The following is a 493586-nucleotide window of genomic DNA, read 5'->3' as shown; positions in this document are numbered from 1 at the left end:
CTTATCTGCATTTGGAAAACCTCCACCAGTATCAGTGAGGTGTAATATATGAGGCGTTTACCGGGGGACACAGATTAGCAAGTGGAGCATGAAGCTGTTTTCATTACCAATGACAGCAAACAATTGCAAACCACCTGCAAAATGCAATCATTTCATACATCTCTATCTGCCAAATTAGCCCTTTTAAATGGAAACGATGTCAGCATATCACACAAAGATGGTGGTACGTTCCGTAATGAGTTTTTGCTAAGATAAGCCTGCTATTCTGCTCTGTGCTAATGACCTGATGGTTCATTGAATTAGCTTTGTCCATGGAGACCGCACAGCGAGGTTCATAAAAACAAATGATGATATGTCTTCCGAACGGGTTGGTTTAACAGTACCAGGAGACTCGAGCACGTAGCGCATGTCACTGTAGTTCAATATGCTAAACAGCTTTCACAGTATAATTATTCGTGGCTAATCGTGGCAGCAAATTATTAATATGCAAACGTCGTTTTGTTGTCGCTCCAGGGCCCGTAATGTTGTTTTAAAGTGGTGTTTATTACAAATAGGCTATTCCTTTTGGCCAATTTCTGTAGCCTAATAAAAACAGATGCATCAAATTTCAATTAACTAGCTTAGACCAGTATGATTTGTTTTTTTCCATTTTTTAAACATGTCTGTAATATATATACACTGAACAAAATTATAAACGCAACACTTTTGTTTTTGCCCCCATTTTTCATGAGCTGAACTCAAAGATTTTTTCTATGTACACAAAAGGCCTATTTCTCTCAAATATTGTTCACAAATCTGTGTTAGTGAGCACTTCTCCTTTGCCGAGATAATCCATCCACCTCACAGGTGTGGCATATCAACATGCTGATTAGACAGCATGATTATTGCACAGGTGTGCCTTAGGCTGGCCACAATAAAAGGCCACATGTGCAGTTTTACTGTATCACTAATTATATCTCCGAATGTGAATGAACTGACTCTGAATTTTAGTATTGCTTCTTCTATGAGGATCCTTTTTCAAATACAAGGTCAATATTGATTTTCACTAAAGACAAAACAACGAATTATCCGTGAATTTATATGGAACTATAAGCTTTAGGAGTTTTCCATCTTTACTCTCCTCCCTGTTACGTTGCATTCGGAGATCGACTATTTTTGACTGTCAAAATGCCGGCGGACACAGTTACAGTGAGTTGTTCAAAATCTTTCTTTTTAGTAAACTCTGTGTACACAAACAATGTTCTCAATGGTCAAGTTCATGTGTAGAGCCCCTGGTGATACTTCAAGCAAAGTTTCATGTTGTGTCGAGCCTTCGTGGTGTTTTAAAAATAGCGATTTTTGATGCTATCATAGAAGTGCCCCAATCACTCCCATTCAGAAGGCAATTTGACCGAAAACAAAAGAGGTTCTTTATAATATAATTTCCTGTTTTTTGTTATCTGCATGTTGACTGGTCGCATCACATGACACTGCCTTGATGGACAAAAAACATTTCAATTAATAAGCAGTGAAACATTTTTGTTAAAAAGTTTTTTTATTTTTTTTTTTAAAGAAATTTTATAAAACACATGCCAAACTACATTTTTAACAAATTTAATTTTTTTCTTCATTGATTTTTCATCTTTCACTTTCCAAAAAAATTAAAATAAAAAATTCGGGAAATAAAAACATGCTTTTTTAATGCATTATTTGATGATAAATACCCTGGGGTCAAGAAAATATAGAAAAGAGTCAAGACTCCACATTTAGTGTCTCTTGCAGTGAAATAGCCCATGCAGTTAATCTGCATTGTTTTTCATTTTTTATTTACTTGTACTTAACTAATGTCTGTCACAGTACTCAATGAAACAGTAGGCTAGGTTGGCTGAACAAATGTCTTTGTGTTGCTTGCTGGTGTACGTGCGCACTTCTGTGGAGCGAGACTTGCGTCGAGGATCATCCTGTCTCCTTCGGTTAGTGTCTGAAGACCTCTTGGCCAGGGCAGTGGTGCAGATAAGATGCAGTTACATCATTGTCTGGTGTACAGGAAGGGCAGGGATAAGGGAACGAAATACAGGTTACAGTCAAGTGTCCCATCATGCCAAGTTTTATTTGACCATCGCTTAAGAGAGACACACAAAAAAGTACATTGCTTTTTAAAAGCTTAAGCTTAAATGTAGCAGCTATTAATTTATGTTTATTGTGCCTTGTATCCTCGGTTATCCTTTTTTTGTCTTACACCACAAAGGCACTGTACCAAAGTCTGCACCTATGAAAATTGGAAATTATTAAATATCAGCTTTGTCTTAAAATTCCCTCAGCAGAAATAGATGTAAAAACGTACAATAATAATATATATAAAATGAATGTGGATAGTATTTCTCAGATCATTTTTTCAGTTCATATTTTGACATCCTGAGCACAGTTTGAGAGACTGTCGAGAACTCTCTGAAACTGTACCGGAAACACACACATGATGTTATTGAGGGCTCCTTTAATCACATTGCTGTTTGAGAAACAGCTGAGATATTGAAATAATCTCACTTGTCATTTTTCTTTCCGCATGCTAAATACATTTTCGTTCAGCCAAGATCAAGGAGATTGCACACGTCAAAACTGATTCTCCCATCACTGTGACATTTCAGAAAGCGGCTTTAGTACACACTTGATATGAGCATCGTGGCTGCTGTCTCCAGCTGAATATTCAATTAAACTGACTGGCACTGGATCAATGTCCTCTTGATATACATTTGCTCAAGACATTGTTGTGTATTTCTGCTTCTGGCTTTTACTAGATTTCCCATGGGCACTTTATGGAAAGTGATTAAGGGAAAACATGTTACATAATGTCAGGAGCACTAATAGATTTCCACAAAAAGGAACTTTGCAATTACATACATCAATGTGCTTGCCAGACTTTACAGTTGGACACATTTTTCTAATACACAATATCTTAGTGTGAAAGTTTAAAATCCTGTGATTTGGGTTGTTGACACAACTGATGATGTCAAAAAAAACTAAACAAAAAAAAACCCTGAAGTGACCATATGCCTCTTTGTTCAGTGAAGATTTTAGAAGTATTGATCTGTGCATGATTACCCTTGTGAAAACGAAGTGTGCTTAATTGTATTGAATGTGTACTTGTGGTGCACTTCAACTCTTAAAGTCCCCCTGTAGTCAGTCATTTTATCCCTTAAAACTCATCTTTGATCACCAAAATTACATATTTAAATGTTGTTTTCCTTGAAAAAATATTCTTCATGCCTTAAAATAACTTGAATGTAACTCTACATCCTTGCCTCATTTAGTATACGCGGTTCGCATGTTGATCTGATTGGTTACAAGGTAGTTTGTGACATCAGAAAGACCAGCGATTTCAAAGTGTGTTTTTGAGACTGTCTTTGGTTCACTGCAGTTTTAAGGAGAAAATACTCAGCAATGGTGTCGACTTATGAATTTACACATGGTTTGTCTTAAAGCATGTTAAAAACACCACATAGACATATAAACAACATTAAAAACTTGATTTTCACCACAGGGGGTGCCTAATTTTATTTAAAAAATATTGAAAATTATATTTAAAAAAAAAAACTATAGGTTACTACCAGATGACATTATATTAATTAAATAAAAGGCCACTTAAGTATACTTAATGTACACTTTCATGACTGTTTCTCAACACATTTAAGTAGACTTTTTAAAAGTGCACTTTGGAATGTTGTCAGGTTAAAAGTTTTACTTTAAAGTGCATTTTAAATCATTGTTTTAATCATTTTTTGTCGTGATTTATACAAGTATATTCTTTTAATGTATGCTATTTCCGTTATAAGTGCTTTTTAAAAGTATGCTAAAGTGTACTTAAGGTTAGGCTATAATTGCCCACAAACCCTTGCGCTGTAGAAAAGAGTTTGTGATGTTTTTTTTTTTTTTTTTTTTTTACTTTGCCAATTGTACAACAATATCCAGGAATGGAACACTTCAGAGCAGAGCAGTTTTTATTAAATATAGAAAAATAATGATGATATACTTATGAAATATATCTCTCAATACTGTCATACTGTTGTACTACATACTTAAAAGCATGTATACTTTCCCACCCACCTCAAATTACATACTTTTGTAGTGTTGTAGATGTATGTGAATGGGGATGCAGCCCAGGAAAAGCTGAGCAAATAAATTCTTCTTCCCCGTCACCCATCGTGTGATAAATGTCTTTTCCAGACTGTTGTCGGTTCATTCCTCTCTGTCCCTTGAGTCTCCCGCCAGAGTAATACATTACATTGCGAGGTGTAATTTGTTTTTGATGGAGTCAGTCCATGACATAAGGCATTGTTCCAAAATACTGGAACTTTAATTGGACTTATATGGAAAGCTTGTTCTTTGCTCCAGAGAGAAGAAACAATTTGACTTTGCGCACACATTCAATGACTGCATTTACAGAGCCTCTGAGTCTCCCACTCTTGCTCTCCAGAGAGAGTTTGGAATATGTGAATATGATATATTCGCTCAGCAAACACTTGGTGCTAATAAGTTCAACAGGTGTATGGGCAGAGAATGGTGTCTTGAAATGTTCTCTGGAGCGGAAGCTTGTACCAGGGAGTGGCTGAACTGCACACAATGACTCTAATTAGTGCACAGCTGAGGTGGTTGGTTTCCATGCCGACTGGTTGGTCTGGTAGGGGTCGGTCAGCAGCTCCACTCAGGAAGGAACCGGATAATGTGTTTTCTCTGGTTGCATGCTAATTCACAAACTATCTGTACTGATTATTCCATGCCATATCACAGGGTGTTAAATATTATGCCATATAGGATCCCAGATGTTGTGTTTTTTCATGGTGGATTTCTGAATTATGTGTTAGTGCATGCATCTTTCAGTGTTTTCAGCACTAGGGAATGCAGAAGCTGCCACAGCAGTTTGTAAATGTATGTACTTAAAGCATGCAATAAAAAATAACCTATTTGCTTTCTTAAAGGAATATTCTGGCATCAATACGTAAACTCAATATGTATTGATAACTTACCAATAGTTAAACTCAGCAACATTTGTGGCATAATTCTGAATACCAGAAACATTCCGGATGCAAAACATTTGGATGCAGGATTGCCGAATGACTAAAGAAACGTTTTCAGCAAGATGGTAGAAAACTGTACATTTCTTGTCTATTACCACCCACTGCTATTTATTCCAACGACGGAAATAAGCGCAGTTATAATAGCAAAATATATGGGAGAGCATTGATATAGTGTGACGATATTGTATTGCAATGGGTAGCACATCAAATTTAATACCGAATCAAAAGCACCTCATTTGTAATTGAAAGGGTTTAATGGCAGTATATGGTCATGGTTACACTTAAAATAGTTACAAAATAGATGCATGAGATGATAAAAACGTATACCATTAATTGTACCCAGCATATATGTAGAATGTTCCCTGAGAGATAGAAAGAGAGGGAGACAGAGAGACACACACGAAAGAGACAAAGAAAAGAGGAGGCGAAGAAAGAGTGCCCCAAGAAAAGGACCCAGAGGAAAAGAAGAGACAGAGCACCTGTTACAATCTTCTTTTATCCCTTCATTGACCATGAGACTGAAACCCAAATGTGAGACATTCAAACTTCTCTCACCATACTAAAGGTGTGACAATTATACCCCTGATGTAAACACATCTTGACCTACGGGTCTCTATCACTATCAACACCTCTTTGTCTTTAGGAATTCCAAAGGGCCCTTGTGGTAAGAAAGAGGGGGTTGAAGCAAAGCAAATGTCTTTGTTCATTTTCAAATAGCTTTGATTATTTTCAATCCTTCATGGAGTTCACGTAGTAGAATGTTTGAGGCCAAATTTTGGAGGACTTTCATCTTGCCTCGCTCTATTCCTCTGTCAGGTTCAGGACCCCAAGGCCCCGTCTGCTCTTCACCGAGGGCATCCGAGCCTACAGCCCAGCCTCGGTGGAAGGACGGGTGGAGAATCCTTTGTTTCGTTTTGTTTTTGTTCCTGCACTTGCCCAAGTGGAAGTGGTACCCACATTTTCAAAGAAAGAGCAGTTTCCTCATTCTCTGGGTCCCACAGTTCGCAGTCTGGACATGATGGACAGAAACTGGCAATCTCATCATCTCCAGACACGACTCACACAAAGCCCCGCACATGTTGGTGTGTTGTGGCACGATAAGAGAATCCACAGCTTCCTCACCCGTCACAGACCAGTTTAAGTTGGGGATAACGGAGCAAGGTAAGTGTTCGCCAACATGGTGGCCAACGCTTCCCTTCGCCGCCCCACCACAGGTACGACAAAATTACTGTTCCTCTAGTACCACTCAGGATGAGTTTGGAGGCCTGGTTAGCACCTACCAAACTGTGGGTTGCGACCAATCTTAGACCTGCGACTTTTGAACCGGGCCCTGCACAAGCTCCCATTCAAGATGTTAACGCAGAAACGCATACGTTCGCCAACAGGACTGGTTCGCTACATTAGACCTGAAGGATGCGTATTTTCATGTCTCGATTTTGCCTCGACACAGACCATTTCCTCTATTTACTTTTAAGGGTCAGACATACCAGTACAAGGTCCTCCCTTTTGGGTTGTCCTGGTCACCTTGTGTCTTCACGAAAGTCGCAGAGGCTGCCCTTGTCCATTTAAGGGAAGTGGGCATTGGTATTCCTAGCTATCTCAACGACTGGCTGATCCTAGCTCACTCTCGAGACTTGTTGTGTGCACATAGGGACCTGGTGCTCAGACACCTCAGTCGTTTAGGGGCTTCAGGTCAACTGGGAAAAGAGCAAGCTCTCCCCAGTGCAGAGGATCTCTTTTCTCTGGAAGGATTTGGATTCAGTCACTTTGACAGCGCTTCTCATGAACGAGAATGATCAGTCAATGTTGAACTCACTGAAGACGTTCAGAGGAAAAACTGCAGTTCCCATAAAACATTTTCAGAGGCTCCTGGGGCATATGCCAACCTCAGTGGCGGTTACACCACTCGCGTGGCCATCACGGCAATTTTTCATTGCTTATTCAGACCTTGCATTTCTACGGGTAGGATACCCCGAAGAACAAGTGTCCAGGCATGTTGTTGTCACAAAAGACGCGTTCTAAATTTCTTGCTGGTGATATTGCTGGCTCTGTGGAGGTTTCGACTATTGATCCAGGACAAGCAGGGGCAGTAGCGTATGTAACCCGCCAAGGCGGTTTCTCACATCAGGTGAGTTTCTCACATCATCTGATGTGTTTCTCACGTCAGGTGTTGGTCCAGCTGGACAACACAGGGGCAGTAGCGTATGTAACCCGTCAAGGCGGTTTACGCTCATGCCGCATGTCCCAACTCCCCCGGCATCTTCTCCTCTGGAGTCATCCGCAACTGAAGTCACTGCCAGCCTCTCACATCAGATGAACTTAATTGCGCAATGGATGCACTCTCGCAATGTGTGCCGCTTCAGGGGAAGTGGAGACACTATCCCCAGGGGGTCTAGCTGATTTAGAGTTGATTCGGTTAGAGTTGATTCGACGCAGTGGATGGTAAGTCTTTAGGAAAACATGTCCTTATCATCAGGTACCACAGAGACCTCTTTCCAAGTGCGGCATTTCCCAGTGGGTAAATCCATGTGATGTATTCTCTGCATGTTAACCTTCCTTCGGGCATGATGTGGTCTTTGTAGTGTTCCTTTTCTGCATGGAAAAAGGAACACTTGCCTAGCACTTCCTCCACACATCTGTGTCCACGCGTGGTACAAAGGACTGGTTGTTACGAGGGGGCATTGGGTAGGTTACGATATTGCGAATGCGCTTGTTACCTAGCATGCTGGGGCTTGTTGACATCTGCACCACCGAAACCTCGTAACAAGGTTCAACTATTATGGCCTTTTCCCTGGGGGACCCCTAGTGTCAGTCATCCACACCACTTCAAAGTGACTGACAGATAGCAAGTAATTATGTCAAGGTTTACTGGGTTTTGCACGATTCTTTAGTTCTTTTGTACCGTAGGTTTGGTGAAGTGTAATAAAAACAAACAGCGTCACGTGTGTACCTTACTTCTTTTCACCACTCCTTCCTGATGTTTTAGAGGACAATTACTCTGAGTCGCCCCCTGTCGTTTCAAAGAATAGTACAACGGCAAGCACGTCAAGTATAAACGCCTCATCAATTTGGGGAGGAGCGCACGCAGTCAGTGGAGGCTCAGGGTGTGGAGCCAGGCAAAAGTATAAACAAGGCTGAAAATGCCAACAAATGACAGCCTTTCGACAACATTATCTCTGCTCATTGGCAAGGCACAGTCCACTCTTAAGACACAGCTGAAATTCTTAATGGTATTTTTTTCTTTTTTGCTGTGACCAGTTTGGTTGCATTACAAAGTAATGCAGAGTACGTATTATGTTGAGAAGAACAAGGACAGATCTAGTGAGACACCATCGTGTGATTTCCTATTCATGCAGGTGAACACGTTGTAGGTGATGTTCTTTCATCCATGCCGAGATGTCTGCCAGGTAATATGAGATCTGTGCAGATACCATGGGATTGTCTGGTTGAAATGAAAATGTTTCATCAGCATAGCAATTTTAGAAACCATATCCCTGTATAATGGGTCCCAGTGATATAGTGTTAAAGTCTGTGTGAACCGGAAGTTGCAAACGACTTTTCTCCAGTGTTGTGACGTATTTCCCAGTGAAAAGGAATATTGAACAGAGGGCAGGGTTTTACTCTAGTGCTCCTCCTCTCCATCTCTCACTCATAGCAGGCTAATGGTTTGAGGGGAGTGGTTAAGCGTTTCCCAACCCAAGCCGTCAAACCTACATCATCAGCCATTCCAGACCGGAAGTAACTTTTCAGACTTTGATTAAAGATTACGACGGCAAACAATTTTGTTCTGTGTATTAACTTGCACGGATTAATTTTTCACCACAAGACTAGTAATATGCGCTAACAAAGTAAATAGGGTCAATTTTGATTTCAGTTGGACTTTAATAGAGAAGAGGAGAGGTCCAATAACTGATCCCTGGGGTACCCCGGTGACCAGATGATGTATTCTGGAGACCTTTCCTCCCCAGGCAACCTTGAACGACCTTCCTGTGAGGTAAGATTCAAACCAGCAAAGTGGAGTTCCAGTGTCTTAAAGTGGAAGCTCACCCAAAAGGTCATGGTTTACTCCGGCCTCTGATCTCTTTGCTCCATCTCGACCTGTCGACTTCGCTGTGGCTCCTCCCACTTCCGGCTCCACTCAGTGTTTGTCCGGTCACCGTTGCATTTAGTGTGTGTTTCCCTGCCTGTCTGGCTGCTATTTGTATTATTCTCATTAAACTCGTATTGGAACTTTATTCTTCATCTTCGTCTGTTTGCCTGCAACACCACGTGACATTTGAAGAGACACAATCGCTTTATATGATGAACAGATTTAATTTAGGGTTTTATTCACATATAAACACTGATCAACGTATATACATCATGCACAATGAATATGGTAAGCTCAATTGACTTGTATGACACACAAGAACAAACCTCATTGGTACTTTCACATAAAACATTAACATAGACATTTCAAACATGTTTTATTGCGTACAATAGCCTTTTAATGCGTTAACCCTTCCCTTGACCCTTCCCTTACACCTTAACCCACCCTTAAACCTATTCATTCCAGCAAACCTGTCCTAACCTTACCCGTGTGTTCAAAATAACACTTTATTATTTTTGGAAAATAGTCTAATAAATATTTTTCTATTTTGCAGAATGAGGTATTTATTCATCTTTGGGAACATTACTAGCCTAAAGCTCTTCTAGTCCACCCACGCTTATTATCTCATTGTGTGTCATCTTAATGGAGACTCCTTACCTTATCTTCAGTTCTTAATGTGTTCAACATCGTTAACCTTTCTATTGATCTGCTTGAGTTTGCACCTCTAAGAACTGAATTAGCCTGTGCACTACAGTAGCTCGTCTGATCAAATACTTCACTGGGCGCTATGGATTGTGTTCTCACAGAAAAGCATCTAATTTAGCATGTTGTAACTGCTCAGAAATGTTGCCAGATCCAATTTACCTGTGTTTCGAATTTATCTGTAGCAGTGCAGCTTTCTAAGCACGGTTCTGGTTCTCCGGAGAGCACCCCTACGAGCCGGCTTACCCCTGGACTCTATTAATCAGGTCTGGATGGTGTCTTGACAGCTGCCTGACCCTGACAAGAGCAATTTTGTCTCTGCCTCTCACCAAGCACTGCTGCGTGATCAATTCTCAGCCACCGAGAAAAATCCTATAAGGCTACAACCAACGCTTGTCAGAGCTCAATGCTCTGTCTCCTCGGGACATTCATAGAGAGACATAACTCTCGCCCTTCACAATGATAAATCGAAGACGTAATGCTGTTTTTCTCCACCTTCCCCCGACCTTATGGATAAGTCATGAAGGGGCAGTTGTGCCGACCACAAAAACTGCTGTGATAAATTATTTTTGTCAAAGTCACTGGCTGTGTATATTACAGGACTGAATGCCATTTTCCATGTGTCTCTGCTTGCAGGAAGAGTTATAGTTATTGTAATAATATAAAACATTTTGTAATAATAATAATCATTTTATCTAAAATTACATTTTAATGTTTTAATAATCTTTTGTAATGCTTTAAAGAAGTACACTTACTTTGATGTGATGAACATACTATAGCACATGTAAAGTACTAAAAATATGTCAAATTGTATTTCTTTTTCACACAGGGAGGGCTTGATCAGTATCCTGACCGCTCACTTTTGCACTCCTGTTCTACATCTCATCTCACCAGTATGCTTTAACGTCCCTAGGTCATAATGAACAGGGAATAGGATTAAATCAAGAAATGTCCTTAAATATCTTTAAGCTCCCAGTGAGCAGTTAATGATGATTGTACGAGATGGTGAACCAATATGGCAAGGAAAATAAATGGAATAATTATAGCTGTTATAGTATAATTTTAAAATCATGAACGGGGCCATAGAAGACCCCCTGGGGCAATTGCATACCAAATGTCGTTTGATTTTTGCAGATTATGGAAAATACGTCTATAATTATTTTAAATGCCATTAAATATAAAATACAACAAAGTCAAATATTCAGTGTCCATATATGCATTTTGACAATTTAATATAAATTATTTTGAATTTAATATAATTATATAATTTATTGAATTATATATGAATTCAAGATTAAAGTATTCAATCGATTGACCTACCACACAAATCTCTTGAATCAGTCTTCAAGAATCCCCTATTTACAAATATACATAAACATTTTTAATATCCAACATATACAATGATATAGATCATTTAACTGTAATAAAACTATTCAGTTTGAATAAAATGCCGATATTGAGATCAAAATTAATAAACCCATAGCCGTGCAAATAAAAGTGTTGAGATGAGATAGTGACATCTCTGGTCTAGAAGAAAATTAAACTTCTTACCCTTTTGATTTCATGTTGAACAACAGCATCCAAACCTCAATACATGCTGATGAAGATAAGACTGATTAGAATATAAATGCTGAAATATGAACTGCTGTGTTCAACTTACCAATTCATATTTTCTTTGTAGTTATAATGCAATGAGTGCGATGTGATATAATAAGACGTGAGTATCCACCTGTCATTTTTATGCAACACAATCTTCCAGTGTTGGTGGTTTTGGCTTTGTTTTGTTGGTCAGGTCATGTCACCCAAGGTCTTTTCAGTCTCTCTCAATCTATGCCATTCCTGCTGAAAGTTTGGACTTGAGGGTAGGTGGAACATTTTGTAGTTCTTTTCCAGAAAGGCCAGGGCATTTCAGAAGCTATATTAGGAAAGACAGGGTAGGCAGAAGGGCAGGGGTAAATACCAGTCATTGTTGATTTGGCTAACAGCAAATGAAGCATCTGTTTCTCAACAGTTATATTCTTTCATAAAGTGATGTGTTGATGGAAATATTTGGTCAATAGCTCAATATCTTCTCTGGCCATTACTCAGTGCTATTCTTTGACTACCATTGTTTACTGTGTTTTGTTGTTGTGTCCCCTGCACGTTTCATCCAATGCCCTTGATGAGCTCTTGTTGGTAATTGTGTGAGTTGTTGGAGGCAGAAACAGTAATGTAGTGCAGAAGTGACCCATCCAACAGTGAGGTCAGGGGCTGTGGTAGATTTTTCTTATTTCGCAACAAGTATACCTGGGTCTCGTCTACAATCGACGTCCCCGAACGTCTACAGTCGATAGTTTTCTATAATATTTATACTCTAGCGTGTCTACACATCGACATCGGCTGAGTCCCCTAACTCTATACTCTAGCACGTCTACAGTCGACGTCGTCTGAGTCCCCTAACTCTATACTCTAGCACGTCTACACATCGACATCGTCTGAGTCCCCTAACTCTATACTCTAGCACGTCTACACATCGACATCGTCTGAGTCCCCTAACTCTATACTCTAGCGTGTCTACCCCTAACTCTATACTCTAGCGCGTCTACACATCGATGTCGGCTGAGTCCTCTAATCCTATACTCTAGCGCGTCTACAGTCGACGTCGTCTGAGTCCCCTAACTCTATACTCTAGCACGTCTACAGTCGACGTCGGCTGAGTCCTCTAATCCTATACTCTAGCGCGTCTACAGTCGACGTCGTCTGAGTCCCCTAACTCTATACTCTAGCGCGTCTACAGTCGACGTCGGCTGAGTCCTCTAATCCTATACTCTAGCGCGTCTACAGTCGACGTCGTCTGAGTCCCCTAACTCTATACTCTAGCACGTCTACAGTCGACGTCGGCTGAGTCCTCTAATCCTATACTCTAGCGCGTCTACAGTCGACGTCGTCTGAGTCCCCTAACTCTATACTCTAGCGCGTCTACAGTCGACGTCGTCTGAGTCCCCTAACTCTATACTCTAGCACGTCTACAGTCGACGTCGGCTGAGTCCTCTAATCCTATACTCTAGCGCGTCTACAGTCGACGTCGTCTGAGTCCCCTAACTCTATACTCTAGCACGTCTACAGTCGACGTCGTCTGAGTCCCCTAACTCTATACTCTAGCACGTCTACAGTCGACGTCGGCTGAGTCCTCTAATCCTATACTCTAGCACGTCTACAGTCGACGTCGTCTGAGTCCCCTAACTCTATACTCTAGCGCGTCTACAGTCGACGACGGCTGAGTCCCCTAACTCTATACTCTAGCGCGTCTACACATCGACGTCGGCTGAGTCCCCTAACTCTATACTCTAGCGCATCTACACATCGATGTCGTCTGAGTCCCCTAACTCTATACTCCAGCGCGTCTACAGTCGACGTCGTCTGAGTCCCCTAACTCTATACTCTAGCACGTCTACAGTCGACGACGGCTGAGTCCCCTAACTCTATACTCTAGCGCGTCTACACATCGACGTCGGCTGAGTCCCCTAACTCTATACTCTAGCGCATCTACACATCGATGTCGTCTGAGTCCCCTAACTCTATACTCTAGCGCGTCTACAGTCGACGTCCTCTGAGTCCCCTAACTCTATACTCCAGCGCGTCTACAGTCGACGTCGTCTGAGTCCCCTAACTCTATACTCTAGCACGTCTACAGTCTACAGTCTACAGTCTACAGTCTACAGTCGACGTCATCGCCCTAACTCTAACTTGCTGCGCAGCAATAATAACAGACAGACTTCAGACAATGTCCTTCAAATGCTTTAATCACGGCCAGGAGAGTTATTGAGCATTTCTCAGAGAATCTCACCCAAAAATATAATACATCAGGTTTTATAGGATAAAGACAGACATAACAATAAGATCAACGTGACTTAACTCACGTCACCTCCTTTCAATATGATTGGTTCAATTTGTAAAAGCAAGCCCCCCTCTTTCACCCTCTGTTACTGGCACGAGCTAAATTATCTTGAATCATCAGAAGAAATAAGAAGAGGGTTCAGACTTCAGTTGATTACTCAATATGAATAATTACTTACTTACTATGAATAAACACATTCATGTCTCCATCTATCTTTTTAACAAAAGCCAGTTCCTCACTGACATTATCCTGTAAAAAGTGATATAATTTTGGAGGAGCACACGCATCAGTAATAATTAGCAATGGATTTGATAAATACAAAGTTCTGGCATGAAACTCTAGATGGTGCAGGCTAATAGGTCCTTTTACTCACATGTTCATAATCACATCGTTATCTATAGGGCGCAGCTGATTGGTTCCTGCCGTATCAGTAGTCAATGAGCTCGCTACTCAACCTTCAAATACTTGGGTAGCATTTGCCTTGCAGTGCAGCACGCTTTCAGATACCCTCCACCTTCCCCAGCTCCACCTGTATAGATCTTACCATGCTAATCACTCTGTGAGTTGTTATGAAAGAAATACTGTGAATACTGTGACTGCCACTGGAGGATTTTGTTGAAGGCTTTCTAGAACTGTGCCTCCAGGTAAACTGGAATGAGAGCTTGTTGAAGATGTATTTTTGGAGTGGGCTGGATGACCACCTCCTCCTCCTCATGCCTGTGTGTGAGTCCACATGTTCCCTGCTCCAGTGCATCAAGTATGCATTGTGTATAACTGGTTCTCCCCTCACTGTGGAAGAAGAAAGAGAGTAAGCCTGCTCCACAATCTCCGTGCCCATTCCAGTCACCCCTGCCCCAAATCCTCCAGTGGTCATCATAGACCCCTGCCAGCCATCAGCCATGACCCCCATGGACATCATGCCTGAGCCTACCGCAGAAGTGGAGCCCGAGCCTGCCGTGATGAATGAGCCAGAAGAATGGACTGAGCCGACCATCGCCCCAGAGCCGGATCCCGACGAGTAGTCTGACCAGGTGTTATTCCACATATGGACATGATCAGAACTCCACGCAGCTCCCGTACTACTCTCCATTGAAAATGAATGACTTCCGGTCCAGAGGCTGTCGTTTGTCGTATGCAGTGATAAGGAGGCTTCCCGCCCAGCCTCCATCTCCCGCCTCCTCTTCAAAAAACTGCCAGTTCCTCAGCCCCGCCTCCGCTGGTTCCCTTCAGTCCCTCGGCTCCTCCTCTGACACCTCTCCATGGTGTGGGTTTACCTCGGGTCTTCAGGTCTCCAGCTCCGCCCAGTAAAGAGGATCTCAAGGCTTAGCCTCCAGCCACTGATCCCGTCACTCCACCTCGGCCTATCAACCTATCGGCTCAGCCTTGGCACCACCAGAATCTATTGTCCTTGCAGTGCAACCGGGCTCCTTTGTCCCTCTGGCTCCGCCTTGATCAGAGATCACCCTGCCTGCGACACGGACTTACAAGCCTTTCGCTGCACTCCATCTCTCCACCCCTTGGGCTCCGTCTTCCCTCCGGCTCCGCCTCGGCCCTCGGTCCACACGGCTCTGCCTCAGCCTCCAGGACCATCGGTGTCGCCGGTCTCGCTGGCTCTTCGTCTGCGCCCAGGGCTCCACTGCCATCGGCCACATCTCCTTCAGTCGTCCCCCAGTGTCATCAGCCAAACCTCTACCATGCCTCCTCCCTCGCTCGACCCTGCTTTCAGGTCCTCGCATTGCTCCTCCTGCTCCTGTCTCTCCCTCCGTCATCTCCTTCGATGTCCTGCCCTTTGCCAGCAACTAGATCCTGCATCAACTCATCTTTGCAGCAACCATTTGTGACACAGCCAGCACAAGAAAAAAAAAGAAAAAAAAAACAGTTACAGAATGCATGTTTAACTTAAGGCACAATTTCTACCCTTAAATATCCTTTCATTGTGGTAATCTAGTATAGTCCGGTTAATTCAGTCTTATTAAATAAAATCATTTATTGTACCACAATTTTTAACTTCCTGACATATTTTTTTTTCAGTGCAGTATGACAACCTGAAACCTACAAATGAATGATTACATGATGTGGGAGGTATTGAATTTTTCACATGTATCTATAGAATGATGGATGTGCATATAAAGGGTATTACAAAAACAGGTCTGAGTCCAATAGGCCTATATACTTGTTATGCTTATAGAGTAAATTATTTATTGTTCCATTGATTTTCATTAATTACTAAATAAACTATTTTGCAGCAAATTAATTAGGCAAGCCTTTGAGATGCACTTCTAAATGACTGCTTTTAACAATGGTCAAGAGGACATTAGTTATTAAAGTGTGCTTTAAATTAGACTATTACACTTTTCTTTTTTTCAAAGATCCATATTGAGCATTTTGTTGTGCCAGCGTAAAAGGTCCACAGTCCGATTTCTAGGTAATAAAGTATATTGATCAATTACACACAAACACACACAGACACAATTAAAGATAATATTAAACACAAAACACGCTGATAACAGAACAGCTAAGTGATTCACTATGGACTCATTCACCCTAATCTGTCCTCTCATGCCTGTTGTTATGAGAGTGAAAGCTCATTCTCAGTGCTTTATATTAAAAATCTGCAAGAAACTGAAAAAAAAAGGAAAATATCTTCAGATTTAAAGAAATAGTTTACTGTGAAATAAACGTTCTGTTACAAAAGGAGAAATTTAGCAGAATGTTCACGCTACCCTCTTACAAGTACAAAAAACCAACATGAGGCAGAATGAATAAAAACAGAATTTCCTTTTATCCCTTTAAGCTTTAAATCAAGTTATGTCTATAATGAATTTGACTCCAGCTCTGATGTGCTCAAATGGAGGTGGTCTGGGCATTAGAAATGTACGATTATGATGAAGGATGAACAAGATTTAAAATTTAGAAAACAAGTGCATGCATTACCAAGTGACTCTGACCAAAAGCAGAGAGGAATAATTAAGATTGATACAGGAGGAAAAGGAGAGAGAGAAAGGGAAACAGAGAAATAAAGAGAAAATCTAATCCTGGGAGAGTTGCATTTACTTTTCACTCTCCTAATGAAATGTAATCTTGATAAAGCATTATTCTCTCATGCAGATTTTGCGTTAATGGTTTTCAAACATATCCATTTATCAGAGTGGATGCAGTTTATTCAAGGCATACAAACCGAGGATAATACTTTTGGACAGAATTTTGTTTAAATAGCTTTTTATATTTATTAGGTAAGTAAACACTAATGATACACACACTTGATAGGTCTTACATCAGTAAATAAATGATAGGCCTAATATAAAACAATTCATATGTCATGACCATAATAGGTGAATTTGTTTTGCTTGGAAAAAGTTTCAGCCTGTTTGTTTGGTAACACCTTATAACTTCAATAAATAATTAAATTTACATTTATTTATATAATTACATTGTCATTTACATAAGATAGAATTCAAATATAGCCTAATACATATTAAAATATTGTAAAAAATGTCCCCCTAAACTCTCTGTATATCACTTTGTGTGGAAGAAAAGCATTATAAAAAATTATGTTTAAAATGCATGTACAAGTTGTAGAATGTGATATACTTTAGCTGTATTCATATTGGTTTAATGTAAAAAAATATAAAAAATACAAAATATTACTAGAAAATAATCATATAAAATATTGTCTGTGTGATTTAAAGAAAATGATTAGATCTAAGCATTATATCACCCATGTAAATTAACTAATGACCTGTCAAGTAAAATATCATATAGCATAATATGTTGTAATCTTAACATAACATTTTGCTTTTAAATCCCTACAGATAAACATTTGAAATGCATCATATACTTCAATACATTTAATCTAAGCAGTTTAACACTTAATAAACAAAGAAATGACAAAGAAAATAAAAGTGAACAAATGAACCTCAACCACATATTTTCTTATGTCTTCCAAAACAGTTTTTAATGCAATTCTCTTTGGAATGATTAGTCATTTTTGGCTCCATTTGTCACTCTGATGAGACTGAGAATCCGTCGTGCTTGAATGTGCAGTGGCCTTTCTTTCCTGCAGTGATTCAGGCTTTCAGGAACTGATGTGAGCAAGGAAAGGTCTGTTCACTCCTCAGCTCAAGCTCAAGTCACACACACTTCAGCGGAACTTTAGCTGAGGGATTTGGGAAAAGGCCCTTATTTAAATTGCGTTAGACATTCTAACCAGGTACAAAACCAACAGTGATGGCAATTATATTAACTCTACACTATGCCAGTCAAACTGACAATCTTTCGAGAAGACACATGGCTTCACAGTATGTCAATTAAAGTCAGAAAACGTCTCAGGTTACGTATGTAACCCTGGTTCCCTGAGAGGGAACGAGACGCTGCGTCGAGACGCGGTGGGAACGCCCTGCGTGATTGCGTCGTGAAGCACGTGTATAATCAGTCCAATGGAAAGACGAGATGTCATAGTGACGTCACCGACCAGGAAACTATAAGGCAGCCCCGCTGACACAGATCGCGTTAGCTTCTGAAAAAGCCTGAAGCAAGTCGGTCAGGGCATGCAGGAAGTATGGCAAGGCGACGCAGCGTCTCGTTCCCTCTCAGGGAACCAGGGTTACATACGTAACCTGAGACGTTCCCTTTCAAGGGAACTCGAGCTGCGTCGAGACGCGGTGGGAACCCCATACCCACTATGCCATAATGACGATGTGCCTGTTCTGTATGAAGTACCAAGCGCATACTAAGAAGCAAGCAATTTGACCCCAGGAGTGGAGAGGTCCAAGTCATAAAACCTCACAAATGTATGCGGAGAAGACCATCCTGCCGCATTACAAATGTCATGAAGGGAAACTCCCGAAATTAAAGCCGTAGAGGCAGCCATACTCCTCGTAGAATGGGCCCGAACAGTCAAAGGTGAAGGCTGTCCGGCCGCTTCATATGCAAGTGAGATCGCCTCAACTATCCACTTGCTCATTATCTGTTTAGATGCAGGGCACCCTCTCTTAGGTGCACCAAAGCAGACAAATAATTGTTCCGATTTACGCCACAGGGCAGCTCTGTGGACGTAAGCATCCAACGCCCGCACAGGGCACAACAGATTAAGGTCTTCCTGGTCTGGGGTATTAAATGGTGGAGGATAAAAGGCCTGCAGCACTATTGGGCCCCCAACATTAGTAGGGACCTTAGGTATGTAACCTAGTCTAGGGTGAAGAAATGCCTTCACCATACCAGGTGCAAATTCCAGACATGATGGAGCCACCGACAAAGCTTGTAAATCTCCAATTCTCTTGATAGACGAAATAGCAAGAAGAAATAAAGTTTTTAGAGTGAGGAACTTTTCTGAAACCTCTTCGATGGGTTCGAAGGGAGCCAAGGCCAGACCCTCAAGTACAATGGCCAAATCCCATGCCGGTGCTCTAGAGTGCAATGCAGGTCTCAACCTCAAAGTGCCACGGAGAAAACGAATAATTAGAGGATCTCTCCCAACTGAAGTGCCCGCCAGAGGGGTGTGATAAGCAGATATAGCAGCAACATACACCTTTAAGGTGGAAGGAGATAATCCAGCAGAGAAACGGTCTTGTAGAAATTCGAGAACTGTACCAACAGGGCAGTTAACAGGATTCAAATTACGATTCCCACACCAGGTAGAAAATAATTTCCATTTCAAAGCATAAAGTTTCCTCGTGGAGGGAGCTCTGGATTGAAGGATGGTCTCAACGACCTCAGTCGAGAGACCGGATTCTATGAGCTGGGCCCCCTCAGAGGCCAAGCCCACAACTTCCATAACTCTGGGTGAGGGTGAAATATCGTGCCCCTTGCTTGGGACAGCAAGTCCCTCCTGACGGGAATCTCCATCGGAGAGCCGTCCAGAAGAGATACTAGGTCCGAGAACCAGACTCGTGTCGGCCAGTACGGGGCTATTAACAGTAGATGAGCCCCTTCCCGGCGAACCCTCTCCAGAACTCCCGGGAGCATCGATACGGGGGGAAATCCGTACAGGTGTAGCCTCGGCCACACCTGCACCATTGCATCCAGTCCGAGAGGAGCTGGATGTGTGAGAGAGAACCAAAGCGGACAATGGGTTGAATCTGATGATGCGAAAAGGTCTACTCGAGCTCGACCATATTTCTTCCATAGGAGCTCCACCACCTCGGGGTGAAGCCTCCACTCCCCGGGCCTCAGCCCCTGCCTTGACAGGATATCTGCTCCTACATTCAGATGCCCTGGAATATATACTGCCCTCAGTGACAGTAATTTCCCCTGGGCCCATAGGAGGATCTGATGAGCCAGATTGCATAATAGTCGAGACCTCAGACCCCCCTGATGGTTGATGTACGAAACCACCGATGTGTTGTCCGTGCGGACCAACACGTGATGGCCTCTCAGGTCTGGCAGGAAGTATTTGAGAGCATGAAATACGGCCATCATTTCTAACCGATTTATGTGCCAAGACAGTTGATGGTCCTGCCAAAGACCTGACACCGAGCGACCGCTCATGACTGCGCCCCACCCCGTGAGGGAAGCGTCTGTCGAAAGCGTTACGCGTCGACAAGAAGCCCCCAACACTGGGCCCTGGGCGAGGAACCAAGGTTTCTTCCACATGACCAAAGCACGAAGGCAACGCCGCGTGACCTTGATCATGCGAAACGGATTTCCCCTCGGAGAAAACCCCTTGGTCCTGAGCCACCACTGCAGAGGTCTCATGTACAGAAGGCCAAAAGTAATTACGTTGGACGCCGCTGCCATAAGCCCCAACAGTTTCTGAAACTGTTTTACAGTGAGTGACTGGCCTAGTTTTATTCCTCTTACGGCTGTGAGAATCGCTGATATACGTGCAGGAGACAGACGTGCCTGCATTGTTGTTGAATCCCAAATTACGCCTAGAAAAGTGGTCCTCTGAGCTGGGAGGAGCACACTCTTTTTGGCGTTGAGCCGCAACCCCAACTTCTCTATATGAGACAGAACGACACCTCGATGCCGAACTGCCATCTGCTCTGACTGAGCTAGAATCAACCAATCGTCTATATAGTTTAATATGCGAATGCCCTGGAGTCTTAGAGGAGCCAAAGCTGCATCCACACATTTTGTAAAGGTGCGGGGTGATAGACCTAGGCCGAAGGGAAGAACCCGATACTGGTATGCTTCGCCCCCGAAAGCAAACCTCAGGAACTTCCTGTGATGAGGATGAATAGATACATGGAAGTATGCGTCCTTCAAGTCTATTGTGACAAACCAGTCCTCGGACTGAACCTGAGATACAATCTGTTTGAGTGTAAGCATCTTGAACTTGAGTTTCTGAACTCTGCGGTTTAACTGCCGCAGATCTAGAATAGGACGCAACCCCCCATCCTTCTTTGGAACAATGAAATAACGGCTGTAAAACCCTGACTCTCTGCTGGGAGGAGAAACCCTTTCTATAGCTCCTTTTCGAAGAAGCGTCAGTACTTCCTGCTCCATAACCAGAGCCTGCTCGGAGTCCACCACTGTGGGCAGAACTCCTTGAAATCTGGGCGGACGAGAACCGAACTGAATTCTGTAACCCTTTTCCACTATATGCAGGACCCATTGAGAAATATTTGGTAGAAGTTTCCACGCTACCAGAAATTCTGCTAAGGGAACCAGTCTCTCGAGACTGGTCTCTGGATTTAGTTGAACAGACATTTCGGTGCCCTGAAGCGGCGAACCGGCAGGGAACAACCGAACTGACCGTTTTACGACCCTCCTCGGAGGATCGTACGGGGACGCTGACACATCGGTGCCCTGAAACGGCGAACCGGCAGGGAACAACCGATGTGGCAGCGCTGCGACTCTCCTCAGAGAGCCGCCCCCCAGCGGGCGCAGAGGAGGAACGATCCCTCGAAACCGTCCCTCCCCTGAGGGGACCACCCTCAACATTTTGACACCACTGGCGTCAGGACTTCTTCTTGTCCCAAGCCTTCCTAGAGAGGACAGTCCTCAGATCTTGTCTACCTCTAACTGGCTTAAACTGCGCCCGCCCCCTGGACTCCCCAGACTGAGGAGGAACCCGAGAGGCGACGCTCTGTTTTTGTTGCACTCTGTGCTGTGCGGAGCTCGTAGACGGCCGAGACTGCTCGGATTTAACATTACGCCCAGCAGTCTCTGGGACACTGGATCGGCGAGGAAGAAACCTCTGAAATGCCGCCGCCTGTTTCTTTGACTCAGTGAATCTGTCAACAACACAATTTATAGCATCGCCGAACAGACTTGAAGGCGAAAGCGGGGCATCCAGAAGAACAGATCTATCTTTATCCTTTATATCAGATAAATTTAACCATAAATGACGCTCCGTGACCACCAGGGCTGCCATAGAACGGCCCACAGATTTTGCCGTCTCCTTGGTGGCCCGGAGAGATAGATCTGTCGCCCGACGCAATTCTCGAATTGCGTCAGCACTAACTTCCTCACAATCATCCATGTCCCTCAGCAGGTCAGCCTGATATGCTTGCAAAATCGACATAGTGTGTAAACATGCTGCTGCCTGACCTGCTGCCGAATATGCTTTACCCACCATCATTGATGTAGCTTTTAATGGCTTGGTGGGTAACGTCGGGGCTTTCAGTGATGACGATGACTCGGGGGAAAGATGGCTCGCAAGCGTCTCTTCCGCCGGAGGCATCGTCAAATAACCATAGTGTGAAATATCTTTAATATTACTATAGTTGTGTGTTTGTGGATTGTGCACTCTGAAAGACGCCGGTTTAATCCATGATCTAGACACCTCAGTGTGAAGATCAGGAAAAAACGTCAGTTCCCGACGAGGAGGTCGTGATTTTGATGGCAAAAAACGTTCATCTAAAAGACTTTTATTAGACACAGTTTCAATATCATCAGATGGCCATTCAATATTTAACTTGGCAACAGCACGAGTTAAAACCTCCATAAGCTCCTCATCCCCAGAAATACGAGCTGGCGAACACTCATCAATATTTTGCTCAACACTGACGACATCCAGTTCCTCAGAACTGGATAGTCGCAACATTGGTGCTTCAGTCTGGGAAGGAGAAGCCGCAGCGCGGGCTCCTTCCTGGGCTGAAGCACCGGATTCAGCAGGTAAGGGTTGAGAAAGGGCGGAGCCCGTCTCAAGCCCCGCTACTAAATCCATATGCGAACCCCAAGATGAAAGCCTCCGCTGTGCCTCGGCAGCAGCGGGACCCGCACCTCGGGGAACGCGAACCGAACCGTCCTCCTCAAAGAACGCCCGGCGAGAGCGGAGCGTCCGCAAGGACAGCTTTACACAATGCTCACAGTCAGATCCCTCGAAAACTGACTGGGCATGCTCCACTCCCAAACAAAAAACACAAAGCAGATGTGTGTCCCCACCCGTGATGTAACGAGGGCAGGGAACAACACAACGCCTGTATTCTTGCTTATTCGCCATAATAGATATATATATATTGAGCTTGACAGACAACAATAAATATGACAGGGACAGATATACAGAGAGCGCTTGCTGAAGGCACAGAAGCTAACGCGATCTGTGTCAGCGGGGCTGCCTTATAGTTTCCTGGTCGGTGACGTCACTATGACATCTCGTCTTTCCATTGGACTGATTATACACGTGCTTCACGACGCAATCACGCAGGGCGTTCCCACCGCGTCTCGACGCAGCTCGAGTTCCCTTGAAAGGGAACTCAATAATTATTCAGAGCTGTAACCATCATAGCCATTAAGAGGGACAAGTCCCCCCAATAATTAGAAATTGCAAAATCGTCCACCGATATTCTTGATGCTGCCCTGCTTCACTTTATTACGCATGTTTGTTGCTTGTTAGGATGACAAAATGTTTTAAAAGTTGTATTTTTAGGCTGCTCTGCCCCAGCGCTCGTCAGTGTCAAAATGATTGAGACGGCCAATCAAATAAAAGAAGCCAGGCCTGTTCACACAGAACACGTTTCCATTCCACTACTCTACTTTTCAATGTTTTATTCAAAGTAAACACGTGTTTACAGATGTGTTTGACAGTTGCGCTCCATACTCCAGTCTCCAAATTTGGATTTCTTTCTTCCTTTAAAGGTCCCATTGCATGGATTATTTTATTATTTTAGAATGTTTCCTGGGGTGCCCTTATAATGTTAGTATGTTTTTTAGATCAAAAGTTGTTATAATTTAGAAATAAAAGGCAAATTTCCTAGCCTGATTTTAACCTCTGATATTGAAAACTCTGTTTGAAGGGGCGTGTCTGCTGTGAGACTTCAGTGTAAACGCCCACTGCTGTGATTGGCTGACATGCTTGCATATGAAATATTTAGCATTACATGTGGAACTCTCTCTAATACTTTTACTATTACAGCTATTATACGTTTTCACTATTACAGCTATCGGGATTAACGAATCGTGAGAAGTATTTTAAGTATTTAGATCTAATCCCATCACATAAAAGGTTGCAGTGATGAGCACTGAGCAGATGACAGCCTGTTGATCGCGTGAATGAAGATCTTATCATTGCAATGCAGTTTCTGCACTCTCACTAATGCTTTCACCAATGCAAACATGATGTACGTACAGTAAGAGCTTCATTGTTCAGCGTAACAGCGTCATTGATTTCATAACGAGTTTTCGGCAAGTGTCCAGATAAACTCGCGCTGTGTGATTGACAGCTTGGGCGATTGGAAAGGGATTGTTCTTTGATCGCTTTCTGTATATATTTTAATCACAATTTAAGTAAGATTATTTTCATTCTACTAAGAGAAACGATGTGAAGTTGATATTTTAGTCACTGGCTTGATTTACTGATGCATAAACAGTATTGAACGACTTTGAGAGAAAGATTATCTGTCTGAACTTGAACAATTACACATCAGAAATTCACATAACCCACTGGTTCTTCAGAGGCTCGGATGAAGGAACTAAAAAAAATACTTTTGTGTTCATTTGTACATCCAAACACTGAGCAACTGCCATGCTTCGCTCGTTTGCAAGCCATGATGTCTCTCTAGAAAAACCAATATGGCGCTCGCGCAGCTCATTTTCTCATGGGCGGGCCAAATTCTCTTTGCGGGCAAAGAAGAGAAAGAGGAGGTGACCTTTCCCCTTATGACGACATAAAGGGAAGATTCTAGATTCGCCCGTCTGAGATTTCATTTTCTCAAAAATACCCAGGGCTTGGTTTACACCCATCAAAACGTCTAGCCACTGGGGGACCATAGGCAGGCTAGGGAAACTCATATTAAGGTTAAAAAACCCCATAAAGTGAAATTTTCATGTAATGGGACCTTTAACTTGAGAGCTGCGTTTTTAGAAAGCCACGTCAAGCATGAGAAGCTGCTAAAGTCAAACACGTCTGTCTAGTGTGTGTTTACATTGAAAAACAATGGAAAAGTAGTGCAGTGGAATGGGAAAACAAGTTCTGTGTTCTTAGTTTTAACACTGGAAGAGAGCGTGGTAAGACAATTATAGCTAAACATTTAATATTCAACAACTATTTCACAATACAGTAATGAAAATGTGAAATTGAAAATATGCTATCATTTAGGCCTACATAATTCATGTGATTCATAACTGAATGTGACGAGACGAGAACCATTTTTCATTTTTTGACATTAAACATACAAATTCCGAAGGCATTTTTACGGCCTTGTAATAATTGCAGATGGATGATATTATTCTCCGGCCCCTTGGGTAATGAGTTTTCTGCATCAGCATCCACCCAACATCTGCTGCCTCACAAACTCACATCTCCCTGTCTTTCACTCATCTGAACATAACTACAGGAAACCCCCAACCCCAAACCACCTGTGCATGATGAAAATGTAATCTTTAAGATGTGTGTGACAATCAAATGACAGTAAAAGAACAAACACAATCCTTATTCTAATATGGAAATGTATTGGAATGGTAAAGAGTGTTGTTACGTGATTACGTCTAAGAATGTTCCACTTTTGGTTGAAAATACCATCATTGGCCTAGAAAGATAACATTCTGGGAGTCAAGACTATAAAAGAGGAAAGATGTCCTCCCTTCACTGTCACACTGACCGCAGCCACTCTGTGTGACTGTACGACTGCTGACTTTTTCTTGCAAGAACATAAACCTCATCAAAGACAATTGGAAATGTTTGTCTCTTATTCAGTGATAGAATTGTGTGTTCACCATTTATGACTTGACTGATTATTCACAGATGCAGTAAATAACTGAAAGTAATGGAATAACATACGGAAACACTTTATTTTTGATGGTCCCTGTTGACTAAGTAACTTTGCAGCTACATGTCAATGAGTATTAGTAGACTCTCTGCTTAATATCTGCTAACACTTTATTGTGATGATCCTCCAACCGACATTCTACTGACTATAAGTAACTTTGCAACTATGTCAACTTATTCTACTAACTCTAACCCTACCAGTCTACTAATACTTTACTAACACTCTAATGAGAGTCAGTAGACATGCAACTTATAGTCAACAGAATGTTTAAAAGGGACCACTAAAATAAAGTGAAACCACATTTTATTTTAACCCTAAGTGCATTTTACATTGGTTGAATCGAAAATCCTGGTTTTGGTCAGTTTGTCTAAAAGAAAAGAACACAGAAAAAAAATAAAAATAATAATTTGGGTTTAAATAGCATTTTTTGCTTGAGGACAATACTGGATAGTTTTACTGACTGCCGAACTTATTGTGAGTTTTATTAATTGTTATTTTTTTTTGCATAACAGAAAATATGATGCATATTTTAAACATAAATACACTAAATTAAATATTGACTAATAAAATATTTTTAGATTTTTCTTAGGTAAAATTTTTACTTTCGTATTTTAGCTAACTTAGCTTATGTTTACTTATGAAATTAAGTTGTACACACTGTAAAAAAATATTGTTGGTTTAACTTAAAGTAAGTTACCTGGTTGCCTTAAAATGTTGAGTTGATTGAAATGAAAAAAATTAATTATCTAAATTGATTTGACAAAAGATAAAAAGTTGCGATGACAAATAATGAAAAAAAAAATGTTTTTTTTTACAGTGCAGCCAAATAATTATTATATACTGACCTACATTGAGTAACATTTGGCATTTAACATTGGCTTGTGCATATAATATATTTATTAAGTACGGCATTTGGTCTTAATTATAAATAATCTTTTTACTTTAAATACATGTTTTTTTTTAAACTATAAATATAATTGATGAAAAACTGCATTTGGCTGCTACAAATTACAGTATTTTATTTTAAGCTGGTTTAAGTATAATTTTTTCCCAGTGCTGAACAAGTCCTAAAAGTCCACCATTAAGTATCTATATTCTGGTTCCTCTTCCAAAGTAAGTCTACCTGTTCCAGTCAAACATATCTAAAAACAACGCTTTACGAACAAAGAACAGAAACATGTCTTTTATGGGAGTCAGATGAGACTAAAAGAACAATGAGATAAAGAATGGGAGAGAAAGCAAGTGGAAAATAAGTGGAATACTTCCCAGTTGGGCTTGTTAGGAGAAAAAAATACATTCTGTGGAAACTGACATTGTACATCACATTAGTGTCTGACTTACAGCTCCCCAGAGGGCAGAGCGAGTGATGGGCGTCCCGGGCCTGTGCAGGTTATGAGCAGAGATTGCCTTTGATTTACACTGCTGAGACAGAACAGTGTTGTTTATGTATGAGGAGTCTCCTTTGCATATCTAACGATAACTGTGAACCTGTGTGAGATTCTCTCTGCAAAAGCTTTCATGCTTTTATTTTCTCAAGCATCGTTTGAAATATTTCAACAGGACTGGTCTCAGCTCCCAGGTTTGGGATTATCTTTACTCACATCTCTATTGCTCAAAGTAATCTCTCCAATTATTTTCAGAGATGACATCCTTTCAGAATGTGTTGTTCAATTAATTTTTTTTAAGATGTTATATTTGAGGTTTGGATTTATTTGAATAACTTGGCCTTTGAACATAAAAGCTGCTAAACTTTGGCTGACTGCACTGCATGTTGTCTGTGGTAGTGATGGGGGCTTGACCAGCTCATCCTCTCGGTCTCTTTTTCTCTTGGCTGGCTCTGGCTCCTCCTCATCTTGGTCATCCACTGCTGAACTCAGCCCTGGTGTGTCCTCAGGGATGGAGGCAATGAGGACAGGGGGGTTGCTGGAAAGCTTCTGTCCCAAGCAACATCTTCATCCATGAGGACAAACCACGGCCAAGTTGCAGCAGAGGGTTTCCCACTCACTCCGACACCTGTCCCAGGACAAGTTTGCGATCCTAAAGCATAGCAAATTAACCATGACTGTTAACAACAACAGCACAATAAATTTCAGCAAAGATGTGTCAATTAACTTGCTTACTTTGTTTTTTAAAGTTCTCCCATTTTTTTTTTTTTGGCTTGCAAGGGAGTGACCTTCCCCAGCAGGCCCATTTTCTCCAGAATTGTCCTAAAACACGAGAAAAAGGAAACATTTCTGAAAAATATTAAGACATTAGTGCCATCTTAACATCAGAAAATATGACACAGCAGGACATGCATACAAAAAACTCCAGAAATCATATTTCTGGATCCTCAAGTTTGGTTAAAACATTTGTAGACATATCACAAAAAACAACAAAGTGAAAGACTGTTGCCTTATCTACTGGTTGTCTTATGGGCTTTGTTTAGGGTGAGGGCTATTTGTTATAATACACAAAAGAGCCTAGTTACAAATGGGTCTTTGCCTTATCTCCAAGCCACACTGGCTGAGTTTTTGGCCCAGGTAAATAAAGGATCATTTTCAGCCTTCTTTTAATCAATTGAGTGGTCTGCTACTTGCTCCCTACAACAAACTGAAATATTAGAACAAGTTTCCCCTCAGACCACCTAACAAATGAAGCTGCGCAGTGGTAACATTTTAATTTAAGTTAATGTTTTTAAGAAAGAAAGACCCCTGGCTTTTAACACTTGTTTCGCTAGCTATTTGAGTAAATGAAAACAGAATACTTTCATTTATATGTGAATTCCTTGGCCGCCACAGAATCACCTGCCATTTTCTTTTAATAAAAATCATTTTGGCAACGGTGTGCAATGAATTCTGGGTCTGAATATCCCTCTGAATATCTAGGATAGGCTGTGAAGGGTCCATCTGTTGTATCCTTCATTGCTTGAGAAACAAAGGGCGCATTCGAAGTCGCTTTCGAATCAGGGCAGCTTTCTTCGCAACGCGGTGATGCAATCGGCCCTTCGAAGTGTGCAGCTTTTGAATTGGGACGCAGCTTTGTTTTGGTTTGGTGCATAGATCTTCTCTTTTTCTGCTGCTCTTTTTCCTGTTGTGGCAGTTAGCAAACAGCGTTGCATTACCACACACGCCCCCTTCTGCATTGGAGTGTGGATTGCCTGTGACTGACTGTATTCATCGCCTGACTGTATGCTCCAAACCGTGACGTTCACACCGTGACGTTTGAGATGAATGCAAGTACCGTAACACCCCTAGTAACCAACGTTAGTTGCATCGCTTCACTGCCATTCAACTCCTCTCCTGTGGCCTCATGGGATAGTAAAGAATCCAATGAATGTGCACTATTAATCTCACTGGAAGTAGTAAGCATAGACTGTAAAAAAATATGGACGTAGTGTCCGTGACGTCACCCGTAGGTTTCTGAAAATCGTTTTTGAAGCCTAAAGTGGGCAGAGTTGGCCTTCGCCATCTTGGCAGCGCGTCACCACTCGTCACTGCCGGATAAACGAAAATGGGCGAAGAGGCGGGACGTGGGTGGAGGTGAGGTGCCTGGATGCTGAAACTACGCCCGCCTGGCTCGACGTGATCGAGTTTGCACAGGCTAAGGAGCTAATGCTATATGCTACTAGCCTAGTGCTAAAGTGACAGCTGACTTGAAGAAGTAAAGCCAATAGTTAGAGTTCATGTTTTTGCCCTTCGAAATACTATAATAGTTAAAAGACATAACTAAAAGTGAGACTATGTGTATCGTGATGCATTATTATTCTGCTAGTTAAAATAATGATGCAGTAACTTACAATATTGCTCTGAGCATGTGTGTGACAGTGATTCATGCGCATACATGTCAGTCAGCGCTACATTGCACGTCAAGTTCGTAGAGAGCTTTATTCAGTCCATTTTAAATTCTGATTTTGGCCGCCTCTCAAATGGGTTAAACCATAGATATTACCTCAGAAGTTCAAGTAAATGCACTAGAAATCCGCACTCATTCAAGTGTGTGCATCTATTGCACAAACACGAAAAAGCGTTCAGCAGCTGGAATTAGCTGAGGTGACATGACACTCACAGACACCAGACAAACGGTCGGCTAGTAGTGACATCAGCAGCAATCCACCTGTCACTCAAGTGGCCACACCCTTAACTATGCCGAATTTTAAGGCTTAATATAATTTAAACGGATGAGTTATAAAAAAATTCACCCCCCTCACATTTGTCATGAAGGGCAAAATTAGCTATATAGACCAAAACCACTTTTTGCACCAGGCTGTAAACATTTTTTTTTCTGCTGTAAAGTTAGGCATATTAACATGGGGGAGATACGGATTTGACTCACTTTTGCATCCAGCCTCAAGTGGCCAGTCGATGAATTGCCGTTTAATTCACTTCCATGTTGGTTTCAAGAGAGAGACAGGGAGGTTGCCATCCGGGTACTTTTCGCCTACTGTTTTATAAATACTATAAATACGGACATACTGTTTTTACATGATGTTTTCAAGCTACTAGTTGTCACAATTATGTTCTTTTTAGTTTTATTGCCATGTTCTGTTTTTCTTTTGCCTGTCAATGTTTTGCCTGAGCTCTCATTCATTCATTAGTTGTCTTGGTTCCGGATTAGTTCACACCTGTTCCCTGTTCTGTTAATGAACTTTCCTTGTGTATTTAAAGTCCTCAGTTTTCCTCAGTTCTACCAGAAAGACTCGGGAGAATAAATACTGTGACAATTATCCATTTATTAACAACCCAGCAAGCAATAAAGTTCTTTGGCATAGGCCCCGTCCGTAGCTCGCAATCTGAGAGTCCGGACTCTGCATATCCTGCCTGAAGATCAAGGCAGGGGCGCAGCCGACCCCCTGTGAGGTATGGAAGGGACCATCCTGGTGGTGGTGGTGGTGGGGAGGATGGAGGGAAGGATTCGACTTGGAGGTGGTGGGGAGGATGGTGGTGAATTGGAGCGTCAGCATCTGCGAACTCAAACATGAGTAAGTACCGATCTTTTATACCACGAGTGTTGGAATGTGATTGAATAGATTAAAAGGTAAAGTGACGTAACAATTAAGTCTTCCCGGCAGAACTTTATGCTAAAGCTTTCATTTCATTGTTTAACGTTAATGGATATAGTTGTGTTGTGTACGTTTAGCTCTTGGGGTTGATAAAGAGAATTCCTGATTGTTCATTCTGTGTCACTCATCATCTGTTGGATACTTCACAGCATCCGTTGCACTAGTAGAGAAGTATGCGATTTTTGGATGCAGCCAATGTCTTTATGAGTGAGTCATTTGAATCATACACTCAAACGATGTGTTCAATAACACTGATTCATTCAGGAACAAATCACCAGCATGTTTCTTGAGACATCATGGTAGATTCTGCTTTGACATTGTTTCAAATTATTTTTGATGCCAAAAATTGGATTTCTTTGGAAAATTGCAAGTCCACTCACTCAGAAAAGTAATGGTGCATATCTCCTGAACAAGCTGCATGATTTGATGATATTCATAGCACAAATGATGTGGGATGAATTAGACAATGAAATTTAATAGTAGGCTAATAGCGGTGCTCTGGCGAACTATTACTTTTGAAGCGTGTAGCAAACCACATTTTTTAACATAATGGTTATAGTGGTTGCTAGGCTTCTTGTTTTAACTACGTCACAGGTGTGAATACAGTGTCACCCAAGCTATCTATTTAACTCAATACAAAAGCTAAACATAGAGGTTGATTAGCTGGGCTATTGTTAAGAGTTATATCTAGACTTGTAATTATCTCACTGGTTCATCTCTTTTGTCAGCGAGCAACACTAGGTTACAATTTCACAATATAGTTTCAGTAAATAGCAAAACGTATATAAAAAACGGGCTATTCATTCATACTGTTGCCTATACTCACTATTGATCCACACCTCATTATGTGTATGCACCACAGTAATCGGATAACAGATATATTTGTACCTGCCGTTGTAGACATCAAGATGGAAAAAATAACTGGAAATGCATACTAAGCTCTGTTCCAAAACCTACTGTATTAGCTGCCTTTCTAGGCAGCATTTAATGCACCATAGCCACGCTTTTAATGCAAAAGTAGTTGAAACATGGAAGACATACTGTTTTTCCATAATCTTAAACAGCATATCAAATTACCTTTGCAAAAAGGGCAATCCCATAATGCATTGTAACAAGCTCACCCTTGTGAAAAAGTATGCTTAATTGTACTGAATGTGCACTTTTAGTGTAAAAAAGTATACTCTTAAAAGTATAATCTTAAAAAAAAAACTTTACTTGTGGATAATGAAATATTACTGAAATAATAGGCCACTTAAAAGTACTTAAAGGGAATACGTTCATGACTATGTTTTTAAACACACTTAAGTACAGTGCACTTTGTAATTAGATCGAATTAAGTTTTACCTTAAAGTAGATATTCAATCTAATCCATATACTAATCCATATAAATTGAACGGTTTAGTCCAAATTTTCTGAAGAGACTCTATCGCTTGATATGATGAACTGATTTAATTTAGGCTTTAATTCACAAATAAACATTGATCATCGAATATAAACAGAAGCTCAACTGAACATGCTTGATGCGTGGGAACAAACCCCTTGCGGAAGGTCAAACGTGCTGCGTAACACGAGAATGAACCTCATTGGTTCTTGCTGAAGCTCAAACGTGATGCGTAACACGAGAATGAACCTCATTGGTTCTTGCAGAAGCTCAAACGTGCTGCGTAACACGAGAATGAACCTCATTGGTTCTTGCTGAAGCTCAAACGTGATGCGTAACACGAGAATGAACCTCATTGGTTCTTGCTGAAGCTCAAACGTGCTGCGTAACACGAGAATGAACCTCATTGGTTCTTGCAGAAGCTCAAACGTGCTGCGTAACACGAGAATGAACCTCATTGGTTCTTGCTGAAGCTCAAACGTGCTGCGTAACACGAGAATGAACCTCATTGGTTCTTGCAGAAGCTCAAACGTGCTGCGTAACACGAGAATGAACCTCAATGGTTCTTGCTGAAGCTCAAACGTGCTGCGTAACACGAGAATGAACCTCAATGGTTCTTGCTGAAGCTCAAACGTGATGCGTAACACGAGAATGAACCTCATTGGTTCTTGCAGAAGCTCAAACGTGATGCGTAACACGAGAATGAACCTCATTGGTTCTTGCAGAAGCTCAAACGTGATGCGTAACACGAGAATGAACCTCATTGGTTCTTGCAGAAGCTCAAACGTGCTGCGTAACACGAGAATGAACCTCATTGGTTCTTGCTGAAGCTCAAACGTGCTGCGTAACACGAGAATGAACCTCATTGGTTCTTGCTGAAGCTCAAACGTGAAGCGTAACACGAGAATGAACCTCATTGGTTCTTGCTGAAGCTCAAACGTGCTGCGTAACACGAGAATGAACCTCATTGGTTCTTGCTGAAGCTCAAACGTGCTGCGTAACACGAGAATGAAGCTCATTGGTTCTTGCTGAAGCTCAAACGTGATGCGTAACACGAGAATGAACCTCATTGGTTCTTGCAGAAGCTCAAACGTGCTGCGTAACACGAGAATGAACCTCATTGGTTCTTGCAGAAGCTCAAACGTGCTGCGTAACACGAGAATGAACCTCATTGGTTCTTGCTGAAGCTCAAACGTGATGCGTAACACGAGAATGAACCTCATTGGTTCTTGCTGAAGCTCAAACGTGATGCGTAACACGAGAATGAACCTCAATGGTTCTTGCTGAAGCTCAAACGTGATGCGTAACACGAGAATGAACCTCATTGGTTCTTGCAGAAGCTCAAACGTGATGCGTAACACGAGAATGAACCTCATTGGTTCTTGCAGAAGCTCAAACGTGATGCGTAACACGAGAATGAACCTCATTGGTTCTTGCAGAAGCTCAAAGCCTTGTCTGTGAAACCAGGGGAATGTGTTTTAAATGTAATAAATTACAATTTGTATCATTACAAATGTATAATTACTGCACATATATATTTAAATACGCGACATTGACGTTTCAGTAGAAATTACATTAAAGTGTATTTTAAAATACAATAAATGCTTATTAGTACATCTGGCAGCATTTTTTAACCATATTTCAAAGACAAATAAATTACAAATTACAAGATGTGTCAAAAAGCACTCTTAAAATCAACTAATTGTATTTACTGTAATATAACTTTAAACTATAGTACATTTTCATTTAATTGTAAATAAGATGCAATTCAATGTTTAGCTTAGCAACCTGCTTATGTCAAACTATTGGAATTAATTGTGATTTAAATTTAATGTAGAACTTCATGTTTTACATAGAGAACACAAGGTTTTTAGGTTAGTATTGCCTTAGATTTGAAGGTAGCTGTGTGAGCAATTTTCCAATAAAGGGAACAGAGCTAGTGTGTTAATTTATGGCAGTCAATGCTACCAATGTCAAACTGACATATCATTCTTGTAAAGTGTGATGTACGTCTTATTAATGTGCCTGAAATCATGATTTCAGAGCTAGTTGCTACACTCTTTTATATTACAGTATTACCCCAAACCTCCTCTTCTAGGGCACAGTGACAAATCTTAATAAACCCTTCAGTTTTTTGTGACATCTTGAAATCTTGTGACCTGAAGGCTTTTAAACCAGGTAACTTGTTCTTGTCAAAATTAATTTGAGAACTGGTTGACAGTTCAACAGTCTGAATGAGCTCTAACATAGCCTATGTAAACTAGGTTTATGATGTTGCTACAAGTACAATGTAATTTGTAACCACATGTAGCATGACATTCCCCTCGTGTGCTGAAAAAAGCTTCAGGTTGCAATTCTTCTACTTTTCTATTTCATCTGTCTGGAATATTGCTCTATAGATTATCAGCTTTCTCCAAATCGGTGCATTGCTAAGAAAATGGTGTGAGGGGTGGTGACATTTGTGAATATATGTGTGTCATTACATGTATGTATGTGTGCGCAAGATGTGGAAGGTAGGTGCAGAAGTGTCCAATGATTTCTTGAGCTTTTCATTCGGGCTGTATTGATCCTTGTTTAAAGGTTGGGTTGACGGATCAGCACTTCTGTGCTCTCCTACAATCTTACTCTCACATACCTCTTCTAGTTCTTGACCCAATGTGACATTCTAATTCCTGCTGCAAAGAGTTGTACTTGCATTGACGAGATTGATTCGATAGATTTAAGATACAGAGAATTGAGTCACATATATCGTTAAGCCTCTCTTCCAGGTTTTAATTTAGTTTTATAGGCTATTTGCTCAAGGTTTTAGTTCTCTTTTAAATGGCCTAATTCCAAAAAGAAAAGAGATTTCAGTGAGATCGTTGTCATGGTAGATGACATTTAATGTGAAGCAAGTAATTTTGTCCATGTTAAAATTCTTTGTCTTATCCAAATTATTTTTAATGTACAAGTCTTCCAGTTTTATCCACTTCCAGTTATTTTAGCTGCACAAAAACTCTGTTATGCTGTTTGATGTTGCAAATATTTGTTACTTTTAATGTTGGCTACATGTTCTGTTTTTTTGCTGACAAGCTTGAGTGTTTTATTAAACTTTAGAGCAAGTCTTGTGTACAGCCATTTTGAATTTAATTCACCCAACTGGATATTCATAAAATTATCTCCCTTTGTGTTTCTGTCACGGAATAGGTGGCTGTGAAGAAGCGTATGACGGAGATATTCAAACTGACTTTTAATCTAATATTACAATACAATGCAAGACAAGCAACAGACAAAAGCTGAGGGCTTAAATACACTGGCAAACAAAGGAGCTAACAAGATAATTAACACGACACACCTGAACAGAATACTCAAATCAATCAGAAACCATGGAAACCAACAGGCAGGGAACAAGGATGACAGAACTAATTAACAACCTAGAAGATTAACAAAGAAACTCAGACATAAACAGAACAGAAAAACACATACTATATATATATATTTATATATATATATAAAAAAAAAAAAAAACATATATAAAAGAGCCGACGCTGGAGCCGACACTGGAGCGGACTCAGGGGCTGGAGCGACACTGGAGCGACACAGGAGCGGACTCAGGGGCTGGAGCGACACAGGAGCGGACTCTGGGGCTGGAGAGACACAGGAGCGGACTCTGGGGCTGGAGCCGACACTGGAGCGACACTGGAGCGGACTCAGGGGCTGGAGCGACACAGGAGCGGACTCAGGGGCTGGAGCCGACACTGGAGCGGACTCAGGGGCTGGAGCCGACACTGGAGCGACACTGGAGCGGACTCAGGGGCTGGAGCGACACAGGAGCGGACTCAGGGGCTGGAGCCGACACTGGAGCGACACTGGAGCGGACTCAGGGGCTGGAGCGACACAGGAGCGGACTCAGGGGCTGGAGCCGACACTGGAGCGACACTGGAGCGGACTCAGGGGCTGGAGCGACACAGGAGCGACACAGGAGCGGACTCAGGGGCTGGAGCTGACACTGGAGCGACACTGGAGCGGACTCAGGGGCTGGAGCGACACAGGAGTGGACTCAGGGGCTGGAGCCGACACTGGAGCGACACTGGAGCGGACTCAGGGGCTGGAGCGACACAGGAGCGGACTCAGGGGCTGGAGCCGACACTGGAGCGACACAGGAGCGGACTCAGGGGCTGGAGCGACACAGGAGCGGACTCAGGGGCTGGAGCCGACACTGGAGCGACACTGGAGCGGACTCAGGGGCTGGAGCGACACAGGAGCGGACTCAGGTGCTGGAGCCGACACAGGAGCGACACAGGAGCGGACTCAGGGGCTGGAGCTGACACTGGAGCGACACTGGAGCGGACTCAGGGGCTGGAGCGACACAGGAGTGGACTCAGGGGCTGGAGCCGACACTGGAGCGACACTGGAGCGGACTCAGGGGCTGGAGCGACACAGGAGCGGACTCAGGGGCTGGAGCCGACACTGGAGCGACACAGGAGCGGACTCAGGGGCTGGAGCGACACAGGAGCGGACTCAGGGGCTGGAGCTGACACTGGAGCGACACTGGAGCGACACAGGAGCGGACTCAGGGGCTGGAGCGACACTGGAGCAACACAGGAGCGGACTCAGGGGCTGGAGCTGACACTGGAGCAACACTGGAGTGGACTCAGGGGCTGGAGCTGACACTGGAGCGACACTGGAGCGGACTCAGGGGCTGGAGCCGACACTGGAGCGACACTGGAGCGGACTCAGGGGCTGGAGCGACACAGGAGCGGACTCAGGGGCTGGAGCTGACACTGGAGCAACACTGGAGCGGACTCAGGGGCTGGAGCGACACAGGAGCGGACTCTGGGGCTGGAGCCGACACTGGAGCGACACAGGAGCGGACTCAGGGGCTGGAGCGACACAGGAGCGGACTCAGGGGCTGGAGCCGACACTGGAGCGACACAGGAGCGGACTCAGGGGCTGGAGCGACACAGGAGCGACACAGGAGCGGACTCAGGGGCTGGAGCTGACACTGGAGCGACACTGGAGCGACACAGGAGCGGACTCAGGGGCTGGAGCTGACACTGGAGCGACACAGGAGCGGACTCAGGGGCTGGAGCTGACACTGGAGCGACACAGGAGCGGACTCTGGGGCTGGAGCTGACACTGGAGCAACACTGGAGCGGACTCAGGGGCTGGAGCAACACAGGAGCGGACTCAGGGGCTGGAGCTGACACTGGAGCGACACTGGAGCGGACTCAGGGGCTGGAGCAACACAGGAGCGGACTCAGGGGCTGGAGCTGACACTGGAGCAACACTGGATCGGGCTCAGGGGCTGGAGCGACACTGGAGCAACACTGGAGCGGACTCAGGGTCTGGAGCGACACTGGAGCGACACAGGAGCGGACTCAGGGGCTGGAGCTGACACTGGAGCAACACTGGAGCGGACTCAGTGGCTGGAGCTGACACTGGAGCGACACTGGAGCAGACTCAGGGGCTGAAGCTGACACTGGAGCGACACTGGAGCAGACTCAGGGGCTGGAGCGACACAGGAGCGGACTCAGGGGCTGGAGCTGACACTGGAGCAGAATCAGGGGCTGGAGCAACACAGGAACGGACTCAGGGGTTGGAGCTGACACTGGAGCGACACTGGAGCAGACTCAGGGGCTGGAGCAACACTTGATCGGACTCAGGGGCTGGAGCGACACTGGAGCGACACTGGAGCGGACTCAGGGGCTGGAGCGACACTGGAACAACACTGGAGCGGACTCAGGGGCTGGAGCTGACACTGGAGCGACACTGGAGTGGACTCAGGGGTTGGAGCGACACTGGAGCGACACAGGAGCGGACTCGGGCTGGAGCTGACACTGGAGCGGACTCTGGGGCTGGAGCTTACACTGGAGCGGACTCAGGGGCTGGAGCTTACACTGGAGCGGACTCAGGGGCTGGAGCTTACACTGGAGCGGACTAAGGGGCTGGAGCTTACACTGGAGCGGACTCGGGCTGGAGCTTACACTGGAGCGGACTCTGGGGCTGGAGCGGAATCTGGAAGGGTTCCGACTAGAACAGGTTCTCTTCAGGGAGAAGGTTGGATTGCCTGTCGGTGTCAACCTTGCCATGTGACGGTCCAATCCACTCCTGAAACAAGTCCATAAGGTCTCTGTCATCCCAGGATGTTAAGTGGCAGTACTCCAAGAATTCCTCCACATATTCTTCAATATTACACCCTTGCTGATAGATGGAGTACAGACTTTTTCCTTGCTGTAGCGGATGCGGAAATGTCTCTCACTGGAACAGACTCTGGAACATTACTCACTGGAACGGACTCTGGAACATTACTCACTGGAACGGACTTGAGAATTTCTCTCACTGGAAGCATTGTCACTATTTGTATTAGCAATGCTGTCATCCTTCTGAAGTGACGGTCTTGCATTCTGTCATGGAGTAGTGGCTGTGAAGAAGCGCATGATGAAGAAGATACTCAAACTGACTTTTAATCTAATATTAAACACAACACAGGAGAATAACTTGGAGAAATCACAACCACTTACACAAATATTAAACAAAGCAAGACAAGGAACAGACAGAAATTGAGGGCTTAAATACACGGGCATACAAAGTAGCTAACAAGATAATTAACAAGACACATTTGAACAGAATACTCAAATCAAACCAACAGGAAGGGAACGAGAATGACAGATCTAATTAACAACCTAGAAGATTAACAAAAAAACACAGATCAAAAACAAACTCTAAACATGATAGTTTCACCAGCCTGATCTCATGAAATGCGTCTCTATAGCACGCATTGTATATATAGTGTGCAATTTATATGCGAAAATGAGTTTTTACGTGCATATGATACGAACTTTATGCCGTGTAATACACACCACTAATCCTACCCAAGGGCTTTGCAGTGCGTATCAAATGAACGTAAAAACTAATTTTTGCGTATAAATTGCACGATAAATACAATGCGTGCTATAGAGACGCATTTCATGAGATCGGGTTGGTTTCACAGATTAAAGTCATATGGCTTTGGAATGGCATGATGGAGAGTCACTTTTTTAGCAAAAATGATTTAAGTTGGAGAGTAAAACAAGGCTTTCCTCCTTTGACCACCAGTCATTTTTACCAGGGTTGTACTAAGTAGTCTACTACACCTTATTAACATTGCATACTATGTACAGGCGAGCAGATGAAGCCAGAATATTAAAGCAGTGTGCAGATTCTCATCAAGCATTTTCTTTATAATGGTTTTCTCTGGAAAACACTTAATGCGAAACTGCGCATTGCTTTAATATTCTGGCTAACCATTTAGCACGGTGCATTCATATTGTGGGCTCATCTGCTTGCCTGTTTATAGTGTGGATCATCAATAAGGTGTATACTGAATTTGATCTTTTAATATCACTGTTTTAGTAGGCTACATTAAGGCACTTTAAGTTTTTTCATGCATTTTAAAATGTCCCACTGTTTTAAGTGACTGAATACTGCAGGAGGTGCTGGATATGGATCACAAGTCCCCAAAACGTACATTTTGCTCACGTGTTTTTTTTTTTTCCTTCTTCTTTTGAGATGGAAAAGTGACAGGCCTGTGTTGCAGTTCTGTAATTTGCCCTCCAGGGATCTGCGCCAGTCACATTACTGAAAACTATGAATAGCAAAAGCTGTAGAGAGGTTATCATTGGCATGACTTTGTGAGAAATTTTCAAATGAATGCATACATGTGATGGATACATTAGTACACACAACTCTTGTTAGGAGTCTAAATGTGCTTAAATTCACATTTTCGAAACAACCCACCTGCTTTTGTAGGTATATCTGGAAACATTCATTATTATACAGAGTTTATGTGCCAAAGGGGAGTATTACATTTTTAAGATATGTGTATCTGTGTTATGTATACAGGGCTGCAGTGAAATGTTCTTTTGTCTCTAAATATCTTATGGGATGTAGATGTGAATTAGTGCTTTTGAAAGTACGTGCATTGGTGTATATTTACTGTCACCCTGATTTGCACCCTGTACATGTTCCTGGATCAACATATTTTGTTGAACCTGGAACAACATTCCTGTCTAAAAATTTAGTTTCAACCTTATTCCTAACCCTAAACCTAACCCTACACATAAGTTATCCCTAAAATCAAAGGAAATGATAGGTGAATAAAATGTAGAAGCATGCTGTAAACTGTAAACCTCATATGTGACCCAGGAACACAAAACCAGTCACATGTTGCACGGGTATATTTGTGGCAATAGCCATCAATACATTGTGTGGGTCAAATTATAGATTTTTCTTTTATGCCAAAAATCATTAGGATATAAAGTAAAGATCATGTTCCATGAAGATATTTTGTAAATTTCCTACCATAAATATATAAAACATTTATTTTTGTGAGTGAATGCAGCACAATCGCCAACACTTTAAAGGAGATTTTCTCAATGTTTTAATTTTTTTGTACCCTCAGATTCCAGTTTTTCAAATAGTTGTATCTCAGCCAAATATTGTCCTATCCTAACAAACCATTCATCAATGAAAAGCTTATTTATTCAGCTTTCAGATGATGTATAAATCTCAATTTAAAAAAATGTACCCATGTGATTGGTTTTGTGGTCCAAGGTCACAAATCTGATTGGTTGATTGGAATGTTGTTCCAGGATAAACAAAGATGTTGATCCAGGAACATGTACTTGGTGAAATCACATTCGCCATGGAGATCTGTCTGTGAAACTGGGAGACATTGAGAATGGAAATGAGGTCATGACCAAGGTGGTGCTAAACAGAATAGTAAAAACAAGTTAAGGGTCACTAATTACCATCTGGTTTGAAGCCATGTGTGTGTCAGTATTATAGTTGCCTTAATGAACTGCTGTCAAGTCTTTCATCTTTCATTGACTTTTATTGACATGGTCAAATCTTGATTAAGGGCCTGTTTGACTCTGTGCTGCAGCACTTTCTGATGTATTCAAGCACATGTAGCTAGTCATGCAATGCATGCTTACAAAGTTTTGGGCCACTATGTAAAGTTTATATTATGCAAGCCTGTTTCCAACAAAAATAAAAAAACAAGGTAATTATAACTGTCAATTGCAAATTTATTTCTTGTGATTGCCACTGTATTTCTCAATTGCAACTGTTACGGGTGTTCAGAGTTTGACACTGATTTGGTTTTTGCACCATTTTCCCATTCTGTTTCCCTTTCTACAGTGATTCATTGTCTGATTAATTCCCTGCACCTGTGTCTCGTTTCTTTCGATTAGTTTGCCTGTGTATTTATTGGCCGGTATTTGTCTTCTCAGTTGTCAGCTGTTTTCTTTATGTAGTGGTTGTTCTGTTTGTGTTTTCTTGATATTTCTAATAAGCCTGAGTATTTTTGTTATTTTTATTTTGTTGTCAGAAAATAAACTTCCTTCTTCATCCTTGCTGCAACCCCTGCTGACAGCAACTTTCTATCTCACATTTATGACTATATTTCTTGTAATTGTGACTGTTTATCTCTGACTGTGGCTTAATATCTCAGAATATGACTTTATATGTCACTTTATTCTCTCTGGTGACGTATGCCAGACTTCTTCAACCATTTGGTCAGCTTGAACACAATCGAATACAAGCTCAAAAACACTTTTGAATGCAAAAACATCAGGTTTAAGCATAAAAGCATCATAGACATAACAGAAATACTCTATGCAAACTGCTATGAAACAATTTGCATTATAAAAGCACTATGCAAAATACTAATACATTTGACTTGACTTTAACTGTCATGTAATTCTGACTTTAAAAATCAAAATTGTGACTTCATATTTTGCGTTTGCAACTTTATTTCCAGTAATTACAACTTCATATCTCACTTTATTTTTGGGCATTTTCACATTTCTCACAATATGACTTTATATATCATGAATACAACTTCATTTATCGTAATTTCGACATTGTTTCTTTTATTTGCGACTTTTTATCTGACAACGTATATATCACAGTGTGACTATTTTCTTCATTTTACTTTACTATATTGAGGCAGAAACATATAGGGAAGTCATGGCATGGCAAGGTGACCAGTTCTAAACACACTTATCACTGTCAAATGATCATCTGGATATATTTCTTGGCTCTTCATTGAATTAGACAGGAATGATTATGTAATTTAAGTAAATGAATGCAAATATTGTTAATGCAAAATATAGTGCTGAAATGTCCCCCTCTAGTCAATAATTTTATCCCTTTCACGAGTTCACACTTACAAATAAGTCAGATAGAATAAATGCGTATTTGGCGTGCTGTCCGAGGAGAGGGCTCCGGGCTCGGTATTTGGCCCGAACCCAGAGTACTCCCCCCGTATTCCTGGCTGTGAAAGAACAAGCCAAGAGTGAGGAGTCGGGGTGGTGGAGGGATGCTGAAAACTGTCAAGGAAGTTAGGTGAGTTGACAGAGTGAATATATATATATGCTTCCTCTCATGCTGATAGGGTAGACATGGTAATTGTTTGATGAGTTGATTGATTGATTGATTGCTTGATTATTTGAACGTGCTCCTCCCGAACTTTGTTAATAAAACATCATTAAAACTCATCTTTGATCACCAAAATTACATATTTTAAAGTTTTTTCCTTGAATTTTTTTTTCGTGCCTTAAAATAGCTTGAATGTAACTTGCCTCATTTAGTATCTGTGGTTCTATGAATATGCAAATGAGCCCTGCCTCCACTCAATCACTCAGCTCAGAGATCCACTGGTTGACGATCACACGTTGATCTGATTGGTTACAAGGTAGTTTGTGACGTCAGAAACACCAGCGATTTCAAAGCGTGTTTTTGAGACTGTCTTTGGTTCACTGCAGTTTTAAGGAGAAAATACTCAGCAATGGTGTCGACTTTACACATGGTTTGTCTTAAAGCATATTAAAAACACCACATAGACATATAAACAATATTAAAAACTTGACTTTCACCACAGGGAGACTTTAGGATGTTGTTTGCATCATAGAAAGAATAATGTGTGTGCATTTATTAGCATTTTATGAACAATGGCTTGAACAGTTATCAAAACCACAATGTTGGAGACATGCTGAAGATTTTTGATGTACCATGACGCTCCTCAGCACACACACACACACACACACACACACACACACACACACACACACACACACACACACACACACACACACACACACACACACACACACACACACACACACACACACACACACACACACACATATTCTTGTACATCTATCTTTATGAGGACATTCATTGACACAATGCAATCTCTAGCTGCTTACCCTAACCTTACCCATCACAACTAAGTGCCTAACCCGAACCCTGACCCTAAACCGACCCTTAACCTCATTATAACCTTATCCCTAAAACCAAGTCTTGACCCTCCAACAGGCCTTTAAAGGCTCTCAGAAACTGAGGACCGGACAAAATGTCCTCACTTTACTCTCTTTGTCCTCACTCCAATGGTCTAAAACTCAAACTGGTCCTCACAAAGATAGTTGTACAAGTACACACACACACACACACACACACACACACACACACACACACACACACACACACACACGCACTATGAAAATACATTTTACGTATTCCTTCCTCCCGTGTTCTGATGTGATCTGATCCAGCCACCATCAAACTGTCTATCACACCTCTCACCTTCACCAGACTGTCTTCTCACCTCTAGTTCACACGTCACACACTGTGAAACACATTCTCACACTCTGTTCTTCTCATTTCGCTCTGTCTGATTATGTGCAGAATGAACAGATTGAATTGAAGCTCATAATTACGGCTCTACGAAATAACTGAAATAACTCATCCAATGATCCAATACAAGTCCCATTTCAAGCTTGGAAATTGACAGTGACAGAGACAGATAAATGCGTATAAATAAAAACTCATTGGCAATTTATACTTACACGGTTTACTCTGGGATACTTTTATGAAAATTGTGTGTGGTGCCTGTCTGTGCTAAAAGGGTTGCAATGATAGGTGTTGCATGTGTGGGTTAACGTTATTTCACCAAATAGAATATGTTCCTGGATCAACAGCGCTGTTGATCCCAGAACAACATTTCAATCAACCAATCAGATTTGAGGAATTGTTTTTTAGTTTCAGTTTTATTTTTTAAATTGCTTACACACAGCTTTTGAAACTATGGTTCCATTTCTCAAAACTCAACACACAAAACAACAAAACACACACACAAGATGCAAAATCTTCTGTCACACATCTCTTGCAAACACTTCACTCAAAACTATTTTAACTCTTCTAAAAATGTAAAAAATAGTAACTCTACACACAAACATAAAATGATTAGCCACATGCAATCCAAACTACACACAGATATGAAAGATGTAAACCAATATTCTCTTATTTTGCTTCAGTGTGCAGTGGAGTTTGTCATAGCACTCACCCGTATGTGCAGAAATACACTTTATTTACAGTATGCATGCACAACTGATGAATTTTACAGTTACTGAACTGAAGTGAATCAATACTGAAGTGGCTTGAGCTCTATAATGACAATATTGGCTTGGTAGAGCTGCTTTACTGCAAAATTTGAATTAGTACTTCACTACTGTGAAGCTGCTGTGAAACAATCTATATTGTATAAAGCGCTTTAGAAAAAAAGTTGACTTTCTGACTTTGTGTGTGTATATATATATATATATGTGTGTGTGTGTGTGTGTGTGTGTGTGTGTGTATATATATATATATATATATATACATATATATACTGTATATGTGTGTACACTGAACAAAATTATAACCGCAATACTTTTGTTTTTGCCCCCATTTTTCATGAGCTGAACTCAAAGATCTAAGACTTTTTCTATGTACACAAAAGACATATTTCTCTCAAAAGTTGTTCACAAATCTGTCTAAATCTGTGTTAATGAGCACTTCTCCTTTGCCGAGATAATCCATCCACCTCACATGTGTGGCATATCAAGATGCTGATTAGACAGCATGATTATTGCACAGGTGTGCCTTAGGCTGGCCACAATAAAAGGCCACTCTAAAATGTGCAGTTTTATCACACAGCACAATGCCACAGATGTCGCAAGTTTTGAGGGAGCGTGCAATTGGCACGCTGACTGCAGGAATGTCCACCAGAGCTGCTGCCCGTGAATTGAATGTTCATTTCTCTACCATAAGCCGTTTCCAAAGGCATTTCAGAGAATTTGGCAGTACATCCAACCGGCCTCACAACTGCAGACCACGTGTAACCACACCAGCCCAGGACCTCCACATCCAGCATCTTCACCTCCAAGATCGTCTGAGGCCAGCCACCCGGACAGCTGCTGCAACAATCGGTTTGCATAACCAAAGAATTTCTGCGCAAACTGTCAGAAACCATCTCAGGGAAGCTCATCTGCATGCTCGTCGTCCTCATCAGGGTCTCGACCTGACTGCAGTTCGTCGTCATAACCGACTTGAGTGGGCAAATGCTCACATTCGATGGCGTCTGGCACTTTGGAGAGGTGTTCTCTTCACGGATGAATCCCAGTTTTCACTGTACAGGGCAGATGGCAGACAGTGTGTATGGCGTCATGTGGGTTTGCTGAAGTCAGTGTTGTGGATCGAGTGGCCCATGGTGGCGGTGGGGTTATGGTATGGGCAGGCGTATGTTATGGACACAGGTGCATTTTATTGATGGGATTTTGAATGCACAGAGATACCGTGACGAGATCCTGAGGCCCATTGTTGTGCCATTCATCCATGACCATCACCTCATGTTGCAGCATGATAATGCCAAGCCCCATGTTGCAAGGATCTGGATCACAATTCCTGGAAGCTGAAAACATCCCAGTTCTTGCATGGCCAGCACACTCACCGGACATGTCACCCATTGAGCATGTTTGGGATGCTCTGGATCGGCGTATACGAGAGCGTGTTCCAGGTCCTGCCAATATCCAGCAACTTCGCACAGCCATTGAAGAGGAGTGGACCAACATTCCAAAATCAACAACCTGATCAACTCTATGTGAAGGAGATGTGTTACAATGCGTGAGGCAAAATGGTGGTCACACCAGATACTGATTGGTATTTGCCGTTGATTATAGCTGGTGCTGCTGGTTTTTGCTGCTGCAGAGCAAGTACGGGACTTGCCACTGCCAAAACACACACAACACGCTGCTGTGAGCAAGCAAGACATGCTGGTGCTCTACAAGCATACATAAATTACCCGTAGCAGATCTATACAGGTGGAGCTGGGGGAGGTGGAGGGTTTCTGAAAGCGTGCTGCAAACTGCTATAGACAATAGGCAAGAATTTGCAAGTTGAGCAGCGAGCTCATTGGCTACCAATACAGCGGGAACCAATCAGCGGTGAACTATAGAGAATTATGTAATTGCAAGCAGACTGAGTTAAGGACTTATGACCCTGTGCTATCAATAGAGTTTCATGACAGAACTTGGTATTTACAAGTAAATGATGTGTGAAAAGGAGTGTGATCTGGACATTGCAACTGCATACAGTTATACAATGTATATATATACATATATACAATTAAGTTTTAGATACACTTAACACAGCACATTATACAGAGGAACAATATACAATAAACTAAACAATATACACAGACAGTGCTGACAGCAAAATCAAGGAGTATACAGCGTATGTGATATATCACAATACACATTACACAAAGAGATTGATGTTCGGGCTGGAACACAGAGATATTCACCTTACGCATAGCATGTGTGAAATGGTGTTGTCTGCACTGGCTGTATTGTACTGTATTAGTTGCAGTTCAGCAGTCTGATAGCCCAAGGGAACAAGGTGTCCCGCTGCCGACTGATACGGTCATGATGCTTCGATGAGAGGAGTCCTTGGCTTGGCTGGTTGGAGTCACTAATGATCCTCTGAATGTACCTCCAATGTACTGATTGTTTAAAGTTTTACTTTAATTTGAATTTCAAGTCATTGTTTTTGTCATGCTTTAAAGTACACATATTTTGATGTGTTGACTAACAAGCTAAAGCACATTTAAAGTACTTAATTATCATTCAGACTGTAGTGTGTTATTTGATATTACATCTAAAGTTAATCTATTTTACATGTACTAAATTGCAACTTCATTATCACAAATGTGTAATTACAAATGTATTTAAATACATGACATACAAATTTCAGTAGAAGTGACATTAAAGTGTATTTTAGTTTACCGTAAATGCTTGTCAGTACATTCGGCAGTACACTTTAACCATATTTCAAAGAAGTAATTATGAAATTACACGTAAAGATGTACTTAAGTCCTTCTTAAGTGGGTCAAAAAAGCACTTTTAAGTTCAACTGATTGCATTTAATATAAATTTAAACTATAATACATTTCGGTCACACTTTATTTGACAGTGTCCTTGTTACATGTTACATTTAGTTACTGTTGTAATTTCTATAAATTGTGCGTAATTACATGCAACTAACCCTAATCCTAACCCTATACTAAATACAGGTAGTTCCTTATTATTGCTCAGTACTTAAAGGAACACGGCGACTTTTTGGGACTTTAGCTTATTCACTATATCCCCCAGAGTTAGATAAGTCCATACATACCTTTTTCATCTCCGTCCGTGCCGTAACTCTGTCTGACGCACCCACCGCTAGCCTAGCTTAGCACAAAGGCTGGAGGTAAAGGCCCGTTCACACCAAGCACGATAACTATAAAGATAACGATAAAGATAACTATATATGCGTCCACACCAACGACCGATAACGGTCTTTTTATTCTAAGCACGCGCGCGCCCGGATGATCCAGATCCATTTTAAATGCGCGAGACCTTTAAATTAGAATGGATTCTGATTGGCTGTCAGTGTTTTATCGTTCGACAGCTGGAAAAAAATCGTTCTGATAGTGATCCCAACGATATCGTTCCTCATATCTTTATCGTTATAGTTGTGGTGTGAACTCTGTTATTCTTTAATATGGAGAACGATTTTTAGAATTATATCTTTATCTTTATCTTTATTGTTATCGTCCTTGGTGTGAACGGGCCTTAAACGGCTCCAGCTAGCATACTGCTCCCAATAAGTGACAAAATAACGCCAACATTTTCCTATTTACATGTTGTGATTTGTATAGTCACAGCATGTACAAATAACAAGGTCACATGAGACGCAGCCATCTTCTAACCGTATACTGGGAACTATATTCTCAGAAGGCGAAGCACTGCTACTTCTGCGGAGTGATTTACTCCAACTCTGAGCGAACTCTCTGCTCCTCACCACGGGGTTCTCAGGTGCTGCAAGCAAATCACTCCGCCCAAGTCTGGGAATATAGTTCCCAGTATGTATACGGTTAGAAGATGGCTGTGTCTCATGTGACCTTGTTACCTCCAGTCTTTGTGCTAAGCTAGGCTAGCGGTGACAGAGTTACGGCACACACGGAGATGAGAAGGGTATGTGGACTTATCTAACTCTAGGGGATACGGTTAATAAGCTAAAGTCCCAAAAAGTCGGCGTGTTCCTTTAAATGTATAATTACACTGTAACACGGACATTAAAATAAAATGTAACCCAAATTTAATTGCAATTTTCATGCAATTAAGTGTCTAAAAACATTACATTCAGTTCACACTTGTGTATATTCTTTTAAATTACATTATATCCGTAATGAATATTCTTTATAAAACGATGCTAAATTGTACTACTTTTTCACAAGAGTTAGAAACCCCCAACAATGTAACCACATATTTAGGATTGCTAGGCCAATTGTATAGTGATTTAAGAATAATCTATTAAAAAACAACTGTCAGTCAACCATAATTCTGAATACTGATGTGTCTCTATGGTATTTAAGGCCCTGACAATCACTGCAGAGTCTGAGGTAGATTCTTCTAGCTGCTCTTTGCTGTCACTCCAGAGAGGATGGTGAGTTAGGTGTTGCACTACATTAACATCTCGTTCTCGTGGGATGAGTGTTGAGACCACGTGAACACTCCCCCACAGTGCAACACAGACGGCTCTGGATAAGCCTCATTTCCTACATAGGGCCCAATTTAGGAAGCGACAAATGTAGGCTGAATCTCTCCACAATGGGAAGATATTTTCTGGTGTATATGATGTGGAGTGGACCTATTTTTGACAAATGTGACAAGATTCAAAGTTATGCAAATGGTTAATAATTGTTCACCTTCTTAATGACGAGCTGTCAAGGAAAAGAATACAGTGTCCTTGACTGAGCAGTGAAATTTCTCATTTCTAATATCATTTCACACTGATACATTAGTTATTCACTACTTTCTAAAGACTAACTATTAGTTTCCCCATGAATGAATAGATGGTAAATGTTTTTAATATTATCATACCATTGACACTGTCTTGCCATAAAATATTCAAATAGTAATATTCTGTCTAAAGTATTCATTGCTATGATATGAAGATTATGGTAGGAACTTTTGATTTGCTTTGGATTACTGCTGCAGTCACATTTACCATTGTTCAGTGAATTTTCACATGCAAAATCCATCATTTCAACAGGAATCCACGCGATTGGGAATTTCACGTTGGGGCAAAAGATTTCAAGTTGTTCATGTGGATTCATCGTGGTGACCAACAGAATGCTTCATGCTCGTGAGGTGCATTGTCGGATTGACAACAGACTGGAGAAATTGTTGAGAGCGGCTGATAGCGTCATAAGGTTGGGTAGTTCTCTTTATGCAAATAAATAAATAAAGCGAAAAACGCAGCCAATTGCTGTCACTTTCAGGTAGTGACATCTGTCTTGTGTTTATAAATATGCAGATTTGAGTTAACGCTGGATTTAGCGCGTACATCATATTGTTTACACATTTTACCCTTTGCTGTTGTTACATACAGTGGGCCCTATTTTAACGATCTGAAACGCAAGTATCAAGTGCGAAACGCAAGTAACTTTGTGGGGGATCTCGGGCGCTGTTCCTATTATACCGGCGGGATAAATGACTCTTGTGCCCGACGCAAATCTAAAATGGGTTGGTCTGAAGTAGCTTCATTACTCATAGGTGTGGTTTGGGCGTAACGTGAAATAAACCAATCAGAGCGACATCTCACATTCCCTTTAAGAGCAGGCGCGCTTGTTCCATGGCGGATTGCTATTATAACGGCGGATTTGCCAGGCACATGCCAGGAGCGGTTCACAGCCGAGGAGACCGACGTTCTCATCAGGGCCGTAAAAGACAGAGAAGTGACATTGTATGGGGATGGAGAAACACACCCAAATTAGCTTCGGTTAAACAGGCATATACAAATTTGGGTAAATGTGTAAGCTAGATTTATGCCTATTTTTTCACATCTTCATGGACACAACAATGATTTCCCTCATGTGGTAATATTTTTAATGTATGGTTTTCTAAAAATGAGAACTGCTGAGTCTGTGTGTAGATGAGATAAGCAAAGTGCATGTGAGATGTGCACACGCTACATTACAGCATGCACCCTTAAAATAGCATATGAATAACATGCGCAACGCGCCACTGACTTTAGACTAGGGTTTTCCTGGTCAGTGGCGGAATTGTTTTCTAAAACTGCAAAATAGCACCAGGGAACGTTTGCGCCGGAACACGCCTCCTCTTTTCTCTGAACCACTCCCGGGAGCGCAAGTTCATTTCCTAATTTACCGACGTGTGTCTGTGGAGGGAAAAGTCCGCTGTGCGCGGGTGCAAAATAGGAATGATACATGCGTCGTGTACAAAGTCAATTGCGCTGGGTGCAAGATAGGGCCCAGTATGTGTTAAGTATTGCAGTTTCGATGCTTCCATTGTGATTATACTGGCTGGGTTTACAAAAGTAAAAAAAAAAAAAAATGACAGCATCTTCACCTGGGACATTGTCAAGTTGGTCATGTGGATTTGCCATGTTGCCCAACAGCAAGCTGCTTGATTTTGAAAGACTTCTTTGTGAGATGTGCTTAACACGTCACTACATTATTGACAATAGACCTTTTTTGCCCATGAAATTTCACTAATTTGACAGCACCTTTATTCATGAAATTACGAGTGCCAGAACTGTGAGCATCCTGGGATAACCATAATTTCACCAAGCAGGGTCAGCATCATTTTGATCCTAAAACAATGTTCCTGTTATACACTCAGAATGTAAAAGGTTGAGGTTATAGAGCCTTGAACATTCTTATCAGCCATCATTCCCTTTGATTTGGATAGTTCAAGTGGGGGGTTGGACAATTTTTTCTTTAACCACAAAAGATGTTCTACTTGACAAAATAAACCTTTGTCCCATGCCCCAGATGAACATTACCACCATTTAATAGCTTCTAGTGATAAATCCACACTCCTACCCCATTCTCATTTAAACCAACGTCACTATCTTTCACATATGTAGGACAAAAATCTGAATTATAAAGATGTAAAGGTACAGAGTGCAGTCCGACTGCTTAGTAGTGGTCTGTGAATGGACAAACAACATCATTTGGAAATGTCAATTACAAGTGCTCCAGGAAGCCCCAGGTAGGTCCAGATAAAACCTGCAGAACAGATTAAACATTTGAACAAGAAGAGGCTCTATATGGATTGTTCCAGAAAACACAGTGTGTGTTTAATGACACTGCTCTTATGGAAGTGTGCCTCTAATGGGAATGAGCATTACATTTCTTCGAAGTCTCAAGAATAATTGTGTCTTAATGTGGTTCTATATAGGACTTTTAATATCTTACCAGAATGTAGACTGTAATACACTGCAGTAGATGAAATATTGAGGAATATGCATTTTGTGAAATTTATAAAAAAAAAAATTGATAAGTTTTGAGTTGTGCACAATGCAAAACCTTACCAGTTATAAGTCATCCATTATTCTTAGTATAAATGACTAGCTGTCATAAAATCAACCATTTAAGTCAACCATTAAAAAAATAAATCATGTTTGCACTCATAGTTCACTGAACCCATTATTGACATCTGTTAAATAACTCTTACTTTGATTATTCCTCTCAAACAACATTTATACTTTTCAAAACATTTATTTATTTGATTTATTTGATTATTTTTTAAATATATATATATATATATATATATATATATATATATATATATATATATATATATATATATATATATATATATACCGTATATATATATTATGTTTCCTGAAACATTTGAATAGCAGATTGCAGTCTTCCAAGAAATAATAGTTTCAACTGTAAGGAATTATTATCCATTGACTTTTGACCTTTCTGTCTGAGAGACCTTTTAAAGATATAGTTCACAAATTTTTTTTTTGACTGTACTAAAGCATAAAAATACCATAATATGTTTCAGAGCAACAAGTCTCTCCAATATTTTGAATTTGGACTGCATTACCCATTTCTTCCGCTAGCTATCAATTTTATATACTGCACCTTTAAAGTCCCCATGAAATTAAAATGTAACTTTTTTGGCTTTTAGTATGAATATGTTAGCCTTACTGTTATCTATAAGCTAGTGTGCTCCAAAACAATGACAAGATATAAGCAAAACTTACAGTCTCTCACTTCCGCCAATAAGGATCAATGATTTTGATGACATCACTCTGCACTTCAGCTTCTCATCAGATTTTCTGTCCAATCAAACACTCTCTAGAATCTGAAGCTCCGCCCTCTACATTATAAATGGATGCTGAAGCTGCGGCTGAAATCCGTCATTTGTTCACACAATTGCTATTTTCTACATGGTGAATGGCACATAGTGCACTATATAGGGGATAGGGAACGATTCAGACAGTGTAAATCTGCTTTCCATCGGGGCGAATGAAGTCTGGTTTCAGACCAGAAAACGTATCAAACCCTTTTGAATTCTGAAGAATACTGTATTTTAAAGCGATATTGAGGAGGTTATGAGGAGAAACGGTTAGAGTTTAGGAGGAAACTGCGGCTTTGTTGAGCTCAACAGCTCTGCCTGAGCTGTGATATAAACTAAACGCTATTGGCTATTTTAAAAAAAGGGAGGAGCTGTTTGATATGCCCCGCCTTGTCTTCCTGTTTCAGTGGAAAATACACACTGAATAAAGCTGCGCCTTCAAGGCACCTCAGTGGGACTTTAAACCTGTATGTTTTTTTGTTTATGTTTTGTGGAACATAAAAGAAGATATTTTGAAGAATGTTGGTTATCAAAACGTATAGGTTGCCCTTGATTTCCAGTATTTGGATAAAAAATAAAAATAAAAAAAAAGTCAATGGGAACCGAAACTCTCCCTTAAAGGCTCAAAAAGCATAATGACATAATGAATAATTTTCCTAATTTTATGAGAACTGGTAGTTACATAGATATCAACTTCAACATGTCCAGCATGAAATCAGACGACCCAGGCATGAAAAATGAATATGCAAAATATTTGTTATTATTGCTTTTTGATAAAAAAAATTCCTTACTGGGGTAAAACACCTTTTGACACCCTTTTCAACAGAACACTGTGCTAAAAGAGAGGGTGTGGGTTTTAATAAGGAAAAAGATTTTGAAGGCTATATAATTGGAGCATTTTTCAGTGCCTATTACATATGGGTCTCTAGAACGGACCCCAAAAGGAAATGAAGTGAATGTCAACACACACACACACACACACACTTCTCGCGCGCTCGATATCTGAAGGCACCTCCTTCTTGCGCCTCAGGTTTGCTTGATAAACCTCAGCTCCTCAAACCACCAGTTACTCCTGCACAGCAGAGAACAGAAGCTCCTGGACATCTGAGCTCGAGCTGCAGGCACGGACACACGCCAGGCACACACGGTAAGAAGCCCGTGAGCAGAGTTTCACAAATGGGGTTTAATTAAGGGAACTTGCCGAAACATTTAGCGCATTTGTTTCATGGTAAAACGATCTTTACAGTGTGGCATTGTGGATTCAGCCTATTTCATTTATGGATGCAGAGGGTCTGAAAGATGTTGCATAGTTTCTAAGTCGTAAACGTGAAATTGGAGACTACGATGATGTTCGGTTCAGATCGGATTAATTGTTCAGTCCTGTCAGTTGGCATGATCATGGTTATGACCATCGGTCTGCATTCTATTCTATTCTATTCTATTCTATTCTATTCTATTCTATTCTATTCTATTCTATTCTATATTCTATTGCACTGTTTTATTCTGTTATTTTCTATATTGACAAATTCTGTCTTTTGTTATTTTGTTGTTCTATTCTATTCTATTCTATTCTATTCTATTCTATTCTATTCTATTCTATTCTATTGCTCTGGTCTCATCTGTTCTTATTTGTTCTATTCTACTCTGTTCTGTTGTATTCTATTGTTTTCCTGTTCCTGTTCTAATCTGATGTTATGTTTTTTTCTATTCTGCTCTGTGCTGTTATATTCAGTTTAATGTCGTGTTTGTGTGTGTGTGTGTGTGTGTGTGTGCGCACCTGGTATTCCAGCCTGATAGGCTTTAAGGCTGTTATGGTGGTTAGTTACACCCGTAAATTTTGGCTTTTTGGGGATTTTTTTTTTTTTTTTGTCTCTATGAGGAAAACAGCTTATAAATCATACTAAATGAAGTGTTTTGAAAATGTAAAAATGCAGAAAGTTTTCTGTGATGGGTAGATTTAGGAGTATAAAAATCATTACATCTATGGGCAGTCCCCATAACAATGGAAACCAGTGTTAGGTGTGTGTGTGTGTGTGTGTGTGTGTGTGTGTGTGTGTGTGTGTGTTGAAAGTAGAGATGAAGTTGTTTTAGGCTACTGATTCATTTAATCTGAACCCTCAATCAAACAACATCTTAAGAGGTCATGCATTTTTTTGTGCATGATTGATCATAGTTTAGATATGCATATTAGCGGTATTAACAAAGTATGTTGATCAAATGAATTGCTACATCATCTCATTCTCATTCAAGACAGCAAAGAAATGTTGAATCTCTGTACACCAGAATGCACTACAGTCACATAGCCATTATTTATGCTTTTGCATTTATTACTATGGAAATATGCAAATATCTTTTTCATCTCAAGCTAATAGCTCTTTCAATAAGAGCCAGCCTCTTAACACAAGTGCTTGGCTCTGAAAAAACACACCAACGAGTGAAGACTCAAAGTCATTTCCACGATGGGAATGTCATGAATGCTACAGTAGATATTTATAACTGGTTTGCTGTGCTCATTATAATTGGGCTGTGCTTCTCTTCAGAGCTGTCTGAACTTCATAAATGCCTAACAACCCAAGGTATCAAAGACAAAGGCAAACAGTGACGCATCAAAAGCCTTGATTCACACTCGCTGGTGAAATGGGCAAACGCTGCTTTTTCATTATAAATGTTATTTCACACTCAACTAAAGACACCTGTTACATAACTGTATGAAGTTATTAATAAGTGCATGAGGAACAAATGTATATCTTCTGATTTTAGCTTAAGATTGAATGCAGATCAGATCAGTTTGGGCAAGGTTTGACAAGTTTGGAGATCTTCACAGACAAACGTTTCAGTAAAACAGGTCTAGGACAAAGAAAGATATGTGACCCTGGACCACAAAACCAGTCACATGGGTCAATTTTTTTAAATCTGAAAAAAGAGATACAACTATTCGAAGATCTGGAATCTGAGGGTGCAAAAAAATCGAAACATTGAGAAAATCTCCTTTAAAGTTGTCCATTTATGTTGGCGATTGTGCTGCATTCACTCACAAAAATAAATGTTTTATATATTTACAGTAGGAAATTTACAAAATATCTTCATGGAACATGATCTTTACTTAATATCCTAATGATTTTTGGCATAAAAGAAAAATCAATAATTTTGACCCATACAATGTATTGTTGTTGCCACAAATATACCCGTGCGACATGTGACTGGTTTTGTGATCCAGGGTCACATATGTCTTCTTCTACCTATGTGATCGTGATATTATTTTGCCTCATAAAAATAAGCATTTGCAGTCAGATTCATAAGTCATCGCAGCATTGTTAAAAATAGCATGCGTGATCTCAAGAATTCTTTCTTTTTTGAATTCTGAAGCCAGTTTTATGAAACCAGTTTTTCTTTCCTGATCTCTTGTGACATGTAATGAATTATTTGAAAAATGATATTCAAATAATATTTGAGTTTTGCTTCAGAGGTCTGGAACAGTTTAACTCTTGTTCTCTGTTTCCTTATAGGTTTTTTACTGACTTGACGTGTGATAAAATTAAATCTCACTTGACGATTAAATATAATTGCTTGAACATTTTTAGCATAAGTATTGGTTATGGTCACAGAGAGGCAGTAGCTGTCGGTTTTAGGATCAAAATAAGGTCTATAAGCCTATTTGCTAGTGTTCTACCTCTGTAAAAACTAGGATGCTGTAAAAGTCTAAACGTGAGATGGCTGACAGAGTGAAGGTGCACTCGTGATACTCCTCTCATCTTCGACACGTTCAGCTGATGGCTGCCTCTCTGATCTAAAACCAGTTTGTTTCTCTCTCCCTTATCATGGTGAAAAGTACGCTCTGGAAAAAGGAAAGAGAACAGCAGCACTTAAGGACGTTTTTAGATCCTTTGTGAAATAAAGTGACTAAGCTCACGTGAGATTCTAATCATGTACAATATGTTTACATGCTTCCAAAGTCAAAAAAACTTACATTTTCCCATAATATACATTGAAGCATCAGCTCTTTTCTCACAGTGTCTGAAATGGTTCGATAAAGGTTTCAGTGTCTCTATGAGCCCCTCCTTTCCGAGAGCCAGCTCTGCTCTGATTGGTCAGATGGTCCAGCATGTTGTGATTGGTCGAACGCTTATAGCACGTTTCGGAAACCAAACGCCCATTGTCATATCTGAATTTTATCTCCAGATCTTACTCAGCACTTGATACAGTGATACAAACTTCAACAATGGCGTTAGTTTTACCGAACCAATTCCAGCGCGAGTCTCATCCTTTGGAAGTGCATCAAAGTAGATTTGCTTTCGCAGCAGAAAACAGCGTCTTCTCAACATGTCGACAACACAAAACAAACTCTTCCGGTCTCAACTACAACTACAGTTTTTGAGGGCGGGGAAAAGTAGACGTTGTTCACGAGCAGCCAATGAAGACCATAGACTGGCATTATGCAAATTTGTTACATTGTTACGTAGGTTACGTAACTAGATTCTTTCTTTTAGGAGACAATAACTACATTTTTCGTGCACTTTGATCTCCAAACAATTTAGCAGACCTTTTACATTCACAAACAGCAATATTACACTTTGCATGAAAGATAGATGCACTTTAAGAATGATCCGAAAAGCATCATATTCTTTAATGGAAGTAAAGAGTTGATCGTTGACCCAGGTTTACTAATTTAATAACCTAGAAATTGCGCAAAAATTGCTTATTAGTCACATAAATATAGTGCAGATTCTTTTATAGTTTATTTACTATTTTTTATGTATTTATAATTATTTTATATATACATTTATCATTAATTTTAAATAATATTATGTCATTTATGCATTAATTGTAGTTATTTAATATACTTTTTTATTTGAATTATTCTTTTAAAATATATATTTTTTTCATTTAAACTTTTCTTTGTTTTAAATTGCTCAAAATCCTAAAACTCTTCAGGATCTAAAGGACAAAACCCCAGCTGTTAGTGGTTTCACATTTCTGAACCCCACTGTAAAGCTCATGCTGTTCTTCTAAATAAATAAAAGCACAGCATGCGCAGAGACATGTTTAAAACTTGCTGTATTTGAATGCAAATCATGTTTTTTACCCTTCAGAATATAAAACCACTGATGAATTTGTGTCCGCACGGCACGGCACGGCACGCCACTGTTCATTAACTTTAATAAAACATGCATGTTTATGGGGTGTTTTTCATTTGACTGTAGCACTGTAGGTTGTGCCACATCTGAAAACTATCAAAGCAAATTTTGACAAAAATCAATCCGTCCTGCTATCACAGGGTGTGTTCGCCCATGGCAAGCTCTGTTATAAATTTAGGCTCTCTTTGCGTTATGCATGCTAATGCACATGTTTTTGAAGATAGAAACTGTAAGTTGTGGCATGTTTTCCATGCAGCAATTCAGACATAATAGGCAATGTCACTTCTCTCTCCAAACACACACCAGGTACTATCACGTTTCAGAAAGAAAGGCATGGCTTGTGGTAATGTATTACAAGTTTCAGCATTACTTCATTTTTCCTTTTTAGTCATGAACTCACGCAGTACCTCTTAAAAATTCATACCTGCACTTCTGGCAAAACAGAAGTCTAGCGTCAACAGGGACCTGCAGTTTTAGCTGTTCTCAGCGACTGCACCAGCAATGCCCTGGATGAGCGGACAGCCCTGCTGGAAAATTCATCTTTTGCTAGTTTTTGGGGTCATGGCAGCTGGTTTCTTACAAGGAGATCTATAATACCCAAAGAGATCCGTCACCTGAGCTCTAAATGCCACGTGACTTACATAGAGGGTAGGAAAATATGACACCCTCCGCTTGTACTTGTAAAACATCTACTATAATGTAACATTAACAATACATATTTATAAACACTATCTTTAAAAAGTTTGGGGTCGGTTATATTTTGTTATATTTTTGAAAGAAGTCTCACCAAGGCTGCTTTTATTTGATCAAAAATTCAGTATAATAGTAATATTGTGAAATATCATTACAATTTAAAATAACTGTTTTCTATATGAAAATACATTGCCCGGCCAAAAAAAAAAAAAAAGAAAGAAAGAAAAAAAAGAGGTTGCTGTTTGGATTTAAATAGGCAAATGCGTAAGAGTTTATGATTGGATCATTATTGCAGTGATTATTTCTGGCATGTTATATGTTTGGCATCAGTTCTTCTAACTCTAATTGATGGAGTGTGTAGCTTTTCATTTCTTAAACAACCATTTAGGAAGACACTTCATGTTCATATTCCAGGATGATAATGTGCAGATTCATCCGGCTCAGATTGTGAAAGAATGGTTGTGAGGAGCTTGAAGAATCATTTTCACACATGAATGAGTCCAGAGCTTAAACTCATTGAGAGTGTTTGGGATGTGCTGGAGGAGACTTTACAGAGTGCTGGACTTGTAAAATCAAGATCTTGACCAAAAATGTATGCACCTCTTGATTTAAATAACATCACAAAATGTATTTCCATCAAGAGATGCATCAATTTTTCAAATTGATTTTTCAAATAACCAGCTAGGTCCACCTAGAAACCAGCTGACATTTAAAGCTTACGGTTACCTCCACGTTACAGGTGTCTGAAACAAGTCAACAGCAGATTTGGGCTGGCCAGAACTCTCTTTCCCTCTATGTTGTCTATTTGAAGATGAAGGAGTCATGATGACTGAATTGAGAGCTCTGCGGGGAAGATGTTATTGATGTTTAAACCTTTGTGTGTGCAACCAATGGTGCATCATGTGCTCTTTGTCTCAGATATTGAACAGAGTGTCTCTGCTTCATTGCAACACACTGTCACCCAGGAGGAGATTCATTGGCAGAGTCTAAAGCCTCCTAATTGAAAACAATCAGTGTCCTTTAGAGAGGGGCAGGTTAGAGATGGGGGCAATAATGAGCTTTATTACAGCTTATCAGCCGTATATGAGGCACATCTGGGCTGAGACTCTGTGATTGATTTACTGTCACTTGTAAGTTAACTGCAAGAACCCTTTGGGATCTGTGTTAATTATACTTAAGCTAGTTATTTCTAATTAGATGGATGCTTCCATAAAGGGGCTGATGGGCCTTTTCTTAAAGGGAATGATTGCGTAATTTATTCACCCTCATGTTGTTTCAATGTTATATTTATTCCCCAAAAGGTGAATTTGTGAAGAATCTTCAAGCTGCTCATTTCCATAATACAAAACAGGGCCTAAAATTAACACTCGCGAAGCGCAAAATGGCTTTGGCGAGAGTATAAAACGGTGTCAGTTCGCTAGTAACAATTTTTTGAATTCTAACAAATGCAATGTTGGGACAACATGAACGTGAACAAATGTGAACAATGCTCTCTACAGTTGACGGGTCAGTGCTTCATCATCACAAAAGTTTCAGCCTTTCCAATGTAAATATTCAAGTGCAAAAGGGAAGTTTAACATCCGAAGCGTGACATGAAAGCTGCGTCTCTCAGACAGTGCGTGAAGTTGAGCTCTCTTTCATGCCTACTTGTGCTTCAATGGACAAATTCACTAAAAATTTGTCAAAAAACACCTGTTTTTACTCAGTATCTGAGTAAACATAGTCGTATATGTCTTTAAGTCCCCTTGCAGTCAATCATTTTATCACTTAAAACTCACCTTTGATCACCAAAATGACATATTTAAAAAAAAAAATCCATGAAAAAAATTGGTCATGCCTTAAAATATATTGAATGTAACTCGACACCCTTGCCTCATTTAGTATACGCGGTTCTATGAATATGCAAATGAGCCCCGCCTCCACTCACTCACATCAGCTCAGAGATCCACTCGCTGATGATCACACGTTGATCTGATTGGTTACAAGGTAGTTTGCGACGTCAGAAACACCAGCGATTTCAAAGCGTGTTTTTGAGACTGTCTTTGGTTCACTGCAGTTTTAAGGAGAAAATACTCAGCAATGGTGTCGACTTATGAATTTACACATGGTTTGTCTTAAAGTACATAACAACATTAAAAGCTTGATTTTTCACCACTGGGGGACTTTAAATATGCGCTTACTTATAACCAAAGCTCGCTGGATTTTGTTGTAGATCATTATAATGTTATGACATCCCTTCCTGCAAAAACTCATTTCCGTGAGATGGCACATCGGCACATCAACAGGGAAAAAAACATGAAAATGGATATAACCATCCAAACGTTAGTCAGAGGTGCGTTTCCCAAAAGCATCGTTAGCCAACTATGTTCGCGAGTTTCGTCGTCATCAGCGTAGTTCAAACAAGTTTCCCGAAACAACAGCTCTCGACCTGTGGTTAGAAGCAGAGTTTCTTGTTTGCGTGACATGTGGACCAAATAAATAGCAAAATAAGCAAGCTGACATTCAGTACAATCTGTATCTTTTATTTAGAATACATACAAATGTCATTTTCGTCTTTTAGTTTGTCAAGAGATTTAAAGCACCGTTTTTGAAGAGTGCGCATGTGCGAACGACCTCTAGTACGTAAGAACGAGCCTATGATTGAATATGAAAATAAAAAAGATAACTGAGAAAAATGAGAAATATTCCTCAGATCCCATGTCCGTAAATTATGTTTTATTAACAAAGTTCGGTAAGAGCACGTTCAGATAATCAAAGCTAATTAAACACCTGTGGAGCACATTCAATTAATCAACCCAATCAACGAATTAAGAGGTGTATATACAGCAGACTGACCTCCGTTCGTCGACAGTTTAACAGCCCCCCCCACCCCGGACAGCACGCCAAATATGCATAATCTTTACTCTGTTTAATTTGGTATAAGTGCGAACTCGTGAATTTATAGCAAAACAGCATTAATTCGATCTCAAACAGATTCATAAATAGAAGTTAATACTCCACCAGCTGCATGACACCACTAACCAACGTGGTTGAATGACCGATTTGCGACAGTTCGGTTTCGGGAAACAGTCGTGACTAGCTAGTTGATTTCTTCAACGATGCATCGCACCAGGTTAGTTAAGCAGCGAGCTACGTCATTGTACGGGAAACGCACCCCTGATTGACTTTAAAATTGCCATGCAGTGTCTTTGTCCAAGGTGCCATGATGGTCTATGAGGACATCGGCGTATCTCAAAAAACATGGCCTCCATCGGTCAATGAAGGTTGAGCACCTATTAGACCAGGTTAACAATGGCCGGTGTAACGAATCTCGGTGAATCTCGAAGCTCATATTCAGCTGTCAATATGCGGGAGACTCCCGGACTTTCCGGAGAGGTGGGATGTCTGTGTTATGCTGCCGAGTTTCAGAGGTCTGTCTGAAATCAGTTTCGTGAGACACCTTTGTGCTCAAACGCTGCCAGAGAAAGTCATTGCCTGATAGGGCAGCGATGCAACAAGTCACCAGCCTAAGCTTTCAGATGCAGTGTTACTTTCCTTCATTTGTTCCCTGTTAGTTTCCATTCTAGTTTGTCGGTTCTCGTTTATGACTATGTTTTGTCAAGTGTGGTTAGTTTATCTATTCCTGTCTCCAGCGTTCTGTTACTCCATCTTCATTGACTACCACACCGTAACAAGAATATTATTTCATTCTCGTAATAAGTACTCTTTTTAAATGTATGCTAAAGTGCACTTTAGGGACCCGAAGTCTGAAAACGCAAAGAAAGGTAAATGTTAAGGTACAACACAGTAATTCTTTAAAAATGAATTTCATGATTAAGAATAAGTACACTGATAACTGAATAAAGTATATGTAAAAAGTTGTCCAAAGGGGAAAGGACTCTGCAGATGGAGAGGATCCTGCACAACACCAATCTCACTGTGTGTGGATTAAAATGAAAAAAGAAAGACAAAAGCTGCAACATTCTCAAAAGGACAAAATCTGCAATCATAAATTAATTTAAATGCACATAGTCGAATGAATTATTCATTAATGCCAATCACAGCTATTATTGTTGTGGTGATTATGTAATTTCTCAGGCTTTATGCAATGATTGCATCTGGTGTCTGCTGTTAAATGTCATTTGGCTGTTTGTATGCAGAATTACACTCTAATTTCTCTCCCGTCCAATCAAAGTCTTGGGGCTCGTTTGGTTAAACCATTATTTTAACTTTGAAAGATTGCTAATGAGAGTGCCCTTTTTTCCCAAGTATTTTATTTCCTAAGTATTTTCTTAGCCAAATCAGAGACAGAAAGAGGCCAAACCGAAAGGATTTATTCTCATTACTCTCTGTTTTAAGTTTCTCTCTGGCTCGAGGAAATCAGATGGTCTTATCGCAGCAGGATTCTGCTCATAATTAGATTCTCACCCATTGTTAAACCTTTCTAGGTTATTCATCACCTGCCAGTGTGCTTATATGTGCAGGCTCAGTAGATATTACTGCAGAGCACTTTAAGAAATCATCAAGAAGAAATCTGTGAGACAGATGGAGAGAAGGAGTGCGTCTGCAAGTGCAGCTTTAATTATCAGGTTTTCTGCTCACATTTTCTGACAGAGTTTCCCAGTATTGGATGAATGTTTTTATGTCCAGGGGACAAGACCTTTGGAGCAACAAGTGTGTTGGTGCTGTGGGGCTTAAACTTGATGTGCTTCCATAACAGTTTCATAACCAAGTTTGATAACATCACGTACGCATATCCTATAGAGTCTGTTCTAGTTCTGTCAGTTATTGGGGATGCACCAATAAAGATCATTATTACATAGTTGGTTATTTTTAATGTTATCTAAGCAATAACCCATTTGATGGCTAATGTATACTATTAATACATATGTGGCATTTAAAAAAAAGGCATAATAACAAGCATTAAATAAGCAAATTTAACACGGACTAAACATTGATCAAAAGCTTTTTGTTTTATCTTAAGTGTAAATTCTACCTTCATATTATAGCTAATTTAGGTTTTGTTTATGATTAAATTAATTAGTAAAAAGCCCCCCAAAATTATATTGACCTACACTCACCTAAAGGATTATTAGGAACACCATACTAATACTGTGTTTGACCCCCTTTCGCCATCAGAACTGCCTTAATTCTACGTGGCATTGATTCAACAAGGTGCTGAAAGCATTCTTTAGAAATGTTGGCCCATATTGATAGGATAGCATCTTGCAGTTGATGGAGATTTGTGGGATGCACATCCAGGGCACGAAGCTCCCGTTCCACCACATCCCAAAGATGCTCTATTGGGTTGAGATCTGGTGACTGTGGGGGCCATTTTAGTACAGTGAACTCATTGTCATGTTCAAGAAACCAATTTGAAATGATTCGAGCTTTGTGACATGGTGCATTATCCTGCTGGAAGTAGCCATCAGAGGATGGGTACATGGTGGTCATAAAGGGATGGACATAGTCAGAAACAATGCTCAGGTAGGCCGTGGCATTTAAAACGATGCCCAATTGGCACTAAGGGGCCTAAAGTGTGCCAAGAAAACATCCCCCACACCATTACACCACCACCACCAGCCTGCACAGTGGTAACAAGGCATGATGGATCCATGTTCTCATTCTGTTTACGCCAAATTCTGACTCTACCATCTGAATGTCTCAACAGAAATCGAGACTCATCAGACCAGGCAACATTTTTCCAGTCTTCAACTGTCCAATTTTGGTGAGCTTGTGCAAATTGTAGCCTCTTTTTCCTATTTGTAGTGGAGATGAGTGGTACCCGGTGGGGTCTTCTGCTGTTGTAGCCCATCCGCCTCAAGGTTGTGCGTGTTGTGGCTTCACAAATGCTTTGCTGCATACCTCGGTTGTAACGAGTGGTTATTTCAGTCAAAGTTGCTCTTCTATCAGCTTGAATCAGTCGGCCCATTCTCCTCTGACCTCTAGCATCAACAAGGCATTTTCGCCCACAGGACTGCCGCATACTGAATGTTTTTCCCTTTTCACACCATTCTTTGTAAACCCTAGAAATGGTTGTGCGTGAAAATCCCAGTAACTGAGCAGATTTTGAAATACTCAGACCGGCCCGTCTGGCACCAACAACCATGCCACGCTCAAAATTGCTTAAATCCCCTTTCTTTCCCATTCTGACATTCAGTTTGGAGTTCAGGAGATTGTCTTGACCAGGACCACACCCCTAAATGCATTGAAGCAACTGCCATGTGATGGTTGATTAGATAATTGCATTAATGAGAAATTGAACAGGTGTTCCTAATAATCCTTTAGGTGAGTGTACATTTGGCTGTAAGAAATAAGACTTTTTTTAAGTTGGTCCAAAGTATAGTTTTTTTCTATATAGATAGATTTGTAAAGTCAAGCATTTCTTTAAATAATATTCATGTTGTTGTGTTTTCTGGAAGGGATTCCTCTCTAGTAGAATTACTGAGCTAAAAGTGTCTGTTATTGTTACAATGTTGATGTGTATATATTTTTTTCCACTGTTGCTCCATTAAAAATGAATGATGCAAGCTGCAATCAAAATTAAAATTTATGAGGGTTTATTTATTTTTATTTTTTTTTGCCTTTGTGATGTATTTGTCTTTTTGGGGGGTGTTAGGTAGATTGTCCAAAAAAATTGATTTACCAGAGAATGTTACATAATTCACTACTTTGGTGTTGTGCGTGTTGAATACAAAGAGGGAGATAAAGAGAATACTTTGAAGTAATGGAACGACTAGAGTCGAAAAGAGCAGAACAAAATAAATATCAAAGACAACAAGGTGCTTCAGTCTGTAACTGTCCTATTTCTCTAACAAGGATATTTTGGTTGCACTTTATTTTACAGAACGTGCACTTAAGTGTACTTACTGTGTACTTACCTAAGAAAGTACTGGGTAATATAAGGTAATATAAGGTAACCATGGGTTAAGGTTAGGTTTAGGGTTAGCAAGTTATTACCTGCTGTAATTACTATAAGCACATGCACATGCGGAACAGGACTGTAAAATAAAGTGCCACCAATATTCTTGTGAACAGAAGGCTAAGCACTTTGCTTTGCTTTTAACACAGATTACTTGGAAAGTTCTATATTTTGTTCTGGTTTAGGACAATATGTTTCTTATTTGTATGTGATTGTATGAGACAGGGACGTCATAGGTCTGTAGCGTATACGAAGACTTCAGATGCAAAAACTTCTATGTCCATCTGACATTTTTCTTTTAAAGGTTCTGGTTTTAGGTTCAGTAATTTCACTTTAATGGAAAAGTTATTAGTAAGTGATTGAAATGGCTTATTTAAAAAAATGTCACTGAAAAGAGTCAAATTAAAAGCATAAAAATGCTCATTTATATATGTGTGTGTGTAATAAAAAAATACCTTACAATTAAAATTATAATATAAATGTATGCTGTTTTGTTGTATGGAAGAGAGAAGTTTAGTCTTGGCACAAATTTATTTTGTGTGTTTGAGTAAAATGATGGGTAGGTAGATGATACATCTTGATTGGATTGGCCAAATATAGACTTTTATACTTTTAAGCAACAGCATTTTTCAGTTTTTCATTATTCAGTTTTAATAAGCGGGATGAATCTGAGTGGGGGGCTTTCATACTGTTGTCATGTTTTACAACTTTGGTTTTTCTTCTGATCTTGAGAGCCATTTTTTGTCTTTCTGTCCACAGGTTTCACAGATCATCAGTTCTGTGGGATGCAAGAAAAGAAGATGAGACAACTTGGAAACTAAAGGACAATTGTCGTTGGGAAGGAGCAGTCTTACGCTAGGACGATTACACTTCATTTTCTCACTTCCCTGGAGATTAAGCCAGACATTTCAAGAGACAGCACTGCGACCGAACGGCGATGGAGCGCTCTCATCTGAACAACAGCTCTGGCTCGTGGTTATTTGAGGATCCCGTCTGTCCAACCTCTCTCAGCAGCACCACTTTCCTCATCGTCGCGTACAGCACCATGTTAGCGGTGGGCCTGGTGGGCAACACATGCCTGGTCTTAGTGATCACTCGGCAGAAAGAGATGCGCAACGTGACTAACATCTTCATCGTCAACCTCTCATGCTCTGATATCCTCGTTTGCCTGGTGTGTTTGCCGGTCACCATTATCTACACCCTAATGGATCGGTGGATTTTGGGCGAAGCTTTGTGTAAGGTGACGCCATTCGTCCAGTGTATGTCCGTGACAGTTTCGATTTTCTCCATGGTTTTAATCGCCTTGGAAAGACACCAGCTCATCATCCATCCCACCGGTTGGAAACCAGTCGTCAGACACTCCTACCTGGCTGTAGCCGTTATCTGGATCGTAGCGTGTTTCATCTCCCTCCCGTTCCTTTCCTTCAACATCCTCACAAACTCGCCCTTCCACAACCTCAGTCTTCCCTTCAACCCCTTCAGCGATCACTTCATCTGCATCGAGCAGTGGCCGTCTGAGGGCAATCGGCTAACTTACACCACGACACTTCTGCTGTGCCAGTACTGCTTACCGTTGGCGCTCATTCTCGTCTGTTATTTCCGCATATTCCTGCGTCTCAGTCGACGTAAAGACATGGTGGAAAGGGCTCGAGGTGGGCGGCAGAAAAAGGCCAAAGGCTCAAAGCGAGTCAACGCCATGCTAGCCTCGATCGTTGCAGCGTTCGCGCTGTGTTGGCTTCCATTGAATGTCTTCAACACTATTTTCGACTGGAACCACGAGGCGATTCCCGTATGCCAGCATAATGCCATTTTCTCGGCTTGTCACCTCACCGCCATGGCGTCGACATGTGTCAATCCAGTGATCTATGGATTCCTGAACAATAACTTCCAGAAGGAGCTGAAGTTGCTGCTTTCCAGATGCCGTTGCTGGGGGCCGCCGGAGAGTTACGAGAGTTTCCCTTTGTCCACGGTCAGTACGGGCATTACTAAAGGCTCCATCCTGAGCAATGGCTCCACTAGCACCTATCAACCACAAAAGAAGAACAGTCTGGAACAGAAAGAGACCATTTAAACGTGTCTAATGTACTACAAAACACATTTTACGTTTCTTCGAGCACTCAGAGGTGGCTTGAGAATACGGCCAGCCAATCTGTGCAAGTTTCGTGGCTGAATTTGAGGTTCAGAATCCCAATTTGGACAGTGAATGTCTGTGATATTTCAAGATCTTGTTCCTTAAAGATGTCGACGTTAAATACGGAAATGGTCTGAAAAAACGTTAAGGAATGGTCTTGTAGCTGGGCTCTGAAGAGGAAGACAAAGTAAATTGCGTTGATGTTTTAACCACTGCTAAACTGACTTGTTGGTGTTGTGCGCATTATATGGTGAGTTCTCAGTGGCACAGAAAACTATTTTCCCCATTTAGAGCAAGACGTCTCTCAGAGACGTTATAATGAAATACTGAGTGAAGGCCTTTTCTTCTCACTGTCTTTGTCCAGGTTAGGCCTGCAGAAGAAGTGTAGGACTTAGTAACAGCAAAAGACATGAACTATTTAGGTTCTTGTCACTGTTAAACAGGTAATTCACCTAAACATATCTTTACTCACCCTTGTGTCATATGTGTGACTTACTTTCTTCTGTGGAACATAAAAGTAGATATTCTGAAGATCATGGTTGTCGCTCTTTTCGTGTAAGGGGACTAAAGTTGTCTGAGAAGCACCATAAAAGTATCCTAAACCCAGATCATATGACGTGTGTGCTTTATTCCAAGTCTTCCGAAATCACACGATAGCCTTGAAATCTTTCCCGCAGTGAGCTGTCAATGATTTCAGATCCAGATCATTATGTTTTTACGATCAGATCAATCAGACTGGCATTTTGAACCCGATCAACAGATTCAATGTAAACATCTGATTCAAAATAATGATTTATTCTCTCATGAACTATTTGAACATGCTTTCATGACTTAAATTTCAGTCTGTTTCTCACCCAAAGCTGTCACTGGCTTCAGAAGACCTGAAATATAGCATGTACTTATATTGTACTTGGTCGTCCTTTTTCAAGGTTCAAAGGCTTCAATCCAAATTTGTTGTAACTGCATGGAAAAGACCAACCATTCTCCTTTTTTGTTTCACAAGGAAAGAAAGTCATTTGAATTTGGAACAACATGAAGGTGAGTAAATGGTGATTTTTGGTGACTATTTCTTTAAAAGAAGGTGCAGAACTAGCAATACGTGTATAATGTGTACATTTGAAACACATAGATAATAGTTAGTTATAATACAGCAGCACCATGACTATATAAGCACATTGTGTCATTGATTAGGATTAGAATGTCTGCTATTTCAAATTGATATGTACTATAATTTACACATGTTGTTGCTCTGTGTGACAGGTGTAATTTGTTTCACTGTCAATATAAATATGCCGTGTCCTTCGCTGAGTGGCTTTATTTGCCAAAGCTATTCAAGTGAATTACAGATTCAGTTCTGTGACTTAAAACAAAGCAAAGTGCATGCAAGTAGTATTTGCAATACGTATAAGTGGCCAAAACATCATATCATTATTTATTAGAATAATACTTTTAAACACTCTGCAAATGACAGATGTCAAGTCACGTGTTTGAAATAATCAACTTTATTTGAAGTTTCTGGTCTAGTATACCTATCACTAATTTACAATTAAATTTGATTAAGATTACTAAATTGTCACTTAGCCTAATGTACCCTTGTGAAAAAGAAGTGTGCTTAACTATATTGAATGTGCACTTGTAATGTACTTCAAATATTAAAAGTTAAGATGAATTAAACTTAAGTGCTCTTAAAGTACGCTTTCATGGCTGTTTCTTAACATACGTAAATACACTTTTGAAAAGTGCACTTTGTAATGACAATTTAAAGGTTTAACTTTGTTTTAATCATTATGTTTTAATCATTTTTTGTTGGGATTTAAAGAAGTACACTTATTTTGATGTGTTGACTAACAAAGCACATGTGAAGTACTTGATTATCATTTTAACTGTAATGTGTTGATTTAAATGTGCTAAATTGCAACTTATTGAACACATATAACATATATTTGAAATACATGACATACAAATTTCAATAGAAATGAAAGTTTATTTTAGTTCACCATAAATGATTGTCAGTACATTTGGCGGTACAATTTAACCATACAGTATTTCAAAAACAGTAAGTAATTATAAAATTACATATAAAGAAGTACTACAAAAAAACACTCACCAAAATTCAGATAATTGCATTTAATTTAAATGCAAATTATAATGCATTTTAATTTAATTGCAATTAACATGCACTTAAGTGTTTGAAAACAACTTTCAAGTATATTCTTTTACTATTTCCATTTTTAAAGGTATGTAAAAGTGTACTTCTTTTTCACAAGGGTATACTTCGTTATACATATTGCTGATGTTTTTATACTTTTTCTGTTGAAATACCTTTGAAATGTCTTTTATCTGTCACTGTATTGCCAGCCATAACATGTTGCTATTGCCCTGTCGTCCCAAATGACACATCAACCCTTGCAGTCCTCCTCATAGTCAATGTTTTGGTGACATAATGCCACATAAGCTGCTAAAAAGACTTCTGCTGTGAAGTCTTCGCAAAAGGACACATAGAAGGCACATTACAAACACACGGGGCGCTCTTGAGTCATGAGTCTAAATCATGAAACATGACAAATGTTGCCACAAACTCGTGCAAGCGAAGGCCACAAGATCACAGGTCCACGTCAAGTGCATCATTTGGGACAGGGCCTGAGTTCTCACTGAAGCTTGATATTAATCAGTTATTTTCTCTCTGCTTCTGTTACAGTCCCCAGAGAAACACTGCTCTTATAATTGACTACGCAAACATAGCACTGAGAGCACACTGACTATAGCGTTTGTTCACTTTTGTCTACATGCTTACTCTTATTGATTTTATTCATTGTGTTTAGCTGAAATGGTCAATGTAGTTTGTAGGGCCTGACTGAATGGGAAGATTTATGTTTTAATATGTACTAGATTGAGTCTTTTCAAAAGCATGGCTGCAATGAGAGTTTCTGAAGAGTGAAAGGCATTAATGTGTAGCCATAAAAACATTGTAACCATTCACCTGGAAAAGTTTAAACATTCAGTTGCCATTTACAAAGATATTTATGGTGTGATACAGTATATTTCAGAAGCATCAACTCTTGGTCAGTAGTTGGTAGGTCTTGGTCACTCACTCTCTCTCTCTCTCTCTCTCTCTCTCTCTCTCTCTCTCTCTCTCTCTCTCTCTCTCTCTCTCTCTCTCTCTCTCTCTCTCTCTCTCTCTCTCTCTCTCTCTCTCTCTCTCTCTCTCTCTCTCTCTCTCTCTCTCTCTCTCTCTCTCTGCTTTTCAAATATTGCAGGGTCACTTATTGACTGGAAAGCCAGCAATGTGAGAAGCCTTTATTTCAGCAATACACCTGTAGAAAATTGCTTTGAGGTATTTATGTGAATCAGTATTTTTGTCTCATTTTCTTTTTTATTCCAGAGTTATTTCACTGGCCTCAATAGTTGAGTGTGCCTGAGGTTAGCTGGCTGTTTTGCATTAAGTTGGTATCTGAACTGCTTGCAATAAAGCATTTACAATAGACCTACCATAAATAAAAAGTCACATACGCAAAATTTCCATTCATGAGGCTGAAACAGTAGCCTATAATAACGCTGTTTACAAACCCAGTGAAGTTTTTGAAAATCACCAGGACAATGCAGCTCTTAACACTATACACACCTAATTTTATATTGTAACACAACACACATACATGTTCTTTTATATATCATTGTTCGTTCACATGTAAATCTTTATAATTTGTTGTTCAGGACAAAGGAATGTGCCATACATAGCTTACAGAAATATAATTCAGAACTGTGTAATATTATTTAACTCATTATGGCCTAATTTCATAAGGGAACCAAAGTCCTACTACGAGTATCAGTCAAGTCAAGAAAATTAAATTAACATTTTGCCAAGCATTTGCTTTGGTTTATGAAGAATGCAAATGGCCATCTCATGTTTTCTGAAGTATTCTCAACTGTGTAGTTATTTGCACATCATTCATGTCATGGGATATTTGGTAACGATGTACATATAAAAAGGACCAAAGTTTATATTGAACTTCTATTGATGTTTTTCCTCCATTCTTGAATGTATACTTTCATGTATATTAAAAATTTTAACCTCTCCATATCTTGCACTTTGTTTGTGTTTCTTAATGCATTTTACTAATTCCTAACTTTATATATGCTTTAAGTTTTGATCTGTGCAGTTAATGTTGTTTTGCACCAGACACTGCTCATAGAAAGGCACAGAAACAGACTTCTGAGAGAGAGAGAGAGAGAGAGAGAGAGAGAGAGAGAGAGAGAGAGAGAGTGAATACCCATCATATCTCACCATATGTACCCTACAGTCTTTTGTCTCTTTGGAAATTTGTGGTTGTTAATGGAGGTTGTGTTAACTGATCTTAAGCCAAATTCACTTTTATCTTTCTCGCATATAATAAATTGGATTACTGAAACTCAGGGCGGAGTCCAGAGATTATAGTCCAGAGATAATAATACATTTCTCTGACATTATGACTGAATGGTATACGTTTTGTCAGTAATGTCAGTCAACATGTAAATTAACTGCTTTTGCACGGTCAAGGAAATGATTTAATATGACTAAATCAATCCAAGTGCATTGGGTCACACCAGTCAAAGTCATTAAATGCTTTAAGAAAGCATAATAATCTAGAGGTTCTCACAAAATACTATGATTAAACGAACAGAACACTTGACTCACTGAACAAGATTATATTTTGAATAACTAAATGTTCTTAAATATTACTTGCCATGTCAAAAGCATTTGCATATGGTGACATACTTTCCATATTGTTAATATCAAGCGTTGCGTTAGTTCTGGCAGGTCACGTGAGTGAAGCTCACATCAGCTGACTCGGCTGATCCACGTCTACCTATTGGAATATGACGCCTCTCACAACATCCATATATAAGGCCCATTCAGTATTATCAGCAGCTCTACCCAGCGCCATTTGCTCAGAAGCAAATTCCCTTCCTCCATCCCCAGCTCCTCCTCTAATCCAGTCAGGACTTGGCCTTCTGGCTCATTTTTCTTGAATTATATTGTACATTAAATTACTGAACATTAATGATATCTGCAATACATTTGTTGGTTCTGTTCTGTCTACCCTAAGGGGGTTTATCGCTGCTCTCCCTGCTCTTATCAATGCTAGGCGTCATGGATGGGCATTGAGTTCTTGCCCAGAACAGAACCAGATCGCCAATCCAAACTATATGCTACTTGTCAATCATCTTTGACGATAGTGACCCTGACAGAAATATCTATATCACTAGGAGACTCCAAATCAGGGGCTCTGGCTGCATTTATAATTACATGGTTATAATTATGTAACCCTCATATTCATTAAAAAGATGAGTTTTTACATCATATATTTTGTGAGTCATTGAATTCCTATGTACATCCCATTTGTGTTGTTGGGAGTAGCTATATGGGAAATGTAGGCCTATTATTGTATAATCTTTAAATAATATACTTAAGTGCGAAGTGAATGTTATGTTTTTGGAGACTTAATTGACCTCCCCAAAGACCTGCCTCTTTTAGTTACTGTGACTACGTCCAGCAAGTTTTCAGAACCAGTCATGACGCTCTCACACCACACATCAATGAGCATCTACATTTACATGCACCCTCATAATGTGATTCCCTTTCAAGGGAACTTGTGCTGCGTTGAGAAATGACGCTGTGGGAACACTCTGCCTGAATACGCTGTAAAGCACATTTGAAATCAGTCCAATGGTGTGATGGGACGTCAGAGGCGGGTGACGTCACGAACTAGGAAACTATAAAGCATACCCAAACAGTGCAATGCTACTCTGTGAAATCGTATGTCTTATTTAGTGTTGTCTGTCCCAGTACGCAAAGCAGTTATATATTATGGCGAGCAAGCAGCATTTTAGATTGTGTGTTAATTTCTGCCCACGCTACATCACGGGTGGGGATACACATGATTTATGTGTTGTTTGTCTGGGATCGGAGCATGCACAGTCAGCTCTCGAGGGAGGGAGGAAGTTTCCATTACAGAAGCTTCGCTCCCGCCTGGCGCTCTTCAAGGAAGGGTTCTCAGTCTCACGTTCCTCATGGCTCGGCTCCCGCTGCTGCCAAGGCACATGGGGATCGCAAGTGGATCTAACAGAGGGGTAAGAGACAGGCCTGGCCTTACCCCTGCCCTCACCTGCTAGATCCTGTGCCTTCTCTCAGGGTCTTCTCTTGGAAACACGCGCTGCGGTTTCTTCCACCCCGAGTGAGGCACCAGTGCTACAATCATCTAGCTCTGAGTAGTTAGATATTGCTACAGGAGATGCTACTGATGCTACAGGAGATGATATTGCTACTCATTGATACAGGAGATGTTGAGGATACGCCACCTCACTCTCCTGTGTATGAGTTGGTGGAGTTTGTGACTTGCGCTGCCAGATTAAATGACGACTGACCGGCTGAGATTTAGGACGTTCGTCCCAAAAGCAAGCTAGGGCCTACCGTTTTTTCCCTGATCTCCTGATTCTCCTAGTCTCTTATCGTGTGTATAGTTCACGAACAAACTATTCATCGATTATGGGATATAAAGAGCACGGTTATGAGGCGATGCCTAATGTGGAAGAGACGCTAGCCAGCTATCTCTCCCCTGAGTCTGGATCGTCCCTGAAAGCCCCGATGTAACCCAAGCCGGTCAGAACAATGTCGGCTTTTGTGGGTAAGGCTTATGCAGCGTCTGGTCAGGCTGCAGCGTGTCTTCACACGATGTCACTGCTGCAAGCAGGGGGTATCAGCCTGGACGGAGTCAGCGAGCTGCGTTGGGCCATAGATCTTTCTTTGCGGGCCACCAAGGAGACAGACAAATCCATGGGCCGTGCTGTGGCAGCCCCACGGAAAGACATTTGTGGCTCAACCTTAGCGCCATTAAAGAGAAAGATAAAAACGTCCTCATGGACACCCCTCTGTCACCTCCTGGCCTCTTCAGCGACACATTCAATACAGTTGTTGAAAGGTTTCAGGAGGCTTGCAAACAGGCGGCGGCATTTCAGAAACGTCTCCCCAACCGCTCTCAGGTCTCAGAGGGAGCAGCCGAACAAACAGTCGCCACCCAAGCTCCCCCACAGAAAGAATGGGGGCCGGGGAGGCGCTCACAACCACAGCCTTCGTGGGGTAAGGCTGATCTGAGGACTGTCATTATTGTCAAGAAGGCAGTGGAAAAGAGGTCCTGACGCCAGTGGAGTAAGACCTCTGAGGACAGTCCCCTCCGGGGCTAAGTGGTCAACACCTCATTATACGGTGCCCAATTTCACCTTGGTGTCCTCAGGGGGCTGTTCTGCCAACCCCGCCCAGATTTATGGGGGTACTGCCCACAGTGGTAGGCCCGGAGCAGGCTCTGGTCATGGAACAAGAGGTAAAAACTCTGTTGGGGAAAGGGGCCATTAAACATGTACTTAAGGCTAAACGCCAAGAAGAGTGTGCTTTCTCCAGTACAGAGGATCCCTTTTCTAGGCGTGGTATGGGATTAATTTACGATGCAAGCAAGTCTTTCTAGCCACTAATGTGGCTAGATCTATTGTTCTGCAGGCCTTCTGTCCTCCTCCATTCCAGGATCCAGACCAGGAAAGAAACAATCTGCTATGTCCAGTTTGGGCTTCAGATGCTTATGTCCACAGAGCTGCCCTTTGGCGTAAATCAAAACAGCTCTTCATCTGTTTTGGGGTCCCCAGCATTGAAGCAGAGGATGAGCAAGTGGAAAGTTGCATATGAGTCGCATATGAGACAACCTTCACCTATGTCCATCCAAGCCCACTTTACTAGGAGTATGGCTGCCTCTAAGGCTCTTCTGTCAGGAGTGTCACTTCAAGAGGTTTGTGATGCGGAATGCTTGTCCTCACCGCACACATTTGTGAGGTTTTACAACCTGGACTTGGGCTCCACTCCAGGGTTCCAGGTGCTCTCGTCTTAGTGCTGTTCTTCACGATTTCACGCAAGACAGACACTAGTCATTATGGTGGCGTGGGTATAAATATTCCTACAACATAATTTCTTGACGCACCGGTTATGACTATAACCTTGGTTCCCTGAAGAGGGAACTAGATGCTGCGTCACCCTGCAATACTCCCTGCGTGCCTGTCAGAGAATTACTTTAGCCTATGAGAAGCTAGCGTTGCATTGTTTGCGCATGCTTTATACAGAATAACTTCCCAATACGTCCATAGAAATGTAATTTGCATTTGATGTATGAAGATTAAAACAGCGGCCAGTAATAACCACATTTTAAAGTGAATAATCAGAATAATGAAAATTGCATGTAAACAGGAGTGAAGAGGTTTGCTCATGTCATGTAAACATCTTACTGCAAGACCTTACTCCGATTATTTGAAATAATCGTATTATTGGTGCACATGGAAACATTCCCACGCAGTGAAAAATACATTGCGTCGCGTTCATCGCTCCGTCTGGATGAAGATATGGAGCAGAGTTGTGTTGACAGAGTTTAGTGATTTGGAGAAGAGAAAACTTTAGAATAATGTCACGACATCCGTGAAGAACTGAGCACATGTGCACTTTGGTCAGAGCAGTAATAATGAGATTAAGGTGTTTACATGCCTGTTTATTGCGATTAAAATCAGCGTACGCCAACATAGTTTAATGCGAATATGGTTACTACTACAATTATGAGCTTAATAGCATTAGTTTGATCAAAGTATTGCGTTTACATGAGGTAAAGATTAATTGCAATATTGCCAAAATTCCATTATAATCACATTATGAGGGTGCATGTAAACTGACAATGCGGCGACACACGACAGAGAGACAGAGCAGGTTACATTTGGTATGAAACAAAGTCTCAGCTTTCAAAGAAATTTAAACAATAAATACCGTTTTTTGTGGCTCTTTAATGTGTTAAATAGATTGCTGTAGGCAGTGCCTCAGTTCAAGTGGCTTGAACCGGTCATCTTTACTACTAGTTAAAGCAAAAAATAAACATGAATGAACATCAGAAGGTATATTGTTTCAACCACGGAAAGACATCAATACACACCATTTTTCAAGTTCAAGTCCACCGATGTAAATACTTACTCTACAGTCTGATTTGTTTGTCGGACAAAATGGCGGATAAACTGTCAATCAAACTCCAGGTGAAAAGTGAATTGCATGTTATTTGCAATTAAATGAAAATTAAGTATAGTTTAAATTTAAGTTTAAATTAGTTGAACTTAAGAGTGCCTTTTTGACCCATTTAGAAATATGTAACTTATTACATAAGTTTTTGACCCATTTATGTAACTTCACAATTACTTCTATTGTCTTTGAAATTTGTGGTAGCATTTGTGGTGTATAACAAGCATTTACATTTATGCATTTTGGCAGACACTTTTATCCAAAGCGACTTACATTTCAAGGATCACATTTTTACATTCTTAACAGTTCTTTCATTTATGTTCTTTCAGTTCTTTCATTCTTTCATTTATGGTAATGTAAGGCCCGCTATATTGGTCCAATTGCCGGTTCGCCAATACACGGGGAAGGTATCACGTGTTACTGTCCTTTTCTCATGCAAAGTATTGGTTGGTTAAATGCAATACATTAATCATGTATTCTCTCGTTAATTCATCTGACTCCATAAATGAGAGGTTTTAATAATATCTGTGCCTCACTAAAAGTGAGCGAATGTTTGACTATTCCTTTTAACCATTAAATGAACAATGTCAAAATCAGTTAGAATAATCCCATGTAACAATTTAATATTTCAGATATCAGAGATCAATCAATTCAAATATCTAGAACATGATTATACATTGGTTACACCAAAGAATCTTACCCAGCTTGTACCTGAGATAGAGAGAGAGAAAGGGAAAGAAAGAGAAAGAGAGAGAGAGGGAGAGAGAGAGAGAGAGGGAGAGAGAGACAGAGACCCTATTCCATTCGTGTCCAGCAAAGAAGAGCCCAGAGACCCGGAGCACACCTTCCTTTATCCCCTTGACCAGGTAACATGGAGGATGGGGGAGGCCACCCTCAAAATGGCTTCTTATTCAACAAAAGGGGGGTAGCATTATCTGGACCAGTTTTCTCTAAACTTCTATAAACCTTATTTCCTTTTATTTTATCTATCTGGATATGAGATATCTGTACCACTCATTTTGAGACATTTCAAATGACACCAAAAACATAACAGTCAATGATAAACATTCACATTAAACCATGTTCTTCTATGAGTTGTTCTAAGTAGTTTGTGAGAGGAAGTCAGGCCGTGTGGGGGAGGTCGAATGTTAATTAGCCATCAGGGCCTTTTGCCTCATGCAGGCCTCAACCAGCATTTTCAGTCTTACAGTAACTAAAATGTACTTTAATGAAATTTCTAATGAAACTTGTATGTCATGCATTATATATGTAATTACACTTTAATTTGACATGATTATGAAGTAAATTTTCTTAAAGAAACATAGTTTTAAGAAATGAAGTCATGAAGTGTCCTTTCTTTAAGTTTTACTTCTGTGACCTTTTACTTCAGTAAAATTATATATTTGCTGCAAGTACAGTTATAAAAAAATATACTTTTAAGATTTGAAGTGTACATTCAATACAATTATGCGCACTTCTTTTACACAAGGGATGTCAAACCTTTTGACTAATAATGTGTCTAATTTTATGCTACCGAACAACAGATTGGGTGTCATGTTCTGAATTGAGTGAACTGCTGAATAACTGAAAAAAAAATGAAAGGATTGCACAGAACAGCATGAGCACTCAAATGAGACATCCCAGCTGATGTATGAATGTGCTTTATGGACAGCGTCTACATCAGGTCATGCATATTTAAGGCAGGGCAGACAAAAATGAATAGAAACAACTCACACACAACATATCTTTCTCTTCCACGTGTACTAAAATGTTAATTACCTCACATAATAGGTCCTATTAGGGTTTAGCATGTCGTGCCACAGCAGTCTGACTTCACTTCTAATGAGTGTGAATGGGAGCTTGAGTAATTCCTGCAAAGACTTAGAAAAATATGACACTGGATCACAAAACCAGTCACAAGTAGCCAAAGTATGCCAAAAGTTCATGTTCCATGAAGATATTTTGTAAATATCCTACAGTAAATATATAAAACATTTATTTTTCTGAGTGAATGCAGCACAATCGCAAACATAAATGCACAACTTTAAAGGAGATTTTCTCAATATTTCGATTTTTTTGCACCCTCAGATTCCAGATGTTCAAATAGTTGTATCTCGACCAAATATTGTCCTATCCTAACAAACCATACATCACTGGAAAGCTTATTTATTCAGCTTCCAGATGATGTATACATCTCAATTTCAAAAAATTTACCCTTGTGACTGGTTTTGTGGTCCAAGGTCACAATTAATCCGACAGCCTCATGGAAAACTGCAGAAAGAGATTTGACAGGACACAGACAGCAGAATGAGCTGTATTAATGAGCGTCTGTCACTTTAATTTTCTCTCTTTCTATCCGCCAATCCATGCCTATAATAAGCTCTGTTTTTTTCCAACCTTATGCTGTGTTTCTCTCTTTCTACCTCCCATTCGTATGTTCCAATTTGCCTTATTGCCTTAGGATTCAGTTCTCAGCAACTGTGAAATTCATGCCTTATTCACAGGATGTCAAGTCTCAGAGTTTTGTATCCATATATGGAGAATTGATATTATTATATGGCACCAGAACACATGTTCTGAAGTTAACAGAGAATAAAAGAACACAGACGAGCACATCGTGTATACATTTTTATCACCAACATTAAATATTTTTTATTGCAAAAGCAAGACATGAACGTGTGGAATTCACAAGAATCCTGGATAACCTCACGTAAAGACAGCCTGAATCGTTTGGGATATTTAATCATCTTTCTGTTTAAAACACCATTTGCTGGGAGGAAGAAAACAGTACTTTATTTATTTAAACATCACCAGTCCCCACAACCACATGTGGCACTTCTCTACATGAGCCACCTGTGTAAATACATCTCATCCGTCATTTTGTGTTCACGTATCTGTTACAGAAATATTATGGCACAACATTAAATGGAATACTAAATGGATTGCCTGAAATGCACTGAAATAGTCTATTTAATTACAGCTGAGATCCAGCACCTGCTCTACACTAAAGCAATTACACTAAATGACAGTTGTAAAGCACCAAGCACAAATACAAATAAAGGCATGCGATTATGGTGTATGAACTGTGTGTGAAATGTTCTGCAAAAGCACTATATTTATAATGGGAGCTTGCACCATTCCCAAGCTTTGCCTTTTGAGTGTCTTTTTTCAAACACAAGGAAACATGGACATGCAACCTCGCCTGAAATATGTACCACGAGTACTACCAACCAAAATAGTGTCACAGCTATATCCCAGCAAGCAATAGCCGTCATTTCACCGTCTAGTTTAACTAAAGACCCGATGTAGTCCGGCTATGAGTAAAACACTTCAAGCCAAAATAACCTTGAATTTGGTTACATGTCGTTTTTGCCAAATCAACTTGCAGTATGATATTCCATCATGTAAGCAAAGTAAACAGTGATTAAGGTGTTTTTGTTTCATTTCATTTCTTTGTTATCTAATTGATGACTAGTCTATTCTTGGGCTATGGTCAGACGTCTATTACATTTTCACTGCCAGCCCAAATTTTGACTGGTTTTAGCCAGACATCTGGGCTGTGTTTGGACGGCTATTAGACATCTTTTAAACGCAAAATTGCTTGCTGGGTAGTTACTAATGTAAAAACCATAGTAGAGCATGGATAGTACTGGCATGGTAATGAAATGAGATTGATTACAATGGAATGCAGGGACGGCTAAAATGTAGATGACCCAAATGTTTTTTTGTTTTTTTTTGTTTTACGTCCCCCTGTAGTCAAACATTTTATCCCCTAAAAATCATCTTTAATCACCAAAATTACATATTGAAACGTTTTTTCTTGGAAATTTTTTTCTTAATGCCTTAAGCTTGAATCAGAGATCCACTTGTTGACTATCCAGCCTGATCTCACGGCAATTCGTACGAATTCTACAAGGTGGCTAATTCGTACGAATTCATAACCTCACTCGTACGAATTAGTGCGATTTTTGCTAACATATTTTTCATACGAATGACCTACCCCTGACTCCACCTCTAAACCTATACCCATCACGTGGGTTTAGACAAATCGTGCAAATTCGTACGAGTGAGGTCGTACGAATTCATACAAATCAGCCACCTTTTTATCACTCATACGAATTCGTACGAATTGGTCGTGAGATCATGTTGGACAATCACACGTTGATCTGATTGGTTATAAGGTATTTGTGTCGTCAGAAACACCAGCGATTTCAAAGCGTGTTTTTGAGACTGTCTTTGGTCACTGCAGTTTTAAGGAGAAAATACTCAGCAATGCTGTCGACTTATGAATTTACACATGGTTTGTCTTAAAACATATTAAAAACACCACATAGACATATTAACATCATTAAAAGCTGGAGGGACTTAAATATAAGCATTTGCCAAATGCAAAAATGTATTGTATATGTTTGTAGCTTCTTCAAAGATAGCAACTGTGGCATATTGGCAAAACTATAGTTAGTTTAAATGGCAAATGTTTGTACATTCAAATATGGATTAAAAGTGCATTAATTAGTACTTTGGCTAGCATTAGCATCACTGTTCTTCATGTACTTTAAGTACCGACGCCACAATGGTATTAGATGTCCGTAGTCTGATTTTCGCTCTTCGCATCACCAAACAGCAAAACTTTTATGATGACTATTATGAGACTTCATCTCATGCGAGTTTACACTATTCATTCGACTCTGTAAAACTTTGTAAAAACTTTTTAAATTAGCACCAAACTACTGAATACACCTTTAATATGCATTCGTGACTGGAAAAAGTAATTTGTCATTTTTGTTTATTCCCCAATCTCTTTGCTTTTGCTGGTTTATATGGTCATTTTGTGGAGGAAGGACCATTAGCAATAACAGCTGCTAAAAAAAGGCAACATAAAGCAAGTGATTTTATCCACATCCTTTCAGTATGAATAATGCAGCTTCATTCCATCAACAAGCACCTTTGACCACTGTTACTCCTCTGTAGATGTGGATAAATTGTGGAAAACATGCTCAAACTCATTATGCATCAGCTGGAAACAGATAAACATGAAAATAAGGCATGACAAATGAGGGCAGCTATTAACTTGGAAATGAGCTTCATTTATTACAGGGGTTCTGGGAGGGGAGGAGACCAACAGAAGGTCCTGATCATTTAGCTTCATTCGGCCTTGATGAATCCGTATCCTGACTGCTTACTCACTGCTGATCCGAGGCCTATAATGTGTTGACAGATGGATGAAGTCTTGTGATAAGTAAAGATGAGAAAAACTGAGCACTGGCCGATCCTTGAAAGAATCCAGCTGCAGCCCACAGTGTTCGACTGCAGTTTAGCGTGACAGAAGTGTTTTTCTGCAGGAGGACATTACTTTCATTAGCCCCAGATATTATTATTTTTTATTTTTATTATATTTAAAGACAACATTATGTCATCAAGAAAGCAGTAAGAATTCCTTGTCTCAAGAAAAGTAGAACATATCAAAGAGCTTGTCCTTTTTTGGCCTCTTTTACATTAGCCAGTATAGTCTTTAGTTTAAATCGTAGTTATGACCCATAATATGTTATTGCTTTCTTGGCTTCCTTTATTACCTTTATTTCTGCTGACATAATCAAAGCCACACAGAATAAAAATAATATTAACTAATAATATTACTCCTATATTCCATAATATCCTAAAATTACAATGACAAAATCCCAGACAAAATTTCATGCTGAAGATCCTGTTTCACTCAGAAATGTATCACTTGCTAGTGCTGATAAAAAAAAAAAAATAGAGGAACAACAAAATATGTTAAATAAATAAATAATTAAATAAATAAATAAATAAATAAATGATGACAATTTGTTTCAATGCAGATGCCCTGTCACCATAACTGCTCATGATGAAGTTAAATTGTCGACTAGTATTTCTCTTTTCAACAGAAACTTAGATTTCATATCACTTTAATGTATGAGCGTCATCATGAATATCGGGATTTGACACACAGAAGCACCATGCATCATCTAGCAACTGTGGCACTACAAGAAATAAATATGATTTATATGCTTTCTGGGATACATAAGCTTCCAAACTAGTCTTGCATCAATCACATAAAACCAGCTTGATGGATAACAACCCTCTGATTTAAAGCGAATGTTATGTGCATGTTTGAAGAAAAACAATACATCAGCACAACATTTCTGGACATTGTTCGATTGAATGTAGCAAGTAAAAAGAAGGCTTTTTTGCATGTTTTCATAAGCTTTCATCAAACTTACTATTACATAACCAGGCCCCGGAGGTTGAGAAAAAATTATATTATTTAAATACTTCATGAGATTCAATCATTAATGGATAAAATTAAGCCAACTCTACATTTAGTTCATACTGAAAATTCAGATGAACGAATTTATTTCACATTGTTAAAATGTTAATGCAGTTATTACATAGCCTACATAATATGTCCAGTGGTCACAGTCCTTTTGTATAACGTGATAGGATGTTTGAGGAAGTTTGAGTCCTGTCCTGTAGTTTATTTAACAAAGATGTCTTACTCAAAAATATCTGCTAAATAAAATAAACTTAAGCTTTACAATATACTTTGATGACAAAGTCACTTAGCTTTACATTAAACTTGAAGTTAGCTGATGGGATTTTAGAAAGACTCTCTCATACTATCATCTTTTTCTGCATGCCATTCTATTTGACAGAAAGGATGTTTCAAGAGAGCATAGGACTCTTCACAGCTGTCATGCCAAAGAAAACTAGCTGAATGATGCTCATAAAATATTCATCAAAGGCTTTCCCTTCTCACCCTACAAAACACTGCATAGTGTCTCCATGACTGCAGTCAAAACAGCTGGAGGTTGGGAAATGACACTTCTAGGCACATTTGATCTTTTAGCAAGCAGAATATTATTTGGTTTAAGGTAATAACTTTTCAAATACCCAATTAAGCATTCTTTAAGCATATAGAAACATCTGTTTAATTCAGTACAACCTCAGGAATAAAACGTGAATGTAAAGACATACTTTTTGGATATTCGTCTCTTTTATAGTACGTACACTGTTATGCCTCAAACAGAATCCACGTAGAAGAGCAGAGCTGATGTCATGGACTATGTTGCTAAACACAAAGATGAAGATAAATAAGGCAGTCTTTAATAAATCCACAGGTAAATCCACATAAAGAGAGTACTGTCATACATCAACCACAGACAAGATCGGAAAACAATGAACAAAAACAAGGGAACTAAAATATAGATATAAATGAGGTGAATACTAAAACACAGTTATTAGTGGCGGGAAATGGTGCAAACAGGAAAACACAGTCCAAACTGAGTGAAACTGTGACTCACTCAAAGAAACTTACAGAAACAGAAAGTCCTTTCCAATTAATTCCATCGCTGTAAGAAAAACTATTTACCCATGGGCAGCCCAGACAGGAGCAGAGTGAGATGTTACTTCACCATCTGAAACACCATTTCCTTGGTCTTTGATCTGATACCTCATGCTGTGCTTCAGAAGTCAAAGATAACAGATCTTCTGGTGCTCTCAGTCTCCTCCAAATGAGAACAAACTCAGTGTAGAAGGTGTAGATGACAGCTTTCCTCCATCTGTGGCCCATAATAATGACTCCATCTTCTGCAACACCTTGTGCTATTAAATGCATTTCTTGTGCAACTTTTCTTATGCGCAAAAAAAAAGAAGAAGAAAAAAAGATTGTATTACTGCAGGGGTGTCCAATTCTGTTCCTGGAGATCTACCTTCCTGCAAAGCTCAGCTCCAACATTACTGAAGCAGCTAATTAAAATCTCGATAATTACAGACAGATCTGAACTCTGCAGGTAGGTCTCTGAATTTCTCTGAAATCCTAATTACACATTTTAGTTTTGCATAATTATAAATGGGTAGAGCAGAGCAATGGGCTTTTTATTAAAACAAAAAAATATCACAAAACTACCCTGTGTAAGACATCAATGAGAGAGCAAGACTTGGCAGGAGGATACCTTAGATGACTAACTCACACAGCACTGCAAACACAAGGAGAATACATAGGGAGAGCACACAAAGCAGGTAAGAAGAGAGGACAGGTGGGGCAAATGAACCAATTATTAGTTAACAAGATGGGCGGAGTAAGACAATAGACAGGAGATCACATGGCACAAGTTTGGCTCCTCCCTGACCCCCTGAGCTACCGGCTCCTCCCTGACCCCCTGAGCTACCGGCTCCTCCTTGGCCCCCTGAGTTACCGGCGCCTCCCTGAACCCCTGAGCTACCGGCTCCTCCCTGAACCCCTGAGCTACTGGCGCCTCCCTGAACCCCTGAGTTACCGGCGCCTCCCTGAACCCCTGAGCTACCGGCTCCTCCCTGACCCCCTGAGCTACCGACTCCTCCTTGGCCCCCTGAGTTACCGGCGCCTCCCTGAACCCCTGAGCTACCGGCTCCTCCCTGAACCCCTGAGCTACCGGCTCCTCCCTGTGCCCCTGAGCTACCAGCTCCTCCCTGGCCCCCTGAGCTACCGGCTCCTCCTGAGCTACCGGCTCCTCCCTGTGCCCCTGAGCTACCGGCTCCTCCCTGGCTCCCTGAGCTACCGGCTCCTCCCTGGTCCCCTGAGCTACCGGCTCCTCCCTGGTCCCCTGAGCTACCGGCTCCTCCCTGTCCCCCTGAGCTACCGGCTCCTCCCTATCCCCCTGAGCTACCGGCTCCTCCCTGGTCCCCTGAGCTACCGGCTCCTCCCTGGTCCCCTTAGCTACCGGCTCCTCCCTGGCCTCCTGAGCTACCGGCTCCTCCCTGGTCCCCTGAGCTAACGGCTCCTCCCTGTCCTCCTGAGCTACCGGCACCTATCTGGCTCCCTGAGCTACCGGCTCCCTGTATTATGTAAGGTTAATAGGAAAACATATTTCCTTGTTTAAAACAATGGATTGTTGCATACCATAAAAGGATTTGTATAATTAATAGCCTATATATGTGAAAATGTATAATGTTATGTTATAAAAATTCAAATATAGTTATGTTATTGTTATAAATCTGTTGATACAATAAGGAAGCTACTGATAAAAGTCATGACGAGGAAGTAATTAAAGATGTTTTTAAGGTAATTTAGTGTTTGTGATTTCCTTTTCTCTTCCTTCATCTCTCCCTGTGTTTGTGTTCTGCTTTATCTTGTCTCCTCTCCGACTGTATGCATTTATTATTTATCCATCTGATTAATTTCAAAGAGTTCCTAAAAAACAAATCAGAGTTGCACGGCACCTGATGCTTTATTCATGGACTGGTGCAGCTTTCAGACGACCCACTGGTTCAAGGGTTGCTCTTACACAACTCCGGTGTTTCCTCAAAACTGAAGAAATGTTTCACTGTGACTTTCATCAGCCTCAGCAACATCTCAGCAAAACACAACCGGCAACCCTCAACTCAAAAGGCATGTTACACTAGAGGGTAAATATAAAAGTCTTCTCCTTTTCAGCAGAGATAGTTGTTTATCGTAATTTTCTGTGAACTTTACCACCCATTAGCCATTCAGAATCATATTGAGAGCCACAGTTGCTTAGAGACAATTTACACAAGTCACGCATGAAGATAGAAGCTTAGACCTAACTGCTGTTTACACTTCCCTCTTTATGCAGTACAGTACTTTTTACTCTAACTGCACTCTAACATCTATCTGGCCCCCTGAGCTACCGGCTCCTCCCTGGCCCCCTGAGCTACCGGCACCTATCGGGCTCCCTGAGCTACCAGCTCCTCCCTGACCCCCTGAGCTACCAGCACCTCCCTGGCTCCCTGAGCTACCGGCACCTATCTGGCCCCCTGAGCTGCCAGCACCTCCCTGGCCCCCTGAGCTACTGGCACCTATCTGGGTCCCTGAGCTACCGGCTCCTCCCTGGCCCCCTGAGCTACTGGCTCCTCCCTGGCCCCCTGAGCTACCGGCACCTCCCTGGTCCCCTGAGCTGCTGGCACCTATCTGGGCCCCTGAGCTACCAGCTTCTCCCTGAGCTACCGGCACCTACCTTGCCCCCTGAGCTACAGGCTCCTCCCTGGCCCCCTGAGCTACCGGCACCTATCTTGCCCCCTGAGCTACCGGCACCTATCTTGCCCCCTGAGCTACTGGCGCCTCCCTGCCCCCCTGAGCTACCGGCACCTATCTGGCCCCCTGAGCTACCGGCTCCTCCCTGGCCCCCTGAGCTACTGGCTCCTCCCTGGCCCCCTGAGCTACTGGCTCCTCCCTGGTCCCCTGAGCTACTGGCACCTATCTGGGCCCCTGAGCTACCAGCTTCTCCCTGAGCTACCGGCACCTACCTTGCCCCCTGAGCTACAGGCTCCTCCCTGGCCCCCTGAGCTACCGGCACCTATCTTGCCCCCTGAGCTACCGGCACCTATCTTGCCCCCTGAGCTACTGGCGCCTCCCTGGCCCCCTGAGCTACTGGCACCTATCTGGCCCCCTGAGCTACCGGCTCCTCTCTGGCCCCCTGAGCTACCGGCACCTATCTGGCCCCCTGAGCTACCGGCTCCTCCCTGGCCCCCTGAGCTACCGGCACCTATCTTGCCCCCTGAGCTACCGCCTCCTCTCTGGCCCCCTGAGCTACCGGCTCCTCCCTGGCCCCCTGAGCTACCGGCACCTATCTTGCCCCCTGAGCTACCGCCTCTTCTCTGGCCCCCTGAGCTACCGGCACCTATCTTGCCCCCTGAGCTACCGGCTCCTCCCTGGCCCCCTGAGCTACTGGCACCTATCTTGCCCCCTGAGCTACCGGCTCCTTCCTGGCCCCCTGAGCTACTGGCACCTATCTTGCCCCCTGAGCTACCGGCTCCTTCCTGGCCCCCTGAGCTACCGGCACCTATCTTGCCCCCTGAGCTACCGCCTCTTCTCTGGCCCCCTGAGCTACCGGCACCTATCTTGCCCCCTGAGCTACCGGCTCCTCCCTGGCCCCCTGAGCTACTGGCACCTATCTTGCCCCCTGAGCTACCGGCTCCTTCCTGGCCCCCTGAGCTACTGGCACCTATCTTGCCCCCTGAGCTACCGGCTCCTTCCTGGCCCCCTGAGCTACTGGCACCTATCTTGCCCCCTGAGCTACCGCCTCTTCTCTGGCCCCCTGAGCTACCGGCACCTATCTTGCCCCCTGAGCTACCGGCTCCTCCCTGGCCCCCTGAGCTACTGGCACCTATCTTGCCCCCTGAGCTACCGGCTCCTTCCTGGCCCCCTGAGCTACTGGCACCTATCTTGCCCCCTGAGCTACCGGCTCCTTCCTGGCCCCCTGAGCTACTGGCACCTATCTTGCCCCCTGAGCTACCGGCTCCTCCCTGGCCCCCTGAGCTACCGGCACCTATCTGGCCCCCTGAGCTACTGGCACCTCCTGATGTTTTTTTATTTACAGAAGTTTTCTTACATAGTCGTATGTTAAAATGGTTCCTATGATCTTTTTTATAAATGGCAGTTCTGTACCTCTAATGCATTTCCTCATCGGTATTGTTTTTAGATGGTGGAATCATTTATATTACTGAATTTATTTACTTAATTAGAAATGTTTATAGTAATACACTTACTATATAACATGCTTACTATAGCATAAATATGACACTATATACACAATATAATGATTTTTATGTATTAAACAAATTAAACAATTATATTCTACAGAAAGGGCAAGTAGAGGGAACTCCTAAAGGGAAGTTGAGCTCAGCTTTGGGAGCAATATTAAATTGTTAATGATAAAATTCACCCAGTTTCACCGAGTTTGTAGGTGTTCCAAGAGTTTCTTATGTGAATTGGTATATTTATACATCAACTTCTAAGAGGATTTTTTCTCTCTATTATTTTCCATTGTGGTAGAGATTTGCCATATAGCTACATTTTCCTCAAAAATGTATTTTGGTTGTATAAAATAAAAACTAAAAATTTATATTTTATGCAAATGTATATGTAAGGTTAATAGGAAAACATATTTCCTTGTTAAAAACAATGCATAGTTGCATACCATAAAATGATTTATATAATTAATAACCTATATATGTGAAAATGTATAATGTTATGTTATAAAAATTCAAATATAGTTATGTTATTGTTATAAAGCAATTATGTTGATACAATAAGGAAGCTACTGATAAAAGTCATGACGAGGAAGTAATTAAAGATGTTTTTAAGGTAATTTAGTGTTTGTGATTTCCTTTTCTCTTCCTACACCTCTCTCTGTGTTTGTGTTCTGCTTTATCTTGTCTCCTCTCCGACTGTATGCATTTATTATTTATCCATCTGATTTATTTCAAAGAGTTCCTAAAAAACAAATCAGAGTTGCACGGCACCTGATGCTTTATTCATGGACTGGTGCAGCTTTCAGACGACCCACTGGCACAAGGGTTGCTCTTACACAACTCCGGTGTTTCCTCAAAACTGAAGAAATGTTTCACTGTGACTTTCATCAGCCTCAGCAACATCTCAGCAAAACACAACCGGCAACACTCAACTCAAAAGGCATGTTACACTAGAGGGTAAATATAAAAGTCTTCTCCTTTTCAGCAGGGATAGTTGTTTATCATAATTTTCTGTGAACTTTACAACCCATTAGCCATTTCAGAACCATATTGAGAGCCACAGTTGCTTAGAGACAATTTACACAAGTCACGCATGAAGATAGAAGTAGACCTATCTGCTGTTTACTCTTCCCTCTTTATGCAGTACAGTACTTTTTACTCTAACTGCACTCTAACACTGCTATAGCTTAGTGGAGGTATGCCACCTAGAAAGTGGACCTACGGCAAACTAGTAAACCTTTACTACAAAAATGAAAAATCTGTTGACATTTACTCACCCTCATGTCATTTCAAACCCATATTCTGAAATATTACATTAGTTTGTGTGAGTGCATGTAAAAAAAATCTCTCTATATAAAAAATAATACATACAGTTATAATATATGACAATCCTGCTCTCCACTGTATATGGATGTGGTTATGAAGTATTGTTGTATGGAAAAGACCAGTGTGAAAAATTTTATTTCCACAAGATTTCTTCCACAGAGAAATACTGACAGAATTTTTATTTTGGGGTGAATTATTCTTTTTAAAGTCATCAAAATGGACAATTCTTATATTTTATAGAATATCGCAGAATAAATGATTTATTGATTTCTTCATGCATCTTTTATTTTTTTTGTTAATTCCTGCCTCTTAATCTTTAATCAAAATAACTTCCCCTCTCTCTTGCAGCAACATCTCTTCTCATGTATGTTTACTGGCACGAGGGCGGGGCAACCTGTCACTCACATGAGATCCACCAATAGCAAACCACAACCATCCAATCAAGTCCCAATGGACAAAATCAAGTCCCGCCCTACATTTTTTTTCTTGTCAAAGAAATTCCATCTAAATGTCATTGTATCTTATGAAAAAAAAGCAGAAAATGTTGAATGTAGAGGAGGTCCACCATTGTATCAACTTTAGTTTGAGTTTTTTTTTCCATATCCTTTTAAGGTTAAAGTGGCTAATTTTGTTTTGGAGTCTCCTACAATATGTTTACATGCATTCAAGGCCAAAAACACTTTAATTTTCTCATAATATACATTGAAACATCAGCTCTTTTCTCACAGTGTCTGAAACAGTTCGATAAAAGATTCGATCTCTATAAACCCCTCCTTTCCGAGAGCCTGCTCAGCTCTGATTGGTCAGATGGCCCAGTCTTGAAATTAATCTACCACTTACGAAGCGTGTCGGAAACCAAACGCCCATTAGCATTTCTAAATTTCAGATCCGAATCTTCCTCAGCACTTGATACAGTGATACAAACTTCAACAATGCCGTTAGTTTTACCATACCAATTCCAGCGCGAGTCTCATCCTTTGGAAGTGGATCAAAGTAGATTTGCTTTCGCAGCAGAAAACAGCGTCTTCTCAACATGTCGACAACACAAAACAAACTCTTCCGGTCTCAACTACAACTACAGTGTTTGAGGGCGGAGAAAAGTAGATGTTGTTCACAGGCAGCCAATGAAGACCATAGACTGCCATTATGCAAATCTATTACATTACGTATGTTTGTAACAGGAAGTAAGATGGGAATTACTGATGACTCGTTTCAGGCAGGTCAGAATTGCTTATTTCATTTAGGAGACAATACATTTATTTGTTGTGCACTTTGGTCTTTAAAACTTTGCAGACCTTTTACATTCACAAACAGCTATATTACACACTGCATGAAAGGTGATATTCGAAAAAGCATAATAGAGACACTTTAAAATTTCACTGCTACCCTGCTCCATCAGTCCAGATCAGATCATAACGTGACTTTTAATGTGTATTGTCAGAGTGACAGAGAAGGCTTAAGAATGGATTTGTTGTATTTCTAGTCTAAACTAAACCGTGGCCCAGCTGTGCTTTGGTTCCACATTTACTGATTAAATGTGTAATCAGTCAAACAAAATAAGACTAGAAGTAATCTGGGTAACATCCCAATTGATAACATAACTAATAAGTCTTACAAGGTCAGTTAAGGAGGACAACCTTACATGATTGACAGCAATTTTGAATATAAAACAGGTCATAACGTTATCTCTGTAAACCTGTGTAAAGAAAACACACTCTATATAGTGTGTGCACATATGGCTCTTATCTCATTTATTTTTCAAGAAGGCAATACCCAACCCAAATAACCTGAATGGGAAATCAAGGGACAACTGGAAACTGAAGGAAATTTTGTCAACAGCAAGAGAAGTGATAATCGGCCTTGTGTTTGCAGAGCATGTGGGCAGTCACAGACGCACAATGGGACATTCTGGAAGACAGCCTTTTTACAGAAGATAAGATTGGGGCCACCGTGTAAGAATCAGACAGCTATAAGCAGGACATTATCACTCGCTGCCTAATTGTTTAACGTCTATTATCAATGCTTCTATGTGGCCTATTTTATTTTTTCTAAATGCTCCAGATAGAAGGACAAATACATCTGTTGGCCAAGTAACAATATTAGCTTATGGGGTTTTTTAAAAATATTGTCAGTATTACAAAAGATAATACATATGCTCACTCTGCGAACAGTTGAGTTGTAAATTTGCAGCAGCTCTAATAGATTAAGAGTTTCTCATTACACTTAATATATGAACTATTAAAGTTACAATTAGTGTAATAAACAAGTGTGAACATGCAGAAATGACTACTTTTCTTGCATTAGATCTTTATATATATATTAGATCTTCTCTTGCTATATATATATTTTTGTTCACAAGAGTGAAGATTTATAATTTCTTGGAATGTCATGTTAAAATTATAGGAAAGAAAGAAGCAGATCAAAATAAATAAATAAATAAATAAAATAAAATAAAAAGATGTGTCCTACTCTGCCCCCTAGTGTATAATAAAGGCTTCTACGCTGCATAATATATAATTTTGAAACCATCGAATACTTAGCCACATAATTATTTTCTTTATTTTTTCATATTCCCCCAATTCTAATTTTTACAATTCTAAATTTTGCATTAGAATGAGAGTGAATGAGAATGAGATTTTAGATTTGTTTTTTAGATTTGACCTCAGCTTGACAGTTTGTTTACAGTCTATCGTAGGCTGGGACTTCCAGAATATACTTCCCGCAGTCCTATATACGGCCTTGTAATGAATGAGTATCTTGACTCGAGCAGCCCACAGTCACTGAGGTAATCATTTCCCTTGCGTCAAAATTCCATTCTCACCAGGCAAGTTTTTCATTAAAATGACCAACGCCACAATTGTGTCCGATTGGTCCGAACCGCAGGCCCCAGTTTATGAAACGCGTCCTGTGATTGGTCAATCGTCGAGGTCTGAAACAGTATTCGCATTTTGATTGGACATCTTCGCCGTCATCTTGATACAATGTAGCTAGGTTGGTTATTCCTACTCTCCTTACGTAGGTATTAGTTTAATACATAGATAAGTTAGCGAGATATTAATTTATTAATATTTGTACAGTTAATACTTTAAATTAGTGCACACAAAGCATGCGAAGGGTGACGCTTTTTGTCAACGGAACCTCCAAAAATGGCAAGGTGAGTGAACACACGCAGTACACGTTTAGCCTGGCCAACTCCAGTAAGTGTTGTGTGTGTGTGGACAGACAGTGATGTCCTGTCAATGGCATGAAACTATTACTGTGTTTCACTTTATTTAATAAAGAGACAGAAAACTGTTAGAACTCAAAACATTTAAGTTATTATTGTACTCCTGACGATATGGTTAAGGCCACATAAGAGCTCGCTCGACTGTTTTTTTTTTAACATTATTGTTTATTATTATACCTCACATAAATGCATTTCTGTATTTTATTGACACTACCATCATTAACTAGTTACGTCAATACATTTATATTGTTTAAATATAAATGTATTGACGTAACTTGCTAATACATTTAAATATTATTTAAATAATTTTTACTATATACATTTTTATTCATTTATATACTAAACATGCATATTTCATATGTATTCAGTAACAATACTAATATTGAATATTCTATAATAGTGAAAGATATTGCTTTATTCACTCCATATTATCCATCCAGACAACAACTTGCAATGATGATTATAATAAGGGTGGTAAGACTTTACAACAAGGTTCCAATTAGTTTATGTATTAACTAATATGAACTAACAATGAGCAATACATTAGTTTTGTTTATTAATCTTTGTTAGCATTAGTTATTAAAAATACAACTGGTCCTTTTTAGTTCATATCAGCTCAGGTCCATTAAATAATATAAACATATACAACATTTGATTGTAATAATGTATTAATAAATGTTGACATTAACATTAACTGAGATTAAAAAATGCTTTAGAAGTATGTTTTCAATATTAGTTCATGTTAAGTAGTGTAGTTAACCACTTTTTAACAAATGGATCCTTATTATAAAGTGTTTTCATAATAATTATTGGGTAACACTATATTTTACAGTGTCCTTGTTACATATGTTACATCTAGTTACCATAGTAATAACTATAAATTACGCATAATTATGTGCAACTTATACTAATACTACCAAACCCTAATCCTAACCCTATAGTAAGTGTATGTAGTTAATTAATATTACTCAGAAATGTATAATTACACTGTAACACAGACACCTTAAAATGAAGTGTAATCAATTATTGTAATAAACATTCTAACACTGTAATACAAACATTGCAATATTAATGCCTTCACGTCTTCGCTTCTTTTGCAGGTTGTAGCCGTTTATGGGACTCTGCCTGATCTTTTGACAGTCGCCAGCAATAAATTGGGAATCAGGGCTTGTAACCTATATAATGGGAAAGGTGGTCTTATAGATGACATTGCGCTCATCAGGTACAGTTGCATTGGCATTCTTCAACTATCATTCATTCATTTATGAAAGACAATGATGGGAACAATATGAAAAAAAAAATGCTATTCTCTGTTATTTAAACCTGCTTTAAATAAACAAATGGGGTAACAAAGATGGCCTGGTAACGCTTTATTCCTCTTTAGACATTCTGTTAACTATAAGTAACTTCACATCTACATGTCAACCCTAACCCCTTATTCTACCAAATTATATTCTAATCTTGAAGTGGATTTACTATGATTTTATAAAAAATACATACAATATGCATATTTACTTTCAAGTTGAAAATATAATTTATTTGTAAAACATCATTCAGTCACATGATGTAGGTACAGCATTACTTATACTCAAAATAATGTCTGAAGGGGACCATCAAAATAAAGTGTAACCGATTACACCGGAGCCTTGTACTTGTTTCTTGAGTGGGATAGGCAAATAAGAGGTAAAGTATCAGATATACTGACTGGTTATTGTATGTATTCCACAGAGATGATGATGTGCTATATGTGTCAGAAGGAGACGCTTTCATCGGTGAGCCAACATCATTTTGTTTTCCCTGTAGTTCAGCGGGTAGAATATGAAATGCCAAGGTCATGAGCTGGATTCCTAGGAGGGAACACAAATGAATAGCTTAAAGTCACTTTTCATAAAAGTGTCAAAAGTCACTTTTGCATAAAATGTATTATCATTATTCAGTGAAACTGAAGGTGTACATATAGGTCAGTGTGTTAAACTATGACTGTGTTTGTGTTTTAGATCCTCAGAGTGATGGGAAAACGTCAGATGACATCTCAGGATCGCACACTGATTGGCTGACGCTGAATATTGGTGGGCGGCATTTCACAACCACTAGGTAACCATGCAGCATGATTGTTGGCTTACTGTAACTTTTAGTGAAATATCAAGTTCTTATCTATTACTGTAACAACTCTTAATAGATATTTTTGTAAATTAATAAATAAGTGAAAGGAAACAGCGAAAGGCTGTGATTTGACAATAGTTAAAGGGGAACTATTTTTTAGCTTAATTTACCTTAACTGAACAGCTTCAGAGTTGGAATGGTTATATGTCTTTTTTCGGGTTGAATGGTGGCCGTCTCGCTTCCCCCTAGCGCCTGTGAGCGGAAAAACCACCCTTGCAACTTTGGGCCGTCAGGAAGTATTGCGTGATATCAGGTCTCGCGATGTAACAAATTGCTTTACGGCACTGCACACATACATTTATATGCTAGCCTTCTGTGTATCATACACACACCTCAGTGGACATGGCTCCGTGCGTTCCCCGGCTTCTTTGAAAACAAATGCACATGAGAAGATGGGAGGGGGGAAAGTCGGCAACGAGTTTTTATGACAGTGTTGTCAAATATCTATTCCGAAGCTGTATGCCAGACTGTCGATGTAAATGTCTGTTGAGAGAATAATGTTATTCTCAAACTACTCTTGCATCTCAATTATCGCATTACATTTACAGGAACTAGTTTCTCAGCAGCGGCGGAGTTTTACATTGCTCCGGTTAGTACTGCGCCGAAAAGTAAACACAGAACAGAAGCGCACTACAGTCGGGACGTCTAGCTAGCTAGTAGTAGTCTCGGTTGCCTAGGTAACTTAATATCACTCCGCCGCTGCTGTAGACTGTGCTAATAAATACAGGGAACAAAGTATAACTATTGCAATGCGATGAAAGGGTGGTTTGATTTCTAACATTATTCTCTCAACAGACATTTACATCGGTAGTCTGGCGTTATAATTTATTTGCTTTTGGTGTACTGTGGAGTGGGTAAAACTGTTTTAATGGCAGGCTAGCAGATACCGTTGACTCGTGCTAGCCTAGCACCGGCGAACTATGCAACTGGGAGGACTAGGTGAAAATTTTTGAAAACTGTCTCCACTGATAAATAACACCCAGGCTAACTTGGAAATGAGGTCCGATGTCCAAAATCCTGAACCACCCCTTTAATTCCAAAACGTAATTTTAGAGCTAGTAATGGAGGCTTGAGCCGTTGATAGCAGACTAATGCAGTTATGAGAGAGAGAGAGAGAGAGAGAGAGAGAGAGAGAGAGAGAGAGAGAGAGAGAGAGAGAGAGAGAGAGAGAGAGGTTAAGAATTACCTGAGTATGTGTGTCTCTCAACACTGTTTGGCAGCAGCATCTTTACTAATAGTTAAGTCAAGTCACCTTTATTTATATAGCGCTTTTTACAATACAGATTGTATCAAAGCAGCTTCACAGTGATAACATGAAAATAATACAACAAAGTTTGTTTCTAGAAGAAAACTACGTCATCGTCCACCTTAAGTAAGGCAGGGGCCTCATTTATAAAGCTTGCGTACGCACAAAACGGGACTGAAAACATGCGTACGCCAGTTCCTGCGCAAAAGGTGGGATTTATAAAGACAAACTTGACGGGAAAATTTGCGCACCTGCACGCAAACTCTGACCCATGCGTACGAACGTTTTGGAGATGGAGCACTTTGGCGACACCGATGGTGAGCTGGAGTTAAATGTATTTTTGGTCACTTTTATACAGAAAATCTAAAGAAAATTAAACATATACAGAAAGATTATACAAATACAATTTCAATCACCAAGCCTGTCACTTGAAGCAAATATCCATTCCTTCTTAAATGTCCGCGGCAGCGAGCGTGTTGAGCCGTTTAGTGAAACTGACGCAAATAACAGTTTAAATAAATAAAATACTTCTGATATAAACATTTATATTAAATATGCCATTCAAATTAATGGAGTTAAACACTTAAACATGAAATCATTACTGAAGTTACACCATTTTTTTAAATTCAATCATTAGAAATATTTGTTGTGGATGCGATTTGAACACTTTTCCTGTGGCGTGCTTTAATGTTTTAACCACAGAGATAATTGCTTATCATGATAATACCAGATTGTCTGAGAAAATAGTTTCGTGCAAATAATGCCCAAGGCCTATCTGTTTCCATTAAAAATATATATCAATTAAAAATACATTCGGCAAGTGGAAAAGATTGAGAAAAACTTTCTCTGAAATGTATTTTACACTATTTGATTTATGTAGGCTATTCAAAAACAAGGCAAGGATAGACAACTACTTGATTTGTATTAATGTAATGTTTCTTGTACCGTTTATATCATTTGCATATGATTATTCATCCACGTGATAACGTTTAAGTTATCACGTGGATGAATAATCATATGCAAATGATATGTAGATGAGGATCTGCATAGTAAAACTAGGCGTTGTAAGCTCCATATATGGTTATTTCGGGTGGAGACGCATGTACGCACAATCTTCCGCTGACTGGGATTTATAAAGTGAATTCTGCGCAGGTTCTGGCGTATGCACGGTTTTATAAGTCTGAATATTTTTTTGCGTACGCCATTTTTCGCTTTCGGGCGCACGTATACTTTTAGTAAGGTTCCTACGCACAGTTTTATAAATGAGGCCCCAGATCAGTAATATTGTTGAATATTAAATGTCCCCAACTAAGCAAGCCAAAAGCCAAGGCGACATCCAGCTGACTTCAGTAAACCTCGGAATAAACAGAAAGACTAACATTAGCGTAGATGCCATTCTTCTTATGATGTAACGAGTCCATCAGGTGTTATAGGAAAGTGTTCCCGAATACTGTACGTTTACTGTACGTAATAGTGAAAACTGTAAGTTTATCTGCTTCAAGAACAGCGCTGTTATTACCTCGCTAGTGAGAAATGTCGTGTAGCTTTTAAGTTGCTTAACTATTTTACTGATAAAACACGTTTCTGTGTGTGTGTGTGTGTGTGTGTGTGTGTGTGTCAGTACTGTATGTGTGTACTGTATTTTTTTTTTACCCAATTGTTTACTATATTTATTTGCTAGGTTAGTGTCGTTGTAGGTTTTGGTTCTTTTGCTGTTGTCGGCTTTAAGGACCTTTGAAATAACTGAAACCATTTGGCGAAGTGATATGGAACTGTGATGAGGTCAAGACCTGCCTGGAACTACTTTATCCGTGTGTTTCCCTGAAAATAATAACACTCGTTCCTCAACCAATCAGAATCAAGCATTCAACAGCTCCGTAGTATAATAGCACATAAATCAGGGGTGTCCAAACTCGGTTCTGGAGGTCCACTGACTGTCCTGCAGAGTTTGGCTCTAACTTTCCTCAACACATCTGGCTGGAAGTTTCTAGTATGCCTAGTAAGACCTTAATAAGCTGGTTCAGGTGTGTTTAATGGGGGTTTGAGTTAAATTTTACAGGACAGTGGCCCTCCAGGAGCTGGATTGGACACCACTGATATAAATAATGCTAAAACAACACTAGTCTGCACTGGTCTGTTGTCTAGGTGCCTATTTCTGATGTGTGGTCTCTGTGTTTGCTCTTGTTTAAGGAGTACTCTTGTGAGTAAGGAGCCTGACAGCATGCTGGCACACATGTTCAGAGGGAAGGGTAAGTTTAGTTCCTGTTCACTCACTGACTGATTTAAGCATTGTTTGTTTTGCTGGTTCATTAAATAGGTTGTTGCACAGTTATATCAGAGTTGTTTCCCCCGCTTTCTTGATCTGCAGATGTGTGGGGTAATAAGCAGGATGAACGAGGGGCTTACCTCATTGATCGAAGCCCAGAGTACTTTGAGCCCATCCTGAATTACCTGAGGCATGGCCAGATCATTGTCAATGAAGGAATCAACTTACTCGGTGAGTGAGGCCTGAATGTTAACTAAAGCATTCTCAGATGATAGTTCTAGGTTATTAGCTATACATTAGATGGTGCATTCAGGTTTGGGGTGTAGATTATTACAATACATTTTAATCTTGGTAAATCACTATAATTCAAGTTTTTTAATAAAGTAACAGCCATGGAAAATTTTATAAAATACACAATTGTTCAATAAATAATTGTAATTAATAACAAAAATATATTCTTGTCATAACCTAAGTCAGTTTTATTCTTTAGTTAGTTGAATGTTTTATGTTTTTTAGGAGTTCTAGAAGAAGCTCGATTCTTTGGAATAGAGCAACTGGCAGAGCAGCTAGAAGTCACCATTAAGGTATTATTATATTATATGTATTATTATTATATATATATTATACACTACCTTTCAAAAGTTTTCATCTTCATCAACTTACCAAGGCTCCATTTATTGGGGGAAAAAAATACAGTAAAAAGAGTATTATTGGAATATTATTAAAATAACCATTTTCTATTGTAATATATTGTAAAATGTAATTTGTTCCTGTGATCAAAGCTGAATTTTCAGCATCATTACTCCAGTCTTCAGTGTCACATGATCCTTCAGAAATCATTATGATATGCCTATTTGCTGCTTATTTCTAATTATTATCAGTGTTGAAAACAGTTGTGCTGCTTAATATTTGTATCAATTTAATGCATCCTTGATGAATAAAAGTACTCATTTCTTTCCAAAAATAAAACATCTTTCTGACCCCAAACTTTTTAGAGGTTGTGTATATTCATGCGTTTAATACATTTTTTTCCATGATATGCAGAATTCTCATCCACCTGAAGACCACTCTCCTCTCTCACGGAAGGAATTTGTTCGTTTTCTGCTGGCTACACCAACCAAATCAGAGCTACGCTGTCAGGTAGAAGACTTTTGTTCAGTCAGGTGTTTTAAGCCCTATTCGGACGGGATTAACTTTACAAGGGTAGATGGAGTAATGTAATTTTACCACTGGACGTCTGTAATATTAATGGCCAATTCGCACGGGATTAGATATCTCAGTAAACTAGCAGAAGTGGGAGAGTAACTCGATTTGCGCTTTGCCGTCACTCCTGTCGTCATGTGTGAATTACGCTGCTTCCTGATATCATGTGCGCAAACACACATAACCTATATTTATAAATATATAAAACAGTTAGGTCCCGTCGAACGATGTATTAATTAACTTCAGATTGTATTGTATTGGTAATAGGCACTTACCTTACGCTAAAAGAAGCTTTGTGCCTCTAACAAGTGCTTTCGATCTTCTTTCTGATCTGAATGGTATGTGGGAAATACTTGAGTTTTGCCACAGACTCGTCCCAGCGTCTAGAACGCAACTGAAAGCTTCTTCAAGCACATCCATACTTGAAAAAAAAACGTGGAAAACTACTTTTAAACAGGAAATGACGAAATATTTACGTACATATTTACAGCGGGTCTATTCGCACAGGATTAGTATCACCTGAGGTCATTTTTCCGGACATTTTTACTGAAGGTAAAAGTCGCCGTAATCTTTACTGACATTGTCCGTAATGATCACTGAGATGCACATTCGGATAGGATTAAAATCACAGAGAAGCTCTGCTAATTATTACTTTACCCTCCTCTCCATGTTAAACTAGTCCCGTCCGAACAGGGCTTTAGTTAGTCTGATGTTGGTATTGAGGTGTCTTTTCCCCTCTCAGGGTCTTAATTTCAGTGGAGCGGACCTTTCTCGGCTGGATTTGCGCTATATTAATTTTAAAATGGCAAATCTGAGTCGCTGCAATCTCACCTATGCAAACCTGTGCTGCTCAAACCTGGAGAGAGCGGACCTTTCTGGAGCCAACCTGGATGTGAGCTGATCATCTCTCGCTTTCGTTTGGTTTTAATCCTCTTGAACTGAGATGAAGTCTTGCTTGATCACTTTCTTCTGTGCTCCAGGGTGCTAATCTTCAGGGCGTGAAGATGCTCTGCTCCAACGCAGAGGGAGCATCCCTTAAAGGATGTAACTTTGAGGATCCCTCTGGGCTCAAGGCCAATCTAGAGGGTAAAACTCCTGCACACAGAATTAGTCATAGAAAATAATTGCTAATGGAAATTATGCGACATTAATGTTGCATTGTCATGTTACTCTCTGTGCGCTTTAGGGGCTAATCTGAAAGGAGTTGACATGGAGGGCAGTCAGATGACTGGTATTAATCTGCGTGTGGCTACGCTGAAGAATGCTAAGCTGAAGAACTGTAACCTGCGAGGTGCTACATTAGCCGGCACAGATCTTGAGGTGAGAGTGGCTACCGTAGCTACGTTTACATGGACACCTTTTGTTTGAATGATTTCATTCTGATTGGTGAATCCGGACATAGTGTTTACATCAGGGTTTCTCAAACTCGGTCCTGGAGGGCCACTGTCCTGCACAGTTTAGCTCCAACCCTGATCAAACACACCTGAAGCAAGCTAATCAGTGTCTTCAGGATTACTAGAAACTCACAGCTAGGTGTGTTCGGGTTAATGTGAATGTGTGTGTTGATATGTCACAGGCTTCAAATCGGATTAGATCTTTTGAAAAGCACACATGAATATACAGAGTTTCCAGCTGTTGTCTCATACTAACCATCCTCCTTTTCATTGTTTTAAAAAGCAGTCTTAAAGGGATAGTTCACCCAAAAAATGAAAATTCTGTCATCGTTTACTCGCCCTCAAGTTGTTCCAAACCTGCATGAATTTCTTTCTTTTGCTGAACACAAAAGAAAATATTTTAAAGCAGTGATCTCAAACTCAATTCCTGGAGGGCCACAGCTCTGCACAGTTTTGCTCCAACCCTAATCAAACACACCTGATCCAGCTAATCAAGGTCTTCAGGATTATTAGAAACTTCCTTGCAGGTGTGAGTTGGAGCTGGTTGGAGCTAAACTGTGCAGAGCTGTGGCCCTCCAGGAATTGAGTTTGAGATCACTGTAAAGAATATGGGTAACCAAACAGTTGATGGACCCCATTGACTTTCATAGTATGGAAAAACAATACTAAGTCAATTGGGTCCATCAACTGTTTGGTTACCGACATTTGTGTTCAGCAGAAGAAAGAAATTAATGCAGGTTTGGAACAATTTGTAAATTGTATGTAGTAAATGTATAGTAAATGATGACAAAATTTTTGGTTGAATTTTTTTAGTTTAGTTTTTTTTTTTTAGTTTAGAGCTTTATTAATCCCCGTGGGGCAATTAGTTTGAGCTTACATGGTGCACATACATTCAAATACATAAATAATTATCCCTTTAATACCTATTGCGGGTCCTAATTAGGACAAGACGAGCACATGACGCTTTGCGCCGTGCTGCTTATATTTATCAAGCAGTAAAAACAACCCTTCCTGTGCCCAAAACAAGGCGTCTGTGGAGGAGAGTCCGAAGCAAAGACTGCTGGGACGCTTCCTGCACCTTTTCACTAACGATGAGTGGAAGGAGAATTTTAGATTGACATGATTACACCATTTCTACATCATTACACCATTTCAAAGCGTTTACTTGTCCTGTCGATTCATTGGTCAATTCATTCCGAGTGACGAGTTTACATGTGACTACATTATTTCGACTGTCTACAGTCGGATTATTTAGGGTCCACGTAAACGCAGCTAGTGTCGATTGAAGGTGTGTTATTTTGGGGCATCTAGTGACACCATTATTGCACTGAAAAACATTTTCTGTAATATGTGTGTGCAGAACTGCGACCTCTCAGGCTGTGATCTACAGGAAGCGAATCTGCGTGGTTCAAATGTGAAAGGAGCCATCTTCGAGGAGATGCTGACTCCACTGCACATGTCCCAAAGTGTGAGATAACCAATTACATTGTTCCCTGCCCAGAAACCTCACCAGCCAGCTATTCCCAGCACTCCCTCACCCCGACCCCCTTTTCGTTTCACGCTCCCGTGGAACCGTATGCAATACTAGCACTTGGTTTGCCCACCTCTAATCTTTGAGCTTTACTCTCATGCACTAGTGCACACCCAGGGTCTGTAGTCATGGCCAACATAGCGAAAGCTTATCGTAGAGATTCCAGATATTTAAAAAGGTCGTTTGTCAAACCAAACTTATTGCTTTTGGTTTTGTTTTTATTTATGCTTTGTGTTGAACTGTTGTTCGATTTTACTGAATGTATGCGTTTCATGTTGTGTCTTGTCTCAAATAATGAAGTCAACATTTCAATCAATCAGTACAACCAAATATATCTATCGAATTTTAGATTTATCAATGAATTTATAGGAGGCTTATTGTTGCACAGCTTACCGCAGGCGAAACAAACTCGTATAATAGCAGCCTTTTGTATAGGCCTATATAATATATGGAATAATATACCTTAAACATCTCATATAACTGACAGTTCTGGTGTCAAATATGCAACATAAACATACAGCTCTTATATATTCTGTTTTTACATTTACTCATAAATGACATTAATTGCTTATTTTGTTTTTCGATTTGCCATTTGTTGATCTACCTCCCATACAACCCGTTCTTGTTTTTCGCCATTGAATCCATGCAGTCAGACAAAGACTTCAACCAAATGCAAACCACATTTTGCTGCATCTCGCAAAACCTATTTAATTTTTGATAACTGTGTAATAACACTTATCCATTGGTTAATATGCACAATAATTAACCAGTGGTGCCAATATGCTATTTTATCATATCATTATATAATATGTGGATATGGTGTATGCTATTCGCTTTTCAGAGTTCTTATTTTCCCAATTTTTTTATTTTTCATTGAAGTGAAATGTTGAAGTGACCAACCCACACCAAAAATTTTCATGTGATGTTTGTAGGGTCATTATCAAATCCAGTGCTTCCTTATGTAATGTTTATCATGATATAACGGTAACACTTTACAATAAGGTTTCATTAGTTAACTACATTAGTTAACATGAACTAAGAATAAACAATACTTCTACAACATTTATTAATCTTAGTTAATGTTAATTTCAACATTTACTAATCCATTATTAAAATCAAAATGTATATTTGTTAACATAAGTTAATGCACTGTGAACTAACTCCAGTATTTTTATTAACTAACATTAACAAAGATTAAAAAATACTGTAACAAATGTATTGCTCATTGTTAGTTCATGTTTGTTAATGCAATAAATCATGTTAACAAATGAAACCTTATTGTAAATGTTTCCGATATAACATATGCTCATCAATACTGTCCCACTTTTTGTTTGACTTTGTGCATTTGTGTCCAAAAATTGTGTGTAGTAAGAAGTAGCACATTTATAAAATGCTGCTCAACTATTCCTAGATTATTTGCTGCATGGTTAAATGAAAACCTAACCATCTCGGTCAGAGATTTCTGACATTTCAGAGTTTTTTGTTATAAAACATGCTGTTGATTTTCATTTACAAATTTTATTGTAGGTACTCCGTCAATCCTGTTAAATGAAGGCAATCAAAATAGACTTTTGCACTTTAAGTGTGATCTCTATGTGTATCAGACCCTTATGGAAAGGGTGCAAGCTATTTATTTATGTATCAGGCTGTATTTATGTAAGTGGTGGAGGGGAGGATCTATCGGTTCTCTCTTTACCGAACCCTGTTGCACTCTATTACGGAAGTGTTTCCATAAATAGACTGTTATAATCAAAGTCTGGTTGTCTGTCTTTATTTATGTGTGTGGAGATTTATGCACTAACATTCAAAGGTTTGGGGTCATTAAGATTATTTTTATTTTTTTCTTATGCTCACCACAGCTACATTTATTTGATCAAAAATACAGTAAATTTATAAATGTTGTGAAATATTATTACAATTTAAAGTAACCATTTTCTATTTTAATATATTTAAAAATGTAATTTATTCCTTTGATCAAACCTGAATTTTCAGCATCATTAGACTTCATTGTCACGTGATCCTCAGGAATCGTTCTAATATGCTGATTTGCTGTAGAAGAAATAATAATTTCTTATTATCAGTGTTGAAAACAGTTTATGATTAATATTTTTGTGGATATTAATAACAGTTCTTGAGCAGCAAATCAGCATATTAGAAATAACCGTATCTAAACTGTCTGTCTCTCCATGCATGGTCAAAGTAATGTGGACACTCAGACAGCACACCAATAAGTGCTCACAAAACTCATACATTTGTTGACTAAAAAAAATACCCAGGATAGTTCAAGACTAGCCCAACCAAAACGATCCAATGGTATGCCGCCTACTGCAGGACTTTTATTTTGGTATGTCAATGGTACGTCTCCTACGCAGGACTTTTATTTTGAAAGTTCGTCCTTTTGTTGAACGCAGAAGTTGCACATCTCTTCACTGGTGCTCATGTTGCAGTGTTTCCCAACTCATGTGCAGGTAATGACAGTTTTATACACCTTTTATGTGTTGGTTGGTGGTTGTTCTGAATTTGAACTGTTTCAGTTTCTTAAACAAAAGTGTCAATTGTTCGTTATAACGTGGCATATTATATCAGGCAGTTAAATGTGAACAAGAGCTGAAATGATTTAGTTATTAGTGTCCATAACAAATATGAAGTATGTGATGTTTATCTTTGATAAAAGATAGACCACGTTTATTTCACACATAGTTCTTTTAACTTACATTTACTTTACACTTAACTTTGTATATCAAAAAACTGTGTCTGTGTGCTGCTTTATATGGCATTTAGGATGGATTCCCATGGAAGTCAATGCACATGTAGTGCCCATCGCTCAACACCAAGCGTCCATCAAACCCTGGAGGAGATGGACTTTGAGAGAGGTGCATCCCCTGCTTATGTTCATATATCGTCATATCACACAATGTTGGTATTATCAAAAATATGTGAATTGCTTGTTTGTAGGTATTTGGTCAGCTGCGATGGATGGAGATGTGGAGAGAGTCAGGGCGTTTATTAAAAAAGGAATTGATCCAAATATGAGGGACCAGGCAAACTACACCGCTTTGGTTTGTTCATTTTATAATTCACCACTAATGCAAAAACATCTCATAATGCATAACCCAGATTTTCTTTTTCTTTGGAGCAGCATTATGCCAGTCGAGCAGGTCATCTGTCAGTGTGTGAGTTACTCCTGGACAGTGGCGCTTGTGTGAATGCACAGACCCGTGGCGGGGCGACCCCACTTCATAGGGCGTCTTACTGCGGACACCACAGTGTGCTCAAGCTACTGTTAGACCGTGGGGCCGATCCATGTCTGACTGATGATGATGGATCAACACCACTTCATAAGGTACTACTGCTCAACATAGCTATATTTGATGAACTAACCTCATTTTATTTCACTTGACTTAATTCTTAATAGAACTTGTTTTTAAAATGTAGGTTCCAAGGTAATAGACCTTAGTCAGGTTAGATGGCATATTGAATTTAAAGGGTTAGTTCACCCCAAAATGAAAATTCTGTCATTAATTACTCACCCTCATGACGTTCCAAACCTGTAAGACTTTCGTTCATCTTCAGAACACAGATGAAGATCTTTTTGATGAAATCTGAGAGTTTTTGGCCCTCCATTGACAGCTACGCAACTACCACTTTAACGCTTCAGAAAGTTCATAAAGAGATCGTAAAACTAATCAATATGAATTAAGTGGTTTAGTCAAAATTTTCTAAAGAGACACGATCACTTTATATGATAAACATATTTAATTTAGGCTTTAATTTAGACAAATTCCATCATGTAAATAGCGAATCCGCCATGGCGCGAGTGCAACTGGTGTTTAAAGGGAATGGGAGATGAGACTCTGATTGGTTTAACGCACGTAAATCCCAAAACACACCCATTACTCATTAAGAGAATAGGGAGGGTTGTCCCTATTTTAGACCATACGCCTGGCGCGCGACCATTTTTCCCGTCGTTAAACTAGCAAAAGTGGATTCGGACACGCCCTAAGTGAACTTGCGCCCTGCGCTTTAGACCATGAGCTTAGATCGTTAAAATAGGGACCAATATATTTTCAAAACTGTTTTATGGAGTTTTGTCTAATCTTTTTGGAAAGACGTTTCATCAGCTGAACAATGAATGTTGTTGAACAACAATACAATCCGTTGAACACCATGTAATTCTACCCTTCACAGCCTTGTTTTCATTCCTGTCAAAAGTTAAACATGTTGCTACCCTGATTAAAATTTTTGGGGTTGTGATTGTATATGCACACAGGCTGCTGAACAGAGGCATTTCACGGTTTGTGAGCTGTTGGCGAAACGCTTCCCAGCCTTGCGAGTTGTGAAGGATAAAAGATCATGCATACCTTTCGATCTCTGTCCCGAGAAGGAGCGAGTTTGGGAGTTCCTGAGACCACCACAATGACCCTATCTAACTTACAGTCTGAAATGCCTTTTCATTAAGGATTATGAAGAACATTTGCAAAAACTGTGCCTTGTAAATCAGTGTGTCTTATGGTTGAAAAGAGGCATAGTCGCTTAAGTTGGTCTTTATGGTTACACAAGCCTTTCCTCATGTTGTGAGAGCCTACAAGAGTCGATCCACTGCTACTAAATGTGACCAGATCAACAAAAAGTCTTGAATCTGTGGCACATTTTGCTGCATGCCAATTCTACATGGAGTGAGCAAGGTTTGTCTGGTTAGCATGAGCAGTTAGCCGCTGATGGTTGTAGATGCTTTAACTACAACATTTAGTGATCCAGAAATCTTCACTTGTTGATGGCCTTGCCAAAAGGATAGTTTTCTTCACAGTGAGCCAGTAGAGTGTGATAGAGTCCTGTTAATGTTCACTGAACAAAGAAACCCAGGCTTGATGCTTCTGGAGATCTTCATAAACCGCTGTTTCCAGCACCAGAAATTCTTTATAAAGATGACAAACTGCTTTAAAATGTTTTCTAGGCACACGCTAGTTACAGCTCAGATCAGTGCTGAGTTATAACTGCATAGCAAAAGGGTGATCCAGTGCAAAGCAAATTTTGTTTTATGTGGTTCTGTTGCATTAAATAACAACAGCTCAGGGATTGTTTAGCTATCCCTGAGCTATCTCGGTTGAGCTATCAATCCGAGCGCGAGTCCGAAGATGAATCATTGGAAAAACTAGCTAATCAATCCGAACCTCCATCGGAAGGGCGACTTGAGCAGGACGTTTCTCAGTGATACGTTACGCAGTTTGAGGGACATTATGAGATGTTTCAACTGTAATTCCTCACCATCAGCAATTACAAGTGTATGTCCTTCAACAAACCGATGTGTATATTTCTAATTTATTGCTGTGCACATGCGGGAACTGTATCAATAACGGTGAATATGTTTGCCCAGCACTAATGTGAATGACTGATGTAATGTTTGTAAAACTAATCTTGTTCCATACTTTATCTTTACTCAAAGTAGTGAGAATGACAGACAATCTGCATTAATAGACAGTTATAGGTAACAGTGGCCCACAACTGATTAGCAGAAGTATTTCAGTAAGACGGTAATAACGTGATTTAGCTGGTTAGCCGGAAATGTATACACAATATAAAACACAAAACTAGTATTTTGAATACCAGGTAGAAAATATATACATCAATAATTATTCATACTTCGGCCTACAGGTTGAGGTTCTGAGGAGCAAGTTAGTCCAAATAAACTGGGCACTGACCCATCTTTCAAGAGCAAGCGCTTTTCGAATCTTGCATTGAACGCAGAGATTTTTTTTAATTTAAAAAAAAAAAAATGTATTATGCAATAACAAATACAAAACAACCATGAATGAGCAATAAATGAACATATAAACAATACACAATAAAGAGGGTTACATTATATAAACGTAAAGAATATTAAGCTAGCTTAAATGATTGACACCAACTAGGAGTCTTACAAGCAGCAGAGTTTTTAGAATTCCTCAAGGAGTTCAAATATATATCAAAATCTTTCTTAAAAATGAAAAAGAAAGAGTTTTCTTTGAAAACTTACACTTGTGAATATAATATTTGGCAAGAAAAAGTAATAAGTTGAGAATAAATTTAAAATGATAAGGGTCTACTTTCAGAGAGTCACCAAAAAACATTTTTTTTTTTTTTTATTTATACAAAAGTTTAAAGACATATCTTTTAACAAAATTTGAAAAGTCAACCCAAAATATTTTGCAATACATACATTCCCAAAATAAATGAGTAATTGTCTCATCAACCTGATGACCAAAGATGCACAAGGGGGAGATACTATTATTAAATTTAGCAAAATTATAATTAACTGGATAGCAATTATGAATAATTTTAAAAGATACTTCAACAACTTTATTAGATAAAAAGAACTTTTTCTGAAGGAGCCAGAAATCTTCCCATACTATATTATTATCAAATGTGTTGTTCCAAAAGCTTACACAAGCAGGTAAAGAAATCTGATCCTTGTTAAGAATTGAGCGAATTTTCTTGTTTGACAATCTGCTGAAAAGAGTTTGATCAACAAATAAATGAGTGTTGTCAAATATAGGTAAAGAGCCTAAAGGTCCATAATAGGGGCAGTTTAAGAACAATGTTGTGTTGTGTTGTACTTGACCAGCACATTCTGCCCTTCTGTACTGTAGATTTTTGTGATATACGTGGTAGCCGACACATCTGGAAAATTACAGTGATTTCTGAAATCAACTGTTTGGACTTCTTCTGTTTTGACCCTCTTATTCTTTTTACTATTACTTTGGGCAACCTTGGTTATTAAAATGTGCTTTATAATTAAACCAACTGAAACTGAAACTACACACAGCACAGTTTCAGGAGCAGTGTTGTGGAAATGTACTTTGGAAAGTAAAACTTTACAATATTGTGTTACTCCCTTACAAAGTAACTAATTGCATTGCTTAGTTACTTTTAAGGAAAGTAATGTGTTATGTTACTTTTGTGTTACTTTTTCTCATCTGGGGTGAGCTTGATTACTTTAAACAAAACATACTATTTTTAGGCAAATGTAAAGACACTTTCACATCAAAATTTAAAGAGATAGTTCACCCAAAAATGAATATTACCCCATGATTTACTCACCATCAAGCAATCCTAGGTGTATATGACATTCTTCTTTCAGACGAATACAATCGGAGTTATATTAAAAAATGTCCTGGCTCTTCCAAGCTTTATAATTCTGTGACCAGGGGTACGCCCCTGCGTGTTAGTGATGGAGGGGGAGTCAGGTCTTTCTGCTCACTGCTTGGGTTAGTTTTGACTCCGGACTGCCGACTGAAATTGGTTGTTAGTCAGAATTAGTCATAAGTGTGACAAAATAATCTTCACGCAATATTTGATGAATACATCTATTAGAGGGAGAAATGTGGAGCATCGACCAGTGACTATTTGGGAGCCAGTTATTTTATGAACATCTGAACCTGATCTGGAATTGTCTTTTTTTCAGAAAGAAAAATGTGAGTACACAAAATGGACTCTTATGTTGGTTTGTAATAAAATACACATGCTTTTCTGTTTTATTGAATTTGAATAATAATATTTTGTACTGTCATAATGTTTTTATAAACAACACTTGCCTTTTGAGAAGAGATGGAGTATATAGTAAGAAATGTCTTAAATGTTAGGTGCTATGATTGATCACCATTAATTAAGTGTTTTGCTATTTTAATGGACCTTTCCACTTTTATCAGTCACCTAAATAGTGGCGGGACAATTGTTTTTTGAAAGTAGGCTACATACAAAATAGATATTGATATGAGGTCATAAAACCTGCTTGTGTAATAATTATTTTAAACACAGAAAGCATAAGTCCTATTTTGTGCATTTCCAACAACTTGAACACTTTGAAGGTTTGAAATCTGTGGAAAATAAAACAGTAGCCTACTCCATACTTGCGATGATATGCAACTGAATAAATTATGTAGATAACCAATTCTTCACTGTTTGCAGCAACTGTTTAAACTGTTGCTTGATTTATTGTTGCTCTAATTAATTATCCAATATATCACAAATCCATCAGATTGATCAAACTTAAAACTTTCCAGTTTACATAATTTTGATTCATTCAGCAATCCTCTTTGATTGTTCTTATACTGTTTTGGTGAAATTCTACACACACACACACACTTATGTAACATATTTTTCCAGCATGAATCAGTTTTCCCAGAAGATTGAACAGGAAACGGTATGGGCCAAGCCCCCTTAGTTCGGTATTTATGGAAGGGGCCACCGGAGGAAAATAGGGGAGGGTAATGTCTTTTTATTCTTTGTTGAGGGGAAGGTCATCCCTTGTTTGGTGCTATTTTTTTTCATTTAGCTCCATGTTGATCTCGCGTTATCAGCCCCCCTTCGATATCAGATGGGTCTGACCCAACAAAAATCCAGTTTGGCGCTGTTTGACAGTACGCGCACCACTTCAGTTCGCGCTTAGAAAAAGTGCATCATGTCAGAACAGAATGCCAAAGAAATGTTTACCCGGCAAAGCTTTAAAGCACGAGCAAATAATGAACTTTTGTGATTGCGAATAACTGCACAGTGTCCTGTGAGTGTAACTCTCATCAAGGCCTTTTGCAGCGCGAGCGCCGATCTAAACGATGTCTAGCATGCCGTCTTTCTGTGCAAAAGCTAATGTAAGCTTGGCATGACAGAGTCATGCCCTCTGTCAGCGCAGACCGCCAAGCTGCCCTGTCTACCGCAATATGATGCCATCGGTCAGGGTTGATGTTAAAGACATTCATATCCCGCTTGACGACATCCTTGAAACGGAGCTTGGGTCGGCCACGAGGGCGATGTCCAACAGCTAACTCCCCATGGAAGATGGACTTTGGGATACGTTCATCCGGCATACGACGCACATGGCCGATCCATCTAAGACGTCTCCTCCGGATTGCGGTGTACATGTCACTGCTGTTAGTGAGCTTCAGCACGGTGGTGTTCGGGACCCGATCCTACCATGACAGGCCAAGGATCTGTCGTAGACAACGGAAGTGGAAAGCATTAAGCTTGTGCTCCTCCCGCCGGTATGTAGGCCACGTTTCACTTCCATATAATAAAACAGAGAGCACACAGGATTCATATACACGCACCTTTACTTTGAGAGAAAGGTGGCTGTTGTTCCAGACACGCGACTGAAGACGCCCAAAGGTTGTTGTGGCACGACCGATCCTGGTATTCAGTTCAGCATCAAGGCTGTTGTTTGCTGTCAGAGTTGAGCCGAGATAGACAAATTTTTCGACAACCGACAGCACTGTGCCGTTGATGGTGACGTGAGGGGGAGCAGGAACGTTCTGAGCCATCACCACTGTCTTACTGAGGTTTATGGTGAGTCCGAACTCTGTGCAGGCAGCCGCAAAAGAATTGCACATCTCCTGAATTTCTTGTTCAGTGTGAGCCACGAATGCAGCGTCGTCTGCGTAGAGCAACTCGCGCACAAGGACACGCTTTACCCTGGTTCTGGCCCTTAGACGAGCCAGGCTGAAGAAGTTGCCATCACACCTGGTGTGCAGCAGAACCCCACCTGGATCCAGAAACGCCCGTCGCAGCACAGCCGAGAAATAGATGCCAAACAAGGTGGGAGCGAGGACACACCCTTCCTTTACTCCACAGCAGACATCAAACTCGTTTGAGCAGGCACCGTTGAACTGTACGGTTGCCCGCATCCCATCATGGAAACCTTGGAGTATTGCCAAAAGAGTTGCCGGACAACCGAGTCGCTGCAGAACGTGGAAGAGACCAGAGCGACTCACATAATCGAAAGCCTTAGTCAGATCGACAAACACCATGTACAATGGGCGTTGCTGTTCCACAACTTTTCCTGAAGCTGGCGTACTGAGAAAATCATGTCCAAGGTCGAGCGACCAGCACGGAAGCCGCACTGACTCTCCGGCAGAACCTGGTCAGCAACACGCTGCAGTCTTGGGAGGATTGCACGGGCAAGGCATTTTCCTGGAAGGCTAAGGAGCGAAATGCCTCGATAGTTGTTGCAGTCCTGCCTGTCACCCTTGTTTTTATAAAGAGTGATGATGTTGGCATCTCTGAGTTCGCTAGGGATGCATTTATTCTGCCAACAGTATCGAAACAAGCAGTGAAGCCGTCTGACCAACACTGCCCCGCCACACTTCAGCAGCTCCGCTGGAATTCCATCGCTGCCCGGTGACTTGTTATCCTTCATGGCTGCAATCGCACACTCGATTTCCATTGTTGAGATCTCCGCATCCAGCTCGACAGGTAGTTGTGGTACAGCAGCAGAAACAGCGTTCAAGTTGGCATCCACAGGAGTGCCATACAGCAAGCTGTAATGCTCAACCCATCTACCAAGCTGGCCTGGAAGGTCGTTGATGATGGTGCCATCATTGGCTCGCAAAGGTGCTGTTTTTTTCACTGTAGGACCCAGTGCCTCATTAATGCCGCTGTACATGCCGCTTATGTCCCCAGTACTTGCACACCGTTCTACCCTCCGACTAAGATCCTGCCAGTACTGCTCGTGGGCCTGGCGTGTGATACGCTTAACGTCATTCCTGGCCTTTCGATAGTGAGCGATAGTGGAGTCATTTCTATCTTGGAGAACACTGAGACGGGCAGCACGCTTGTCAGCAAGGGCCGGGAGCAGAGTAGCAGAGCTTGCAAGGAACCAGTCCGGCTGTTTCCTACTACAAAGGCCAAAGACCTCAGATGCAGCCTCCATCATGGAACCCTTAACTCGGCCCAGATGTTTTCAGGAGTGTCGTCAGCTCTGAAGTGAAGGCCCTCCATACGTGCACAAAATCTTGCCACGTATTCATGTTTCCGCATCAACTCAGTGTTTAACTTTAGAGTGGGCTTTGGAGTGGCACTGTGAATCTTCTTTGGAGTGAGTTTTAAAAAGCAGCGGACAAGGGCGTGGTCGGTGTCACAGTCCGCAGAGTGCATGCTCCTGTACCTCTTGACAGCGTTGAGTTGGCGCCTCCTGGCAATAATGTGATCAAGTTGGTGCCAATGTTTGGACCGGGGGTGCATCCAGGTAACCTTGGATCTAATAGGTCCAGATGAAAAGGAAGCGCACAACTCAAGGAGACGTTGGCCGTTGTCATTGATATTACCAATCCCAAAATGACCCAAGACCGGCCTCCAGGCAATGACATCCCCTCCAACTCTGGCGTTGAAGTCCCCAAGCAGAGCTAGATCATCCCCAGCCGGGACGGAATGAATGACCTCGCTAACGTGGGCATAAAAGGCATCCTTGTCCTCAGGAGATGCGTCAAGAGTGGGTGCATAGGCAGAGAGGAGAGTGAGAAAGCCAGCTGAGTGTGACATCCGCAGGGACATTAGACGTGGTGAGCAAGCAGTTAACTGCACAGTGTCCTGTGAGTGTAACTCTACCGCTGCATTAACATGTGATGTGAACGTAGGCGACGTCGAGTTTTACAGTATTGGGACTGAGGCGCCAGAACTGCTGATAGAATGTGCGCTGTAGCGCGATACTACCATATTTTAGTTTCCATTCTTATTTTGTTTCCACGATGTGTAAGATGTAGGGCTGCCACATCTTTAAATTACTATTTGTAGGCCTATTATTTAAGTCAACATAATAAAATACGTAGACCTACACCTACACCACAAAAACTAGTTGAGGATAAATTCGTTAAAATTGGGCGATTCCAGTGTTATGGACGTGACATTTGCAGTCAAAACTTGAAATATAAATTCTCAGAAAATGCATTTAATAACAATATTTTGAAACGTCTGAAAGGAGTCAAGACATTAGAAAAATATCAGTCTACACATGCGTTTTATATTTAATATGAGGGAAATACACGTGACGTGACAAAAAATCTTTAACTTTTATTTGGCAAAATATTTGCAAACCAAAATATATATACCCACCGGATGAATAAAGATCGGCCTCCATAGAACATAAAATATTATTTTTATTTTATTTTTCGTGTTCGCATTTATGTAAAAAAAACAAACAATGTTACGGGCTTGACAGTTCTCCTACTGGCAGTCTAGCACTGGGGCAGCTTTAATCGGAAATAGTTTGTGTAAAGGAAAGGAAAATCTTTTTTTTATTTTGTATTTTTTATCGAGCTTTTATATCAGCTAAATAATTTGGTCATAAACTTAGCCTTCTTTATTATGATGTTATTTCCTTCCAGTAACCATACAGTTTCTATTCCCAAATTTTCCAAAAGTTACAAAGCACAAAGTCCCTCCAAAGGTAGTTATTCTCTAAATCAATGTCACTGTTTCTGAACTCCTTGAAACACCAAGATGATTGACAGGGCAGTTTAAACCTTGACAAGATGCATGTAACTAAGCAACAGAGCTGTCCATTAAAGATGACAAAGTGGTATGTCCCATAGCCAACTCTTCTGATACTCTTCTGATACACTTCTTCACAAAAAGAGCACAGACTTTTAGGGTGTAGTATAAGTAGGTGAATTGGGATGCAGCAGCAGTTATTGCACGGGGTGGGACATTTCCCCAAACACGCTTGAATCGGTTGACCAATTGCAACACACTGGTCCAGCCAACCAATCAGAGCACATTGTGCTCTTCGGAAGTAGGGGCTTCATAGAAACAGGAACTAAACAGAGCATTGCTGACAGACTGGGAAGAGAGGAACTGCAACAATGGAGAATATGAGAAAAATAATGTTTTTTCAGAGCTGACCTGGATGCAGAGAGAATCCTTGATGATAATGATGAAGAAAACCATGCTGCTGCTGATCTTAGTACTCCTAACTCAGCCTCTTCAATCACAGGGCAGATCAGCCATCCAAGATGAGGGTAAGTTTTTTTCAACAAAATCAAGTGTGATAATTTTCACCTATCTAACCTGCAATTCATTTTTGCAATTGTAAGATTGATTTATATTTATATGATGTCTGTTGTTGTGATTGGCTATAACCTCATCACAATCATTCAAACATCATTAAGATTTCTCAATAACTTTAAGCTTAGTTTCAGTAAATTAAATAGTGTATAATTGCAGGTAAGGAGTAGTTAAGATGTGGATCTTCATACAGCAATTTATTAAACAAAAACAAGAAAATAATCCAAGATGAAGACGAAAATTCAACAGCACCAAAACAGATAATAAAACAAAGACAACAAACAAAGGAAGAGGGGCTACATATACTGAGTAAAGAAGTAACTAAACAAGAAACAGATGAACATAATGATTAACTATGGCAACCTCTTAGAACACATTCAGGCTGCATCCAAAATCGCATACTTCCCTATATAGTAGGTTAAAAACAGTATGTGACAAAAAAAGTATGTCCGAATTCATAATACTCATAAAAGAGTGGGCAAAATGTACCCAGATGATCAACTGCTTACGGAGAGATCTGAAGTGTGCATATGATGGACACTTTGCTATCCCATGAGGTCATGGGAGAGGATTTATTAAGGAGGGAGGGAAGGAAGGAAGCAAGGAAGGAGGGAAGGAAGAAGGGAGGGAGGAGAGTGTTGTGTTCAGCTTTGTGTTTTTCTGAATGTGTTTCTTCATCTATTGGCCTGCATTGTTTTAACCTATGCCGTTTAGTTGTTTTGCAGTTTGTTCATTGTCATACTCCAAAAAATTTTTTTTTTGATTTTATATGAAAAAAAAATAACAATAGTCTTTTATTGTCAATATATTTTAGTTTGGATAATTTTTTGATTAGATCAGATAACATTTTAAGCTGTCATATGGTCATGTTACAACATGCCACATCAAATGTGTGCACAGAAGTATACACTGAAACAAGACAACATACTTGTACCACACGTGTGAAATTAACTTGGAAAAAGTAAGACTGAACCCTAAGTAGATTTATTCAAATTGAGAAAGTCTAAAAGCACTAGGTTGTGCCCTGCACTCCCCCTACATCCTGTTCTTAGTGGTAGCCCTGGTCAAGCCCACAGTGTTCACTAACTAATGCTAAGTATCCATTAGGCTACTTTGTGAGTCACCCCTACTCTCTTAGTCAAACTGAACTGACTCAGAATCAGAAACCGGCAAATGTCAATAACAGTTTCCATTCCTTACAAGATTGTTAGGATTGTCCTTTAAAGCAGGGAATATAAAAGGAATTTTTTTGCCTAATAAACCTCAGCCGTTAGGTTAAATCTGCCGGACTCTTGTTCATTAAGATCATCATTTCTTTTGATGGATTAGACTTTGAGTCCCAAGGGCATAAATCCATCCTCCAACACACAAATCATGCACACTGTGATCCGCGGTAACCTTAGTACAGTCACTCTCCTGAAACATACACTTATTGTTGCTTTGGATTGCTGTTCTAAGATGGTCATGCCCATGATATTGTTCACATCATAGTTTAATTTTGTTGAAACAATAGTTTCAAATGACCCTTTCCCATATTATTTTCTGTACCTTCTATCGGTTCCTCAGCAATAGCGCCCTACTGGACTCAACCTGAGAAGATGGAGATGAAGCTACTCACGGCTCACATTAGTGGCACTGTCAAGTTCCACTGCCAGGCCAACGGTAACCCTACACCAACACTCAAGTTGCTAAAGAATGGCAAAGAGTTTAAGGGAGACCAGCGAATAGGAGGCTTCAAGGTGAGGGCAACTAAACACAGGCAACTAAAGCATGCTTCAATCAGACACCTGGCATTTTCAATTACTTAATGGCATGCTCATTTCCTTGTTTTTCAAAAACATTATAACATATTGCTTAAAGAAATTCATCACCCAAAAATTAAAACTGTGTCATTATTGACTTGGCCTCATGTTCAAACCTGTTTGCTGTTTTTTAAAATGCAACTTAAAGGTGAATCTTGAAGTCAAAGAGAAGCAATTTAGATTTTGTTCTGTGAAAAAAGCACCATGAACACTCTCCTCTGTTGGCAAATGATGACAAAACTTGGGCGAGCTATAGGTTTGTCCAATGAGAGGCAAAATTGAAAGTCACCTACAGCACGTCCTAAATCAGATGCACTTTAGAGATCCATGTATTTTAACAGACATGTTTGTTTCTGTAGTAGGTAAGTTTGCTGGCAGTTTTATCTCTTGGCTTGAGAAGAGCTCTGTGTTAGTGGAGATGGGCTGCGTTCCATTCCAAAATTGTCATGCTCTTCACTCGCTAACTTCCCTCCGTCTCGTTCACACGGATGTACGTCATTGCTTACCTTGCACGAGTGCCAACTACTGGCGGAAACTGCAATGGGCTGAATTGGAATGTCCTAGGCCCTTGATCACTTGGAATCAGCTATGGAGTTGATTAATTATTTAAAAATGTTTTCCTTTTAAGAATTTGTTTAATGCAGCATCCAAATATATATATGTGTGTTTGGGTTGTTTTAATAAATATATATATAGAGTTGTTTGTTGTGGTGGTGATTAGACAAGATCTGTGGTGACGTCACAATCGTACTGCATTGTGGGACATATAGGTGCCTGAAGTGTACATATGAAGTAGACTCGCTCCCTCGGTCTAAACAAGGGTCTGTCCATAAACATCCCTCGTCCACTTCACTAAGTGGAACGCACTTCAAAATGGCAGCAGGGATTCCCCCGAGGGGAAGTGCTTAGGGAAGTTCGCAAGTGCGTGTCGAAAAGTGGACTGGAACGCAGCCATGGAGTGTGGCCTGTTTCTCACTCGCCACCATTAAACAAGCTTTTCTTTTCACACTTGATTTGCTGCTAGGGTGACCAGACGTCCTGAAAAATTCGGGACAGTCCCGAAATCTGAGCTGTTGCCCCAAATCCCGAATCCAGCCCTAATTGTCCTGAAAATTATACTAAAGCAAAATCTTGAGTAGTTATTGTCTGATATAACATTAAAAACTGTCCGTGGCGTCTTTTTTGTTTCTTTTTTTAAAGTTCTACAAAGATACCATAGGTGCGAAATGCGAATTTAGATGCATTGATAAGCGAGCGCAAGTTGCAGCAGCCACGAGGACAGTGAATGTGCAGGCAGCCAGCCGTAAAGGAGTGATTGATTGGTCGCGGCACTGTGTGCAAAAAAATACTTCGGCCTACTATCTGATGTGGGGTTACACAAAGCAAATCATCTACACAGTTATTTAGATTTCTTATTTAATGACCGACAATTTAGTTACCATACCATCTTCTTCCGCTTATCCGGGGCCGGGTCGCAGGGGCAGCAGTCTAAGCAGAGATGCCCAGACTTCCCTCTCCCTAGACACTTCCTCTAGCTCTTCTGGGGGGACACCGAGGCATTCCTAGATCAGCCAGGAGACGTAGTCCCTCCAGCGTGTCCTAGGTCTTCCCCGGGGGTCTCCTCCCAGTGGGACGCGCCTGGAACACCTTCCCGGGAAGGCGTCCAGGAGGCATCCGTAACAGATGCCCGAGCCACCTCAGCTGACCCCTCTCGATGTGGAGGAGCAGCGGCTCTACTCTGAGCTCCTCCCGAGTGACCGAGCTTCTCACCCTATCTCTAAGGGATCGCCCAGCCACCCTGCAGAGAAAGCCTGTACCTCACTACCATAGGTTAGAGTAGGAACGTAGATTGACCAGTAAATCGAGAGCTTCGCCTTGCGGCTCAGCTCTTTCTTCACCACAACAGACCGGTACATTGACCGCATTACTGCAGAAGCTGCACCGATCCGTCTGTCAATCTCCCGTTCCATGACAATTTAGTTGTAATAATAATTTTGGCATAAGGCTTATTATTTAAAAAAAAAAAACAACAACAACAGTCGTTGCTTTTCATTTTCACAATGACATTTGAGTTCATGATTTTAATGTTTTTTTGTGGCAGATTAAAGACTAATGACAGGCTATTGATCTTTGAATAAAAATATGTTTGGTTCAGGTTTGAAATTCATTATCTTTTATTAAAGGCAATGTAGTCTAATATCATAGTAGGCCTGCCTACACACCCTATCCCCCCACCCACTCCATACAAATGCAAGTAGATTTTGTCTTAAAGGAGAAGTTCACTTTTAAAATGAAAATTCTGTCATCATATACTCACCCTCATGTTGTTTCAAACCTGTATGAATTTCTTTCTTCTGCTGAACAGAAAAGAAGATATTTAGAAGATTATCAGTAACCAGACAGTTTTTGGGTCCCATTGACTTCCATAGTAGGAAAAAAATATACTATGGAGTCAATGGGACCCAAAAACTGTCTGGTTACTGATAATCTTCTAAATATCTTCTTTTCTGTTCAGCAGAAGAAAGAAATTCATACAGGTTTGAAACAACATGAGGGTGAGTATATGATGACAGAATTTTCATTTTAAAAGTGAACTTCTCCTTTAAAATCTATAACTGAAGAGTTCTAAATCAGATTCAATTCTTCTTTCTAAATACATTGATTTAATGTTAATATTTAATTTTTTAACTCCCACTTGGAATCTGCACTGATTAGATGTCCTGATGTCATTCAAAGCTCTTATCTGATATGAGTATATCTCTGTTACTCCACAGGTTCGAGAGCGCATGTGGACCATCATAATGGAGTCGGTGGTACCGTCAGACAAAGGCAACTACACCTGCCTGGTGGAAAACAAATACGGCAGCATCAATCACACCTACCAGCTGGACGTAGTCGGTCAGTCATATTTATTTTATTTTATTTAGACATTAGAGTTAGAGATGTGGTTAGTGGCTCAAGATGAGATTAGAGTAATTGGAGTAAATTAATTCAAACACTAATTGGCTGACTTATGCCTGCTACAGACTGTGCAATTTTGGCAATCCTATAAGCTCATTATAAATCACACTGTATGAATGAATGAATATGAATGAGGTCATGGCTATGGAAAAGAGGCCAACTTGGCATGCCAAGCTATGAAAAGCTTGAGGTAAGTAGTTTTAAGTTTTAGCGCCATGTCGCATTGATCAATATTCTATTTCATGTTGCCTTTTTATTGACTAGTCAGTAGACGTAGGTCATAGCAGCAAACACACTGTGAGATGATCATGTCAAATTTCTGACATTGTCAGAAAATTATCACAGGCTATCTTTGGTCGCAAGACCGTGACAACGGCCTTCTTTGAACCTCTCTCACTGTACAACATAAGGCCATCTTTTAGGACCCATGACCACAAAAATGGGACCTTGCTCAAAGCACCTCAGTCATTTGCTATCGGTATTGAGAATCGAACCCACAACCTTCAGGTTACCCGTCTGACTCACTAACCATTAGGCCACGATCGCACTGACTCAATTATCACCAAATGACAGCAATTGTAATGAGTTTCGAGTTTGCGTTTTAAATAGGCTGCTCTAGACGGCAGGTGTCGTGGATAAGGAGATTGAGGTACTGCAGATCAGGAATGTGTCTTTAGAGGATGCTGGAGATCTATCGGCATCTCCCATCACTCTGCATGGTTGACTCTGTCTATAAAAGTATCTGTGGTTCTGCTTTTGGTTGATGGTTTCATATCCCTTTTTAACAGCGGCAGTTCACTCTAGCTATGTTTACATGCATAGAATTTGTCCTCTGCATTTAATCCATCCAAGTTAGTAGTTATGAGTAGTGAACACATACACACTGCAAATCATGGTTAGGTGCCTTGCTCAAAGCACCTCAGTCAGTTGCTATCGGTATTGAGAATCGAACCCACAACCTTCAGGTTACCAGTCTGACGCTCTAACCATTAGGCCACAGCCGCACATAGGGGTTAAATAGGCTGCTCTTCGCAGGCTCTGAGATTAGCGTTTAATGGACATCTATTGAATAACCCTATGTTCCACAATGCTGACCCAAACTTTGATTTATTTAAGAGGGAAAAAAGCTGAGCAGAGAAAGGAGTAAAAATCATTTGTTATCTGTGCTCATTTTAACCACACTGTGTATAATGTGTGTGTGTGTGTTTAAAAACAGAGCGTTCACCACAAAGGCCGATCATCCAGGCTGGTTTGCCTGCTAACCGTACCGCAGTGGAGGGAAGTGACGTGGAGTTTGTGTGTAAAGTCTTCAGTGATTCTCAACCTCACATCCAGTGGCTGAAGCACATCGAGGTGAACGGCAGCAGAGTCCGCCCTGACGGACTGCCGTACGTTCGGATCTTGAAGGTAAAACCTCTTTGCTAATCTGAGATTAGCCTATAAAGTGTGCCTATAAATTTCAATGAAAATTCTCATATGTTCCAACACAAAATAATGTAGTGACACAGTTTATGACATTAAATCATCCTACAGTGTGTAAAAATGAACAAGAAACTTTTTGAAATCTTTTTCAAAGTAACTTTCATAAGAGCATTACGGGCAGGTTATGCAAAGCATCCTCTCTCTCCTCTGGTTGGTTTTCCCGGATCTCTTCAGCTTCATCCTGTGGTTCTTTTCTCTAGACGTTAGGCGTCAACACTACGGATAAGGAGATGGAGGTACTGCAGATCAGGAATGTGTCTTTAGAGGATGCTGGAGAGTACACCTGCTTGGCTGGGAACTCTATCGGCATCTCCCATCACTCTGCATGGTTGACTGTCTATAAAGGTATCTGTGGTTCTTGTGGTGATCTTTTTGGCTGATGGTTTCATATCTATTTTTAACAGCGGCAGTTCACTCTAGCTATGTTTACATGCATTAAAATAATCTGTGAGTAATCAGACTGATGGCTCAATCAGATTGAAAGGGGTGTTTAATCAACAGAAAAGTTAAGCACGTAAACACTTGAATCAGACTATTTTTGGATTAAAAAATTCCATGCGTATAATTTTTAACTGATCATGTCAAATGAAGAACTGCTCAGTGGATGCAACTAAATATTTACTAAATATTTGCACAAAAAACACTCCTGACTTAAATGTCAGCTTTCTTTTTAGATATGTCATCAAGGCAAAAAAAGACATTTATACTCATGGGTAGCTCTGGTGAGCTTTCTCCTGTTCTGAACGCAGGAACTGTGCACTGCACATGTGCTAAAGTTTTGTTCGGAATACATGTAATGCACATATAAACAAATATGTGAATTGTATTGGAACATTTAGGGTTCAAATAAACAGAATCTGAAATCGGATTGGATTCACTCCAATTTACGAAAATTAGTGCGTGTACCTACTATGGGTTGAATTTGGTAACAGGTGAAAGATACATCCTACGGATACACTGGGTTCATTGAGTGTTTCGGGTCTTTCAACATCATACACCCTCACTCAGGTGACCCAGCCAGGGGTCATCAAGCCCTGACCTGTTTTTCCACAGTCATCTTGAAGCTATGTGTTGAATTTGGTAACACAACTATAGTGGTTTCCATAAAAATCACAAAACAGCCTACTTTGTATGATAGTTTGATTTTATGGAAGGCGCAAGCTATTATGTTTAAGGCATTGTCAATGCTAGTAAATACGGTAAAACTTTATTTGGGGCCCCTTTAGACATCTATATGTAACATTGCACCCATATGTCCACTAACTCTCATTAGAGTATTAGTAGATTGGTAGGGTTGGGGTTAGTAAAATAAGACTTACAAAGTTACTTATAGTCAGTAGGATGTCTGTTGGGGAGAATCAAAATAAAGTGTTAGCACATTTTAAGCAGACAGTAACTTTGCACCTACATGTCAACTGCATCAGCACTTGACCCAGTAACAATTCTCTTCTCTTCTCTTCTCTTCTCTTCTCTTCTCTTCTCTTCTCTTATAAAAAATAAATAAATAATAAAAAAGTTAACATGTACTGCGTTAGATTAAACTGAGAAGGGTCATAGCACTTGTATATTGTTGTCCTACTGTTAGTATAACTGCTTCTATTGTTCTCATTTGTAAGTCGCTTTGGATAAAAGCGTCTGCTAAATGAATAAATGTAAATGTAAATGTAAACTAAGTCTCAGGGTATTAGTAGACTGTCTGCTAACACTTTATTTTGATGCTCCCCAACAAGCATTCTATTGAATGTAAGTAACTTTGCACCTACATGTCAACTAAGTCTCATTATACTGTAGTCAACAGAAAGGATTTTCACACTTGAAAGAGTTAACCCTCGGTCATTCTAAACCTCAGGTAAACGGAACCCTGGGTTCCCTTTTGAGAGGTCTCTCGTATTGCGTAAGGCTAGCTTACGCTATGGGAAAACTCCTTTTCTCGGGAATATTGAAGCCAAATTTTTAAAACGCAGTGTAGCTGCACAGTAGCCACAGATGAGCGACTATTGAGGTCATTGGCTGTGCTGCGGCCTGCAACTGCACAAACCTATGGCGAGGCGGCTCAGATGTGCGAACCAATCAGGCCGCTTCACGTCCTAGCACGTCAGAGCCCGCAAGAATGGGCATGGCTTATGTCTTTATAAGCATCCATTCTTAGCCAAGGAATTCAGATTTTCGCTGACCTCCGGAACTAGAAGCTGCTTCGCCGCCATCGAAAAGCCTTCAGCAGGACAAGCCACCTGCCTTGCAGTTCTGAGGACGCTGGCATCCATTTGCACGTACCCCTGCACATAAGCGCTGTTCACACAGTATTGCAAGCACAAGACGGCTGGGCGGCCAGGTTCCTATCACAGAGCTGCCCATCCCCAGATTTCATTCAACCCCTAGCTATGCGGGCCAAGGCCTGGGAGGCCATCCCCGGTATATCAGAATGGATGTTGAACATAATAAACGAGGCAGACCTCCGCGCTTTTTAGCTGTGGTCGAGACAACAGTGAGAAGAGATGTGGCACACGTCCTTCGCACCGAAGTGTCGGAACTGTTAGAAAAGGGAGCTGTCGAACCAGTCCCTCTTTCACAAAGCGAGTCAGGCTTTTACAGTCGCAACTTCCTCGTTCCAAAAAAGGATGGTGGCTTCAGGCCCATCCTAGACCTTAGACACCTGAACAAAGCGCTTATGACTTACCTGTTCAGGATGCTGACAACCAAATAAATCCTTGCGCAAATTCGCCTAGGGGATTGTTTTTTTCTCAGTGGCTCTGAAAGATGCTTTTTATATCGCCCCATCACAGGCCATTCCTGAGATTCACCTTCGAGGGGCAGACTTACTAGTAAACAAAAACCCTGTGTACTGACTCACGCGTGGCGATCTGGCCACTTACAAATCAGAGCGAGCCACGGCTGTATCAGAGCTCTGGCTCCCTGGAAAGCATCCGACATCAGTCGGGAGTGAGTGTGGATGTGGTTTCAGAGAAAAGTGATCTCGACAGATGCATCCAATCTAGGTTGGGGGGCCCTTTACGAGGGCAGGCCCATCTCTGGCCTATGGTCAAGCCTGGAGAGGCGCCTACATAAACTCTCTAGAGATGAGAATGGTTGCTCTGTCATTGAAAGCTTTTCTCCCGTATCTGAAAGACCACCACGTCCTGGTCCAGACGGACAACATGGCAGTGGTGTCCCAGATAAATTGCCAGGGTGGTCTCAGGTCAAACAACCTGTACGCCACGGCCAAGAGTCTCATTCTATGGGCTCAGCACAGCCTGCTCTCGCTGAGGGCGCCGCATGTGCCAGGCATTCTGAACCAGGGTGAGGATATGTTATCCAGAGACAATGTTCCCCCAGGGGAATGGTCTCTTCACCCACAGACAGTTCAGCTGATATGGAGCATCTTCGGCGAGGCAGAGGTCGACCTCTTCGCCTCAGAAGACAACGCTCGTTGCCAAACATTTTTCACAAAAAGCCTGCTGTATGCATTCCCTCTGGTCACGATGCTACCACAGGTCATCGAACGGATCAGGGAGAGCAAGTGTGCAGTCCTACTAATAGCCCCTCTCTGGAAGACCCAGTTATGGTTCTCCGAAATGGCACAGCTGCTGGAAACAGCCCCATGGCCGTTACCGCTGAGGAGAGATCTCCTTGCAAAAATCTGGCATCCCCATCCCGACTTGTGGGCCCTTCACGTATGGCCCCTCAATGGGTACCCGGGTGTCCCCTGGAAAGGGTGCTAAAAACCATCACTGAAGCAAGAGCACCTTCGACTAGGTGCCTCTATGCTCAGATATGGGTGGTATTCTCTGGCTAGTGCACAGCATGGAGCCTGGACACCTACTCGTGCGAACTATCAAGTGTACTCGCCTTCTTGCAAGAGCTCTTGGATGTGGGTCACACCCCCTCCACGCTCAAAGTGTATGTGGTGGCCATAACAGCATCTCACGCTCTTGTGGTCGGACAATCACCAGGAGGAAACAACCTCGTTGTGCTCTTCCTTAAAGGGGCAAGGAGGATAAACCCTCCACGACCCCACTCTGTGCCTATCTGGGACCTCTCCACGGTCCTGGAAGCGCTGAAGGGCGCCCCATTCGAGTAGCTTCGGTCTGCGGACCTGAAGACTCTTTCGCTCAAAACCGCTCTTTTACTGGCGCTCGCTTTAGTCAAGAGAGTGGGCAATTTGCAAGCGCTATCAGTAAGCGTTTCCTGCCTTGAGTTTGGGCCTAACGACTCCAGAGTCGTCCTTAAGCCAAGGCATGGTTATGTTCCTAAAGTGCCCTTGACTCCGTTCAGAGCAGAGGTTATTTCACTTCCCTCGCCAGAGGACGAAAGAGACGCGAATTTACTCTGTCCCGTCTGGGCTCTCAGAGTTTATCTGGAGTGTTCTGCCTCATTCAGATAGTCGGAACAGCTCTTTGTATGCTTTGGCGGCCGCACCAAGAGGCTCGCCGTCATATAGCAGAGATTATCACGCTGGATAGTGGACGCTATCATGCTGGCTTATGAGTCTAAGGGCCTTCCTTGCCCCTTAGGCGTCAGAGCTCATTCCACGAGAGGTATGGCCTCGTCATGGGCTTGGTGGTCAAAGTGGAATACCTATTGAAGATATCTGTGTGGCGGCCAGCTGGGCCTCGCCGTCCACATTTATGAGGTTATATAACCTGGAAGTTCCCGCTTTGCAAGCGAGGGTTCTTTCAATATAAAAGTGTAAGCACAAACCCCCTAAGCCATAGGGCTCCATACATGTCTGGTCCTGGGTGAACTCGAACTACGGTTCTTACCTACGGGTATACATATATTATAAGGATTTGGCCCTGTTATAGGCCCATTCCTTGGTTCCCAATGCGAAGTTCGTCAGGGGACTGGCTTCAATTAGGATTCATAACTTTACTGTTCTATGGGCCTCAGGCATCTTGCCTTTGGCTACAGTATGGAGTGACGTTTAAGCACGCACAGCGTTTTGAAGGGGGTTCCCATTGCGTAAGCTAGCCTTACGCAATACAAGAGACCTCTCGAAAGGGAACATCTCAGTTACTAACGTTACCTCGGTTCCCTGAGATGAGGGAACAAGTATTGCATAATTCGCCGTGCTACTGTGCTTTGATTCAGTCGATTAAACCTGAATTCTTGGCTAAGAATGGATGCTTATAAAGAATTAAGCCACGCCTATTCTGGCGCCTTGCCATAGGTACGTGCAGTTGCCACAGCACAGCCAATGACTGCGCTAGTCCTTAACCCGAGTTAAAGTCCTTATTTGCATATTTGCAGTGTCAGTGTTACTGGCTGGACAAACGCAGCATGTGACCTGTTTACAAAAAGGCTTTAGCATTGCGTGTCCTCATTGCTGACTGTAATATCAAGTTTTTTTCTGAGTGAACTTTTCTAACTATAAAGGTAAGAACTAAACGGTCTCTTCTTCACTCCAATTGTCGTGTTTTCCATCGCTGCTTGACCTTTTTCCTATCATACACAGAAACGATTTTTTACATCATGCTGTGTAGTGTTTCCTAGACTGGCCAAAGCATGTGAATATAAGATAAGCGATTGGTTGTCGGTTTCTAAGCATCTACTTGTAACATTCTAACTCTGCATCATTTCACACTGTACAAGTTTGGCACCGTAACGCAGAGTTAACACTCCAGAGTGGGGTTTCATAATCCCGGGGTAAAAAGCGGTGCTAACCCTGCATCTTAATTACAAGTGTGAAACGTTCCTTTACCGGGGGTTAAAAGCGGTGTTTAGACTGACAATATCCCGGGGTTAAGCGCATTGTGAAAAGCTCTACTATGTCTTGGAATATCAAAATAAAGTGTTACCTTAAATTATATTATCATGACATTTTAGTTGGTCACTTTTGTAGTTTTGTGACAGGATCCTGCCACTCATGTCTTGTCCTTATTTTTTTTTTTAGAAAAGCCCAAGTTTGAGGTTTCCAAGTTTTGCCTGCTTCCTGTTGACATGTCGGTCTCATCCTCCAGTCCAGCCCGGGCGGTCCTATACCTGTCTTATGTACTAACACCTGCTCTTGACTGTGTGTTTCCCCCCCTTATGGTTGTTTTTGTTTGTTTGTTTGTATATATGGTCAAATAAAGCCCACCAATTTTCCCTGCTCTGAGTTCTCGTTCTCTTCTTCCTTAAACCATGACATGCTTATGTTAGGGGGTAACAGTCTAGGACCCAAGGACCAGATGTTTGAAAGAAGACCCGGAGTCAGAATTATAATAAATTGAAGAAAAGTTTTACTGAAGATAGTTTGCAGTTTCATCAGCAGAAGACAGCTTCAAGACTCACACGGGAGTTCGTAGGCCTCCTCCTTTACAGTTACAAAGATCACAGCAGTTATACCGTACACCAAGGTCTAAGCTACGTCCTAGATCACAGCAGTTATACCGTACACCAAGGTCTAAGCTACGTCCTAGCTTCAGGTTTCTGATTGGCAAAGAAATAGATAAACATAGTAATTTTCCACACATATACAGATAAACTGAAGCATATCTCCATCGATTATGCAGCTGACACTCGGGCCCTGAAGTTAGGCACGTCGTGACCTTCCAGGTCACAGATTTGGGTCGCTGGGCGCCAGCATGTCCCGAACAACAATTCAGTCAATCTCCAATAATGCCAGTGGTTCCTTAACCTGTAACCAAGAAGACTAACACACACACAGCTTTTCCAAGGTTGGATTTGACCAGGCTCAAAACATCTAGATAAGTTCTTTCTCTCAAGAAGAGCTACACTTTAATTAACTGGAAAGTAAGGCTTTAACAAAGAAATGGTCCCTTAAACTATTGGCTTAAATGACCCCTATATATTTTAACAAATTTAAACGTATGTTTAAACAAAACAAGTCCGTATTTCATTTCTGGTAGCCGGGCTAAATAAGCAAGCACTGTTACTGCGTTCAGATATCAAATACAGACATTAAAGAATACATGAAAAGAACATTTCAGTAATCACACAGGTAACTTCTATAACAAAGGAAAATCTCCAGAGAAGTCATTCAACTCATTTGATATTTAGAAGGAAAAATATTGATTAATACCTTGATTCTAATCACTCATTACATATACATTGAAGCAGTAGTGGATTCCAATCCACCCCCTTCACTTATAATGCAAAATGCAGCTCATTTTGATTTACAAAACATTAATGTACGATGTGATTTAAATGCTTTTAATGGAGAGAGAAATGTTTTTGTAAGCATGTAGTGAATGTTTATTTAAGATTCTTTTTTTTTTTTATTCCAAAATGGACTGCGCATTAAGTATAATAACAATGAAACAAGTCTGTAGCCTGCTATAAGTAAAGGCTCGTTCACACCAAGGATGATAATTATAACAATAACGGTAAATATATAGTTAAAAAAATCATTCTAAATATAAGACTAGCAGAGTCCACACCACAACTGTAACAATAACGGCACAGATATGTGGGATAATTATGTAGTGAAACAACATTACACTGTTACTGTTTCTGCCCATGAGGGTGCATTGTTGGTTTGTGGAATAAACACAAGGCTAGATTAACTTTTAGATTAACAATTATTTTAGTCTATGTGCCTGGACCAAACTTTGCACTTGCTGCCGAATGCATAGCTGCTAGTTACAACAGAGCGCTTTGCAATTCTGCCGATGACCCAGTGTTCTTGCTTGGAGATTTTAATAAATGCAATGTATCTACGCTGTTGCCAAATCTTGAGCAATATGTAAGCTGTCCGACAAGACTGGTTAAGACTCTGGACAAATGCTTTGGTAACGTGGAAGGTGCATATGTGCCAAAGCTATATCCACCTCTGGGACGTTCAGATCACAACGTTGAATACAATGATGGGTAGACAAAAGAAAAGAGTTCAACAACATGAAGACCCTCATTGTCTTGCAAATAATCGTAATTTTTTTTATTCACGATTTGATAATGATTTTAATGATGATTTGTCTGTTAGTATTTGTCTGTTGTCACAGTGCTTCATAAAATTAAACCGCATAAGGCATCTGGCCCAGATGGCCTGAAGGGGAAAGTCTTGAAAGAATGTGCAGCACAACTTGGACATGTGTGTACAAGGTTATTTCAAATCATCCTGGACAATGGTTTCGTACCATTAGCCTGGAAGAATTCCATTGTCATCCCGGTGCCGAAAATACCTAATGCAAAATCTCTCAAAGACTTTCGCCCAATCGCACTCACATCTATTCTGTGTAAATGTATGGAGCGCATAGTATGTAAGGAACTGTTATCCCAAATCGAGACATGCATAGACCCCCTGCAATTTGCCTATCGGGCCAATAGGAGCACTGTGGATGCCTCTCTCACTCTTTTAAATAAGGTTCAAAATCATCTAGATCAGTGGTTTTCGGTATTGCAGGGGGGCAGCCAATTATTATTAATAGAAATTGTAATATTGTTAATATAATAAAAAATGTCTAGTCAAAATCAAATAAATCATAATTGCATATATAATTAAATAATGAGAAATTAAATAATAAGCTGTTACTATGCGTTCACTATTCGAGCTCGCAGATTGGTTTAATAACAACCCGCCAACTTAGACTATCTAAAATAGTTTTGATTCATACATGCTGAAGCAGATTTAAAACTGGATAAATGGTTGACAACAGGATCGCTGAAAAGAGTTTCTTCAGCAACAAGTAAGCCTGACACTGAAAAGCCTCAAAATAAACCTAAACGAAGAAAATATAGTATCGACTACCTAGCGCTGGGTTTCACATATGTTGGAGCAGAGAACGAGCAGCTACCGCTCTGTGTTGTGTGCTCAGAAATACTGTCAAATGAAGCTTTAAAACCAATCAAACTACGCCGGCACTTGGAAACAAAGCATAGTGAATATGCATCCAAGCCTATAGAATTTTTTGAGAACAAACTTAAAGAGTACCAAAGCAGGAAAAAAACTCTTGAAACAGCGTTCTCTGGCAACGACAACAGTAAAGCAGTGGAGGCATCTTATCGTGTTGCAAAGCTCATTGCAAAGGCTGGAAAACCGCACACAATTGGTGAAACTTTGATTTTACCTGCTGCGAAAGAAATGGTTGGCGTGATGTGTGAAGAAAAGGCCCGCAAGCAGTTAAATCTGATTTCACTTTCAGATAATACAGTCGAGAGAAGAATCAATCAAATAGCAGATGATATAACTCAGAAGTTGGTCAAAAACATTCGAGAGAGTCCCTTTTATGCCCTACAGTTGGATGAATCGACCGATATAGCAAACCTTTCCAACCTCCTTGCCTTTGTACGGTATGTGCATAATGGAGAATTACAAGAAGATTTCCTTTTCTGTAAGCCGCTGCCGGCACAATCAACTGCCCAAGCCATATTTGATATTTTGAATGCGTTCATTGTTTCAAATGGAATAGACTGGTCTAAATGCGTGGGTCTGAGCACAGATGGAGCAAGAGCCATGGTGGGACATCGCAACGGAGTCGTTGCACGCGTAAAAACAGCTGCGCCGCTCATGAGCTCTGTCCACTGCAGTTTACATCGGGAGGCGCTAGCTACCAAAAAGATGCCCACAGATCTCAGATGCGTCTTGGATGAGGCTGTTAAAATCGTCAATTTCATAAAGACTAGGCCCCTTCAGTCACGTCTGTTTCGACTACTCTGTGAAGAAATGGGAAGTGACCATGTTCAGCTTCTGTTACACACTGAGGTACGATGGCTTTCACGAGGCAGGGTGCTTACTCGTCTATTTGAATTACGCAACGAAGCATGGATTTTTTATCTGACTCAAATTTTCCCCTTTCAGACCGCCTCTGTGATTTCGAGTGGCTTGCAAAATTGTCCTACCTTTCTGATATTTTCAATCACCTAAATGGTGTGAACTTGAGTCTTCAGGGCAAATCAGTGACAGCGTTTCAAGTCCAAAATAAAATGGAAGCCACAATAAAGAAACTGGACATTTGGGCCGGACGAATTCGCAAATCAAACTCTGAATCGTTTGAAAATTTGTCACATCTTTTGACAGAAGAAGCCATGAGCCTACCCACCTTGGTTAAAAAGCTGATTGAGGAGCATCTCCAAGGACTGAAGAGCCAGTTGCATGGCTACTTTCCATCTCCAGATGCTCAGGTTGCCTGGATGGAAAATCCTTTTGCAAACTTGTGTGAGGGAGCCGTCACAAGTTTAAGTGCAAAAGAGCACGACAGCCTCATTGACATGTCTTGTGACAGTGCTTTAAAATTGACGTTTTCTCAAAAAAACATTGACGGATTTCTGGATTCATACATTCTCCGAGTATCCTGATCTTTCTGACAAAGCTCTTAAGTTTTTGATGCCATTTCCGACAACATACTTATGTGAAGCAGGATTTTCTGCATTGGTGGCACTCAAGACAAAATACCGGAATAAGCTTAACGTCGAGCCTGATCTCCGCTTGCAACTTTCTTCCCTTCAGCCCGACATACAGCGCTTAGTAAATGCTAAACAACACCAACCTTCGCATTAGGTGAGTGACAAAGATTGTTGTTTATAGTTTCATGTCTAATTGTCTTGTAAACAAGTTGAGATTTTGTTTTGTGCATCTTATCCATTTAGCTAAATTTGTTTCATGGTTGTTGTTTTAAATTTATTTACATATTGCAGTTCCGTTTCCCTTTAATGTGTCTTTTTTATTTTTATTTATTTTTTCTTTTTTCTTTTTTTCTGCTCTCGATTTGCGCTTGTCACTCGAGTCTGACTCTAGTCTTGCTTTGTCCAGTGCTCCATTTCTCTGCCGGTTTTGACTGCTCGTTTCAACCCAGCTCTGCCTGTTCCCTCTGACGGCTCTTCGGCTCGCTGACGTTCTACCCGCTGCCGACCTCTGCCTGGATTTGGTTTTCCCGTTTTCGAAATGTCAACCCGAGCCTGTGGGGGCTTGCTGATCCGTTATGTATATTTTCTGTTTATTCAATACATTACCAGTTTATTCAATAAAGACAATTAACAGCCTTGCTTCCGAGTACTTAGTTAACCCGACACAAAAAGCGGGATCGTTTAAATTCTTTTGCAGTGGGCCGCGGAAACATATGTGTTTGGCTGTGTGGGCCGTGAGTTAAAAAAGGTTGGGAACCACTGATCTAGATAACTCAAATTCCTATGTTCGAATACTCTTCATGGATTTCTCATCCGCTTTTAATACTGTCCAACCTCATCTTCTTTTAAAGCGCCTCTATGAGTTAGGTGCTAGTAGTTGGATGATTTCATGGATTAAGGAGTTTTAAAAGGTCGCCCTCAGCGAGTTTGTGTTAATAATAATGTTATGTCGGATTGCTTGGTTTTAGATACTGGGGTACCGCAGGGATGTGTACTGTCTCCAATACTTTTTTCCGTATACATAAATGAACTGAAGTGCAATGACGATAACCTTCCCCTTATAAAATATGCCAATGATATGGCATTGGTCTCATGTCAGAAAGAACCTCATATTTTGAGTGCATTGACAGTATTATCTGTTGGTTTGAGTGTAGTTTTTTACATCTTAATATTGAAAAGACAAAAGAGCTATGTTCGAGAAATCAATCGAGAAGAGTAGATACCGCATCTGAATATAAACCAGTTGTCTTAAAGGAAAAAACTGTAGAGCAGGTCTTGTATTTTAAATACTTGGGTACAATTATAGATGAGAAACTTAATTTTGAAAGTAATGTGGAGTACATTCATAAAAAAGCACGACAACACCTGGGTCTCCTCAGGAAACTGAGAAGCTTCAATATTAGTCAGCAGACCCTAACTATGTTAGGAGCATGATGAGTGCCTTCATGCGGTGCTCCAAAAGATGGAAAATGCTGGTGTTACCCTCAGCTTAGACAAATGTGCCTTGTCGCAGTGTGTATCCAAGTTTCTCAGACACAGGAGTGCAACCAGGCCCAGCTAAGGCAGCAGCAGTCCAGGAGATGCCTGAGCTAACAAACATTATTGAGCTCAGGAGCTTTCTTGGCATGGTCACCAGCTGGGAAAATTCATTTTGCATTTGGCGGAAAAAGATAAACCCCTCAGAGATTTTCTGTCCAAGAAAAATTGTTGGTTTTGGGGGGGAAGAACAAGTCAAAGCTTTTAAGAACTTGAAGGAAGACTTGTCATCTGCACCATTACTGACCTTGTACGATGCAAAAGCGACTCAAAGTATCAGCGGACGCATCATCATATGGACTGGGAGCAGTCCTGCTGTAAAAAGAGGGTGGTGATTGAAGACCTGTTGCCTATGCTATCCTTTTTGAGCAAAGATACTCGCAGGTAGAAAATGAGGCTTTGGGGCTGACCTGGGCATGTGAGAGATTGGCCTACATTTTGAGATCACAAACCATTGTTGAGGCACCTAGGTGGCCAAGGACATTTCCTGATGCGTTTTCTCATGTTCCAGGGAAGAGCTTAGCCAGCAGTTGAATAAGCTGGTTCTGGAATGCCATGCTTGCATTAAAGAGTACACTAATCACACTTAACCACTAATCTCAAGAGATCTTCCTGAGAGGCCCTGGCGAAAGTTGTGGATTACTATTCACTGTATCCTGAGGTGGAAAATCTTTAAAACATAAAAATCACTACTATTACAGAAAAAAAGCTGATCAGATGAAAGTAAAGCTCAACAAGATTGAGGAGGCAGTCAATCAAAATTCTGAGAGGGCCTGCATGAAAGCCTCTCGATTTTAGAACAGTACAGTAGCGACTGGGCCTTACCAATATAAACATGGAGAAGTCAAAAATCATGATCTTTCAGAAACAGCCTTGTCTTACTGACAAGAAATATAAATTTCATATTAATAATAATAATTTGTTACATTTATATAGCGCTTTTCTAGGTACTCAAAGCGCTTTACATAAAAGGGGGAATCTGCTCAACCACCACCAATGTGCAGCAACCATGTCCACCTGGATGATGCAACAGCAGCCATATTGCGCCAGAACGCTGGTGGAGAGGAGACAGTGATGAAGCCAATCAGTATATGGGGATGATTAGGAGGCCATGATGGACAGAGGCCAAGGGGCAAATTTGGCCAGGATGCCTGGGATGACCAAAGAGAGTCAGAACCTCGGTTTAACGTCTCATCCGAAGGACGGTGCTCTTTGACAGTATAGTGTCCCCATCACTACACTGGGGTGTTAGGACCCACACAGACCACAGGGTGAGCACCCCCTGCTGGCCTCACTAACACCTCTTCCAGCAGCAACCTGGTTTTACCAGGAGTCTCCCATCCAGGTACTAACCAGGCTCAGCCCTGCTTAGCTTTAGTGAGCAACCAGTCTTGGGCTACAGGGTGATATGGTTGCTGGCAAATATTCATGACACCAGTTATAATTAGTTGGGTCTGATAATCTCAGCTTCTGGAAAATTTGACACTGCAGTAAAAGATCTGACTGATAAAGCAGGTAGGGCTAATTATAGAAAACCCCTGTTCTGTTCAAATTCAACCCACCCATTAAACTGTGGCCAAAAATCTTCAAACCTATCATTCTATATGGATGTGAAATCTGGGGCCCTAAATTTAAATGAAATTATGAATCCGGGGACAAAAACCCTGGTGAAATATTTCACCTTGAGTTCAGCAAAAACATCCTGGGAACACACAGAAATGCTCCAAGTCTGGGTTGCAGGGCATAATTGGGCAGATTCCCTCTCCTATCTGAAATCCAGAAGAGAGCCGTAAAGTTCTGGCCATCTGTCAGACGCCGACAGACAGTTACCATCACTGAGCTCTTAGGTACAGGGCAGGACACACAGAGAGTGACCCCATGCATTACTTAGTGGAAAAATATCAACTCAATTCACTAATTCAATTCAGCCTCTCAAAAGTTAAAGATATTGGTAAAATAACCCTGGAAGAATACATTCATGATTGGCAGATCAAAGTCACACAATTAAATAAATTTAAGTACTTTCACGTTTAAAAATGTGTAAATTTGCAAGACAAAACATGTCCAAATTATAAACTTTTGCTCTATGATGGTTAAATTTAGCAGTTAATCCACAAACCGCATGCGTGCCGAACCATGGGGCAGCTGGTCCGTATATATGGCATATCATGTATAGGTATTTCATCACCCCAAATTACATAGTAAAAATCTGCCCCTGTCAAAAAATCAAAAAACCGTACCAGAGTTCGATTGGAAGCGGACCTCTTCAGCTGGGTCTCGGTACGGTTGTTTGGTCCGCACCCCCGAGTGCAATTGCTGTATTCACACCTGCCCAAAAGATCCGCACCAAGAGAGGAAACGAACTTGAGTTCGATTCAATCGAACCAAACAAGACAGGTGTGAATACACCCTTAGTGATACTGAGAAAATACCCTTCATACTTGGAGAAGATGATAGCGCAGCTGCACTAGCTGCTAAATATGTGTTAGTCATTTACAATGTCAGAGGCGGTTAACTCTCTAGAAAGACCCGTTTTATTTGTTAATTTATTAAGATGTATTGTATTTATTTATTTACTATGCTGCATACAACATGATCTATACATATATGGTTTGTTTGATTTATTATTTATATATTATATGTTAATGCGTTGGCAACATTGTGATACACAGTCATGCTAATAAAGCTCATTTGAAAAATTGAAAATTGAAATTGAGTGAGTGAGTGAGTGAGTGAGTCAGAGAGTGAGTGAGTGAGTGAGTCAGTGAGTGGGTGAGTGAGTCAGTGGGTGAGTGAGTGAGTGAGTGAGTGAGTGAGTGAGTGAGTGAGTGAGTGAGTGAGTCAGTGAGTGAGTCAGTGAGTGTGCGAGTCAGTGGGTGAGTGAGTGTCAGTGAGTGAGTGAGTCAGTGAGTGAGTCAGTGAGTGAGTGAGTGAGTCAGTGGGTGAGTGAGTGTCAGTGAGTGAGTGAGTGAGTGAGTGAGTGAGAGAGTGAGTCAGTGAGTGAGTGAGTGAGTCAGTGGGTGAGTGAGTCAGTGGGTGAGTGAGTCAGTGAGTGGGTGAGTGAGTCAGTGGGTGAGTGAGTGAGTGAGTCAGTGGGTGAGTGAGTGAGTGAGTGAGTGAGTGAGTCAGTGAGTGAGTGAGTGAGTCAGTGAGTGAGTGAGTGAGTGAGTGAGTGAGTTAGTGGGTGAGTGAGTCAGTGGGTGAGTGAGACAGTGGGTGAGTGAGTCAGTGGGTGAGTGAGTCAGTGAGTGGGTGAGTGAGTGAGTGAGTGAGTGAGTGAGTGAGTTAGTGGGTGAGTGAGTGAGTGAGTGAGTGAGTGAGTGAGTCAGTGAGTGAGTCAGTGAGTGTCAGTGAGTGAGTCAGTGAGTGTCAGTGAGTGAGTCAGTGAGTGTCAGTGAGCAGGGCCGTGCAGAGACCTCTGGAGGGGCAGGTGCTCAAAGTATAAAAGGGGGCACATGGAACAAGGCTTTAAATAGGGCTGTGATCAAAATACAGTAACAGGGTTTTTCCAGCCTCAAAATGATGGTAAAAATCTTAATGTATTTTAATAATAAGATAATTCAATTATTTATTTTTTTGTAGATCATCATATAGCCTAATGTGTTTCCCACATTATTTTTGTTGGTAGAGCTAGGTACCTCTAGGGGGGTCCGGGGGAATGCCCCCCCGGAAGAAAATTTTGTACATTTTAAAGATAAATTCATTAATCTGGTGCACTTTGAGTCACCCGAATCCACTGTTAAAAATAAATAATCCACCCACAAACCGCCTATATTCTCTGATTTAGATATCTGCATCTGATCATCACATTACAATTATTCAAATTCTTAGTGTTAAGCATGATAATATGGTAACATATCTCACTGAAGTAGGCTGATTTAAAACGAACATTTATTTAAAATAAAAGTTCTTCTTTTGGCAAAATTACATTTCCTTAATAGCCTAAACAGAGGCTTTACTCCCTTCAAACTTAAATTGTCAATGTTTCATTACATCACTTTGAAAACACTAATTTTTTGTACCTTTTAAAAAGGGCATTTTCCCCCTAATTTTATTAAATGTTTGCTCCATCTTTCATTTCAAATTCTCAAATTTGATCAATATATTCAATTAAAATAATAAGACACTAGGCTGTTACCAATCAAATAAAATAATTAACATTGAAAAATCATAACTGTATTAATTTGGATTATTTTAAATATTTTTGAATATACAAATAAGGAATTTTGAAAAGCATGAGACTTTATGAAACTAAACCGCCAGTAGGAGGCGGCTGGCGACCGTCTTAATGAGCGAGTCATTGAGTCATTCATTCAAACGATTCATTCAAACGGCTGATTTATTCAGAAGGAGGCAGTTTATGAATGGGTAATTGAATCTTTGACTCAACTGATTCGTTCAAAACGCTGAATCATTCAGTAATGCAACAAGTGTTGCTGTGAGATGCGCGATGATGGTTCTGCAGTGATCTTTGTTTGGAACTATTTTCGCTGCTGAAACAGAACAAAAATAGTCATTGCGTCTAAAATGTAAGTGACTTAATTTTAACTTTGTTTATTGACCTGCTATGAAATCAGTCTCGGTTTCAATCTTGATGGCATTCAGGAAAATAGTTTCTTCTATAGCCTAACGTTACACACAGCAATATAAACAACATCTCTGCATGCTCTCTTCACGTCGTCCTTGTAAAATAATAATAAGTAAACGAACATCAAAATCACTTCGCTGAGAATGAAACGCCACTTACCAGCAGCCGCAGATTTGAAGACATCCTCTGGTAGTGCGCATAGCCGCGCGAAATTAAAAAAAAAAAAAGTGCGTGCAGCGTGAGGAATGAGTTAGTCAGGTGAAAGGTCATCATGTGGGTCATTTTATTTACGGCTAAATTATTGTTAATTAATTCAATAAATATATTTGTTTGACAGGGAAGCTGTGCGCAAACAGGAATATAGCCTATATTATTTTTCAAAAATAGAAAAAAAGCACCCCAGAAAAAAGGGCACTTTCTCTCCAGGAATAAAAAGGGCAGGTGCTCAAGCCCCCTTTGATGTCTATGTGTGCACGTGCCTGTCAGTGAGTGAGTCAGTGAGTGTCAGTGAGTGAGTCAGTGAGTGAGTGAGTCAGTGAGTGAGTGAGTCAGTGAGTGAGTGAGTGAGTTAGTGGGTGAGTGAGTCAGTGAGTGAGTGAGTCAGTGGGTGAGTGAGTCAGTGGGTGAATGAGTCAGTGAGTGGGTGAGTGAGTGAGTGAGTGAGTGAGTGAGTTAGTGGGTGAGTGAGTGAGTGAGTGAGTGAGTGAGTGAGTGAGTGAGTGAGTGAGTGAGTCAGTGAGTGAGTGAGTGAGTGTCAGTGAGTGAGTCAGTGAGTGTCAGTGAGTGAGTCGGTGAGTGAGTGGGTGAGTCAGTGGGTGAGTGAGTGAGTCAGTGAGTGAGTGAGTGAGTGAGTGAGTGAGTGAGTGAGTGAGTGGGTGAGTGAGTGAGTTAGTGGGTGAGTGAGTCAGTGAGTGAGTGAGTGAGTCAGTGAGTGAGTGAGTGAGTCAGTGAGTGAGTCAGTGAGTGTCAGTGAGTGAGTCAGTGAGTGAGTGGGTGAGTCAGTGGGTGAGTGAGTGAGTGAGTGAGTGAGTGAGTGAGTGAGTGAGTGGGTGAGTGAGTCAGTGAGTAAATGAAAACACTCCTGTCTGATATTTTAATACATTCTCATTTATACAAATAACAAGTTAGTGTGTTTTCTTGGTAAATGCTGCACAGCAAAGAGGGTGAAAACTAAAGATTTTAATGCCCACATTGTACTGGTTGACAGTGACATTTTTCTAATTTTTTTAATGAGGTGCCATAGGGTGAATCGTAGGCTTATTTAACTTTCTGAGGTCAGAGGTAAATAGGGTTGGCAACATCAGCAAAGTAAAATAAGGGACTTTTTATTTTTGGTCAAAACCTGTATTATTTGAACTGTAAAGTTTTTTTTTTACAGTCATTTAATGTTTTGGCTGTTACCATAGACATTGCTTTGCTCCACCCATATGGTATTGATTTGATCTTTATTCATAACGGCCTTACCATACTACTCTTACTTCTTATGCCATAGAAGGATATTGTAAAATTAGTAAGAGTAGTATGCTAGTATGTGGTTCTGAATACAGCAATAGTCTTCTCCACAGTGAGCCTGTGCTTAATGTTTTCTCCAGTAGAGTGTGATAGAGTCCTGTTAATGTTCACCGAATAAGGAAACCCAGGATTGATGCTTCTGGAGAACTTCATAAACAGCTGTTTCCAGCACCAGAAATCCTATATGAAGTCGAGAAACTGCTTTAAAAAGTTTTCTTTGTACACAGATACAGTACAGATTAGAGCTGTGTTATCAATGCATGGGCGATCCAGTGCAAAGCAAACTACATGTTTTATGTAATTCTGTTGTATCAACTGACAACATGGGTCTAAAAATATGGTTAAGAGCAATGCTGTGGGCCAGTAAATGTACAGACAGAATGTACAGTGCTTTGCTTCAGTCAGTGCTATGGTGGTTGTTTGGGCTGAGGTTTGTGTTTGTGGCTTGTGCTTGAGCAGCACATTTTGCACTACTGTTTACTCAAGATGTTCTCCAGTGACACACGTGGTAGCCAACACATCTGGAAAACTACAGTACTTCCTGAAACCAACTCAAACAACTGTTTGGACTTCCTCTGATCTGATGTAACTGTGTTCCAGAGACAGGTAAAAAAAAAAAAAAAAACAGCCTTAAAGGGAAAGTTAAAACTTAAAATACTGTGATCATATAACTTGCCCTCATGTCGTTCAAAACCTACACTAACGTTCAGTTTGGGGTCTTTTTTAAAGAAGTCTCTTATGCTCACCAAGACGCCATTTATTTGATTAAAAATACAGTAAAAATAGGAATATTGTTGTGAATATTGTGAATTATTATTTCAATTTAAAATAATAGTTTTCTTTGTGAATATATTGTAAAATATAATTTATTCCAGTGACCAAAGTAGAATTTTCAGCATCTTTACTCCAGTCTTCAGTGTCACATGATCCTTCAGAAATCATTCTAATATGATCAAGAAACATTTTTTACTATGAACAAATTGAAAACAATGATGCTGTTAAATATGTTTGTGGAAACCATGATGCATTTTTTTTTCAGGATTCTATCATGAATATAATGTTTAAAAACATTTATTTGAATTATATATATTTTGTAACATTATAAATTATTTTACTGTCACTTTAGATCAATTTAATGCTTCCTTGCTCAATTAAAGTATTAATTTCATTAAAAAAAATATTCCAGACATCAAACTTTAGAACGGTATTTATTCTTTACTCAAGATTGTTCCAGATATCTTTAGTGTTCTGAAACTCATACAGGTCTGGAACAACATGAGGGTGAGTACATGATGACAAAGTTTCATTTTTGGGTGAACTATCCCTTTAACAATGAAAGAATATTGCATGCATCAATATGGTTTGCATACAGACTTCTTGCATATTTTAATTTGAACAATTTTTATATAATTTAAAAATTTGGTATAAATAATTTATACATGAATAATTCTTAGAGAGTAGGCTTCACTGTGAGGATGTATTTTCACATGATTGTTGTTCTACTCATAGCATGACTCTTTATCTGTTAATAAATACAAAGCAGTACCAAAAAGCATGTTGACTATTTGAACATAAATTTTGCTCTCCTTTCCTTCTGGCCAGCAAATTTCTCAATGACTCTCTGATTAAAGCTATGGTCTACGATTTCAAAGATTGTTCATTATTAATAACCTCGTTTAGATGCTGGTTATGGTTCTACAGTACAATCCTAACAATATGAAGAGAAAAAAGAATGAAAAAAATCCATTCACTCTATTGGCTGTACAGCTGCAGAGAAGTTGACCAATGTAAGCTGTCCGGCCGGCTGACACGGCTGACTTTTTGTTGAGTAGGTAACGTTAAGCATTTATTTATACTTTTATGGTGTGAGGTGTTACATAAATAGCTTTTGATCAGTCTGACAACATGCTTATGCTGCCGGTCGGCATTGGAATGTTAGCCGTTTAGCATCGCCTATAACGGGTCAAAGTAATTATATTTCTTGAAGTGCTTGAATATATTTCAGTTGGCCTAGCGGGTTTCTGTTCGAGCCGATCGGAATTTGAACAAGATGCGCTGTGTGCTGCTATAACAGTTACTCAAAACCTTAGCAATACTAACTAATAATTATTGTGCAATTAATGTGCGCTAGGTAGCACTTTTGACCAGGGTAAACGAGGCTCAGGAGGGGAAACGTATGCCAAACGTACCATCCTAAGACAGCAGCTGTAATACAGTATTATTTCTTTTATTTATTTATTATTGTTTGTGTTTCGGGGGGTGGGGGTGGGGTTTAGAACATTGCATGTGTTGCTAATCTTGCGTGGGCGTGAACTCAAACGTGTGTTTACTACCAGTGATCACAGCTTGACTGAGTGACGTTGTTCAGGTCGTTTCCCGGTGGGAGGGATCAGGTAGCACAGAGGGGAGGGGTGTGTGTGGAGGGGCGGGATGAGTTTTTTAAAACTTACCAACCGTCTCAGGCTTTCTCGACCAATTTTCAACATCGTAGACTACAGCTTTAATAGATACACCTCTAAAAATGTATTTGTAAATGCTGAAATTAAAGCTTTGGAAGAAAAAATATTATCACATCAAAAGGAAAGGAACCTTAGGATAAAGAAACTTTATAAACTAAGAAAGGAAGTTGAGCAACTGATGCTTTCAAAAGAAAATGTGTCCGAGGTACAGATTATATATATGATACTTTTTTAAATTTGAGTGTGGAAACAACAGAATTGCATGAATCACTGAAACCTTTGCTACCAAAAGAGGAAATGTCAAAACAAAATGAATGGTTTGAATTCGAAATGAACAGTAATACAGAAATAATTAAAAGAATTAAAGAGTGGTTGCTTGACATTAAGGAGCAATGCAAGGGTGTTGATGATGATGGGGATTTTGATGATGATGATGAAGTTGACAGTGCATGGTTTCAGTGACATTGTCAGTTTTCTTGAGAGGCAAGTATCTATTGCCTCTGATCCACTCTTTGGAAACATTCAGGACACATCCATCTTACCATCAAAATATAACGTTGTACATAAAGTCTCACACGTTCGCTTCAAGGGAAGGGGAAGCAGTTTTGCTACCTCCGTGGAAGCTGTTAATACTGGAAACACACATCAAGTGCAACAAGAGAAAAATGTAACTGATAAGTCAACAAAGGTGTCGTGTCTGCTGTGTGAGGAGGGTCACAGATTGGAGATGTGCCCCAGAATGGAGAAGAAGCTGCACAGAGAGAAAATTGACTTTCTGAAGGTGAAAGGTGTTTGTTTTGGGTGTTTTGGGTGTTTTGGGTGTTTGACTGTTGGGCACATGAGCAAAGACTGTCATAGACGTCTAACTTGCAAGTTGTGTAACCTGAAACATCCTACCTGCCTCCACATCCATTCAAAGGAAAAGGAAATCAAATCAGAGGACACACACCAAGAAACAAGTCATGTAGTTTCTTCTAAGACTTGTGGCCATATAGGGGCCGGTGCACAAGATTGTGTTTTGCCAATTGTGCCTGTACAAATCAAGGCTGCGAAAGGTAGTAAGATGCTAAAAACTTATGCATTTTTAGATCCTGGTAGCACAGCCACTTTCTGCTCTGAGCGACTCATGAGGGAACTAAAGGTGAGAGGAAGAAACGGCAAGATCCTGTTGAGAACCATGAGCCAAGAAAAGTTTGTCGATAGTCATGTTATCTCAGGACTGGAAGTATCTGCACTCAATAGTAACACTTTCTTTGAATTGCCTGATGTATTTACACAATATGAGATGCCTGTGACTCGTGATAACATTCCACGACAAGAAGAGTTAAGTGCCTGGCCACATTTACACTCGGTGGAAATTCCTGTCATCAATGCTGATGTGGAGCTATTGATTGGAACCAACGTTTCAAGAGTAATGGAACCATGGCAAGTGGTAAACAGCAAGGATGGAGGACCCTATGCTGTCAGAACCCTATTGGGATGGGTTATCAATGGACCACTAAGAGGAGGCAATGAGACTGGAAGCAGCTATCCTACCATTACAGTCAACCGAATATCTATTGCTAATATAGAGGAACTGTTGGTGAACCAATATAACCACGACTTTAATGAGAAATCAACAGAGGAAAGGCCAGAAATGTCCAGAGAAGATCTCAAGTTTATGGAAATCATGAATAGTTCAGTTGAACTCAGCAATGGTCATTACTGCATGAGATTACCTTTCAGGGAGGAAAATGTTATCATGCCTAACAACCGTCATGTTGCCGAACAAAGGGCCCTCTGTTTGAAAAGGAGATTCAAGAAAAATGCTCCCTTTAAAGAAGAATACACTCACTTTCTCAGTGATGTCATAAACAAAGGATATGCAGAAAAGGTCCCAGAAAATCAAAGGAAAGGAAAAGAAGGAAAAGTCTGGTACACCCCGCATCATGGCGTGTACCATGCGAAAAAGAGAACCTTCTGGGTAGTTTTTGGCCGTGTCCACACTACTGCGTTTTAGTTTAGAAACGGAGAATTAAAACGAAAACGATCTCCGTCCACACCAGCGTTTTAGCTGCGTATTAGAATTGATCTCCGTCCACATTAAAACGACTGAAAACGCGGATCACGTGACCATTCACCAACACTGGGCATGCGCGTGCCAGTGTAAACCTAGAGACTTTCAGACATAGACTGTAAAAAAATGCTTTCAAACATCAAAATGTCATTTATTAATATGTATTTGTGTCGAAATTACATACAGATGGTGGTCAACCAGAATGAGACTTTTACCGCCGCCGTTCCCGCGGCGGCAAAATTGGGATGTGTATTTGCTGCCTTTTACCGCTGAGTGGCGCTGTAATCACAGACTTTGAAAAGTGTCAGTTTATTCTCTTTATGACGTAATCTGCCGCGGCAGTAATCTGAGCTGAGGTCACAGATAAATTCAAGATAAATATTGTGGTTAAACGAATTCAAATTCATTAAATTTAAACAAAGTAGACACACGTTAACATTGTGTGCCCAGTTTTTCCATAATTTAGAAAGGCTATGTCAATAGGTTACTTGTCATTTTCTTCGTGTTATTTTAATGTGTTTGTAGATTTATTAACGGAAACATAACAGTGAAATAAATTAAAATAATTTACCGTGAAATTAAAACATTTTCAGGACTTGCAGCTCCTAACCGATGTAGTCGGTTTAAGCATTCTTTGTTATATTCAGAACTAAATAGCCTTACATGTTACAAACTTTTAAAACAGAGAAAATAGTAGCCGTTGGCGATTCAGACGGTAGCTCTGTGGTCAAAGCATTAACAAGAGCCTCTCGGAGCTTCAAACGATCTGAGATCGAATCTCAGTGTAGCCGACAGTGTTGTTGATGCTTAAATATGTATCTGTTTATTAAAGTCAATCATCTTGTTTAATTATCAATTGTACATTACAACATAAATTTGCTACATTCCCGCTGCAAAGACGACACATCTGATGAAGAAAGACTGTCAGTCGATCGCACCAGAAAATGAAGATGATGAAGCTCGTCTTTAATCTGCTAAATTATTTTTGTGTGTGTGTGTGAATCATTCAGGAGATTGAGATGACTGACAGTGATACCCGGCCATATCAACGGAAGACATTTTTCAAAACAGATCGAACAAATCAGAAAAATACTTTCAATACAGTATTGCTTTCAATTAAAAAATAAACAATGAAAATGTAAAATAAAAATAAAATTAATTAAGTTTGAAAACCCATCGCACATTTTAAGGTATGAATAAAGTGTCGGGACAGTTTATTTATTTAAACAGGGTTGCATCGATAGAGTTTATTCCCTTTGTGATGCAAAATAAGAAACACAGAATCTTAGGCCTATTCTTGCAACATTTTAAATTTCTATTGTCAAAGAAATTGCAGCTAAATTAAAAAATTAAAACGGTACAAAACGGAAAAAGTTCAAAGCAACATAAATTAAGAACAGGCGTTTTTCTTTGCCTCTCTCGTGCTGGATATTTTTTTAGTAAGTTTGGTCTCCCTCACTGCGCGCGGCGGGTCTTTCTCGAAATTAAGCATTTCAGCGTAAAAAAACACCATACAGCTGATAATACTGTATATGTCGCTGTGTGTCATCCACACAAATCACGAAAGAAAAAACTGTAACAAATAGCTTTTGTTCCTTCAAAGATACAACATGCCTTGCTGAATTCACCTCACAATAAAACGAGGTGGGTCGCCAATAAAAGAGCTCTGTATCTGCTAAATTTAAATTGTTTGTGGAAAACCTATACAATCAATAAAACTACAATATATAATTTAATAAGATATAGGGCCTACTGTACATAGGCTATGGACTTTTGGAGATTTTGAGATTAATCCTTAAAAGAATTTTGCCTTTGCCTGCTCATCAGGCTGGCTCCGACACTCTCCATATGAAAGACGGAACATTAACACCTCTGTCCTGCACCCCCACGATAAAGCAAAGTATTGCCTTCTCCAAACCCCCCACAGGCTAGCTGAGTTTGCAAAACAAAACAAAGAGTTTGCCACTCGTCGTGCCAAACAAATTATAATTTTCAATATTTATTTCAAAACAATCTCAAAACGCTTTGTGACATTTTGAAAAGCCGTGGATGCATTACTGCCACTGGAACCATGAACGCAACATAATACTGGTTCTGATTTTATTGTTTGTCGTTTAAACGTCATATATATGAATTATTATAGGCTACAGAAGTAAAGTCATTGTATAATATTTGTTCCTTAGTGTAAAATGGAAATGCATGGCGATTTTATTTTGTAAATAGGCAAAAAAAAAAATGTTTTAGAAGACAAATCTCTCTGCATCAACAATAGACTATAAAATGCATTAATAGGCTAATATAAAAACACCAGTAGTCCAAGTTAGTTCGGGATTCGAACCCGTGTCATCTAAATGATCGTAACGTACGTTCAACCACTCGGCCACTATTCACTCGTTGCGATACGGCCTAACGTTCCAGTGTGTGTTCGCTCGCACGAGCGAGAAACGCTCTTCATTCAAATGAACGCGCCGCCGCATTTGTTGAACACTAATTCAACATGCCAGAATAAAACCTGGCTTTAGAACAATGCATAGCGCCACTCGTCGTGGTGTGCCAAAAAATTACAATAATTTAGTTTAATTTATTTCAGTGTTAATGTTTGAGTTAAAAAATCCTCTACAAATTAAATTAACCCAAAGTCGGCTATAAGAGTCCTTTAGGCTACGTAAAAAAGCAAAGGGCTTACAGTCTTAACATTTAGGCTACTTTGCTTAAATTCGATACATTTATTTTCAGTAGGGCCTAATACATTTGTAGGGATGTAATTTCAGTATGCTTTACCAACGCTATGTATTCAATTAAAGTTCCAAGAGGTCTGGTCTCTATATTTCCTTCCCAGCTGACACTTATATGCAAGTGCACAGCAAAAATCACAACTTGTGCTTGCTGGAACGCAAGTTATTTAAGGTGTCTCAACTGTACACAGTCTACAGTGTGAATTCGTTACAAGGTTTCATTTAATTACATTAACGTGCAGCAATTTGTACAAATAGAGTCTATAGGCCTACTATACTGTTGTAGACATTAAATAATCTCATTTAGTATCATATTTGTTAAAATATTATAATGTTGTTTTTTCAATCTATGTTGAATATGAAAAGTGAACAGCATGAGTAAGATAAGATGCATTATATCGAGAGATGGATATGGAGTGGGTCAGACATGATTTTGACCACTTCATTAAGTTTTGTTTAGTAGAAACCTTTTTTTAAAGTGAATTTCGTTTTCTATAAATTGTATCTTAATTTTAATCATTTTTTCATCACCCAATTGTCTGGATTCAATAAGTAAGAGAAGCAAACAGACACTAATAATAGAGGCGCCCGTGAGGTCACTTGCATTGCACGTCAGCTGGAGCGCATCTCATCCTCCTAATTTAACGAAACTCAGCGTATGCCTCACACAGACATGATAAATACATCAAATACACAAAGCTTGAAATGTCTTCAAACGAAATAATTCAAAACGAAAAAGAAAAAGGCTACTCTCTGATTATGTCTTTGTGCATTTCTCTCTAGGTGCGTTCACTACAAATATGGCGATCGTCAACTTCATCTTTGCAGTCGACACTGTCAGAAAACACTAGTTCATTGATAAAAATCATATGAAGACAAGGCATATATTAAGTTATTTTAGCTGTTATGAGAAAAATAAATCTAACAAAACCTAAAATCTAAATCTAATAAATAAAAATAAAAAATATTAACGCCAATTCAACATGCCAGAATAAAACCTGATTTTTGAACAATGCGTAAAGCCACTCGGCCTGGTGTGCCAAAACACTACATTTTAAACTTCAATGTTTAATTCAAAACAATCTCAAAACGCGTTGTGAATTTTTTTTAAAGCCTAGCCTATATACATTAAGGGCATTGAAACCAGGATCTTAACTAAAACGTGTTCCGCGTAATCTCTCAAAAATTATGCCACACTACTCCATGTATTTTTTTTATTTTTTTTTAAGGACTGCTTTTGAAATCACTATAAATTACTGTGCAATTGTATCGCTCACGAGAGCTCTTCGTTTATCTAATTCCTCAATAGAATAGTAAAAATATTCAGCGTCATTGCTCCTAACATCGTCTCTATTTTTAACTTTTGATTCTATTTTTTCAGCTGTAAAATTGATTCTATCTTTGGTTCTATTCTGTTGTAGCCTAATAGGCCTATTTATATATATATGAAAAATATGCCTATTATTTAACCCACTTACATTTTAAAATACGGCAATTGCTGCTGTTTTGCACAATGTCCCTTTGCGCCACCTGGCGGTCATTTCGGGAACGACTTTGAAATGCGGCTGGTTTATTTTCGCCGCGGTAATTTCGCCGCGGCGGCTGGCGCGGCGGTAATAGGCATTCTGGTTGACCACCATCTGTATAAACATATTTTCCTGTTCTATTTTGCCTGGAAACGCTTCCAACACGTGTCGCATGAAAAATAGGCGTCGGTTCTATTTATAGCATGCACTCGTTTACTGCGCGAGCCGCGCCTGAGACGCGGCAGTTTATTACTGTAAGAAACTGTTCCAGCGGGTGAAGTTTACTGAATATTACCTGTGTACTCCATGACTGATGACACCCAATCATAGAGCGTGAGCCTCTGCGTCATCGTTTCTAAAGTCCTCCGTTTTGACCCGTCCACACTAAAACGCCCTCCGGAGATTCAAAACGAAAAACGGGTCGGCAGCGTTTCTAAACTTCTCCGTTTTGGGTCTCCGTTTTTGCCGTTTTAGTGTGGACGGGAGGTGCAAACGTAGCAAAAGGTCTCCGTTTTCAAACGAAAACGCAGTAGTGTGGACGGGGCCTTTGACTGTGGTGCAAGAGCTTTAAGGGGATGTCGCTTAACAGTCAGCTACTTCAGGGACCTGATTTGACGAATGGAGGCAAGTTGGAGGCAAGAGACTCACGAGGACTTGTGCGGTCTGTTCAAGTCCAGACCAAATGCAACATTCTGGAGAGACTAGTCACAAAGATTTGTCTTCTGAAAGAGAAAGAGAAAAATAAAAACATACTAGAAATCCAACATTTCAATTCCACTACCACTGACATCTTTTGAGGCATTTCCATTGATTTTAATACAGGGACAGTCCAGTAATAGCAAAGAAGGCAGAGGGTGAAAGGATAGTTGGAAATGGGCAATCAAATCCATGACCCTTAAGATTCTGTGTAGGTGCTGGCTGGCAGTAGTGTTGCCCACTTAATTGTGAAACTAAACAACAACCATGTGATTTTGCTGAGAAACAGTGATGCTATTGTCTAAAGTGTTCCTATTTCTGTCATGTTGACAGGGCTTGATGCACCAAATTGTGGTAACTTTAATATTTGAGGCATGTTAGGGGACTGTGGAAAAAGCATTTAGAAAAAAAAACATTGTTAGATGACTAGTTACTAAACATAGCAAAAGTGCAGGTATAATGAGGCTTTTACGTAACTCCTTGTTTTCTTTTGAAGCATACCATATTATGAAAAGTGTTTTTAAAGTATTTTTTCTACTTACCAGGATCTTGGTAGCTAGTGCATGAAGCTGTGATGGTGGAACTAGCACATGGAGAAGTACCGGTACCAACTGTTTGGAAGTAAAAATGACAAACCACATTAGAATTCTTATTAGAGTGCAATTCTTTTAAACTCTTTGCCAGATGTACAAAAATAAAAGCTGAAACCTTTGGCAAACTTACAAACATGGAAACTATCAAACCTAAATGTATTTGCCATTATAATGTAATTTACATTATGAATGTGCAAGCATACAGATTGAGTAACAACAGCATTATCAAACCAGCACCTACTCTAAATCACACATCATCACTCTCCATTTAAAGTATTTGACATAAATTTGATAAGATGTACACTAACCAGCAGATGAACCTTTTTTCCTCCGTTTGCTGGTGGTCACACGCTGCCCATCATGGTCCCTCTTCCACCAGGTCACTTTAGATTGTCCTGTGACTTCAGCCTTCTGAGTTTGTAACTCTGTGTTACGTTTCTTTATGCACATGTAATGAAAAGTAAATGGGTGAAACATAGGCATTAACTAACTGGAGTTAATTAATTACACATTTGTGTATAACAAGAATGAAACTTGCCTGTATCTCTTCTACAAATGCATCCCCGAGCTGAAGAACAGAATAACTAGCTGAAGAACTAGTTTGTTCTTATTTCCTCTTGACATTTTACTTAAACAGAAAATAAAGGTTTCAGTTAGATCTGAGATCTGCCTGCAACTAAAACTTGCTGACTATTATAATTGAATGGAAATTTGGACCACATCAGTGATATGAGAGTAAAATTAAAAAAAAATTCCGGTAGAGGATAGTGGTGTCTGACTATTTGCAGGAAAATGCAGATTTTCATTACAACCTTTGGTTGTAACTATAATGCTATTTCTGTATTCAGTTATTTATTTGACCAAGGCTACAATTATGTCACCTAACATATTAGCTATTATTATCAACTACAGATTCATGTTTTTTTTTTTTTTAAGCGGTTACTGTTTTTCAGCTGGAGACAAAAGGATCTAGTCTAAATCTTGCTTAATTTTCCTTTACATTTAATCATTTAGCAGATGCTTTTATCCAATACCACTTACAAATGAAGAGAGCGATAGAAGCAATCAAACCAACAATGTGCAATTTAGGTATAATGCACTATATGCGATGACATTAGAAATCAAATATTTTGGGGATAGGGCGGGAGTCTAATCCAACCATAGACAGTATATAAACGAATCCAACCCCACAGTATCATGCATCTGCAAGCAACTAGTAATGTCTGCGCGTGGCTGAATTATTCCATGCGCACTGATTAGTCCACATTATTGACCCCTGGGGGGGTCCTGTAGGCTTAGGCTAACCATGCCACTTAAAGGGGTGGTTCAGGTTTTTCAACATCGGACCTCATTTTCAAGTGAGCCTGTTTGTCATTCATCAGTGGAGACAGTTTTCAAAAAAAATTCATCCAGTCCTTACTTTTGGATAGTTCGCTGGTGCTATGCTAGCGCGAGTCAACGGTAGATGCGTTAGCCTGCCATTAAAAACAGTTTTACCCACTCCACAGTACACCAAAAGCAAATCAATTATAACGCCAGACTACGGATGTAGATGTCTGTTGTATTTTACCATACATGTACTTATATTAAAATCGCATAGCCTACATTTTAAATTAAAACTTAAAATTGACAAAAACAGCAGACACATTCCCTTTCTTTTGCATAATTTAAATCTCCAATAAATCTTGCATGTCACAAAGAACTTGTTTTTCCACCTCCACGAATGAGACTAGTGTTGTTCATTATGCCTTGTTGAAGTAGGCTACATTGTATTTTCCCTTGATTTACCCCAGTCTTAACGTCTCAGCATAGCGATTCTCTTTGTACACAATACACTCTTTAATAGACGTATGCACGTTTAAACACAATTTAAACAACGTCAGCCTACGCATTACTTCTACTTTAAAGGGTTAGTTCACCCAAAAATGAAAATTCTGTCAGTAATTACTCACCCTCGTGTTGTTCCAACCGCGTACGCGTTATGGGTTTACATGGCACCAAAATGGCATATTACTTAACAATTAGTTAAAGGAGCTGTATGTAAGAAATGTATTTCAATTAATCATAAAATGGCCCTGATATGTCACAAGACATTAAGAAATTATGTTCATTTCAAATACTTATATCACTGACAACAGTAGTACGACCAGGATATTGTCATTTAAAAAGTGAAGTTGCAGCCCTCAACTGATGTTGATGTTGTCATGTTGTGTTTTGGCCTGAAGCCCCACCCTCCACCTATCTACCAATCACGAAGTCAGTAGTGTTTTGGCATCCAGGTTGCCAGCTCTGCCCTAGTTACCACTGCTATAGCAGCCTACGTTCCTGCTGGATCCTGCAACATATCTGGCAACCTCGAGTCGGGGGGGAGGGGGAGGGGATACAGTGATTGCAGTACCAGTTTTGGCCACAATCTTACATACAGCTCCTTTAATAGTCATGTGCCTCAACAAGTAAAGTCATAACATAATGATACATTTGCAAATCATTAGTTAATGATTAATTTAAGTAGAAAGCTGGAAGTTGAAGTACATTTCCTTGACCAACTGTGGTAATTAACGCATTAATTTACACTTTTAGTTAATAAAATAAGTTATTAAGGAATTAATACATTATGACACATTTAATTAATAACAATTCATATATTACTTAATCTATTAATCATTTAGAATCTTTATTAGTTGCTGATGCAGTAATCATTAATTAATGGTTTAGTTCTTCATGAGTCAGACATTAACAAATGATTATCTGTGCATTAGTTAAGCATGAATTAATGCAGATTAGTGCACCCGTATTGTAAAGTGTTACCAGATATTTTTGATGAAATCTGAGCCATGTCTGAATCCTCCATAGGCTGCTATGTGACCGAAACTTGCTGGCCCAGAAAAGTTATTAAAGAGATCGTTAATATAGTCCAAGTGACTCCAGTGGCTCAATCTTAAGTATATCAAGCGACGAGAATACTTTTTGTGCGACAAACAAAAATAACGACTTTATTCCACTATTCATTTCCTTCTCTCTGGACCTCTAGTTGGTTCGCGTAGTGTTTTTGCACAGCACGTCTGTGTTACACGTCACCACGTAGGCTCACTATTGGCCGACGCCGGTCATGTGTGTGATGCGTGATGACGTGCAACACAGACGCGCAGCGCAAAAACACTACGAGGCCCAGAGAGAAGGAAATGAAAAGTTCAAATTGCCATAATGGGCGTGCTAATGTTGTTTTCCTCAGCGTCTCAGCATAATGACAGAGAAACGGCTCCTATAATGCATTGCTAATGTTAGCATACGTCCATGTGAGCTAATGTTACGTTACTTTGCAGGAACATGCATAACTTTGTTCGACTGTCATGAATATATGAAATGTCAATTGACATCAAGTACAAGTTAGCCAAGCATAGATGAATCTTACCTGTCCAGGAGAAAATTAGCAACGTTGGCGTCTGTGTTCAAATTCTTCTCCGTTTTCAGCCGTCTCCATCTTTCAAAAGCATCTCCAATACAAATTCTGGTTTTATTTCGGACTTTGTCACGACGAATTTCTGAATTATAACGAGGTCTTTTTGATTTAGTAATGTTAGACATTTTTATGTGACTAGAGTTAGGGTAGGTTAGAGCAAAGCTGGCAACCCGGATCCCGAAACACTACTGACTTCGTGATTGGTAGATAGGTGGAGGGAGGCGCCTCAGGCCAAAACACAAAATGACAACATCAACATCATTTGAGGGCTGCAAGTCCACTTTTTAAATGACAATATCCTATCCATACTACTGTTGTCAGTGATATAAGTATTTGAAATGAACATGATTTCTTAATGTCTAGTGACACATCAGGGCCATTTTATGATTAATTGAAATAGATTTCTTACATACAGCTCCTTTAACATGGGTACGGAAAAAAATACGCACCGCATACGCACTGCAAATGGAGTATGTGTGAAACGGGCGTTAAACGGGCATCACGGTGAATGCGTGAGCAGCTCTAGTAGGCTACTATAAATATTTTTTCTAGATCTGGAAATTATCTGCACTCGATCTTCAAGACGAGCTCATATGTTGTTTTTTCCTTTACAAAAACCACTCGTGTTAATTTTAGCTGAAAAATAGACGCGCTCAAAAGGAAATTGGCTGTTAGTCAAGGCGTTAGTCATAAATGTTATCTTAACGCGATCTTCAGGACGAGCACACCTCCGGTCGTCATATTTTCACTGATTTCAACTAGACTAATAAAAAACAAATAGGTTAAACATAAGACACAGGGAGAAATGTTGAGCTTTGTCTAACTGACTATTTGGGAGCCAGCTATTTTATGATTATCTGAATTTTATGTCTGCTTCTTTTTCAGAAAGAAAAAGGTGAGTACGCAAATGGACTCTTATATCCTACATATGCTTTTATTTTAGTTTGTTTGAATTTGAATAATATTAGTAGTATTTTTCATGTAGTGTCTTAACCTTTTTATAAACGACACTATGTTATGTTATGTTATGTTGGCCTATGTTATGTAATGTTATGCTACCGTTTCTCTTCATGTCCACACTTGCACTGTGACTTGGATCATTTTCGTTCTCTCTTAAAACAATTTTCATTAGTTTTATTCTTCTACCTGGAATCTCTGTGAAACAAAATATAAAATGAAAATAATTTAGAACGTTTTCATGGAAAATCATTCTTTGTTTAAATATGTCTCTCAAAACATACTATAATAGTTATACACAGGCTCCAGCATCCGTTTCTTTTCATTACTTTAGCTACTCATTTTTGTATATAACTATATTATTTTTATTGAACAATTGCAAGTAGAAAGAATTCAAAATGAATCCAACATTATGAAAATAAGCTGGTTTCACATTAAGCACATACACTGCAAAAAAGTTGCTGCCTTAAATTTTTTAATACAATCAATTCAAACAATACAATCAAGTCATTTCAAGTTAAATTATATTAAAATGAGTTGAATCTTAACATATATCTTATATTAATTATTAGTTAACGGTTGACTTACTACCATTGCTTAATTTTAAGCAGCTGTCAATAATGAAATGTTTAATTTAGCTCCTTGCATTTTATCTCATGCATTTTATTACCATTAACAAATGATCTTGATGCAGTGTAATATCCTTGCAGCAATAAAGTCAAGTTAATACTATAATAGGCAATTATTTCACAACCTTTATTATCTCACTCACCTGTAGTAAGTCACCAAATATGGTGAATTACAGTAATATTTTTTCAAAATAACTGTTTACTGTAAATACATTAAAGGAGGTATTGGCACAATTTCACTTGTAATAAGTTAGTCTTACCAATAAGAACCTTCTACATGCATTGCAATTTTAAACTACAAAAAGTGGTTACATCATGGAATTTGTATTTGATTTTTCCCTGTTGATGTAACTTAGTGATATAATATCATGTTTTTGAAAAATAGAACAGTTACATTTTTAATATAATATAATATAATATAATATTTAAAAAAATGATGCTGCTACAGAATTGACACTATGTACAAGTCAAGTCAACCCAGGTGAAAATAAAGTGTACTTGAGTGCACTAAAAAAACACTTAAATACAAGAAAGTACATTTGTAGTACATTCCTATTTTTTGTGCTAAAGAAAAGTTTAAAAATTATACACTATAAATACACTAATTAAAAGTATATTTTTACTTAAGTAGTACTTAAGTGTAATTGCAAAAGTATACTAAATAACATTGATATTTTAAATGTATTTTTAGTGCATAAGAAAAAAGATATACTATTGAAAAAATACACAGAAGTGTTTTATTAGTGTATTTCTTACAAGTACATTTTTAACACATTAAAAATAGTTCATTGTTAGTGCACTTTTAGATAGCTATTATAAGTTTAAATTAAATTGATTTTACTTAAAATATATTCAAAATGTAATAGTCAAAAATTAAATTTTCCCAAAAGTAGTATTTAAGTACACTTTATAAAAATAAACTAAATATTACTAATTCTTTAAATTGATTTTAAGTGTATAAGGTACTCCCAGGTGAAAAAGACATAGTATTAAATGTATTAAAAATATACTTGAAATACAAATAGTATAATACATTTGTATTACCAACATGCTTATTTGAAGTGCATAAAAAATACATTGAATTGTATTTTAATATATTTCTAAAAAGTATACTAGAAATACATTGGTAATAAATATATGCTTAATTATACTTTAAATAAATATGCTAAACACAAGCATAATTTTAATATATTTCTAACAAATGCACTACAAGTACATTGGTAATAAATATAATTATACTTTAAATAAATATGCTAAACACAAGCATAATTTTAATATATTTCTAACAAATGCACTACAAGTACATTGGTAATAAATATATGATTAATTATACTTTCAATAAATATGCTAAACACAGGCATACTTTTAATATATTTCTAACAAATGCACTAAAGGTACCTTGGTAATAAATATATGCTTAATTATACTTTTAAGAAATATGCTAAACACAAGCATACTTTTAATATATTTCTAAAAAAAAAAAGCACTACAAGTACATTGTTAATAAATATGCTTAGTTAAATTTTTAAGAAATATGCTAACACAATCTACCATTTGTGTGAAGTTTTAGTGTATTTAAAGAAAACATACTTATGTTGCTCTTAATTAAAGTACATTTGTGTAACTTGTGTAAGAACATAGCTAAATCTAAAATATTAAAATGGTTAATCTAAAATATAAAAAGCTTTTAATGTGTTTAAAGTACTTTAAACACTTAGGCCTACTGCAATATATTTGTAATATTTATCATTTTACCATTTTAATATTTTAGATTTTTTTGTATAATGTACCAACTTCTAATGTATTATAAACATTTGTCAACTATCATTAAGCATTGCAATAAGCACTTAAAATGAATGTTGTTCACTTTTACTTGTTTGTAGGCTACTTGTAAAGGGCTGTTGTCCATTACATGATATGTTTTTACTACTGAAATTCCCACATGGATATCAACATCATATTATTTTAAATGCATCATAGATACATTTTCCAAATATGTTTAAATGTTGTCCAAAAATATGTTGTACTTGTTTGAATTTGAAAAACACTAATAACACACGTGACTAATCCTGATTGGTTCCAGCTGTTGAACGTCTGTGATTGGTTCTGGTGTAATTATGAGCTCACACCTCACTCAGAGCTTGCTGACGGCTGTGCGTTCATTGAATGTGATTATATTTCGGCGTCGCGTCGCGTGTAGTTAGGACACGGTGTAATAATTCAGAGATAGAAGTCTAAATTCAAACTAGAGCGATCGTGTTTCTTTTTAGAGGACTTGGAGGAAACCACGCGATTCATATGGATTAGGTGAGTTTTTTTGCGATTAACCTTTTCAAACGTGAAGGTTTCATTAGTCTACGATATTTCAGTTTTTATTTCTAAGATTAACGGAATTCTTAAATGTTTTGCAACTAATGAGTGATCATGACAGTATTTAGATTTTTTTTCTAACGTTAATAGAAAAAGTAACTGTTAGTGTTGTTTTTATTTTTTCCAAGTCGAATCTCGAAGAGATGAAGATACTGCTATCAGAAGTTACTGGTAAGTTTTAGTTGCTGTTTTGCATAAATAAATAGCTCACTGTTTAGTTTTTGTCCTAGTTTTTTTTCCAACATTTTTTCCTAGTTTCTTAGTCTAGTCTAATTTGTGTTCATTCATGTAAAAATCTATTTAATTGTTTTTTTGGGACAGCTGCAAGTCACTTGTCATGGCTTACAATATTTTGCACTACTTCTAATTTCCTTAACTCTTTGAAGAGTTTGAGAGTTTGTGTTTCTGCACATAACTTTTTTTTTTTGCTCTCAAAGTCAAAGGGGGCTGACTAAAACAAGATTAGCATTTGTTGTACATTTTAATTATTATTCTTGTTGGCTGCATATACTTTTTCAGTTAAACGGTTAGCCTAAATTGCCCTTTTTTGCTGTGATACAGTGACATATGTAGACTTCACAGTTGTTCAAGAGCTATTTTATTAACTCCTTTTCTTAATTAACATGTTATATTAAATGTCTACTGTTAAAATATATGAACTAAGCATTACATGCCATGTTAAAGAATTCCATTTTTACTAGGTGAAAAAGACTTACTATTAAATGTAATAAATATGTACTTAAGTATGTTTTTAGTACAAAACAAATATACTTTAATGCATTTATAATACATTTAACAGTATGTCTTTTTCACCTTGTATGTACAACAGAGGGAAATGTCAAAACATTATACACTGTAAAAAAAAAAAAATTACATCCCCCAAGTCAAAAATTTCTAGTGACTGATCACATCTAAATTTTTCAATTAGTCTGACGTATTATTTCTCATTGAGCCAATGTTAACAGACTATTGCAACAAGAATTGCACTTGGGCCAATTAAAAAAATTTAGATGTGACCCGTCACTAGAAAATTTTGACTTGGAGAGGTTAGAATTTTTTTACAGTGTACTGTGTTGTAATAAAAAACGTCTAGGTTACGACCTCTGTTCCCTGAGAACAGGGAATGAGACACTGCATTGATGACGATATGGGGAACACCCTCCATGTGAACCGGTGTTTGAAAAGCTGTACAATCTCGGCAATAGAATTTGACTGGCGACAGCCTATGACACGACTAGTGCGACTCAGAAGAATGAAAGAGGCGCCTAGAGAACATTGTTCCCCAATAGCATCATCGAAGCAGTGCAAGTTCCCTTTTGATAGGGAACAGTTACTTTTTTAACAGAGGTTAATTTTGCTTTAATATAAAAATAAACTCATCTTTTCCCCCTTTCATAGACACTGTGATCAAACAATTTCCAACACGTCTGAGGTGCAAGCACTGATTCGAAGGAAATGCAACAATAAGGCAAACTCAAAGACCAATCAGTAACAGTACTGTAACTGTTTGCAGCTATTAATGATTGCACTTTATTGACTAGTTGGGTTTATTGAAGTTAGTTTTTTTGTTGTTGTTTATAATACCTCTGCAGATCACTGTATTTTATGTTAATGTATTTTTTTTTACAGTTTACATATGCTGCTGTACTGATGTACACTGGGTAATACATTAAAGTTTACTAGCTTTCAAAGTGTGTGTTTTATACAAATTTTTTTTTAATGTGTGTTTTAATACACCATTAACATATTTAATTGTTTTATAAAGGTACTGTTCACAGTATTAAAACATATTTGAAATGATTTACTATATAAAAAAAAATGTGAGCAATACATAAATATGATTTGTATATATTATATATTCTTAAATTTTAAATAATTTAAGTGTATTTAAAATGCAATAAAGATGGGTTCAATTGTACTAAAAGGGGTAACAAAATAAAATAAATTAAAGCTGAAATAGTATGTTAAAAGCGTATTTTAGTTCATCTTCAGTGTGTCTCAAAATAGCACAGTTGAGTACACTAAGATGATCTTAAGTTTATATTAAGCAGTACTAAAGGTAAGCTTTTAGTATATTAAGTGCAAATTAAGTATGTTGAAAATAGAGCACTTTAAGTACATTATGGAAGTGTATTATGGAAGTGTAAAAGTATTTTAGTGCACTTTTTTTAATCTCGGAATACATTCTAAGTATAATTTGTAAATAATTTAATATTACTATTATTATAATTTAAATAGTTTATTATTGTATTTAAAGATGGTTTCAATTATACTAAAACTGGTAACGAAATACATTTGTTGAAAATATGAAATAGTATATTAAAAATACACTTCAGTTTATCTTCAGTGTGTCTCAAAAAAGCACAATTGAGTACACTAAGATGATCTTAAGTTTATATTAAGCAGTACTAAAGGTAAGCTTTTAGTATATTAAGTGCAAAATAAGTGTGTCGAAAATAGAGCACTTTAAGTACATTATGGAAGTGTATTATGGAAGTGTAATAAAATGTATTTTAGTGCACTTTTTTTAATCTAGGAATACATTCTAAGTATAATTTGTATATAATTTAATATTATTATTATTATAATTTAAATAGTTTATTATTGTATTTAAAGATGATTTCAATTATACTTAAAGTGGTAACAAAATACATTTTTTAAAAATATGAAATAGTATATTAAAAATACACTTAAATTCATCTTCAGTGTGTCTCAAAAAAGCACAATTGAGTACACTAAGATGATTTTAAGTTTATATTAAGCAGTACTAAAGATGAGCTTTTAGTATATTAAGTGCAAAATAAGTGTGTCGAAAATAGAGCACTTTAAGTACATTATGAAAGTGTATTATGGAAGTGTACTAAGTGCACTTAAATAAAATGTATTTTAGTGCACTTTTTTTTCACCTGGGAAGTCATCTTCATTTATATAGCGCTTTTAATAATGTAGATTGTTTCAAAGCAGCTTTAAAGGTAAGCAGTATAATTTAAGGTAACAGAGATTGTTTTGGCTTTACAGCGGTTCTTTAATAGTTTAAAAGTTATTTTCCAGCTAAAGTTAGTTTTGATTGATTCGCTTCCGTCGCAACAATCATTTGTTATTAAATTAGGGGCCGCTAAGACTACACCATTCTCTCTACACAGACTTTAAACGCGAACCTGTGAGAAACGCTGATGGCGTTCACATGCGCATTAAGAATTGGTTCTATTTATTTAATTGGAGCCTTTGAATATATGTGGGCAGGTTTGGAATTCCCTACAAACCAAGCCTAAACAAAGTACTGGTGTTTCCTTATAATTTTTGATACAGAATTTTATTTTATTTGATCAATTCGGGGTAGATACGCGAATTGAGTTTCCCGACGACGCTTTATCTGTAGAGTGGTAAAGGGATCCTCCATATATGATTTAAACCATGCTAGTGCAATTCCACTAATGCCAACATAATTTTCGAGTCTATTTAAAAGAATGTTGTGGTCGATAGTGTCAAATGCATCACTAAGATCGAGTAACACTAATAGAGAGACACAACCACGATCGGATGATAAGAGCAAATAATTTTGACTCTAATGAGAGCAGTCTCGGTACTATGGTAAGGTCTAAATCCAGACAGGAAATCCTCGCAGATATCATTTCTTTCAAGAAAGGAACACAGTTGTGAAGACACTGCTTTTTCTAATATCTTTGACAGAAAAGGCAGATTCGAGATCGGCCTGTAATTGACTAATTCTGTAGGATCAAGTTGCGTTTTTTTAGCAAGCGGTTTAATCATAGCCAGCTTAAAGGTTTTTGGTATGTGTCCTAGAGACAAAGATGAATTAATGATATTAAGAAGAGGATCTATGACCTCTGGGAGCATCTCTTTCAGTAGCTTAGTCGGTATACACTGTACAGGTCTGGTATAAAGAAAGTTTTTGCTTAGGTGGCCAAAATGTCAGCCCAATAGAGAAAAGTTTTGCTCAGCAAGAAAATAAAAATACATTAGAGGGAACATTGGCTGTAACCAAACCTCCATTCATCAAAGCCTGATGCAACAAGGGGCATTGGATACGAGATGCAAATTTAAGGTGAGGTGTGTGCACAGGGATGTGGTAGACTACCTGTTAGTGCCTGTCAATATTTAATTTCAGGGGGAAAAACATATAATTAAGGTGGAAATAAGCTGAACTGTAGTGGTTAATTCCCACCTTAGGCATTTGCTGATTTTGGGAATAAATTAGCCAGCATTTACACAATTATTGGGGATTTTGCATGCGGATGACTCTTGGGGGACAGGGCTAAGGACGGGAGAAACGGTGTCTCAGGCTGGGGACACTGTTTCGGGACCCTCACAAACTGACTCAGAGGAAACGAGAGTAAGAGCGGAGTTAATGCTGCCCGAGCTATATGACTTTCCTCTAGAGCAGTCTCATGATGAACCACGGAAAACTGCCTATGACAGGGTCCATCGACAGAAAACTACTTCAGCCTGATCAGCCAGTCTCCTATCCCTATTTTTTTATTATAAAAGATAGGTAGTACCAGGTGGCCAAAGATACCCAAATAAAGGAAGAAATAACCCTGTATTTAGAGCCAAAAAGCCATCGGAAAATGCTTTTTCAGGCAGCTTGTTGTAGTCCCATTAAGAAAATAATAATTTTATTGGCCGGGGCATTCATGAGAACGTCCGCCAGGGGTGTGTGGCGTGTCGTGAATGTCAGCTGGTTAATCCTCTGGCCATTTCAAAAGCACCATTGTGTCCATTACCATTAGTAGAGTTCTTGAACTTCAGTCCCCATAATCCTTTGCCCAGACTCATCATGAATTATTGCATTCACCTGTTTATCATTACATTGTTTGTCTCAGCCTACTTATACGGTGTTCTCTCTGTCATTTCTCATCGAGGTTTTGTAGTTGTCACACTGCACGTCTGAGTCTTGTTTTTTATGGATCGTTTGCAAAATGAGGCTTCCTGGCTTCCTGAACCACTGAGACCTCGCAGCCCATTGCTTCAGCCAAAGGTTCATTACTTGAAGCTTCATTCAGCATTGCTCATTAGTGACATCTAGCTACTGTGCAAAGAAATAGCATACAAATTAATTAATTCTGAACCAGTGTCGTCCGTCCGTCCATAAAAATGCCAGTGCCAGCTGGTATAAATGAGGATATTGATGCTTCTGTTGAGCCCAGACAGGGGAGGATTTCCTCTTTCTTGCTGGCTCCATTACCAGGAAAAAGGAAGAGGTCACAAAAAGCAAACAAATCCAAAAGGGCAATCCAAATCAAAAAGCAATCCAGTCCAGATCCAAAAATCAAAGCAATCCAAATAATCTTATCTAATTAATATAACAAGAATATAATATAGCTACTATAATTAATAATAACAATATACTATAACTATTCTAACCTGATAATGTAATAATATACAGCCCTAACACATATAACACAATAATGACAATGACAATGATATTTATTTAACTCTCTGACTCTCTGACACTACTACAACTGCTTTTACTACTCCTGACAACATCCACAAGGTGGTGTGAGTTTCGAACTCCCTTTTTCCGGAAGCGACACTCAGACCGAACCGATGACGTATCCACACAAAGCGAGGCCTCATTTGTCATTAGTCACGTGATCTTCACGTTAACAACACAAGCCTCGAATCGCGGCTTCATCTGGCACGCCCATTTTTTCTCGACACAAGCTCCAACGCCTCGGTTCAAATGTCACATCACTAGTTTTGACCCTTTGCCTGGTATATGACTACAATTCTGGATTTTCTAATAAAGCTGCGCTTGGATCTTACCAGAGTCTCAGAGCAATCCGTGACATCCGTAATTATATTAGCTTTTAGGTATTAAATCGAATCACCCACAAACAGCTAGCTTGGTGTAACAATTTAACTGCACTTTGAAATCCATGGTTTGTAAATTCGTAAAAGAAGACGCCAAAAATTGGGATAAATGGCTCGGGTCCCAGTTGCTCATGGTGCGGGAGGTTCCACAAGCCTCCACTGGGTTTTCCACATTTGAGCATCTCTATGGTCATCAGCCCTGTGGGGTGCTTGATGTCATTAGAGAGGCTTGGCAGGAGGGGCCTTCAAACAGTTGTAGTGAAATTCAGTATGTCATGGACCTCTGAGCAAAATTCCACACACTTGGTCGGTTCTCTATGGAGAATTTGCTCCAGGCCTGGGACAGACAAAGTTGGCTAACATAGTTAAGCGGGAGCGTCAGTTTGCACTGGGAGATAAAGTGCTTGTATTACTTCCAATATCTAGTTTTAAGTAACTCACAAAGTGGCAAGGACTTTTTGTGATCTTTTATTACTCTTCCGCTCAAGTTGCTTCTGCCACCTTTTAGAGGCTCATGGACATAATCCTCCGGCCCCATTCCATGTATGCTGCTGCCTACCTCGATGACATCATTATATACAGTAATAAATGGCAGCAGCATCTGGAACATCTGCGCGCTGTCCTAAGATCGCTGAGGGTGGCTGGACTCACGCCGAAGCCACGGAAGTGTGCAATTGGGCGTGTGGAGTTACGATATCTGGGCTTTCACTTGGGACATGGACAGGAGCATAAGACTGCTGCAATTGCAGTCTGCCCAAGTTCCAAGACTAAAAAGGAGGTGGGATATTATATTATAGAAAGGTTTTTATTTATTCGGAACTCACCAGCCCGCTGAATGATCTCACTAAAAAGGACCCGGTCCAGTGGATAGAGCTGTGACTACAGGCCCTAAAGGAGTGACTGGTCCCGCCATGTAAAAATAGCACCATGTAAAAATAGTGTTTGGCCTTTCAAGTTCAAGGTGGTCCATAGGCTGGGGGCGCAGATGGCTGTAGCTGACTTCCTCTCTAGAAATGTGTTTCCAGTGATTGGTGGAGAGATGGGACCCTGAACCACCCTGCTGAATGGTCGGGACCACGTCTAGGCTCCTCAGCAAAATCCTAAATGAGTGGATGCGAGCCACCATCTTATAAACAGGGAGTATGTATAGGGAGTGGCTTGGCATGCAAATTCCACTCACCAATTCCATTGGTTGTTTTTCTAAAACTCTGAGGTGATTGGGGCTCCCAAGCGAGTTCCCATTTGTCAGTCGACTTAACATCTCCATTCCCTCCATCAGGAACGAGGTTTATGTCAGTAATCAAGATGTTTTCTCCTAGGAACGAACAAGTCAAAATATTCCTCATTTCAATCATTTCCACCCAGGGCAAACTCAAAATAAAGGGGCGGGCCTGGTTGAGTTAGTTAGTAGTGTGTTGAAACTGGTGGTTATGGTAAGGAGCATAACCCTTGAAGCGCTTGATCAATCACAACACATTGGTCCAGCCAACCAATCAGAGCACATTGCACTCTTCGGAAGGAGGGGCTTCATATGGAAAGCAACTAAACAGGGAGAAGCCCAGTGAGAATTCAGTGCTGCAATAATGTCAAATATGAGACAAATAATGTTTTTCAACATTCAAGCATGAAACCTTTTTTTTATGAAGAGCTGTGCAGGAAGCAGAGAGAATCCTCGATGATAATGAAGATGATGACAATCATGCTGCTGCTGATCTCAGTACTCCTTACTCAGGCTCTTCAGTCCCAGGGCATATCAGCCTCCCAAGATGAGGGTAAGTTTGTTTCAACAAAAACAAATGTGATCGTTTTTACCTGTCTAACCTGAAATTAAACTTTTTTTTTTCTTTTTCTTTTTTGCAACAGTAAGATTTATTTTGCTGTATATTTATGACTATAAACTTATCACAATCATAAAAACATCATTAAGATTTCTCAATGACCTAATTTAAGCTTAGTTTCAGTAAATTAAATAGTGTATAGACTAGACACTTCAGGACTGCGTTGTTGTCGTGTCCAGGCGCAGGTCCTTCATCAGATCTGGACAGATGTTAACAGAGAGACTAATATTAGCATAGACGCCATTCTTCTTATGATGTAACAAGTACATCAGGATTTATGGGAAGTGTTCCCGGTTTACAAGCGGTTTAATCATAGCCAGCTTAAAGTTTTTGGTATGTATCCTAATGACAAAGATGAATTAATGATATTAAGAAGAGTCTCTTTCAATAGCTTAGTCAGTATAGGGTCTAACATACATCTTGTTGATTTAGAAAATTCTTCCTCTCATAGCAATGAATGAAAAATAATCAGATCTAGCAGTTTGTAAGGCCTCTCTGTACACAATCGCGCTCTCTTTCCATTAGGGCTGTTTTCGACTAAGGATTTTTATAGTCGAATCTGATTCGTTAGATTTTGCCGTAGTCGACTGATAGTCGAACCTTTTTTTTTTTTTTTTTTTTTTGATAGCAGCTAGATTTTTTCCATTTCAAACAAAAGAGCTAAAAACACATGTATATCACACATATATCATAACATTTCATAAACATGAGGAGCAATATGAGAGAGAAATTTGGTGATCGTTGTTTAGGTACATTAAACCACGTAAAGCTTTTTAACGCACATGAGAACCGTGTGGAGTCAACTCACAGCCGCTCCACAGCCCTGCTGAAAATGTGAAGCAGATTTTTGAATACATTTTTATTTATTTACATTAGTAAGCTACAGGACATCGTCTTTCAAAACATGACCTGCGCGAAAGCGAAAAAATTAATAAAATTGTACCCAGCCCTTCTGAAAATGCGAATGCGTCTCTGTCCCAGCACATTTCAAACCAAACTGACGCCCATGTATTCGACTATGAGGTTCATAGTCGAATCAGACCTCTCCGAATCGAATCGTCGAATCCTCGACTATTAGAAGTCAGCCCTACTTTCCATGAAATGCGAAAAAACTCTTGCTTTCTTCCAGTTGCGCTCCATTTTTGCGGCCCAAGTGTGCTCGCTGTACCACGGCATTGGACTATTTTCTTTAATCTTCTTTAAGTGCAAAGGAGCAACTGTCTCTAAAGTGCTGGAAAAGAGAGAGTCAAACGTTTCTGTCATAATATTGAGTTCTTCTAAGCTATCTGAGATGCTGAGGAGATGAAACTGATCAGGATTATTATTAATAAAGCAATCTTTAGTGGCAGAAGTGAAAGGCTAACATATTTGTAACAGAGTCGGCTTTGCAGCCTTGGCTAAATTAAGTATACACAAGATAATGATCTGAGATGTCATCACTCTGCCTCTTTAACATTCATTTTAGTGATCATGAAGAAGTAGTCGAACAACCGAGTCGAGAGATCATCAGTCTGTGAGTGTTTACTTTTCCCAGTAGATTTTAGCGTGGCTCTTTGTTGCTAGGAATACTTTGTTTTATTTTCTGTGTTTTTACTCTGGTAAACGTGCGCTCGTCTGGTTTTGTTTGTGTCGTGACTTTAGTTTCGCATGGCTAAATAGGAGGGTGTGGCAAAAGCCAGTTGAAGTATTTATTCTACCTAACTGCTAGTACTTATTAGAAGAAGCAGTCGAACAACAGGAGAGATCATCAGTCTGTGAGTGTTTACTTTTCCCAGTAGATTTTAGCGTGGCTCTTTGTTGCTAGGAATACTTTGTTTTATTTACTGTGTTTTTACTCTGGGAAAGGCGCGCCTGTCTGGCTTTGTTTGTGTCGTGACTTTAGTTTCGCTTTGCTAAATAGGAGGGCGTGGCCTGCTGTATTGTTAGGTTAGTGCACCGCAGCAGCCCTCATGTGAAGCCCTCATCGTGTGAAGATCGAAGAGTGTAAAGACCAACGACTCTAACTGTGCGTCACTACCGAGAAAGGACACCGACAAGGCACTTGAGTATTGATTTTCTTGTTTTTACTTTCTCTTCTATACAACTTTTCATCCTATCTTTCTAATTGTGACCCCTCTTACACTGTGTTTTCAAATCCCTACTATTACTAACATACGTAAATCAAATGTCGCATGTAAGAGGCAGTCCAATCCTAACAACCTGCGTACTTTTCCGGTTACTTCTAGTACTATATTCTCTTTTCCTATTGGTCTCTGGAATTGCCAGTCCGCTGTAAACAAAGCTGATTTCATTCCATCTATTTCTAGTCATTTGGGTGTCAGCCTACTGGCCCTGACTGAGACCTGGATCAGACCAGAGGACACTGCCACACCGGCTGCCCTCTCCACTAATTTCACTTTCTCACACACCCCTCGCCTGACTGGTAGGGGTGGGGGTACTGGTCTGCTCATCTCAAACGATTGGAAATTTGATCATTTACCACCTCTGTGAGACAACAGCTCATTTGAATCACATTCAATTACCATCACTAGCCCTATTAAAATCCATTTTGTAGTTGTATATCGTCCCCCAGGGCAGCTTGGCAGTTTCTTGGAGGAGCTTGATGTGCTACTCTCATCCTTCCCTGAGGACGGCACTCCTCTCATAGTTCTTGGAGACTTCAACATCCACCTAGAAAAACCTCAGGCCGCTGATTTCCACACTCTGCTTGCCTCAATCGACCTCAAACGAGTATCTACTATGGCTACTCACAAATCAGGTAATAAATTGGACCTTATTTACACACGCTACTGCTCCACTGATCATACACTGGTCACTCCATTGCATACCTCAGATCACTTCCTCCTCACTCTCAACCTCAACCTGCCTCAGAACACAACACACACCCCTCCACAGGTCACCTTTCGGCGAAACCTGCGCTCACTCTCACCCTCTCGCCTATCCTCTCTGGTCTCATCCACACTTCCTCCACCTGATCAGCTTTCAACACTATATACTAACAGTGTAACTGATAATCCTTTCTCCACTTTAACATCCTGCCTGGACAACTTCTGCCCCCTCTCCTCCTGGCCAGCCCGCGCCACACCCTCTGCCCCCTGGTTATCTGATGTTCTCCGTGAACATCGTTCTAAACTCAGGGGTGCAGAGAGGAAGTGGCACAAATCGAAAGATCCTACTGGCCTTGGTCTTTATCAATCCCTCCTCTCTTCCTTCTCTGCTAATATCTCTACTGCTAAAATTACTTACTATCACAACAAAATGAACAATTCTTCAGACTCTCGCATGCTTTTCAAAACCTTCTCCTCTCTTCTCAACCCTCCTCCTCCTTCATCAACACTAACAGCTGACGATTTTGCTACATTCTTTATAAATAAAACAACCACCATCAGCAGCGGCCAATTTACCAGTCCACAAACTGACACATTTTACCAGCTAACACACACTCTCTACCCTCCTTCTCTCTACTTTCAGAGGCAGAAGTCTCCAATATCCTCCTTTCCATTCGCTCTCTACCTTCTTTATTCAGAACCGCACTCCAATGATTCAAGTCTTACCTCTCAGGTAGGTCCTTTAGGGTATTGTGGAAGGGCGTGGTGTCTAAGACCCAACTTCTAGCTACTGGAGTGCCTCAGGGCTCAGTGCTTGGACTACTTCTCTTCTCCATCACTAGGATCTGTGATTCAGAAACATGGCTTTTCCTATCACTGCTACGCTGATGACACACAACTCTACCTCTCATTCCAGTCCGACAATCCAACAGTAGCTGATCATATCTCAGCCTGCCTGTCAGACATTTATGGCTGGATGAAGGACCATCACATTCAACTAAACCTGGCAAAGATAGAGCTACTCGTGGTCCCGGCCAACCCAACACTTCATCACAACTTCACCATTCAGCTAGACTCTTCATCCATAACTCCATCAAGGTCAGCCAGGAAACTTGGTGTGGTAATTGATGATCAATTGAACTTCACAGACCACATTGCTAGAACTGCCCGGTCATGTAGATTTGCCTTGTACAACATTAGGAGGATCAGGCCCTTCTTATCAGAACATGCTACACAACTCCTTGTCCAATCGCTAGTTTTATCCAGACTGGACTATTGCAACGCTCTCCTGGCTGGCCTTCCAGCTTGCACGGTCAAACCTCTGCAACTGATCCAGAATGCTGCAGTTAGAGTGGTCTTTAACGAGCCAAAAACAGCACATGTCACTCCTCTCCTCACAAAATTGCACTGGTTGCCAGTTGTCGCTCGCATCAAATTCAAGTCACTGACGTTTGCCTACGGAACAACCACTGGTTCTGCTCCCTTTTACTTTAACTCTTTATTTTGGACTTATGCGCCTTCCAGGAACTTGTGCTCTGCATGCGAACGACGTCTTGTGGTGCCACCTCAAAGAGGCACAAAATCTCTTTCTCAGACCTTCACCTGGACTGTTCCCTGCTGGTGGAATGATCTGCCTAACTCAACCAGAGCTGCTGAGTCCTTAGCCACTTTCAAGAAACGGCTGAAGATGCTTGATCCAGTAATACTAACACTTTCTCTACTATTCTATTCTATTCTGCTCAAAAAAAAAACTGCATTAGATTAAACTGTGAAGGGTCATAGCACTTGCATATCGTTTTCCTACTGTTAGTTTAACTGCTTCTATTGTTCTCATTTGTAAGTCGCTTTGGATAAAAGTGTCTGCTAAATGAATAAATGTAAATGTAAATGATCACCGACCAGCGAAGTCGAACATCATTAGTGCTGACGTGAATAATAATCTTAGAGAATTTACGATTAGCATTAGCCAGCACTTTTATATTTGCTTTGATGTCAGGCGCTCTGGCTCCCGGCAAAAATGTGACTATGGTGGCTGGTGTCTCTATTTTCACGTTCTGTGTAATAGAATTGCCAATAACTACAGTAGCACCTCATTGCAGTACACGAGATCCAGGGGGCAGAGTTGGATCCAGATCTAAGGAGTGGAGATTGGTAGGTTTAGGGGTGGGTTTAGGGATCAGGGGGTGGAGATGGGTAGGTTTAGGGGTGGGTTTAGGGATCAGGGGGTGGATATGGGTAGGTTTAGGTATATGTATGGTGGGAGGAGTCGGATCTGGATCCAACTCCTCCCCCTGGATTTCGTGTTCTACAGTGAGGACCATCTCAATAACTAGGGCACATTCAACAGGATTCTCAGTGGGTGCTTCACTGAGTGGGGAGAATCTATTTGTTATGGTAATCGGAACAGAAGACCAGTGTTTTGCCCCCCGACTACAGCGTCTCATGGTCACCCAGATGCCCAGCTGCACGGGCTCTACAACCGGAACCGAACAATGTACAGAGTTCACTAAGCTAGTCTCATCCAAAGCAGTATCTAAAGCCCTTACATTCTTACTATCCTCGATTAAAGTTTAAATGCATGTCTCTAGTTCTGAAATCTTCTCCGTCAGCCTGACTATCTCTCTGCATTTATCACATGTAAAGCCTTCAGTGCTGACAGAAAATGTTACACTATACATGTGACACAAAGTGCAAGTGCCAAAAACAGGAGAAAACGTTACTCACCGTGTACTTACCACAGTTGTTTGATAGACTCGTAAAAAAAGGCACAAGCGTGTATGAGAGAAAAGATGGCAAGCACGGATGGCAGGTTAACAGGCTAGCGAGATACTAGCATGTTGTGCTAGCGATAACGATTTAGATAAAAGCTAGCAGTGTCAGATTAATGTGACAGGCAATATTAGACAATATCTAATATATGTTGATGAGTAAGTTACTGTATATTTCGCAATATGAACAATAAGGAATGATAGTAAATAGAGATTCAACACAGAAAGCTATACAGAGCTTACAGATGCAAACCAGCAGCAAGGCAGACAGGAGCAATCGATCAAGAACCACGCATATTCTCATGCAGTGAAAAATACATTGCGGAGCAAAGAGGACACTGACAACGTGTCGACAGAAAAGACAGAACAGGTTACTTTTGATATGAAACAAAATCCGATTTTCTACCATCGGGCCGAACAGTTCATTGTGTAACCACTCCATTCAACCAACTGGTAAGGTTGCGGTTTCATTTTCCACTGTGGGGCAGATAACGGTCGTTCTTTGGAATGTAATGCAAAAGCTTCAGTCGTTGCCTTGGTAACGCAAGAGTTTACAGACGACATGAGATGTCTAGCGACCGCACTATGGGGTATGATCAGATTTTTTTAAATATTATTATAAATTTGTGTTTACATCGCTCAAATAGAGCACTTAACCAACTACAGAGAAACTGGTAGCCAGGCAACAGATAAGTGACCAATTCTGAGTTGCAACGTCACTTCATGGATTCTACCAGCACGGTAAGCTAACAGAGCTGAGAATTCTGGGCAAAAAATGTAGCTGGTTGTAATGCCATGCTGAATCAGGCTCAAGTGGAAACAAATTCAATGTCTCAAATTTTGTACTTTTTAAAGAAATTTAAGAAATAAATACTGTTTTGTTGCTCTTTAATGACTCAGAATCAAAAACTGGCAAATGTCAATAACAGTATTTGTTCATTACAAACTTGTTAGGATAGTCCTTTATAGCAGGAATTATAACAGGTTATTTTTGTCTAATAAACCGCAGCTGTCTTGCGGAATCTGCCAGACTTTTGTTCATTAAGATCTTAATTTCTTTTGATGGATTAATCTGTGAGTCCCAAGGGCACTGTAAAGACAGTCAGACAGAGTGAAACCATCATCCAACACCCAAATCATGCACACTTTGATCCGCGGTAACCTTAGTACAATCACTCTCCTGGAACCATATTATTATCTCCATATTATTTTCTGTACCTTCTATCGGTTCCTCAGCAATAGCGCCCTACTGGACTAATCCTGAGAAGATGGAGATGAAGCTACTCACGGCTCACATTAGTGGCACTGTCAAGTTCCGATGCCGGGCCAATGGTAACCCTACACCAACACTCAAGTTGCTAAAGAACGGCAAAGAGTTTAAGAGAGACCAGCGACTAGGAGGCTACAAGGTGAGGGCAATTAAACACAGGTAACTAAAGCATGCTTCATACTCTCGATCAGACACCTGGCATTTTCAATTATTTAATGGCATGCTAAATTCCTTGTTTTTCAAAAACATTATAACTTACAATATTGATTAAAGAAATTCATCACCAAAAAATTAAAACTGTGTCATTACTGACTTGGCCTCATGTAATTCAAACCTGTTTGCTGTTTTTTTAAATGCAACTTAAAGGAGAATCTTGAAGTCAAAGAGAAGCAATTTAGATTTTGTTCTGTGAAAAAAGCACCATGAACACTCTCCTCTTTTGGCAAATGATGACAAAACTTAATTTGTGGGCGAGCTATAGGTTTGTCCAATGAGAGGCAAAATTGAAAGTCACCTACAGCACGTCCTAAATCAGATGGATTTTTCACACTGGATTTGCTACTGGGGTGACCAGCAAACGTCCCGAAAAATCCAGCCCTAATTGTCCCGAAAATTACACTAAAGCAAAATCTTGAGTAGTTATTGTCTGATAAAACATTAAAAACTGTCCGTGGCGTCTTTTTTGTTTCTTTTTTTGAAGTTCTACAAAGATACCATAGGTGCGAATTTAGATGCATTTATAAGCCAGCGCAAGTTGCAGCAGCCACGAGGACAGTGAATGTGCAGGCAGCCAGCCGTAAAGGAGTGATTGGTTGGTCGCGGCATTGTGTGCAAAAAAATACTTCGGCCTAATATCTGATGTGGGGTTACACAAAGCAAATCATCTACACAGTTATTTAGTTTTCTTATTTAATGACCGACAATTTAGTTGTAATAATAATTTTGGCATAAGGCTTATTAGTGTTAGGCTATAGCCTGAAAGGTCTGATTTACGCACTGTTACAACAGTCATTGCTTCTTTTTTTTCATAATGACAAAAAATCAGTTCATGATTTTAATGTGTTTTTTTTTTTTTGTGACAGACTTGATCTTTGAATAAAAAATGTTTGGTTCAGATTTGAAATTCATTATCTTTTATTATAGGCTATGTAGTCTAATATCATAGTAGGCCTGCCTACTATTAATTCAATTTAATATTTAATTTTTTAACTCCCACTTGGAATCTGCACTGATTGGATGTCCTGATGTCATTCAAAGCTCGTATCTGATATGTGTATATCTACTGCACAGGTTCGAGAGCACCTGTGGACCATCATAATGGAGTCGGTGGTACCGTCAGACAAAGGCAACTACACCTGCCTGGTGGAAAACAAATACGGCAGCATCAATCACACCTACCAACTGGACGTAGTCGGTTAGTCATATTTATTTTCTTTTCTCTGCATATTAAAAGTTAGTTTGATGTAAATGTCATCTTCAAGGACAGGCACATATATTCCGGTGCTGGTGTGTGTTAAAATGATCTATTGTAAATATGTGGATTTAAAGGGGTCATGAACTGGATTGTTTTATTATTTTATAATGTTGCCTGGGGTGCCCTTATAATGTTAGTATGATTTTTATATCAAAAATTGTCATCATTTATAAATAAAAGCCATTTTTCCAAGCCTGATTTCAGCTTCAGATTTGAACGCTCTTGTTTTAAGGGGCGTGTCTGCTGTGAGACTGCAGTTGAAACGCCCACTGCTGTGATTGGCTGACATGCTTGCATATGAAATAGCTAGTATTATATGAACTCTCTCGACAAGTTTTACTACGTTTTTACTATTACAGCTAACGAGATTAACAAATCGTGAAAAGTATCGTTTAAAGCATTATATTTAAATCTATTCCATCAAATGAAAGGGTAACACTTTAAAATAATGGTTCATTAGTTAACATTAGATAACATATTAACTAACATGAACTAACAATGAGCAATACATTTGTAGCAGTATTTATTAATCTTTGTTAATGTTAGTTAATAGAAATACAGCTGTTCATTGTTTGTTCATGTTATTTCACAGTGCATTAACTAATGCTAACACATACAACCTTTGATTTTAATAACGTATTAGTAAATGTTGAAATTAATATTAACTAAGATTAATAAATGCTGAATAAGTATTGTTCATTCTTAGTTCATGTTAACTAAGGAAGTTAACTAATGTTAACTAATGAACCATTATTTTAAAGTGTTACCAATGAAAGGTTGCAGCATGATGAACACTGACTGAGCAGATGACAGACAGTCTGTTGATCGCGTGAATAAAGATCTTATCATTGCAACTCAATTTTTGCACTCTCACAAATGCTTACAAATCACAATGCAAACACGATGTGAATACACAGTAAGAGCTTCTTTGTGTAGTGTAACAGTGTCATTATTTCATCACGAGTTTGGTAAGTGTCCAGATAAGCTCTCGGCTCGCGCTGTGCTGTTTGATTGACAGCTTGGGCGATTGGAAAGGGATCGTTATTTGATCGCTTTCTGTATATAATTTTACAGTTTAAAAGCAGTTTGAAAAAGATTATTTTCATAATACTACGAGAAATTATGTGAAGTTCAGACAGGACCACTTGAGTCAAAAATAACAGACATTTGTCAAATATTCAAATTTTTATTGCATTATTGCACTGTAAAAAAAAATATGCCTCTCCAACATAAAAATTTCTAGTGACCCGTTGCACCTAAAATTTTTAGTTGGCCCAATTTAAGTTGCGCTGACTACCCCTGCATGTAGACTGAACTTGAAATAGAATGTTGTGTCAATTAAATATTTTCTGTTGACTAAACATAGCTTGTTGGGCCAACAAGCAGACTCAAATTGAAATAAAATGTTGTATTAATTAAATATTTCATGTTGGCCTAAAAGACTATTTTTCGTTATTTCAAATAAATTACACATTATGCTCTGATTAAGTACATTTTATGTATTTTTTTAAATCCAAATGAACTTGCCTGTCATGCTAATAAAATAGCATGGCATATCACTCTTAGTCAATAGCTGTACTGGAAAAACAAATATCTGCTTTACAAAATGAAACTCAGTCAAACATGGTCAAGAGCCCAACAAAAGCAAACACCCATCTCCATAATGGTAACTTACAATTTGTGATTTTCTCCTTCAGTGATTCTGCTTGTTAGTGTTGAATTTACCCAATACCAGTGTGTAGTGTCAAAATTTAACACCAAATGTGTGTTTTTCTTTGAACACTACCGAGTTGTTGCCATATTAACACTACATAAGATGTAAAGTTTAACATAAAATGCAACTCTTGTAGAATTGATCTGTATTGATTTGTAATACTATTGGGAATCAATTTATACATTTCAGGACTGTTAATTTTGACTCGAATTGAGTTTGTATTTATAAGAGGTGCTTTTTGACAAAAGGAATCTTTTCAGAAATAAAAGCAAAGCATTTAACCTATTGATAACATTGAATGCACATCAAAACAATCCAGAAAGTTAAAATGTAACCTTAGTCTGGGATCATAGTTGAATTCTGTTCATTATAAAGTTAAAAATAAAGGCAAAATGCAAACAGTTGTTTTAACAAACTAGTTTTTATTAACGAACAAGTCCCTTTACATCATAGGATAACTTTTAAAATAAATGAAGGCAAAGCCATTTCTGTCATCAGAATTATATGAAAGCTGCTCATCAAATGGTCTATCTAATACTTCAAGTCCTGTACATGTCAGTGAATGTAAGTCCTGTGTCAGTGAAGTTGAGTCAATACCTTCGACTTTGCAACAGTACAGCAACAACATTCAACAGATGAAAAACAGTTGCAGGATATGAGTGGATCAGTGTCCAGTTGCTAACAGTAAAGTTGTGCCTAGTTGTTTCACAGAGCAGGAAAGGCTGTGCAGATCCAACTTTCTCAAAATCCTGGACTGCTGGTTCCCTAGACAACACAAAGCCAGACCAATTACAATTAATACTATTTGTGTTTTATAAATACAGCAAGTTTATGGTGGAAAAAGTTCAATCATCTTAGACTTTCGTGACTCAAACAATAAACTATTTTGGTTAGATTAAGACTTGAATTTATTTATTTAAATTTACTGATTTACTAAGTAAATTATAGACTTAATTCATCCAAAAATGTAAATTCTGTCATTAATTATTCACCCTTATGTTGTTCCAAACCAGTAAGAGTTTTGCTCATCTTCGGAACACTTAAGATATTTTTTTTATAAAATCTAAGAAATTTCTGTCCCTTCATCGACAGCCTATTCAACTATCACCTCCAAAGCCACAGAAAGGTATAAAGGAAACCATAAGTAATCCATGTGACTCAAGTGGTTTAACCTTAATTTTTTTAGAGAGTGCTTTGTTTGCACGAAAAAACAAAAAAACTTTTTTTTTTTACAAATTATTAATCTTCGATGCACGCTCACTTAACAACGCATGTTGGAAATTAATATTTTATAAATTAAGTGGTAAATGTTTTGTTGCTGCAAACACAGCACTTGTGTAGTTTAATAAAATGTATGTTAAACCACTGGAGTCGCATGGAGTACTTTAATGATGTACCTTTACACCTTTCTGGGGCTTGAAAGTGGTATTTGCGTGGACTGTCAATGGAGGGACAGGAAGCTCTCAGATTTCATTAAAAATATCCTCATTTGTGTTGTGAAGATGAAAGAAAGTCTTACATGTTTGGAACGGGATGAGGGGAAGTAATGACATAATTTCCATTTGTAGGTGAACTAACCCTTTAGGAATACATTTAGACACGCACCTTAAGAAATCTCACTAAAAAATAGTCTGATGGAAGAATCTTGTTCCCTTTCTTGTGACTTTGTGATGTTGGAGGCAGGTGATGGGCAGAGATTTCCCAGTCAGTTGAGTCTAAAATTAAAAAGCAAGAAAACATCTAGCAGTCAGATCATGAAAACAATTGGTTTGAAAACTAATTTTATTTAAGGAAAAGGGGGGGGGGGGGGGGGATACTTTTGTAAAGTAATTTGACTGGACAAATTCAAAATGAGTGGTATGAAACACAAAAAATCTAGTTATACCAAATAGCAACAATGATTATTTTTTATGTTTATGCACATTATCTCATATATTATCTGTAAAATCTGACCCTCACTAGCAAACACAAATAGCAAAATCAATACATTTAAACATGAAAGAATCCAAACATCAACCAAAATTTAATCTGATAAATACATTTTCATAAACATTTAATCTTAATGAATTACTTAAGTTACACATTCTAAGAAAATTTGTTTTTCAGTTAACGTTAGGTTTCAGTTAAGATAGGTGTGCTGGCAAACGAGAGTAAAAGATAGTTTGAGGATGAATACATTATGATATTTGCACATCACAAATATTGTCATAAAACAAAATAACATTGTAAAATACGTATTGTAAATGAGTTAAAACACTTACTCTGTGTTGTCACCTTTAAAAGCAAACTCCGTGTCTGCACTGCGTCACGAGTCAAATATGCAGGGCAGTTAAGTTTTTCTGTGAGAAAGGTTTAGGCGCACATCACATAAATATCGTTATAAAACAATATAATGCCATGAAATACATGTTGTAAATTAGGTTAAAAACTCTTAACTTACTTTCGGTGTTTTCCCTGTTAACGTTTCAAGAAAACCTTCTCGTCGTCAGCTGCGTATTGAGTCAAAGATGTCGCCTTTGAGAAAGGTTTCGGCTCGTTTAAGCACGCAGAGCATTTAAATTTCTCTATAAATCAATATGTTATAAAATACATATTGTAAATTAGATAAAACACTTACTTTCGTCGTTTCTCTGTTTAAAAGCAACCTCATCCTGGTCTGCTCAGCATCGCGCGTCAACGAAAATGCCTCTCTGAGAACAGTTTAGCCATTCACAGCACATAAATAATGTAATAAAATGCATATATAAATGCGATAAAACACTTAACATCTGCGTTTTCCCTCCTCGTATGCCTTGCTTCGCGAATCAAAGAAAATGGCGTCAGTGAAAAAAGTTTCAGGTCGTTTCGTCGCGCCCAGCGCGTAAATGTCCCGGATGTAACTAATAACACTCTCTCAGTGTAAATTTAGTAACTCTACAAATTTACACCAGCCAGAGAGTGCGGTTTACACTAGCAGTGTTAATCCCTTGAAATTCAACACCAGAAAATTAACTCTTTACTCTAAGAGTCCTTAACACCAGAGATTTTGCTGTGTGGTAGAACTTCTTTGCGCATGCTCAGACGATTGACGCTGTTCCCTCTTGCTCGGCCAACATAATATTTTTTGTGCAACGTTAAACATTCTGTGAACACAATTATTTATTTTCTCTTGATGAATATTTTGTAGTTCAGTCATGGAAATCATGCAATCATTGGCCAAACATATTTTTCGTTTTTGTCACAACCATTATGTTGAGCCAACATGTATTTCCTCATTTGTACAACTTTTTGCATCAATCATTTTTTACAGTGTGTTAAAGTTACATTTGGCGGTATGGCTCTGTTCTGAGTTACCCATCATTTTCATGAGCTCCATGAAAGCAAGTCAGGGAACAGCAGCAGCTTCTGGGGACATATCCCATTAACTGGGAAAGCAGCAAAACAAATCCCCCATTGAGAACAGAGCATGCATCAATGACAACAGAATGACACTGATTAAGTTAAACAGAAGTTAAAGGAGGAGCTAGGGGAGGAGGTGGGTTGCAAGCATGCAGTGGAAGCAGCCAAGCAGGCACACTGAAAAATGACTTTAAATACAGCGCCCTGTTTGATAGGGACCAATTGAGTGCTTAGAAATCAGATCAGCTGTTAGGTCTGGATAGGTATCAGCTGATAGCTGAGCTTGACTACGCGGCCTGCCTGAACTGACGCTGAACGCTATATTTCAGACAGGACCACTTGAGTCAAAAATAACAGACATTTGTCAAATATTCAAATTTTTATTGCATTATTGTTAAAGTTACATTTGGCGGTATGGCTCTGTTCTGAGTTACCCATCATTTTCATGAGCTCCATGAAAGCAAGTCAGGGAACAGCAGCAGCTTCTGGGGACATATCCCATTAACTGGGAAAGCAGCAAAACAAATCCCCCCAAACAGATCATACCAGGCAATCATCCCTGGCTCTTCTGCTAATTGAAGAGCCAGTAGAGGATTAAACGAGCGTTTCAAAAGCCAATCTTATTTAGTTGAAAAGAATGACCCAATAGATCTACGTGGAGCTAGCAAGAGGAAAGAAGCTAGAGCTAATAAGGCTGTAAAATTAAAAATAAGCCCATAAGTAATTGAAGCAGTGTTTATTTCAACTACAAATCACAAGCATCACTCATAGCTTTCTGAGCCTCAAGAATGGCTCGAGTATCTGGCCGGAGGTACCGTTCATAAGCTGCCGAAGACCATCTCCCCATAGCTTTAAGGGTAGAAACGGGAGTAGAGGAAGCTGCAGTTGTAGCCGCCCCTATGCGCAATGAATGAGCCGAATAACGCTCTGGGGGAAGCCCGCAGTATTCACAAAGCAGGCGAAAACGGGATGCAAACCAAGCTCTAGACATAGACTTTCCCTCCTCCGTTGTAAATAATGGATCCTCCGGACGAGCTTGTGAACGACTCCTCAGATAAGCCAACATAGATGATAGAGGACAAAAAGCAGAGTTAGTTTCAGAAACATAAACAAAAGATCCTTCTCTATTTCTATCGGTTTTTGAGTGTTTAAGAAATAGGGTGAAGTGGTGAGAAAAAACTGAAACATCAGATATAGTGAGGTCATGTGCCGGATTAAAGGAACCTGTGCGTGTTGAAAACTCGCCACCTCTGAGAAAGCCATAGAAAGCCGTAAGCAATACAGATTCTAATAACATGTCAGAATAAATCCCAAAACATCCCTCTCTCAGACGTGATATTAATTTTTTAAGAAGTGGAAGTGTGAGAGGGAGACGATGATCATTGCCTTTTGGTTTCTCTTTTTTGAGTCCATTAAGCAGGAGACGAATTGATGAATTTTCGAGCAAGCTGATGGTGGATGGATCCAAGCAGCGCAGGTGGAACTGAATGCCGGCGATTTTGCTTTTGATGGATGAAGGCTGCATTTTTTGGGACTCATAACAGTGTACTATAAAAGCACTAACATATGAAACATTGACAGGAAATACATCTACAGAGAAGGTGGCACAGAAAGAACTAAAATGAGACCAAGCAGTGTCGTACATTTTTAATGTTGATGTTGCTAAACCACTGCGCATGTACTTTGCTGCTGAATGTAAATAGGATTGAAAGGTCATGTCTAATCTATCACAGTTTGGCTGAAAGGAGGGCACACCAAGCTGGCTGACGCTGACCCTGGGCACAGGAGGTGGAATTTCTGAAATTCAAATCGAGAAAGAGAATCAGCAATTTGATTGTTTAAGCCTGGAATATGAGCAGCACGAAAAATGAAGTTATTCATGACTGATAACCAAGTAAGGCGCCTTACGAATCTGTTAATAAATGGAACTGATGAGCGACCTTTGTTAATGATATTAACAGTAGCTTCATTGTCGCAAAAAAACAGAATTTGTTTTCTAGACCATTGTTTGCCCCACAGAATACAAGCTATCACTATGGGATATAATTCCAACAGAGCGGTGGACATGTTATTAACAGGCACGGATAGCAGCTCTTTTGGCCATTTACTAGCAAACCAATGACCATTAAAAACCCCCCCAAAACCGACGGAAGGCGCAGCATCTGTATACAATTTAAGGGCTGCAGAAGACTCAAGATCATCATAATGAAAAAAGGAAATGCCATTCCAATTTTCAAGGAGCAAAAACCAGAACCTGAGATCGGATCTGCAGCCTTCATCTAAGGTAACTATGTCTTTAAGATCTTTAACTGATTTGGATAGATCGAGGAGTCTGGCAATAAAAGACCTGCCTTGTGGAATTATACGCATCGCGAAATTAAGATGGCCTAGAAGAGAAAGCAAATCTCTTTTTGAAAAAGAAATTGACCTCTGAGCATTTCTCATGATTTCTCTAATGCGATTTAATTTCTCAAGGGGCAATGAGGCTTGCATTAGGTTAGAATCTAATGTAATGCCTAAAAACTCAATAACTTTAAGAGGGCCTAAAGTTTTTTCCTCCGAAAGGGGAACACCTAATTCAGTGAAAGTGTGTTTTAACGCCGAAATGCATCTTTCTGGCTTTGCATTTTTATGATCCACAAGCAAAAAATCGTCTAAAAGATGGAGCACGTGCGGTAATTTGCAGTTATTAAGAAGAATCCAACATAGTGCCTCTGATAGTGTATCAAATATTTTTGGACTACTGCGACAACCGAAAGTGAGCCTGACCGAAAAATATAATTTTTCCCTCCATTTAACGCCAAATAAATGCCACTGCGATGGATGTAAAGGCATGACTTTGAAGGCGTCTGAAATATCTGCCTTTGCGAGCCATGCACCCCTACCTGCTATTTTAATGAATTTAATAGCATCATCAACAGTTGCGTAAAACAGAGAGAACGGAGCTAGAGGAATAAGACTATTGATACTTTGAGCAGCGTCATTATGGGGGGCAGACAAGTCAATAATTAAGCGCTTTTTCCCTGAATATTTTCAAGTAGCAATCCCTATAGGATTAATCCGACAAGTTGAGAAAGGAGATTTATCAAAAGGCCCAATCATGAATCCTTTCTTAACTTCCTTTTCCAACAAAGAATCAACAATTTCAGGTTCCTTAACAGCAGAAAGCAAATTATTACAGAAAAAAGAATGATTAGGTAACCATAATAATCCTGCAAAAAAACCTTGAATAAGTCCCGTTAATAAATAATTGACGAAGCAGCGGTTAGGATGATTTTTCAGTGCCTGTCCCAGCTTTGGAACATTAATTGGGGTTGATGGCTTTATTTCTTTTTCTCCTTTTTCATAAAGCGGGTTCGTCTTGGGCACACCGATTTTGGGTGGCTGTCCCCACAGTAACTACAAGCATGAACATATTTACAATTATAAAACTTGCAAACATTTTCATTAAAATTATAGCACAATGGAGTAGCAAAAGGTGTTACCTTAGAGTCAACAGTTTGAAAGCCAGGCTTAGAAGTTGGAGGAGACACAGATTTTGGGCATAGATTGAGAGTGTGAGAATGAGAGCCACAAATTGAGCAGGAGAGAGCTTGATGACCAGTGAAATGTCTGCTTATGAGGGTTAAGTCGACTACTGACCAGTCCAGTCTCTGATTAAAACGTTGAATAAACATAGCGGCTTTTGCAGAGAATGATTTGTGATAGTCGTAGAAGAGAGTTCCTCCATAAGTCAAAGCCAAGTCAGAAATAATTGCTAAATAAGTGTCCAGCTCAGCTCTACGAGACGGATAGATTTCACATATGACATCTCTGAAAACCCCAAATGCCACATTAAATTCAGCTAGTGTTAACATTTTTGAAAGCCGGGGATCGCTATCTTTAAGCATAACAGACACGTCGCCGCAATCAACAACACGCTTCTCACTCATTTCTGAGCACAGCAATATTTTCACAAGATTGACATCATTACCTGCGATAATTTGGCTTCTTAACTGATGAGAAATCGCAGCCGCTGGCGGAAAGAATGGAGAGCCTGTAGACACGGGAACTGCACTTCCCATCGTTCTCCGTGGTAGTCACTGAATTGATGACGTCATCATCCTGCTGCTGCGTAAACACAGGCAGCCGTGCCGTGGCCGATGAGGAGTTCTCGGAAGACTGGCCGGAAAAGAGAAGATTTGTCGAGGACCTAGAAGTTGAACCGGACTCCAGAGCCTGAATTCTGGAGTTCATGTCGGAGAGCGAAAGCTGAATGTTGGACAATGCTGACAACACTGGGTCGTTGCTTTGAACTGAGGAAGAGTAGATCGCTCGGGTTGAGACGGCTGGACCACCTGCCCGCTTGGGTGCGACGTCAGCGGATGGAGTGGAAGCCGGGTCGAGGTTCTTCCTCTTCTGCGCCTGTTTCCTGCCAGAGAATGGAGGAGGAGGAGGAAAATCTGCTGCTGGGACGTCAATTTTTTCACAGAGCAAAGCAAACAGTTCCTTATGCGTAGCTCCAGTCGGTGCCGGGATATCGTGTCTATACAAGGTTTCCAGTAACTTCGCCAGTGGCCAGTCAATGATGCTGGGAGGACTAAATGATTTACTTGCCAGACGAGAGCTCCGACGGACAGAAGCGTTGCTTTCGTCTTGAAAGGCTTCCTCTGCTTGATTTATTTGTTGTTGGGTTTCTTCGATGGATTCAACTTGCCATTGGTCTTCCTCATTTGCGGCAGTAGACATGGTCAGCAGTTGGGTGAGTAGCGTTACAGCAAAATACACGAGTAATCGCATTTTTTATAGTAAGAAGCTGTGCTTTTGCAAGCATGCAGTGGAAGCAGCCAAGCAGGCACACTGAAAAATGACTTTAAATACAGCGCCCTGTTTGATAGGGACCAATTGAGTGCTTAGAAATCAGATCAGCTGTTAGGTCTGGATAGGTATCAGCTGATAGCTGAGCTTGACTACGCGGCCTGCCTGAACTGACGCTGAACGCTATATTTCAGACAGGACCACTTGAGTCAAAAATAACAGACATTTGTCAAATATTCAAATTTTTATTGCATTATTGTTAAAGTTACATTTGGCGGTATGGCTCTGTTCTGAGTTACCCATCATTTTCATGAGCTCCATGAAAGCAAGTCAGGGAACAGCAGCAGCTTCTGGGGACATATCCCATTAACTGGGAAAGCAGCAAAACAAATCCCCCATTGAGAACAGAGCATGCATCAATGACAACAGAATGACACTGATTAAGTTAAACAGAAGTTAAAGGAGGAGCTAGGGGAGGAGGTGGGTTGCAAGCATGCAGTGGAAGCAGCCAAGCAGGCACACTGAAAAATGACTTTAAATACAGCGCCCTGTTTGATAGGGACCAATTGAGTGCTTAGAAATCAGATCAGCTGTTAGGTCTGGATAGGTATCAGCTGATAGCTGAGCTTGACTACGCGGCCTGCCTGAACTGACGCTGAACGCTATATTTGATCGTTTTGTCACTGAAGCATAAACAGTATTGAACGATTTTAAGAGAAATATCTGAACTTGAATAATTACACAGAAATCACTGATCGCAGATCAGGCATTAGTGTACACATGGTTTACTTACATGTTGCTGGCAGATCCGTGTCGGGAAATTGTGATCAACTGATTTAATAAAGTTTAACCATGCTGGAATCCGAAGGAAGCTTATGCAGACTGTCTTCTTCCACAAACAGGCGCTGCACAATATTTAGTCAACAGCATGTTTATTGCTTGGAAGTAGCTCGATCCGGTTTAGCAATTATCATGTCGTTGTTATTTAGCATGTTTGGGCGAATCGGTGGGCGGGGCTAAACAGGCCGTGTTGAAGTAGGCGTTGATCTTCTTTTGTGGAGGCGGTGTTTTATCCTCTTTGACGTCATAGTTCCCCACTTTGAAAAACGAGTCGTTTGCTGAGCCTGATGTCTATAAAAGCTTTTATTGGACTAACAAGGTAGTTTTCAGTTCTGAAACTTACAGGATATTATTATAGTATGATGATCTCTTATATGTCAAAAGCTCAAGGAAATTTTGATTTCTCAGTTCATCACCCCTTTAAGTGGATTTAGACATTAGAGTTTGAGAAGTGGCTAGTGGCTCAAGATGATATTAGAGTAATTGGAGTAAATTAATTCAAACACTAATTGGCTGACTTATGCCTGCTACAGACTGTGTGATTTTGGCAATCCTATAAGCTCATTATAAATCACACTGTATGAATGAATGAATATGAACAAGGTCATGGCTAGGGAAATGAGACCAACTTGGCATGCCAAGCTATGAAAAGCTTGAGGTAAGTAAGTTTTAGTGCCATGTCGCATTGATCAATATTCTATTTCATGTTGCATTTTTATTGACTAGTCAGTAGACGTAGGTCATAGCAGCAAACACACTGTGAGATGATCATGTCAAATTTCTGACATTGTCAGAAAATTATCACAGGCTATCTTTGGTTGCAAGACCGTGACAACGGCCTTCTTTGAACCTCTCTCACTGTACAACATAAGACCATCGTTTAGGACCCATGACCACAAAAATCGCCACGATTTGTCATCTTTCTTGATAAATGAATCACATGCAGAGCAACATATCTGTGGCCCCAGTCCAGCTTCTGTCACTGCATTGACTTGGTTTCTGGCATTATCTGTGGTGATTGGGATATTGCTATTAATTGAATGTATTTGCCCTCTTTAGGTCAGAAGGCCTGAGAGCTGTAGCTTCAAAAGACATTTAAAGTGAAAGTGACATATGAAGGCCAAGTATGGTAACCCATACACAGAATTTGTCCCCTTTTTCATCTATCCAAGTTAGTGCCCACATGTTAGGAGTAATGAGTAGTGAACACACACTCACTGCAAACCATGGTTAGGTGCATTGCTCAAAGCACCTCAGTCATTTGCTATCGGTATTGAGAATCGAACCCACAACCTTCAGGTTATCAGTCTGATTCTCTAACCATTAGGCCACCGACTCACCTATCACCAAAATTATAGCAATTATAATGAGTTTCGAGTTTGCGTTTTGAATAGGCTGCTCTCTGCAGGCTCTGAGATTAGCGTTTAATGGACATCTGTTGAATAACCCTATGTTTCACAATGCTGACCCAAACTTTGATTTATTTAAGAGGGAAAAAAGCTGAGCAGAGAAAGGAGTAAAAATAATTTTGTTATCTGTGCTCATTTTAAACACACTGTGTATAATGTGTGTGTGTGTGTGTGTGTGTGTGTGTGTGTGTGTGTGTGTGTGTGTGTGTGTGTGTTACAGAGCGTTCACCGCATAGGCCGATCCTCCAGGCTGGTTTGCCTGCTAACCGTACCGCAGTGGTGGGAAGTGATGTGGAGTTTGTGTGTAAAGTCTTCAGTTATTCTCAGCCACACATCCAGTGGCTGAAGCACATCGAGGTGAACGGCCAAAGATACGGCCCTGACGGACTGCCGTACGTTCGGATCTTGAAGGTAAAACTTCTTTGCTAATCTGAGATTAGCCTATAAAGTGTGCCTATAAATATCAATGAAAATTCTCATATGTTCCAACACAAAATAATGTAGTGACACAGTTTACGACATTAAATCGTCCTGCAGTTTGTAAAAATGAACATGAAACTTTCTGAAATCTTTTTCAAAGTAACTTTCATAAGAGCATTACGGGCATGTTATGCAAAGCATCCTCTCTCTCCTCTGGTTGATTTTCCCGGATCTCTTCGGCTTCATCCTGTGGTTCTTTTCTCTAGACGACAGGCGTCAATACTACGGATAAGGAGATGAATGTACTGCAGATCAGGAATGTGTCTTTAGAGGATGCTGGAGAGTACACCTGCTTGGCTGGGAACTCTGTCGGCATCTCCTATCACTCTGCATGGCTGACTGTCTATAAAGGTATCTGTGGTTCTTGTGATGCTGTTTTTGGTTGATGGTTTTATACCCCTTTTTAACAGCGGCAGTTCACTCTAGCTATGCATAGAATTTGTCCTCTGCATTTAATCCATCCAAGTTAGTGCACACATGTTAGGAGTAATGAGTAGTGAACACACACACTACACACCATGGTTAGGTGCCTTGCTCAAAGCACCTCAGTCATTTGCTATCGGTATTGAAAATTTAACCCACAACCTTCAGGTTGCCAGTCTGACTCGCTAACCATTAGGCCACGACCACACCGACTCATTTAATCACTGAATTAAATTTAATCATTTTGCTCCCTGCAGGCTCTGAGATTAGCGTTTAATGGACATCTATTGAATAACCCTATGTTCCACAATGCTGACCCAAACTTTGATTTATTTAAAGGGGCTCTAGGTAACTTTTTAACCTTAACTGAACAGCTTCGGAGTCAGTGGAATGGTTATATTACTTATTTCGGGTTGAATGGTGGTGGTATCGCACCCCCCTGGTGCCCGAGAGCAGAAAAAACTCACTTGCAACTTTGGGCCGGCAGGTCGGCGGCCTCGCCATCAGGAAGTATCGCGTGATATCAGGTCTCGCAATGTAACGAATTGCTTGACGGCACTGCACACGTAATTACAAGCCCCCATTCAAGCACTGGCTAGCTATAAGCAAAGGGCAACGGTAGATTGAGTTATGGCTGAGCCTGTAAAAAAGAAGCAGAAAGCTAGGAAATCTTTGTCGGAGGACCAACGAAAGAGGAAACGGGAAACTGACCGGGCAAGAAGTCAGACTCGAGTAAATATCAGACCGGCTTTTTCAGAATGGCGAGAACTGAGAGAAACAGAAGGCTGCAAAACGGATGCTGACCTGGCTGCTGTTGCAAGTATCTTTGGAATAAACTGTGTTTAATATTTAAATTTCAAGTAATTGTGACCTCAGGATGTTTGCTATTTTCTATAAAGGTTTTTATTATGATCGCTGTCTGTTACGGGCTTACTAGTACGCTAGATACTATAACTTTGATGTTAGCATTGTCATTAGCAAACACGTTCGATTTCTGTAGTTGTTTGGCCATTCCTCTGTCGGTTTTATTTGTGTAACATGCACTTTTATTTTATGTCACTAAGTCAACGCGTCTGATAATAGGCAATAAACATGTTGCACATATCATGATCGAGCTAGAAAAAAACATTATGATGTTTTCTTAGACAGGCAATCGCCATCAGTTGGAAAGAAAATATTGCTTTACTTGCCTCGGTAGACATAACAGGTTTTGAAATAGCCAGTTCCTCTGATCAGCTGGTTTGCTCGTGGCGAGGGACAACAGTTAGTTTTTACGACAAAGTGTTTGAAAGCAATTACTACCAGACACTAGGGAGAGCTTAGTAGAAAAAAAACACTCAGACTTGCCTGGTGTCCCTTTAAGAGGGAAAAAAGCTGAGCACAGAAAGGAGTAAAAATCATTTGTTATTTGTGCTCATTTTAACCACACTGTGTGTGTGTGTGTGTGTGTGTGTGTGTGTGTGTGTGTGTGTGTGTGTGTGTGTGTGTGTGTGTGTGTGTGTGTGTGTGTGTGTGTTACAGAGCGTTCACCGCATAGGCCGATCCTCCAGGCTGGTTTGCCTGCTAACCGTACCGCAGTGGTGGGAAGTGATGTGGAGTTTGTGTGTAAAGTCTTCAGTGATTCTCAGCCACACATCCAGTGGCTGAAGCAAATCGAGGTGAATGGCCGCAGATTCGGCCCTGACGGACTGCCGTACTTTCGGGTATTGAAGGTAAAACCTCTTTGCTAATCTGAGATTAGCCTATAAAGTGAGCCTTTAAATATCAATAAAAATTCTCATATGTTCCAACACAAAATAATGTAGTGACACAGTTTACGACATTAAATCGTCCTACAGTGTGCTAAAATGAACAAGGAACTTTTTGAAATCTTTTTCAAAGTAACTTTCATAAGAGCATTACGGGCATGTTATGCAAAGCATCCTCTTTCTCCTCTGGTTGGTTTTCCCGGATCTCTTCGGCTTCATCCTGTGGTTCTTTTCTCTAGATGGCAGGCTTCAACACTACGAATAAGGAGATGGAGGTACTGCAGATCAGGAATGTGTCTTTAGAGGATGCTGGAGTGTACACCTGCTTGGCTGGGAACTCTATCGGCATCTCCCATAACTCTGCATGGTTGACTGTCTATAAAGGTATCTGTGGTTCTTGTGGTGCTGTTTTTGGTTGATGGTTTCAAATCTCTTTAACAGCGGCAGTTCACTCTAGCTATGTTTACATGCATTAAAATAATCTGTGAGTAATCAGATTGATAGCTCAATCAGATTGAACGGGGTGTTCAATCAACAGAAAAGTTAAGCACGTAAACACTTGAATCAGACTATTTTTGGATTAAAAAATTCCATGCGTACATGCGTAGTGCCGTGATGCGTATGTTTACGGCATCCAGATATGCGTATCATTTTTAACTGATCATGTCAAATGAAGAACTGCTCAGTGGATGCAACTAATTATTTACAAAATATTTGCACAAAAAACACTCCTGACTTAAATGTCAGCTTTCTTTTTGGATGTGTCATCAAGGCAAAAAAAGACATTTATACTCATGGGTAGCTCTGGTGAGCTTTCTCCTGTTCTGAACGCAGGAACTGTGCACTGCACATGTGCTGAAGTTTTGTTCGGAATACAGGTAATGCACATATAAACAAATATGTGAATTGTATTGGAACATTTAGGGTTCATATAAACAGAATCTGAAATCGGATTGGATTCACTCCAATTTCAGAAAATTAGTGCGTGTACCTACTATAGGTTGAATTTGGTAACAGGTGAAAGATACATCCTACGGATGCGCTGGGTTCATCAAGTGTTTCGGGTTTGGCTTTTATGGAAGGCGCAAGCTATTATGTTTAAGGCCTTGTCAATGCTAGTAAATACAGTAAAACTTTATTTTTTTGAATTTCTGAATTTCTATATGTAACATTGCACCTATATGTCCACTAACTCTCATTAGAGTATTAGCAGATTGGTAGGGTAGGGGTTAGTAAAATAAGTTGACGACTTACAAAGTTACTTATAGTCAGTAGGATGTCTGTTGGGGAGAATCAAAATAAAGTGTTAGCACATTTTAAGCAAACAGTAACTTTGCACCTACATGTCAACTGCATCAGCACCTGACCCAGTAATACTAACACTTTCTCTTCTCTTCTCTTCTATTCTATTCTATTATAAAAAATAAATAAATAATAAAAAAGTTAACATGTACCGCGTTAGATTAAACTGAGAAGGGTCATAGCACTTGCATATTGTTGTCCTACTGTTAGTATAACTGCTTCTATTGTTCTCATTTGTTAGTCGCTTTGGATAGAGCCCGCCAGAATGGGCATGGCTTATGTCTTTATAAGCATCAATTCTTAGCCAAGGAATTCAGATTTTTGCTGACCTCCGGAACTAGAAGCTGCTTCGCCACCATCGAAAAGCCTTCAGCAGGACAAGCCACCTGCCTTGCAGTTCTGAGAACGCCGGCATCCGTTTTCCTGGACGCCACCTTCAGCCCGCTGTCCTGCTGTGCCATCCCGCACACTATATCCTTTTCAAAAGCTTTTCATATAGTGTGTTCGCCGCTGCAACGCACTTCTAAAAGAGTGAATTTCTGAGGCATTGTTGCAAATGCCTTGAGTCACGTGCGCCTCGTTCAGAGGCCCTCTCTTCGGCTGAGATTGTCACATCCTCTGCGCTTCCTGTCTGGACCGTGACCATGCGGAAGCTGCACTCGCCAAGGGCGGCTGCCCTGACTGCGACGGGATGATGACATAGCTTTTCAGTGGAACGAACGGCCTGGGAATGAGAGTTGCCGCTCGTCCCCTTAATTGTGCCGCGGCTAGCTCTCGTTTCGAGCGCTCTGCATGACCCAGACGGACACTATGAGTGAGTTTCACAACGCTTGCTGAAACTGCATCACTCACATCGGCGAAAGGAAGAAAGGGAGTGTTTGAGTCCCACAGAGGCCAGACCAACCTCCATTTCTCACTCATTTCCCAGCCCGCTGTTTAGTTCGGGCACCTGGAAATGTCAACATTGCAGCAAACGAGCCTGTTATTAAACATGCACACCTGCAAACAAATGCCGTTTTTACAGGCTACACAGTATAGAGTATAAATGAGCAATCAAAAAAGGTGAGCCCACGCCAGCCCCGCCCCCGCGTGACTCATATTGTACAGAGAGAGACTTTTTTTTTTCTCCTGTGCTTATTCACCAAACGGACAAGCCCACGCTGGCCCCGCCCCCGCGTGACTCTTTCTCTGCTAAGTGTGAGTTTTCCCCGTTGTTATTCTCTAGCTCAAGCTGGAGGTATTTAAAATGCTGGTTATGAGTCCACTGTAATGTACGCTCCCCTGCAAAATGAAGAAAGAGTGCTTTCTACCATTTTCCCCCTCTGGCTCATGCTGGAGATGTTCTAAATGTAGGCTGTGTGCCCACTATAAAGTATGCACCCCTGCACACAAGCACTGTGCCAATAGCACACGAGCATGAACAGCTGGGCGGCCGGGTCCCTATCATGAAGTGGTTCGGCCCCAGATTTCATTCAGCCCACGCTGGAGGTGTTCTAATTATAGGCGGCGTGCCAACTACAAAGGGTGCACCCCTGTATATGAAACAGGGACCCCGACCCAAGATTGTGTTGGACCCCGAGCCTCGAAAACCTTCCTAGCCACGGCGCTGGAGGTGCAATAAATGTAGGTTGTGTGCCCACAATAAAGTGCGCACCCCTGCACATAAGCACTGTTCCCACAGTATCAAGCTTTCCTCCAGCTCACACTGGAAGTGTAATACATGTAGTTCGTAGGCGGTATGCCCACTACAAAGTGTGCACCCCTGCAAATGAAACAGGGACCCCGACCCAAGATTGTGTTGGGACCCCGAGCCTCGAAAACCTTCCTAGCCACGGCACTGGAGGTGTAATAAATGTAGGTTGTGTGCCCACTATGAAGTATGCACCCCTACACATAAACACTGTCACCACAGTATCAGTTATACCCCCCGCTCGTGCAGGAGATGTGATGAAAGGTGTGCCTGATGTAAGCACGTACCCCTGCACATAAGCACTGTTCACACAGTATTGCAAGCACAAGACGGCTGGGCGGCCAGGTTCCTATCACAGAGCGGCCCATCCCCAGATTTCACTCAACCCCTAGCTATGCGGGCCAAGGCCTGGGAGGCCATTCCCGGTATATCAGAATGGATGTTGAACATAATAAACGAGGCATTCCTCCGCGCTTTTTAGCCGTGGTTGAGACGACAGTGAGAAGAGATGTGGCACACGTCCTTCGCACCGAAGTGTCGGAACTGTTAGAAAAGGTAGCTGTCGAACCAGTCCCTCTTTCACAAAGCGAGTCAGGCTTTTACAGTCGCTACTTCCTCATTCCAAAAAAGGATGGCAGCTTCAGGCCCATCCTAGACCTTAGACACCTGAACAAAGTGCTTATGACGTACCTGTTCAGGATGCTGACAACCAAACAAATCCTTGCGCAAATTCGCTGAGGGGATTGTTTTTTTCTCAGTGGCTCTGAAAGATGCTTTTTATATTGCCCCATCACAGGCCATTCCTGAGATTCACCTTCGAGGGGCAGACTTACTAGTACACAAAAACCCTGTGTACTGACTCACGCGTGGCGATCTGGCCACTTACAAATCAGAGCGAGCCACGGCTGTATCAGAGCTCTGGCTCCCTGGAAAGCATCCGACTGGTATCAGTCGGGAGTGAGTATGGGTGTGGTTTCAAAGAGAAAAGTGATCTCGACAGATGCATCCAACCTAGGTTGGGGGACAGGCCCATCTCTGGCCTGTGGTCAAGCCTGGAGAGGCGCCTACATAAACTCTCTTGAGATGAGATTGGTTGCTCTGTCATTGAAAGCTTTTCTTCTGTATCTGAAAGGCCACCACGTCCTGGTCCAGATGGACAACATGACAGTGGTGTCCCAGATAAATTGCCAGGGTGGTCTCAGGTCAAACAACCTGTACGCCACGGCCAAGAGTCTCATTCTATGGGCTCAGCACAGCCTGCGCTTGCTGAGGGCGCCGCATGTGCCAGGCATTCTGAACCAGGGTAAGGATATGTTATCCAAAGACAATGTTCCCCCAGGGGAATGGCCTCTTTCTCTGGCTAGTGCACAGTATGGAGCCTGGACGTGGGTCACACCCCCTGCACGCTCAAAGTGTATGTGGTGGCCATAACAGCATCTCACGCTCTTGTGGTCAAGTCAAGTCAAGTCAAGTCAACTTTATTTATATAGCGCTTTTCACAATACAGATTGTATCAAAGCAGCTTCACAGTATTAAATAAAATAGTACATCAGTGTTTGTTTTTAGTGTAAAACATCCATGTTTGATAATGCTGATCAATAGTATTGTTGATTGATTAATTAAATTAAGTATCCCCAACTGAGCAAGCCAAAGGCAACAGTGGCAAGGAACCGAAAAACTCCATCAGGTGACCTAATGGAGAAAAAAAAAACCTTGGGAGAACCCAGGCTCAGTCGGGGGCCAGTTCTCCTCTGGCGTTTATGAAGTAAAGACCGGATTTTACTGTAAGATTAAAAATATTATATAAATGCCTGGCTGAAGAGATGCGTCTTTAATCTAGTTTTAAACTGGGAGAGCGAGTCTGAGCAACGAGCTTGATGGATTATAGGGCGATAGAAGATCCGTTAAATAGACTGGAGCTAAGCCGTTTAGGGCTTTATAAGTCAGTAGCAATACCTTGTAATTAATACGGAACTTTATAGGTAACCAATGCAGTGATGATAAAATTGGTGTTATATGGTCAAATTTTCTTGATCTAGTAAGAACTCTAGCGGCGGCATTTTGGACTAACTGTAGCTTGTTTATTGAGGATGCAGGACAACCAGCTAATAAAGCATTACAGTAATCTAATCTCGAGGTCATGAACGCATGAACTAACTTTTCTGCATCAGAAACAGAGAGCATATTACGTAGCTTAGCAATGTTTCTGAGGTGGAAAAAGGCTGTTTTTGTAACATGAAATATGATTTTCAAAAGACAGGTTACAATCTAATATAACACCCAGGTCTTTTACTGTAGATGATAAAGTAATGGGACATCCTACTATGTTAAAGTTGTATTGTAAGAGGTTTTGTGGGCGGTTTTTTGAACCGATAAGTAGTACCTCTGTCTTGTCTGGATTTAATAAAAGAAAATTGCGCGTCATCCAATCTTTTATATCTTTAACACACTCTGTCAATTTGGATAATTTAGCGTTTTCATCCGGCCGTGATGAAATATATATTTGAGTGTCATCAGCATAACAATGGAAACTAATTCCATGTTTCCTTATAATATTTCCAAGTGGCAGCATATATATTGAAAATAATAGAGGGCCTAACACAGATCCTTGCGGCACTCCATAGTTTACTGGAGTTATGATCGATTTTTCTCCATTTAAATAGACAAAATGGGATCGGTCAGATAGGTATGATCTGAACCAGCTTAGTGCTTGTCCTTGAACACCGGTATAATTTTGTAGTCGATCTAAGAGTATTGTATGATCTATAGTATCGAACGCAGCACTAAGATCAAGTAAAACTAGTATTGAGATACAGCCTTGGTCAGAAGCTAAGAGTAAATCATTTGTGATTTTAACGAGCGCAGTTTCAGTGCTATGATGCGGCCTGAATCCAGACTGAAACTTTTCATAGACGTCATTTTCTTGTAAGAAAGAGCCTAGTTGGGCGGACACAACTTTTTCTAGTATTTTGGACATAAAAGGAAGATTTGAAATGGGTCTATAATTTGCTAGATTATTTGGGTCTAATTGTGGTTTCTTAATGAGAGGTTTTATAACTGCCAGTTTAAATGTTTTTGGAACATGACCTAAAGTTAAAGATGAGTTAATAATATTGAGGAGAGGCTCTTCCACTACAGGTAACACTTCTTTCAGTAGTTTAGTTGGTATGGGATCTAATAAACATGTTGTTGTTTTAGAGGAAGTGATAAGTTTATTTAACTCTATTTGTTCTATAGTTGTAAAGCACTGTAATTGTTCTTGCGGGGTGATAATCGAGGCTGAATTATAAGGCGCGATTGAGGATCGAACGTTTACAATTGTGGTTCTGATGTTTTCTATTTTCTCAGTGAAAAATTTCATGAAATCATTACTACTAAACTGTAACGGAATATTTTGTTCAGGTGACGCTTGTTTATTTGTTAGTCTAGCCACGGTGTTAAATAAAAACCTAGGATTGTTTTGGTTATTTTCTATTAGTTTGCGGAGGTGCTGGCCGCTTTTAGGGCCTTTTTATAACGTGACGTACTGTCTTTCCAAGCGATTCTAAAAACCTCTAAATTAGTTTGTTTCCATTTACGCTCTAAATTACGAGTTTCTCTCTTTAGAACACGCGTAGTATTGTTGTACCATGGTACTTTAATTTTCTCTCTGACCTTTTTTAGTCTCATAGGTGCAACAATATTCAATTTTCCAGAGAGAATGGTGCTCATAGTGCTGGTTAGTTCCTCTAGTTCATCTGTTTGTTTAGGTTCAGACAGCAGCTGAGACAGATCCGATAAGCAATTTGAAAAATTATCTATGGTGGATGGAAGGATTGTTCTGCCTAATCTATAACGCGGCGCAGCATGATATATTACAGGGGTACGTAATATGCAAGTTACCATGTAATGGTCAGTGACATCATCACTTTGTGGAATGATATCTATATCGGTTGGATCGGTTCCATGTGATATAATTAAATCGAGTGTATGATTAAAACGATGAGTTGGTCCGGTAACGTTTTGCTTAGCCCCAAAGGAGTTTAATAAATCAATAAACGCAGCCCCTAACGCATCATTTTGATTATCTACGTGTATGTTAAAATCTCCAACAATTAATGCATTATCGACATTGACCAATAGGTCTGAGAGAAAATCTGCAAATTCTTTTAGGAAATCAGCGTAAGGTCCTGGCGGTCTATATACGGTAGCCAAGGCTAAAGATAATAGGGATGTTTTTCTAGCGTCTAAGAGCGTAACATTTAGTACAAGTACTTCAAATGAAATAAACTTATAACCCGTTTTCTGAGTAACACTAAGTAAATCTCTATAGATTGTTGCAATACCGCCGCCACGACCAATCAGACGGGGCTCATGTTTGTAGGAGTATCCTGATGGAGTAGACTCATTTAGACCGAAATAATCATTTGGTTTAAGCCTGGTTTCAGTAAGGCAAAGTACATCGAAGCTATTATCTGTGACTATTTCATTTACAATAACTGCCTTAGGTGTGAGTGATCTAATGTTTAAAAGACCTAGCTTTAGAAATTGTTTTTGTTTACTAATAGCAACATTTTCTGTTTTAATAACAATTAGATTTTTCCTAGATCCTGCAGTAGATTTATTATTTGATCTCACTAAACGAGGAATAGACACAATTTCTATGCAATGTTCTACACTAGTATTTATATCAGTTAATTTGGTGCAGCAGAGACTATGATTTGGACTTTTGGTTACTAGTCAAAAGGTATTTAACATTTTGGAGATGTTATCTGACAGAAGATCCGATCCGAATCTGTTTGGGTGTAAGCCATTAGCGCGGTAAAGCCTAGGACGCTCCCAAAACAGATTCCAATTATTTACATAGAGCAATTTCTGCTCATTGCACCATGATATTAACCATTCATTTAGCGCGAATAATCTGCTAAACTTTTCATGACCCAGTCGGTACGTGGGAAGCGGTCCTGACACAATGATCGTTATATCAGGCGATGTGCTGCGTACCGTATCGATCAGATTCCTGAAGTCTTTCTTCAGAACCTCCGTCTGGCGCAGTCTGATGTCTGCCCCTCCCGCGTGCAGGACCACAGTTCCGACGCACTCGTTCAGAATCTCGGGGACGCGAGCAGCGATTTCAGAAACACGAGCACCAGGAAAGCAGTGACTGTGCACCTTATTTTTACCTAATGTAGCGTGTACGTGTCGAACGATGGAATCACCGATGATCACAGCAGTCGGAGTGAACGAGATCATGGCTGGTCGTGACCTCGACGCTCGGGACTGATGCTGAGTAACGCACGGAGTAGACGAGGTCAGCGGGTTAGTAACATTAATCTCTGATTTGTGAGCATCGGCGGCGGCGTGAGATGTTTCAAGAGCTAACCGCCGGTCTATTAGCTCGGCTTGTCTCGCTAAAAGGTCGTGGATCTGTTTCTCAACAGCTTCCAGCTCAGACTGCACCGCGTGCAGCTCAAATGTGTCCTCACCTGCACCAAAAGGTAGACTACTTACATCTGATATATTCGCCATTTTAACAGGTGGACAGTAAGTTAGCAACGACGCTACCAGTGATGCTATCAATATTAATACTAATTTCTGACTAACGTCTTAGATATAATCCGTCTTTTAGCGGTACGGGTGTAGAGTAGACGCACGATAGGCGAAAAATAAATAAATAAATGTTTGTAAGTGTGTGTTGAGAAGACGCGTTCAGCCGTGATCCCCGGGAGTAATCTTTAAGAGTATCCAGCGTTGGATCACTAACAGGCTTGAGACGCGTCTGCTCAACAGTCCGCGTTGTAACTATGAGGTTTGAGCAGTAGTGCTTCTCGGTGAGGAAAAGTAGAAGATGTTTGTTGTAAGTAAGTTTAAAGAGTAAAATCAAGAATTATAAATCAAATCGATGGAGCTCCAAAGACAACAACGCGGTCAGACAATCACCAGGAGGAAACAATCTCGTCATGCTCTTCCTTAAAGGGGCAAGGAGGCTAAACCCCCCACTGCCCCACTCTGTGCCTATCTGGGACCTCTCCACGGTCCTTGAAGAGCTGAAGGGCGCCCCATTCGAGTAGCTTCGGTCTGCGGACCTGAAGACCCTTTCACTCAAAACGCTCTTTTACTGGCGCTCACTTTAGTCAAGAGAGTGGGCAATTTGCAAGCGCTATCAGTAAGCGTTTCCTGCCTTGAGTTTGGGCCTAATGACTCTAGAGTCGTCTTAAGCCAAGGCATGTTTATGTTCCTAAAGTGCTCTTGACTCCGTTCAGAGCAGAGGTTATTTCACTTCCCTCGCCAGAGGACGAAAGAGACGCGAATTTACTCTGTCCCATCAGGGCTCTCAGAGTTTATCTGGAGTGTTCTGCCTCATTCAGATAGTCGGAACAGCTCTTTGTATGCTTTGGCGGCCGCACCAAGAGGCTCGCCGTCATATAGCAGAGATTATCATGCTGGATAGTGGACGCTATCGTGCTGGCTTATGAGTCCAAGGGCCTTCCTTGCCCCTTAGGCGTCAGAGCTCATTCCACGAGAGGTATGGCCTCGTCATGGGCTTGGTCAAAGTGGAATACCTATTGAAGATATCTGTGTAGCGGCCAGCTGGGCCTCGCCATCCACATTTATGAGGTTATATAACCTGGAAGTTCCCGCTTTGCAAGCAAGGGTTCCTTCAATATAAAAGTGTAAGCACAAACCCCCTAAGCCAAAGGGCTCCATACATGTCTGGTCCTGGCTGAAGTCGAACTATGTTATACCGTACCGGTATAACATATATATACCGGTACGTATATATACCGGTATATATACCGGTCGAACTTACCGTATACATATATTATAAGGATTTGGCCCTGTTATAGGCCCATTCCTTGGTTCCTAATGCGAAGCTCGTCAGGGGACTGGCTTCAATTAGGATTCATAACTTTACTGTTCTATGGGCCTCAGGCATCTTGCCTTTGGCTACAGTATGGAGTGAAATTTAAGCACGCACGGCGTTTTGAAGGGGGTTCCCATTGCGTAAGCTAGCCTTACGCAATACAAGAGACCTCTCGAAAGGGAACATCTCAGTTACTAATGTAACCTCGGTTCCCTGAGATGAGGGAACAAGTATTGCGTAATTCGCCGTGCTACTGTGCTTTGATCAGGAGATCGCTTCAGTCGATTAAACCTGAATTCGTTGGCTAAGAATGGATGCTTATAAAGAAATAAGCCACGCCCATTCTGTCGCCTCTCCATAGGTTCGTGCTGTTGCCACAGCACAGCCAATGACTGCGCTAGTCCTAATTAAAGTTAAAGTCAGAGTTAAAGTCCTTATTTGGATATTTGCAGTGACAATGTTACTGGCTGGACAAACGCAGCATGTTACCTGTTTACATAAAGGCTTTAGCATTGCGTGTCCTTATTGCTGTCTGTAATATCAAGTTTTTTTCTGAGTGAACTTTTCTAACTATAAAAGGTAAGAATGAAACGGTCTCTTCTTCACTCCAATTGTCGTGTTTTCCATCGCTGCTTGACCTTTTTCCTACCATACACAGAAACGATTTTTTCATAATCCCGGGGTAAAAAGCGGTGCTAACCCTGCATCTAAATCACAAATGTGAAACGCTCCTTTACCGGGGGTTAAAAGCGGTGTTTAGACTGACAATATCCCTGGTTATATCTGGTTAAGCACATTGTGAAAAGCTCTACAATGTCTTGGAATATCAAAATAATGTGTTACCTTAAATAATAGTATCATGACATTTTAGTTGGTCACTTTTGTAGTTTTGTGACAGGATCCTGCCACTCATGTCTTGTCCTTATTTTTTTTTTTAGAAAAGCCCAAGTTTGAGGTTTCCAAGTTTTGCCTGCTTCCTGTTGACATGTCGTTCTCATCCTCCAGTCCAGCCCGGGCGGTCCTATACCTGTCTTATGTACTAACACCTGCTCTTGACTGTGTGTTTCCCCCCCTTATGGTTGTTTTTGTTTGTTTGGTTGTATATATGGTCAAATAAAGCCCACCAATTTTCCCTGCTCTGAGTTCTCATTCTCTTCTTCCTTAAACCATGACATGCTTATGTTAGGGGGTAACAGTCTAGGACCCAAGGACCAGATGTTTGAAAGAAGACCCGGAGTCAGAATTATAATAAATTGTAGAAAAGTTTTACTGAAGATCGTTTGCAGTTTCATCAGCAGAAGTCAGCTTCAAGACTCACACGGGAGTTCGTAGGCCTCCTCCTTTACAATTACAAAGATCACAGCAGTTATCCCGTACACCAAGGTCTAAGCTACGTCCTAGCTTCAGGTTTCTGATTGGCAAAGAAATAGATAAACATAGTAATTTTCCACACATATACAGATAGACTGAAGCATATCTTCATCGATTATGCAGCTGACACTCGGGCCCTGAAGTTAGGCACGTCGTGACCTTCCAGGTCACAGATTTGGGTCGCTGGGCGCCAGCATGTCCCGAACAACAATTCAGTCAATCTCCAATAATGCCAGTGGTTCCTTAACCTGTAACCAAGAAGACTAACACACACACAGCTTTTCCAAGGTTGGATTTGACCAGGCTCAAAACATCTAGATAAGTTCTTTCTCTCAAGGAGAGCTACACTTTAATCTAACTGGAAAGTAAGGCTTTAACAAAGAAATGGTCCCTTAAACTATTGGCTTAAATGACCCCTATATATTTTAACAAATTTAAACATATGTTTAAACAAAACATGTCCGTATTTCATTTCTGGTAGCCGGGCTAAATAAGCAAGCACTGTTACTGCGTTCAGATATCAAATACAGACATTAAAGAATACATGAAAAGAACATTTCAGTAATCACACAGGTAACTTCTATAACAAAGGAAAATCTCCAGAGAAGTCATTCAACTCATTTGATATTTAGAAGGAAAAATATTGATTAATACCTTGATTCTAATCACTCATTACATATACATTGAAGCAGTAGTGGATTCCAATCCACCCCCTTCACTTATAATGCAAAATGCAGCTCATTTTGATTTACAAAACATTAATGTACGATGTGATTTAAATGCTTTTAATGGAGAGAGAAATGTTTTTGTGAGCATGTAGTGAATGTTTATTTGAGAAAGATGAAATTTGTAAGATTCTTTTATTTTTTTTATTCCAAAATGGACTGCGCATTAAGTATAATAATAATGAGACAAGTCTGTAACCTGCTATAAGTAAAGGCTCGTTCACACCAAGAATGATAATTATAACAATAACGGTAAAGATATAGTTAAAAAATCATTCTAAATATAAGACTAGCAGAGTCCACACCACAACTGTAACAATAACGCCACAGATATGTGGGATAATTTTATAGTGAAACAACATTACAATGTTACTGTTTCTGCCCATGAGGGTGCATTGTTGGTTTGTGGAATAAACACAAGGCTAGATTAACTTTTAGATTAACAATTATTTTAGTCTATGTGCCTGGACCAAACTTTGCACTTGCTGCCGAATGCATAGCTGCTAGTTACAACAGAGCGCTTTGCAACTCTGCCGATGACCCAGTGTTCTTGCTTGGAGATTTTAATAAATGCAATGTATCTACGCTGTTGCCAAATCTTGAGCAATATGTAAGCTGTCCGACAAGACTGGTTAAGACTCTGGACAAATGCTTTGGTAACGTGGAAGGTGCATATGTGCCAAAGCTATATCCACCTCTGGGACGTTCAGATCACAACGTTATTCATCTGTTACCAAAATACAGGCAGCTTTTAAAGAGGATCAAGCCTGCCGTTCAGCAGGTTCAAACGTGGTCCAGAGACGAAATAGAAAAGCTAAGAGGCTGTTTTGAGTGCACTGAATGGGACTTATTTTTTAACGATGATGACTGTTGTAGTAATTATGAATTGTTGAATGATACAATAACCTGTTATGTTAATTTCTGTGTAAATTCAGTGGTTCAAACAAAGAATATCAGAGTCTATCCAAATAATAATCCATGGATTAACAAAGATTTGAAACATTACCTAAACATGAAGAAAATTGCCTTCTTGCAGAATGATCAGCAGAAAGTAAAAGAGTTAAACAAAGCAGTAAAACGTAAGATAAAATAATGAATATAAAGAGAATGTTGAAGAGAAATTAAAAACAGGGAATGTAAGAGACGCATGGAAAGGTTTGAATACATTGATGGGTAGACAAAATAAAAGAGTTCAACAACATGAAGACCCTCATTGTCTTGCAAATAATATTTACAAATTTACAAATAATAAGTAATATTTTTTATTCACGATTTGATAATGATTTTAATGATGATTTGTCTGTTAGTATTTGTATGTTGTCACAGTGCTTCATAAAATTAAACTGCATAAGGCATCTGGCCCAGATGGCCTGAAGGGGAAAGTCTTGAAAGAATGTGCAGCACAACTTGGACATGTGTGTACAAGGTTATTTCAAATCTTCCTGGACAATGGTTTCGTACCATTAGCCTGGAAGAATTCCATTGTCATCCCGGTGCCGAAAATACCTAATGCAAAATCTCTTAAAGACTTTCCCAAATCCCAAATCGAGACATGCCCTGCAATTTGCCTATCGGGCCAATGGGAGCACTGTGGATGCCTCTCTCACTCTTTTAAATAAGGTTCAAAATCATCTAGATAACTCAAATTCCTATGTTTGAATACTCTTCATGGATTTCTCATCTGCTTTTAATACTGTCCAACCTCAGCTTCTTTTAAAGCGCCATATGAGTTAGGTGCTAGTAGTTGGATGATTTCATGGATTAAGGAGTTTTTAAAACACTGTAAAAAATTTCTAACCCTCCCAAATCAAAAATTTCAAGTGATCGATAACATCTAAATTTTTCAATTGGCCCAAGTGAAATTCTGTAAATTATCAAATTAAATTTACAGAATTTCACTTGGGCCAATTGAAAAATGTAAATGTTATCGGTCACTTGAAATTTTTGATTTGGGAGGGTTAGAAATTTTTTGCAGTGAAGGTCGCCCTCAGCGAGTTTGTGTTAATAATAATGTTATGTCGGATTGCTTGGTTTTAGATACTGGGGTACCGCAGGGATGTGTACTGTCTCCAATACTTTTTTCCGTATAGGCTACATAAATGAACTGAAGTGCAATGACGATAACCTTACCCTTATAAAATATGCCGATGATATGGCATTGGTCTCATGTCAGAAAGAAATTAACTGCACCTCATATTTTGAGTACATTGACAGTATTATCTGTTGGTTTGAGAGTAGTTTTTTACATCTTAATATTGAAAAGACAAAAGAGCTATGTTTGAGAAATCAACCGCATCTGAATATAAACCAGTTGTCATAAAAGGAAAAAAACTGTAGAGCAGGTCTCGAATTTTAAATACTTGGGTACAATTATAGATGAGAAACTTAATTTTGAAAGTAATGTGGAGTACGTTCATAAAAAAGCACGACAACACCTGGGTCTCCTCAGGAAACTGAGAAGCTTCAATATTAGTCAGCAGACCCTAAACTATATTATATCGATCAATGATTGAGAGTATTCTCACATGTAATATTGTTTCATGGTACGGCAATCTAACATTAAAACAAAGAACAAACTCTCACAAATAATTAATCAAGCAAATAAGATTACTGGACAAAAACAACAGCCACTTCAGAGCTTGTTCGATCATATTATGGGAAAAATGGCAATTGCGATTTTTAAAGATAACACACACCCTCTTCACTCTGCTTTTGAATTGCTCCCATCTGGACGTAGACTAAAAATTCCCTTGGCTAGAAAAAATGTCTATAAAAGATCTTTTCTTCCAATGGCAGTGATTATCTTAAGTCGTACAGTGTTTTAATTGAAACAATAGAACAGCTGTTAATATTTTTAAAATTTTCTTTCTTACAGTGTTTAACTATATAATTCTTTGTATTTGTGCTGTTGATGTGTGATGTGTTTTTTAAGCAGTGAATGTATGTTACAGTGTCAAAGAAAAATTTCCGCTCTGTGAAAACAGACTGGGCCCGGTTCCCCAAAACGTTCTTATCGCTAAGTAGTTCTTAACCTATTCCTTAACCTCTCTCTTAACATTATGGCACGATTCCCGACACGTTCGTACGCTAAGTATATCTTCTGTAACTTGTAAGTCACACTTTCGTAAGGTTGGTCTGGACCACTCTTAGCTTTACCTTATTACTGTTGCAGATCTATACGAATATAATTCTGAAGTTTTAATACAACCAGACAGTGTTCAATTAGGCTAATTCAAGTGTTTTCATGCAAAGAATAAAATTGTCATTACACTGATTGTTGTTAGATTTTTTAATTATATTATTATACAATATTATTAATTTAATTAAAAAGCGCTTTTAAAGGCCAGTGAAAGCATAGGCTACTGTCAGTTAAGTCCTATTCAGACGCTAATATTGTTTCTCATGGGCTTGTATGGTATTTTAAACATTTACAGGGGTGAGTCGGTGATTTTAGTGCCGTTCGAATCCATAATATCAGTGTTTTTCTCACCCAACCAGTGTAAAAATCCCTGGCCAAATTAGTACCTACTGTTTTTTGGTCGTGAGGTAATTTAATTGCCGTCTGAATCCACATCTCTGAGTTTACAAGAAGAGATTCAAAATCCACTGTTTAAACCCTTTTTGATCACTGCCGAGCACCGTACGGAAGATGTAGGCCTACACTTTTATTACTGAAATGCTGGAAAGTATTTCCAAGAACAATATTTCATCGCAGTTCCACCTCAGCGAACAAAAATGGGAAAGAGATGAAGGCACGTAAAATCTTTGAAAAGGTTATTGTGGCAGCAATATATGTTACAATTTTTAAATATGTAGGCTAGGCTATTATAGGCTATTATAGTTTGGATTATTTTTTATAATATCCAATAGTCCTAATAAATATAATTTCAACTATTTCTGAAGTGCTTCTTTAATAAAGAACACCGCTTTCTCACATAAACAGCCCCTGCACGAGAGAATAATTGATTCTCGAGCCATCGATATCAACCAATTGAGCACCATCGCCACGGACAGCGCCCGGTAACGTCGCACGTAAGAAGGTATATCTTAAGCAGCTTTCTAAGGTATAGTTCGGGGAACACACTTAGGAACATAAACAACTTTGGTAAGATATATCTTTCGAGTCTTCTTAGCGCGCTAAGAGTGAGCGTTATCGGGGAACCGGGCCCTGGACAATAAAGTTCAATCAATCAATCAATCAAGTCGACAGGTGTTTGTGTGCTGTTTACTGGTGCAAAAAAACTAGAGAATAAGATATGGTTTCAGAGTAGGATACTCTAATAAGTTTGCAGAAGTAGTTTTGTTTCGGGGCAAGTTAAGCTTTATGAGTTGAGAAGTCGCAAATTCTTGGAACAAGCGGCAGGAGGACAACACACTACAGGTGATGCAGCTGCCGAGGGGAGAGAGCCGCCGGCGCAGGGCCCATGTGCTACATTCAGGATCCAGCCACTTGAACCATTTAACTTCTCTGAACCTCATGAATGGGAAAGATGGATCTGACGGTTCGAATGTTACTATTTTCCTCCTACCTTATTTCCTTCCCGAGTTATTGCATGTCAAACAAGAGAGATAAGTAAAATCATAATATTTTTTTGTCTTTTATCAGCAGTTTCTCGGCAAGAGAATGTCCAAATGTAATGTAATTTATGAATTTACTTTCATTTGAAAGTCACATTTCTAGTATCTGTAAAACCGCATTTTTCCATTAAAAATATATCTAAATTACGTCATATGCTCTCAGTGACAAATGGGGAACAATTAGTTAATGCGTTCATGACATCAAGCTTAGATTATTGTAATGCTATTATGGGTGGTTGCCCTGCATGCTTAATAAACAAACTACAGCTACTACTTAATAAACAAACTACTACTCTAGCTTCAAAAAGAAGCTAGAGTTCTCACCAGAACCAGGAAGAATGACCATATTAGCCCGGTTGGCTCCCTATTAAACATTATATAAATTTTAAAATATTGCTGATTACTTACAAAGCACTAAATGGTTTAGCTCCACAGTACTTGAGCGAGCTCTTAACGCATTATAGTCCTTCACGTCTACTGCAATCTCAAAATTCCGGCCAGTTGATAATACCTAAAATATCAAAATCGACTGCTGGCAGTAGAACCTTTTACTATTTAGCAGCAAAACTTAGGAACAGTCTTCCTAACATTGTCTGGGAAGCAGACACACAAAGCTAGAGATGCAAGTCTCACCTCAGAATCATCCTAATCTACATCTTTTCCTCTTCTCCCTTTCCTTCTCTCTCATGCTGAGATCACCAAAATTCACCCAAATCTCTATATGGTTTAATGTGAATAATTATCATACAGTATTATACATGTTTGGTATCATTTGAAATGTCTCAGTGCGACTGGTACAAATGTCTCTTTCCCAAAGTAGTAAACCAAAAGGTAATAAAGTTCTTAAGACTTTAGAGATAACTTGCACAAAGAGGAGGGTGTATCTTCCAGGCAAATGGCATCCTGCTCCCAAAACATGTAAACTCTGAATGCAAATTCCCATTGTTAGCAAATGTTTCCATGTGAAAGAACTTTCTGTCTATATAAAGAAATGCAACAAGAGGCTCAGGGCGATTTGTAATGAGATCGGCCCATTATGCTGAGTGTCCTTTAGACACTCAGCATCATGTATTTCTTGAGTCAGGTACATCTTTCATTCTTTATCTCTGAGCATTTGATGTCATTGTATTTATTATCTTTGAACTGATTATGAAATTGGCATGATCCATTTAGCTGACATAATAAATTGTTACATTTGATTTTATTCTGAATTACTCTGAAATTATTTTATCAAGTAGATTAAGTGAAGTCTTACATTTCCCCAAATCTGCGTCCAGGGTTAAGTACATACTAGGGATACAAAAGTTAAAAATGAACTTCAATGCATGGAGTGTATGGGGGTCATAAGCAGGATGGAAGAACCCACGGAGTGGTGTGCAAGCATTGTCGTGGTGCCCAAAAATTCTGGTGACCCACACGTTTGCGTTGACTTAAAGCTCAACGAATCTGTGCAAAGGGAGAAATTCATTCTTCCCTCGGTTGAACAGACTCATGGAGCTTGTTTTGTTTTTAGCAAGCTAAATGCAAACGTGGTTTTGGCAAATTCCTCTAGCTGAGCAGTCTGCCAAGCTGACCACCTTTATCACACCGTTTGGGCGGTACTACTTAAATAATTTGCCCTTCTTTATCTCATCCGCTCCTGAGCACTTCCAAAATCGTATGGTAACTGATGTCACAGAAGGCCTGGATGGTGTGGTCTGTCACATGGATGATGTGCTTGTGTGGGGGTGTTCTCAAGAGGAGCATGATGAGCGCCTTCATGCGGTGCTCCAAAAGATGGAAAATGCTGGTGTTACCCTCAGCTTAGACAAATGTGCCTTGTCGCAGTGTGTATCCAAGTTTCTCAGACACAGGAGTGCAACCAGACCCAGCTAAGGCAGCAGCAGTCCAGGAGATGCCTGAGCTAAGAAACATTAGTGAGCTCAGGAGCTTTCTTGGCATGGTCACCAGCTGGGAAAATTCATTTTGCATTTGGCGGAAAAAGATAAACCCCTCAGAGATTTTCTGTCCAAGAAAAATTGTTGGTTTTGGGGGGGAAGAACAAGTCAAAGCTTTTAAGAACTTGAAGGAAGACTTGTCATCTGCACCATTACTGACTTTGTACGATGCAAAAGCCACTCAAAGTATCAGCGGACGCATCATCATATGGACTGGGAGCAGTCCTGCTGTAAAAAGAGGGTGGTGATTGAAGACCTGTTGCCTATGCTATCCTGTTGAGCAAAGATACGCGCAGGTAGAAAATGAGGCTTTGGGGCTGACCTGGGCATGTGAGAGATTGGCCTACATTTTGAGATCACAAACCATTGTTGAGTCACCTAGGTGGCCAAGGACATTTCCAGATGAGACTGATGCGTTTTCTCATGTTCCAGGGAAGAGCTTAGCCAGTAGTTGAATAAGCTGGTTCTGAAATGCCATGCTTGCATTAAAGAGCGCACTAATCACACTGAACCACTAATATCAGCAGATCTTCCTGAGAGGCCCTGGCGAAAGTTGTGGCTTACTATTCACTGTATCCCGAGGTGGCAAATCTTTAAAACATAAAAATCACTACTATTACAGAAAAAAAGCTGATCAGATGAAAGTAAAGCTCAACAAGATTGAGGAGGCAGTCAATCAAAATTCTGAGAGGGCCTGCATGAAAGCCTCTCGATTTTAGAACAGTACAGTAGCGACTGGGCCTTACCAATAAACATGGAGAAGTCAAAAATCATGATCTTTCAGAAAAAGCCTTGTCTTACTGACAAGAAATATAAAATTCATAATAATAATAATAATTTGTTACATTTATATAGCGCTTTTCTAGGTACTCAAAGCGCTTTACATGGAAGGGGGAACCTCCTCAACCACCACCAATGTGCAGCAACCATGTCCACCTGGATGATGCGACGGCAGCCATATTGCGCCAGAACGCTGGTGGAGAGGAGACAGTGATGAAGCCAATCAGTATATGGGGATAATTAGGAGGCCATGATGGACAGAGGCCAATGGGCAAATTTGGCCAGGATGCCGGGGTTACACCCCTACTCTTTTTCTAAGGACATCCTGGGATTTTTAATGACCACAGAGAGTCAGGACCTCGGTTTAACGTCTCATCCGAAGGACGGTGCTCTTTTTGGCAGTATAGTGTTCCCGTCACTACACTGGGGCATTAGGACCCACACAGACCACAGGGTGAGCACCCCCTGCTGGCCTCACTAACACCTCTTCCAGCAGCAACCTGGTTTTCCCAGGAGTCTCCCATCCAGGTACTAACCAGGCTCAGCCCTGCTTAGCTTTTGTGAGCAACCAGTCTTGGGCTACAGGGTGATATGGCTGCTGGCAAATATTCATAACACCAGTTATAATTATTTGGGTCTGATAATCTCAGCTTCTGGAAAATTTGACACTGCAGTAAAAGATCTGACTGATAAAGCAGGTAGGGCTAATTATAGAAAACCCCTGTTCTGTTCAAATTCAACCCACCCATTAAACTGTGGCCGAAAATCTTCAAACCTCAAACCATCATTCTATATGGATGTGAAATCTGGGGCCCTAAATTTAAATTAAATTATGAATCCGGGGACAAAAACCCTGTTGAAATATTTCACCTTGAGTTCAGCAAAAACATCCTGGGAACAGGGCATGGGTTGCAGGGCATAATTGGGCAGATTCCCTCTCCTATCTGAAATCTAGAAGAGAGCCGTAAAGTTCTGTCCATCTGTCAGACGCCGACAGAGAGTTACCATCGCTGCGCTCTTAGGGACAGGGCAGGACACACAGAGAGTGACCCCATGCATTACTTAGTGGAAAAATATCAACTCAATTCACTAATTCAATTCAGCCTCTCAAAAGTTAAAGATATTGGTAAAATAACCCTGGAAGAATACATCCATGATTGGCAGATCAAAGTCACACAATTAAATAAAATAATTAAAGTACTTTCACGTTTAAAAATGTGTAAATTGGCAAGACAAAACACATCCAAATTATAAACTTTTGCTCTATGATGGTTAAATTTAGCAGTTAATCCACAAACCGCATGCGTGCCGAACCATGGGGCAGCTGGTCCGTATATAGCATATCATGTATAGGCATTTCATCACCCCAAATTACATAGTAAAAAAATCCTGGTTCGGGTCATGTTCACACCTTAAACAAACCGTACCAGAGTTCGATTGGAACCGGACCGAGACTACCTCTTCAGCTGGGTCTCGGTACGGTTGTTTGGTCCGCACCCCCAAGTGCGATTACTGTATTCACACCTGCTCAAAAGATCCGCACCAAGAGAGGAAACGAACTTGAGTTCGATTCAATCGAACCAAACAAACAATACACCCTTAGTGATACTGAGAAAATACCCTTCATACTTGGAGAAGATTATAGCGCAGCTGCACTAGCTTCTAAATATGTGTTAGTCATTCACAATGTCAGAGGAGGTTAACTCTCTAGGAAGACCTGCTTTATTTGTTAATTTATTAAGATGTATTGTATTTATTTATTTACTATGCTGCATACAACATAATCTATACATATATGGTTTGTTTGATTTATTATTTATATATAATATGTTAATGCGTTGGCAACATTGTGATACACAGTCATGCTAATAAAGCTCATTTGAAAAATTGAAAATTGAAATTGAGTGAGTGAGTGAGTGTGAGCGAGTGAGCGAGTGAGTGAGTGAGTGAGTGAGTGAGTGAGTGAGTGAGTGAGTGAGTGAGTGAGTGTCAGTGAGTGAGTGAGTGAGTGAGTGAGTGTCAGTGAGTGAGTGTCAGTGAGTGATTGAGTGAGTGAGTGAGTGAGTGTCAGTGAGTGAGTGTCAGTGAGTGATTGAGTGAGTGAGTGAGTGAGTGAGTGTCAGTGAGTGAGTGAGTGATTGAGTGAGTGAGTGAGTGTCAGTGAGTGAGTGAGTGAGTGAGTGAGTGAGTCAGTGGGTGAGTGAGTGGGTGAGTGAGTGAGTGAGTGAGTCAGTGGGTGAGTGAGTGGGTGAGTGAGTGTGAGCGAGTGAGTGAGTGAGTGAGTGTCAGTGAGTGAGTGAGTGAGTGAGTGAGTGTCAGTGAGTGAGTGTCAGTGAGTGAGTGTCAGTGAGTGATTGAGTGAGTGAGTGAGTGAGTGAGTGAGTGAGTGTCAGTGAGTGAGTGAGTGATTGAGTGAGTGAGTGAGTGTCAGTGAGTGAGTGAGTGAGTGAGTGAGTCAGTGAGTGAGTGAGTGTCAGTGAGTGAGTGAGTGAGTGAGTGAGTCAGTGGGTGAGTGAGTGGGTGAGTGAGTGAGTGAGTGTCAGTGAGTGAGTGAGTGAGTGAGTGAGTGTCAGTGAGTGAGTGTCAGTGAGTGATTGAGTGAGTGAGTGAGTGAGTGAGTGTCAGTGAGTGAGTGAGTGATTGAGTGAGTGAGTGAGTGTCAGTGAGTGAGTGAGTGAGTGAGTGAGTCAGTGAGTGAGTGAGTGTCAGTGAGTGAGTGAGTGAGTGAGTGAGTCAGTGGGTGAGTGAGTGGGTGAGTGAGTGAGTGAGTGAGTGAGTCAGTGGGTGAGTGAGTGAGTGAGTGAGTGAGTCAGTGTGTGTGTGTGAGTCAGCAAGGCTTGTTCGACTTGAACCAACGCTGCACAGACCGATCAGTTTTATGACATCAAAGTACTGCGAGAGCGTTTCAAAAGCATACGGAGCCGTCTGCTCTGTAATCGCTCTCGCGGTACTTTGATGTCATTCTCCGATCGGTCTTAGCAGCGTTGGTTCAAGTCAAACAAGCCTACTGACTCAGACACACACACTGAGTGACTGAGTGTGTGTGAGTCAGTGATTGATTGAGTCAGTGAGAAAGAGTCAGTTAGTGAGTGTGTATGTACTGTATGTGTGTACATTTACATTTATGCATTTGGCAGACTCTTTTATCCAAAGCGACTACACATTTTACGTTCTTATCAATTCTGACTTTCCCTGGAAATTGAACCCATGACCTTGGCGTTGCAAACACCAACGCTCTACTGTTTGAACTACAGGAAAGCAGAGTAAGTGAGTCAATGAAAACACTCCTGTCTGATATTTTAATACATTCTCATTTATACAAAGAACAAGTTAGTGTGTTGTCTTGGTAAATGCTGCACAGCAAAGAAGATGAAAACTAAAGATTTTAATGCCCACATTGTACTGGTTGACAGTGACATTTTTCTATTTTTTTAATGAGATGCCATAGGGTGAATCGTAGGCTTATTTAACTTTCTGAGGTCAGAGGTAAATAGTAACATCAGCAAAGTAAAATAAGGGACTTTTTATTTTTGGTCAAAACCTGTATTATTTGAACTGTAAAGTTTTTTTTTTTTACAGTCATTTAATGGTTTGGATGTTACCATAGACATTGCTTTGCTCCACCCATATGGTATTAATTTGATATTTATTCATTAACGGCCTTACCATACTACTCTTACTTCTTATGCCATAGAAGGATATTGTAAAATTAGTAAGAGTAGTATGCTAGTATGTGGTTCTGAATACAGCAATAGTCTTCTCCACAGTGAGCCTGTGCTTAATGTTTTCTCCAGTAGAGTGTGATAGAGTCCTGTTAATGTTCACCGAATAAGGAAACCCAGGATTGATGCTTCTGGAGAACTTCATAAACAGCTGTTTCCAGCACCAGAAATCCTATATGAAGTCGAGAAACTGCTGTAAAATGTTTTCTTTGTACAGTTACAGTACATATTAGAGCTGTGTTATCAATGCATGGGCGATCCAGTGCAAAGCAAACTACATGTTTTATGTAATTCTGTTGTATCAACTGACAACATGGGTCTAAAAATATGGTTAAGAGCAATGCTGTGGGCCAGTAAATGTACAGACAGAATGTACAGTGCTTTGCTTCAGTCAGTGCTATGGTGGTTGTTTGGGCTGAGGTTTGTGTTTGTGGCTTGTGCTTGAGCAGCACATTTTGCACTACTGTTTACTCAAGATGTTCTCTAGTGACACACGTGGTAGCCAACACATCTGGAAAACTACAGTACTTCCTGAAACCAACTCAAACAACTGTTTGGACTTCCTCTGATCTGATGTAACTGTGTTCCAGAGACAGGTAAAAAAAACAGCCTTAAAGGGAAAGTTCACCTAAAAATTAAAATACTGTGATCATTTACTCACCCTCGTGTCGTTCAAAACCTACACTAACGTTCAGTTTGGGGTCTTTTTTAAAGAAGTCTCTTATGCTTGCTCACCAAGATGCCATTTATTTGATAAATAATACAGTAAAAATAGGAATATTGTATTGTGAATTATTATTTCAATTTAAAATAATTGTTTTCTTTGTGAATATATTGTAAAATGCAATTTATTCCTGTGATCAAAATAGAATTTTCAGCATCATTACTCCAGTCTTCAGTGTCACATGATCCTTCAGAAATCATTCTAATACGATGATTTGATGATAAAGAAACATTTTTTTCTATGAACAATGTTGAAAACAGTGATGCTTTTAAATATGTCTGTGGAAACCATGATGCCTTTTTTTTTCAGGATTCTATCATGAATATAATGTTCATATGCAAAAACATAAAACATAATATAAAGACCATATGCAACCTTTTTTTAAAACAAAAAGATTTTAAAAGTTACCAAGAAATAAAAGAAACATTTAAGCTAATTTAACCAGCCACTTTGAAATACACCTCTTAAGATGTCATGTCAAATTAGAGGTTGACCAAAAGTGGATTTTACTGATATGTAAGTTTCACTGATATGATATGTTGCCTGATAACCGATTAACCAACTGATAGTTTTTAAAATGTATACTGAATGAAAACAAACAAAATGCTACATATAAACTAGTGCTGAACTTTATTGCAAAAAAAAAAAAAAAAAAAAACCAGTAGTCTACTTATTAAATTAAATAAATATTAATATTAAATATTAATTAATATATTAAACCTTGATCATTCATGTTAGTTCATAGTGCTTTAATGTTAATAGATACACCTCTAAAATGTATTGGTAAATGCAGAAATGAATGATCTAACAATTAACAATACTTCTACAGCATTGATTAACCTTAGTTAATGATACAAATGGACTCTTATTGTAGTGTTACCATTTCATCTAAATCCAAACAGTCATGCTTAAAGATGCCCATCTTTAACAGACCATAGCATGGAAATTATACACACATATATGTATATTGTATTTATACTCTCACACGTTATTGCTATTATTTTAGAACACTTGATTATCTAATCAAAATAATAAAATATGAACTGAAAACAAAATGTCTTATTTGTTTCTGTTGGCTGTATGACGATAGTTTGCTTTCTCATGTCACTAGCTTTAAAGAGGCAACTTTGCTTGAGAACGAATGCATAAAAATGGCCAGCTGGATACAAACTAATGCAAATATATGGAAACAATCGTGACATTAAACATTTAGGGTCGAATGTGCGAATGTCCGTGTGTTTTTGTCACTGTTTGCTTGAGGTAGTGCTCTCGTCCTCTCAGTCACAAAAGCAAACACACTGCTGTTCTTTCTCCACTAATGCATTATGTAGTCAGCAAATTAATTACTTTATAGTGATATGAAAACATGTAGTGTGGTGCACTGTATACATACCGTTTCGTTGTCAATGTTTTAAATCTGCATCTTCTGTGCAGCGCGTGGCCTCGCGTGTCAGAACCTCTAGAGGCCGCTCTCGTACTGTTTAAAGTCCCCATGAAATCAAAATTGAAGTTTTCTGGCTTTAAGTATGAATATGTTGAGCCTTAGGCTACTGTTGTCTATAAACTAGTGTGCTCCAAAATAATTACAAGATTAGCATTTAGAAGATATAAGCAAAACTTAGTCTCTCACTTCCACCAATATGGATCAATGATTTTGATAACATAACTCTGCACTTCAGCTTCTCATCAGATTTTATGTCCAATCAAATGCTCTCTAGAATCTGAAGCTCCGCCCCCTACATTACAAATAGACGCTGAAGCTGCGGCTGAAATCGGTCACTTTTCACACATCTATAACATGGTGAATGGCACACAATGCACTATATAGGGGATAGTGAATGATTCAGATGGTGTAAGTAGCCTATGCTTTCCATTGGGGCGAATGAAGTCTGGTTTCACGTTAGTGTCACGCGAACCGCCGCATTTTCGGTCCAGAGACACGATACACAGAGCGGATCATTATAGAGCTGGTAAGTCCCGCCCCTTCCGCTAACCCCACTGGACCTCTAGGTTGAAAAGTCGTCAATGCAAGTGAATGGGAGAAAATAATTATTTTCTGGTCCCGTTTGAATTGTGCCATGAATGTGAACATATGTTGTCTGTGAATTTTTTATATAACTTTTCATGTTACGAGTTTGACAGTATATGGTATGACTCTTCGGCTAGCAGTTGTGGAAAAGACATAACGAGAAAGACTACATGTCGCCTATGTGACGTCACCCCATAAAGTTGACATACCCGTGGTTTTCGCCAACCTCAACGATTTTGTCCTCTCCCTGAAAGAAGGCGGTGAAGTGCACCAAAGACACAGCCATGTTTAGCGGGATCCGTGAGCTAGTGTCCGTGTGCGAGTGGTGGTGACGTTTCAAACGCGTCTGAAAGCAGCGAGGAGTTGTAGTCCACAAAGTGCTCTCACACAAAGTCTAACCGTATCAAACTTCTACCCGCTAAATTGTAGCATTCTTTACACGAAAAGTTATATAAAAAAAGCACAGACAACATATGTTCACATTCATGGCAAAATTCAAACGGGACCAGAAAATAATTATTTTCTCCCATTCACTTGCATTGACGATTTTTCAACCTAGAGGTCCAGTGGGGTTAGCGGAGGGGGCGGGACTTACCAGCTCTATGTGCAACACCCATTTGAATTCTGCACAGAATACTGTATTTTAAAGTGAAATGGAGAAGATTAGGAAGAAAAACGGTTAGAGAAACGGTTAGAAACTGCAGCTTTATCGACCTCAACGGCTCTGGCCGAGCTGTGATATAAACTAAAAATATTGGCTAAAAAAGGGGAGGAGCTGATCGATATGCCCCGCCCTGTCTTCCTGTTTCAGTGGAAATTTCATCAACACATTGAATATTGCTGTGCGTTTCATGGCACTTCAGTGGGACTTTAAAGACAGAGGACCCTTCTCAGCCACTCCAGTGACTGACGCAACCTGGAAAAATCTATCGATATGGATTTTTGCCATCAATTTGCGATCAATCGATCGATCTCTAATTCAAATAACAAGAAATCACAATTGTGAGATATAAATTCGCAAACTTCGGGGTCAGGACTTTGGGGCTTCTGGTTGCCTGTGGTGCCCTGAGACTTGACACAAAATATGAAACAAATGAAGAAAGTTATCTACTGCACCTGATGGTGTTCATTCTCGTAAATTTGTGTCAATATTTATCTTATTTGTTATAGAGCTTTGGATACTATATCCAAAGAGGCTGGTGCCCCGGCACCTCACTGGCCCCATGATCTGTCCTTGTTCGTAATACATAGCAAAGGAGATAATAATGTACCACAACCATGTACACCATCTAAGCTACTATAAAGTGTTTAGAAGGAACTATTAAAGCCTAGGGCCAGGAACAGATTACATTTCTTGTTTATTTCATATTGCCCCAATAGTCACTGGCTGTTTAGCTTTCAAGCACTGTTTGTCAATCTATATCAATTTTACAGTGGCCTTTAGAGGCCCTGTCTATAATGTGAACTTAACTCTTACACAACACCTGCAGACGATTTGTGGCATGAAAGGTATTAAACTGCCAACAGACAAGAGTTAAAGTATTCTAGACATTATGACTCTATCTGCTTTACCTACATTATGAAGTTGCTTTGAAACAATGTGTATTGTGAAAAGTGCTATTCAAATCAGTTTGACTTGAGTAATTAAAACAGGTTGTGTGCTTGTGATGTGCTGATATTCTTCATTTCAGTTGTTCTAGGAATCATCATGATTGATAAAAAGTGCATCTATTGGGCCGTTCACACAGTAAATGTGGATGTGTTTGACTTGCATGTTTCTTTATTTATTTCTTTCATTTTTATTTCGTACAACAAAAAAGATACAAATAAAATAAAATATAAAAATACAATAAGTATACTGCAACATATCGAAAGAGAAAACAATGTCTATAAAGTATTATAACAATAATTACGTTTGAAAAGGAGCGGGATGAAGCAGAAGCTTATTCGGATGTCACGCATGCTCAAGTTAAAATAACTATAGATGTTCGTGTTATATTCCACAGTCCTTTTCCTCAGAATTGATAGTTTGTATCTCACAGTTCCGAGAAAAAAAAAATCTAAATTGCGAAATAAAAAGGAGCATTTATCTTTTGATTTTTTTCTGCGGCAGAAACAAGCTTCCATACGTTCCAGACAGATGACGCATTCAAGTCATGTCAGAAAGATGGTATTACGAGTGATGGTGCACATGAACACCACCACAATGTCGGAAATACGAGTGGGGAGTTTCTTTAATCCCGTAGTTTACAAGTTGGGGTCTTGTCAGTGAGAAACGTGCATTGGTGACATACAACATGCTATCGGAATTATGAGTTTCCTGATTAAAAAAATGGGACATTAACGTATTTACCTCTAGTCGTATTTAGCACTGGGAAGCTCGGGGATAATTTTGATACCCGAGTTCCTGAGTTTGGCGGGCAATAAACTCTAAACATGGTGGAGGGGAGAACGATTGCTGCTGTGACTGCTATTCTTTATGTTTTTTTTCCACAACAGCTACATCTCCTTGTCTTGTCATTAAAGTAGCCTAGTGCATATTTACATATATAAATAATTTGAAGCACCACCACACTCACTAATGCATACAGTATGCATCGACATGTAATTGAGAGCATTAAGAAATACTAAGTGTTATCAACATGTCCATTTATTATAAGCAACACAAGACTTTAACAGCCAATGATATTTACAGCTGGGGAGACTGGACTGATTTTCTACTGTTTAGTGTTAATCACCATCTTCAGTCAGTTAGAGCTACCGTTAGCCTTAGATGTTATATGAATATGGTCCCTGAAGCACAGGTTTTATCAGTTGACAATTTTCAACAAATTAAAAAAAAAAAAAAACATTATAGGCACAAATACAAATTTACTTTTAGAAATGGTGTTTTTGAAAAAAAAATGTTATTTTAAAATACATTTTACTGTGCAATTTCTTTCTAATTAATTTGAGTTAGACCGAACTTTTATTTTGGTGGGTTGTAGACATTTGAGTTTCTGTGTGTTTTAATAAACTATTATTATTATTATCATTATTATTATTATTATTATTATTATTATTATTATTATTATTATTATTATTATTATTATTATTATTATTAGGCCTGAAGTATACTCTGTGCAATAGTAATATATTTCTGTTATAATTTCTTCAAGTTAAACAGAACTTTTATTTTGACAGGTTGTCGTAAAGACATTACAGTTTCTATGTGTATATGAAACGAATGAATGGCGATAGTTTTATCAAATGAAATGGTGAAATTCTCATCAAGTGACTCTCATAGCAGCTCTGCGATGAAATGCACATGTGTAGCTTACTTCATGTCTCAATACAGTGAAACGATGAAAACACCACGAGCGTGAGTCACGCATGCTTCTGTGTATGTGTGTGTGTGTGTGTAGTGGAGCACACTTTGAGCGCTCATTCCCAGAGACACGTAGAACAATTGCACAAATTCTATTTTAGCTTTAATATTCATAGACACTAGTCCATGTCGAGATTTTATTCATTGTACACCAGCTACTTTTGATTTATTCATTCAAAAATAGCCAAATTCCGTGACGTTCTGCTTTATGGCACGTTCCATTTGTGACTGGATTCCGCGATTCGATCCGTCGCTTCGCAAACACAGACGGGGTGAATTTATGAATGAAAGTGTGAAAGTTCTGACACAAAACGAAGTTGATACGTATCCTCACGCTTTTTTTAAGTGGGTATACGCAAATCCTTGGCCTTTTCTAGTGGGTATACGGCGTATACCTGCGTATCACGTAGACTACACCACTGCTACACAGCGAAAATAGCCTGTGTTTGACCGAAATACCAGAATCAGGTGCATGTTTGCCAATGAATGAATGCTAAATATCATTGAGTTTAATAAGATTTTCCCAATTAATAGGTAAGAATAAACCTGGTGTCCTCCGTGGTTCCTGTTCTTTCCGACAACAAAGCACCTGAATGAGATTAGCTAGTAATCACGACTTTAGAAGTGGGAAGTAGGACATTTTCAATAGTACGTGAAGGCAGCATAAGAGAAGGTACACCGCCATCTTGTTCCGACGAAAGTAACTTGAATGCACCTGACATCATAAATATGAATTCCTAGGAGGACTTGTTTGCACTAAATGTGCATCCATTAGTGGTGGGGAGTGACTTTCCTGATTTGCTTCAAAACGCCAGTAGATGGAGACAAATGTCCTGAGTGAGTCGATGTGGCATATTAGGCCTATACTTTATCGATTCAAATGGATTAATTCAGCAACGCCACTACAGTGAGTTGCTCTGTACTGATTCCACTGGAACCGTTTTCGTTGGCGAAACGACAATAACGACAATATTGTGACAAAAAATTAAGTTACTCAATATTAATTTTGATATTCAGTACAGCACTCTTTCTCATGTTGCATAAAATCCCCCTGTAGTCAATCATTTTATCCCTTAAAACTCATCTTTGATCACCAAAGTTTTTCCGTAAAAATGTTTTATTCATGCCTTAAAACAGCTTGAATGTTCTACACCCTTGCCTCATTTAGTATACGCGGTTCTATGAATATGCAAATTAGCCCCGCCTCCACTCACTCACTCAGCTCAGAGATCTACTTGTTGACGATCACATGTTGATCTGATTGGTTACAAGGTAGTTTGTGACGTCAGAAACACCAGCGATTTCAAAGCGTGTTTTTGAGACTGTCTTTGGTTCACTGCAGTTTTAAGGAGAAAATACTCAGCAATGGTGTCGACTTATGAATTTACACATGGTTTGTCTTAAAGCATATTAAAAACACCACATAGACATATAAACAACATAAAAATTTAGATTTTCCATTCTTGTTCTTTTTGGTTATTTTCTTTATTATTATTCATTATTATTCATGTATTTACAGTTGTATTAGGGTTCCCTGCTGGGTTGTAATTCTAACTGTCGTAGACTTATTTCAGCGCTATTCTACTGGTTTGAATGTCAAGATTTTTGTATTGATATTTCTTTTACATAATCTGTACTACTGTATAGTCTTATTTTGAAGCATATTTTGTCTCAAATATTAGTTTTTTGTATCTCTGTTATTCACTCTTCAGTGTCAGTGTGACTGACCAGTTTGAATTATTTTTATTATCTTTTTATTTTATTTTATTTTTTATACATTTTTTTTTTTTTTTTTTCCACTTACTGTTGTAATAGCTTTACAACATTTTACAACTGTTGTTTGTCTGCATAATTTTTTATGTTTAAACGATATCAAAACAACAATAAAAATTTGATATAAAAAAAACTTGATTTTCCACAGGGGGACTTTAATTATACATTTATATATATATATATATATATACCTATAAATTATAGATGTGTGCTAAATCGTTTCCCCCCTTGGTAAATATGATCAAATATGGCTGTAAAAAATAAATCTGCTTTTTAATCCTTTTGATATTTTATTTAAAAAATGTGCAAAAATCTAACCTTTCATTGAAGTAAAATAATTGAAAGTGGGGGGAAAATCACATTATGAAATAAATGTTTTTCTCCAAAACACATTGGGAAAAATTGTTTGCCCCCTTTTATTAAATACTTTTTGCGACCTCTTTTTTCCAAGATAACAGCTCTGAGTTTTCTCCTATAATGCCTGATGAGTTTGGAGAACACCTGACAAGAGATCAGAGACCATTCCTCCATACAGAATCTCTCCATCCTGTTCTCCGTTATAAGATGTCTAGCACAGGCTGTCAGGTTTAGATTTTTTATCTGTTGGTATTTGATCGAATCCGTGATGCCATGTATCTGAACAAGATGTCCAGGACCTCAGGCAGAAAATTAGGCCCACAGCATTAAAGATACAGCAGAGTATTTCATTTTACACATGGGGTACTTTTTTATCCCTGTATGAACCAAACCCATATTAAGTGTTTGCTGCCAAAAAAGCTAATGTTTTTGTTTCATCTGACCATAGAACCTATCCCGTTTGAAGTTCCAGTAGTGTCAGTTACTTTTCAAATGTTCTATGGTCAGTGTGTGAACCCTCTAAAATGGTCACTCATTTCAATTTGAATAAGGGAATACATATGTAATGCATCCTCTATAGATGTTTTTGAGTATAAAGGTGGCATTATACTAAACCTCAGGTTTAGTAAAATTCAGGTCAACCTTCAGACTTGAACTGCGGTCTCTTCAGCTGCTACTTCCTCGTCCCAAAGAAGGATGGGGGTCTGCGCCCCATATTGGACCTGCGTCGCCTGCATTTTTCCCTTTACAAAGGGAAGTTCAAGATGCTGACGTTGAAAACTATCCTGGTGCAGATTCTAACGGGACTGGTTTGTCACTATGGACCTGAAGGACACATATTTCCACATCCAGGTCATTGCACGGCACAGGAAGTTCCTCCGGTTCGCCTCTGGGGGAAAGGCGTATCAGTATCGGGTCCTTCCATTTGGTCTAGCTCTGGCTCTGCGGACGTTCTCCAAGTGCATGGATGCAGCTCTGGCCCCCTTAAGGCTCCAGGGTATCCGTGTGCTAAATTATCTAGATGACTAGCTCATTCTGGCTCATTCCAGAGAGTTGGTGTGTCGTCACAAGGACGTCCTTCTCCACCACCTCCGGTCTCTTGGTCTCAGGTTGAATGCTCAGAAGAGTGTCTTAACTCCTTCTCAGAAGACCACTTTCATGGGTGTCTAACTCGATTCTCTCTCGATGCAGGCCAGTCTGGCCCCTGCTCGAGTTTCCAGTCCAGAAATAGTTCCCGTTTCAGGCTCGGCCATCATGTAGCGGTGGGCATATGTCGCAGGCTTCTGGAGCTCATGGCAGCAGCCTCTCCTGTGCTGCCCTTGGGTCTCCTTCATATGAGACGCGCAGTTGCCTTTGCGCTCTTTGGAGGTGGAAAGACTCCCCCTTTTTACTTCAGGGGGTCAAGATGGGTGTAGTTTGCTGTCGCGAGGTTGTCACGATGGACAGCTCTTTGACTGGTTGGGGTGCGGTGACCGCCGTACGGTGTTTGGACGGGCGAGCTTCTCTCGTGGCATATAAATTGCTCATTGATAGATTGGATCATTTTCTCCCGACCCTGATGGGCTGTCATGTCATTGTCAGGACGGACAACATGGCAGTGGTGTCCCATGTAAATCGCCAGGGAGGCTCGCGGTCGAGACCCTCGACAGGCATGCAGACCGCCTCCTCCTTTGTGCTCAAGACAGGTTTCTTTCGCTGAGAGCAGTTCACGTTCCAGGGGACCTGAACGACGCAGCAGACTTTCTGATAGCCCAATTCTGGCCATCCCAGACGTGGTTCTCGGAACTGAGCTCCCTGGTGGAGGGGTCCCCTTGGCAGATTCCTATCAGGAGAGATCTGCTGTCTCAACTCCAGGGCAGGATTTGGCATCTTCGACCCAAGATATGGAGACTGTGGGTGTGGCCGATAAGAGGCAATCGTTAGCGACAGTGGCGTCTGGTCTTCCCACTGATGTTCGGGAGACCATTTATAATGCTTGTGCGCCTTCTACTAGATGGCTGTATTTCTCTAAGTGGAAGCTTTTTGAGTCTTAGTGTACTGCAGGCTCTTTCTGTGAGTGAGCCTTGTATGGAGTTTTCCCAAGGTCTTGTGAAGGTGTTCTACGGCCTAGACCTGGTTATGTCCCCAAAGTTTTGTCCACATCATTCCGCTCTCAAGTGGTCATGCTTCACTCTTTCTGTCCCCCTCCTTTTTCCTCTGCTGAGGAGGAGAAACATAATTTGCTTTGCCCTGTTCGAGCTTTAAAGGAATACGTGGGCCGCTCTGGCAAGTGGCGCAAGTCGTCTCAGTTGTTCGTATGCTTTGGGGGTGGCCGCCGAGGGCTCAGGATCTCTTACTGGGTGAGATGTAATTTCCCTGGCTTATGAGGTGCGGAAGCTTCCTTCACCTCTGGGCATTAAAGTTCGCTCTACTAGGAGTACCGCGTCCTCCCAGGCTCTTTTCAAGGGAGTTCCTTTAGAGGATATTTGTGTGGCGGCAGGTTGGTCCTCTCTGCACACTTTTATTAGGTTTTATAACTTGGATTAAGATGCGGCCCTTGGTTCCCGGGTTCTTTCTGTATGAACTGGTCGCCTAGGTCCTAGTTGAGTCTGGTCTGGCAAAAAAAAAAGTTATAGGATAGTTCCTTATTGGGCCAGATCTTGCAGTGATTAGCTTGGCGTGTGTGGTATATCGTTCCCATTGCGTCATCGCTACGCAACGTCGAGTGAACCTATGAAAGAGAACGTTTCGGGTTACTCGCGTAACCCATGTTCTCTGAATAGGGAAGGAGACGCTGCGTTCGCTGCCAAGCTCCTCTTGCTGCCGAACGAGCTTCTTCTTTATCGGTGGAAAATCTGAGGAGGAGATGGCGCATTCACTGTATAAAGTGACGTAGCGCCGCAGAGGAGGCGCCCACACCATCAGCCAGTGAATTGGCGTGATTCTATACGGGTTCAGACAATCAGCACATGCCTTCACGTGGCAGCCCTGTTTTGACTAATTTTACAGTACCACACATTTCTAATTAATTTATTCTTTAATGGAATCAGAAACCACCAACATTAGGCAAAACGATATGAGAAAGGAGAAATATGCAGTTACTTAAAGGAGAACTCCGGTCAATTTTAACATTGAGCTCATTTTTTTTGTACATTTGGAGTGCTGTCAATACAGAGAACAACGACAAAAATCGGTGTTGCCTACACCGAGTTATTCTATTTTTAAAATTTGCACCCTGTTGACTTCAATGGGGCAAGTACTAAACCTGCTTTTAGCCTCTTAACATCCTTGATGTGTCATTACAAGTGCACAGAAAATGTGAGTGATTCCTTCTGAGTGAACACGGGTGAATCTGACTGCAGTAGATGTGAAAGAAATGTATAAAAATTATGTTATTTAAGCCAGCGCAAATACCTGTTTACATCCTGTTTTTCGGGTGAAGTCCAAAGTAGTCGATTGCCGAGTTCACGCGCATAGGTTTAGTTACCTATCACGCGCGTGAACTCGGCAATCGACTACTGTTTTTAAATACATCTGATAATACTGTAAACCACTGAGAAACCTTTTATTTTTTTGGGGTCAAGCCATACTTGCAGCTGACTAATAAAGTTTAGCTATTAGGATTATTTATACCAAGCTGTGTAAAATCAATAGATGTCTATGGAATGTCCCCATTTAAATTACTAAGTAAACGTGTGTGTGTGTGTGTGTGTGTGTGTGTGTGTGTGTGTGTGTGTGTGTGTGTGTGTGTGTGTGTGTGTGCGCAGACTCTGGTGGGGCCTTTAGTCTGGTTAGTCCACAGCTCCCGGCTGAATGAACATACTGTTGGCTGATCTCCTGATAGCTTTCGCAGGAGTTGGAAAGCAGCGATTCTGGCAAACGCATTTTGTAATAAGCAACAGGTTATGGGTTAATACATGTACACACATCTTAGTGTGTAAACTGATGTGTGTATCCTTCAAGTGACTCTAATCTTCAATTTCACAAGTAGAAGATTAATCAAAAGCCTCTCTTTTAAGAAGCCATATTAACGTGTAAAAAAATAAAAAGAGGAACAAAATCATATTGACTTTCTGGATCCAACTGTTTAATGGATGCTGATTGTCTCTGTCAGGTTTGGACATATGTTATTGGTGAAACCATATTAATCACTCATATATGGGCTAATAAAGGCTAAAGAAAAGTGTCTTAAAATAGCATATTGTTAAAAGAGCAAAGCATTTCAGTGCAGACCACACTTACAAAGTTCAGAAGTGGTTTCACCATGAACCCAAAGCAGACGTCATCACCACACATATTAGGTTTGTTATTGGTCAATTACTGTACTGGATTTGCAAAATAAGGATGTATTACTACATCTCTCTCTAACCGGTTCCACCCAAGACAATGTTTATTTGCAACACATAAACTAAAAATTCCAAGACAACCCACAACACTGGTCATAAATTGCACTTTAAAATTAAATGGTGGGTGTTATGTCTATACAAAGGCCTAGAATTTTCTTTGCGCTTTGGCAGAGGTGTACATATAATCATTTTGGGTCATATGAGCTTATGTATTTAAAGACCTCATTGACTGATTGACAAATGCAATTTTCCATTCTTTTTTATTCTTCTATTCTTATCCTATGGGAAAGAGGAGGATGAAGGCACAAATTCACTGCAGTTTTCCAGCACATTTCCTCCTTCTACTTCATTTGTTGAGTTAGATTAATGATATTTGAACACTGTGCCTGTATATTGACACAGTGGCAGGAATCTCTTTGGAAATTTCCTTCTCTCTTAGCTTTCTGCCTGACGTATTGATTAGGGAAAAGATTATATTCATTTCAATTATCAGACTTCTTTGCTTAATTTCTCATTCTCATCTGTGATTATGTATGTGTATGTAGGTTTGTGTGTGAACTGGTGTGTTTCTTCACCACATCCAAGGTCTTGTCTGGAGAAGGGCCAGCTTCCATCTGGAGCTTATTGCAGCAGACGCCACAGTTAAGAGCAGGGAAGTGCATTTATTGATGTGAATATTATTTTGTGTGTTCACTATGCATGTGTGTATTGCATCCTAACCTTTCTCCAAGGCAAGTTAGCTACCTCTTATCCTAACAACAGTGATTAAAACACCCTTAAACGGCTGATAATACATCTCCAACGAACACACCTTTACCTAATGCTATTCAAGCTGGGTCATGGGAAAAGACAGAATCCAGACCTCATTCATTAGAAAAGCCCTCTGTGCCTATGCATATGGCTGCAAACACTGCCATGGAAAATGCAGGCTAATGCACTACAGCAGTTTGACTGATTCATTGCAGATGGCAAGGGCAGCGCTCGAGCAGAAGCGCGGCCAAACGCCGGATTCAAGTCAATGCATGATACTGGGAGAATTTAAACAATCACTCTAAGAGGCTTTCCACTGGCCTGTGTTTGCCAAAGGCTTCTCGTAAAATAAGAGAGAGAGAAAGAGAGTGAGCATGACCTTTAGGTGCAATAAGACAAGAACTAGAAGTTTTGCAGAACGTTTTGATGTGTGAAGTTGTGTGTGTGGTGTGCGAATAAAGGAATATTTTAAACTTTGATGTGGTAAATAGTCTCTAAAGCCTGGAACTGATATCATCCATCTGAAGTCAAGAAGTCCCGGGGGTAAGTTATTTGTAATTTTATCTTTGTACTCATGGTTGGATGGATGGATGGATGGATGGATGGATGGATGGATGGATGGATATTTTAGACAGACAGACAGACAGATAGACAGACAGACAGATAGACAGATAGATAGATAGATACACTGAAAAAAATGATTCATTGACTAGTTGAATTTACTAAAAAAAATTATGTTAATTGGATCCACATAATTGATTTTAGCTACATTTAAACAAATAAATGCATTACGTTGAACTAAGTTCAGCTTAATGCATTTGTTTAAATGTAGCTAAAATCAATTGTGTGGAACCACTTACGATAATTTTTTTTAGTAAATTCAATGATTTCAGTAAATTCATTGAATTTACTAAATGTTTTTATCGTAAGTGGTTCCACACAATTGATTTTAGCTACATTTTAACTAATGCATTAAGTTGAACTTAGTTCAACGTAATGCATTTGTTTAAATGTAGCTAAAATTAATTATGTGGAACCAATTAACATAATTTTTTTTAGCAAATTCAACTAAGTCAATGAATCGTTTTTTTCAGTGTAGATAGATAGATAGATAGATAGATAGATAGATAGATAGATAGATAGATAGATAGATAGATAGATAGATAGATAGATAGATAGATAGATAGATAGATAGATAGATATGGCCACATAAGTTCTCATCTAGTCACTTTTAAAATAACATGTCAAGATTAATCAAACTGTATTATGTTGATTTCAGGGTGAAACATCCACAGTTATATAGCGACATGAAGAGGCAACTGTATTTTACATAACAGCATTGGTTAAAGCTAAACCATATTTCTTCCATTTTTATCTTCTTTCTTTTTCAGGAAGCCAGAGGCAAATATAGAAAGACACCACAAAGGGAAAATCTGGATCCATTTGGGTTGAGTGAGATTTATTTGGAAAAGTAATGAAAGTTCCCGAAAATCCACTTCCGCGGTTCTGTTGCCACTCAGAAAGTACACTGAAAAAAAAAAAAGGAAAAAAAGATAATTCTCTCAAACACATGAATGAATGGCTCAGGCTTTGGCATATTTTGCCCTGCAAATATCCTGTTCTTTCTGTAGATTCTTTAAACAAGATGTTTGCTTGGTCAAACTGTGGATACATTTTTTTTTTTTTTTTCTTGGTACATGCATAAACTTAAACTCAGCTGAGTATCTAAGAGCATTCTGCTTCTCAAGTAAATTCATCTTGTTTAAAAGGTATATACATTTTTCACAAAAAAAAAAAAATAATAATAATAAAGAAAATGCTGATTAAGGACATTTTTTTCAGTGTTGTGGACATTTTTGTGCCAGGATCTGATTTGTTTTCAGTTGAGTTTGAATCATCTCTGAGGTAAATGGGTGTTGGTAAGAAAGCTTGATGGCAGTATGCCACTGTTACACAATACAAAAAGACATGGCCCTGCATCTTAAACAATCCCATAAGGCAAAATAATACATATATATATCAATTTGTACTGTGCAATATATTGCATTGACCCAAAATGTATTTCGCAATTAGTAAAGTGGGCTACTTTCTTGCCCCCCGAAATACATTTTGTAATATATTTTGGCATTTAAATGGCATTTTTAGTTTTTATTAATACATTTCCTTAATTCCCATGCTGTTTACAGCATAATAAAAATATTTGGGCCAATTTTTATTTCATTGAAAAGAGGACATTTGACTGCCGTTTGATGTTTGAATTACATTACCAGGGTGTTACAAAGGGTTTCAAACCAAGCCGCATGATTTAAAGTCATTAAATTTATCATATTTCACAAATATGAAAATGGGGTGAGTTATGCATTTGCGCTTAGGGTGCTTGTTCAAATCACTTACTGTAAATATGAGCAATACTAATAATGATGCATTAAAGGTTTAGTTTAGTTCACCCAAAAATGAAAATTCTGTCATTATTTACTCCCCCTCATGTCGTTCCAAACCTTTAAGACTTTCGTTCATCTTCAGAACACAAATGAAGATCTTTTTGATGAAATCTGAGAGCTTTCTGCCCCTCCATTGACAGTTATGCAACTACCACTTTCAAGCCCCAGAAACCTATAAAGACATCATTAAAGTAATCCATGTGACTCAGCTGGTTTAAAGGCACACTATGTAAGATTTCTGGATCAAAATATCCAAAAAACCACTAGAACAATGTTACATATTTTGTTGATTTGTGTACTTACATTATCCCAAATGTTTCTAAGAATGTTTAAATCCAGAGAAATAAGCAGTTTAACCAGGACACGGACCAAAGATGTAATTGTGTTTTATTAGAAAGGTGAGCAACTGCTTGGATACATTCATCGACAGAAAGCTAATCATTGTTATACAGCTCAACACAGATAGTCTTTTTGTTTAAAACACGTTTTCTTAATTAACCGTACAATATTTACCATGCCTAATATCGATCTAGCTCACTGCAGTGTGGAACAAGTGTCTAAGTGCGAATTAGCAATCGCCCCAGCGGCCTCGTTCTGCTCCAACAGCTTTCGTAACGTTAATAAATCTTTAATACATTAACGGTCATCCATGAATATGATTTCTGCCCGAGTCCCATCATATTCTCCACCGGCTGTAGAGGTGAAGACAACAACTCCCATGATTGCGCGAAATCAAGGCGTCATCAAGTTACACTACGCCTTTGTTTTGAATACACGACCTCTAGTGGCGAAAAATTACATAGTGGGCCTTTAACTTCAATTTAATGAAGCAATGCAAGTGCTTTGCGCAAAAAAATACATAATTTACCACTTTATTTACAAAATATTAATATCCAACGTGTTTTCATGCAACAACATCTGGTCTCGCGTCAACAAAACACTGCATGCGTCGTGGTGCTCTCTTGAACACACCTTGAACGAAAGTCTTAGGGTTTTGGAACGACATGAGGAAGAGTAAGCAATGACAGAATTTTCATTTTTGGGTGAACTAACCCTTTAAGCACCACTAAATAACAATTTTGCATTTGCATTGTTCTCTTTTTCCTCGTTTTCCATTTCTCTCTCACTCTCTCTCTCTCTGTATTCTTGGTAAAAGTGCATGTTATTTCTGCACTAGGTTTAATCAGGTAAGTGGCTGTGCATGGGCCGCCACTTCAAAGAGCGCCACATTTCCAGACAACACATCTCTACAGGTAGACAAGACCCACATTACCTAATAGCCTCTGTGGAGCTGTGCTGGAGGAGGCTGGGAGAGTGACAGTGGCTGGTAATCTAATCTATGGCCACAGAAAACTGGGTGGAGCGAGATGGAGGGAAAGGTAGAGTAATTGAATATCCTCATCCTTGATTGAAAACATCTTGTCATTTGATGATTGTGCTCATTTACAGCCTCCAGCGTGGGACTGGAGATGGGAGAAGGTGTCAGAGGGACAAGGTCAGGTCTAGGGGAGGTGTGTGTTCAACGGTCAGGGGGTGGAGCTGTGTTAAGTCATATTGAGAGGAAATACTGCATCACTTTCTCGCTGACACGCGTATTAGGGTCAAGACTCCTGGATATTTGTTGAGCAGTTGTACACTTAATTAAATTAGAATGATATGAAAATATCCCGAATTCTGAGGGTATTGTAGTGCATTAGGCGGCTATACATTAGCTATACACTTTTTATCAATGCATGCATTCCCTGAGAACTGACCCTGTGAACACTGTGATCTAATACCGGATGATGCCTTCAACTTTATTTGCATGATGGGTAATTCCACATTCACAAAGCAAGATACCTTAAAGGGTTAGTTTACCCAAAAATGTAAATTTTGTCAACATTTTCTCATCCCCATGTTGTTCCAAACCCGTAAGACTTTTGTTCATCTTCAGAACACAAAGGAAGATCTTTTTGATGAAATCTGAGTTATTTCTGTCTCTCCATTGACAGCTACGCAACTACCACTTAGACACTTCAAAAGTTCATAAAGAGATCGTAAATCTAATCAATATGAATTGAGCGGTTTTCCAAATTTTCTGAAGAGACTCAATTGCTTTATACGATGAACAGATTGAATTTAGGCTTTTATTTACATATAAACATTCAACAACTCACACATCGGTTGTGTGAGTTTTTTTAACATAATAGTTTTGCTGTTAATGTTCAGTTTTGAACATAATATTAATAGTGATATGAATAAAATGTGTAACTTGTATGTATTGCAATGTAAGTTACTTGGATAAAAGCATCTTGAAAATGCATAAATGTAAATGATATTTGAAAGCTGTAGATCTGAGCTGATGTGATTTAAAGAAGTCAACATATAGTGCTTCATAGCAGTGGGCCTGTTCTAACATGTGCGGTATGTATCTAAATGACATACATTCATTGACTGTATACCCTGTAGACTAACTCGACAAAACACTTCCTTCAGCCCACTGACTTTGATGAATGAAGGAGGAGAAAGAAAAGTGAGAAGGAAACAACAGATCATAATGTGTATGCTAATGCTTGATGGGTTTGTCTCATTCACATGCATTCCACCACCCTTTTCTGTTGTTAACACACACAGTACACTCTCACACATAAAGCATGTAACAATCTCACCATTACCAGGGAAATATTAACTCAGGATCTTTACACAGTAGTCATTTTATTTAAAGGGATAGGTTCACCCAAAAATGAAAATTGTGTCATCATTTACTCACTCCAAACCTGTATGAGTTTCTTTCTTCTGTTGAACACGAGAAGATTTTTTAACGAATGTTGGTAACTAAACAGTTAACGGTAGCCTTTGACTTCCATAGTAGGAAAAAAAAAAATACTATGGAAGTCAATGGCTACCGTCAACTGTCTAGTTACCAACATTCTTTAAAATATCTTCTTTTTGTGTTCAACAGAAGAAAGAAACTCATACAGGTTTGGAACAACATGAGGGAGAGTAAATGATGACAGAACTTTCATTTTTGGGTGAACTATCCCTTTAACAATAATCCAAAACAATAAACATGCACAAGAGAAAAACTGCAACATAAGATAATAATAATCTACTAAAAAATAGATGAGTCTGGAAAAAAATGACTCAAAGCCTCGTTCAGACTGTCAGTCCAAATCCAATTTTTGAAGCATATCTGATTGGAATCCGCTAATTTTTTAGCAAATGTGAAAAAAACAAATGCAAATTCTTGTACAGAAAAAACCTGTATTGCAAACCCCATCCACGTTACTTTTTGTTGTTGTTGTTTTTAGTGTATGCCTACTAACGCAACGTCATTGCCATAGAAGCCAATGCAGATATTCCCAGAAACCAACGGGACACACAAATCAGATCTGAACAGTTGCAATACACAGTCTGGATAGTAAATAATTTAGATCAGACTCCAAATGGATACACAAATAATCAGATTTGGACTAACACTGTGAACATAGCCTGAGGGCCATAAATACACAGAGAAACTAAAGGGCTAAAAAAGAAACAGGTGAATCAAATCAATCAAACAATGAGTCGCTATGACAACAAATGAGAACATTATAAAAAAAAACATTTAAACAAAAGGGAAGTTTTTCCATTGCGTTTTTCACATACAGATCACAACATTGTCAAGCTCATTAACACGGATCTGCAAAAACAACTAAAAATGCTGTATTCTGCTGCAAGGCCAGTAGTTGGCGATGTGACTTTGTAAAGAAACCCTACGTGCCTACTGACTGAAAATGTAATATGCATGTGCAAGATGATAACGGTATAGTTTTCAAAGACTTGCACCTTAAAACCTGTTTTTAAAAGTTTCCATTTTCAGGCCCCCTAAACGTTTTTAGCTGAAAACGGTGTCGTGTAAACTGCCCCTAAAAGTCCATGAAAACGAAACAAAAACCAAACTGAAAGTTACAACCTTTCAGTGGTCTGAGTCTATTGTCTTGTTAGTTGTGTTCAAATCCAACTGGAGAGCTCAAATGAGTCTGGAAAATGACAACACTTGAGTGTTTTTACAGTTGTACTCTTTAAGAATCAGCATTAAATTGCTACTACCGCCCCGCCCTCGTTTGGAATTCTTTATTAACAAAAGACAGTTGATCCTTTGGCACTAACAATTTACTGTCTGTTAAATCTGAGCATAAATCTGTTCACATGTTCACACCCAGCGCCATATTGTTTGTTCAAATGTCAAAAGAAAAAGACAAGTGGGTCACAGAGGAGTAGAATAAGACAAAAGAAGAGACCAAACAACTTGTCCATTTCCAGTCATCCACAATTAATGCATTTTTTTTTTTTTTTATCAACACGTGTGGGTAGGTAGGTTTCATTTAAAAAAGCAACATTTTGAACAAAATCTGAGAAAATCTTGCTTTTGTCAAAGACTCAACTGGATCAGGTTCAGAACAATGATCAAAACAAAGATTGAGTAGATCGAGTCCATCAGCACACTCAAAGCTTCACAGTCCTATACCTCTTTATGGGTCAACATTTCATTCAGTAACATTAGGCAGTTTTGATTTATATGCTGTTTAATGTTTGATGATTAGGTTATTATTTTACTTGTATTTTACAGCAATGCTTTATTTCTGCTTCTTCTTCGCCTGTGTTTTGATCAGGAGATTATGTTCTCTTTCAGAAGATGTGTAATAGCGCCCCCTACCGTATAACAGTGAAAACATAGAATTCCCCCCCCCCCCCCCCACACCCCCACACCCCACATCCCACATTATATTGTTTGACCAACTTATCCAATAACTAAGGTTTGTAACGCCAGCTAGAAGACTGGATGGTAAGTTTGCATTGAGTTGGAAATTAATCTCACTAGCTCAAAATTTCGGCGCATATATATGTGCTTAAAGGTGCATTCTGTAATATTTAGGAGGATCTTTTGACAGAAATGCAATATCATATACATAACTGTGTTTTTAGTGGCGTATAAAGACCTTATATAATGAACCGTTATGTTTTATTACCTTAGATTGAGCCATTTCTATCTACATACACCGCGGGTCAAATAGCCATGACACAATGATGAACAAGTAACAATAATATTCGCAATAAAATAATTTTACTGAATAATTAAGCAAACATAATTTCTTAATTTATCTTTGTAAAGAACCCTCATTGCTATTCTTTGCTGTCTCAGATGACGATATTTTCCTGACGGCCACCATAACTTCTGTTGGTTGCCATTTGCAACCTCACCACTAGATGCTACAAAAATTTACATACTGCACCTTTAACATCAGCATCTCTGAACTCATTTTAGGTCAGGAGGGTCGTATCTCAGCTCAGGAAAATGTATACATGCCAGAGAAGATAACATCATCGCTTGGAGAATAGAATTATAGCCTAGGCCTACATTGGGAAATCCCATGGGTACAGTTTTCATTTTTTGGTGTTGATGTGTTCATGATATTGATGCATGTTTACTCCCTATCTCCACCTCTTTGGTTGGAGAGCGAGAGAATAGTTTGCTTTTTGTCTGATCTGTCTTGATGAAAGTAATGTAATGCATCTTAAAATGATTTGCATTACACTGAGGAACTATTAAATGGCTCATAATGTGGACATTATGATCTTTTTTTTTTTTTTTTTTTTTTTGTTAAAGACATTTTTGTTTCTTAGCAAAAATGAAAAATACCTACACTGTATGTTATGTTATACCTACACTACCGTCTCAGAAAACTGTTTTGTCAGACATTGCACTACTTATCTAAACACTAGACATGCCACAGCACATTAAAGCCTATTCAACAAAAACTCACTGTTGCCAACTCTTGTATTCACACACCACACAACTGACTTTGCTGTCAGAAGTATCCTGAGCGGTTAAGACCTGGGTTTCAGCCAGCTATGTGCTCGTTCAGAAAACATCTAAAGCTTTTCATTTTTGTCATCCTCCCAGTTTTAAAAATATTCTGTCGGGGGAAATGGTGTAAAAGGCTCCCCTGTCATTTTCCTCGTTCTAAAACTGAAGCCAACAGCCCACACCCTGCACGCTAAAGTGTGATGTATAAGGCCTGTCTAAAGTGTGAGATCACGCTGGTGTCATTACAATCAATTCTTGTGCGGTTAGAAAAACTGCTTTCATTTGAAATAAACAAATATGTGTAAAATACTTGATTTATGTTTTTATTTTTATTTCTATTTTCTATTTCACACTAAATGTTACTTAATGTGCACACAGTGCACCATAAACATCTAATGTTGATTAATTAAAGGTAGGGTAGGTAATTTCGGAGAGGCTAGCAATAGCAAGCTAGCTTTGAAAGCATGCGATCCCACCCTCCTTTCAGAGCGTCTCCAAAGCCACGCCTCCTTCAAAACACATGAACGCAGACAGCAAAGTATTACGAGAGACGCGTTAAACTACCTCATGTCTCAAAGCATATAACATTACAATAATAATGAACGTAAACAACTTACAGAGGTCTACTTGTACCACCTGACTGCTGCAGATTCATTTCGTCGTTGATAGTGTTGACAAAGAAACGGATATATCCGAGTCTGAGGACGTAAACAGCTCTGGGCAGAACGTCACAAGTTGCTATCTAGTAATTATGTTTACAACATGGTGTGAACGCACGGACCAAATGCAATGATCGGACAAAAAATATTTTGGTCCTGAGACCTCCACGAAAGATATATGTACTTGTTTTAATATTTAGACCAGTTCTATTATTCATAGAAGATATACATAGAATCTTATTTAAACTGTGATTAAAATATATACAGAATGCGATCAAAGAACAATACTTTTCCAATCACCCAAGCTGTCAATCACACAGCGCGAGTTTATCTGGACACTTGCCGAAAACTCGTTATGAAATCAATGACGCTGTTACACTGAACAACTAAGCTCTTACTGTACTTACCTCATGTTTGCATTGGTGAAATCATTAGTGAGAGTGCAGAAACTGCATTGCAATGATAAGATCTTCATTCACGCGATCAACAGGCTGTCATCTGCTCAGTGCTCATCACTGCAACCTTTAATGTGATGGGAATAGATCTAAATACTTAAAAAACTTCTCACGATTCGTTAATCTTGATAGCTGTAATAGTAAAAACGTATAATAGCTGTAATAGTAAAAGTATTCGAGAGAGTTCCACATGTAATGCAAAATATTTCATATTCAAGCATGTCAGCCAATCACAGCACTGGGCGTTTACACTGAAGTCTCACAGCAGACACGCCCCTTCAAACAGAGCGTTCAAATCAGAGGCTAAAATCAGGCTAGGAAAAATGCCTTTTATTTCTAAATTATTACAATTTCAAACCATACTAACATTATAAGGGCACCCCAGGAAACATTATAAAATAATACAATAATCCATGTCATGGGACCTTTAAAAAATCCAAATGATTATTATACCAAATGTCCCCATTGTAGCTCACTATTGGTGACAAGTTTGTCCTCAAACATTAGCTGAAAGTAACCCCCAACACACACACACACACACACACACACACACACACACACACACATACACACACACACTCATTGAGCTGCTTAATCTATCCCAAACAAAGACACAGACAAACATGCCGGAAAGACACAGAAAGGCTGACGGAATGCACAATGTGGCGTTGACAGGTGCATGAGCTTTATCACAAGTGGAGGTGGTTCCAACCAACGTTGCTTTGGCACAAGTTAACTCATCCAAATCCCAACAACACCGCCCATGAACAAAACACATTTAACATTTATTATGTAACCCCCATATTATGTTCTTTGTCCCTCTATTGTATCATAATATAAATATTATCTTTTAAAATATGTGATTTTCCAACAGTAAAATTTGGGGTCTGGCCAAAGTCCTTCTGACTTTTGCACAGTATGTGCCTGATAAGTCTTTTGAAATCACATGATAGCTTTGTGTGAAGAGCAGATTGAAACTGAAACAACTGAATCCCATGAAAAGATTCACATCCTTGTGAAATAGTACAGTTAAGAATACTTTATATGTAATTTCATAATTAAATTCTGTTGTCTTTGAAATGGTTGAATGTAATGACAAAATTTTTTGGTAACTAATTTATTTAACCCTTTATTTCATTAATATTATATTAAAGTACAGTTTTTTAAAAATATACTTTTAAGATTTGAAGTACACTATACAAGTGTACATTCAGTACAATTAAGTGCACTTCTTTCTCTTGTGCTTTTTATTATTTTGGACCACGCCTTTTTACGTTTATTAAATTGGAAGTGTTCAGGATATTCCTCAATAATTCACCATCAATAAGTCTTCTTTTTTTTATCATTTAACTATCTCTTCAAGCTTCAAGTATGTTTTTTTGAGATGTTGTTCATAATAACATAAGTCAAGTCAAGTCAAGTCACTTTTATTTATATAGCGCTCATTACAATACAGATTGTTTCAAAGCAGCTTTACAGTGATAACAGGAAAATAATGCAACAAAGTTTGTTTCGGCCGTACAGCAAATCTAGAAGAAAATAGTGTCACAGTCCAGCTTAAGGAAGTTCAGTGATGGTTCATTTCTGTTGTGAAAAAGTTATTGATTTAGTTCATTTATCTATACATCCGCTCTGGAGGAAACAGTGATGTCAACATCACAATAATATTGTTGAATATCAAGTGAATCAATAGTGATATCCAGTATCTTCTCAGCAAAAATCATTCTCAGTTGTTCAGGAAAAGGTGAGCGAGACCGTGGGAGCAGTTAGAGACTAAAAGCTGAGTATGAAAATCGGTATGCAAAGATAATCCCGCTGTCCCATTGTTCAGAGAGGGATCTTCTCCCTCTTAGCTCCGGCTTGTGACACTGTGTGGTTTTCTTTTTTTTTTAATCTCCACGGATGAGAGGTTTTCTGTCTTTACTGGTGCTTGCAGAATTTCCTTATGCTGATAAAGGAGGGAGTGGGCATATAGCCCTGGAGGACGGAGTCTTTGTGAAGCAAAGCAGAAGTCAACAGCCTGTGTTTTAAAGGGAAATAAAGGAATGGGTGTTTAGTGGCAGGTGTTTGTCCCTGAAAAGACAAAGACATCTGTCTTATTAGTCCTATGCAAAAATTTGTGACTTTCATCTGACCATGATTGTATGAGTGGGTGAGAGCTGTTGCTATTACGTTGCGTTTCTAATACAACCAGGATATGCAGAGGTCCCATGGAACGGTCAATCATTAAACGTCTGAGCAGAGTTTATATAAACCTCCAATAACACAAAGGCTTCTCTTTTTATTGCAGCTTTATGGGGGCTCGTGACTTGTGTGTGCTCGCTCTTCAAAGTTCCTTCTAGGGTGTGTGTACAGCTCACTTCCCACACACACACACACACACACTGACAGACCTCACTAGCTCTGTTCCAAAACCTGTGAGCTCCCTAGTTAGACAGCATTTTAAGTGCTCGTGTGTGTGTTTTTGAAATAGTTTTTCAACGTAAACATGCTTTAGATGGACTGTTGTAAATCTGTCATGACAACTTTCGGTAGATTGGTATAGCAATGGATATGGAAATGTTGGTGTATTTGGTCTTGGCGGAATAGATCTGCAACGCTGCTACTGCTGCAGAGCAAGTACCGAGACTTGCTACTGCCATTATTCACAGACATTGCTGTGAGCATGCAAGACATGCTGCTGCTGGTGTACATGTAACATACATGAATTATGAATTAACCCCCATCGCAGATCTATAGGCCTACAGGTGAAGCTGGGGGAGGTGCTGCAGACTGATAACAGAAACACTACTGTATTTGTTTGAATGTTGAGCCGCAGCTCATTGGCCGCTGATGCAACAACAACCAATCAGCTGTGCTGTGTAGATAAAGACATGATCGCTACCAAATGAGTTAGACCTATCAGCCTGCCTGCTCCATCTAGAGTTTCAAGCCAGAACTAGATAATTACAAGATGGCATCCTGTGAAGTTCTACCCAGAGCTGTTCACATATTTTTGCATTTCTTTGTCAACACTATCAATGCTGAAATGAATCTGCAGCAGTCAGGTGGTACAAGTAAGAGCTCTGTAAGTGTTTTATGTCCATTATTATTGTAATGTTATGTGCTTTTAGACATGAGTTAATCATTAACGGCGCCTCGTGACGCTTTGCAGTCTCTGTTCTGAAGGAGCCATGGCTTTGTAGACGTTCTGAAGGGAGTGTGGGATCTCATGCTTTCAAAGCCAACTTGCTATTGCTAGCCTCTCTGAAGCAGGGGTGTCCAATTGACCATTCACAAAGACCCGCCCCCTATAGTTACTGTTGCTATGTCCGACAAGCCACGCCGCTCCCACGACCCACCATGTTCTCACGCAATGAAAAATACATTGCGGAGCAGAGAGGACACTGACAAGGCGCTGACAGACAGGACAGACAAGTTACTTTTGATATGAAACAAAGTCTCAACTTTCAAATTTGGTAATTATTAAAGAAATTTAAACAATAAATACTGTTTTGTTGCTCTTTAATGTGTCTGACAGATCTCTGTAGCGCCTCAGTTAAAGCTGCTCGTGAACCGATCATCTCCTCCTTCTAGTTAATTTATAGCATCAAATAAACATGAATGAACATAAGAAGGAATGTTGTTTTAACCGCGGAAAGACGTCAGTACACTCCGCTTTTAAAGTTCAAATCCTCCAACGTTAATCTACTAACTCTCCTGACTGCTTTGTCAGACAAAAATGGCGGATTCGGCTGATTATGATTGGTCAGATCGCCTGTCAATCAAACTCCCCGCGAAGGGTCAATTCTGGTTTTAGAGAGCCACTTTCCAGCAGAGTTTATCTCTAGCCATAATTAAACATGCCTAAACCAAGCAAATCAAGGTTATTATGATCACTAGAAACTTACAAGGAGTTATGTTGGAGCTAAACTCTTCAGGAACGTTGGCCTCCAGGAGCAGAATTGGAAACCCGTGCTTTAAAGGCAGCTTAATTGAAAGCAGGGCAGCTCATTAGGTTTTGGAACAGAGCTATTGTCTCTATAGTTGCTTCTCCTTCCAGGCTAAGGCTTTGTGTATACTCAATTCTTCCAGAAATTTCTACATATACAATGCCAGCTTATTGTACATGACAGGGACCCTATACTTTCAGCCCCCACATAACATGCACCGATACATCATTGTGTAGCTGTTAAAATGACAACCCTCCCCTAAACCACTTGGAAGAGAGCAATTAATTTGAGGTGATTTTGACCAAAGAACCATTGCTGCATTTGTACTGGGGTTAAAGTTTTAGCCGGGGCCTCTACACCTCTAAATCAAACCCAGGGTGTTACACAAAGGATAAATTATTGAGTTCAAAGACCAAACACATTGAGACATCTCACTTTAACTGCGCAGATGATAAACAGGCTAGTATGATTCACCCACATACTACACTCAGATATGCATTGTATATTTCATGCAGTTAATAAGACGGACCTTGTGTGAATGCTTAACTTAAGACCTGACCAGCAAATGCGTTCCATGTGCCCTTCAACACATGCCGAATGCTGAGGATGTTCTGAGGATCGGAAAAAAATGTCTGTGGGCCGTTTGAAATGCTTTGTGGTGCTTGGCATTGATGATCCACTGCAGCTGGAACCCTTACGTGCTGCATGGTCACAGTATTTAGATTACGAGTTTTTATGTTTGCTAAGGCAAGCTTCACTTTCATATTGTTCATACAGTACTTGGCCAGCTTCAGCTCCATACCAGCATGATGAATCCGATCTTCAAGCAAAAGGAACTGGATGAATATTTGAATGTGACCGATCCCGACCTGAATTCTGACTTGTGATGCAGTGATGTCTGTGTGTGTGTGTGTGTATGTGTATATACACAGACACGGACACACACATAAACACACAAATAATATATATACATAAACAGATTATGTAAGCACAAACTTTTATCTTAGATGCGATAAATCATGAATACAGATTTGCGCAAAACTTTAGTGATAATTTCTATCTGTTTCCATTGCAGTTTTACAAAATATTCCTTTTTCGAACTGCCTGAAAAAACACCTCGAGTGTTTTTTTTTTGTTTTTTTTTTGCGATATATGGGAGTTTTTGTGAAATTTCCATTGGGCGCATTTTCAATTCGCAATTTTAATTTGCGAAATTTGAAGGGTAATGGAAACACAGCTACTTTATTTTCTACTATACAGCTGCTCTCCAGAAAAGTTTACTTTGGCAAGCTGTTTCAAAATTCCGAAACGAACACCAAACAAACTTTGTTTTGGCCTGATTTTGTTTGAAATTATGTTGCACCAGTTCGTTTTTCAATTTAGGCCTATATTTTAGCCTTACTTGAAAGAACAATGGGATCCCTCATATTATTCAGAGTTTTTATAGTGTTAATTCTTCTTCTGTACAGAGCTAGTCATTGTTTAGATTATTTTTTGTGTATATCTTTGAGAACCTTTTAAATAGATTGTTTACTGACCAAAATCAATTGAGATTATTGATCACCAACAATTTAAACTTAAAACTATATCGATTAAATTAACTTCCAGCAGACGGCCGTACGCATCGATTTACGACGAAAGAGTGACCCTTGACCTTGACAAGCAACGTAATGACGAACGCGGAAGCGCAGAGAATAGAGCAAAACAAAACACCAGTCACGAATTAGTCTAAAACGACAATTTTTAAAGAGAAATGTCAGAGGAGCTTGAGTTTGTTGCCCAGCCCTGTTTGTTTGAACCGCGAGAGGCGTCAAAGCTCACGATACTCCTACATCCTACATCATTCATTGTCAAGTGTTACTCTTTTGGCGTAAGTCGACTTGCGTAGGCAGTCTGCCAGAAGCTAGTTATTTTATTTGATAAAGTTTTAAACATGGATATTTTTCTTCTTCAGAGGGCCTTTATTAACCCCCGCAGAGCCGTGTCAAACACTTTTATCATGGATGGATGCGCTTTGATGGACTTATATGAAAATATACATCTATTCACTGCCATTATAAAGCTTGGAAGAGCCAGGACATTTTTTTATATTATTTGTCTGAAAGAAGAATGTCATATACACCTAGGATAGCTTGAGTGTGAGTAAATCATATAGGCTAGCTTTCATTTTTGGGTGAATTATCCCTTTAACACTCTCACTGACTTTGTAAAGCTCTTTGATTAAAAAGCATCAGTAATTATCACAGGGGGGAAAAGCTGTGAGGTGAGAACAGACAAGCTTTTACTTTTAAATGGATTGTCTGGTGTTGGTGATCAATAATCTCAATTGATTTTGGTCAAACAGCTGTAAACAATCTATTTAAAAGGTTCTCAAAGATATATACAAAAAAAAAAAAAATCCAAACAATGACTAGCTTTGTACAGAAAAAGATTTACACTATAAAAACTCTGAATAATGAGGGATCCCATTGTTCTTTAAAGCATGTTTACTTCAGAGAGAGGATTTGCATTCAAACACAGCGTCTCTTTTTGACAGTCAAGATGATTTACAGATTCTATTGAAGAAATGCCAGCATAATTTAGCAGGCAAATGTTGAACACACATGCTTTATCAAAAGATGAAGCTGCAATGAGTTCACTTTGAGCATCAAAGACACATATGGGGGCATTAGAAATAAATGACAGATATGAGAATTAGATCATCGTAATATGACTTCCAGATATATCTTCTGTCTTTGTGTGCTGCATAAAAAGGTTGTAAAGCACAACACTTTTGAACCACTTGCTTTTGCCCAATAAGTAAGATTTCTTATACAACTAGATTTTGAAATGTTTCTGAAGAAATTATGAATGATGCTTGCCTCTGCAAAACTTGCCTCTATGCTAGTGTGTTGTGGGTGATCACTTACTGAGTCGAGTCTTACCTATCCTCAGTTGTCTACATAAGTGGTGGGAAACTCTAGGTCTCGAGATCCACTTTCCTTTCACACTAGCGCATTTGATGCCAGGGTTATGTGGTCCGGTTCATATTAACTCAAAGTCTGAATCACTTGTTTTGGTGCACTTTTTTCCACCATGCTCCAGTATGATCACATATTGTGGGAGTGGGAGTTTCACTGCGGTCCGGGACACATTCAGGACAAATGAGCTTTTACACTGCACATGCAATATGGTCTCATGCGTTCCTGACAACCTTCATATGTGGTTTCAGTGATCTAATCACAAAATGTTTAAGCATAGCCAGACCTTCAGACTGATGGTAGAAGGTCTGGACTCCATCACAGCTTCCATTGGCCAAGGACTGCCCAAGAGGACATCTGAAGACATGTAAAGCAACCAATCACAGTTTGTTTTGTTCCGGAACATGTTTAGGGGTGTGAAAATATAAAGTTGATGTCCCTACAATAACAGACCAGCATCCATCTAATAAATTATTCATTCAAGAACGTTGTGCAAGCTTACTGCAACAATGGCACTGCGAACTTTACATACTTTTGAAAATCCAGCGTTTAGCTGATCCTGATAAGCGCTCATTGTCACAGAAATAAACATGGTTTTCTTTTTCAATAAGGGGGTTTCATTACAGAATTACCATTAATCCTGTAGAATTCAATACTGTACTATAACTATAATCACTGGCTTCCGATAACAGCCATACGCAAGTCGAGTTCTGGCCGAAGAGTGACCTCTGACCCCGCGCATGATGTAGGAGTAACGTAAGCTTAGGTGAGAGTAGACACCTCTCGTGGTTCAAACAAATAGGGCTGGGCAACAAATTCAAGCTCCTCCGATATTTTTCATTTGTTTTTTCCACATTTGTCAATACGTCATGCGTCGGGTCAGAGTTCACTCTTGCGCCGGAACTCGACTCACGTACGGTCGTTACCAGAAGCCAGTGATTATAGTTTATAAAGTTATAATTTTGGATATTTATCTTACAAAAACACATCTCTTTACTTCAGAAGGCCTTTATTAACCCCCTGGAGTCGTATGGATTACTTTTATGATGGATGGATGCACATTTTTGGGCTTTAAAAAAGTACCATTCACTCTCATTATAAAGCTTGAAAGAGCCAGGAAATTTTTTAATAACTCAGATTTTGTTTGGCAGGAGGATGGCTTGAGGGTGAGTAAATTATAGGATAATTTTAATGTTTGGGTGAACTAACTTTTTAATGCAAGGTGTAAATAGTGTCTGTTCTAAATGCAGAGGAACTGGCCGATTATAGGTTTTTTTAAATAGTACATCAAGCACTTACTGAAAAACTGAAAAAGAAGATCTATGGAGCCTTTGTAAAATGTTTGTGGCAGATGGACGCAAGTGCCCTTCATTTGTTGATGCTTTGGAAACAAAACAAAAAGGTCAAAAACCAGAAAAAGTCCAAAAGTAAGAAAAGCAACACTATCCGTTTGTGAAGAGAACCCAAAAGGTGGAAGGGAAAACAATCTAACTGGTTCGGGCCAAGAAATTTTACCAAGTGTGAAAATTCCCTAAGAGACTTTTCCATCCATTTTATCATCCATCTGGTGAAAATCTGAGTGCTAGCATAGTTTTCCACACCAAGATGCATGATTGAAGGTATCATTCATGTACCACCAATGGTCCAGGACGAGTTATCCAAAGAAATAATATTATGTATGAGTGATTCGCGTATGAGGTTGTGCTTTTGACCACGTTTCTCTCTCCATCTCTCTGTTTACGTCTGTCTTCACCCCTCCCCCCTTCTTTCCTGCAGTCTAACCCTCATTAGTCTCACTGAGACTGGTTCACACCTCATTGCCACCTCCATTCATTGCTGTATTTCGTGATAAGCCCCCTTTAGTAAGTCAATGGGACCCTTTCAGATTCAGCTGCCTGCTTGCTTGCCTGAAGAACAAGAGGGGGGCTAGCAGGCAATTAGATAGATGTATTCCTAGGCTTTGCCATTGTGGAAAATAAGCTCAGAAGAACACTTCTTCATTTCAGGAAATGTATCTTTTGGGTCTTACCAGCATCTGGTCTCATAAGTGGGGTTGGGGATGACTAAACCACTTGATGGTCTAATGTAGAGTAGGCATAGGCCTATAGTCATTCCTCTGTCACCAGGAAAACAATCATGTTAAAGTAACTGATGTTTCAATAAAAAATTGTGTCAAAAGAAAAGAAAAACATCAGTCCTGAGGCCCTATTGGAACATAAATAGTGTGTCACACAGGCGTCTGCTGTCTCTTTCTTGGACTTTGCTGTTATTTGGAGAGCAAATTGGCCCAATAAATGTTTTAGTAGAGAGAAAATTGTCACCTCAAGCCCTCTGGTGAAACCTTACAACTGTGAACAGAACACTGGCAAACAAATAAACAATGTCTAAATTGAAATTTCAGAAGAAACCGTTTTGTTGTTTCTTAGAACAGTAGATGTCACACTTAACTTGGTTGTTTTATAGCAATATTTCTATCTTTACCTTATAAAATGTTTACTTTTGTATTTTAATCATATCTTTTAATACAGCTTGACAGATGCATCTCTGCTACCCAGGTCAATCACAAAAATACACGGGACAAAGCTGTTATGTTCTCTCCTGAGCCCAATAAGGTAGAGGACATTAGTTGGGCTCCCTCATCAGGAGCCAGGTCAATGTACACCCCCAATCCACACATCGACCCCCAACAATGGCTGCACTGCCTCTTAAGCTGATGCTTCCTGGACCCACGGATGTTTTCCATGCTAAAGTACTCTTGAACTAATTGAAGTTTGAAATAAAAGAGGAGATGTTATCTGGAGCTTGATCGAACCTCTTCCTGCTGTTGAGATAATACGTTTGCAAACTCTTGACTTTGTTGTGGTCATCTTCACTATGCAAACACAAACCGTGTTAGGGGTGTGTGGACATTGTTGTCACACATGCACACACACATAAAGAATGAACGGAACAGCTTTATCTATGGAGGACAAAGAAAGGAGACTTATCAGTCATTTATCTAATAATGTCTTTAAAGCATTTAGAATATTATCGTATTTATTTCAATGGGCAGTTGATGCATAACATGGGCATTACAAACCTTAAAGGCCCACTGAAGTGCCTTGAAATGTGCAGCATTATTCAATGTGGGCGGGACATATCGATCAGCTCCTCCCCTTTTTAAAAATAGCCAATAGCATTAAGTTTATATCACAGCTCAGCCAGAGCCGTTGAGCTCGAGTCGGTAAAGCTGCAGTTTCCTCCTAATCTCTATCTGTTTCTCCTCCTAATCTCCCTCATATCATTTTTAAAATACAGCATTCTGTGCAGAATTATACGTATTGGTCTGTGGCGACTCGATCATATGATCAGCTCTGTGCTATCGTGTCTCTGGACCAGAGCTATGACCGATTTCAGCCACAGGTTCAGCGTATATTTATAGTGTAGGGGGTGGAGCTTCAGATTCTAGAGAGCAATTGATTGGACAGAAAATCTGATGAGAAGCTGAAGTGCAGAGTGATGTCATCAAAATCATTGATCCATATTGACAAAAGTGAGAGACTAAGTTTTGAAAGTTTCTAATATCTTCTAAATGCAAATTTTGTCATTGTTTTTGGAGCACACTAGCTTATACACAAAAGTATGACTTACCTATTCATACTAAAAGCTAAAAAACTTCAATTTTGATTTCATGGGGACTTTAACCAGTCAGTAACTTTCTTGTGTCTCTATTTTTATAATGTAATGTAATGTAATTTCAAAAGAAATGTAGAATGTTATTGTTTTTATTTTAAGAATTTTTTTTGAGGTGCTCAGTGTGACAGAAACTACAATCCCAAGATGCACTGGGAAAGCTGTTTGGTAGTCCTGAGGTGTTGGAGTGATGGAGGGGGAGTCAGGTCTTTCTGAACACACACACACACACACTCCTCCATCCATGAGTGCGGAATCTCGCAGCTGTATCCTCTGTCTGTAGTGCTGGGGGAGGACGACGATACGGACTATCTACAAACCAGTACAAACACTCAAAAGTGAAGTTAGTTTTCCGAAGCTAGACCGATTTATACAGAGGACTGCGACTCAAGTAAAAGCGCATTTGATCGTTTTGACTTTCGGCCGAAGTAGCGACTGGGGTAAAAGTTTTTTCACCTCTACCTCCTTGTCGCACGAGCGCAAACAAAACAAAATCTTCACGGATGGGATTTTCAGAAGAAAAACGGACGAACACGGTCGAAAATCGGTTTGCTGGTGTTATGAGCGAGTCTTAAACGTTATGATACTTAACGAAATCATCTTCACGCGATCTTTAGTATGAGCACGCGTCTCCGCCGAATATTTTCACTGATTTCAAACGATTATCACTCAGTCAGGCGACTCGAACGAGTAACATCCGTGTGGTTTAATGAAAACTAAAAAAGGCTAAACTTACAACAGAGGAAGAAATGTGGAGTTTCGTCCATTGACTGTTTTTGGGAGCCTGTATTCTATGAACTTTTAAATCTGATCTGGGATTGACTCTTTTCAGAAAGGATTTGCTTCAGAAAGAAAAAGGTGAGTAACGCCTGTAAATGGACTCTTGCTAGAGTCTGTAATCAAATACACATGCTTTGCTGTTTTATTGATTTGAATAATACTAGTAGAGTTTTTATAAAAACGCCAGGACAGTATAAAAACACTGTTGGGAAGAGTTTGATGACAGTTGTTTCCAGAAACGCTGTGTTTTTCGTTTTCTTTTCTCTTTTTCTTTTCTCTTTTTGTCTACTCATCTTGCAACGTTACTTGAATCAGAAACCAAAAGAGGCCCTTCTTTAAATCACTTTAAAATGTATTTTGACGGAAAGTCATTTTGACTGGGCAGTTTGTTTAAATGTTAATGTATTTTTATTGAGCCTCACCAGCTATTATTATTATTTATTTATTTATTAAATTTATTTTTCTTACGGGTTTCGTATGAGTAGCCTACCTACGTTGTGGGATCTCATTAGCTTTAATCATCAAATGGCCCCAAATCTGATGTTTTTATGAGAGCGAGTTGATGCGCGTGCCTGTAGCCTACTGTCACGCGCGCTCTCGCACATCATCTCATATTTGAAGCCATCCAGGAGAACAGTACAGCGAAATAATGTTTTCAAAATCGAAAAATCGATTGGAATATCTAAGCATATTTAGCTTAAGATATTGGATTTCTGTTTCACTTAGTGGCTTCTGTGGAAAAGGTGTTATTGTGTTCAGCATTTGTTACATCTCTAAGCTATTAGGTTACTTAAGAATGATTTGGGCTACCCCCTAGTTATTTGGGACCCTGACAGTTACTTTTAATTTTGCCCCTGCACTTTTTTAATTATTATTATTATTAGTATTATTTTGTGAATCAGTGTTTTCATGCATTATTGGCCCTTCATCCATGAGATTTTGCACATTCCCTTTCCCAAAATAATTGCATGTTATCTTGATGTGAAGGCAGGTTTATTCTTGCAGTTGTTTATCTTTCCACAGTAAAAAAAAAAAAAAAAAAAGACAAACAACATAACTATACTGAGGTATGAGTTTGGATGGCACCGTGGCAGAAGGATAATTCAGTAAAAAAAAAAACACACATTGTTAAAAGACAAGACGCATTAAATCCTGAAATCATTTCAGCATTTCAAAGACATAAAAACGTCTTTCTAGCTGAAAGTCACATTTATGTCTTTATTTGGGCAGAGACATGTATGTTTTCATAGAAATTAGCCTAATTCAACAAGCTTGAGTCTTGTTGTGCTATGGGCTTTTGGGCAGGTAAAGAAATGTATGTTTTTACTGAAATGAATTTAACAATCTTGAGTCGTAGTTAGTTAGTTGTGCTATAGGGCTTTTGTTCTGTCACTTTGTACATAGCAAAATAAGTCTGCACCCACCTCACAGTGTCACTCCCTTTTTCTTCCTCATCACTCACTAGATAATTTCAGAGTAGTGCAAAATACATCCCCCCTTCATTCTTGGACTGTTCAGCACAGTCTTGAACTTTCTAATCATTGAAGCTTTACATCAAAGTTGCATATACTTACATCCTTTCTTCTAGTTGAGCTTTTAAATACTCTCCCTGCTGTTAAGTCACCATTGCAATTTCAAGTAAAGACATTCACGGACAGTTTCCACCTTTCCACCGGTGTGAAGAACATGATGGAAAAGCAGAGTGGTTTATGAATGGCGACACGCTGGCTGGCGACTGCATGCGCAGACTTGACCCAGAGTTGTTGCAAGTCGATGCAGAAATGTGAGCAAACTACAGTCAATTAGATATGAACATTTTCAGGCAGTGTGTGCAAGAACCATATAGTAGCTTGAGTTTTTTTTTATACATTACTGTAATTTCATTTAAATCCTGAAACTATTTTTCACTGAACATAAAGCTCAGTGTTCGGTCCATGTATTCATGCAGGAGTTTTAGTGCTTTCATTTGAAAGTATTTTTGGCATTGTTGCTAGTCCTTTTCAGCCAGTACTGAAGAACTGTAACCGACCTTGTGAAAATGTAGTTGTTTAAGTCCATAATTACATCAATTACTTAAATTAGAGGGGAAATCATTATAGCTGCTCGTCCCTCAGGATCTGACCAGTGATTTTACTGTTAGCCGCTCCAGACAGGTCACTGGTTCATCTGGTTTGCAATGAAGTAAGAGTATTTTGCAATATATTTGGCATTTGGCATTGGCATTGGCATTGGCCATTGGCATTGGCATTGGCAATTTGGCATTGGCAATTGGCATTGACAGTTTGAGTTGCATTAATAGCTAGTTTACTGTGCATTTCTGGATAATAATGGATTTGAATGAGCGCAATGATTTGAGCCAGCCTTCGTGTTCTGCATACGGTCCTAAACACTCGTTTTGGCTTGTTGTGTTGTGTATCTTGTAGTGACCGCTTTATAGTGAAATGAAAGGAAGCGAATGGATGGAGATGCTGTGGTTGTTCTTCCGGTGGATGTACGCTGTTAAGAGTTTGGAAAGAAGAGGAATTCTTTGCCCTCTAATTTACTGGGCTGGCAGGGCTGGGCTGGCACAGTAAACCATCGCCCAGCACTTTTAAAAGGAAAGTTACTATTACACAACTGTCTGAGAGCTTTAGCATGAAACTTTAGGAGGAGATTAAGTCTCAAAATGGAGAGATGCGTTACAATGCCTTATTTTGTTTACATCAACACATCTGTGACAATGCAAATGAAAGGTGCAAATGAAAGGTTAGGGTATAATACGATGTCCTTTTCAACACCAGATTCAGTTTCGTTGGTGGCTCATCTGGGATCTCGTTTTTTCAAGAACATTTTCTAAATGTCGATAAAAAAACTATTGCGAAATGACGGCGTTTCCATGAACCAATGTTAACAGCATTTTTCTTCTCGCAATCGAAAATCATGGCAATAGATTTGGCGTGCGAAAGTAAAATTAGATCATGCGAGAGTAAAAGTTTTTTGCGATACATGGGCGTTTTTGCGAAATTTACTCATTTCCATTGGGTGTATTTTCAATTCGCCCAATTTGAAGGGTAATGGAAATGCGGCTAGTAAAGAGTTTTGCAGGTAAAGTTCATCAGCCTGGCCCTAATAGCCTCCCTATAGAGTGGCAGTCTGGAGACTCTTGGTTTGGTGGGCCGGCTATGGCTCTGGCTCCCACCGGCACTGGAATGAGTGAGGTCAGGCGTCCCGTCTCCGACACAAACCAATGCTGTTCTCTGGAATGTTCCGCTCCAGTAGTAATGAGCTGGGCCTGCTATACGCTCTCGCCATGTTCCCCTCCAATGATCAGAGAGAGAAAAACATGCTGGGGTTCATTAATTAGGGTACTAACTTCTCCTTCCACTTGACTTGGCCGATTTCTTTTTATTCCATGCTCTCTCTCTCTCTCTCTCTCTCTCTCTCTCTCTCTCTCTCTCTCTCTCTCTCTCTCTCTCTCGACCGTCTGCACGTCTTTCCCTCTCAAAGTGAACACCGTGGAAAAAACTTTAAATATAATCAGCTGGATGTTTGTTCTGCTGTTTGTTTTACTTAGAAATAGTTCACGTAAACAGAGGAACTTGTTTAAAAAAAAAAATGTTCAAACATTTACATCAGCGGAAACTCAGCCAAGTAATTTAGTCATAAACTAGCTAAGCCTTCTTTGTGATTTTTCTCAAACTATACCATTTTTGTTTCCCCAAAAGCATATTCATTAAATGTGTTTAACAGTTAAAACTAGTTTTGGGTACATTAGTCGTTCCAGCCATGTAAACTTGACCTGTTGCTTCAGTAAAAAGACTACACTGAGAAAACAAGAGATAAAATGAGCACAGGTTTACTCAAATTTAGTATTTGGTATGCGTTTAGTTCTGAATTTTTTACACATTTATGGATGCAATATTGGAGAGGATGTCATGTAGACAGAGGATAAGAAATTCAAACATGTTATCTTTGATAATATCAGACCATGGCTGAAAAAAAGAACTAGCATGTGTGTTAAAGAGCAATCAACTAAGGATTAGCTAACATCTGAAGGTTTAAAGATACTTGTTGCAAATCGTAGCTGTTCATCGTATCCGGTTCCTCTTAGCTCACCTGTCCTGATGGGAGTTTCCCATGGACTGTGTTCAACCTTTTTCCGTTTTGAGAAAAGAAAAAAAAACTGTAGAGAAATTGATTAAATAAATTAGAAATATATAAAATGTCCCTTGATATTGTAATGCAATACTGAGTTTTGTGTGCAGCCAATATTCTACTACAGGCTGAGAACTGTCTTCCTCAAATAATAATAGTTTACTGCAATAAGATGATGCCTAAATCTCTTATTTACACCAAGTCGCCTTAATTATAATGGAAGCTTCCTGGTTTTGTCATGTCTCGTTCGCACTGTATATTGTTACACTTCAGTATATTATTGAAACAGAACAGATTTACATTAGTAGGTCTTTGTTTTCTTGCTTTTCCATGTAGTCTGATGTGTGTGGGCTTAATTTTTATGTATGTTTTTGTCATGGAGATGATCATTGGTATGTTGTATGACACAAGTCCCACACCTCTGACCGTTTGCCCGTCTCTCCAATCATCTGTTCCTCTGGTTTGTTCCAGCTGCAGACATGGCTTGAAAAATGAAACCAACCCAAACTCAATGGGAAAAATTGTATGTGTATCAAATCTCATTTCTTGGTGTTTTTCCAAATTTCCTGTCTTTATTAGAGCAGCTGGTGAAGGTGATAGACATCTCATTGCATTGTTCTGTAAAATATTAGACTAGAGAAATGCAAGAAATGATAGGTGTAAGAGAAATTATTGTAAATGTATTCCTTAATATTTATAGAAGTCACATTTGAAATGCACTTGGCTTTAAATTGAATGGCATGTGTCCAGTTTGAATAGGCATGATGCTTCTAGGTAGGATTGCTCCAGCCGTTCATAAGTTTCTTCTTAAATTTGAACATAAAGCCCACACTAGAGGCTTAGTAACTAGCTAGTTTGTAACTAACTCTGTACTTTATTCAGTTGCACAGTTTGTTCTTAAGGCAGAACGTAGCTAGTAGGTCGTAAACCCTCTGTAAAGTAATGCATAGTCACATAATATGACATTTACCCTCAACCATCCAATAGCAGCCTTCAAATATGTGAGCAGAAGCTGTTGAAATGCCTTGAATTTCAGTTTATCCTTCCTTCTAACTTCCTTTTCCTCACGTAACTAATGGTAATTGTCTCACGTAACGGTAAAAACTTCCAAATATTAGCTAAATACGATACTACATGAATAACATAATACATGTTTTATGTAAATAACATTCAGAAACTGTATTTGAAACGCAATAAATAAGCATCATTAAATAAATACTGATACAAAAAACATAAGAAAGACATTTATTGATGTGATCTATGCACATAGTGGCACTCTTTTAGGATGGGTTTGTGTTGAAGAGCCGCTAACAAAGTAATCTTTTCACATAATGTTCTCTTACTTAAAATGTTAGTGAGTGTAAATGTAAGAATTATCATAAATGTCTAAAGACTTGAAGTCTGTCGGGTATTGATGCAGTTCAGTCTGTCTGCTATTCCAACCGTTACTCCTGATGGGAGGCTTTAGTAAATGTTTAGTTTATGCGAAGAGTTACGCTTCAACTAAGCTTAATGGTGCAATGCAAAAATGTTTAGTAGTGCATAAGTTGTAACTTAGTGCCCTTTTTCTTCAAAGCTATGCTAAGTTGTAACTTACGCACAGATGGTGCCACCGGGTCCTGATCTCTCTCCAGAATTAAAAACGATTCACGATTCATCGCCAGGATATTTCTCGAGTTTTCTTTTCTTGTGTTAATGTTGAATAGCCACACATATGGTAAGTTGAGTTTTCATTTAGTTTATTTAGAAAGTCTAGGTTTCATATAACCTTTAGCTTTAACCATATTAAGATTTTTTTCCCCCCAGTTTATTTAAATTTGTGAATTAGAAGCAAAATCCCAAATGCAAGCAAAGACACACACATTACCACAGCTAAACATTCTGAAGGAAAAACATCTGCCAGATGAATTGTGAAACGCTGCTTTTTTTCAGACCAATCCACTCGTAGTGGGGTGTGTGTTGAAATGTGTAAATGATGTTTGAACGAGGAGTTCCGATAGCTATTAGGACAAATGGCGTGAAGGGGTCATGCTGGGGTCTAAACCAGCTCAGAGTTGACAGATATCTGTGAAGAGTGTTTGTGTTTCTGTGCGTTTTACTCGCGTGTGTTTGTAAGATCTCCCGCAGATCTGCGCTACGAAATGGTTCTTTCCACTAAAAAATATGTAAGGTTTATGCAATTAAAATTTCTACATTTGCATTGTCTTCAATACATAATTTAACTAAAATGAAAGAGCGCCACGTTAGCTTACTGTTCAAGGCGATTTTGTTGATGCAAACTCATTAAAGACACAATGATGTAGTGGAAAAGTCTGAGGTTAAAATCCTTGAGTTCTTAAAGGACGCGCTGTTCCAGTATTGACCTTATTCAGCAAAGTTATGTTTTCGTCTGCTTCATGGTTACAGCTCAAATGGATGGAGAGTTTTATCAGGCTGTTTATAAGAAACTTTGATCTGTGCTGCTCAAGCATGTAGGGGTTTCTGTGACTCTTATTATAGAGTTTTACTGGAATTCTCTCTCTGTCAGGGATTCTTTTCTATTAAGCCATAAGATTAATTTCGTCAGTAGCGTCCCTGATGTTAATTTGTACAATTCCTCAGTTCAAGTTACTCTAAAGAGAAGGTTATTGTATGTTTAACTAATTTAGTATGGTTTTTTGCTTCTGAAATGAATGCTGGCATAAGAATGGTCATCAAAAATATCATAAGCTAACATAAATGCCACATTATGAAAGGCTCATGTTGTCTTTAATCATTGGTTGTGAATAGATCAATATTCTTAATTGTTTCGCTTTCAGGTTTTCTTCACCTCGCACGCAGTGCGGATGTCCTAGCTGTTTTAATGGAGAGCTGGGCTTCAGATGTAGAGAACCCTTGATGATGATGATGATGACGATGACGATGATGAAGACCATGCTGCTGCTGATCTCAATACTCCTAACTCAGGCTCTTCAGTCCCATTGCAGACCAGCCACCCAAGAAGGGAGTAAGTGGTTTTTTTTGTAGTCCTCTTGTTGTATCTCAGTTGAAGACGTGTTAACAATAAACCATGTCTCAGACACTTTGCAATTAAGCTCTCTGAAATAGTTTTTAAATTGGCCATATCCTACGCGTTTATGGCAGTTTTTTTCTATTGTTCTTTTTTTTTTTCCCCACTTTAATGTTGCTTAAGCTTTCTTTCAACAAAAACAGGTGTGATTGTTTTCCACCCCCTGTCTGGGCCTGAATTAAACAGGCTGTTTTTGTTTTCTTTTGCAATAGTACCATTAAGATGTGTTCATATAAAAGAACATCATTATGATATCTCAGTGGCCTATTTTTAAGCGTATATTCAGGAAACTATGCCTACGTAGTACATCAAACATCTATCTTCGTCATGTTGTTGATGTTATTATTCTTATTCTGAAGAGCAAGTAAAATACTGTTTTCCACAATTTGTCCTCATTAAAATGAGCTAGACTTTGATATCTGTCAACATGATTGTATAGCAATGCCGTATCACTATTATGCACTTTCACAAACCATATTCATGTCTGCAATTTGGTGTATGTCAGTCGTATGCCGTGGGGGAAAGCTGTGGAAGTTTACAATTGGATGCCATTTGTTCTCCATTTCCACCTCATATCCAAAATAGCCATTTAAAACCCTAAGGACTTTCAAGCGCTCAAGTCATAGACGGAGAGTGAAAAAGGCAAACGGGTTGAAAAAAAAACGCAAAAAAAAACAGCAGCTGAAATAAAACCCTGAAAAATGTGTCCTTTGGCATCATTCCAGCGGAGCGAGTGCCTGTGGCTCTCACAGGCCCGAACGTGCTTCCCTACCGTCATCCCCGTCTTTTGGGTTTCGGAAATACAGTGTTCCCGGGAGACTTCTGAATGCCTTGCATTACATTATAAAATGAGCGGTCACTTCTGCTCTGGCCGCCTGTGAAGGCTTTAAATAAACGTGGACCCCAGAGCTGGAGGTGTGAAATAGCTGCCATCTGTATCCTCCGGCTATGCAGAGATACCTCTTCCCCCTCTCTCTCTCTCTCTCTCTCTCTCTCTCTCTCTCTCTCTCTCTCTCTCTCTCTCTCTCTCTCTCTCCGTTGTCTCATCATCCTCCTTTTGTAATGAAAAGGTGTTTGTTGTAAAGGGGAAGAGTTGACTACCTGAGACGCTATAAATTACTGCTTTTAAAAGAAGACACAGAAAGTACTCCGCCCTGTGGAGCGGTTCCACAGTGGAGATCATGTTTCTGGGAAAATGAAGCACGTTTGAGTGCAGAGCTGTGAAGCGTAGCCCTGTGGGTACTGTAGTGCTCTTCATGAAAACTCGCACTGCACGAAAAAGTCCCCCAGTGGTGAAAATCCAGCTTTTAATGTTGTTTATATGTCTATGTGGTGTTTTTAATAAGCTTTAAGACAAACCATGTGTAAATTCAGAAGTCAACACCATTGCTGAGTATTTTCTCCTGAAAACTGCAGTGAACCAAAGACAGTCTCGAAAACACGGTTCAACGTGTGATCGTCAACAAGTGGATCTCTGAGCTGCTGTCAGTGTTGCCAGATTGGAAATGTCCAATTATCGTACCAGAATCTCAAAATTATCGTATTTGGAAGAAAATTATTGTACAGAATACAGCTGTTTATCTAGACCAACAACTTTTTGACATGACTTGCAAATTACTTTATTGCTGAACTATCAACCTCAGCTTGGAAACAATTAAGTGCAGCGGCAGGAACGTTAACTTGTGCTCGTGAGAGAGTCATTCTCCACGATAATTGGCTGAGAAGACGTAACGTGAGATGAGATGGAAGACATGCGTAACACCACGTTCACGTTCTCCTCACAATCATGACGGTAGACGACATAGGATACACAGCTAGATAAATGAGTATAGAAGCCCTATGATTACAACGACCATCATTTGTCACAAAAGTTCTGAAATTATCGTACATTATGGGATTTTTTTTCATTGTATAAATACGATAATTATCGTACGACTGGCTGGTGTGAGTGAGTGGAGGCGGGGCTAATTTGCATATTCATAGAACCGCGTATACTAAATGAGGCACGGGTGTAGTTACATTCAAGCTATTTTAAGGCATGAATAATTTTTTTTCAAGGAAATTGTTTTTAAAAATGTAATTTTGGTGATCAAAGTTGAGTTTTAAGGGATAAAATGATTGACTACAGGGAGACTTTAAACAACGTTTCAAGTTGGTGCGGATCTAACACCCTAGATGCACAAATTGGGGGTTCGCTGGGAACATACGTTGTTGTTGTTGTTGTTTTTTATCCCCATGCATATGACTATTTTGATCATATATTTTAGTTTCTTGTCGTTCGTTTGAACACTTCCCTAAGAGACTTTATTGTGACTATAATGAAGGGAGGAAGACCCTTGATGAATTACCTTTTACCCACTTAATGCTTGACAGCCAAATGGCTGAGCGTGTTGATACCCTGTAAGCATTTCCTCTACTCCTCCTCTCCCTTCTTCCTCCTGTCAGGACAGAGAGCACTTTTCCTTCTCTCCCCTCAGGCCTCCTGTGGCGTAAATGATAGTTTCAGCTGTTGATGAGTGACTGACACTCCAGCATTTGGTTACATTTGTTTTTTTCCCCCTAGGTGGGAATACAACCTGCACAAATAACAGACTTCCTTAAGTAGCATTTTAACTTTAAACCCTTTTAAATGTTTTGGGTTCGGAAGACACTTTCAAAAGCCCAAGGTATATTTAATTGAAAGCGGGAAAAATTCTAGCAAATCATAACCTAGGTATTTATAATTAACATTTAATATTTTTTTATTTTTCCTTTGTATAATTTGATACTTTATGCCTTTATATAATTAATATTTAACTATCTATTGTTAATGATTATAAACTGTTAGTGTTATTTTAGTAATTATATAATACGTAGTATTTATAATTTTTAAAATGAGCTTTTATTTTTAGATTTTAAGTTACATTTCAGTCTTTGTAATTTTGTTATGTAGTTTTGTTATAATTATTATCATCATCGTCATTTCATATTTCTATTTAGCTATTTAGTGTATTTGTATTTTAGTTTTAGTAATTTTAGTACTTCAAATTCAGCTTATTTTATTTCAGTTAGTCGAATTAAGTTTACCTTTAATATTTCATATTTATTTTACTGCAGCTTCATTTCAATTGACAAAAACTATTTTTAATAGTTAAAGTTTAGTTAAACAAGACTTAAGCTCATTGTTTTTGCTGTTTTGGTTGGCGACTATAGTCTTTGTAAAACATGCTCTATAGTCGCAGATACTACAATAGATGTAAAAAATAGTTTCCTACTTCAAACCTTTATCAATGAACCAGTTTTGAAACAGTATATTGAAAAACACATTTAATGATTTGCTTGTCACTCAATATTATTCCCAATATTCCCATTAAATGACTTGAAGGATATAGAAACACACTGTTACTATGTGCGTTTCCATCTATTTAATTCCTGTTGTTCATGATTAATGTCCATTGATGCTCTTTAATGTATGCCACTTTTCTTATTCTTGCCACATCATTCTCTCATTCTCAATCTTACTCTCTGTAAAACACGCTGACCATCTAAAAGGAGATGAATAAATACTTTGGGGGAAACAATGGCTGTGATTCAGCAGGGCACGCTGATCTCATTCCTTCCCCTGCATGTACATGAGCACATTTACGTGTAGGCAAGCAGTGATTGTTTGTACAACCGTGGCCATTGTGAACAAATGCCATTAGCATCCAAGTCCTGATGTGGGCTTTAATTGACGCAGGCTAGCATAAGGCAGGTTAATGGTAGGGGAGGTGTGTGTGTGTATTCTTCTGTCACACTGTGCCCACACCTTCGTTAATCACAAGTAATGGACTGATAGTCAGAGGAATAATCAAATTTGGTCACTTACTAGTCACATTCCACTTTCTTTGTGTGGTATTCTTTGTGACGGTGCACATTTCAATCTGTTATTGAGACTAAACCTCCTATATACGGTGTATATATACAGGGCCTAAAACAAATTTTTTGCCACACCTTTGAATGGCCGGTGACTTAAGAAAATTTACCAGGCGTGACGCAAAAACAGGCAGTTATGACACCAACATTTTAGATACTAGTGAAAATTCACATTCCTCAATTCCAGTTTGATACCACAGCACAAACTACTAGCTTAACTAATACACATTTAATAGCCTACATTTTTAAAGACAAGTAAACAGTCAGTTTACTTAACTTGACATAAATACAATACATACAAATGAAATAAACAGTGCTCTTCGGCTACTGAAGTTTAATAAAGTAGGCTAATCAAATAAATAACACTGCATAGTCTTCATATCCTTTTTAAAGTTCAAGAGCAGTGAGGTTTTTTTTTCTTTCTTTGTCCTCTGTTGTTTGGTTAACATTAAAAACGCAGACACTAGCAGGGTTATTAGGATGCTGTCACTTTAAGAGCGAATGCACGCACACATCATGCGTTTTGTGTTTGCGTTCACTTAGGACATAACCGACTATGTTTACTAGGATACTCGCCGAGAGTAGAGTTTTGAGTGAATTTGTCCATTGAAGAAGCACAGGAAGGCATGAAAGAGAGCTGAACTTCACACGCTCTCGAAGAGGCGCTGCTTTTAGATCACGCGCTTCAGATGTTAAACTTCCCACACAGCGCGTCAGTAACAAATTCCCTTTCGCGTGTTCCAGCACTTGAATATTTATATAGGAAAGGCTGACATTTTCGTGATGAAGCCCTGTAAAGAGAGTCTTCACGTTTGTAACTGTTATCACAACATTGCATTTGTTAGAATAAAAAAAAATTGTTACTGGCCAACGGGCGACTGACGCTGTTTCATACACTCGCCAATGCCGATTTTTACTCACATTTGGCGAGTGTTAATTTTAGGCCCTGTGTGTGTGTGTGTATGTGTGTATATAAATATATATAAATATATATATATATATATATATATATATATATATATACACACAGTAGTCAACATTTGAAGTGGATCAAAACCTTTCATCAAAGTTATACATGAATTGAATGAATGAACAATACCTGTTCTTGTCTTAGAACAACTTTGATGAACTTTTTCTTCAAATGTATATGAAATGTAAATGACTACTGTATATATAATCACCCGCAGATCAGATCTGAGATAAAGGGTTGGTCTTTTTCTGGCCTTTTTTGCAGTTGCTCTGGCTCTATCTTCCTACTTCCATCTTTTCCTCTTCTCTACTTGACCATCGTTCTGTCATGAAAGGAAATCCCTGTGGTCATTCTCTTCATGTATTGCTTCCTCTCTTGTATCCTGAAAGGCCTCTCTGCCATATCAGTCTCACTCGCTCACCTCTCATTTTGTCCTTCGCCCAAAAAAAAAGAATCCCTTTCAGGATTTAACATAATTAACATGATTTTCAGGCATGTCAATCATTTTTTCCTAATGGCTTACAGCAGGAAAGAAAAAATGCAATGGCTATTCCAGCTGGGTTGCTTTTCCAAAAATGTGGACTTAAATCCAACCTAATCTGGTCAGAGAATCTGGAAGATTAACAGTCTTGAGATTTCATGGGGAGTGACTCGGCTTGGCAGGGTGCATATTTTAAAGTTAGTGGAGTTAGAAGTAGGGCTGTTTAATTAATCATAATACAAACAAGACTGTTATAAGGTGACTGCTGTGTGCAAGTCTGCACGTTGTTTGCACACTTACACACAGGGCTATTCTTCATTCCAGTGTGTGTTTCACTTTAAAACACAAGCTCTGTCATATTCTGTGATTATGAAGAGCGCAAGTTAAATACAGACTGAACGGGACACCACTGTATGGCCAGATGATACGCATACTACATTTCTTGGCTGGAGAAAGCAAGGTTTTTTTTTTCTGTAATGTTTTTTTCTTCTAGGTGCTTTGGTGTGCAGAATCTCATTTGGTTATTTAGTGTCCTTTTGGAGTCTCCAAGTTTCTTCTTTTGTAAAGACCTCTAAATGTACCTGGGGAAAAAAGGCTTGCAGAAAGTCGTTTTTTGAGAATCGTCAATGTGGTGGTTTAGTTTACTGGGTATAGCAAATGATAGCAAAAAAAAAATGCGTTAAACAAGATAAACTGTATATGCTTATTCTCACGATACGTGTGCGATTAATCACGTTTTTTCAAAAATGTTATCCAAGTTGAAATTTTGTATCTATTGACAGCCCTAATATACATATAAATATTCATTTAAAAAAAAGATTTCAATAGATTTAACTCTTTGGCTTTCATTTTTTGTTTCCTATTTTTTTAAACAACCTCTACACCAAATTTGTTTCCTTCCCCATCATAAGTTATTTTTTTCTTCAATTTAATGCTCTTATTTCCAGTGTAGTGGTTGTGCCAGACAACATCTGGACTCTATAGCTCGCACACCGGTGCATGTCCTCAGCTTGTATTGCATGGAGTTTTGTGCTTTGAAGTGACTGATGGCTTGGTAACATGCCACTATTTAATATCCTGGAAAGGAAGCATGTCGATTAATGACTATAAATCATAAAGCAGCTGTATAGTTTTCTCCCTGTGTGATTATTGCGGAATACTCACTTGATACCTCACAGTAAACAGCTTCTCTGGTGACTGGTGCAAAATGTTTTCGGCATCTGTTCTGCTCAATGCAAAATGCCAAGAGGAAATTGGAACCTCATTGTGATGAACTTATGGTCAGTTGTGTATCTGTAATATGAATTCATCAATTATAATGTGAAATATTTCTGGCTCACTGACACTGAGGTCAAGTGAGGCTGTGCTTATTTAAGTTAGTTACTTTGAATGCTGTCATATTGGTTGAAAATATAAAGGTTGAAACTGTTCTCTATTTTTCCGTAAATGTCAGATTGGGAACCAGTTAAAAAATAAAAATGGTTGCACTTTATTTTTCAGTACGTGCACTTGCGTGTACCAAAGAAAGTACTGGTAATATAATGGGGTAGGTTTAGGGGTAGGTTTAGAGTTAGTACCTAGTTATTACCCAGTTATTGAAATTATTATAATAAGTACATAGTATGTCCATGTGCAACAGGACTGTAAAATATAGTGCTACCAATAAAAAAAAAAAAATGCATTAATTATAGTATTGGTTAAAACAATGGTTGGACTATGTGCAACAAATGTGCCTATTTACCCCATATTATGCCTGCTATTGGGGCATGTTGTCACAAAAGGCCAATTAAAATATTTTTCCCAAAGCAATGTGGGTGCAAATGTATAATAGCTTTTTGCTATTCCAGGTGTATAATTCACTTTTAAAAGCAATCCAACCTTGAAAAGTGTTTACTTATTTAAACTATGGCTACTCGCCCTCTTTTTAAGCTTCTATTTGTGTCTAAATTAGACTAGACTAGCTCATCTTCTTGTCTCTTCCTTCATTCTTTTCTGCAGTGTTTTGGTGGGGAAAGTTGATCCCTCCCTGGCCCCCTGTTCCTGTCAGGATTAAGAGCCTGTTAGACACATGCGAAGCAGGAAATACCTTAACTAGACCCTACTGAGGTCACCATGGATACCATCCCAAAAACCTGCTGCTACAGGCCTCTCGCTCGCTCTCCTTTATTAGCAGAGTTAATGGTTGTGATGGGCGGAGTTACCACAGCAGAACTAGTCAAGAGGAAACCTGGGTTACGTTTACTATTAAAAACGTGTCAGGGGAAAAAAGCATACCAGTTTCTCCAAAGTGGTTTCTTTTCACAAAATGTGCGCTGAATGCTTTTTCACAACCGCACACATTTGGCAGACTTTTCAGAAGAAATTCTTTTGTAATTTTCTTACTTATACTTTGCAATTACTTTTTACCAAAAGTGGCTCAATGGGATGTAGGCCACGCATTGTTTCTTTAGATTTACTCACATTTCAAAACAATAGTGTAAATGTCGTCTTCTGCAAGGTGGCAGGATTTCATGGAAATTTGACCTTTTTTTGAACAATCATCAAGTCCTGGTGCATCTTTTACAGGAAACCAGTTGGTGTAATTCAAATCCCTCAGCGCAAGTCAAATGCATTATTGAACAGAAATGAATCCAATTAGCATTAGAATACAAAGCAGTCACCATTTGTTTTGTAAATGTGAAAATCTCACCTCATCTTACCGTTAGTATAGAGTCCCAATTAGCATATGGTGTCAGAATGTGCTCTTTGACAACTCAGTCTATTCTTTTAAAGAGGAACCCCAACAGGGATAATCTCCTAGTGCTCTGCTCCACAAGAAGCACTTCCCCTTTAAGAGTGCACAGCCAATTGCTTGAAAGGTGCAGATGAATGAATGACATGTTGATGGACAATGAATCTGCATAATTATATTTAGTCCCCCCCCCCCCCCCCCCCCCGCCACTGATCGCCTGGAGCAACGGGTCGGCTCAGGTGGCGGTATCCGAGGCAATGCCCCCGACCTTGCATCCCATAATCAAATTTGAGCTCTATCTCAGAATTGGCCTGACAATTGGCCCTTGACTAATTCCAACTCAGATTTGATTTAGCAGTGACTGAGCCGGTATCTTTGATAGACGTTAGAAGGTGTTTCTGCTCGTCTATAGGATGCCAATTGCAACAATGTTCGAGGGTTTGACACGCACAAATCTTTTTAAGAAAGAAGTTTCTTTAGATAAATTCTGAGACATTTGTTAAAATTCTTAAAGTCCCCTTGTAGTCAATAATCTTATCCCTCAGAACTCATCTTTGATCACCAAGCAATAGTGTTAACTTATGAATTTGCACATGGTTTGTCTTAAAGCATATTAAAAGCATCACACATTCATATAAACAACATTAAAAGCTTGATTTTTCACCACAGGGGGACTTTAAGTTCTCAAATGTTTTCTTAACTTTTTCCTCGCCATTAACGGAAAGACTGCTTTCCTTGTTTTCACTGTTATAAGCTAGGGGGCGCTATTACACATCTTCTGAAAAAGTAGAAGACGTGAAAAAGAAGCAGAAACAAGCGATATAATTTGTTAGCAGATGCATATGTAAAATAATGCAATCATCAACATTAAACAGCATATAAATCAGAACTGCTTAATGTTACTCTATGAAATGCCGACCCAGGACGAGCTTTAGGACTGTGAAGCTTTAGGGATGTTGATGGACTCGGTCTACTCCATCTGTGTTTTGAACATCGATCTGAATCCGATCTGGATGTAGTCTGTGACAAAAACAACAAAAAAAATTTTTCGAACCAATAGTGAAACCAATAAAAATATTGTTTAACCATAAGTTTAACCATCATAGAGTGAAAGTTTATCATTCAGACATGTTTTGTCTTGCCAATTTACATAATCAAGCGAATTTAAACGCGAAAGAGGCGACGAAAATTGGGACTTGCGCTCGAACGGAGAGAGAGAGAGAGAGAGAGAGAGAGAGAGGGGCGAGTTTGTGGGTGAGTTTGTCAGCGTTCGAACACCGAATTTATTCCTCTTTCGCGTTTTCTTGCGCTTGAACGGACATACACACACACACACAAAATGATGTCAAAATATTGCATCCATTTGTACTCCATCTTTCCTATTTGACTTGTTTTTGTAGGGGTTTTTTTTCTTCAGAATTTCAAATTCAGCAAAAAGACACGTAACTTATTATGGCCGATCATTGTTCACATTATCAATCATTGGTGTCACTTCAGAGTACTCGTGCACATCCCTAGTAATAGTGATGCAAATTATGTGTGGCTAGTTTTATGTTGTAATGCTTAATATTTGAAACAACCCAACATCTTACCTTTTGTAGTTTCAAGACGTTGGAGTTAGATTTAACTAAGTCGGAGGTTATCCTAATGGTCGCCAGTTTGGTGGTTTTACCTAATGGTTGGATAGGAACTTTAGCATTCGATACGATGATTTTTTTTTAAGTACATTCTTTTCAGGAATTCGAATTATATTACAACTTAACATAACTCATTATTTTCATCTTGTTCTTAGCGGTACCCCTGGTTGATCCCACGCCGTACACTCTGTATCCGGGGGACAAACTGGAGCTGAGCTGTAAAGGCAAAGAGGAGACACAGGAAGTGACCTGGACTAAGGACCATTTTCCACTGGTTGACGGAGAGCACACGCGTCTGCGCAGCGACCAGATGGAGATCGAAACAGTAGAGCCGGCCGACTCTGGTCTGTATGCTTGCTTTGCTCAGGGACCCAACAGCAACCATACAGATTACTTCAATGTCAACGTTACAGGTGAGAAACCAATTGAATTCAAAATTGCTGATAGGTTGACATTTGTATTGTTCACAAACACAGCAAAAACATAACCTGGTTTTCTGTTCTTGGTCAGATGGATTGATATCCTCAGAAGATGATGATGAAGATGAGTCTTCCTCAGAGGAGGCCAAGCTATCAAATGACCAGAAGCTGCTTCGTGAGTCACCGTTGCTCTCTTAGTCAAACTCTCTGTGCTCGAAACTCTGACTCAAAGATATGCAGATGTCAATGCGAATCAATATTGTTAGGATTGTCCTTCAAAGCAGGAATTATAACAGGAAATTATGCACATTTTTGTTTTATAAACCACAGCCGTCTTATGGAATGTGCCGAGCTTTAGTTTATTAGACTGTAAGTCTTCATGTCTTTTGATGGATTAGCCTTTGAGTCCCAAGGGCACTATCAAGCCAGTCAAAAGGAGCGAAACCATCCACCAACACCCAAATCTTGCACACTTTGATCTGAGGTCACCTTAGTACAATCACTCTCCTGGAACGTGCTCTTATCGTTGCTTTGGATTCGTGTTCTACGATGGTCATCCTCCTGATAATGTTCACATTGTAGTTTCATAGCAATATCCTCAGTCTTATTTTTTTGTACTTTCTATCGGTTCCTCAGCAATGGCTCCTGTTTGGGCTCACCCTGATAAGATGGAGAAGAAGCTCCACGCGGTTCCCGCCAGCAAAACTGTCAAGTTCCGTTGCCAGGCCAACGGTAACCCTACACCAACTCTCAAGTGGCTCAAGAACGGCAAAGAGTTTAAGAGAGACCAGCGAATAGGAGGCTTCAAGGTGACGCAACATCCCAATTCTATCTCAGAGATGCTTTCAAAATATCTATGTCTTAATCTTAAAGTCCCCCTGTGGTGAAAATCAAGCTTTTAATGTTGTTTATATGTCTATGTGTTGTTTTTTAATATGCTTTAAGACAAACCATGTGTAAATTCATAACTCAACACCATTGCTGAGTATTTTCTCCTTAAAACTGCAGTGAACCAAAGACAGTCTCAAAAACATGGTTTGAATGGTTCGCTGGTTTTTCTGACGTCACAAACTGGTTCCCAACTTCATTTTTGCTAGCCAGCTGCTGTGATTTGGAGGTTAAAAGGGCACCTCCTCCTCAACAGATTTGTCTTCCAGACACCTCACTGTTGCATGACAGAGGTTGAATAACCGTGCCTGGAGGCAGACATTGGAGCCGTGGGTTTCTGGTGGAGGCGGCCTACTATTGCTTGGCTCCTTATTTTACATAACTCGTTGTGCTCAGACAGATGAGAATAAACTCCAGGATAAACCAGCTCTGTCCTTGTACTCATTTAACCATGTTGATCAGGAATGTCAACAAACCCAAAGTAACGTTTAAATTGATTTCTTAGCAACGTGTCATTAGGAGAACTGCTTTGAGTGAGTTTTGGCCACAGCGCACTTGTTAGAAAATCAAAATGAGAATCAGTAGAAAATGACAGGTTATTTTAATTTGTGGGTTTAAATATTTCTCTAAAAAATACTACACATCAAAATGACTTTTTTTTTTTATTCCATTCCTCTCCCTTCTACATGACATTATAGTGGTGTTCTCCGCAGTTCTCTGCTCGTGTCATTGTGGACCTGTAGCGTCTGTGTTTCTCATCAAGGTGTTTTCCAGCTGGGAGATATTAGTCCTCTTCCTCTCCCTCACCGCATACACACTTTACCATCTGGAGTGTGTTTGAGGCCACTGCAATGCATACACACATGCACGCACACACAGCAACATGTGCATTGACATGGTTTTATACAGACATTTGAGTATACTAAGAAATATGCTTTCTTTTGTGTGTGTGTGTGTGTGTGTGTGTGTGTGGAGACAGACTCACTACCATATCATAGTGATAGTAATGTGTGCATAAATGCATCCAAACGTGTGTTTGAGCTCCAGGAGTGTGAAGGACTTCCGTTGAGGGGCCCTGCTGCAGTTTTTGGTAGTAACCTCCCCCCTGCACTCTTCCCAGTCTCTCGTGGTTTCTTTTGTTTAACAAGAGTCTGGCACAATTGTTCATTTACATTAAGTGTTTGTGAAAAGGAAGTCAGACAGACTGAGTGCAGCAGCTCACATCTGGGGTTCTGTAGGCCTATAACCTCTTATTAATTTTGCCCAACCTAAAGCTCTTTTCATCAAGCTGTTGCTGCAGAGAACACATGCTCTCTTTGCTGGATTTTTATAGGTTTAGTTCACCCTAAAATAATTTGCTCACCTTTATATGACATTCATATTTCAATGTGGAACACAAAATGAGGACAAAATAGCAATATTTAGTACCGTAACATTAGACTTGTGCACTTCTGATGATAACTTTGTGTCAAACAGACAAATAGTACATCATTCACAAATAGCAAAAATGTTGTCAATCTCTGCCATACAATATAATATACACCAAACACAAAAATATATTTGAAAAAAAAAATGTATTTATTAAAATCGCCACTGATCTGTGGAGGTCCATGTTGCTTAGCAGATGTATGTTGTTTAATAGACTGAAGTTTGATGTTTGCTGGCGGTTTATAGAGCTCTTGGCTTGAGAAGAGCTCTGTGTTCGTGGACAGGGATCGGCCCGTTTCCCACTCTTCGCCATGGAACAAGCTGTTCTCCACGGCTCTGTTCTTGTGCCTGACTGATGTTAAACTGACCTGACGGGGATTTGCTGCCAGCTCGCTCTGTTAAACTTCCTCAGCCTTTCATAGAAATGATCTTAAAAGACAAGCAGCCCTCTAATGCATTTAGCAGTTTTCTGCTTTTAGATGTTGAGCTGCAAGAAGATTTTGTCTATAGAAGTCTTTAATTGAAGAGTTTTGGATCAGATTCACTTCTGTGCCTCCGTACAGGCAATTTTGCAAAGGCAGGGCTATTTACATTAAGTGAAAATGGCAGTATTTTCTTTGCAATAAGTGTAAATTGTAGTTAGATACTATTATAGTATTTATTAAATAAATGCCACCTTATTGGGACAATAAAGCCCTCTCTATCCCCTAACCCTAAACACTTTATTATTAACCGTTAGGCACTTTTCACATATTTTCTTCATATTTATTGACAATAAAAGCCTTTTCAATCTGATATGCAGTTGGAAAAGGGAGAAGAACGAGTTTGTGGAAAAAAGGCGGATTCGAACTCTGCAACGCACTTTACTCTCTACACTAGTACTGATAACAGGCCACAGGCGTTTTTTGTCATTTTGTCTGTCCCAACCAGACATTGGTGGGTGGAGTTAGTGTAAATAGCCTCTGGACTTAGTGTAAACCGACACTATTTTTCTAAATAGATCATACATTATGTGGTAAATTTGATTGCATACACAGAATCTGTACACTTTTTTTATATTTTTCATGTTACTGCACAGGTTCGGGAGCACATGTGGACCATCATAATGGAGTCGGTGGTACCGTCAGACAAAGGCAACTACACCTGCCTGGTGGAAAACAATTACGGCAGCATCAATCACACCTACCAGCTGGACGTAGTCGGTCAGTCTTGTTTCTTGTTCCTCTACATTTTAAAAGTTAGGTTGATGTAAATGTCCTCTTCACCCAAGCCCAACTTTTTTGTTATTCTTTGTTTGTGGGCAAATTTGTGTTGATCTTCCCTTCCCCACCAGCTCAGTTGCAGTGATTTATTGCGAACCCTTTTGATTAAATCGATTTACGTTTTTAGCTAGCACAGGCAAATGATCCCCAAGGGAGGGTCGCTGAAGCACTGCAATGTTTACTTGAGTCAATCAGATGCAAATGGGTGTTGTTCACCATGCAGCTAATGCTTTGGCGCAGCACCACTAATGGTTACCATTACTTCCCTGAAATGAACCGAAGTAACGGCTGGCTTTACATTTTCCGTGCGAGTGTCTGTGTGTACGTGCTTGTCAAGGACAGGCACGTGTACTCTGTTGATGGTGTGTGTTAAATGATCCATTGCAAATATAAAGTGTTTACGTGATGCAGTGGATGAGTTAGAGACGTGGTTAGTTGCTCAAGATGAGATCAGTGTATTTGGAATAAAGTAATTCAAACACTGATTGGCTGACATGGACTTGATTGATGCCTTCATTAAGTAGCAAATAAATCAGTGCTGCTGTGACATCATTTGCACCCTACATACACATTCATGAGAAGACACCATTTGAATTTGTCTCACACACACACACAACACTCACACATCTACGGCATCAAGTCCACTTGAGAAGTTCCTACTTATGAGTTCAGAGGATGTAACTGCGATGTGAGTTCATGTGCGATTTGTATCAAAATAAAAAACAAAATACGTTTTTCTTTTATGTTTGTTTGTAGATTTATAGACTTGCTGCGTTTTGTTCAGAAGGCCTGAGAGATGGGCTGTGGCTTAAAATAACATTTCCACTCATTTCCACCAAATTACAGCAATTATAATGATATTTTAGTCTGCATGTTAAATTGGCTGCTCCCTGTAAGCTCTGTCTGTGATATTAGCATCTAATGAACACGGGGCCCAACGCTCAACTTTCCCAGTCATTAAAATTTTTACTTTCCCCGCCAAAATTTTCACTGGCCCACCACAAAGTAGTAAATAATTAAAATAAAAAAAAGTTAGGCCTATTTATTGTTTTCGTTGTTTTTTGACCCATAACCTTAATAAATAATTTTGTGGCACCAAAAACTGCTAACTCTTATTACTAACTATCTATCTATCTATATATATAAATATCTACAGTGAGGAAAATAAGTATTTGAACACCCTGCTATTTTGCAAGTTCTCCCACTTAGAAATCATGGAGGGGTCTGAAATTGTCATCGTAGGTGCATGTCCACTGTGAGAGACGTAATCTAAAAAAAAAAATCCAGAAATCACAATGTATGATTTTTTAACTATTTATTTGTATGATACATCTGCAAATAAGTATTTGAACACCTGAGAAAATCAATGTTAAAGGGGTGATGAACTGAGAAATCAAAGTTTCCTTGAGCTTTTGACATATAAGAGATCATCATACTATAATAATATCCTGTAAGTTTCAGAACTGAAAACTACCTTGTTAGTCCAATAAAAGCTTTTATAGACATCAGGCTCAGCAAACGACTCGTTTTTCAAAGTGGGGAACTATGACGTCAAAGAGGATAAAACACCGCCTCCACAAAAGAAGATCAACGCCTACTTCAACACGGCCTGTTTAGCCCCGCCCACCAATTCGCCCAAACATGCTAAATAACATAGGACGACATGATGATTGCTTACCGGATCGAGCTACTTCCAAGCAATAAACATGCTGTTTACTAAATATTGTGCGTGCCTGTTTGTGGAAGAAGACAGTCTGCATAAGCTTCCTTCGGATTCCAGCATGGTTAAACTTTATTAAATCAGTCAATCACAATTTCCCGACACGGATCTGCCAGCAACATGTAAGTAACCATGTGTACTCTAATGCCTGATCTGCGATCAGTGATTTCGGTGTAATTATTCAAGTTCAGATATCTTTCTCTTAAAATCGTTCAATACTGTTTATGCATCAGTGACTAAACGATCAACTTCACATAATTTCTCGTAGTATTATGAAAATAATCTTTTTTAAACTGTTATTAAATTATATAGCCTACAGAAAGCGATCAAAGAACGATCCCTTTCGCACAAGCTGTCAATCAAACAGCACAGCGCGAGCCGCGAGAGCTTATCTGGACACTTACCAAACTCGTGATGACATAATGACACTGTTACACTACACAACGAAGCTCTTACTGTGTACTCACATCGTGTTTGCATTGTGATTTGGTGTAAGCATTTGTGAGAGTGCAAAAATTGCGTTTCAATGATAAGATCTTTATTCACGCGATCAACAGACTGTCTGTCATCTGCTCAGTGCTCATCATGCTGCAACCTTTCATGTGATGGAATAGATTTAAATATAATGCTTTAAACGATACTTTTCACGATTTGTTCATCTCGATAGCTGTAATAGTAAAAACGTAGTAAAAGTTTTCGAGAGAGTTCATGTAATACTAGCTATTTCATTGCAAGCATGTCAGCCAATCACAGCAGTGGGCGTTTGCACTGCAGTCTCACAGCAGACACGCCCCTTAAAACGGAGCGTTCAAATCTGAGGCAGAAATCAGGCTTGGAAAAATGGCTTTTATTTATAAATTATGACAATTTTTTATGTAAAAATCATACTAACATTATAAGGGCACCCCAGGCAACATTATAAAATAATAAAACAATCCAGTTCATGACCCCTTTAATATTTGGTACAGTAGCCTTTGTTTGCAATTACAGAGGTCAAACGTTTCCTGTAGTTTTTCACCAGGTTTGCACACACTGCAGGAGGGATTTTGGCCCACTCCTCCACACAGATCTTCTCTAGATCAGTCAGGTTTCTGGGCTGTCGCTGAGAAACACGGAGTTTGAGCTCCCTCCAAAGATTCTCTATTGGGTTTAGGTCTGGAGACTGGCTAGGCCACGCCAGAACCTTGATATGCTTCTTACAGAGCCACTCCTTGGTTATCCTGGCTGTGTGCTTCGGGTCATTGTCATGTTGGAAGACCCAACCTCGACCCATCTTCAATGCTCTAACTGAGGGAAGGAGGTTGTTCCCCAAAATCTCGCAATACATGGCCCCGGTCATCCTCTCCTTAATACAGTGCAGTCGCCCTGTCCCATGTGCAGAAAAACACCCCCAAAGCATGATGCTACCACCCCCATGCTTCACAGTAGGGATGGTGTTCTTGGGATGGTACTCATCATTCTTCTTCCTCCAAACACGTTTAGTGGAATTATGACCAAAAAGTTCTATTTTGGTCTCATCTGACCACACGACTTTCTCCCATGACTCCTCTGGATCATCCAAATGGTCACTGGCAAACTTAAGACGGGCCTTGACATGTGCTGGTTTATAAGCAGGGGAACCTTCCGTGCCATGCATGATTTCAAACCATGACGTCTTAGTGTATTACCAACAGTAACCTTGGAAACGGTGGTCCCAGCTCTTTTCAGGTCATTGACCAGCTCCTCCCGTGTAGTTCTGGGCTGATTTCTCACCTTTCTTAGGATCATTGAGACCCCACGAGGTGAGATCTTGCATGGAGCCCCAGTCCGAGGGAGATTGACAGTCATGTTTAGCTTCTTCCATTTTCTAATGATTGCTCCAACAGTGGACCTTTTTTCACCAAGCTGCTTGGCAATTTCCCCGTAGCCCTTTCCAGCCTTGTGGAGGTGTACAATTTTGTCTCTAGTGTCTTTGGACAGCTCTTTGGTCTTGGCCATGTTAGTAGTTGGATTCTTACTGATTGTATGGGGTGGACAGGTGTCTTTATGCAGCTAACGACCTCAAACAGGTGCATCTAATTTAGGATAATAAATGGAGTGGAGGTGGACATTTTAAAGGCAGACTAACAGGTCTTTGAGGGTCAGAATTCTAGCTGATAGACAGGTGTTCAAATACTTATTTGCAGCTGTATCATACAAATAAATAGTTAAAAAATCATATATTGTGATTTCTGGATTTTTTTTTTAGATTATGTCTCTCAAAGTGGACATGCACCTACAATGACAATTGACCTTTCGCCGGCCCCTCCCCCAAAACGGCCATTGTCCAATCACACATCATAGCAACCGTTACTATGTGAGCAGGTCCGACAAACATTAGCAAGATGGTGAAGCGTGCGCCCACGGCGTTTGTAAATCGGACACTAGATACCCCGAGAGATTGTCTGGAGGAGTTGTGTTCTTTCCATTCCCAAAGCCGAAAACACAAACAGTGTGGACGGCCCCACTCCCAGTTAAATGTGTCGAACATTACAAAGCATAAATACGTCTGCTGGCTGTGGTATCGATGGCTACTTAGTTTTTTTTGTTTTGTTTTTGTGATCTGAAAAACTATCCTATCTGTAACTCAAAAAACATAATATTGTCTGAACCGCGATTTTTATGATCCGTTGCCCCACTAATAAATATTATGGTCTCAACCGCGATTTTTGTGATCCGTTGCCCCCCTAATAAATATTATGGTAAGTGCATTATGAAAGACAATCAAGGAAAGTTATTTAGATGCAAATTAAGGCTATGTCTGGTTAAACAGTTATTGTGTGATTTCGTTTATTGTGCTTTGTCAACTTGAAGCATGAATTTAAGAAAGAAAATCATTTTTGGAAGAAAATGCACCACATACTTTTGTCAATGATATAGGCCTAAGTTATAGCTAAAAGATTGTAAAAGCTTTCAGTTCACCCTGCCTAATTGTAGTTGAAAAGTCAAATTAAGCTTGATTAATGATATAGTGACTGATCAAATAAACTACAGCATCGGGAATATAACTCCCATGTGTTTTGCAGCATTTAAAATTTTAGTCATTGTGTTATGCGAAAAAACACATAAGAAATTATTGCTGACAGCACTTTTATTTTCAGAGAGTTTTTTCTTTCACACAAAAACACAACAGTAAGTGTCTTTCAATGCTTTTAAACACTTGATTCCTCGTTCTTTGTCATATCACAAATGATGTGTGAACACCGGTAAGCATTAGCCTCGATAGAGACGTAGATAGTAGTCGTGTCTCCTTCATTGCGTATTTTTATATTTTGAATATATCCCTCCACTGCACTCTGTAACCCCTTTTGCCTCGATCTGGAGGATATCGCGGAGGTATTGCTCCAAAAATGGTCACTGACACGCACGGATATACCTCTTTCCATCATGGCAATCTGTCGCGCTGGTCGTGTTTGACCATTTGTTTGTCGGACGTAGCAACAGTAACTAAGGGGGGCGGGGCTCGGCGAAAGGTCAATTTCAGACCCCTCCATGATTTCCAAGTGGGAGAACGTGCAAAATAGCAGGGTGTTCAAATACTTATTTTTCTCACTGTATATATATATATATATATATATATGTATATGTATATGTGTGTGTGTTAAAGACAAGCAAACGGTCAGCAATAAAATAAGAACAAATAATCAAATTACGAGCAATATCACAAATACAATAGAATGAACATACAAATGAAATAAACACTGCTTTTCATGAAGTCTAACAGTAATTTTCAGGTAGAGAAAATGAATAATCAAATGTAAAATAGAATAGTCTTCTCTGTATAAATTAAATATAGAAAAGTTGCAAAAGTTAAGAGCAGTGAGTGATTCTTTTTATTTGTCCTTGTTGTTTGATTAACATTAAAACAAAGACAGCTGCAGGTTCATCAAGCATAGCGTTAGTTCTGGCAGGTCACGTTAGTCAAGCTCGCATCAGCTGACCCTCACCTGATCCACATCAACCTATAGGAATATGACGCCGATCACCGTATACATGTATAAGCTCCTTCAGTATTATCAGCAGCGATCGCGTTTCTCAGGAGCGAATTACCCTCCTCCATCCCCAGCTCCTCCTCTTGCCCACTCAGGATTTGGCATTCTGATTCCCCTTGAATCAGAGTAATTCTCGATTATGTTGTACTTTAAAATCTTGAATTAAATATATTTGCAAACTTTCATGTTGGTTCTGTTCCGTTTACCCTGAGGGGGGTTATTGCTGCTCTCCCTGCTCTTATCCATGCTACGCTGCATGGATGCGCAGGGAGTTATTGCCCAGAGCGGAACCATACCGCCAATCCAAACTGTATGCTTATTGTCAATCGTATTTGACGGTAGTGGTCCTGACAGAAATTAAGGTTCTGTCACTTAAAGAGCTGCACGGATCCAAGATACTGACACACATGCATTTTATTTCTCAACTGTTTGTGTCACTTAAGATATAACAGACTACATTTACTAGGATATTCACCGAGACTGGAATTTTCCAATGTAATTCTGTGTGAATGTATCCGTTCAAGCGCAAGAAGACGTGAATGAGAGCTCCATTCAGCATTCGCTCGCTTCTTCTAAATCAAAAATTTAGATCTCTTTCGCGTCTTCTTGCACTTGAATATTTAAATTGACAAGTCTTAAAAACACATGCAAATGATAAACTTTCATGAATGTAGCACTGGCCTGATCGGGTAAGTGTCAGCTGTGTCAACTGTCCCGAGCGACATTTACGTTGACCCCGGGCCATCGAGCAGTCCTTATTGTCGAGCCCTGTTAAAGATCCCATTTGCCGTAATACAGATTCACATTTTGATTTCTTTAAGAGGGGAAAAGAATTTCAAAAAATTGTTAATCAGGCTTATTTCAACCTCACTGACATAAATGTGTGTGTGTGTGATACAGAGCGCTCACCGCACAGGCCGATCCTCCAGGCCGGGTTGCCTGCTAACCGTACCGCAGTGGTGGGAAGTGACGTGGAGTTTGAGTGTAAAGTCTTCAGTGATCCTCAACCACACATCCAGTGGCTGAAGCACATCGAAGTGAACGGCAGCAGAGTCGGCCCTGACGGACTGCCGTACGTTCGAATCTTGAAGGTAAAATCCATTTCCTCTTACTAGTCAAGCTCCTAATGTTTGGTCAAACACCAAGGTATTTTGTCCATTTGATTTGTCAATATTAATAATGTGGTGACGCCTCAAAGTTTACAATATTTAATCAAGAGTCAAATAATTTAACTCTTTCCCTGCCAGTGTTTTAAAGTTGCCAGCCGGCGCCAGCTTTTAGATCATTTTCACAAAACTTTAATGGCCGCTGGAATATTTTGTTGTATGAATATCTGAACATAAAATAAGAGAAAAAAAAAGAGAGAAAAAAAAATATTCTAGCTATATGCATTTTTTTTTTATCAACACTTGTATGTGGGTAAGTTTCATTAAAAAAAAACATTTTGAACAAAAAGCTGAGATATTCATGTTGTTTTTTTCAAAAACTACAACGTGCATAAGCAATGGTTTTATCGCTTGTTTCTGCTCCTTTTTTGCTTGTGTTTTGATCTGGGGGATTCTGTACTTTTTCAGAATTGAATAATTAGTCTAATAATCTAATAATTAGTCATCTAATATTTGTTTTTATTTAAATTTGAGCTATATTTTGGTTTCAGTTAACAATAGCAACACTACCCTAAATTTTGTTGAAAAAAAAAAAGTGTTGTTAGAATCTGACAGTTTAAGTCTATGGAATAAACATAAACCAAATTCCTCATAAACTTACACGGTAAGTGTGTATGTATATATATGTGTCCCTGTGGTAATTGATTCTGCCACTGATACAGTTGACAGCGTTTTAGTTGTAACCTGGAACTTTCCTTTAAATATCAGAAATCAGTCTTGTCTAAAGTTCTTTACTTTTTCTGTTGCTGTTAAAAGTGTGTGTCTTTCACCATATTACTTCACCTCTATGGACGGAGCACCTCAGCAAATGGAGCAGGACTAACAGCTTTTGGGAAAAAATATGAGCCACATTCTTGGCAGGCTGTCATAATCCATTTCACAAGAGCTGTAATGGCAGGTGTTGTCCTTCAGTGACCGCTGGGATCACAGTGACCTTAATGTTTGACTGTGCTTGACCTCTGACATATGTTTGACCTCCGCAGCACTCTGGGGTCAACAGCTCGAACACACAGGTCTTGACGCTGTACAACGTGACAGAAGAAGAAAGTGGGGAGTATATATGTAAAGTGGCCAATTATATAGGCCAAGCCAACCAATCAGCATGGCTCACCGTCGTTAAACACTCGCAAGGTAACGCACGCCCCCTGCTACAGAGACACATCAGTGCAGAAAGAGGCAGAAGTAGATGTTAGACGGAGGTAGAGACAGCGGTTATCGGGCTCTTAGGTGACCGTAACACATCTTCCCACTTCGTCGTTCTTTTTTGTTTTCTGCGGTGCCCCTTGTGGTGCCGCAAATGACGCCATGGAAAATCCCAGCAGAGCAACTGGAAGTATTTTGGCTTGTGTTTACACTGGACGTTTCCTTCTCTCCATCTCCGTGCAGCACTTTGCCCTCCTAATAAGGGTGTTTTTCATGCCCTCTGAAGATTACTTGCACTTCAAAAGCATTTCAGTGGCACCTTGAGAATGTGCTCGTCTAAATTCCTTCACCTCGCTCGAAGGGCTTTTTCTTTACCTGCTATTTTTCTCTTCAGTTATTGCTTTGTTTCCATGACTATTAAATTCTGCAGTCTCTCTTTCTTCCTCATAAATACCACTGGCATTTCACAGTTTTAGATGTCACAGCTAAAATTAAAATGATATTTAACATGCTCTCCTTTTATTTTAAACTCTACATGTAAATATAAGTCTCATAATTAAATATAAGGCATATAGCCTTGATGTATTTATAAAGTTTAAGTATATACTTGAAAAGCTTAATGAGGTAATTCATCTGTGACTATTGGGTTTCAAACTTTTGGTTGAATACTGCTAATAAATAATGTGTAGTAAACAGCCGCTATAACAGCTTGTGTTTTTATCAAGAATAACAATGACATTAGTCATTTTACTTATTGTATTAATAATAATTGTAAATGGTAATAAATAATTATAATAAGTGCAGTTGTAACAATTGTTTTATCAAATCGATTTGAGAAATTGTACTAATAACTTGCATGTTTTTTTGTGATTAATCGCGATTAATCATGTTAGGTACGATTAATATGCGAGCATAAAACCTTAATTGGGAAAGCTGTGCTTTGCGGACTTAGTGTAGCCTTTTAAACAGTCCCCAGCTTGTATTTTTTTTATCATTTCCAGCCTACAGGACTCACTGGCCACTTCTGTAGATGGCTAAATGTTCTTAATAGTGCTGTTCAATAGGTATTATAGCATCGCCTGAAGCAAAGTGCCTTCGACATCCTTACTCGCACATATTTCTCACGCATTCTTTGACTAGCCTTTCTAATCTCCCAGTCTAAATGCCACTGCTTCCTTTTCTGAATGCGTGCATATGTGAGAGCCATTGTGTTCAGTCTCTGCTGGGTAATGTTCCATGTGGCCCATCTTGTGCATGTGGAGATGGAGGCGGGTGGATGTCGCCCTCGTCTTCAGGTGTTGGGTCTGTAGCGGGTGGAGCCGCGTGCTCCGTGCTCCGTTCTCCAGCTAACCACCAATCTGCCAGCAGGGTCATCGAAGGATCCACTTCCGATCATGGAGCTGTCCTGCTTTCCTTAAGGACGGTGAAGGGTGTTTCTCCAGCACCCTTCTCTTACTCCATGATGTCAAATCTTTACCGTTCTTCATCCAAAAACTCTCTCTCTCTCATCTGGTGGGTTTTCCTGGAGCTCTCCGGCTTCATCCTGTGGTTCTTTTCTCTAGACGGCAGGCGTCAACACTACGGATAAGGAGATGGAGGTACTGCAGATCAGGAATGTGTCTTTAGAGGATTCTGGAGAGTACACCTGCTTGGCTGGGAACTCTATCGGCCACTCCCATCACTCTGCATGGTTGACTGTCTATAAAGGTATCTGTGGTTCTTGTGGTGCTCTTTTTGGTTGATGTTTCTCCCTGTCTAAAGCCCAAAGTATATTTTGTTGTTTACATGTAGACATTCTGTGCGTGTGATGCAACTTTATTCGTCAGCGTAGTGCGGGCGTACTGAAGTCAGATTTTTCTAACCGCACATACAATGTAAGTTCAGCTTGAACATGTGCATTGAGGATTTTTGCTCTAGTTAGTTTGTCCACAAGGCGGCAACACTGGCCCAGGCCTCTGTTTCACCGCTGAAGTGGAACGACAACAAACTAATGGAGATGCAACAACGTTAAATGTCTTCATACCCGTTCACAGTTTAAACGAGTGCAAAGACGTTTTTAGAGAAGCACCGAACGAGGATGATACTTTCTATTGCACACGCTATCAAATGGAGTGTACTTTGAAAGGCTGTTTACATACGCCAAGCGTTTGCTTCAAAACTGAAGAATACTTTGGGCTTAACAGTGGCAGTTCACACTGTGGGTTGAATTTGGTCACATCACTGCAGTAGTTTCCATAAAAATCTTCTGTTGAAATGGACTTTATAGCTTTTATTTTTGAGGTCCAAGAAACCTCAAAATACCACCACCATTTTTCGCACAAAGTGGACATTCACTTTTCATAAATATGACTATAGTGCAGACACTTTTAATATAGTATAGACAGTTTGACTGTCTAATATAGTGCAGTTATTAAGATTTGGGTGCAATTTGACAAAAAATCAATAAAATAAATAAACCATTTTTGGTATTTTGTAAGAGAATTTTAACGTGAATGTCATCAATATTTCTTTAAGCTATTAAAATAGCCTCAATGTCTCTAAGCAGAACATGAGTGTTAAGACATTGTCAGTGCTAGTAAACACTAGCTCTTTAATTTACTTCCATTACAAGCAATACAGTGGTTTTATAGCAAATAACAATTCTTTGTGAACCGCACCATTCTTCAACCCCTGTGTGTCTGCTTTGTGGTTTTGTTATTCATCTGGGTGTTGACTGACACTTGAAATGTCAGTTGAAGCATGTCAAAATGACATGTTTGTTGTCCTTCTTTATAAAAGTGGAATCAAGCCAAGCCAAACCTCCCACTGTCTCTGACCACAATTGAATTTAAAGGTGCACATAAGCATATATTTACTCGAAGACAGGAACATCATTTTAGAAAAATCTTTTACACTAATATTAGTTGAAGGCTCGTAATAGTGGCCTTATGTAAGCTGATTAATTGTAGTCGGTCGGCTCATGGGGGCGTCATGTTGAGATCACATGACCAGCCAAATACTACTCACTTTTTCTCGGGAACGCCATGTTATTTATTCACTTCTGTAATTATTTGTGGCTGACTGCGAAATAAATAATGGCATTGCAAAGAAATTCACTAAATTCACTTTATTTTGCATTACGTGTTCTTAGTGTATTTACACAAGAAAGTACTAAGTAATACAAAAAGTGAACTACTTAAAATGGGTTAAGTTAAGTTTAGGTTTAGTGTTAAGTTTAGGGTTAGTACCTAGTTATAGTTAAGTACATAGGACATGCATGTAAAACAGGAATGTAAAATAAAATGCTTCAAAGGAGGAGTGGGCAATCTTCCCAAAATTTCATACCACGATCTTATAACAATCAATCATGATCCACGATCTAAATCACAATTTTCCCAATTTTGAGATGTACTATCGAGAATATCCAGACTGAAACAATCCTATGGACTTATTGCCTTAACACAATATTGCATTAAACAATCAGTTGTCAAAATAGTCATTAAACCTGGAGTTAAACTCTAAAACACTGCATAATCTTCACTGTATGAATTAAATATACATTGATTCTTATTTAAGCACTAGTTATTCAGTCAAGAGCAGTGAGTGCTTTAGTCTGTCTTCTGTTTAACATTAAGACAGACAGCAGCAGTTATTAGCATTAGGCTTTAAGACTGAATGCACAGATCTAATATAATGACACGCATCCGATTTCTATTTCTTTCTCAACTGTTTATTCACTTTAAACTGACTGTCTTTATGTAAATACTCACCAATACGGACATTTTGACCTATTTTTGTGTATATTTGACCATTTAGGCACACACCTGAAACCCTAATTATACTTTGCTCGTCCGTGTTCTGCTCTCGCAGCGTGCACAGAAAGCGTGTGGGGATCCGTCTCTTTAAAAATAAAGCATGTCCCGCAGTAGACTGCATTTTATGACAGTCACGTTACATGATTTGATTGATTTGGACGTTAAGTTTAGGCTTTTAAGCACACTTGTGCATGCGCATGCGGCACAATGATCATTTTATCTTGATTATCATGTTTTCATAAGTGTTGGAAGCCAAAACCGAAACTACAATTCTATTCATCGCACAGCCCTACTGCTGTTTATTTTTTCAAATGCGTCACCACGCATGAAAGACACATGATATAATTTGTCCAGTCAGAACAGCCATCTAGTTGGCAGTCATTGCTGTATTGTAACATTATTATGAGAACATAAAAGATCACAATCTCTGCGATTCACTTGAAAAGTAGATCATCACGAATGATTTAAAGTCGTCGGATCGCCCACCCCTACCACAAAGAAAACTATTGATTTTGCTCACAATGTCGCATCCCTGCTACTAGGTATCGCTATACGTGTAAATACCGACCAGTGCACCATAAATGTTTCCTAATTTAAAGATGTTTTGCGAACTTGTTTAACTGCAAAATAAATGATGTAATGTATAACAAATAACAACTGAGAACAGATGGGACACTGTGGCTAGTGGTTTGGCAAAGCTTTGTTTCCATTTTACTCTTTTATATTATAAAATCCTTTTCCTAGTTTTTCAAGATTAACCTGTTTCCAATTAACATTTCTGTGTGCCTGAACACTGGACAAGCATCCCAAAGAGCATGGTTTTACGCATAAGCACTATGCTGACATCATTTCCTCTTTGGCTCGGGTTTGATAAATACCTCACCTAGAAGGTGAATCTATTCGCGGTTTAAATAGATTCGATTTATCAAGATGCTTGCCAGTCAAAGTCTTAAACACATTCAACATGGAGAATAAGATTTAATTCTGGATGTTGAATGTTGATCTTCTTGCATTTGCATGTTGCAGTCAGCAAACTGTGGACCTTACTCTTATCATAAACCATTATGTAAATATAACAACTCAAGAGCATTTGAGCTTCATGTTCACGCTACAATATATTTGATTGTTCATTAAGTTATTAAAAGAGAAGGCAAAGAGAAGTGATCTGTCAATGAGATGCATTTGCATGTGCATTGTTGTGTGAAATGTATACATGATACAATAACATCTTTTGTGTGCATGAACTGTGTGAAAGAAACTCTGTATAAAGAACCAGAGCCTTGGGGCAGACAAACGCCAACCAAATAGCATAGGAAATATCTGTATCAGCCAGACTTCTCATGTAATTTTACCCCATAACCCAGCTCTCCATTTATACTTTGCTGAAATGCATACCCGCTCAGATTTTGTCTACCCACCCAGATAAGCCATTCCTCTCAATTTACATTTGTATTTGTGTTGCAAATTTAATGTCTCATATGAGTTTACATAAGGCAGTTTTTTGGCCTAATCTCGTAGCGAGGGCTGCCAAGTATCATGAGCAGTGGTTTCCTTCTCCTGCTAGTCACATAAGCAGAAGAATGTGCCATGAAACCTGATCCATGAAAGAAGTAATTATGATGCTACAATAGGAGTTTGTGTTCATTGCAATTCACCATTCACTTGAACAACGACATCTCCATTTAGAGGATTTTAGTTTTGTGCATGTGCGTGTGTGTGCATCAGTGTGTTTGTGGTTTTAAAAATGTACATTAAAAAAGGTCTCCTGCTAATATGATATTTCAAGCTTCTTAAACAGGCAGATAACTCTAACTTTGGCAGGAATGTATACAATATTGAGTCATTGTGCGAAATATTCTCTCCCACTGACCTTTTGCTAAGCCCCACTCCAGCTTGCGTAATGTTGCCGTATTAAAACAACATGTAATAAACACAAAGAAAGTCTGAATCGAGAGATTTTAACTCAAAATGATGTAAACCAGGAATTGTGAGAAATAAAGTCAATTCAGAGAAAAGAGGCAGAATTACAAGATACAAACTTGCAATTCAGAGAAAGTCTGAATTGCGAAATGATATAAACTTGGAATTGTGAGAAATAAAGGCAGAATAAATTAAATTCTGAGAAAAACGGCAGAATTAAGAGATATTAAGTTGGGAGAGAGATGTTAACTCAAAATAGTAAGGTATAAACACAATTATGAATTGTGAGATTTAAAAAGTCCCTGTTTTAAATCTGTGATGGAAATGGTCTTCCATAATTATTTAATGAATTTACTTAATATTAATTACTTTGGAGCCAATGTAGGTGTTTTACTGATGGGTTACATGTTCATTTGGGAATGAGGGAATATTAATAAATAAATAAATAAAAACCTTGTGCCACTATTATAAGAGCGCCACCAACAACTTTTTACAGTGTCTTGGGATATTTTATGTAAAATTCCATTTAAAGCTTTTCGAACACATTGGTTTCTGATAACATGGCGGATGGCAACATTAAGGCGGGACTTAGCAAAGGGTCAGTTGCAGTGATTGTCAAACATTCAAGCTCTGCTGGTACAGGCTGATTTGTCATTCTTAGCACACAAAGGTAAATAAACACATCATCCCTTTAGCGTTCAGCAAGCTCATTCCCTTCCCTTCTGCCACCTTGCATTGCTCCCTTCTTTCATAATCTAGCCATTCCCCCGACTCAACTGCCAAACCAGACCTACCTGGAGGTGCTGATCTACTGCGTGGGCTTCTTTCTCATCTGTGTGATGGTGGTGACCGCCGTGCTGGCCAAAATGCACAGCTCCACCAAGAAAAGTGACTTCAACAGCCAGCTGGCGGTTCACAAGCTGGCCAAGAGCATCCCTCTGCGCAGACAGGTAACAGAAAGTAGATAGGGGGTTTGATCTCTTTACCACTAAACATAGAAACATCATATTTCAGCAGTTTCTTATGTTAATGTTGGGGTGTTGTAGTATTTAGTTTGATAGTGGGGATATTTAACTATAATAGTGTTAAAGACGACCTGTTATGCTTTTTTCCATGTTCATCTTTCTTTAGTGTGTAATGTTACTGTTTGAGCATGAAAAAGCTCTGCAAAGTTCCAGTTCTTCTCTATATCAGTGTCAGTGTTTCTGAACTCCCTGAAACGCCTCCATTGTAGTCTTGAGTTTCTTCCGGGAACGAACACGTCATAATATTCCTCATTTAAAGGAATTCATACGCAGAATAAAGGGGCGGGGCCTGGTTAAGTGAGTTAGTAGTGTGTTAAACTGGTGGTTATGGAAAGTGGCGGGACATTTCTTGAACACACTCGAAGCGCTCGACCAATCACAACACACGGATCCAGACGACCAATCAGAGCACAGCGTGCTTTTCAGAAGGAGGGCTTCATGGAGACAGGAACTAAACAGAGCGTTACTGACAGACTGGGAAGAGAGGCGCTGCAATAATGAAGAATATGTGAAAAATGAATTCAAAAAAGTGTTTTTTGAACATTCAAGCATGAAAACCTATTCTAGCAGAGCCCAAAAACAAAATCAAAACTTTGTAAAAGGGTATAATATTGCCTCTTTCATTTAAAGCATTTGTTTTCATGTAAAAACAAGATTATTTTGTAAATGAAGACTTAATTTCTCTGTTCCTTAGGGTGCAGTTGCATTTGTGAAATTTTATGGGCAAAAAAGGTCTGTCAATAGTCTAGCGATGTCTGAAGCGCGTTCAAACCAAGCAGCGCCCAACTTACGCCCGTCGAGAAAACTGCATAGGAAATCTTTCACCCTCATGAAATTCCTAATCATGTGGATTAGGAATCAACAAGTCCGTTTCAAACCAAGCAGCTGCGAATCCGCCTGACCAGCATGGGGAAATATTTCGCCCTCACGCAAAATTTTGGATTGCGTTCATTCTTATTGAATTGACTTTATTTGGCCCACAAAAAATCGTGACAATGACAAATATGACCCCAACTTTACGAAGCTATCATATTGTTTAAAATAATATAATGCCTAATTTAAACTCAAGGTTTCTTGCAGGATTCCAATGTAAAACTTCTTTTCTCATTTCTCCAACTATTTTCTTTTTGAGCTCATTTTTGATTTCCGTTTTGATCTGATTTCGTTGATGATTGTTGTATAATATCAGTGCATCTCTCTGCATCGGTGTCTATAGATGCCCCCTGACCAAGTAACTCGCATACACCCATATGAGCGCACAAGACCACAGTCTTTATATGTGTATTTGTGTTGCTGTGTTGTGTGGAGAGTAATTTGTAAGTATTTCCGTGCAGGTGTCAGTGGACTCCAGCTCATCTATGCACTCTGGTGGGATGCTGGTCCGGCCCTCGCGTTTATCCTCCAGTGGCTCTCCTATGCTCTCAGGGGTCTCTGAGTACGAACTGCCCCAGGACCCACGCTGGGAGGTACACAGAGACAGGTAACACACACATAGTACTCATTCACTAACTAAAGATGCATATGTGCTAGAGCTGCACGATTAATCGCAATGAAACCGCACGTGATTTGGCAAAGGCTGTGATTATTTTTTGCACAGTTTGTCAGTGCAGAACGGCTGATCGGTACACACACACACACACACACACACACACACACACACACACACACACACACACACACACGTGCACACACACACCACATATCCATCTGAACACCAGAGGGCGTCTCACACACACACATGCAAAATATGCCCCGCCGCAGAAGTACAATAACACACGTCCTTTCAGGAAACCCCTATCACTGTAGCTGAATAAACAGAAGATTGAAACACTTTAAACATGACTAATAAACACACGACTGCCTTATTCTGTGTAAGAAGCAACATCATCTCACAGAAGGATGAGCTCAGCTGTCGTTATGAAGTGAGTTTGGAGTAAAAGCATGTTATTAAATGTCTTTTGTTGGACAAGAGGTTCATAAACGCTTTTCATTTTTTGAAAGATGTTTGATGCGTGTTGCTTTTTCAAATGCACATTATAAGCGACTCAAACTCGCAGTGCTTTCAGACAGAGCAGCGTTTACAGAGCCGTACATCAGTGACAAGCTGCGCATAACAAATAATCCCAGCCTTTGCAATTTCACAATTGCGATAAACCGAAATCAGTTTAAGTGCGATTTCATGTAAATTGCGAAAAATCGTGCAGCCCTAATATACACATAAAAATGGCCTGGCAAAGTGTGCAGTGTCAGTGATTGATATTGTGTGTGTGTGTGTGTGTGTGTGTTAGGCTGGTTCTTGGGAAGCCGCTTGGAGAGGGATGCTTTGGGCAGGTGATGATGGCCGAGGCTATGGGGATGGATAAAGACAAACCCAGTCGTGTCACCAAAGTGGCTGTCAAGATGCTCAAATGTAAGTGTTTTCTGCCACCGTTGTTAGCTGACACGTGTGTGTGTGTGTGTGTGAGGTGTAAAAAGGGAAATATGCCAGCAAACTCTGTCTGGAATTCAGTATCTCATGAGGAATCTGATGGTCCACTGAGCTTTCGTCTGTATTCCACCTTCGCCCTGAAGCATGTTATTTGAGCTCTGGTGTCACATACCGTACCACAGCAGTTTGTTTATTCTGATTCAGGGTCTGTCTGTTTCCTGTCCTCTCCTCGCGAGCCAATGCCCGGAAACGTTGGCAAACATCGGCAACACAAGAGTGTGTGCTGACGTGTCCTGCATCAGTGTTATTTTAGTTTTATTTATGTACATAGCATTTATTAATATTTTAATTTGTTTTTATTTTTATATTTTCAGTTTTCATTGTTCATTGTCATTTCAGTTCTACTTTCTGAGTATGAATTAAAAAATTAAAAGTATGCAGTAAAAGACAACAATATACAAGCACTGTAAGGTTTTGCCACAAACTCTGACTGGCTTCTCCCCTGTATGATTTCACATGAGTCTCTTCAGACCTTACTGTACATGATTTATGAGCTTCTAAAACTTTTGACCTCTTAACTGAGCTCCTTTCCACAAATAAAAATATTATAAATAAAAATGAATAACAGTTTTCTCTTAGTCTTAGTAACTGGGAGCCTTAGCAAGCATTGAGCGTGACCACTGTACAGTAGGCTAATTCACAAATGAATGACTCTTATGAACCGGTTCTGTGGATGAATTGGTGAGACAAACTCCCAGACTCGTTATCCATTTGATTTATTCAATGTATTAACATTTGACTCACTTACTGAACTGTAATGCATTATACATAGACAGTATTACTCAGCAGCATTATAAATGGTAAAAAAAACACTAATTGAATTAACCTGCTAAACAAAAATAATCAATGTTTCTGAACTTGTACACAGTTCATCAATACACATTATTCTATAGTGGCATAGCCTAATTTTTTACTATCCAATAAAATCAATTATCATGCTACATTATTTTCCACCGAGAATTTAGTATAGCTGGGAAATGCATCCGATTATGTTCTGAATGCTTTTTCATGTCATTGTCTTTGAATGTTAAGTTGATTTCAAGTCCACACCGGAAAATATATGAAAAAGGAAAGCATGAATATAATAACCTGATTGTCCCTCTGGGCATAGAGGTTGAAGGTTCCGTGATCTGTCATACTAAGATATATGTGTGTTCATCAATATTGCTTTTATAGCCGACGCCACAGAGAAGGACCTGTCAGATCTCATCTCCGAGATGGAAATGATGAAGATTATTGGCAAACACAAGAACATCATCAACTTGCTGGGGGCCTGCACACAAGACGGTGAGTAAAGGGTGAATTAAGAAGGCGGATGGGCGGAGGGAAGCATTTAGAGATAATGCAGTACGGGCGTAAATCACATTTCAAAACCAATCTGTTAGGCTCACTGCTTTTTGGCTTCAAAAGGTTGTCATCAGTCCAGCTGTTATGATTTCACATGGCTAGATTAATTGAACCTAACTTCCTTATTGAATCACACATTAGTGTATCAAAAACTGTGGCCTCTCCGGTAAAGACTGATTATGTTTCATGTGGCCATTGTCAGGTCCGCTCTACGTCCTTGTGGAGTTTGCTGCAAAGGGGAATCTGAGAGAGTATCTGCGCGTGCGCCGTCCACCTGGGATGGAGTATTGCTACAACCCCGACCAGGTGCCCGTGGAGAACATGTCAATCAAAGACCTGATCTCCTGCGCCTACCAGGTGGCTCGTGGCATGGAGTACCTCTCGTCCAAGAAGGTTGCCGTCTCTTCTGTTCTCATCGCAGTCAAATGGCGTCTTTATAGTTGTTCCTTTGATTAATGTACATGTGTGTTTTCACTGTTGTAGTGCATTCATAGAGACTTGGCTGCCCGTAATGTCCTGGTAACTGAAGATAACGTGATGAAGATAGCCGACTTCGGTCTGGCCAGGGACATCCATCATATTGATTACTACAAGAAAACCACCAATGTAAGATTTCAGACTGAGACACATCAGAAAAATCACTTTATTAAACACCAATTTTTAATCATTGCTTTTAGTTCTCGCAGTGAGTGCTATCTGATGATATCTGTATTTTAAAGTCCCCCTGTGGTGAAAATCAAGCGTTTAATGTTGTGAATATGTGGTGTTTTTAATATGCTACCATGTGTAAATTCATAAGTCGACAGCATTGCTGAGTATTTTCTACTTAAAACTGCAGTGAACCAAAGACAGTCTCAAAAACACGCTTTGAAATCGCTGGTGTTTCTGACGTCACAAACTACCGTGTAACCAGGGTTTGAAATGAACAATAATCTACTGTGGCGGTCAACGCTGTCAAATCACTAGCCAATTTGGCGTGTTACTTATTATGTTTATACTCAAATATTGAACTTGTGAGTCATCATGATATATTAAATACAGCGCATTGCGCATAATCTGATCATATCTGAATTACTGGAACACACACGTCACTACGAAACAAATAACGGCGTGCTTGTTCATTTGCATTGAAGCAATAGCGAAGATTAAAAAGCATTTGGTTAACAGAAAAAATATTGTTATTTTCCAACATCCTAATTTTTTTTATGTTCTCTGTACTGTATTGATCTGTCCATCTAAAACACATTTTTGGTGAAAAGGATGAGGATGAAAGAGGAAGGGAGGAGATTGCTGGATGACAGGATTCTGTTTAAATATGAATGTATGAAATAAATATATATATATATATAAGATGTGACGTAGTTAATCTGGTTATTTTCTTTTCTTTTTTTGGCTAGTAGAAGTTCTGAATGGCCAGTAACTTAAAAATGTAGTTGCCAAATTGGCCGGTGAGTGAAAAAGTTCATTTCAAACCCTGCTTATAACCAATCAGGTCAATGAGTGGATCTCTGAGCTGCTGTGAGTGAGTGGAGGCGGGGATCATTTGCATATTCATAGAACCGCGTATACTAAATGAGGCAAGGGTGCAGAGTTACGTTCTAGATATTAAGGCATTCCTTCTTTCAAGGAAAAAAAACATTTAAATGTCATTTTGGTGATCAAAGGTGAGTTTTAAGGGATAAAATTGACTACAGTGGGACTTGTATGATTCTCGTCGTCTTGATTTTCTTGGAGCCATAATTATAAATCATCTGCAGGATTGTCACAAATGCTGATCTATAATCTCGAACAAGTGATGAGTTGGTGAATAAAGTGATTGTGTTCTTCACAGGGTCGTTTACCAGTGAAATGGATGGCGCCTGAAGCTCTGTTCGACCGCATTTACACCCATCAGAGCGACGTGTACGTCTGAAGATATTCTCTCAAACACACTCTGATACATAATGCCTGTGTCTGTTAATAATGGTGTCTTTGCATGTCAGGTGGTCTTTTGGGGTGTTGCTGTGGGAGATCTTTACTCTGGGCGGCTCACCGTACCCAGGTGTCCCAGTCGAGGAACTCTTTAAACTGCTAAAGGAAGGCCACCGCATGGACCGGCCCTCCACATGCACCCATGAACTGTAAGACCCGTGATTGTAGTAATGATATGACTTCTGTCATGATGGTGCTGGAGGTCTTATGATGGTCTTATGACGTTCCTCTTGCAGGTATATGATGATGAGGGATTGTTGGCATGCCGTCCCGTCTCAGAGACCCACGTTCAAACAGCTGGTGGAGGATCTGGACCGCACGCTCTCCATGACGTCCTGTCAGGTGAGCAGAAGCAGAAGCAGATCAGGGCTGCATTTCCCAAACTTCCGTCGGAACCAATAGAGTTCAGTGGAACTGGCGACCGGAGATGTTTAACGATGCTTTTGGGAAACGCAGCCCAGAGCAGCTTTATAATCCACAAATCAGCTTTCAGTACATTGCGTGACATTTCAGATGTGCTTAAAAAAACAGTTACTGGACAATAATTATTATTTTATTTTAATTAATTATTATAATTATTTCCAATAATTGTGACTATTAAATAATAATAAGTAATTAATTCAAGAATAAGAATTATTGTCGTTATTGTCATTCAATCATTTATAATCAAATAATAATACATTAATGATAATTATTATTCAACCATTAATAATAATAATAATATAATAATTATCATTATTATTATTATTCAATAGTTAATATCAATAATAATGCATTGACAAATAATAATTGTTATTGTTGGTTTTGTTATTCAGTAATTAATATCAATATATCAGTATATAATTATAATAACATTTTTGTTATTGATCAGGAAATAATAATAACAATGAACAAAAACAACATTATTATTGATGATGTTGATGATGATTATTCAGATTATTACTAATAATAAACCGATAATACATTACCTAATAATAATAATTCTTACTATTATTATTCAATCATTAATAATATTAATTATCATCAATAATAATAATAATAATTATTATTCAATAATATCAGTAATAATACATTAATAAAAATTATAATTGTTATTATTATTTTTTATGTATTATTATTATTATTATTATTCAGTAGTTATTTAATATACCTAGAGCTATGCTGTCACAATCAAAATTCATTATTCAATAATTATTAATATCAATAAAAATACATTAACAAATAATAATGATAATAATTATTATTACTATCATTATACAGTAATTTATAATAAATAATGATAATTTGTATTATTCAATAATATCAATAATAAAACATTAACAAATAATAACAATAAACAAGAACTTTATTTGTTTTTTATGATGATTATTATTATTCAGTCATTAATAGTAAATCAACAACAACAACAAGAATCATAATAAAAATAATTATTCAATAATTAAAAATATCAATAATAATGCATTAAGATAAAATAATATATTATTATTATTATTACGGTTGTTATTATTGGTCTGTAATTAATAATAATAATAATAAACAAGAACAACAACGTTAGTGTTGTTGTTTATTATTATTATTATTATTATTATTATTAAATAGAATTACAATTAAAATGTTTATTATTATTATTATTATTATTTAATAATAATATTTGTGGTTGTTGTTATGGTAACAAAAAGATCAAAAAGTTTTGTGTATGCTTTACATTTGCAGGAGTATCTGGACCTGTCTATGTCTCTGGACCAATTTTCTCCAAATTTCCCGGACACCCGCAGCTCCACCTGCTCTTCCGGCGAAGACTCGGTGTTCTCTCACGACCCCGGCGCTGACGAGCCCTGCCTGCCCAAATTCCCCCCGCACCCCAACCGCGGGGTGGCCTTCAAAAAGCGCTGAGCTCCCTCACTCTTCAGTGTGTGACCTGTCTGGATGAACTCACGGAGAACACGCTTTGCCACAGAGCACACACACTTCAGAGATGAAGCGCTTGGGATGGACATCACGTAATGATCCGGCTGGAAGGGAACGAACCGGCCGTTCACTGACCCCTTTACCTGTCCTAGGGCACTTGAGCAGAAAGTGGTGCGTGTTTGCTTCTCCAGACTTCTCAGTATGAAATATCCGCGTCTGTCATCTGTAGTAGAGAAACCCTTGGCGTCATTGAACGAGGGACGGATCGACGGACGTCGGGAGTGTTTATATCTTCTATCGGTGTTAAACAAGGACCTTTATTTTGCCTCCGAGACCAAATTCTTAAGAAAATGTATTCCACTAAACGGTCTGCCCGAATGTATTTTAACAACGGGCAACTCACAGCCTTTCTTGTAAATACATCTAGAAATGTATAAATATGAATATATATTTACACTCTACCCTTATTTTTTATTACACGATTTGAGTTTTGTTGCATTTTTTTTGTACCAGGATGCGTCTATCTAGAACTTTTTGAAGTGTAGTTTTTGTGAAAGTGACCATGAGAATTGTAGATGAAATGATATTATTAAGAGCTGATCGACGGCCAGTTTTGTTTCGTAACGTTGTTGTGGTGTATCATTGATGCAGAAGTGGCTCAGAACTGCTGCTATACAGCGTCAGACTTAAGCTATAGAAATATACGTATTAAAAAGCCTCATAAGGTTTTCCTCTCCATGTCTTAAAAGCGAGTCCGAGTTGATGCGTTTTATCATGATAAATCTCGATGAATTCGATATCGGCCAAAAAAGAGATGCTATAAATGTTTCGCACGTTAAAATCAACAGTGTGTAAGATCTGCAGATCACTTATGTTCCTCTACAAGGATTACATCCAATAAATGCTGTTCACGAACTCTTTCATGCCGCATAAAGAAGCTTGTAAACATCACTCTTGCTGACGAGTTTACAACATAAATTGTGTTTACAGTGAAATTGACTGCAGGTTAGTAGGGGTGATTAAATATTATAATGCATAGCTCGCAGTGTAAATGCCGTCTCCTGCTGAAAGCCGAGTGTAATCGTTAGCTCCTTATTTATAGCGGTGTGAGTGACCCATCTTACGCTACAAATGCATGACTGTTAGCAGCGGCGACTGGCTCGCTTCCCAGTCCCAGCTCACACACTCCTGCAACACCAGCCTTGATTTACACGCTTGAAGAATACGGTTGAAGGTCGCAGAGTATACAGCGGTTTAAATTTAACATTGTTTGTGATGTTTATGAGACGGCTGTAGTAAATTTTCATTCGTGGAGCATAGCTTTGTTCTGAGAGAGACAACGCGGGTCAACGGATATGGACTTTAGAAACACTGTCTGTTTTCTCCAAAGGCGTGCATTACGACTGGGACTGTTGCTTTACGGTTTAGTCGACGCCAAATTTATAGCTCAAATGCATCAATAAATGTATCAGCTTTTATTTGATATGCAACGGCTTGTGTTGAATTCTTATTTTCCGAGTTGAAACCGAATGACGTTTACCTTAAAATCATCATTTACACAGAAGGAGCTGTTTGGCACAATGTTGACGTTGCTCTTTGGTGACTGGTCGCACTTCGCTGCGACGTACAGGGCCACTAAAGTCACGCACTATTAAATACTTTTACACTTAATTGAAACGTAACCCTACGTATAAACGAAATATTTACAGAAGCCTTCTGGAGTAATGGTTGGAATAAAAACACAGATTGATTACCTGACAAATTACCTTTAGACGTGGTGATATGTTGACATTTACACTTGTTTACATTTTAATAGAGAGAACATTGTGAATAAAAGACTTGTTCAACACGAACCCGATCTAAACGGCAAACGTTTGTGTGCGCCCTCCATGTGCTTGCCAAATAAATTCAATCAATCATAAATGTCATTTCTTATTTGTTATTCATTTATTGCTACTAATTTCAAATACCGATTGGTATGGAAGCTTGTTTCCGCCACAAAATAAAACAATTTAAAAGATATATGTGCCTTTTTTATCTCACAACTGCATCTTGCAATTCTGACTTTTTTTCTCTCTCTCAGAATTGCAAAATGTAAACTCGCAACCCAGACGGCAAGGTAATGTCGGCCCAGATCCGGCCCACATCTGGGCCGTATGGAATCCACGTGTGCCGGATCTGGGCCGACACTCTTGCTCTATGGGAATGGCAAGAAATAAAGTCAGAATTGCGAGACAAAAAGTTAGAATTGCAAGATATAAACTCTCAATTCTGACTTTTTTATCGCAATTGCGTTTAAATCTCGCAATTTTCAATTCTGACGACTTGTCTAAATTGTGATAGTCCAATTCTGAGAAAAAAAGACTGACTTTTTTTCTCAATCGAATTCTAACTTTATAACTCGCAATGGTGAGTTTATAACACAATTCTGAGAAAAAAAAGTCTGAATTGCGAGATAAAACTCACAAGTAATTATTTATTGGCGGAAACAAGCTTCCATAGATTGGAAATGTTATTTGCATATAAAATACTTGATTACATTATTTCATGATTAAGCATTGTTTCAGTGGAAATTTATTTTTACCGTAAGTTACGTGAGGTAACATAAGTTAGAATCAACCTTAACAGGATAAACTAGAATTCAACACATCTTCTGCTCAGGATTTTGAAGGATGCCACTGGATCATTGAAGGTTAACTTAATATTATGCAACCACACATTAATTTATGGAGAGCTTACGACGTGCTAAATACGTTCTGCCTTATAGTTGGCACGAAAAGGAAGTTACCATATTGTGACGTACTGTATATCACGATCTCATGAAAGTGCGTATCTATAGCACGAATGATATTTCTCGTATCATTTATACGCCAAAAAGAGTTTTTGCGTTCAAATGATACGCACTGTAAACCCCTTGGGTAGGATTAGGGGTGAGGAGTGCGTGCGTATCATATGCACGCGAAAACTGTGTATCATATGTACGCAAAAACTCTTTTTGGCATATAAAAGATATGAGAAATATCATTCGTGCTATAGATACGCACTTTCATGAGATCGTATATCCGAGTGAAATGTCTTCTGGAACAAGAACAAATGTTGGGTGGGACTTGATTTTATCCATGGGGAATTGATTGGATGGTTGTGGTTTGCTATTGGTGGATCTCATGTGAGTGACAGGTTGCCCCGCCCTCACACCAGTAAACACATCATCAGAGAAGAGAAGATATGTTTTTGAAAGCGGGAGGGGAAATTATTTTGATTAAGGACTACAAAGGTAAATTTATGTAAAAATAAATAAAATAATGATCTGCATGGATAAATTTTATAATATTCCATCAAATTTGATTTCATGGTGACTTTAAGAACAAATGGTGCAACCAAATTAAGTACAACATTACAAACTAACTAGTTACTAAACCTCTAATGTGGACTTTTACGTTCCAATTTAAGTAAAAACGTACAAACGCCTGTTACAACAAAGAGTATCACAACAGTATTTCACATGACACATGAGCTATATTCCAAATCTTCTGAAGCCATAATAGCTTTGTGTGTGTAACACCACTTTATTGGTGCTTTCTGTCCTGACAGCTTCTGGTCGCCATTTACTTTCATTGAATGGAAAAGAGCAGCAAGAACATTCTTCTAAATTTCTCCATTTGTGTTCCATGGAAGAAAGTAAGTCTCAACAGAACATCACGAGTAAATGACGACAGGCATCTGTCTCTTCCATCAAGAAACGCTTGCAGCATCATCTAAATGTTCTTGTCTGAGTGAGAGCGGGAGTGTTAATAGCGGAGGTGGAAGTGGAGGATGTGAAGTGAATTGTATTATCTCACTCTGGGCAGATGGTCCAGGACAGCTGTGCTCGACCCTGTAAGTGTGAACTCAACAACGTCAGCACAATTTCAGCCTTCAGCACAAAAGTTGAAGGGAATCCAATGTAAGCTGTGTACTTCCAAACATTACATGTCACACTGAGGGCAAGTACACATGTTGGGGCGAAAATGACTCTGAGTGGCCAAGAAAAGCAGAGTATCCTATTAGTTTGGATGTAGTAATCAGTGAGTTATGTGTATTTGTTGATTTATTAATGGATAGACTGTTTTTTGAATTATTCAGGGATCATAAAGTCAAAACACAGAGGGAGAGTCTTTAGGGTGAGTGCGTTTTCAAGCATTAAATAAGATTCCACAAACAAAAATTAAATAATTTGTTTAAAAAAATGCCAGAATGGTTATGAAGGTTGCAAATATTTTGGGACCAAATAATGGTTTTTAGGTACTGATAAACTTATATTTTCATAAAACGTATGAAACAAGCCAATTTGTTAACAATAACTTGGGTAACAAAGTAAATACTACAATTGGTGTAAAAAAAATTCTATCCATCAAAGAATTCTGAAAACAAAAAGTGTCAGTTTCCACAAAAATATGAAGCAGCACAACTTTTTTCAACACTGATAATAATAAGAAATGTTTTTTGAGCATCAAATCAGAATAATTTCTGAAGGATCATGTGACACTGAAGACTGGAGTAATGATGCTAAAAATTCAGCTTTGATCACAGGAATAAATTACACTTGAAAATAGAAATGTGGTCACCATAAGAGATTTCTTTCAAAAACACTTTAAATAAATATTATTTGAAGTGTAGTGTTCATAAATTGAAAAGTAATTCGAACATCAATTCAAACCCTCTTAACTAAGCAACAAAAATATTTCACCTCATTTAGGCCATCTGCATCTGCTCATGACCAATCTGATCTCTCTGTCTGAAACAGAGGAGGAGTTCAGGGGCTTTATCACAGTCTCTGATATCTTTACTCTCTGAAAAGGAAATGTAGGGTTTGTAGATAAAGAGGGTATTTAATCTCTAATCTTCAAACAGACCCAGATCGCTCTCTAAATGAAGGTCTCATGAAAGAGATTTTTGTTTATTCCCTGAATACTTTAGATGAGGACAAACCCACATATATTTACTGCTTTACTGCATGCTCTACGTGTTCAGAAAACGTTTCTGGTCTATGGTGGTATTTACTTTAGTTTTCGATTGTTAATCACAGCATATGTATGCATGACGGCAGGTTTACTATTTTTGAAACATCTTAATAATAATTAGCAATTTAAATAATCTTTGGATGCTAAAAGAAAGATGAATGCCTTTTGTGATCACAAAAAACGAAATAACTTTCTGTTTTAGAAAAAGCTAAATCTTAACTTTTTTACCACCCCAAAAAATACCAGTAATTATTAATGTTTGTTAATGTCACAGTGCTTTTAATAATGTTAATTTTTTATCTTAAAATGTATTAATAAATGTTGAGATTAACATTGAATATTATTAATAAACTCTGCAAAAGTATTGTTCATTGTTAACAAACTAAACCTTATTGTAAAGTGTGATCTTTTTTTTAAACTTATGTTTATCAGACAGAAAAACTAAATGGATCTGCATTAGCATTTGCAGTGGGCTGGGCATAGGCTACTTTCCTCAGTTCTCCACGATATTTCTATATGAGAATGTCTCTGGCAGACGCAGGGGGGTTTGACCTTTAATGTAGGTGGGGTGTGTTTTGGGTCAGTGACCCCGTGTGTGTGTGTGTGTGTGTGTGTGTGTGTGTGTGTGACTGCACTGCTCACTGGACTGAGGAACTGAATCACTGGTGGAGAAATGACAGAAAGGTCAAACAGGGCGTCAAACTGTCAATCAATCTTAAATTCTGTATTGTCCTTCAGAATAATGGTGGATGGAAAACAAAGAGAGAGAGAGAGCAATCTTGACTAATAAAACAGTGGAAAAAGAAATCAACAGAAGATTGTGAGAAAGCAATTTACCCCAGATAGGGCCTGATTAACTAAACGGCAAATTAGCGTGCGGCTGCAATCTAATAAAAGTGCAGATGAGTAGAAAATTCTGCAGGTAATTTATAGAGAATGCACAAATTCAAGTGCAGGTCAGGCGCAAAATTGGCTAAGAAATACCTTTTGGCCGGTGAATAATGGCGCAAGTATCAGTAAACTGATCAGTGTTGGTAATGCATTAACGTGAGTAACGTAATCCGATTACTTTTTCAAGTGACTAAAGTAGTGCATTACTTTGAAATTAACAACAAAATATCTGAGTTACATTTTCAAATAAATAACTCAAGTTAGTTTTTCTCATTTACTGACTGACAGCTCTCCTGTCCTCGTGTTGAGATAAATCGTGAGTAAGTGCAGAGGCGTTGTGTGTGTGCGCTGTGTGAACATGATGCTTATTGTAGTTCTACATGTGAGCAGGCATTTACTCATCTCACTTGCACAAAACTGATTCAGTATTCCTCAAAATGAATATAAACAGTGAAATGCAAACTGAGAATATTATGCAAACCTGCAATGATTAAATGTTAAATTACACAAATGCACTTTATGTATTTAATCTCACTTTATTAGCCAATCTCTTTGCTGCTGACCTACGATAATCCAATTCACCATATAAGCAAAAACGACTTTAGTTAAACATTTATTTTTTTGTTTTTATTGCTGAAGAGTGTTCAACTTTCTTCTGCAATCCAGAATGCCACTACAGCTGAAAGGTTTGTTTGAGCGGCGCCCTCTACTGTATAGGAGTGAACTTACATCTCCATCAGCCTGAGGCTTAAGCCCAATTTATACTTCTGCGTCGAACTTACGCCGTAGCTACGTCGTAGGCTGTGTGTAGCGCGCGTACCCTGACGTGCACCTCTCCAAAAATGTAACAACGCGTCAACTCTACGCGGACGCAAGAGCTGTGATTGGTCTGCTAGGACCGCTCCCTCGGGTTTCACATGCTCCCTCGGCGCACGTGAACGCGGACAACGACGCAGAAGTATAAATGAAAACCAACACGTTGCCTACAGCGTAGAGGCTCCGGCGTAGGTCCGACGCAGAAGTATAAATCAGCCTTTATTCATTTCACTTTGGTGTTAAAGGGCCTTTAGATTTGCAAAAATAGAACTTTTTTTAATTAAAAAAATCGAGCAAGCAAGCCCAGCCCAAGTGAGAAAAAGTAATGCAAAAGTAACGTAACGCATTACTTTCAATAAAAAGTAACCAAGTAATGCAATTAGTTACTTTAAGGGAGTAACACAATATTGTAACGCAGAACTTACCTAAACACTGAAATTGACTACGACAATAAATCCAACACAATCTCACGGCAATTCATAACTATTTTACGCTTTGACAAATTGGTGGATAATTTGTATGAATTTGTATGATTTCACACGATCTGCTAAAGCCCCAGTTAGGGGTGCGGTTAGGGGTGGACCTTCGTGCTTACTTTTTTTATAAAAATCATACATTTTCATGCGATTCACAATCGCCACCTCGTAAAATATCTACGAGATTGGGTTGGTAAATCACTTTGCATAATTAATTTAAATACTCGCTGCACTGAAAATAAATTATTCGTTGAATTTAATAAAAAAAATATATGGTAAGTGGTTGCACACAATTGATTTTAGCTACATTTAAACAAATGCATTAAGTTGAACTAAAATTGATTAAGTTCAACTTAATGCATTTGTTTAAATGTAGCTAAAATCAGTTGTGTGCAACCACTTACCATAACATTTTTTATTAAATTCAACTAATCATTTTTTTCAGTGTGCCTACAAATGCATATGTAATAAGGTCAGGCACAAAAATAACGCATTTTCACCACTAATTATTCACTACGCGTCTCTTTAGTCAATCCTTTAGTTTTTAATGCAAAAAGAGGGTTTGCGCTGTTGGGTCGTCAAGTAAGACATATTTTGTTGATCCTGGAACAACATTCCTGTCCGAAAACATAGTCCTCCAATCCCTATCCTAAACCAGACCATAGCTTACCACTAAAATCAGAGGGAAATGATAGGTCAATAGCACAGATGTAGACACCATTAACCATTAACCTAAACTTATAACCAAGCCTAAACTTGACATAAGTTGTAAACTTGTCTGTTTAATCTGATTGGTTGATTGGATGCTGTTACAGAATCAACAAAGATGTTGATCCAGCAACATGTTGTACTTGGTGAAATCAGGTTTACCTGCGCAGACACAAGCTGTTAGTAAATCTGGCGTATAATGTAGTCCAAAAGGGGGATGTTGTCGCAAAAGTTCAATGTGTTTTTCTTGGACAATAATAGTGGAAATGTTAAATATTTATTTAGTCAGAACTATAATATTGGTGAATCATTCTCTCTAGACAACGTCAGTTTTATTTTGCAGCGATCCCTTTGCAATATCAAATAACTACGTCTCTTTTAAGTCCCCTTTACAAGAATAATTGTACCCGTTGTTTATGTGATGTTGGATTTATCAGAAGATTTCATGTATTTGTTCCTTTTATCAGTTGTTTGAAATTGCTGTACTTTGGGGTATGAATAAAAAAAAAATATGAATAAAGTAAGAGATCTCTTCCCCCATAATGCATCTGTTCCCCTGAGGCTGTGCGCTGCCCTACTCACACTGGATCGGATTTCCTCCACAGATTGGTTGCAATACTCGCATGCATTAGGCGGGGCTATATAATCTTGGCCTGTCAGCTTGTTATACAGCATTAGCCCTTTGGCTAAAAATATTTGTCTTGTCTGAACAGACTAAACGATACCTGGGAGAGCAAAACACTATATCATTTTACATTTGGAAATGTCTGGCTTGAGGCTCATTCTATATTTAGAATTTCTGAATCTTAAATAGATTAATAATGTCACAACCATGATGATGTGGCAGTGAACTTTTTTGTCTTTTGTCAGCTGCTGATTTCTCCTGAAGTCCCCCTGTAGTCAATCATTTTATGCCTTTAAAACTAATTTATGATTACATATTTAAAAGTTTTTTCCTTTGAATAAAATAGCTTGAATGCAACTCGACACCCTTGCCTCATTTTGTATACTGGGATCCATGAATATGCTAATTAGCCCCGCCTCCACTCGCGCCAGCTCAGAGATTCACTGAGGTAGATTCGTGAGGTAAACGCACAATATCACTCTTTACAACGTCGGACACATAATGGTAATTAATATGATTAGCCTTTTGTTTTACTATGTTATTAAACAGCTAATAATGTGTTGCTAATGTTACACAAACTATGTTCTCGTTTGCCATCTTTGAACAACTCAGAACGTCAGTGGAGAAAGGCATAGGCCTAGTTCATCATAACATAGTAGGCTAATATACATCATACATCATACTATATTGCTAAATCCATAGATAAATCTACCCTATTTTTTATATCAACAAAAAAAATATTAACCTGGCATCTCTCGTGACTCCCCTGCTAGTTCGCTGTTAATGATATGCTAAAGCCCGCCGGCACGTTGATCTGATTGGTTACAGGGTAGTTTGTGATGTCAAAAACACCAGCGATTTCAAACCGCGTTTTTGAGACTCTCTTTTTTTCACAGCAGTTTTAAGGAGAAAATACTCAGCAATGGTGTTGACTTATGAATTTGCACATGGTTTGTCTTAAAGCATATTAAAAACACCACATAGACATATAAACAACATTAAAAGCTGGATTATGCCAGTATCTTTGAACTGCTATAGGCCTACTTGGCATTGTACAAAATATTGACTCACATAATTAATAATTGCAGTCTCCGTACTTCATCTTTTACTTCAATCATAAGATAGATAGCAGACTAAATAAGAGCAGCCTTGATAGGTTACTTGAATGTGGGCCTCATGTTTTGTGTAATGAAGGGAGAAATGACTCAGTCGACTGATGTCTACCTCAATCTCTCTAATCATATCACAGAAGCTTGAAGCTTATGTCTTTGTATCCTCCGTAATTGAATTGGGCTTAGATTAAATTGCATGACAGCACTCCTATTGTTTAGTTTCAAAATGGGACACAAATCTTCCTCAGCAAGACTGTAGGGCTGAACCCACTGTCAATGAAATATATAAATCAGTACAGAAATCTTCTCTCTTCCTCTCTACTGCTTTTTCTCAAGTAAAGCTGATGTGGTTTAATAGAATCTAGTACTCATAGGATGTTTAAGGTTTTTTTTCTGTATGTTATTGAGATTCTTGTTTTTCCTTTTCTGTTTTCAATATTTTACTTGTTGCCTTAAAGGTTCACCCAAAAATTTGAATTTGGTCATCACTTACCCTCAAGTTGGTCCAAACCTGTATGAGTTTCTTTCCTCTGTTAAAGACAAAAGAAGATATTTTGAAGAATGCTGGTAACCAGGTTGTTGGCACCCATTGACTTCCATAGTAGTATGGAACATTTTTGGGTGAAATATCCCTTTAAAGTGGCTATATGTAGAATTCAGAAGCCCTTGTTATTAGCGACACTGGTGGCCGTTAAGTGAACTGCATCCAGCAACTTATTGCTCGTGCTCGTACTCGTGATGTGCACACACATAACGTACAAGGCACGTGATTCAAGTCAAGTCAAGTCATCTTCATTTATATAGCGCTTTTAACAATATAGATTGTTTCAAAGCAGCTTTACAGAGACAAACGTATAATTTAAGGTAACAGAGATTGTTTAGGCTTTATAGCGGTTCTTTAATAAAGTTATTTTACAGCTAAAGTTAGTTTTGATTGATTCGCTTCCATCGCAACGATCATTTGTTATTAAATTAGGGGCCGCTAAGACGACACCATTCTCTCTACACAGACTTTAAACGCAAACCTGTGAGAAACACTGATGGTGTTCACATGCGCATTAAGAATTGGTTCTATAGTTATGTGCGTTTGAATGTGCGCTGGTTTGGAATTCCCTACAAACCAAGCCTAAACAAAGTACTGGTGTTTCCTTATAATTTTTGATACAGAATTTTATTTTATTTTATCAATTCGGGGTAGATACGCGAATTGAGTTTCCCGACGATGCTTTATCTGTAGAATGGTAAAGGGATTCTTCATAGGGAGAGACTAGTTGGCACTTCAGCACTGCGTTGTCATCGGGTCCAGGCGCAGGTCCTTCATCAGATCTGGATACGGCCTGGATCCGGCAGGCTGCGGGAAAACCTCGGGATAAACAAAAGACACTAAAATTAGCGTAGATGCAATTCTTCTTATGATGTAACGAGTACATCAGGATTTATGGGAAGTGTTCCCGGTTCCAGCTGACCTAATCTATGCAGCCTAACATTGAATTATAGAAGTCTATAATGTATTATGTGAATGCTAGATCAAAGAGATGTGTCTTTAGTCTAGCTTTGAACTGACAGAGTGTGTCTGCTTCCCGGACAATGTTAGGAAGAATGTTCCAAAGTTTTGGTGCTAAATAGGAAAAGGATCTACCGCCAGCAGTCGATTTTGATATTCTAGGTATTATCAACTGGCCGGAATTTTGAGATCGCAATAGACGTGAAGGACTATAATGCGTTAAGAGCTCGCTCAAGTACTGCGGAGCTAAACCATTTAGTGCTTTGTAAGTGATCAGCAATATTTTAAAATTGATGCGATGTTTAATAGGGAGCCAGTGCAGTTTTGACAGAACCGGGCTAATATGGTCATACTTCCTGGTTCTGGTAAGAACTCGAGCTGCTGCGTTTTGAACTAGCTGTAGTTTGTTTATTAAGCGTGCGGGGCAACCACCCAGTAGAGCATTACAATAATCTAGCCTTGAGGTCATTAACGCATGAACTAATTGTTCCGCATTTGTCAATGAGAGCATATGACGTAATTTAGATATATCTTTAAGATGGAAAAATGCAGTTTTACAGATACTAGACACGTGACTTTCAAATGAAAGGTTGGTATCAAAGAGCACACCCAGGTTCCTAACCGACGACGAAGACTTAACAGAGCAGCCATCAAGTGTTAGACAGTATTCTAGGTTATTACGTGTGGGAGTTTTTTGTCCAATAATTAGAATCTCTGTTTTTTCAGAATTTAGAAGTAGGAAATTACAAGTCATCCAATTTTTTATATCAGCTGTGCATTCCGTTAATTTTGTGAATTGGTAGGTTTCGTTTGGTTTTGAAGAAATATACAGCTGAGTTTCGTCAGCATAACAATGAAAGCTAATTCCATGTTTCCTAATGATATCTCCTATCTTCATACTAAAAGCCAAAAAAGTTGATTTCATGGGGACTTTAACTAATTGTGCTAAGGATGTCAACCTTGAGTAGCACAAAACTAAATTCAATAGACAACGTACTGATATTTACCAACAAAAATTGTATTTAAAAAGTTGATTTGAGTGGAAGCCACTATTTTTCAAATACTGGTTGCCTTATGGTCTCATTGGAACTGCCGGTAGTAGTGTTGGAAAGGCCTCTTCTTCATGGCACATTAGGTTTGGCTTGACTGGTTTTCTCTGATGCATGTTAAAGTAATTATTGCCACTTTCAAGTCGATTTGGTCTGTCCAGAATATAAAAGCAAATGATTCATAACAGCATCCGCATGGAGCGCATATCCTAGAGAGGCCACACACACAAAAAAAAGAATAAAATAAACTTTCAGCCAAATTTTAAAGATAGAGAAACTCCAACAGATGTGCGAGTGAAACATGCACAGAGACTCTTTCACGGAGCCTGGCAAAAGAATCGACTCGGGAAGTGGGTTTGGGATATAAACTCAATAGCATGTTTATCTGCTGTTTTTTCTGTTTAACGTGCATGAGCAGAGGCAGTGATTCATGGTGGTCGATAGCTTTCCAAATAACATAAAGCCCTACAGGTTACCGGTCCATAGAACGGAAGCCATGACTCACGATAATCAAAGCACATACAAAGAAGCATAAAGTGATTTAGTTTACCTGGAACAAAGACAGACAGACAGACAGGCAGGCAGACATAGATAGACAGACAGACAGAAAGATAGATAGATAGATAGATAGATAGATAGATAGATAGATAGATAGATAGATAGATAGATAGATAGATAGATAGATAGATAGATAGATACTGTTCAAAGAGCCAGTGCAAAACAAGACCATAAAATCTGATGTTTGTAACCAAAGGGCCCTGCTCCAGAAGCACAGCTGGTAATGCTATGCCTGTGGGAAAACTGCTGACGGCGCAGTGCGAAAAAGAGAGGACATTAAAACACATGTTCATTTCCAACTCTCTCTTCACAGTGTCCTGGGCTGCGTTTCTCAAAAGCATCATGAACTAAGTTGATCGTAGAGACCATTGGTGGCAATGCTTCTACGATCTACTTAGGCTTACAATACTTTTAGGAAATGCTGCCCTGGTTCAGTATCTCCACACCGGGCTTCTCGGAAGTGAGAACATGACTCAGAAAAAAGCCTGGTTTGTCTACCTGTGACGTGGGCTAGCTGAATAGAGTCGGTGTGTGTGGTGTCAGCTGGTGACAGCCGTGCCTGCCACTGCAATGCCACCCTGCCAAGAACAGAGTGACTGGGAGAGGAGGACGTGGAGGGGAAAAAAGAAAAAGAGGCCAGTTTTTCATTCAGCAGAGGAACCCTCAACTATCAAGAATTGAGGTAATGCTCTAGTGCCCCCTTGTGTTCACATATCATAATTAGCACTCTGAACACTTTGATCACTCAAATATGTTTGATTTAATATCTTAAAAAGAGTGTCACTTTATAACAGTCTGACTTGCCCATATATATACTGAAATGCACAATGATGAAAAGTATGTGAAAGTCTGCAATTAGTGTTGTTTAATGAGGCAAGCATCCCTATTAGAATTGCTCACACGTTAGAATGCATAATGAGATTTGATATTTTCTTCAGGTGTGACTGGAATGCAGATCTGAAATGTAACTATTCAGTGTTGCTTTTGAAATGGGGTCAGTAGCTTTATTCTTTGTTCCTGCAGTACTGCAGCTTGTCCTTATATAACAGCTCTTCTCTTCTCTTTTCTTCTCTTACTGTAAAAGCCATAGCTGTTGAATATTTACAACATATATATTAGTACTGTCAAAATCGATTAATCTAACATAAATGTTTGTAGATATGTATGGATGGATGGATGCTCTTCCCCTGGAGGAGGGCCGGGTGGAGAATCTTTTGTTTTGTCAAAAATGTGTTCCGCCACTGGCCCTAAGGTCAGCGGTACCCAAAATTTCAACAGAAGAGCAGTTTCCTCAATCTCTGTGTCCCAAGAGAGCGCGGATGGCAGTGCACGATACTATGCCTCTCATCCTCCTCTTCTACCGCCAGAAAGCAGTGGTGTGTGGTTCAAGGACGCAGTGCCTACTCATGCACCCTCTGCCAAATCACGGAGCCAGGTAAGTGTTGTACTACACACTCTGACCCCACTCCGGAACGATGTGTCTTCCGGGTCGGGCCCATGTGTTCCACCACGCTGCCCCACCGCGGGTACGTCAATAGTCCCTCTTAGGGCTGTCACTTTACGTTTGAAAATCGATTGCACAATCGATCGGACCAACCAACACAAGTTTCGAAAACGAAAATAGGGAATCGATTTTAACGGTCTTTTCTCGGAACGCGTCCAGCTCGTCACGATACGCCCGCAGCGAACGCGCATCACACAGCAACTCTGACAAACACACATTATACTTCTGCATAATGTTTCTATTTTTACTACAAAAATGTGAATTCTGCCGGTATTCAGACAGTCTCATGCATACAGATACAGATTCAGGCTACGGTCAACAATCGCCTACGTAGGCAACATTTGTTTGACTTTTCTAACCGTAAACACAGGCATGTTGAAGACTGCAGTAATGTTTTTCATTGATGTTATGGCAGTCCACTCTGCTTATTGCTTTTCGAGAATGTTGCACTCCTGTTTGTCATTGTGTACGAAACTTCACGCCAATAAATCGACAGGAATATTGCTGACTTGTGCGCGTCTCAAGCGCCCTCTTTACGTTCGTCCTAATGCCTGTTAGTTGTCCGTGGATTTGCCCATATTTGGCGTTTAAAATGGAAACGTCTTTAGACATGGAAAATCGATTTTACAATCGATTCAATAAACACATATGACTCAAAAATGGAACAGGATTTTTTCACAAAAGTGACAGCCCTAGTCCCTCTGACCTCACTTGTACGGCGTCTGGAAGTCTGGCTAAAGCTTTGGTTCACCTCAGTGGCAGACATTGATGCTCCTGTACTGCGTGCAGAGATCGCAGTCCTATTGGCGAAGGATACGATAGAGCCGGTCCCTCCAGCTGATTTGAAGTCAGGGTTACAGCCCGTACTTCACTCTACCCAAGAAAGGCAGTGGGTGACGATCAATCATTGATCTGCGCGTCTTGAATCGGCCCCATTCACAAGATTGGTTTGCAGCGATTGACCTGAAGGACGCATACTTTCATGTCTCGATTCTCCCTCAACCCAGACCGTTTCTATGCCTTGCGTTTGAGGGACGGCATATCAGAACAAGGTCCTCCCCTTCGGGCTGTCCCTGTCTCCTCACATCTTCACAAAGGTTGCGGAGGCGGCCCTTGCCCCCCTGAGGGAGCACGGTGTTCACTTTCTCAACTACCTCGACGACTGGCTCATCCTTGCCCACTCACAAGAGCAGTTTTGCAAACATAGGGACTTGGTGCTCAAACACCTCAGCCATCTGGGGCTTTGGATCAACTGGGAAAAGAGCAAGCTCAGAGAATGCAGAGAATCTCTTTTCTCAGTATGGAGTTGTGCTTGGTCAACATGACAGCATGTCTCACGAACGAGCGTGCTCAGTCAGTGCTGAACTGCCTGAATTATTCACTACTTGGGTATATGGCATCCATAGTCACGCTGCTCGGGTTGCTTCATATGAGACTGCTTCTGCACTGGCTACACGCCAGAGTCCCGAGATGGGCATGGTGTAGCCACACACCGGGTGGCATTCACACTGGACTGTTGCCAAACCTTCTGCTTTTCTGTGGGCAGGGGTTCCCCTAGAACAAGTGTCCAGGCATGTTGTTGTCTCAACAGATGCCTCCATCACCGGCTGGGGTGCCATGTGCGATGGGCTTTGGGTTCCTGGATAGGACCTTGACTGCAGTGGTATATCAATTGCCTCGAATTGCTTGCAGTATTCCTTGCCCTGCGCCGGTTACGACCGTTGCTGCAGGACAAGCTTGTACTGGTCCGGATGGCCAACACATTGACCGTTGCATACAATCAACAGTCAGTGTGGTCTACGCTCCTGTCGCATGTCTCAACTCGCCCACCATCTCATTCGTGCAGCTGGTGAGCTCTCACGACAGCCAATGCTCCTGGGAGAACACCCCCCCAGATGGTCCAGCTGATTTGGAGACGCTTCAGAGCCACACAGGTAGACCTTTTGCCTCTCCAGACACGTCCCACTGTCAGTTGTTTTATTCCCTGACCGAGGGGACCCTCGGCAAGGATGCGCTGGCACACACTTAAGTATGTGTGTGTTTCCCCCAGTTAGCATTGGCAGGATGCTGGAAGGGACAGCAGTCATGGCGTTTTGGTATAGGGATTCCAATTCATCAGTCATTCTGACGTAACGTCCAACGTGACTGAATGTTACTAATGTAACCCCTGTTCCCTGAAGATGTTACGTCCTGTCGCCACAATCGCTGTACCATCACTGAACGGCCGGTACACCGTCTTTGCTCCTTAGTGCAAAACTTGAATGAGTGAGTTCAACACACTTCCTTACATCCCAATTCCTTAGATCCCAGCTTCCTTAGATCCCAATTCATCAGTCGTTCTGAAATAAGGTCTCCATTCCCTCCTTCAGGGAACAGGGGTTACATTAGTAACCTAGACTTTTTCATGCTATTCTTCTAACAAGATCATTTTACTAGCAAAATATCTCACCAATCTCTGGTGCATCCAGGTTGCAGTCCATGTATGGTCTAATATGTAATTTGCTTCTTCTTCCCCTTGAATCAGAATAAATTTTAGAATTATCTTGTACTTTAAAATCTTGAATTAATGATATCTGCAATACATTAATGTTGGTTCTGTTCCGTTTACCCTGAGGGGGGTTATTGCTGCTCTCTCTGCTTTTATCCATGCTAGGCTGCATGGATGCGCAGGGAGTTATTGCCCAGAACAGAACCATACCGCCAATCCTAACTGTATGCTAATTGTCAATCGTATTTGATGAGAGTGGTCCTGACAGAAATGTATCTTTAACAAGATAAGCATAGATAGCAGGCACAGCTATGGCAGGATAACCATAGATATCTATAGGTAGGTACAATATGCATCACATGACTAACATGCGTCATAGTTTTCAAATACCTCTGTATTCACAGTTCACACCACAACACGAAAACTGCATTTTCAAATTCATCCACTCGGGAGAGATTCTTCAAAAAACTGGACAACTTTCGCTGGAAAAAAATGCAGTCTCAGTGTGGATGAAAGGCCAAAACATAAAGAAAAAAAAGATGCGTTTTCAAATGTATCTGTATTAAGATAAGGAAAAAATCCTTGATGTATTGTTGGGGGATCCCCTGCAACATGCTTGGGAACCACTAGTCTAGAAGACAATATTTTCATTAAAGCGTGTGCTTATATGTCCATGATTTCTAGAAGGTTTGCTTGAAATTTGCCTTAGCATAAACATGAGGATTTTACTTTATTTAGTGTGACCTCCACTGACCTGTTCATTACCCCCTGCTTCTTCATCTTGGTTCACAATCTCCACTATGTTCTCTGCTGTGTTCCCTGCTACTGCTTAAGTGTTGGCCCATGCGACTGTTAATAATTCATTGTCAGCTTTGCTGCACTCTGGTCTGAGGCTGAGTGTGTGCGGAGCAGCGCTGGCTGACACACTCCTGCAGTCTGTGCTCTGACAGCTGCACCACAGAGAGAGAGAGAGAGAAGAGAGAACACCGCAGAGTACACTGAGACAGTCAAATACACACTCATACACGCACCCAGGGAACACCAGTCACTGCCCACTCGTTTTCTGTTCCCTCTGTCAGTCTCTTCTGAGCCTAACACCTCCCCTCCTCTCCCGTTCACACCCTGGAGCTTCCTCTCTTGCAGTTTTCTTATTAAGGAAAGGATAAAAAACAGATCCCTCTCTCCAGCCTCCTGTGTTTCTTGACTCAAGCAGGAGAAGAGAAGGTGGAAGATGGTGGAAGTAAGGCCCAGGCGGACTCTACGATGGCCAGATTGGCGGCTGTCTGTTTGCCTGCTGCTTTTCTGTATGTTTGGGAACGCGGTGGGCCGCAAAGCTTCCAAAATCCCACGATGTCCAGCCACCTGCTCCTGTACTAAAGACAGTGCCTTCTGCGTGGACACCAAAGCCATTCCCAAGAGCTTCCCACCAGGAATCATCTCCCTGTGAGTACTGAAAAGATCATGTTTACCTATTTCTTCTGTCCTTCATTTCTTTATATTCAAAGTAGAGAAAAGTTGTTAATGTAAAATATTATCATTTCCCATGCTTTTGCACTCATATACCATTTTTCTCTGCGGCATAACACGGATTGTCTAGAGTATTGATTTATAGGTAGAAGACAGCTGAGTTGAACTTTGTCACAGTGACTTATGACGTCATTCCTTTTGGCATAAGGGTTTAGCATTAACATTTTACAATAAGGTTCCACTTGTTAACATTAGTTATAGCTAACATGAATAAAGAATGAACAGTTGTATTTGTATTAACTAATATTAACAGAGACTAATAAATACTGTAACAAATGTATTGCTCATTATTAGTTAATGCATTAACTAATGGGACCTTATTGTTACAGATTTATGCCATTATAATACAGTCATATATTCATATTTTCTATAGTGAAAGGTAAAGTAGTTGATTTAACTTTATGTATTGCCCTATATATTCTATATATTTGCTATTCATTGATCATTTCATCTCATGATATTTAGCTGAAGTGGTGGGGAAGGGGAATTATTAATGAACAATGACTTAATTTTAGTCTGTTCGTCACAAAAATCTGTTGTATGGCTTGAGTAGACTTGAAATACAGAGTCGAATGGACTATACTTTTTGAGAGTTTCATATGTGGATGAACTATTCCTTTCAACAGAGAGAGTTGACAACACTACAGACTTCGCCTCTGAGAGAACAGAACCACAGATACCAATTATTTCATCAATTGATTTTCAAGTTTTGCCTCAGTCTGTTTGTTAGTAATTTCACTTAAGTTTTTATTCCTAGTATTTCATTACATACTATTTGAAGACTTACATTACCAGGATTTCATCTGAGTTTACTCATACTCAAGTCTATATTCTGAAGAAAGTTTTGATAAAGGCCTTTGATTTTATCAAGTTTTCATGCATAAAGAGTTCGGCACTCAGATGGTGCCCTTATTTTCAGACTGAGAATATAAAAGGGAAGGAAGATCTGTGTCCTAGTTTCTAATAATTAAACAGTGAGATCCTTTCAGGTGTGGAGAGCAATTAGAAAAAAAGGCCAAACAGAACTCCTTAAAATTAGATTAAAATGACTTTTTACTGTATTTTAATGATGTACATATTGGAAAAAAGTGGTGCTATCTCTGAATTATTAGTTATACTTCAGAGTTAGAAATGTTTCAAACCCCTATATCAAAGTGCTAAATATTAAGTACTTATCCCACATCGCTTGTGCTTTGCACCTGAATAATAAATTATGTGGCTTTATAGAGATGTGCTATTACTATTCCAAGGCAGTTTCATCTGTAGGGCAATTAAACAGGCTAAAACAACCCAATATACGTACACTGCGGTAGCCAATCATATCTTAGGGCATACATAGACTTGAGGGTGGACAAGCAAAGCAACCAGACATGCAATACATATCAACATCATGCTGTCTTTTAAAATGAGATTTTTTCAGATGTTATGAAGACATTTTGAGCATTTACTTTAAGATGACAGTAACAGCAACTACATTTGTGTTGATGATGATGGTTTCTGCTGTCTTATCAGGACTATGGTGAACGCTGCCTTCACAGAGATTCCTGAAGGAGCTTTTTCCCACATGCACCTACTGCATTTCTTGTGAGTACTAGATGCACATAACCCTCCTCTGCATTTTCTTATTATGGCCTGTGCGTGTTTGAAAGGGAAAAGAGAGAGAGTGATAATTGTAGTGTTTGTCAGCTGCATGTCTGAGCAGTGTGTAGTGTGATGTGTATCAGTGACAGACCCTCCATTTACAGACTCACACAACAACAGTGTGTCTGTCCTCCCTGTGTGTGTGTGAGAAAGACACAAGAGAGAAGTTTGTTTTCAAATGACAGCATGCCAGTTCTTCAGTCACTGAATCAGTAAACAAATGAAACACATTCTGCGATATCAGATTTGCAATGCTTGTAAAATATTTTGGTGTGTATTTCTATATGAAAAATATATTTTTGAAACAGGAAATCCACTGTCAGCAGCAATCAAATCTGTACATCTCGTTCTTTTCCTTGCAGAAATAATTTTCATATAGCCAGATGTCATGAAGCAGACTGATATTTGAGACCAATAGGCAAGATGTGCTTACAGCCACAGGAATTTATTGCGGCTACTTAATTTCCACAGGCAGTGATACTAGATTTACATGGTGATCTTTCAGGCAATGCCGCTTTTAAAGGGCCCCTATTATGCTATTTTAAAGTTTCCTAATGTTGTTGTGGACTCTCCTACAACATGTTTACATGCATCAAAAGTAAAAAAAAAAAATTCCTCATAATATACATTTGCACATCATTACATTTTCAATGATTCTCAAGCGACTCGTGAGATGAATCAATCTCTCTAAATCCCTCCTTTCCGCGAGCAACTCTGCTCTGATTGGCCAGACAGCTCAGTCTGTTGTGATTGGCCTACCGTGTACAGTGCGTCGAAAACAAAAACGTCCATTGCCATAACAACGTCAGCTGTCCTGAGGCTTCCTACACTGTAAACTAAACACAGTAACGAACAATGACATCGATTTTACCATATCAATGCGAGCGCGAGTCCGATGATGAAACATGGGAAGAACTAGTTATTGAACCCGAACCTCCATTGCAAGGACGACTCGAGCAGGACTCAGTGTTTCTCAGTGATACACTACTCAGTTTGAGGAACATTATGAGATGTTGCAACTGTAATTCCTCACCATCAGCATTAACAAGTGCATGTCCTTCAACAAAGAGTATTTTTCTAATAGATTGCGGTGAATACATGGAAACTGTATCAATAACAGCGCATTTTTGCAATGTATACATTAGCCGAGCTCTAGAGTGAATGATCGGATGTTACATAAACGTTGGTAAAACAAATATTTCCTCAAAGTAGTGAGAACGACAGACAATCTGCATTAATAGACACAGTTTTAGGTAATAGTGGCCCACAACTGATTAGCAGAAGTATTTCAGTAAGACAGTGGTAACGTGAGTTAGCCAGTTAGCAGGAGACCTACACAATAGAAAACTCAAAACTAAGTATTTTGAACACCATCTTTCAAGAGCAAGCGGTTTGGGAATCCTGCATTGAACTCCGAGATTTGAGAAGTCATCAGTAAAATAAAGGGAACACAGCAAAAGTTTAGGATTATACTGCTGTGATATCATGGTAAAGATGAATTTTAACCACTGATTCTTCACATGCTCGCCATTGGGCAGTGAAAAAAACTGGCTTTACCTTCACATTGTAGAGCACAGCGTCTTCTCGACATGATGCTGTCCAGTATCCATGGTCTGCATGCAATAAGTGGGCGGGCAATATGCTAATATTTCGTCTTGACGTCACAACGAAACGGCAACGAAACGAATGTGTAACTCCATAGACTCCCATTCATTGTAAGTGCATTATTGTAAACATAATTTTAGTTTGTTACCAACTGAAGGATGTCATAATTTTCACGATTAATAGCATGTTTCAGATGCTGTCCTGTGTCCATTGAGCTTAACATGTTGAACCTTAATTTCGCATTCCTTTAACATGCTTTAGTTGTATCAGTAAATATGTGGAGCACAATAATGCAAACATGCAAAGTTTTAAAACATTGATCACTGTTCAAGTTCTTGATTTAAGATCTACTATCATCTTTCACTCTTGAGCCTATAGGGAACATAGAAGAGCGCATTATTTTACTTTTTAGTTCAAACCATAAATAGAGATTTTTATACTGGACGTATTTTTCACTTTTATGTCTAGAGGACCTGAAGTGAACTACACAGTACTTTCGGGTTTGGTCACCTTTGTTGTTTTAGAGGGCTAACATTTATCTAAGCTGTTGGCTATGTGTTCAATATAGTACTGGCTATGTTGGTTACAATATAGTAACACGCGCTTTGCACCCCCTGCTGGTGAGATCGACTATCAGCAGATGGAGAGTATGCTCGGTAATCTACTGCTTTTCCTGCAGTTCCTGGATGTCAATGTTGAATTTACTGTCGAATTTGAACCACTGAATTTGTGGAAGTGAATTTGCAAAGCTGTTTAACTATTTTTAAACAGTTTGAATATTTTGGAAGTGAAATTATGAAAGGTGAATATGGATTATTGAATTTTTAATTATGAAAATGTGTTTGAATTGAAATATTCACAGCTTAAATATTCAACCATGCTGAATTTCAGCCCATAAAAATGCAAGCCCTAAAAATACAATGCATTAAAATGCAAGCATGGTTAATGCAATGCATATTTTTTTCAAGTCGAGCAATTCAACAGGCTTTTTTGTTTCAAAAACATTTGGCGTTATTTTACTTCCATACAAATCACTAGCCAATTTGGCGTGTTACTTATTATGTTTATACCAGTGTTAATTTCGTTAACGAAAACTATGACGAAAAATGTTCGTTGACAACCTTTTTTTTCCCTGACTAAGACGATGAGAGACGACACCCACATTAAACGATAACTGTGACTATATCAACACTATAGCAATATCGTTGACGAAAATGTTTTTGTGATCTATAGCTCAGTGAAAGTGCAAACTCTCATCTTTGTCACTCTCTTCTCGTTCTGCACAGGCTGTTGAACTCAAACACATTCTCTCTGATTTCTGATGATGCTTTTGCTGGACTTGGACATCTGCAATACCTGTAAGTATGTTTCCTTGATGGATGGATGGATGGATCAGGAATGGATGGATGGCCTAATCGATGGTTGACTAAAGATAGATGAGTGTGTTGGTGGGTGGGTGGATTGATCACTTGTCCAGATTGACAGATTAGATGTTTCAGGATATCTTCTGCTGCATTGTAAGTGTGATTTATTCTGAGATTTTCCACTGGATTTTCCTCACATAAATGCAAGAAAGAGCAAAAAAATTAATGTTGAAGTAGAATTCATTTTCTGTTCTTCTATATTAGGATCATCTTCCATCCAGTGCATCTTCCTCAGGGGTTTTGAAAGGATTTGCTCATTATAAGCCAGACATTGACATTTAATGTTCATACAAAATGTTTCTCATAAAATCAATGTTTAACAAAGCTAATGTTTAATTATCAGGGATCATTTGCACATCCATTGACAATGAACATCTGCCAGAACATTTACCTGACAGATTCTGATATGAGATAATTAGCTTTCCCAACCACAAAAAGCTACATGAAATAAAACACTAGTCTTGGCTTTTCTTGAATTATGATAAGTCCCCCTTGTTTTCTTTCAGTCTTCATCTGTTTCTCTTTCTTCCTCCACTGTCAGTTAGAATTTGATGACCCTTTTTTCTGCGTTTTGCTTTTCACAATGCTGAATCAACAGATAAGCCTCCTGCTGGAGGATGTGCCAAATTCATATCGATGCACCAGAGATTTTATGGTCGTTTCTATAAATGATAAAGCTGATAAAAACTGCTTTCCTTTACAGGTCATTTGGTAGATGTTCAAAAAGCATATTTCTTCCATAGCAGTTGCTCAAAAGTATTTGTGAATTCTAGCTATATATATATATACCACTGAGATAAATGGGGAATTTATGTGTGTGTGGTTCTGAGAGTACAAGTTTGGCTATACTTGTGAGGGCCAAATGTCCTCACTTATACAGTGAAATATTATGACAAATGACTAGTGAGGTCCTTGCTATAGTTAAAAATGTATATACATCAGCCAAAACATGTTTATAAATCATTAACCTGTTATAAACTCAATGGAAGAATATGTGAAGTCCTCACTAATATAATGTGTGTGTGTGTGTGTGTGTGTGTGTGTGTGTGTGTGTGTGTGTGTGTGTGTGTGTGTGTGTGTGTGTGTGTGTGTGTGTGTGTGTGTGTGTGTGTGTGTGTGTGTGTGCGCATCTTTCATCTTCATGCAAGTTGTGCTGTTTCCTGTGAATCCTTCTTAAAATTCAGGTAGCGTTGTCTTTCAGACTAAAGCACTGGCAGCTCAACGACTACAGAGAGAGAGAGAGAGAGAGAGAGAGAGAGAGAGAGAGAGAGAGAGAGAGAGAGAGAGAGAGAGAGAGAGAGAAGAAAAACTTGCTATTGCAGAAAGCTTTTAGCATTAATGAAAACGCCCACAATCTCACTGTCATTAAGCTAAAAGCTTTAAACAAGGCGAATGCGGCAAGGTTTGCAGAGGGAGATGGGCATCGTCTTCCTGAACGCTGCGACTCTTCAATCCATCAGGGAACAGGCAGCTTGCATTTAGCCTTACAGTTTATTACACTAAATAGGGAGGGAGAGAAGCTGCCATTTGATTAATATCCCTGTCCTGATCTTTTATCTTTCTATCTCAAATACCACACAGTACCTAAATCTTTATAATGACATCACCTGCAAATATTTCACTTTGTGGCTGTCTGACAAATGAGTTGTTGGTTGAATTCATTTACGTGTCTTATTAATGGTAATTTAATTCCCATATTCTTTTCTCACCCTACTTTCCTCACAGATTTATTGAGAACAATGACATCCAAACCCTGTCAAAGCACACATTCAGAGGACTGAAGTCTCTGACACATCTGTATGTATTGCTTTAAGGAGTCAATTTTCAGTGTATTCATGCAAAAACAATAAATACATTTATATTACCTTTTTAAATTGGTGTATAGCATAGATGCATTAAGAAGTGATTATTTAATTCATGTTTAAAAATGTAGTTAAGTTTAACAATAAATAATCCATTTATACATTTTAAATGCAACATTTAAATGGCATTTGCAATTGCTTTTCTTTATCCATTTCCCACAAAAATATGACATTTATCTTCTCTTTTTTAATAAAAAATAAAAAATATAAATAGATAAAAAATAGATAAAGAAAAGCAGTTGCCAAATGGATTGAGACAAGAAATTAAAAAACGTTAAAATACTAAAATAAAACATAAATAAGCTGTAAAATTATTTTGTTGTTACACTTATGTAGCTTTAATTTCAGAAATTATTTTAAACATTAATTAAATGACCAGTTTAAAATATTTGAAGACATCATTTTTTTAACATTATTAGTAAGGCCTAGTAGTGTAACGTAATTGTGTGACTTATACAATGGATTTCAGGGTGGCCAACCTTTTCAATTAATTTCTATTGATTAATGTTATCTGAGGTTTGTCTTGAGAAACACAAATCAGAAAAAAAAAGGGTTCAGACTCATTTGGAACAGAAAACTTTAATATATGGTCCACCCCACAGTCTTGAATATTCAGAGAATAATTGTAATTCACACCCTGCTTCTAATATGATGATTTGAATGTGTCATTCATTGTACCTTATAGATCAGATTGAAGAATAGAGGGATGAATCATGATAAATAGGTCATGTGATGTCTCTCTGATTTGAATGTTCTTCTCTCCTCTTTCTCTGTATCAGGTCTATATCCAACAACAACCTGCAAGTTCTTCCCAGAGATCTCTTCAAACACCTGGACATCCTCACAGACCTGTATGTGCACCATATACCCAAATATGATAGTTCCCCAGTGAGGGACTGTCTTACTAAAATGCGCTATATCCTTACATGGCCCATTTATAATGTGTGTGAAAAATAGTATGTGTTATATTATAAAGGCAAAATGTTTCCACAATAAAATGAGTAGCTTTTAATTGCCATTGAGTGTACTAATGCTAAAACGAAAAAAAAAAAAAAAACGTTCTGTTAAACATTTTGTATAAAATATTTTTTCTCTAACTTTCCACACATCCCTGTTTGAAAAGCCCTGTACTAAACAATACCTCACAGATCAGAGTTATTCTTTAAACGGGAAAATTCATGTATTTTTGTATCTCTTGTGTATGTTTTTATTCCTCTCTCCACTCTTGGCAGAGACCTGCGAGGGAACTCGTTTCGTTGTGACTGTAAGATCAAATGGTTGGTTGACTGGATGGAGAAGACCAACACCTCTGTTCCAGCCATATACTGCGCCAGTCCTTTTGAGTTCCAGGGTCGACGCATCCACGACCTCACGCCACGCGACTTCAACTGCATAAGTGCAGGTAAGGCCACTCACACACTCTTAGCACATGGTATTTGAGATCTGTAATTCTGTGAAATGTAGGTACTCTACATGGTCAAAAGTATAAGGGCACCCCCTTCAAATTTCAGGCTCCTTATTTCAATTGAAAACGCATTTTCGTAGCCCGACATGGAAGTTCGCATTACCCTGGTTCTCTAGAGAAAAAGCCAATGTAGGATTTTTCCGTGAGCTTTTCCATTATTGCAGAAAATAAGCTCTGTGACCAACAAAAGTTTATGATCAGGGGTCAATGCTACTGGCACGGTTGGGCCTGTGGTTCAAATCTTTACTTGCTCTGCCGAAATTTTCACTGGCCCCACCACAAAAGTGATAAATAAATAAATAAATAAATAAATAAATAAGTTGATACCACAGCAAACCATACTAGACTAATATACATTTCAAATATTATTAAAGACAAGTAAATAGTCAGTAATAAAACAAGAACAAATAATAGATAAATATACAAAATAGAAAAAAACACAAATGAAACTTCTCCCTTTTTCAGAGAGGTCTAACGGTAAATTTCAGGAACCGAAATTTAATAAAGTAATCAAATGTAAAATAACATTTTGCAGTCTTCACTGAATAAATTAAATATAGATTAATCTTTATTAAAGTTACAAAAGTTATTCAAGTGATTTTCTTTGTCGATTATTGTTTGATTAACATTAAAAACACAGACAGCAGCAGGAATATTAGGCTGCTGTCACTTTAAGAGCGAATGCACTGGTCCAATATACTGATACACATGCATTTTCTTTCTCAACCAAGACTGGCATTGAAGTTCACGGCAGTTGTTGTTTAATTGTGTTTCTAGAAGATGTAACCCCTTGAAAGGTAGTGTTTTTATTTATAATTTTTTTACAATTATTTGAACTTTTATGGTGCAAAAAACTTTGCTAATGTCATCAGCTAACCTCCAGAAACATAATATAAAGATCTGAAAATGCATTTCATGAACCCTTTAAAATCTACAAGTTGGATAGTTAGAACAGAGCGTGATTATAAACACAACAAGGCTGTGAAAGCGACTAGTGAGTAGTTGAGTTGACCTGTTCAGAGGTTTAGTGCCCCCATACCCTCTCTAGTCCTGTGTAGACACTTGTTAGCAACAACAAATGGAGTGGGGTATTGCTGATGTAGGTTACGTCGTAGAATAAAACATGAACATATCTTGAGCTTATTTCAGGCATTCAACCAAAAACACATTGTCCTTGGGACGACGGAAGTGGAAATCAAGCATAGGCGTTAGTTCTGGCAGGTCACGTCAGTGAAGCTCACATCAGCTGACTCGGCTGTACCTATAGGAATACGACGCCTCTCTCAGCATCCATATATAAGGCCCATTCAGTATTATCAGCAGCTCTATCGAGTTGCTCAGGATCGAATTACCCTCCCTCATCCCCAGCTCCACCTCTCGTCCAGTAAGGACTTGGCCTTCTGATATTCCTCCTCGAATCAGACTCATTTTTCTCGAATTATGTTGTATATTAAATTATTGAACATTAATGATATCTGCAATACTGTTCTGTTTACCCTAAGGGGGTTTATCGTGCTCTCCTTGCTCTTATTCAGGCTTGGCTGTATGGATGAGCATTGAGTTCTTGCCCAGAACAGAACCAGACCGCCAGTCCAAACTATATGCTAATATTGTCAACCATCTTTGACGAGAGTGGCCCTGACGGAAGTGCTAAATTGCGAACTCATTTCCAGGTTTTAGGACTCATTCCTGCAGCACTCATTCTCCTCTTTCAACTTTGTTGCAACAGTTATGGGAGATTTTTTTATTTTTTATTTTCAAAATGAACCTGTATACAAAATCCAGGCTACAAAAAAAAAATGTCCTTCACTGTTCTGCACAAAGCCCAGACCTGAACCAAACACTTTTGAGGATGAATTAGAGCCAGAGAGCCAGACCCTCCTGCATCCATGATCCAACATCTAGTAGAAAGCATTGACTTTGATAATAAATGTCCACATTCCTTTGGCCATGTAGTGTATCTGCGTAGTTGACATGAAATTTCAAACAGTTTCTGCATTGTCCTGTGTTGTGACATGCTATAATACCATTATAAATACATTTATATTCATAAATTATTTAACAAAACGTTTCTGATTTTTATGCATCATATAAAAAATACATATATGTATTTTACTATTTTTTATATGATGCATGTATAATAATTATAGAAAAATTGGAAATGTTTTTTTAAATCATTTTAGATGTATTATTTACAAGTCTTTTTGTAAATAAATCATGTCACACTGCAGCACCATTTAAAATAAGGTGGATTTTAAAATGGTAAAAAATAAAGAACTTACGATATACACTGACTAATATGAAACGTTCTTCTGATCCAGATTTTGCAGTGTATGAGGTATACTCGTTCCAGTCTCTGTCTGTGGAGTCATACGAGTTTAACAATGACCAGTACACAGTTTTTGCTCAGCCCAACACAGGAATCTGCACCGTGTTCATTTGGGATCATGTGGACATGCTTTTCAAGACACATTACAACATCACATGTAAGTCAAACGTCAGCTGTTATTCGATTTTTTGATTGTTTGATTTAATAGGTAGAACCAATGCAAAAAAAGAAAAGAAAATGGGGATATTCTCCGAAGCAGTGGTTCCCAACCTTTTACACAAAATCTTGTTTCATGAGAGTGACAGCTCAATGTAATCTTTTCAGACACTTAATTGCATGTTAATTGCACTTAAATGAAAATGTATTGTAGTTTACTTCAGTAAGACTTTATATGTAATTTCTCAATTACTTATATTGTCTTTGAAATATGGTTTCAGCATTCATGGTAAACTAAAATATACTTGTATGTCATGTTTTTAAATATATTTGTGATTGCAATTTAGTACATTTAAAATATATTTACTTTAAATGTAATATCGCACACTACAGTGAAAATCATAATTAATAAGTCCTTCATATGTGCTTTAGTATGCGAGTCAACACATCAAAATAAGTGAACTTCTTTACAGAATGACAAGATTATCAAAACATAATGATTTAATATGTACTTTATGTGCCTTTCCAGCTCGTTCTGCTGTCTACTGTAAACCTGTGGTTATCAACAACACTCTCTACATGGTTGTGGCTCAGCTCTTTGGAGGATCACACATCTACAAGTATGTCCATGTGCACTATTTTTGTTATGGACTCGGTTGTAATGATGGGCACATTCACAACACTGCTTCATGAAGCATTTGCGTACCATCAGTGGTTCGGACTTTGTATCAGCATTTCAACATTTCGCCGCAGTTAACCCATCAACAAGTGTCTAATGTTTTATAACTGATCTTGTGTCAGTTTTATTTTTTGCTTTATTTATAGTTAATTTTTATTGAGTTTTAATAATTGTTCGTGTATAACACACAAACGAACATTATACTTCTAGTTGCCACGCCCTGCCTAATAAAAAAAAAAAAACAAGAATACAAATGAATAAAACACTAATTTTACAGAACCTTCATATTTAATGGTATTTAATTATTTTTAGATTACTTTTAATAGATTACACTTTCATGAAAACTTTTGCAATTGGTTTTATAATGTTTGGGCTGAGTTTTCGATGCATTTACATAGGAGTGGGCGATATGACCAATATCTTACATCATGATGTGAGTAATTTTATTTCAAGATAACAATATATATCACAATATAGTTATTTTTGCTTTAAATAAGGTTTTTATGATATCAAAATTTGATACCATTGAAATGTATAAAATAAATATTTTCACCAATTTCACAAAAAAACTACAAGACTAAATAAAGAAAGAAAAACTCAAGCTACTGAAGACAAGTACACAATCAGTGATGGAATAACAATAAATAATCGAATTACAAGCAATAGGACAAATAAACTACGATAGAACAAACATAAATACATAAATTGTAATATAAAAAAACACTGCATGGTCGTCACCGTGTAAATTAAATATACATTTATTCTTATCAAGTTACAAAAGTGATTCAGTCAGAAACAGTGGGAGATTTTCTCTCTTTTGTTGTTTGATTAACATTAATGACTCGGATGACAGCAGGTTTATTAGGCTGCTGTCACTTTAAGACCGAATGCATGGATCCAATATACTGTTACACATGCGTTTTCCCAACTGTTTACATTCACTTAAAACAGAAATGTCTGTGTTTACGAGGACACTTGCAAAGTTCGTCATTTTGACTCATAAATGTGTGTATTTGACCGTTTAAGCCCAATTAGGCAGCACAATGCACTCAGTTCAGTTCTCATGCGCTTTGTGAGCAGTGGCTTCATGTGCGCATATGGCGAAATTCAATGGTTTAAAATCACTTCATTTTAATACACAATGCTTAAAATGCATGCAAATTATAATCTTTAATGACAGTGAACGTAACCACTCTAGAGACAATAGAGCTGGTAAGTCCCGCCCCTTCCGCAAAACCCCGCTGGACCTCAAAGTTGAAAAACCGTCAATGCAAGTGAATGGGAGAAAATAATTATTTTCTGGTCCCGTTTGAATTGTGCCATGAATGTGAACATATGTTGTCTGTGAATTTTTTATATAACTTTTCGTGTAAAGAATGATACAATTTAGCTGGTAGAAGTTTGATACGGTTAGACTTTGTGTGAGAGCACTTTGTGGACTACAACTCTCGACGCGTTTGAAACGTCAACACCACTAGCACACGGACTAGCTCACGGATCCCGCTAAACATGGCTGTGTCTTTGGTGCACTTCACCGCCTTCTTTCAGGGAGAGGACAAAATCGTTGAAGTTGGCGAAAACCACGGGTAAGTCAACTTTATGGGGTGACGTCACATAGGCGACATGTAGTCTTTCTCGTTATGTCTTTTCCACAACTGCTAGCCAAAGAATCATACAATATACGGTCAAACTCGTAACATGAAAAGTTCTATAAAAAATTCACAGACAACATATGTTCACATTCATGGCACAATTCAAACGGGACCAGAAAATAATTATTTTCTCCCATTCACTTGCATTGACGGTTTTTCAACTTTGAGGTCCAGCGGGGTTTTGCGGAAGGGGCGGGACTTACCAGCTCTATAGTCTGAAATCTTTACCGGTTGACAAATTTCAACCAATTAATCGTATCTACCGTTATAACGCCCACCCCAACAGCATTTTGACCAGCAGGTGCTGGCAGCCTCAAGTGTTTCAAGTGCATTGAAACAGTGAATAGTTTTACAAAGTAATTAGTTAAGTTGATTCAGAACTTGGAATGTCTCCCATCACTATTGTAGACGCTCAAATATTGTCTGAATATACTTTCTCTATTATCAGATTTTACCCTAAATAACATTGCATTTTTCATTTTTTACTAACAAAAGGTGCAATCAGTAGTTATTTAGTGTCACCATCGCTGTTCTTCGCATACTTTGGGTACCGATACCACAGCAGTTCATTAACTACCTTACCTATCCAATAAGGATGCACCAATATGAAAATTTTGACCGATACCGATAACCGATAATTCTTTATATTTGAAAGCCGATAACCGATATATTGGCTGATAAACCAAATTAAAAAAAAAAAATTTAAATCCAAATTTCTATATAGTCTCAAGTCTCACCATTAAAAGCCATGTCCCAAACGCACAATTATGATGTTCTCGTGATAATTTTATGTAGCCGATATGACAGACTTTATGGCAATTTAAAACCATTATGTTGAACAGTGCGCATCTGAAGTGTCTCAGCTGAAGGAAATAATACATTATTTATCGGCTTTAATATATCTGCCAAATTTTCTTATTGGGCCGATAACATTAAAAATGAACCGATATCGGCGATACCGATATGGTGGCCGATATATCGTGCATCCCTACTATCCAACAAAAAAAGTATGTCCCGTTGTCTACGGGTGTGTCACACTTGGCAAGTTTTGTTGGATTGCTCTGTTAGTGCGGTTCATTTGAATAAATGTGAACTGTCATCTGAACCCTGATGCCCATCAAGCAAAGGGACCGAGACGCTGAAAAGATGGATCTCGATCCGCTTCCAAACAAACTCTGGTGCGGTTTGAATGAAATCTGAACGCAACACAGACCAAAGACATGTAAACGAACCAAAAACAGGACATGATGTCACAAGATGCGACTCTAAAAAGGACAGAATGCTCAAGCATTCCTTGTTTTTTTCTCGTCATAGTCGAGATGTTGTCCATCACAGTTCAGTACAGGCATCAGAACCGCATCTCCTCACAGCAGATCTGTGTGTGTGTGTGTGTGTGTCGGAGGGATTCCTGACGCTGTTTTGACTCCTTTACACATTTTATAAGCTCTTCACGAGTTCTCAGCTGGTCAGAATACCATCATATGTAGCTACGCACATACAACGAGCGCATTTATCCCAGAACACAGCTTTGTTTTGGATGTTCGGTAAGTTCTGTCGCAAAATATACATAATAAAAGCCGACCAATCAGGTTGTGAACACATCCCTATGTCTTTAAGTTTTATTTGCCAATTTCAATGCTAAGCGAACCAGGAATAAATGGTTTTTTTTGGTCCGGATCAAACGAACCAAGCTAACCGAACTACAAGTGTGAGCACAGCCTTAGACCCCGTATTTACGTCATCAACTTGTGATCCGATCGACCAAAACACATCTTAATACCAGGTGTAAACCGGGCCTAATTTATTTTTTAATGTGTAAAACATTTTCAATTATCAGCAAACTACTGAATGCACCTTATTATTTCAATACCTCAAAGAGTTAGATTTATATAATATTTGCACATAAATATATCATCATCTATTCTTATTATGTTATCCCGTTGTTGTTGTTGTCAGATGGGAGGAAGGTCCATTGCGTTTCGTCAAAATCCAGGACATCGACACCACCCGTGTCCGTAAACCCAACTTCATCGAGACTTTCCAGATTGAAGGCGACTGGTATTTTGCTGTGGTCGACAGCTCCAAAGCCGGGTCCACCAGCCTGTACCGCTGGAACAGTAACGGCTTTTACTCACACCAGTCTCTCCATCCCTGGCACAGAGACACTCACATCGACTTCCTCGAGGTGGACGGCAAACCTCGCCTCATCCTCTCCAGCTCCTCGCAGCCCCCGGTGGTGTATCAGTGGAACCGCAGCCAACGCCAGTTCCTCTACCACTCGCAGATTACAGATTCAGGCGATGTGCAGATGGTGAAGCACTTCTGGGTGCGAAAAGTGCTGTATCTCTGCCTCACGCGCTTCATAGGAGACTCAAAGATCCTGCGCTGGGACAGCCAGCGCTTCGTGGAGATCCAAACCCTGCCGTCACGCGGCTCGATGGCCGTGTATCCGTTCAGCGTCGGAGTGAGGCAGTACCTTCTGCTGGGGAGCGATTATTCCTTCTCTCGGATCTATCTGTGGGACGACCTCACTCAAAGGTTCCTGCCCTTTCAGGAACTGAACATGCTGGCGCCTCGAGGGTTCAGTCTGGTGTCTGTTGACAATAAGGATATTCTGTTAGCGGCCAGTTTTAAAGGAAAGACCATGGCGTACCAGCATCTCGTGGTGGACCTCAGTGCCAAATAGGCTGCTGGAGACGTTTTACTGGGGCTTAAATGTCAAGAACTGCAATATTTCCACACCTTTTCTACATCTGCTTTCACACATGAATTGATCTGTCATTGCTAAATACACTCACACATTAGTTACTGTAAGTGTAAGCCATCTTAAAGGGTTAGTTCACCCAAAAATGAAAATTAGCCCATGATTTATTCACCCTCAAGTCATCCTAGGTGTATATGACTTGCTTCTTTCAGACGAATATAATCAGAGTTATATTAAAAAATGTCCTGGCTCTTCCAAACTTTATAGTGGCATTGAATGGCTGTTTCTGTTTTGAAGTCCATAAAAGTGCATCTATCCATCATAAAAGTGCATCTATCCATCATAAAAGTGCATCTATCCATGATAAAAGTGCATCTATCCATGATAAAAGTGCATCTATCCATCATAAAAGTGCATCTATCCATCATAAAAGTTCATCTATCCATGATAAAAATGCATCTATCCATCATAAAAGTGCATCTATCCATCATAAAAGTGCATCTATCCATCATAAAAGTGCTCCACGCGGCTCCGGAGGGTTAATGAAGGCCTTCGGAAGCGAAGCAATGCGTTTAAGAAAAATATTCCTATTTAACATGTTACAAAGTACAAACCCCCCGGAGCTGTGTGGAGCACTTCTATCATGGATAGATGCACTTTTATGATGGATAGATGCACTTTTATGATGGATAGATGCACTTCTATGATGGATAGATGCACTTTTATGATGGATAGATGCACTTCTATGATGGATAGATGCACTTCTATGATGGATAGATGCACTTTTATGATGGATAGATGCACTTCTATGATGGATAGATGCACTTCTATGATGGATAGATGCACTTTTATGATGGATAGATGCACTTCTATTATGGATAGATGCACTTTTATGATGGATAGATGCACTTCTATGATAGATAGATGCACTTCTATGATGGATAGATGCACTTTTATGATGGATAGATGCACTTCTATGATGGATAGATGCACTCTTATGATGGATAGATGCACTTCTATTATGGATAGATGCACTTTTATGATGGATAGATGCACTTCTATCATGGATAGATGCACTTTTATGATGGATAGATGCACTTTTATGAACTTCAAAACGGAAACATCCATTCACTGCCATTATAAAGCTTGGAAGAGTCAGGACATTTTTTAATATAACTCCCATTGTATTCGCCTGAAAGAAGAAAGTCATATACACCTAGAGTAAATCATGGGCTAATTTTCATTTTTGGGTGAACTATCCCTTTAACTAAAAAATAAAAACATGTTAATACGCACTACTACTAATAAACACTACTGCTACTACTACTACTACTACTACTACTACTACTACTACTAATACTGGTTACCCATTTGGGCCTTCAAAGCTAAATGAACATTTACCATATGCATTGCAATGAATATGTTGTATGTATACTCTAAGGATGTACATTGTTCAGCAGTTTCATATAAAAAAGTGAAATTATATTTTTAGAGAGACGACTCCCTGAACATGAAAATGTCTGTAGGTACTTTTAGAATATAATGTGTTACCAAGAAAAATAACATTTTCATCACTCAGTTGAGCTTGACTGTTAAGCCTTTACTTTTCAGATTATTCTCTGAAAATATTGAATTATTACTTGGGAACAATACGCTGAATTACTAATTGGCATGTCATTATAAAACATCTGCGGTCATCAGCATGTATTGCAATAACTGACTGTGGTGGAAATGTAATTTATGATGCAACAAAATAAAGTTGAAATATCTGTTTGTCTTGCACATGAAAAACTTCTTTTTCAGCTGATTAATATTATTATTGAATGCAGACTCTCTGGTTGTTACCTTGCCTTTATCACACTGGCTGTCGGATTATAGGTGTGTTGTGATGAGGTAAATGTGTCAATATTTAGCTGAAAAACATCCGGACTATCTCCATCCAGCTGCCAATAGTGACTGACCATCTTCGCCATGGGACAGTACGCTGATGCCTGCAGGGGGCAGTGTGGGATTTACATAGAAATCTAATAGTGAACTCTAATTCTGCTCAAAAGTCCTCAATGTATACAGAAAGTATTTCTTGATAAAAGAAAGACAGGTATAGGCCTATATTAGTAGGCTATAGATTATATAATTATAAATTGTTGATTGATTTGAAAAATGCCTCTAAATTAAACTGTGTGTCATTGATTCTATCAAACTAAAGACTAAGGACTAACTAACTAAGGACAAACTAAGGACTAAACTGCATGAAAATGAGGTGAATGGTGCTTTATTGTCTCCTTGTGAAGTATATGCCTATTGTAACTGATTGTTTTTTATTGTAGGCTATTTGCATCTAATGATTTTGTTACATTAAATTTTTTTTTTTTTTTAAAATCCACCAATTATCTAATTTTATCTAATCTCCAATTTTATCTAAAATGAGGACAACCTTTATGTGGGTTTCTGCGTATTAGTCTTTTTTTTTTTTTTGGAGCTTAATAGAGAATTACAGACTAACAGACAACTATATTTTGTACAATCTATCCGGTAAGTTGATTGATTGGTAGGTTCCTATATATATATATATATATATATATATATATATATATATATATATATATATATATTAAAAAATAGACTTTTGAGAACTTTTTTCGTTTTTACCATCATCAAATTTCAATGTTTCCAAACGTGTATAGGCTATACCAACACGTCGATTTTGACAGCTAGCATCAGTAATCATATTATTTCTGTGCATTAACAGCAACAACAATAGTAGGCCTATCAGTATTATTAATAAGAAATAATAATAACAATAATAGCTAATATTTTAGCCAACTTATTTGACAGTTGACAGTGCCGATCCGGTCCAATATTCCAGCTTACAGCGTCTAAAAACAGGTTGCTAATTCAACGTTACGTATCAAATCATTTTAATGTGGTAATCTGTGCTCAAAATGGTAATTTTGTTTTAAACGTGTTGTTTACTTTTAAAGATTATCTTATTTAAACAAGCGCGCGCTTTGGAATGTGTGACGTCTCAATGCTATGACGTCATAGTAACAGTACATACATTGTGTAGTGATTCCTCGCAGACTTTTACAGCGTGATTGTTCGCTTGCGGTCTCTTTACTCGCGATTCGCGATGACAACTACCAAACTGTTGGAAAAAATCTGGTGGTCCTATGTCAGTAAGCAGAGGAACTGCCTCGACAAAATAATCTGGCCCATTGCTCCTGATGGCTATATCCCCAACTCTGTCGTCAGGAGTTTGGCGCCCTTTCCTAAGTTTCCTAAGTTGAACAATGAAGATCACCAAGGCGGTTCAGAAAATGGCCAACAAAGTGTGCCTGAGGAGACAACCGGTTATACAAGAGCAAGCTTAGAACCATTTCATAGTGATATGTCTGTGGAGACAAAGACAGAGGCCAAGGTTACACCACTTCGAAGAGCTATACCCCAGAGTCAACACTCGCTTAACAATAGACAAAAGACACTCCAGACAAATGCTTCTTCTGTTGAGGAACTCCAGACGAAAACTTCTTCTGTTGAGGAACTCCAGACGAAAGCTTCTTCTGTTGAGGAACTCCAGACGAAAACTTCTTCTTTTGAGGAACTCCAGACGAAAGCTTCTTCTGTTGAGGAACTCCAGACAAATGCTTCTTCTGTAGACGAGCTAAAGAACGAGGAAGAGGTTGACTTCCCTCATCCTCCAGAAATTGTGCCTCAGAGCCTCAGTGCGGAGAGCAATGCTTTTCCCACAAAGCAGGCAAATAAAGGTGAAAAGGTCAGCTTAAATCTCCCAAAAGGTTTGTCTCTGAGCCCAATGTTGCAGCAGGAGAAAGATGAGGTTCAGCTGGAGAAAGATGGGTTGAAGCAGGAGATAGCTTCTTCCATTAAGGAGCCAAGGAAAAGCTTTCAAGGCAGTATTGAAAAAAGTAGACATGTGGCAGAAATTGGGGATCCGAACCAGAACATGCGTCAGAAGTTCTCCTTGAAGAAGTCATGTGTGTCAAAGGGTAACAAAGGGCCTGGTTCTGTCCTCATGTTCCTTTATAAAAGTTCAAAAAAAAACTTCTGATGGGGTTTAGTCCAAAAGAGATTTGGACCACAATTAGAATGTACACTCTAAACCCGGATTTTGTGTTGATGAAAAGTGGTCATTACTTATTCTTTGTTGTTGTTTTTTTTATTTATTTTTTTTAAAAACGTTGTCATTACTAAATCAAATTAGTTGATTGCACTAATCAGACGAAATATTGAGTGCAATCATCATGTTAAGCTGAGATAACTCGGTATTTTAAGTTTTTGTAGGGGCGTGGCCTATTGAAACAGGTCAGGTGACACTGAGCAGCGCGCGCTGTTTGAACTGAAGAAGAGGCTAACGTTACTTGTCCTGGCTATTGCTACACGCTAAACGGGGATTTTGAAAGCAACGTGACACGGTGATTGTATAAATCTTATCCTTTTGACAAAAGTGATTACCCAAAAACCGGGCTGATGTTAGTTGAACGCAGGAAAGTTAACGTAGTGTTAATTTACCATGAATCGACAGAACAAACGTTTTTTTTTTTCCTGTCAGTTCACAGTTTAGATATAACGTTAAAACTTAAATTGGCTGTTTCTGTCAGGTCACAGTTTATAATGTTAGTGTGTTGTTGCATGTTCACAGTTTAGCTACAACATTTGTATTTCGTTGGCATAGGTTTTTTTCTGTCCATATCAGCTCGTGTATGCATGTAAGTTAAGTTAACTTTATGTGTTCTGTTCTTGTGGCTAACGTCTCTTTGGTCTAAATAGGTACCTTAATAGGTTACCTTTCAGAAATTCGCTGCTTAAGGTCCATAAACCAGATGATGGAACGCTGGTCTGCTCTTTTTGCAGAAGATCAGGTATGTTCAAGAGTGTTATTACTGATCTATCTTTCTATTATCATTTGATATCATTGTTCAGTGTCATTTACACACCCTCATGCTCTCCCAGATGTATGACTTTCTTTCTTCAGATGAACACAAACAAATATTTTTATCTCTGAGTCCATAAAATGCAAGTAGGACCCCCAAAGTTGATGCTTTAAAAACCACACAAAGCGAACACGATAATCCACACAACCACAGATGATGAATGCATGTCTTGTGGGTTTGTGTGGATTACCTCTTGCATTAGTACACATTTATATAAGCTCTCAGAAATTATTTCTGAAAATCTTTCTGTGTGTTCATCAAAAGAAAAATAAATTAATATACATCTGGGACAGCTTAAGGGTGTGTAAATGATGAGCACATTTTTATGTTTGGGTGAAGTATCACTTTAATCTTTTCTCACACACACAACATAGGTACCTTAAATAGTGTCCGATGGCCGATAAATGCTGCCAATTTATTTTGGCCGATATGTGCTTGTTTTTAACCTCTATTTGAAAGATAAAATGTAACACAAATAATTACTTAAGATAGACAAAATTTCTCAACAAAAACATTTATTGAACACTTGACCAGTCTGCACTTGTACAGTTAAATTAAAAGTCTACAGTAGGGTTGGAACGGTACACAGAAGTCACGGTTCGGTTCGGTTCATACCTCGGTTCAGACATCACGGTTCGGTACGAGTTCGGTATAATGGAGGGAAAAGCAAAACAAAAATGCAGAAGGCTTGTGCATGTCTCAGGCTGTACCACCAAAGAAAAAATAAATTACTTAAGCCTTGTGTTTTTTAAATAAGTTTTATTAATAAAGTAAAGGCATAGAACCAGTTTATTTGTAGTGCACTGACAATAGTTTTATATAATTAGTTTATTAATTAAATTAATAAAAAGACAAAAAGACCTTGAGATATGTTTGATAATTGTACCTGAATGAATTGAAAATTTATTTGCTACATTTCAGATTAATATATTAATTTTAATTAACAGTAACTTAAACACTTTGAAGTTTGAATGATGTCCTGTTTAAACAAAATGACGGAGTATGTTTTTATGTTTCCACTGTTCGATCGCGCCCGCGCCTCACACACACACACACACACACAAATATAAGTAAACACTTTGCGACTTTTCGCCAGGGGGCCAATGTTTTGGAAAACATTGAAGCTTCCCCGGCGCCGCCATTGATTAGCGGACCATCACCTGCTGTTAGCATCCCACTGACTCCCATTCATTTTGGCATCACTTTGACAGCGAATAACTTCACATCTGAGGCGTTTAAAGACTCCATTTGTCCATTATTTATTTCTAAAGAAACACGTTTTAATGTATAAAAGGCTCCATTACCTTGTATCTTACGTTATGGCCCCGTAGAAGCCGTTTTTGTAAAAATAAATATAGATTGCGTCATAACCACGCGACTCTCTGTCGCACAGTAGAGAGATTTCCGTATGGACAGGAGGAGAAGCTCGCGGGCAATCGGGGGGACGTGGAGGCAAAATGACAAAATAATTAATCAGAATACTTAGCAAAAGTTTCTCCTGCTCCTAGCTCATGGACACCTCCTACTCACACTCTCCGTCTCTGCAAGTTTCTGAAGGGAATGATTCAGATTTCTCTTGGCACAGCTACTAGAAGACAGACAGGTTGCTCACGTCACATCTACGTCGTCAAGCTCAGTTTGAGTCTGCGCAGTCGCTCAGCCATCAGGAAGTGAGTGCTTCGAATTGACTTCACTTTTCTCCGTTGAATCCAATGGGGTCGCTGTGTCCATTTCTTTTACTGTCTATGCTTTTCGCACCTCTCTCTCTCTCTCTCTCTCTCTCTCTCTCTCTCTCACATACAACATATTCGAGCATCGCAATCTTTTAGGCCTGGTCCGAATACCATTTTTTGAGCTTCAAAGCTTCGGTAGAACAGGGCTTATATTCTCCGAAAACGGACACTGCACTAGTGATATAAAACACACATACACAGGTCTGTTAAATTAAGCAATACTTTTAAGGTAGTCTAATATTTTTCTGACTAACAAATTACTGATACAGTAAAGGGTAGATTTAAATTAAAAAAGAAAAAAGAAAAAAATTATAAAGAAAAAAATTAATTTAAATAAAGAAAAAAATTAATTTAAATAAAGAAAAACGAAATTTAAATAAAGAAAACCGAAATGAAGTTAAATTAAAAACGAGATTAATTTAGATTGATAATAATGGGTAAAAAGGCTAATACATTTTATTTCTATTATTCTATTTTCCACAATGTCAAAGCAACGCAGCTTAACCCAAAACACAAGCTCAGGCATGCACTTCACAAACTCCGCTGTTCTGCTCTAGCCAGAGGACACTCCCGTTGCTGGAACACTGGCGTCGGTTCTATTTCTAGCATGCACGCGTTTTCCGCATGGCTCGAGCCGCGCCTGAGACGCCTGTTTCACGCAGGCAGTGTGCAAACTCCAACCTGTTAACATGGGAGCCGAAATAAAAACGGACACGCCACGCAGCCAGTGAGTCGCCGGCCTTATTCAAGCGCGAATGAGAACCGTTTCGCGGGGGATCCCAGGTGTGAAAAAAAACACACAAAAAAAACGATTATTCGAATATTCGGGTCCAGCCCTACAATCTTTACATCGCAGCCTGCTTCAGAGCTAAGGCGGGGCTACAGATTAGGTGTCTCTAAAGAACCCGCATATCTAATAGTAGTTCCGCATTACATTAATTAATTTGCACATGAGTTTTATTTATTTTTATACCGTGTATTCTCTGTGTAAATTTATGCACCCAACCGTGACGCCCGTACCTTTTCGGTTCAATACGAATACATGTACCGTTCCACCCCTAATCTACAGTGAAATACAATCACTCTTTACACTGTTTGGCCAGCATTTTAACTGTGTTTAATCCAGCTACTAGCTAAGGGTATGCTAAAGTTAGCTGCTGACTAGCATCACGTGCAGCGAAGTGATGTTTCTGTTATTCTAATGTCCGTTTTCAGAGCATCCAAGAGGAGCACAGGCATAACAGTAGCACCGAAATGAAGCACAGAAATCCGCGTTGATATTCGGTCCGGTAGATATTCGGTCTGGTAGTTAAGGCACCAGTGCCGTATTAGCACCGGGTCTGTCTGTAGCTACCCAACCCTAGCGACGATGCTAGCAAAGCATAGACAGTCCTTCACTAGCCTATAGTGCGTTGGTCTCTTTTTATTACTTATTTCTTATTTCAGAATTTAATCCTTACAATTTTCTCCAAGGAACTTAGCTCCTTCCTTAAGTACTGGATGAGGTCTGCTCACTGCTGGAAAATGACTCTATGGTCAGAGCGCGTCGAACACGTGTTCCACAACAACAACAACAACAACAACACTAGGCTGCCCACAGATGTGCCTGCATAATAATCGACTTGATATACTTGGATATTGGCTGATGCCGATTATGTTAAAAAAAGCAAAAAATCGGCCGATTAATCGGTCGACCTCTAACCTTAAACCACAGTATAATTTAGTTTTGAAATATAATGCTCTCTATTTCTCTCTATTTTGCAGGTGTTCATGGTTCAACAGGATTGTGTGAAAGAATATCATGCAGGTGATCTATGAAAGCATTGATCGACAGTGTCTTTGTCTTAGTGAGATCTTTCAATCTAAGAGTGGACACATGCTTTCACAAGTTTGGTCCACATTCTTTATACACTTACATCTTTTTTTTTTTTTACAGTTTAAGTAATGAAACATGTCACAAATCTTTATTACTATTAATACTATATTGGTTGTCCAATACAATCAAAATTGTGCTTTGTTGGTTCTTCATTCTTGTAGATAATTTCTTGCTATTCTAGTTATGTTTAACTTCGTTTTTTTGTTTTTTTACCCAACAGACTCAAGAGCCAACTGATATTAGATCTGTGCCTGGTTGCATAAAGCACCTTAAGTGTAATTTTCCCTTAAGTTCGCCCTTATGTTTCCCTTAAACCTAAGGGTGTTGCAGAAAAAAAAACCTTACCGGTAAGTGTTATTTAAGGGTTTCTTTCATAAACACTTAGAATTTCCCTTAAATGCTGTTTTTTCACTTAAGTAATCCCTTGAAAAGTGTTAAGTGTTGCATAAAACCCCTTAATGGTCATTTCCCTAAGTATAACTTAAGGTTTGGAAATCGTAACCTTAAGAGCAACGCGGACAAAAATAAGACGACATGGCTGAATTTATGGAACCAGCTGAAGATCATTATGTGCCAAGAAGAATTTTTAGGGATGGGATTAGGGAGAACCCTTTGGACCATCTTAGCGATGAAAAATTGTTGCAAGAATACAGATTTGATCGACGCGCAATATTTGACATCGCTAACAAACTAGACAGCGACCTTGACCATGTCACACATCGCAACCACTCTTTACCTGCGGTGTTACAACTGCTTATAGCACTGCGGTTTTTTGCAACTGGGAGTTTTCAGACGGTAGTGGGAGATGTTTTCCACGTGCATAAATCGTCTGTCAGCAGAGTGGTTCACCGGGTTGCGGGGGCTCTTTCCCATCATTTAAACGCAACGGTTTGCTTATCTGTGGCAACAACAGATTTTTATAACGTGAATCCAGGATCGCTGTCGTGAAACACTTAAATGTTTCCCTTACCTAAGAGAACCGTTTAAGAGATTATATGGAACACCCTTAAGTTATTCTCTTAGGTAAGGGGAAATCGTATCATACTTAAGGAAAAAACTTAGGGTGCTTTATGCAACCGGGCACTGGTGCTCAGAGGGCTCCTGATCATCCTTGGTGACAACCCCACAGACTTCTTCAAAGCATGCCTTGTAAGTAACATATTTTTTCAAAGGCTATCTCAAAGTACCATGACAACATAATTATTTTATTAACTGATAGTCCTTGTGTATGATCAAATCTGTGTGCACAGAGCTTAAACCATTGGTCTTTCTAACATTGTCATCATTTACTCACCCTCATGTCATTCCAAACTCGTAAGACTTTTGTTCATTTTCAGAACACAAATTAATGTATTTTTAATATAACCGTAGACATTTCTGCCCCTCCATTAAAACTTAAAGGTTTAAAAAGGTCATAAAAGGCAACATAAAATAAATCCATATGAATGAAGCGGTCTTATCCAAGTCTTTTAATAAGATGAGATGGCTTTGTGTGACTTTGAATGGAGGGACAGAAACCTCAGGGTTTTTTATTTAGTTTATTTATTTATATACTGTATATATATACACTACCATTCAAAAGTTTGGGGTCAGTAAGATTTTTAGTATCTTTTTTTTTTTATTATTATTATTTTTTTTAGTAAAGTATCTTCTGCTCACCAAGGCTGCATTTATTTGATTAAAAATACAAACAAAAACAGTAATATTGTGAAATATTTAAAATATTTAAAAAAAAATATTTAAAATAATTTATTCCTGTGATCAAAGTTGAATTTTCAGCATCATTACTCCAGTCTTCAGTGTCACATGATCCTTCACAAATCACTCTAATATGATGATTTGCTGCTCAAGAAACATTTATGATTATTATCAATGTTGAAAACAGTTATTTACATTTTTATTTCATGATGCTATAATGAATAGAAAGTTCAAAAGAACAGCATGTATCTGAAATCTAAAGCTTTTTTAACATTAAACACTACCGTTCAAAAGTTTGGGGTCAGTAAGAATTTTAATTTTAAAGGTCTCGTTATATGCCCCTTTTCACAAGATGTAAAATAAGTCTCTGATGTCCCCAGAGTGTGTATGTGAAGTTTGAGCTCAAAATACCCAACAGATCATTTTTTACAGCATGTTTAAATTGACATTTTTTGGGGCTCAGAAAAACGAGCTGTTTCAGTGTGTGCCCTTTAAATGCAAATGAGCTGCTGCTGCACGGCACGGGGCGGAGCTTCATGAGCTCGCGCTCAGTCTGTCAGGAAAAATTCATCTCACGGAATGATGATAATATCAGAAACTCAGTAACGGCGTTCATTTCGAGTCGGACAATAATGCCTACAGAGTCAGAGTGCTGTATAGAGATGAAACAGGTATGGTTTAGTAGTTTAATTACGGTTATTATAACGTATATGTCATCTGCTTGTATGTATCCATTATTTATTAACAGCCTACAAGTCTGCTGTTTCGGACCAGGTCCGAATGATGATCAAACATGTACTGATGAGTTTAATAAAGTTTATTGTACATCACACAAAAGATGAAGTGTCAGTTTTACTTCAGAAAATCACCATAAGAGCTGAGTAAACACAGTAGCCTAAGTTATAAGAAGTGCACAAGTAGCCAGTAGAGTTGAGGGAGCATTCCTGTGGGCGGAGGTTAGTCAAGAAACGGTTCTAGTGACATCACTAAAGAAGGAAGTAGAGGGATGTAGTCCAATCGAGCCGTTTTTTGTAGTCAACTTCTGTTAAATAAAATATCTCGCTTGGCATTGAACTTTGAGCTTTATAATTTTACAGATATTATTTATGCTCTAACAGCAACATTACACACTAACTAAAGTTTGAAACATGGGATCACGCAGAACGGGACCTTTAATAAAATAAATCAATACTTTTATTCATCAAGGATGAGTTAAACTGATCAAAAGTTACAGTGAAGACATTTATAATGTTAGAAAATATTCTATTTTAAATAAATGCTGTTCTTTTGAACTTTCTATTCATCAAAGAATTTTGAAAAAAAAATTGTACACAACTGTTTTCAACATTGATAAAAATAATGAATGTTTCTTGAGCATCAAATCATCATATTAGAATGATTTCTGAAGGATCATGTGACACTGAAGATATATATATATATACTGTATACACACTCACCTAAAGGATTATTAGGAACACCTGTTCAATTTCTCATTAATGCAATTATCTAATCAACCAATCACATGGCAGTTGCTTCAATGCATTTAGGGGTGTGGTCCTGGTCAAGACAATCTCCTGAACTCCAAACTGAATGTCAGAATGGGAAAGAAAGGTGATTTAAGCAATTTTGAGCGTGGCATGGTTGTTGGTGCCAGACGGGCCGGTCTGAGTATTTCACAATCTGCTCAGTTACTGGGATTTTCACGCACAACCATTTCTAGGGTTTACAAAGAATGGTGTGAAAAGGGAAAAACATCCAGTATGCGGCAGTCCTGTGGGCGAAAATGCCTTGTTGATGCTAGAGGTCAGAGGAGAATGGGCCGACTGATTCAAGCTGATAGAAGAGCAACTTTGACTGAAATAACCACTCGTTACAACCGAGGTATGCAGCAAAGCATTTGTGAAGCCACAACACGTAGGGCTGTCGCGATAACCGCAATATCGCAGTACCGCGCTACTGACAAGCCAACCGCAGAGGAATTCGAGTAACCGCAGCAACCGCGATATTCGCGTGTGTTTTTTTTTCATAAGGCTATACCCTTCTTGTTTTGAACTTCGTGCATGTGTATTGAATGTTAAATAAGTTAATAATGATAATAAGACGTGGTGATCATGGTTTTATCATGGTGATTTGTACAGAGGCTTCGTGGATTTGCACGTAAGCCTAAACAGACAGTGAATGAGAGAGATCGACTGAGCGCGTGCGATTACCTGCGTCTGTCTTTGATGTCAAGTCATATTTGTGAAAAGGTTGCCGTGTACAAGGAAAGTTAAATATTTGTCCTGTCATCCTTTTAACGTTTAAAATAAAGGGTATTTACCATGAATGGCATCAGCGACAGCGCTGGTCAGCATCCACAGCGCGAGGAACTCGCGGTCGCGGGAAACAAAACTCAGTGAGTCATGCATTGAATCAATGCCATTTGTCTCTATTAAGTGAAGCTTCAGCATATGCAACGCATTGCTGGTCAGCTGAGCCTTGAAAAGTGGAGCTCAAAGTTAAAAATAATTAACCTTGTTTCATTACTATATTTTAATGTATCAATCAGCGTTTTTGAACGTGTTGTTGAATGAATGGTTTATGACTCACTCAAAGACAGTCCGTTGCCGTAACAACTGCGCTGAGTGACAGGCTTTCAATGCGCAGAGACACTGTTTAGTTTCGGTTTATTGGTTACTGAAAATGTACTCGTTTTTGTGCATGCTGACCACATCGTAACACTTATTTATATAGCAACAAATAAATCAAAATAAATTAATAAATGCGGTAAAACCGCATATCGCGCTATTGAGCCACTCATAATTACCGCAAGGGAAAATCCTTCACCGCGACAGCCCTAACAACACACACAACCTTGAGGCGGATGGGCTACAACAGCAGAAGACCCCACCGGGTACCACTCATCTCCACTACAAATAGGAAAAAGAGGCTACAATTTGCACAAGCTCACCAAAATTGGACAGTTGAAGACTGGAAAAATGTTGCCTGGTCTGATGAGTCTCGATTTCTGTTGAGACATTCAGATGGTAGAGTCAGAATTTGGCGTAAACAGAATGAGAACATGGATCCATCATGCCTTGTTACCACTGTGCAGGCTGGTGGTGGTGGTGTAATGGTGTGGGGGATGTTTTCTTGGCACACTTTAGGCCCCTTAGTGCCAGTTGGGCATCGTTTTAAATGCCACGGCCTACCTGAGCATTGTTTCTGACCATGTCCATCCCTTTATGACCACCATGTACCCATCCTCTGATGGCTACTTCCAGCAGGATAATGCACCATGTCACAAAGCTTGAATCATTTCAAATTGGTTTCTTGAACATGACAATGAGTTCACTGTACTAAAATGGCCCCACAGTCACCAGATCTCAACCCAATAGAGCATCTTTGGGATGTGGTGGAACGGGAGCTTCGTGCCCTGGATGTGCATCCCACAAATCTCCATCAACTGCAAGATGCTATCCTATCAATATGGGCCAACATTTCTAAAGAATGCTTTCAGCACCTTGTTGAATCAATGCCACGTAGAATTAAGGCAGTTCTGAAGGCGAAAGGGTGTCAAACAGTTGTGTTTGTGTGTGTGTGTGTGTGTATATATATATATATATATATATATATATATGGGTTTGGAATGACATTTAAATAAGTGACAAAATGTTCATTTTTGATGAACTAACCCTTAAATGTTCTCCAGCAGTCATAACCAATTTACACATTCACTATATTTTTCCGATTATTCATTCCACCACCTTTAATTTGGAATCCTCCATGAGCATGAAGGTCCTGTGCTCCCATGTTCCCTTCATCTCAATCCTGCTTCAATTAAGATCATCATTGAGGGAGAAGTTGTGATGGAAGCCATTGTGGCACAGTGAACTAAAACCCAGGTTACAAACATTAAAAAAATCTATTTACAATTTTATTTTCACAAAGGAATTGTGAGAAGCTACCATCAGAAGCCATGGCTTCTCCAGCTTCAATGCGTGTCTGTATCATTCAAAAGGGCATACATGTTGTTGAATACTGTGTTCATGTTCCTCTAAACAATTTACAGTTGTTAACAAGCAAAAAGGTTGAAAAGTGACACTGAAGTGTTACCTGTTTTCTTGTCAATAAAAAAAAAAATGTAAATGATGTTATTGTTTCATTTCTTCAAATTATTATTATTTTTTTGTATGTTTAACTCATTCTGTGAGTAGTTAATAGTAGCTTAATAGTAAACCTATAGTAAAAAAGTTAATAATGTGAATAATGATTTTCAGTAAAGACTACTAATGTAATCTTGTTTTGGCTCCCTTGGCTTTTGGCTTGCTTAGCGCGTTGATTGGTGGCAGGAACGAGGGGGGTTGACACCGCAGGTAACTTCAGCATCATTACAAACTGACATCATGGCGCAAGTTGTCAATGAAGCCGACCTGGCCGCGACCTACGGAATTCAACCGCATATGTTTGAGCCAGACTCTGAACCAGAGCTGGAAAGGGAAGATGTAGAGTTGTTGGAAGGACGTCTACATCAAGATGTCTCTGAATGGTAAAGACAATCATTTTGACTGAGACATACATTAACATCAGTAACGAGCTATAACATTTGTTGCTATTTTTTCCCACATAGGTTTACCTTTTATTTAATGTAGATTACATTAACGGAGATGTAGTCTACTTTTTTTTATCAGCTTACAGTGGTTATTGAGATCAACGTGTGCTATCATGTGTTGTTTTTGCCTTGTTTCACAGACATTCAATATTTTTCTTCTACAGACATGTAACGTGATGTTTTTCTTTGTTTATTATTACTTGACTGTTTGTTTTATTTATCTATCCTTATCTATTCTATAAAAAAATCAATACAATGATATGTTGTCAGTTATATAATATACAATTCTATGAAAATATAGCTGTATCATTTTCTTGTCTGTTTATCACTGAGGGCAAACTTCATAATAACAATGTATCAGATTTTAAACTATATTTATGTACTTTTCAGTGAGTCACAGTGTATTAGATGACTCACTAATGTCCAGTGAAGTGGCTCATTTGCTAAAATACCATCCTGACTCATGCATATACTCTAAAACAGCCTTTAGATAGGTGGACATTATGCATTAAAGTGTCAATGTCACAATCTCCCTCTTGTCTACTCCTAGCAGTGTTTGTAATTTGACATATATCAAAATCATCTGGTCATTCGTTTGCATACAAGCATTGTAACCTAGTTATTTCTACACTTGTTACACTTTTCTTTTTGATGAATAGGTGCACTTGTGGAAATTGTAGCACCATGCCCACTGAAAGAGAAAACGTCTGTTGCAGGGAGACCCCAAAGGTAGACATCATACATCACCTACCAGCAGTCACATCTTTCCTAGTCCATATATGTAAATATTATTATTATTTTATTTTTTTGTTGTTGTTTATATCGCAGGTTCTAAGAAGGATGAATCAGATACAGACGCCTCCCATGTGCATGATTCAGCATCCTGGATTAGACCCAGTGTGTTTGAACGTCTGTTCTCTTCAAAATGCAAGAAACATTTATATGCAGGACTATGGACATCTGCCTATTGGAGGCAGAGAAAGGCAAGTTTTATTCAGCAACTGTAAACACTAAATGAATAAAGATTATTGGCATTGCCAACCTTATTCAACACAACAATAGGAAAACTAAGATGCTTGTTCAGTCTGATCATTGCATTTACACTACTAATTGCAACTTTACTAGTAATCTACAATTGGATTGGATGTAAATAGAAGTTTATAGAACACAGTACTATTTACACAAGTTCTTGCAATCAGTATAATTTGAAGAAACCAACAACTGAAATTAAAAAGTTGCTTTATTAGTTTTTTCAAAACATGCAAACTTAAAGATTTTTTTTTTTTTAACTTTGTACATCCTATTTACAGTGAATCCAGGCACTTATCGTATAGGTGCTTTGTGAGTTGGTGCTGGGGACATCTGGGACACAAGATCAGGGTTGTCATTCCAGCATGTGTGGTGCTGCGTATCCGCCATGAGTTCCCCGATTCAGATGGAGGATATACAGGCTTCAGGGTCCCGCTCGATTGAATCGTGACACACAGCGGACTACAACGTCTTCCTTTGCTGGTGCTTCAAACTGAGAGCAGAGTGGGTCTGGCACAGGTATCTGCTTGAGCTGACTGGCAAAAGGTTCTGGGTCAGGAAACACCACATCAAAAACCAGGTGCATCAGCTCATCCACATAGTCTGAAGGCAAGAACAGACATTCTTTGGATTAATAAACAAAACAGCCCATTTATAAATTGTCTCTTAATTTATTTTATTTTTTTAGTACAGCTTCACATGTATATGTAAATCTTATGTTCACAGATTAAGGTCAGATAGGTTTGAAAATTCTGTTTATATGGTGTTTTACAAGTCCAAATAATTGTCATTGTACATCTGCATTTTATATTGTTATTTTTATATATATTTTCTCTGTTTGATCAGTGTGCAATAATAAATAATTTAGAAGTTAACTTACTGAATGTCGGGTGTTCTTTCAGTGGCTTCACTGTACATGTCCCTTTTCTTCCTTTTGGCCAGTAAAGTTTGAATGAAGGTTTCCCATCAGCCTGCCTTTGTGGACGGTCAGCGTTCTCGTTATAGTGCATCGCAGACAGGTAGAGTCTTTGGAAAGAGAAATTCACAAATGTCGTCACTGTGTATTACGGATGTTGGGCCTCGATATTGAACATTTTCACAAACATTGAGACCCATTATTATTTACCTGCATAGCATTCCCAAGAATGGAAATGGCACACTTTTTGGAACAAATCGAATGACCACTGAGTGAAAAGCCTCCAGCGATGACGTTTGGTGATGGGGGCTTAGCTTTGACACGTCTTTCAGGACTCTCTTGCTCATAAACAGCTTCTCCAACTTATAATGGACTGGTGTTCCTAATAGTTTGATGAAAAAAAATATTGTACAGTAACTTTATGATAGTGGCCTACTTGGTGAAGATAAAACAATGGTTATAGGTCAAGCTGTGTTCATACTTAGAAACCAATAAAGTATAACAGCTATGTATAGCTTTGAAAATTCAATCTTCACCCTTTTTTATTTTACAACAACATTATGTCGTTTTTAATTCATTATTGTTGTTTGTAAAAACGGGACTCTACCGGAAACTATATTTAGCTTTTAAGAATGGGGACCACGTACAAAATACATATATATTCTAAATATAATTCCGGCTTCTAATTGAACGAAATATGATGAATTTAATTTTCTTTTAGATTTAAGGATAGTCTATTGCATTTGAACCAGGTAACTGTTTTTATCTAATTCATAAATTACAATATTTTGTAAGCCATTCGGATTTGTGTGTGACGAATAAAATTACCTGCTTTCAACCATTTCTCCTTGTCCGTCGACACACGTGGAGCATGACGACAGACTGGGTACAGGGGGTCATCGTGGTTATGGATGTCCTGTAGGTGGTTTATCACAGACGACCACTTGGCGATCCTCTCTGGCCCAGAGGTCGATGAAGCCGCAATCCAGTAGATCTGGTTCTTTATCATCGGCAACCATTTTTTCACCTTTTCACAGTCCTTTGTTTTAGAAATGGCCTTCAATTTTTTGCCCATCCCTACGAAAACATTGAAAATATAAAATGATTGCCAGGGCAATTAAACCTAGGTCAACATTTGCCATAATGAATGAAATAAGTCAATGTCAAATACCTTTCTCAAAGTGCCATACATCATAGTACTGAGTTATTTTGGCATCAGTGAGGAATTTCTGGATCTGGGGGTGCCGATCCGATACGATGCAGTCCAACTTAATTCCAGACTCTGTGATGACTGCAAGGCTCCTCTTCAAACCTTCCTTTTCCATGTTCACGCTACCACCAACCTCGTTGCTCTATTATGAAATATGTATATGAGTGGATTACATGTAATACATTAAGGCTAATACGGCAAAGGCATCTCAGAAGTGCTGTGATTTAGTCAGTTACCTGGACTAGCTGGATGTCGATGACTGTGTTTTTGTTCAAGTCCATCATGGTGTAGCTTCCAAACTTTGCACCATGTCCTGAACACATAATTGTAGAAAATCAAAATTAATGTTATTGATGAAAATAATGCACAAAATGGGCATTAATACACTATTTTCCTGTATTAAGATTTAAAAAAAATAAAAACAATTGCCTGGTGAATAAGCCCTCATATCGCCACCAAGAATAGCACTCCCGTCTGTACTCAGCTGTTGCAAGATGGCTGCCTGATCATTCTTCCACTTGTGAATCACAGCGGGCTCTATGAAGTTGCGGCAATGTGTTCGGAACTGTTTGTAGCTGTGCATCTGCAACTGCATGGCCTTGAAGACCTGTCATGAAAAAAGAATAATCGAATTAAATGGGTCTAGATGTTGATCAACATAGATTTTATTAACATTGCATAAGTAGAAGAAAATTGGGGTGAGTCTAAATCTTATAACAAGCAGTGTTGCTATTTGGGTTTTACATGAAAAGACAAAAATCCAGAAATGGTGGTGTATCCCTTTAAACAAACTTCCTTTCAACAGGGCTGACTCAACTTTAGTCCACCAGGCAGACAATCCAACAGACTTTTGAAGTGTTGCTGCTATATAACAGTAAACTGAAATGATTTGGTCATGAGGAGACTATTGTAGAGCTTCAGAAAGACCAATTGAAACCAAATAAGGTGTGTTGCTGCTGGTAATAACCAAATATATAAAGGATAGTGTGCGTTGAGGACTCAGGGGGTATTAATCACTGCACCATGCAACATCAAGTGGGTGAACCCCCAACCTCAGCCATTGAATGAAGAGGAATCCATTACTAAAATTAATCGTTTTTGAAGCTATAATAACAATATTAGGCAAACTCCTTGGACATACCCTCTGTATATTGAAGAAAGAAGCACCAGACACGTAGATGGCTGTAGAAAGCTGTAAATTCCCCGCTGGTGTGGAGTTTCCAATAACAGACTGACTCTTCCACCGTCGTTGGTACTGGCAATGTGGACATCTCTGGCAAACTTCCATGAATGTACCTCTCAGTCTTGTCTGGACCTCACAAACTTGCGTACACACTGGGCACTTCTCAAAAAGCTCCAAGAGGCATTCTTCAAAGACCAACAGCTTTCTCATTTTGGGAATGGCCGATGACTGTTCAGGAAAGGGACTGGTGTCTTCCCTACATTGACAGAGTGAAAACAGTCACATGCAAGTACAATGTATAAATGCAGGTTTAGATATATAGGTCCAAGTCAATTGAAAAGGGAATACAAAACATTCCAAATTTTAGCAGTTCTTAGCATATAGACAACTGTCCCTTGTTGATAATCAAATACATCAGTACTCACATAAGGACTAACATGATATATATTTAAAAACAGCAAGTTAAATAGGACAAAAACATGTTGAATAGTAATTGGGGAAGTTTTCTTAAATCAGAGTAACTTACAATGTGTCCATTGATTCAGTTAACACATTAACTGAATCTTCTGGGTTATACGTGGAGTCATCTGCTTCTGGTGCCACAAAAGAGGAGCTAGCCTCTGCGGTACTGGCCTCATCTTCATCCTCCTCCATGAGACGAGGCCTCTTTATTCGTGGCTTTATTGATGTTGAGGACCAGGGATGGACAAGATGTAATGTAGATGGTGATGTGCCTTTTATGCAGAGAAAAAGATCAATTACATGTTCTTCCATGAATAATATGACATTCTTTGTCATTTTCTAGTTTCACAAACAAACATTTTAAGTCTACATACCTTCACTTCGGAAGTGTGGTTGCAAAGTTTTAAATGACAGTTGCGTTCCAGTTGATGCTAGCATCACGGGCTCTGTCTGGCAGCCGACATCTCTAACGTTTGATGCAACGACAGTACTGGTACCAGACACTGCATGAGATGTGCTAGCCTAATAATGGCATAATGAAAAGAAAAAAAAATACAATTAAAATTCAAAGCAAAAAAAAAAAAAAAAAAAGAGTGATATGCAAAAAAAATGTGTTTCACTACTTCAAGCGGTACAAAGACATAGACAAAATACTGCAATAGCTCAATAAATGTGACAGTACTTATTGTTAGTGAAATTGTAATCACAACCAATTCAAAAAGAAAAAATACACCATTGCCAGATACATTCTTACAGAAGCCCCACTAACTGAAAGCTATTTTCAGACTGCATGTTTTGCATGAGTTTGGCTAATAATGTTTTGTGGTATTGTTTTCATAATTGCATTTAGCAAACAGTTTTAGCCACTGAGCATGGACTCCTGTACCGTCACTACTGTAGTGTAAAACACATAGACAGTAAAAGAAATGGACACAGCGACCCCATTGGATTCAACGGAGACAAAGTGAAGTCTCCTGGGGGTCGAGCGTACTGCGCAGACTCAAACTGAGCTTGACGACGTAGATGTGACGTGAGCAACCCGTCTGTCTTCTAGAAGCTGTGCCAAGAGAAATCTGAATCATTCCCTTCAGAAACTTGCAGAGACGGAGAGTGTGAGTAGGAGGTGTCCATGAGCTAGGAGCAGGAGAAACTTTTGCTAAGTATTCTGATTCATTATTTTGTCATTTTGCCTCCACGTCCCCCCGATTGCCCGCGAGCTTCTACTCCTGTCCATACGGTAATCTCTCTACTGTGCGACAGAGAGTCGCGTGGTTATGACGCAATCGTTAGCCTAATTTTACAAAAATTGCTTCTACGGGGCCATAACGGAAGCTACAAGGTAATGAAGCCTTTTATACATTTTCGTGTTTCTTTAGAAATAAATAATGGACAAATGGAGTCTTTAAACGCCTCAGATGTGAAGTTATTCGCTGTCAAAGTGACGCCAAAATGAATGGGAGTCAATGGGATGCTAACAGCAGGCGGGGGTCCGCTAGCCAATGGCGGCGCCCGGGGGTACCTTCAAAATAATAGAAAACCCTGCCCCCCTGGGTAAAACAAAGTGGAAAGATAGACTCGAAGCTAACGTTACATACAATAGCCGCATTAGCAGTTAGCTGCTATTTGTTACACACAGTAGAGCAATAAAAACAGTCTTACCGTTTCAATTTCAGGCAAGTCCCTGATTGTTGGGATGGCACCTTTTTCCAAACGGAGCTTCGAGGCCAACTTCGCCTGATATTGGCCCAAATTTGTGAATGATTCCTGTGTAAAATGTTTAGCGCAGACACCTAACGATAAGCCAGTTGAACGTGTTGTTGGGACAGCGTCATTAAAAATGAATTTCATCCACTGGTCCCTGATAGTTTGGTCCGTTTTTGGTAGAGAAAACACATTTACATGTTGTTTCTGGCAGTCAACCACAGAGCAACTCACGTGTGCACTACGTTTCTGCATCTTTCTCGAATGAATATGAGGGGCAGGGCGGGCTTCCTGCAGCATAGGTCTGCGGTGTCCATATATGGTATATCCTGCCCCGTCATGACGTCAAGTCGGGGCAGAAATTAAAATCTCGTATTTGAGTGCGCGTGCACGTGGGCTATTTTACAAACCCAGGGGTAAACAAACGCTTCACTTTTAAATATCGGCTTCCCGGCCAGTGTATAATCGTTAGGCAATCATAACATACATTGATTCTCGTGGAAAAGTGAAAATTGCAGGTTATGACTCCTTTAAGATTCAACATGGCTCCTGTTTTGAAGTACTGACCTTTGAAACATCACCTTGGTGCATGTTTGAAGGCTTATAATTAAGCAATAAAAGGGGCTACAGACATGGAACCAACTGTTATAGAGAGCTCTTGTCCTCAGTTATCATGTGAATAGTCAACAATTTGGGACACTGTCAAGTATGGTTAAAAATAATTTTAAACCATTTTTAGACATTTAAAATCTGATTAAATAGATGTGTTTACAACTCCCCAAAACTCCTCACTGTACTCTCAACTCAACTTTTTACAATCTCCAATTTTAAGAAAAACACTAATGTTATAAAAACTACAATTCCCTATAGCTGCGCAATGCAGCTTGATACAAATCAGCACTACAGTTGTAGTTTTTCTGGTTTGCAAAGTAGGGTTGTTAATTAGGGTTGTAAAAAGATATATCTACTGAATATATAAAATATATTATTAGATTAGAGTTGTCAAAAAGTACCGACTTGACTGATATTTTAAAATTGTGATGCTTTGAGCTCTGTTGAGTTCACGCGCTCATCTGTGATTGGCTACAATGATCAAGGCACGGGAGCGTTTGAGAGCACACGGAAGTGTTTGAAAGTGTTTTAAAAAACGGGAGTGGGAGCGTTTGAAAGCACAAACAGCAGTCTTTATCCGTGTAAGCGCTCAGTGAAGAGCGTCATGGATGTATATTTTCAACCTGTTTTTGAAGCGCTGATCATTGTAGCCAATCACAGACATATCCGATGAGCGTGTGAGTACAATGGCCAATCAGAGGTGTTTATGATTCCGCCCAACAGCGCTCAAAGCCATTTTTACATTTCAGCACCGACTTGCTAAATCACTTTAGCAGAGTTTTTACTATTTTGAGTTTATTTTTTATAAATAAAATAATTCCTTTTTTCCCCCAATAAATATTCCGTCATTAAAATATGTTCATATTAAAAATACAGAAACAAAATTATTTAAAAAAAAGTAAAGATTATGAAAGCATTTAAGCAGATCCCACAATAATTTAATATAGCTTTACAGCAGTAACGAATAAATATTGTATTATATCATATGATTAATATCATATTTTAAATATGATGGTTTTATTATAAATATAGTGATTATTGGACACTCAACTTAAATATGATATTTACCATCTTAATCTAACCATGTCAACAAATGAAAATGTCAGCCAGCTGTTTATTATCATGTTTATTATGTTTATTGGACAGCAGACGCGCTTTTTACCCCAAATAGGCCTACCATACTTTTCTTCTGTCTTTGAAAAAAAAAAAAAAACTGTTGCTTTATTTACCTTGAAGGCATGAACAAAACTGGGGAAAAAAAACAAACATTAACCAAGACCTGTCTAAAAACATAGTCACTAATTTTATCGATTATCATATGCTATAGCCTACATACATCTACCACATTTTAAAACGCATTGAATATCAGGCTACATCAAATGAGCGCAGAATCAAGTTTTGCGTTGCTGTCCCCGATCGCGTAAATTATTATTAGGGATACTAGGGGTCGTTTTTGGAGTTCAGTTCTTTATGTATAAATGCAAGGTCTACATGTTTAAAAATAGCCATGGCAATAGGCTATTTCATTCCACTACAATGCAGAATAATCTATTTAAAATGTAAGCACCATTGCAACCATCAAGATCACCATTTTCAAAAGATTACTTTTAAGAATTTATTCCCCCCAGTTATTATTATTAGGTCTATTAGCCTATTATTATTTTTTATTAATATATTTAATTTCGATTTTCAGTTTAAGACTGTCAGTGATATTCATCACATGTTCGGCTACGCTTTTGATAACGTGCGTTTAAAAAAGTTTAAAAGTGTTGTAAACGTGACGCGATGTTTACTTTTAAAGATTGTTTACGCTTGCTCCTGCTCGTCTACCGAACTGCCGAAAATGAAGAAAAAGAGTTTCGAAGACAGAAAAGACAGGACCCATCTAATCAATTTCTTCTGTCCCGCTGCGTCCTGCGGTCCCGGTGAGGTCAGGGGTTTCGCCGCGAGTCTTTGGTCGTCCAATGATTCCTGTGCCAACAACAGGACTATCCGAGTTAAAGAAGACGGTAAGAATGAGCTTTCCAAAAGGGGAACAAATGCAAGAGCCAACTTGCCAACACATCTAACGTTAGCTGGTGTGTCCCAGAACCAACACTTGCCCCAGCAAACACACAAGTTCCTTCAGAAGAACACTTCTGTGCTCCAGAACAATAATGAGAAACTCCAGACGAGTGTAACGTTAGAGCTTCAGACGAATGCTTGTTCTTTGAGGGATGATGAAAAAGCCTTCATCCATCTTCCAAAAATCACGCCTCAGAGCCAACATCTGCAAGAGATCAATGCTTATTCCACAGAGAAGGTGAAGAAGAATATGGAGGGAGTTGAAAAAGCGGAGTGGGACCCGCTGGCCGAGGACTGGTCTCTGACTCCATGGCTGGACAATGTCAGCGATGATGACCACTGGTTTGATGAGTGGTTCGAGGAGGTCTCTTGTCAAGTAGAACTAAAGAAAAACGAGAAAGAGAACAGCTCAAGACAGAATGTAATTCTTCCAAAGATCGTGCCGGTCAGACAGAGGGCTCTGCCGAAGCCTGGAGACCCCGTGAAGCCGCCGAACTCTTCTGCTCTGCCGTTTCCTCAGCTGTGCAACCGAAGGCCTGGCTCCGATAAAACACCGAAAGCTGAATCACTGTCTCAGAGAGCTCACAAAAAGACTACCTCGCAGGAATGAATGATTAAAGAAACTGAAGTCACCTGCATGAGGAATAGTATTTATTTTAGCACGCTTGGAGTTAGAAGTATTATTTAAAACATTTTGTCATATCCTTCTGAGATCCATCAAATAAAGTGTTATTTTATTTTTTACATCATTAAATTGTTTGGAGTATAAGACACAAATTGTGAAAAACAATTCTGAAAATTTTGTTATGTAGAGGAAGGACACCAGGACCAATAAGAAAATGAAACCAAGACTCTATATGTTTTTTCTATTACATTTTTATATTCAGTATGTCAATTTTTAGGTTCCAGGCTATTTTTTTTTATTCTATAACTTGACCTTTGTAAAACAGATATGAGAATAATGTTGGAAAAAGATGTATTATATCAAATGTTTATATAATTTTGCATTTTGTATGCATATTATAGTACCTGCATTTAAAGATGAAAAAAATCCAGCTTTTAATGTTGTTTATATGTCTATGTGGTGTCTTTTAATGTGCTTTAAGGAAAACAATGTGTAAATTCATAAGTTGACACCATTGACGAGTATTTTCTCCTTAAAACTGCAACCAAAGACAGTCTCAAAAACACACTTTGAAATCACTGGTGTTTCTGACGTCACAAACTACCTTGTAACCAATCAGAGTGAGTGAGGGAGTGGAAGCGGGGCTAATTTACATATTCATAGAACCACATACTAAATGAAGCAAGGGTGTAGAGTTACATTCAAGCTAACATTTTTCAAGAAAAAAAAAAAAAAACGTTTAAATATGTAATTTTGTGATCAAAGGTGAGTTTTAAGGGATAAAATTACTGACTGGCTACTAGCCTATAGGGAACTTTAACAGGCGTTTAGTGTAAATCAGAGTTTCCAGGGCTCCGACAGCTCCAGAAAACTTCCACCTGAACCAAACTATACAAATATTTGTACAAAGATTCTCAATATACTATAAAAGATATTAGAGAATGATTTAATATAGCTACTATTTTACTTTACTTGTGTGTAAATATGGCCATAAAATGGGTTTTCTGATTATATACAATGTATTCATTGTCTCTAATTTGCATATTAATGTGTTCTTTGGGCAACATAATGAAAAAATAAGTATCTATAATAATGAGAGTAATAACTTGGCAACATTTTCATGATATTTCATAGAAATATTGATATATTTTGTTCCCTTATGTCTCTTTAAAATGCCTGATAAGCAGTTTAAGCCCGATGTGCTCTAGGACATCCAGACTTAAAACTGTGGCTTATATCTCAAAGAGATTTGCTAAAATACACTGTAATGTCCTCTATCGAGGAAACAACTCAGTTGCTGGGTCTCAGAAGGATATACAACCAATATTTAAACTTTTGCAATGTAGCATTACATTTTCATCACTGTCGTTTACTGCAATTCTCAGAGAATTGTGGTCCAAATGCAGTAAATAAAGCTAAATGTACTTTTTGTCGGGGTCACCTTTATATGAAACTGCTGAACGATGTGGAGTAACATTGCAAAGCATATATGGTAATTGTTTATTCAGCCTTTATTATCTCGGGCTGGGTTATTGGAATCGGAGCTAATCAGACCAACGATGTAGCAGAGCTGCAAAAACCCATGGCTTCGCTTCAGAAGGCCTTTATTAACCCCCTGGAGTCGCATGGATTACTTTTATATGATGGATGGATGGATGGATGGATGGATGGATGGATGGATGGATGGATGGATGGATGGATGGATGGATGGATGCTTTTTTGGGGCTTCAAAATCTGTGGTAGGCTAGCTGGGAAGAGCCAGGATATATTTTTGAATTCCTCCGATTGTGTTTGGATGAAAGAAGAAAGTCATATACACCTAGGATGGCTTGAGGGAGAGTAACTTATGGCATCATTTTCATTTTTGAAATGAAATTCAATGAGCATTAATACATAAAGGCAGGAAGAGGTACTTTAGAAACCAGCCTTTATTAATTATTATTGCAGATATGGGGGGTTTGGGGCTGGGTCTGTGGGACTGTTTCTGGGGATTCACTTTTTATTTTACCTATACCTTTTGTCTTCTGCATTCTCCTTACCATTGTCTCCTGTTCTTCCCTCAGACTCGTCCCCCCAAACCCGGTCATGAAGTAGAAGTCTATAATTAGAATTTTTAAAGTGAAATGTTGGACGATTTCAATATAAGAGAAGAGGAGCTATACGTCATACATCGGGTCATAAAGTTTTTATTTTTTAATATAACTCTGATTGTGTTTGGCTGAAAGAAGAAAGTCATAGGCCTAGGATGGCTTGAGGGAGAGTAACTTATGGCATAATTTTAATTTTTTGGGGAACTATCCCTTTAAATCATTATGCGGCCTCAGAAGTCTGTGTTTCTAGAGCAAACACTGCCTGCAAAGTCATTACCTGATAGGCAAAAAGTTAGATGCCTAAGCTTTCGGACGCAGCTGTTATTTCGGTCCGGTGCCGTTTCTGTGGCATGATGGGTAATTACAGTGGCCCTGCAGCTAAACTGCTGAATGTGTTGTCTAACTCGCAGGTGTAAGCAGCAGGCAAAATCACTGCTTAAAGAGGGGAAGAAATCACAGGTGTACACCTAGGATGGCTTGAGGGAGAGTAAATTATAATTTAAATGTTTGGTTGAACAAACCCTTTAGTTTAACCCCTCTTCTGACGCATGTTTTCTGTCCGTGTGTTTCGACCGCGAGGGGGCAGTCGAGTTCCGTCGGTGGCCTGATGGTGACGAGCAGAGGGAGAAGAGCAGTGTTGTTGTCTTCCGGGTGAGGTGTTGTTGCTGTCATCATCATCATCATCATCTTCTTTAGTGAAACTCTCTCCCCCGCCGGTTATTTAAGCAGTATGTGGATCCCCGCCGATGGATGTCACGACAAACACTGAGGAGATTAGCTGAGAACTTGATCCAGCTTCTTGAACTTGAGGTCTGAGCTTGCCTTGAATCTTAAACCACATCTAAGATTGGAGAATCAGTGTCTCGAAACCTAGTGATCTTAACTAGACAGCAGTATGAGGCGTTATAGCAGCTCACTAGATTTTGACACACGACGTTATATCTGACGGATGAAACGTTGTCAGTTATTTCGGTTTGCATCTTACGATCTGTTCACTTTGCCAGCTAACCTGACCTTGATATCAATATGTGAAAATGTGCTGAGCACCTGAAAATACAAGCATATTTACGAGCTAAACTGCTACAAGGTGGTTGACAGCAATGTCTAAAATGCTATTCTTAATCCAAAACTATTCTTGTGCTTTAAATTTTAATTAGAAGTCGAATATGCGTGCTAATTTGCATGTTTGTCATCTGGGAGAAATGTAATATTTGTACTGTTAACACCGCAGAACCATTAGAAACAAAAAGTGTGACCAGTTTGCTGATATACCTATACATTATGCAATTAATCAAACATCGTTATATTAAAAAGACAATAAAAGCTACCCATCATGCACTTCTTTGAAGCATGTTACCCTTGTGACAAAACAGCATGCTTAATTGTATTGAATAAATATTGAAAAAGTATTTTGTATTATAAAAAAAATACTTGCCAATATTTTAGAATAAAAGGCCACTTAAGTGTAAACATTCTTGACTATGTTTCTTCTTAAAACATGGAAAAAGTGCACTTTGTAACTGTCAAATTAAAGGTTTTATTTTAAAGAGGTACACCTATTTTAATTGGTTGACTAACATACTAAAGCACTTGTAAAGTACTTCATTATAATTTTAACTGTAGTTATAATTTCATAATTTCATGTAGTGTAGATTTCATAATTTCAAATGTGCAATTCCAAATATATTTACACACAAGCATCAATAGAAATTAGTGTATTTTAATTTACCATAAATTATTGTCAGTACATTTATTTCTGTCATTAATTACTCGCCCTCATGTCGTTCCAAACCTGTAAGACTTTCGTTCATCTTCGAAACACAAATGAAGATATTTTTGATGAAATCTGAGAGCTTTCTGTCCCTCCATTGACAGCTACGCAACTACCACTTCAAACACTTCAAAAAGTTCATAAAGAGATTGTAAAAAATAAAATAAAAGATGTATATAAGAATAAAATATAATATAAGCCATATAAATATAAGAAAAATGTAAAAATAAAAGCCTGATTTCAATCTGTTCATCATATAAAGTCTTTTCAGAAAATTTGGACTAAATCGCTCAATTCGTATGGATTAGTTTTACGATCTCTTTATCAACTTTTTGAAGCATCAAACTGTCAGTTGCGTCAGTGGAGGGACAGGAATACTTTTTGGGTGATCTATCCCTTTAAGTCCTACTTGATGGGTTAAAAAAACACTCATAAATTCGACTAATCGCATTTAGTATAAATTTAAGCTAATACATTTTCCTTCAGTTGTAAATAACATGCAGTTAAAGGAGAACTCCGGTCAATTTTAACATTGAGCTCATTTTTTTGTAAATTTGGAGTGCTGTCAATACAGAGAACAACGACAAAAATCGGTGTTGCCTACACCGTGTTATCCTCTTTTTAAAATTTGCACCCTGTTGACTTCAATGGGGCAAGTTTTAAACCTGCTTTTAGCCTCTTAACATCCTTGATGTGTCATTACAAGTGCCCAGCCATGTGAGTGATTCCTTCAGAGTGAACACTGTGAACCTGACTGCAGTAGATGTGAAAGATATGAATAAAAATGATGTTATTTCAGCCCACAGTAGTCGATTGTCTAGTTCACGCACATAGGTTTAGTACGTACGATCACGCGTGTGAACTTGACAATCGACTACTGTGGACTTCAGCCGAAAACAGGATGTAAACACAGGTATGTGCGCTGGCTGAATAAACATCATTTTTATTCATATCTTTCACATCTACTGCAGTCAGATTCACAGTGTTCACTCTGAAGGAATCACTCACATGGCTGGGCACTTGTAATGACACATCAAGGATGTTAAGAGCCTAAAAGCAGGTTTAAAACTTGCCCCATTGAAGTCAACAGGGTGCAAATTTTAAAAAGAGGATAACACGATGTAGGCAACACAGATTTTTGTCGTTGTTCTCTGTACTGACAGCACTCCAAATTTACAAAAAAATGAGCTCAATGTTAAAATTGACCGGAATTCTCCTTTAAGTGCCTGAAAACGTCACATTTATCTCACACTGAAGTATATTCTTCTACTGTTTTTAAAAGTGTACTTCTCTTTCACATGGTGGTCATTAATCATTGGAGCTCTTTCATTGGCAGCACGATGTCGGTGTCAGCGCAGGAGAGGGGCGCGTGCTTCCCTTCGGACTGGGAGGATGACGAGCGGATGGCGTTCTTGTTCTCCGCCTTTAAAGAGAACCGAGATGTCGACTGTACAGACTGGGATGGGAAGATAGACTTCTGGAGTCCTCTGATCATTGAGCTCTGCAGGAGACGCGGGTCGGTGTGTGTGAGTCTGCAGGACTTGAACGAGAGTTTCAGAAGGAAGGGCATCGTTCCTCTGGGCTTGAGTACTGTAATTCAGAGCATGATTCGGTAAGTCACCTCGAGTATAATGGCTGCGTTTCGAAAGCCGGTGGACTTTCTGCCTCGCTGTCCTCTCAGGCACACGAAGGCACCTCACGAAACTGAGTTCAGACAGACTACTGAGGCAGCATCACTGTCTAATGATCTGCAGCAAAATAGAGAGAGCTTTGGGGATAAATAAGTGAATATTCATTTAATTACTGTGATTTCTTGCTAGAAACGACATAAAAAGTGGACATTTATTCGTCGCCTGACTGTATGCACCAAACCGTGACGGTTCGTGATGAATACATGTACCGTTACACCCCTAATTCACACACAATACGCAACTTAGATGCTGTCTTTAAGTATTAGCTCAAAATGTTTTGTCATGGAATGGAACGCACAGGATTGTGGGATATCAAAGGCAGTGAAGGATGCATCTATGCTGCCTTCAGAGATGGATCAGATGAAGGGATCTCAGGAGACAGGAAGTGAAGCTAACGTTGAATTCAGACGTGCTTTAAAGGGTTATTTCACTTTCAAAATTTTTTTTGCTGATTAATTACTCACCCCGATGTCATCCAAGATATCCATGTCTTTCTTTCTTCAGTCGAAAAGAAATTAAGGTTTTTGAGGAAAACATTCCAGGATTTTTCTACACAGAATGGACTTCAATGGCCAGATTGGCCACCAACTATACCAATGTTCAAAGAAGGTTCAAATGTCCATCTCAATGCAGCTTCAAAGTCTCGACACGATCCCAGTCGAGAAATAAGGATCATTTACAAAATATATTTATACTTTTTAACCACAAATGCCCATCTTGTACCATCTCTGAGATGCGCCACGTATTACGTCATCACATTGGAAAGGTCACGAAAAAATAAAAAAGTATAATAATAATAAATTAAAACAAAGATGTCGGACGATTTTGAAGTTGGAGGAGAAAATTAGATTTTTCACCCTTCCCTACCTTTTTGAACCGGAGTACACAGACAAATAACTTAGATAGATGATGTGACGCGTGACCTTTCCAACGTGATGACGCAATGCGTCGCACATCTCAGAGATGGTTCACGACGAGCATTTGTGGTTAAAAAGTATATATATATATATATATATATTTTTTTTTTTTTAGAAAATGACCGATTGTTTCGCAAGATAAGACTCTTATTTCTCGACTGGGATCGTGTCGAGACTTTGAAGCTGCATTGAGACGGACATTTGAACCTTCTTTGAACATTGGTATAGTTGGTTGCCATTGAAGTCCATTCTGTGTAGAAAAATCCTGGAATGTTTTCCTCAAAAACCTTAATTTCTTTTCGACTGAAGAAAGAAAGACATGGATATCTTGGATGACATCGGGGTGAGTAAATTATCAGGAAATTGAAATTGAAAGTGAAATAATCCTTTAAGGGGTTAGTTCACCCAAAAATGAAAATTCTGTCAGTAATTACTCTCCCTCATGTTGTTCAAATCCCGTAAGACTTTAGTTCATCTTCAGAACACAAGTTAAGATATTTTTGATGAAATCTGAGAGCTGTCTCACTCCTCCACAGGCTTCTCTGTAATTGAAACTTGCCGGCTCAGAAAGTTAGTAAAGACAATGTTTAAAATAGTCTAAGTGACTACAGTGGCTCAACCTTAAGTTTATCAAGCGATGAGAATACTTTTTATGCGCAAAAAAACAACAAAAATAACAACTTTATTAAACTATTCATTTTCTTCTGTGTGGGCCTCTGAGTGAGTTCACGTAGTGTAACAGCGCAGCGCTTCTGGTTTGTACGTCAGAACGTAGGCTCACTATTCTTCTATCTTGGGATGAATGCGTCCTCTGAAGGCAGCGTTTTTAAGCGTTCGGACGCAGCCAGTGTCTCATAGATCATGATGTTTAATCATTACATGTATTTATGGCATGTTGTTCGGGTTTGTTTTGTCCTTCTAGGAGTGGGAAGGTGCAGAAAGAATCCGACTTCGCTGCAAACGTAGACTCGGGCTGGCTGTCGTGGGGTGTGGGACTGCTGTTAGTCCGGCCCCTGAAGTGGACTCTGTCGGCTCTGCTGGGCAGCGGGAGGGTCCCGCTGGAGGAGATGTTCGTTGTGATAGAACTGGTTAAAGTAAGTGTGTCTTCAGTCAAAATGTGAATCAAATATTCAAATGTTCAAGTTAAATAGTGTTACCTAACAGAATAAAGTCTTTAGCCATTAATACCCATTTGCATTTATACGCCTACAGTTCAAAAAAAGTTTGGGGTCAGTAATCATTTTTATTTTTATTTTTTTAAAAAAATCAACACTTTTTTTAGCAAGGACATTAAATTCATCAAAAGTGACAGTAATGTTTTTTACATTGTTACAAACAATTTCAATTTCAAATAAATCTTTTGAACTTTATCAAAATCATGTTTTACATAAAAATATGAAGCAGCAAAACTGTTTTTAACATAATAATAATAACTGTTTCTTGATCATCAAATCATCATGTTAGAATGATTTCTGAGGGATCATGTGACACTGAAGACTGGAGTAATGATGCTGGAAATTAAAATGGAAACGCTGTTTTATTCACAAATGTTTGATCCAATATTCCAATTTTGCACATAAGTTAAATTTGCAACTTTGGATGCAAACATAACTACTGTAGAGTAATTTGCAGTGTCCTTTTGACTGAACATGTACGTATACTTTCAATATGCAGCTCAAGTGCTGCTGTCCATATTGGGGAACATAATGAATACTAAGACATTCTGAAAATTCACATCTCCCCTATTTTAAACTCTTAATTTTTATGATGATCTAATTTGCAATGATCAAAAAAAAAAGAAAAAAAAAAGAGTGCACTCCTGCAAAAAAAAGGATTTGCAATAAATAAATAAAAAAAGCCCCCACTGTGTGTTATTGATATGTCATGCAGGTATTTATCGGGCAAGGTTTTTTCTCTTGCAGGAAAAGGCTGCGGCGCTTTTGGCGGCATATCGAGGTTCTCCTTTAGCAGTGCGCTCTCTGCTGTCTTTCCCAGAGCTGCGTGCGCTCTCCTCTCACATCTGTCCCGATGAAAGCACGCTCTGCATGGCTCTGCTACAGCTCCAGAGAGAAAAACATGTCACCGTCTCACTCCATGAAGGAGAGAAGGTGGGTTTGTGTACAAGAGCGAACCCTGATGTGCTCACAAAGACTTTAGGATAGAAAGTGGATGTATTTTGAACATTCTGTAGATACTAATGCTTGTTAAACATTTTTTAAGTCCTTAATACATTGCCGTTCAAATGTTTGAGCTCAGTAAGATTTTCTTTTCTTTTTAATTTTTTTTTTAATACTTTTATTCAGCAAAAACACATTAAATTAATCAGAAGTTACAGTAAAAACAATTACAATGTTCTTTAGAATCCTGGAAAAATAATGCATTATGGTTTCCACCAAAAACATTTTTTCAACATTGATAATAAGAAATACATTTCTTGAGCAGCAAATCATCATATTAGAATGATTTCTGAAGGATCATGTGACACTGAAGACTAGAGTAATCATGCTGAAAATTCAGCTTTGATCAAAATGTATTCAAATAGAAAACGGTTATGGCAATAGTTTGCCACAATATTACTGTTTTGATTAAATACATGCAGTCTTGGTGAGAATCTTACCCTCCCTAAAGTTTTGAACTCTAAACATAGACATAGAATAATGTTCCAACATTTCTCTCAAATCTGTGTCGCTGCAGGGCTCTGACTATTGGATTAGTATCTTTTAGCACATGTTTGGGTTCAGTTTGCTCAGTTCTGATTGAACTTTTGATCTTGTCTCTGTATAGCTGGTGAAATTCAGTCAGGCTGGACAGGGCCGTGTGTGTCCTGTCAGCGAGGTGGACCTGGGCATCTATCAGCTCCAGCGCAGCGAGAAGCTTCTGGAGGAGAGGGTGGAGGTGCTGGGACTGGAGGCAGAAAAGTGAGCCAGTTCACACAAACTGTACTGACATTGGCTGCGTCCGAAAGCTAAAGAACGCTGAGGTAGGAAGGGATCCTATGAATCCTGTGATCGTGTCACAGCCTGTCTACTGTCTGAGATGCCTTCCTTCATTTGATTGATTTGCACAGCACAGACGTATCCTTCACCACGTATGATCCTGTGCGTTTGATTCTGTGACAGTTGAGCCAAAAAAACATGGCGTCTGAAAGTTGAGGTTGATGGTCATTGTAGGAATTTGATCTGTCCTAGACGAAAGATGACGAATCGTGGCGATTACTGTGGCCGTGCCTCATAAACGGTGGGCCTATGTCTTACAGTGAGAGAGGTTCAAAGAGAGCCAATAAAAATGAAACATGAAATGGCGTATTGATCAATGCGATATGGCACTAAAACTTAAAACTATCTCAAGCTCCATTTGCAAAATTGGCATGGAAAGTTGGCCTCTGTTCCCTCGCCACATCCATATTCTCCTCTTTCGCTTCCTCCTCTTTGGTTTTCAGCGCACATAAAAACCACAGTTGCCAAAGTGTGACTCATCTTGCTCAATTTGTTCACCACTGGCTCATGCTGATGTTTTATTCTTCTATACTAACTTGCGTCGTAGCTTACGATTCAATATGTGTTATTTAGAGTTTATTAGATCCATGTCGTACAGTGTGATTTGTAATGATCTTATAGGATTGCTGAAATCGCTCTGTCTGTAGCAGACATAAGGCCACTTTTGATGTCGTTTCTAGCTAGAAACTGGTATTGTAGTAATTAAATATTCACTTAGTTATCACTAAAGCTCTCTCTGTTTTCTTGTAGATCATTAAAGGGATAGTTCACCCAAAAATGAAAATTATCACATGATTTACTCACCCTCAAGCCATCCTAGATGTATATGACATTCAGCTGAACACAATTGAAAATATCCTGGCTCTTCCAAGCTTTATAATGGCATTGAATAGTGCCGAGTTTTTGAAACCAAAAATAGCACATCCATCCATCACTAAAGTAATCCATACGGCATGGTGTTAATAAAGGCCTTCTGAAGCGTCTGAAAGGCCTCTAATAAACTATTATCACTGGCTTCTGGTAACGGCCGTACGCGAGTCGAGTTCTGGCGGAAGAGTGACCTCTGACCCGACGCATGAAAAGTGACCTCTGACCCGATGCATGAAGAGTGACCTCTGACCCGACGCATGACGAGTGTCATTCTGTCGGAGCATAGTGTCGGTTTCAGTGAATATGATAAAAAAAATCTTGCCGACAGCAGCTTTAACGAAACAGTGAAATGTTGGACGATTTCAATATAAGAGAGGAGGAGCTGCGTCCTACATAAAGTTCATAAGTCATAAAGTTTTTAACATGGATATTTTTCTTACAAAATCGCTTGGCTTCACTTCAGAAGGCCTTTATGAACCCCCTGGAGCCGCATAGATTACTTTTATGATGGATGAAAAATACACTTTTTTGGGCTTCAAAATCTGTGGCACCATTCCATTATAAAGCTTGGAAGAGCCAGGATATTTTTTAATATAACTCTGATTGTGTTTGGCTGAAAGAAGAAAGTCATATACACCTAGGATGGCTTGAGGGAGAGTAACTTATGGCATCATTTTCAGTTTTGGGGGAACTATCCCTTTAAATCATTATGCGGCCTCAGAAGTCTGTGTTTCGTGAGCAAACACTGCCTGCAAAGTCATTACCTGATAGGCAAAAAGTTAGATGCCTAAGCTTTCGGACGCAGCTGTTATTTCGGTCCGGTGCCGTTTCTGTGGCATGATGGGTAATTACAGTGGCCCTGCAGCTAAACTGCTGAATGTGTTGTCTAACTCGCAGGTGTAAGCAGCAGGCAAAATCACTGCTTAAAGAGGGGAAGAAATCACAGGTATAAGCACACTTTGTTTTACCCTTCTTGTGTTTAACGCTTAATAGGCAAGAAAAGTGTTTTAATGAATTCCCACTTTGTCCTGCCACAGGCCCTGAGGTGTTTACGTGGTAGCAAGCGTGTGGAGAAGAAAGCGGATCGTCTGTTTGCTCAGCTCGAGACAGTGAAGGGGATCCTGGACAGAATAGCAAACTCTCAAACCGACCGCCTGGTGAGACACACACACACACACACACACAGATGACACAGTCTGGTGTGAGCGACAGCACATGCTGTTGGCCAACAGCAGGGAACGTCACACACACTCCTACCAGCCAGCTCTGTATTGTACTTTTTTGTGAATGCCATATTTTTCTAGTTGCGTTGCGTTTTTTAATCTTCTGAAACGTGCTGCTACTTATATTCCAAAGCGAAATTCAGATATGCTAATAGCCGTTTGGTTTCCGACAAGCGCTGTAAGCGGTAGACCAAAAGACTCAGAGTCAAAGCAATCAAAGCAGAGCAGGCTCTCAGAAAGGACGGGTTTAGAGAGTCTTCGAATGAACCGTTTTCAGACTCTTTGAGAAATTAGGTGATGTGCAGTGGATATTATGAGAAAACTAAGGTGTTTTTGACCTTGGATGCATGTAAACCTGTTGTAGGAGACTCTTGTTTTGGAGGAACCTTTAAAATAGCATAATTGGGGCACTTCAATATTTTTATGTAATAATATAATATGATTTGTACACTGATGCAACTTTTTTTCTTTTTCTCAATAATGCAATTTTGAGTCAGGTACTTTCTGGAAAATATGGTAATCTACTTTAAATGGCTTAAAAAGTCATTATTCACTCAAACTCTGTTTGCCACAAAAGCAGAAACTTTAAAGAATGTTCTTCTTTTCTATACAATGACTGTGACTGTCAAGTGGACAACAAAAACCCCATAAAAGTTGTCACACCAATCTTTGTGTTAGAAACTAATTTTACTAAAATTTTAGTTATCCTTCTTTCAAAATCTTCCCCTTGAAATAAAGCTCACATGTCATATTGATGTTTTTATGTCCTTTTTGGGGCGAGACAGGCGGCACGGTCGCTATAAACCATCATTGTATGGAAAAGAGCTGCGTGTACTTTCTTCAAAATATCTACTTTTGATTTTGCTCCACAGAAAAAATACATTTCCAGAAAAAATCCATTCACACTTTTTGTAGATACATTTGTGGATAAATTCAACTTGTTCACAACCACCCAGCATGTATTTTCTTTAAAGAATATATAAATAGTTTTGTTGTTGATGCACACCACACACGTCATGAGCATGTTGATTATGCTTGTGATGACGAAGTGTTCGTGTGTGTGTGCGCAGGTGATGCAGGCATACCAGGCGGGTGTGGCGGCTCTGAGGATCTCTCTGAAGGGTGTGAGTGTGGAGCGAGCAGAGAACCTGGTGGACCAGATACAAGAGGTGATGTATGACAAATCTGCATTGTAGCCATGCATGGTTTATGACATGGTAGTTTGAATATAGTTATACATATCTTGAATGAAGGTCTTTATTTTGCATTTATGCTTTTTGCACAGTTATGCGACACTCAGGATGAAGTCAACCAGACTCTTGCCGGAGGGGTGCTGGATTCTGGTATTCAAGCTTCACTTTATGTATTTCACTGTGCTAACGCATACATTTAAAACTAAAACGGGCCAGATGTTTCATGCGTGTGGAGAAGGGTTGGGAATCGAAAATCGATTCCAATTCTGGAATCAAATACTTGAGGTCAGGAATCGGATACTTGTTATAAAAGAAACATTTCGATTCCCCTTATCGATTCCTTTGTGAGCATTTCGATATGAAATCCAAGCGCGAGACGACTCGCGTGCTGATTTATGTGCTGCACACACATCCAAAACATGCGTACACAAAATGTGATATTAAACCATTCAAGTGCGCGCTGATTTCTGTGCAACTCTTAAAGTGACAGCAGCCTAACATTCCTCCTGCTGTCTCTATAATAACACTAATCAAACGACAGAAGACTCGTTCTTGAATGAATTACTTTTGTAATTATATTTGTAATGTTATATTAGTTAGGCTAATTTTATATTAATTAGGCTAGTTTCTTGCGCAAGTGTTATTTAGCCTGTTGTTTTTTGTTCATGATATTCAGCTACAATTAAATGTTTTGCAATAAGACTAAATGTGAATGATATCTAAGGATGTTTTTTTTGTTTTTACCTTATTGGAATCGATAAGAATCGGAATCGTTAAAATTCAAATGAAACCCGACCCTAGTGTTTTAGTGTGGGTTTTGCTATGATTGGCATTTCTCCCATACGGGCTTCTACTATTCATTCATCAGTGACGATACCGACTGGACTGAGTGTCTTTACCATAAAGTTGGCAAAAAGAGTCATTAATTCCTCATGTTCTCCTAGGTGAGGATTCAGAGGAGTTGGAGGAGGAGCTGAAGTCATTATTGGAGAACACTATCCTGGACAAGGACGTGCTCCCAGTGGTGCCCACGCACCCTCTCTCTCCTCCCAGGAAAACGGGTCTCCCAGATGCGGATTTGTTCCGGTCTCTGCCCTGCGTGCCTGATTCCAGCCTGGGCATCACAGATGAGGAGCTGGACAGAGAACTGAGTCGACTCACAGTCTCTGACACAGGTTCCTTTATGCTCTTCTTTTAGCGCTGTTGTTATTTTCTAAATGTTTCTAATGCCGGGGACACACTTAACGACTAGCTGAAACATTCTAAGTCTGACTAAACACACTTACAGACTGTTTCCAACGACTGCAGCAGATTTTAAACGCCAACTGTGAACATGATCAGTCGTAAGTATCAAATTACATTCATAATCGGCCTTACAGTCCTTAAGTGTGTCCCCGGCTTGAGGCAAGCATCACTATTGCTCATACTTGGAGTCATTTTTTTTAGATTACAGCTTTTCACTAGATTTGTTATGAGAAACGTTTGTGCATCTGTTGTGACAGAAACTTAAATGGCTTCGCTGTAGTTTTCTGCCAAAATAAAAGCTTAAGGTTTTAACTCCCGCAAGTGAAGATGTTTAGACATAATTATTGTATTTTGCTAATGCTGATTCTGAGAGACATTTGTCTCTCAGAAAGACATTTGTCTCTCAGAAATAACATATATATAATTTTTATATATATATATATATATATATATATATATATATATATATATATATACATATATATATACATACATGCATACATACATGCATACATACATGCATACATATATACATACATGTGTATATATATATATATATATATATATAATGTATGTATGTATGTGTATATATATATATATATTTTTTTTTTACACACACATACATATATATATATATATATATATATATATATATATATATATATATATATATATATATATATATATATATGTATGTGTGTGTAAAAAAAAAAAAAAAAAAAAAATATATATATATATATATATGTAAAAATAAATGTTAATAATATGTAAAATAGAGATTAAAAACATCATTATTATTGAATCAGCCTCATAGCTATCAGGTCAGACAATAAAATGTCAGTTGATAAGAAAATGCTTTGATTATGGACAAAAGTACATTAACTTAGATACTGTTCAAACGTTACGCTCTTAATGTTGTGGCAATTTTCCCCCATTGAATTAAAAATGTACCTTAATATTGTTATTGTTCAAGGTATTGTATGAAATTTAGAAATTCCAATTTCGTGACAACATTATCTTGGCGTTAGCGATTTGAACAAACCTTAATATAACATATTAAAATGTTAATAAATATTCAAATGTTTCACAGACACAGAAGCACCACCATGACACATGTGGTTTATTATGATGATGCTGATTGAGATTGTCGCGAGATTATCAATCAAACCATCCATCATTGATTCATTTCATTACCATCCATCCACTGATTGAGTAACTCAGTTTCATTTTCGTTTTTTATTGAAGTGCATATTTCTAGTTTCAGTTTAGTTTTTGTTCTTTTTCATTAAATAAATGATCAATCACTGCTCTTTTCCTCATAATAGTCAGTGATTCTAACCTTGCAACTGTGAGGTGAATTTCTCTCTTCATTGCGAGTCCTTCTGAATGTTTCTTCTCTCCGCTCCGCAGCTCAGAGGAGGCTGGAGTCGGCGCAGTGAGCGGTTCAGCACAAGCACAACGGGTGTGAAGGAAAGCCATCAGATACAGTACAGAACATGTGTGTCCTTACATTGTAATACGCCCTACCAAGTCCTTATGAAGAGCCCTTATTCATGTTTGTAATAGCATGTTTATTTTTGTTTTTTTAAGACAGTTTTAAGAGTGGCCTTCTTGAGTTTGTAAAGTCTGTACAATGTATTATTCTAATAAAACTAAAAATTATGATGCCAAATAAACAATATTCCCTGTGCATTTGTTGGGAAGCGAGATGCTCACTCAGATGTGTCTACATAATTATTAAGATTTTGTAAAGATATACCTGTTGTTTTTGTAAGTACATAGCCTCCTTAAAAAGTTATGAACAATTATAGAAACTAAAGACAATAATTTACACCACTGTTCAAAAGTTTGGGGCTGGTAATATTTACTATATTTTTTATCAAAAATACAGTAAGAGTAATACTGTGAATATTACTATTTAAGCTAATAAATTATTTATTTGATGGCGAATGTGAATCTGATCCTTCAGAAATTATTCTAAGATGCTGATTTGGTGCTCAATGAATATGTATTATCAATGTTGAAAATAGTTATGCTTAATTTATTTTATGGAAACCATGATACACTTTTTTCAGAATTTATTTTTATTTTTTAATAGAACGTTTAAAAAAGAAGCATTTATTTGAAATAGAAATCTTTTGTAACATCATCCTTGCTAAATAAGTTTTTTTTTTTAATGTTACTACACTTTTGAACAGTAGTGTACATTAGTCCTATTTAACGATATATTTTTATGATTCTAAAAGAATATGATTTGACCAAAGGCTGTAAAAAAAAAAAAGTGACCTATAAATATGAATGACGAATGGGAAACGCAAAATGACGTCATAGCAGCAGTGTACACGCAGGCGCAAGTTTCCGGCATCGACGCGCATGCGCACTAACCGTCTTTACTCCTGATAGTGCTGAACTGAACTGTTGCTCGGTAACTACCGGGAATTAGAGCCTTTTCTCGGCCGAATTTGAACTATCACCACTACCACAGGAATTAAACTGCCATATTTATGTGTTCACCGAGAGGATTTCAATTCTTGGACTCTTGAATTCGTAACGTAAATCTCAGAGGATGGCTGTATCATTGACGCATCCGTCCCAGATGTAACGTTAGCCGAACGGTGAGAACATTTTCCTGCGTTCATACACATATTTATCTAACCGCTAAATCAGAGGATAAACACACCTGACAGCTTTAAATCACTCCAGTCTGTCTCTACAACCTGACCTACTTTTAAGTATCAAGTAAACATCCTTTTATCATGAAACTGTTCTCGGCCTGGGAAACGCACAGCTCGTGATTAGACGTTATCTGCGGTTGTGTTCAAACTCTAGTGAGCTCCCTACCTAGACAGCATAAAGGTTGTGTTAGAATATGGGGTTCACAGGCGCCTTCTACTGAATGCTGTCTATGTAGGCAACTAACTAGCTTGTAAGCTAAAGACATTAATTGTTATCTAGATCTCGAGCTAGACATCTGTAAGTGAACTAGTAAACGTCGCACTCCTCGCTGAGCTGATGCGGTTATTTCACTTCCTCATGTGTGTGTGTCAGGACATGCCACGTCTCCTCAGCACACCTGCACACGCGTGGAAGACCCTGACGATGATGATGATGATGATGATGATAATGACTTGAAATATGACGTCATGGAGGAATACACCTGTATAGAGAAGAGGTTGCCGGTAAAGGTTTGATTCGTCCACCTCACCTGTTCATCCGCTCCAGCGATGGGAAGGCAAGTACAAAACTGAAGTCATTTGAGGGGAAGGGGTTTTCTCAAACTTGAAAAGTTCATAATATGTGAAGTGTAATGGCAAGTAAATGATTACCTTATTGCCAATGAAGTTTCCTCTGCTTGACAGACTGAGACTTGACAGAGTGGTCGACCGATACTGTTTTTTTTATGGCCGATGATATCTTAGAGAGCAGGGTGGCCAATGGCCGATATAAAGCCTATATATATATATATATGTATATGTATTTTAATCAATATTTAATCAATTATAAATTACAAAACAAATCTTTAAAATAGGCATGCTTATACTTTAGATGGTAACTTCTTGAATCTGCAGTCCTATTACAGTATTTTTCAAAAATAAAGTAATCGTTTAAAAATATATAAATATGTGAATAAAAAGGAAGTAAACACTGTAATGGGGCACTCAGTAATCTGGTAATATTGTGCGCACTGGTAATCATATTTTTTCAAATAAAGACAAGGTAACGCTAATATTACATACAGCACACAGTGAAAACAATATGAATGTGACACAGTGGGCAACTGGATATAGCACAGCATATTTTAAAATGAAGGATTTCAAGTTTTTCGATTGCGTCTCCTGTGAAGCTGATCTTCTGTTCGCATTCACTCGCTTCGCACGGACCGACCGTCACTCGTTTATGCCGGCTATAAATGCACACTTCACAAGATATCACTGCTGGATTTGATTAAATCTGCAAGGTTTGTGAAATTAAATGTTTATTAGATATTCAGAGATTTGATTAAAAGATGTAGATGCGCATTTGCTGAATGTTGACGGTAAATATGAAAGTATTTCAGCTTGATTGTTTGCCTTTTCTGTTACAAATAATATAAAAGCAAACACTTTACTTTTTCGCTACCATTTACTTACTTTGTTTACCAGTTCTGTCTAACAAAGTATTAGATATGACTGACAGAGATCGTGAACTAATGAAGACGGAGAATGTGAGTGAGCGCTGTGTGATCAGGCGCTGGTATTCTCAGCGCCGCCCGTCAAAATAAAAGTCCGCCTTCCAACACATCGGCCAATCAGAAAAACTTATCAGCCTATGCCGATATTTTAAAAATGCCAAATATCGGCCGATATATCGGTAAACAGGAATTAAGAATAGTTGCTTTTTACTCTGTAAATGCACAGTCCTGGTGTTATTGTGAATGATTCATCAGTGCACGCTGAAAAAAAATCAAAAAAACTTAATTTTTAGTTTGTCACTGCACTGACATTAGCTATGTACATTGAATGAAGCAAAAAACACTGTAGTCATCATATAAAATGTAATATATGAGGGATGAAAGAATTCACCAAGCAGATTTCACAACAGGTTCAAGTTTGTCACTCGAATTCACTGTTGACCAACGGAAACCATGGAATAGTGTAGCAATGCATTAAGCTCAGCTCACAAACGTTGCTTGGTTTGAATGAAAGCAACTTTTGTGTGAGCTGAGCTTCATCTACACTATTGAACAATGGACCTTTTTTGCCTGTGAAATTTTGACCTTGCAACTTTGCACCTTAAAGTCGTCATGAAACAGAAGTTGCAATAGTCTTTTCTTCCTTATTGTGACATATATATTAGAGTGAAACGGCTTCTCAAACAAGAACAAATGTAGGGCAGGAGTTGATTTTATCCATCAGGAATTGTTTGGATGGTTGTGGTTTGCTATTGGTGGATCTCATGTGAGTGACAGGTTGCCCCGCCCTCGTGCCTGTAAACACATCATCAGAGAAGAGAAGAGATGTCTTAAAGAGAGAGGGGACATCCGTGATTATCCGTGCACATCAACAAATAATGATGTGCACGGATAAAACATTTATAATAAATACTGCAATAGTCAATAAAAAACAAGAATTGTCCATTTTGATTTCATGGTGACTTTAATACGTCTTTGCTTTTACTCAAAATTCCTAAAATAACACTTATTTTAATTCAGTCCTATGCAAAGCATGCTGGAAGCTAAAAATACACAGTTTTAGTTAATGCATCAAAACTGATTCATGTCATCCAAGCACTAATGGATCAAGTCAACTTTAATTTGACATATTAAAGTGGACTGAACACATGAAATTAAGATGTAATAAAGTGTTCAGCAATTGTTTTAGCTCATTTTAATTAAAAGGTTAGTTCACTGAAAAAAAAAATTCTGTCATTATTTACTTGTTTATTTTAAGACTTTCGTTCATCTTTGGAACACAAATGAAAATATTTTTAATGAAATCTGAGATGTTTCGGTCTTTCCTTTTCCATTCACCCAAAACTCTTGACAGTTCTAAATGTTCATAAAACGTAATAAAAGAAATGAGTGGTTTAATCCAAGTCTTCTAAATTAAATCTGTTCATCATATAAAGCGAAAGTGTCTTTACAGACGACTTGGATTAAACTGCTTTACTCAAATGGATTTCTTTTACGATAGCGTTAGAGTTTTCCATTAATAATGGACATTTCATTAAAAATTTTCATTCGTGTTTTTCGAAGAGGAATGAAAGTCTAATGGGTTTGGAACGACATGAGAGTGAGTAATTGACGACAGAATGTTCATGTTTGTGTCAATTAACCCTTTAATCTTTTTTTCACTGCTCGTCTTTCCCAATTTTATCCGAGCTAAAAGGATCCAGTTTCTATAGTGATGCATTGCTCATCATTATTTCCCCCCCTGCAGGATTAGCATTTCCTGCCTGTTTCCAGCATCCTGGCACTTCAGCCTGTCTCCGGTGGTTCTGCCCCGGTTCCTGCTGCCGTCCTTCAGGCAGTTTCTGCTGCTGGGTCTGCTGGCCGGTGTGACGGGGGTGCTGTACCTGCTGCTGGTCACGGAGAAGGGCCAGTACAGCTGGTTAAGAGAGGACCGGCACCTTCACACGTAAAACACCCATCACTTCTGATCACTTCTCTTACTTCTGTAACGCATCTCAGCCTGTCTAATCATCGTGATCAATGTGTCTCATCTAGACGTTTGGGTCGGGTGCCGGACATGGAGGCCACGGACACCAATAACCCCAATCTGAACTACGGGCTGGTGGTGGACTGTGGAAGTAGCGGCTCCCGCGTGTTCGTATACACATGGCCCCGGCACAACGGCAACCTGCACGAACTCCTCGACATCAAGCAGATGCGAGACAAGCACAGGAAGCCTGTAGTGATGAAGATCAAGCCAGGTCAGTGTGGGAATGAATGAGCAGAATCATGCCCTGGAATGGTAAACTTAGTGGTAAACCAATATTGATTGGTGGATAATGCTGATATCTTAGGCCACATTTACAGGTGAAACTCGAAAAATTAGAATATCGTGCAAAAGTTCATTTATTTCAGTAATTCAACTTTAAAGGTGAAACTAATATATAGGCTCATTACATGCAAAATGAGATATTTCAAGCATTTATTTGTTATAATTTGGATGATTATGGCTTACAGCTTATGAAAACCCCAAATTCAAAATCTCAGAAATTTTGAAAATGTTCGTAAGCTGTAAGCCATAATCATCCAAATTATAACAAATAAAGGCCTGAAATATCTCACTCTGCATGTAATGAGCCTATATAATATATTAGTTTCACCTTTTAAGTTGAATTACTGAAATAAATGAACTTTTGCACGATATTCAAATTTTTCGAGTTTCACCTGTACATTACATGGTTCAAGTGACCCAATTCTGATTCTCCCATGTGATGTGGCACAGATCGGATGTGACCCACGAACATGTTAGCAGGAAAAAAGCACATGGATTCCGATCGGATTTTCAGATCGGTTTCAGGCCTCATTCATATGTGGAAATAAATCTGATATGAATCGGACACGTGCATTTGAGATCAGATCAGATATTCCCTTGTCATTGCAAGTCGTACATCATTAAAAAAGCGACGGAGGACACCTGACGTCATCTCAAGTGGACAGCAACCAGTAGCGATCGTTTCTGCAACAAGGGTCCTCTTTTTTTTCTCTGCGATAAAAGATCAATGTTTTGCTGACCTTTAAAGATGATCCGGAAAGCAAAAGCTTGTATTATCATTTCAACTGTGCCTGTTGCAAATCGCGCCATTTTACTTCCTTTTCGGACTAAGATTTTCCGGGTCAGTATGCAGACCTGCCAACCTGTACGCATTTTGCATAGCGGATACGCATTTTGACTTCAAAGTACGCTGGTACGATTTGTCACTCTAAACTACAGACATATAAACAACATTAAAAACTAGATTTTTACCACAGGGGGACTTTTTTTAATATATGTTTGAATAAATCTGTCATATAAAAACAAGTTACCAGTCACTATTTAAATGTTTATATTTCAAAAATGAATTGAAGTAGAAACATAATTATATCATAAAGATATTATTATAAAACTGCCTTATGTGCAATTAAATGTTTGTTTTGTTCAAATCAGTTTTTATTTGAGTGTTAATTTTAACCTTTAATATTATATTATTGAACCGACAGACACAGTTCCCTGTATGATTTACAGCTTCATTTAAGAAAAATACTTTGCCTGATATACAAATGAATCAGTGTTGAATCAAAACTAAATCATGAAGTTTATCATGATTGTCGATGACAAACGTCCCTATAAATAATGCTATTTGTGTTCTGTTCAGGTATCTCTGAGTATGCATCCACACCAGACAAGGCCAGCGACTACATCAGCCCTCTGTTGAGCTTTGCTGCTCAGCACATCCCTAAAAACAAGCACCAGGAGACGCCTCTCTACATCCTGTGCACTGCGGGAATGAGAGTCCTGCCTGAAAGGTGTGCAGTCACACACTCACATTAGATGCATGCTGTGGGAAAGCCGCCACATGTGCTAAGAGATTGTGTTTGTTTGCAGTCAACAGGAGGCCCTGCTGGAGGATTTGCGGACTGACATCCCTGTGAATTTCAACTTCTTGTTCTCCGACTCGCATGTGGAAGTTATCTCAGGCAAACAGGAAGGTAAGAACCACCTCTGAACCGTTCTAGACCATCTCTGGGGTCATCAGTTCGTAAGTGAAAGGGTTAATTCAAATGTTGCACAAATCTACTCCACTGTTTAACAGTTTGGAGTCAGGAATGTTTTGAATGTTTTTAAAAAAAAGTATCTTGTGCTCACTAAGGCTGCATTTATTTGATCAAAAATACAGTAAAAATAGTAATATTGTGAAATATTACTATTACAATGTAAAATAACTGCTTTATATTTTATAGTGTAATTTATTCCTGTGATCAAAGCTGAATTTTGAGCATCATCATTACTCCAGTCTTCTGTGTCACATGATCATTCAGAAATCATTCTAATATGCTGATTTGATGCTCAATAAACATTGCTTATCATCAATGTCAACAGTTGTGCTGCTTCAGATTTTCATGGAATCTTTGATACTTTTTTCAGAATTCTTTAATTTAATTTAATTTAATTTAATTTAATGTTTTATTTGTATAGGGACAGATAAAATAAACATCAATAAAACTGGGACAACAGCAAGCCAATGCAAGTGTCATAGTGCTCGTAGCTAAAGCTAATTTGCAACACTTGTCCCTAGAAGGGCTTTTAGAAATACAATTATATTATAAATATCTTTACTGTCACTGATCAATTTAATAGTGAATAAATGTATTTCTTTGGGGGGGAAAATCTTACCGACCGCATTTTTTGTGCTGAGTGAAAATCTGAATTCTGTGGAATTGTATTTACTTATTTTCTACTTTTGCAGGAGTATATGCATGGATAGGTATCAACTTTGTTCTGGGACGATTCAATCATGTTGAGGATGGTAAGAGATAATGTGGCATTTTCTTCTTTCGTAACATCTTAAACGCTCTACAAAAGAATTGTTTTTTTCAGCTTAACTTCTCTTTTTTTGTGTTTTCTTGACTTGTGTCTCAGAACATGAGGCAGTGGTGGAGGTGCAGGTTCCCGGCAGTGACCAGCAGGAGACGCTGGTGCGCAAGCGTACGGCTGGCGTACTGGACATGGGCGGCGTCTCCACTCAAATCGCATACGAAGTGCCCAAAACTGTAAGCTTTGCTTCTCCACAACAGGTTATTATACAATTTCCCGTATATTTGAAAGCTAAAAGTTTGGCTTTGTCATTCTCATTCTCTCATTCTTGTTCTCCTGGTACTCTGTGGTCCTTGGCCCAGTGCAGTACAAGGCCATGGTGAATTTGCTGAACTGATGCCTTGGACTGAGATAAGCCTGCAGCATGCAATATAGCAGCATGGTGCTTACGCCCCGAGACCGATACTAACCGCTCCTCAGCAGCCATGTCTTAAAGAGACCATATTCATCACTTTTGTAATATATTTGATTTTTCCCCCCTCCTTAAGTCCACTTGTAATATTAGTCAAAGTTTCTCATGGCAAAAATTGTTTAATAATTGAGGCCGTGAGACGAAGAACCATATAAGTCCATATTTTCAAATTTTGAATAGTAACTTTTTTTTTTTTTTTGGACTGTGAACATTATATTATATATTTTTATTTTACTTGAAGATAGACAACAAAAGCTTACCAATTCTAATGAGATACGATTTTTCAGTGTCAATCTTAAAAATAAAAAGTTAGAGTAATTTACATTTCTGGAATGTGGAAGAACGGTTCATGTCCAGTTAATGTGGAACCGCTAACGTTAGGTAGGTACTTTGTGCATATACGGTTCTTACACTCACCTCTTTCGGTGGACTTTTTCCTCGTTTTAGCTCTCCTCTCCGGTTCACATGGATTCCCAGCATCCCTCAAAGACTTCCTTGCTCTGTCCTTTCATTCGTTCATGTTTGTTCGCCTTTTTTTGCCGAGGTTTTGCCTATTAATGTCCGCAGCGGACATGTAAGCAACCGGCGTCTCCATTTTTCGTTAGTGGACATAAACGTTTTTTCCGCGTGACACTATTTTAAAGTTTAAAATACAGAGTATTGGTCACTCTTTTTTTTTTTTTTTTGGACTTATACAGTTGTTCGTCGCATGGACTCAATTAAAAAAAATAGTTTTTGTTCATAACACTCTCATGGAAACTTGTAACGTGGTGGCTAATTCGTACAATCTCATCCGGAGTAATTTGTTTTAATCGCATTTGGAGTTTGATCTGCTTAAGTTCTGCTGAGGATTAGGTTTAGAGGTGGACCTTCATGCTTAGTTTTTTTTCTTTTTCTTTTTTTTCTAAAAATTGTGAATTTATGGCTGATTCATATGAATTTGTAGGATCGCATTCGGAGTCATTTGTAGGATCGCATTCGGAGTCATTTGTAAGATCGCATTCGGAGTCATTTGTAGGATCCCGTTTGGAGTCATTTGTAGGATTGCGTTTGTCATACTGAGGATTAGGTTTAGGGATGGACCTTCATGCTTATTTTTTTTATTTTTTTCTAAAAATTGTGAATTTATGGCTAATTCATATAAATTTGTAGGATCGCATTTGGAGTAATTTGTAGGATCGCATTCGGAGTAACTAATTTGTAGGATCCCGTTTGGAGTCATTTGTAGGATTGCATTTGTCATACTGAGGATTAGGTTTAGGGATGGACCTTCATGCTTAGGTTTTTTTTTTATTTTTTAAAAAAATTGTGAATTGGTGGCTAATTCATATGAATTCGTAGGATCCCATTCGGAGTAATTCGTGCAATCTGCTGCTTGTGGCTCAATGAGGTTAGGTTTGTGCAAAACAAATCATACAATTTTTTTTTCAAATATTTACATTTTCTCTTCATCGGATTGTTTTATTTCAGATGGCCGTTTCTTACCTCTCTCTGACTCTCATAATTAATCTGGGTGTTTTTCCTGCTGTACCTTTTTAGGCTTCTATATACTTCTATATACTTGAACTCTATATGTAAATTAGATAAACTCTGTTTACCTACTTTTATTCATGATGTGACCCCTTTAAACAATATTGGATCATTTAATTGAATCCCAGTAATTAGGGGAGAGTTTCATAGTCTAATATTAGACTTCAATTGTGTGTGTGCGCCTGTCATTTGGGTGTTTTTGACCTATATTTGACCTGTTCTCAGCACAAATCCCAGTGGCCTGTAATCTGATATAACATGATGCCTGAGGCTGGAGTCAAATGCAATCAGAATGAAGTGTTCAAAGGTTTTCCTCGTGTTCTTCAGTATTTTTCTGCAGCTGAATTAGAGCTTATGAGCTATTAAAGGAATGTTCTCAGATCAGCACTTTTGAAGCTCGATGGACCTGAGCTGGCGATTACCACTCAACATGATCATAATCTCTCATTTTGTACATACAACAACAACAAATGTTTACAGTAATGCACTTACAATGAAAGTCTATGGGTCAAGACACTACTATTTAAAGTTTACGGTCTATAAGATTTTAAGAATGTTTTTGAAAGAATATTAATATTATAATGGCGCTACTGTAATATTACTGTAATATTACTGTAACAGTAATATTGTGAAATATTATTACAATTTAAAATAACTTTATTTTAATTTTCCATTTGAATATATTTAAAAATATAATTTATTCCTGTGATCAAAGCAGAATTTTCAGCGTCATTACTCCAGTCTTCAGTGTCACATGATCCTTCAGAAATCATTCTAATATGATGATTTGCTGCTTAAAAAACCCCATTTATGATTATTATCAATGTTGAAAACTGTTGTGATGCTTATTTTTTTGGAAACCGTAATATATTTTATTTTCAGGATTCTTTAAATAAAAAGTACAAATAAAATTTGATTTTGTTCGTAAGTCTATAAAAAATGTCACTTTTGATCAATTTAACATGTCCTTGCTGGATAAGGACAAAGTATTGATTTCCTGCAAAGAACACATTTCTGACCCCAAAGTTTTGAAGCGAAGACACCGGACTGAAACCGTTAACATGACACTAGTTTTATAAGATTACATAATATCTTGGTTTATGCAAAGCTATTGCCAGTCAGAAAACTCCCCATAGACTTCCATTGTAACTGCATTCATGTAAGTTTTCCGTTTTACTGAAGGATGAGTCCATTATTTTCTGTGGTAATTCACATGCCAGAGATGCTTTTGATAGAGCTCCACTTGTTCTGAACCCCGAACATTCTTTTAAATGTCATCGTGCAAATATGATGCTGCTTCTCGCTTCACTTGCTTTGCTGCCTTTGTGTTTAAACTTTAAAGACATGTGCAATTCAGAGCAGATCTGTAGATCTGTGTTTTTAGAAGAGTGTGTTGCCCAGAAGGAACCTCTGTTAGCATCTGTTTTCCACAGCTGTCTTATATTTCTCTCTGTGCTACCAGGAAGAGATAGCCAAGAATTTGCTGGCGGAGTTTAACCTGGGCTGCGACGCTCACAGAACCGAACACGTGTACCGTGTTTACGTCTCAACTTTTCTGGGTTTCGGGGGAAACGCGGCCCGCCAGAGATATGAGGAAAACCTCATCAGCAACACACAAATGCAAAACAAGTATGATCATTTTTATTATTATTATTCAAGCTAGATGTTATCACTACTGTTCAAAAGTTTGGGGGTCAGTAAGATTTTTTTTTTTTTTAAAGAAATTAATACTTTTATTCACCAAGGATGCAAAAGTGGCGTTAAAGACATATAGAATGTTACAAAATATTTCATTTTCAAATAAATGCTGTTCTTTTGAATTTTCTATTCATCAAAGAACCCTGACGTCACGATTTCCACAAAAAAATGTTTTCAACATTGATAATAAGAAATGTTTCTTGAGCATCAAATCATCATATTAGAATGATTTCTGAAGGATCATGTGACTCTGAAGACTGCAGTAATGATGCTGAAAATTCAACTTTGATCACAGGAATAAATACAATTTTACAGTATATTCACATAGAAGTATTATTTTTTTAATTGTAATAATATTTCACAATATAACTATTTTTGGATCAAAAAATCCATCCTTGGTGAGCAGAAAGAGACTTCTTTTAAAAACATATAAAAAAAATCTTACCAGCCCCAAACTTTTGAGCGGGAGTGTTGTTAAAATTATAACTTCAGTTTTTTTAGACTAATGATGCTATTCAATATCCTGTCTAGTTACTGTATATAGCTTGCTGGGCACATTATTTTTCACACTCTTCCACCAAATGATCACAAGGAACAGCATTTCATATTTTTAAATGTACTAAATGATATTTATCAGTAAACTGAAATATTATCCACTTGTTTTTTTGTTTTTTTCTTAAAACTTTCAGTTTATTAAAAATAAACTCTACCAGTATCTGTAAATATTAAGTTTAAACAATGATCAGTTTGGAATCAATTCATTGAAACTGACTGAACTTGAACTGATTCACAGTAATCTTGCAGTTTAAATAACCATTAACATAACAGGTTAAAACATCTTTCATTAAGTCTAACTAGTCATAGGAATCGTAACAGTATTCATGATGATGGATCATTTTGTGCATATATATTGTGAATATTTGATCTGTCACCCAACATTTCTTGGAATTGTTCCATTGCTCTCCTCCACTGGGTCAGACAAGTTTGACCCATGCTTTTTTGCTTAAAGGTGGAGACCCAACTTTATGTATGTTTTGTAAGATTCCCTTATCTGTCAAACATATTCATTTGGATTGTCCTGGACTTAATACAAGCAGAATGCTCTTTTATGAAGTTACTTCCTTAAGGACATATTTAATAGGATTATGCCTGAAAAAGGTTTTATAATATGACTTGCTATTTTTGTTTGTTTTGTTTTTATTGTATTTATATGATATTTGTATTTTTGTAATTGAATTTTTGCCATGAAAATGGCTTTGAATGCTGACATGGCATTAAATAAAATAATCTGAATCTGAATCTCTCCTCCACTGTCTCCAGGCTCCTGGGTCAGCATCAGGGAGAGGGTCCAGACTCGCCCATCCTCGACCCCTGCCTGCCAGTGGACCTGCAGGATGAGCTGGGTCCTCAGGACCAGAGGGTGCACCTGCGTGGCACAGGAGACTTCGAGCGCTGCCGTCTGCTGCTCCAGCCGTTCCTCAACCGCACCAACGACACCAACACATCGCTGAACGGAGTCTACCAGCCGCCCATCGACTTCCCCAACAGCCAGTTCTACGGCTTCTCTGAGTTTTACTACTGTACTGAAGATGTGCTGCGCATGGGAGGAGACTACAACTCCACCAAATACTCCAATGCTGCTAAGGTACACTGACGCCCTGGAACGCTTCATGACGAATTTTACTGAATGTTCACCATGTTCTTTTTCCATAGAATTAAAGGGAGTGTTTTTGATCTTTCTGTCACCCACCCATTCTGTCATCATTTACTCACAGGTTTAGATCATCTTGAGTGTGTGAGTTTCTTTATTCTGTTGAACACAAAGGAAGGCTCTGTTTCAGTTTCTGGTCCCCATTGACTTCCATAGGATTTTTTTTTTTTTTTTCATACTATGGAAGTCATCAAATGTTTGGTTACCCACATTCTTTAAAAATCTTCTTTTCTGTTCAACATCCCTCTACTATAAACTAAACCTTTAAAGCACAAAAAAGGACAGTCTGCTTCTGTTGAATGAAAGTGTGAACATGCTTTAAAATTTCTCTTTTTGTGTTGCAATGACAGAAATTTAGAAGAAAGTAGAGGTGTGTGATATTGACAAAAAAATGATATATTAATCAATATTTTCTGGGATTTTGTCGATAACAATGATTAGACGATATTTTGCTGTGTGTTATTTTGACGGTACATTGGCAGGTTTAGGAATGCCGTCGCAGCAGTGGCAGAAATTAAAATTTATTAAAATTTGTAACTTTTATCTGCATTTTTACCTTTTATAAATGCAATTGTTTTCTTACCTAATTAAATGTTGGCTATGTATCATTTATTATGTCAAATTACATTTAATCAATTTCAATTAGAATAATAAGACGCTATAGGGCTGTTACCAATCAAATGAAATCAGTATCAACTAAATCCATCTTTGCAATACAGAGGAAACAGAAGCCGGATAGATCCATTTACAGACTCTTTAATGCAGCTCAGAGGGACATGAGTGCATTTAACCTGCCGTTACAAATGCAGAAGTGATGTTTTGATGTTTTAAAAATAAAGCTTTGATGATATATTAAGTGATTTTGGACAGAACAGAGAAGCGTAGTGCCATACACTAGTCCAAAAACAGATTAATGAATAGAATTTTTTGCGACGTGTAGATCCAAAAATAGCTCAAAAATATAAAAAAAAATTACAAAAGGAGATCCGCATACGAGAAATAGGCCAAAAAGCTCATAAAATGTATTGTCCAGAGGCCACAAATAAAGTGCAAGGTGTGCAAAACATTTTCGGGTTAAACCCTTCATCAGTGTCGTGTGTTTCCAAGCATACACCTGCGCTCATTTACAAGCTTATTACTGTAATCATTATAGTACACCGGACACTGACTATATAGGTGAACAAAATACAATAATACATACATTATAACTAAACCCATAATCTATTCAAAGATTTAAAAATAAGCATACCATAATATTCACATAATTCTCATAATTGAATCTCACAAAAACATACCATGAAATATGAATACAAATGTCACATAATTGAACATTGAAATGCATCACAATTACATGATTTATAGTACATCTTTATCACTGTATAAATCGACAAATGTAAGTTATAATCATAAAAAAAAACAGTGTATTATAATTTTTACAGTAATAAGCTTGTAAATGACAATGTGAAACTAAAACCAGTAGGTGGCGCGAATCATTGAGTCATTCATTTAACTCAGGGTTCACCAATCTCGGTCCTGGAGGGCCGCTGTCCTGCAGAGTTTAGCTCCAACCAGCTCCAACACACCTGTTTAAAAGTTTCTAGTATGCCTAGTGAGACCTTGATTAGCTGGTTCAGGTGTGTTTAATTGGGGTTGGAGCTAAACTCTGCAGGACAGCGGCCCTCCAGGACCGAGATTGGTGAACCCTGATTTAACTGATTCATTCAAACGGCTGATCATTTCAGGAACGAAGCATTTGACTTTCTTATTGAGTGAGTCATTGAATCATTAACTCAACCGATTCGTTTAAATGGACTGATTCATTCAGTAACGAAACACCGCTGTGTGTTGCTCACAGATAAACTATTTTCGTTGGTGAAATAGAGCAAAACAAGCAATATTGTGTCTAAAAGTCACTTAATATTGATTTCTTTTTTATTAAACTGCTGTATAAAATCTATATTGCATTTTCAACCGTGCTGATATTTGGGGGAAAAGGCACTCTTTGTGTGATTGCTTAACTATATTATATGATATAAATATAGCCTAAAAGGCAATACTCAATACGGGGGCGTTTTTTACTGCATTTTAATAGAGTAAATCACGCAGTGAGCGCTAATCTGAAAAGGCTACATCATGCAGTGTTTGCACTCTCTAGGCCGGTTTTTGTTTGGTGTTTGAAAAATGAGAGACATTCTCGATAATGTCAGATTTCACATCTCTAAAATAACAATTATAATATTATTGTAGATGATAATATCACACTCCCCTATGAAGAAAGCCATTTTTTGCCACAGCAAGCGTTTCCACCGGCACGATCCCAGTGGGTAAAATTAAGTTTCAAGATTATACTCTTGCTATTTTTTTTATTTATTTTTTTAAGTCTGCATGAAACAGAAGTTGCAACAGTCTTTTCTTCCCTATTGTGATGTATGTCCAAGTGAAACAGCTTCTCGAGTAAGAAAACATGTCAGGTGGGAATCAGGGACTTTAAACTGAGTAAAATGAGTTGCTCATGCTGTTTGTTTTTAAAGTTTTTGACCTGATCCGTTTCGTTTCAGAGTTACTGTGCCACCCAGTGGAAAACTCTGAAAGAGCGGTTTGATCGAGGTCTTTACGCCTCACACGCTGACCAGCACAGATTGAAGTAAGTTTAAAACACACAACCTTTATCCCTCATTCACCTTTACACTGCTGAGAACACATCAGTGATATGTACATCATTTCAGTGATCAGTTTGGAGAAAGGTATAAGCGCTCCTGTCTCCTGCAGGTACCAGTGCTTCAAGTCTGCGTGGATGTACGAGGTGCTCCACTCGGGTTTCGCCTTTCCAGCGGCGTACGAGAACCTCAGGACGGCTCTGCTGGTGTATGACAAAGAAGTGCAGTGGACACTAGGAGCCATTTTGTACCGCACACGTTTTCTACCTCTAAGGTACAATATTTTTCCCTAGATGACTTTAGATGTACCTTTTTTTTAATATATATATATATATATATATATATACAGTACCAGTCAAAAGTTTGGAAACACTACTATTTTTAATGCTTTTGAAAGAAGTCTCTTATGCTCATCAAGCCTGCAGTAAAAAACAAAAACAAACAAAAAAAACAGTAATATTATGAAATATTATTACAATTTAAAATAATGGTTCTCTTTTTTAATATACTTTAAAATGTAATTTATTTTTGTGATGCAAAGCTGAATTTTCATCAGCAAGTACTCCAGTCTTTGGTGTCTTATGATCCTTCAGAAATCATTCTAATATGCTGATTTGATACTGTTATTATCAATGATGGAAACAGTTGTGCTGTTTAATATATTTTTTTGGAATACTTTTTTCAGGATTCATTGATGAGTAAAACGTTAACAGCATTTATTCATAAAAACAGCATTTATTCAAAATAAAAACATTTCTAACAATATAAATCGTTACCATCACCTTTTATCAATTTAACGCATCCTTGTTGAATTAAAGTACTAATTTATTTAAAAAAAAAATAGTTATTGTTCCCAAACTTTTGAACGGTAGTGTATATTGTTACAAAAGATTTCTATTCTAAATAAATACAGTTCTTTTTAACTTTTTATTCATCAAATAATTCTGAAAAAAATATCTCAGGTTATAAAAAAATATTAAGCAGCACAACTGTTTCCAACATTGATCATAAATCAGCATATTAGAATGATTTCTGAAGGATCATAAGACACCAAAGACTGGAGTACTTGCTGATGAAAATTCAGCTTTGCATCACAAAAATAAATTACATTTTAAAGTATATTAAAAAAGAGAACCATTATTTTAAATTGTAATAATATTTCATAATATTACTGTTTTTTTTTTTTTTTTTACTGCAGGCTTGATGAGCATAAGAGACTTCTTTCAAAAACATTAAAAATAGTAGTGTTTCCAAACTTTTGACTGGTACTGTATATGAGGAAGATATTTTAAATATGAGGGAAGAACAAAACACTTAACTTGGTTAAGCTATTTAGCTGACAAAATTATTTTGTAAAAAACGCACACGACAGCTTCATGTTTTTTTTGCAAAAAGTGCCCAGAAAAACAGGTCCTAGGCCAGACATCACTTTTGGCCTCGACTCGACTTGTTTTGAGTCGTCTTTTCTTTTGAAACCAAAAAAATAGTAATTTTGTATACAGAATAACTGTTCAAAACTGCCATATTTTTTTTTCTTTTATTCAGCAAGGATGCATTAAAAGTAACAGTAAAGAATATTTCTATAATATTTCAAATAAATGTCAGTCTTTCTGAATCCTAAAAAATATGCATCACAGTTTCCACTAATATATGAAGCAGCACAACTGTTTTCAACACTGGTAATAATCAGCAATGTGTCTTGAGCAGCAAATCAGAAAATTATAATGATTTCTGAAGAATCATGTGTCAAGACTGGAGTAATGATGATGAAAATTCAGCTTTGCCAACACAGGAATAAATCACACTTTAAAATATATTCACATAGAAAACAGTTGTTTAAAATTGTATCCAAAGTCCTTTTTTTTTTTACTTTTCAGTATTTTCTGCAACATCAGCTAGTAAAATTATAGCATATATATTAAAATAATAGCTAACAGAATCTGTAAACATAACATTTGTATGGGTTTATAACCCCTTTGCCCTGTAAATTAGCATCTTCCAACTGGCCTTTTGTCCTGAAGTGGCGTTTTGCTAATACGAGCGTCTCAGAGACAGACTTGTAATGTTAGGGTTTTGGCACTTAATAATATTGCATCCAGTTGTTTTAAAATGTTTTTTCTTTGTGTTTTTATTGCACATTTTATAGAGCCATAAAGAGTATTTGAAGTTAAACCTTTGTATTACTACTACTAACCATATTTACACATACACACAAAAAAATCACATTAAAATTGTGTAGATCTGATGAAATAATGCATAGATCTAGTTTTGATGATGTTGTGACACGTTTTCTTGTCCATGGTTTGTTCAGGGACATCCAGCAGGAGAGTCTGAAGGGCTCTCACTCCCGCTGGCATCACAGCTTCTCCTTCATGAATAACCACTATCTGTTCCTGGCCTGTTTTCTGGTGGTGGTTCTGTCCATCCTCCTTTACCTGCTCCGTCTGAGACGCATACACAGCCGCTCCACACTCCACGTCCAGTGGCTGGAAGAGGGCCTGGGGTCACCTGACCTCCCTGTGCCCCTATAGGGCCTGGAGCCTGTCCGTCAAACCACTGGCCAATCACTGCAGGAGGAGATCAAAAACAAGTCCCTCTCCTACAATCATCATGTTGCCCTCCCATTGGCCAGTTTTGCATTTTCCCAAAATGATTTGCAGCGTGACATTTTCAGTCGAGACCAGTGAACGTTTACTGTAATGTGAAGACTGCAGGACTGTATCTGATCAGCAGTGATGTTTAGTTGTTTATTTATTGTGTGAGGAACGCTGAGGCTGCCTTTTTGGATTGTCAATGTCACTATCAATGTGAAAGAGGTCATGTGCATCGAGTATGTGGTTTATATACTGAACTGTGTCCCCAGTTTGGATTTATACACATCACCGTTTAGACAAGGTTCTGCCGGCTGCTGCCTCAACTCAAGACGCATAATTGAACATTTATCAAACGATTTGGTTGTGCCAAAGAGAAACGGATCGAGGTGCATTTTAAAGGACGCGTTTTAGACACTGAAGTTGGACTGCTTTGATATCATGATAGAAAGCTACATCGTCTTGAAATCCCTTTAGATTGTAAAAACACAAACAGGCACATTTCGAAAGTTTTGGTCACCTTTTTTTCTACCTAAACACTTTTCCATGAAATGTTAAAGAGCAACATTAAATATCCAAAAAGCACTATGTACATCCTGAAGGAATGTTGAGGTGGACAGAGATTTTTGTTAAAGGTTGTGCGAGACGGTTCAATATTACAGTGTTACAGTGTCAGAGGTACTGCTTATCGCTTGTCTGTGAGTGAATATGATTGTGAGCATGTATGCGCACCTTGATATTTTTCTTTTCAAAGCCATCACCCATCACTCTTCACATGGAGGTGAAGCTAATGTTATTTAAACACTCTATGATGAGAATCGGTGCAATATATTTCATGTTTTCTTGTCTTAGGGTTTAGATCATATCTTTCAGCTTACAATCACACGCGTTAGTCGTTTACTCATTCTCGTGCTCCTCCAAAACCATGTGACCAGAAACATCAATTCTGAGAAATGTATTGATCACACGTTTGCATGCAATGACAATGAATTGGCTTTAAGATTTAAAATGGATAAAATAAGCACATCGTGGCACAGTTGACCACTGGATTATATTCAAAGTATGAAGTCAGATAATAGTTTTGTGTGAGAGGTCGTTTCGGCCTGTTTATCACACAAGCTATCACATGACTTCAGAGCCACTTTAAAGACATTAATGAAAATAATGACTTGTTCTTTCAACATTCACCCTTTGTGTTCAATAGAAAGAAGGTCCAACAGGTTTGGAGCGACATGAGGACTATTTTCATTTTTGAGTGGTACCACACACTGGGTTAAAAGTGCTGGGTTGGGTCAAATATGGGCAAACCCAAACGTTGGTTTAATTTTTTAAACCCAATGATTGTATTCGTCCATTTTTGACCCAAACATGGGTTAAAACAACCCATCATTATTATTTTTTTTAGAGTGCATTACAAGGCTTTTGTGGTTTAGTTAGGACGTATTATGACAGGATTCCGATGACGAAACTTCCATCTTAAAGCCATTTGGGAATGTTTGAATGAGTCAGTGCCCTGAATGAATGTGTCGGTCCGTGCATTTCAGTGCAAATCCTCCATTTTTGACTTGTTTTCCTCTGACGTGGATGATGCCTCTCTTTGTATGGTCAGTCACTGCTGTATATTGTTGGTATCTGTGAAAACACAAGTACCATATTCACACAAGCTGTTAAAGAAACATCAATATCTTTAATATTGCTGTTGTCGAAGATAAAGAGATTAATAATTAAACAGGTGTTTTGTGTTTTGTTCCTCTTAAGGGTGCTTGCTAAAGTGAGAAACGCATAGTCTTGTACTGAAAGACAAGTGACCCTGAAGACTTTGTGCCGGTGGTTTATTTACGATGTCCTCTGGACGGAGAGGTTGACCCCTGCTCGTCCTCACTTCTCTCAGGGTTACTGACCCCTGTTTTCTCATTCTTATGTTACAAAACAAACCTGAGCTCATGTTAAATGAGCAAACATGTGGTCTTCATCTGTCCGGAGCGAAAACATTAGCTTTGCTGATAAAAACGTCTCATAACTATGTATTGTGTGAACTCGGGTGATCTGCGTGCTCCCCTGTGACGGGTGTGTTCAGGGGTGGATTTTCTTGCTTGCTTTTTTCTAAAAAGCTTATGTTTTCAAATTGTACGAACGTTTACTGCAGGGAAAAGAGCCATGAAATCAGCTTCAGGTCCACATACAGTCAGATGCTGAAAAGTCACATTTGGCTTTGATAAATATTTAGTTGTGCTTCTGTCCAATATTCTGTTATACAACCCTCTCTCTCTCTCTCTCTCTCTCTCTCTCTCTCTCTCTCTCTCTCTCTCTCTCTCTCTCTCTCTCTCTCTCTCTCTCTCTCTCTCTCTCTCTCTCTCTCTCTCTATGATATGTATCAGGTCTGTGTAAAAACTGCTTATTTTAATGATCTTCATGATAGATATGATACAAAATGGAGAGAAAAACTCAGTTGCAGATGATATTTTTCCTTCTTGGAGGCTTTTTTTTTTTTTTTATAAAAGTCCCCTTCCAAAACGGTCAGGTGATCTACAATGGAGAATACTACATTGTGTGCTAGCCACTAATGTTTTTGTGTCCAAATTCAACTTGAATGTTCTGCCCTTTTGTTATGCTTGTAATAGTCATGAAACGGTCTTTCATGTTTTTATTGAATGCCCAAGGTTGGTGTCACTTTTTGCATTGCTGGAAAGAATTATTGATGGGTTGGGTTTTGATTTCAACAAAATACTTTTTATTTATGGCTGTAGGTATTCTAAAGTGAACAAGGATCGGTCTACTGTTGCCACTTTTATACTTGGGCAAGCAAAACTAGCTATTTGAAAGACTTGCAGACTTGCTCTTGAAGGACGAATTGTTAAAGTTCTAAGTCTGTTTACAGCACTTGTTGAATCAAGGATAAGGGCAGAATATATATTCTTCAAAACTACAGGAAATATGGTTGAATTTATGTACAAATGGTGTGTAAATAGTGGTTTGTTTGTGGTTTTTTTTTGAAGATGACGCTTTATCATTTGTTTGGTGAATATCTTTGAATAACTCTCTCTCTCGCTCTTTCTCTCTCTCGCTCTCTCTGTCTCTCTCTCTCTCTCGCTCTTTCTCTCTCTCGCTCTCTCTGTCTCTCTCTCGCTCTTTCTCTCTCTCGCTCTCTCTCTCGCTCTCTCTCTTGCTCTCTTTGTCTCTCTCTCTCTCGCTCTTTCTCTCTCTCACTCTCTCTCTCGCTCTCTCTCTCACTCTCTCTCTCGCTCTCTCTGTCTCTCTCTCTCTCGCTCTTTCTCTCTCTCGCTCTCTCTCTCTCTGTCTCTCTCTCTCTCTGTCTCTCTCTCTCTCTCTCTCTCTCTCTCTCTACTGTAACAGTAGCACCATCTACAGTTTAAGAACGCACATGGGATGAGATTCTTATTTGAGGTCAATAAGAAGTCAATCATCTGTTTTAGGGACACGTTTAGTTGAAGTGTGCAGCGACATTGTTGGAGGAATGGATATGCTTTGGGGAAATCATTTCGGCTTTATACTTTGGTTATTATTTTAAATGCAGCAATTATTCGAATGAATCATTTGATCACATGTATGACGCGCTTTGCATGTTTACACAGAAACCCAGAACACAGAAGTGTACTTAATTGAATTAAATGTGCACTTGAAGTGTACTTCAAATTTATATTTAAAAAAAACTATAGATAATATAATATTAATGAAATAAAAGGCCATTTATGTGTATCTAAAGAGTTCACTTTCATGTTTCTAAACACACTTTAAAAAGTGAACTTTATAATCATGTCAAATTAAATTTTTTACTTCATTTTAAATCATGTTTTAACAATACTTTGTCATTCTTAAAAGAAATGTTGACTGACATACTAACGCACACGAACTTGATTGTAATTTTAATTGTTTTTCAATATTACATTTAAAATGGATATTTTTTTAAAGTACTAAACTGCAACATCATCAACAAATGTGTAATTAATTTAAATACGTGGCACAAGATTGAGTAGAAATAACATTAAGTTTTAATTACCATAAACTGTCAGTGCATTTAGCAGTGTACTTTAATTCAAAGACAATAGGTGTAATTATGAAATTATTAAAGATGTAATTACTTAAGTGTGTCAAATAGCACTCTAAACTTCAGATAATTACATTTAATTTAAATTTGAACAAAAATATTTTTTCATTACTTTTAATTAACATGCAGTTAATTGTCTGAAAACATTACATTCAGTTCACACTTAAGTATATTCTTTATTTCCGTGATAATTACTCTTTTTCACAAGGGAAGACAATCCGAACACATGCGCTATAGTGTGTTTGTTTAAATTCTCTAATTATAAGAGTTGTGAAATTAACCCTTCTTTAAAACTTAATTATCGCTATAGTTCTCTATTATCAAAAGTCTTTTTTTTAATAACATAATTTTTCCCTTAAAACTTAAAAAGTTTAGCTAACTGAACTTTGCATTTCCTCTTTAATGTTAAGCATTTTCAATGGATGACTCTTCAAAAGTAACTGAACAAAGAGAGTGTGTCTGAAACGAACGTTATTATAATCATATGAAAGCACATCTCAGGCGTTTCTCGGCGCCGCCCTCTCAGTCCTCCTTAGAGATGTTTAATCTGCAGTCAACGAGCTTGGCACCAAACACACGCTGAACACTATAAAACATCTCCAAGAGAAATTCTAACTTCTTAGATATATATATACATACATACATATGATAAATTATTCAGTGGATCGATATATGACCCTGGACCACAAAACCAGTCACATGGGTATTTTTTGAAATTGAAATGTATACATCATCTGAAAGTTGAATAAATAAGCTTTCCATTGATGTGTGGTTTGTTAGGATAGGACAATATTTGGCAGAGATACAACTATTGAACATCTGGAATCTGAGGGTGCAAAAAAATCGAAACATTGAGAAAATCTCCTTTAAAGTTGTTCATGTTCGCGATTGTTCACTCACAAAAATAAATGTTTTATATATTTACGGTAGGAAATTTACTAAATATCTTCATGGAACATGATCTTTACTTAATATCCTAATGATTTTTGGCATAAAAGAAAAATCTATAATTTTGACCCATACTATGTATTGTTATAAAACAAATATACCCGTGCGACATGTGACTGGTTTTGTGGTCCAGGGTCACATAAAAAAACAGAAATGTTGGACTATGTATACACAAGCCTAAGACAGAGTTGGAGGAGTGTGTGTCTGTGAAACTGCTTGGATACACACGTCCAGCGTTTGAATGCTCTGCTTGTTTGCTTCATGTTTTCTGGCTGAATCATATGATCTGCTCACATGGGCTGCGAGAGGAACTGATGAGGATCATTGCTACGGTAGAAGTAATGTGACTTCTTAAAAGCCAACAATCTAGCTTCACTAATATTGTAAAGTTGTTGATCATTTGACTGTGAAGCATTAGGCCCTTATACCAAGCATTCTGTCTACCCTCGTGAAAAAGAAATGCGCTTAATAGTATTGGATTGAAGTCATTTTATTTTTAAATAACTGTATAGCAATGAAATAAAAGGTCCAAATAAAAGTTTTACTTTAAAGTACATTTTAAATTATGTTTTAATAATATCTTGTGCTTTAAAAGTATCACTTATTCTGTGTTTACTGACACATGTAAAGTACTGATTATGATTTTAACTGCAGTGAGTTATTTGATATTACAGTATTTTAAATGTGCTAAATTACAAATATATTTAAATACATGACATACAAGTTTCAATAGAAATGACATTAAAGTATATTTTAGTTTGCCATGAATATTTGTCAGTATATTCGGCAGTACACTTTAACCATATTTCAAAGACAATAGAATAAGCAATTATAGTTGCTTATTAGCATGCATATCACTATATTGGCCGTTTATTAGCACTTATAAAGCACATATTAATGCCTTATTCTGCATGATCATATTCTACATCCCTTAATCCTACACAATACCTAAACTGTACTATTAATAAACAGTAATTAGAAGTTTATTGAGGCAAAAGTGGTAGTTAATAGTTAGTTAATATGAAATTACATATAAATATGTATATGTAAATCTTAAGTGGGTCAAAAAAGCACTCTTGGTTCAACTAATTTATTTTAATATAAGCTACATTTAATCTATAACACATTTTCATGTAATTAAATAACATGCAGTTAAGTGTCCGAAAAACATTTAATTTAGTTTGCATATTCTTTTACTATATTACTAAAAAGAAAAGTATATTATTTTCTTTTTAAAGTAGTATAAAAAGTATAAAGTAGTATAAAAGTGTATACTACTTTAAAAGAATAAGTATATTCTTTTAAAGTAGGCTATATGATTTATGTAATAAGTACTATTTTTTTTAAAGCATGCTGAAGTGTATTTTTTAACAAGTGTGATTATTTCATCCCTGAACTCATTCTTAAGTGCAGAGGAGCAGAAACGGGACTGCCATGTTAAAATGTTTCTTGTGTGTGTGAGTTAGGAGGACGTCTGGTGAAACCCAGATTCCCTGTATCATAGTCACAAAGTGAGCAGATAAAGTGAACATGGCGAACTGATCTTCAGATCCTTTCTGAGAAAAGACACACCTAAACTATCACTCTCTCACAGATGGAGCAACAATATCTATATCATGTGCGGAATGTCAATCATAAGAGCTGCACTTAACATCAGTGAAATGATGAATAATTACAGGAACAACTACAGAAATTTCAGCTTTGTTTAGGAAAGAAAAGATCTGACTGAATCATTCTTTTGAATGGTTCTCTCAAGATGATTCACCATTGGCTTTTAAACCATTAATGAAGGGTTGTCAATGTAATGAAGTCAAACTATATTAGGAAGGGATAGTATGTTGGAATCACCACCGTAAATCGGTTAAACGCATAGATAGGCCTACATAAAGGTTTGTGATATAATATCACACACACACACACACACACGTTCACTGAAACGAACCGTCCGAATGAACCGTATTTCTAAATTCATTCAGACTTGCCAAAAGAGGAAAGATCATTTAAAAAGAAGAAATTGATTAGAATAAGCTACATTAAAGGGATAGTTCACCCAAAACAGAAAATTCTGTCATCATTTAATCCCCTTCAAGTTGTTTCAAACCTGTACGAGTTCCTTTCTTCTGTTGAACACACAAGAAGATACTTTGAAGAATGTCATAACCAAACAGTTTCTGGTCCCCATTGACTTCCAAAGTATTCTTTAGTATAAGTCAATGGGGACCAGAATATCTTTGATTACCAACATTCTTCAAAATATCTTCTTTTGTGTTCAAGACAATACTGAAGCTCATATACATTTAGAACGACTCGAGGGTGAGTAAATGATGGCAGAATTTTCCTTTTTGGGTGAACTATCCCTTTAATTCATACACCCAATCACAGACCAATTCCAAAACAAGATAGAAAACACTCCTGAAAAGAAGAATCACTCAAACACAACACAAAACTTTCCCAGATCAATGTACTTTTTATTGGTAACATCAGCTTTGAGCCCCACCTTCACCCGTTACCGCTCTCACAGTCTGGCGCGCGACCGCTGCGTCACGGTGACGTCACGGCGTCGCTGAGATGACGTTGTCGGCAGTGGTGGTGATAGCGATGTGCGCGCTCGCGTTGCCGCTTCACATCTCCGCGTATCAAGCGTGGGTTTAACGCTTCCAGCGCATGGAGTTGCGCAGCGACGCGGTCCTGGCGAGTGTGGAGATGTCGGAGGTGAACAGCGACGGCGGGGCGTCGGAGGGCGACGCGGATTACGAGAGTTTGCCCGCTCACGCGTCGCTGGGCACGCACATGACAGCGGGCGCCGTGGCCGGAGTGCTGGAGCACACAGTCATGTACCCCGTGGACTCGGTCAAGGTAACTCAACTCAACTCAACTCTACACAACACAAACGCATTCACTAACATGTGTCAGATGCGCTGGTAGAAACCACGCGACGCAGAACTCAAGCGTAACGTTACTTCTCAAACAAAAGTTAGAGTAGACCAGCATGGCAAACCTCTTGATGACTCAAACCTTCTCAAATCGTCTCAAAACAACAAACTAAGTTAAACCAGCACAGTCGGCCATGCTTTTTGCTGTGAGAATGACCACTTTACTACTTGTCAGCAGTGAAAAGTTGCCCTTAGCATCAGTTGTTCCGTGGGCTTCACTGACAGCTGCTCAAATGACCTTCACTGATATCTCTCTCTAAACTCAGGCTTTTCCAGTGTCAGGTAATGCACATGTTTAGAGCGTAGTCAATACAAATACTGTGTGCTACTATAGTGTACTAATAACTCTCACTATAAAAGCTGCAAGTCATGCTTTTAATGCATTAATTCAAGTCATCTTTATCAACCTAGTAGAGACATTCCTTGTGAAAACAAGTGTGCTTGATTGTATAGTTTACTTCACAATAATAGTTTACTTCAAATCTTAAAAGTCACTCGCTGCCTTAAATTAAGTACAATCAAGTTGGATGTTTAAATAATTTCAACTTAAATTACATTAAACTTATACAAATAGTTGAAACTTGTATAACTTAAAAAGCTGAGTTAAAGCAATGTAAAAACTTATGTTGTCATATTTTTCTTTACAGTTTGTATAATTGTACTGAAATAAAAGGTTAATTAAAGAGAGTACACTTTCATGACTGTTTAAGTAGCCTACATTTTTTAAAAAGTGCACTTTGTAATAGTGATAAATTAAAAGTTTTACCCTAAAGTACATTTTAAATCATTATGTTTTGATAATCTTTTATTGTGCTTTAAAGAATGCAATTTTAACTGCAGTGTGTTATTCAATATTACATGTACAGTTCATGTATTTTAAATGTACTAAATTGCAAATTCATAATTACAAATGTGTATTTTTTCCCCCCTTCAAATACGCGTATACAAATAAGTATATTTTAGTTTATTATTAATGCTTGTCGGTAATTTAACTATAAATTAACAATAGATGAAATTACATTTACAGATCTACTTCAACTAATTGCGTTTAATAATTCAAACTATAATGCTTTTTCATTTAATTGCATGCAATTAGGTGTCTGAAAACATTGCATTCAACAAGTTTTAGAAGTATGCTAAAGTGTACTTCCCAGCCTTACCCTTGAGTAATCTGGGTGTAAGTGGGTCAAGACCATAATGCTGCTAGTTTATGGACCTTTGCTGCGGCGTAAACTCACAACCCGCGATCTTTGACCACTAGGCCACGGCGTCCTTGAAAAGAGGAAATTGATGAGTTTTAACTTAAAGGGATAGTTCACCCAAAAATAAAAATGCTGTCATCATTTACTCGCCCTCAAATTGTTCTAAATGTGTGTGAGTTTCTTTCTTCTACTGAACACAAAAGAAGATATTTTGAAGAATACTGGTAATCAAAGTGATGTTAACTCGCATATAAAAAATACTATGGAAGTCAATGGGGACCAGAAACTGTTCGGACATCCTTCAAAAACATCTTCTTTTGTGTTCAGCCGAAGATAGAAACTCACACAGGTTTGGAACAACTAGAGGTTGAGTCAATGATGACAGAATTTTTATTTTGGGGGAATTGGTATTTTTGGGTTATTTTAGTTGTCTGGTCCGATTCATTATTTCATAGAGTTCTTTTTGAGGAACGAAAGGTGATCTTTGTTTCTCCCTTGTTGTGCATATTTCATCAGAGGTGACATTGTCGTCTCATGATGATGAGTGGAAATGCCAGGGTGTTTTTGTGTGTGTGTGTGTGTGAGTGCAGCGCTAATCTTCAGACTAGCCTCGGTCCGGCTTTAAATCAACAGTTCATTCAAACGCAAGCCTGCCAAGCCAGCTAGTTCACTGAACAAAACAGTCCTTTGCTTCCAGTTCTTTATTGTAGGTATTCTAGCCCTATCTCTTCACAAACTGGTACTTTGGGTACAAAAAGTGTCCTAACTTTGTCTTTTTGAGAAACTTGCGAGTGAAAGTGATCTGTCACGGTGCCAGTTTGCTCTCTGCATCTATTCTGTGGGACTTGCGTAGGCTATTGTCATTGTTTCCTTAGTGGCTGCCAGATTTCAGTCGCTCGCTCTACGCGACTGAGAGCCGCATACGGGTACGTGTCTGGAGAGCACATAGTCACAGAGTTACGCTTCTGATGCCTAACAAACCAGAGGTTCAAACCTGGAAGGGACTTCTGCGCTGTAATTGGTTTGTGTGTTCATGGGTGTGTGTTAGCCGACGACAGACACTGAGAAAGAAACTTGGTCAGAGATCACAGAGGGAGACGCCATTAGTAGGACAAAGGGTAAATCTTTCTAATGATGATGATGATATAAGGAAATTATTATTTGTGGCATATTTAAGAAATTTAAGACATGAAATCAAAACTGACCAATTTTTCGTTAACAATTGTCCTTGTTGTCATTGCAAATAATCATTGCATGCTATTTAAAAAAAACAAAAATCTTTTATCATAATGATATCTCTGCATCTGAAATAACCCCTCTCTTCATTTGATGTAACCGTCCTAAACCATATGGGCAATAAAAAATGTGATGTTTTTAAAGGGGACCAAAATTCACTTTTGCATGCTGTTTGGACATAAATGTGTGTTGGCAGTGTGTGTACACAACTACCCAGTAGTGATAAAAATCCACTCACTCCTTTTTTATTAATCCCCATAAATCATAATCAGTGTCTCCCAACGACCTGTTTTCAGAATGTGGCTTTAGTGACGTCACTAAGCACAGGCCTCGCCCACGAGTGTTGACTGACACTGCCGTTTCAACATAGACCCGCCCTGGGTCTTTAACCTTTAACTTTAACCTGATCGAGTTCACAGCGAGTTGTACACATCCGCCATTGCTGCACTGACGAGAATGTCTCCCAAGCGTTGTAGGTGTTGTGTGGCTGGATGTATTAATCCACATAGCCCGAAATCTGAGGCAGCCGCTGAAGACGAGGTGGAATTATTTTGTTTTTAAAGAAAATGCTCCCTCAACTCTACCGAAATTCGTTTATGTACTTACGCACTTCTTATACTGTTTACTCAGCTCTTACGGTGATTTTCTGAATTAAACTGATGCTTCATCTTTTGTGTGATGTACAATAAACTTTATTAAACTCATCAGTATATGTTTGATCATCATTCCGACAGCAGACTTGAAGGCTATTAATAGTGGACACATACAAGCAGATGACAAATACGGTATAACCGTAATTAAACCAAACTATACCTGTTCCATCTCCATACAGCACTCTGACTCTGTAGGCATTATTGTCCGACTCGAAATGAACACCGTTACTGAGAGTTTCTGATATTATCATCATTCCGTGAGATGAAATTGTCCTGAGAGATTGAGCGCGAGCTCGTGAGGCTCCGCCCCCTGTGCCGTGCAGCAGCAGCTCATTTGCATTTAAAGGGCACACACTAAAACAGCGTGTTTTTCTGAGCACCAAAAAGTGACAATTTAAACATGCTGTAAAAAATGATCTGTTGGGTATTTTGAGCTGAAACTTCACATACACACTCTGGGGTAGGGCTGTCAATCTTCCTCTATAATACTAATCGAATTCCATTCCTTATTTTATTTAATATTCGAATAATATTCGAATATTAAATGCTCAAATGTATCCTATTATTATATGAATCATGACGCATCGTTGCCATGAAAAACAGCGTTGCTATGGACGCGGAACGGACTATTTTCTTTAGCGGAAGCAATACAATCGTTTTTAAATCAATAAACTCCTTTTTAAATCAATATTTTGTGTAAAATTATTTATTTATTTTGTAGGTAGCCGTGTAATAAGTTCAGCCTGTCGGGGTTGTTATTCGCTATAACAACCGCCTCGCTATACATTATATTACTTGGCGGACAGCTGGTAACAGTTAAGCCCCGTGATGAGGAGATCAGAAAAGAATAATTCTTGCCTGTTTTAGCGGCGGTTCCTAGGACAGATCGCCTAGCTTGTCAGGGTGTAACGTTGTCAGTTTTTCCATTTAGGGTTTGAAATCCAAACACCTTCAACACATCGCTTCTCAAATTGTCAGGAGTGGTGATCTCCGTTTCCGTGCAGACATTGCTCTCCGCGATTTTTGACAGTATTGTTATGATACAGCGTGGATAACGTGCACAATTGTGTTACGATTCAAAAACGTTATTGTTCATCTGACGAAACAAAAGCATTTCATTTTCACATGCGCGCGAGAAAGGCAAGATTGCATAATTTTTTTAATTTTTAAAATGTACATAAAAAAGCAATATTCGAATAGGAACTTCAGCATTCGAATAGTACTGATTTTTTTAATATTCGAATTATATTCGAATTTCGGAATTCGTTCCAACAGCCCTACTCTGGGGACATCAGAGACTTATTTTACATCTTGTGAAAAGGGGCATAATAGGTCCCCTTTAAAAAATAATAAAAAATTACCAATTCAAATGAATGCATCCAAACTTTTCAACTTAGCCTATAATTACCAATGAATTTTTTGGCTTAAGTATTCAAATATGTATTTCATACATGCAATAATGCACCTCTACAATAATTAGCATGCTTTTTAATTTCTATGTTCATATTTGTTTATGGTTAATTAAGGTTGTAAAATGTCATGTGGTGCAACTCTCCCAAACTTATGACATTTATAAATTAAAAATTCATGATATTTGAAAATTCATGACTATATTTAAAGCACTTTTTATGTATTCGAGGTAAGGCTACTAAAATACTATCACGATTTTTATCGTAAATCGTGTAGACAGATGTCTTCAACTGTTGGCAGCATCTCGCGAATGACACGGTGTTCTACGCATTGCTCAAAGTAAAAAGTTTTACACAAAAGTTTTGCCACAGCAGTAGTTTGACCGGTCTTACAAATTGCATGGCTCTATGATACATCATCTCTCCTTTATCCAAAATATTCCCAAAATTTTTAGGCCAAATCCTTATCCTGCGGCCTGCACTGAACTCCCCTTCCCTGTTCCTGTGCTTTCGTCCATGTCGTCACGGTAAACCCGCTCTGTTCGGTTCTCGCGCTAGATTTAGGTTCGCTGCTTTCAGATTTCACATTTTCTAGAAATTTCTCATTCTCACATCGTGATTTTATTACCATTTCGATTAATCCCTCGGCCCTAATTTGAGGTGCGAATATGTTATTACCTTTAACTCAATTGTTATACCACATGACATTTTAAGAGGAATTGAATTGAAATTTTTTTTGAATTGAATTGAAAGTTTTTCAAAACCAACTTTAAAACAAAGAGTGCTTTTCTAGGAAACTGGCACGTTTTGAAAAAATCTTTCCTTCCTTTTAGAAAATTCTTCCTTCTCTTTACCGTATACACTTTAATGTGTCATTGACCCCAATGCTCTCATATCATAGACTCTTTATTGAGTCAATAAAATCTCATTTAATATGTACTTTTGCTCAAATATACAGCACTTGAGTTGTTGCATGTCTTCATTTTTAAAAGAGGAATTAAATAAATTTTGAGATCATTATGAAAGTAGGTTATATTATTCCTCTAACACTCTAACAGAAGATAAGCTTTAAGACCTTTAATGATTCATGTGACGGGCATGTAAATCATTTGTCAAACATCCAGAAAGCGATTAAGTGTACAATACTTCCTCTTGCTTTTGTCTGTTGAAAAGGAACAAGGGACACCGAGACCCATGTTATTAGTTGATTAGTGACTGATTATTTTTTATTTGCTATTTTAAAGCTGACAACTATGTTTTGAACACAAACTTAAATGTAATGTTGAAACAATTACCAAAACATGTTGCAATTCAGTTACTGGAGCACATGTTTGTAGTAACTCAGGCTGTTTTAGTGTTGCAATGATTCAGGCTTTGCTGTGAAACTGGAATTTCCAGTGTGTGAGAGATTCTGGGGGACTTGCCAGCGTTACGAGGGTTGTCACTTCCTAGACGCACCTCTGAGGAGTGTTTCAGGACATGGCATGCTTTTCCAAACATGACCTTTACTCACACACACACTCCTTGTGTCTGTCTGATCATTCACACTCTTAGGAAATAAGTATGGTGCACATAATGCATATTTTTCATAGTTTGAAATGAGGCGTCTCTCTCTGTCTCTTTCTCTTCATTAAAGTCTGGCCATTTAAATCATCATTCGGGACGATTTGCCCCATTTTGATCACTTCTGTAGACTTCAGTGCTTGTATCCGAACTATAAACTTTTATTCCAGTTCTTCTGTGATTAATATGAATAAAAAAATGTAGCCAAATTCCACAGGAAAACCACAGACTTGGCAACACGGTTTCTCTGGATCACCAGCAGCGCGAAACACATATTTGAATGTCCTGGCATGATTTTGTCCGTGGTTTATTAGACACAGGCAAATCATTGTCATTTAGGAACAAGATCGAGTGGGTGTTTGAATCGAGATCATGATCATCAAGATCATACATTTGCGATTTGAGATCGGTGTGACCCCGATGTTCTTCCGAGCAGATTCATTCACTCCTAACACACCTCACACCACAGGAAAATCAGACAAGGTAATCTGTAGAACTATCAAGATTATCGGGACTTTACCTTGGATTGTACCTTGGGCCTTAGCCACTTTCACACTCCCTGATTTCTGGCTTCCGGAATGGCCCACACCGGGTAGAAGCATTTCCGGTTACAGAGATAGCCGAGCCTAGTAAGAACCAGTTCGGGAATCGAAGTCTTCACACGAATTAAATGTCATAAAAATGATTAGGAATGCACGATATATCGGCCGATGTATATTCATTTTTAATGTTATCGTTATCGGCCCGATAAGAAAATTTGCCTTATGTATTAAAGCCAATAAATAATGGATTATTTCCTTCGGCTGAGACACTTCAATGTTGGCCATGATGGTTTTGAATGGCTTGAAATATGATTGGAATCACTTTAAAAAGGAAAATACAGTAAAGTGCAACATGAGCAGTGCAAGTCCGTCATAAAGGCTACATACAATTCTAATGAGAACATTATTGTGTGATTGGGACATGGCTTTTAATGGTGAGACTTTTGTTTTTGTAATCAGGCTCTCAAAATGTATTTACAAATTTGGATTTAGTGTATTGCGAATACCATGTAATGTAGTCTTTAACAACACCCACTTAAATGTGTCGTTAATCTGTAGTTTTTCCTCCACATTTAATCACTGAATAAATGAAACTGTCTGCAAGACCTCGTGTTGTGAATGTGATGCATGTCCAGTAAGAGGCAGAGCGTGATTCAGAGAAGATGCAGCAATACTAGAGAAACCGGAGGAATGACGGTGTTTTCCTCTCCAGACACTGACCCAAAATAAACACATTACAACAATGCAAATGAACCACTTCTTTGTCCATCTTACGCACAACACAAGCTTTGTGCTCTTGTGTAAAGATTGAAATGGTTATTGTTTACATTGAAGTGTTGAGTTAACTGTCAGGCCTCCAGACTAATAGCGTTGGTGCCACAATCTTCTATATATCGTTTTTATCTATTTATTACATTTTTATGATTGTATTGAATTAATACATACAATTGCCAATAATATTGCATATTTTTATCCCATATGTGATCTCACATTTAATATTTTAATTTAGAGTTTTCAATCAGAGTTTATAGGCACCGGTTGGAATGTTTTAAGGCAAATTAAAACAGCATTTATTTTTTATTTATTTTTTACAATCAAATACCAGTAGAACCAAAGGACTTTTACAAGGCTAACTAATAGCTCGGCCCATAACTTCAAAGCTCTTGATTCTACGTTGTACTTGCTCTTTTGAAAATTTTCCATAGTTCTTGCATATTATCCATTGTATAACTGTAGCATTTGTTTTGAAAAGTAGTATTGCAAACATAGAAAGATGATACAAATGTATTTTTGTAATAACATGTATTTGTATCCCCTTGTTCCACATGAATATTATATGCTTTTATAATATTATACTTTTCAAAAATAATAAAAAATGTTACTGACCCAAAACTTTTGATTAAAAAATCTCTTATACTCACCAAGGCTGCATTTATTTGATCAAAAATACAGTAAAAAATATTTTAGATATTATGTAGGCCTATGTATGGGTATTTAGCCCACCAGCTTATTAGCCATTATTATGTTCCCAATTTAAATGGGATATGGCCAATTTGCATATTACATTATTTATATTTCCTGTATTTGGAAGTACAATGACTACAAATAAAACATGATTAATAATTATTATCTTATTATATATGTGTATGTAAGCTATAAACTCTAGTTTCAATGACATGTGAAAGCTGATTTGGATGTTCAGCCTGACGGTGTTAATCAGTGTAGAACGGACCGACGGACGGGCTTGTGTGTGTGTGTGTGTGTGTGTGTGTGTGTGTGTGTCACTCCCCATGGGTGGGCTGGGGCTGAGGTCGTAATCTCACACATCCAGAAGGGTGTGAATGTACTAGAGTGTCTATTGCATTTGGGCTAGGTTGATTAACAGGCAGTTATGTGCACACTTATGCGTACGGTACATACTCACATTCCTGTCGAGACTGTCACCTCACTGTTACAACAGGCGTTTGAGTTTAGCAGTTCAGTTTAAGCTTTCATATCATTTCAATTTATTACAGCTGCATAAAGCCAATAGAAAGACACTTTGAATAGCTGTTTTCATTAGCCTACCCCTCAAATTGAAATTGCGAATTGAAAATGCGCCCAATGGAAACATGCCAATTTTGCAAAAAAGTTTTCATGCTTGCATGAGGCGGTTTATCAGGCAATCTGGAAAACTGCAATGGGAACAGTTTTTCCGCATTGACAGGTCACCTGGTTTAAGTAACAGTGGATCATTCTTTAAAGATGACACGGTAGGTTTGGACAAGAAGACGAGACAGAGTTCTTCATTAAACTCATTAAAGACAAAAGTTTGATGGGAATTCTGGATTCTACACAACAAAGAAATGCCACAATTTCTCAAGATAGGAGGGAGAAACACTCATATGAGCCGGTCTTTCCTTGCCATTAATGCTGTGATAACACTCCTACGTCTCCTTATATTAATAATAATGTCTAGTGTGGCGGCTGAGATATATACAGTATAAACCTACCAACATTCGTTGCCATGATTTTTGGAAGGTCTTATTGTGAGATGAATAAAATTACGTTTTAGTCGCATAACATCAGTCAATGGAAACGCTGTCATTTCCCAATAGTTTTTTATCAACATTTAGAAAATATCACAAATGTTTTTTGCAAATCTGTAATGGAAACGCGGCTAATGATGCAAGAAAAACATTTCGGTATCCCAGTAGGGGTGTAACGGTACACAGAAGTCACGATTCGATACGGGTTCGGTACAGTAGGAAAGATGGTCACACTTTAGTTTAGGGTCCAATTCTCACTATTGACTAACTGTTAACTATGACTTTTGCCTCAATAAACTCCTAATTACTGCTTATAAATACCTTAGTTTAGGTATTTGGTGGATTAAGGGATGTAGAATATTATGCAGAATAAGGCATTAATATATGCTTTTATAAGTGCTAATAAACAGCCAATATCCTAGTAATATGGATGCTAATGAGAATTGGACCCTAAACTAAAGTGTTACTGGAAAAAGCAACAAATCCCCAATGCTAGGTTTCTTTTCATTTATTTTGAACGGACATCTAGTGCACTAGACGCATTAAGTTCCCCTGAGGTAGTTGGTACAGTACAGCCTCCTCTAGTGTGTTTAAACACTCAAAGCTGAAGCTCAACCCTCCTATACTTAATCTTACGAGTTCCGCTCTGTTTCGTGCGCAGCCTTTCAAAGTATACTTTGCCTAACGCTCCAGTAGTTTGAAAAGAGCTGGGTCAAATGCCAGGCCAGGCTTGCCAGCTCGCCCTCGTTGCTCCGGCTGCCCAGCCTGCTTTAGTCCTGTTCCAGTAAACTGGGATTGTGACGAGGCCAGTTTTTCCACCTCCCTGCTAATCTGAAGCATCCTAACTTACCAAAACAAGTCTAACTGCTCAGCTGATTTCCTACATATCTGTACTGGTTTTGCTTCTCACATCACTCTGCATTTATTTCATGTTCATATGTAATAATAAGAGGGAAAATGTACAATAAGTACATCCGCCATTATTTCTGAAGTCGTGCTGAAGTCGTGATTATTAGCTTGTCGTGTTCAAGTGCCAATCTCCAACTAGGAAACTCAAATTTACGTTTGTTTTGTCTCTGAGGAAGTGTAACCCATTGAGGTTTGGAGTTTCAAACATATATTTTCATGGCGTGTGTCTTTCTTGACTTGGGCTAATTTGAGGAAACTACTCTGGCTCAGTGTTTTCTGTGGCATATTAAGCTGTTCTTCTGCTTTTCATTTGCTAAAGCCCTCCAAAATGCACTCTTATTCCTAAAAACATTTGTTTTTAACAACATTGCTCAGATTTCTTTTACAGAACCGTTTGAAATGAATCAGAATTTTCCACATAACTCATCTACGTTAATGTTTTCTGGGAGATCTCTGTTATCCAGCTAGCTGTCGTGGTTTGATGACGGGGGGTTATATTGAGTAGTTTTGGGTTAATTAAAACTTAATCTGGGTGTTTGTATAGTTCTCTTGTTAAAGAAAAGCTAATGGAAAAGCTTTTGATTAGCTGTAATAACATCTTGTTCAAAGTAAGCTGTAACCGGTCTCACCGGTGTGTCTAGGGTTTAGGTTTAAGTGGTAGATTTGCATGGATAATGAGGAAAAATGATTCGCATGTACTATATATAGACCTACTTCAATGACTCTGTCACTTCATCATGCATCATATGTGCGTTGCAGTATAGCTCCTTTTTTCGTAGGAAATGGTCTAAAATGTTTCAGAGGATATATATTGCAGTTGTATAGCGAAATTTGCTCACAAGCTATATATTAGGGGTGTAACCGTTCAAATTACTCACGGTTCGGTTTTTGTCACGGTTTCGGTACGGTTCGGTATGTTCGGGGGAAAAAAGGACTAATGTCAAATAAAAATAAAGAAAATAAGAACAAATAATCAAACTACAAACAAAAGCACAAATAAATACTATAGAGCAAAGATAGCAATAAAATAAACAGTGCTTTTCAGCTTTTTCAGATAGTTGTAACAGTAGTTTTCAGGTACAGAAATTGAATGAAGTAATCAAATGCAAACATTACATATAATCTTCATTGTATAAATTAAATATAGATTAATCATTATTTAAGTTACAAAAGCTTTGCAGTCAAGAGGAGTGAGTGATTTCCTTGTCTTTTGTTGTTTTATTAACATTAAAAACAGACAGCAGGAATATTAGGCTGCTGTCACTTTAAGAGATAATGCACAGATCCAGTACACTGATACACGTGTTGTCTTTCTCGACTGTTTACGTTCACTTAAGACTTAACCTACGATGTTTGCTAGGATCCTCGCCAAGACGGACATGTTGACATCATTTTTGTGTGAATTTGTCCGTTCAAGCACAAGACTTGAAAGATAACTCAATATTTGCGCGCTGTCTGATGCGCGGCTTTCTGTGCGCGTGCTTCAGATGAGTGCGCTTGAATGATTAAATTGGCAAGTCTTAAATTAGTTTCGTTTAAACACCGATAGCATAAGTGTTAGGGCTGGGAGAAAAAAACGATTTACCTAGGTATCGCGATTTTTTAATTTTTTTTTATGATTTTAAAATCGTTTTTTTTAGTACAGAATCGATATTAATTCAAATTAAATTGCTTTATTTTGTCCTTGCTTATAGACGAGGTTGACAGACATTAGCTACTTTCGTTTCAACAGAGGATGAAGTGTGTCGTTATGTTTGAGTTGTGAGTGACGTAATATCCCTTTCAGGTGGACGCGTGAAAGTGACGTGAGACTGAACGCACTGAAAAGCCCTCGAGCTACTTATATGCTGAGAGAGAGATAAGACAACAGAGCTGCACGATTCATCTTGAAAAGACTGCGATCTCGATTCAAACACCCACGCGATCTTCCATTTCGTCTGTCTATTAAACCTTTGACAAAATCATATCGCAACATTCAAAGCTGTCCCAGAGAGTCGTCATGAAACAGCAGTCTTTTCAAACTCATAGTATCATTATTTCTGTGATGCAATAGTTCAAATTATCATAGAAATACTGGGACTAAATCGCAATACATATTGTATCGGCACCCAAGTATCGTGATGGTATCGAATCGGGAGATAGGTGTATCGTCCCAGCCCTAATACCTGTGCTGTTCAGGTCTCGTCTCCTTTCCTGTGCGTTATCAACACCCGGGTGATGACAGCATAAATGACTGGTCATGTTCGAGTACACTTCACTTGCATTGAACAAAGTTTACAAAGAGTGACAGTTTTGTTCATGTATTTTGATCATCGGTGTTGTGATGTATTGGGAAGCCAGAATGATTATCCACCGACAGAAACATACATTAGCCGATCAGATTTAAGATGAACCGTGGTGCGAGGTTTTTTGTTTTGGTTTTACACTGTGAACCGTTACACCCCTACTATATATTGTATCTGATTTGTGAATTGTTCAGATAAGTGAGCTCTAATCAATAAATTAATTAAACTTCATTACTCATTAGCCAATTTTTCTGAATCAAAATGAATTTTAAATTAATTAGCCTACTTAAAAGTGTGTGAAGCCTATACTCCCTCCAGAAGTATCGGTGGCATTAAACTGTGTGGTAATGTTAAACATGATGTTGCTCGTCTCTTCATGTCTGAGCGGGCGTTTTTTGGGCACAGTAAATGGCAGTGTGTGTATCAGGCTTTATTCTGATAGTCAGAAGTCTGGCTCAGCTAAATTGTGTGTGTTATGATGATTTGTGCCAATTCATTCACATTAAACAAAGCATGTTTTTATAACGTTGTTTAATGTTGGGTAAGCAGAAAGATGGACGGCTTCTATCTTTGTCCACATATTGTTGGTATTTCCTTCCATTTTTGTTAACAAATTTTGTTTCTGTCACGAAATATCTATTTTTAGGGGTCTCTGTAAATTATCTTTTTGTAAAACATGATATCAGATTTTTTTATATATCAGAAGTCAGAATAGAAGAAACGAGAACCGATCTTTATGATTTGGTCTTGTTCCGATTTGTAAATGAAGAGTTCAGATGCAAAAGCCTCTAAGTGCCATCTGAAATTTTCTTCTAGAATGATCATTTTTTATAAAGCTTGTATATTTAAGTTAAGTAATTTCACTTAAATGTCAATTAATAGGTAATTTGCATTGCCATTTAAGTGACATTATTGAACTTAAATATACGATCTTGATAAAAATGATCATTCTAGAAGAAAATTTCAGATGGCACTTAGAGGCTTTTGCATCTGAACTCTTCAAATATATTTTTGTTTCTTTGCATATCAAATATTATTCCTTTTATGGTTGATTATCCTAATATGCTACTCTCTTTCTGTTCATAGACACGTATGCAGAGTTTACAGCCGGACCCAAATGCCCAGTACCGCAGCGTGTACGGAGCGCTGAAGAGGATTGTGCGGACTGAGGGCCTCCTTCGGCCCTTGAGGGGCCTCAATATCACTGTACTGGGGGCCGGCCCCGCACACGCGCTCTATTTCGCCTGCTACGAGCGAATCAAACGCAGCCTTAGTGACGTCATACAGAACGGCGGCAACAGCCACATTGCTAACGGTAGGAGAAGCGCTTCATTTCCTGAAGTCTTTATGAGTGTCCATTAGGGATAACTGGTATTTTTGGGTTATTATAATACTCCAAGACATATGGTTAACAAAAATGTACTGTTGATTAAAATGCTAAATTTGATATTACGTTGTGTGTGTAAATGAATAGGCTTGGACTTGGTGCTGGAAACCAAACGCACAGGACAATAGAGACACCAGAATAACAATATTCATGATTCTGAAGCTGAAAATACTGTGTTATTGTTGATGAAAATGCTTGCACTCTGTCACTGACTAGATATATTTAAAGTAAAGTAGGCCAAATAATATTTGGCATTATCAGGACCACAAATATTCCCCTATTGAATTATTATACAGTATATTCAACATTATATAGTAGTTTATTGTTGACACTAAAATAGGGGTGTAACAATATATCATGTCACAATACACTCACCTAAAGGATTATTAGGAACGCCTGTTCAATTTCTCATTAATGCAATTATCTAATCAACCAATCACATGGCAGTTGCTTCAATGCATTTAGGGGTGTGGTCCTGGTCAAGACAATCTCCTGAACTCCAAACTGAATGTCAGAATGGGAAAGAAAGGTGATTTAAGCAATTTTGAGCGTGGCATGGTTGTTGGTGCCAGACGGGCCGGTCTGAGTATTTCACAATCTGCTCAGTTACTGGGATTTTCACGCACAACCATTTCTAGGGTTTACAAAGAATGGTGTGAAAAGGGAAAAACATCCAGTATGCGGCAGTCCTGTGGGCGAAAATGCCTTGTTGATGCTAGAGGTCAGAGGAGAATGGGCCGACTGATTCAAGCTGATAGAAGAGCAACTTTGACTGAAATAACCACTCGTTACAACCGAGGTATGCAGCAAAGCATTTGTGAAGCCACAACACACACAACCTTGAGGCGGATGGGCTACAACAGCAGAAGACCCCACCGGGTACCACTCATCTCCACTACAAATAGGAAAAAGAGGCTACAATTTGCACAAGCTCACCAAAATTGGACAGTTGAAGACTGGAAAAATGTTGCCTGGTCTGATGAGTCTCGATTTCTGTTGAGACATTCAGATGGTAGAGTCAGAATTTGGCGTAAACAGAATGAGAACATGGATCCATCATGCCTTGTTACCACTGTGCAGGCTGGTGGTGGTGGTGTCATGGTGTGGGGGATGTTTTCTTGGCACACTTTAGGCCCCTTAGTGCCAATTGGGCATAGTTTAAATGCCACGGCCTACCTGAGCATTGTTTCTGACCATGTCCATCCCTTTATGACCACCATGTACCCATCCTCTGATGGCTACTTCCAGCAGGATAATGCACCATGTCACAAAGCTCGAATCATTTCAAATTGGTTTCTTGAGCATGACAATGAGTTCACTGTACTAAAATGGCCCCCACAGTCACCAGATCTCAATCCAATAGAGCATCTTTGGGATGTGGTTGAACAGGAGCTTCGTGCCCTGGATGTGCATCCCACAAATCTCCATCAACTGCATGATGCTATCCTATCAATATGGGCCAACATTTCTAAAGAATGCTTTCAGCACCTTGTTGAATCAATGCCACGTAGAATTAAGGCAGTTCTGAAGGCGAAAGGGGGTCAAACACAGTATTAGTATGGTGTTCCTAATAATCCTTTAGGTGAGTGTATATCGCAATACAAAAATGCAACAATATGTATCGTGGATAGTTCACCCAAAATAAAAATTACTCTGTGAGAAAAAATTGAAGTTTTCAGAGTCAGTACTACATTAAACTACAATATATTATGTTGAATATAATGTATAATAATGGGGGAATATTAGTGGGTCCTGATAATGCTTATGTTATAAGTCTTATGTTACCAGTAAAACGTGGCCTACATTATTAAATATATCTAGCCAGTGACAGAGTGCAAGCATATTCGTCTAAAATAATTCTGTATTTTCAGGTTCAGAATCATGAATATATTTATTCTGGTGTCACCATTGTCCAAGCCTATTCATTTACACCCACAATGTAATATCAAATTTAGCATTTAATCAACAGTAATTTTTTTCTTAACCTTTTATTATATGTCTTGGAGTATCGCAATAATATCGTATCGTGAGTTCAGTATCGTGATATGTATCGAATCGTGAAATTAGGGTATCGTTACACCCCTACACTAAAACTCTGAAAACTTGAATTTTTTCTCACACAGTAATGTTTATTTTGGGTGAACTATACACAATATATATTGTCACCATCCACGATACATATTGTTGCATTTTTGTATTGTGATATATTGTGACATAACCTCTGGTGTCCATTGAATTTCTATAGATTTCTGATTTTAGAACCAAAGAGCAAGGGATCGAGGGTTTATAATTCGAAAGGCTCAGGCCAGGGTTGTTTTTGGGAAATGAAAGGGAAAGTAGAGTGCCATCTTTTCTGGGGAAATAGGACATGAGTTTCTGTTCCAGTTTTTCCACATGTTGTCACTTGATATGGTGAATTTTCTTCTCTTCTCCACTTCAGGTGTGGCAGGGAGTGTTGCTACTGTCCTCCATGATGGAATCATGAACCCAGCAGAAGGTATTCTTCTTCCACTGTCAATACCGTCAATAATAAATCGTACATTTTTGGTACTGTTACGAGCAGGGCTTGACATTAACTTTTTTGCTCTCCAGCAACTGTGGCTTCTGGTTTTCCAAAGTTACTAGCCACTCATCAGCATTTTCACTGGCCACAATTCTGACATCGATACCATGGGGAAAAACTGCCATATAGAATTGGTTTAATATTATCTCATAATTTGGCAGAAGCTATATTAGACGGCTGTCACTTTAAGACCTGACGCACGGATCCATTATACTGTTACACATGCAGTTTTCTTTCTCAACTGTTTACGTTCACTTGAAACATAACTGACTGTGTTTTACGTGAATACTCGCCAAGATCAGCATTTTACACTCTCTTGAATTATATAGTTGGGTAATTATATTGTATATAATTTGCGGGCATCAGGAAACCACTATCAATATGTGTGTTATTGAAATCGCTTTTGATTGCATGCTCGTTTTTTAAGCTACTCTGTGTATAGGGAGCAGTACTGACCACACATTTTACAAGATATGATATTTGTCAATGACGCTTAGGATCTGTTGCGCACCAAGTCCTTTGACATCGCCCTGTCAGTCATCTCTCCTTACTATCTTCACATAAGTGAAATCTGATGTACTGTAATGTAACCGTGTAATGTAATCATGTCCCTTTAGGCACTCTGTAGAATGCGTACTCATTTTCTGTGCCTTTCCGTATTCGGATTTAGGCTTCGTGCACATCCCTAGAATTTGCAGTAAAGAATGTTTTTACTTCATCAGAGAATGGTATAAAACTTGGTGTAGGTTTTGGCGCTTGCTGTGTGAACTCACACTCACACTCACACACTCACTCACACACAAAATCATAGACATGATTTGAAAATGGTTATGGTCCTGAAAAAAATAGTCACACTTGTATTGTTCGTGGTCAAAAATTAGCACATTGGAAATTAATGGGAGACAAATTTCATCTAGTGGAAGCGTACCAAACATATTCTTACTGAAAGCTGATTTTCTGAGATTTCAACCTCAAATTTGGAATACATCTTTGTTTAAATCTGAACAAGCTGCTATGGCTTTGATTTTCACAGTTTTAAAGTGAAATATATATTTTATATAATAATTGAAAATGGTATTTTTGTGCATTTTTCATATCAATAAATGTAAAATTGTATAACTTTTTTCAAGTAAAAAAAAAGACCATTCAAGATTTATGACAATTTTGTTTTCAGGTCCATACTCAAAAAGTGAATAAATGGATTATAGCTACTGCATAAGTATAATTTAGTGCCATAAAATCCCATTAAAAATACAAAATATTAAATAAAAAAACCTCTATCGAGCTAAAATATAGTACAATCATTTCGTTAAAATAAAAAAAAGCTGTAATTTTTGACCGACAAGCGCCCAGTACCAGAGAGTTAAGATATTAAATGGTTAAATTGAACAAAACTAACTTTTTATCCACACTCGTACTCCTAAATACATTTTACAGTTCTATAGCACACATCTATAGTTTAGTAGTTATAACACATGAATGCTTGGTGTATTATTAATCATGGTTCATAAGAGTCGACATAGACTGTTTCGTTTATATACGTCTTTTTCTTCTCTGTTAGTGGTGAAGCAGAGGATGCAGATGTATAACTCTCCGTACCGAAGCCTGTACGACTGCGTGCTGACGATCAGCCGTAAGGAAGGACTGGCCGCCTTCTACCGCAGCTACAGCACTCAGCTGACCATGAACATCCCCTTCCAGGCCGTTCACTTCATCACGTACGAGTTCATGCAGGAACATTTCAACCCCGATCGCCAGTACCGGCCCGAAACGCACATCGTGTCGGGAGCGGCGGCCGGAGCCGTGTCCGCTGCCATCACCACTCCGCTAGACGTGTGTAAGACGCTGCTGAACACGCAGGAGAACGTGGCGCTCAACTCCGCGCATGTTAGCGGGCATCTCTCGGGGATGGTCAACGCGCTCAGGACAGTTTACCGGCTGGGAGGCGTTCCTGCGTTCTTTAAAGGCATCCAAGCTCGGATCATTTATCAGATGCCGTCTACGGCCATCGCCTGGTCCGTCTACGAGTTCTTCAAGTACTTTCTGACCCAACACGAGCCACACATCCAGGAACTGGGGAGGAAAACTCACAAGGCCAGTCCCACATGAGGCCCAACCCAGCCGATCCAAAGAGCGAGTGTGAGGATCATGTTGGAAGAGAGAGGGGGGGGGGGGGATGTAGAGCAATGCAGTAGACACTCCAGTCTCGAACCTTTTAATTTATTGGAAGAGTTTAATGTTGTTACAGGAATGTATGGACGCTGCACACTACAGATCGTTTCTGTTAAACGTGACTGAAACAGAAAGGTAAAGATGTGTAGATGTCTTTTTGTATTCTCACCCACATAACATATTTATGATTGAGCGTGATGGTGTATGGATGCGCATCTATATTTATGTATGCACTCTCACTGTCTTCTCAAAACAAGTCCATTTGGACTTAATTGGCTTTTCTGGACTTTTCCATTTTTTAGGGGTTCAGGAGAGTTTAATTTTTATTTTAATTATTTTTAATAATTGAAGGCATTGCTGAATTTTTTTTGTTGCTGCGCAATAATCAGACCAATTTTTTATTTTTGTTGTTATTGCCTAATCATCTATGAAAGCTGCCTGGGTTTCAAACTATTTTAAATTGGACACACTGCTCTTTTAAAAACCTTAATGTGATTATTAAGAACATCTTTATGTATTAGTCAGGGAAGATGGCATATTAAATTTGACTGAAATAAATCAAGGCTATTAGGAATGGAAGTACAGTTGGTAATTTTGGCCACTAGAAATTTTTACAACATGAACAACAAACATTTAATTTACCCTGAAAAAATCAGTTTTATTCAAGATTATCCAAATGTGATTTTATACTTTACATTTTTTAAGATAGACTATTGAAAATTGATTTCCAAAGAATGAATTGGATGCTAATTTAATTTCATCACACTAAAGCACTTGGGATTTCTGAAACATGGTGTAAGGATTCCTCTGCTAATGCATTCTGAATTACTTTGACTTTAGCAGTGGTATTTGAAAGTTGCATTTTTTTTCTTTTCGTGTGATAACTTTTTCTTTTGTTGTTTTATGACATAATTGCCATCAATATATTTATATACATTGATATTTATATAGAATTTGAGACATGATCTATGCAGTGGGTTTCGCAGCTTTGGAAGGTCTTCAGCTTGTAAGACTGTGCACTAAAGCTGCAGCTGAAATCACAATTCCTTAATGAACTACATATGAGGTTTCATAGCTGTTTTCCTCCCCTGGTGATCCATGTCAGTCTGGGACCAGGTTTATTCTGTTTCTTTTGTGTTCTGGAGAATCTGGAGACTCATTCAGAATAGAGCTTACCAGAAATAGACCTTTACTCAAGAGTAGATGTTATGAAACGAAAACAGGGTTGATATTAAGACATTGAAGGCGCAGGTTCTGCATATCGGGCCTCCATGAAATTCGTAATTAAAGATTTAAAGGGATAGTTCACCCAAAAAATGTCCTCATTTACTCACCCTCATGTCGTTCCAAACCCAGAAGGCTTTCGTTCATCTTCGAAACACAAAAGAAGATTTTTTTTTTGTCCATCCGTTGAAAGTCATTTTCTGGCTACAAAAACATCATGAAGACAACATCAAACTCTTCTGAAGATGCACAATCGCTTTATATGTTGAACAGATTTAATTTGGGCACGTCAAATATGGTCATATTTGATTAGAAGATTTGGATTAAAATGTTTGATTCACATGGATCACTTTTACAATGTCTTTATGAACTTCATGAAGCTTGAAGATTTGGGTTGTGCGGACTTTCAATGGAGGGACGAAAAAAACAAAACTATTAGGGGTTGAACTACTTCAGATTTTTTAAAGTCGACATTTATGTGATCAAAGCAGAGTCGACGTCGACTAGTCTCTGATGACGTCATGAATAAATAAGATGAACCTCGATCTGAGACTCGAACGCGGGTTGCCTTGTGCACAGCTATGACAGCATATGACAGCGCTACATAACACTAACAGCTTATTTTTATTAGTTCTTTTGCCTTTGGGTCGTTATATTTCCCACAGATTTCTGCTCGTTTTAAATCAGATACAGATAAAGTAGCACAGTAAAGGTTACATTTAAATCAATGCATTAGTGAGAATGATTGTGTGTGAATTAATTCTCCCTGGCAGCATCTCTCTACTAATAGTGAAGCTGTGGGTTTTAGTTGCGATGAAATATATGCTAGGACTTTTCAGTTTCTAACCTATATTATTGATCAATCACAGAACAGTTTTGAGAACACATTTCTGTGAATGTTTCTGTGTGCGATCTGCACGTGATTTGTGCGCGTAATGTAGAAGCAGTTTAGAACGACGATTAACTTACCTGTGCAATAAACATATCTTGTGGAGCGCTCTCTGAGTATACATTTATTTGTCATTTTAACTTAAACGGAGTGTAAAAGTGGACTTTAACGATTTCTTATCCTGTAGCGCCCTCTATAGGCCACGATCAGCGACTAGTTGAGGTCAAGCTTACAGCTCATAGCAGAGCATTACAGTCGACTAGCCGTTCAACCCCTATGGTTAGGATATGGGTGAATAAATGACAGAATTAAATTGTTTGTGGGTAAACTAACTTTTTAAATTGACTTTCACTCCGAAAGTGAAACATTTTCGTAAGGCTTTACAAATTTCATTTTTACACACATTTGTTCTGCTTGAATTTCCTGAATGAGGCCCAATATGTTGGTTTAATAGTTTTTGTTCCTGGCAAATGACATATAGCACATGCTCTTAAAGGGATAGTTCACCCAAATATTACAATTGTCATAATTTTCTCACCCTTAAGTCCAAACCTGTATGAGTTTCTTTCTTTTGTTGAACACACAACATATTTTGAAGAATGTTGGTAATCAAACAGTTGACTGTAGCCAACTAGTAGTTTTTTTCCTACTATAGAAGTCAACGGCTACCATCCACTGTCTAGCTACAGACATTCTTCAAAATATCTTTTGTGTTCATCAGAAGAATGAAACTCACACAGGTTTGGAACAACTTGAGGGCGAGTAAATGATGACAGAATTTACATTTTCTGGTGTACTATCCCTTTAAGGGCTTTGCACTGGAATCACGCACAATAATCAAGCGAGTGGAGGAATAGATTTGTAAATAGTGTATAGTATTTGTAAGACTTCTTCATTTTGACAACTTTGATTTGACTTTTAGCTCTTGACTGAGATGACGTCCTGTTATTGGAGCCACAGACGAAACGCACACCAAAAGCCCCCGCAGCCTTAGATATTAAAGCGCCAGTGCTTTATTTTGCACATCACCAAACATTTGCAAAGGACTGTCCACATCTCTGTAACCTGTATGGGACGGTGTGTGTGTGTGTGAGAGTGTTTCTGCTCTTCTAGCTGTGTGGTCTGTGCCTTTCCTGTGTCCTCTCTCACTTCCGGTTCCCTTGGACTTTTGTCCTTCTGTTTGTTTCAGCTCAGGAGGATTGGACCATGCCGGTCCAATGAGAGTTTTGTTTGTTTGCCTTTGATTAAATGCTTATTGGTTTAGTGCTTCATTTGCTTGTGTGTTTCCAGACCACTATTTTTAACTATAGCATCTAGGAACCAAAGAAATTGACTCATTCACTCACTACATTACCATTACAGTATAGCTTTATACATAACTAACTGTTGGAGGTGTTGAGATTGTGATGTGTTTTAGGTTTTCCTTTTCTTTTTTTTAGGATGCGTAGTCGGTTCATTACGACTGAAGATGGATGTGCTCCTATTAGTCATAATGGGCCTGTTTGGCCTTTTATTTGATTGACCAAGGACAAATTTCCGTTACCCTTTGGCTCCATGTTGTACGGTGGAAACCCCATGGGTTTGTTTCCTCTGGGACCAGCATTTTTGAATGCTTCGTATCTGTAATTGCTCTGCAAATTAGCTGTTTTAAAATACACATTGTATTTGACTCAGTATTTCATTTCCCTCATGTTAAAAGTTTTGCATTTGGGTGGAATATTAATAACATTCCGTTGGTTCTGTGTATGGTGATCTCGCCTCTCTTACTGATGATCATCACTACGTATACCATGCATTGAGAAAACAGATGTACGGATGTCATATCCTGATATTTGCCACATTAATTGTGCTGCATGCATTGCTCTCATCAGTATGCACCATAAACGCATTCATGTCTCGGCCGCTTTGTGCGCACTTTGTAGAAGTGGGAGGATCTTTGATCAAGATAGTGCCATCTAGTGTACGCAAGTTTGTTTTTTGTTTTTTACCGCAATGAAAATGAAACCTAGACTCAAAAACTGATTGGTGGAAATGCTGCTACAGTTTGGAACACTGGAGCTGAAATAAAATGCACAATGATCAAATGATTTAAATGTGTCTTATTCAGTAAAACGAAGTTTGTACCATTGTATGAATGTATTGCTATGTGTGAGTTGATTGTAAAGCCCATTTTATGTCCTGTTAATAAAAAATAATTAAATTCAGAAACACAAAATGAATTTAAATAGACTATATGCAACATGTTATTAATATCTTATTGTTTCTATTTGAATGAAATAGTTATTTGGCTGAAGTTCATTTTAAAATTCAATTTCTATATTTAAAAAAATATATATAGTTAAACTATTATAACCTGTGGACACTTATGACATGATTTTATAGTAGGTGGTGCTGTCATTTGTTGAAATATAAAACTATTAAAGGTATGTAACTTTTTTTTTTTTTTTTAAAGATTAATACAATTTTATAAAATAAGTCAATGCATTAATCCTTACCCTGATTCACTATGATATGCCTATTATATTTTACGTTGGGATACGTTACGTTTTACGTGTCTCGTCATATCCGTACATAGAGAAAAGATGCTCCGGCTACTTTTGAAGTTTCTCGTGTCCAGTGGCAAAGGTTTGCCACAACTAGCAAGAAATTAAGGTTGACATGGAGCAGTTAAATCTCCAACCTCCGGGGAATCGCTCGTTTAAAACAAACACCGAAGAGAGGAGAAGAGAACGAGACAGAGCTCGTAATTAAAACCATAAACAAGGCTTTTCGGAGATGACGAGAACTGAGGCATTTGAAATGTTGTAAAAGTGACACAGAGATGATGGTGTTTTTATTACTCAACAGGTGAGTAAGGTGTTTTATTGAACTGATTAATTGTCCTATGGAGGCAGAGTTTGTTGTAAAGCATTATGAAGGGTCATATTCATCCGCACAGTCACGCAGAGCCGAAGCACAACCAAAAGAGTTCTTCCGCAAACATGCATGAAGTTTTGTTTTTTAACCGCTAGAGAGCCAAAGGTACATCGTGTACCTAAATAATAACCCAGATAATTATGAATGAACAATTTCCGCAAAACAATTATCAACAATTATAAAATCCATCAAACAAAAACGGCAAAGGTGACAAGTATAATAGACTATAACATAAATAATAACCCACACAATTATGAATAAACAATTACCGCAAAACAGTTATCGACAATTATAAAATCCATCAAACAATAATGGCAAAGGTGACAAGTATAATAGAGATATACATGATCTGACATTTATGAAAACTAATATTCTGAGAACACTTGTCTGAATGTTTGTCAGAGTGGATTTATTGTTTTCACTTCATCCAAAAGCGGTTACATGATGATATAGACATTTTTGTATGGTCACAAAAATCTAATGTAAATTATTCTAGTTTATATTTCTGATGAAAATTATTCTTATTTAAAAATGGTTTAATAAGAACTAGATGTTAATAAACATCCAAATGCTGCCATAGAAAAACACATTTGTGTAATTGGACGTTAGGCTACTGACAGAAAGCCCGTGTGACAACTAGCCCCGGTCTCGGTCAGAATCACGAGCTGTGCAGTGAGGCTCCTCCATGTTGTCAGAAGGTGGCGCTGTTGTTCAGAGTATATGGGAGTGAAACTGGCTTTATCAAACATACGATCAAACAATGTTTGTCATGTGTCTAGTCTTTTTAACATGTCATACATTATGTAATCTGGGTCAATTCAAGTAATACAAATACTCTAGTAAATTATCATACATGTTTAATGATTATTTTAAGCTAAGTATATTACATTACTTTCAGTTTATTTTTATTAAATGTTGTTCTGGCATCTTTAGGATGCAATAGAACTGTATGATGTGTAAAATTCAGAAATTAAGCACATGGATTTGCGTCTGAAAAGCCCCTTCTTTTATAACTTTTGAACTCTTTGATCAAGAAATGTGAAATCATTGCTGTGAATCTCAGACCAATGTTATTTTAGTAACATTAATATACTGTATTATAGTTTTTGATAATATTTAGAATTTTTTTCTGTTTTCATTTTAATTTTCAAAGTTTTACTAACTTTGTTATTTTTTGTCATTTTTATTCATTTTCAGGAAACTTTGTAATAAGGTACATTAGTTAACGATAGTTAATATATGAACTAACAATGAGCAATACATTTGTTACAGTATTTATTAATCTTTGATGATGTTAGTTAATAAAAATACAAATGTTAATTGTTAGTTCATGTTAGTTTAGGACCATTAAATAATATTAACACACACACATTTTGAAATTAATATAGAAGTATTTTGCACTGTTAGTTCATGTTACATTAGTTTTTTATGTCTATATAGTCTTTAATTAAGGTATAGTTTTTAGTTTTAGTTTATTTTAGTACTTTAGTAGGCAAATTTTTTTTTTTTTTTTTCATGGTTTACTTAGTTAATGTTAATAACCCTGTTATCACACCCATCTAACTATTAGATGTGTTGGCATTTTGGATTGTGCCAAAAAAAAAACATTGATATTAAAAAAATAAAAACGTAAATGCGACTTTATATCTCCCTAATGTGACTTTAGTTCTCATAATGTAACTTGCAATTGTGACTTTTATACATTTATTTTTAAAACCTACCTTTTTTTACTCTGAGGTAGAAACAGGCCTCCGTAAAATTAAGTAACTCAGCTTAACACTTTATGATAATATGGCATAAAATCATGCATCTGTCTTAATATGTATATGTATATGTATATGTATAAGCGGTCAGGTAGTCTAACTGCATCTCTTCATTGGCAGTTCTTGAGCGATCCTGTCGGGAAACAACATCAACATGTCTGAGGACACGTACACACTCCCCACACACAGCTCTGTGCTCGCTTATCCTTTTTGTTTTCTCTTGTCTGAGATGAGGGTTTATCTGGGAGGTATAAAAAGATAGTCCTCCATCATCCTGTGCTGAAATGTCCTCGTAACCCTTCCCAATCGCTTCATCTGCACACAGTTGTTCCTAAATCACTGATAAGACCGGTCAAGGGTCCATCCAGGTCTTAAGTGTGTGTACTGTACATGCACACACAAAACAAAGGCACGCATAACTCTCCAAACATCACGTCTATATAGTCACATCCATTCCTGAGGTTTTAGTCACAAGTCCACTGTGGATATTGGGAAAATCTGAAGTTAAGATCTGACTACCATGATACTTACAGAAATCATTATGCTTGCTAAACTGAGATTGGACGGTTGTGATGTTTCTGTGTGGTTTCTGTGTTTCAGCGGGGGAATAACTTTGAGGATGTGCTGTTGAGCATTGTCTTATCAGTTTGGGCAAATTTGTCACGGCATATTGGAGAGCCGACAATGACCGTCTTTGTGGAGGAGTTGGACGTGTTCATCGCTGCGGCGGAGGAGATTCTGTTTGTTTTGCCAAGCCTCAATGGAGGTCATAACGGTCTTACGACCACACTGATCACTCAATCTTAAGAGCCAATCAGATCAACAGATGATACTGATAGAATTTAGGGTTCCTAAATTCACTTTAGTCGCATTACATTTATTTTTAAGAGAAACATAACTATATAGTGGCTGTCAAAAGTTTGGAGTAACAACGATTTTTTTTGCAAAAAGTCTCTTATGCTCACCAATGCTTTGTTTATATAATACAGTAAAAATATTGTGAAATATTATTACAAACTATAAAAACCTATTTTATGTGTGAATTTATTGTAAAATGTCATTTATTCCTGTGATTTTCAGCATCATTACTTCAGTCTTCATTGTCACATGATCCTTCTGAAATCTATTATGATGATTTCTAGTAACTAATTTCTAATTAATAACTCTAATATACTGCATTTTCAGCTTTGTCATTACAGGAATACATAGGAACATAACCGAACTAGAGAAAGGAAACAGAACAGAATATTAAATATAGGAGTCCTTTTATTTTAGTTTTATTTGAAATCATTGAACCACTCACATATTCACCAATGATTGAACATATGCCCTAACATGACACAACTTACCCCAAATAGGTGTACTTTATGTCACTTTAAAATAAAGAAAAGAACAAAAAGTCATATTTCAATGGCCCTGTGTTATAGATGCTTCCTTGCAGGTATCCTTATAAATAATTAGAAGTATTAATTTGAGCTCCAAAAAAACTTTGGTAACACTTAAGTTTAGGGTCCAATTCTCATTAATATCTAGTTGCTTATTATTAGTATGCATATTACCAGGAAATATATTAATATATAATATATACTAGCACATATTAATGTCTTATTCTTCATGACCATATTCTATATCCCTTAATCCTACACAATACCTAAACTTAACAACTATTTCCACTATTAATAAACAGTAATTGGGAGTTTATTGAGGCAAAAGTCATAGTTAATAGTGAGAATTAGACCCTAATCTAAAGTGTGACTGAAACTTTAAGTGAAAGTTATTTAATAATAACTATTAATAGCTATTTAATACAATTCAGAAAGTATTTGCAGTCTCGTTTTGTTTTTGACTCGCATCCACTTCTGAATAGCGTCTAATAAATCACTGATCCGACTCTGTATTTTGAAGAGCTGGTTTGACGACGTGTTTGTGGACGACGCTCCTACAGTCAGTTTAGAAGACAAAGCGTTATCTACAATCACTTGGGCTTCTGTTATTGTGTGTTGGTTGGGCAAGATCAGTGTCTAAGTGTGCTCACCAATAAAGCATTTAGTCTTACGTACATATATACAGAGAAAAGGGTGGAGTGAAATACATTCAGGGAGTTGTATTAGTGCTCATTATAGTTTCAAAAGCACTCTGAACAACAGCTGTCAGAAGATTTGATGGGTAATGACAGCTTGTCTGATCTCATGACATCAGTCCTCCACATACCAAATACATTTTTGCTGTAGAAAATAGATTTAAGATGGAGTTTGGCAACAGCTGTGTTGAGAGGCCAACATCTGAATGTCACAATGCACAGGACAGTAAATATTGTTGATCATAAAACTGATAATTAAATAATGTTATTCAATAAAATATAAAAAATAAATGGCATAGATTTATTTTCTTGATGTACAGTATAATGGTTATATTACTACTAACCATATTATACACATTGCATGTTAATATCATTATTTGTTTATATTAATATTAGTAGAACTTAATGGGTTAGTTCACCCAAAATTTTTAATTCTGTCATTTTTTACTCACCCTCGTGTCTTTCCAAACCCGTAAGACTTTTGTTCATCTTCAGAACTCAAATTAAGATCTTTTTGATTAAATCTGAGAGATATCTGTCCCTCCATTGACAGCTATGAAACTACTATTTTGACATAAAGATATTGTAAAACTAATCCATATGGATTGAGTGGTTTAGTCCAAATTTTTTGAAAAGAATCGATCACTTCAAGTGATGAACAGATTTAATTTAGGCTTTTATTCACATATAAACATTCATCAACTCACACATCAGTTGTGGTAAACAGAAGCTCAAGCATCTTCACTTGATGTGTGAGAACCAATGAGGTTCATTCTCGTGTTACGCATCACTTTTGAGCTTCAGCAAGAACCAATGAGGTTCATTCTCGTGTTACGCATCACGTTTGAGCTTCAGCAAAAACCAATGAGATTCATTCTCGTGTTACGCATCACGTTTGAGCTTCAGCAAGAACCAATGAGGTTCATTCTCGTGTTACGCAGCACGTTTGAGCTTCTGCAAGAACCAATGAGGTTCATTCTCGTGTTACGCATCACGTTTGAGCTTCAGCAAAAACCAATGACGTTCATTCTCGTGTTACGCATCACGTTTGAGCTTCAGCAAAAACCAATGACGTTCATTCTCGTGTTACGCATCACGTTTGAGCTTCAGCAAAAACCAATGACGTTCATTCTCGTGTTACGCATCACGTTTGAGCTTCAGCAAAAACCAATGAGGTTCATTCTCATGTTACGCATCACGTTTGAGCTTCAGCAAAAACCAATGAGGTTCATTCTCGTGTTACGCATCACGTTTGAGCTTCAGCAAAAACCAATGACGTTCATTCTCGTGTTACGCATCACGTTTGAGCTTCAGCAAAAACCAATGAGGTTCATTCTCGTGTTACGCATCACGTTTGAGCTTCAGCAAAAACCAATGAGGTTCATTCTCATGTTACGCATCACGTTTGAGCTTCAGCAAGAACCAATGAGGTTCATTCTCGTGTTACGCAGCACGTTTGAGCTTCAGCAAAAACCAATGAGGTTCATTCTCGTGTTACGCATCACGTTTGAGCTTCAGCAAAAACCAATGAGGTTCATTCTCGTGTTACGCATCACGTTTGAGCTTCAGCAAAAACCAATGAGGTTCATTCTCATGTTACGCATCACGTTTGAGCTTCAGCAAAAACCAATGAGGTTCATTCTCGTGTTACGCATCACGTTTGAGCTTCAGCAAAAACCAATGACGTTCATTCTCGTGTTACGCATCACGTTTGAGCTTCAGCAAAAACCAATGAGGTTCATTCTCGTGTTACGCATCACGTTTGAGCTTCAGCAAAAACCAATGAGGTTCATTCTCATGTTACGCATCACGTTTGAGCTTCAGCAAGAACCAATGAGGTTCATTCTCGTGTTACGCAGCACGTTTGAGCTTCAGCAAAAACCAATGAGGTTCATTCTCGTGTTACGCATCACGTTTGAGCTTCAGCAAGAACCAATGAGGTTCATTCTCTTGTTACGCATCACGTTTGAGCTTCAGCAAGAACCAATGAGGTTCATTCTCGTGTTACGCATCACATTTGAGCTTCAGCAAGAACCAATGAGGTTCATTCTCGTGTTACGCAGCACGTTTGAGCTTCAGCAAGAACCAATGAGGTTCATTCTCGTGTTACGCAGGACGTTTGAGCTTCAGGAAGAACCAATGAGGTTCATTCTCGTGTTACGCAGGACGTTTGAGCTTCAGCAAGAACCAATGAGGTTCATTCTCGTGTTACGCAGGACGTTTGAGCTTCAGCAAGAACCAATGAGGTTCATTCTCGTGTTACGCAGGACGTTTGAGCTTCAGCAAGAACCAATGAGGTTCATTCTCGTGTTACGCAGGACGTTTGAGCTTCAGCAAGAACCAATGAGGTTCATTCTCGTGTTACGCAGGACGTTTGAGCTTCAGGAAGAACCAATGAGGTTCATTCTCGTGTTACGCAGGACGTTTGAGCTTCAGGAAGAACCAATGAGGTTCATTCTCATGTTACGCAGCACGTTTGAGCTTCAGCAAAAACCAATGAGGTTCATTCTCGTGTTACGCAGGACGTTTGAGCTTCAGCAAAAACCAATGAGGTTCATTCTCATGTTACGCATCACGTTTGAGCTTCAGCAAAAACCAATGAGGTTCATTCTCGTGTTACGCATCACGTTTGAGCTTCAGCAAAAACCAATGAGGTTCATTCTCGTGTTACGCATCACGTTTGAGCTTCAGCAAGAACCAATGAGGTTCATTCTCGTGTTACGCAGCACGTTTGAGCTTCAGCAAGAACCAATGAGGTTCATTCTCGTGTTACGCATCACGTTTGAGCTTCAGCAAGAACCAATGAGGTTCATTCTCATGTTACGCAGAACGTTTGAGCTTCTGCAAGAACCAATGAGGTTCATTCTCTTGTTACGCATCACGTTTGAGCTTCAGCAAGAACCAATGAGGTTCATTCTCTTGTTACGCATCACGTTTGAGCTTCTGCAAGAACCAATGAGGTTCATTCTCGTGTAAGGCAGGACGTTTGAGCTTCTGCAAGAACCAATGAGGTTCATTCTCATGTTACGCAGCACGTTTGAGCTTCAGCAAGAACCAATGAGGTTCATTCTCTTGTTACGCATCACGTTTGAGCTTCTGCAAGAACCAATGAGGTTCATTCTCGTGTAAGGCAGGACGTTTGAGCTTCAGCAAAAACCAATGAGGTTCATTCTCGTGTTACCCAGGACGTTTGAGCTTCAGCAACAACCAATGAGGTTCATTCTCATGTTACGCATCACGTTTGAGCTTCAGCAAAAACCAATGAGGTTAATTCTCGTGTTACGCATCACGTTTGAGCTTCAGCAAGAACCAATGAGGTTCATTCTCGTGTTACGCATCACGTTTGAGCTTCAGCAAGAACCAATGAGGTTAATTCTCGTGTTACGCAGAACGTTTGAGCTTCTGCAAGAACCAATGAGGTTCATTCTCGTGTAAGGCAGGACATTTGAGCTTCAGCAAAAACCAATGAGGTTCATTCTCGTGTTACGCAGAACGTTTGAGCTTCTGCAAGAACCAATGAGGTTCATTCTTGTGTTACACAGGACATTTGAGCTTCAGCGAGAACCAATGAGGTTCATTCTCATGTTACGCATCACGTTTGAGCTTCAGCAAAAACCAATGAGGTTCATTCTCGTGTTACGCATCACGTTTGAGCTTCAGCAAGAACCAATGAGGTTCATTCTCGTGTTACGCATCACGTTTGAGCTTCAGCAAGAACCAATGAGGTTAATTCTCGTGTTACGCATCACGTTTGAGCTTCTGCAAGAACCAATGAGGTTCATTCTCGTGTTACGCATCACGTTTGAGCTTCAGCAAGAACCAATGAGGTTAATTCTCGTGTTACGCATCACGTTTGAGCTTCAGCAAGAACCAATGAGGTTAATTCTCTTGTTACGCTTCACGTTTGAGCTTCAGCAAGAACCAATGAGGTTCATTCTCGTGTTACGCATCACGTTTGAGCTTCAGCAAGAACCAATGAGGTTCATTCTCATGTTACGCATCACGTTTGAGCTTCAGCAAGAACCAATGAGGTTCATTCTCGTGTTACGCTTCACGTTTGAGCTTCAGCAAGAACCAATGAGGTTCATTCTCGTGTTACGCTTCACGTTTGAGCTTCAGCGAGAACCAATGAGGTTCATTCTTGTGTTACGCAGAACGTTTGAGCTTCTGCAAGAACCAATGAGGTTCATTCTTGTGTTACACAGGACATTTGAGCCTCAGCGAGAACCAATGAGGTTCATTCTCGTGTTACGCTTCACGTTTGAGCTTCAGCAAGAACCAATGAGGTTCATTCTCGTGTTACGCTTCACGTTTGAGCTTCAGCGAGAACCAATGAGGTTCATTCTCGTGTTACGCAGAACGTTTGAGCTTCTGCAAGAACCAATGAGGTTCATTCTTGTGTTACACAGGACATTTGAGCTTCAGCGAGAACCAATGAGGTTCATTCCCGTGTTACGCATCACGTTTGAGCTTCAGCGAGAACCAATGAGGTTCATTCTCGTGTTACGCATCACGTTTGAGCTTCTGCAAGAACCAATGAGGTTCATTCTCGTGTTACGCATCACGTTTGAGCTTCAGCAAGAACCAATGAGGTTCATTCCCGTGTTACGCATCACGTTTGAGCTTCTGCAAGAACCAATGAGGTTCATTCTCGTGTTACGCATCACGTTTGAGCTTCAGCAAGAACCAATGAGGTTCATTCCCGTGTTACGCATCACGTTTGAGCTTCAGCGAGAACCAATGAGGTTCATTCTCGTGTTACGCATCACGTTTGAGCTTCTGCAAGAACCAATGAGGTTCATTCTCGTGTTACGCATCACGTTTGAGCTTCAGCAAGAACCAATGAGGTTCATTCCCGTGTTACGCATCACGTTTGAGCTTCTGCAAGAACCAATGAGGTTCATTCTCGTGTTACGCATCACGTTTGAGCTTCAGCAAGAACCAATGAGGTTCATTCTCGTGTTACGCATCACGTTTGAGCTTCTGCAAGAACCAATGAGGTTCATTCTCGTGTTACGCATCACGTTTGAGCTTCAGCAAGAACCAATGAGGTTCATTCTCGTGTTACGCATCACGTTTGAGCTTCAGCAAGAACCAATGAGGTTCATTCTCGTGTTACGCATCACGTTTGAGCTTCTGCAAGAACCAATGAGGTTCATTCTCGTGTTACGCTTCACGTTTGAGCTTCAGCAAGAACCAATGAGGTTCATTCTCGTGTTACGCATCACGTTTGAGCTTCAGCAAGAACCAATGAGGTTCATTCTCGTGTTACGCATCACGTTTGAGCTTCAGCAAGAACCAATGAGGTTCATTCTCGTGTTACGCATCACGTTTGAGCTTCAGCAAGAACCAATGAGGTTCATTCTCGTGTTACGCATCACGTTTGAGCTTCTGCAAGAACCATTGAGGTTCATTCTCGTGTTACGCATCACGTTTGAGCTTCTGCAAGAACCATTGAGGTTCATTCTCGTGTTACGCAGCATGTTTGAGCTTCAGCAAGAACCAATGAGGTTCATTCTCGTGTTACGCATCACGTTTGAGCTTCAGCAAGAACCAATGAGGTTCATTCTCATGTTACGCATCATGTTTGAGCTTCTGCAAGAACCATTGAGGTTCATTCTCGTGTTACGCAGCATGTTTGAGCTTCAGCAAGAACCAATGAGGTTCATTCTCGTGTTACGCATCACGTTTGAGCTTCAGCAAGAACCAATGAGGTTCATTCTCATGTTACGCAGAACGTTTGAGCTTCTGCAAGAACCAATGAGGTTCATTCTCATGTTACGTAGCACATTTGAGCTTTAGGAAGAACCAATGAGGTTCATTCTCATGTTACGTAGCACATTTGAGCTTCAGGAAGAACCAATGAGGTTCATTCTCGTGTTACGCATCACGTTTGAGCTTCAGCAAGAACCAATGAGGTTCATTCTCGTGTTACGCATCACGTTTGAGCTTCAGCAAGAACCAATGAGGTTCATTCTCGTGTTACGCATCACGTTTGAGCTTCAGCAAGAACCAATGAGGTTCATTCTCGTGTTACGCATCACGTTTGAGCTTCAGCAAGAACCAATGAGGTTCATTCTCGTGTTACGCATCACGTTTGAGCTTCAGCAAGAACCAATGAGGTTCATTCTCGTGTTACGCAGAACGTTTGAGCTTCAGCAAGAACCAATGAGGTTCATTCTCGTGTTACGCATCACGTTTGAGCTTCAGCAAGAACCAATGAGGTTCATTCTCGTGTTACGCATCACGTTTGAGCTTCAGCAAGAACCAATGAGGTTCATTCTCGTGTTACGCATCACGTTTGAGCTTCAGCAAGAACCAATGAGGTTCATTCTCGTGTTACGCATCACGTTTGAGCTTCTGCAAGAACCATTGAGGTTCATTCTCATGTTACGCATCATGTTTGAGCTTCTGCAAGAACCATTGAGGTTCATTCTCGTGTTACGCAGCATGTTTGAGCTTCAGCAAGAACCAATGAGGTTCATTCTCGTGTTACGCATCACGTTTGAGCTTCAGCAAGAACCAATGAGGTTCATTCTCATGTTATGCAGAACGTTTGAGCTTCTGCAAGAACCAATGAGGTTCATTCTCATGTTACGTAGCACATTTGAGCTTCAGGAAGAACCAATGAGGTTCATTCTCGTGTTACGCATCACGTTTGAGCTTCAGCAAGAACCAATGAGGTTCATTCTCGTGTTACGCATCACGTTTGAGCTTCAGCAAGAACCAATGAGGTTCATTCTCGTGTTACGCATCACGTTTGAGCTTCAGCAAGAACCAATGAGGTTCATTCTCGTGTTACGCATCACGTTTGAGCTTCTGCAAGAACCATTGAGGTTCATTCTCATGTTACGCATCATGTTTGAGCTTCTGCAAGAACCATTGAGGTTCATTCTCGTGTTACGCAGCATGTTTGAGCTTCAGCAAGAACCAATGAGGTTCATTCTCGTGTTACGCATCACGTTTGAGCTTCAGCAAGAACCAATGAGGTTCATTCTCATGTTACGCAGAACGTTTGAGCTTCTGCAAGAACCAATGAGGTTCATTCTCATGTTACGTAGCACATTTGAGCTTCAGGAAGAACCAATGAGGTTCATTCTCGTGTTACGCATCACGTTTGAGCTTCAGCAAGAACCAATGAGGTTCATTCTCGTGTTACGCATCACGTTTGAGCTTCAGCAAGAACCAATGAGGTTCATTCTCGTGTTACGCAGAACGTTTGAGCTTCAGCAAGAACCAATGAGGTTCATTCTCGTGTTACGCATCACGTTTGAGCTTCAGCAAGAACCAATGAGGTTCATTCTCGTGTTACGCATCACGTTTGAGCTTCAGCAAGAACCAATGAGGTTCATTCTCGTGTTACGCATCACGTTTGAGCTTCTGCAAGAACCATTGAGGTTCATTCTCGTGTTACGCATCACGTTTGAGCTTCTGCAAGAACCATTGAGGTTCATTCTCGTGTTACGCAGCATGTTTGAGCTTCAGCAAGAACCAATGAGGTTCATTCTCGTGTTACGCATCACGTTTGAGCTTCTGCAAGAACCAATGAGGTTCATTCTCATGTTACGCATCACGTTTGAGCTTCAGCAAGAACCAATGAGGTTCATTCTCATGTTACGTAGCACATTTGAGCTTCAGGAAGAACCAATGAGGTTCATTCTCGTGTTACGCATCACGTTTGAGCTTCAGCAAGAACCAATGAGGTTCATTCTCGTGTTACGCATCACGTTTGAGCTTCAGCAAGAACCAATGAGGTTCATTCTCGTGTTACGCAGAACGTTTGAGCTTCAGCAAGAACCAATGAGGTTCATTCTCGTGTTACGCAGAACGTTTGAGCTTCAGCGAGAACCAATGAGGTTCATTCTCGTGTTACGCATCACGTTTGAGCTTCTGCAAGAACCAATGAGGTTCATTCTCATGTTACGTAGCACATTTGAGCTTCAGGAAGAACCAATGAGGTGCATTCTCGTGTTACGCATCACGTTTGAGCTTCTGCAAGAACCATTGAGGTTCATTCTCGTGTTACGCAGCATGTTTGAGCTTCAGCAAGAACCAATGAGGTTCATTCTCGTGTTACGCATCACGTTTGAGCTTCAGCAAGAACCATTGAGGTTCATTCTCGTGTTACGCAGCATGTTTGAGCTTCAGCAAGAACCAATGAGGTTCATTCTCGTGTTACGCATCACGTTTGAGCTTCAGCAAGAACCAATGAGGTTCATTCTCATGTTACGCAGAACGTTTGAGCTTCAGCGAGAACCAATGAGGTTAATTCTCGTGTTACGCTTCACGTTTGAGCTTCAGCAAGAGCCAATGAGGTTAATTCTCATGTTACGCAGAACGTTTGAGCTTCTGCAAGAACCAGTGAGGTTCATTCTTGTGTTACGCAGCACGTTTGAGCTTCAGCAAGAGCCAATGAGGTTAATTCTCATGTTACGCAGAACGTTTGAGCTTCTGCAAGAACCAATGAGGTTCATTCTCATGTTACGCAGAACGTTTGAGCTTCTGCAAGAACCAATGAGGTTCATTCTCGTGTTACGCTTCACGTTTGAGCTTCAGCAAGAGCCAATGAGGTTCATTCTCGTGTTACGCAGCACGTTTGAGCTTCAGCGAGAACCAATGAGGTTCATTCTCGTGTTACGCAGCACGTTTGAGCTTCTGCAAGAACCAATGAGGTTCATTCTCGTGTTACGCATCACGTTTGAGCTTCAGCAGGAACTAATGAGGTTTGTTCTCGCCCATCAAGCAGGTTCGGTTGAGCTTCTGTTTATGTTCGTTGATCAATGTTTAAATGTGAATAAAAGCCTAAATTAAATCTGTTCATCATATAAAGAGATCGAGTCTCTTCAAGTGCTCAATTCATTTGGATTAGTTTTACAATCTGTTTATGAACTTTTTAAAGCGTCAAAGTGGTAATTGCGTATCTGTCAATGGAGGGACAGAAAACTCTCAGATTTCAACAAAAAGATCTTCATTTGTGTCCCGAAGATGAATGAAAGTCTTACGGGTTTGGAACGACATGAGAGTGAGAAATTAATGACCGAATTTTCATTTTTGGGTGAACTAGCCCTTTAAATACATCTTTATATTTCATTTCATCATTACATTTATTGTCTTTAGGCTACTGCCGAATGTACTGACAAACATTTATTATGGTAAACTAAAATATACTTGAATGTTATTTCAATTTAAACTTGTATGTATTTTCATTTGCCATTATTACAAAGTGCACTTAAGTGTATCGAGAAACAGTCATGAAAGTGGGCTCTCTCCAAGTACACTTTTATTTCATTAAATTTTATTATCTACAAGTACAGTTTTATAAAAAATATACCGGTACTTAAAGATGTGCAGTACACTACAAGTTCATATTCAATACAATTAAACACACTTCTTTTCCACAAGGGAAGGTTAAAGGACTTTGGGGACCAGACTCAAAAAAGACAAAATTGATCATAAAACCATTATAAATGTAGGTGTATATTAAAGTAATAAGCCCCAAGAAGCTGGTTAGTCCATAAAAATATGTATTTTACTATTTAGACAGTAATACTGATGTAATGAGATCACTGGTTTTGTAGAATAATTTACAAAGGCTTTGAATGCGGCTCAACCAATCAGAATCAAGGACCGGAACTATCTGTTTTATAATATGGCATTTTCAAGAGGCGTCAACAACAAGTTTGCTTTTGTGTTCCATGGTAGAAAGAAAGACATATAAAGAGTGAATTAATGATGGGCGGATGTTCACTTTTCGATGAGCTATCCCTTTAAGATGATAATACAATACAAATGACATCTACACTCTTGTTAAAGAATTTTGAATTTTACAAAAAAGATTTGACTTAACTCAAATTAACAGATTTTTAATGTATAAATTTAAGTGAAATCAAGAAACTCATGGTTGTGAAACATTCAGAATAACCAAACTGATCTCATGAGAAACTCACTATTTTTTGAGGTGGCAATTTTGTATGAATTTGTACGTTATGAAATGTAAGATTTTTAGAAAAAAAAAATACGATAGAAGGCCCACCACTAACATCACCCGTAAACCAAACGTACGAATAAGATCATACCAGATCGCCAAACCGTAAAATGGTTACAAATTGCCTTGAGAGTGTGGTAACGTCACCGGTGCATTAGTTTGGTGGCTCCTAATTCCTTTATTCCTTTCCCAAACCCAACTGAAATCTCTCCTACTTTAACTTCCTGGAGAGCATCCATATCGGTCATGCGTCTGATTAATACCCGTGTCTGTTCCACGCTGCTAAATGGCCTGTAACAGGGTTCCTGGTTGGAGCAATACGTGAATCAGTCATGATAAAGCCGACAGTCAGAGACCCATGTCTGTGTTCCCCTAGCTCTCTGACCCTGCCTGGGCATGATTGGTCACTCTTGATGGGGTCAAAGGTCAGGGCTGGTGTGATCCTGTGACTGCTCTTCCCTGAGAGGGTCAGTCAGGGCACATACAATCACACACCAACACAGTCTCATACTCATACTTACATGTCTGCTATGTTTAAAATTGGCAGGCTGTAAACTATCTTTTATCAGTATTAAGCCGGAATTTTGTCCATTTTGTCTGTCTTAAGCTGAAGAATGACACAAACATGTGCTCCTCACGCTTGGTTGTACTCCAATGCATCCATTGTACACAAGCTCTCTTAGTGAACAAAGATAGAGAGATTTTTAGCAGTATGGCTGTCATAGCTTAGGGTTCATGAAGCATGTGTAGCAACGGGAAAGTCTTCCAGGTAGGCTATACTGGTCTCACCTGATAGCGTCTTTTTTGAGATAAAGATCATCTTGTCAATCACCAACCACTTGTTCAATGAAAATGATAAAAAAAACAAAAAAGTAGAGCCTACTGGGAGGTTATTTTTGGTATTTGCTAAGGTGAGCAACTATTGTTCATACTGTTTCAAGTTCGGAATTTTAACAAACTCTTAAGTATTGAACTTTTTGGCCTAAACTTGCTCAATCCATTGGGTGGTTTTAGAGGGGTTTAGGAGATTTTTCAACAAGCTGGGAGACCAGCATAAACCAGCTAAGAACACCCTAGTAACCCACTTGCAACCACCTAGAATACCAAATGAACATCCCTAACAACCGCACAGAACACCATAGGAACCCCTTAGCAACCACCCAGAAATCCATAGGAAGCCCCTAGAAACCACCAGAGCACCATAGGAACTCTCTAGCAACCACCTATAGACCAACGCTACTTTTGCGTCATCGAAGGGTAACGCCCCTTTTTGGGGGAAAACAAACAGATTCCCCTGAGAACAGAACTCGCTTGCTCTAGACCTGCAAAGTTTCTTGATAGCAAAAATCGCACAAACATACACTCTCTTTGGACTATTCAGACATCTACCACTATCTCGTGGAATCACCAAGTAAGTAGCCTATTTTTTTTTTGTCATTAACACACTCATAGTATGACAAACTAGACGATGAGGCCATGTCAAGAGGAGTCGGTGGTTTACTTGGATCATATTTCACTTGATTTAAGCTATTGACATAGTTTTGTTGTCGACTAGCTATAACTTACTAGTTAGAAAGACGAAGCTGCTAGCAGCTATGTGATTAACGTTAGCTCTCACTAGGCACGCTACCTTGGCTGTTAACTGATTTTACTGTTGAAATAGTGGCAGGCTAGGACTAAAGTGGACTTGGCTGGTTTCTGCTTGTGTCTAGAAAGTGCTAGGACTTTGAAAGTTGTAAAAAGGTTTACAGTGTACGGCAAAATATGTATGGGGCATGTTTTTCATTGTCTCTACCCCACTTAAGGTACGGACTATTTATGTTTTTAGCCTCTGACATGATTGTTCTGATTACAGTGTTTGAGGGTTTCTTACTAGTATAGCTAGTCGACAACAAAACTGTCAATAGCTTAAATCAAGTGAAATATGATCCAAGTAACTCCTCTTGACATGGCCTCATCGTCTAGTTTGTCATACTGTGAGTGTGTTAATGACAAAAAAATAGGCTAACGTTACTTACTTGGTGATTCCACGAGATAGTGGTAGATGTCAGAATAGTCCATATTTGGCCACTGCGTGGGGTCATTAATCCAGTTTTCGACCATTTCAAAGGGACACCTCTGTAACTCCCTATCCAGTAGCTTCTTTAAATACCGCTCACGGTCCTCGGCCGGCAAAGAGAGTGTATGTTTGTGCCATTTTTGCTATCAAGAAACTTTGCAGGTCTAGAGCGAGCGAGTTCTGTTATCAGGGGAATCCGTTTGTCTTCCCCCAAAAAGGGGCGTTGCCCTTCGATGACGCAAAAGTAGCGTTGGTCTATAGCACCCTAGAACCCCCCTAGCAACCAGCCAAAACATCATAGAAGGTGCCAGTAAGCAATCCCCATGCAACCACTGAAAACACAATAGAACCCCCCTAGCAACCAACCAGAGCACTCTATTAACCCCCTAGCAACCACCCATAACACCCTAGAAACCCACTAGCAACCACCCAGAAATACCTAGGGAACCCCATAGCAACCACCCATTACACTTTAAAAGGTGCCAGTAAGTAATCCCCTAGCAACCACCCAAAACATCACAGAAACCCCCTAGCAACCACCAATAACACTCTAGAAACACCCTAGGAACAACCACACAACACACCATAAAAACCCCCTAGCAAACCCCAAGATCACTGTAGAAAACCCCTAGCAACCACCCATTACACCCTAGATACCCCATAGCAACAACCCAGAGCACCCTATGGACCCCTTAGCAACCACCCAGAGTACCATAGGAAATTCCTCTCATGCAACCATGCATAACACCCTAGAAACCCCATTGTAACCACCAATAACACCAACCAGAGCACCATAGGAACCCCCTAGCAACCACCCATAACTTCCTAGAAACCCTAACCATGCATAACACTCTAGAAGGTGCCAGTTAGCAACCCCCTAGCAACCACCCAGAACACCAAACCCTCTAGCAACCAGCTCGAACACCCTAGGAGGTGTCAGTAAGAAAATAGCAACCTCCCAGAACTCCATAGAAACCCCTATAGCATTCTGGTGCTGAGTTTTACATGTGCAAAAGCAGCACTTTTTTATGCAGCAGAGATGGCCAAGGTGCAAGTGGTCATCAGTCGGTTCTGTCAAGCGTCTGCTTAAAGCAAACTTGACTTTCTCATGTTCAAATAAGCATTTGATTTTCTCTCTGAACTGATTTTCTCTCCATCAGGACAGGTGATGTGAAAATGAAAATGTTCGCACTGTTGACAGTCAGGTCAGGTGTGGTTCCCTGGAAAGACATCGAATAACCATCATTGGAAATAATGATGCCTCACCCAATCACTGAATAGAGCTTCATACGAGGTGAGTATGACCTGATTGTTTTCATAGAGGGTGTGTGTGCTAAAAGTAAAGTATATCAACAATGAGGCAACAATAAAATGTTGGTGGTCATGTGACGTGTTTCTTGAATGACTTTTGAAGGTGTGATCAAAGAATAACAAACAACAGAATTTAATCCAAAATCAGACAGGAAATTTCCATCAATAAAATAGCAATAAATCGCTTTCAAAAACCTGAATTTACCATCGTCTCCTGCCAGAACCAGACCCAACACCTCACGCTGCTGACTCTTATCAGTTTGTTTACAGGTTTCTGTCTTCATCTTTCAGACTCAACATGAAGGCTCTGTCACGAAACAAAAAAACTAGAAATCAGAGGAACCTGATCAAGTTTGTTTGCTGATCAGTGATCACAGATCAAAGTCTTAGGCACTTCAGATGCTTCACAAAAAAAAGTGTTTTAAGACAGTTACAGTTTTATAAGACAGTTATTGAACTTTTTGGCCTAAACTTGCCTACCATTTTATTGGGTGGTTTTAGAGGGAATTTGGAAATTTTTTGACAGGCATAAACCAGCTAAGAACACCATAGGATAGCTAGCAACAACCTAGAATACCATAGGAACAACCATAACAACCGCACGGAACACCCTAGAAACCCACTAGCAACCAGCCATAACACCATAGGAACCCCTTAGCAACCACCCGGAACACCATAGGAACCCCTTAGCAACCACCCAGAAATCCCTAGAAACCTCGTAGCTACCACCCACAACATTCTTGAGGGTGCCAGTAAGCAACCCTCTAGCAACCACCCAAAACACCATAGAACCCCCCCTAGCAACCACCCAGAGCACCCTATAGGAACCAGCTAGAACACTCTAGATTAGAGGATGCGAGGAAGCAACCCCCAGCAGCCATTAATGCTTTAGCGTGTCAGTAGGACGTATATTTTCTATGAACAAGGAGTTCAACAACAGAAAGTATGGCCCACATTGAGATCTGATCTCAATATCATCGAGTCAGTCTGGCATTACATGAGACAATCAATTGTTAAGGCAGCCTAAATCTGTAGAAGAAATGTGGCATATATAATTACATATCTTACATAACGTTCGTCCAACATTTATAATGTTAAAAATGATCTATATTTGAAATGCTGTTTTTCTGACCTTTCTATTCATCAAATAATTCAGAAAAAAATTATGTATCACAGTTTTACAAAAAATAAATAAATAAATTATATATATTATACACTCACCTAAAGGATTATTAGGAACACCTGTTCAATTTCTCATTAATGCAATTATCTAATCAACCAATCACATGGCAGTTGCTTCAATGCATTTAGGGGTGTGGTCCTGGTCAAGACAATCTCTTGAACTCCAAACTGAATGTCAGAATGGGAAAGAAAGGTGATTTAAGCAATTTTGAGCGTGGCATGGTTGTTGGTGCCAGACGGGCCGGTCTGAGTATTTCACAATCTGCTCAGTTACTGGGATTTTCACGCACAACCATTTCTAGGGTTTACAAAGAATGGTGTGAAAAGGGAAAAACATCCAGTATGCGGCAGTCCTGTGGGCGAAAATGCCTTGTTGATGCTAGAGGTCAGAGGAGAATGGAAGAGCAACTTTGACTGAAATAACCACTCGTTACAACTGAGGTATGCAGCAAAGCATTTGTGAAGCCACAACACGCACAACCTTGAGGCGGATGGGCTACAACAGCAGAAGACCCCACCGGGTACCACTCATCTCCACTACAAATAGGAAAAAGAGGCTACAATTTGCACGAGCTCACCAAAATTGGACAGTTGAAGACTGGAAAAATGTTGCCTGGTCTGATGAGTCTCGATTTCTGTTGAGACATTCAGATGGTAGAGTCAGAATTTGGCGTAAACAGAATGAGAACATGGACCCATCATGCCTTGTTACCACTGTGCAGGCTGGTGGTGGTGGTGTAATGGTGTGGGGGATGTTTTCTTGGCACACTTTAGGCCCCTTAGTGCCAATTGGGCATCGTTTAAATGCCACGGCCTACCTGAGCATTGTTTCTGACCATGTCCATCCCTTTATGACCACCATGTACCCATCCTCTGATGGCTACTTCCAGCAGGATAATGCACCATGTCACAAAGCTCGAATCATTTCAAATTGGTTTCTTGAACATGACAATGAGTTCACTGTACTAAAATGGCCCCCACAGTCACCAGATCTCAACCCAATAGAGCATCTTTGGGATGTGGTTGAACGGGAGCTTCGTGCCCTGGATGTGCATCCCACAAATCTCCATCAACTGCAAGATGCTATCCTATCAATATGGGCCAACATTTCTAAAGAATGCTTTCAGCACCTTGTTGAATCAATGCCACGTAGAATTAAGGCAGTTCTGAAGGCGAAAGGGGGTCAAACACTGTATTAGTATGGTGTTCCTAATAATCCTTTAGGTGAGTGTGTGTATATATATATATATAATATTTTGTAAAACTATGATACATCATTTTTTTTCAGAATTATATATATATATATATATATATATATATACACAAATATAAACAAATTAATATATATATATTAATTTGTTTATTTAATTATTTATTTTCGAACGTGACCATTCTCATCGAAACATTCGTGCTTCCCAAAGCTGGCATCACTACAAGATCTGCCATTTTCCCCCGAGATTTTTATCTGTCTCTAATTGTATTGCAAACAGACATTACTCAGAGCTTGAACCCGCAGATGTTACGGATGTGAATAACGGAAACAACAACAAGATGTCTTAATCCCCACTCAGAGCAAGCCACACTCCCCTCAGAAGCACTGTCACTCTCCTGATAATGGCTGGGTATGAACCTGTGCTAGACAGAGAGGGAGGTGAACCGGCTTTATCAGGGTTTCCAACACTTTTAATCCTTTAATGATGGAGCCAAAGTGGCTGAGACACTGGATCAGTTGGACCCAAAGGTTATAATCCTGTTTACCCCTAAACGGAGACTACAGCATCTTCCTCCCAAAGGCCGTTGCTTAGAGAACCACCACACTGAGGAAAGAGATCAGGGGAAATGATCTGAAAGCTTGTTGTTGACTGGGCAATGCTTTGAATGAATAAATGCGAAAGGTGAGACATTAGAAGTCAGTTAGTCAGTCAATCCGTTAGTCGTGAATTGGTTGCAAGAACTTGACGCAACTACTAATGTGTTGAAAGATAGTTTTAGCCCGATACCATGCAATTCTGGTGGAAACCGCACCTACACCCAAAGGAAAATCTCTGAAATGTTTCTCTTTCACGTCACAAGAGATGTGGACTCGGGAGAGTGGAGATCTTAATTATGCTTCTTTTATGTAAAATACCTTGTCTCAGATGTTTCCTCTAAAATGAAAACATACAGTAAAGAAATAGAGCTATAGAGCTATAAAATGAAGTATACAGTAACAAAGCACTTAATCGTTTATAGTTAATTTGTGAATGAGAATGTGTTCTTCAATCATTTTCGCTGTAAATAAGTGTTATCGGTTAATTAGCTCATAAAGAGTTAGATATTGCTTTGTTAACAACTTATTAACCATAAATAGTTCTCACTTTAGATTCAATCATGGAAAATGTCATTAAGTGCTTTAAACCAACATTTATTGGTCATTAATTACATTTGTATTAAGAGTTCCTTAAAATGTTTGCTTAAAATGCTTAATAATTTGTATTGTACAAACTGTAATCCAAACTGTAATTGATGTATTTTAACAACGTGATCTTATGAGTATTTGTATGTATTTCATATCTTCAACATTACGTTATTTTTTTATTTTTAAGTGGCTATGTTTAGCTTTGGGGATTGGCTTAATGTATTTGTAAACATTTTAAGCAACTCATAATGTACTTAATGACATTAATGGTATTCCGTGATCTAATCTAAAATGAGAACTATTTACGGTTAATAAGCTGTTAACAGTTATCTAATATTACTGTATCTAACTCTTTATAAACAAGCTATTTAAAGCTACAGTCCGCAGTTTTTCCTCTTTGTCGCCATCTCTGTTCGAAATCTGCAATTGCAGTTATTCGCGGAATTATCAACTTTGCGTGAGTTGTGCCTCGGCACGGCACAGCGCGGATGAATCCAATGTTTTGAGGAGAAGGTGCGGTTGTCAGTGGCCGCGCGGGTGTGGATACTGTCATTCCCAATCACAGATTGTACTTTTTGGAAGTATGACCAACATAAGAATTTTCACCGGAAAATGTCGTCTGAACAAGTAAGTAACATCAGAGAATGTCTAATATGAAGAGAATTGGCATTCTCTGGTTACTTCCGGTTTCTGGACTGGCTGCAGTAACACGTCTCTGTCCATGCGGGGGCGCTCACAGGCGAGTGCAGAATGAATGGAGGTCTATGGAGCTATACTCCTCAAAATCCACTTTTCTCAGGATATAATTATTTGTCTAGTAATTTGAATGTTGTATTCGAAAGGAGATGCAAAGACATTACACATTGCTGGGTGTTAGATTTTTTAGAGTCACTTATTTGCTTTAAAAAGTCTTTTAAAATGTCAATGACGTCATACACATCGTACGACCAGAGATACTGCTTTACGGCAATCCTTCAGTCATTTTGGTGCTTTCGCGCTCTGCACCTTCTTTTCTCTCGAGGCATCGACAACACAGCTGACACAGGGAAACACACAACACAGCTGACACAGGGAAACACACGTGCTAGAAGAGTTTTTGTTTTGTTTGTTTCTGGTCCCGCTTCGGATGCCACGATGCCATCAAGCGGTATCTCTGGTCGTAATCAGTCCTTCACTGACCAATCAGCGTTCATTAGCAGAATGCTAGCGTGTTATGGGCAACAACAACTCAACCTGTAAGAAATCGAAAGGACGTAAGTACTCGTTCATTCAATTTTCGACCTATAACCCATGTTGAACTACAATTTTTTTTTGAACTGCAAAACCTACAATCAAATCTGAGATTTCTCAACGGCAATCAGGTGAAAGAGACAAATTTAACCGCCTAGTCCCATAGTCCCGATCTGCGCTCGCCCGCGATCACCTCCAGTGGAATTCTAATGGAACTGCAACCAAGATCGATACAATGGGGCTAATAGGAAGTGCCAAGGCTCTCCGTAGACGGGCTCTGGTAACATCCACTTTTGTTCTGACCAACTAAGGGGAAAAAAGCATTGCAGTAAATCGCGCTGATTAAATCTAACTATCGCTTATCATATCACGTCTGTGCAAATTATACTTTGTTCTCAAATTGTTAATGTTAACAACATCTGCATTGCGTGACTACATTTAATGCCCTTCCGATATTTATCCTTGTTTTCACATGGGCCGGCTGCAGTCTCTTTTTTTCTCCCAAGTCCGAAGTCTTTCGCGTTTTACAACGGGTGAATCTCCAGTTGTCACTCCACCACCAACATCCTCACACTCATAGCCGACTAGCCGAGACTCCTTCTTTATGTGTACGGATGTGACGTAATGACGCAAAGACGGAATTCCCACGGATATCCACCAGTATCACTGGAATTAAAAACATTATTAGAAGTTTACCATTTTGAATCGAGCTACGGCAAGCAGAGAGTTTTGAACACTGGCTGGTTATGTACTTGCTCAAAAAATTATTTTGGATAATTTTTAACCCAAAAAAGCTACGGACTGCAGCTTTAAACAATAATAGTTTGTTGATTACAGTGACAACGAATGAAGAACTGCCGATTTGTATAGTCTATTAATGTATTAATTACCATTTATAAACCATTAATTAACTAAACTAATAGTTTGCAACTGATTTGTAAATACTTTATCAATGTATACTTATTATAAAGTGTCACAAATGAATGTGGATAGTATTTATCTGTATTTACCTACACAAACATCTCCATTTGGTCTCCATTTAATCTCATTGAGGAAACTGTGTGATGCTTCTTCTTCTTCTTCTTCTTCTTCTTCTTCTTCTTCTTCTTCTTCTTCTTCTTCTTCTTCTTCTTCTTCTTCTTCTTCATCAATCCTGAAACATTTATCTCTGTTTCCACAAAAATATTAAGCAGCACAACTGTTTTCAATATTGATAATAATCAAAAATGTTTCTTGAGCCGTAAATCATCATTTTAGAATGATTTCTGAAGGATCACTTGACACTGAAGACTGGAGAGTTTTTCAGATTTAACTTTGATCACAGGAATAAATTACATTTTACAATATATTCACATAAAACAGCTATTTTAGATTATAATAATATTTTACAATATTACTGTTTTTACTGTATTTTTGAATAAGAATACATTCAGCCCGGGTGAGCATGAAAGACTTTCCAATGAAAATTCTGTCATGTGGATATTGTGCTAAAGATGTCATAGTCTATTTAAAAATATTTTATTAAAATTTGTTAAAGTCCCCATGTCAATAATTTTATCCCTTAAAACTCATCTTTGATCACCAAAATGACATATTTAAATGTTTTTTTCCAGTAAAAAAATTCTTCATGCCCTAAAATAGCTTGAATGTAACTCTACACCCTTGCTTCATTTAGTATATGTGGTTTTATGAATATGCTAATTAGCCCCGCCTCCACTCACTCACGCCAGCTCACAGATTCACTCAGCCAACTTACTGAGGTAAACGCTGCACAATGGTATCGCTCTTTACAACGCCGGACACATAACAATAATGAATATGATTATCCTTTTGCTTGACTATGTTATCAAACCGAAATAATGTGTTGCTAATGTTACACAAACCATGTTCCCGTTCACCATCTCAGTCTGCCTTCTAACAATCATCAGAAATGCTTTAAACATCTCAGAGCGTCAGTGGAGAAAGGCAAATAGTTCATCATAACATCATAATATACACCTGCCATATTGCTAAATCTACCTGATTTTTTAGGCTGTATCAACAAAAAGAAATATACCGGGATAACCTTTGTGACATCAGAAACACCAGCGAGTTCAAACCACATTTTTGAGACTTGTTTGTCTTATTTCACTGCAGTTGTAAGGAGAAAACACTCAGCAATGGTGTTGACTTAAGAATTTGCACATGGTTTGTTTAAATAATATATAAAATGTATGGAATTCTGTTCAGAGTACCAAATTCACAATGCCTCATATTCAAGCCACAAGGTTGTTTGACCTGTTTAAAGCCCGAAATGGAGCTGTAAATATGGTGGAATAAGTTTCAACAGACAGCTAGCTCCACCCGTACTTGCGTGAGAGAGCAGTGTAGTTTGATTGGCAGGTATTGGATGAGGTGACTGAGTCACGATCAAAAGCTTTGTTCGTTCTCCGTCACACCTGGGGGGGTCACACGCTCCACCCACCCTGACCTCCACCTGTAAGAGCGCTTAACATACTCCTCTATACCTCAGCGTGAGCTTTACCAGGACACCAAACACTTCAAATACATATGTCCCATTCGCTTTTGTCTGATTCAGATTACCATGCTATTCTCTAACATTCTTGTAATGCAGGTTAGAGGTTGAAAGGCAATAAATTATGTACTGTACTCAAGTGCCTAATTATTGGGTAAGAACATTTACATAATGCATTTTGACAAGTAGAAAAAAATTTATAATTAAGGTGTGGCTTGACAGCAAGTTCATCAGAGAGTAAAAACTAACTGACATGAGTGACACAGGCCTGGACAAGTACTGTGGTCCCGCTATTGTCAAATTAAAGAAAAGTTGAAATTCTCTAATTATTTACTTACCGTCATGCTTTTTTTGTTTTATATTTTTCTTTAATGACTTTTGTATTCTCTTAGACTTTAATAGAATAGTGACCATTTCTGTCAAGCTCCAGAAAGGGCAAACAACACTATAAAAATATCTATAGTTTAAAGTATGATAGTTTTGTGTGATTTGTGATTTCATTATTCACTGAAGATCTTCCCCTCTGGCTTTCAGCTATCAAACTTCATTATTCCTTCCATATATTCACATAAATATAAGCTGTGAGTTTAGTACACAAGCAAGAATCAGTGGCGAAAAACCTGGTGTGCCATTCTTAATCTAAAGAAGGACATTAATGAGATTTCAGAGATGCTAGAAGATTATCAGTGAATAACCACTTAACATTTTTTAATCTTGAAACTAAGTAAGTCTACCTAACTAAATACACAGCTCCAGAAGAAATGCAACATAGAAAATGAGTCATATGGACAATTATTTATTGATTTATTGTGAGCAGTGGAATGTTCTTTCATGTAAATCAGCTGTAGGGAGACTCTTCAGAAATTATCCTTTTGTCTTTCACAGAAGAAAGGAAGAAAGTAATTCAGGTTTTTGAGATTTTTGAGCGAACTATCCCTTTAGCTGTCAGTCAAAATTGTATTGCATTATACATTTTGCAAGGTTTGCCTGTTTCTCTGTTGACAACAATAACGAAAGCGCACATTTCATTCTCTCTGCCAATTGAAAAACATATTTGACATAATGGAATTGAAGCCAATCCCACACATGTTTTCATGACATCACGACGAATTCCCCTGCGTTTGCGTGTACGATATGAGAAGTGCACTTTGATGGGTAATTTAGGTGTAACAAAGAACATATTTTCGCAAAGTGAGGATATTGATACGAACAGACAGAAATGGATTGACACACAAAATTCCAGAGTTCCTCTGGAGCCAAGCCAAGTGGGTGGCATTAGATGAAGCCGTCTCTGTTTCGGAGAACCCCTGGATCCCGGCCCGCTCTTATCTCACAAACCAAAACAATGTCTTCACACAGATTACTATTATTAAGTGGCATGACATTGTTGTTGAGATAGAAATATGCGGGTGGATATGCCATGGCTGGGTGGATCCGCAAGCTTCGACTGAAAGAAAAGGGACTAATCTAGAACAAGTTTGATGTCAAAGTCAGACTTCACCTGACAGGTTTGAGTTTTAGATGAAACTGGTTTCAATCATTTGACCAATGGGAAGTGGAGAATTCCTGCTATTTCATGTTTGAAATACTAAAATCATTGCTATCAATCACTGAAACAAACTGTTGCCAAATAGAAACATTCCTGCAGTAACATCAGTGTGTAGCTATGCAGTAAGGCAAGTAGATAACATAAGGAAATTATTATGATTATTATACAGAATTGATTAAATGCTCATAAATATGCTAAATAGCCATACAAATGGAAGTTATTGAAAGTTTTATAACTATACATGAACTATGGAGCACCAGGCGATTTATTAGGCGCACCTGTTCAAATGTCTGTTAAAGCAAATATCTAATCAGCCAATCACATGGCAGCAACTAGTAGCCGTGGTGAAGACGATCTGCTGAAATTCAATCTGAGCATCAGAATGAGGAAAAAAGGTGATTTGATTGTCTTTGAATGTGGCATGACCAGACGAGCTGGTCTGAGTATTTCAGAAACTGCTGATCTATTGGGATTTTCACGCACAGCCATCTCTAGGGTTCTCAGAGAATGGTCTGAAAAAGAGAAAATATCCAGTGAGTGGCAGTTCTGTGGGTGAAAATGCTTTGTTGATGCCAGAGGTCGGAGGAGAATGGCCAGACTGGTTTCAGCTGATAGAAAGGCTACGGAAAACTCAAATAACCACTCGTTACAACCGAGGTCTGCAGAAGAGCATCTCTGAACGTTAAATACGTCCAACCTTGAAGCAGAAGAGCTCCAGCAGCAGAAGACACACCCCGGTGACACTCCTGTCAGCTGAGAACAGAAACTGAGGCTTCACACAGACTCAACGAAACTGGACAAGAGAAGATTGGAAAAACGTTGCCTGATCTGATGAGTCTGGATTTCTGCTGTGACATTCAGATGGTCGTGTCAGAATTTGGCGTAAACAACATGAAAGCACGGATAATTCTGCCTTGTATCAGCGGTTATACCCTTATAACAATTGAGCATAACTTAATCTACCTGAGTATTGTCCATCCTTTTATGAGCACTTCTTCTGATGGCTACTTCCAACACGCGTCACAAAGCTCAGATCATCTCAAACTGGTTTCTTTAACATGCCAATGAGTTCACTAAACTCAAACGCCCTCCAGATCTCAATCCAATAGAGCAGCTTTGGAATCATTTGGGAGATTCACATCATGGATGTACAGCCGACAAATCTGCAGCAACTGTGTGACTGTGTATGTATCATGTCAACATGGACCAAAATATCTGAGGAATGTTTCCAGCACCTTGTTGAAGAATTAAGGCAGTTCTGAAGGCCCAAGGGGTCCAATGAGTGTACATATAGTAAGTGTATACACTCCTGGACAAGAAAATGGGCCCAGCTAAAAATGGCAAAGTAGTGGTCTTTTAATTGTCTTAACCATTTTAATCACAAATCAGACAGCTTTTTTTACAGGAAGAAGAGTCAGTGTTGTTCCTCTCTATGTTAATAGCTTCAAACAGTTCATGAGTGGTTGAAAAATGTCTCCCAATTCGTTTGAGTTTAATGTGAGACCAAATATTCACTATAGAGGTCAAATCTGGACTCTGACCTGGCCAAAACATGAGCCGACTGGACTTGTTCTCAAGCCACTTCTTGGCTGTCTTTACAGTTTGGGCAGGAACATTGTCTTGTTGAAAAATAACATTCCTTTTTAGATAACAACTTTTCATTTAAGCCAGACTTCCTGCAATATTCTCATGTACTCCAAAGCATTAATTGAGCAATAAAAGCCAAAAAAGGCTTCCCACACAATGAGACTCTTCTTCTTGCTTCATTGTGGATGCATTTATTATATTTCACAGAAGATTTTCGAAGACGTCGCTCTGGAGCATCACCATCCAACTCATGTTTCATTGTGATTCATCGCTCCACACACAACTTCCCATATTCTGACAAAAACTTTTTGATGTTTTTCTGAGACAGCAATAGCTTTTTAAGTAGTGCATTCTCTTAAATTTGGCTAATTTCCTGACCAATAATAGGTGATTAAGACAATTAAAAGCTAAGTGTTTAGCCTTTTTTTTTTGCCCAGGAGTGTAGTCGGAAGGCAAAAGGGTGTCCAATGAGTGTATATAACCGGTTTAGTTATATATATATAATGTATAAGATATATAGTTTAAGTTTACACTGTTTAAGTTTACATTCAAATGACATCACATTCAAAACTATTTAGCAAAAACTATTACGTTTTTGATGTTCTGGAGCGCAAACATACCTCATTTTGACACCCCTGTAACAAACACTTCCTCTTGCAATTCATGAAAAGCTACACACTTATGAGACAAGTCTTTGTAGAAATAGCTAAAGAGGTCTGGTTATGCCCGAGAGCTCTTTAAAGACAGGTGACAGATTACCTACATGGCAGTTACTTCCTGAAGAATAATTACATATTCACAGAATGTTGGGAATTTTGTGTGTAAACTTAGATTTTTCAGGTTGGGAGATCCTGTGGTCTCAGACTCAGAGCCCTTTGCAAACCTGTTCTCATGACTCACTGATTAGACCATCACTTTACAGGGTAAATCATGTCATCTTTCCTGGAGAAGCCTGTATCACTCAGACAACAGACCACCTCCGGTCGAGGCGGTTCAAGCCATTGCTCTGTTGAAGTCAACTTAAGTTGAATAGGAAAAGGATAGGGGTGCTTGAGATTGCTATCTCTTGTAGCAACGTTAAACTTCTATGTTGAGCAGGCCCGCATGTTTTACAAAAAGATTCCTTCTCTTGATTTATCAGCTGGAATGGCTTGTGAACGGCAAGTGTACAGGCTGAAGTATAATTGCAGTCCTTGTTCAACAATGGAGCGATTTTAGGAATTAGTTCTTATAGATAAGTGTGATGATTTCGAGATTCGAAAGAATAATGATGTATGCGAGAAAACTTTCACTTAAGTCCAAAGAAAGAAAAACTTTAGAACCACACTGAAATTACTTTGAGAACACATGAATTATCGAAGGCCATATGAGCTTGCAACACACTGTCAAGGCAATTTACTCTTTTGCAAATTAGTGGCTAAAACGTAGGCCAATAAATGATAGGTTGCACTATTTTCCTTGAATATATATATATATAGATATTTTTTTTAACTTAAGATTCATATTCTAACAGTCTCTTGGAGAGAGAGAAAAAAAACAGTTCCTTATAAAAGTATGCTAGGTCTGTTTAGCCAGATAAGAGATATGCATTTCAAGAGTTCAAATGCAAGATAAAGGTAAGTAGTGTCTCTCAGTCCATGAAGGAAGCTCTTCTTAAATTAATTTTAATAATGGGAATAAAGGTGTGGATGGAGTGAGGATGAATGAACAATTATCACTGGAGTTTGAAAAAACAATATTTTATTACACAGAATACAAAGCTGTACAATATTTTAAAAAAACACCATAATAATATAGAATATTATTCACAATAATCTGAGAACATTCCCAAAGTCCAGGTTAATATCCCCGTCATCATCACAGTGCTGGTCTCCATGCTCTCAGTCCCTGCAAGTCATACACGTAAGGCCGGTATGGAAGGGATTTATTATATACTGTCGCTAAAAGTGACGCTCTGAAATAGTCCTCTTCTGTAGCAGTCATGGCGGTCGCGTCTGATTTCTGAAAGTATTCCTTGCCGTGCTCGGTCGTTAACTGCCTCCGTTTGGTTTTATATCTCCTGTTCTGGAACCAGATTTTCACCTGAGTCTCCGTGAGGTGCAGCGCGCTCGCGAGGTGTGCGCGCTCGGGCGCGCTCAGGTATCGCTGACGACTGAACTTCTTCTCGAGCTCCAACACCTGCAGGTGCGTGAACGCGGCCCGCGAGCGCTTCTTCTTCACGCCACCCGGCGACGCCTCTGTCGAAGACGATGTTTTATTATCCTCAGAGTCCACACATAGGTCTACCGAGATATCCGCGGAATCTGTGAACGCAAGTACAAAATGTGAGGTTAAACTCATATGTTCTCACTGGTAAACTGGTCTTCATTACATATCTAAACATGACATAAACCTGTGTGGCGAATGGCGAGGTCAAACGTGCATTGTATGGGTTACCTTTAACTAACTGCTCACATGTTTACCTAAACTAGCCTACCTAGCTACCTAATTAATTTAGATGGATATGCAAATTCTATAACTGCCTAAAACATACTGGGTTGTTTCAGCCCATGTTTGGGTCAAATTCAACCATTTTTAACCGTTGGTTTTGTCGATATTTGAGCCAGACATGGATTGAAACAACCCGTCATTTATAGAGTGAACTAACTAACTAACTAATAAATGTACACAGAAACAGAATATGCTGCAACTGCAAGGCTGTCTTTAAAGTACAATACCTGTTCGTCTGTCTGTTCTGTCGGCATCTTTTTTATCCTCTTTTAAGGATAAAATGTCCTCAATGAAAAACGACGTCAACTGCTTGTTTGAATCCGCCATCTATGTCGCCAAATTCCTGAGTGAAGTCAAGGATAAAGCGTCTTCCTCCTGGTGAGTGTTTGCACTTTCACTCTCCAGCTCTGCTTGACTTTAAATAGCGCGTGAGTGCTTTTGTCTTTTCTACTATTGGAGGAGCGCCCTGTGCTGACGTCATCGCCGCAAGCTCCTTGATGGCTAAAACAGACACGTCTGCGCGGACCATCATTCTGTCAAACACCAGACACAAGTCTTAATACATTCTTCACACAGTGGCAGAGATATTTTATTTATGTTCTTTTTCAGCAGTCCTCCCCACTCATAATTTTAAGTATATTTATATGAAACTAAGAAATGAGTAGGAACGAAATAAAATGAAACTATTGAAGAGTTAAGTCATTGTTTATATATATATATATACACACAATCTTTTTGTATATTTTTGTAATATATTTCATTCTTTGAAATTTTACATATAATATAATATAATATAACACCTCATTCTATGAATATTATGTCTTATATTAGTATTATATTATTATATGTCTATAATGTATTATACACACAATTTATATAAACATTCTATGAATATATATATATATATATATATATATATATATATATATATATATATACTGTATATATATATATATATATATATAATATTCATATAATGAAATATTATATTATAAATATATACATAACATTGTATATATATATATATATATATATATATATATATATATGTGTGTGTGTGTGTGTGTGTGTGTGTGTGTGTGTGTGTGTGTGTGTGTGTGTGTGTGTGTGTGTGTGTGTGTGTGTGTGTGTGTACATATACAAACAATTACTTAAGTCTTCAATAATTTCACATTTTCTTTCATTCCTACTCATTTCATAGTTTCATTGTATTGAATTTTGTAATTTGTTATTATTTTGTAATTTCATATTTTCATGTTTTAAAATATATTCTATATATATATGTTTATTTCGTAACACTTTATTTTAAGGTGACGTACATGTTACATTTATTTGCTAGTAATAACAGTGAATTAATAAACCAAACCCTAACTGTAACTCTGTAGTAAGTACGTGTAGTTACTTTATATTACTCATCACTTATTTGAGTAAGCACAATGTAACTACATCACCTTAAAATAAAGTGTAGCCGATTATTTAAATTTCGCCTCAAACATATAAGAAAACATGTGTCCCTGTTTAATAAATGCCAGAGAAAGAAACCTTTTTATTACTGTTACACTGAGCCGCTCTGCTCCTCGCTCTCAGTCAGTTGAGAATTTAGTGAGATTTATTGTGTAACTAGATATCAGTTTTAGTCTCTATCATCCCTGAATGTCAAGCTGAGGTAAGCCCTGGGTCCCGGGCACCGGGGTGTGTGTTCATCAGCACGAGGAGGCTATACAGACAGGCAGGGTCAGGGTGGGTGGCCCTCCCCATGGAGCTAATGACTTCAACACATTTGGTCTCGGCTCCTTCTCCTGACCCACACGTTGCTGTAAGGCTGTTTGTTTGTTGTGCCCCAGTGCTTCTGTGTGACCCCACAGTCCTGGGCAGAGGGGAGAGAAGGAGAAACACGGACGGAGAGAGAGATGGAGGGAATGAGACGGGGAAAGAGGACGCTCTGGCCCCAGGAGAGCGGGGAGTTTGCTTGGAAAAACACAAAAGCTGAGAGTGACAAACGGTGCTATTGTCCACCGGCGTGACCTCCCACCAGAATCCTGCGGTCTATACTAGTTCACTCACTTAACTAGTTAGTCTGTGTCTGTACTGAGAGGTCCGCTGCCACTGTTTTATGAATATATTAAATATAGATGTGCTCTATAACAAATACACGTAAATTGTTTAAGAGAATTAAAGGTAATGTATATATTAGGGGTGTAACAATTTATCGTGTCACAATATATCGCAATACAAAAATGCAACAACATGTATCATGGATTGTGACAATCTGTGAAAATTTGTGAGAAAAGATTGAAGTTTTCAGAGTTTTAGTGTCAGTACTACATTAAACTACTATATATAATGTTGAATATGATGTATAATGATGCAATAGGGGAATATTTGTGGGTCCTGATAATGCCAAATGTTAGCAGTAAAATGTGGCCTACATTATTTTAAATATGTCTAGTCAGTGACAGAGTGCAAGCATATTTGTCTAAAATAATATTTTAAATTTTCAATATTTTAATATTTTCAAATATTTACAATATTTTCAGCTTCAGAATCATGAATATTGTTTATTCTGTTGTCTCTATTGTCCTGTGCGTTGGGTTTCCAGCACCAAGTCCAAGCCTATTCATTTACACACACAATGTAATATAAAATGTAGCATTTTAATCAACTGTACATTTTTTGTTAACCTTTTACCATATGTCTTGGAGTATCGCAATAATATCGTATTGTGAGTTCAGTATCGTGATATGTATCGAATCGTGACATGAGGGTATCGCTACACCCCTTATATATATATATATAATCCTATTATACACAGACTTTTTTTTCCTGTGGGGTTTTTATTTTTCAAAAGGAGAAAAGATTAAGTTTTTTTTTAAGGTTTACCTCATTTTAGCTGTTGTCATATAAACTTTGTATTTTAGATGTGTTTCATGATAGTGCTCACCTTGAATAATCTTGCTGTCTGTTTCCTATCTCTTACACACACACACACACACACAGTAGACTACCTGCATTGCTCATCTTTATTCTCTACCTCTTTGATCAAGTCTTTTTCCTGTTTTGTGTATCTTCTGATGTTTATCTTAATTGCACAAACACATATTCAGTTCTTTATTTACACGGCGAGATTCAGAGACTATGTCATGCTTTGGCCACACAAGACAAGCAGTAGTAATTGGATGAGCATTTCTTGCGGCTTGTGTAATGCAACTCCTGGTTTCTCTCCTGACCCCTTGTCCTTACACTAACACAATGTGGAAGAGATGAGTAGCACCGTTTGCTTGTTTTGGGCCAGATGTGGGCTTGTTAGAATCTGACCCTGTCGACAGGAAGACATATGTCATACCTGCTATGTGGACTGGACATCTCACTGTCGGCCTTTGTTAGGCGGCATCAACGTTTTGGCTCATTTTGTAGTACTTTACATTACTATCTAGAACTACAATAACATACAAACGTTTGGGGGCAGTATTTTTTTATGTTTTTTTTTTTGAAAGAAGTCTAATGCTCACCAAGGCTGGATTTATTTAAACAAAAATGTAAAAAAGCAGTAATATTGCGAAAAATTATAAATAAAAACTATTTCTGTGATCAAAGCTGAATTTTCAGCATCATTACTCCAGTCTTCAGTGTCACATGATCCTATAGAAATCATTCTAATATAACGATTTGCTGTTCAAGAAACATTTCTGATTATTATCAGTGTTGAATTTAGTTGTGCTGCTCAATATTCCAGGATTCACTGATGAATAAAAAGTTCAAAATAATAATAATTTTCTTTATTGTCACTTTTGATCGATTTAATGCATCCTTATTCCTTGCTGAATAAATGTATAATGTCTTCAAAAAAAGAATCTGACCTCAAATTTTAGAGAGTGTATATTATTTTTTGGCATATTTTTTATGTTATGTTACTGTGAAATAAGTTTTACGAAAATGTCAAACTCAAATTTACTGTGTTGAAACCAGAATTAGTTCTCATTATATTAGTGAACAGTAATTATAGTATTGATGAAGCTTTATTTTTTTTATTATATTATATTTTATCATTTTCCAAAAGAAATTTGGAATCACCTATTTGGACAATTGAGTTAGTGTCAAATAGAAATGTATATAAGTTAGTAAAATGGTGCCCTCTGGTGGCCTCAAATCTTCTTTTCATTATAAATTCCAAATGTCACAATTCCATACTGTTTAGAATAGCAAGTTAGTAGTTTTTTGGAGTAATATTTAGTGTGAGAAAACTGAAGTGGTTAGAGTTTCATGATCCAATTAATATCCCAAAAGGACAATAGTGAATGCCTGTCATCTGTGTTTTGGAAGTGTATCATGGCAACTGTAGTAGTCAAACTTAAAACTCAAAAAAACATGACATTATAATCTGTAGTTGAGAAGAACGTGTCTTCACTAATTCCTGCCTTCAGGTTAGATTTCAGTTTTGACTGGGGTCTAGTTTGTGTTGGCTTGCACTCACATATGAAGCAATGAAGTCAGGGAAAAAGTTTGCACTTGCAGGTCTGTAGTTCAGTGTGTAGATCAGTGATCAAAGTCTTAAAGGCATGTAAAGGTAAAGTGTGTTTTGTTTTTTTTGTTTTTCTTTAGATGTTAAAATAATTTCTTCCATCAGCTCTTCCGTCAGTTTAATAGGGTATGTACAGACTATAACTTTAAATTATTTGTACACTGTAAGAGTAAAATCTGTTGAACAATGGAAAAGGTATTCTACTAGTTTACAGACAGTTCTTTTAACCTATAAAACACAACCCAATGCAATTCGAGATGCAAATTATGGGTAAAACACCTGTGAAAAAATCAATAGCATAGGCCTACAGAAAATTTCTTCATATTATCATAGGCCTACAATGCCCTATTTTTAAAGACTTTTCTTCAACTGATTTCAGCAGTGCTATCATAACATTGCTCTGTTTATTTGCGCAGCTGACAAAGCTGTTTTTCTTTTGAAAAGCTGTTTTTATTGCTGACGTGTTACAGTATCACCCTGGTTCCATCAGGGTAGCGCCATGTTTAATTTTGACAGGATTAAAAATGAGTCTGTAAGGGACAGAAGTGTAGTGTGGTCAATGTTTAACAACATAACCGATTGTTCAGCTGACTAAACATCTTTCCGAAAGATGACAAAAACTCCATAAAACAGTTTTGAAAGTTGTGAAAAGGACGTGATCAAGGACATTTATACAGTGCTTGCCATTGGAAATACAGTAAGTCTGTCCCCCACATCATTTTCATCCAATATGGCGTATTAGCCTTTTCTTTGGCTTTTGGATTAGGCCTACTGCAGAAAATAAGCTCTGAGACCAACAAGATTATTCTTACACGTTTAGTTCATAATGATAATATTTACAAATGAACAACTATTTTGAAACCAAAATACTGTCGGTAGAAGTAAAGTTTTAAACAAACTTTTGGTGCATTCACGCCATGTCGGAAGTAGGCTACAGTAATGAGATTCCCACTTGTAAAAAGCGTTCACGTCCATGTAACTCGTAAATCCAATTTGTAGCTCCGACTTGATCCATATGTGACTGTACCACATGACTAATTTTGCCAATTATTTGAATAGCTCACATTTTTGTTATCTTGTAATTACAGTAGGCTAATTACTACATGGAACGCAGCATTTAAACGAACAATCGTGGTTGCATGACTTCAACTAAGAAGTTAGGATTTGAGTTAAAATGTTTTTGCAGGAGTGTGATAATGAACACAATGCTATGAAAGCAGACTAGTGAGATTTACCTGCTCGGTGTGATGACCTTTAATGTCCGTGACACCAACAACCTCCCATTTAGACACTTTTAACTACCTTCAAGTAAAAAAATTTAAAAGAAATTACTGATGCGTAGCCTATTGTATGTTTTAGATGGCATGTGTAGGCTAAATTGCGTCCATTAGATTGAAAGATCTGATAAAGTCCATACATTCGAATAAATCAGAACAGAAGTGGATGAAAGTGGACAAAATGATCGTTCCAAACCCGTAAGACCTTCGATCATCTTCGGAACACAAATAAAGATATTTTGATGAAATCTGACAGATTCCCGTCTCTCCATTGACAGTCCCAGAAAGTAGAGATTAAATCATCATTAGGCCTAAAGTAATTCATGCGACTCCAGTGGTTTAACCTCAGTTTTATGAAGTGAGGTGAGTGCTTTGTTTGTGCAAAAAAACATCATTTAGCCTACCACTTACAAAATATAAATCTTCAACCGGCGTTCACCATCAGCAACATGCTTGGTTCGTGGTGCTCTCGTGAACGCGTTGGAGATTAATATTGTGTAAATACTACATCTGGGTGAGTAAATAATGACAGAATTTTCATTTTTGGGTGAACTATACCTTGAAAACGTCCAACATTCCATAGTTTTTCATTTAATTAAGTGCATCATCTGGATTTGTAAAATACACTTTTTTTTCTTCTTTTTGACACTTTCAGTGTGAACACACTACTCACACTATTTATACACAGAATGGCATAGAATAGTGCATAATAAATACTCGAATTAGGATGCCCCCTATCTACTTTGGGACAATCGAACAGAACAGAAAGTGCAAAATGCTAATAGTGTAACTGGATCTTTCAAACAGCAGGGGGAGCCAAATGACAGCATTTTAAATCTTAATGGCGCACATTTTCCTGAGGGGGCCATAGTCTCCACTGGAAGTAGGATCACTCAGTACTTTCGTTTATACTATTTAAACAGAATGATTACATCATGACTTTCATGACCAGTTGTTTTAAACACACTCTTACCATACAGTTTTCTTGTTTTGTTCTATGATATGGGTCACACAGCTCATCTTTTAAGTGATAATCAGACCTTATTTGTTGAGTGTGTCATAGCAACATGAGATAATACTTGGCTTTGATGAGGTTCAGTCTTCAGAGATGTTTTTGCATGTGACATGACTGGTTGGGGCAGAAAAGCTGGCAGTTGAGACGCAGATAAAGCACAGATACAGACAGCAGGGTGAAAGCTTGAGTGACAGAACCTCCTCATTCCCGCTGGGGTGATCCCTGAACAAACAACCAGCGCTTAGCTTCAGGCAAGTGCCTGTTCTACAGTCCTGTTTGCCACACACACCACTGTAGCTGTGATTTTAAACAAACATGTCATGATGTGATAATGTTATGTGTAGTGATTTTTTTAGCCTGACTGATGGATATAAGAATTTAAGATATGTTTTTACTCCTTCACAAATACCTATACCAAAAATGTTCTAACAAGAACTTAGTTCTATAGGAATGCTATGCTGTCTAGGTAAGTGTTTAGTTTATAATTTCAAACAGGTTTGCTCTGGTTGCATTGAAGCTCAAAAAAGTGCATCCATCCATTATAAAAGTGCTCCACACTGCTCTGGGGGGTTAATAAAGGCCTTCGGAAGTGAAGCGATTTTTTACTATTTTTATTTTATTTTATTTCATGCATTTAAAAACAAATGCAACAACAGTATTTAACATGAATGAAAAGGAGCAGAAAGAAGTAAAACTTATAATGTCTTCCCCCTATCAACACAAAATCATTTACAGTTCCAGTTCATTTGAGCTGTCTCATGCAGCCGTCTCTTTTTCTAAGACATCAAAACACAAAAATACATCAATAAAGTTGATCTGCTACTCCGCAGTATTATATTTCTGCAACATTGATAATTTAACATACTTCTTAAACACATAAATGGACTTAGAAGTTTTAATTTTACAATCAAGACTGTTCCACAGACTGACTCCTTTGATTGTGACACATTTTTCCTTTACAGCCGATTGGATTTTGTAAAAACCTCAGTACCTTTTAGTTCATATCTACTTTTCCTCTTGGTGAATCTGTTTTGCAAACTGTTTGGTAAACTTTCCAGATGAGCTTTATACATGGTTTTTAGAAGGTTATACTCTACTAATTCATTAAATTTCAGTGTTTTTAGTTGTATGAATAAAGAATTAGTTGGATCTCTGTATCCACTTCCACTGGTAACTCTAATCGCTCTTTTCTGTAAAAATTGGATTAATGTATGTTTTGCAGGCACTTCCCCACACTTCAATGCAATAGGTCAGATATGGAACAATCAATGAGTTATACAACAAAAACAATGCATTCTAATTTAGAGAATCTTTAACTTTATGCAGCACAGCTATTATTTGGGATACCTTTGCTTTGATATTATCAATATGTGATTTCCATGTCAAATGTTCGTCAATCATTATACCTAGAAACTTAATCTCATGTGCCCTTTCAATTTCTAATCCGTTAATAAACAATGACGTTTCGACATATTTCCTTTTACTACAAAATATTATAAATTTATTTTTGCTGATATTTAGGGACAATCTATTGGCATTGAACCACTTCATAATCTTCTGAAATTCATTCTCTATGATTTGTAGGACATCTTTTATATTTTTTCCTGAAAAGAATAAAAGTGGTGTCATCTGCAAACAGAATGCACCTAAGTAACTGAGACACAGACACAATGTCATTTACATATAGAAGAAAAAGTATAGGTCCTAGGACAGATCCTTCTGGTACCCCGCAAGTTATATTACAATTTTTAGACTTTATGTTGTCAGTTTCAACAAACTGACTTCTGTTTTTTAAATAGCTGGTAACCCATTGGTGTGCCACAATGGCGACGAGTTTGTGTTAGAAAAATATTCATATTTAACATGTAACAAAGTAAAATTCTAGCTTCCGGCCAAACGGCCATGCGCAGTCTATTTTTTGGTTGCATTGATTTTCTGGAATTGTGGTATCTACAGGAAATGAAAATAGAGATCTGACCAACACAATCCCATTGCAATTTGTAAGTATTTTACATTTTGGCAAATTAGTGGTTAATTCTTATGAATTCATTTGATCCCATTCCCAGTTTGTGTAATGTGCACAAAGTTAAAAGGAATGCTTTTTTCATCTAAATAAAAAAAGCTTTGCGCAAAACATGTGCATGCATATTCAATTCTAAGCCTGTGAAGAAGTGCACTTGATGTATTGAATTTGCACTTGCAGTGTAGGCTACTTCAGATGTTAAAAGTATATATATATATATATATATATTTAAATACATTACATAAAAGTTTAAATAGAAAAGCCATACTTAAGTTTACCATAAATGCTTTTAACATGCAGTTAAGTGTGCAAAAACATTACATTCAGTTTAAAGTGCAGTAAGCGATTTATGAGAAACGTGAAATCAACCCAAACAAACACAACCCTCCCTTCATTGCTCGGCCCCCAAAATGCACGACCACACAATGCAAGACGAGATGTCTCTTTATCATAGCAGAAGCTATGGAAAATAAAGCTTCATGGAAAATAAAGCTAAGATGACGAACGAAAAGCCCTGCTGCTGATTGGCCCACTTTCTCCTCCCCAACATGAGTGGACACGCCCCCTGCCGCTGATTCGCTAACTCTCTCTCCCCCCCATCATGAGTGGACACGCCCCCTACTGCTGTTTGGCTCACTCTCTCTCCTCCCCTATCATGAGTGGACACGCCCCCTGCTGCTGATTGGCCCACTCTCTCTCCTCCCCTATCATGAGTGGACACGCCCCCTGCTGCTGATTGGCTAACTCTCTCTCCTCCCCTATCATGAGTGGACACGCCCCCTGCTGCTGATTGGCTAACTCTCTCTCCTCCCCTATCATGAGTGGACACGCCCCCTGCTGCTGATTGGCTAACTCTCTCTCCTCCCCTATCATGAGTGGACACACCCCCTACTGTTGATTGGCTGCAAGTGCTCAGTCGATCACTTTCAACAGCTGTTTTCAGAAATCGCTTTCTGCACCTTTAAGTATATTCTTTTAAAGCATATTATTTCTGTAATAAGTATTCTTTTTGCCATTATGCCAAAAGGTATGCCATTAAGTGCACTTCTTTTTCACATGGAAAGACACAACTCTCATGTGAGCCCTACTTGTGCTGCTGCTATGGTTTTTGTGGCTTGAGTTAGTGTTGAATGTAACATTGGTTTAATAATGAATGACAGACCGTCTGCATTGCTTTCGCTGTGACCTAGAATAATAGTATCACTCGATCACACGGACAAGCAGAGCGGATTAGCTGGAGACACTTGTTCCCCATTAGATGGACTCAAGGGAGAGAACAAAAGGAGGCATTGTGTGCCAGAAAGGTGACCACATCTCTTCTGCACTACATGAATTACTCTTTCCCTTTAAGAAGAAGTCAAGGTGATATAATGTCTACACAACTTGCTCTGGACTGAGGCATCAAAGAACCTTCACTCACTCTGGACCAAACCCTTCTCCATAAACACCACACTCATTCAGTACACCGTGTGCTCGATAAATCATTTTTACAAGATGCGGTTGGCGACTCCAAACAAAAAAAGCATTCAGAGAGATCTTGTTACATACTGTCTGGCAAAACACTTCAATTCAAATTCTGTCAGGTCAATTTTTGTATATTTGATGGTGGGATGAATTTGTGCCTTGATACTGTAGGACAAAAAAATGGCAATGGCAGTCAGTTGCACATGTTTTAAATGTGATTTTTTGACATTGAGATGGTTAAAATGCAGTTTTGCCGGTATTCCATTCAGTTTGAGTACGTCTTGCAAGGGGACATGAGTGTGTTTATATATGGAGACAGTTGAGTGATGTCTCTTAAGTGTGGACAGATGTGTGGCGCAAGCATTGTTAGGGAGCATGAGAGTCTTTTCTAGTCTTTATACTGACAAAATGTCCAAAACATCTCTTCTGATGTAATAAAAGCACAGTCAGTGTCCTTACAGACAGAAGATGATCTGTAGAGCTCTGGTAAATCTGGCATTTCGAGTCTGTTTAAATGCCGCCACTCTCTTTGTCACATTTGAAACTTTCTGTGTGCTTCAACAAGTTCCAGCAGTAGCTTCAGAGTTCTTGTTGTTTTTCACATTCCTATTGTTAGTGATTTAACATTTGGATGCAGTATACTTTAGTACTAGAGTCAATTGAGTTTATTCATGTCCTTTTAAACCTTGTTTTGTATTTTGACCCGGCAGGATTAGTGTAGCTTACAGTAGTAGAGAGACATATTACATTTTGTGGAACTTAAACATTTCTGTACAATGGGGTTTCAACATTTCATAAATAATTAGATGGAATGAAGTCAGCTTAACCTTTAGCCCTTCGGCCAGTTCCCACTTCCTTTAGAACCGTGGAACAAGTTTTTGTGTGCGTGTCTTTCAGAGTGACAAGACAGAAGTGAAGATCCAGGCCTCCCGTGTCTTAACCTTGTCTGTCACTGGCTCACTAAGTCTCTAACCAGATCTCTTCCTGTAGAGCTGCTGTGCCATGCAGTGGACACACACACACACACACACACACACACACACACACACACACACACACACACACACACACACACACACACACACACACACACACACACACACACACACACACACTTATCTGATCTCTTGAAGTGGTCATAGTCTCCACTCTGTCTGCCTGCTGCTAAATACTGCTCTTAGCTACGTATCAATCTGCTAAATGCTGCTCCGGGCCACATACTCTTCCCTTATCTGAACTCAGTGCTGACGAGACTCTTGAGAGCGTTTTCTATCTCTGCCTCGGTCCTATCCAACACAGTCTTAAACAGGAAATAAATTGGCCATTAAGATAGGACTGAAGTTACTCTCCCCCACCACTGTCAGTGAAATGTTTCTGATTGCTCATATTCTTGTCATTAGGACGCTAAGTGTCTCACAAACCATTTTAGGCTACCTCAAAACTGAAGTCTAACACACTGTAATTACTAGAATTTTACTTTGTTACATGTTAAATATGAATGTTTTTCTTACACAAACTCATAGCTTCGCTTCAGAAAGCCTTTATTAACCCCCCAGAGCAGTGTGGAGAACTTTTATGAAGGATGGATGCACTTTTTTGAGCTTCAAACTGATGGTTGCAATCCACTGCCATAATAAAGCTTGGAAGCCTCAGGCTGTTTATTAATATAACTCCGATTGTATTTGTCAGAAAGAAGAAAGTCATATACACCTGATGATGAGGGTGAGTAAATCATCCAGGCTATGTTTTAATTTTAAAGTGAACTACTCCTTTAAGTTGAGTTATGGTGGTAGAGTAAGATATAAGATTTTATCCAGATAAAAAAAGTCTGGACATCAAAAAAAAAAAAAAAAAAAAAAAAAAGAAGAAAAAAATAAAAGAAATATGCTTTGTTTCCCCCCCGAATCTGTTCCATAAGGAAGTGGTTTGAAATTCGATTCCAATCAGATATGTTTCCATCACCCTGTTTTTATGCCATTTTGAAGTAGCTATCGTATCAGAAACGAGCGATGGAAGTGCGAAAAAGAGTTAATGCGAATAATGGTGGATGGAAAAGCATTTGCCGATTAAATTCTGACGTAGCGAACATTAAACCCACGTGACTAATCGGCTGTTTCCGCGGATGGTGTTTCATTTACTGTTGGTTATTAAGGTTGATGGAAACCTAATTCGCATCTGTTTTTTTTTTTTTTTTTTTTTTTTTTTTTTTTGGGAGATGAGAAATCAGTAAATTCAACTGGAAATAAATACTTGTTTAGAAAATATTAAGCACGTTTTCAAAAATCTTTGCAATGCCCAGTGCCCTAATGTGGTATTAAATGTGGCACTGCACAAGAGCCTGAAAATCATTTTGTATTTTGCATGGATTGGACCACACAGTTTTGTTCTAATAAATAAAAAACATCACATAGGCATTAATTATTCATTTAACATGCTCCATTCTCAACACAAACACTGCATATGTGTGTGTGTGTGTGTGTGTGCGTGCGTGCGTGTGTCGGCAAACGAACGTTCTCTGCATGAAATATGTCTCTGACATGGTTTCTTCTTAAATAAACCTTGGATGTCCTGTTGCTGTGTCTGACTCTGTCCTCTTTTCATTCTCACCCCCCCCCCCCCCTATTTTTTGGGGAAAAAATTAGTGTGTGTATATGTATGGGGGCGGTGCCACCCCTCTAGGCACGCCCCTGGGTACACCTACATACTACATCATTACCAAAGCAACCCATGCAGGTATAAGTTGGTTATGTTTTGACACAAATCTTATTTGATCACTTGCAAATAATAGTGCGGACAGTCTGCCTGAGAAGATCTGATCTCCCTGCAGTCACTTATAGCAGACTTTGCTATTACCTTCAAGAAATAGGCTTGCGCCTGTAGGCTATACAATTTCTGAAATAAAATCTGTACGAAATTACATTAGGCTATATGCTTTTCTTATGCTGAAACCGCCCTGCTGAAAAAACAAACAAACATCACAGAAGTTCTTATGGTTTACACTAAAAAAATACCATTACAAACCACAAAGCTTTAACCATTAAAACCATCACCTAATGGTTTCAGTATCAGTGTTGCCAACTTGTATAAACTGTTGCTGCGTGTCGATTTTTTTTCTCCGCGATTTGAAGGTTTGACATAGCCTTTTATTGTAATTATGAAAACACTGTTTATTGGCTAGTGATTTTCAAGATGAAATTGTGTATAACGCATAACAGTGACGGCATGTATTTTAGGTAGGCCTATATGGGAGTGGCATATGTTTTCATATTTGTAAGCTATAGGGTCACTGGGCGTGTTTTGAGATATTTTTAATTGGCCCTTGGGCTGGTTTTGTTACACAGGCCTGGCACCCCTTGTCCTGGTGTGTGTTTTGGGCAATATTCCATTAGGATTTAATGGTTTTAACACACCACCAATAGAAGGCAACAAATTAGTAGAGACCCCCAGGGACCAATACAGTTTTCATTAATACAAAAAAATTGAACCCATTACAAATTCTAAGGGTTTCTATTGTTATTTTAAGCAGGGCGCTAAATTGGCATATTTGTAAAGATTCTCCTATAGAGTTGCTTTATCAGACAGGTCCTATCACTGGTGGCTCGCAGTCAGATTTCAGATCTCGAGACAAGGCTGAGAGAGTGCCGGCTTGTCTGCTCTTCTGTTTACTCTCAGCACTGCATCCTGGCTATCTGACTTATCACGACTCTTCAATTGTTGGATCTGTTTGGCTAATGTGAGTGTAATGACAAGCTCATTGGAAAGCGTTAAGATTGGGAGATAATTAAATTGGTTTAGTTTACGACGTTACAGAGAATTGCAGCGTCTTGCTTAACTTTGGGTTTATCACTTTTTAATCGATTTGACTAACATGAAATCTTAAAATAGGCTATATTTGTGTTGACTAATGTTAATTTGTAAAGTAAAAAATGTTACGCACACAAAAATTGCTGAGATACAATAGGCGTCGGCTACCTCTCAAATCCTATACAAAAATAAAAAAGCAGAACCATCGTTAGGATATCAAGTTTTTTTTTTTTTTTAAATGTTAGGCTAATAAAAAAAATAAAATGTTTTTTTTTCAAGCAGCATTGTTTCATATGCATATATAAACTAACTTTCTTTCTGTCTTTCTTTCTTTCTTTCTTTCTTTCTTTCTTTCTTTCTTTCTTTCTTTCTTTCTTTCTTTCTTTCTTTCTTTCTTTCTTTTCTTGTTACTCTAAAATATTTCATGACTAAATGACTGAATCAACCTGACGTCATTATACCAGCGGCAGCGAATAATAGGCTAATATTAATAAAAATTCAGATAAAAAATAACTCTGAAACTGAAAATGTTCACTTTGTACAGAGAACCCTGCGATAGGCTACATGTCTGCAACCTTTCTTGTTTCTTGTGTTACTTAGAGAATCAAATTGTCCAAATAAATTCCCACACGTTGCAATACAATTTAATTTATTGAGTTATGTTCTAGAAATCCGCCGGTTTTTCTTTCGGTGTAAAGAAACATCCATTTGAACTAGTTTAGCTGCTGGATAATATTTTAAGGACAAACTATGGCCAAACAGTTCGTATTATTAGAGCTAATAATCAAGTCATTCGAAAAATACAGTAAATTATTTTGAAATGGATGTAGGCTGTAATCACTTTTTCAGATTTAATTAAACAGTCAGATTTGAACTCACAGACACCAGCAGTATTTCTATTTTCATATTATAGACAGGCTGTTAAATCGTTATTATACGCCAATAACAATCAACACAGCCTCACGATAAAGTTAATATAGGCCTATCTCAGATCAAATTTAGCCTTCTTGAAAAATGGCTCTAAATACAAGCATGACAAAATACTGTTATTAAATATGTATTCTTTATTTGGTGTTGTTTGTTTTGTAAACCAATGATATAAAAACAAAAATATATATAAAATCAGACAACAATGACAGTGTTTTCTCCTCAGCGTTTTTCAGCAGTGCCACTCGGATAAATATAGTCTTAATCCAAAAATCTCCTCTTTTAGGACCGATGCATGTCTCACCAAGTTCTGATCGCATCCACACTTCCCGTCGTCAGATTCATATCCGCAAAGTGGTTCGGTATTTGACTTGTGTTGGCAAACGAGGGCACAGAGGTGAAGTTACAGTGGTATGGGTTATTTCCATAGCTGTTGTAATAGTTATTGTAGGGATATGATACAGTGACATTGTAAGGAGCTCCGTGACAGGGTTTTCCATCTCGCACCAGCACGGGCACCGCAACCCTCCGCGGGCCGGACAGCTCCAGGCTCCTGTCCTGTCGCTGTCTCTTACACTTGTACCTCCGGTTCTGGAACCATATTTTGACCTGTGTGGAGGTGAGCTTCAGGACATGAGCCAGGTGGTCTCGCTCGGGTGCGGACAGGTATCTCTGCTGCTTGAAGCGTCTTTCCAGCTCGAACACTTGAGTTTGAGAGAAGAGCACTCGAGGTTTCCTGCGCTGCCTCTGCTTTGGCTTCTCCCGGGGTGCTTCCTCTTTATAACTGGAGTCGCCAAATGGACACAGGCCTAAAAAATCAAATAATAATAATAGTATATTCCGCGTATAAATGCAATATGAAATGCACTGAATGAAGAGGATCAATAAATACAACAACATAGGCTAGGGCTAATATGTTTTAGGTCACACCTTAGATAAGGGTCCAATTCTCACTAATAAACAACTATTAACTACGACTTTTGCCTCAATAAACTCGAATTACGGCTTATTAAAAGTTGTACGTTTAGTCATGCAGAATAAGACATTATATGTGCTTTATAAGTATAATAAACAGCCAATATCCTAGTAATAATGTGCATGCTAATAAGCAATTTAATAGTGAGAATTGGACCCTAAACTAAAGGGTTACCGTTTTTTTGGGTTAATTCAGGATAATTGTGTCCCAGTTGACCAGAATTCTGCCTACAGAACTGATCAGTCGGTACTGCAAAATAAAGTTGCTGCCTTATATTTTTAAGTACAATCAACTTGGATGTTTAAGTCATTTCAACTTAAATTACGTTAAACTGACTTAAAAAAAATAGTGGAATCTTAGCATCAGACTGTGAAATTTTTTTTGGGTTGTAACTAAAAATGTAAAACCAACTAAAAAACGTTGATTTCCTAAATCCTTCAACTTGCAATAATTTGACAGTATAGTTAACCCCTTGAAAGCCCCCTTTTGAGCCCAAAACCCTTTCCTAAACCCGTTATGTGCATAAGCTTTTTTTTTTTTCGAGATTTACGCATTTAATTTAAAATATCACCAAGTTGAATTGAATAACCATTACATATTATTCATATTATGAATTAAGAATTTGAAATGGGTAAAAAAAACTAGAGCTTAATAAGACATTTAGTATAAATCTTAAACGTAAATTTAAACATATTTATGTTTACGTTTATTTTGTTGTTTTTATTTTTACGTTGAATTTATGTTTATATTTATGAATACGAATCACATAGCCTACATAATCCATTCCCTTGTTGTTCCATTAAGATTTATACAAAATGTTTTATTAAGCTCTAGTTTGTTTTACTCGTTTAAGATTCTTTATTCGTAATATGAATAGCCTATGGCTATAAGGATTATTCAAATCAATTTGATGAAATTTGGCTATTAATTGATTTTTTTTTTTTTTTTTTTTTTGAGTGCATCTACTGAAAGAAGACAATTTAAGCGATAAATAATAACTATAAATATCCTACTTGTTAAATCATACTTGCTATAAATATCCTACTTGTGTCTTCGCCTGGATCCATGTCCTCCTCGGCTGGAGACCCGCAGGAGCTTCTGAGCGTGTCGAACTCGTGTGAGTTGAGCTGACCCCCCGTGCCCGCGCCCGTGCCCGTGCCCGTGCTGTGGTTCTCGGGGCTGTAGAGCAGATCCAGGCTCCGGCTCAGGGTGCTCTGAATACACTGAAGCTGAAGCGAGTCCTGCTCGACACCCATCAGTGCGTGAGGGTGCAGAGCGTGTTGCTGTTCCAGTTTGAGGATGTCCTTCACCGAAAACGGAGTCGAGGTTACGGGACTCGGAAGCATCGCTCGACAGATGTGTGTGTGTGCTTGAAGAAAGGTGGAAGAAAGCTTCTTCGTTTCACCTGCTCAAACGCAAAGCGACATCAGTTGAGTTTGTAAAGTTCCTACAGATGTCCACAGGTAAGCAGAAGAATATGGTCCACGTATCGCTGTTGTTTGACGTGTATCTCCTCTCAGAAGCAGCTCTAGATGAAGAATAGCCCCTGTCTTCCTCTTTCCGCTGTTGAGAAGAGCTCTTATCTAATACACAGCGTCCTTATCTCAGACTGACCCCTCCCATTCTGTGCGTCCCATCATCACCTGTCCGAACTCACACCAGCGTGTTTAAAAGTCTCCGATAGAGGATCGTTGAGACTGAAATGCCATTTAATGTGCAATTTAAAGGCGAGTCCACACTATTTTTTTCAAGTGGGCTTACCTAAGCTACAGGTAATGTTTAAATTACCGTTAACTTATTTCAATCAATAGGCTACTTAATATGATTAAGCCTGACTATTAGGTTACAAAAACGAAGTTTAATGTATTAAAGGCTAGAAATAAATCCAGGTGGAAATGGAAAACGTGGAATGTGAGTCGGTTCATTTGGAATGTTAAAGTATGAAGGTGTTCTGGCTTATAGTCTCAACATTACTTTTGTTTTTAGTTGATTTAGTTGATATTATTAGCCATTAATGTTAGAGTAACTGATATAGTCCAGTGTTACTAGACAAGCCTATAGCTGTTAGGCCTAGTATTTTTAATACTTTTCGATGAAACCTTATGGATCTGCGAAGAAATTCAATTGGGATCACATGAGAACCATTCGAAATTCAGTATTTCAAAACCCTTACAAATAACGATATTATTTACATTCATTTGTGTGTCATTACGTTTCAGTCATTTTAATAATGCATTAATTTAAGCTGTTGTATTTAACGTAATATAGGCCAAGATATCTGGTTAAATAACTTAATATTATGCAAACATGTTAGTAATTACTGCAGTGTTCATATAGGTGCTCCCTCCATTCACCCTCCTGAAACCATACGGGCAAATTGGTTTGTGCTTCGCTGAAGCAAAGTGGATGTCCGAAAAGGTGACGCCGACAGTGACATCCAACAGGCCTATTAGTGTACACAGGCCACAACAAACAGTAACCCTACACCTGATGTAGTCTCTGGCGCCAGCCTGCAATGCTTGAGTGAGGTTCAGACGCCCAGCTTCAGTCCATCATGACAGCGACCCTGCATTCAGTGGCCAAACCTTATTTATTCCCCGTATAGTTAAGCATTTCTTGTTTCATTTGAATCATTTATTTACTTCTAGGCTACTAGATTTGTTAATGGCCGCGGCCCGCGTTAGGTTATTATTTATCATTCCCTCGTTCATAAAGATAGAAACCACATTTTCAAATGAAATGTTCTTAATTAATTAATTATTTAGTTCTAATTAAGTAAATTACGATAAAATGAATAAATGATACAAATCTAACCACCACGTCGTCGTCGTAATACAGTTGTGGCTCGTTATAGAGCGAATTATTCAGTGGTCAGAAGTCTCCAGAAGATCACCATTCATATTTATTGCTCGTTACATTTTCGACTCAACTTGCGTGTTGTGTGCTTCATTATAACAATTACACTTTAACACACTTTTAAGAAGTTATTTTTATGGGAAATAATATAGTCTCTTTTAAAAGACTATATATTTATGTGTGATCTGATAATGTTTTCGGACACCTAATGGAATATTATTTGCAATTAAATGAAAATGTATTATACTTCAAATTTATATATTAATTTATATTAAATGCAAATTGTGAAACTTAAGAGGCCTACATTTTTTTTACATGTAAAGTAGGCTATACATCTGTATATGTAATTTCATAATTACTTCTATTGTCTTTGAAATTGTTAAAGTGTACATCCAAATGCATTTATAATAAACTAAAAAATACATTATTATTTTTATATTAGCCTACCTTTTAGTGTTTGAGTGCAAATTAAAGAAATGTACGTAGTGGTTTTGTTTCGAACTCTAACCCCTCTTAAAATATTTGTTTTGTGAATTCTTTCCACCAAAATAAAATCCCAGTGTCATTTTCCTAATAATTTTCTAATAGTTCTTCAGTAAACAAGAGAACAACAGTAATAAAGATTTTAACAAAAAGATGCAGCTTGAACGTTAATCGTATTAATATTTTTCATAAATGCCAGGTCGCCATTTTTTTTTTTCAGACGTGTTTTTAAAGTTGTTATTTTATGCAGTTCAATTACAGTATTTTGACCAAAAACACTTGTTTGTTATTTTCACATTTTACGTATAGGCCTACTTTTTACATTCTTGCTATTCCGTTTTACTGTTGATTTATGTATTATAGGCTTCTATAAACACTGCGATATAACCCAGGTTTCCCTGATCTCTGCACTCGATTTTGTTCATAACTCATAATTCTCATCTCTCATGTTGTACATATTTTTGTGATAAACTGTACCATGTGACACTGAAGACTGGCTGATGAAATTTCAGTTTTGCATCACGGAAATAAATGATATTTAAAAATGAAAATAGAAAACCATTATTTTAAATTGTATGAATGACAATAATATATATATATATATATATATATATATATATATATATATATATATATATATATATATATATATATATATATATAGTGTGTCCAGGCTTGTATAGTAGACAGTGTAACAGAACAGCTTTGATCCTGTCACTCATTGATGAGGTAATGACTATAATTGCGCATCTCTGTCCTGTTCACGAGTTCCCCAGCATTCAGAAAACTCGAGCAATCCTTTGGCCTCTGAGCGAAACTGACGGGCTCGGCTCTGCGATGTAAGGTAACACGGCAGTTAAGTAATAACCCTAATTAATCATACTGTAAAAAAGAGAGCTGATGGCAACTGAAAGGAAACCCTCGCCTCCGAGGCCTTTCTTTAAACAGTTGGTCACCGGAGAACTCCATCAAAACGTTACTCGAGATTCAGTCGCTGTGTTATTCTCAAACCTGTAACCTCATACATGAAGGAGTGTGTTTTGATTGACAGCTCACATGATGAGAGTCCTCAGTCCTGCTTGAAGAGGGAAGTTTGTTTCCTGTTTCCAATGAATATGTTTGACCTTATGTACATACAAATGTGCATTTATCAGATGTTGCATAAGTATATTTTTAGTCACTCCATATATGGTGCTAATAATTATTGAAAAATGACCAGACAGCAGTATTCAACATGGTAGGCCTATTTTTATTCCTTTTGATTATTTCTTCTTCAACTAAAGGAAACTGAAACGTGTTCAATTCCTAAATGTGAATAAAAAAAACTGAATTAGCTTGTGCTGTTATACATTTAGAAATTGCCAGCAACCATTTCACCTATGCCTACAAGATTTTCAAAACACTATAAGTTCCTATAAGAGACTCAGCAACAGCCTTATTTATAAGTTTAAAATGTGTTGTACCAGAAAATCTCCGAGGGTTTTGAAGAAACTGCACAATATCATTAAGGGGAATAAAATGTTTGATCAGAGCAACCGAGAAAAAAAACTCAATTTAGACTTGCAAGATGACCTGAGGAAAGGAGAACACTAGACAATGACCTTCATGTTGGGACATCTTCCAGAATTACTCTTGACCAAGAAGTACATAAAAGGCCCACTTGAATATGCTAAACTTCATTTGGATAGACCTGTGGCGTTCTGGAAGAATGTTTTATGGACCAATGTGACCAAACTGGAACTTTTTGGACCCATGGATCAGCGGTATGTCTGGTGGAATAAAAGGCAAAGCTTATGAGCTGAAGAACACCTCAAACTGGTCAAACTCGGAGGAGGTCCAGTCTTGTTCTGGGGTGCTTTGGTATTGCAGGAAGTGGAAATATTGACTGTATGAAGGACATCATGAGTTCTTTAAAGTATCAAGCCATTCTGGCAAAGATGGTGATCCTTCAGTGCAGAGACCGAAGCTTGATGATCAGTGATCAAATTTTCCTGCAGGACAAACATCCCAAGCTATACATCCAAACTTACTGAAGGGTCGGGGATCAATCATAGAGTGTTCTTGAGTGGCCTGTACAGTCTTCACATTTACATCTCGTTGGAAATATTTGGTGGAATTTGAAGAAAGCAGTGGTAATGTGAAGACCAAAGATTATCAGTGATCTGGAAGCTTCTTCAAGCGAGGAATGGGCTGAGATTGCAGTAGAGAGCTGACAGAAACACACTTTTGTGGGGTGAATAATTTTTTCAGAAATAAAATGAATCCTTTTCATATTGAATTAATGCCAGATTTCCCCCCTATAAAATACAGACATGGCATTTGAGGACTAATTTTAATTTTTCTCAGTTATTTTGTATTATTTCAAGATTCAATCATTGGCTCCTTCTTGACTATAACAATATATATTGTTGGTTTAACTTTAAAAAAGTAACGGGGTTGCCTCAAAATTTTAAGTTTGAGTTAAAACAATGAAGGAGATTGGTTTAATCAACATAAACTAAAAATATTATGGTATCTGAACCACATAAATTATCCAAGTTGATTTGACAAAAGAAAAATGTAATCATGATGCACATGCACACTCTAAAAAACTTAAATCTCTTGACAAACTAAAAGATGTAGGCTACATTACATCGGTATATATTCGAAATAAAATATATAGATTGTATTGAATATCAGATTACTTATTTTGCTCAAGATAAGGATTTATTTGGTCCACATGTCATGCAAACAAGAAACTCAGCTATAACCACAGGTCGAGAGCTGTCGTTCAAACACAACTGTGCGATGCTTTTGGCGAAGGTTCGTTGGAACGATGGTTTCGGGAAACACCGGCTCGTTGAACTGATGATAACGACGGAACTTGCGACCATAGTCGGCTAATAATGCTTTTGGGAAACGCGCGTGGAATTTTGACATTTGTATTTTAATGACATAAACCATGGCCAGAAAGCTCTTTGCCGAGTAAACGTGCTGTAATTTTCCGTGGATAAAAGGAAAACTCCATTATAAGTTTATATAGGCCTACATATCAATTGCCAATCCATTTGCTGGAAAATCAATAGAAGTCTATATTGCTGTCAGTATATCTGTAGCCACTAGATGTCCCTGTAAGTCTGGTTATTACAGTTCAAGACAGGATCTGAATGAGCAGCACTGATAAACACTGATGCTGGGAAACTGAACTTTCTGCATTTCATTCGCTCTGTGGACATACGTTTAATCAAGATCAACTCTGAGCATGATTTTGAAACAACAAAACAATTTAATATATAAATGGTTAACATTGGTTAATTCACTACATAACATCAACAAACATTTTTTTAACCTTTGTTCATTTTAGTCAATAAAAATGTTATTTCACGGTGCATTAAGTACTGTTAACAGATACAACATTTGATCTTAAAATTGTATTAGTTTATCTTGAAATTAACATTACCTAAATGATTGATAAGTTTGTTTATTGTTCGTTCGTGTTAAACAAATGCAGTTAACTAATATTAACACATTTACAAAAATCATTGTAAAGTGTTGCCAAATAAAAAAATAACTTCAAGAGCCAAAGAGCCAAACAACTTAACAGCCAAACTTCAAGCATTCTTGCGGAAGAACACTGTTTTGGTTGTGCTTCGGCTCTGTATGACTGTGAAGATGAATATGACCCTTCACAATAGATAATGCTTTACAATGAACTCTGTTAGAGAGCTACATATAACAATATATCTGTTCAATAAAACACCTTACTCAGCTGTTGAGTAATAAAAACACCATTATCTCTGTGTCGCTTTAACAACATTTCAAATCCCTCAGTTCTTGAGATAATGATATTATCTCAAAAGCCAAGCTGATGTTGATTCTGGTTTTATTACGAGCTCTGTCTCGTTCTCTTTACCCAAGCAGACTCTCCTCTGTTCACACACACACACACACACACACACACACACACACACACACACACACACACACACACACACACACACACACACACACACACACACACACACACACACACACACACACACACACACACACAATATACTAACCTCTGCCACTCTCACACCAGACACACTTCAAAACTGGAGCAACTTTTCTCTATTTACAGATATGACGAGACACGCACGGGCGAGTGACGTTTGTATGCAATGTAAGAAACAATGTGAAGTTGACCGTTTAGTCTCTGGCTTTATTTGCTGATGCATGAATGCATGATGCATCTGACTGTACAAGAATCATTAAATCACTGGTCACATGATCAGGCATTAGAATTAACAAAGTTACTTACATGTTGTCGCAATACTGTCGAGTCCATATCTTGCAGTAAAAGTCAAAGCCTGCACCGAAATTGCAACTAATTTACCAAAGAATCCACAGTTGAAATGTACGGAACAAACAAATAATGTTCTACTGAGACGTTCACACAGCTGAAAATAAATCACAACTTTCATAGCATTAGGATCTTTTTTAGTCCAGTGATCCTGTCTCTCTCTTCTCTTCTTCTCATCTCACTAATGCTCCAGTGGGCGGGGCCAAAGATGTGATGACGTTGAATAGGCGTTGATTTTCTATTGCAGAGGTGGTCTTTCGTCGCACTATTACATCATAATATGACGAAATCCAAAACTAGCCGTTTTCTGAGCTTGGTTTCAATAAAAGCTGTTCAATAAAAGAGGATGTTTTGAGTTTTGAAAATTACTAGATGTTTTTATTGTACAATGACCTTGTACATGTCAAAAGATCAAGAGAAATTTGATTTCTCAATTCATGTCCCTATTTTTTCTACGAATGTGCTGTATTATGTATTGTTACTACAACATATTTCAAGCTGCATAACCGCATTCTGCATAGATCAGATCATTGCCTAGAGCTGCAGTGACTCTAGCTTGTGTCTTAACCACTGACAGCAGTTTGTCTCTTAACCACTGACAAGACATTCTTGCAGAGATTAACCACAAGCACGATACACACCACACTATTCACCACAGTAAAGAGACAGAGTGTGGCAAAACATAATATCATCATTTAAAGTCAATGTGGACTGACATAATGCGACATAAACTAACGTTCTAACATTCAAAACATATAGTATAACCTTTTCCACGAAAATATGAAGCAGCACAACTGTTTTCAAACTAATAAAATGTTTCATCAAATCATCATATTAGAGTGATTTCTGAAGGATCATGTGACACTGAAGACTGGAGTAATGATGATGAAAATTCAACTTTGACCACAGGAATAAATTACATTTAATCAATGTTATTTTAATATCATTGATATACTATTATAGTTTTTATTCATATTTTGAGTTAGTTTCTGTTTTATGTTGCAATTTTAGTTAATAAATTGTGTCTATATACTCCCCCCCCCCAGTTTTAGTTACTTCAGTACATCAAGTTTTATTACATCAAAACTAAATGAAAATGAGAAATGTTGTCTTGCAACTATGAAAAAGTATTTTATTTTATTTTAGTTAATGTTTATTTTATAACAAACACTGTAAAATATTATATGATTAATACGTTATGACAACATGTTTTTGCATTGCTTTAACATCAAAATAAGTTACGAAATGTTCAACCTTTTTTAAGTTTAAATTACTTAAACATTCAAGTTGATTGTACTTAAATTTAAGGCAGCAACTTTTTTACAGTGAAAATGGTTTTAATTTTAGTTTTAGTTAACCAGAATAACCCTGATTCAAATAGAAAACAATTATTTTAAATTGTAAAAATATTAAACAATATCGGTGTTTTTACTGTTTTTTTTTTTTTTTTTTTTGTCAAATAAATGCATAAAAGTCAAAAACAAAACAAACAGAAAAAAGTCGGCGTATTTCTGAGTGAAACACAGGATATTCAATGGAAAAATGTATCAGGACTTAATTTTATCCATCAGAATTGTATTACATTGGAAAAGGTGAGCATTCTCATCCTTTTAGAGCCACGGCAACAAAATGTCAAAATTGGTTATAACTTTACACAGAAAATGTTAGTAAGTGTTTTTTACAGTAAAATCAGGTTGTTCAGGTCTTTTATTGAAACAGCGAGTATTGTAATGTTTACCTTAAAGTGCCTCAACACTGTAACCCAGAATTTTGCTTTCTTGAAAGAAAAGGAGGGACAAGTTGAATTATTATTTCATTTATTTATTTAATTTGCTGGTAATCAACATTATGTCACAAATGCTGTTGATTTAGCTCACCTTATTGAACTTGCATTTAAAAACTGCTGAAATATTGGATCATATTTCGAGGGATTCTTTTACGGTTGTTTGCAGCTTTGTAATGCTTTATGTTTGTGAAGATTTTCAGTAAATACAACCCCAAAACGCCCTCACTTATTCTTAAGAACTTAACACATTTGCATTGTTTATGCACCGTCCTCAGCACTCAAAGCCCTTTCACTTACTGGTGTTAGTGCTCTAATTTAGTGCTGTAAGAGCCACAAGCATAGATTAAGTGTGGCATTGTCATGAGTTTAAGCCAAGCTGAGATGCTTGCCAGTGTTACAGAAAGTATAACGTGTCAAAAAAGAGAGCAATTGAGGAGATAAGGAGAACGCTTGAGAAATCCTCTCTCCAGTTTCAGGCAGATGCCAGTGATTTAACAGATAACAAAACATTATCTCTCATTACGGTTCTTGTCTGTCTCCCCTGCGGCTGACTCCTCATTGCTGCGGATCTGCCTCCATTTACATTACAATATCTGTGCAGACGGACTCTTAGTCATGTTGCTGCAACCATAGATGTCACACCTCTTTTTATTTTCGTTTTTTGAGGCGGCATCAGTGACGGTCCTCACCCGTTCAGTCTGAAAAGGCATGACACTTCTGTTTGCGGTTGTGTGAATTATGGAGGTCTCTTCAATACCTCAATTGGGTAACCCTTTAGTTTAGGGTCCAATTCTCACTAGTTGCTAATTATTATTGCATATTATGATGCATATTACTAGGATATTGGCTGTTTATTAGTACTTATAAAGCACATATTAATGCCTTATTCTGCATGATCATATTCTACATCCCTTAATCCTACACAATACCTAAACTTAACCACAACCTATCTATTAATAAGCAGAAATCAGGAGTTTATTGATGCAAAAGTCATAGTTAATAGTGCAAATTGTACCATAAACTAAAGTGTGACCCTCAATTGTTTATCCTAGACAGCAATAGGATTAAAATGGGGGTATTGCTTGCGTCTCCTGGTTCTCAGATTTTTCTGATAAGAGATTGAGATCTTAACAGTGTCTCAGACTGTGATCAGATTTGCTAAGACACTAAACCCAAGCTAACAAAAATATATTCTAAGAATTTTTTTCTAACATTCCTATTAAGTTACGAAAATGTTATTTCTGAATGTTCCTTGGACGTTTGAAAACTTCCAGTTTTTTCTTGGTTATAGAAATGTTAAGAAATCACTCCAATTTATTTTTACTGTAAACACTATGGGAATATTACTGTTGAACTTTCTATAAACGTTCTAAAACAAACGTTTCATGAACATAACTTTGAGAGAATCTTGCCAGAAAGTTAAACAAACACTCAAACTTTTCAGGAAAAAAAAAAAAACTTTCCATGAATGATTTTTTTGTGACAACATTTGAGACACCTTTGAATGAACGTTCCATTAATGTTACTGAAAGAATGTTTGTTCATAACAGAGAACCTTGTCGGAATGTAAGCCAAAGTTCTGAGGATGTTCCCTGTTAACTGGGAAATTTAGAAGTGATTTCAATATGAACTCAAACATTTCTCATCAAATTCTTCTAAGAGCCAAATGATTTGACCTTTGCCATCTACAATAATTTTAAACGTTTACATTTAAAGGGATAGTTCACCCAAAAATGACAATTCTGTCATCATTTACTCACATTCATGTCACTTCAAACCTGAATGATTTTCTTTATGTGAAGAAATCTGCATTTTTGGTGAACTATCCCAAAAAGCAGTTGCTTGTATCCAAAGCTGCTCACAAAAGTGTTTGTTGCATTTTAGCATAGACATTTTTTACTGTACAAATACAAATGCTAGTACAATTCATAGTTTTCACGTGACGTCACATCCACATGGGGGGAAAAAACAAGACTTCTCTATTGTCCGCTGGTTATCTTTCCCTGCTTGTACTAAGTAATGTAGTAAGACAGTGATTTTAAAATACACATTAACAATGTAGACTATGTACAGGCGAGCAGATGATCCCAGAAGATAAACGCAACACGCAGTTTCTCATTAAGCACTTTTCCATAGAAAACCATTATAAAGAAATCGTAAACCTTTCAGCGGGTTGCGTTCATATATTGGGCTCATCTGTTCGCCTGTATATGATGTGCATCATCAATAAGATGTATATTGTTATGATGTATTCACTGGAGGCAAGCTGGTTGAGAACCCAAATGCAACTTTAATAACAAAAATCAAAAACAAGATCAAACAAAAGCATGGCGTGGCATAGCATTAAACTAGAAAACAGGAAACTGGAACCGAGACATAGAACAAACAATACTCGACAAAGACATAGGGCAAACATGAGGGCTTAAATACATAGACTAATTACAAGACAAGGAACACCTGTGAACAATGATCAATTGATTAACCAATGACAAGACACATGGCAGGAACACATGACAAACAGGGAATCACATGACAAGACACAGAAACATGACAATGACAAGAAAACCCAAACCGTGACATAGCCCCCCCCTCTATGGGCGGCTCCTGACGCCCAACAAAGCCAAAAAATAGTTCAGGAGGGTGGTGAAGCGGAGGCGGTCTTAGGGGAGGGATGGAGGGCCAGGCCCGTGCAGCGGAAGAGGGCCTGGAGACTGCAGCAGGACGGGAGGCCAGGGCGGAGCAGGCAGTGCAGGCGGCCAGGGAGGAGATGACCCTTCAGGCGGCCAGGGCGGAGCAGACGGTTCAGGGGAACCAGGTGGACCTGGCGGTTCAGGGCGGAGCGGCCTCCATGGTCCTATCAAGGGACCTCCTGCCCCCCAAAAAAAATTTCCTTGGGGGCAGCTATGGGGTTATGGGCAGGAACAGACAGCGGCTCAGGAACAGGAACAGACACTGTGGTGGCGGCCATTTTTGCTGAGGGCTCAGGTTCAGGCGTGGCGGCGGCCATCTCTGCTGAGGGCTCAGGCGGCGTGGCGGCGGCCATTTTTGCTGAGGGCTCACGTTCAGGCGTGGCGGCGGCCATCTCTGCTGAGGGCTCAGGTGGCGTGGCGGCGGCCATTTTTGCTGAGGGCTCAGGTTCAGGCATGGCGGTGGCCATCTCTGCTGAGGGCTCAGGTTCAGGCGTGGCGGCCATCTTGTCCGGAGACACTGGCTGGGCGGCGGCCATCTTGTCCGGAGACACTGGCTGGGTGGCGATCTTGTCCAGAGACACTGGCTGGGCGGCGGCCATCTTGTCCGGAGACACTGGCTCGGCAGACGTGACGTGAACAGACTCTGGCTCGGCAGACGCGACGTGAAGAAACTCAGGCTGAGGGGGTGCTGTGAGCTCGTGGGACCATTCATCCACAACACCTACAGTAAAGGACACGCCACTTATTCGAAAGGCGATGTCAATATATTGGCTTAAGGTCCATTGAGGGGCGTTATCAGGCATGAGGTAATCAAGAATGTCCGTAAGCCCATAGCGGAACATGTCCTTTAAGACACTCTCATTATTAAAGTCCACCCCCTGGCAGAGCTCACAAAACTCCTCCACATACCTCTCAATAGGGCGGTCACCTTGGCTGAGACGGAACAGGCGAATTGCTGGGTCCATGTTTGGTCGAGTATTCTATTATGATGTATTCACTGGAGGCAAGCTGGTTGAGAACCCAAACGCAACTTTAATAACAAAACAATTCAAAAACAAGATCAAACATAAAACAAAAGCATGGCGTGACATAGCATTAAACTAGCAATCAGGAAACTGGAACCAAGACATAGAACAAACAATACTCGACAAAGACATAGGGCAAACATGAGGGCTTAAATACATAGACTAATTACAAGACAAGGAACACCTGTGAACAATGATCAAACGATTAACCAATGACAAGACACATGGCAGGAACACATGACAAACAGGGAATCACATGACAAGACACAGAAACATGACAATGACAAGAAAACCCAAACCGTGACAATATACTAAATTTGATCTTTTAATATAACTGTTTTAGTACATTAAAGGAGAACTTCCATTTTTTTGTACATTTGGAGTGCTGTCAATACAGAGAACAACGACAAAAATCGGTGTTGCCTACACCGTGTTATCCTCTTTTTAAAATTTGCACCCTGTTGACTTCAATGGGGCAAGTTTTAAACCTGCTTTTAGCCTCTTAACATCCTTGATGTGTCATTACAAGTGCACAGCCATGTGAGTGATTCCTTCAGAGTGAACACAGGTCAATCTGACTGCAGTAGATGTGAAAGATATGAATAAAAATGATGTTTATTTAGCCAGCGCACATACCTGTATTTATTTCCTGTTTTCGGTTGAAGTCCACAGTAGTCGATTGTCGAGTTCACGCGCATTGGTTTAGTACATACGATCATGCGCCCGAACTCGACAATCGACTACTGTGGACTTCAGCCGAAAACAGGATGTAAATACAGGTATGAGCGCTGGCTGAATTATTATCATTTTTATTCATATCTTTCACATCTACTGCAGTCAGATTCACAGTGTTCACTCTGAAGGAATCACTCACATTGGCTGTGCACTTGTAATGACACATCAAGGATGTTAAGAGGCTAAAAGCAGGTTTAAAACTTGCCCCATTGAAGTCAACAGGGTGCAAATTTTAAAAAGAGGATAACACGGTGTAGGCAACACCGATTTTTGTCGTTGTTCTCTGTATTGACAGCACTCCAAATTTACAACAAAATGAGCTCAATGTTAAAATTGACCGGAGTTCTCCTTTAAAGCATTTTATGTGTTTTTCACGTTATGTGTTTTAGAACGTCCTGCTGTTTTTAGTGTTTGAAATGCTGCATTTTGTTCACTTATTTTTGTTTTTCATCTGTTGAGATGGAAAATTGACAGGCCTGTGCTGCAGTTATGGATGTCACATGACTGAAAACTATGAATAGGCCTAATAGATACGATACAACCTAGCCAACGTAAGATTATTCTGTCCTGCAGGAGGAACCGGCATGTCTTGACTGTGGTTAGTGAGTGGGGTGCAAATGACAGCTTGTTGTCCAGTGTGACACCAAGGTTTTTGGCTTTCTGTGTGGGTGAGATGGTTGAGTTGTCTATTGAAATGACAAGGTCTTGGCAAGGCTAGTTCTTGGCTGGAATGAACGGTTGTTGATATTTTCCGCTTCAGGTGATGCCTGTTCATCCAAGCAGAGATGTTTCCCATGTATACCATGATTTGTGATTATACCTAGTTGTCAGAAGCTGGAAAGGAAAATATCTGCAATAGTCAATGATGCTGCTTAATTCTTTTACTGTGTGTCAATAATTATCACATTTTTGTCTATTTTTATTTGGAATTTTAGGATAAATATATAAGAAATTGGCCAATGCTTTATGACACATAAGTGGGAACTAAAAAACGGTAATAATTTACTCATGTTGTTCCATGAGTAATTGCTCGCTGACCCATGAAGGTCTGAAACTGAGACATCAGAAGCAGTAAGAGTCACAATAATGAAGGCTGCCCTCGACTAAAGATTTCTCTATGTGTAATGTAATGTGTGCTGTATGTGTGAAACTTTTAGGAGTCTTATCCAAGATGTTGGCTACTCAATACTGGTCAGTCAGTCGTATCCGACATGAAGGATCAGCGAATGAAACTTTGACCACAAACACCGTTGACTTGAGTGAATAAAAGGCAATAATCAGCAATGTGCAAAATAACTTTAATTTAATGGTTCAATATGCGTTGACACGAATGACTTTATTCGAATGTATCATTGATATAACATGACACTGAGCTGTTGGAAAAGAAATGCGTAGTGACATCAAACAGTTCAGCTATGTAATATTCCTTAAATAGGAAGACACGTCTCATTACAGGCATTTCAACACCTGTGAATTGCATCATTCCTACACTACAAACTTTTCTCAGCGTTCTTGGCTTTTGCTCTGTACATCTAGAAAGAGTATGTTACAGTGCCAAGAACAGAGAAATAACAAAATAATTTTGTTGCTACAAAAAGTACTTGCTGTTTTTCCGGTATTAAATGTATTTGTTTGTGGAGACGTGCCAGTGTGGACACAGATCACAGCTTGTGCGTATGTAGGCTATGTTGTTTTTGGAGTTGGGTTCAGTTACTGGAGAGAGCATCACATGGCCTCTCCAATATGTAATACTACAGGAGCCGTCACATTAGATTTGGGCAGCTGAGGACCAAGAGCTTTTGTTTAGACAGTTTAACCACAAATAGCAGTGTGGTAATGATGGTCCAGTCAGGAACTGTGACTGCACCCTGGACTGAACTACTACTGCCCTCCATGCATTCTTCCTTTCTCTTTATAAATCACGGCTTGTGCTGTTGCCAATTTTAGCCTTTTTGTTTTGAATAGAGCAGGTGTCACCAACCCTGCTCCTGGAGGGCTACAGTCCTGCAGATTTCAGCTCCAACCCCAATCAAACACACCTGGACCAGCTAATCAAGCTGTTCAGGGTTGCTTGATAATTACAGGCAGGTGTGTTGGAACAGGGTTGGACCTAAAGTCTGCAGGACAGTAGCCCTCCAGGAGCAGGGTTGGTGACACCTGGAATAGAGCAACACACTTCCCTTGAAATGGCACAAGAGAGACGATGTAGACATACAGTGCTGAAATGTGCTGAAATGAAGATTAAACATTAGCTTTGTGTTGTATTAATATAAAGTTGTAATAATGTGGTAAATTAAAGTTTATGTCCGCCTCTTCGTCTCTCCGGCACACGCGTCCAAACCACTGTAGCCTTCTTTTCCTCATCAGATCTTGTATTGGCATTACTTACAGGGTGTTGGCTGTAATTGCATTATTATAATTCATCTGCAAAGAAAGTACATTCTGTTCAAACCCTGGCCTGGCCTCTTTTCTTATAATTAGGAACATATTTTGTGCTGATTGAAGAGAAACTGCTCTTTTATGTGTCTTTGTTAAATGTCTTAGCTAGTTCTATTTGCAGTTTCCAATCAAACAATAATTGGTGTTTTCTCTGAATCAGGGGGTTGCAGACCCCCTTTTAAAGACTGCAGAAATAAGCCCTAGACCCCAGAAATAATATTTAGTAAATTAAAATCTTTTAATATCAAGAGGTCAGTTGTCATCTTAAATATTCACCTAAAATAAGACGTACACAGTCTGCCATGTTTATCTCCTCACTAGAGCGTTTAAAAGCAGAATTCAAGAAATGTATTCTTATTAAAGCTACTAAAGTTATTCACTCAAGAGCAGAGAGTGATTTTCTGTTTTTCTTTTGTTGTTTGATTCATATTGACAGCGTATGGTACTTTTAGATCTGAGTGCTGCCTTTGATACGATAGACCACAATGTTCTTTTGTCCTGCCTGGCTCAGGTGGTGGGCATAAGTGGTTCTGCCCTAAGCTGGTTTCAATCGTACCTTACAAACAGGAGTTCTTCAGTCAATATAGTGCAATTTCACTCTGGTTCTCTTCCTTTGACTTACGGTGTCCCCCAAGGTTATATTCTAGGCCCCATTCTGTTCTCTCTCTATATGCTTCCACTTGGTGCTATCTTTGAGAAGTATGGTGTATGTTACCATTGTTATGCAGATGACACAAATGTATCTTCCTTTGAAACACAAGAATGGTTTACAACCCATGGCAGTTTTTGGGGCAATAAACAAAACATATCTCAAGAGCGATTTTCGAAGGGGACACTAATAATACAGCCAAAATTGTACTTGTAGCTTAAGAGATAGTTGTTTAAATATGAGTTATGTTCATAGTTTCACCACATGGTCATGTTATAATTATCTTGTGTCCTCCACATAGTATTTTAGGTTTGTCTGGGACAGACAAGCCCACTGATCTACCACTTAACATCATATTGAGCAAATCCCAACACAACGGTATACACTCTTAAGAAAAATGGTTCTGAACATTACCAAATTAGGGTTCTTTGGCTTGTAACAATATTAGAACCCTTTTTGGTGCTAAGTATAACCCTTTTGAATTTGCTATAGGACCTTAATGGTGTTATAAATAACCTTTTCAACAATATTTATGTTTATGAAATTATTTATGAATATAGTTTTTTAGTCCTCTATGCCTGGTCTCATATCTTCTTGCCTCTACTTGGGTTTTACATAAAAAAAAAAAAAGCCAAATCATGGGATAGCTTAAATATTTTTGTGACTGGGTATGCTTTAGGCATAAAGTCATAATTTAAAAATATCATACATTTTATATCTCTGTTACTTACTTTGTGGAGAAGAGAAGATGAGTATGCTTAACTGAACAGAGCTGCTCAGTGCTCACACTTACATGTTCTGTTAAACTAAAAACAGAAAAAGACATGATTGTTAGGAAGGGATTGTTACAGTTTTAACAATGAAAGTTATAATTTATAGACATTTTAAGAAAGAAATTGTTTACCTGTTGAGAGTATGCTGACATGTGTAGTAACTGTAGCTGTGTCTTAACACCCTATGTTAAGCCTAATGTGAAAAATGGTGTCCTACTGGACAGTGCTCTGTCTAAAACTTGACAAACAAGTTAATCAGGTTGTAAAATCAAGCTTCCATCAATTGTGAGTCCTGGTAAAAATGAAGTCTTTTCACTCTTTTAACAATTTTGAAAAAGTGATCCATGCTTTTATCACCACTAGGCTTGACTACTGCAACTCTCTGTACTTGGGAATTAGCCAGTCTTCTTTAAACCACCTTTTGATGGTCCAAAATGCGTCTGCCAGAGGTTTAATGGGGGCTTGAAAGCGTGAGCATTTTACCCCTGTTCTACAGTCTTTACATTGTCTATACCTGCTATAGAATGCATTTTTACTGTGATCTTATTGGTTTTTAAATCTCTAAATGGATTAGCACCCTCAAACCTCTCTGATCTGTTGATAGATCATCACCCAGTGAGAGCTCTAGGTCTGCCAATCAGAGGCTTTTAGTTGCTCCAAAAACCAGGCTAAAGTCTTGGGGCGATCAGGCATTTGCCGCAGCCACTCCTAAACTTTGGGACAGCCTGCCAATTCAAATCAGAACTGCCCCTACATTACCCACTTTTAAATCTAAGTTTCTATTTGATCTGGCTTACAATCTGTGATGTGATACCTCTCTCTTTTATGCTCTGTTTGTCCACTTGTGCACTTTGTGCCTGCCTGAATGCATTTCATGGTTATGTTTGTTAATTATGTCCTCTTGTACAGAACATTGGTCAATGGCAGTTGTTTTTAATTTTGCTTTATAAATAAATTGAACAGAAAGCTTCATTTGCTTTCATTCTTGCAGCTTTTCTAAAAATATCAATCATTGACCTTTTGATTTTCTTACTTTCCCTTCAGTTCTATAAACCATGAACTCAGTTAATGCAAACCATACGATGTCAGATTCACATAAATATATAAAATGTCGGATTTAGATAGTAATTAGCAGATTTAAATATGAAAAGCCAGATTGATATATAGAAAATATCAGATTTGCATACAGTATAAAAATGTCAGGTTCACATATATACAAAATGTGAGTTTCAGTTATATAGAAATTGTCAGATTCACATAAAAAATGTCAGGTTCAGATACATAGAAATTGTCTGATTCAGACATTCAAAAATTGTCAGATTCACATACAGTATATAGAAAATGTCTGATTTAAATAAGAAATGTCAGATTCAGATATACAAAAAATGTCAGATTCAGGTATATAGAAATGGTCCGATTCAGCCAAATAGAAATTGCCAGATTCACATATAATGCATAGAAAATGTCAATTCACATACACACAATAATTTTGTCAAATTTAAATATGTCAGATTGATATATAGAAAATATCAGATTCACATATAAAAAATAGCAGGTTCAGATATATAGAAATGGTCTGATTCAGACCTACAGAAATTGTCAGATTCACATACAGTATATATACTGTATGTGAATCTGACAATTTTTGTAGGTCTGAATCAGACAATTTCTATATATCTGTACATATATATGTACTATATACTGTTTCTTATAGAAAATGTCAGATTTAAATAGGAAATGTCAGATTAAATTATACAGAAAATGTCATATTCGCATAAAGTATAAAAAATGTCAGATTCACATAGGCTATATCCAAATTGTCTGATTCAGACATATAGAAATAACCAGATTCACATACACAATATAGAAAATACATTTTATATATACAGTGCTATGCATAAGTTTAGACACCCATACTAAAGTTGACTAAAAAGAGGAATAAAAAATCATCTTTTGGAAACTGAACTTAATGCCTTAATTTAAAAAAATTAGGAAAAATCCAACCTTTAAGGACACCAATTTTCTTTGTGAATGAATAATGTATCGTAAATAAATAAATGTTCTTCCTTAAAATACAGGGTGCATAAGTTTGGACACCCCTATGTTAAATTCCCATAGAGGCAGGCAGATTTTTATTTTTAAGTATTTTTTTTTATTTTTTTTTTAGGATACTATGCATCCTGATAAAGTTCCCTTTGCCTTTGGAATTAAAATAGCCCCACATCATCACATAGCCTTCACCATACCTAGAGATTGGCATGATTTTATTTTAGTTAGACTATAGCTGGTTTGATTTGCATTGAGAGATGATCTTATGGAAAGTACCCCATGCCAATCTCTAGGTATGGTGAAGGCTATGTGATGATGTGGGGCTATTTTAATTCCAAAGGCCAAGGGAACTTTATCAGGATGCATAGTATCCTAAAAAAAAAAAAAAAAAAAATACTTAAAAATAAAAATCTGCCTGCCTCTATGGGAATTTAACATGGGGTGTCCAAACTTATGCACCCTGTATTTTAAGGAAGAACATTTATTTATTTACGATACATTATTCATTCACAAAGAAAATTGGTGTCCTTAAAGGTTGGATTTTTCCTAATTTTTTAAATTAAGGCATTAAGTTCAATTTCCAAAAGATTATTTTTTATTCCTCTTTTTAGTCAACTTTAGCATGGGTGTCTAAACTTTTGCATACATGTAGCACTGTACACAGTATGTACAAAATGTCAAATTTAAATATGAGAAGTCAGACTGATTTATTGAAAATGTTAGATTTACCTACAGTATAAGGAAAATATCAGATTCACATATATATGAAATGTTAGTTTCAGATACAGTATATAGAAATGGTCAGATTCATGTATATCATGTCAGGTTCACATATTTAAAAATAGTCAGATTCACATAAAAAAGTCAGATTCAGATATATAGAAATGGTCAGATTCAGAAATATATAGAAAATACCAGATTCGTATACAGTATACTGTCTAAAAAAAGTCAAGATTTTTTTCATCTTTTCAATAAACTGTCTGGACTGAATGCACTCCCCATTGTGAACATAGTATAAAAGAGCAAGGGTAAATCTTTTGTGAAAAACATGTCCGTCTTTTAAAACCATTGACAGACCCCCTGCCAGCTCTTCACTTTCTGGTTTCACTGATCCTCACTTAACCCTAGAAGCAGCATATAAGTGAACAATTAAAGTGTGTGTTCAAGGCCATTGCTAGTCCATGTGTGTGGTATGTACTAGCTACAGCGTTTATTGTTTCTCTTTGAGTGTTTGGTACATTCTTAAGCACTGGCTTGCAGATCCAGATGTGTTCTCCTTAGGAAAATAAGAAAATATCTGTTTCCCGGGTACTGTTGACGAGAAAATACAAAAGGACACTGGTTCTCAACTGCTGTTTTTTCAGATCCTAGACTTTTTATTGGACATAAAGCTAAACCAGCAACCAATTAGCATACAAAAGCAATATTATTGAAATAAAACATTCAAAACAGCCCACAAAAAGTGAAATAATATGATGTTGCAGCAAGAAAGGCAGAGCAGGAGAGGCTACAGGCTCGTCTCAATCATGTGATGTTTGCTTCGACCAACAGAGGGCGCTGCTTGCCATAGCAGCTTCAAAACCTCCATCCTCTTCCTCTACTTATTACTTTCTTGTGCTAGTTTTCCCAGTGAAAACCAGACTAGAGTGAACAATGATTTCATTTAGTTTCATTATGTAGTACAGTACGTTATCTATCAGTGTTCACTTATTGTTTTATTAGACTAGCATTAGTTTGGGGAGAACAAGAGTGTTGAAAGTTTTTACAGTTCATAACATTTAAGTGTGTTGATGATGTGTAAATGTTATTTAGAGTAGTACAACAAAGTATGAATTACCATAGTTCATAAAACAATGTAGTATATTTACCATGGTAAAATCACCGTAATTGTCCCCCATATATAATGACAATGTGGGTATCATGGATGGATGGATGGATGTATGGATATTCCTTGCTGAAGAAATGTCCCCATTTTTCATTTAAGCTTCTTAAAAATATCAATATCATTGAACTTTAAATTTCATTTTCTTTTGCTTCAGTTGTTTACAAGCAAACCAGGTTCATGATGTCACATTCACACATATGGAAAATGTCAGATTCACAGTGAGGCCTAACAGTATGGATATCTAACTGTATCCATATCCACTGTATCCACTGTATTACATGCGCACTCTTACATCAGCAAGAGTGCGCATGTAACCAACAAAATCCTGTATGAGGGAGTACCAAGAGTGAGCAACAAGATTGCTGTGAGGAGAATGAGACTTGCAGGACATTGCCGAAGGCATCGAGAGCTGCCAGCCAGCAAGCTGGTGCTATGGGAACCAACACATGGCCATCGGTCAAGAGGACGTCCCACGCTAACATACGTGGACATACTCAAGAGGGATGCAGGAGCCCAGAGCACCAACGAACTGGCCAGATGCATGGAGAATCGGGATGACTGGAGGCAACGATGGAAGGCTCGTCTGAGGACGACCTAGAGAACTGTCACACTAGAATAAAACTCTTGTGATATTTTAATAACAATTAGAAAAGAATAAAATAAATCATATTTCATTACCTTTTGGAACTGGGAAGGCTTCAATTTGAGCAGATGTTTTTTTTTTACCATCATCACTGTCCTCATCAGAGCTCATTTCCCAGTACATTCATATTCGTCATCTCAACCATATTCTTAAAACTATCGTTTTCAACATCTTCAAAATCAGTATTTTGATCACTGACAGCTTCTTCACCAGATCCACCATCAAGTGACAGTGAGACTAATACTTGATTGCGTTCAGTACTGGCTCTGCAGTAAATCGCTGAGCCATGTCAAGTTTTGCTGCTGATATTTGTGTATTCTTTCGTTTGATGTTTGTGGTAATTATGAGTGAAATATCACGTCATCATTGTGCATCGCTTCACTTCAGAAGACCTTTATTAACCCCCGCAGATCCGTGTTGAGCACTTTAATCATGAATAGATGCGCTTTAATTTACTTCCTAAGTCAAACAGCCATTAACTCTCATTATCAAGCTTGGAAGAGCCAGGGCATTTTGTAATATAACTCTGATTGTATTCGTCTGAAAGAAGAATGTCATATACACCTAGGATGGCTTCAGGGTGAGTAAATCATGGGCTAATTTTCATTTTTGGGTGAACAATTCCTTGAAGTCATGTGACCCTGGTGGAGTTTGTTTTTAGCCTACATTATTCAGCTTTTTACTTTTGCAGATTGTATTTAGGCTTCAGTTGGCTTGGCTCTTTTGGTCCATACAAAAAAAAAAAAAAAAAAAAAAAAAAACCTACACCAACAACAACATTTAGTCCTGGTCTGCTTAGCATTCACATTGGCATTTTTGACACTGAACCTAAAGGCATAGGGATGTGTAAAGGAGTTTAAATGTGTAAAGGAGTCAAAACCGCGGTAGGAATCCCTCCGTCACACACACACAGATCTGCTGTGAGGAGACGCGGTTCTGATGCCTGTACTGAACTGTGATGGACAACATCATGACTATGACGAGACAAAAGCAAGGAATGCTTGAGCATTTTGTCCTTTTTAGAGTCGCATCTTGTGACATCATGTCCTGTTTTTGGTTCGTTTACATGTCTTTGGTCAGTGTTGCGTTCAGATTTCATCCGAACTGCACCAGAGTTCATTTGGAAGCGGATTGAGATCCATCTTTTCAGCGGTCTCAGTTCGCTTGTTTGGTGGCATCATGGTTCAGATGGCAGGGTTCATACTTATTCTAATGAACTGCACTAACAGAGCAATCACACCAGAGTTCGTTTTCATCCAACCAAACATGTCAAGTGTGAGCACACCCTAATAAAAGTTATGTTCATTTGTGACCCTGGACCACAAAACCAGTCACATGGGTCAATTTTTTTAAACTTAGATTTATACATCATCTGAAAGCTGAATAAATAAGCTTTCCATTGATGTATGGTTTGTTAGGATAGGACAATATTTGGTCGAGATACAATTGAATCTGGAATCTGAGGGTGCAAAAAAATCGAAACATTGAGAAAATCTCCTTTAAAGTTGTTCATTTATGTTCGCGATTGTGCTGCATTCACTCACAAAAATACATGTTTTATATATTTACGGTAGGAAATTTACAAAATATCTTCATGGAACATGATCTTTACTTAATATCCTAATGATTTTTGGCATAAAAGAAAACTCGATAATTTTGACCCATACAATGTATTGTTGGCTATTGCCACAAATATACCCGTGCGACTTGTGACTGGTTTTGTGATCCAGGGTCACATTTGTGAAGATTATCATGATGAACCAAACGTGTAAGAATCATAAACCTTTTATGGTCACAGAGCTTATTTTTTTGCGATAATCCAAAAGCCACCTGATGCTGACTACAAAAATATGTCATCATTGCAATGCCCTATAGTTGTCACATAGACAACCACCTGTCAAGTTACTGAATTTGCACAATCACATGTTAAAGGGGTGGTTGAATATGATTTCTCTTTTGTAACTTTACTTAGTGTGTAATGTTGCTGTTTGAGCATAAACGACATCTGCAAAGTTACAACGCTCAAAGTTCAAAGCAAAGGGAGATATTTTCTTTTACAGAAATCACTTTTTAAGGACTACAACAAACGGCTGGTAGAGACTACACAATATTCCTCCCGGGTTAGGGACATCACTAACCCTAAAATGTACATAAACCCCGCCCCCAGGAACGCGATTTATAGATTATCAAGACAGAATATGCTAATCAATGACTAGAAGATAACTGCACATAAGCTACATAAATTCATCATCTAACCATTCAGAACTGTTGTCTGCATGTTGTCACTTCTTCTTGAGTCTCTCCATCTTTCTGACTTCGGCTTGAACATAAAAGGCTAAAAGTTTTTGAAATTTCCAGTGCATGTCTGTGTGAGGTAAAAGGACAAGCTCTTGAAGCTCCGCCCTCTGTGCCGGGAGCAGCAGCTCATTTGCATTTAAAGGAACAGACACAAAAACGGTGCGTTTTTTCTCGCCCTCAAAAAGTGACAACTCTAACATGCTAAATAAAAATATCTGTGGGGTATTTTGAGCTAGAACTTCACATACACACTCCGGGGACATCAAAGACTTATTTTACATCTTGTGAAAAGGTCATTATACCACCCCTTTAAGATGTTAATGGATTTGACATCAATATTTGATGATGGACAAACACAAACCAAAGTTTTCATTTCAGCAATGTGGCCTCCAATTTTTGCGTCATGACCCACTAGTTGAGACTGCAATACACATACGTTGTAATGAAAGTCAGCGCTGGTGGGGTTAAAAGTCGACCATATTCCAGCTGGAAGAACATCCGGGATCCTGAAAATCAAATGCATGCAGCAGCTTTCATGATGCTTGAGTCGCTGCTAACAGTTGTCGCTCCTGGCATGATAATCTACTTGGGGCGTTTGCAAGTGAGTGAGTTGAGTGAATGACTAAATAAGTGGAACATGACTGAATCAATGTTGAGCCCGAGCTGCCGCATCACCTACTCCTGAGCTTGTGCAGAAAATGAGAAAAACCCTTCAGGACTCGTCCAAATTACCATGAAATTATCTCCCTCCCCACTGCTAGAGATAGCTCTGCCTCGCTTCAGCTCGTCTCCCTCGCACGACTCACTTCCTTTCCTCAGGCCTCTTTACAGAACAGAACCCAACCACTTTGCAGTTTCAGCGTGTTTGGGAAGTGAGTTTAAGAAAGTTCATATCTGAAGGCATGAACGCCCCTTGTCTCTCTTTGGGGACAAGGGCCCTGTTGCAGATTGGTCACACTCAAGCATGTATTTTAAGCATCTTTAGGACTGTCAAGCTGAAGATCATTCCATAACTTCCATAAAGCATGACTCTGTTCATCTATTTATCCCACTCTACATGGACACCAGACCCATATGTCCTTGTTGAACATTTCATTTCAAAACCAAACCCATTAATCCTTCCCTTTATCACTATAACAGCTTCCACTCTTCTGAAAAGGCTTTCCAGATCCTTTTCAGATCTGGGCTTTGCGCAGGCCAGTCAAGTTCTTCCACAATAAATAATTTCTATATGAATCTCGCTTTGTGCACAGGGGTATAATTGCCCTGCTGGAAAAAAAAAGGGCCCTTTTTTCAAATTGTTGCCGGGACAAAATAATCATAAGCCTATAGAGACAATTGGTCCCAATGGTTTCTAGAATCTACTCAGGCTTACACATATTAATGCAATTCCCACATGCAAAGACTCAACCTCTTTTGCCATGAGCACATTTTTATTTTCTAAATTCAAATATATCAAAAGGATGAAAATCTTGAAAATGCCCTTTTTTCCCTTTTTCAAAGTCTTGCTTTTTCATGCTTGATAGTTTTCATGCTTGATTTTTTTTAAAAAAAGCATTTTTTCCCCACATATTTGACATTGTTGCAACACCTCTCTTCTCAGTCTGTCAGTAATGCTCTGGGTTGCGTTTCTCAAAAGCACCAATGCACTTATGATGAACTAAGCTCACTATGTTTTGAGAACATTGAGCAGTGCTCTTTATGTTGTTAGGAAGACAAAAAGGTTTAAAAGTTAAATTTTCTGTCTCAGTGGTCCGCCTGTGCTTCTCAATGCCAAAATGATTGAGATGGCCAATCAAATCAAAGTAGGCAGATCGTGAATTCCAGCATGAAGCGTCAGTTTGATGCTGAAAAAGAGTGAGGTAAGATGTAAACATCAGCGAAACATGTAATACACACCAACTGTTTTGCGATAGAAATCTTAACCAACTGAAGACATATTATTATTCTTTATTAGTATTCTTAATCAGTTGTATTATCTTATGAAGCTTAAAATGCATGAGTTAGGCTATAGATTGCATGGACACGTGTTTAAGGATCATATTTTAGACACAAGGAGGGGAGCTGGGAGAGTTATATATTTTGCTTAGAGGTATGTGTGCAATGCAACGTTCACTGAGTAGAGATGTTCCAATGATGATGATGCATTAAATGTGTGCAATTGGCATGTTCTTTACAAGGAAAGGAATGTTTTTCAACTGATGCAAATGTACCACAAATGTATACACTGTGAAATATTTTTTATTATCCACAAAGTGGATTGTACCATGTGTAAGCAATAAAGTATACGTTCCATTTTTAAACATAAGCAACATGTGTTTCTACCTTACAAGGAAGTTGAAAGTCGCTCAGTGGTGTATATAAGCTCAATCTTACTGTACTACGGGAGAGAATACAACGTCTTCTCAAGTTTCTGTGTCCGGTTCCGAGAATCAGATAATAACGAAGAAAAAGGCTTAATTCCAAGTCTACACCGACTGACAGTAACATAAAGGGCCCAATCATACACCTGTGCAATGCAGCGCCAGGCAAGTTCCTGCAAGTGTTTTTTGCTAGTTTCAGCCTGACGCAGTTATCATTTTCACGTCCTGCGCTATGTTAATTAAATAGCAAATGCATTTGCGCCCATGGGTGTGCTGGTCTGAAAACGAGATGTGTTCAGGCGCATTGTTGGCACGTTGCTATTTTGAGGCAACTGAAATAGACTGAGCCATTGACCAACTGAAACCTGGTCTAAAGTCAATGGCGCAATCATTTTATTTGTTATTTAAAGAGCGCGTTAGTAATGTGAGCCTGCGCGTACATTCTGCTTATAACACACACACTCTGCTTATTACACACACAGAGATGCGCAGCAGCACACAAACATGCCAACTATTAAAAATAAAAGGATTACAATGTAAAAGATTATTATTGTGTTCATAATGATATGGCAGAATCCGGCTTGTCACGTAGATGGTCTGCTTGCACGCTTTAACCTCACGCACAAGCAGATCCGTTTCCTCTTTGGAGAAGCGTTCAGTTTTTCCGCTTGCGAATTCCGCCATGTAAATAGCGAATCTGCCATGGCGTGAGCTCAACTGGCTTTTAAAGGGAATGGGAGATGAGACTCTGATTGTTTTTTTTTGCACGTTACGCCCAAAACACATCCATTACTCATTAAAAGAATAGGGACAACCCTTTTAGACCATGCGCCAGGTGCGCCGACCATTTTTCCCGTCGTTAAACTAGCAAAAGTGGATTCGGACACCCTGAGTGCACTTGCGGCGCTCAATGCTTAGATCGTTAAAATAGGGCCCATAATGATGCAAACTGCTCAACTTTTTTCTCAAATATGGCCGTTTTGAATTGAAATATGTATTTACGTGATATATGTAATTCCTAATTGACTGTGACGAGACAAGAAACGTTTTGCGTTTTCTACATTTTAAGCATACAAATGTGTGCTTGTTGGCCTTGTTGTGACGTGTTTGTTCCTGGAAGAAAACTCAAGAAGAAAGTCCAGCTGGAGGGACTTTGTGCAGACTTTTTTCATGATCAAACAGCAACATTACCCATTAAATAAAGTTATATATATAATAGGACCCCTTTATGGTACTACTATACACCCTTTAGGGTTAAATATGGTACAAAGCTGTACCTTTTGAAAGGGTACCATAATCCCAGTGACAGCTTTTGTACCTTTTTTTTTTTTGTGTGTGTGTCGAAAAAACACATTAAAACAGGAAATTATATTATGGAGACTGTAACGATCACCAGCTGGAGTGCCTCTGAGAGTCACCAGAGGGCACTCCACACCAGACTGATCACTTCACAAAACTACAATTCCCATAATGCTTCATACCTGGGACTGATTGCGCCCTCACCTGCATCTCATTCAGACACTCCATATAAACCACACTCAAACAGAAGATCACTACGAAGTATTGCATTGCCACGGACTGTAATCACTGAGCGTTTTCCCCTATTCTACTGATCTGTTTATTGACCTCGGATTGTTATCTCGTTTCTGTTTGCTGCCTGTCTCTACTTGAATTGATCTTGGATTATTGTCTCTTGCTGCCTGCCCTGAACTTCTGCCTGTGACCTGACTACTCTCTGTGTCTGTTCTCTGATCACCCTGTTTTGCTGTTGCCTGACCCTTGCCTGTTTTGACGTTCCTTCATTAAAAGCTGCAAATGGATCCTACTGAGTCTTCCAATTCATAACAGAGACAACTGTGTGTGAAAGTCAACAAGTCTCTTAAAATGTTGGATAATTTGATTTGTAATGTGGTGTGACTCCCCCTTCCACAAAAAAATGGATGATTATTTCATAATAATTTTTGATATAAAAAATTGCTTTTTACCTTGAATTCTTTTAGATCATTTAAAACTTTAAGATATGTAGTGTACATGCACAGGTAATCAAGGTGCAAGGAAAATCTGTTATTTTTACTTCTCGGGTACAATACATTTTGAGAGTCATTCCGATTTTCAGTGTATTTTAATGTCGATTTTTTTTAAATTCTCCTTTATTGTGGACACTTGTATTTGTCATTGACCCTGCCACAAATTTTAAAGCATAGAATTCTCTAGAATGCTAACATTTGTTAATAGGAATTAATATCCAAATTCATTCATTTCAAGGGGTGTTCACATACTGTACTTTTGGCCATATCTGTATGTTCATAATACTTGTTTGGAAAACAGCGTCGGACCAGCCAAATTGGTGTTGATCCTTTATTTATTGCCCAATGGTTTATTAAGATTGTTCTAGGATTATGCTATATTATTACATGAGTGAATTCATTGTACCCAAGTCCAAGTTTTCAATATTGTACCATTTTTAATAGGGAGCTCAAATACTCCATATTGAGCGTATTCAGTTTCATGAGGATATTTAACTCATAACATAATTGAAATGGTTCATATAAACACAAAATAAGAGACCATATGCGAGATCTGATCAGTTTATTATTACACAGTAAAAGACACATAGTTGATGTATTTGTATCTTTTTTTGACCTCTCAGCACAGAAAGAAACCCCACACATATACACAGGTATATATGTATATGGGTTCAGTATAAAGTGCAAATCAATCACAAATTTCCATCAGGTGTAACATTAGGGAAAAAATGAATTGAATAGAATGCCTTGCAAAACAATCTTTTCCTATTTTGGTTTCATACTGCATTTTAAAAGAAAAACAAAACAAAAAACAAACATTGAATCTTAAGATTTGAACATAAACAGGAATATGAGTGATATAAGTGGATTCAAGTTTTGAGAAGAGAGAGTACCATACAGTTTAGTGGCTTGTGTGGCCTATAGTCCTCCGGGCCCTGGATCAAAGAGGAGAAATCACCAGTTATTGGTGAATCAGAAACAACGAAGGACCTGTTTAAACAGATCGCTTCTATTGCAGTGCATCCTGATCTCTCTGGTTATGACGTAAAATGACAATATTAACTAAGCGCTAAACTAACCTGAAACATGTCTGGGACAATTTGATCACACAGAACGTCAATTTCCAATCATTCCCGCTCACTACATTCTACAGTATTTTCTATTGCGCAGGCAAAGAACGTCCGATTCAATTCTAAGTCTTGAAGTCTAGATGATTCCTTGAGGCAGTGGTTATATAAACTTTAAATTTGGCAACAAGAAGGGTCAGTCTCCAAGCTCTGCTAATCCACCATAAATCGTGATAAGGACACAATGCTGTTCAAGTTCAAATGACCAGAGGGCTGCACTAAACTTTCAGCGCCGTAGGCACCCCTTTGCACCAAATACAGACATTTGATAAAATATACATTCTCTGAAGTTGTACAAAATCCATTAGAACTTTGAAAATTCTCTGAATCACAATGGTAAGCTACATGACAGAGGCTTTGAATGAGAAACAAGCCTTATATCCACAGCAGTCGAACAAATGCAATGTAATAATTTAACAAAATAACACACATTTACACTAACATTTCCCTTTGATTCAGTAACGGAAGAAGTGAACAAGTGGTTTGTACAAGAGTGGCCAGACCTTCCGAACAGCGTTGCAGCGTCGCCGTGAATCAAACTTTAATGCTACTTAAGAGTAGGTCACGAGCATATTTTTAAAGATGAAATCAGATGTCTTTGAGCTGGCTTGAGGCGAACGTCTGCACTCGCTGCTGTTTCTCTGGAGATGGTATGGACACCTTGTTGCTGAGATACCAGAACTGCGGTTGAAAATGGTAATGCATAATTGAGTCACTGGTCATGCTCATCATGAGTCGATGGGGTTTTAAATGAAAAACAGCTTTAACATTAACACAGTGGGGTTGGAAATCAGTTTAGCAGCTTTGCTTGGTACAGGTATGGTGTTTAATAGATTGTGATATTATCATAGCATATTTCCCCAAAGAAAGAAATCCTCACTTATATGCCACTACATCCCTGCCTGTTCAACAAGAATACAGCAGCTATTCTGGTGTGTTTGAGCAGAATCTGATTATGCTTCAATGCCCTTTAATAGTGGTCCTATGAAACAGAAAGTGCATATATTATTATAACTACACACACACACACACGCACGCACGCACGCACGCACACACACACACACACACACTTAACCATTTTGGCCAGAAACGGGGACGTCAAATAAAGAAATCAGAAAAACAAAGGGGGGACTGGGGGACTGGGGGACTGGGGATCTGATTTCATATGGGTGAAGAAGAAGAAAAAAAAAAAAAAGCTACTGTTTAAGTCTCAAAACTCAAAAGGCCCCTTTTCCGCTTGGGGCTCGATAGCATGAATTTTAGTTTGAAACCTTTCTAGCGATTATTGCATAGTTTGGTGAATTACTTTTAGGTTTGCAGATCATTTGGTTTAAGAAAAAAACAGTCATTCTGCCCCTCCGGTTCTTCTCTCTCATTACTCTTTGGGTCCAATTCAATCAAACTGCTGTATTATCACCACAGTACCAATATGGCGCCAGCGTTAGTTCACCATAAAACAAGCCGTTTAATGGCCAGGCTGTGTTTTTCAAAAGAATTAAGGGATGCAGATTGGTCATTTTAACGGTTAAAACGCTCAGTGGTGAAATGGCTTCTTTGCTAAGGAATTTATTTTTGGACGGGACTAGTCGAAAAGTGGTTTTGCGGTAGTTTGATTGGATTTGGCCCTCGCTCCTCAGTCATTCCCAAGCCAAACGCTGCCCTCCACTCCTTGCAAATCTGAACTTCCCCAAGAAGCACTTACAAAAGAGATCTTCCCCATTCACCCTGGGAGAAATAGGCCTTTCCGAAACGTTGTATATTGCATAGTGTCGAGAATGGCTCGGGAAAACACTTTGCCCCAAATTAACCGCTCGCGCATCGCCCTCCAGCGCTATGAAATACTGGATGTCAGTTACTCCGTTAAAGCTAACGATATACTCTATATAGCTGATTAACCCTGAAACTATACACAGCATGTGGCAATGCTCAATAAACTTTTGACAAAGTTTGTATTATAGTGGTCCCATATAACATTCGCCTGACTCATATGACCAGCGTGTTCCCCCATGACCAGCACAGAGTCATTACATGGGTCTTGTACAGTCAACTCAGAATGACTAAATAAAGTGATTGATTAAATAAATTTAAAACAGCTCCCAAAAACGGACGCCTAAGCAATTAAAAAGCACAATATCTGTAAACCGATGCTTGCTGAATGAACTAATATTGCCCACAGAAACGTAATAAAATAAACATTTAAATAATATAGTAAGAAAATAAATATTAATAAGTCAATTAATACGTTTTTAAATAGACATTTAGATTTTTTTTTTTTTTGTTTTTTTTTTTTGATTTTTTCTTTTTGTTTTGTTTGTCGTCTCAGCAATGCTGGGAACAGCGCGCTTGAACTCACTTCTGCATGTCATATTCACCAGGGAGTAATTTGTTCATCTGTCCAATAAGTTGGCCAAAATATGTGTTTAGACGTAGCGCTAACAGGGCTTCGAACTGAATTTCCTCTCAGAGTTTATTTGTACTACTTGAACAGATCATAAATAGAGAGACGATCTAAGAGTCAAGAAAATGTGGGGAAAAAAGCTAAAGAAACGAAGCCGAAGGAATGTGGAGAGAGGTTACCTCTCCCTTCCTGTGCATGTCTAACTCATTTTATAAAAAATGACTTGTCGTCCAGTGTGGATCGCTGACATCTACTGTTGCTGTACTCGATGCTTATGATTTACGGCGTTTGAAGTGAACTTCAGTTTTTTGGTATTTTAATGAATTCCTGCACATAGATCTTTAAAGATAGCTCTCACCAAATGGGAGAGTTTCACAAAAAGGCTAGTGGCAATTTGAGATTAACAGCTAGAGTAGTAGTAAAATATCTGTTAATAAATAAATAGTACACTCTTATTTCTATAACACATGCCAACTATTTCACATCAATGCTAGATTCAGTTTATATACAGATACATTTTCGTTGCTGTAATCTCTGTAAGATATATTTCATATACAAATGGCTATTTATCTTTTTTTTTCTTTCGTTTCTAGAGATATTTTCATGGAAATAAGTCTATCTAAGAGCTCTCTACATTATGGCCAGGATGACTCCCGCTAGATTTCACGACGACACACGGATCGGTCTGTAAACCAGGCCGAGTTCCCCTCGAAATAATGCGTAAAACGCTTTTCATCGAAAATGAAATGATAAACATAGAATTTGACATTCGAGATGTTTTCGCACTGGTGCATGCCTTTTTCCAGTTGAGAAGGAATGTGTCCCTGTATAGCCTTTGAAAATAAACCACTGTTTTGTCTTGATTTCTTTTTTGTGTGTGTGTGTGTGTGTGTGTGTGTGTGTTTTCACTTTGCGTTTGTGTATGTGTGCTCGATGGCTAAGTTTGGACTGGCAAATTGGTCTGAAGTTAAGAGCTGTCACCAATGTTGCGTTTCTTGCCAAAGAGATTGGAGGCATCTCTGTTGCGTAGATTTGGCTGGTGCTTGTATTCATGGGGACTGACAGACCACCGCCACCCACCACGAGTCTCCATTCCAGTAGGAACTGCAGCAGACGGACACGGCTTGTTCTGCAGTAGCTGGAAGAGCATGGTGATCTCGGGCCCTAATCGGGTCAACAGATTTGCCCTCACCAGGTCCACTGTCTCATCGTCACACTCCATCAGACTCTGCAGTAGTTTCCCATAAAACCTGCGGCGAGACAGAGAAAACTCACACTGAGCCGGGTGCGTCAACAAATTTGATGGTTAAGCTACATTAGAAAGCTGCATAATGCAGGGAATCTGAAACGAAAGAACGTGCTAAAATCGTTTTCAAATGACACAAATTATTCTTTTTTTTTATATTGGTTGCTGCCACAAAATCAGTGAATTTTTCTAGCAAGCTCATGACAGATAACGATGAAGTCATATACAATCTATCTCACTGGACACTTGCGGAGTTTGCACTATATATATATATAGTATTTTGGATGAGCAAATTCCAGTTAAATGTTCATGTTATATAATTTGGTTGCATGCATATGTAAGTTAATCTGACTGGTTATGTAAAATAGGCACATAATATTGTGAAATCGATCAATATACCCCTGAATCTAAGCAAATCGTAATCGTATAGCGGCTAAGAGAATCGTATCGTGACAAAACGACAGATTTAAACTCTTATCCCTTATCTGTTCACCACTGCTAAATCGTACACAAGCAACTCAATTAGGCCTTGGTCAATAATCCTTGTGAAAAACAAGTACACTTGAGCATACTCATTGTACTTAAGTGTGTTAAGAAACATGCAAGTGTACTCTCTTTAAGTTCACTTAAGTGGCCTTTAATTTGATTAATATTATATTATATTATATGCAAGTACAGGTTTTTTTTTAAATATACTTTTAAGATTTGAAGTACAATACAAGTGCACATTCATTACAAATAAAAGTACTTTTGCACAAGGGAATCCACCTAACTGATTCTTTAATTCACAAATTTAGCGTAATGGTAAGGTCAACAATCCTGAAACCCCTTCTGTGTTTTTGTATATACCATAAGAATCTTTTCATTCTGTTCAAGAGTCTTACCTGTTGGGAAAGTGGCTGGGTAGCTGAGCCACCTCCGCAATGGCTTCTGGGTTTGATTTGGCCACTTTACAAATGTCCAACTTGCTGTAACACTCCTCTTGAACCTCCGATATCATCCTCTGGAAGGTGGAACACCGTCTGACTGTTAGAAAGATCTTGGAAGTGATGCCATTGGCGATGCACTTCAAGCTTTCTTTCACAAAAGCCTTTCCCTGCAAAATGAACAGGAAACCACGTCAAGCACAGGCTTGAACGGTGACTTCAACTCATCTCATGAAACTGGAGAATTTAGTTTTAATTAAGTGGAACCTTGGGCAGTAACAAGTAGAAACGGTTCTCAAACAAGTCATTCTTTTGAACCAGTTCTTTTTGAGGAATCAGTTCATAAAGTAATTTGGTAATAAGAATTTGAGGTGCTTGAGGTGGGTGACAAACTAAGGCAACATTTAGTGTGGCATATTCTATATAAGACTAATCAATTAAGAATGCCATTTTAAATCACTCTGTAATAAGAACTTTTGAAAATAATAGCTCCCATCAGGCCTTTCAGAGTACAGTCCCATCTCTGTGGGATTCAGCAGCATTCATTTGACAGGATTAATCCAATCCTAGGTTCCTTACCCTTAGGTTCTTCCTGTCTGTGAATAGGCGTCTTTGACATCAATAGGATATTGTGTTTCCATCGATGAACTGATATATTTCTATTGTACTTTGCCATGAATTGTATACAAACACATACCTGAGTGTCGAATTTAGCAGCACTGTAGAGAAAGGACTTGCAGATGTCATGCATGCCATCTGTGTCACACGTTGAGTTTTCAAGACAGGCGAAGGCACCGCAGCCCACCTGGAGTGCACTGTTCAGGCAGCGTGCCACATCCGCTGCAAAAAGAAAACCACTGTTACATTACAAGAACCTAAAAGCATTCTTGACCACATTTATCCTTATTGTATTGTCAGTGGATCAAATCATAAATGACTGCAAAATCTTTTGGCAAATCCAAACCAGAAATAATTGGAAATACACATA

The 493586-nt window shown here is 38.8% G+C and overlaps 12 protein-coding genes and 1 long non-coding RNA gene across 19 annotated transcripts in view; 8 read left to right on the top strand and 5 right to left on the bottom strand.

Annotated features, from left to right (window-relative positions):
• The first annotated feature begins 53800 nt into the window (after window positions 1-53800).
• npy8br (neuropeptide Y receptor Y8b) lies at window positions 53801-69267 on the top strand. The gene is made up of 2 exons (XM_079897634.1): window positions 53801-53948; window positions 66290-69267. Exon 2 carries the CDS (start codon window positions 66468-66470, stop codon window positions 67599-67601), a length of 1134 nt encoding a protein of 377 aa, XP_079753760.1. The 5' UTR covers window positions 53801-53948; window positions 66290-66467; the 3' UTR covers window positions 67602-69267.
• Window positions 69268-92468: 23201 nt separating this feature from the next.
• On the top strand, window positions 92469-102893 carry kctd9a (potassium channel tetramerization domain containing 9a). Its single transcript, XM_079897542.1, has 12 exons — window positions 92469-92701; window positions 93874-93995; window positions 94502-94545; window positions 94771-94867; window positions 98373-98431; window positions 98551-98679; window positions 98965-99032; window positions 99493-99588; window positions 100394-100543; window positions 100632-100737; window positions 100838-100971; window positions 102406-102893. The coding sequence occupies exons 1-12, from the start codon at window positions 92654-92656 to the stop codon at window positions 102520-102522; spliced, it is 1170 nt and encodes a 389-aa protein (XP_079753668.1). The 5' UTR covers window positions 92469-92653; the 3' UTR covers window positions 102523-102893.
• Window positions 102894-109382: 6489 nt separating this feature from the next.
• Window positions 109383-289966, top strand: fgfr1a (fibroblast growth factor receptor 1a). Of its 4 annotated transcripts, none has more exons than XM_079896191.1 (18): window positions 109383-110027; window positions 115215-115337; window positions 261883-262140; window positions 262238-262321; window positions 262783-262955; window positions 265541-265664; window positions 272355-272545; window positions 273604-273751; window positions 280237-280427; window positions 281837-281982; window positions 282791-282912; window positions 284167-284277; window positions 284540-284730; window positions 284821-284943; window positions 286169-286239; window positions 286320-286457; window positions 286545-286650; window positions 288022-289966. In XM_079896191.1, the coding sequence occupies exons 2-18, from the start codon at window positions 115226-115228 to the stop codon at window positions 288199-288201; spliced, it is 2469 nt and encodes an 822-aa protein (XP_079752317.1). In that variant the 5' UTR covers window positions 109383-110027; window positions 115215-115225; the 3' UTR covers window positions 288202-289966. The 4 variants fall into 4 exon arrangements, with proteins under 4 accessions (XP_079752317.1, XP_079752318.1, XP_079752320.1 ...); XM_079896192.1 differs by lacking the exon at window positions 273604-273751 and adding an exon at window positions 275326-275470 and having other exon boundaries at window positions 109388-110027; XM_079896194.1 differs by lacking the exons at window positions 109383-110027; window positions 115215-115337; window positions 273604-273751 and adding exons at window positions 244221-244909; window positions 251764-251951; window positions 275326-275470.
• On the top strand, window positions 164537-185606 carry LOC307174343 (fibroblast growth factor receptor 1-A-like; the record flags this gene model as incomplete). Its single annotated transcript, XM_079898103.1, has 5 exons — window positions 164537-164633; window positions 167272-167457; window positions 171532-171704; window positions 172856-172979; window positions 185398-185606. The coding sequence occupies 5 exons, from the start codon at window positions 164537-164539 to the stop codon at window positions 185604-185606; spliced, it is 789 nt and encodes a 262-aa protein (XP_079754229.1).
• On the bottom strand, window positions 175163-178017 carry LOC307173260. The gene is made up of 5 exons (XR_013823817.1): window positions 177371-178017; window positions 177194-177267; window positions 177015-177092; window positions 176359-176468; window positions 175163-175518 (listed from the first exon to the last, which is right to left on the bottom strand). It is a non-coding gene; the product is annotated as an uncharacterized lncRNA (long non-coding RNA).
• Window positions 289967-305847: 15881 nt separating the features above from the next.
• Window positions 305848-324351, top strand: lgi3 (leucine-rich repeat LGI family, member 3). 2 transcript variants are annotated; one of them, XR_013823814.1, is made up of 10 exons: window positions 305848-306390; window positions 307987-308058; window positions 311007-311078; window positions 312870-312941; window positions 313786-313857; window positions 314239-314408; window positions 316793-316957; window positions 317486-317576; window positions 321244-322218; window positions 323151-324351. XR_013823814.1 is itself a non-coding variant. In XM_079896206.1 (9 exons), the coding sequence occupies exons 1-9, from the start codon at window positions 306179-306181 to the stop codon at window positions 321971-321973; spliced, it is 1656 nt and encodes a 551-aa protein (XP_079752332.1). In that variant the 5' UTR covers window positions 305850-306178; the 3' UTR covers window positions 321974-324351. The 2 variants fall into 2 exon arrangements, 1 of the variants encoding a protein (XP_079752332.1); XM_079896206.1 differs by having other exon boundaries at window positions 305850-306390; window positions 321244-324351.
• A 13796-nt stretch (window positions 324352-338147) lies between these two features.
• Window positions 338148-343711, bottom strand: LOC307173228 (uncharacterized protein). The gene is made up of 12 exons (XM_079896181.1): window positions 343298-343711; window positions 342013-342160; window positions 341703-341910; window positions 341135-341432; window positions 340423-340600; window positions 340230-340306; window positions 339955-340135; window positions 339612-339860; window positions 338994-339165; window positions 338748-338893; window positions 338343-338470; window positions 338148-338224 (listed from the first exon to the last, which is right to left on the bottom strand). Exons 1-12 carry the CDS (start codon window positions 343637-343639, stop codon window positions 338162-338164), a joined length of 2190 nt encoding a protein of 729 aa, XP_079752307.1. The 5' UTR covers window positions 343640-343711; the 3' UTR covers window positions 338148-338161.
• On the top strand, window positions 342915-362584 carry chmp7 (charged multivesicular body protein 7). Its single transcript, XM_079896182.1, has 12 exons — window positions 342915-342977; window positions 349141-349540; window positions 351838-352113; window positions 354032-354203; window positions 355032-355217; window positions 355894-356027; window positions 357873-357921; window positions 358013-358132; window positions 359269-359367; window positions 359484-359541; window positions 360336-360566; window positions 362047-362584. Exons 3-12 carry the CDS (start codon window positions 351842-351844, stop codon window positions 362073-362075), a joined length of 1350 nt encoding a protein of 449 aa, XP_079752308.1. The 5' UTR covers window positions 342915-342977; window positions 349141-349540; window positions 351838-351841; the 3' UTR covers window positions 362076-362584.
• A 426-nt stretch (window positions 362585-363010) lies between these two features.
• entpd4 (ectonucleoside triphosphate diphosphohydrolase 4) lies at window positions 363011-380472 on the top strand. Of its 2 annotated transcripts, none has more exons than XM_079896204.1 (13): window positions 363011-363251; window positions 363685-363868; window positions 366555-366752; window positions 366842-367047; window positions 368479-368629; window positions 368709-368812; window positions 369571-369630; window positions 369744-369874; window positions 373103-373269; window positions 374659-374983; window positions 377608-377693; window positions 377819-377980; window positions 380018-380472. In XM_079896204.1, exons 2-13 carry the CDS (start codon window positions 363861-363863, stop codon window positions 380235-380237), a joined length of 1818 nt encoding a protein of 605 aa, XP_079752330.1. In that variant the 5' UTR covers window positions 363011-363251; window positions 363685-363860; the 3' UTR covers window positions 380238-380472. The 2 variants fall into 2 exon arrangements, with proteins under 2 accessions (XP_079752330.1, XP_079752329.1); XM_079896203.1 differs by having other exon boundaries at window positions 369744-369898.
• Window positions 380473-387817: 7345 nt separating this feature from the next.
• On the top strand, window positions 387818-411005 carry slc25a37 (solute carrier family 25 member 37). 2 transcript variants are annotated; one of them, XR_013823815.1, is made up of 5 exons: window positions 387818-388167; window positions 401658-401886; window positions 404399-404455; window positions 406083-406828; window positions 409729-411005. XR_013823815.1 is itself a non-coding variant. In XM_079896227.1 (4 exons), exons 1-4 carry the CDS (start codon window positions 387976-387978, stop codon window positions 406628-406630), a joined length of 1026 nt encoding a protein of 341 aa, XP_079752353.1. In that variant the 5' UTR covers window positions 387818-387975; the 3' UTR covers window positions 406631-411005. The 2 variants fall into 2 exon arrangements, 1 of the variants encoding a protein (XP_079752353.1); XM_079896227.1 differs by having other exon boundaries at window positions 406083-411005.
• Window positions 411006-441101: 30096 nt separating this feature from the next.
• nkx3-1 (NK3 homeobox 1) lies at window positions 441102-442291 on the bottom strand. Its single transcript, XM_079897931.1, has 2 exons — window positions 442099-442291; window positions 441102-441684 (listed from the first exon to the last, which is right to left on the bottom strand). Exons 1-2 carry the CDS (start codon window positions 442196-442198, stop codon window positions 441239-441241), a joined length of 546 nt encoding a protein of 181 aa, XP_079754057.1. The 5' UTR covers window positions 442199-442291; the 3' UTR covers window positions 441102-441238.
• A 14892-nt stretch (window positions 442292-457183) lies between these two features.
• nkx2.7 (NK2 transcription factor related 7) lies at window positions 457184-459554 on the bottom strand. Its single transcript, XM_079897809.1, has 2 exons — window positions 458922-459554; window positions 457184-457709 (listed from the first exon to the last, which is right to left on the bottom strand). Exons 1-2 carry the CDS (start codon window positions 459220-459222, stop codon window positions 457201-457203), a joined length of 810 nt encoding a protein of 269 aa, XP_079753935.1. The 5' UTR covers window positions 459223-459554; the 3' UTR covers window positions 457184-457200.
• Window positions 459555-490695: 31141 nt separating this feature from the next.
• Window positions 490696-493586, bottom strand: part of stc1 (stanniocalcin 1) — a 12679-nt gene continuing 9788 nt past the window's right edge. Inside the window, exons 2-4 of the mRNA XM_079897541.1 lie at window positions 493296-493438; window positions 492557-492768; window positions 490696-491676 (exon numbers count right to left, since the gene is read on the bottom strand). Coding sequence (XP_079753667.1) covers window positions 491394-491676; window positions 492557-492768; window positions 493296-493438 — 638 coding nt within the window. The 3' untranslated portion in view covers window positions 490696-491393. The remainder of the gene's footprint in view (window positions 491677-492556; window positions 492769-493295; window positions 493439-493586) is intronic.

This window comes from Squalius cephalus, assembly GCF_949319135.1.
Source record: "Squalius cephalus genome assembly, chromosome: 16".
In the NCBI taxonomy this organism is placed as follows: Eukaryota; Metazoa; Chordata; class Actinopteri; order Cypriniformes; family Leuciscidae; genus Squalius; species Squalius cephalus.
The sequence above is the reverse complement of the archived record's forward strand: the minus strand, read 5'-3'. Positions and strand labels throughout refer to the sequence as shown.

Excerpts from the sequence above, each read along its gene's own strand:
- npy8br (XM_079897634.1), top strand. The coding sequence starts at position 66,468 with ATGGAGCGCTCTCATCTGAACAACAGCTCTGGCTCGTGGTTATTTGAG.
- kctd9a (XM_079897542.1), top strand. The coding sequence starts at position 92,654 with ATGCGAAGGGTGACGCTTTTTGTCAACGGAACCTCCAAAAATGGCAAG. Across the intron at positions 94,868-98,372 it reads CGGCATTTCACAACCACTAG|GAGTACTCTTGTGAGTAAGG; the intron begins GTAACCATGCAG and ends CTCTTGTTTAAG. Across the intron at positions 98,680-98,964 it reads TGAAGGAATCAACTTACTCG|GAGTTCTAGAAGAAGCTCGA; the intron begins GTGAGTGAGGCC and ends TATGTTTTTTAG.
- fgfr1a (XM_079896191.1), top strand. The coding sequence starts at position 115,226 with ATGCAGAGAGAATCCTTGATGATAATGATGAAGAAAACCATGCTGCTG. Across the intron at positions 273,752-280,236 it reads CGTCGTTAAACACTCGCAAG|CCATTCCCCCGACTCAACTG; the intron begins GTAACGCACGCC and ends TTCATAATCTAG. Across the intron at positions 286,458-286,544 it reads TCCACATGCACCCATGAACT|GTATATGATGATGAGGGATT; the intron begins GTAAGACCCGTG and ends TTCCTCTTGCAG.
- lgi3 (XM_079896206.1), top strand. The coding sequence starts at position 306,179 with ATGGTGGAAGTAAGGCCCAGGCGGACTCTACGATGGCCAGATTGGCGG. Across the intron at positions 313,858-314,238 it reads CTGGACATCCTCACAGACCT|AGACCTGCGAGGGAACTCGT; the intron begins GTATGTGCACCA and ends CACTCTTGGCAG. Across the intron at positions 317,577-321,243 it reads GGAGGATCACACATCTACAA|ATGGGAGGAAGGTCCATTGC; the intron begins GTATGTCCATGT and ends TGTTGTTGTCAG.
- LOC307173228 (XM_079896181.1), bottom strand. The coding sequence starts at position 343,639 with ATGCTGCAGGAAGCCCGCCCTGCCCCTCATATTCATTCGAGAAAGATG. Across the intron at positions 340,307-340,422 it reads TATGAGGGCTTATTCACCAG|GACATGGTGCAAAGTTTGGA; the intron begins GCAATTGTTTTT and ends TTATGTGTTCAG. Across the intron at positions 340,136-340,229 it reads TCGACATCCAGCTAGTCCAG|AGCAACGAGGTTGGTGGTAG; the intron begins GTAACTGACTAA and ends ATTTCATAATAG.
- chmp7 (XM_079896182.1), top strand. The coding sequence starts at position 351,842 with ATGTCGGTGTCAGCGCAGGAGAGGGGCGCGTGCTTCCCTTCGGACTGG. Across the intron at positions 356,028-357,872 it reads CTGGGACTGGAGGCAGAAAA|GTGTAAGCAGCAGGCAAAAT; the intron begins GTGAGCCAGTTC and ends TCTAACTCGCAG. Across the intron at positions 359,542-360,335 it reads CGGAGGGGTGCTGGATTCTG|GTGAGGATTCAGAGGAGTTG; the intron begins GTATTCAAGCTT and ends ATGTTCTCCTAG.
- entpd4 (XM_079896203.1), top strand. Across the intron at positions 366,753-366,841 it reads GAGGACCGGCACCTTCACAC|ACGTTTGGGTCGGGTGCCGG; the intron begins GTAAAACACCCA and ends TGTCTCATCTAG. Across the intron at positions 369,899-373,102 it reads GCTTTGCTTCTCCACAACAG|GAAGAGATAGCCAAGAATTT; the intron begins GTTATTATACAA and ends CTGTGCTACCAG.
- slc25a37 (XM_079896227.1), top strand. The coding sequence starts at position 387,976 with ATGGAGTTGCGCAGCGACGCGGTCCTGGCGAGTGTGGAGATGTCGGAG. Across the intron at positions 401,887-404,398 it reads CAACAGCCACATTGCTAACG|GTGTGGCAGGGAGTGTTGCT; the intron begins GTAGGAGAAGCG and ends TCTCCACTTCAG. Across the intron at positions 404,456-406,082 it reads AATCATGAACCCAGCAGAAG|TGGTGAAGCAGAGGATGCAG; the intron begins GTATTCTTCTTC and ends CTTCTCTGTTAG.
- nkx3-1 (XM_079897931.1), bottom strand. The coding sequence starts at position 442,198 with ATGGCGGATTCAAACAAGCAGTTGACGTCGTTTTTCATTGAGGACATT. Across the intron at positions 441,685-442,098 it reads CAGAACAGACAGACGAACAG|ATTCCGCGGATATCTCGGTA; the intron begins GTATTGTACTTT and ends TTGCGTTCACAG.
- nkx2.7 (XM_079897809.1), bottom strand. The coding sequence starts at position 459,222 with ATGCTTCCGAGTCCCGTAACCTCGACTCCGTTTTCGGTGAAGGACATC. Across the intron at positions 457,710-458,921 it reads GGATCCAGGCGAAGACACAA|GCCTGTGTCCATTTGGCGAC; the intron begins GTAGGATATTTA and ends TTGATTTTTTAG.